At 42.7% G+C, this 506,451-nt stretch overlaps 8 protein-coding genes across 28 annotated transcripts; 6 read left to right on the forward strand and 2 right to left on the reverse strand.

Annotated features, from left to right (window-relative positions):
- Window positions 1–10,741: 10,741 nt before the first annotated feature.
- On the forward strand, window positions 10,742–142,108 carry DENND4A (DENN domain containing 4A). 9 transcript variants are annotated; one of them, XM_079914334.1, is made up of 33 exons: window positions 10,742–10,954; window positions 39,610–39,688; window positions 46,528–46,860; window positions 52,101–52,350; window positions 71,569–71,638; window positions 73,203–73,372; window positions 74,191–74,432; window positions 77,889–77,955; window positions 79,346–79,404; window positions 82,155–82,299; window positions 82,555–82,730; window positions 86,921–87,021; window positions 88,794–89,012; window positions 89,567–89,712; window positions 99,449–99,582; window positions 102,017–102,152; window positions 102,527–102,733; window positions 102,827–102,955; window positions 103,223–103,364; window positions 103,769–103,900; window positions 106,374–106,490; window positions 107,107–107,235; window positions 112,380–113,479; window positions 124,537–124,726; window positions 128,544–128,638; window positions 130,044–130,219; window positions 130,293–130,460; window positions 131,329–131,527; window positions 131,761–132,015; window positions 132,969–133,086; window positions 133,691–133,853; window positions 134,018–134,082; window positions 139,515–142,108. In XM_079914334.1, the coding sequence occupies exons 3-33, from the start codon at window positions 46,550–46,552 to the stop codon at window positions 139,649–139,651; spliced, it is 5,748 nt and encodes a 1,915-aa protein (XP_079770460.1). In that variant the 5' UTR covers window positions 10,742–10,954; window positions 39,610–39,688; window positions 46,528–46,549; the 3' UTR covers window positions 139,652–142,108. The 9 variants fall into 9 exon arrangements, with proteins under 9 accessions (XP_079770460.1, XP_079770465.1, XP_079770464.1 ...); XM_079914339.1 differs by having other exon boundaries at window positions 130,314–130,460; XM_079914338.1 differs by having other exon boundaries at window positions 103,772–103,900.
- Window positions 142,109–143,771: 1,663 nt separating this feature from the next.
- Window positions 143,772–186,273, reverse strand: SLC24A1 (solute carrier family 24 member 1). 4 transcript variants are annotated; one of them, XM_079912494.1, is made up of 14 exons: window positions 185,634–186,273; window positions 185,201–185,361; window positions 184,851–184,943; window positions 181,974–182,108; window positions 180,888–180,989; window positions 177,351–177,488; window positions 171,171–173,178; window positions 158,151–158,259; window positions 153,856–153,942; window positions 152,682–152,773; window positions 149,939–150,712; window positions 149,110–149,199; window positions 147,848–148,014; window positions 143,772–146,906 (listed from the first exon to the last, which is right to left on the reverse strand). In XM_079912494.1, the coding sequence occupies exons 7-14, from the start codon at window positions 173,046–173,048 to the stop codon at window positions 146,657–146,659; spliced, it is 3,447 nt and encodes a 1,148-aa protein (XP_079768620.1). In that variant the 5' UTR covers window positions 173,049–173,178; window positions 177,351–177,488; window positions 180,888–180,989; window positions 181,974–182,108; window positions 184,851–184,943; window positions 185,201–185,361; window positions 185,634–186,273; the 3' UTR covers window positions 143,772–146,656. The 4 variants fall into 4 exon arrangements, with proteins under 4 accessions (XP_079768620.1, XP_079768619.1, XP_079768622.1 ...); XM_079912493.1 differs by lacking the exons at window positions 181,974–182,108; window positions 185,634–186,273 and having other exon boundaries at window positions 185,201–185,308; XM_079912496.1 differs by lacking the exons at window positions 152,682–152,773; window positions 153,856–153,942; window positions 158,151–158,259 and having other exon boundaries at window positions 185,201–186,273.
- Window positions 186,274–186,458: 185 nt separating this feature from the next.
- Window positions 186,459–227,914, forward strand: INTS14 (integrator complex subunit 14). Of its 3 annotated transcripts, XR_013827013.1 has the most exons (13): window positions 186,482–186,818; window positions 191,059–191,342; window positions 194,141–194,248; window positions 197,430–197,585; window positions 198,801–198,919; window positions 199,354–199,496; window positions 203,554–203,646; window positions 205,563–205,707; window positions 207,038–207,171; window positions 216,679–216,797; window positions 219,295–219,360; window positions 221,139–221,511; window positions 226,854–227,914. XR_013827013.1 is itself a non-coding variant. In XM_079912498.1 (12 exons), exons 2-12 carry the CDS (start codon window positions 191,121–191,123, stop codon window positions 221,388–221,390), a joined length of 1,557 nt encoding a protein of 518 aa, XP_079768624.1. In that variant the 5' UTR covers window positions 186,459–186,521; window positions 191,059–191,120; the 3' UTR covers window positions 221,391–222,317. The 3 variants fall into 3 exon arrangements, 2 of the variants coding, with proteins under 2 accessions (XP_079768624.1, XP_079768623.1); XM_079912498.1 differs by lacking the exon at window positions 226,854–227,914 and having other exon boundaries at window positions 186,459–186,521; window positions 221,139–222,317; XM_079912497.1 differs by lacking the exon at window positions 226,854–227,914 and having other exon boundaries at window positions 221,139–222,317.
- Window positions 222,756–255,383, reverse strand: HACD3 (3-hydroxyacyl-CoA dehydratase 3). Its single transcript, XM_079912499.1, has 11 exons — window positions 255,135–255,383; window positions 244,663–244,705; window positions 242,716–242,789; window positions 241,617–241,781; window positions 239,947–239,998; window positions 237,245–237,355; window positions 231,730–231,857; window positions 229,933–230,045; window positions 228,622–228,728; window positions 227,928–228,059; window positions 222,756–224,436 (listed from the first exon to the last, which is right to left on the reverse strand). Exons 1-11 carry the CDS (start codon window positions 255,219–255,221, stop codon window positions 224,360–224,362), a joined length of 1,089 nt encoding a protein of 362 aa, XP_079768625.1. The 5' UTR covers window positions 255,222–255,383; the 3' UTR covers window positions 222,756–224,359.
- Window positions 255,384–262,486: 7,103 nt separating this feature from the next.
- On the forward strand, window positions 262,487–320,696 carry DPP8 (dipeptidyl peptidase 8). Of its 4 annotated transcripts, XM_079912014.1 has the most exons (21): window positions 262,487–263,034; window positions 264,654–264,790; window positions 267,054–267,323; window positions 271,966–272,078; window positions 284,477–284,650; window positions 285,469–285,637; window positions 289,196–289,306; window positions 289,966–290,094; window positions 290,650–290,711; window positions 292,674–292,774; window positions 293,439–293,616; window positions 294,506–294,665; window positions 298,200–298,279; window positions 301,582–301,734; window positions 302,226–302,361; window positions 303,462–303,607; window positions 309,478–309,624; window positions 310,834–310,986; window positions 312,259–312,401; window positions 313,536–313,647; window positions 315,884–320,696. In XM_079912014.1, exons 2-21 carry the CDS (start codon window positions 264,754–264,756, stop codon window positions 316,004–316,006), a joined length of 2,697 nt encoding a protein of 898 aa, XP_079768140.1. In that variant the 5' UTR covers window positions 262,487–263,034; window positions 264,654–264,753; the 3' UTR covers window positions 316,007–320,696. The 4 variants fall into 4 exon arrangements, with proteins under 4 accessions (XP_079768140.1, XP_079768139.1, XP_079768141.1 ...); XM_079912013.1 differs by having other exon boundaries at window positions 262,487–264,790; XM_079912015.1 differs by lacking the exons at window positions 313,536–313,647; window positions 315,884–320,696 and having other exon boundaries at window positions 262,487–264,790; window positions 310,907–310,986; window positions 312,259–312,396.
- Window positions 320,697–336,405: 15,709 nt separating this feature from the next.
- IGDCC4 (immunoglobulin superfamily DCC subclass member 4) lies at window positions 336,406–373,784 on the forward strand. The gene is made up of 20 exons (XM_079912778.1): window positions 336,406–336,576; window positions 345,833–346,174; window positions 346,871–347,012; window positions 353,760–353,896; window positions 355,231–355,371; window positions 358,606–358,761; window positions 359,492–359,905; window positions 360,417–360,581; window positions 361,129–361,266; window positions 362,129–362,299; window positions 363,230–363,469; window positions 363,601–363,702; window positions 365,209–365,392; window positions 366,061–366,188; window positions 367,960–368,130; window positions 368,379–368,516; window positions 369,295–369,400; window positions 369,897–370,125; window positions 370,875–371,036; window positions 371,583–373,784. The coding sequence occupies exons 1-20, from the start codon at window positions 336,507–336,509 to the stop codon at window positions 371,991–371,993; spliced, it is 3,747 nt and encodes a 1,248-aa protein (XP_079768904.1). The 5' UTR covers window positions 336,406–336,506; the 3' UTR covers window positions 371,994–373,784.
- Window positions 373,785–377,752: 3,968 nt separating this feature from the next.
- IGDCC3 (immunoglobulin superfamily DCC subclass member 3) lies at window positions 377,753–420,007 on the forward strand. Of its 2 annotated transcripts, none has more exons than XM_079913866.1 (14): window positions 377,753–377,980; window positions 380,223–380,528; window positions 411,587–411,731; window positions 412,093–412,223; window positions 412,670–412,807; window positions 414,111–414,269; window positions 415,504–415,675; window positions 415,936–416,183; window positions 416,375–416,539; window positions 417,110–417,301; window positions 417,455–417,559; window positions 418,012–418,150; window positions 418,310–418,529; window positions 418,808–420,007. In XM_079913866.1, exons 1-14 carry the CDS (start codon window positions 377,890–377,892, stop codon window positions 419,006–419,008), a joined length of 2,412 nt encoding a protein of 803 aa, XP_079769992.1. In that variant the 5' UTR covers window positions 377,753–377,889; the 3' UTR covers window positions 419,009–420,007. The 2 variants fall into 2 exon arrangements, with proteins under 2 accessions (XP_079769992.1, XP_079769991.1); XM_079913865.1 differs by having other exon boundaries at window positions 418,811–420,007.
- Window positions 420,008–465,779: 45,772 nt separating this feature from the next.
- Window positions 465,780–498,799, forward strand: PARP16 (poly(ADP-ribose) polymerase family member 16). 4 transcript variants are annotated; one of them, XM_079912019.1, is made up of 7 exons: window positions 465,814–465,842; window positions 466,335–466,613; window positions 478,066–478,203; window positions 480,497–480,703; window positions 483,469–483,640; window positions 485,041–485,182; window positions 493,718–498,799. In XM_079912019.1, exons 2-7 carry the CDS (start codon window positions 466,440–466,442, stop codon window positions 493,905–493,907), a joined length of 1,023 nt encoding a protein of 340 aa, XP_079768145.1. In that variant the 5' UTR covers window positions 465,814–465,842; window positions 466,335–466,439; the 3' UTR covers window positions 493,908–498,799. The 4 variants fall into 4 exon arrangements, with proteins under 4 accessions (XP_079768146.1, XP_079768147.1, XP_079768148.1 ...); XM_079912020.1 differs by lacking the exon at window positions 493,718–498,799 and adding an exon at window positions 487,165–489,028 and having other exon boundaries at window positions 465,780–466,613; XM_079912021.1 differs by lacking the exon at window positions 493,718–498,799 and adding an exon at window positions 487,168–489,028 and having other exon boundaries at window positions 465,780–466,613.
- Window positions 498,800–506,451: the final 7,652 nt, after the last annotated feature.

The following is a 506,451-nucleotide window of genomic DNA, read 5'->3' on the forward strand; positions in this document are numbered from 1 at the left end:
TAGATCTGTTATATATGCTTTTGGATAGTAATACTAACCTTTACTGAATTCCTCCTTCTAATGCAACTTGGCCAGTTCCATTTGCACTCTAGGCGCCCTATATGATACAAAAGGTGATGCTGTGAAGACACAGGAATGTAATGGTAATAATATTATTATTGTCCTTTCTCATCCTCTCTCCTTTAAACATATCACCACTAATGTGAAGCTACTGTTAAACCAGAATGATCTTATTTATATAGTCAACTACATATCCCTGCTTATTTTTTTTTTAATACCCTCTTTTGGCTTCACAGAGTACAACACACATATTGATGAACTGCTAAAAGATTCCAGTATTGTTTTATTACATGGAACTTAGTAGTAATGAAAATAGGGGAAAAACATAAATGATGTACAATAAACCAGCCAAACAGTTATAACTGGAATATCTGGACTCCATGAGCCATTAAATTTTGACCAAATTTCTTGTGTAAGAGGAAGTGACCTTGTTAGCTGTCCTTTCGTTACTTCCTGATAATAAAAGTTAAAATTTTTTTTATAAATGTAGATTTTCTGCAGTATTAATTCATTGAACAAAATTCAATTTTAAAATATTTTAAACATTCAGAAAACTGAAAAAAACCCAAGTACTCACATAAATTTAATACTATCATTTTACATATTTGTTTAGACGCTTCCTTAAAAAACAATACAATGCCCCAGTTGAAGTGCCAATTTCATCTCATTTCCCACACTCCTTCTCCAGAGGTAGGCACTATCCTAAAGTTGGTAAGTATCCCTTTATTTTAGAGATTTGTCCTTGTTGATAGATATCAGTAGATTTCACTAATTTTTTTTCTTAGATTGACTATTTTAAAAAGAATTTTTATTGTAGTATAGTTGACTTACAACATTGTGTTAGTTTCTGCCGTACAGCAAAGTGAATCAGTTATACTCTTTTTTTAGACTCTTTTTCCATATACATCATTACAGAGTATTGAGTAGAGCTTCCTGTGCTATACAGTGGATCTTTATTAGTTATCTATTTTATATATAGTAGTGTGTATATGTCAATCCCCATCTCCCAATTTATCCCTTCCTCCCTGGTAACCACAAGTTTGTTTTCCACATTGAGATTTCACTAATTTTAATTATTGTACAATATTCCATTGCATGACTATGGACATTTAGTTTTTGTCATCATTAATATGAATAATACCCCAATGAACAACCTCATAGTGTCTCCTGGTGCATATGCACAAGAATTTCCCTAGGTGCAGGAGTTTTTAAGCTTTTATGGCCAATATGCATGGTGAGAAATAATTTTACATTAAGATCCTGTACATGCATATATGCATATATCATCACAGGCTGAGTTGCTTGGGAAGTATATCTGAGACAGAAATTTGTGTACAAGACGTTTATGAGGGAGTGTCCCGGTATCAGTACCTGTTGGGGAGTAAAGAAGCAGGAATGTGGGCAGAGGTAGTTTTGGGCTCTAATGAAGTGACAACAAAGGCCTCAGCTGATCCTGCACTGCCTACAGTGATTATTCAGAGTAATTTTGAATTAGGGCAAGGGGATCAGGCCTTTATACACCTGCATAGATCAGTTAGTGAATACAGCTGCACCCAGGAAGAAGGTGTGACCTTGGGCAAGTAGCTCTCTTCCTGGAGAGAGTCCTGGAGAGGGACTCAGCTACAAGCTGTTGGCTGCCAACACTCCTAGCAGCTGAAATTAATGTTTCAGTCCTGGAGAGGGAGAATCTAGGTGGTGCACAAAAATTCACAAAACAATCCTTACCCTGATATTTCTGTTCTATTTCATCTGTAAAAAAAATGTTCATTGTAACCCTTAAATTGATTTCACAATCCACTAATGGATCATGAATCACAGTTTGAAAAAAACTGCTTTAGAGTATATACCCAGAAATGGAATGTAGGGTATGTACATTTAAAATTTTTAATTTTACTAAATATTGTCAAACTGATTTCCAAAGGGGTTAGGCCATTTGACATTCCCACCAGCAGAGCATGAGAGCTGCACTTTTCCTAGAGCCTCAATAACCCTTGGTATTGTCAGATTTTTTTTTTTTTTTAATATATTTATTTATTTATTTTTGGCTGCATTGGGTCTTCGTTGCTGCGCGCGGGCTTTCTCTAGTTTCAGCGAGTGGGGGCTACTCTTCGTTGTGGTGCTCGGGCTTCTCACCGTGGTGGTTTCTCTTTGTTTCGGAGCACGGGCTCTAGGCGTGCGGGCTTCAGTAGTTGTGGCACGTGGGCTCAGTAGTTGTGGCACGTGGGCTCAGTAGTTGTGGCTCGCAGGCTCTAGAGCACAGGCTCAGTAGTTGTGGCACACAGGCTTGGTTGCTCCGCGGTATGTGGGATCTTCCCGGACCAGAGCTCTAACCCGTGTCCCCTGCACTGGCAGGCGGATTCTTAACCACTGTGCCACCAGGGAAGTCCTTGTCAGATTTTTTAATACAAAAATACAGTACAGAGTAACACAGTAGAGACTTTGAAACCAATCCTTTGGTGAAAGTGAAAACATTTCTAATGCTGTAGAATATTAAGACTTACTTCCTGCTAGCTTATCAACCACCAAAAAGCATGTGCAATTCCCTGATAATTAGGTAACGTTCAATTTTTAGTCTTGCAAAATAGAAATCTAGTCTTGCAAAATAAATCTTTTAGTCTTGTAATCTTTTTTATGGCACCTAGCAGGGTGCCTAGCAGGTAACAGCACAAAGTAAAACACCTGTAGGTTGAAAGAGTGAATTCTATGCCTAGGCCCATGGCATTCAAGATTTCACTTTTTTTAAACTCTGAAGCAATATGGTTTAGTAGAAGCCTATTGGCCCAGGGATTGTGAGGCCTGGGCTTTGGTCTAGTCCAGCCATGGGATTTGGTAAATTTACTCCACCTTTCTGAGCCTCAGTTTCTTTATCTCCAATAATTTTCCTAAGCATACTGCTTACTTTATGGGGAGTTTGGAACACTGAGCTCTTAGAACTGATTTAATATTTATGTAATAGAGAAAGCAAAGTACTTGGAATCTGGGGATATGGATTCTAGTCCTCGCTCTCCTCCCACTATTGGATGTATATGACCTTGGACAAATCACAAGTAGGCAAATGTTCACTTTTTGGTAAATGAAATGGTCACTAGATGACCTCTAAGGTTCCTGCTCAAAAATCCTATGTTCTGGGGCTTCCCTGGTGGCGCAGTGGTTGAGGGTCCGCGGGCCGATGCAGGGGACACGGGTTCGTGTCCCGGTCCAGGAAGATCCCACATGCCGCGGAGCGACTGGGCCCGTGAGCCATGGCTGCTGAGCCTGCGCGTCCGGAGCCTGTGCTCCGCAACGGGAGAGGCCACAACAGTGAGAGGCCCTCGTACCGCAAAAAACAAAAACAAAACAAACAAAAAAAAATCCTACGTTCTGGGTTATAGAAACATGAAGTCGATTTATGAAAACATCATTCTCATAAAGCCATCACGACATGGCTCAGATGATATATTTTAAATCCACTTCTAATTGCCTGAGCCACCTCAATCGCTCTATAATCCAACCCATTTAGTCCTACCCTTATCCAGCTGCCCTACACTGTTACCTGAACTCCACCCTTGAGATTCTCCTTTGCAACTGACAACCATCTTTATTACCTCTAGTATTACAATACTTGTGGCAAACAGAGCCTCGTGCTGTGTGATCACCAGGAAAATCTGAAATGGAAGAATATGTCTTAACTTTTTTTATAACTCCACTAATTCCCCTTTCCCTTTTAGCACAGAATTGGTTAAAGATGAGCGGTACTGTTACATATTCTCCTCAGCCTGACATCGAGGATTCTATGGCTCTGCTTTCCCACTACGATTCACTACCTTCCAGACAGCATTGCACATGCTGGCAGGAGTTTGCCAGTACTATTGTGCCTTCTCTAAAAGCCTTTCTTCCACTTCAGTTCTAATGCATTCAAATAAAGGAGAGCCTCATCTCAACTCCTTTCTGCTTCCCTTTCAGCATAATTTAGAACACTGCAAGTTACTATTACAACATCTAAATTCTATTAAATCAATAAGCTGATGTTTATTAAATTTCAAATGTGGTTAAGATAGTTACAATCAAATATGAAAACTTGCAGGCTTATTAGCCAAGAATGTAGAGGAAGGATATCTGTTTCTAGGAGATAGTTAAGTGATATTGGCATTAAAGGGCCTAGGAGTGGTTCTGGAGATCCTAGGAGTGGTTCTGGAGATTTTGCTGCTAATTTAAATCTTTATTACTAAAAGTCTATTATTCTCCAAATCCTGAATAAACTAGTTGCGAGAGTTTTTCCCTTCTGGATTAACTTTGCCCTTAATACAACTATCTTGATATAACTAACCAATCCATCTCTTTGTCTGTATGCACATGTGTGCTTATGGACAGTAGAGGCTTAAATGCTTTCTCTCCATTAAGAGCCTCCTGTCATGAGCCTGAAAGTGTTCCATATGAGAGGCTGTCTTCAACATACTGGAGAGGGGACAGGGAGAACCAGGAATAGGCCCTAATGCCCTGTTTCTCTTAGGTAACATCAAGACTGGACACTGATGAACTTTTACACCAAGAATAGAAAGAAAGGAAAAGAGGAAGCTAGCAACCTCAAACTACCTCTGGAACAAATGATATTTCTTCTTTAGAAAGATCAGCCTGGCAACAAAGGGAGGGATGGATAAAGAAGAAAAGACAGGAGATTTGGAATCCAATCTCCTAGATGTGGGTTTGAACTGGGTCAGTAGGAATGGAGAAAGAGAGGTGAGGAGGGATATGCTTGATGTTAAGGAGGTGGCTATCAACTGGTTTTGATGATTGTTAAGGAATAAGCAGAAAAAAGATGAGTTGATTACTCACAGGTTTTGACTTCTGTGACTACTGCATAGTGAATACTATTCAAGAAATTAGAGAATATAGGAGAAACAGGTTTGGGGTCAAATAGTGAGTTTACCTTTGAAAATGTTGAGTTTCAGGCGCACTTGGGAGTGAGATGTCTGGAGGCAATTGAATATACAATCCTGAAGCATAGAAGAGACGTGCAGACTAAAGATGTGTTTGTCTCCTAGTCCGAGGGATTATAAAGAAAACAGAAATACAATTGCAGGTGTCTCCCCTTGCTGGCAGGGTTCCTTAAGCCTTGACAATAAGAAGGGCATGGGGATATGTGTATATGTATAGCTGATTCACTTTGTTATAAAGCAGAAACTAACACACCATTGTAAAGCAATTATACTCCAATAAAGACGTTAAAAAAAAAAAAAGGGGGGCATCCCTGTTGTCTACCCTTGCAGGATACATGCCTGGGCCAATCAATAAAAAGAAAAGACTTACGGTGTCTGATTTGTTCAGCTTCGTGTTTCCCAAATATCCTAGCTGTAACAACAGTGCTGAGTACGTGAGAAGAGCTGACTCATATTTCCTGTAAGTCAGCATAGATATCCAACCATCCTTCCAAATTATTTGAACCTTTGGCCACTCCCAAAGAGAGTCAAAGTGCTGGAACAATTTTTGAGCATTTCTTTCATTTGTTGAGAACAATTCTAATACATCTGTTATAAAGATTCAGAGAAAAAACAAAAGCTTTTCCTATTTTGTATCACTCCCACCCTCACATCCCAAACAATGATGCCCTCACATAAGCATCAAAGTCTAAGGCATAGAAAGTCTAAGTTCTCTCTGGATTGGTTCAAATGTCATCTATTCATCACCTTCAATCCCCATACTCAGAATTAATCACTCAACTTCCCTAAGCTCCAAGAGCAGTGAGTTTAAACATTTAGTGCAGAACTTCTCATAGTTTGATTTTTATTAAAGTTACATGGCCTGGGAACATACTTTGTGCCTCTAATATGCGCTTATCTACCTTCGTTTCCTTCTGTGTCCTGCATAGTGCTTTGTGTATAAATGCTGACAGAAGTGAATTTGTTAAACGTTCTGAAAATGCTTGACTGTGGACAATGATAGCTAAGATACTCTATAGAAAAATAACTTTCTTTTGCAGATCATTTAAAAACTAAAAGTTGAATTTAGAAGGAATTGTTGAGAGAGGTAAAAGCATTAACTTGAGGAAGATGGTGAGAAGTGATAATTTTCCAATTTGTGAAGAAGTGCTGACTCAAAGATATGACTCCTCAGCCACCAACAGGGTAGAGAGAACAGTGGCTCAGACTGCTGCAGCCCTCCTGTCCCTGGACACTCCTCTCAAGTGTCAGGTTTCGAATTTGTTATTTGCAACATGACATTTCTCACTATTATTCTTGCAAGTTGTTCAGATAATTTCTCTTCGAAAAGTATGTCATCAGGTTTGTGTTTATAAGAAATAAAATGATAATCTGACAACATTGCCAATAAATTTTAGTTTGTAGATTAAATATACTGGAATGTCATTCTAACACTTTCTCACAATGAATAGAATTTGGTACTGTGTGTTCTGCTTTGGGACACATCCAAAGATTTTCTAAAAGACCATAAATTCCTAGTGGAAGGCTTTCTTACCCATAAGGAAGCCACAAGGGATAGATATCAAGTACAGCTTTATAGAATACTCTTCACAAGACATGGGTAACTTTAAAGACATAAAAAACTTCTGGTCTAGCAATTAAGCTGAATAGATTTAACAGGTGGAGAGGATTAGGTGGTACAACAGCTTGAGCTCCCAGTGCTTTAAACTGTTACTGGTTTCATAGTTTTCCTTCATGCATTGTTCAAACCACAGCATTTAAAAATAATTTCTAAGAAATAGCCAGATAGAGTTCCAGGTGTAAGAGATGACATAATTTCAGAAATGGCATGGGGCCCAAATTTCTAAGCCACACTTTTCCATCTGGCCATGACTGCATTGTTGGACTCCCTTGACCAAATCACATTTAGGGTTCAAGTTTGTTTAACTGTGACTATAGTGACATATGCTGAAAGGACTCCTTATATGACTGTTAAGGGCGGTGAGGTACTTAGAAGCATTTCCTGAATATGCAAATACTGCTTATTGTTTTTCTACTGCTTTTTAGTATGTTCTTTCAGAAAGTGTTATCTTTGATTAAGAAAAAAAAACACTTCAAAACTTTTCAACTTTTGAAACTTTTTAGAATTCCATTCTGTAAACTATGCTTGCAATTATATGTCTATAGTATTTTAATTGCTATTCTGTAATGTAGATGAAAATATGTGAGTTCGTTTGCCAGTTAAAAGAGTGCTTTTTGTTGCTAGTCAAATGTTTGATACACCAAGCTACTCCTTGAAGAGGAACTGACCCGATAGATCTCACAACAATTAAAACCAATAAAAGGCTAAATCTGTGTCCAATGGGGAAAGAATGGGAAGTTCCCAATTGGACTTCTAATTTTTTTTTACAGCTTTATTGCGAAATAATTGACATACACTGGACTACACGTTTAAAGTGTGCAACTTGATAAGTTTGATGTATGTACACATCTGTGAAACCATCACTACAATCTGGATAGTAATCTAGATATCCATCATCCCCAAAAGTTCCCTCTTGAGCCTTTATGCTATAACCTCTCACTTGTAATCACTGATTGGCCTACAGCCATGTCCTCACTTTGGGGATAAGAACACTGTGAATGATAATGGGCAGCAGGGAGGAAGGGTCTGGCCTGGAAAAGAGATTTAACTTTTTGTTTAGTGGAGTTAAAATGCTGCATGTAGGATGTGCTTAAAAATACAAAAAAAAGTGGTCGACTCAGTATTTTCAGGCCAAGATCTTGATCTTTTGAACTTTATAACTTTATGGAATGTTGGGTTATCTGAAATGTGGCAAAAATAGGCTTCCTTCTCTCTTGCCCTTTTCTAATCCATTCTTCACAGAAGAGTACTTCTTAAAATTAAATTTACCCAGAGCTGGAATCACTTATTTTTTAATGAAAATTAACAGCATTCAAAAGATGCGCATTTAGAGTAGTTATACATAGAGGGGCAGGTTGTTTGGGTCATCTTGGAGCACACATCTACAAGACTACAGAGCACATTTTAGGGTCACGGAACAGTTTTTCAGTGCTAAAAATTAACTGATCCTATATTAGTATTCCTCATTAGTCGTACGATGTGTTAGCCATCTGAGCTAAAAACTTACACTTATTTCTTCCTCTTATTTATTGGGTGGTGGTTTCTAAACTTACATGGGGGAATTCCCCCGTGGTCCAGTGTTTAAGACTTGGCACTTTAACTGCCATGGGCCAGGGTTCAATCCCTGGTTGGGAAACTAAGATCCCACAAGTCGTGGGGCGAGGCCAAAGAAAAATAATCATCATAATAAACTTATATGGTCCATTAAACCCTTCAATGGGAGCAAACAATCCTACTGATCACCAAGGCCACTGCCATTTTGTGGTTTTTTTGGGTGTTGGGGGGAACTCACCAGATACCTTTCAAAGATACATGTCTTAGATATGGGGATATATGTATACGTATAGCTGATTCACTTTGTTATACGGCAGAAACTAACACACCATTGTAAAGCAAGTATACTCCAATAAAGGTGTTAAGAAAAAAAAGATACATGTCTTAGACAGTAGAATAGGAGTTATAATTTACTGGGTCCAGAGTTTCAGTTTGGGATGATGAAAAAGTTCTGGAAATGGGCAGTAGTGATGGTTACACAGCAATGTACTTAATGCCACTGAACTGTACACTTGAAAATAGTTAAAATGGTAAATCTTATGTTTTGTATATTTTACCACAATGAAAATGTTTTTTAAGAATTCACGGCTTGATATCAAACTTCACGAGAAAGTGCAGAGCTAAGCAGTTAACACATTTGGAACCACAGCATCAGTAAACCACACATTTGTAACAGTTCATATTCTTTTCTTTAGTAGCACTCTGTGCAAAAATGAGTAAGAATCACCGATTTGGATTACTACTTGTAATCAGTTAAATAAACCAGTAAATGTACTTATCAAATAGCACTGATTAGGCAACTGTACATGACATACAAAACATTTAGTAAGAAATTACATTATTTAATAATTTTCAGTGAAAGGAGCATTTTTCTGCATAGTCTTATGTGATGCTCACTTTTTTTTACCAATAAGCAAATTGAAGATCAGAACATATAATTTGAACAATTTAGTGTTGAAGAGGCTCAACCCCAGGTTTTTTTGTTTTGTTTTGTTTTACCGTTAATCCAGTTCTTTGGCTCATATATTGCCTGAAATATAGATATGATGTCATACCCCAAACATCACTGTTCCCAATTCCCTGCTCTAACAGGCATCCCTTACTCTTCAATAGCTTTCAGCAGCAATTACAATAAAACCCAATCTTGTTTTTATGTCTTCTTAGGGCCTGGGGGAATGGGCCCTCACTTGCTTACACACTCACCTCTCCATTCTCAGGGCAGGCTCCTCCTTGCACCATGGATTCCCCAGCACTTAGTTCCAACAGCCAAGTTCCCTCTTACCGCAGGTCCTTTGCACAGCTGTTTCCTCTGCCTTAAACAATTCCCCAGGGCATTTCTCTACTGGCTGGCTCCTTTCTCTACTGGCTCCTTCTCATCCCTCAGATGGGCCTTTCTTGACCACTCTGGTTTTTTTTAAGCTATCCTGGTATTTGCTCTCCCAGATTTCTGTTCATAACATTTATAGCATGTTTCCTTCAAAATGTGATGAAGTACTTTTGTCCCTCTTTTTCCCACTAGACTGTCAGCTCCATGAAGGCAGAACTTTTCTGTTTCTCTCACCAGTGTGTCCCCTCAGTGTCTGTCTGAGTTTCGGTGAATGTTTGTTGACTGACTGACTGAATACAATGAAAGAAGTGGAGATAGGAAATAGAGCTGTAAACCTGGTTAGTATCAGGGATTAAAGCCTATTCTTCACAATTTAGGAGAGTTGACTTGAAACCTTTTAGGGTCCTATTTCTTCCTTCATTTGTCCATGTAATAATATCTAACATTCACTGAGTACTTTCAGATACTATGCTAAGCACTTCACATATATTACAGCATTTAACCTTCAAAGCAACCCTGTAGCAGTAATCAGCCTTTATTATCCTCATTTTTCAGAGGCAACTTGCCAACAGGCACTGATGGTGGAACCACAGCCAGGTGTAAGTAGGCCATATCTCATTAATCCAACGTAATCTACACCCCTTCAGCCAACAATAGGTGTTTTATCAACGTACTTTTCAGAGAACCCTCCTGAATTCCCCATTTTACCTGACCTTCAGTATCTTGGGACCGAAACCTACTAGAGGTGGTTGCTAACCCCTCAGGGGGTTTCCTGGGGAATCTGAGTGCTCTTGGTAGAGGAGCGGCCTTTCAGGCAGACGCGACGAGCTCTGGCTAGCCAATGTCAGGACTCCTGGGACGGCTGGGGAGGAACGAGGAAACAAGTCAGTTGGCCCATGACGGATCCCTGACCCTCGGGGTGGTGAAAGGGGAAGGGAAGGTGTAGGCCGCCCACGCTCGCCTAGGGGTCCGGATCTCCCAACGCGAAGGGGAACCACGGCGCACTTCCCCAACTCTACCGCGCGACGAGAGAGAACGCCCCTCAGCTCCGCCCACCTTCTACGCCCATAGCAGTATCGGGCGCTAGGACCCCGCGACCCTCAACCTGTCCCTGTCCTGCCCCCTCGGGCAAGGGACTGGCCCTCTATTGGCGCTCACAGGCCGCGATCCCCGCCTCCGCCCACTCCGTCACTGTCAAGATGGCGCCGGTCGCAGCGGCGACGGCCGCGGCGGCTGGAACCAGGGAAGGAGGCGGAGGCAGCGGCGGCCGCGAGGGGAGGGGGAGTCCCGTCTGACTGAGACGGCAGGCCTGGGCGGGCGGGGGTGCCGCGCAGGGCGGAGCGCCGGGCTGGGGATGAGCTAAGCGGGTTCTGAGCCCCGCGGCATTCACCCTCTCGTGTCCCGACGCCGCTGGTGAGTGGACGCGGCACCGCTCTCCAAGCTCGACCAGCTGCTCGCGAGGGAGTCAGCGGTGAGGTGAGTGTGGGGGCGGCAGCGCGGACAGCGGTGGCATGTGGAGCTGTCACTGCCCGGAGCGGTGTCAGCCGCGGGCACGGGAGTGGGGCCGGCTGGACTCGGAGATGTGGCGTGGATGGCCGCGACCTCCACCCGGGAATTTCTCGGAGCCTGGCCGTCCTCCGAGAGCTGGGTCTGCTCCGGATGGCGCGGCGGTGCTGAGAGTAGCACCCGCGCCTCTGCGTCGGATGCTGGGGGGACTCCTGTGTTTTCATTCCGGATTTTCTATTCCGGGCTGGCCTGGGGCTCTTGTTGGGAGCTGGGGGTGGGGGCGGGGGCGGTGAAAGGGGAGGTCCTGGAGCTGGGATTTTGACAAGCCCGTTACGTAAGACGGAGGTGGCCTCCCGGAATCCCACCTGCTCGCTGTTTTAAACAGGCGGCAGCTGGATCCTGGCTGGACCCCAGAGGCCCGATTTTCCTCCCAGAGGTCTGCCTAGCCTACTCCGACCAGCGTGAACCTGCTAAACGTCCAACTTGTCCAGTTTGGTTTTTTTCCCAGTCTTTTTTGGGGGGGCGGGGGCGGGGGCGGGAGAGGGTAAACAATTACTGGTAGCCACTGTTCCCTTTGAAGTTTACCGCTTTCTTGGTTGGGGGGGGGGGAAAGCTTGTGACCTAAAACTGGGTCGCAGCGACAGCGTTTCGTTATCGTACTTTTAATTGACAGATGTGCTGGAAGATTTTTGTTATTGTTTCAGTGTGCTTTTAATTCAAACGTATGGTTACGCCTGGAGCCTTAGAGAAGGGTTTTTGTCTTATAGGACAGTTATTTTTTGTTTGCAGCAGTAGGATAGGCATCAGTCAACAGGCATGTATTTATCTGAGGAGAAAACGCGTGTCAGCTAGCTAGAGACCCGTGAGGGCAGAAATTGTATTACTACGTGAATATGCTATTCTTTAAAATATTATCCGTTAATGAAAATAATAGTTCAAGTTTAAAAGAAGCAATTTTACAAGATTACAAGCTGTTGTTTGGTGTATATGGTCTCTTTCTATTTTCTGCTTGCCCTAGTCTACCTCTTCTCTCCTCTTGGGGGAAGGAGGCGGAGACACCTGTAAACAGCGTAACCCAGGTTACACTAATCTATTGTAGTACATTTGAGATTATTGTAAAAAGTAGTCTCCGGGGGACCTAAGATTGGGTAATAAGTAAGGACTCTTGGGGCAAGTTATACAGTTTTATGTCTAGAGTAGATACTGGGATTTCAGCCTTTGAAAACCTAAGTATACATAATTTCTGAGCTATTTGAACCCCGTTTGAATTTATAATGAAACAAAAGATTGTATTTGGCCGCTTTTACGGGAACTTTGTTTTGTTTTGGCCAAAATTAAACATTTTTGGTAACTTCTACCTCATTTTCACATTCTCCCTTTGAACTGCAGCTCTCAGTAGGAGTCCAGAATAGTATATATTATCATCATCGTCGTTATTGTACATACTATATGTTACATAATTTTCTTTTTCTGAATGATTAAACATAGACTTAACTTCATTGTGGGTTTTATAAGAATGTAATTGATCTTGACAGCAGCCCAGTACTGGGAATAAATGTAAGTAAAATTTGGCCTGAGTTTTAAATTTATGTACACAAATTTACACTTTTGAAAATTGGTGAAGCGATATAAATTTTCTGATTGTGCAAGAGAGCCAGGAAGCTGATGCTGATTTGTTCTGAACTTTTCCACATGAATTACCACTGGCTTAAATAGTTATTGATTCTTAAGCTCCTGGAGCTGTTGACCTATTTGTGGCAGCTTGAATAAAATTTGGAATAATTGGGAGGCTATAAGAAGGAAGAAATAGAGTACATGACATTTTCTAATTCATTCAAAAAATAATAAAAATCATGGAGGAATTGTAAAAGAAAATTGTGTTCTCACTGAGTGATATATTAGTTACATTATCTTTTCTGTTTGCAGAATTTTTCTAAGCAGTCTACTTACTATGAAAACCTAGATTTAAGCACCAATACAAACAGATGTTTGATATATTATAAATCTTGTTTATTCCTATTTAAATTGATGGCTCCTTATTCTAAGTGGAAAACAGAAGTGGCTGTAGCAGGAAGATTGGCTTGCTGTTCTTGTCCTCTCTGATATCAGAGACTTACCTTTCAGGACATTTTCCTCCTTCCTACGAGGTGTAGAAGAAGAGAATGAAGAAAACTTGATAAAATTTCTTCCTTTCTTGTTTGTTTGTTCAGTGTCCTACTGATCATTGCTCAGTAGAATTTGTGGGTTGGGGGGAGTCAAGCACTCCATGCTTTATTACTTATTATTACTTATTACTTTATTACTTATTACTGTGTATCATAATTACCACTTTGAATTCTACAATAGCAGTGTAGAACTTTATACATAAGAAAGGATTAATTTATATAGTTGTTACTATAATAGTGAAAAATTTGTAATAGTTAAAATGCCATATAATAGAGGATTAGTGAAATTAATGATGGTTAATCTATGTGGTAAATGCAGTTATTAAAAGTCATTTTAAAAAATATTTACTAACATGAGAAAGCACAATATAATCTTGAGATAAAAATCAGAATATAAGGAATTACTATGTTATTACTTATAATATATCACATATATGGCAAAATGATTGGCAGGAAGTACATAAAATATTAAAAGACATTATCTCTGGATGATAGGATTATAGGTAACTTCTATTTTAGTGTTTGTACTTTGTTCTGTCTTCTGAATAGTATTACTCTAATAATCACTAAAATGACATTAAAATATTTTCAAGAGTCAGAGGAGAAAATCCTGAAAATCCCACATAACCACCGCCCCAACAGAGAAACTACCTTATGATTCATTATTAGCCAAACTAACTGAAAATACGGTGCTTATGCAATATACACAATAATGGAAACAGCCAATAATACAGGTGAAGGCATTCTCCTAGCTACCAGCACCAGCCTGGTAATAGTTTTCCATATGTGGATGCTCCTATTAATGCACATCGTTACTCTCCAACTTCTTTTCTGTTTGTGTCTTACACCCTAACTGTTCTGTGTTGCCAGTGCCACCTATTGATGGACTGCTTGACTTAAGTCTTTTCCTCATTACCTCATCAGTCAGCGGTTTGTGAATGTTTATGAGGTGCCAGGTACTTTGCTAGTCACTGAGTATACAAAGGTGAATGAATGAAATGTAGTTTCTAACCTCAAACTCTGGTAGAGAACCTTTCTTTTCTTCTTGTTTCATCAGTGCATATTGTATACTCTGCTTTTTCTGTCCCACTGCTCATGCCCTGGCACCTCAGGCAGTATCTTTTTCCTGGTGCTCACATCCTCTTTTAACTTTCTTTATGGGAAAGTATGTTCTGAGTTCCAGACAACCAATTTACAAATAAATTTTTGGAACATTACTTGATTGTATGTGGGGGAATCTTAAGTTCAGAAGGGCTGCGTATATGTTCATCTATGGCTGTTATTTTTTAAAGTACGTGACAACTTCTTGGTACTTTCTTCTTGCTTCCTTCTTTTAAAAACCACCAACAAGTAGAAAGCAGCAGAAAAAAGAGGTAGAAAGGTATCAAGGGAGTTTTCTTGCTAGTGCTATATATACTTCATTTTCCCTGAGAAGAGTGAGTCATCAAAATGTAAAGTAAGAGATACTGTTTCTGATATACTTCTAGTATATCTCTTTTGAGCCCTGTAAAAATGCATTTTCCATATGTATGTTAAAGTATATATACATACATAAACTCACAGTTTAGCTGTTTGCATTTCCAAATAAAACCTGAAATATGGAGATTGGAAATTGCTTAAATTTCTTTTTATTTTTTTAAAAATTATTTGTTTATTTGTTTATTTATTTATTTTTGGCTGTGTTGGGTCTTCATTGCTTTGTGTGGGCTTTCTCTAGTTGGCGGCAAGCGGCGGCTACTCTTCGTTGTGGTGCGCGGGCTTCTCATTGCAGTGGCACACGGGCTTCAGTAGTTGTGGCACACGGGCTCAGTAGTTGTGGCTTGCGGGCTCTAGAGCGCAGGAGCAGTAGTTGTGGCGCAGGTGCTTAACTGCTCCGCAGCATGTGGGATCTTCCCAGATCAGGGCTCAAACTAGTGTCGCCTGCATTGGCAGGCAGATTCTTAACCACTGCGCCACCAGGGATGTCACTCTTCTTATTTTTGTTATAATATTGTTTTATAGAGGAGGCATTTTGTTTTTGGAAAGTTTAAAAAATACAGAAAATTACAAAAAGTAGTGAACAATGCACATACCATACAAAACGTTGACATTTTTTCATTTTTGCTTGAGATGTGCATTTAATATAAAAGAACCACATAAGTCATCGGTATCACACTGAATTCTAAAAGAGCGGCGTAGAACTTTATATTTTACTTGAACATTGCTGATAAAGTTAAAGCCCCTTTTGTTCTCCCCAATTTCATCCTCTTTCCTTCTCTCCTTACATCCCCTCCCTGGCAATTGTTGCGATAAATTTGATGTGTATCCTTCCAGTTTACCTTTTAATAAATTGTATGTATTTGAGTAGTACAGGACATTGCTTTGGATGCTTTTGAAGAGTGTGGACTTTGGAGACATAACTCCCTAGGTTTGAATCTTGACTCTGTTACTTAATAGTTTTGTGACCTCAGGCATGTTTTAAAAGTTTTCTGTGCCTCATTGTCCTCATCTATCAAATCTGGATAATAGAAATGTCTGCCACATAAGGTTGTTGTAAAAAGTAAATGAGTTTATTTATATAAGCTGCTTAAAACTGTGCCTGGCACTTTTTTTTTTTTAAGTGTGCTGGTAAATTTAACCAGCTATTAATATGATTATGTCATGGTATACACATTTTGAAACTTGTTTTCTTTATTTTACTTTTTTTCCCCTCAATTCTTGTTGGCACTATAGGTCTAGTTCATTCATTTTTTACTGATTTGTAGTGTTCCATTGAATAACTATACTGTATTTTGTCATTTCTTCTATTGATAAGCATTTAGATTGCTTTCATTTTTTATCTGTTATAAATAGTGCCTCATGAAATCCTTGCATCTCCTCAAGCAACATGCCAGAGTTTCTCCAGGTCATATACCTGATTGTCAAATTGTTGGGTCTTAGGGTATATGCTTTTTCCCCTTTACAGGGTGTTTATAGGATACTGACAAACAATTTCTATTTCTCCGTATCTTTACCAGCAGTTGGTGTTGTCAGACTCTTGGATTTTTCCAATCTGATTGCCATCTGAAATGGCATTTCATTTGTGTTCTATTTTTATTTCCCTTCATATTTTCTTATGTATGGACTTTTTTTTTTTTTTTTTGGCTGCTTTTGGGTCTTTGTTGCTGCACGCGGGCTTTCTCTAGTTGCAGTGAGCAGGGGCTACTCTTCCTTGCGGTGCGTGGGCTTCTTATTGCGGTGGCCTCTCTTGTTGCGGAGCACGGTCTCTAGGCCCGCGGGCTCAGTATTTGTGGCTTGGGGACTCGAGCACAGGCTCAGTAGTTGGGGCGCACTGGCTTAGTTGCTCCGCGGCATTATATGGGCATTTTTGGTTAACTCTTCAGTGATTTGCCTATATCCTTTACACATTTTCTGTTAGACTTTTTTGTAATAGGTTTTTTGGTTTTTAAATATGTTCAAGATAGTTACAAACGTTAGTGAAGTGTTCTTTTTATTTTTGGAGTTTACAAATCTCTTGAACAGTGACCATTATGGACCCAAGTTATTGTGAATTTTACATTATAGTATATTGTTATTAGTGAACTTCCCAATGTACTTTCATAAAATATGTATAGTTATATTTCTCTCCCTCTGAAACTATGAGAAAATGTTTCAGTAATGTACTGTGGATATATTTTAACTAAAACTATTTCAATTTTGTGGATTTCAAAAACCAGGTGGAATTTTTATTAATAATAATTAGTACGACAGTTTTGTTTTAGTCTAAAATTTGAGTGGCTTCCTGCTTAGAGGAGAGTTTTCTGCTCCTAAAGTCCTTATCAACTAAGGAATAAAAATATGCACATATGAAATGACTTTAGGCACTTACATATACAGTATTATAAATTGTTCATCAGTGTTGAGATTGTTTTGCATAGTACTAACTGTTTCTGTTTTTGTCCAACCCTCTATACATGACTTAAAGGACTAAAGTCAGTCTGGTTAAGGCAATAACTTCCCTGCTATTGTTATTATTATTATTAATTTATTTAAATGAACTTTTAATTTTAGGATAGTTTTACATTTACAGAAAAGTTTCAGGGAGTTACTACATCCCCTGCACCCAGTTTCCCCTATTGCTAATATCCGACACTTCTGTTTTACATTTGTCACAACTAAGGAACCAACACTGGAACATTACTATTAACTAAAGTCCATACTTTATTCACATTTCCTTAGTTTTCACCTAATGTCCTTTTTCAGTTCCAGGATTCCATCCAGAATACCACACTACATTTAGTCATTATGTTTCCTTTGGCTCCTCTGGTCTGTGACAGCTTTTCAGATTTTCCTTGCTTTTGATGACCTTGACAGTTTTGAGGAGTATGGGTCAGAGATTTTGTAGCATGTCCTTCAATTTGGGTTTGTCTGATGTTCTTCTCATAGTTAGACTAGGGTTATGGGTTTTGGGGAGGATGACTGCAGAGATAAAACGCTGTTCTCATTATATCGTATCAAGGGTACATACCATCAATATGACTTATCACTGATATTTTTAACCTTGATCACCTGGCTGAGGTAGTGTTTGCCAGGTTTCTCTACTGTAAAGTTTTCCTATATGCTGCGTTTTGGAAATAAGTTACTAAGTGCAGACCATATTCAGTGGATAGGAAGTTAAGCTCTAACTCCTCGACGGGTGAGTATCTACAAAATTACTTGGGATTCTTCTTTAAGGGAGATTTTCCTTTTCTCCCCCATTTATTTATTTAATCGTTTATATCAATATGGACTTATGTATATTTATTTCTAAATTTGGGTTATACTCCTATACTACCTTATTTTGTTGCTCAAGTTGTTCTACCTCTTTCAGGTTGGTTCCTGTGACCAACAAGACATAAACCATTGTTTTGTTTTTTTGAGCACTTCCATACTTTCTGGCACTACAAGATGCTCCAGGCTAATCTTTTATATTCCCTGCCCCAGCCCTATAATCAACCATTTCTTCAAGGATCCCTAGTTACTTTTATTAGAGAAGGATATTAGAAACCAAGATTTGGGCACTGAGTATGCTCATTGCTGTTGGGATATCATTGCTTTTAGACCTCAGTGTACAGACCTAGGAAATATATGTATGTATACTAACACATGTATACAGATATATAACTTTTTTTTACATATATGTCCATCTGGATCTAAATGAAGCTAAACATGAGTTCATACTGATGTCTTTGACTCTGCTTCAGTACCACATGGTTCATTCTATCCTTACCCCCATGCTTATCTGTAACCTTACTCTCCAGAAATGAGAAACCTGGTTCTCATCATCCGCAGTCCACTTACTTGTTTGTTCAGTCTCATTATACATGCACAGTTTCATAATTGTTAATCATATCCCGGTGAGAAATGACTTTAACAACTAGAGAAGTTTTATCTTTTTTTTAAATCCTTTTGTCGTTTAGAGTTCCCAGTCAAAACACTATTTTCCAAAGTTACTTAGGTCAGGACCTTTCAGAACCTTTTTTTCTCTGTCCTCCATATTTTAATTTTACTTCTTATAGGCTGGTCTAAATTACAAGTAATTATATATATAAAACTTATCAAAAAAATTTCCCTTACTAATTACAGAGCCTTAGCTCTGTATGGTTTTCTTTGTCTCTGACTTTTGTGGCCAAAAAAAAAAATCCCTTTTCTGAAAGTAAAACTTCCTGAGGTTTAGTCAGAATAGTACTCTGTCATTTGGTTATTGGTTGATATATTTATGATTTGGACTTAGAGTTATTCCAGCTTCAGATATTTTTCATAGTACATTTTGAGAAATGCTGTTTAGTGGAGCATTAAGATCCTTGCAAGTAAACAAATATATAATAATATTTGAGTGCTCAGAATCTACCTGTATTCTTACAGTAATTTTATATGGATTAACTCATTTAATTCCCTCAAGAAGTCTGTGAGGTAAGTACTTTATTATTTTGCCCCTTTTAAAGATGAGGAAATTAAGACACTGAGAGATTTAGCAACTTGACCACAGTCACATAGCTAGTAAATGGCAGAGCTGGAATTCGTATGTAGCCAGTCTGATTGTGGAGCCTACACTCTCAATCACTTTCCTATATTACTTTGCTATATTACCTCTAAATAAGAAATGTTCAAAGTGTTGTAAGAGTTACAGAGGAAGTAAAACACAATGATGTGAGAGAATGACTGAGAGGGTCCTTAGGGTACTTCTTAGGGAAGTCCTCTCTTAGGAGATGATATTTGACAGATGAGAAAGAGCCAGTTATGTGAAGAGCTGAGGAAAGAGTGATTCTTATGGGAGAATATCAAGTGCAAAGCCTTCCCATGAAAAGGAGTTTGAGATAAGAACAGAAAGACACCCCGTGTGGCTACGTGCAGTGAGCATGAGGGCCTGTAGCGTTACTTACAGGTGAGGTTACATGTAGTAAGTCATTTAGTGCTCAAAATAACCCATTACCTCAATTTTATAGATGAGAAAATTGATATGGTAATCTGCATTGGCTGAAATTACGTCTTTTCTCTCCCATTTACTCTTTATCCCACTGCAGTCTAATTTCTACTACTTTTTTTTTTTTTTTTTTTTTTGCGATACGCGGGCCTCTCACTGTTGTGGCCTCTCCCATTGCGGAGCACAGGCTCCGGACGCGCAGGCTCAGCAGCCATGGCTCACGGGCCTAGTCGCTCCGCGGCATGTGGGATCTTACCAGACCGGGGCACGAACCCGTGTGCCCTGCATCGGCAGGCAGACTCTCAACCACTGCGCCACCAGGGAAGCCCTAATTTCTACTTCTTATGTCACTAAACTTGCTCTTGCTAAAGTAACCAATGACAATAATACCGTTGGCCATTTTCTCAAGAAACTCAACCCCTTGACTTCCACCCTGCTGCCCTCTTCTGTTTATCCTGGAGCTTCTCATTGTGTTGATCATTCCCTTTGAGGGTTTGCCTTCCTCTGCCTGTCCCAAAAGAAGTGGTGGTCCCAGGGTTAGCCAGTTGCCCTTCTCAGCCTTTACAGTAAGCAAGTCGTAGTTATCCCTGTGGTTTCAGTTACTGTGTATCTACCAATCACCCACCAAGCTGTTTTTCCAGCATTAGTATTCAAAGCATCAGAGATTGTCTTATCTAACTGCTTATGTATCTTCACTTTAAACTCCGTTTGTCCAAATTGAACTTATTTACCTATCTAAAGTTTTTCTTTGATTTATTGTTTTTCAAAGACATCTGGACTATTGACTTCATCATTCAAGGAACTTTGGAGTCTTTCATGTTTCCTCCCTCTTTCTGTCTCCTCACATACATTCATTTACTATTCATTCTGCTGATTTTGCCACCTGAATATTTTTTGAATCGATCATTTCCCTAGTATCCCTGTTTCCGCCACTGCCTTATTAGGAACTACTTCCTTACTTTGTCACTGGTTTTCCTGTCTTCATTTTACCTCTGTAATATTCACATCAGAATTGCTGGACTGGTAAGTCTAAAACACAGTTAGAAAATTCTTCTTTAACACCCCATTGTCAACTGAATAAAGTCTGAACTCTTTACCAGGTCATTAAGCCTCATCATGATTTGGGACTGGTTCTCTATCTTAACTCATAATTTCTGCTTTCCATTTTCCACTCTAGCCATAAAAAACTACTTTTTGAAGATTCCTTGAATGTACATGCTAGTTCTGAACTGTTGACCGTTGCTTATGTAGTCCATCTCCTTGGAATGACTTCATTTTCTTCTTCCCTTTTCTTTTTGCCTAACTCCTTTGCATCTTTTAAGACTCAGCATAGGCTTTATCTCCTCCAGAAAGCCTTTTCAGACCCATACTTTTTTTTTTTTAATTTTTATTGGAGTATAGGTGATTTACAATGTTGTATTCGTTTCTGCTGTACAGCAAAGTGAATCAGTTATACATATACATATATCCACTCTTCTTTAGATTCTTTTCCCACATAGGTCATCACAGAATATCGAGTGTAGAATTCCCTGTGCTATACAGTAGTCCTTATTAGTTATCTATTTTATTTTTATTAAAAATATTTTTTTAAAATTTATTTTTGGCTGCATTGGGTCTTCATTGCTGCGCGTGGCATTCTCTAGTTGTGGCGAGCGAGGGCTACTCTTCATTGCGGTGCATGGGCTTCTCATTGCGGTGGCTTCTCTTGTTGCGGAGTTCGGGCTCTAGGCACACGGGCTTCAGTAGTTGTGGCATGTGGGCCCTAAAGCGCAGGCTCAGTAGTCATGGCTCATGGGCTTAGCTGCTCCGCAGCATGTGGGATCTTCTTGGACCAGGGATGGAACCTGTGTCCCCTGCATTGGCAGGTGGATTCTTAACCACTGTGTCACCAGGGAAGTCCAAGTTATGTATTTTATATATAGTAGTGTGTATATGTCAATCCCAATCTCCCAATTTATCCCTTCCCCCCTTTCCCCCCTGGTAACCATAAGTTTATTTTCTATATCTGTAACTCTGTTTCTGTTTTGTAAATAAGTTCATTTGTATCATTTGTTTTAGATTCCACATATAAGTGATATCATATGATATTTGTCTTTCTCTGTCTGACTTCACTTAGTATGATAATCTCTAGGTCCATCCATGTTGCTGCAAATGGCATTATTTCAGTTCTTTTTATATGGCTGAGTAGTATTCCATTGTATATAAGTAGTACATATTCTTTATCTTATTCATCTGTCAATGGACATTTAGGTTGCTTCCATATCTTGGCTATTGTAAATAGTGCTGCTATGGGGCTTCCCTGGTGGCGCAGTGGTTGAGAATCTGCCTGCTAATGCAGGGGACACGGGTTCGAGCCCTGGTCTGGGAGGATCCCACATGACGCGGAGCAACTGGGCCCGTGAGCCACAATTACTGAGCCTGCGCATCTGGAGCCTGCGCTCCGCAACAAGAGAGGCCGCGACAGTAAGAGGCCCGCGCACCGCGATGAAGAGTGGCCCCCGCTCACCACAACTAGAGAGAAAGCCCACGCACAGAAACGAAGACGCAACACAGCCAAAAATAATTAATTAATAAACTCCTACCCCCAACATCTTCTTAAAAAAAAAAAAAAATAGTGCTGCTATGAACATTGGGGTGCATGTATCTTTTTGAATTAGAGTTTTCTCCAGATATATGCCCAGGAATGGGATTGCTGGATCATATGGTAGTTCTATTTTTGGTTTTTTAAGGAATCTCCATGCTGTTCTCCATGATGGTCGTACCAATTTACATTCCCACCAACAGTGTGGGAGGGATCCCTTTTCTGTACACCCTCTCCAGCATTTATTGTTTGTAGACTTTTTGATGATGGCTACTCTGACCAGTGTGAGGTGATACCTCATTGTAGTTTTGATTTGCATTTCTCTGATAATTAGCAATGTGAGCATCTTTTCACGTGCTTTTTGGCCATCTGTGTGTTGTCTTTGGAGTAATGTCTATTTAGATCTTCTGCCCATTTTTTGATTGGGTTGTTTGGTTTTTTGACATAGAGCTGCATGAGCTGTTTGTATATTTTGCAGATTAATCCCTTGTCAGTTGCTTCGTTTGCAAATTTTTTCTCCCATTTTGTGGGTTGTCAGACCCATACTCTTGTCTGGATTGTCAAGTTCCTTCTGAAATAATCTGTTAGTAACTATGTTATGTCTCAAACAACAAGAACAGTGTCTGGCACAAGAGAAGATACTCAGTTAAGAATTTGTTGAATGAATTATTTTAGTATTGGAGAGGCAGTATAAAGTAGTTGCTCTGGACCCAAACTGTCTGGGGTTAGCAAACCTGACTTTGCTATTTGACTATCTGTGCTGTCTCCCTGTACCTCAGTTTCTTCCCTTGTAAAATGAAGATAATGATGTCTTCATAAGATTGTTGTGAAGCTTAAATTTACTTAGTGTTCAGTAAATAATGTGTTATAGACATTGCTGCCCTTAGAATGTTTTAATTTATGTATTCGAGTCCCCCCACTGTCCTAGAATTAGGGAATGAATGAACAAACCAACTAATCCTGGGTTTTAAAATGAAAGACAAATTCCTAGCTTTTGAGAATGTCTTGGCGAGCTAACCATTAGTCTTTCTTGCAGCTCCAGCATTTGGTGTTCTGTCACAAATTTGAAATTGGCATTAATAATGATTAGCATTTCTTAATTGTTCTACTTAATTAGTTTTTTAAATTCCTGCACACTTTTCTTATTAATAACACTGTTTAAACTCTAGGAATGCCCTTTATTTATGCTTAGTCTTCATATAGCCTATCCTGTAGCATTAACCAGCCTTTCCTATTATGGATTAAAGTGTGAGGGTGATAGCTCTGCTGATATTGTGCTTTTTATTAATTCGGGAGATAAACTGAAGTATGTTGCAGAGAAAGATTGAACAACGGGGTAGAATGGGGAAACTGGAAATATTCCCACTTCAGAGTCAAACCTGCACATTATCCCTTCACTCCTTGGCTTAAAATAAATTCTGAGAATATTGAACACTCATAATCAAATGTAATTTCAGTAAACACAGTCTGGAGGCAATGTAAGTCATTAAAAATGATCGATGCCTCTGCCTTCTTCCATTATTGTAAACAATTGGGACTTGTTTACTTAAAATCTTTTTTATGGCAATCACTGTTCAATTTTTCATAAGCCTTTCCTTTTACTTTAACGTCTCATTTTTTTCTGAACACCAGAACTGTCTATATAAGCTTGGCAAATTTGATAGAAGTACTGTTTGTTTTGGTTTGTTTGTTTTTATCTCTGAACTTGCTGTTGCATTTGTAGATTTTCCCAGTCTTGCTAAATCTTGATTATGTGAAACTAGTCAGTTTTTCTTATAAACGTTTATTTTGAACAGAAGTTATCAATATTCATTCTTCTTCACTATCCCTTTGAAAATACTAAAGAAACTAGTTTTTCTTTTAAAGTCTGAGTTGCCAAAGGAAACTTCTTACTAATAAACTAATTTCAAAGAAAAATGGAAAACCTAATATATCAGTCTTTTTTTAGAAACTAATGCCATAGAATGACTGTGCTGTTGGAAAATGCTTCCTTTTTTTTAAAGGTCACTGTCTTCTGCCACTGAGCATTTTAGTTGAGGACTCTGAAGTGCCATGTTTGTATGAGAAAAGCGTATAGATGGATGGGGAAAAGGGTATAAATGATACTTAGGCTTGTTAGATAGGACTGGCTGTTATCACGAGAAAAGACATATTCCCACCCCCTTTTTGGTCAAAATTGTAGTAAGTGGTATTATTTCTCTTTATAAAATAATTTGTTCTAATAAGCTCTGAGATACTCCCTATTCTTTAATCTCTCTTTTTTCCCCTGAACTTTGAAATATAATTTTATTCATACTGACTCACAACTATGCTGAAGTTGGATTTATAGGTTGTTGTTTGAACCTGTTATGGTTGGTGAATATTTTTCATTTTCTTACGCTGAGAAATGCCTGAAGATACCAATGTAACAAGGGTTTTTTTTTTTCTCCTCTGGTTAACTGACATTTTTATATTCCTACTTGACCTTTTCTTTTTTGAGGTTTTTAAAATCAAATTTCTTTTATTTGTGAGTATTAGAAATGAAATTCAAACTAATTTACTCAAAAAAGGGAATTAGTGTTGATGGCAAGGGTACTGGGGATTTCACAGTACTGTACTTTGAAGGTAGAAGTACAACCAGGCTTCATGAGGGGGAGGGGAACCAGGAACTGGAAACTCATCAGTAACTCAGGCAACTGTTTTCTCCCCACCCTGGGGCAGCATTATCTCTTCTGCCTCTCCCTACTTGTCTGCATCGTTTTTCTCTCTCTGCATGTTGTCTTTTACCACTGCACATGGCCAAACAAGTCCTCTAACTCTTAAATTCTTAAATTCACTCATGGTTCTGTGATCCCATGCTAAACCCTGGGAAAAAATCCAGTTTGAGGCAAATGTCTATGTCTGGTCCAATCAGCTATGGCAGATGAAACCAAGGTTTTAGAGAACTTTTCAGGCCCCATTTCTATGATAGGGGAGTGCATACAGGGCATACAACTCTCAGGGGAGAGGTATGTCGGTAGGCTACATAGATACCATAAAAGGTGGTGATTGCAAAGGAATGCTAAATAACGTGAAATAAAATTAAGGTTTTCTGAAATAAAAAGGAGACCACTCATTAGCTTTATGTAGTAGTAAAGAACTTAATTTCATCCCCAGTCCATAGGTGGTTATTCTGAAAGCTATAAAAATATCTCCCTTTTTCAAATAAGAGCTGATTTTTTAGCTTCTGCATATAGAATTTGAAGTTTGAATCATGCTATTTCATGAACACAAATAATCTTATATTAATATTATTATTAATACATCATGTCATTTTCTATTTAACAAACGTTTACTGACTACCTGTCCTTTTTTAGGGACTGTGCTAAAACATATTTACAGAGCTAGAGATGTAACATTGCCTACTCTCAAAGAATTCCTAATCTAGTTGAGAAGAGTAGATGTTCAAAGAAATGATTACAGTGTTAATGTGATAATTGTAATAGAGATACGTACAGGATGGTCTTAAAGTATAAGGAAAGAGAATGACAATCTCTTCTAGGGAAGGGGATCAGGAAGGGCTTCAAAGAGCATGTCTCAAATATTACACAGGAGCTGGCCATTTGAACGGGCATTCTGGCAGAAAGAACTGAATTTACAGAGGTGGTGTGGAGTTTGGTATGACTGAAGTGAATTTTACATCATTCAATTTACTGAAGCTAAAATGAAAACTTACTTTTTCATATCTGTCCTTCACATGATAGTGCATACTTCTTTTTTCAAAGGAGGATTATAGATTTTAGAATACTCATCATTTTGTTTGTAACTGTGATGTCACTTTTGAAAATGAGTCTTCACTGATCATTTGCTTCCAGGCTCCTTTATCAAATTTTTCTAATAGTGGTTGGTTGGTTAGTTTACTTTTATGGTTATTTTTCTCCTGTTCAAGCATAGAACTCCATACAGTGGATGACTGAAAATGCAAGGGCTTATAAAACTTACGAATATCACAGTTTTTATAAAAGTAAACAGTGAAAACAATACATAGCATAAGCCTAGTATAATTTTAAAAGATAAGTCTCTAAAAATGATGTCAGTACTGAAATTACACACACAATTATTTTGTAAAATACTTTACGTCAGTTTTTTTCTCCTGTAGAGTCGTACCTACCTTTAAGCAAAAGGAGTGTGAGCAGTTGGCAGAATGCTTTTTGCTTCACTACTCTGATCAGTTGATTAATGCCTTTACTTCTCTTTTCAATTGCTTTATCCACCCATTCATGACTCCTGTTCCACAGCTGTCACAGATAACCAACCACCCAAAAAAAAAAAAATATCCCCAAACCCCAAATCCAGAGGTCCATAGTTGACTGTTCTGAGAAGCGACTGAGATAGGTGAGAAGGAGAGAAAAGATAGTTGTGGCCAGCTTTGCGGTGGTGGGAGTGGTGATGGTGAGTGTGTGTGTTTCGAGTATGAGGTTGATTTCCTGTAGCAAGCTCAAAAATGCCACTATTGTCACCCAGGTCACAAACTGTAACTATTTCTCATCCCCTTCCACAAATCTATCAGTCTGCCTTTTGTCACTTTTATCCTTCAACTATGCTTTTGATACTGTGTAGGAAGGAAGTGATGAGCAAAGAAAAGGCCATATGCCTCTTATTTGTTGCTTCTTTTGTTTGGAATGCCCTTCCATCTCTCCTCTACTCATATTTACCCTACTCATATTACCCTACTCATATTTCAAGATTTAGATGATAGCTCTTTCTTTTCTGACTCCTGAAGCCCAAACTGTGTGTCCTTCTTGTGCTTTCTGTGATTACTTCTGTTATAGTCTTATCACTTACAGTGATTGTTTGTTTAGTTGTCTGCCTTCTCTATTGAACTCCTGTAAGGCAAGGCCATACATAAATTATTTGTCTTTGTGTTCCCAGTGCCTGGTACAGAGCCTGGCATATGGTAAGGTTGCCATTTTGGGACTCTTGTTTGCAAACTACAGAGATCAACTTTGGTTAAAAAGAATTTATTGGAAAGATATTAGTTAGCTTACAGAAATGACTGAAAGACTGGAGAACCAGACTCTGAGAACAAATAGGAAACCAACTAATCAACCTCAGGGCTAGTCCATAGCCAAAGTAATGCCACAGAAATGTCCTTTTTGTTTAAGATACCTTTGACTCCACAGGATGCTGGATGCCATTGCTGGAACACTGCCTCTGGATACTGTATGTCACTGCCGTAAGAATGAATTTTAAACTGTCTCTGCAGCTTTAGCTCTAGAGTCAAATTCTTCATGAAAGCATCTAATTGACCAATCTATGTGCCTGGTTCCTAAATAGCAAAGCAAGTATCTGGTCTTTTTGGCTTCCATGGTTGACTCTAGGGCTTACCTTCCTTCCAAGACACACACAGTGGCAGATTTTTTAAATATAGTAAAGGAGTTCAGATGCTGGATGGTCAAAAATAAAACGCTGACGCATGTCCTTTTCAATAAACATTTGGTAAATGTTTATTAGATGAATGATTGAGAGAATCAGAGTCATAATTTCCTGTCTCTAAACCTTTATATCATCAAGTCTCAAAGTGATTATGATGCTACTTCTATAATTCAGAACAAAATCATTTCCAAACCATCAAATAAAGATAAGCAAAATCAGCAAAGTTCTGATTTCTTAAAATGATGATCCCTCATTGTTAAATTATTTAAATAAAATTATTTGAATTAAACTTTTCTTGGTGCACTTTTTTACCATAACCTAAGCACATGTTTATTTGCTTGTATGATAATCTAACACTAACTGGAGCTAGGATTTGAGCTTGGCCAAACTGATTGCCGAGCACTTAACTTCTCTTTTTATAGTGTTCATATAGTTGTATTCAGCAATGACTTAATTGAAACAAAACAACAACAAACTAATATTTTAGAGAGGCCCGTCAGAGAAATGTTTCTGCTTGCAAAAAACAAATTTTTATTTCCTAAGCCATCTTACCCATCCAATATAAGGTCTTTTTTTTTTTGCGGTACGCAGGCCTCTCACTGTTGTGGCCTCTCCCGTTGCGGAGCACAGGCTCCGGACGCGCAGGCTCAGCGGCCATGGCTCACGGGCCCAGCCGCTCCGCGGCATGTGGGATCTTCCCGGACCCCGTGTCCCCTGCATCGGCAGGCGGACTCTCAACCACTGCGCCACCAGGGAAGCCCCAATATAAGGTCTTATTACAACTACTTTGGAACACTGTTTAGCATTATGTACCAAAGTTGGGTATACATTGACCCTGTATCCTAGCACTTATATTTGTAGGTATTTTTGGCAAATGCATGCATTTGTGCATCAAAAAACATGTACAATAATTTACACATGACTTTGTAATTATTTATAATACCCTAACATTGGAAACAAGCCAAATGTCTATTAACAATGGAATGGATACATAAGATTATGATATTTTCAAAATGAAAAACTATACAGAAGTGAAAATGAACAAACTGCTACACATACGAGTATGACTGAATCTCAAAAACATATTGTAGAGTGAAAAAAACTGGACCATACACATACTGTAAGAATCCTTCCACGTTCCATTTATATATATAAAGTTCAGAAACAGACAAAACTAGTTCAAGATAGTGGTTCTTTTGGGGAAGGTTGAAGGGGGATTGGGGACTTCCAGTTACTGATACTGTTCTATTTCTTGACCTGAGAGGTATTTGTAATGGTGGTATTGTGTTTACTTTCCTAGAGTTGTACTTACCTATATGTATATGTTAATTAAAAAGTAAAAACAAACAAAAAACCCCCGAACAGACTTGTGTATGGATTAGCTTGGGGAGCATGGCTCAGTGACCCCCCTAAAGTTGTATGTAAAGTTCTATCTGAATATCTGTATGTGTATTTTAAGGGAGAGAAGACCCATAGCATTAATCAGATTCTCAAAGAGGTTCATGACCCCAAAAAAGTTAGAACCCACATCACCAAAGCCTGCATATTCAGAAAAATCATTGTTAAACATATTATTATGGAAAGCTTAATAAGAGATAAATCCCTGTCTCCGTGATCTGGTCCTCTATGTTTTGGATCCCATCCTCTCATACTTTCTCAAGGCTTTTACAGTTATCTTTCTTTTCTTCATCCTCATTTTCCATCTCTGCTGGATGATTACCCTTGGCATACCCCCCCTTTAATTTTGTTTATTTATTTTAAAAAGTCCTCTGTTGATTCCATGTCTTCTCAAGTTACCATTCCATCTCCCTGCTCCCCTCTACATCGAAACTTCTGCAAAGGGTTATGTATACTTCCTCACCCCGCATTCTCTCCTCAGCTCATTCCAGTTGGGCTTTCTTCTTACTAACACTTCACTGGAATGGGTCTTCTCTAGGTCACAGTGATTTGAGTTTTGCTGAAACCAGTGGCTAAATAGCTCTTTTTGGGAGCAAGTAGGGTGAGGGCTCCTCAAGTATAGAGAATTGATTTAATCATATTTCTGATTTCATGGTTCATTTTCGTCATTGGCCTGTGTGGGGGCCTGCTTTAATTTTATTTTATCTTCTTTTACCCTCCATCTTCACTCCCATTCCCTTTCCCCCATACATATCTACTTTAATATGTTTACTTAGCATGTCATCCTGGATATATTTTTCAAAACTATAGTGCTGTTTTAGGTATGTATTTTTAATTTATATAAATGATATTTTGCTTTAGATTCCTTTTTGTTTTATACTATTTTAATTCAACACTACATTTTAAAAAATTATCTATGTTGCTATGTTTACATCTATTATCGTTGCTTCTGACTGTTACATGATATTTCAAATCATGGCATCTGCCACATTTTAAAATGATTCCTTTACTTATGGACACCTTGATTTGTCTATTCATTCATTCAACAAATTGACCACATACTATTCTTCAGGCACTGTTCTAGGCGCTGGTTATATAGCAGTGACTAAAATGGAAAAATTCCTACCCTTTTTGAACTTCCTAATCTTGAGGAAAGAGAGAGAGATAATAAATGAAATGAATATGTATAATATGTAGCATGTTAGATAGTGAAAAGGAATAAGGTGGGAAAATTAAAACAAGGAAAGAGCAAATATGAAGTACTGGGTGTGGGAAATTGTTGAAATTTTAAAATAGGGTGGTCATGGAAAGCCTCATGGAGAAGGTGACTTTTTAGAAGGAAGGACCTGAAGATGCAGCTGGCTCAGCTGGCATCCGAGAAGGCTATTCCAGGCAGAGAGAGCAGCAAGGATAAAAAGGCCCTGAGGCTGGAACATGCCTGGTTCGTTCAAGGATCAGTAAGAAGACTGGCATGTTAACTCCAAGAGTACTTTCTAAGAGTTTTTTAAGTATATCTCTTACTATTATATTAAGACTTATTCTTGCCATCTTATTCTGTGTTTTCTATTTACACTAATTTTTTTCCCCTTTCTTTCTCTTTTCCAATTTCTGAGGATAAATAATTTTTTGTGCCAGTTTGAAAATTATGTATTCTGTTTTTATTCTTCTACTGGTTACCCTTTACTTAGATTCTTATTTATATTTATAAACTTTTAAGCTTATTGATTATATATATCTTCCTCCTGAATAAAGCATGTATCTTAGTAGGCTCTCCCTCCTCTCTGCCCCTACAATGTTAGCATTCTCTAGTCTTTTAATACTCAGGATTATTATGGGTATACTACACTTTTTTTTCCTCTTCTTCTTTTTCCTTCTTCATTCCCTCCCCCCACTTCCATTGTTTAATTAGCAATAGTGAACCTTTATTTACGCACCCTTTCTTGCCATATCTTATAGATTCCCCTAGATTTATAACCTTTAGACCAATAGTTTGAGTTTTTATTTGTTTGTTTAGCTGCTTTCTTGGCAAGCCATCTGAGTACTTATATTCCTAAGAATATCTTTATTTCATCCTTGTATTTAAATAATAGTCTAACCATATATTAAACTTCATTTTTTACAACATTTGAAAATATTACTCCATTATCTTACTAATTGGAAGTCTGGAGTCAGATTTTTTTTTGGTAGATGAACTACTTTTTCTTTCTGGGGATTTTTAGAATTTTTTCTTTGAGATGTTCTAAGACTTCCTTATAAGGTGTCTAGGTATTTTTTTCTTATCTGTTATACCAAACTGACATCTTATGTCTTTAATTCTTGGAAATTCTTGGTCATTATTTCTCTAGTATTTCCTCATCTCTGTTTTTTCCTCACATTCTGAAAGCCCTATTATTTAGATATTGGCTCTGTTTTTCCTAGCCTCCATATGTGTTCAGAACTAATTCTTTTAGTTTTTTTCCTTTTAAATACACTTTATTTTTTAGAGCAGTTGTAGATTCACAGCAAAATTGAGCAGAAACTACAGAGAGTTTCCATATACTGCTGCCGCCACAAAAACACAGTTTCCTCCACTGTCAACATCCCACACCAGAGTGGTACATTTGTTATAATCCATGAACCTACACTGACACATCATTATCACCAAAGTCCATAGTTTATATTAGGGTTCCTTCTTTGTGTTGTACATTCTGTGGTTTTTGACAAATGTATAACATATATCTGCCATTGTAGTATCATACAGAATAGTTTCACTGCCTTAAAAATCCTCTGTGCTTATTAGGCTATTTATCCCTTCTTCCTAACTTGCTGGCAGCTGCTGATCTTTTTACTGTTTTCATAGTTTTGTCTTTTCCAGAATGTCATATAGTTGAAATTATATAGTATAAAGCCTTTTTAGATTGGCTTTTTTCGCTTGGTAATATGCATGTAAAGTTCTTCCATGTCTTTTCATGGCTTGATAGCTCATTTCATCATAGAACTGAATAATATTCCATTGTCTGGATGTACCACAGTTCATTTATCCATTCACCTAGTGAAGAACATTTTAGTTCCTTTCAAGTGTGGCAGTTAAGAATAGAGCTGTTGTAAACATCGTGTGCAGGTTTTTGTGTGGACGTGTTTCCAACTCATTTGGGTAAATACTGGGAAGCGTGATTGATGGGTCATATGGTAAGAGTATGCTTAGTTTTGCAAGAAACTGCCAAACTGTCTCCCACAGTGACTATATGATTCATCTTGCATTCCCACCAGCAATGAGTGAGAGTTCCTGCCACCCCAGATTCTTGCCATTATTTGGTGTTGTCAGTGTCCTGGATTTGGGCCATTCTAATAGGAGTGTGATGATTTCTCATTGTTATTTTACTTTGCATTTCCCTAATGATATATGATGTGGAGCATCTTTTCATGTGTTTACTTGCCATCTGTATATCTTCTTTAGTGAGGTATCTGTTCAGGTCTTTTGCCCATTTTTTAATTGGGTGGTTAATTTTCTTATTGTCAAGTTTCAAGTGTTCTTTATATATTTTGGATAACAGTGCTATATCAGATACATCTTTTGCAAATATTTCCTTTGTCTGGGTTGTCTTCTTATTCTTTTAAGCCTCCATATTTTTTTTTTTTTTCTTTTTTTTTGCGGTACGCGGGCCTCTCACCGTTGTGGCCTCTCCTGTTGCGGAGCACAGGCTCCGGACGCGCAGGCTCAGCAGCCATGGCTCACGGGCCCAGCCGCTCCGTGGCATGTGGGATCTTCCCAGACCGGGGCACGAACCCATGTCCCCTGCATCAGCAGGCGGACTCTCAACCACTGCACCACCAGGGAAGCCCCATGCAGGCATTTTGGATCTCAGTAGAGAGTCATGGTTGGTGATGTAAATTTGAAAGTGAGCAGCAGTTAGTGGAACTAAAAATTTTCCTGGGAATAAGAAGAAAGAGAAGGTCCTGAAGTTTGGTTTGATTGCTGAAAGAAGGTTAAGGGAGTTTAAAGAATAGAAGTGTATCTAGGGCTGGTCCTGGCCATCAGAATGTTTAGAAGGAGCAATGTGTCATCTAGCCTCACCAACCTGATCTGCTTTATCTTTGTCAAATCTGGGTCATTGATTCAGGCTTCTGTGGAATAGTCTACATGGTATGTAGTAGCAAGAGACCTGGGATAAGGAGTTTTAGGCCCTGCTCTGCTAGTGATGAACTGTGCTATTTTGGGCAAGTCCTATTTACCTTTCTACCTTTTTTACTCTAAAACTTCTATGAATCTTTAAGGAGGTATGGTTATAAATAATCTAGACCAACAGTTTGACTAAAAAATATATGTATGTTCTTGAGATGTTTCACCAAAATAGAATTAGTTAATAAGAGTACAATTAGGGCTTCCCTGGTGGCGCAGTGGTTGAGAGTCCGCCTGCCGATGCAGGGGACACGGGTTCATGCCCCGGTCCGGGAAGATCCCACATGCCGCGGAGCGGCTAGGCCTGTGAGCCATGGCCGCTGAGCCTGCGCGTCTGGAGCCTGCGCGTCCGGAGCCTGTGCTTTGCAACGGGAGAGGCCACAACAGTGAGAGGCCTGCCTACCGAAGAAAAAAAAAGAGTACAATTAGTTTTAAGTACTGATGGATTACTTTTCAGAAAAATTGTTCTAATTCATGGTGCCATTAGCAATTTTTTTGTCAAGTATTTATTTATTTATTTATTTATTTGGGCTGCACCAGGTCTTAGTTGCGGCATGTGGGATCTTCATTGCGGCATGCGGAATGCTTAGTTGCAGCATGCAAACTCTCCATTGTGGCATGCATGTGGGCTCTAGTTCCCTGACCAGGGATCAAATTCGGGCCCCCTGCACTGAAAGCATAGAGTCTTACCCACTGCACCACCAGGGAGGTCCCAACAATTTTTTAAAATGTTTTATTTATTTATTTGGCTGTGCCAGGGTTGCAGCACGTGAGATCTTTAGTTGGGGCACACGGGATCTTTTAGTTACAGCATGCGGAATCTTTTAGTTGCAGCATGAAGGCTCTTAGTTGCAGCATGCGGGATCTAGTTCCCTGACTACCCGGGCCCCCTGTGTTGGAAGCAAGGAGTCTTAATCACTGGACCACCAGGAAAGTCCCCCACTGACAGTTTTTAAGTGTGCTTATTTCTTGACAGCACTACAGCATTGGGTTTAATGTTTTTTTCCATATTTGTTAATTTACTGGACATGATGTAAAACTTTGAAGTTTAATTTCTGTAATTATTTGCAAGCCTATCAATTTTTCCAAGTATTTGGGTTTTCTTGTGTATGAACTATTTGTTTGTAGTCTTTGATCATCTAGTAAATCCTACAGATTAAAAAATTGTATCAGTCATTATTAAGTGGGAGAATAACAGATGTCTCAAAGTTGTTTTCAAGTATTAATTCTCAAAGTTCTTTTCAGGTGCTTATTAACAAATAAATATGTTACTTGTTACAGTTTGTGGGGAAAAGTGGATTTTAAGCCTTTAAAAGGCTTAAAGTACTATATTTAAATAGGTGGTGAAATGAAATAGTTAAGAAAGTGAGATGTTCAACATTAACCAAATGAGAGAACTATAAATCTTGATATCTACTTTTCAAGAAAGGTGATATTTTTAATCAATGAATCTCATTTGTATTATATGTTAATATAACTGAATTTTAGATTACTTGTCTTCTGAAAATGTATTTTTAATCACCCCAGTGAGTATTATTTCAAGTAACCATGAAATGGAGAAGAAAAACCAGATATTTTATGTTTAAGAGAAGCTTTTGGGAACATCCCATTGGTGGCAACAATTCATTTTAGATACCAGCTAACAAATGTTTATGATGATTCAGGGGACTTCCCTGGTGGTCCAGTGGTTAAGAATCCACCTTCCAATGAAGGGGACGTGGGTTCAATCCCTGGTCAGGGAACTAGGATCCCACATGCAATGGGGCAACTGAGCCCACACACTCTGGAGCCCGAGTGCCACAACTAGAGGGCCTGTGCACAACAACTGCTGAGCCTGTGCACTCTGGAGCCCGTGCGCCACAACTAGAGAGAAACCTGCATGCTGCAACAAAGGTCCTACATGCCACAATTAAGACCCAACGCAGCCAAATAAATAAATAAATAAAAATAAATACTAAAAAGTTAACTCCTATCAGCACATTAAAAAATGTTTATGATAATTCAAAGAGGAGGCAAGAACTTTGCGATGTGGGAGTGGTATTCATATGGGAAATTAAGTTAAAAAAAAAAAAGATGGTGCAAGAGACAAAATTTAAAACCAGACTTCCCTCTCACTCTAGACTGGTAAGCATCATATATTTGCATTTCATATATAGTATTGAATATGAACAGATTTTCAGTATGAGACTGGTAGTTGTTTATAGGGAATTGTTTATAGGAATGATAAATCTAATAGTTTCTTTATTTAAAAAGGATGTAAATAGCATTAAAAATTCTCCAGGGCTTCCCTGGTGACACAGTGGTTAAGAATCTGCCTGCCAATGCAGGGGACACAGGTTCGAGCCTTGGTTTGGGAAGATCCCACATGCCGCGGAGCAACTAAGCCAGTGTGCCACAACTACTAAGCCTGCGCTCTAGAGCCTGTGAGCCACAACTGCTGAGCCCGCAAGCCACAACTGCTGAAGCCTGCATGCCTAGAGCCCATGCTCCACAACAAGAGAAGCCACGGCAAAGAGAAGCCCACACACCGCAACGAAGAGTAGCCCCCACTCGCCACAGCTAGAGAAAACCCTCGTGCAACAATGAAGACCTAACGCAGCCTAAAATAAATAAATTAATTAAAAAAAAATTCCCTGGATACAATTTCCCCATACCTCTCTAACCATTTCTCACTTTTCTCCATCCCATTTCTGCACTATTTTTTTACTCATCTTTTTTTATTACTTTTCTTGCCATATCTCTTTGTTCAACTTCTTTCCTTTTCTGTTTTACTCTTTTCTCTGATTTTTAGTCATTCATTCTTTTTCTTACCTGCCAATTGCCCCACTCTCTTCAGCCAGTTTAACTTCTCCCACTTACCTGTTAACTTTTTTTGTCCATCAAAGCCCACATTCACGAATTAACACACAGGGCTCCCCAAGGACTTACTTTCTTCTCTTTCATTCTTGAATTGAAGTATGGTATAGAGGAACTCCAAATTAAAATCTATGAGAGTTGAGTCATAAATTGATGTATTTGGTCTTAGGCAAGCTGTTTAATGTTTATGCCTCAATTTCTTCATTTAAAAAGGATTGAAACTACATCTCCAAGGAGCCTCCTAGCTCTACAATCCTATGATTCTGTGGTGTCTTAACTTTCACATGTTTTTCCTACTGTGCTGACCTCATTTATTTAATAAATATTTATACACCTACCATGTATTTATAACGCCTATAATTTATGTGAGGAATCAAAAGAAATAAAAGACAGAGTTCCTGCCTTTGAATTGTTTATAGTCTGTCTGGAGAGACAAGAGGTATCTGCATATTAACCTTCAGTTATTTCTAGTCTGTTCCTGTTCTTTCTACACCAGATCCATTTCTCAAGGGAATACCAGCTATTTTATTTTCTTTATTTTTTAAAATATCAGTTTTACAGGTTTTGTTTTGTTTTGTTTTGTTTTTCTGGTGGCCACGCCTCACAGCATGTGGGCTCTTAGTTCCCCAACCAGGGATGGAACCTGCTCCCTCTGCATTGGAAGCTCAGAGTCTTAACCACTGGACCACTGGGGAAGTCCCTGCTACCTTAGTTCAAACCTAATTTCTGGGGGAGGGGCAGGTTTACCTCTGAACACAGTAAAAGACTCATTTTTATTTTCTTATACATGTAGGAATCCCCACTGTAGTTGTTCTGTAGCATTATTTTATGTTGTCCTCTTGATTCCAGTCTGGAATTTATTCATGATAGGAGAATTTATCTCAGAACCAAGGGGATTGATTTTTATTGTGATTTAGTAGATGATCACTCTCTGTCCCTATCTTTGCGTGCATACGTATGTCTGTGCATTTATGTTTGTATAATCATATTCAAATGTAGTGTTCCAGATGGCTGAGTGAATGTGACCAACAGGTCTTTCCACACGTATATGCTTTTTTCTCTGGTTTGTTTCTGCACCTGTGTTGTAAGGGGGTATTGCTTTTAGAGAGTTGTCTTTTCCTTTCATTGGCCCTATGTGCTCTCTGGTAAAAATATACCACTCCACAGAGATTAGGGACAGTGGGGGGAGGACAGGAGGGAAGTGGGCATACTTATAAAAGGTCTACACTGGGACTTCCCTGGTGGTCCAGTGGTTAAGACTCTGCACTCCCAATACAGGGGGCCCCGGTTCGATTCCTGGTCAGGGAACTAGATCCTGTGTGCCACAACTAAAAAAGATCCCGCATGCCGCAATGAAGATCCTGCATGCGGCAGCAAAGATCCCGCATGCCACAACTAAGACCCGGCACAGCCAAATAAGTAAATATTTTAAATAAATAATTAAATAAAAAATAAAAGGTCAGCACTAAGGATCCTTGTGATGGAACTGTTCTGTATCCTGACTTTGGTGATAAGTACATGTAGCAACACGTAATAAAATTGTATAGAACTAAGTACACACACACACAAACACATATACACAAATGAATACAAGTAAAATTGGGGAAAACATAATAAGATAGGGGAATTGCATCAATATCAATATCCCTACTGTGATTGTACTATAATTTTGCAAGATGTTACAATTGGGAGAAACTGGGTAAAAAGTATACCAGATCTCTATTATTTTTTTCAACTGAATATGAATCTACAATTATTTCAAAATAAAAAGTTCAATTAAAAATAATAGCAATTTAAAGGGGTCTGTGCTGAAAGATAATTTAACATATATAGCTGCAGGAAGCACATTGACGTATCACTTTGAGGAGCATGACTTTCCATTTACATCAAAGGATGCTCTGCCAAATAGATTTATGCATTTTTTATTGCAAGTTTTCTTATGCATGTATGGAAAGTGAAGCAGTAGCTGTGATGTGTTGTCTCCATTAACAGAAGAACTTTGTAAACACTTAAGTGATGCCAGTTTTATATCAGTCTCATCTGTGTACTGGGAAATCAGTTAATTCTAATAATGGGTCAATTTTTTCATACAATTCATGGAATCAAAGTAAAGGTTTTGGAAGTTCATACTGTCAAAGAGGAAACATTGCATATTGTGAATGCTGCTGTAAATCTAAAACTTTCAACATTGAACAAAATACTTTTTTTTTTAATAAATTAATTTTATTTATTTTTGGCTGCGTTGAGTCTTTGTTGCTGCACGCGGGCTTTCTCTAGTTGCGGTGGGCAGGAGCTACTCTTCATTGCAGTGCTAGGGCTTCTCACTGCGGTGGCTTTTCTTGTTGTGGAGCACAGGCTCTAGGCGCGCGGGCTTCAGTAGTTGTGGCTCGTGGGCTCAGTAGTTGTGGCTCGCAGGCTCTAGAGTGTAGGCTCAGCAGTTGTGGTGCACGGGCTTAGTTGCTCTGTGGCATGTGGGATCGTCCCGGACCGGGGCTCGAACCTGTGTGTCCTGCATTGGCAGGCAGATTCTTAACCACTGTGCCACCAGGGAAGCCCCATTGCTTTGTTTATTGAGTAACAAACAAATATTAAGTTTAGTGGAGCACAGAGTCATGGTCAAAAACAAAATGTTTGTACTATATTAAGAAACTCAATGTAGCAGAAAATTTATTTGGAATTGGTTATATACTACATTCACAATTCATGATTGCATCAAAACAAGCCTGATATTCTATCAATAAAATAGGAGCTGTAGTTTTCAAAATTTGCAAGTGTTTTTACATACATAGAGTATTTCAGCTAGAACATTTTTGTGATAATCTGATGGTGAATTTAAAAAATGTTTCAGCAGGTCAATATTTACATTGTTTCTTTGCTGCCTGTCAGCAATAAGATTTTAGAAATATTTGAAAAATATATGTACCACTCCATATTTACTGACTGAAAATACTCAGTGAATCTGAGATGGAGTGTTATCCTAGTTTCTTAAACGTATATATCTATTTTAACCATTTTTAGCAATCTAAAATGTAATAAGATTGTACTTACGTTACTTCTCATTCATTCTTTTCACCCTCCATTCCATTCTAAGACACTTTAATCAAATCTTGACTCAAATGATTTTGGCCTTTTCCCCACTCCTCTCCTACTTCCCAGACACACACCAAGCACCAACCAAGTTAGGTAAATCTGGTGTCTGCTGTTGTTGCTATTTCCCCATTATTAGTGGATATTCAGTATTGGATAAAGCTATGGTTTCTTCCTCTTGTGCTTGTGCTTATATTTTTCTTCTAGGAATGAGATACTATACATAATGCCTAAGAAATAGGCATGTTTTTCTTTCTCCTTGTTCCTGTACACATTTAGTCTTTTGTGCCCTTACTTATTTTTTTGTTTTCTCTCTTTGTCCCCCTTATTTGCTTTTTTTTTTTTTTAAAAGTATGTGTCTATTCTGGACTGAAATGTGTTTTCTGGAGGAGCTGGTATATGAAAATTACTTGTTGACTCTTTAACCATGTGAAAACAATATATGCAACCATTTTGTTTGAAAATTATCATTGTTAACAGGACTTCTAAGTATCCACAGGCATCTTAGGGGGAAATATTTGATTGGAATTAATTTAAGCTTAATTCTTATTCTTTTTAATACAGTATTTCTCAAACTCCAAGGCTTGCAGAATTCACAAATTGAGATCTGGCATCATTTTCAGAGAGAGACTTTCAGTAATGTGTAAGTAGTTTTTTTTTTTTCATTTCGATTTGTTTTTATTAGCTGTTTTCTGTATAAACATAGTGAAATGTTAATTTACTAGATGTCTTAATAAGAATTTGGCATATATTCACCAAGTAACGATTACGAGTAACAAGTGACACAAAATAACTTACTGAAAGGAGATGCTTTAAGTGTGCCCTGGATCAGTATTAATTGAACACCATTTATTAGAAACAGCATCTCCAAATATAAAGAATACTGGTTTAAGGGACTTGAGTTCTTGTCCAGGCTCTACCACTAACTAGCTGGGTCTCCTTAAGTAAGCCATCTTCTGTGCTTTAGTTTCTTTGGCTATAAAATAAAGGATAAGACTATCACTAAGGAAAAGATCCTTCCCCTTTAAAGGTCTATTATTCCTATCTTAATTTTTTTAATATAAATTGTCAATCTTTCAAAAAGGAACCTTCAAATTACACAGCTGTGTTTTGATTTTTTTGTTGTTGGCTTTTGCTCGGGAATAGATACTGAGAGAGGAAGTGGTTCCAGAGTAGACTAGAAGACAAATAAGTGCCCCCTTGCTTAAGAAATTTGCCCCACATAGTCCATCAATTTGGGTTACTAAAAACTTACTTTTAAAAAGTCAAGTTGGGAGATTTCCCTGGTGGTCCAGTAGTAAAGAATCCACCTTCCAATGCTGGGGATGCGGGTTCGATCCCTGGTCAGCGAACTAAGATCCCACATGCTGCGGGGCAATTAAGTCCGTGTGCCACAACTACTGAGCTCACGTGTCTCAGCTAGAGAGCCCGCATGCCACAAACTACAGAACCCACACACTCTGAAACCCACGCACCACAACTACAGAGCCCACGCACCCTGGAGCCTGCGTGCCACAACTAGAGAAGAGAAAACCCACGCGCCACAACTAGAGAGAAGCCCGCACGCTGCAATGAAGAGCCTGCACACCACAACGAAAAATCCTGCACGCCTCAGTGAAGATCCCGCGTGTTGCAACTAAGACCCGATGCAGCCAAATAAATAAATAAGTAAATAAACCTTAAAAAAAAAAAACAATTCAAGTGAAAAAAAAGCAAGGAGCATATTGTAGTAGATACAATATGCAAAAAGAAAAAAAAACTCAAGTTGGCTTGGGTGGGTTAAACCTTTTTTAAAAGAAAGCAAACCTACTGTTAAATATGATATACAAATAAGATTTCTTTCCTTTCAAAATCTCCGTAGAATACTGATGCTGAAGTAGTGCCAATTTTCAAGGAGATGGGGAAAGGAACAACAAAGTAGGAGTCACTTCTCTGCATGGGGCTTTCAGGAGAAACTGGTAGAAAAACTTTGGGGGCTTCCCTGGTGGCACAGGGGTTAAGAATCCGCCTGTCAATGCAGGGGACATGGGTTCGAGCCCTGGTCTGAGAAGATCCCACATGCTGCGGAGCAACTAAGTCCGTGCGCCACAGCTACTGAGCCTGCTCTCTAGAGCCCATGAGCCACAACTACTGAGCCCACATGCCACAACTGCTGAAGCCTGTGCGCCTAGAGCCCCTGCTCTGCAACAAGAGAAACCACCTCAATAAGAAGCCACACACCGCAACGAAGAGTAGCCCCCGCTCTCCGCAACTAGAGAAAGCCTGCATGCAGCAACGAAGACCCAATGCAGCCAAAAATAAATAAATAAAATATGAATAAATTTATTTTTTAAAAAAAGAAAAACTTTGTGCAGGGTGAAGGCAGGCACTTGGGATCTGGAAGGGTGGTAGGAGAAAAGATGGCTAGAGGTGGAATAAAGGAATAGAAAGAGATGTGGAAAAATAAAACTAAACAAGAAACTCTGAAGGCAGAGGCTAGCTTTCATCAGTATCGTCACTGGCTCTTAGAATAGTGTCACATCTTAAAAAGTATTTATGAAAAATTCATGGAATGAATGAATCAATTACTTATTCAGTAAATTTCTAATTTCGCCCAAGGCCCTGATGGTTAATTAGACTCAAATCATCTAGTTTTATCTGTGTTTACCGTACATTCAAAAACTATAGTATTTAAGGTAGTTGGGGTTCAGAAAATGGACTCTGAATTACAGAAAAAAGACATTACATTTAGTATAATATACTTGAGGAAGGTTATAAAGTGAACTATTTATTCACTTAAATTTTTTTTAAGCACCTACCTACCATACTTTGGGTACTAGCTGGGAAAGGAAAAATGAGGTACTGATTATAGTGTATATTTCTATTTGATGGAATATTATGCAGTCATTTAGTATAATTATGAAGATTATAACAGTTTAGACTAATGCTTTTTAAATAAAATAAAAATATTTATATTCTATATTGTAACTGCATATAGAAGTAGAAGACTAGGAAACTTTGTTAAATATAAACCAGATTTATTATTGTGAATGGGATTATAGAATTTCTTTTTCTTTCTACTGTTCTGTACAATTCATAAAGTTTAAATGAAAATCCACATCCATTTAAATTGTTTTGAAAAATAAGATGAACATATATTGACTAGAAAAAGGTAACAGTGTATCATCAAAGGGAAGGAGCAAAGCTGTATTTGAAGGACAGTGGATAGATTACCGTGGTTGGAAGAAAAATGAGAGGTGAAGTTTAGAAAAAGATGGGAATGAAGGTCTCTAGCTTAGTTTTGATAATGTAAGAAAAGATGAGCTAGGTTAGGTTTTTAACTGTGGAATTACATTGTTTTTAAAAAAGAAAGAAAATTTCTTCTAGCTTATTTATTGAAGTGAACTGGAGTGAGGGGGAGTTGAACTGGTCCATTGTGTTATCAACCGTTTTCATGTATAATCTTGAGTTTATGACTATACTAGGCCCTATCTCAAAGACTTTGCTCCTTTTACCATTTCAGTATAGTATATAATTTTGCAAAATTTATGTTCAGATTCGTTTTTCATATATCTTTAAAATGTTATCCCTGATTTCCACTCTTGCCTTTTCTTGTCCTTAGAGTTAGCCTAGGTAGCAAATGCTTTACTACTTGACCTAATGGAGTGATGGAAGAAATAAAAAAGAATCTGAATTGATGGGGCAGAGATAGAAAGGGAGAAAAACAGGTCAGTCTCCCTTAGTTGCTGATTAGGTAAGAGCTCTCTTGTAATGATTTCTCATTTTCGCTCCCATGAACCTTTTAGGAATAGAGAGCACATCCTTTTTGTTTTCTAATCTCAAAGAAAACAGATGTAATTTGAAATGAAATACTAGCCAAGTAGGTATCTGAAATTTTAAGAAGATTTCTGTAAACATCTTATGAGCTAACTCCTTAAATTATCTGTATCATGTTGAACAAAGAGGAATTAAAAAAACAATAACTGCTTAATGATGTAGTATTATTACTTGAACTTTAGTAAAGTTGTTTCAGGGTTTTATACTATTGTGATTATTTCGAGAACTGTTGGATCAAATATTTGTTTTGTGTGGCCCCCCCATTTCCAAAACGAATTTAAGGAAATTTACCTTCTAAAAAAAAGAAAAGAAATTTACCTCCTAATTGTTAAGGGTTTTTGCTCTGATGTACTACGCTAAAAGTCCAAGTTTTGTACATGACTATGAATGCTTTCCTCAGATGCTCTTTCCAAGTAATTTTTGTTGGCTCTTACCAACATAAGGCATTTTGTCTTAATATAGGTTTAGTATCTTCCATGAGGATTGTAACTTTTACACTCCAGTGGAAGTCTCTTCGTTTCTTGAAATTGTTAGGAAATACTATTCATTATTTATTTCTGTGTTAAAGATTTTCAGTATTATCTCTGCCTTGTAATTTGTAACAATGTCTTCCCCCTAGTTTCTAAACCTCAAACTTACTTTAAAAACAGTTGATTTAAAATAAAAAGTAGAGGTGCATTTTCAGTATTATAGACTCTTTCTGAGAGAATTAAAGAGCATTTAGATCTAGAAGTCACCTGGGATGTTGCCAGCTGTGCTCTTGACATTATATGCTTTGTCACCAGTGAGTGCCTTCAGATATTTTTGCCTACCTTCTTTACCACTCTCCACACCCGAATGAATAAATGGAAAACAACAATAAGAACAACAAGTTAAGGGAACTGAGTAATATATAATTTACTATTCTGTCAATAAAAGTAAGAATATTTTATCACCACTTTAAAATTGATTGCTCTTATATGTATTGATGAAGAACTCTAACTTGTTCCCTTTTAGTAGTTATTTACTGTATTCAACTGCAAATCAGATCAAATGATAAAGATTTGTAAACCAGGAAGATGTAACAAAAACAATTTTCATAGTTTTTCCCCAAATATCTGCTTATTCATATAATAGCTGTTTATTTCCAATGGCTAAGGTAGTAGCTTTCAAAAGAACCTATTAAACATATATATGTTTTCACCATAGTACTATTTCCATTCTCTTTCCCTTCTTTCTGCATAGCAAGACATAAAACTTTATTGTATGTAATAGTAACTATACACTTTAGTTTAAATAACACGAAGTTAGAGTCTAAGAAAAAGGAGAATATTTAAATCTCTTCATTATGATGAAAGGAAAGTGCTCTACTAAGGTAATTTTTAAGACTCGTGTCTATCAAGAGCTTATAATTTAAAATTTATGCACACAGAAAAGCAAATAAACACTTATAGAAGCTGTAAGTGTATGTGTTGCTTTGACCCAATAATTCTACTTCAGTAAATTTATCCTGAAAAAAATAAGAGTTGTAACCAGAGGTTTATGTTCAAGGTTATTCATCTTAGCATTTAAAAACTATTAGCAAAATAAGTAGGTGTAATAAATGATCAACAATAAGTTATGTCCGTTAAAATACTGTGCAGCCATTGAAGAGTTATTTTCAAACACTATTTAATGAAGAAAATAAGTTAAATACAGAAGTGCTTTGTTTTCCTACTTTAAAAGAATGGATAGATGGTCAGCTGTTTTTTTGTAAAACACCTGTAATAGACCGTCAGCTGAGAGTGACTATCAGTGTTAAACAGTTTTCCAGGAGAACAGGTTTATTACTTTCCTTTACTGTCAGTCTGGGACAGTAGGGATTTCTGAAAAGTTTAAGCCGTTCGTTTTGTGCAGAAATCTTATGTGTAAGGGAATTGCTACATAGGAGCCATATATACCTAAATAAAACAAGTAGGAACATTCGATCCTTTTTTAGGTGTGTTTTCTAAGCAAAGAGTGAGAATGTAGAGTATATTTAAGCAATGGATACAAATTCCAAAAAATGTGGCATGAATTCTGAAAACTCATGACATTAGCCATATAGAAAATTAAATGAATTTTGGGATTATGATGAAAGTGGTGATAATTATATTATAAACAAGTATATTACATAAGAATTTCTTTGCCTCCAGGTATTTTATAGTCTACAAAAGAAGGCTGTTTACTTTAAATAGCATTTTATAAAGCATGTTCTGAGGGCTTTTTCTAGTTTTTAAGTGGGAAAATAGGGTTTGTTGTTCAAATAGACTGGGGAAATCCTGGATTAAGGGAAGTTAATCAGGTACCTTTATCAAAAGATTTCCAAGGCTTTAATTTTTTTAATATATATTATAAATATACAGTACAATATTTGTCCATAAAATCCTTTCTTTGAATTTTTTGGAACTAAGTCTAACATGAGACACATGTTTGGAAATTTCTGTTTTAGGTTAAACTTTTTTTCCTATAATTCTTATATAAGTAATGACAGTACTGTGGCAGGGGCTGGGGGTGGGAATGTCTTCTCCTAGTTCAAGAAACAAATAAGGTTTAAGTGATACTAGACAACTGAAGGAGATTTTGCTATTAAAGTGCAAATACACGATGAATTCCACTTTGTGTATTTTTTCTTTGTATTTGTTATAAGCATGCATTACCGTTATAATCGTTGCCCTACTTTTATTATTTGTTTTGAAATAAAAGTTTTGTAAGATACAAAACTTCTGTTTTTTGTATCTTTTGAAACTCATTCAGGGTGGATTTTTCTTTGTGTGTTTTATAATTTTAGAATAGGAGGTCATCTTCAACAGGGCTTTATCTGTGGAAAACCTGTGTTGAGGGTACCCTCTAGAACTTTTGCATTTGCTTCCCCAGGGCTATCACTAGCCTGGGAACACAGTTATCATTAATATCTCAGTTTGGAGCATCCTGGGACCATGCAGATGGCTTAAGATCAAACCTCAGATCCAAGTGTGAGTAGGCCTGTTGTTATACATTCTCAGAAGAGACTTTTTACTCCCCCCAAAGTAGGGCTCAGATTGAGGCAAACTTTATTATCTCCCTGTACCAGTGGATGGATTTTTAAAATCCACTCCTTAACTGGGGATGTAGTTCTTTGAGGCTCTTGGTTTTATACAGATGTCTCAGTTCTAATCCCCTATCTTACGTGGTCCCAAAGCATTGTCTCCTTTCCCTGTAATACCTTTTAAAAATACACGCCCCTTGATTACTGAGGAGATCAGCCAAATTCTCCCACCCAGTATGAGCTTATATACTGCATTCTGGCATTTTGGTTTCCTCACTGTTTTGGGGCCCTGGGAATTTCCCCTTACATTTTTACAAGTTAGTCTATGCATTTAAAAGAATGTGTGTTTTTTTGTTGTCTACTTAGGTAATCTAGGCTTCCATATTGCCAAAAATGGAAATTTATGCATTAATTTTATAATAAAAAAATAATGCTAAATATAGTCCTGTTTTTTTTAAAAAGCATACTTTTAACATATGAAAGTGAAATGTGTGATACTAGCGTGTTTAATCAGGGAGGTAGTGCACTTTTTTTTTGTTGTTCTTATTTGTACACAAACCACTTATGTTTATTTGACTTATCATAGGAGAATATTTATTTGACTTATTACAGAAGAATACTATCTTTTACTTTTCTTTCAGATGTAACTTTCTGTAATGGAAGATGATTGAAGATAAGGGGCCTCGTGTTGCTGACTACTTTGTTGTAGCAGGATTAACTGATGTTTCAAAGCCTCTTGAAGAAGAAATTCACTTCAATGATGCTTGTCATAAAGTAGCTAAACCAAAAGAACCTATCACAGATGTTTCAGTTATTATTAAATCTCTTGGGGAGGAAGTGCCATGGGATTACACGTGTATTGATGTTACCCCAACTGGACTGTCAGCTGATCTCAATAATGGAAGTCTTGTGGGGCCGCAGATTTTCCTTTGCTATAGAAGAGGAAGAGATAAGCCTCCACTTACAGATCTGGGGTAAGTAATTTTTTAAAAGAATTATTGATCCAAATAATACACCTTATAGATTTTGAAGTTAACTGTTCAATTTGTTTATTAATAGATACATGGCTGCTTTAGAAAAATAGACACGTTTATATCCAGAATCCTGTATTCTCTTCCTGTGTTCCTTATATCTTTTCAGTGTCTCTTCATTCTACAGGTTCTAGCATTTTTGTCTGAGTTTCTTTCTATTAAAGATAGGAGATGGACTTCCCTGGCGGTCCAGTGGTTAAGACTTTGCCTTCTAATGCAGGGGGTGCGGGTTCGATCCCTGGTCAGGGAGCCAAGATCCCACATGCCTCGCGGCCAAAAAAACAAAATATAAAACAGAAGCAATATTGTAACAAATTCAATAAAGACTTTAAAAATGGTCCACATCAAAAAAATCTTTAAAAAAAAAAGGGCTTCTCTGGTGGTGTAGTGGTTGAGAGTCCGCCTGCCGATGCAGGGGGCACGGGTTCGTGCCCCGGTCCGGGAAGATCCCACATGCCACGGAGCGGCTGGGCCCGGGAGCCATGGCCGCTGAGCCTGCGCGTCCAGAGCCTGTGCTCTGCAACGGGAGAGGCCACAACAGTGAGAGGCCTGCGTACTGCAAAAAAAAAAAAAAAAAAGAGATAATTTGAAAAACATTTGTAGGAAAATATCAGAAATTAATGTATTATCCTGCTCATAACATTTTTTATTGTTTTTAAAGTATGAGAAAAAGGTGGCTTTTAAGGATCGGTTATAATGATCATTATAGTTGGGTACTTAAGTCTGTATGCATCAAACAAGGATCTTGGGTAAATTAGTGCCTTATTTAGGATATTGTGTTGAACTTGGGGCTCCCTTTTCATATAATAGCTTTACTGAGTTATAATTCATACCATCCAACTCACCCATTTAAATTATACAATTCAGTTGTTTTTAGTATATTTATAGAGTTGTGAAACCATCACCACAATAAATTTTATAACATTTTATCATGCCCCCAAAATAAACAATCCTGTATTCATTATAGTTTCTGTCTAATTCTCCCTAACTCCCTCAGCTGTAGACAATCACCAGTCTACTTTCTGTCTCTGTGGATGTGCCTAATTCTGGACATTTTATATGAGTAGAATCATACTGTATATGGTTACCTTGTGGGTGGCTTCTTTCACTTAGCATAATGTTTTCAAGGTTTATCCATGTTGTAGTATGTGTCTGTACTTTATTCCTTTATATGGCTGAATGATACTCCATCTTATGGGTCTACCACAATATATTTATCCATTCATCAGATGATGGACATGTGAGTTGTTTCTACTTTTTGGCTCTTGTGAGTAATGCTACTGGAAATGTTAATGTACAAGTTTTCATACAGACATGTTTTCATTTCTCTTGTATATGTACTTAGGAGTGGAATTGCTGGGTCATATGGTAATTCTGTGTTTAACCTTTTGAGGAACTGCCAGTGTGTCTTACCGTACCACTCTGCATTCCCATCAGCAGTGTATGAAGGTTCTGATTTCTGCCAGTCCTAGCCAACATTTTATATTATCATTTTGATTATAGCTCTCCTAGTGGGTATGAGATGGTATCTAACTGTAGTTTTGATTTGCATTCACCTGATGGCTAATGATGTTGAGCATCTTTTCATGTGCTTATTAGCCATCTATATATCTTTGGAGAAATGTCTATTCAGAATCCTTTACCCATTTTTAAATTGGGTTGTCTTTTTATTGTTCAGCTTTGGGAGTTCTTTATATATTCTACATGTAAGTTCCTTATCATATAAATGGTTTACAAATATTTTTTCTTATTCTGTGGGTTGTCTTTTCACTTTCTTTATGGTATCCTTTGGAGCTGAAAAGTTTTTATTTTGATGAAATCTGATTTATGTATTTTTTTCTTTTGTTGCTTATGTTTTGGTGTTGTATCTAAGAAGGCTTTAACTAATCCAGAGTTACGAAGATTTACATTTAAGTTTTTGTCTAAGAGTTTTATAGTTTCAGCCTTTACATTTAGATCTTTGATCCATTTTGAGTTAATCTTTGTATATGTTGAGGAAAGAGTCCAACCTTACTCTTTGGCATATGGATATCCACTTCCAGCACCGTCTGTTGATGAGAATATTCTTTTCCCATTTTCAAAAATTGGTGATAAATGTATGGCTTTATTTCTGGACTCTCAATTCTATTCCATTTGTCTGTATGTCTCTCCTATCCAGTACTACACAGTTTTAGTTACTGTGGCTTTGTAGTAAGTTTTTACATTAGGAAGTGTGAGTCTTCCAAGTTTGTTCTTTTTCAAAATTGTTTTGGTTATTCTGGGTCCCTTGAATTTTCCTATGAATTTTAGGATCACCTTGTCAATTTCTGCAACGATTGGGTTTTTTTAAAAAAAGAGGAATATATATGTAAAAGAGGAATATATAAATGTAAAAATATGTATACATATGTATTTATTTATGTAGAAGATTCTCCCTGAAAAACTGAAAGAAAAAGGCCAAAGGTAGGCTAAGAGTAGCTCTAATAATGTCTTCATGATAGATGAAGGGTTTATAGGGAATGAAGATTAACTTCCTTGTTTCCATGGCTCTGTTGCAAAAGGGGATAGGCTTAACTTAAAATATTCTGGTTAAAAATAAGGACGATAGCAATGTCCCTACTAACATCAGTAGAAGGGCTATAAAAGTTCCATCTCCCAATATATTAAGTCTGAAAGTGAATAGCCATGTTTACTCATACCTAAGGGGAGATAGGATGAATTGGAAGAGCTCCTGAACATTCTTCTACTTTTAAAATTCTATTACTTAATGTTTGATAAAAGTTATATTAAACGCAGTCTTTATTGTGTTAATTCATGAATTAATTACAGTAACTTTAAGTGGGTTTCAGAACAGGTATAATATTGCTTCATATGAAGTTTACATATTTGGGAAAATAAGCCAGCTATTAGACCTTATTTTTAAAAGATTACGTTAAGTTGCTCCTATGATCAGTGATCACTGTCAGAGTTCTAGTTTGCAAATAAAATGAAGGGAATGTTGCAGATTCTTGTTAGACAAGGTGTTGGAGCTGCCTAAATTAGAGATGAGGAATTTTCCAGGCATAGGAAGGATTCTCCAACAGGAAAGGACTTGGACTGGAATGAATAAATTAACCACTCTTATGGCTATTTTCATATATTTGTCATTGTGGAGGATATAACATCATTATTGCCTTAAAACTAAGCTTATAGTTTAAATAGATAAGAAAAGTTACCCAACAATATAAAAATCAAAAATAGTGATACAAGTAATATATGCAACAGCACAATACCTGATTAAGGAAAATAGGTAGCTTATATATAAAATGTACTTATATTCCATATCTTTTAAGAATTTGAGGTAGTAAATAGTGGTTTGTTGTTCTGTGTGTTGTATTTTTCTTTTCTTGTTTTCAGTTGAACATCTGTACGCCAGACATTATTTGGGAGACCCTACTTGTACTCTCATCTAATTCTGCCAAGATCCTATGAGTTAGATTTTTAAATTTTATAGTTGAATAGTATAAGGATCAGAGAAGTTAAGTAACTGCCTAAGATAATACAGCTGGTACCAGGTGGTAGGGGTTCGAATTCAGATATGTCTAACTTCTCTGTTATAATGCCTTTAAAATTTTTTTTACTTATTTATTTTTTAAAATTGAAGTATAGTTGATTTACAATGTTGTGTTAATTTCTGCTTTACAGCAAGGTGATTAGTTATACATATATATATATTTTATATTCTTTTCCATTATAGTTTACCTCAATACTGAATATAGTTTCCTGTGCTATACAGTAGGACCTTGTTGTTTATCCATTCTATATATAATAGTTTGACAATGCCATTTTTTAGGATTAAGAAAAAACAAGACAGAAAAGCAAGATCAAGAGGAGGAGGAGTAAGCAATTAGGCTAACATTGGGATATACATAGCTGCTATGATTAAGCATCAAATTTCACTCTAAACTTTCAAAATAGAATGTTTAAAGAAAAAAATTTTTAAGTTTGCTGACAGCTGAGACAAAAGGGAAATTAAAAATTATATTAGAAAGAAATAATTTGACCAATTTTTTACACTAAATTTTATTTGTATAATGGGATTTTATAAAAGGGAATACTGATTGATGTTGGGGACATTACCTTCTATAATAATTTTTATAACAAATAAACATTTAATATAATAGGGCTTTAATTTTTTTTGCTAATGCCGAAGACTTAGCATTAAAGTACATATTAGTGAATTCTGTGAGGGAATAAACTAATATTATTCAAGCATGATGTTTTCTTTGTTTTCCAGAGTACTTTAAGTAATAGTATTTAGAAAACTTAAGGAATGGGTGCCTGGCCTGTCCTTTATTAAAAACGTATGATTTTACCATAAAGGAGAAGGGGGAAACTTTCACTTGTACTTTTGATGAAAGATAGACTTAAGGTCATTTACTCTTTTGAAAGCCTTAAAACTCTCTCTTAAAGCTGAAGGAAATATTGGAGGTAAAAGTGTGCAAGCAAGTTCTCTACTGTATGGCAAGGAGCCTTTTGTAAAATTTTAACTTTGGTCAAAATACAAGGTTGCTTTTTCTAAAGATGATGCTTGGTTTTAGAGACATACGTACATACATACACCTATCTGTCCATCTGTCTATCTAGCTATCTATCTCTTAAATGGAATGCTAAAATAAGTACCTTTGCACAAAATTGCTATTCTGTGGTTTATGTCAATAAACAGAGGTTAATATAAATTTTCCTTACATTATTAATTTTTGGTAGGGAAAACAGTTACTCTTTAATTTTTAATTTAATTTAATTTTATTTTTAAAAATATTTATTTATTTGGTTGCGCTGGGTCTTAGTTGTGGCAGGCAGGCTCCTTAGTTGCGGCACTTGGGCTCCTTAGTTGCAGCTTGAGGACTCCTTTAGTTGCAGCTCGCTGGCTCTGTAGTTGTGGCATGCAAACTCTTAGTTGCGGCATGCATGTTGGATCTAGTTCCCAGACCAGGGATTGAACCCGGGGTCCCCTGAATTGGGGGCACGGAGTCTTAACCACTGTGCCACAAGAGAAGTTCCCAGTTATTCTTTAATTTTATATGGGATGGTGCATTCAAACTTGCAGTACAATTGGAATATCTGCTACATTTAAGGATCAGTTTATGATTCCTGACAATATTACCTTTCATATTTGCAGGTGCTTTGTAATTGTGTACTAATTTATTTTATTTATTTTTTAGGGTTTTATATGACTGGAAAGAAAGATTGAAACAGGGGTGTGAAGTTATCCAGAGTACTCCTTACGGACGCCCTGCAAATATTAGCGGCAGTACCTCATCACAAAGAATTTATATCACTTACCGAAGAGCCTCTGAAAACATGACTCAGAATACGTTGGCTGTTACAGACATATGTATTATTATACCCAGTAAAGGAGAAAGTCCACCACACACATTCTGCAAAGTTGACAAGAATCTCAATAACAGTATGGTAAGTGACTCTTTTGCACTGATAAAATTAGCCATGGATGAAAAGAGCATAATTTAAAATAAATCTTTGGGAAACAGCCTAGCACAATTACTGAATTAAAAAATAGATTTTTTAAAGATGTCAGATATTTTATTTTTAGGAAAGTAATTTAGTTGTACTTTCAAAAAGAGCTGTGCAAAAAGGTTTCTTTTTTTTTGTAATTAAATAATTTTTCCCCCTTACTGCAAAAGTGATGCACTCACCAAGGGTAACCCCTCCACTTGTGCACTAGATCCTGTATACTCACCTATTTGAGACATAGATTCAGCAATCCTCCCTACTTTTTTTTGAATCATCAGTTTTTCATTCTCTAGTGGGTTATTTCCTCCAGCATGCAAAAGCATGTTACAATACCTCCCATCTTTACAAAGCTTCTTGCTCTTTATATCCCACTCCATCTGTTCCCCCATTTGATTGTTCTTTATAATAAAACATCTCAAGAGTTGACTGTATTCTGTCTCCTTCCTCACTTTGACTCTTTCCAGTTAGGCTTTTGTCTCCATCATTCCACCAAGATTGCACTTGTTGAATCCAGTGATCAACTCTTCATCTTAATTTTTTAGTACATTTAGACATAGATGATCACTTCTCCCTTCTTGAAACAGTGGCAGGAAGAGAAGATTCAGTCTCTATCCTCTGTGCTCTCTGGCTTTTTTCCTCCTACCTCACCAGTTGTTCCCCTTCTGCCTTTGCTAATTTCTTCCCAATTCCCTAACTGCAACACAACAGAGTGCCCCAAGGTTCAGTCCTCAGACCATTTATCTTTAAATCTAAACTCACTTCATTGATGATTTAATCATTTAAATACAGGCTATGTGTGGATGACTTCTAAATTTCTGTGTCCCCCCCCCCCATCTTTCTAATTCATTATCTCTTCTTGGATATCTTATCAAATAGGTTATCTCAAATTTAACATGTCCAAAACTGAACTCCTAGTGTCCCTCTCCAAATCTACTTATCCCCATAATTTTCCTCCTCTAGTAAAAGGAAATTCCACTCTTTAGTTACTCAGACTAAAAATCCTTGGAGTAATCCTTAACCTTTATCTTCTACCTCTCATTCACTTCTTCTGTAAATTCTGTTGACTTTCATTTCAAAACATATTTTGAACTTGAACACTTCTCAGCTTCTCCACGTGCTGCAGCCCTGATCCAAGCCATAATCATCTCTTAACTGGATTATTGCAGTGGTCTCCTAATTCAGGAGTTAGGCAAACTTTTGAATAAAGGGCTAAATGATAAGCTAGCTTTTGCAGGTCATATACAGGCTCTGTCGCAAATTCATCCTTTGTTTTAAAAACAACCTTTTTACCAGTCTTAGCTCAGTTGTACAAACAGGCCTTGGGTCAAACACAAGCCGTAGTTTGCCAGACCCCTGGTTTAGCTGATCACTGCTTCTACTTCTTCCTACAACCTATTCTTCACATAGCAAAACAAATTAGATCATATCTCTCTTTGGTTTACAACCCTTAATGGCTTCCCATCTCACTCTTAGTAAAAGCCAGAGTCCTTCCAGTAGCCTTAAGGCCATGCATGATCTGTAATTGTAATTATCTTTTTTTTTTAATTGCTGTTTTAAATTTTAAAAAGAAATATATAGTCAAAAAAAAATTGAGAGGGGGAGGGGAGCAAATCATACATCTAGGAAGTAAAGAGCGAAAGTTCTTGTTCCTGCTTCCATCTTTTGTGATCCTTTGCCAGGATTAACAATTAACAATTTGGCTTGTATCCTTCCAGACCCTTTTGTGTGCACATATGTGGAGTATATGTAATATGGATAAATTCATCCTTTATTTTTCAAAAATTGGAAATTTCAATATATTCTGATATAAGCTTTTTTTTAACTATCCATCTTTGTCAGTTAATATAACTCTCTACTTAATTCTTTCAATGATTGTATAGTATTCCAGAAAATACAAATGAAGAATGATGAATACAAGTTATTTCCAGTTTTTCCCATTACTCATAATGCTGCTTTGATCAATTTTGTGCCTTTTTCTTTGTATATTTATTGGAGTGTTTCTGGAAGAGTAAATAATTGTAACTAGAATTGATGGGTATGGTGTACATTTTGAGAAGTGTTGACAGATTGCTCTGAAAAAGTTGTGACAGTTTATATTCCCAGCAACCGTACTGTATAAGAATGCCCTTTCCCAGGTCCTGTACCTCACCAACACTGGTTGTTATCAATCCCTTTTTAATTATTGACTATCTAATAAGAAGAAATCATTCTAATTTTAATTTGCATTTCTTTGATTATTGTGGAGGTTTAACATCTTTTCATATATAACAGCTTTGAATGGCTAAATATTACTACATTAAGTGGATGTGCCACAATTTATTCCATCTTCTATTGTAAGACATTTAGATTCTAAGTTTTTTATATTACAAGCAAAGCTGTTATGACCATAGTTAGAACTACATACTTCCTAAAATAATTTACATTTATTGAGCTCTTATGTGCTCTCTTCTTTTAAGCTAGCAAGAAGAGAAATACTGAAGCTTTAGGTAAAGCTACAAGAAAAAGAAATGGAGTGTATTGATATGTGACTGGATACAACACAAATTTTAGGAGTCTGAAAATGTTTTTAACCCCCTCAATAAGATAGTAAAATAGATCTGTATTGTGTAGTGGTTAAGATCAGTATAGCCAAGTGGTTCAAAGCACAGACTCTGGAGCCGGAGTGTCTGGATATTAATCCTATCTCTGACACTTATTGGCTTTGTGACCTTGAGAAAGTAACATAACTTCTCTGTGCCTCAGTTTCACAATTGTAAAATGAGAGTGATAGTAGCATCTACCTTATAAGTAATTGTGATGGTTAAATGAATTTAGAATCATGTTCCAGAACATGTAAGAAAACACTATATATGTGTTAGTTTATTATCTGTAAATACCTTTCAATTCCAAATTTTCTTTTAGAAAAATCTGCAGTTTTAAGGTAGTAGCAGTATTCGTTTAAAATGTTTAAATAGGTAATTCGAAAAATGGATGCTGACGGTATCTCATTTGTATCCTAAAAGAGCTATTTGCAGCTATGTGACCCCTACTTGTCAACAGCCATTCATATACAAAATACCCTATTCTTTCATGCTATCTTTGCATTTTGATTTGATGATTACATGTGACAGTGGAGAGATTATGGTGGAGGAAGAAGATCATGGTAGCAAGAAAGTTTTACAGGCCTCATGTGGTATTGATAGTGATGGCAAGAAGGGTTTTTGTACTCTTCCATAATCTGATGTCCAGCTTAACCTTGTTTCAAGATTTGGTTTGGTGTTTTAGCAAGACTGTTCAGGCTCACAGATACTTGCCCTTTTCCCATTGGTGAATTTTCCTTTATTTTATAGATTTGTTAGTTTTGTGTTCAAAGGAAATCGCCAATGTCATTAGAACCATTTCTAGGTCTTATTAATTAATCAAAGTGTTCAAGGTAGACTTGTTGCACTGAAACCAAAACCACACCTGAGTTCCTATTTTTCCTTACTCTAAAGTATTGGTCCCAGTGTTGTCAGAGAGCATTAATTCTCTGCTGAAAGAATAAAGAGGCAGTGTAACATAGTGTGAACAGAATGGACTCCAGCTAACCTGCTGGATTTGCATTCCAGATGCATGTCTTGGACAAGTTCTTTAACTCTTTGTGCCTCAGTTTCCTCATGCATGAAACAAGGATAAAGTAGTATTTTATTTCACAGGTTTTTTGTGAAGATTAAATGTTTCATATCTGTAAAGAACTTAGGATAGTACCTAGTAAGTGCTATGTAAACGTTAGCTGTTATTAATTATTCCTTAGTTAACTCTGCTTATTCAGTCCCTTTTATGTGCATTTAACGACTGAGGATGAGATTTTCTTTTTTTTCAGTTTTGAGATATAATTGACATACAGCAAGGAAGAGTTGTTTTATTTTATTTTTGCCCAGTGTTTAAGGTCGTCTCAGTTCTCTTAAGAAACATTATAGGAATAAAAACCTCTTAAATGTTTATTCTCTTAACTCTTTTCTTCTTAATTTTTGAATTTTATTTTATTTTTTTATACAGCAAGCTCCTATTAGTCGTCAATTTTATACACATCAGTGTATACATGTCAATCCCAATCGCCCAATTCAGCACATCACCATCCCCACCCCCCTGCGTCTTTCGCCCCTTGGTGTCCATACGTTTGTTCTCTACATCTGTGTCTCAACTTCTGGCCTACAAACCGGTTCATCTGTACCAGTTTTCTAGGTTCCACATACATGCGTTAATATACGATATTTGTTTTTCTCTTTCTGACTTACTTCACTCTGTATGACAGTCTCTAGATCCATCCACGTCTTAACAAATGACCCAATTTCTTTCCTTTTTATGGCCGAGTAATATTCCATTGTATATATATACCACATCTTCTTTATCCATTTGTCTGTTGATGGGCATTTAGGTTGCTTCCATGACCCGGCTATTGTAAATAGTACTGCAATGAACATTGCAGTGCATGTGTCTTTTTGAATTATGGTTTTCTCTGGGTATATGCCCAGTAGGGGGATGGCTGGGTCATATGGTAATTCTATTTTTAGTTTTTTAGGGAACCTCCATACTGTTCTCCATAGTGGCTGTATCATTTTACATTCCCACCAACAGTGCAAGGGTTCCCTTTTCTCCACACCCTCTCCAGCATTTGTTGTTTGTAGATTTTCTGATAATGCCCATTCTAACTGGTATGAGGTGATACCTCATTGTAGTTTTGATTTGCATTTCTCTAATAATTAGTGATGTTGAGCAGCTTTTGATGTGCTTCTTGGCCATCTGTATGTCTTCTTTGGAGAAATGTCTGTTTAGTCTTCTGCCCATTTTTGGATTGGGTTGTTTCTTGCTTTAATATTGAGTTGCATGACCTGGTTATATATTTTGCAGATTAATCCTTTGTCCATTGATTCATTTGCAAATATTTTCTGCCATTCTGAGGGTTGTCTTTTCATCTTGTTTATGCTTTCCTTTGCTGTGCAAAAGCTTTTAAGTTTCATTAGGTCCCATTTGTTTATTTTTGTTTTTATTTCCATTACTCTAGGAGGTGGATCAAAAAAGATCTTGCTGTGATTTATGTCAAAGAGTGTTCTATGTTTTCCTCTAAGAGTTTTATAGTGTCCTGTCTTACATTTAGGTCTCTAATCCATTTTGAGTTTATTTTTGTGTATGGTATTAGGGAGTGTTCTAATTTCATTCTTTTAAATGTACCTGTCCAGTTTTCCCAACACCACTTACTGAAGAGACTGTCTTTTCTCCATTGTATATTCTTGCCTCCTTTGTCATAGATTAGTTGACCATAGGTGCGTGGGTTTATCTCTGGGCTTTCTATCTTGTTCCATTGCTCTATGTTTCTGTTTTTGTGCCAGTACCATATTGTCTTGATTACTGTAGCTTTGTAGTATAATCTGAAGTCAGGGAGTCTGATTCCACCAGCTCTGTTTTTCTTTCTCACAACTGCCTTGGCTATTCGGGGTCTTTTGTGTCTCCATACAAATTTTAAGATTTTTTGTTCTAGTTCTGTAAAAAATGCCATTGGTAATTTGATAGGGATTGCATTGAATCTGTAGCTTGCTTTGGGTAGTAGAGTCATTTTCACAATATTGATTCTTCCAATCCAAGAACATGGTATATCTCTCCATCTGTTGGTATCATCTTTAATTCCTTTCATCAGTGTCTTATAATTTTATGCATACAGGTCTTTTGTCTCCTTAGGTAGGTTTATTCCTAGGTATTTTATTCTTTTTGTTGCAATGGTAAATGGGAGTGTTTCCTTAATTTCTCTTTAAGATTTTTCAACGTTAGTGTATAGGAATGCAAGAGATTTCTGTGCATTAATTTTGTATCCTGCAACTTTACCAAATTCATTGATTAGCTCTAGTAGTTTTCTGGTGGCATTTTTAGGCTTCTCTATGTATAGTATCATGTCATCTGCAAACAGTGACAGTTTTACTTCTTCTTTTCCAATTTGTATTCCTTTTATTTCTTTTTCTTCTCTGATTGCCATGGCTAGGACTTCCAAAACTATGTTGAATAATAGTGGTGAGAGTGGACCTCCTTGTCTTGTTCCTGATCTTAGTGGAAATGCTTTCAGTTTTTCACCATTGAGAATGATGTTTGCTGTGGGTTTGTCATATATGGCCTTTATTATGTTGAGGTAGTTTCCCTCTGTGCCCACTTTCTCGAGAGTTCTTTTCATAAATGGGTGTTGAATTTTGTCAAAAGTTTTTCCTGCATCTATTGAGATGATCATATGGTTTTTATTCAATCTGTTAATATGGTGTATCACATTGATTGATTTCCGTATATTGAAGAATCCTTGCATCCCTGGGATAAATCCCACTTGATCATGGTGTATGATCCTTTTAATGTGTTGTTGGATTCTGTTTGCTAGTATTTTGTTGAGGATTTTTGCATCTATATTCATCAGTGATATTTTTCTGTAATTTTCTGTTTTTGTAGTATCTTTGTCTGGTTTTGGTATCAGGGGGATGGTGGCCTCATAGAGTGAGTTTGGGAGTGTTCCTCCCTCTGTAATTTTTTGGAAGAGTTTGAGAAGGATGTGTGTTAGCTCTTATGTTAATGTTTCATAGAGTTCACCTTTGAAGCCATCTGGTCCTGGACTTTTGTTTGTTGGAAGATTTTTAATACAGTTTCAATTTCATTACTTGTAATTGGTCTGTTCATATTCTCTATTTCTTCCTGGTTCAGTCGTGAAATGTTATACCTTTCTAAGAATTTGTCCATTTCTTCCAGGTTGTGCATATTATTGGCATAGAGTTGCTTGTAGTAGTCTCTTAGGATGCTTTGTATTTCTGCGGTGTCTGTTGTAACTTCTCCTTTTTCATTTCTAATTTTTTTGATTTGAGTCCTCTCCCTCTTTTTCTTGATGAGTCTGGCTAATGGTTTATCAATTTTGTTTATCTTCTCAAAGAACCAGCTTTTAGTTTTATTGATCTTTGCTACTGTTTGTTACTATTTCATTTATTTCTGCTCTGATCTTTATGATTTTTTTCCTTCTGCTAACTTTGAGTTTTCTTTGTTCTTCTTTCTCTGGTTCCTTTAGGTGTAAGGTTAGATTGTTTATTTGAGATTTTTCTCGTTTCTTGAGGTAAGCTTGTATAGGTATAAACTTCCCTCTTAGAACTGCTTTTGCTGCATCCCATAGGTTTTGGATCATCATGTTTTCATTGTCATTTGTCTCTAGGTATTTTTTGATTTCCTCTTTGATTTCTTCAGTGATCTCTTGGTTATTTAGTAACATATTGTTTAGCCTGCATGTGTTTGTGTTTTTTAAGTTTTTTTCCCTGTAATTCATTTCTAATCTCATAGCGTTGTGGTCAGAAAAGATGCTTGATATGATTTCAATTTTCTTAAATTTACTGAGGCTTGATTTGTGACCCAAGATGTGATCTATCCTGGAGAATGTTCCGTGTGCACTTGAGAAGCAAGTGTAGTCTGGTGTTTTGGGATGGAATGTCCAATAAATATCAATTAAATCTGTCTGGTCTATTGTGCCATTTAAAGCTTATGTTTCCTTGTTTATTTTCATTTTGGATAATCTGTCCATTGGTGTAAGTGAGGTGTTAAAGCCCCCACTATTATTGTGTTATTGTTGATTTCCTCTTTATACCTGTTAGCAGTTGCCTTATGTATTGAGGTACTCCTATGTTGTGTGCATATATATTTATAATTGTTACATCTTCTTCTTGGATTGATCCCTTGATCATTATGTAGTGTCCGTCCTTGTCTCTTGTAACATTCTTTATTTTAAAGTCTATTTTATCTGATATGAGTATAGCTACTCCAGCTCTCTTTTGATTTCCATTTACATGGAATATATTTTTTCATCCCCTCACTTTCAGTTTATGTGTCCCTAGGGCTGAAGTGGGTCTCTTGTAGACAGCAAATATATGGGTCTTATTTTTGTATCCATTCAGCAAGCCTGTGTCTTTTGTTGGAGCATTTAATCCATTCACGTTTAAGGTAATTATCGATATGTATGTTCCTATGAGCATTTTCTTAATTGTTTTGGGTTTATTTTTGTAGGTCCTTTTCTTCTCTTATGTTTCCCACTTAGAGAAGTTCCTTTAGCATTTGTTGTAGAGCTGGTTTGGTGGTGCTGAATTCTCTTAGCTTTTGCTTGTCTGTAAAGCTTTTGATTAGGGTTTCTCCATCGAATCTAATTGAGATCCTTGCTGGGTAGAGTAATCTTGGTTGTAGCTTCTTCCCTTTCATCACTTTAAGTATATCATTGCCACTTCCTTCTGGCTTGTAGAGTTTCTGCTGAGAAACCAGCTGTTTACCTTATGGGAGTTCCTTTGTATGTTATTTGTCGTTTTTCCCTTGCTGCTTTCAGTAATTTTTCTTTGTCTTTAATTTTTGCCAATTTGAGTATTATGTGTCTCAGTGTGTTTCTCCTTGGGTTTATCCTGTATGGGACTCTCTGAGCTTCCTGGACTTGGGTGGCTATTTCCTTTCCCATGTTAGGGAAGTTTTCGACTATAATCTCTTCAAATATTTTCTCTGGTCCTTTCTCTCTCTCTTCTCCTTCTGGAACCCCTATAATGCGAATGTTGTTACGCTTAATGTTGTCCCAGAGGTCTCTTAGGCTGTCTTCATTTCTTTTCATTCTTTTTCTTTATTCTGTTTGGCAGCAGTGAATTCCACCATTCTGTCTTCCAGGTCACTTATCCGTTCTTCTGCCTCAGTTATTCTGCTATTGATTCCTTCTAGTGTAGTTTTCATTTCAGTTTTGTATTGTTCATCTCTGTTTGTTCTTTAATTCTTCTAGGTCTTCGTTAAACATTTCTTGCATCTTCTTTTTCTGAGGTCCTGGATTATCTTCACTATCATTATTCTGAATTCTTTTTCTGGAAGGTTGCCTATCTCCACCTCATTTAGTTGTTTTTCTGGCGTTTTATCTTGTTCCTTCATCTGGTACATAGCCCTCTGTCTTTTCATCTTGTCTATCTTTCTGTGAATGTGGTTTTTGTTCCATAGGCTGCAGGATTGTAGTCCTTCTTGCTTCTGCTGTCTGCCCTCTGGTGGATGAGGCTATCTAAGAGGCTTGTGTAAGTTTCCTGATGGGAGGGGCTGGTGGTGGGTAGAGCTGACTGTTGCTCTGGTGGGCAGAGCTCAGTAAAACTTTAATCTGCTTGACTGTTGATGGGCGGGGCTGGGTTCCCTCCCTGTTGGTTGTTTTGCCTGAGGCAAGCGAACAGTGGAGCCTACCTGGGGTCTTTGGTGGGGCTAATGACAGACTCTGGGAGGGCTCACACCAAGGAGTACTTCCCAGAACTTCTGCTGCCAGTGTCCTTGTCCCCATGGTGAGCCACAGCCACCTCCCGCCTCTGCAGGAGAGGCTCCAACACTAGCAGGTAGGTCTGGTTCAGTCTCCTATAGGGCCACTGCTCCTTCCCCTGTGTCCCAATGTGCACACTACTTTGTGTGTGCCCTCCAAGAGTGGAGTCTCTGTTTCCCCCAGTCCTTTCGAAGTCCTGCAGTCAATTCCTACTAGACTTCAAAGTCTGATTCTGTAGGAATTCCTCCTTCCGTTGCCAGACCGCCAGGTTGGGAAGCCTGATGTGGGGCTCAGAACCTTCACTCCAGTGGGTTGACTTCTGTGGTATAAGTGTTCTCCAGTCTGTGAGTCACCCACCCAGCAGTTACGGGATTTGATTTTACTGTGATTGCGCCCCTCCTGCCGTCTCATTGTGGCTTCTCCTTTGTCTTTGGATGTGGTGTATCTTTTTTGGTGAGTTCCAGTGTCTTCCTTTCGATGATTGTCCAGCAGCTAGTTATGATTCTGGTGTTCTCGCAAGACGGAGTAAGAGCACGTCCTTCTACTCCGCCATCCTATTTTCTTACTCTTAAATCTAGTATCAGTCCTGAATATAGAGAAAGTTCCCTAATCTTAGTGGTAGGGTCTTATTTTAAGCAATGGGTTGTGGTTTATATCTTTTAACAATCTTTGTTTCCATTGACTATAAGGTAGTAAAAGCAAATTTAGATCTCTGTAGGAGATGTACAATGACTTCTAACTCGTTCAGAAAAACTAAAATAGACATGCAATGCAGGAAACTTGTTTTCATATCTGCCAAATGTGTATATAGAGAATCAGACAAAGGTTAGATTTAAATTATTGATGTGTGGATAATACTCAAGGGTATAGTTATTATAGCTTATTTTTGATTTGGGGAGATTAGGTGGCTTGATTGAAAGCATCTACTAGTTTTCAAAACCAGGAGGAAAAAAACCCAAAAAACCAAAACCCAAAAAACAGTCTAATGGACATGAGGAAATGCATGAGGAGTCTTTCCTCAAGTTCATACATGATTTTTTTACGAGGTTTACAGCTTTGGCCTCAAAAAATGTTTCCCCCACTTCTCCACCTCCCATTAAAATCTTCTGGCGGGCTTCCCTGTTGGCGCAGTGGTTGAGAGTCCGCCTGCTGATGCAGGGTACACGGGTTCGTGCCCCGGTCTGGGAAGATCCCACGTGCCGCGGAGCGGCTAGGCCCGTGAGCCATGGTCGCTGAGCCTGCGCATTCGGAGCCTGTGCTCCGCAACAGGTGAGGCCACAACAGTGAGAAGCCCACGTACCGCAAAAAATAAATAAATAAATAAATAAAAGCTTATAGCATGGAATATCTTTTTCCATCCCCTCACTTTCAGTCTGTATGTGTCCCTAGGTCTGAAGTGGGTCTCTTGTAGACAGCATATATACGGGTCTTGTTTTTGTATCCATTCAGCCAGTCTATGTCCTTTGGTTGGAGCATTTAATCCATTTACATTTAAGGTAAGTATTGATATGTATGTTCCTATTATCATTTTCTTAATTGTTTTGGGTTTTTGTAGGTATTTTCCTTCTCTTGTGTTTGCTGCCTAGAGAATTTCCTTTAGCATTTGTTGTAAAGCTGGTTTGGTGGTGCTGAATTCTCTTAGTTTTTGCTTGTCTGTAAAGGTTTTAGTTTCTCTGTCAAATCTGGATGAGATCCTTGCTGGGTAGAGTAATCTTGGTTGTAGGTTTTCCCCCTTCATCACTTTAAATATGTCCTGCCACTCCCTTCTGGCTTGCAGAGTTTCTCCTGAAAGATCAGCTGTTAACCCTATGGGGATTCCCTTGTATGTTATTTGTTGTTTTTCCCTTGCTGCTTTTAATATTTTTTCTCTGTGTTTAATTTTTGATAGTTTGATTAATATATGTCTTGGTGTGTCTCTCCTTGGATTTATCCTGTATGGGACTCTCTGTGCTTCCTGGACTTGATTAGCAATTCTCATATCAGACAAAATAGACTTTAAAACAAAGACTATCACAAGAGACAAAGAAGGATACTACAAGGCTTCCCTGGTGGCGCAGTGGTTGAGAGTCCGCCTGCCGATGCAGGGTTTACGGGTTCGTGCCCCGGTCTGGGAAGATCCCACATGCCGCGGAGTGGCTGGGCCCGTGAGCCATGGCCGCTGAGCCTGCGTGTCTGGAGCCTGTGCTCCGCAACAGGAGAGGCCACAACAGTGAGAGGCCCACATACCGCAAATATAAAACAAAAACAAAAGAAAAAAAAAAGGACACTACATAATGATCAACGTATCATTCCAAGAAGAAGATATAACAATTGTAAATATTTATGCACCCAACGTAGGAGCACCTCAATACGTAAGGCAAATACTAACAGCCATAAAAGGGGAAATCGACAGTAACACATTCATAGTAGGGGACTTTAACACCCCACTTTCACCAGTGGACAGATCATCCAAAATGAAAATAAATAAGGAAACACAAGCTTTAAATGATACATTAAACAAGATGGACTTAATTGATATTTATAGGACAGTGCATCCAGAAACAACAGAATACACTTTCTTCTCAAGTGCTCATGGAACATTCTCCAGGATAGATCATATCTTGGGTCACAAATCAAGCCTTGGTAAATTTAAGAAAATTGAAATCGTATCAAGCATCTTTTCCGACCACATCACTATGAGACTAGATATCAATTACAGGAAAAAATCTGTAAAAAATACAGATGCATGGAGGCTGAACAATACACTAGTTAATAACCAAGAGATCACTGAAGAAATCAAAGAGGAAATCAAAAAATACCTAGATACAAATGACAATGGAAACATGATGACCCAAAACCTATAGGATGCAGCAAAAGCAGTTCTAAGAGGGAAGTTTATAGCAATACAATCCTACCTTAAGAGACAAGAAACATCTCAAATAAACAACCTAACCTTACGCCTAAAACACTTAGAGAAAGAAGAACAAAAAAACCCCAAACTTAGCAGAAGGAAAGAATTCATAAAGATCAGATCAGAAATAAATGAAAAAGAAATGAAGGTAACGATAGCGAAGATCAATAAAACTGAAAGCTGGTTCCTTGAGAAGATAAACGAAATTGATAAACCATTAGCCAGATTCATCAAGAAAAAAAGGGAGAAAACTCAAATCAATAGAACTAGAAATGAAAAAGGAGAAGTAACAACTGACACTGCAGAAATACAAAGGATAATGAGAGATTACCAAAAGCAACTATATGCCAATAAAATGGACAACCTGGGGACTTCCCTGGTGGCGCAGTGGTTAAGAATCTGCCTGCTAGTGCAGTGGACACAGGTTCGATCCCTGGTCTGGGAAGAGCCCACATGCCATGGAGTAACTAAGCCCGTGCGCCGCAACTACTGAGCCTGCACTCTAGAGCCCGCAAGCCACAACTACTGAGCCCGTGTGCCACAACTACTGAAGCCCGCACGCCTAGAGCCCATGCTCCCCAACAAGAGAAGCCACCGCAATGAGAAGCCCACACACTGCAATGAAGAGTAGCCCCCACTTGCCGCAGCTACAGAAAGCCCACGTGGGGCAATGAAGACCCAATGCAGCCAAAGATAAATAAACTAAAATAAATAAATTTATTTTAAAAAAATGGAGAACCTGGAAAAAATGGACAAATTCTTAGAAATGCATAACCTTCCAAGACTGAACCAGGAAGAAATAGAAAATATGAACAGAGCAATCACAAGCACTGAAATTGAAACTGTGATTAAAAATCTTCCAACAAACAAAAGCCCAGGACCAGATGGCTTTACAGGCGAATTCTGTCAAACATTTAGAGAAGAGCTAACACCTATCCTTCTCAAACTCTTCCAAAATATAGCAGAGGGAGGAACACACCCAACACCCTAGTAGAACACACCCAACACCCTAGCAGAACACACCCAACACCCTAGTAGAACACACTCTACTAGGCCACCATCACCCTGATAACCAAAACCAGACAAAGATGTCAGAAAGAAAGACACCTACAGGCCAATATCACTGATGAATATAGATGCAAAAATCCTCAAAATACTAGCAAACAGAATCCAACGGCACATTAAAAGGATCATACACCATGATCAAGTGGGGTTTATCCCAGGAATGCAAGGATTCTTCAATATACGCAAATCAATGTGATACACCATATTAACAAATCAAAGGAGAAAAACCAAATGATCATCTCAATAGATGCAGAGAAAGGTTTTGACAAAATTCAACACCCATTTATGATAAAAACCCTCCAGAAAGTAGGCATAGAGGGAACTTACCTCAACATAATAAAGGCCATATATGACAAATCCACAGCCAACATCGTCCTCAGTGGTGAAAAACTGAAACCATTTCCACTACGATCAGGAAAAAGACAAGGTTACCCACTCTCACCACTCTTATTCAACATAGTTTTGGAAGTTTTAGCCACAGCAATCAGAGAAGAAAAGGAAATAAAAGGAATCCAAATCGGAAAACAAGAAGTAAAGCTGTCACTGTTTGCAGATGACATGTTACTATACATAGAGAATCCTAAAGATGCCACCAGAAAACTACTAGAGCTAATCAATGAATTTGGTGAAGTAGCAGGATACAAAATTAATGCACAGAAATCTCTGGCATTCCTATACACTAATGCTGAAAAATCTGAAAGAGAAATTAAAGAAACACTCCCATTTACCATTGCAACAAAATGAATAAAATATCTCGGAATAAACCTACCTAAGGAGACAAAAGACTTGTATGCAGAAAATTATAAGACACTGATGAAAGAAATTAAAGATGATACCAACAGATGGAGAGATATACCATGTTCTTGGATTGGAAGAATCAACATAGTGAAAATGACTCTACTGCCCAAAGCAGTCTACAGTTACAATGCAATCCCTATCAAACTACCACTGACATTTTTCACAGAACTAGGACAAAAAATTTCACAATTTGTTTGAGACACAAAAGACCCCGAATAGCCAAAGCAATCTTGAGAACGAAAAACGGAGCTGGAGGAATCAGGCTCCCTTACTTCAGACTATACTACAAAGCTACAGTAATCAAGACAGTATGTTACTGGCACAAAAACAAATATAGATCAGTGGAACAGGTTAGAAATCCCAGAGATAAACCCACACACCTATGGTCACCTTATCTTTGATAAAGGAGGCAAGAATATACAGTGGAGAAAAGACAGCCTCTTCAATAAGTGGTGCTGGGAGAACTAGACAGCTACATGTAAAAGAATGAAATTAGAACACTCCCTTACACCATACACAAAAATAAACTCAAAATGGATTAAAGACCTAAATGTAACGGCAGACACTATCAAACTCTTAGAGGAAAACATAGGCACAACAGTCCATGACATAAATCACAGCAAGATCTTTTTTGATGCACCTCCTAGAGTAATGGAAATAAAAACAAAAATGAACAAATGGGACCTAATGAAACTTAAAAACTTTTGCACAGCAAAGGAAAGCATAAACAAGGTGAAAAGACAACCCTCAGAATGGGAGAAAATATTTGCAAATGAAGCAACTGACAAAGGATTAATCTCCAAAACTTATAAGCAGCTCATGCAGCTCGATATCAAGAAAACAAACAACCCAATCCAAAAATGGGCAGAAGACCTAAATAGACATTTCACCAGAGAACATATACAGATTACCAACAAACACATGAAAGCATGCTCAAAATCATTAATCATTAGAGAAATGCAAATCAGAACTACAATGTGATATCATCTCACACCAGTCAGAATGGCCATCATCAAAAAATCTACAGACAATAAATGCTGCAGAGGGTGTGGAGAAAGGGAACCCTCTTGCACTGTTGGTGGGAATGTAAATTGATACAGCCACTATGGAGAACAGTATGGAGGCTCCTTAAAAAACTAAAAATAGAACTACCATACGACCCAGCAATCCCACTACTGGGCGTATACCCTGAGAAAACTATAATTCAAAAAGAGTCATGTACCACAATGTTCACTGCAGCTCTATTTACAATAGCCAGGAAATGGAAGCAACCTAAGTGTCCATCAACAGATGAATGGATAAAGAAGATGTGGCACATATATACAATGGAATATTACTCAGCCATAAAAAGAAATTAAATTGAGTTATCTTTAGTAAGGTGGGTGGTCCTAGAGTGTGTCATACAGAGTGAAGTAAGTCACAAAGATAAAAACAAATACCATATGCCAGCACATATATATAGAATCTTAAAAAAAAAAATCATCATGAAGAACCTTGGGGCAAGACAGGATTAAAGACACAGACCTACTAGGGAATGGATTTGAGGATACGGGGAGTGGGGAAGGTTAAGCTGGGGCAAAGTGAGAGAGTGGCATGGACATAAATACACTACCAAATGTAAAATAGATAGCTAGTGGGAAGCAGCCGCATAGCACAGGGAGATCAGCTCCGTGCTTTGTGACCACCTAGAGGGGTGAGAGGGAGGGAGACGCAAGAGGGAAGAGATATGGGGATATATGTATATGTATAACTGATTCACTTTGTTATAAAGCAGAAAGTAACACACCATTGTAAAGCAATTATACTCCAATAAAGATGTTAAAAAAAAAAAGGCAAGGGGCCTTCCCTGGTGGTGCAGGGGTCAAGAATCCACCTGCCAACTGAGGGGACGTGGGTTCGAGCCCTAGTCTGGAAGATCCCACAGGCTGCAGAGCAACTAAACCCGCGGGCCACAACTACTGCGCCTGCGCTGTAGAGCCCACAGGCCACAGCTGCTGAGCCCATGCACCTAGAATTTGTGCTCCACAACAAGATTAGCCACCACAATGAGAAGCCGGAGCACCACAACAAAGAGTAGCCCCTGCTCGCAGCAACTAGAGAAAGCCCGCGCGCAGCAACCAAGACCCGATGCAGACAAAATTAATAAATAATAAATATATTTTTAAAAATAAAAGCTTGTGGCAAAAGTTTTCAAGAATTACTAGTTTTTTAACCTTTGAACCATAAGCCTTAAGTGATTTGGACTTTGATTGATTTAGAATAGAACAGGAATATTTTAGAGCTGGAAGAGAACTTAAGAGTGTCATATGCTCCAAAACTGCAAAAATGTGTAGTTAAGGATATTTAGTCCAGGTGCTTTGATCTGCACAGCAAATTTTTGGCTAATTTGGGACTTTCTCCTCAGTTTTTAGCTCATTGAGAGTATTTTTTTAATATTCTCTACAAGTGGCTCTTGTTTTACAACTTTTCGGGAATGTCAGTGTTTGATTTAGCAAGTTGATTTAGAAAAGTGGAGTTATTAACAAACCAAGTAGTTAAATCATGCACGTAATTCCAGAAGAAAGGTTTTTGCCATGGCAAACCACAGTGCAGATATTTTATGGGTTAAATGTTTAAAGTATTTTAAGAACAATGGCTCTTCCTACTTTCTTTTTTGCTGAACCTTTGTATAAGAAGAAATTTAGAAGAAGCTTCTTGTATCCTTGGCTCTTTTCTTCCAGGGCCCTTCTAACTTTTACTTTAAGTCTTTGTTTTTTATTTTAGGATATTCCTTTCGGTTTCTACCGTATCCACATGGTCATATATAGCTCCTTTTTTATCATCACAAAAGTTATTGAAGGTTATTTTGTTATCTTTACAAATTTGGCTTATTGGGAACTGGAGTTGAGATTGCAATACAGGATCCTTTATAAATTTTTTACCCACCAGATAAACTAAAAGTCCAGTTTGCCTACATTCATAATATCCACTTGAATTTTATACATCCATTCTTTTGATGCAAAAATATTGAAATGTTTATTAAAAAATAAAATCCCAACAGAGCAATGAGCATAACTTAATGTCCTAAATAAGTTAGGATTTAACATACTAATCTGCTGGGGACATACTAAAAATGTTTAAGAAAGTGGAAAATTTCTAGATGATGAGCCAACTTATTGTATCATTGTTCATAATAGTCCCCGCAAAAGGAAACAACCTAAATGTCCCTCAGTAGGGGAATGGATAAAAGAAACTGTTTCTTTCATTAATGGAATACTATCCAGCGGTTCAGATGAAGCAAGTAGATCTGTATCAACGTAACTAATTCTCAAAATCATTTTGATGAGTGAGAAAGCAAGCCATAAAGGAGTATATTCAGCGCATCACCATTTATTAAAGTCATAAAGCATACAAAACATCTTTACATACTTAAAGATGTGTATATTTACGTAGTAGAAATTTTTAAAATGCATGTGAATGAAATGCGCTAGCTTCAGGCTAGTAGTTAGAGGACAGAAAGGGATGGAAGATGAGGTTTTAGTTAAATCTGTAATTTTTTTGTTTCTTTATAAATTAAAATATCGGAAGCAAATAAGGTCATTGTTAACATTTGTTAAAACTAGGGGGTGAATAAATGGGTGTTTGTTATAGTAATCTCTTAATATTTAAAAAATGTATTTCTTAAAATAAGTGTATTTTCTTTATATATTTGTTCTCAGTGCTAAGTATCTGTCCTCATATACTGGTCCATGCAGGCACTCTCCATCATGTATGCACAAACACATCCCCTCACATTCATTCCTTTAACAAGTATTTATTAAGTATTTCCACATAATAGGCACTGTTTTGGGTGCTAGATACAGCAGTGGACAAAACAAAGCCCTCACCATCATGGAGCTTATGTTCTAGTGGTGGGAGGCAGATAATAAATTAGAGAATATACAATATGCCCAGTGGTGGTAAGTGCTATCTATGCATGGAAAAAAGAAAAAAAAACAACAAACAGATAGGGGCAGTAGGGAGGACTGGGGAGGGTAGAGACTTGTTACTGTATGTAAGGTGATGAAAGGAAGGCTGTCTAATAAAATGACATTTGAGTTGAGGCCTGAAGGAGGTGAGGAATTGTGCTCTGTGAATGTATCTGTCACCACCTCATGTCAAGTGGTGACATCTCCTAAGTTACATATCTGTTTCAGACTTCTCACCTTACCTCCATTTGACTCTATGCTTGGATGTCTAATAGATGTTTCAAACTTAAGATGTCTAAAACTCCTTTTCTTTGCCCCCAGATCTGCTTTACCCATAGTCTTCTTCATCTCATTTGTAGCTGGGACTAGGAATTTGAGACTCTTTGAAGAGTAGCTGTTATTTAAAGGCGTGGTACTAAATAGATGAGATCATTTAGAGAAAGTAAAGAAAAGATCACATTTAATGATCAGGAAAAGAGAGGGGATGCTACAGGGGAGATTGAGGACTGGCCAGAGATTTGGTGGCGAGGGACCCAGGAGAGTGTGATGCCTCAAAAGCCAAGACAGGAAAATGTTTCAGGAAGGGAGTCGTTAGTGGTATCAAAATCTGCTGAGAGGTTGAAAAAGATGAAGACTAGGAATCAACTGTTACATTTGGCATCATTAAAGTCGTTAAAGTGTTCTTTTAAAAAAATGATGGGATTAAAACCTGGTTTGGAATGGATTCATGAAAGAATAGGAAATAAGGAAATGGATATGGCAAATTACAACTCTTGAGTTTTGGTATAAAGAACTGGAGAAAAATCTGGCAATATCTGAAAGGTGTTGTGGAATCAAAAGAAAGGTCTACATACACGAGTAGGTATTTCTTTTTATCATTTCTGCCCAGAGTTTGGGCTTAGAATAAAATCTAAATTTTTGTGATTTAGTTTTGTTTTAAAGGGTCGTTATCCTCATGTTACTGCTATCGCAAGGGGAAAATATGTTACATTTTACTTCTGAAAGAAAATTAGGCAATAACTCCAATAAAATGCTGACAAAATAACCAAGTGAAAATAGAAAGAAATCTGTCACTGCATCTTAGGAAATACATACTGGAGAGATCAAAGAGATTCCATTTTATTAAGTTACTACCTTTTACAATTTAATGATATTTCCTTTTTTTTTTAATTCAGTGGGGATCAGCAGTGTACTTATGTTATAAAAAATCGGTGGCAAAGACTAACACTATATCTTACAAAGCTGGTAAGTATAATTTTTCATGGAATACTTTATAAATGTATTATGGGGCCAATAAGATTAAAGAAAAAAAACAAAATCTGTCTTACGATGTGTTAGTGTCAGGACTGGGACTATAACCCATGTCTTTTGATTGTTTTGTCTTCATCCATACTTTATTGGCTGCTTAATGGAATATTAATTTTAAAAGAAGGCAAGGTTTTTAAAATATTAGGTTTAAGTAAATAACTAATAAGTAGATATCATTCTCTTTAAGTTTTTAAATCAGTAGAAAATGTGGAAAAGTATTTATTGTCCTTTTAAATTAATGTTTCCTTAATATTTATATTAAATTTAATCAAATCTATAGTTCATATGTAATTATATTTGAAAATAATCTGAAATATTATAAACTAACTTGTAATTTTATAATACATAGTTGAATTGCCAGAAACCTCAAAATATCAAATTATGTACAAGAGTGCAGATTCAACCTTTTAAAAAATAAATTTTTAAAGTTAGTGTCCTAGACTCCTAACTTCTTCTACCTGTGATTTTCTGGGGTCCATAGTTGATCGCTATTTCTATAGTTACTTAAAGGCTATACCGTTACTTCATGACTTAAGAAAGTAATGGAGAGTTAACCGTAAATCCTCATGGGATTAACTGGCTGGCTAGCATATAATTAGAGAATTTTAGAACTGCCTTGGACCTCTATATCTAGTTCATCTCACTTTATAGTTGAGAAAACCAGAGACCTATAGGTACATGATTTGTCCAAAGTCAAACAGATATTAGTGTAGCAGACCAACCACTCATATTCTTAGTTTATCATTTTGTATTTAACATCATGTCTGGTGATGGTTTCCACTTGACTTTAAGGGTTCAAGGTCAGGGAACCTATTTTCTGTTTCTAGTCCCACAAAATCCAGGACAAGAGTCTTCTCTGAGGGTTTGTTAGGTAGAAGATACCTGGACTACTCTCTAGACTAGTCTATTTAACATGAAATAATATGGCACTTGAAACTCTATTTTCATGTAATCTGGGATTATTCAGAAGCTGGGGTTAAGCTGGTACTATTTTAAAGACATTGTAAATATGTGACTTCTATTTTTTTGTGTATTTTTCTTGTATTTGTCCTAGAAGTTATATATATAGTCCTATAGAATATCTATTTTAATGTGTCAAAAAAACCCTAAGGGAAAGTTATTGAAAGCTAGTGAAGTGGATATATGCATTTGAACATTTCAAAAAAAATAGTATGTTCATATGCTTTAAGTCAGTGTGACCACAAAATGAATTTTTAGGCGTGTGTTTATATTTGTGTATGTTGCTTTAGAATAATCTTTTCTTGTTTACCTTACTAGCCTTTGTGGATGAAACTTGATAAATATTACGTAGTTAATATGAATAGTTTGAGGATTAAAATCTATATGAATCCTACTAAAGTATTCAGAGTTACTTGGTGAACATATATGTAATGTTTTGGTCTTCCAAAAGTGTTAAATAATAAAGCATTTTAGCCTCATTCAAATTATGAGCGCCTAAATTCAAGACATGATGAGCTAATATTTATTATTGTTTTTATAGGTCTAATTTGTAGATACCCTCAAGAAGATTATGAGTCATTCTCACTCCCAGAATCTGTTCCCCTATTTTGTTTACCAATGGGTGCAACTATTGAATGTTGGCCATCAAATAGCAAATACCCTCTCCCTGTATTTTCTACATTTGTGTTAACTGGAGCCTCAGCTGAAAAGGTACTGTATGTTTAACAAATGATATCTGCAAATTTCTTGTACATTTTCAAGTCTTAAGTTTCATATGCAGGAACAATAGAGAAAAATAACTGGTTAAATTGAATCTATTACGCGCACCTTTTCCACTTTGTTAAAATAACTATATCCAGAGACATAGGAAAAGAGAATTTCATTCTGTCCCATATACCCAAGTGCTTTTTTTGTGAATATAGTGAAAGATTTTTTTCATCATCAAATGATGATCCTTCATTGCTTCGTTTTCTGTGTTATAAAAACTTTAAAGTAATACTAAAAACATTATTAAATATGCAGTGTTATTTAGAATCATAAACTGTTATATTGTTGGAATGGACTTTGGAAATCATCTAGTCTAACATCTTCATTTTATATATTGGGAAATTGAGGTCTAGAGAAATACAGTGAATTGTCTGAAGTTGGAATTTGTATTTCCTTATCTAAAATTCTGTCCCACTCTCTATTAAATAATTATTTTCAATAACTTTCTTATAGAGAATATTGATACAGTTGCTTTTACTCTTTATAAAACAAATGCAATTTAATTAAAACACCTTTTTTTCCCCAATAATGAGACATGAGAGTTGTGCTGTGTAGTTTTGTTGTTGTTGTTGTCGATATAGTACTTCAAGAAAGCAAGAGTGTTATCTCTTCACCACTGGGTTTCTGGTACCTGGCACCTTGCTTGGCTCATAGGCACATAATGGCTCCTAATATAGCTCATCCATTAAATATTTAACTAATGATGTGATTGGAATAAATGATATAAGGCATATTTATCAAATATATTACTTGTTTTCCAGGTCTATGGTGCTGCTATTCAGTTTTATGAACCATACTCCGAAGAGAGTCTCACAGAAAAACAGAGATTTCTTTTGGGTTTAGCATCATCAGCAGATGAGAAGTCTGATAGTTCCAAGACAATTCACACTAGTAAATGCATCTGTCTTCTCTCTCACTGGCCTTTTTTTGATGCATTCAGGAAGTTTCTGACTTTTCTATATCGTTATTCCATCTCTGGGCCTCATGTCCTTCCAATTGAGAAGTAAGTTAGAAGCCTTTTTGGTTCAAAATTTGGCAGCTCTTTCCATTATGTGTGGTGTATTTGTACTGGTAATTGAGTAAATTTTATTTGGAAGCTAGATTTTTCAAGAGAAAAAAGGTTTGGTTGATTCAGTTCTCTATTATACCTACAGTTTTGTTATTTTAGATAATTTTATCTCTAACAAAATGAAATAAATGTTTCATTTTTTTGATACTCTTGTGAAGTTTGGAGATCCTAATTAGCGGGTTTTTTTACAGGTTTTGTTAATTCTTATTTTACATGTAATTTGGGTTTATATGGACCTTTAAAATATTCCTTACTATTTTTAGATATGAATTTAAAGGAAACATTAGATAAACGTATTTTTTATTCTTTTTAAAATTTTTGTGATTTACTTTAAGATCACTAAAACTGAATAATCTTTAATGTAGTAAGGTTTGACACAAATGAGATCTAAACATCACCACTGTCTATTTGACTATTGTTTATTTTATATCATCTGTCACTTAAGCTCTTTTGTGTTCTTAGGCAGAATTCTGTGATTCTAATGACAGTTGAAAGTGATAGAATTATTATAAGAACATTCAATGTAAAATATTACTTTATAATTTTTCCTTGCAGTTTTCTGCCTGCATCTCAGTATTCTAATCCACCAGTTCTCAAATTTTTTGGTCTCAGAACCACTTTATACTCTTAAAAATGAAGACTCTCCACCAAAGAGCTTTTTTTAATGTGTTATATCTATTAATATTTACTACATTAGAAATTAAAACAGAGAACTTAAAAAATATTTATTAATTTATTTTAAAAAATGATAAACCCATTACATGTTATCATAAATATCTTTTTTTTTAAATAACCATTTCCTAAAACAAAAAAATTAGGAAGAAGAGGCATTGTTTTACATTTTTTGCAAATCTCTAATGTCTGGCTTAATTGAACATAACTAGGTTCTCATTTTATCTTATTTTAATTTTTTTTTGGCCATGCGGCATGTGGGATCTTAGTTCCCCAACCAGGCATGGAACCCATGCCCCCTGTATTGGGAGCACGGAGTCTTAACCACTGGACTGCCAGGGAAGTCCCATAGCTAGGTTCTCATATATGCTTGTGCTTTCAGTCTGTTGCAATATGTTGTTTTGGTTGACGTAATGAAAAAAACATGGCCTCACACAAATATGTATGTGGAAAAGGGAGGGCATTTGAATACTCTTTTCAGAAAATTGTGGATTTTCTTTTTTGACAGTGCACCAAAACTTGACAAGTATAGTTTGTTATAGGCTACTGTCAATGTGGAATCTGAAACTTTAGTGATGAACTTTCTCTGTTACAGTAAAATCTATTGGTTTATCTCTTTGAGTGGAACTTTTATACATGTGTGATTTTGTAGCATCATACATTCGTCATTTGGAAAATACTGGTTCACTGAGTTAACATAGATACATCTCGCTATCAAAATTTAAAAATCAGATTTGTGAATATAACCACCTACATCAGAAAACTTTTTGAGTATTGAGAAATTGTCAAGTTTATGGTAGCAAGATTCTAATTTTCACTTGAAAGCTTGAATTTATTTACTTATTTGTTTGTTCCTCCTTTGGGGTAACTGAGAAAAAGGTTTTAGTATTCCATTTTGATTTCTCCCTTGGCTTTTTAAAAACAGCTTTATTGAAATATAATTCACATATCACACAGTTTACCCATTTAAATTAGTATACAATTCAATGTTTTTTTAAAACATGCATTCACAGGGTGTACAACCATTACCAAAATCTAATTTTAGAACATTTTCATCCCCTAAAAGAAACCCCATACCCATTAGGTGTCCTGCCCCATTCCCCGCTCATCCACTCAGCTCTAAACAACTTACGCGGTCTTCTTTGACTGGATCCTTTCATCTTTTCGTAATGTTTCCAAGGTTCATCCATACTGTAGCATGTGACAGTACTACATTTCTTTTTATTGGAAAGCTTGAATTTAATTATTGGCAACAAGCACTGTAAGTTATTTTTCTTGAAGCAGTAGCCTCACTTTGTTCATTTTAATGTAGAAAATATCTACTGAATACCCACATTGGATAACGTTAATATGTCTTTTGTTCTTTCAAGGAAAAATGGCATTCTGTGGGAACACAGCAAAACAAAAACAGCTAATTCACTCACAACTCAGTCACACAAGTGCTCTTCCTCAAGACAAACATCATACTCCTGTATGCAGCAGAAGTGCTTTATGCATTCTTCCCCTTTCATCACACAGATTATTTATAAGTATACACTACAGAGTCAAAATTTAATAAAATTAATAGTATTTACTGCTTCATCCGAGACATTCTTAAGTGAAACTGAATACAACAGCTACAGTTCAGTGCCACTCCCTTGATTCATAGTAAGGGGCAGCAGTTTTATCCGCAATGGCTTTTGCACCATCAGTGCAAATATCAACACAGTGGAAATGGCAAATGGTGTCTTTAAAAAGTAGCTTTGACCTTGCAGATTCTCCCTGAATGGGTCTTGGGGATCTTTAGGTATTCATGGATCACACTTTGTTTTCTGCTATTCTAACTGCTTCACATAATGCAAGCAGATATGTGTCCTCTGGAACTCATTCCCCTTATCTTTTTGTTCTTAGATTGTGAGTATCTTAATAATAGAAACTGGTAGTATATGGCTTTTTAAAAAATAATTCCCAACATGTCTGGCAGTATCTTATATATAGCAGGCAGTCAAAACATGTTTGTAAAAAATTAATAATTTTCTCTTCTGATGTTTTGTATCCAGTTGAAATTATCTCAGTTCTGAAACCAAGATGATTTGGAAATAGTTAAAAAGTAATAGAGAAATAAAATAACTCATTCCTTAAAAAAGGATTGTTCACTATTGTTGCCTTTTTTCTTTTCCATGGTGTTCAAAACAAAACCCATCAATCTAGCTTTTTATCTGTTCTCTTCTGGGGAAAAAACCATAAAATCAGTAATAGAATTTTTAACCTATTGCTAATAGAAAGTATATTGTTAATGTTTTAGAAACAGTTAAACTCTTTCATTTTTCTGTAGTACTCAGTGGTTGCTTCATTTTTTAAATATGAGCAATTGACTAAAAAGTATATGCAAGAATTAGCTTGTTTGGTAATGTCCACATCTCTGATACGTTGTTTGTTATCTTCTTAGGGAGAGGGAGAAGTTACAGTGGCTTTTCAGACATTAATAGCACAAACGTTATTGAATGTGAGAAAGTATTAATATGAAAAGTTTGTGGGTGGGTTTAGATAGAAGCAACTTTCCTGGGACAAATGATTTTTGGTTGTTGTTTGTTCACTTGCTTTTGTAGTAGCAGGGATTTCGAAATTATAGGTACACAGAGATTTGACTCAACCTGGACTTGTGGTGACATGTTGACCTTTATTAGCATATGGTATTCACTTTGGAATCAATCGGGTGTTTGTTTGTTTGTTTTTAAGGCATATTTCTCATTTTATGCATAAAGTTCCTTTTCCATCTCCTCAGAGACCACGGATTTTAGTTCAGGTAAGATTTTCATGATGTAAGTGCTTAGTTAAATAATTATTGACTCTGTCAAAATGTACCATAAGAATAACAATTTTATATGGGTAAAAAAATCAAATGAAATCAAAAGAGAACCAGGTACTGTTTTACGTTGGAGTTTGGACCCTTATGGTTTCATTAACTGCCTCCCAGACAGACATCTAATGTTTCCTCTTAGATAAAGTGTTGCAGAGTTAAAGAAGTAGACAGCAGTAGATGTTTTGAACACGTAAAAAGGCACTGCTTTCCCTAAATTTATTCTTGGTATTTGAACATTTGTGCCTTTGGCACTTATTCCCTAAGTTAAATGTATTAGAAGAGATAAAAGAAAAAGCTTTCATACACTGCAGGAAGAATTGCTCATATCTTTGTGAGAGGAGGAAGTTTAAAGTGAACATCAATTATTTTCCCCATCTCTTTTCCCTGTTGACTTTATCTTTAGTCTTCTGTTTACATTTCTTTTTTGTCTATGCTCTTTATATGTAAGTTGTCTTTTGAATCTATTTAATCAGGATTTTTGAAGTGATTTTGAGAAACTATTTCATGTATTATCACTATATGTGCCTTGTATTTATCACAGCCCTTAATGGAGTATCATTCAAAATTAGAAATCATTTATAAATAGATATTTGCAAATTTGTATAAATCTGCATAAAATTTTAAATGTAGATTAAATTAATTGCATTAATATATTGATACAGATTAAATGTCTAGAAAAATATCATTTTGATAAGCTTTATAAGTAGTCTGCATATCTACATATCATCCCAAGTTACTTCTTGTTATATGGTGCCAGAATACATATAGCACACTCAGTTTGAATACACATAAAAGATATGTTTTATAGCAGAAGTTGGCAAGTTTTTTATGTTGAGGCCGAAACAGTGTTTCAGTCTTTACAGTAAAGGCCATACTGTCTCTCTGGAAACTACGCAGCTCTGCTTTCATTGCACAAAAGCACCTATAGGTAACACGTAAACAAATGTGCATGGCTTAGTTTTAATAAGACTTTATTTATGAAAGCAGGTGGCCTGTGGATTTGCCTTGAGGCCATAGGTTTGCTAACTCTGGTTTTACTGTATTAAATGAATAATTTAGTCTTTCGATACAGATTTGTTAAATGGCATCAGGGAAATGTTGAGAAACAGAAGAAAAGAGATAGGATTCAGAGTAAGAAGAGTTAGTAGTTAGAAGAGGTCAGTCATCAGGACATATTTTTCAGGATCTTAGTGATATAGATGGTTCCTATACTGGTGAATGGGGATATTGAAACTTTATGGGCATCGTCTATATATATATGGTTTTTTCTGGAAGGTGGTGTTTTAAAGTTCATCTTTATATTTCAAATATTTTGTTTTAAATCTATTTTCAGTTATCACCACATGATAATCTGATTCTCAGTCAGCCTGTTTCTTCACCTCTTCCACTAAGGCAAGTAAAATTTCATTTGTGTTTCTCTAAATGTAGTGTGAGCTAAAGTAACATTCAAGTATTTTCTCTCTTTCCTGGGGAAGATCGCAAGTGTCGATGGAAATACTTCTCATTTAGTTGTTTCTTACCTAAATTTCTTTTACTTAACAGTGAGATTAAAGGTCTTAAAGAACACAGAAAAACTTTTACAATAGTGTTTGGTATTTTGTGTATCCATTTATTATGATTAAGTACATGCAACTACATAAATACGTATCTATGTAGATTATGAAAACAATTTTTTTTAGCTTTAAATATCCTCTGAAGAACATTCAAATGCAATTAATTTTAAATTTAACCCCCAAATAAAAAGTTATTTATAAATACTAGCCCATGGAATAGAATAATGTATTTCATCACCTTAAAAGTTCAGAGAGGGCTTCCCTGGTGGTGCAGTGGTTGAGAATCTGCCTGCTAATGCAGGGGACACGGGTTCGAGCCCTGGCCTGGGAGGATCCCACATGCCGCGGAGCAACTAGGCCCATGAGCCACAACTACTGAGCCTGTGTGTCTGGAGCCTGTGCTCCGCAACAGGAGAGGCCGTGATAGTGAGAGGCCCGCATACCGCGGTGAAGAGTGGCCCCCGCTCACCACAACTAGAGAAAGCCCTCGCACAGAAACGAAGACCCAACACAGCAAAAATAAATTAATTAATTAATAAACTCCTACCCCCAACATCTTCTTAAAAAAAAAAAAGTTCAGAGAGATTATGAAATATGTTTTTTCTTAAGTATCATTTCTTGAAATTTAATTAGCTGTGTAATTTTTCTAGCAGGGAAATAGTTACAATATAATTAAGTTATTTTGTAGCACATACCTAAGGGAGACCAGCTGCCATCTTTGACATTAATTTTGTAAGAATTGCAGATTATTTCATCACCAGGTCTTGGCCCAGAGTGACCAGTGTTTTCTTAACCTTTGCTTGAGCTGAGAATAAATTAGAAATACTGACTGAGACTACTTTAAAACAATTCTACATTACCCAAGAGCCTTTTTTTATTTTTTGGTAATGGCTTTATTGATATATAATTTACATACCATACAATTCACCCAGTTAAATTGTACAATTCAATGATTACATTCACAGAGTTCTGCAAATATCACTATAATCAATTTTAGAACATTTTCGTAGCTCCAAAAAAACCCTGTACCCTTTAGTAGTTACCCTCCCTTACCCCTCCCATCCCTATATACACAAACACACACACGCCCCCTTCCCAGCCCCCATCCCTATATATACAGACACACACACACACACACACACACACACACACACACACACACACACTCACTCACTCCCCCTTCCCAGCCCTAGGCAACTGCTGATCTGCTTCTTTCACTTCAGATTTGCCTGTCCTGGACATTTCATATAAATGGAATCATATAAAATATGGCCTTTTGTGTTTGGCTTCTTTCACTTAGCATATTTCCAATGTTTATCCACGTTATAGCATGCATCAGTTCTTCATTCCTTTTTATTTCCAACAGATATTTCAGTGTATGGATATACCACATTTTATTTATCCATTTATCAGTTGACAGACATTTGGGTTGTTTCTACTTTTGGGCTACTATAAGTAATGCTGCTATGAACATGCACAAGTTTTTTGTGGGCATATTGTGTTTATTTCTCCAAGAGACTTTATTAGTTTTGGTTTACTTTTAAAAAGTTAATTTAGTGAAGCCAATTATTTAACATTATAAAGATGAAATACTGGTTAACTTACTGAATCATTTACTTTTTTTAAAATTTTTTAAAAAATTTATTTTTTTATTTTTGGCTGCGTTCGGTCTTTGTTGCTGTGCGCGGGCTTTTCTCTAGTTGCGGCGGGCGGGGGCTACTCTTCATTGCAGTGCGCGGGCTTCTCATTGGGTGGCTTCTCTTGTTGCAGAGCACGGGCTCTAGGCGAGCAGGCTTCAGTAGTTGTGGCACTCAGGCTCAGTAGTTGTGGCTCGTGGACTCTAGCATGCAGGCTCAGTAGTTGTGGCACACAGGCTTAGTTGCTCCGCAGCATGTGGGATCTTCCCGGAGCAGGGCCTGAACCCGTGTCCCCTGCATTAGCAGGCAGATTCTTAACCACTGCGCCACCAGGGAAGCCCAGAATCATTTACTTTGTTAATACAGTATTTTGTTACCGTGTACAATGTCTAAGTTTTGATTATTAATTTGCTTTGTATATGTGTATCATCACTTAGTAGCTCTTAATTAATATTATCATTACAATAGTAAAGATAATCTAGCTATTTGTAAATCCAAATTTTGAGATGTGTATCTACCTTAAGGAAGTTGGGCCTGTAAGTCACATACGTTTTCTGATAATTACAGAGGAAGATGAGCCATGTTAAAAAAACTTGCATTAAACGATTTGCTTTCAACCAAAGCACCCCTCTTATACATTGAATTCTTTATTTGAACATTATCTACATGGCAGATCTTTTTATATAAAATGAAGCAGATGACTTTTCATTTTCCATATTTAATACAATGCAGAAGAATTGAATGATTTCAGAACCTCATAAAACTGCATTATTTTCATAGTGTGTTTCTGATGCAGTGTTTTCCCTACATAAGAGCAACAGTCATGTTTAAAATTAAATATGTAATATGAACTATAATCCTACCCTAATCATGAACTTTTAAAAATTATTTTGGATAATGAGGTGTTTGATCTCTGTTTTCTTTAATTATATATTTTTGTTTGGATTTATAGTGGTGGCAAGTTTTCAACACTACTTCAGAATTTAGGCCCTGAAAATGCTGTGACACTACTGGTGTTTGCAGTAACAGAACATAAGATTCTTATTCATTCCTTACGGCCTTCAGTGCTTACTAGTGTGACAGAAGCATTAGTGTCTGTAAGTATTTCTTATTGGCAATCAGTTTCATTTTAAACCTAATTATTCATATAATTTAAAGCTGTTTTAATGCTTAACTAAAATTCAGAGTGTAATGCATTTCAATTTTCTGGCCATTAACACTAGTTGTAATTATTTAATAAGCATTATACTACTTCTGGTATAAATATTTAAAAGACAGTTTTTTGTGTGTGCTGATGAATTATGCTTCAATGTCAAACAGCTAAATATTCTCTTATCTTTTATTTATCCAAGATGATTTTCCCTTTCCACTGGCCATGCCCCTATGTTCCTCTCTGCCCACTGGCTTTAGCAGATGTCTTAAGTGCACCATGTCCGTTCATAGTAGGAATTGATTCAAGATACTTTGATCTCTATGACCCTCCACCAGATGTCAGTTGTGTTGACCTAGATACCAACACAATTTCTCAGTAAGTTCGTTTTAATGATTCTACTTCCAGTAACTTACAACTTTGTAGTGTATGTATGTAAATGTATTTTTTGTGAATGATAACTAGAATTCTTTTGAGCTATGTTGTTTTTATATTTGGGGTTTTTACCATCTTTGAATCAGTTCTTACTATACTTCGATGGGATAAGTTTAGTGTATTATCTACATGGCAGCTCTTTCAATATTTGAGAAATATTATAATCTTACGCTTACTTAGAAATTTAAGTAAGAAATGTAAGGATTTTATAATTTTCTCTCTCTCTATTGGAATAATATTTAAGTTGTAGCTAAGCTACTGGAACTGTATATTTACAGCTTTTTTATAATTCAGTGTTTTCTCTTGTATTGTTTATTTTCAGTTTAATCATACTTAAGCTCTTCAGGGAAGAGGAAATTGATGCAATACCATGTTGCATCCACAGGATATACTTAAAATAACTGCAAGTTACCCTATTAGTAAAGCCCAAAAGCTAGTATACCTTTTACAATTTAAGTACGTATTTGTGAGATAGGTTTTTCTCCATTTTTAAATAAGCATGTTTCATATTAAAGCCTTTTGATTTAATTCTGAAATCTTACATTAATTCTAGTATTGTTATATGTCAAAACCTCAACTGCCTAAACCATTAGAAAAGTTTAGCAAAAAATAATTTTCTTTTATAAGGCATCTATGCTTTCAAAAGCCTAACCAAGAAAATATGGGATGTACTTTGTGCATTAAAGCCATTTTATATATGGGATAAATAGCGTCAAAGATTCTTTACCATGAACATTTCATACTTTACCAGAAATATTTAATTCTTCAAATATTAAATTAGTATCTTTTTTTTGGCCAGTTGTTAATGTTACATGACATAATGTTTTTAAAAATTGAAATTCAGGGTGGTAAATAAGAATATACATTTTCTCTCTTTTTATACTTTTATACTTTTCCTCAATTTGTTAAAAGAATTTTTTTCTTATTATTTTAACTTTGTTTTGATCACTAATGAGTTAAAGAATGAAAGAAACATGACTTGTTTGCACTCATCAGTGGTCTTCCTTCTTGGTTTTATCGCCTTTCCAAACCTATGGGAAGACTAAACTAGTGAATTAATAGCTTTCTACTTTCCTTCATCCTGAATTTCTGGAGCCTCAACCTGAAATTTGAAAGAAAAATCTGAGTATGAAATTTGTGGTTTCCTTTTCCCTTCTCTGACTCATAAATACATATAATAAGGAATATATTATGAATGTCAAGAAATTTCTGAAGAAAGGGAAATTAATATCTGATATGTACTAGGCATAAAGCTGTATGCATAGCCTAAGGTATCTCATATTATTCTCTGTATTTTGTGAGGTAGTTTTTACTAACCAGTCTGACAGACAGATAAGAAAACCAAAGCTTAGATTTTTAAGTAATTTATAAAAAGGCACATAACTTAATACTGCCAGAACTGATTTTGAAACTATCATTGTCTGACTCTATAACTATTACTTCTGCCACTAATTACTGGCTTACTACTTATGCAATAGTAATCCTATAAATGGAACTCACTATGAATAAAAATGCAGAAGTCTGTCATAGATCCAAACTCAGGTACTAGATAAAATTCCTTTTTTTTTTTTAATATATTTATTTTTGGCTGCGTTGGGTCTTCGTTTGTGCGTGCAGGCATTCTCTAGTTGCAGCAAGCAGGGGCCACTCTTTGTTGCGGTGCACAGGCTTCTCATTGCGGTGGCTTCTCTTGTTGCAGAGCACGGGCTCTAGGTGCTTGGGCTCAGTAGTTGTGGCACGTGGGCTCAGTAGTTGTGGCTCATGGGCTCTAGAGCGCAGGCTCAGTAGTCGTGGCACATGGGTTTAGTTGCTCCGCGGCATGTAGGATCTTCCTGGACCAGGGTTCGAACCCTTGTCCCCTGCATTGGCAGGTGGATTCTTAACCACTGCGTCACCAGGGAAGTCCCTCGATAAAACTCTTCTCCCGAGCCAAGTTTTACAGTGATGGTATCAAGGACAAGAGGAGGAAATTATGTGAGTAAATAATAGTAATTTGATGAAATGATACCAAAATGCTGTTCATTCACTTATGCTACAGACATCTCTTGAGTGCCTTTTTGTTTTTTTTTGTTTTTTTTCTAGGCACTGGGAATAAAAAGACAAACCAGATACACTCCTTTCTCTTAAGTTGCTAATCTGGTTAGCAAGGCAGGCACACACACAGTGAATGCTAAGGCACAGTAGGAGTGCTGTGTTTTAGCAAGAAAATAATGTCAGAAGTCTTTTTACATTGTGTTCTCACTTTAATACATGGTTCCATAGTCCTGGTCACATTATAGATGAAATAAAATCTCATAGCAGGACATCTGCAGTTTGACCCTGCCCTATCTGTATTTTATTATCATTGTGGAAAGATAGGGTAGATTCCAAGACAGTTCTTCTTTGTCAGCTTAAGCTTTCCCATCCACTCTTTTGTTTGAAAGTAATATTTGCCCTTTTTGTTCTGTGGGAAGTTTAGGGAACATTAAAAAAAAAAGTTCAGCAATTCCATTTCACACCGGTGCTGTGATGTTGTCTTTGGTGGTTAGAACATAAGTGATTTACTTTTCTTCTCCTTTTTCTCTGCATTTTTCAAGTTTCCTAAAATGAGTATTTATTGCTTTTGAAATAGAAAAAAGATTTAATAAATAGAGAGTGGAATCAACAAAGCTATAGTTAAGTCCAAAAGCTTTATCATGTTTTATCACCATGCTCTTTTCTTCTCCCACTCCATATATAGTTTAAAGATTATGGGCTTCCCTGGTGGCGCAGTGGTTAAGAATCTGCCTGCCAGTGCAGGGGACAAAGGTTCAAGCCCTGGTCCGGGAAGATCCTACATGCCGTGGAGCAACTAAACCCATGTGCCACGACCACTGAGCCTGCACTCTAGAGCCCGCGAGCCACAACTGCTGAGCCCATGTGCCTCAACTTCTGAAGCCCGTGTGCCTAGAGCCCGTGTTCCACAACAAGAGAAGCCATCATGGTGAGAGGCCCACGCACAGCCACAAAGAGTGGCCCCCACTCGCCGCAACTAGAGAAGGCCCACACACAGCAACAAAGACCCAACACAGCCAAAAATAAAAATAAATAAAATAAATTTTTTTTAAAAAAGGATTAACTGTGTTGTAAAGGTTGTATAAAGGAGATTATAGGAGTTCATCTAGAAACAAAGATATCACTGTCAAGCTGATGTCCTCTTTTATAGTTATAAAAGTATTTTGGAGTGTTATACTTTATTCAAATAATCTAATATTTTTTAAATTAATTTATTTTTTATTTATTATTTTTGGCTGTGTTGGGTCTTCGTTGCTGCACATGGGCCTTCTCTAGTTGCAGCGAGTGGGGGCTACTCTTTGTCGCAGTGCGTGGGCTTCTCATTGCAGTGGCTTCTCTTGTTGTGGAGCACGGGTTCTAGGCACGCAGGCTTCAGTAGTTGTGACTTGTGGGCTTCAGTAGTTGTGACATGTGGGCTTCAGTAGTTGTGGCACATAGGCTTAGTTGCTCCGCGGCATGTGGGATCTTACAGGACCAGGGCTCAAACCCGTGTCCCTTGCATTGGCAGGCGGATTCTTAACCACTGTGCCACCAGGGAAGTCTAAATAATCTAACATTATAGATTATTTCTTTTCTGAAAGAAACAAAGCTAAATTTTACTTATATTTTTAGGAAGCTAAATATTTGGATATACCGAAGTATTTTGATAAGCTTTATGGATCATAAGTTCATTGAAAGTTTTCTACAGTGCTTTGTCTTAGAGTATATAAGAAAAAAATCCCCTAATAGTAGGATTTTCCCAATATTTAGGTGTCTAAAGACTCTTAGATGAGATTAAGAGTAATGACCACCACATTAAGTTTTGTAGTGATTTGCATGATTCCAAAGCAAGTGGAATTGACTCAATATAAACATAAGTGTAAAGTTTTGAGCTATATTTAATACAGGGTTCTACTCTCATATAAATTAATTTTTAAGTATTAAACACTCCAATTTACCCCTGTAGTATTTTTCTTCTGTTAAGTAGAATATTTTGTATATTTTATTTTTGTTCAATGTGTTTTCTCTTTTCCCCTGTTTATAAATAACAGATATATACCCACCCCTGCCCCACCCCAAGTTAATCTGACAAATATATTATTGTTGTCATTTAATCTCAGAACTGGTGATAAGAAAAATGTAGCCTGGAAGGTACTTCCAAAGAAACCATGTAAAAATCTGATGAACACACTGAATAATTTGCACCAGCAGTTGGCAAAATGTAAGTGTATAATTTATTTAAAGGAAGTAATTTAATCTGAAGAAAGGACTCCAGCAACTTTGCCTTACTTGTAAAAGGATGGCGTTTACCTAAAGGAAAGTGGTTTTACAATCTTAAAGGCAAATGAGCATTAAAGCAAAATTTTTTAGAAGCTGAATGGGAGATTTACAAAGTTTATATTTTACATCATAATAAAATTCAAAAAGAGATTAAGGTGATTATTTTCGAATACTATAGAACAATACTGGTTTCTACTTGTATATTTTCTTTATACATAGAATAGAAAGTTAGTTTTGAAAATCTAAGACAGATGGTTTAAATTACATTAGAAAATGCTGATGATTCTTGTGGATTGAGAGCAAGGTCATGTGCTTTTCACCTTCAGTAGATCTTAATGCTGTGCTTACCTCAAGTAATTTGAAAATAGAAGCTTGCCAAAAGCATTCGGAAATTAATTAAAGTGAAAATTGATTAGGATATGGAGAATTTCAGTTCAAAGCTTACAATAAGAGTATCTTGATAGTGATCCAGAATCACCAATAAGATGAATTAAGCCTTCATTTAACTAATCCTCTTGGTGTTTTATACCAACAGTCCATTCAGGGTTCATAATTTAGTACTTATTGTATAAAAAATGGTCAGTAATGGTGCAGCAATATTTGAGGTTCTCATTTATGTATTAGGTGAAATATAAACATGGGAGGTTGCCTACATCCTCGAGGGTTCAAGGATGCCTATAGAATAGTTGGAAAGAGACATGGAAAAAGACAGTGTTTTCAAAGTAAACGTTATAACAAATAGATAATTTGGAAGTGGCTCATAAGTATTGGGATATGAAAAAATGACATCAAATGGAACAAATTTTATACTATGGAACAAATAAATTATGTATGGAATTTTTTAAGCTACTTAGTTAATTGCTTTCTAAAAATTCATGTGCTTCTTTTGAATAGCTGAGAAGTCCAGCATCTTTTGTAGCAATATTTAAGTATTATTAAAATAAGTGAAATAACCCATCTAGCTGTACTGAAGGGCAGAATCTTACAGCTTAAAATTACAGGTTTAAACAATACTGATATTGTTATTCAGGATTATATATCACTTTACAGCTTCAGAGCACTTTCACATACATTCTTTTGTCTTTACAACTGTGAAGATACTAAGTTTGAGGAAGGTAGCTTGTCAGAGATCATACAGTTAATAAGGATGAAGCTAGGATTAAAACCTAGGCCTTCCATTCCAGTGCCCACATACTTTTACTTTTTTAAACAATAAGAACTCCAAAAACACCTCCCTAAGATGATTTATTGTTCCTCATATTTTAAGAAGGTTTAAAATTTTGAGGCAATCACAAACTTTGTTTCTGTGACCTTTTGAGAATAGATGTCCCCATCATCTCCAAATGGAGTGTATTTCCTACCAATAAGTACATTCTATATCACTACAGTATGCTATAACCATGAAAATCAGGAAGTTAACATTGAGCATTACTACCATCCTTATCCTCAGACCAAATTCAAGTTTTGCTAGGGTTATATATTAAGGAGTTATGTAAACAAAGGGTTGAAGTAGCTTGAGCCCTTTTGAAAACACAACATTTATTATTTTTCTTTCAATTTTATTGAGATATAATTGACATACAGGACTGTACAAGTTTAAGGTACGCAGCATAATGACTTGAATTACATATGCAATGGATTTATAATTGATACCATTATGAACACTAATTTTGACAGTTCTGGGGAAAACATTAACACTGTATTTCTTCACAGTGCAGCAGAGACCAAGAGACGATGGACTAATGGACTTAGCAATGAATGATTATGATTTTAATTCTGGAAAGAGGTTGCACATGATAGATTTGGAAATCCAGGAGGCATTTTTGTGTTTCATGGCCTCTATTTTAAAAGGTTATAGATCATACTTAAGACCAATAACACAAGCCCCATCTGAGACAGCCACAGATGCAGCCTCTCTTTTTGCCCTACAAGGTGAGTGACTGCATAGTACTACAGCTTTCATATTATTGAGCTTAACCTTGTGATGATTGCTTTCGGGGTTAGTAGCTCATATTTATCAAAATATACTTACCTATTTCAGGAGTATGTGAGTATCAACTCAGTTGGTAATCCATTTCCATTGGACTGGTTATTTCTCAGGCACATTAGATATAATCCCATTAGCAAAATATGCAGAAGAGACTATTTGAAAAGTACAGAGCTTCCTAACCATGTACCACTGCACTCTGTTGTGTCACAGATGTGTTAAGATATTGATGTGTTTAGCTTTCAGGGCAGCCCGGTGGTGTTGGGCAAGCAGAGGAGCCCCTGGGTTGGGGGATTTGAAAGATCTGGTTTCAAGTTCCTTTCCTATTGCTGTCTTTGTCAGGTTACTTCCCCTTCAGGGGTCTTAGTTTCTTTTTCTGCAAAATAGTAGGGTGTGGGGGTATAGATGACATGGTTGATCTAGTTCCTTCTAGCTCAAAAATTCTCTGAATCTGTAAATGGTGTTATATATGCTAACATTACAAATTTATGTTGAACAGCTTTCTTAAGAAGCCGCGACCGGTCACATCAGAAATTCTATAACATGATGACCAAAACACAAATGTTTATTCGCTTCATTGAGGAATGTTCTTTTGTCAGTGATAAAGATGCAAGCCTGGCGTTTTTTGATGATTGTGTAGATAAAGTAAGTAATAGTATGTCTACAGTGCCGTAACTTTTTTTGTGTGACTGTTGTAAATGTTATGAGTTACAGTTTCTATTTATAAATTAACCAGTTTTTAACAAAATTTACATTAATTCCATTTCATCACTGACCCTTTATTATGAAAGTTTTGGTGGCCTACTAGATGTTATAGACCACAACCTCTTAAGAGTACTTTGCAGGATTTTACCAAATTATGAGTTTTATTTTAGCAACCAGGTCTGTAACACTTCCTGTCCACTTACAGACTATGGGAGTTTTGTCCAAGCCTATGGACCTCTAACTTGATCATCCTTAATTTTCACCTCTCCTTTTGGTCTAAGGTGGATTGTCACATGCTGAGAGTAGGTGTAGAACATAACATTTCACCTGAATATTTCTACAATTTGGGAGTGCCATTGTAGCATAAATTAAGTGAATTAATTCTACTATATTAAATTCATGTGTGAAACTTTTCCTGCCCCTGTAGTCCACTATCATTAGTGGGATAGAGCAAAGTGGGTATCCATGGTGGATAGAGAGGAGCTTGGGAAACAGTGGCTCAAAGAGGGGTGTCAAAACCTGAATGGAATAAACAAATGGGAGCTAATGAAACGTCAAAGCTTTTGCACAGCAAAGGAAACCATAAACAAGACCAAAAGACAACCCTCAGAATGGGAGAAAATATTTGCAAATGAAGCAACTGACAAAGGATTAATCTCCAAAATTTATAAGCAGCTCAATAACAAAAAAACAAACAACCCAATCCAAAAATGGGCAAAAGACCTAAATAGACATTTCTCCAAAGAAGATATACAGACTGCCAACAAACACATGAAAGAATGCTCAACATCATTAATCATTAGAGAAATGCAAATCAGAACTACAATGTGATATCATCTCACACCAGTCAGAATGGCCATCATCCAAAAATCTAGAAACAATAAATGCTGAAGAGGGTGTGGAGAAAAGGGAACACTCTTGCACTGCTGGTGGGAATGTGAATTGGTACAGCCACTATGGAGAACAATATGAAGGTTCCTTAAAAAACTACAAATAGAACTACCATATAACCCAGCAATCCCACTACTGGGCATATACCCTGAGAAAACCATAATTCAAAGAGAGTCATGTACCAAAATATTCATTGCAGCTCTATTTACAATAGCCCGGAGAAGGAAACAACCTAAGTGTCCATCATCGGATGAATGGATAAAGAAGATGTGGCACATATATACAGTGGAATGTTACTCAGCCATAAAAAGAAACGAAATTGAGCTATTTGTAATGAGGTGGATGGACCTAGAGTCTGTCATACAGAGTGAAGTAAGTCAGAAAGAGAAAGACAAATACCGTATGCTAACACATATATATGGAATTTAAGAAAAAAAAATGTCATGAAGAACCTAGGGGTAAGACAGGAATAAAGACACAGACCTACTAGAGAATGGACTTGAGGATATGGGGAGGGGGAAGGGTAAGCTGTGACAAAGCGAGAGAGTGGCATGGACATATATACACTACCAAATGTAAAATAGATAGCTAGTGGGAAGCAGTCGCACAGCACAGGGAGATCAGCTTGGTGCTTTTTGACCACCTAGAGGGGTGGGATAGGGAGGGTGGGAGGGAGACGCAAGAGGGAAGAGATGTGGGAACATATGTATATGTATAATTGATTCACTTTGTTATAAAGCAGAAACTAACACACCATTGTAAAGCAATTATACTCCAATAAAGATGTAAAAAAAAATACAGCAATTATGGCAAAAAAAAAAAAAACCTGAATGGGTGAAGGAGGAGCAGCCTAGCATGGGTTTTGGAGCCCATGCCTGGTGAGGAGAGCATCTATCCATGCAGGGGGTGGCCTAGCATGGGGGATCAGAGGACGAGCAGGATAAAGAGAGTGTCCATGCTGGAGGACAGACTATTTCCAGGGGTCAGAACCTAAACAGGATGCGTCCATGCAGACATGAGGACAGCACGGAGTGTCAGAGTCTAAGCAAGGCAAGGACAGTGTCCCCACTGGGTAGGCCCAGCAAATGGGGTATCATAGTTTAATCTGGATGAGGGAGATGTCAGCCTGGTGGGGCAGAGGGTTGGTCTGGAAGGAGCTGTCAAAGCCAAATTAGGGTGAAGGAGTCATATGCATGGAGGAGTGGTGTTGGAGATGGGAGATTGTTACATATGGAGGGATTGATCAAATAAATAAGTACCAAATGTGTCTTATAAAAATGATTTTCGGGCTTCCCTGGTGGCGCAGTGGTTGAGAGTCCACCTGCCGATGCAGGGGATACGGGTTCATGCCCCGGTCCGGGAAGATCCCACATGCCGCGGAGCGGCTGGGCCCGTGAGCCGTGGCCACTGAGCCTGCGCGTCGGGAGCCTGTGCTCCACAACGGGAGAGGCCACAACAGTGAGAGGCCCGTGTACCGGAAAAAAAAAAAAAAAAAAAACATTAATATTGTAAGACATACGTGACATAATTTTGCAAGGTACTTAGGGTATCATGTTCTAAGGAGGATATTTTATTACTGATAATTACTATATTGTCTAGGATTTTCTGAAAATAGGTCACCTGTTATTTAGTTGATAAGAGTCAAAATGCGAGGCGTGACTGGAGTGATTGCTTAAAGAAAATAAATTCTGAGAAGTCTCAAAAAAGAAACAATCCAATTAAATGTGTAATTATTATTTCTAGGCAGATTGTTTTCCTAAAATGCTATTTACCCATTCAAAGTCTAGATTCAACAAAATATCACTTATATATAATGGATTAATGTTATACTTAAAGATTTTGATGATTCCTAAGAAAATCAAAACTGAAAATAAACTCACTAAAACATAGTTACTTGTATTTGCTTTATTACAATTCAAGGAACTGTTTTATTAGAGAAAACGACAAAATGTAACAAAATCCAAAATTTATCTTTTTTTAGTTAAAATTGATCTTATTTTATTTGTGATGTCATAAAATATGTCTTAATAACCTTCATATATAGTGAGAGTAGAGGTTAATTGTATTCCTAGTATTATTAAGCAGAACTCTCTGAAATAATAAATAATTACACAGTGCTGTTACTACTTTTCATATTTTAATACCACAGTTTAAGTGCATTTAGCACAGCAAGTCAGTGCTTACTTTTAATCTGTAAACAGTTTTTGAATATCAGTAATACTTTAAAAATAGACATTCATGTGGGGTTATTCCGTAGTTGAGTGACCTTAAGCTTAATTTTTTAAGTGAACAGATCCCCTTACCTCTGGCAGTTTAGCTATGAAAATTAAATAATATTAGATGTGCATTAAGTGCTTAAGATTGAGCAGAATCCATGACTGAGATTGAACAGAAATTAGATACATTCCTCTTTTGATCTTAGCCTATCCAAACAGAAAACATTTGACCAACTTTTAAAAAGCTGGAGTGAGTAATCCTGAATAGGAGTAAGAAAAACAATGTATGAAAATTATTTGAGTTTCATTTATGACTAATTTAAGAACCATGTGTTCTTGTTCTTCATATGATTGTATTTTAAATCCTTACAATCTGTTCCTATAGGATGCAGCTTAACTAAAAGCAGTTTTGTGCAACAAATAGCCTGGTAAAGTTTTTCTTGGTTTCCCAAGCATTCCTCTGCAGTGTTTTCTGAGCATTTTAATGTCTTGTGAAAAAATATGAAGAGAATATAAAAATTATTTTAATTTTATCCTGCCATGGGTGTTGGATTTCTTTTTTCTCCCAGTAGAGACAGATGTCACTGTGCTTTCCAAAAGACAGAAATGCCCAACTGATAAATGGAGGATTTATTACATGGCTGTTTTTGTAATGTTGAAATGAGATTTTATTGGTAGACAAGATAGGGGAAATATCTTTTACCAAGGTACTGAATTTACAGAGCACAATTTTAATATTTTAGTAGACTTTACAATACTTAGAATTAGAGTAGTTGTCCATGTCCACAGATTTTTTTCTATGCAAGCAAAGACACAGGTCTGACAGGGAGAAGCTGATAAATAAATAAAAATTTAAAAGCACCTGGTGCTCACAGACAAGTAGTTCTCCTATAATGTTACATTATGGAGACCGGAGTAGTTTCCAGCTTCCTTTCCAATGACCTTGGGTATTTGTTGGACCAGAATAACCTTTTTATTCTAGTCCATCTCTTCTACTTCATTATCATTGCTGCCCTTATAATTTCATTTACCCCATTTCATCTGCATAAAAATGTTTGTATAGAGAGCTTCTCATTTGCTTTTGGGTTGTCCATGGATACCATATCCTACTAGGGATACGAGTGATTTTGAGTTATCATTGACATGTTCCTAATGTTGTTTTGTAAAGTAACAGGAAGTGTGGAAAATAAAAGGGAGGAAAAACTGCATAAGCCCAGTACCCTAATATCCACTTTACATTTACTTTCAATGTTTTTACATAATTATAGTATACTTCCTAATTTTTTACATAACCAGATCTTAGAAACATTTTTATATGCTGCTAAATCTCTAAAAAGTAAAACATAGCCTAGTTTAAAAAGTCAAATGATTTTACAAGGCTTAGGTCACATTTTTTCCCACCCCTAGTTTTTTTTTTTTTAATTTTTATTGGTGTATAGTTGATTTACAATGTTGTGTTAGTTTCAGGTGTGCAGTAAAGTGAATCAGTTATACATATATCCACTCTTTTTTTTGTTTTTTTAAGATTCTTTCCCATATAGGCCATTACAGAGTATTGAGTGGAGTTCCCTGTGCTATACAGCAGGTTCCTGTTAGTTATCTATTTTATATATAGTAGTGTGTATATGTCAGTTGCAATCTCCCAATTTATCCCTCCCCCCCTTATCCCATGGTAACCATAAGTTCTTTTTCTATATCCGTGCCTCTACTTACGTTTTGTAAATAAATTCATTTGTACCCTTTTTTATGATTCCACATATAAGCGATATCATAGGATATTTGTCTTCCTCAGTCTGACTTACTTCACTCAGAATGACAATCTCTAGGTCCATCCATGTTGCTGCAAATGGAATTATTTTGTTCTTTTTTTATGGCTGAGTGATACTCCATTGTATCTATGTACCACATCTTCTTTATCCATTCCTCTGTTGATGGACATTTAGGTTGCTTCCATGTCCTGGCTATTGTAAATAGTGCTGCAGTGAACATTGGAGTGTATGTATCTTTTTGAATTATGGTTTTCTCCAGGTATATGCCCAGGAGTGGGATTGCTGGGTCATATGGTAGTTCTGTTTCCCACCCCTAGTTTCTGTTCCCAAAAGTAAGCACCTTCTCTTTCAGCCATTTCATCAGTCATTTTCCTTAAGATTTCCAAATAATGTGTTGTTATTGCTGCTTATTGTTTTATATATTATCTATTAATGTCATATTTACCACTGTCACCAAAATTCTCCCAATGTAGCTGTTCAGATGGTTGTTCAATGTTAATATTTTTATCACTGTATATAATCACAGGTAGGCCATATATATATTGTAGTTAAATTTCCTTTTATGTATGGACTTTTGTTTTCCCTGAAGTTAATAATTGCTATATTTCTTGTTTTGTGTGTATTATTAATTCATCTCCAAACTCCTCTATGAAGGTAAAAAATCTAAAATCTCTCCATTTTTCTAATATTAAGTAATCTATCCATTTGTTTTTTGTTTGTTTGTTTGTTTTTAAGTTCTTGCTGGAGCTTTCCATCTTTGTGTTCCAGTCTGAACTGACTGCTTTCTAGTCTGTCATTCTGGGATTTTCCTTCACCATCATCTTGGAATTATACTGACCTCTCTCCGGATTTGTATCCCCTGCTTTCTGGCTTCAATAACTTCTTTCTTGGTTTATTTCCTTGTTATGGTGAATCACAGCTTTCAGTAGTTTAGTGAGAAAGAGTACATGGGAGATACATTTTTTGATGCCCTGCCTGTTTGCAAATTTCATTATTCTGCCTTAATACTTGAATGCTAATTTGGTCGGATGTAAAATCAAGTCATCACTGCATTGTCTTCTGGCTTGTCATTGTTGAGAATAACATCTAGTCTAACAGTATCTTGATTTCTAATCTTCTGTGCCTAATCTCTTTCTCTGTCTGGAAGCATTTAAGATCCCTGATATTCTGAAATCACAAGGATATGCCTGGTGTCAGCCTTCTTTTCTTACCTGAGTTGGACACTTGTAGGCCCTTTTAATCTATGGTCTCATGGCCTTCAAATTGTGGGGAATTTTCTTTAATTTTTTTCTTTCTTTTTCTTTCCTCCACTTTCTCTGTTCTCTTGTTCTGAAATACATATTTGTATATTGGCCCTCCTGGCCTGATCTGCTTAATTTTCTTTTTTTCTTTTTTTTTTTCCCCATCCCATTTTCTGCCTCTCTGTCATTCATCTCCACTTTCTGGGAGATTTTTCAATTTTATCTTTCAACAATTATAGTACACTTTTTACCTCTGCTATCATTTTTGTAATTTCCATAGCTCCTTTTCATTCTCTGAATGTTCCTTTCTAATTCTTTTTTTTCTTTGTAAATTTTTATTTTATTTATTTGGTTGCACCAGGTCTTAGTTGTGGCAGGTGGGCTCCTTAGTTGTGGCAGGCGGGCTCCTTAGTTGTGGCAGTCAGGCTCCTTAGTTGTGGCATGAATGTGGGATCTAGTTCCCTGACAAGGGATTGAACCCAGGCCCCCTGCATTGGGAGCACAGAGTCTTAACCACTTAACCAGGGGAAGTCCCTGAATGCTCCTTTCTTATAGCATCTTCTTGTTTCATGGGTGTAGGCTTATTCATTTCAGTTATTTTGAAGGTTTTTTTTCCCCCTTGCATTGTCTCTGCTTCTTCTAAATACCTTTTAATATTTGTTTACTTTATTCTTTTTCAAGTTATTGGTTTTTTGTGTGATCTTTGGTTGGTATTCGTTGTCAAGTGTGAGGCACAGAGAACTCATTAGAGCTCTTTCTGGGAGGGTGGGGCTTGGAGCTTTCTTAGATATGAGACTGATGATCATAAAGGAACTCAACTATTTCATTAGAGTCCCTATTTGATCAGTGTCTGTAGTTCTTTTCTTTTAGGCTACGTAGTTTCCCCAGGAGGTATCTCCAGTCTCAAGCCTGGAGTGCATAAGCCTGACTGCAAGTATTCTCAGAGCTGAGTGGGGAAGGTAACTAAGATTTTCCACTTGTTCTAACATGTAGGCTTTTACTCACTTCACCTGTTTTTATTAACCTTCTTCATCTTCCTCAGCTCTGCCTGGTGTCCTCAAGTCTAAAGTCCCTCTGGTTCTTCACTCAGAAAGACCCAACCTAGTCTTATGCCATGTTGGGGAGAGGTAGTGGCCTAACTATACTGGGTTGGGCAAGGGGTCTAGGAGTTCTTAAATGCAGGATTTAACTAATTCTCCCAATTCAACCCCACTTGCCCTCCCATCTTCAGGGGCATCATGGTTTTCATTCCTGACCTTTCTGGTGCTCCGTAGAGCAAAATGGCTGACTATTTGGGTGCTCTCCTCTATCCCCTCACCAGTGCCAGATATGTGGCTTTCAGCTTTGACAGGTCTCATCAATCTACTTTGCAGCTTCTGAAATGTTTTGAACTCAGCTCTGCTGTTGTCTTCTCTCCAGTTCATTTTGTCGTTGTTGTTTTTTAATCTCCTTACTCTCATTTTGGTGAGATTTTAGGAAGGATTGAAGGTAAATTGTTGTATTTAATTTGTCTTGTTCAACCAGGAGTCTGCATAACCTTCACTCTTTTCATTTTGAATGATTGTATATTTCATCTGTGTATCATCCTTTATTCATTTACCTATTTTTTGACATGCAGATGATTTCCAATTTATTGCTATTGCAGTCCTGCAAAAAAACCATCTTTCATACTGATAGCTTTTTTTCATGTTAGGTTATTTTCTTAGAACTTATTCTAAGAAAGAATAAGGTTCAAACACATCTTGCTTTCTAAAAAAGACTGTACCAGTTTGGAGTACCAGCAGGGTTTGTGACTATCCAACTTACTATATTTGTTGTATCATTGCTAGTTTTACCATATAAAAAGTCTTTTTGACAGGCTAAAAAGAAAGGCACCTTCTTTTATACTGATTAACTTTCAGATATCCTTCAACAGAATTGAAATAAGTGCTTATTCTAAAAGCAATATAGTCTGCCTTGTTTAAATTTTTATTCTGAGCATTTATTACTTTTGTAATTTTTAAAAAGAAAATAAAAATAATATTCATTATTTTTAATTGGAAAGCAAATAACAATATAAAGAAAATGAATTGCCAGTAATACCATCACCCATAGGTAACATTTTGATAACAGATGTGTATGTGCATCTGTGTGTATGAGAGACAGTGTGCACACTCAGAAATATATCTATATAACAGATATAGGCACACTCTTAAAAAAATTAGAATCACACTCTGTGTGTGTGTGTGTATACACACACACATTTATATTATTTAGTAGTCTGATTTTTTCATTATTTTGTGAACATTTTCTCCTGTCATTAATTATAATTCTGAAACATGCCTTAATTGTTGTCTAAAATGTCTGGATACACCATTAAAAACATTCTTTAATACTAGAGATTACAGCATGTAATGCTGTGAAATTATAAACAACAATTTATATAAGAAGATTCTGAATGTGTCAGCTCTTCTTAAAAGTTAGAAAAACTTTAAAGCTATCCCTGTCCTTTTTTGGTATACTCTGCCCTAAATCCTTATCTTAAGATTTAACTTATTAATAATTCTTGTTTTCCCATTTATTTCGGGCTGGTATGTGACATTAATTCTGTCTAACCTGGAAAAGTTCTGTGGGTTATATTTTGTCATCTGTCATTTTGTGTTTGACATCTGGTTTAAATTAATGTCAATGTCGTGCTCTTTAGTTTATGAGTGCCTTTTGGGAAGTTTAGATTCTATGAAGTTTTTATTTTTTATGACTTATTACCTTACCATAGAGTATCTAGGGGAAATAGTACTACTAAAATGCTTTAAATATTGATGTGACTAGAATTTAATTCAAATGTGCTTCTACATATGCTGGAAGAACTTAGGGAAATTCGTTATATTTAGTAGAAATCAAAGACAGAACCCAGTATTCTCAACACACACACACGTACGTTTTAATATTATTATATGTTAATATAATAATATTTTTAAATAGTATTTCTTGAATAAATTTTCATTATTCAAAATGCAAAAATAACATTAAAAGGTATATATTGGGAAATCTGGTCCTGTCCCATTCTTGTCCACTCCCTTCATCTCCTCTTAGCCAAATAGATAATTACTTTTTTTTTTCCCCTATTTTTGGCTGCGCTGCTGCATGGCATGCAGGATTTTAGTTCCCGACCAGGGATCGAACCTGCACCTCCTGCAGTGGAAGCGCAGCGTCGTAACCACTGGACGCCAGGGAAGTCCCTCTTTTTTTTTTTTTTTTTTTAAAGTATTCTTTATGTGACTACAAGCAAAAAATGAATATGTGTTCTTATTGCTCCCTCTTTCTTTTTTTTAATTAAAAAAAATTTTCCCTCTTTCTAACTTAAAAGATAGTATACAATGTCCTGAATCTTATTATTTTCACTTAATTATCCTGGAGAGCTTTATATAGTGCTACGTAGAGGACTTGCTCATTCTTTTTTTTAAAAAAAATAGTTCCTTAGTATCCAGTTGTGTAAATGTTTTATTTAACCATTCCCCTATAGACAAACACTTGTCTGGCGAATGTATTTTTTTAATGTATGTTTTTTAAACTCCTTCAGGTGGATATGGACAAGAGTGGTGAAGTGCGACTTATAGAACTGGATGAATCTTTCAAAAGTGAACATACTGTTTTTGTAACACCACCTGAGATTCCCCATCTACCCAATGGTGAAGAACCCCCTTTACAGTACAGGTATTCAAGAGGCAGAATGTTTGAGATTGAAAGAGAGAAGCAATCCATCATCTGTGACGTAGCTTTCTAAGGACTGTGGTATTTTCAAAAATCCAAACTTTACAGATCCCTAATTTTTAGGTGGTAAGCAAGCTTATCCCACATCCATTACTAAGTTTTGAGGTATAAAAAGAAAAAATATATAATTTTGCATTCTATAGACTTAAGAAGCTCTCTATATCTGCATAAGTATATATTCTCATAAATGTTGATTAAGAAGTTAGGGCCCACCCCACCAAAATGCAGCACTTTTATTACAGAATTTTTATTTTTGTTTCTCCCTAAGGCTGGTTTCCTCACTTTCATCCCCTCCCCCAACACAGGCTGGTTAATGTAACCTTGGTTTACAAAAGGATTATCAACTATACTTCAATTTTTTAAAAAAGGATTAAATCTAATTTAGAGTCGATATCTGTGGCCTTGATTTGGATGATGTGATTTTTTTAGGCTTTTAATTTTTCCATGAGTTTTATAAAGTCAAGAAAATTCAGAACTATTGGGATTGGTCATTGTTAATTTAGGAAATTGGCTCAGGTACTGTGCTAAGTGCTTGGTATAGACTTGAATGATCCACTGGTCTCGTTTTCAAGTCTAGTGGGAAAGAGAAAAACTCTGAGCACAGTGATAGGGTTATGATAGAGGTAGATTTATTATACATCTATATATCTAGATATGTATTTATATACATACACACATATATATAACATTTGTTATAACTAGAGCTAGTTTCTAGTATACCATTAAAATGGCATTTCCTTTTAGATTTTTAAAATTCTCCAATAATTTCTTATTTAAAGATTCTAAAACCATTTCACATCTATTATTCATTAAGTCACAGTTTGTTATTTTCATTGAAAAGGGATTTTTCAGGACATCCTTATTTATAACTTGGATTGAATTCTTCTTTTTACAGATGAAAAAGTAGTGTAACAGATGTTTGTGAATGTTGATTACTTCATAAGCCACCTGATTCCTACCCTTAATTTTTATATATTGCTCATGTCAATTTTTAGAAGTCTGCCTTTTCTCAAAGACATTTAAAATATTTCTCATAATTTCTCTTTCTTCTTTTTCTTTCTAAACAAGATCTCATTTCTTTTATCTCTTTCGTACATTATACACTTCTAAGACTTCTTTTGGTATATTTCACTAATATAGTTTGTTTTTCTTTTTGTGGTTTGGTTTTAACTTTTTAATTTAAAATTTACCTTTAGATTTAGTCCTTTAATAAGAAAATTACTTAGCTTAAAAAGTTCCCATTTTTTTAAAGAATCTAAGTCATTTTTTTTTCCTTGAGACTACTAATATAATTTTGGTGTAATCATACCCATCATTGGAAAATCCTTAAGTGTCTTTAATGGCCACAGTGGATCCTGTTAGTAGGAGGTAACTCATATACTTGCATTGTCTGTATAAAATGATAAGACAATAAGTTTCCATAAGATACACAGAATGGTCTTATTATCACACCATGTACATACAGTGAATTTTCTTAGGCGACATAGTTTTCCTGAACTTCATTGCTATTTTATTCCTACTTAACATTCAGTCATGACTAATATTTTCTTATTCTACTGGATTTTCCTATAATAATGTATAATAGATATAGTTTATCTTTTATTATAGTTAGTTTTCTTCTTAGTTAATTAAAACTATTTATATGCCTTTAAGAATATTCTAAAGTAGGATAAGTTTTCTCCTCAGGGGCTTCTTCTGTCGTTTTAGCATGTCTTTTTCCCAGCTGCTGCTACCTTTTAAATGCCCCAAACACTCTGCTCTAGCACCCAAATTAGGCCCACCTCCTCATAGAGTTGCCTATTCTAATCTTTGTTCCTCTTCTCCAACCTCTTCAATTTTCTTTCTCATAAATGAGGCCCTGAATCAGCTTACCTAACCAGTTAAATCCATTCATGATAATGTAATAGGTTGTCCTGGTTGACTTATGTTATTTGCATTTTTTAAGAGGAAGGTTCTACAGTAATATGTTAATCCAAACAATGATATTAATAACTGTCCTGTGTGAAAGAGTATTGATTTGGTGGGCCTTTTACCCGTATTATCTGATATGTTTGCTATTTATTTACACAAATACTAACAAAGTTTTTTTGAGTTACTTTGGAGTTTGGTGTCAAGTTCAGCAAAATTTAAATGTATTTCACTTTTTTCCCTCTAAAATACATACTTGAATCTGTATTTGGCTATTACATTTTTATTATTATAGTAAGAAAAGCAACATTAGCGTGAATATTTGTTGATTATCATAGTCTGATGGAGAAAGATAGTTAAAATAAGTTAATAAGTTAAAATAAGTTATTGGTCATAATTTTTTTTTAGCTTGTAACCAGTATGATCATCTATGTGTGCTTGAGATTTTTTTTTTTCTTTTCAAAAACAGCTATAATGGATTTCCAGTTCTTAGGAACAATTTATTTGAGAGACCTGAAGGATTTCTACAAACCCGAAAGAGCAAATTGCCTTCAAAATCAAGTAGTCCTAGTAGCCCTTCTCCCATGTTCAGAAGAACAAAACAGGTGCTTTGATGATTTTGTATTCTTCATGTAATCAAGTATTAGAACAAAAATAAATTTGACACTCTTCCTCCCTTAATATACTTTAGTACCCCATATATAATTATTAGCAGATCATTTATGCTCCCTGAAGCATTCTGAAGAAAATTTAGAGTAATCTGACTTCAAAAAATTAACCAGTTCTCTTGTTCTAGAACATTATTTTACATATTGTATAATACAGATTAAAGCAGAGACTTGAATATATATTAATTGTAGACAGATTTTGTTAGGGAAACATTATAAAAGCATGTGAGTTGTACTTGCTCAGCCTTCAGTTAAAGATAAGGATGCTTAAGTGTGCAAATTTATTAATAAGATCCTTGCATTTTTTCTAGGAAATTAAATCAGCCCATAAAATTGCCAAGAGGTACTCTTCCATTCCTCAGATGTGGTCTAGGTGTCTACTGCGTCACTGTTACGGGCTGTGGTTTATTTGTCTCCCAGCTTATGTGAAAGTATGTCATTCAAAAGTCAGGGCTCTGAAAACAGCCTATGATGTGCTTAAAAAAATGCAGTCAAAGAAGATGGATCCACCTGATGAGGTAACAATTATCCTTTAAAATGCATTATTTTATTCCAGATTTATGTACATAGATATTTTGATTCTGTACACTTTCGAAATTACTGTGTTCCAGGTGTGCTACCGCATTCTTATGCAGCTCTGTGGACAGTATGATCAGCCAGTGCTTGCAGTTCGAGTGCTGTTTGAAATGCAGAAAGCTGGTATTGACCCCAATGCCATAACGTATGGTTATTATAATAAGGTAATTATTTTGACTTAATGGAGAAAGAGTATAACTTTTGTGATTTCACAACCTTAGTTTAATGGCAGAAATAAATGATGCAGGGATTATTTGGTATTTATTTTAGAGTATCTAAAATATATTTTGTAAATTGGAAGTAAGATTTTTTTTGTTCTATTGATATTTTGGATTATACAATCTACTTATTCTTTAGATTAACTCTAAAGCCAGTGGGTGTTCATTTATAAAAATTATTTTACTAATTATTTTATTTTGTCAAATGAATAGGCTGTTTTGGAAAGTACCTGGCCTTCAAGGAGTCGTAGTGGCTATTTTCTTTGGACAAAAGTGAGGAACGTTGTTTTAGGAGTAGCACAGTTCAAAAGAGCTTTAAAGAAACACGCACATTTATCACAAACAACTCTCTCAGGTAATTAGAAGTTTTTAAGGGATGTATATGTTGTACTTTTTCTTTAAAATTAATTGACTAGTTACAATTTCCACTTTTTAGAAATTTTAATTAGTTTCAAAATATTGAATGTTTTCTAGTTTTTATTGCCATTAAGCAAATTCTAATATTAGAGTGTTCTTCCCACTTAAAAAAACACCAAATTTTACTTATTTTGTTGCAACTGTTAAATTTTCTACCTTTGGTGGTCTTGTTTTAGTATTCATTAATAATTCACAATAGGTTTCTTTGTTATAGTTGTATTTTGCTAATTATGTGACGCTTGTCATGTTCAGTATTAGTAGATTATTAACTTGAGCAGCAAGCTAATATGTATTTTTGGTATCTCCGTGAGTAGTAAAATGCTGTCAAATTGTGTTCTTAAGCAGATGGCAGTGACCTGGATGCTGTTAGTCATGGCAGCATGGATAGTGGTCATGGGACACACACTGTGGAGCAGGCACCTTTTAATACGGGTTTAATCAAAATGTATGCTTCTGATGATAGATCTAGTACAGGTTTGTGTGTGCTTATGTATACATTTATTACAATACATTTTAAAAACTAGGTTTGCTAGCCTGTCTTTTTTAGATTTTAATTTTCAGTGATATATGTAACTGTCACTTTTTAATTTTATGTGGTAGGCATATGACATTGTATTTTATAACTATGCAATTTTATTCATTCTCTATTTGAATAGAAATGAAAGTTTAAGAAAGTATTCGAGTGTTTAGTCCATGATAATCCAATTAACTCTGGATAGTACACAGGTCTCTTTATCATATCATTTTCTTAGGGTAAGTTCTTCTTTGTATTATGAACATGTTATTATAGTTCTTTTAATGTTGTTAGGATTTTAAAAAAAGAAACTTAGATCCCTGATCTGAGTTAATAGTACCATATCAACATCAATTTCCAAGATTTAACAGTGTCCCATGTTTCATGTAAGATATTATTCAGGGAAGCTGGATAAAGAGTACACAGGAACTTTCTGTACTGTATTATTTTTGCAACTTCTTGCGAGTCTTCAACTATATTAAAATTAAAAGCTATAATGAAAAATTTTAAATATATATAAAACTTGTAACATTCTAGCACTAAAGATGACTTAATTTCATTAAAATATAAGATTTGTACATAAACTTTATTATTAAAACTGACACACCTAAATTATTTAAATAATTCTGTCCATTTCATTATTACATTATAAAAATTAGACATGACTTGTGAATACAGTGTAAGAGCTACCTATTAATGGACAGAAACTTTAAAAATCTAAGCATTAATAATAAAATATGGAGGCTTCTATCTTCAAATTTTAACATTGTTGGTCTGTCTCCTTTTATGCATACTTTTAAGAGTAATAAATATAAGCTATGTGCTTTGATATGTTGTTCTTCCTTGACTGGTTTTGTTTCTTTTTTTTTTTTTTTCATGGTACGCGGGCCTCTCACTGTTATGGCCTCTCCCGTTGTGGAGCACAGGCTCCGGACGCGCAGGCTCAGTGGCCATGGCTCACGGGCCCAGCCGCTTCACGGCATGTGGGATCTTCCCAGACTGGGGCACGAACCCTTGTTCCCTGCATCGGCAGGCGGACTCTCAACCACTGCGCCACCAGGGAAGCCCTGGTTTTGTTTCTTGTTCATGCAATTGTGAATTTAATCACAGAGTTGTAGTAGTCATCCTTAGGCATTATCTCTTAAAAATGAAGAAATCCATCTTTTGTTTTTAACTGTGGCCTTTAAAAAGGCCATCTTAGGGGGCTTCCCTGGTGGCGCTAGTGGTTAAGAATCCGCCTGCCGATGCGGGGGACACGGGTTCGTGCCCCGGTCTGGGAAGATCCCACATGCCGCGGAGCGGCTGGGCCCATGAGCCATGGCCGCTGAGCCTGCGCGTCCGGAGCCTGTGCTCCGCAACAGGAGAGGCCACAGGAGTGAGAGGCCCACATACCGCAAAAAAATAAAAAAATTTTAAAAAGGCCATCTTAAAGCAGTGCAGACCTTATAATAAAAGCATGAATTTTATCAAGATTATCTTCACGTTTTATAATTTATAGTTTCTTTGGAAATAGAGATGAAACTGATCAGAAAAAATACCAAACTCAAAATTATAACAAAGATATTAAAGTAAATACCTAATGATACTTAATACAATTTCTTTAGATAGTTCTTTGCAAGTTTATAAAACCATTTTTAATGCAGTCATATACTCATATAATCATAACAACCTTTTATGTTATAAATCTGGGAACTTGAGATTCAAACAAAAAGGTTAAGTGGTTTACTTAAAATCATGTCTCCTAAGGTAGAGTACTAGAATTCAAAACCTTATGTTTTGATGCTAATCTAGTGAAAACAATTTGCTGAAAATTACAGAGAGCCTCTTTAACAGAACAGTGTATTAGAAGTTTTCTTATATTGATGCAGAGTTTGCTTTTCTTAATAGCTTTAACACTAGTTTTTTTTCTCATTCCCATGTATTTGTACTCATGTGCAATTCAGTAATTATTCAGTTGAATTTTCAGAATAACTACCTATCAATAAGTTTAAATAAACCCATTTTTTTGGTCAGATGATTTAGACATTTGGCTCCAGTGATCTGTGTGTGAGTGTTTTGTTAGGAGTTCCCTGCAGATTTTTCTTCTCCGTTGCTTAGCTGGATCTCAGACCTTCACCTAGAAAGGTCATGGACTTGTATAAAGAATGTGTGGTTTGTCTGTGTCTTTTGGAGCCCAGATAGTAGTGTGAACATACGTAATTACTGTTGACTACATTGTGAAACTAAAAATAAATTATTTTGTGATCATCCCTTTCTTACGTTAATAGAGATGGGGAGGAACTAACAAAATAATGCTTTCAACTGGAAGTTATCCAGAAAAATTTCTATGAGTAAATCTAAACACCAATGTGTTGCTTCTAATTCCATTTCTTCTTACTACTAAAGAAGTTGATGATAAACAGCATAGGGTTTTTTGTCTTTTTCTTTTTCCAGGTGGCCAGTCTGACCTTGGATATAATTCACTGTCTAAGGATGAAGTTAGAAGAGGGGATACATCTACTGAGGACATTCAAGAAGAAGAAGATAAGAAAGGGAGTGATTCTAGTTCCTGTAGGTACTAAGTTGATATTGTATAAAACTGTGAGCTTACATTAATAGAAAAGTCGAGTGACTTTAAGTATAAAAGTACTAATTTTATGTTTCATTTTCCCATTGTTACTCCTATTTCCTCCCATTATAAAAGCTCTCTACACCACCTAATATTCCAATGTACAAGTACTTCATGTGTGAAGTTTGTAGTCTTAGTGGCAAAACACCCTCCGATCAAATACTATTCTTGTAGTAGAAATATATATTTCTTCAAACAGTGGCTCTATTCTGGGGCTTAACAGTATTTTTATTTAATGCTTTTATTAATGGTCTGTGACTTATATTTTTCCTGCTTACCTCCCCCCGTCAAAAGCAGTGTTTCACAACCAAAGAAGAAATATAAAATGTATGCATGGACCTCATGTGTGACCAGTACTTAGTTGTTTGATACACACCTTGAGGACTTGAATGAATGGTATCAGTTATTCGTGATTGACAAATATAGATATAGAGGTGTTCAGTATTTTCTCATCACGTATTTTCCGGGAGAAGTATTTAGAACTAAAAGCTACTTCTCTTTATGGCTCCTCTGATGTATATAGATTTCATCTTAACAGTTGCATTTTAATCTTTACAGTGTCAGAGAGCGAGAGTGCAAAGGGAAGTGCTGATTGTCTTCCTAAGCTCAATTATCAAAGTTCTTCCAGTATAGTTCGCCTCAGTGCTGCAAATAACAGTGCTGATAAAACATCAGGAGAAAGCACAGGTAAGTTGAATGGTATTCGTCTGTTATGTGCAGAATAACTTGTATCTGTATTTCTAGTGAATATTTTTTTTTAAGTCTTAATTCTCAAGGGATTTTTTCATTTTTCGTTTTTTTGTTTTGGTTTTTGTTTTGGTTTTGGTTTTTTGGTATACTTTCGCAGCCTCTCATGGTATAGTTTAGAAGCTTAAATTCTGTATTTTATAATATAGTTTGTTCAAGCTTTTATTGTAACAAAGTAAAGGGACATACCTACAAGCTGCCTTTTGAGTTTGGACTGTGGGGAGTTTTGGGAAGGGGGAAGTGGGGAGCAAGTGAGATGATCAATCTGAGGGTACCAGACACCTCGCCAATTTTTAAATGAAGCATAGAGTTCCTTAGTCTTCGTGTTGTTCCTGTTTTTTTCAGAGGCGAAAGGATAGTCCTTCAGGTAGTTTAAATAACAATACCTAATATTTTTTCTTTTCAAAGCACTTTCTATATATTATTTTTCATGTATTATTACAGCAGTGCTTATATTAGTGAGAGGGGGTATTAGCACTCTTTCAAAGATGAGAAAACTCAGGCATAGTCGGACTATTGGCAGGTCCCATAACTTCTCAGCTACTTAATGGAAAAGTCATTTTAGGACCTGGGATAATACCTTGTCTCACAAGTTTTTCATCAGACTGTTTTGGGGGGCAATAAACAGACATAAGATTCAGAGTTTCTAGTGTTAATAGTCTGATTTCATAATTACATTATTTTATTTTTTGTATTAGCTCAGTTCTGCATCATTGTAATCTAAACAAACACTGAAGGACTTGTGCTGTCAAAGCTGAAATATCTCTATAAAGGCCCTGCTGCTGCAATGATGTTTGTTTTTCTGCAGCATAGTTAGATATGCCTCTAACTCAGGGGTAGGCAAACTGTGGCCCATGGGCCAAACCAGGCCTGCAGCCTGGTTTTTGTACAGACCCACAAGCTAAGGATGGTTTTTTACATTTTTAAATGGTAAGAAATCAAAAGAAGAAAAATATTTTGTGACACCTGAAAATTATATGAAAGTTCAGTGTTGATAAACAAAGGTTGATTGTCACACACCCAGCTCATTCACTTACATATTGTCTATGGCTGCTTTGGCACTACGTTGGCAGAGCTGTGGAGTTGCCACAGAGACTGTATGGCCTGCAGAGCCTAAAATATTTACTTTCTGGCCCATGACGACCCCTGCTCTAGATTTTTGACTTGAAAACTTTCCCATCTGTTAAGTACTCTGGGTTTATCACTACTACCAAAGACTATATGTGGGATTTATAGGAATACTTACATTTCTGTAACTTTTTTCTTACATACTAGTACTTGCTAGAATTCAAAACACCTTTCAAGTTTCTTCATGTGTTGCAGTACAGTATATGTATATTTTATTTATATCATTATATAAATAAATGACAGCTTCTAAAAGATGTGGGAGTGGAATAACCAAAGAAATGTTTTAATGTTTGGTTGGTAATTGAAATAAAATCATCATCCTATGGTTACTTCATGGTTATCTTGGGAATTTTAACATTTTGATTAATTTATATTGAATTACTGAGAATTCAATCACAAGACAATTTACTCTGAAATCAAGCATGCTCTGAAATATGAAAACATACTCTGAAATGTTTTTTTAAGCCTAATTCTGCTTTTAGTGTGCTTTAACTTTTTCCCTTTAGCTACCACATTTAGCTGTAACATGGCATATTATAATATATTATACTATGTTATATTCTGGGTTGGTCTCTTGGCTGCAGTTGTTTCCCAGCAGACAATATTCATTCAGCGATTATTTTTTGAGCTCCTACTATACCTGCTACCATATGCCAGGTGCTACTGAGGATATAGTAAAGAACAAAAATAAACATGGTCCCTGCCTCCAAAGAGAAGTACATGGGAGGGCTGGGAAAACATTAATCAAATAATCAAGTAAATATAAAAACACCCTGATATTAAATACTGGCAAGAAGGGCTGTAAGGGCTTCCCTGGTGGCGCAGTGGTTAAGAATCCGCCTGCCAATGCAGGGGACACGGGTTCGAGCCCTGGTCCGGGAAGATCCCACATGCCGCAGACCAGCTAAGCCCGTGTGCCACAACTACTGAGCCTGCTCTCTAGAGCCCGGAAACCACAACTACTGAGCCCACGTGCCCTGGTGGCTCTATGACATAATTCTGGCAAGTGATAGTAAAGTGGTAGTTTTTGAGGGTTTCTGGGAAAACATCTACTTTCCTGGTAAAGGAGTCAAAAATCTTAAGGATAAACTAACAACTCTAGTTCATACCTAGGAAACCTATTATATGCCTTAGAAAATTGGCTTGTTTTCCCAGAAACCCTCAAAAACTACCACTTTACTATCACTTGCCGGAATTATGTCATAGAGCCACCAGGCCCAGGGAAGTTAAATAGTTTGCAGCCTCTCTGTTAGAGATGCACAGCATCCAGCCTAGTCTGGTGGAATTTAGCAGGTATATAAACTTAGAGTCAGACAGACTATTCTGTAAATGGCCAGGTAGTAAACATTTTAGGCCTTACAAGCCACATACAGTCTCTATTGCTTGTTCTTTGTGTGTGTGATATTTACTGAAGCCCGTGCACCTAGAGCCCGTGCTCCGCAACAAGAGAAACCACCGCAATAAGAAGCCCGCACACCGCAGTGAAGAGTAGCCCCCGCTTGCCACAGCTAGAGAAAGCCCACGCACAGCAACAAAGACGCAATGCAGCCAAAAATAAATAAATTAGGGGGAAAAAAAAAAAAAAGAAGGGCTGTAAGTTGCCATGAAAATATGTAACCTGTCCTGGGTTTCGAGGGACATTGGTCAGGAAAGCCTTCCTTGATAATATGGTTTCTGAGCTTAGATCTGAAGGGTGAGTAGAAAACAAATGAGGATAGGGGTTCCAAAGGAAAAATTGAAAGGGAGCATTCTAAGCAGTGGGAAGCAATATGTAAAGGCTGTATAGTAGGAAGGGATTATAGCATGTTCAAAGGTCTAAAAAAAGGGCTAGTAAATTAGCTCAGAATTCTTTCAGTTTTAAGGCTCAGAAAATATGACTTAACACTGGCTTAAACAAGTTGAGGGCTTCTTTTCTCACGAAATTCAAGAGTAAACAATTGCCCAAGATGTTGGTTCAGGGGCTTTACCTCAGATCTCTGAACCTAACCATGATTATAATACAGCTGCTGGCAACTTCAGGCACCACCTCTCTGTGCAAGGCAGAAAGAATGGGCAAGGGGAGTGCCAGCAACATCTACCTCCTTTACCAGGAAAGCAGACGTTTTCCCAGAAACCCTCAAAAACTACCACTTTACTATCACTTGCCAGAATTACGTCATAGAGCCACCAGGCCCAAGGAAGTTAAATAGTTTGCAGCCTCTCTATTAGAGGTGCGCAGCATCCAGCCTAGTCTGCTGGAATTTAGCAGGTATATAAACTTAGAGTCAGACAGACTATTCTGTAAATGGCCAGGTGTAAACATTTTAGGCCTTACAGGCCACATAAAGTCTCTGTTGCTTGTTCTTTGTGTGTGTGATTTTTACAGCTCTTTTAAAATGTTAAAACCATTAGAGACTGTATATAAACAGTCCACAGGCTGGATTTGGCTCAGCAGTGTAGTTTGCCAACCCCTGGTATAATTTGATAACCAGCTTTATTTGTCTATAGGCCATTGCATTGTTCTTACTTTGCAAAGGAACACATCTATTTAAATGCAGGCCTAGAGTTACATCTTTGGATTATAAGATTGCTCCAGGTCTTTGATAATATATAACCTGTTAAGCAGGTTTCCCAGAATATCAGAAGAAAGTATGTTCTTGGTTTCTTATATACTTAATCATAAGCTGATACAGAAAAAAAGAAGACACTTTACCTCTCTGCTCTACTGTTTTCCTTGTTAATGCTGTATGCTTATTAAACAGTATTAGTTTGTAGGCTTTTATGGTCTCTAGTAGTCCCTTTTATCTCCTATCCTGTTACCCAAATACATCATATGATAGGGGAAAAGGCACATATTTAGGAATTGGCTCATTATAGAGAGCTAATTCTGTTGGATAAAGCATGTAAAAAGAGTAGTTGAAGGACTTTCCTGATGGTGCAGTGGTTAAGAATCCACCTGCCAATGCAGGGGACATCGGTTCGAGCCCTGGTCGGGGAAGATCCCACATGCCGCAGATCAACTAAGCCTGTGCGCCACAACTACTGAAGCCCACATGCCTAGAGCCCGTGCTCCGCAACAAGAGAAGCCACCGCAGTGAGAAGCCCGCGCACCGCAACTAGAGAAAGCCCGCGCGCAGCAACAAAGACCCAACGCAAACAAAAATAAATAAATAAATAAATTTATTTAAAAAAAAAAGAGTAGTTGACAATACCATACCTAGACTAATGCTTTAGAAGACTCCCACATAAGGACAATTAAAGTGATCAAAAAATCTAGATTTCTGCTTTCAGCGTAGGTACCTAAGTAATTTGGTAAAAAGCAGTGAACAGTGTTTCTGAATAGAAAGTGGCCATTCACATTTGACTGTTATAAACGTGAATCAATATGTAAAGCAAAGGTAAAATTATTTAGCCACATCTATAGTCATAAGGATTTGGAGTTTTAAAAATAATTTTTATTTATGAATAAAGCTCACATAGCTGCCTTTTATTTGGTTTGGTTTAGTGTTTTTGGTTTTGTTTTTATAGGCAGAAGACTCAGAATCTTAAGGTCGTCTAGCACAACCACAATTGTATAACCATTGTTATTTAATCCGTTCAGTGAAATGGACATAAATTCATTATTATTGTTGTTAAATATACCAAGGGTAAATATTAATCTTACAAGTTTTAAAAAGCAGTGCATCCTTATATCTCAGATCATACCCTTCATATTTGATTTGAATCCCAGTTCTCTCGCTTAAGGACTGGGTAACTTTGGTCTAGGTAATCTATCAGTTTTTTCTCCACCCATAAGGATATTGGAATGATTATGGTAGATAATGTGAGTAAAGTGCCTAGTATAGCATCTGTGAAATCGCAGGCACTTGACGAGTGCTTGCTGTTATCATTTTATTACTAGTATCTTAAATATTTCAGACAACTTATATTTGCATATTACTTTTTTCGTGGCTAAAAACACTTTTCTTGTTTTTTAGAAAGTTCGTCTGAGCCGCTCTTAATATCATCTTTTGAGGATACAAATGAAACAGGAAACATTCACAGTAGATGCTTCAGGAAAAGACATAAAAGTGACAATGAGCCTAATTTGCAGCAGCAAATGTCCTGGGGAAATAGAAACCGAAATCTTAGTGGAGGAGTACTAATGGGACTTATGCTCAATAGAATTAACCAGGAAGCAAACCCTGGAGATATGGTTGAAAAATTAGGAGCTGATGCAAAAATTCTTTCAAATGTAATCTCAAAAAGCACAAGACCAAATAGTCTTGATATTGGAAAGCCATCTTTAAGATCAAATAGAGACAGTATAGAGAAGGAATCTAGTGATGATGATACACCTTTTGATGGTTCTAATTGTTTGGCAGATAAAGTGGATTCTCCTGTTATTTTTGACTTAGAAGACTTAGACAATGAAACAGATGGATCAAAAGTGGGGTACATTGCTCCACAAAATCCTAAGAGGAGTCAACGCTTGAATAGCAGCTTTTCAGTAAAACCTTTTGAAAAAACTGATGTTGCAACAGGATTTGATCCCCTCTCTCTTTTGGTTGCTGAGACTGAACAGCAGCAAAAAGAGGAGGAGGAAGAGGAGGAAGATGATAGCAAAAGCGTTTCGACACCATCTGCTAGGCGGGATTTAGCTGAAGAAATTGTGATGTATATGAATAACATGAGCAGTCCTTTGACAAGTCGAACACCAAGCATTGATTTACAACGGGCCTGTGATGATAAAGTAACCGCTAAGAAAAGTCCAACGTTGGTCAAGGCATGCAGAAGATCTAGCCTGCCTCCTAATTCTCCTGGTCCAGTGAGACTTACCAAATCTAAAAGTTACTCAAAAAGCGAAGACAGACCAAGGGATAGACTCTGGTCTTCTCCAGCCTTCTCACCTACTTGCCCATTTAGAGAAGAATCTCAAGATGCATTAACCCATTCATCACCTTCATTTAATTTAGACACACTACTAGTACCTAAACTAGATGTTCTAAGAAACAGTATGTTCACTGCTGGAAAAGGAGTTGCAGAGAAAGCAAGCAAATGGTATTCAAGATTCACCATGTACACCACATCATCCAAGGTAGGTTTATTAGTGTTTTCTACTTTTCCTTTTACCCTCCTCCACCACCAAAAGTATCTTACTTGCAAAGATGTCTGTTTTTACCATTCTCCTAAAATACAGCTTTACAGAAAGGACTCTTGGGATGCGTAAGGTTTGTAAGTATCAGAATTTGGACTTGAACAATAACTTCGAAAGGAAAGGATCCACTAACTAAGGTTATATTTTTAGTTCAGTTTTGAAAGAAAGTGATCTGTAGCTGGAGTAAAAATTAGAGTCATGTGAAAATGCTTACTGAGCTTCATTATTTATTGCCTTCAAAAATTACCAGCCAGGCATAGGATTTCTCTTTCTGGTTAGGATGGAGTACCTTGTGATACACCTGCATACCTCCCAAAGCAAAAAGCTAGATGAAATATGGAAAGTATTTGTTTAAAGTCATCAGAGAACTGCTGAAACAACTAGAAAGTAGAGGGGCAAGATTCTAGAGAGAGGAGAATTGCAGAGATGAGCTGAAGTTTTATAGCTACTTTTTCCTTGAGGGCATTTGCTTATTCTGAGCACAGAGCAAGAGGTTGCAAATCCAGGCTTTGCCTTATCAGAGGACTGTGGAGAGGTGAGGGTGCCAGCAGGACTTTTGGGATCTTGTAGAGCTGGAGAGACAAAAATAGAGACTGGACGGTTCTCAGATACACAACTTTTTTCCTTCAGGACATTTTCCAAATACTGATACTGCATGAAACATTAGTCTGAAAACATAAGCAGAATGTCTCTGATAATTAAGAGTTCTCAGCAGTTTCGTGGTGCTGGGAATACAATAGCTTAGTTCATAAGCTGCTGGGAGCTGGCGAAAGTGAGGGCAGGGAAGCTTTGGTGTACACACCAGGCCCTTAGTTCAAATTCCTGCAGAGCCATGCCTTAGGAGCATTGGCAAAACAGAGGTAGACTGAACCTGACCAAAACTGCAACCTAGGCTGGACTCAGCTCAGTCTGTGATTAGATTAAACTAATCAGCCTTTACTCTAACAAGGAAAAAGTGTGTCCTTTCCAGAGGACCAGAACATCAACTGGAGTCCTTACAGTTTTTTATATATAATTTTTTATATTCTATTACTGAATTAAAAATAGCTATACTGAGGGACCTCCTTGGTGATCCAGTGGTTAAGACTCCACACTCCCAGTGCAGGGGGCCCGGGTTCCATCCCTGGTCAGGGAACTAGATCCTGCGTGCCTCAACTAAGAGCCTGCATGCTGCAACTAAAGATCCCACACACCACAACTAAAGATCCCGCACACTGCAGCGAAGATCCCAAGTGCTGCAACTAAGACCAGTGCAGCCAAATAAATAAATATTAAAAAAAAAAAAGAAAGCTGTACTGAGAGACAAGGACCATAATTAAAAACAAAAGAAAAACAGATGGAGGAAACAGACCTTCAGGTGATCTAAATATTTGAATTAGCAAGATACTTTGAAGTAATTAAAATATGTCCAAGAAAATAGAGAAAAGGGTGAGAAAAAAAAGCTAGAAACATGCAAAATTTCACCAGGTAATTATCTTTTGAAAAGAACCAGTGTAAATTCTAGAACTGAAAAAGATGCGAAATTAAGAAAGCTGTAGTTAGATTTAAAAGACAAAAAAAAAAAAAAAAAACAGGAGAAGAAAGATTAGTAAACTAGTTGGGAAGTTAGTAGAAAATATCACACTGAAATACAGACAGGGAAAAAACATTGGAAAATACAGGAAAAAATGTGGGGTTTAGTGAAAATGCCTAACATTGATGTAATTTAGTTCCAGAAGAAGAAGAAAAAAAGGGGTAGAAGGAACATTTAAAAAGCTAATTGCCAAGAATTTTCCAAAAGTGATTAAAGATGTCACTCACATATTTAGAAGATCTACAAATGTCAAGCAGAATAAATGCAAAAAAACCAAAAAAACACCCTATACTTAGACATCTTATGTTAAAATAGATGAAAATGAAATACAAAGAGAAAATCCAAAAAGGAGCCAAAGAAGAGAGAGCTATTACCTTCAAAAGAGCAGCAGTAAGAAAGCTGACAGTTGTCTTCTGAATAGAAAATTTGATGTCAAAAGACACTGGAAAGACATCTTTAGAGTACTGAAAGAAAATGACTGCCAACCTGTTTTTCTGTACCCAGCAAAAATACTCTTTAAAAATTTGGGTGAGAGCTTTAGTTCCACTGTGGTAACATAAGACTACTAAAGCCTGTCCCTCCCACTGATTTACAACTAAAAACTCCAAACAAAATACAAAAAAAACTATCTAAGATTCTGAAAAATAAAAGCATCAGATTGTGGGGAAATTTTCCCATTTTCTTTCTCATACATTTTTGCTCCAAGAGCAGGTCCCAGTCACAGTGTGGCATGGCATCCCTGGCAGCTAAAACTTCAAGTGAATCCCCATATTTCCTGGACAGAGGAACCAGAGAAGGGAGCCTCTGTGGGCTGGAGAGTATGAGGGGAATCTGTGAAAGAAGGATTCCTAATTCTGTGTGTGGCCCACACAAGTCTGAGCCTCACCCTTGAGCTACACATACATGGGATAGATGCAGACCAGCATGGACAAGGCTTAGAGAATTAAACTGGGGATTAAATCACCACCTACAAAAATCAAAACACAAATTACAATCTGAACATAACTTAGTTGACTGCCTGCTAATACAATAGCTCAACATTCTCCAAGAGATTATAAAAGTACCCAGACTACACAGCATAACATTCATGGTGTCCAAAATAAAATCCAAAATTACTTGAACCAGGAAAATGTGACTAATTCTCAAGGGAAAGACAACCCTGAGATAACCCAGATGTTGGAATTATCAGATGGAAACTTTAAAGCAGCTATTATAACTAGATTCCCTGAAGTAAAGAAAAAACACATTTCAAATAAGAAAAGAAAGGAACTCTTAACCAGAAAAATTATTTGTCAAAAAATTTTATCATAAAAAATACACTCTGAAATAAACTTATTGGATGGGTTCAGTAGCAGAATGGAGATGACAAAGGAGAGTCATTGAACTTAAAGATTAAGTAACAGAAATTATGCTGTTGGAAGAACAGAGAGAGACTTTATAAAAATGAACAGAGCCTCAGAGACTTGTGGGACAATATCAAAATGTATAACATAAAATTGGGATTCCAAAAGAATTGGAGAAAGAGATTATGGTAGGAAAAATATTTGAAGAAATAATGGATAAAATTTCCCAAATTCAGTAAAAGATTTAGATTTGCAGATACTCAGTAAACTATAGACAGGATAAACTCAAAGAAAACAACACCTATATATACATAAAAGCAAACTGTTAATAACCAAAGATATCCATTTCTAATAAAAAATAACTGCTAGAAAAAAAAAAGAATAGTATCTTGAATGCTACTAAACAAAAATGACACATTACCTACAGAGGAATAAGGATTTGAATGGCCACTTGTTTTCATCATAATCTGTGGAGGGAAGAATACAGTGGAACAACACTTTTAACCTGTTGAAGAAAAGGCCTGTCAACCCAGAATTCCATATCCAGTGAAAATATTCTTTAGGGGGTGAAGGTGAAATAAAAACATTTTCAGATAAAGGAAAAGAATTCATGACTAGCAGACCTGCTGTATAAAATATGCTAAAGGAAGTTCTTCAGGCTGAGGAAAAATTATACCACAAAGAAATCTGGGTCTTTGGAAATGAAGAAAGAGCAAAATAGATGGTAAATATCAGGTTAATATGAAAGACCCCCCCTTTTTTTTTTTTAATACAGCAGGTTCTTATTAGTCATCCATTTTATACACATCAGTGTATTCATGGCAATCCCAATCTCCCAATTCATCCCACTCCCAGCCGCTTTCCTACCTTGGTGTCCATACGTTTGTTCTCTACATCTGTCTCTCAATTTCTCCCGTGCAAACCAGTTCATCTGTACCATTTTTCTAGGTTCCACATATATACGTTAATGTACGATATTTGTTTTTCCTCTTTCTGACTTACTTCACTTTGTATGACAGTCTCTAGATCCATCCACGTCTCTACAAATGACCCAATTTCGTTCCCTTTTATGCTGAGTAATATTCCATTGTATATATATATACCAAATCTCCTTTATCCAGTCGTCTGTCGGTGGGCATTTAGGTTGCTTCCATGACCTGGCTATTGTAAATAGTGCTGCAATGAACATTGGGGTACATGTGTCTTTTTTAATTATGGTTTTCTCTGGGTATATGCCCAGTAGTGGAATTGCTGGGTCATATGGTAATTCTATTTTTAGTTTTTTAAGGAACTTCCATACTGTTCTCCATAGTGGCTGTATCAATTTACATTCCCACCAACAGTGCAAGAGGGTTCCCTTTTTTCCACACCCTCTCCAGCATCTGTTGTTTGTAGATTTTCTGATGATGCCCATTCTGACTGGTGTGAGGTGATACCTCATTGTAGTTTTGATTAGCATTTCTCTAATAATTAGTGATGTTGAGCAGCTTTTGATGTGCTTCTTGGACATCTGTATGTCTTCTTTGGAGAAATGTCTATTTAGGTCTTCTGCCCATTTTTGGATTGGTTTGTTTGTTTTATTAATATTGAGCTGCATGAGCTGTTTATATATTTTAGAGATCAATCCTTTGTCCCTTGATTCGTTTGCAGATATTTTCTCCCATTCTGAGGGTTGTCTTTTCATCTTGTTTATGGTTTCCTTTGCTGTGCAAAAGCTTTTAAGTTTCATTAGGTCCCATTTGTTTATTTTTGTTTTTATTTCCATTACTCTAGGAGGTGGATCAAAAAAGATCTTGCTGTGATTTATGTCAAAGAGTGTTCTTCCTATGTTTTCCTCTGAGTTTTATAGTGTCCAATCTTACATTTAGGTCTCTAATCTATTTTGAGTTTATATTTGTGTATGGTGTTAGGGAGTGTTCTAATTTCATTCTTTTTTTTTTTTTTTTTTTTGCCGTACGTGGGCTTCTCACTGTTGTGGCCTCTCCCGTTGCGGAGCAAAGGCTCCGGAAGCGCAGGCTCAGTGGCCATGCCTCACGGGCCTAGTCACTCCACAGCATGTGGGATCTTCCTGGACCGGGGCACAAACCCATGACCGCTGCATCGGCAGGCGGACTCTAAACCACTGCACCACCAGGGAAGCCCTAATTTCATTCTTTTAAATGTAGCTGTCCAGTTTTCCCAACACCACTTGTTGAAGACACTGTCTTGTCTCCATTTTATATCCTTGCCTCCTTTGTCATAGATTAGTTGACCATAGGTGTGTGGGTTGATCTATATTTCTGTTTTTGTGCCAGTACCATATTGTCTTGATGACTGTAGCTTTGTATTATAGTCTGAAGTCAGGCAGTCTGATTCCTCCAGCTCCACTTTTTGCCCTCAAGACTGCTTTGGCTATTCTGTCTCCATACAAATTTTAAGATTTTTTGTTCTAGTTCTGTAAAAAATGCCATTGGTAATTTGATAGGGATTGCACTGAATCTGTAGATTGCTTTAGGTAGTATAGTCATTTTCACAATATTGATTCTTCCAATCCAAGAACATGGTATATCTCTCCATCTGTTGGTATCATCTTTAATTTCTTCCGTCAGTATCTTACAGTTTTCTGCATACAGGTCTTTGGTCTCCCTAGGTAGGTTTATTCCTAGATATTTTATTCTTTTTGTTGCAGTGGTAAATGGAAGTGTTTCCTTAATTTCTCTTTCAGATTTTTCATCATTAATATATAGGAATGCAAGAGATTTCTGTGCATTAATTTTGTATCCTGAAACTTTACCAAATTCATTGATTAGCTCTAGTAGTTGTCTGGTGGCATCTTTAGGATTCTCTATGTATAGTATCATGTCATCTGCAAACAGTGACAGTTTTACTTCTTCTTTTCCAATTTGTATTCCTTTTATTTCTTTTTCTTCTCTGATTGCCATGGCTAGGACTTCCAAAACTATGTTGAATAATAAGGGTGAGAGTGGACATCCTTGTCTTGTTCCTGATCTTAGAGGAAATGCTTTCAGTTTTTCACCATTGAGAATGATGCTTGCTGTGGGTTTGTCATATATGGCCTTTATTATGCTGAGGTAGGTTCCCTCTATGCCCACTTTCTGGAGGGTTTTTTTATCCAGCGGTGTTGAATTTTGTCAAAAGCTTTTTCTGCATCTATTGAGATGATCATATGGTTTTTATTCTTCAGTCTGTTAATATGGTGTATCACATTGATTGATTTCCGTATATTGAAGAATCCTTGCATCCCTGGGATAAATCCCACTTGATCATGGTGTATGATCCTTTTAATGTGTTGTTGGATTCTGTTTGCTAGTATTTTGTTGAGGATTTTTGCATCTATATTCATCAGTGATATTCTGTAATTTTCTGTTTTTGTAGTATCTTTGTCTGGTTTTGGTATGGGTGATGGTGGCCTCATAGAATGAGTTTGGGAGTGTTCCTTCCTCTGCAAATTTTTGGAAGAGTTTGAGAAGGATGGGTGTTAGCTCTTCTCTAAATGTTTGATAGAATTCACCTGTGAAGCCATCTGGTCCTGGACTTTTGTTTGTTGGAAGATTTTTAATCATAGTTTCAATTTCATTACTTGTGATTGGTCTGTTCATATTTTGTTTCCTCCTGGTTCAGTCTTGGAAGGTTATACCTTTCTAAGAATTTACCCATTTCTTCCAGGTTGTGCATATCATTGGCATAGAGTTGCTTGTAGGAGTTTCTTAGGATGCTTTGTATTTCTGCGGTGTCTGTTGTAACTTCTCCTTTTTCACTTCTAATTTTATTGATTTGAATCCTCTCCCTCTTTTTCTTAATGAGTCTGGCTAATGGTTTACCAATTTTGTTTATCTTCTCAGAGAACCAGCTTTTAGTTTTATTGATCTTTGCTATTGTTTTCTTTGTTTCTATTTCATTTATTTCTGCTCTGATCTTTATGATTTCTTTCCTTCTGCTAACTTTGAGTTTTCTTTGTTCTTCTTTCTCTAGTTCCTTTAGGTGTAAGGTTAGATTGTTTATTTGAGATTTTTCTTGAGGTACGCTTGTATAGGTATAAACTTCACTCTTAGAACTGCTTTTGCTGCATCGCATAGGTTTTTGGATCATCATGTTTTCATTGGCATTTGTCTCTCGGTATTTTTTGATTTCCTCTTTGATTTCTTCAGTGATCTCTTGGTTATTTAGTAACGATTGTTTAGCCTCCATGTGTTTGTGTTTTTTACGTTTTTTTCCCTGTAATTGATTTCTAATCTCATAGCATCATGGTCAGAAAAGATGCTTGATATGATTTCAGTTTTCTTAAATTTACTGAGGCTTGATTTGTGACCCAAGTTATGATCCATCCTGGAGAATGTTCTGTTTGCCCTTGAGAAGAAAGTGTAATCTGCTGTTTTTGGATGGAATGTCCTATAAATATCAATTAAATCTGTCTGGTCTATTGTGTCATTTAAAGCTTCTGTTTCCTTATTAATTTTCTGTTTGGATGATCTGTCGATTGGTTTAAGTGAGGCATTAAAGTCCCCCACTATTATTGTGTTACTGTCGATTTCCTCTTTTATAGCTGTTAGCAGTTGCCTTACGTATTGAGGTGCTCCTATGTTGTGTGCATATATATTTATAATTGTTACACCTTTTTCTTGGATTGATCCCTTGATCATTATGTAGTGTCCTTCCTTGTCTCTTGTAACATTCTTTATTTTAAAGTCTATTTTATCTGATATGAGTATAGCTACTCCAGCTTTCTTTTGATTTCCATTTGCATGAAATATCTTTTTCCATCCCTTCACTTTCAGTCTGTATGTGTCCCTAGGGCTGAAGTGGGTCTCTTGTAGACAGCATATATATGGGTCTTGTTTTTGTATCCATTCAGCAAGTCTGTGTCTTTTGGTTGGAGCATTTAATCCATTCACGTTTAAGGTAATTATCGATAATGTATGTTCCTATGAGCATTTTCTTAATTGTTTTGGGTTTGTTTTTGTAGGTCCTTTTCTTCTGTTTCCCACTTAGAGAAGTTCCTTTAGCATTTGTTGTAGAGCTCGTTTGGTGGTGCTGAATTCTCTTAGCTTTTGCTTGTCTGTAAAGCTTTTGATTTCTCTGTTGAATCTGAATGAGATCCTTGCCGGGTAGAGTAATCTTGGTTGTAGCTTCTTCCCTTTCATCACTTTAAGTATATCATGCCACTCCCTTCTGGCTTGTAGAGTTTCTGCTGAGAAATCAGCTGTTAACCTTATGGGAGTTCCCTTGTATGTTATTTGTCGTTTTTCCCTTGCTGCTTTCAATAATTTTTCTTTGTCTTTAATTTTTGCCAATTTGATTACTATGTGTCTCGGTGTGTTTCTCCTTGAGTTTATCCTGTATGGGACTCTCTGCACTTCCTGGACTTGGGTGGCTATTTCCTTTCCCATGTTAGGGAAGTTTTTGACTATAATCTCTTCAAATATTTTCTTGGGTCCTTTCTCTCTCTCTTCTCTTTCTGGGACCCCTATAATGTGAATGTTGTTGCATTTAATGTTGTCCCAGAGGTCTCTTAGGCTGTCTTCATTTCTTTTCATTCTTTTTTTCTTTATTCTGTTCCACAGCAGTGAATTTCACCATCCTGTCTTCCAGGTCGCTTATCCGTTCTTCTGCCTTAGTTATTCTGCTATTGATTCCTTCTAGTGTAGTTTTCATTTCAGTTATTGTATGGTTCATCTCTGTTCTTTAATTCTTCTAGGTCTTCGTTAAACATTTCTTGCATCTTCTCGATCTTTGCTTCCATTCTTTTTCCGATATCCTGGATCATCCTATCATTATTCTGAATTCTTTTTCTGGAAGGTTGCCTATGTCCACCTCATTTAGTTGTTTTTCTGGGGTTTTATCTTGTTCCCTCTGCCTTTTCATCTTGTCTGTCTTTCTGTGAATGTGGTTTTTGTTCCACAGGCTGCAGGACTGTAGTTTTTCTTGGCTTCAGCTGTCTGCCCTCTGGTGGATGAGGCTATCTAAGAGGCTTGTGTAAGTTTCCTGATGGGAGGGACTGGTGGTGGGTAGAGCTGACTGTTGCTCTGGTGGGCAGAGCTCAGTAAAACTTTAATCCACTTGACTGTTGATGGGTGGGGCGGGGTTCCCTCCCTGTTGGTTCTTTGGCCTGAGGCAACCGAACACTGGAGCCTACCCAGTCTCTTTGGTGATGCTAATCGCTGACTCTGGGAGGGCTCACGTCAAGGAGTACTTCCCAGGACTTCTGCTGCCAGTGTCCTTGTCCTCACAGTGAGACAGAGCCACCCCCCCACCTCTGCAGGAGCCCCTCCAACACTAGCAGGTAGGTCTGGTTCAGTCTTATTTGGGGTCACTGCTCCTTCCCCTGGGTCCCGATGGACACACTACTTTGTGTGTGCCCTCCAAGAGTGGAGTCTCTGTTTCCCCCAGTCCTGTCGAATTCCTACAGTCAAATCCCACTAGCCTTCAAAGTCTGTTTCTCTAGGAATTCCTCCTCCCGTTGCTGGACCCCCAGGTTGGGAAGCCTGACGTGGGGCTCAGAACCTTCACTCTAGCGGGTGAACTTCTGTGGTATAAGTGTTCTCCAGTTTGTTAGTCACCCACCCAGCAGTTATGGGATTTGACTTTATTGTGATTGTGCCCCTCCTACCGTCTCGTTGTGGCTTCTTCTTTGTCTTTGATTGTGGGATATCTTTTTTTGGTGATTTCCAGTGTCTTTCTGTCAGTGATTGTTCAGCCGTTAGTTGTGATTCCGGTGTTCTCGCAGGAGGGAGTGAGAGCATGTCCTTCTACTCCGTCATCTTGAACCAATCTCTATAAGACCCCTTTTTTAAAACCTTTTTTTTTTTTAATTTTTACTGAAGTATGGTTGATTTACAGTGTCGTGTTAGTTTCAGGTATACAGCACAGTGATTCAGCTATATACACATATATATTCTTTTTTTTTTAATTTATTTATTTTTGGCTGCATTGGGTCTTCATTGCTGCACGGGGGCTTTCTCTAGTTGCAGCGAGTGGGGGCTACTCTTCGTTGTGGTGCGTGGGCTTCTCATTGCGGTGGCTTCTCTTGTTGCAGAGCATGGGCTCTAGGCACACAGGCTTCAGTAGTTGTGGCTCTCGGGCTCTAGAGCACAGGCTCAGTAGTTGTGGCGCATGGGCTTAGTTGCTCCATAGCATATGGGATCATCCTGGACCAGGGCTCGAACCCACGTCCCCTGCTCTGGCAGGCGGATTCTTAACCATTGCACCACCAGGGAAGTCCCTTAAAACCTTTTTAAATTCCTTAAAATACTTGCAGTTGGACAAAACAAAAATTTGAACGTTATCTCATGGGGTTTTCAGTATGTGTAGAGGTTTCATAGTGATTAAGAGACTCACCCTACTGACATTCGTTATCGGTATATTATTATATATGAAGTGGTACAATACTAATTTTAAGTCAACTGTAAATGATTAGGTATATGTATTGCAATCCCTAGAGCACCCACTAAATAAAAAACACAATGAGATATAGCCAAAAAGCCAATAAAAATTTTCAAGTAATATTAAAAGTAACTCAGTAACACATACACACACACACCTGTGTATTATCTGGGCAGTGGAATTACAGTTATTAAAAAAAATTTTTTTCTTCATACAAAAGTCTATCAAATTTTCTTACATATTACTGGTGTAACCAGGAAAAAATACTTCTACTTTGGTGTTCTCAAAAATGAAAACTAGAAATACATGTCTTTGAAACCTGGATTGTTATGGAAAAGAATAAAATGTAAACATAAATGAAATTAAAAGAGATTAAAATGTAATTTTCTAATGGTATCATCCTGGGCTGGGATTTGCAGGGAAGAAAATTAACAATAAACAAAGACTTCAAGTTAGCAGTTATCTAACTAACAGGTATCTGCTTTGATCTAACTAAGAAATGCTGTCTTAAAAATTGATCTCCAGCTCATGTTTGTCCAGTATGCCCTTGTAAAATTGGTTGGGGTTTTTTTTCCACTAGAAGTTGTAATGTTAATTAACTGATCATCTGAGTAATTAGGCGTTTCCTCTGCCTTTGAAGTGAACTTTTAAATAACTAACTTTAAATATGAAGGAAATTAAGCTTATAATTATGTCCTTAGGATCAAAGTTCTGATCGTACCAGTCTTTCTTCAGTGGGAGCCCAGGATTCTGAATCTACCTCTTTAACAGATGAAGATGTCTGCCACGAGTTGGAAGGAGCCACTTCTTGCCAGGAAAGCAGTGCCACTGCAGGGACTAAGGGAATTGATTTCAGCAGAACAAGCCTGGAAGGTTCTTCCTCCTTAGAAGGTTTGTCCAAACAGCTCGGTCATACTGCATTTGATTTGTGGTACCTTTACTTTTTCTCCTTTATGTTTAATTTTGTAAAAGATTTGCATGGCTCAAAACAATACAGAACCACGGCACTTTCAGAGAAGTCTAGCTTCTTCCATCCTCATCCCTTAATCTTGGTTTGTTACTGTCCCTAGAGGTAGCCATTTTTATTCATTTTGATTTATCCTTTCATTGTTGCTTTTTTTAATGTGCTTTTTTTTAATGTGTTTTAAAAAGTATGTGTGTGTTTGTGTGTTCTTAATACCTCCTTGTCTTCTTACTCAAAAGGTAACATGCTATAAACACTTAACTGTTCCTTGCTTTTTTCACTTAACACTATATGCTGAAGAGCATTCCATATCATCACATAGTGTTGTCCCTCATTCATTTTTACGGTTGCATTGTTCATCATGTGTGGATGTATTGGTTTATTTTAACCACTTCCCTGTTGATGGACTTTAAGTTCTCAGTGTTTAACTGTTATAAATAATACTGTGATGCATATATGTCATATTATACTTTTGCCAGGGTATTTTTGGAAGATACTTCCAAGTTTTTCCTTGAAGTGATATTGCCAGGTTCCTTCCTCAGGGGTATACTGTTTTGTATTCCCACAGGTAGTATATAAGAATACCTATTTTGGGCTTCCCTGGTGGCGCAGTGGTTGAGAGTCCACCTGCCGATGCAGGGGACACGGGTTCGTGCCCTGGTCCGGGAAGATCCCACATGCCGCGGAGCGGCTGGGTCCGTGAGCCATGGCCGCTGAGTCTGCACGTACGGAGCCTGTGCTCCGCAACGGGAGAGGCCACAACACTGAGAGGCACGCATACCGCAAAAAAAAAAGAATACCTATTTCCCCACAGCCTTGTGAAGAAAATATGTTAGCACACTTTTCAGATTTTTGCCATCTGATAGGTGAAGAATGTATTTCAATTTAGTTTTCATTTTTCTTTATCTTATAAATTAAGTTGCATATCCATTTATGTGTTTAAGGACTATTTGTGTTTCTTTTTCTGTGAACTGTCCTTTGCCTACATTTCACTTTCACTTTTTGGTCCTCCCCACTTTTTTTAAGTTTTAATAGCTCTTTTTTATGTTAGGGAATTAATCCTTTGTCTCTTATATAAGTGGCAGATGCTTTTTCCAAGTTTGTCAAGTTCAGGGATTTTTATTTTCCCCACATAAAACTTTTTAATTTTATGTCATCAAATTTATCAGTTTTTGCCCTATTGCTTCTGGATTTTGAGTTATTAGGAAAGATTTCCCCTTCCCTAGGCTCACCACTGTTTTCTTCTCATACTTCTCTGATTTCCTTTTTAACATTTTCTGGGGTCAGCAGACTTTTTCTGTAAAGGGCTATATTGTAAATAGTTTAGGTTTTGTGGGCCACATACATCTCTGTCACATATTCTTTTTTGTCTTTTTCTTTTTTTTAACAGTGCTTTAAAATGTTAAAATTATTCTGAGTTTGTGGTCATACAAAAATAGATTTGACCCCTGATTTAAATATTTAATCCATTTGAAAGTTATCCTGTTATATGATGTGAGGAATGAATGCATTATAATGTTTTTCAAATTTGCATCTTTGCTACTTTAAAAAGCTTTTATTGTGGAAATAGTCAATCACAAAAGTAGAAGGAATAGCACAATGAACTCCCACGTACCCTTCACACAACTTCAGCGACTATCAACAAATGGCCAATCTTGTTTTATCTTTTCCACCTCTCTTCTGCTGCCAACATTTTTTCCTTCCCCACTGGATTATTTTAAAGTAAATCCCAAACAATATATAATTTTATTCATAAATACTTCAACATGTATTGATATATCTAAAACATAAGGACTTTAATGTTATATCTTTGTAACTTTTTATTAAAGTTTATTTAATACATTTATTATTTACTCTATGTTATACATGTAGTGTGTACATTTTTATGTATGTAAACACTGTACATTTCACAAATTGAGAACAACTGATTAACCAGTATCAGATTAAGAGGCAGAACCTTGGGACTTCCCTGGTGGTCCAGTGGTTAAGACTCTTTGCTCCCAATGCAGGGGGCCTGGGTTCGATCCCTGGTCAGGAAGCTAGATCCCACATGCCACAACTAAAGAGCCTGCATGCCGCAATGAAGCTCCTGCATAATGCAGCTTAAGACCTGGTGCAGCCAAATAAATAAATAAATGTTTGCGGGGGGTGGAGAAAAAAGAAAGAAACACAACATAAACAGCATCCAGAACCCCCTCTCATAACCACATCTACTCACCACTCCCTTCACAGATGAACATCATCTTCTAACACTGTATGTCAGCATGGCCATTTTTGAACATGTTATGGACTCATACAGTATCTTTTGTGAAGCATTCATTTGTTTTCAAAACAAAATTGTAGTATTATTATCATATTTTTAATGTGACAATATTTATCATATATCTTATATAAAATATATACTTAAATTTTCACAACTATCTCACGAAACTCTTTTTATAGGTGGTTTGTTCAAATTGAGACCCAAACAAGGTCCACTTGTTGCATTTGTTTGATATGTCTACTAACTTCCTCTCATCTTTGTTCCCTGTTTTTTCCCCCTTTCGTATATTCATGAAGAAATCAGGTGATTAGTTCCCAGCCTCTTATTTTTTTTTTCTAACATGCAAGAACTGTTTATTGAGCTAAGTAAATAAGACTTACCTCACAACCTGATTCGTATTTGCTAAAAAGAATATTTATTCTGTGCTGTAGATTGATGAGATATAAGAGGTAGGCTGCCCACATAAATGACTGAATTAGTCAAGGCTGATAGCAATTTTGAACTAGCTTTAGCAGACGGGGATTACAGAAGGTTATTGGGGGACCATCAGGAAAGAACTCTAGTTGCCACCATTTCTAATCATCTTCAAGGATGATGTGAAGCTTCAGCTCTCTCTCCACCTCTCTGCTTGTCTGTGTGGCAGAGCCTAGGGCTAGAGGAAGCTCTAGAGCTATCTTTTTTTTCTCCCTTGTCATTTATTTGCTGAAGCAATCAGATCATTAGTCTGGATTATGCATCCCCATGGTGGTGTTTAACATGTTTTCCTATCCTCTCTATTTCTTGGAACTGATAGTTTATACTGTTACTTTTTTTTAACCTTTATATTTATAAAAATACCATTGTTCATTCATAAAATGTAGTAACTACTGGGAAAAAAAAAGTATAGAAAATGTATTGATTACTTCCAGTTTTCCTAACTAGATATAGCCACTGTCAGCAATTGACTTGACCACAGAACTGCCCTTATTTTGTTGTCATTTTAATACCTGCTAATATCCCTTTGCTCTTAAGAATGTACTTGGAAACTCTTCCCTAGTGTTTAAAAGCAAGAGTACTGTTCCAGATTTTAAAGATCCTTATAAGGCAGAGAGTTGCCGGTAATTCTTTTCATGATCTGAAATAAGATCAGCTATTTTACACTTTTTAGATCTTAGAACTAAACACTTTCTTTTATCTAAAACATGTAAGAATAGAAACAGCAAAACAGTAATTACAAACAACTGGAATGCCTTCTAGTCTGTACAAAGTGCTTAATAAGTGAGTAATGAATTAAAGCACATTTCCTTAGGTGTACACAAAGGCATATGTTGAAAAACATTTTTCATTATTTATTTGCTTTTTCTTAAATTACCTTTATCATCTTAAATAGTTTTAAATAAAACTGTTTGACATTTTACCAGAGAATTTATGAAAGTGAAAGATTCTCATATCCTTTCTGTTAATTTTAATGGTTTTGCTCTTTGTTTTTTAATAATGAACAGGATCCTTGTCCAAGTTTGCCTTACCTGGGAAATCAGAAGTGGCATCTTCCTGCAACATGAGTAATACAAATATCTTCCAGAACTATGCAATGGAGGTACAATTTAATCAAAAGAACATCTTCATGTACTACTTAATAAAATTTACATTTCTTAAGTGCTGATAGTCTCTGGTAGAGTGATAAAAAGTGAAATATATGGCATCTGAAAATTTCAGAATGTATATTGCTCCTGAATAAACTTAAAATTTATCTAGTATTTCAGATTATTGAAGTCACATGACTTCTTCTGTTTAGAAAAGTTCCATACTTCCTTTCATGTTTATCAACATACAAAAGCATTTTTATTTCCAGTATTTATATTTACCCCTTGTTTTATGTATGTCCTCTTTGAATTTTTATTACACTTTTATTTTTCTTTTTTGTTTTGGCCGTACCACACGGCATGCGGGATCTTAGTTCCCCAACCAGGGATCGAACCCGCACCCCCTGCAGTGGAAGCACGGAGTCCCTATTTCACAACTTAAACACTTGTAACTAATTTTGCTGTGCAGGCACACTTTTTGGATGAGGATACAGGGAGCAGTTTTGGCATTTGTGTCAACTTTTTCCATCATGTTTTTCATTCTTTGTGTCAGTTTGATGTAGATATCTGCTGGGTATGCTGCTGTATCCCATTTTCTTGCAATAAAAAGGTTATAGTTTTACACTTTAAAAACTTTCCCTAATTTTTGTGTAAAAATTGCTTCCAAATACATTTGTGTTTCTGTTTCACACTAATTCGCATAAATTTGGAAAATAAATTTGCATGCAGCTGGAAAATAAATGATGAGCACTGATGTTGCAGTTTACAAAGTTTCTGATGGCTTCAGGAATTTCTATATTTTAATGTAATGACAGCATTTACATTTATCTATAGCAATGTTTCTTAAACTGTCTGTAGTGACAGACCAGGGTTTTTTTTGTTGCTGATTTTAAGTTCCAATCTGTCATGGCTGTTACTCTTCTAAAATCTACTGATCACCAACTTAGCTGTTACAGCAATTAGTTTACAGGTCTCCAAATCCTCTTCTCAGTTTCTTCACTTAGCTCATCACAAACCAGTAAGAGTTTGTGGACCAGCTCCTTACTGGTGACCACACTTTGAGTAGCACAGATCTATAACATGTAATTACCAGTACCTATTTTGTGTATTAACAAAGTAATACTTGGGTTTAGTTTTCCATTAATAAAATCATGGCAGATTTTATAGTACGTAATTATAATGGTAAAAATCCTCACTTAAATGCAAGTTTCCCTTTCAGGCAAAAGTTTTGGAATAGACTTAGGTGAAATAGTTAAAGATGAGTATATTATATAATGTACTGAATGTAATCCATTCTTCATTTGTAACTTCTGAATCCTTCTGAGTTTTACTTTTCCAGTAGATATATGAATTGAAATGGTTTTTAAATTGTAATTGCACTAACCGGCTTACTTTATAAAATGCTGTTTTCTCCCATAGGTTCTTATCTCGAGCTGCTCTCGTTGTAGAACCTGTGATTGTCTTGTCCATGATGAGGAAATCATGGCTGGCTGGACAGCAGATGATTCAAATCTCAATACAACCTGCCCATTTTGTGGCAATCTTTTCTTGCCCTTTCTGAACATCGAAATAAGAGATTTAAGACGACCTGGAAGGTAGTGATTTATGCTTTTCTTCCCCTTCATGTTTAAGGATCATGTTTCCTAGAATATCTCTTTTCTCAAAAAGCTCCTTTGATTCACATTACAGATACTTTTTGAAGTCAAGCCCGTCTACAGAAAATATGCATTTTCCATCCTCCTTTTCAAGGCAGACAAGGCAGTCTTGTATCTCAACATCAGCCTCTGGTCTTGACACATCTGTTCTCTCTGTTCGAGGGAATTTTGATCTAAATAGGTAATTATGATTATGTGGAACTATATTTTAACAACATATACTATACATTTCAAGTAATGACAGAAGAATTAGCTGACCATTTTAAGGTTTAAATTCCTATGTATAATAGATTCTTAATCTCAAGTTCTTATTCCTAATTAATTATCTCTCTCTCTTGAGGAATTAAGTCAGTACTGAGGTACTTCTACTTTGCAATATTTAATTTTCTACTTAGGAATATTTAATAATCTAAGAAAACATTTGGAGCTGATAGATGAACTATAAAATCAAACTAAGACTTACACAGTAAGCCTAATACAAATAAGTCTGTGCTTAAAACAAATGCGGAAATCGACTCCATTTTGTAGAAGTGCCAAATACACCAAATATAGCTGGGCAAGTGAAGCTATATTGGTAAATGCATGTGCAAAAGAAAATGCCTACATAGTACTAGCAGGCTAGCATGACCTGTTTGATCCTGAATGCTTAGACTGCAAAACTGCAAATCTGTGTGTGTCCCTTCTTTCATCATAGGTCTATTATAGCCCTTTCTTTGTCTCCCACTAGCTCTGACTCCTGAAAGAATAGGTGCCTATTTTTTTTGCTTTGTATCCTCGGGCCTACTGTGGTTCCTGCAGTATAAAAGTTGTCCACTAAATGTTTTGAACAAATGAATGACTCTGTATATTTAAAGTTTACTGGATAAAAAGGAAATTAACATGACTAGGCTACTTTAAACTGTATCCTTTTTCCCAGCCAAAGCCTGATTAACATCTTTCCTTCCTTTTACTTTGCTATGTGCAGCTCTGATTCTAAAGAGAAGAACATGGTCAGTGAAATAAAGTAAATCTAGACAGTGATACGCTTTTTTCTTTTTTCAATGCCCAAGCAAATCAAAGTTGCTCGAAAATACATGTGCCCGAAGTATTCAGATCCCTGCTGATAGATCAAAAGCAGCTTTGTCAAAATGTCCAGTATTTCCAATGGCCAGGAGTGTTAGTACTTATGGCACCTTGGATAAGGAAGACAATGGAGGACAGAAGCTCATTCCTACAGGCAGCCTGCCAACTACTTTACAAGGAGCTACAGTATGTATTTTGGTGTTTTTTACAATTTGGACATTGATAATTTACATATGAGTTTGTTCCCCTTGTGCTAAACAGCCTTATAAGCTTCAATTTTATTATTGTTAAGAAGAGTGTCTTGTTACATGATACAGTTTCATTTCTAATTATATGGAAATCATCGACAGGAATTTTTTTTAATGATTTAGTATCATCAATCTTGTAATTGCTATTTATGGTTTTTATTTATTCAACAGGATTCTTTAGGATTAGAATGGCACCTCCCAAGTCCAGATCCTATCACTGTTCCATATCTTAGTCCTTTAGTGGTATGGAAGGAACTTGAAAGCTTATTGGAAAATGAAGGTGATCATGCAATAACAGTGGCAGACTTTGTGGACCATCATCCAATTGTTTTTTGGAACCTGGTGTGGTATTTTAGACGTCTTGACTTACCCAGTAATTTACCTGGATTGATTCTTTCTTCTGAGCATTGTAACAAGTATTCAAAGGTATGAGAGTAAAAATTAACTAAAAGCCAGTGCTACTGTCACCATTGTAATGTTTGCATATTCCTAATGACAAAAAAAGTAATTTTATGCTGAATATTTTTAATAACCATCTGAATCAATAAAGTTGTTGCAAATAATTTTTCTCCTTACAGTCTAGCAGTAAGACAGTCATGTTTTTTAGACTTCTTATAAAGTTTACACAAAATGGACTTGACTTTTTGTTATAGCCTCAAGAATAAACTGTAAATGACTCTTATGAGAAGACTTTGTGAGTTTGCCCCACTCATGCCTCATACCTCCTTCAGAAATAAGCCTAACACTTTAGTTGGACACCTGTAATTCATATCGCAGTCATGTGCTACCATTCTCATTACTTTACTGTGAATTTTTGTTTAACATTTAAGTAGTTTGTTATATGTTCACTCGTATTTTTGATATGTTGCTCTATTAAAGCATTTTTTTTCTTTTTCATATGCTGTCACTGGCACTAAATGGCAAAGTGTCTAAGTTCAGGAACTTTGTCTTCTCCCTTCTTGTACTTCATGTCTGTGATTGTGCATGTGTTTGGATTTTCAGTACATGGTGAATGAGAGGTTAACTCAGTCAGAGCATCTTCGCTAGGGTCTTGAACTGATGGAGAATGGGGCTCCTGGATTCATCTTTCTGTGGAGCCTTAGTCATTAAGCTGGTCAAGATTAGCCCTTCATGGTACCCTTTCTCACTGATCTTAGTACTTTGTTAAATCTGCTACTTTAGGGATCGCTGGCTTCTCAACTCAGGTCATCTCCCTTCGGTAGGTTATAAAATGCAGACAAATCAGTGATTTTTCTGTTCTCTTTTCTCTCTTGCACACATGCATCCTAAAAAAATATTTTTAAGGCTCTTTATAAAATATTTACAAAACATTGTCATATAAGGATCATTAATGAATGTTTTTTTATTCTTCAACACAGATTCCTCGCCACTGTATGTCTGAAGACAGTAAATATGTTTTAATACAAATGTTGTGGGACAATATGAAATTACATCAGGATCCAGGACAGCCGTTGTACATCCTCTGGAATGCCCACAGTAAGTGCTGTCATAGAATGTTGATGTCCTTCATATGAGAGTACTCTCTACTTGCTTTAAATAGCCTAAACTAATGTGTAACTGACTTTTATTTTACACTACTTTTTGTCTTACAGGTCAAAATCGTACTCTTTTGTTTGAGAGTGAGTGTTAAGTTTGATGTTTTTAGTATTATTGTCTTTGGAGGTCAAGGGGTTGTTTTTGTTTTTGTTTTTTGAGTGGTGCTGTGTATGTGCTGGAGGGGTTTTGTTTTGTAGAGTTTTGTTTTTAGCACATTGCTTGTCCCTATCTCTTCTTTGTACTTATTTTTTGTTTGTCTCCATCCCAGGCTGCTGATTTAAAATTCCTTCCAGGGGCTGTATTAAGGAAAACAGTATTTTTAGTTATTGTGTATTTGAGCCTTCAAGCTTATTTTTATCATTATTTGTCTTATTTCTTCCTTTTTTCTTCTTACTTCATTCTTAGATTTCAGTTCTTTTATCTATTGCCCTTAATTTATTTTTATTGCTTTGTAACTTTTTAAATAGCTGTCAGTTGCTGCTTAATTACATTCTGCTTTCTACACAGAACATTTTTCTTCATCTGCTCTTTTGTTCTTTTACAGCCCAGAAGTATCCAATGGTCCATTTATTGCAAAAAGGTGATAATTCATTTAACCAGGAACTATTGAAAAATATGGTAAAAAGCATTAAAATGAATGATGTCTATGGACCAATGAGTCAGATTTTAGAGACACTGAATAAATGTCCTCATTTTAAAAGACAGAGGTAAGTCATTCTTTTAAATGAATATATTGTTCCTCTAAGCAGATTCATATTGTTTGCTGAGTGATTTGTCAGAATATTTCACGCTTATATTAACATAAAAATTTTTGTAGATATGTATAGACTGTTTGAATAGTAATATCTTTTCCACTTCTTTTTCCCCCTAGGAGTTTATATAGAGAAATACTGTTTCTCTCACTTGTGGCACTGGGAAGAGAAAACATTGATATAGGTAATTCAGCATAACATGTAATATTTATATATCATGGTAGAGTTTTCAAAGTGTTTTTATATTGGTAGTCTTAATTAGTTTAATATAAAATTATATTAATATAATACAACTGTGTCTGATTTTTTTAATATAAGGTAAAAGATACTTTGATATTTTGGTCATGTTGGTAATAATAATGATAAATAATGAAAGCTAACATTTTTTGAGGGCTTATTATGTGCCTTACATTGTAGCAAGTAGTTTCTATATTTTATCTCATATAATCCTCAAAATCCCTATGAGCTGGGTACTGTTATCATTTCCATTTTATTACTGAGGCAGCTGAGGATCCAAGAGGTTAAATGACTTAAACTTGGGTTTCACAGCAATAATGGAGCCATATCTGAACCAAGCAGTCTTAATTTCCAATCCCATGCTTTTAACTATTGTGTCATATCACTAATGACATTAAGCTTGTTTCAGAAAAAATGTAATGTAGCTAAATATATATTTTAGGAGGTCTCAAACATTTTTGGTTGATCATCTTCTACTCTCAGTTATTGTGCTGGGCCTCCTTTAGAGTAACAAATAGAAAGTAAAAGGATTGAAAAAGATACTCCATGCAAATAGTACTAAAAAGGGAGTTAGAGTGACTATATTAATATCAGAAAAGATAGACTTTAGAGACAAAGAAGGACATTGTATAATGATGAAACAGTCAATCCACCAAGAATTATTAATTGTTTATAATAATTATAACATATATACAACTAACAACAGAGCCCCAAAATACATGAAGTAAAAACTAACAGAATTGGAGGGGGAAATAGACATTCAACCATAATAGAACAACTAGGCAGCAGATCAGCAAGGAAATAGAAGACTTGAACAGCACTGTAAACCAACTAGGCCTAAGAAACATCTACAGAACACACCATCCAACAACAACAAAATACACATTTTTCTCCACTGCACATGGAATATTGTCCAGGATAAGCCAAATGTTAGGCCATAAAACAAGTCTCTCAGTAAATTTAAAAGGTTTGAAATCATACAAAGTATGTTCTCTAACCACAGTACAATGAAAAGAGAAATCAATAATAGAAGGAAAATAAAAAATTCACAAGTATATAGAAATTAAACAACACACTCCTAAATAGCAGATTGGTCAAAAAAATCATAATAGAAATTAGACAATACTTTGAGGTAAATGAAAATTAAAAACACAACATACCAAAACTTTGAGATTCAGTGAAAGCAGTTTCTACCTTAAGAAACTAGAAAAAGAAGAGCGAACTAAACCCAAAGCAAGCAGGAGGAAGGAAATAAATATTAGTGCAGAAATAAATAAAATAGAGAAACAGGGAAAATATTTTTAAAAATCGAGAAACTCATTGAAATCAAAAGTTTGTTTTTGAAAAGATCAACAAAATTGACAGACCTTTAAGCTAGACTAAGAGAAAAAGAGAGAAGACTCAAATTACTGAAATTAGGATAAAAGGGGTGATATTCCAGGACTTCCCTGGTGATGCAGTGGTTCAGAATCCACCTGTCAAGGCAGGGTACACGGGTTCGATGGTCCAGGAAGATCCCACATGCCGCAGAGCAGCTAAGTCCGTGCACCACAACTACTGAGCCTGCGCTCTAGGGCCCACGAACCACAACTACTGAGCCCACATGCCACAACTACTGAAGCCTGTGCACCTAGAGCCCGTGCTCCGCAATGAGAAGCCACCGCGGTGAGAAGCCCGTGCACTGCAACGAAGAGTAGCCCCCGCTCGCCGCAGCTAGAGAAAGCCTGCATGCAGTCATGAAGACCCAACGCAGCCAAAAATTAAATAAGTAGGTGGGATATTCCTACTGACCTTACAGAAATAAAAATAATTATTATAAATAATTACATGCCAACAAATTAGATAACCTAGAAGAGACAGGCAAATTCCTAGAAAGACATAAACTATAAAACTGATTCAAGAATAGAAAATCTTAATAGACCTATAACAAGTAAAGAGATTGAGTTAGTAATCAAAAATCGTCCCACAAAGAAAAGCCCAGGACCAGATGGTGAATTCTACCAGATGTTTAAAGAAGGATAATACCATTTGTTATGAACTGCATGTTTGTGTTCCCTACCCCCAAATTCATATATATTGAAGCCCTAATATGATAGTATTTGGAAGTAGAGCCTTTGGAAAGTAATTACATCATGAGGTTGGAGCCCCTAAGATGGTATTAGTATCCTTATAAGAAAAAGAGGAGGGAATTCCCTGGCGGTCCAGTGGTTAGGACTCAGCACTTTCACTGCTGTGGCCCAGGTTCAATTCCTGGTCATGGAACTAAGATCCCGCAAGCTGCATGGTGCAGCCAAAAAAAACAAAAAGAAAAGTAAAAGAAAAAGAAGAGAGCTGTCCCTCTCTTTCTCAGCCACGTGAGGATACAAGGAGATGACAGCTATCTGCAAACCAGGAAGAGTGCTCTTACCAGTCACCACATCTGCTGGCACCTTGATCTTGGACTTCCCAGCCTCCAGACTGTGAGAAATAAATGTTCATCATTTCAGCCACCCAGTCTGTGGTATTCTGTTACAGCAGCCCAAACTAAGACACTAACCCTTCACGAACACTGACAAAAAAAGTAGAAGAAAAAGGAGTGCTACCTAGCTCATTCTATGTGTTAGGCCAATATAATTACGCTTACCAAGCCCAGACAAAGACATCACAAGAAAAGAAAATGAAAGAGCAATATCCCTTATTAATATAGATGCAGAAATCCTCAACAAAATACTAGTAAACCAAATCCAGCAACATAGAGAAAGGATTATTTGCCATGACAAAGTGGGATTTATCCCAGGGATGCAATGTTGGTTCAACATAAAAAACTCCATCAATGTAATACACCATATTAATAGAATGAAAGACAAAATCACATGATGTCTCAATAGACACAGAAAAAGCATTTGATAAAATTCAACAAACTAGGAATAGAAGGGAACATCCTCAACCTGATAAAGGGCATTTGTGAAAAACCCACAGTTAAAACCATACTCAATGGTGCAAAACAGGAAGTCTTCCCTTTAAGATCCAGAACAAGAAGAGGATGCCTTCTTCCACCACTTCTATTCAACATTGTACTGGAAGTTCTAGCTGGAGCTGCTAGGCAAGAAAAAGAAATAAAAGGCATCCAGATTGGAAAGGAAGAAGTTAAACTATATTTATAAACAACATGATCTTATGTATAGAAAACCCTAGAGATTCCACACCAGATCAAAATAGAACAAAACAAAAATCCCAAAATATTAGAGTTAATAAATGAATTCAGCAAGGTTGTAGGATATAAGATCAAGATACAAAAATCAGCTGAATTTCTGTAACTAGCAATGAATAATCCAAAATGAAATTAAGAAAGCAATTCCATTTACAGTAGCATCAAAAAGAATAAAATACTTAGGAGCTTGTTTAACCAAGGAGGTGAAAGACTTGTACAATGAAAATTACAAACATTGCTCAAAGAAATTAAAGATCATGTGAATGAATGGAAACATACCCCACGTTCATAAATTAGAAGACTAATATGCTTAAGATATCAGTACTACTCAATCTACAGATTCAGTGCAATTGCTGTCAAAACCCCAATGATGTTTTTTACAGAAATAGAAAAACCCATCCTAAAATTTATGGAATCTCAAGGGACCCCAAGTAGCCAAAACAATCTCAAAAAGAACAAATCTGGAGGACTCACACTAACTGATTTCAAAACTTACAGCAAAGCTACAGTAATCAAAACAGTGTGGTACTGGCATAAAGACAGACATATAGACCAGTGGAATAGAATAGACAGCCCAGAAATAAACCCTCACATTTATGGTAAAAATGATTTTTGACAAGAATGCCAAGACCATTCTGTGGGGTAAAGACAGTCTTTTCAATAAATTGTTCTGGGAAAATGGGATATCCACTTAACAAAAGAATGAAGTTGGACCCTTATACAAAAATTAACTCAAAATGGGTTGAATACCTAAATGTGAGTCCTAAAACTATAAAACTATTAGAAGAAAACATAAGACAAAAGCTTCATGACATGGATTTGTCAGTGATTTCTTAGATATGACACCCAAGGTACAGGCAACAAAAGAAAAAATAGGCAAATGGGGCATCATGAAAATTAAAGATTTCTGTGCATCAAAGGGTGGTATCAGGGCTTCCCTGGTGGTGCAGTGGTTGAGAGTCTGCCTGCCGATGCAGGGGACACGGGTTCATGCCCCGGTCCTGGAAGATCCCACATGCCGTGGAGCGGCTAGGCCCGTGAGCCATGGCCGCTGAGCCTGTGCGTCCAGAGCCTGTGCTCCACAACAGGAGAGGCCACAACAGTGAGAGGCCCGCGTACCGCAAAAAAAAAAAAAAAAACTACAATGGGATACCATCTCATACCATTAGATAGAATGGCTACTATCAAAAACCCAGAAAATTATGTGTTGGTTATTTTCTGGAAAATAAGGATATGAAAAAATTGGAACCCTTGCGCATTGTTAGTAGTAATATAAAATGGTATAGCTGCTGTCGAAAACAATATGGCATTTCCATTAAAAAATTAAATATAGAATTTCCACATTATCCAACAATTTCACTTCTGGGTATATACCCTGAAGAATTGAAAGCAGGGTCTCAAAGAGATATTAGTATACTCATGTTTATAGCAGTCTTATTCATAATAGCTGAAATGTGGAAGCAACCCAAGTGTCCATTGAAGGATGAGTGTATAAGCAAAATGGGATATATACATACAGTGAACTATTATTCAGCCTTAAAAAAGAAAAGAAATTCTGACATATGCTACAACATGAATGAACCTTGAAGACATTATATTAAGTGAAATATGCCAGTCACAAAAAGACAAATACTGTATGATTCCACTTAAGAAGTACTTAAAGAAGCCAAAATCATAGAGACAGAAGTAGAATTAGAGTTGACAGGAGCTGGGGGGAGGGGAGAGGAGTATTATTATGTAATGGGTATAGAGTTTCAGTTTCACAAGGTGAAAAGAGTTATGGAGATGGACGGTGGTGATGATTGCACAACATTATGAATATATGTATACATTCAGAACTGTGAATGTATACCACAGAACTGTATGTATACCACAGAACTGTGCACTTAAAAATGGTTATGATGGTAAATTTTATATGTATTTTACCAAATTTTTTAATTTAGGAAAGAAGAATTTTAAACAGTTGACATCTTAGTACTTCACATTTCAGTGGTCTGTGTAACCTAGCTCTAAATGCTACGGACTATAAGGTCCCCATTCCAGCTCTGAAATTCTGTGTTGGCAGAAATGACCTAGAGATTCCTTCTTGGCTTCTAATTTTGTGGTTCTGTAGTATTACAAGAACTTGATTGCTGATAATATCAAATATAAATTTCTTTATGCCTTTATTTCTTTATGAATTTTTGCAGATGCCTTTGATAAAGAATACAAGGTGGCATATGATCGTCTCACACCTAGTCAAGTCAAGAGTACTCACAACTGTGACAGACCACCAAGTACAGGAGTGATGGAATGCCGAAAAACCTTTGGAGAACCTTATCTTTAAGATATGTGTGTGTATTTTTTCAATATGTATTGTGTAGTCAGTGTATAAAATAACACTTTTAGACTCTAACCTTTTTTCTTCAATTTTTGAAAATGCATTTGTAAATGGTTCAGGAAGTTCAGATAGTTTATGTACAGAGTGTCTTAAGAAAATACTAACAAGTGGGAGAGAGCTACTTTGTTTCCCATTTCTTTGTTTTTTCTTCTCCCGTACAAGTAATTAAGTATTTTTGTGATGAAAAAATCCATAAACAAAATTGGTTCCCATAGAATAAGACAACTGTTTTATGGATTCTTTTGGAAGAGACAGATTGAAAAATCATGTATGGAACTTAAACAAATGTAAGAACAAAGTATCTCCTGTTTTCATAGACTACTCAAATGTTTTGACCGTGAAGTTGTATTATACATATTTTAACTTGTTTATAATAAGTTGATATTTTTTTAATTTTTAAACTTAATATAGCAAACAAAATGAACTTAATCTTATGAAGCAAGGTAATTAAGTGCTTATTTTCCTTGTCTGCTGCTATTTGAATTAATTAGTACAGCTGCAGATCTCTATATGTATATCTATACTTTTTTTACTACTTGGAAGAATGATTCAGAAATGTCAGCGCTAGTGTCAGTGTTGTCCTAGGATCGCATATTAGTACTCCTGAGCCTGGCTGCAGTGGGTGAGTCATGGCAAGGGTGTGCATTGCCCAGACTGACTCACTGAGCCTTGTGGAAGGAGAGCCAGAGAGGTTCCAAATCTGCTTCTGTAAAATCAGGTTCAATATACCATGATTCCAAAATTTTCTCTATTGCTAATAGATACATACAATACACAGGGAAAATAGCTTATAGAGCCAAATATCAATTTAAATTCTAATATTCTACATGAACACTTATGTTAGGAAATATGTCAGACAGTTTATCCCAAATTCTACCTTTATTTTAATATCTAAAATATTGGGTATGATGCAAATTGTAGTATGTTTATCTGGAATATGACCTATTGGAGTATTCTGTTAATATTATATATATATATATATTATATATAAATATTCAAAATATTTTTTCAAAAGTAGAAAAATAATAATTATCTAAAAGTACAGCCAGATAGAATTTCCCATATTGAGGAACCTGGCTTTTTCAATAAGCCTTCAGAATCTGGTTTATGGAATCTAAAATCCAGCAATATCCAGAAATAGACAGTAAATTGAATGTTTAAGTACCATGGGTATTAAATAGAATCTTAAAAAATATTTGTAGTCGCATTATTTCTAATATCACTTTCTTTGGGTAATTCTGATAAAAAAGTATCCTTTGGCTGTTAGAATTATTTATAGATTTTCAGTGTGTTCATGTGGTGTGTGTTTGAACACATTGTCATAATGAAGGAATTCTCTAGCCAATTTCAAAGAAGGAAAAAATGAAAGGTCCTAAATTAGATGTGTAGAAGCCGGCAGAGTTCAGGACACTTTGGACTGGAGATACCTTAAAGTCCTGAGACTAAGAACCAGTTCAGCTGTAGAAAAAACACTTTTGAGTTCATCCCACTAGTGAATAGCACCAAGCTAAAACATTTTACAGCTTTCTACTCTGGGAAATAATGGGGAAAGTTTAAAAATGTAAAATTTTAGTTCAGTTAGTTTGGCGCTGAACTTGCTTACTTGAAAAGTCTGGTGCTGTGCACATGTATCTGCCTCTCTTTTGTAAATACCACTCTTGTCTTATCCTTCCTTCCTATTCAGGTCCACGCTTCACATTCTAATTCAGTCTTACGTTCTCTAAGTCACAGTCATTTCAAAGTTGTCAAAGGAGAGAAACATTTGATAGATGAGGCTTTTGGCATTAGTGACAAACATCCCTCCAAACAGAATTCTGGGGTTCTATTCTGGTTTTTTGTTATTGTTTGTATAAGAACAGCTTTCACTATTGATTATCTTTTCTTTAACACAAGCAATATATATGAATAACAGTTTATTGATTTCAAATATCTGACCAAAAAAAGTAAGGTAAAGCCCATTCTTTATGGTTCAGACTCATTTGGAAAAGTGAATGTAATTTTTATCTCCTTCCCCTGACACCAAGTTTTGTTTCTACTTTTGACTGGGTTTTATTTCCCCTATTTTCAATCCCCAGGGAATATTATTTGCACAAATTTACTCTTTAAAAATAAAACCTAAAACATGAATAGAGAGTGGTAAACCTTGATCAAAAGAAAATTAAAATGTAGATCATCCTTTGAAATAACTCCATACAAACTTTTCTTCAATTTTATCTCTGTTGACCATACATTTTAGAGAATCATGGCCAATCATGTTAGAGAGAAATACCCTTTTGCTACATTATCTGTCTTTTATTTTCTTACTCTTAGTTTTGTTTATCTGTTTACTAGTTGAAAATAAATCATGCCATGTCCTGGTACAACTTGTTTACTACTTCCTCCCATTGTGTTTTGAATGTCATACATTTGTATTTTATATCATATTTCAATATTCAGTTTTTTCCTCCTGTTAGGGAGTTATGCAGTCTGGTCATATTCTGATTTTTGTCTTTTTTTTTTTTTTTTTCTTATTTTGTGGGGAGAATTTTTGCTTTAAAACCCTAAAGCCATTAGCTTATTTTATTTTAACGTTTTCTTAAAATGGCTTTCCATTTTTCTTTGTAGAGAAATAGCCCCTGAAAATGTTGGTTCAACATTTTAGGTGATATGCTTATTTTATTTTATTTCATGCTGGTAATTACTATGATACTTTAGTGCAGCTAGCAAGTGTCAGCCTGCTGCATATAAAAGTTATGTTGTACTTCTACATATTTTGTAAGTATATGGTAAGAAAATAACCATTTGTATGGTAATGTGCGATTGCCCAGCTTTATTTTTGTTTCTCCCACTAGAACTTGAAAGCTGCTATTAGGCACTTTATCTCAGAGCAGGAAGGGAAAGAGTACGCTGCCTCTTTGAGAGGGTCCTTGGTCTGCCTTTGTGCTAGTCTTAGCATGCTCTGCCCTTCCTGTTTGGATACAAGACAAAGTTTTATTTCAGAATTGAATTCTCTGGTAGCTGCATACCAGTTTACCTTAATACTCTCAGTACTTGGTATCTTCTTATTATCCCTTCATACTGCCCTCTTTCTCTGACCCCAAAGTAAGTACATTTGCTGGCTTAATTATTTTTGTTTACAAAATTAGTATTGGACAAATTAATATAGGAATTTCTGTCTCTGATTCAAAAAGTCTGTGTAAGATAACAGACTCTTCTGATAAAGTTACTGCAGCCTTTCCACAGTTGCTGTTCATTTGGATGGCTCCTTCCTTTTGTATTTAAAGATTTTCTTTTCAAACACAGTACTGTGATAAAACCATTGGAGCAACTGATGGAATTTTCTGTAAATGAAATTCTCCAGATTGGCCGGCTCATCACAGTTAAGGGCCTGAGGACCAGAAGTATGCTTTGGTTGTACGGGCAGCCTTAGACCAGGGTGTCCTGCCTGGTTCTAGTGACCCCACAGGGATGGACAACCCTGATCATTGGCCCTCTCTTTGTACCTTTCATAGGAACCAGACCCAAAATACACTGCAAGCTGCACCCGCAGGGGGACCCTCCCACAAAGAAGGGGGCCAGAACCAAGGATATTCTGTGGCCCATTAGGCCAACGAGTTCTTCAAATGTATCTACCAGGCTGTGTCTTAAATATTAAATTCCAATTCTTGCCCCTTTTGGTACTTATCTTTAAATGATTATTAGGATATAGAATTTTTATGATACTTTCAGAGTATCACAAAAGGCCAAGCCTATAATTTGATAGAAGCATTTTCAGATCTGTTGATGAGTACAATATAATGTTCATAATGTACAGCAACCATTTAAACATATACTAATTTTTAAAAATTTGGAATACATCCTTTTTTTTCTGGTACTACACAGAATCTTAACCCATTAAATTAGGAAGAGTTTTACATTTTTATAAATTTGGCCCAAACCTATCACCAGGGCCTTCAAGGAAATGCAGCCTCAAGGGGAATGAAGGAAAAATCATCTGTGCAGCCACTTCCTTCCAATTTAGACACTCACGTAGGACAGTTCTGACTTTCTTGCTGAATGAAAGACCTAGAATTTGTCCCATGTAACTAGCTACACAGAACATCTTGCCCATCAAATGAGAGGACCAGCTAACCATTATCTTGACATTTTAAGATGGTACTTTACCTCTAAAACAGCACAATTTTGGGCTTCCCTGGTGGTGCAGTGGTTGAGAGTCTGCCGATGCAGGGGACATGGGTTCGTACCCCGGTCCGGGAAGATCCCACATGCCGCGGAGCGGCTGGGCCCGTGAGCCATGGCCGCTGAGCCTGCGCGTCCGGAGCCTGTGCTCCGCAACGGGAGAGGCCACAACAGTGAGAGGCCCGCGTACCGCAAAAAAAAAAAAAAGCACAATTTTAATAAATTGTAGATTTATAATGGATTGCAAAATTTTTTATTTCAAGCATAACAAATTGATCTTTTAGAAGTTATGTAAGTTTTCCATCTCCCTGAAATCTCCTTTCTCCCCACCAGCTGCTCATCCATCAAGACCCAGCCTTCATTTTTGTTTTTGACTCTTTTCTACATAGTGTGAAGTCAGAACTTCCTTTCTAGGCAAAGAGGAATGCCAGAAATTTAGCAAACGGATCAGAAAAATGATATTCAACCGTTAGAGTCGATTTTAATCATCAAATGGCAGCCTAGCACTTTACCTTTACAGGATGTTTCACCGTCCATCACTCCTCATAAGTCGTTCTGGGGAAGAGCACCAGCTCCCAGGCTGTCAGTGAGGAGGTGACATCCTCGAGACCAGCTGAGGTTGGTGGCAGATACCAGATTGGTGCCCAGAGTGTTGGTATTGGGATCTCCCTTCCATAGGCACTGCTCTCTCCTCCTGTTCTTAGGCCATGGCATATGGAGACCAGGCAGTACGGCAGCATCAGGAATGAGGATAACTAATTTAAGAATATGGAATGTGAACATGATCCCATTCTTCATCAGTCTTCTCTCGAGCATTCTGACTAAATAACCTAAAGATATGGATGAACACGTCCATTTTTGTAAAATATCATTGGGACTCACAATTTATTGAAATTTAGTGAAAGTCATTTCCAAAGAATGTGAGTCCTGGAGTGAGGCCATGAATTAAATTAACCAGCCCGTCTTAAAAGATGGATTATGGACTGAAGTACTTTGAACACAGCCTTTCAACACCAAAATGTTTGGTTTTTTTCCCACATCACACTTGTCCTGCTATCTTCCAGTCTTCAGTGAATCCTCCCTCATGTTTCTAATTAAAGCGATATTTACCATCCTAAACTACATTCACCTCAGCTCCTTTTGCTTTGTAACCACCACACTGTTTCATTTTTAATGTGCCCCTTAACCTGATGCCAGTAAAAGCAGCAAGCAGTGGTATTTAATATACAAGCACTTCAACTTCCACCTGAAATGTTTAACCACACAATTTTTAAAAACACAGGTGTCAGGTTTCCCTAGTGGCGCAGTGGTTAAGAATCCACCTGCCAATACAGGGCACATGGGTTCGAGCCCTGGTCTGGGAAGATCCGACATGCTGCGGAGCAACTAAGCCTGTGGGCCACAACTACTGAGCCTGCACTCTAGAGCCCACATTCCACAACTACTGAAGCCCACGCACCTAGAGCCCGTGCTCCTCAACAAGAGAAGCCACCGCAATGAGACGCCCGCACACCGCAACAAAGAGTAGCTCCCACTCACCACAACTAGAGCAAGCCCGCATGCAGCAACGAAGACCTAACGCAGCCAAAATTAAATTAATTAAATAATTTTTTTAAAAACACACAGGTGTTCTTTACATCAGCTACCGTGGAAGTAGTAATACTCTTTTCCTTACCATCTTGTCATTGTTTAAGCATTTTTGGAATTTCTCCTTTGTAATCACCTTAATATCCACTTGTAAGCCACACAAGAAATCAATCTTCTTGTTTTATAATCCTGTCGAGGATGACATACAAAAATAGCATTGCCCCACTGGATCTCTTACTTTGTAAACCAGATTTGGCTCTACTGACTTTAGACTCTTTTTAAAAATTACTTTGTTTCTCACTCACTAGTGCAGCTGTCACTATTGGGTGAGAATATGAGAGGGGAGGGGCACAGAGCCAGGACAGCTTTGTCAGAATGTCTAATCCCTCAAGGTGACCCACCTGATGGAGACAACACTAACTTGGATTTCCTAATAAATACATGTTTTTAAATAGCCCTCAGAGTAGTTCTCCTTCCCTAATACCCACATCTTCCAATTGAAGGGCAAATTATGAATTTTAATTTCTTGAGCTGCTTATTTTAATTTGACTTTTCAGAAATACGAGAGCATATGTAGTCCTCCTTTTTAAGCTATAAAATATTGGTACACATTTTACTGGACTACAGTGTGTAATGATAATTGATTCTTGTTATACTTTTTTTCCTATAGACTTTGCTCCTTTAAACTCACCAGTAACTGAACCTGTAATGAATACAAATCTGATAGAACCACATGTTTTGAACAGAAAAAGAGGAGACAGTAAACTGCAGCATGTGCTGGGGGCAGGGGCCAGGAGGGTGAGATGGAGACCACACCTGCATCTTTTGCATCAGCAGCCCTTCAGGAATAATCAGGGAACTGTGAACATGGGAGCTTATCTGATTGCTAAGGTACCTGTCCCAACCCTCACTCCCAAATATCTCATTTTAGAAAACCCTCTGACTTGGGTCCTTCTGCTGGCCTCCATGTGTTAGCTGTCTGCATCAGGGGTGGTAGGAGCTCCACCCCTCCAAAGAGTCCTAATCCACAATGAGCTGCAGGTGTTTTCCAAGGATAAACTTCAGTCCCGATCACATCCACATCAGAGGCTCCTGCCCACTCAGTTCACTCTCCTGGATCATGTTCATTCTTTAATGTAACAAGTGGTACAGTAACTTCTGGCATGGTTTTCTGATCCGTGTCCATTTTGGGCAACAGTGACTGACTTAGACAGACACAGGACAGGATATGATTCGATCTTCTAACATCACACTGATTATCAGGAATACAAAGTACAGAAGGAACATGGTAAAGCCCAGGATCTTGTTCATTCTCCATTTGCATAATGCAATTGAAGAGATCACAAACAGGAGCATGAGAAAAAGCAAAACAATGGCACAAAACAAGCCATTGCTACTGACAGGAACAGGCTGTAATCCATTGATAAAAGAGAAAAGCATCCAAGGAAGGGGCAGGCTGCAAGATGGAAGAAACAGTGTGAATATTCTTAATGTTTATAATCATGCCATATACTTAACAGTATTTTACAATTTACAAAGCACTCATTTTTACACAAACCTGTGAAACAGCAGAAAACATTCATTTCACAGGTGAGAAAACTAAGGTTCAGGGAATTATGTGCCCAAGTGCTCACAGCTGATAACTGGGAGAGGCTAAGATTAAAACAGGCTTTCTGGTTCTGAGTTTGTTTTCGTCATACTTCATGACTTCTGTATGACTAACCTAAATTGGTAGATGTGTGACTCTCTAAATCAGAATAAGGCCTAGCTCAGGATAACATTTCCTTACATTCGTTAGTGATCAGGGCTCTCCTATGCCTTCTTACCTGCCCCACCCTGCAAGCACACACATATACAAATTAAGGAAACCAAAGCCACCACCCACATCCAGAACATGATTGGGGAAATGAAAATAGCGCGGACACTCTGCTCTGACAAGGTTGGGAGGAGCGGGGTAAGCAAACCCATACAGGAGTAAGCAGCATTTGTTTGTTTATACAAAATGCTTTTAGAACCTCTGAGCCAGCAGGAGTCCAAATGCAAAGAAGCAAGAATGTCAGGAAGTAAGACTGAGTCACTGCTTCTTCCAACCCCACCTCCTCCACCTTGGGGGTCAGTGAGCAGAGTGTTTGTATTTGGTAATGGAATTTAATGGACTTCATTTTTCAATTCATCTATAAATTCTAGTCAGTTACATTTCAGGCAGCATTTTAGTTCTGTTATCCTATCTGGCTGTGATGAATGAAGGGAGGATACTTTGTTGCCTGGCAGAAGCTAATAACATAAATGCCCTTTTATTCCATGTATAATGAATGGAGCAAAAAACCAGCAGACAGAGCCAACACAGTGTTTGCCAGTCATACATATCATGCCCTAGAAAGCAACTTTGCCACTCACCCCACGGTGATATCAAATATGTTACTGCCCACAGAGCTTGACACGGCCATGTCTCCCAGGCCTTTCCGAGCGACAATCACACTGGTGATGAGGTCAGGAATTGATGTGCCTGCTGCTAGGATTGTCAAGCCCATAATCTCTTCAGAAATCCCTATTGTTTCACCAACCTGGTAAATAGTAACAGTAATGAGAAACCAAGTGAAAAATCTGAGGCTCTTCAAAGCACCAACCACATACTACTTTGTGCAAAACCAACACCTTCCACAGAGTTCACGTTCCCTTGGCCTGAGTGAGGTAGGGTCACAGCAGAACTAACAGCTGGGGAGATGGGCCATGGAGAGAAAGAACAGGACCCCTGCTCAAGGCTTCAGGGAATGATGCTGCTCTTTTCTAAACTGGAGTAAAAGTCCACCTATGATACCACTTACTGTCATTCCAACTACAACACCTCTACCTTCCCAAAAGAACTGCTCCTCCAAAGGCCTCTTGGTGTCAAGTTTCCATTTCCAGAACCACGGACACCTGCTATGTGCCAGGAACTTTTTAGAGGCTGGAGGTAGAAGTATGAGCAGTACAACACTGACCCTACTCTCAGCTTGAAAGAGAAAAGCATGTAAATAATAATACAGGGACTTCCCTGCTGGTCCAGTGGTTAAGGATCCGCCTTCCAATGCAGGGGATGTGGGTTCAATCCCTGGTCGGGGACCTAAGATCCCACTTGCCACGGGGCAACTAAGCCCCTGCGCCACAACTAGAGAGCCTGCGTGCCTCAACGAAAGATCCCGTGTGCTGCAACTAAGACCCATGCAGCCAAATAAATAAATATTTAAAATAATAATAATAATACAGCTCTGTGCTTAAGTGCAATATTCTAGGTAGAACAGCAAAGCCATTAAGCACTCAGAAGACTGATTAAACGCCAGAAAGGAGGCAACACTGAGCTTGCTCTCACGAGTGTGTATGATGTCACCAGGTGGAGAGAAGTGTGGGATACAGAACAGAGGAAGCAGGGGATAATGCTAAGAAGGAATGGTCAACTAGATCAGGTTGTGAAGGGCCTTCTGTCACACCACAAGACAGAAGAGCCACACCTGAAAAGCACTACATTCCCTGGAATATAAAGTCTACTTTTTAGCCTTTACAATGTATAAACTACAAATTCACTTGGTCCTCGCTATTCCCTGGGTACCAGAAATTCACCCTGAAGGGAAAAAGCCCTTTTGACCTGCTAATGCGGGATTTAGTTCCTGCCGCACACTCACCTGGTGAGCCCACCACACCATGAGGTATGAGAACATGGCTATCCACATGATGGATCCCAGGAAGGTGATAACAAAAAATTTCCTAGCCTCCTGTTTGAAAAGGAAGAGAAGTAAGTTGCAGAGGCTAAAGGTCTCTGGCCCTTCTGAGGGAGCCCCAGTATCAGTGAAGAGATCTGCTGGAGGAGTCATGGAGAGGATGTGGAGAAGTTTGAGCTTCCATCTCTGTCTCCAGTGAGGACCTTGAGAAGGATGGGGTTGGTGGCCCATAGGGGAGTCCACACAGGAGTGTGGAGTTCAGCAGTTGCCAAACTGAAGAGAGCTACCTGCTTGCCCTGGAACCAGATCAATCTAGGTACCTGGTTTGGCTTCAGCAACCTCTCCCCACCCCACCCCTCTCTGGACCCAGAGACAGAATATGGTTCCCCTTTGGGTGGAGTATGTTAGTCAGACCTTTCCTTATAAACAGGAATACTGGGTAGAAACAGCACTTATCACCCTGGGGTTTCACAATATCCCTGTGCAATGTGGAGGGTGTGCAGTGGCATCATTCCCATATTAAAATCAAGAAACTGAGAATTTGAGGAGGGGTTAGTTCACGTTGCTTATAGCGATGGAAACAAGCACATTCTGAGGCCTCCCAAGCCCATCAGTGTGTCCCCTTAGGTGCATGGTCCCCACTAGAGCTGCAGATTCCATCCCAGATCCTCTCTGTAGTTGAGCCCTGTCAAGCTGGTTTGTCCTGTCCCTTCCGTCCTCTTGAGGGGGAGTGCCGAGAGACCCCACAGCCTCCCTGGGGACAGATAGCTTGGGGACAGCTGGGCAAACTCACCAGCCTCCGGACGTCGGGCACCGTCAGCCACAGTGGGAACACAATGGGCAGAAGAAAGAGGTAAATGGCTTGCTTCTGCCTGGTCTCAGGCCATTCCAGGGACAAAGGCTCCTCCTCCTCCTCCTCCTCGTGCTCCTCCTCCTCCTCCTCGTGCTCCTCCTCCTCCTCCTCCTGCTCCTCCTCCTCCTCCTCCTCTCCCTCCTCCTCCTCCTCCTCTTCGTCTTCACTCTCACCTCCATCACCTTCCTCTTCACCATCTATACGTTTCTCATCTTCTTTGGCTTCATCTTGATTTTCAGCGTTCAATTCCTGCTCTCCAGTTTCACCTTCATCACCTTTCATTTCACCATCTTCTCCTGCTTGGATTTCACCTTCACCTTCATCATCTCCTTTCCTTTCTGCCTGGAGGTCACCTTCATCACCTTTCATTTCACCATCTTCTCCTGCTTGGATTTCACCTTCACCTTCATCATCTCCTTTCCTTTCTGCCTGGAGGTCACCTTCATCACCTTTCATTTCACCATCTTCTCCTGCTTGGATTTCACCTTCACCTTCATCATCTCCTTTCCTTTCTGCGTGGATGTCACCTTCACTTTCATTATCTCCTTTCCTTTCTGCCTGGATGTCACCTTCACTTTCATTCTCTCCTTTTTCTTCACCTTCACCTTCTGGTTGAGCTTCACCTCCACTTTGCTCTCCATTTTCACCTTCACCAGGAGTTTTAACCTCATTATCTGTCCTTTCACCTGTGCTCTCAGCTTCAGCCACATCTCCCTGCAATCCAAAGCCAACAGATTAATGGGAAATAACTGCCCTGCTTGTTTCTCCCCACAGTTTTTCCCCACATTTTTTGTTGTTCTCAGAATGTATCTAAAAGCTTGAGTATGAGGAAGAAACTAGTGCAATCATTCAGCGAAATTCCCTTCACAACACTCCTACCCAGTGGTGGTCTGGTCTTTATTTGATCATTTCTAGGGATGGAGAACTCACCACCTAAAGCAGCTTCTGTCATCTTGACAACTCTGATTGGTTTGAAGTCATATTTATACCAAGGTTCTACCTCCTGTGTATAGGTTTACTCTTGGGAGCCATACATAACACTCTTCCATGAGACAGCTCTCTGCCCTGGGTTAAAGATTCCCAGATCCTTCTATGGTTCCCCCATACTATGGCCTAAAGCCTCCTCTCCTTCTTGGTGAACTCATTCTAGTTAGCTTATATCCCATGAGGAGGCTTCTAAAACAACACAGAACACTTCACAGAGTCAAACAGGGTTATCACCCCCCTTATTTTAGATACTGTGCTTCCATTAATGTTGCCTAAAATGACATGGTATCTTTTGGTGGTTACATCACATTGCTGAGTCCATTAAAACTCCTCAACTGCTCTATTACCTTATACGTGTAAAATGATGATGACGAGGAGGATACCTATTTTCTGAGGGTATTTATGTGCCAGGCATCATGCTAAGTGGTATAGTAATAATCATAACAACTAGCACTTAGTATGTTTCATGAATCAATTAATTTATGATACAGGCAGAACTAAATCCATCTGATAGATGAAGAAACTAGGGTACAGAGTAGTTAAATAACTTGCTTATGGTCCACACAGTTTGTAAGTGATGAAGCTGGGACTGGAATATGGACAGTCCAACTCTTGGCCTCTTAACCACCAAGCTACCCTGCTCTGCAAATGCCAGGGCCGAATGAGATCTTTGGTTCCCAAACCTGGTAGCCTGAGAGCTTATTAGAAATACAGATTTCCTTGCCCCCCCGAACCAACTGAAGTATAATCTCTAGGACTGGAAGCCAGGAATCTCTTTTAATATGCTCACAAGTGCTTCTAATAAATGCATCTATAGACTGGTGTGTGGGAACCATGGACTGACTCCACTCACTCTGAAAGCCATTGATTCTGAGGGTCCTCAGATTAGGCTCCTAAATGACCTATAACAATGTGCTGGTCCAATCCCTTGAGCAAATGACCTGGGCTGTGTGCTCATAGAGTACGTCATCCATAACAAATTTCATGACACTGCCAACCCCCAACACTGCCCAATGATTCTCAACTCTGCTGCACATTAAAATCACCTAGAGGATTTTAAAACATTCATGCCCAAGGACCCAACCCAGATATCCTGACTTAATTGGTTGAAAGTGGGCCCTGGGCAGTTTTTAAAGCTTCCCCAAATTATTCTAATATGCAACCAGGGTTCAGAGCACCCAATGAAGAAGTCAAATATTAATATCCATGAGGCCTGTGCTTTCAGTTGGAAATGAAGAGTGAGAAGACTTGAGTCTGAAATAATTTCTGCCCTCCCTTCCCCACCCTCATCAGGAGAGAAGGCTTCTTGGAGGAAACGACAAGTCATTTAAATTGATAGGTACAGGAGTGTCTGCCCAGCCTGCACCCTCTTCTCTGAAAACTGTCACTGCTAATAGCCCCTGATGGGTAGCTCCCTTCTCCCACACTGGAGTCAAAGCACGCCACCTCTCCCTGCCACAGCTGATTGGACATAGGTTGGCAACACATTCTCATACATATTATCTTACTCATACTAAGGTATTAGTGAATTAACTGGCCCCATGAGGTATTTGATCTTCAAAGAAGGGGCAATGCTTACACCAGAGGAATGAACCTCAAATAGCATTTCCAATCTCCAGGAAGGACTGATTTTTGATTGGCAAATCCTTCCCTGGGCCTCTCAAATTCCACCACCTGGGAAGAGGCTTGTGCCTACCTGACTGCCAGGATCTTCCTCCTGATCTCCCTTGACGTCTGGAGCAGGGGCTGGTGTGACCGTGACCTCAGGGAGCTTGGCTGGCTCCTCCTCTTTAAAGGATAAACATGGGATAGGTCAGAAGAGTGTGCCACGTTCTGAGGGCAGCTGGCAGAGACTGGTGTGAGTGGTTACAGGGCTACTGGACTTGTCCACTTCAGGGTCACAGAAGGTTTGGGGAATTTCTTGTTAACAGGAAAAGGAAAATGATGTGATGTGAATTGTTACTGTCCTGTCCACAGAGATGTCTGCAGATGACAGGAAAGCTCGGAAGTGGCTCTCCTTGCTCTCCCTGTATTCAGACATTTCCATCCTGGCAATGTAGCCAAGGATACTGTGAACAGCTTAAAAGAGAGGGCAAAGCCCCAGCTCTCAGCACCTGACCCTTCCCCCTACCAACTGCATGAGAGGAGCCTGATGATTTCAAAGGCAGCAGCTAGGGAGTCTTGGAATAGGACTGCAGGAGAGGGAGAACTGGAAAGTCTGGAGGTCTAGGTTTAGGTACGGGCTTTCTCACTTCTTGGCTATATATCTTTGGGCAAGTCACTTCACCTCTCTGAGCCTCAGTTTCCTTGTCTATAGAATGGGAACAATGACTGCTGCTCTACCTCCCTCCCTCCGAAGCTGCTGGGTGGATCAGGCAGGCCTGGTGTGCTGTGCAGAGCCCACTGGGCAGTAGCTGTCTCACTACCGTGTCCCAGCTGCCACACGGATGCTGGATGTTTTCATCACCAGACCCCCGATGGCCCTCCCTCACTGGGGTTACTGGTCTCAGACCAATTCCCTAGCAGCACTGTGTAGAAGTGACAGGAAGAAGAAATAGAGTCCAATAGAATCTCATTTGGGACAAGATTTAGCAAAAAATAAATAGAAGTTCAATAACCCCTGCCAGGCCTTGCCTACCCCATGTGAGGAGAGTGTGGAGGGAGCTGTACAGGGCCACCCCCGGGCCTGCAGCCACGCCAGAAGGGGAGCACCCTGGAAGGAGGAGGCCGGAGTGCAGCAGGGAGGAGGGGAGCACCAGCTCATCACTCCAGCTGACTGGCTCAGAGAGACCAGGAGGCCGCCCAGTCCCTGGCTGACAGGAGGGAGGAAGGTGGCAGGAGAAAACCCACTGGTCTCACCATCCTCTCACCTTCTGGTTTGCTCTCTGCTTTGGCCTGAGGCTTGGCTTTGGCCTCCTGATTCAAGCTCTCCTCCTCCTTGTCCTTGGAGGGCCGGGCTGTGAATGAGAAAGGAAACACATCTTATCCAAGACCACAGTATCCCTGCTACACCATTCAGTTAGGTTGGTCAGCTGACAGAGCAGCTGAAGTAGGTGGAAAGAGGCTGGCCTGGAAGTTGCAACATCTGGACTCTGGTCCTCCTAGGCTTGTTCATGGTGCCCAATTCCCAAACTTCTGCCTTAAATTCCCTACATTGTCACTAACTGGCTATGACCTTAGGTTGGCCACTTAGGCTAGTCACTTCCCCTCTCTAGGCCTACTTCCGATAAAATGACATGGTTTACTTTATTTGGGGGCAACAAATAGGATTCATTTCCTTTATGAACTCAAGTGACGGCTGCTTGAGTGCTGAATTGAGAATTCTGGTCCAAGCTTGGTAGGAGAGTACCATGATTCATTGGTGATATCTGCAATGGGCAGGGAATGAAGAAATAATGGCAGGGAGATATTTTTGCCATCTTTGGACTAGATTGTCTGTAAGGTCCTTTGCAGCTTAATTTCTATGAATTTACTAGAAGCTTTGCTATGGCTCCAGGGGAACTACTGGTGGCCATGTTCATGAGCCTCCCCTCTCCAGTGGGAAAGGGGAAATAGCTGCTCACCAAGTTCCCTGCCACTCTCCTTTGGACTCCAGACACCTGCAGCCCAAGCAGAGTCTCCTTCCAGATCCCTGTATACACTCTGTGCCTTGCTGGCAGTCCACAGAGCATCGTGCACAGAATAGTGCTGCCCTGATTTCCAGAAAAGAGAAATGGGGAAGTCAACTCTCTTTCAATATGACTATGTTCCAGGCAACAAGCAAAGTGCTGTACATGTGTAATTTCAAGCTGAGAGGCACAGAGATTGAAGTGCAGGAGCTCACGAGCGTCCTCCTCACAGCTGTGCAGTCCGTAAGGGTAAGAGCAAAGTGGAGCCATGGGGTCTATTCTGGGTTCCAGGCTGGCTCTGCCCTGTGAGTGCTGGGTGACCTTGGGAAGCCTGTGTACCCTCTCTACGCCTCAGTGTCCCCTCTCTAAGAAGGCAGTAATATGATAGAGCACTGATGTGGGAGTCCATGAGACAAAATAAATAAATACTTTAACTGCTGCAATTAAATATTGCTAAGTTAGCATGGATTCTGGAGCTAGATGCCTCGGTTTGAATCCTAGTTCTGCCACTTGCTAGCTTTGGATCCAGCTGGGTGACCCTCTGTACCTCAGATTCTTCACCTACAAAATCTTACGGAGTGACTTCCCTGGTGGCACAGTGGTTAAGAATCTGCCTGCCAATGCAGGGGACGCGGGTTCGAGCCCTGGTCCGGGAAGATCCCACGTGCCGCGGAGCAACTAAGCCCATGTGCCACAACTACTGAGGCTGCGCTCTAGAACCCGTGAGCCACAACTACCGAGCCCGTGTGCTGCAACTACTGAAGCCCACATGCCTAGAGCCCGTGCTCCGCAACAAGAGAAGCCACCGCAATGAGAAGCCCGCGCACCACAATGAAGAGTAGCCCCCGCTCACCACAACTAGAGAAAGCCCACGCGTAGCAAGGAAGACCCAATGCAGCCCCAAAAAAAAAAAAAAAAAAAATCTTACAGAGTTGTTGAAGGAATAAATGAATTTATATATGAATGTGCTTAAGCCAGTGCCTGGCACCTAGAAAATACTACATAAGTTTTAGCTATGACGACAATGATGAGTTGACGATAGTAGTTGAGAGCAGCTGTTCTACCCAGGAAGCAACTCTGCACTGCTGAGGCCCAGCATTCCAGAGGGTTTGAGTTAGAAGGGACCCTGAAGATCCCCTAGTCCATAATACAGACAAACTGTGAAGGTTTGGGAATCAAACTCTGCCTGGGTCCAGGATGGGCAGGACACAAAAGCAGGTCTGGAGTTTCCTTCTCTCAACCTGTCTCCTAAACAATCAGGCTGGTTGAGCTGCAGCTGCCTCTGGCAACAGGCTCCATCCTGCAGAGCCATCACTCTGGCAAGTGTGGTCCCTCGAAGTGTCCTGGTGGGCCTGCTCAGCGGGTCCCGTCAGAACTGAGATGTCAGGTGGTGGGCACTCCACTGCCTACCTCATGCAGACTGCTCCAGTGCCCCCTTGGCACTGATCAAGCACTGCAGTCTTCTGTTAAACAACGCATAGCTTTTTGAAGGGCTCCCCTGGTTCCAGTCCTGGTGCTGAGAATACCTGCTGACTGTTGGCTGGAGGAGCTGGCAAGAAAACCAAGTTCCCCTCTTTCCTTCTCCTTCCTCATCACACGCCCTAACCTCTCATTTCCCATGCCACCGAGGAAAGCAGGTCCGCTGAAGGGCCTCTCTCTGTTTGTTTCTATCTCTGTCTCTTTCTTTGTCTCTCTCTTATACACACACACATGTGTGAGTGAAATCACCAGAAGAAGCATGGGATTCTGGAGAGGTAAAGCCCCTACCCAGGGTAAGAGTTCAGACCATGGATCAGCTCTGTGGAGAGAGTTCATTGCTTGGAAAGGGTGGAAACATCTGGATAGCCATCTGGAAAGAGCATACGGAAACACAAACATGTATCTGCAAAGTGTTGGGAACAAAGGCCTTCATCCCAGCCCTGCCTGATCCAGCCCTTCCTGGATGGAATCTCAGGGTGCAGGATCAGGGCCAGCTTCTCTGAGCGGGACTGCATCCCAGGCACATAAGCAATCATTCCCTGGGAGGGCCATTCCATACCCATCGCACACCCACACAGGGTACCAAGCATGCTTGTCTTCCTGGGGATAATTGCCACTGGCTCCCCCAGCACTTGTTTCCTCACATGGCCTCTCAACTCTCAGTGCGGCCGGATCATCTCCTTAGTATCAATCTCCTCTGACCTCAGCCTGGCCTGGACATGGCCTGGACATCACATAATCCTGTTAGGACAAGCCAGCAGATGGCTGCTGCTCATGGAAGTGGCCCAGGCAGGGGGCCCTGCAGTCCCATCCAGGAGAAGGTCTTTATCTTTAAGACTTTGCTGAGTCAGTGATTCCACGAGGAGGGCCAGGCCTAACCCAGGGATACAGCTTCCTTCACTGTGCCCAGGCCAGATACGCCCCCAGCACTGATCACCCACAGGCTGTCCAGTGCTGCAGACTCCACTCTTGAAACCCCAGGGGTACTGTTTTTCTGGAGCTGACAGGGGGGTGGCCTCTCCCAATGTCTGCGGAAGCTCCTCGTGAGGATTTTCTAGGGAAGGTTTGATCACCTCGTCTTTGACCATATGCTTGTTTTAAACAACCAACAACCCAGTATCATATGTGAAGAAGATGCTTCAGGGCCTGAGAAATTCTGAGGTCCCTAAAATTTGTCCCTGGGGCTCATGGATCAGTCTCTGGTGTCATATTCGGCTCAGTCCTCAGCCTCCTGCCCAGCTGCACTCCAACTCCCTGGCTTCCGCCCAAAGGCCAACCTTTCCTTGATGGGCCTCATGCTGGCGCTCCAGTTCTGCAGCAGTGTCCCAGAGACAGAGGTGCCCAAGGAGAAGAGAAGCGTACCTGAGGATGCCCTTTAGGGGCCTGCGAAGCCTGTTGGAGGTAGCTCTCTGGGGAAGCGGGGCAGAAGGCAGGTCTCCGTAAAGTGGGTGGTGAGGATCTCAGCTGCCTCCATCATTTGTCAACTTGGGCATCAGCTCCCACTACACTTTGGACCCTCACCTGGTGGCCCCCAGGGTGTCCTTTGGGATACCTGGCTTGGGGAGGGGTCAGCAGGCTTCCTAGGACTCTGGAGCTGAATACAGAGCAAAGGGAGGCACCATCCAGAGCTTCCAGCTGTGGGGCCCCGCAGGTGATGCCCCCAGAAGCAGCCCTGGCCACACTATCTTGCTGGAGACTCTGTGGGACACTGGGGCTGACGCATGGGGGTGGGCTCTGCAGGAAAGTCACGGAGGGCAGCCCCAACATAGACCAGTGCATGGCACATGACACTCATGGCCTCACTCACGGCAGATGAACCCTTTCATTTTACAGGAGGGACACGGAGACAGGGAGGTAGTGGGATGTGGATACCTAAGGACCTTAGCTCCTCCGGGCCCTCTCCTGGTGGGTCTTCCCAGACTGCCTGCCTCTACCACCCTCTCTCTGCTAACTCTCTTCCCACTCCCACCCTCACTCCACGTGCTGCCTCTCAGTTTTGCAAGTCCCAGTTCTTGTTCAGCTGCAGGAGGGAAGGAGTGGACAGGGAGACCACGCAGGTCTGGGCAGACCTTGCTTACCTTCCCCCAGAGTGTCCAGGCTGCGGAAAATGAGCTGGTAGATGGTGCTGCGGATGGTGCTGTTGTGCAGAGAGGCCAAGCTGCTCCCTTGGGTCAGCATGGACGCGAGCTAAGCAGGAGAGAGCGGCACAGGCCTCAGTGGGCCTCTGCCCGAGCCGGGGGAGGAGCCGCACGGGGGCCTCACTAACCCTCCTCCCTCCTATAAAGATCAGGCCAGAAGCACAGGAGCCTTATCCTGGCACCCCGTCTTCCTTCACCTCAACAGGACAGTTACAGTGCTTTCTTTCTCAGCCTCCCCTCAACTCTTCCATGACTGGCTAATTCCACATACCAAGTCATTCCCCAAGCTCTTTGACAGGGAGCAGACAACGTGTATTAAAGACACCACATTACCGAGGGTTTGTCCATCCCTGCGAGTACATCCTCAAAGAAACACTCTCACCCATACACCTCACAGACAGCCCCACGGTGCATGGGCACAGCCCCTTACAGTCCACAAAGAGCATCATGGTGCTTTATCTCTGCCCCACCCCCAGACATAAGCAAGGCTTTGATCCCCACCTACAGAAAAAGAAATGAAAACTCAACAAGGCTGGGTGGCTTATCCAAGGTCGTAAATGAAGGAGTCAAGACTAGCACCCAGGTCTTCTGATTCCAGCCCTTTCTTTTCTACCCACATGCTCAAGAGACCTTCACGGGCACACACATACACACATCTGTATGTGCAGACACACGGATGTGACACACATTCATTCACAGTGCTAAAAAAGAGACAACAGGTCCAAAATGGAGTCACTTGTACTCTGCCCACATCACCAAACCAAAACATAAAATACCTAACTGCAGTTTCAGCCCCTCCCGGGAACAGACTCTTAACCAGTCAGTTTGGAATTAACTGGTTAGCACACTAGTGAGGTAATCTACCCGACAGACCCCTGCTGTCCCCCAAAGGAAGGTGACCTTGCCTGAAACAACCTGGAACTCCTTTCTATTTGCTAGATGGGATGCCGGCCAATTCATGAATTGTTGAATAAAGCTGATTTGATTTTTAAACTTAGCTGAATTTTTTTTTTTTTTAATTACGATAGCGACACACATAGAAACATCATCTGACTTAACAAGGGAACATCCAAAGTCAGACAAACTGCTTGCTTGGTCCCTCCCTCCCTACCAACCAACCCTCTGGATCTGAACTCTTCTGCCATCTAGTGGCTATGGTAACACAATACTTCACAACAGGCCTACAGATTTTCATAGGATGCGGGAGGTTTCATGCAGACCCTGGCATCTTCTCTCTAAGGTCCCCACTTCTTCCCAAATGCCCACAGGGCAAAGACAGCTAAGACACAGTTTTTCAGAAATCTCAGATCCCCCCGCCCCACCCCTCGTATGTTTCTCTTAGTTCTGGGGCATTCCAAAGCCGCAGGTAATTAGGCTTTTAGATCAATCATAGAGTGTTGGGTCTACAAAATGGGACTTGAGTTCATCTAGCCCAGTCATTCTACTGATGCAGAATCTGAGGACCAAGCTCACACAGGCAGTGAGCAGTGACATTCTGGACTTAGCTCCCAAGCTAGCACCTCCTCCAAGGCCACCTGGAGGTGACAGTCCCTCTGGCTCCTTCCCTGGCTCACCCTGGCAGCGTTCCCAGGAGCTTCCCAGGTCTGAGCCCAGCCCAGTATCCCCAGAATCAGGGCCACAGCGCCCTGGGTCTGTGGTTGTCCTCTGAAACCCTGCAGTATCCCCACTGGGCAGACTCCACACAGCACCCACCTTCAGCTTCTTGTTATCCTGCTGCTCATCCACCACAACTGTCCCACCGCCCAGCTGCAAATAGGGACAGGAATCACAAGATGTTCAGAGAGACCCTCACCCTTCCTCCCTACTTCCCTCTCTATCCAGGCAGCCCTCATGTGGGAACACAGAAACACACCCAGAGATAATCTGGCCTCAGAAAATGTTTTAACATGTCCACCACCCCCAGCCTGGCCTTCCACAATCTGGCTTCAGCCTGCATGCAGTATTCCCAGTCAAATGTGTCCACTCACTGAGGTCCAGTAACACCAGCTACAGCTGTCTTTCAGTCTCTCAAATGCACCATCCTCTTTACCCACCTCGAAACCCTCAGCACACGGTCCCTCCTCCTCTGTTTGGAACCCTCTTTCCTCCACTCCCCACGTTTCAGGTCTCCACTTACATGTCACCTTCCTCTGGGAAGCTAAGGTGCCCAGCTAATTCTCTCTTATTGACTCCTTTTCCTTCATAGCACTTTCCCCAATCTATTGTATGTTATTTGTATGTTGGCAAACCCAAGTAAATTGACTGTCCCACTAGAATCTTGAAGGCAGACTATTTCATCCATGACACATGCTTGTATGTAAAGCATGAGAACACTGCCTGGCACTTAGCAAGGGTTCAGAAAACATTGGTTGAATGAATGAATGAATGAACAGTCTCCTGCATATACCTAACCAATTCCAATTCCTAGTCCCTTGTTCATGCCTTTGCCCTCTGCCTAAAATGCCTTCTCCATTCCTCTATGCCTAACAATTTTTCAGAAAAATCAGGGTGAATTCTTACATAAAGCTTTCCCAAATGGCCCCTTTCACCCCCACCCCAGCCCTCACTCCAGCTCTCGACAATACCTCTCTCCTCAAAAGCTGTATAACAACAGTGGACACATTTTGTGATACCAAAAATCTGGCTCTATAATCGAATAAGTGCTTGCTAGTGTCCTGGGGAAGCTGTAGGGCAGCCAGCTGGGGAAGGGGACAGACCTAGAAGACCCGAGATGAAGAATCATTATGCCCACAGTATTTACTCCCTGAAGCACTAGCTTGCCACTTTGCATTTACTATCTCGTAACACCATCCGAACTTCTAAAGAAATCATCGTTGTTCACACGTATTAGTTGTCTACCCAGCTAGACTTCATGTCTTTTTGAACTACGATATAGTTATCTCTGTTCCCCTAACCTGTGGCATAGTGTCTTGTACACAGCAGATGCTCGGTTAAGGAGAGCTCAACGAGTAGATATGCCAAGTGACCTCTAGCGCCATCTTCAGGCAGCAGAGTCACCAATGGCTGCCCCCAGTAATTGTCTTCACCTTCCACTGCCTCGCCCACCTCACCAACCTCCATGGCCAGAAGTAGAACTGGACTTGCTACACTCCCATCTCTGCCTGATCAGAAAATACAGAGAATACTGCCTGATTCAGGGCCACCCACCCATCCATCCGCCCAATTTGTTCACTCATTCAGTTCTTAATTTCTGAGTACCTGCTGTTTACCGGGCACTGTGCTAGTGCTGTAGGGATACAAAGATGTTTAAGGCATGGATTCTACTTACAGAAAGGAATTGAGACCAATGATAACATGAACACATGACAAAGCAGAATGTGCCTGAAGAAATGAGAGGCACAGATTAAGGTGCTGTGCTGGGATGGACACGGAAGCCTTCTGAAAGTAGGTGAAGTTTGGATAATCTTTGAAGGATGGGAGAGGTTTGAATGCTTGGATACACATTGTTGAATGAATGAACAAATGGACGAACATACAAATGAATGAACCAAAGCAGAAATAACCAATCTGAATATGAAGGGGGCACTGTGGATTTTCTGAACAAATCCCCTCTTTCACAATTCTGGGATATTGGAGGCTACAGCACCAAACCCCACTGGCCCAGCCACCTCACTATTTATCACATCCAACTGTCACCCAATGAGTTCTTAGAAATACAAAAGGCCAGGCTACCCTTTGGGATGGCTGGTTCTGTCCACAAAAGGGCAGGAGAGACTGACTTTTGCCCCACGAAGCACATGCCTAATGATTTCTCTTCCATTCAGATTTATTTAAGTCAAAATACTTCTCTACGGGTTCACTGTTCATTGCACATATCAACATCTTCTACCCTCAGTATGCGCTTCTAACTTTCTGAAGCCCTTCACATGCATTTTCTCATTCCATATTATTAATTCTATGAAACAGACAAGGCTAGTATTATTATTGCTATTTTGGCAGATGACAAAACTGAGATGCAGAAAAGATTCTGTGACTTGCCCACACTCACAACAATAGTGAAAGAAACCCCGACCTCCTAATCTCTATTCAGAGGATTGTTTTTGTTGTTTTTACTAAATCACATTTTTTTCCCAAGCATAAATAAGGAAATGAAGTCAAATTTATATTTCCTAGTGGCTCTGTTTCATATTATTGACATTTCAGGTAAATGGATATAAATGTTTGTCTACATTTGAGTGTGACTGATGGGTAGCGGTACCAGCAAGTAGGTGCTTTCAGAGTATGCCCTTATTACAAACACATTCCCACATCCACCTCTCACACTACACCAATCATCCTCCTTTTTCTTCAGCCCCATCATCCCCACCTTCTCGCTCTCCTCATGAAAATTAACCAGAGGGCTGAGGAAACCAAAGAAGATGTCTTCATGCCAGCCAAACCCCCAACACCTGTGATGCATCTTGATGAGGATGAGCAACAGTATCCCTTGCAGCCAGCCGTTCACGGGAACCTGTGCCGGTGAACAAGGCGACCCTTCGGGGGCTTGTCCTCCTGACCTCCAATTCCTATCTCCCACTGATGTAGCAGTTAATCATTGACCTCTCCCTTTCTAGACCACCCATGACACAGTTCCTGAACTGCACATTCCGGTCTGCGTGTTTTTTGAAACATTCATTCAACAAATATTTACTGAATGCCTGGTTGAGTCCTACCTTCATTGAATACAGTCTAGCACCCTGATCCACTCACCTGTCTAGGCTGGAAACCCAAAAGTCTGCCCAAATTCCTCCTCGCTTCCTCACAGCTCATCTACAACCAACTGTCAGATCTAGTTCCTGAAAGTCCTCAAATTCGGCCTCATGTCTCTATTCTGCCTACAATGCTGCAACAGCCTCCTGACTCCTGGACTGCTCCTCTTCTGGTTCCTCATTCACTCGTTAGCCAGAGTGATTTTCTGAACAAAGCACATCATGTCCCTCCCCTGCACCCTGGGGGCTCAGTGTCCTCAGGAAGGAGTCCACACTCCTTAGCTGAGCATATTCCACCCTCCTGCTTACCTCCAGTTCAGTGCTGTCCAATAGCAATAGAACGCAAGCCACACATGCAATTTTAATTTTTTTAGTAGCCACATTTTTAAACAGTAAAAGAAACAGGTGAAATTAATTTTAATAATGTATTTTATTTAACCCAATATATCAGAATTATAATTCAACATGTAATTAATATAAAAATATCAATGAGCTATTTTACCTTTTTTCTCATATTAATATACCCAATGTATATTTCATACTTACAGCACATCTCAATTCAGACTAGCCCCATTTCAAGAGCTCAGTAGCTACATGTAGCTAGTGGCTCCCATACTGGACAGTGCAGCTATAGTCTCATCACCCTCTCTCATTCCCCTGGCCTTTATACATGCCTAGGAGACTCCTATCCCTTCTTCAGTCAGCCAACCCCTGCTTGTCCTTCAAGATTCAGCTAAGAATCACCTCCCTTAGGAAGCCTTCCCTGACTTTTGTTGAGATGTCCACTCTCGGCAGTGCTAAATCCCTCAGCACTTACCTATAGCATTACACATGATATGGTAAATATTACTTTTATTTTTCTGTCTTCCCCACTAAGGGGGATTTACCACAGAGCTGATGAAGCTTAAACTTCAGGGCCCATCTCTCCTCTCACAAACACTTTCTGAGGCCTCATAATTAATTTTGTAGCAATAGTTTTATATTCCTTTTCTTAAAGAGTGTCAGACCCCACAAAACCTGGATCAACTCCTGCTCCTCTGCTAGGTTGAGCCCCTTGAGTGCTGCCTTATTTCTCACTGTATCCCCAGACCCTACACAGGTTTCATACAAAGAGATTCCATAAATGTTTGCCAAATGAATGAACATCAGAGTTCTTTGGGGCTTAATCCTAATCTCTCTCTCTCTTTCAAAGTAGCATCAGCTGGTCCTTGATTTTAATAACCATACATTTATTGGCGATTCACAAATCTCTATTTCCAGCCCTGACCTTGTTCATAAGCTTTAAGCCCATTTGTGCAACTGTCTCATAGACATATCCACTTGGAGGTGACATAAACACTCAAACTCACCATTCCAGAGCGGGAATTGAGTCTTCCTAAACCTGTTCTTCCTGTAGTCTTCCTTTTCTCACTAGGTGGCGCCACCATCCACCCTGCTGCTCAAGCGAAAAACCTTGACTTCCACTCACCCTCCACATCCACACCATCACCAAATCCAGACGATTCTGTTTTCAAAATATCTCTCAAAGATACAAACACACACACACACACACACACACGCGCGCGCGCTGGATGCCCACAACAGCCTCCTAACTGGACTCCCTACTTCCACCCTTGCACACCTACCATTCATTTTGTACATAGCAGTTAGGGAGTGACCTTTTAACTATGACTCCTCATTACATCATTTCCCATTGAACTTCAAATAAAATCCAAACTCCGTATCTAATCCACAAGGCCTTGATGAAGCAGCTCTCATCCCCGTCTCTAGTGTTATCCTGTACCACTCTCCCCTTACTCACTATACTGGCCTCCAGTTCTTTCTTCTAGTGCACCAAGGTCTTTCCCTGCTCTGAGCCTTTGCAAATGCTGTTTCCTCTTCTTCCCCTATGGAGCATGGGGAAGAATTCCAGAAGAATTCTCATGGAACTCTACTTGGACTGTCTACTTGAACTTCTCCTCCTCCAGGAGGACTCCCCTGCTCTTCCTCGCTAAAGGGGGCCCACTACCTACAGTCACTCTCCATCACATACACTATTTCTTTCACAGCACTTTTCATACTCAGAAATATGTTATTTTACTTGTTTATCATCCATATGCCCACTCCCCCACACTAAAACATTTTCTGTTAGTTTTATATTTCCAATTTATTCAGGTAGCAGAGCACCTAGAAATCATGCTGTTATTTGTAGAACACCATGAATATCTAATTTCATATTTAATCTCATCACATACACTAGGAAAAAAGATTACTCTGTTGTAGGAGTAACAGAATACGTAAAATCTCTTAGAAGCATACACACATCCATGGAAACAACACGCTATTCTGCCAGGCATGACCAGATGTTTGAGTTTTTCTGTTAATATTTGTTTGTTTCTTATGCATTCATTTTGTCATCTGCTAGCACCCACAAGCAGATGAATGCTGAAAGCTTAAGAAAATTTTATGAAGAAAAGAAGCCTTTACACTGAGAATTTGATTCTTACCATATTTTCCTGACAACTGGAGGGAAGCTGACTATTATTTAAGAAGTTAGGTAATTCCCTGGACTCCACACTCTCACTGCCGAGGGCCCGGGTTGATCCCTGGTCAGGGAACTAAGATCCCACAAGCTGCGTGGTACGGCAAAAAAAAAAAAAAAAAAATTAAAGGAGGGAACCCCTCAGCCTAGCTAGGATGAGTTCTTTGGGAGCAAAGTGGATTCCCTGCAGGCTAGTAAGGTCAGGCCCACAGAGGCAGGAAGGGCCCTGGTGGCTGCTTCCTGTCCAGCACCCCTGTCTCCACAGCAGACAGCTGGTTGTCTAGCAGTACAGGTCACTGGAGTAAATGTTAACCCTGACAGGAAAGGGATGACTGGTTCCTAAGGAGGCACCAGGTTTGTCTGCTTGGGGTTTCTGCTGGTTGGTTTAAGAAAAAACCCTGCCAAGAAGAAAATAGCCTGCAATGCACTTAAGAAAGAGTGGCAGACTTCCTCCTGGAGTTTCACATTCTGAAGTATTCCTGGGGGCTGAATGTGGATATGGGGTTTCCAAAGGAGCCCGGACCAGTCTCATTCCCCACCTTGCATCCCTTTTCACCACTGGTGCCCCACAGGGCTGTCTTGCCAATCAGCATCTCATGCAGCTGGCCAGTTATTTCTAGCTAAGCTTGTAGCTCTCTCTATAAAGAAGGTCCCATCATCCTTCAAATACAAATAAGGCTTTTTGGCCAGGCTAGAGCCTCAACTTTGGCTTTCTGCAACTATACATGGTCAAGGAAGGTCAAATATTTATCATTTGGGGCCAGAACAAATAACACCGAGAGCTTTAAAACCAGGTAAAAAAGTTTCAGAGCAAGCTAAGTTAGACTGTGTCGATAACTATGCAAACACTTACCATTTCTGGGCTTCCCTGGTGGCACAGTGGTTAAGAATCCACCTGCCAATGCAGGGGACATGGGTTCAAGCCCCGGTCTGGGAAGATCCCACATGCTGCAGAACAACTAAGCCCGTGCACCACAACTACTGAGCCTGCGCTCTAGAGCCCATGAGCCACAACTACTGAAGCCCACGTGCCTAGAGCCTGTGCCTAGAGAAGCCACCAAAATGAGAAGCCCGCGCACGGCAACGAAGAGTAGCTCCTGCTAGCCACAACTAGAGAAAGCCCGCACGCAGCAACGAAGACCCAATGCAGCCAAAAATAAATAAATTAAATAAGTAAATTAAAAATAAATTAATTAATATATCTCAAAAAAAAATTTACCATTTCTTCATTGGGTTCATAAAAGGCATCCTCAAACCAATACATGTCAGTTTGACAATGTTGTCTGAAATATTTTTAGCTTTGAATTTTTTTTTTCCAGCCAGTGTGAAAAGAAAGACTTTAAAATAGTTACTATGTGTCTAGGTTCAATGATACATTTATTTTTTCTGAAAATACTCTTAAGTAATTTCTGATTAGAATCATTCACAAAAAAAACTTTATCCTGGTTCTAGATTACCAGAGCAGAATAAAAAGTAAAGTGAAAGGTCCTCCAGCTGAGAAACTCCACAGATAATCAGTTGGGTGAATATCTGATAAGAAAATGAATCATTCTCAGTTGATCTTACATCTCCAAATTGTTCAGGTAGGAGAACACCTGCGATTATGTTGCTTAGTAAAACACCACAGGGGTATTCCTATTCGTTTACTTATTGTCTGTGGCTGCTGTCAAGCTAACAACAACAGAGTTGAGTAGTTGGATAGAGACTATATGGCCTACAGAGCCTAAAATATTTACTGTCTGGCCCTTTACAGTAAAAGTCTGCCGACCCCTACACTAGTCCATCCCATTCGCTTTACAGATGAGCAGCGTGAGACCTCGAAGAAAAGCAAAGTGACTTTGTAGCACTTTGCACAGTGTTCCTTTTATCAGTTACTTTTGTCTATGTCTGTCCCTTCTACTGGAAGGGACATGATCTTTTTACTTCCCACACTGCTTTTCATTTAAGTGCTTAATAATATAGGTTTGTGGAGTAGCACTGACTTGCCCAGGATAACAGGGATAGTTAGCCATGGATACTGGGTTAAGACCCAGATAAATGGATTCATAAACTGGTGATAAGGACCACCAACTAGCTGCGTAACTTTGGCAGAGTTAATTATCCTCTCCGAGCCTCAGAGTCTCCTCATCTGCAAAATGGCAATAACAATTTATTCTTGCAGGGTTGTTTTTTTTTTTTCTTTTTTGGCCACGCTGCAGGGCTTGGGGGATCTCAGTTCCTCGATGAGGGCTTGAACCTGGGCCACAGCAGTGAAAGTCCAGAATCCTAACCACTAGGCAACCAGGGAACTCCCCTCCTGCAGGGGTTTTATGAGAAATTGTCGAGATAATGTACGTATGTCATAGGCCCCCCACAAGTATGGATTCCCTCCCCTACTCCTTTTTCTCTATAAACTGGAGACCCTGACCTGTTAAGAGTTCCCTGAGGAAACCACCAAATACTTGTGGAGCTTCTGCTTTAGGGATGAGACGTTGGGCTCAGCACTTTGGGAGATATAAAGATTATTTCCCCCATTTAGTGGCAATGATGACCCTAACACAGTGGCCACACCTCACCCCAGGCTGCCAACAGAGGAAGGGGGAGGCCCAAGTGTCTTTCCCGTTCCTGTTTCCCTCGAAGAAGGAGCTGGCTCCCACTGCCCTCTAATTGTCTTCCCCCTGCTTAAACTTCCTGAGCACTTGTGGCTTTGATTTCTCCCCAACCCTCCTCCTTGACTCCCTATCACTCGCTCTGGCCTTTCCGCACTTCTCTCTTACTTCCTTACCTTTGGGTGTGTGGCTGACTGAATAAGCCCAGTTTCCCTGACCCCCTGCCTTCTCAAGGAGAAGCTCAAAGAAGGAACCCATTAGTCAGGGAAGAGGTGTGAACTGATAGGTCAGCATGAGTGAGTGAGTAAGCAAGGCATGTTCATTTTCATAAAGTTTCATAGTTAAAGTAAGATAATTTGCAGAGGTGAGTACACATTCTTGCATAAATCACAAAAATGAATACCAACACAGTTTACTAGATCAAAGACTGGATTTTCAGAGAACTGCTTCAAGAATTCAAACAGAATGGCTTGCCTCAGTCTGTCACTGAAGTACAGGATAATTTACCTCCCTCTAACAAGATCACAGGTCTTGGGGCAGCCAAACACAGACAGAATGATATAAGCAAAGGCAGTTACCGCTCTCTCTGGCTTTAAGAAACCTGGGGTGAAACTCCAAATCCAGATGTTTTTAAAAATCACTTCAAAATAGCTACACTTTAATTATCTGGACTAATTTTTAGAAGGTAGTTGTTAGTGCTGCAAAGTCCTAACTATAGGTTTTCAATTTTAAATAAATATAAATTTACTTTCAAGGACAGCCAGTATTTCAACCTGTTTTTTTTTTTTTTAATAATGCTGTTAATAAAATTCATACTGGGGCTTCCCTGGTGGCACAGTGGTTAAGAGTCTGCCTGCCGATGCAGGGGACACAGGTTCATGCCCCGGTCCAGGAAGATCCCACATGCCACGGAGCGGCTGGGCCCGTGAGCCATGGTCGCTGAGCCTGCGCGTCCGGAGCCTGTGCTCTGCCATGGGAGAGGCCACAGCAGTGAGAGGCCCGCGCACCGCAAAAAAAAAAAAAAAAAAATTCATACTGGATCTGTTTCAATAAATAGATAAGAACAGTTGTAATCAGCACTGCTCTCACTGGTTGGCAAAGAACTGCTACTAAAGGCCTTGAAGAATGTTTTAAGTAAGTTACAAATTCTCTTTTGAAATCATGATTATGCTTTACTTGCTTGGCAAGCTTTGCTTTGATGGTCTAGTTCTGACAAAATTGAAAATTGAGAATTTGCAGAGTTTAAATAAAAACAGAATTACTATGAAGGACTGGGAGGCAAGTCAAGAGGCATTTTGATGTGGACCATTTTTAAAGTCTTTATTGAATTTGGTACAATATTGCCTCTGTTTTACATTTTGGCCTTTTGGCCATGAGGCATGTGGGATCTTAGCTCCCCGACCAGGAATCAAACCCGCACCCCCTACATCGGAAGGTGAAGTCTTAACCACTGGCCCACCAGGTAAGTCCCAATTTTGAAAACTGCTGGCCTAATGTATACCAAGGCATTAGATACTTTCTCAGAGAATAGTACCAGACTTCATGGCCACCCTCAGCAAAGCCTGCCCTGAGAACTTCATGAGGAGGGAGGACCCTGTTTCCTCATATTAAATGAGGTAATGCTCTGAGCCTCCCTTTCTTTTTTAAGCCTCTGGCTTCTTAAGAGCAGTCATCTGGAGGGAAATAGTACCGAATGGGGAGTTAGGATACTGGGTTCCCATTCCAGTGAGGATACCTTCTGGCTGTCCAACCCTGGGCAGGATATTTCTCCTTTTTGGGCCATCTGCAAAAATGTACTAATTGGAAGTCGGCTGACCAGATCAGAGAAACAACAGCTGTGCTGGGCCTGACAGAACGGAACTCATTTAGACACAAGACATTATCAATGAATGTTACCGCTACACAGAACATTTGCATGATTAGTTGGACTCTGTCATTTCCGCCAGAGATGGGAAAGGACCTGTCCAAGGTCACATAGTTAGAGGCAGAACTGGATTAGAACCCAGGTTTCCTGACTCTCAATTCTATGCTCTGAACACCACACATACCTCAGAAGTCCTAAAGGAAGTACATTTCATCTCCTTGTATCACACATCTCTGAGACACGTTGCTGAGTTTGGTCTCCATCCTGCCCACTCATCAAAACTGCACTGGATTAAGCAGCTAAATCCTTCCACTCTTTGCATGCAAAATTCTGCTCACACTAGTGGCCTGAGATCTGAAACAGGCAGGCTATGAACCAACTTTTGCCCAAACTCACCCTTTAGGAGCATGAGAGAAATGGGGGTCTGCGTTCCCTAGGGAACCCTCACTTTGGAGTCTCAAGGAACAAAATACTTGGGGATGAATTTTTAGAGATCACTTTCCCAATTAAATTTCACTATCCAGATTATTGAATCATGCAATGAATTTAGCAGGAAGGTCCCTCACAGGGGCAGAGAAATTCTTGGAAAGGAACTATGGGGTCAGAAGAATGCCCCAGAGTTGGAGCTCTCAGTCTCCAGTCAGCACAGAGAAAGGGCTCTGCACTCACGGCTGGCTTGTCAGTGGATGAGTGGAGCTCCCATCTTCAATATTTTAAAAACAAAACAAAACTCAAAAAGCCCCCTCCTTCTCAGATCCTAACCAAACTACCAGCCCCTCCAGGCCTGGAATGTGAATAAACAGGATTAAATGAAAGTGAGGGTGCTAGATAAACCCTCCACACCATGCCCATTTTATCATTTTTCCCTGCCTGATATCTCCTTGGACATTCTCCAAAGCCCAGCTCAAATGTCATTTCTGAAGACCCAATCAGAACAACCCGGGTTCATCCTGGCCCCACCATCTATTTGCTGTGTGACCTTGAACAGGTGGTTTAACTTCATTAGGCCTCAGTTTCTTCCCTTGCCAACGGGGGATCCAAATAATAACCATTTTATAGGACGATTAAGGGCTGACCCAAGTTCACTCCTGCAAAAGCCCCAGCATAGTGCCTGGCAGAGAACAGGACTCTATAAATATTGAATGCATTGCAAGGGAACCAGAACACTCACTCATCTCTTGAGGTCTGACCTAGCACTTTCCATTCTTGAGTCCCTGGCTTTCCCCCACCCCTTTTGCCCAAAAGGGGGCAGAGAAGCCTGAGCCAACCTGTTCTTACCTTGCTAAGGTCCCCTAGGGCCATGACCTTGGGCACTGGCCTCCTGCTGAGCTGCTTCTTCACCCAGAGCTCAAGCTGTTTGTTCCACTTCATGGTGAACACATAGAGGGCATAGGCCAGCAGAAGCAGCAGGCTCTCCCACCAGACAATGAGGCTATCCAGGAAGAAGAGGATGAGCATCATTAGGTCAAGGATGTAGAAGGTGATGTCACGGAACAAGGGCCACCAGGTGAGGTTGAGGATCTCCCGGGAGAAGAGGGCACAAGTGCCAATGACAAAGAGGATGTTGAACACCGCAGAGCCCACTATGGTGCCGATGCCCACATTGCTATGGGAGATGAAGATGCCGATGAGGGAGGTGAAGAGCTCGGGGGCAGAGCCTCCAGCAGCCATGAAGGTAGCACCTGCCACATCCTCAGAGATCTGCAGCTTGTCTGTGATGACACCCAGGGCTGGGACAAAGTACTCGTCACAAACGATGGCCAAGGCTACAAACACATACAGCATGCCAAAGATGTGCAGGACCACCCAGCCCTGCCTCCGCTCCTTCACACTGAACAGGTCTCGGGGGTACTCTGCCTTGGGGTGGAGGTCTGGCTGCCCAGAAGGCAGTACTGAGGGACTGGGAGTCTCTGGCATCCCAGCTGTTGTCAGACTGGGGGAGGGGTCAGTGGACGAGACTGGGACTGGCTCCACAACCACACAGTGATGGACCTGAGTGGTCGGACTTGCCCTGACCCTGGGAGTTGCTGGAGTGGTGGGTGCTGGTGAAGGGTTCTTCACCAGCCCCCAGAAGGTGGCTGAGGATATTCCAACGGTCGGTGCACTGGTTCTGGACGAGGGATTCCTAGCCTTCCACGCAGCAGTAGAGGCTTTGGTTTCTGTCGTGATGCTTACTGCCACCTGCCCCTCAGAGGTGGCTGCGGTGTGCTCCAGGACTGTTCCTTGGGGTGTTGTCAGGCTGTTTTTTCCCACTAACCCCCGGTGGTTGGTTGAGCTATTATTGTCCACTCTTCTGGTGGTAGTTAGGGTCTTCTCTTCTGCCACATTCCTTGGAGAAGTCAAGATGTCGGTTTCTAAGTCATTTATCAGGAAGGGTAGGGCGTTATCAGTTACTCCCTTGAGAGGAGTTGGGGTGGTTTCCCCCAATACTCTCTTGGAAGGGTTGGTCTCCAGTATTTTGTTGGTTGTCATAATTTCACTGTCTTTCACTGTTGCTCTGGGGGTGATCCCATGGCTCCTGGTCATTGTCATGAATGTGGATGGGGCGTAACTGTTCACCATCCTACCAAGTGGGGATGGGGTGTATTTCCTCACCTTTCCCCTGGCTTGAGTTGGGCGGTAGCTCTTCACTTCTCCCCTGCGTGTTGCTGGGGTATAATTATTTACCACTGGTCTGCCTGAAGTTGGAGGGTAGTGATTCATTGCTCCACTGGGTGTGGCTGGGGTGTCTTCCTTCACTTTTTCTTTGCGGGCTGCTGCTGGGCTGTCGCTGCTCTTGGGTGTTGCTGGAATGACGCTGGCTATTCTTCTAGGTATACTGGGGGTGTTCTCCATTGTTACACCAGGTGTTGTTCCATCTCTGCCTACTGTGGCTTGGGGTGCCCATGTCTCAACCTCCATCTCAGGGCTAGATTTTGGAGGGTCACTGCTCACCATCATCATCTCATTGTTGGAAAGGTCCCGGCTGGCTAGTTTTACAGGGTGTTGGGAAGAGACTGCTGCCCACAGTGAGGGGAGCCCCCGGGGGCTCCTCAGGTACTGGTAGGTGGAACCCATGATCAGCATTCCCAATAGGAAGAGGAGGCGCCTCCAATGAAGCCGCTTTGGCCAGAGTAACCGTCTCTCCTGCACTCCCATCCTGATCAATTTCCCCATGATGGCCAGTTATGCCTGGTTACAGAAGGCCTCTCATTCTGTCCACTGAAAGATGGGGGCTGCTCTGGGATTTAGATTAGAAATCAGAGAAGATTTCTCCATGAAGCCCAGCCAGGGGGTAACCACAAACCTAGAAAGAAGAAAAAAGAAGAGGTTATTTGCTCCTAAAAAGAGAGCTGGGATCCACCAAACCCTCATCTGGAAGAGTGACTATTCACACAGGGGCCTTTGTAGTGAAAGGCAGTTGTTTCTGCTGGAACAAAACAACCCCTGCCCCCTGCTCCAGGGGGCAATGTCTCCTCATGGGAAAAAGAGCATCTTGGGGTCCTCTTTGCTGTATAGGCATGCCAGCAACCCAGGTTCCTGAGCTGGGTCTACCCAGCCCTCCTAGGGATCCTTGCAAGAGGTCTGCCCACACTCTGCAGGTCCAGTCAGAGTTGCTGGGAGCTCAGTCATCTGTAGCTGGTGTCCCAGGCCACAAATCTCACCTTATCCAAGGCAAAAGGGAAGTAAGGAGATATGATTTTAAGCTTTAGACAGAAAGGGGCAGTAGTGGAAAGCAGTACAAGGCTCTATGTGTTTTTACTGGACTGATTTTAAAATGATTCCACCATCATTCAGAGAGGACAAAGCTTAAAATTTAACGTCATGAAGCTTCCCAGACAGTGTGTGGTGTCATGGGAGGAACATGGGGAATAGAGTCAAAGGCTAGGTTCCCAGATCTGCTGCTTACTAGCTGTGTCACCCCGGACAGGCTGAACCTCAGTGCTTCATCTGTAAAATGGGCATGATAACATATGCACTGATTATGCAAAGATTATCTCTGAAAGGACATCTGGAAAAGGGAAACTAATGGTCAGGGATCAGAGGGAGACTTACTTTTCAGTATATCCTATTGTTCAGTCTAACTGTTTAACCTTTTTATCCTGTGCATTGTATAATATTTTAAATTTAATTTCATAGAAATAATAATAGTAATAACAATACCCATCTATGTAAATAGTAATAACAATAGCTATGTCACAGGAATGTTAGGAGAGTAAAAACACATCTGGTCTGGGAAAAGCATTGTACAGAATCAATGCCCCGTAGGGGTTAGTTTTACATAAGGACTCAGGAGGGAAAAACATTTAAGGCCCTCAAAGAATTCTCAATTTATAAAGAAGGGCAGAGAAGCCCAGCCCAACTAAATATGAAATCTCTAATCAATGTCCACAGGTTATTACAAAACAATAACTAGAAATGATCAGTTTTGCATAAGAAATAATATATTACAAGTTAGATGAATAACCCATAGAATCTTAGGTCATTAAAGGTGGAAAGAATTACTGACACTGTTTAATGCAACTCCCCATTTGAGACATGAAGAAACTGAGGTCCAGAGACATGTGACTTGCTCAACATCACACAGCTAGTGAGCAGCAGTGCAGATGAGCTTTCTAAAGTCCCAGTCTTTCCAGCATACCACACTAATTAGCAATGCAAATACAATTGTCTTAAAAAGCAAAATAAGTATGGAATAAGTGAATTTCCTTCTTTGTCCTTGATTCCTATCGTCTTTCCACCATCTCCCTGTCTATCTAACCCTCGCCATATACTCAACACTCTGAATCTCCAAAAGAAACTTTGGAGAGTATCTCTTTCTGGTGTGCCACTGTTATGTAACAGAGCTGAGCTGGCACCCCAGCTGATCCCTCCTACCTAATCACATCATTTACCTTCAAACCTGGACATCTGGGTATCTTCTCAGTTCTGGAAACTTGTCAGAATCCAGGGTCTCAAAGAGTGAGTCTGAAGCTGTACAGCAGGGAACACCCCATCTCCTGCTCCCAGCTCCCCTATGGAATCCTAATTCAAGGCAGGGTCAGGTATGAAGGGCATCTCAGGGGAAGGATATCCAATCCCTGCTAATCCCCGCCTCTAAGAAGCTTATCAGGGCATTGTACAAGTTCTGGGTCCCACTGTCTCTGCCAGAGCCTGAGAGAGTAGACCTTCCCCCAAAGACAGATGGATTCTCTGTGGGCCCCTCCATTCAAGGGGGAAACTGGGGGAACTTCTCAAACTAATTTCTAAGCTCTGAGAATGAGAGATGATCCACAGTTTCCGGAAAGATTTGGAAAGATTCTGAAGGCACTCTGTTGGGAACCAAGAGAAAGTGCCTGAGGCTTAAAAGATCAGAAGACCTCAGTTAGCACCAGGCTCTGTTTGCTACTGTGTGATTCTAAATGTAATTTAAATGTAAATGGAGAGATAATAACACCTGTCCTACCTATTTGAAGGGTGGATGTGACAATCAAAGTTAAAAATAAGGGAGTATCTACTCAATTTTGCTGTAGAACCTAAAACTGCTCTAAGAAATAAAATCTATTTTTAAAAATGAGGGAATGTGAGAGAAATACTTTACAAACTTTAAAGCATTTCACACATGAAAAATATTTTATTAGGCCTAAGGGAAATTCTTGAGGGAGAGGGCACTGACAGATCTCCCCAGTGCAGGCTGGGACATACTGTCAACTGAAATAAAATACACAACCTAAAAGTAAATAAAACCAAATGTTTTATTTGGGGCGTTACTGAGGACTTAGGCCTGGAATACAACCTCTCAGATAGCTCTGAGGGATTGTTCCAAAGAGGTAAGGGAGGAGCCAGGATATATAGGAGCTTTTGCCAAAAAACCCCAGGTAGTCAAACACCAAAATATTACTGCTAGTTAAAGAAAAACCAGACATCTCAAGTTGAGTTAACTGATTTTCTATATATGGGACGATGCAAGAGTCTGGGCTTAATGAAATTATTCCTTTGATATGCACCTTACTTATGGGGGTGGGGGCAGCTTAAGTGCCTGATGGCTTGATGGCCACAACATGCTTTGCTTACTGATATGGCAGGTGACATTATTTGTCCACAGCACTTCCTCTTGGTCATAAATTCAACCAACATTTGGGAGGCATTTTATGACCAATTTTGTCTCATGGCTCTAGGAAGTGGTTCCTGGATCAGGCAAAGATTCTGTTGATAGGCCACTCAATGTGCTACTTTTTGGATCAGGCCCTATTGATAATCTAAAATTCTCTGGAATAGGCTGGCGGTCCAGTGGTTACGATTTGACGCTTTCACTGCCGGGGCCCGGGTTCGATCCCTGGTCGGGGGACTACGATCCCACAAGCCGCATGGCACAGCCTAAAAAAAAAAAAAAAATTTCTCTGGATCTCCGTCTTACTAGTCTATTATGATCCAGGAAATATTTTCTGCTTCTTCCCATACCTAGAGTTGCACTATTACGATTATTCTACATAAAGTTTTACAATTTAAAAGATCCATTGTTTGGCCACTGACAAGTAGTATTTTAATAGCGACTCAAACCAGTAAGATGCAAGGGGCATCCCCATAAGAGAGTGCAAAAGATGTAGCCTCCACAAAATCTAGAAAGTTTACTCCCAAAAACAGTCTAAGAAAGTAAAGGGCCTTCATTGTACAGGTGGATGCAATGAAGGTTAAGATGACAAAGGCCCCTTCTTGGCTGGGACCCCTTATGACAAATTTCCCTGAGAGCTGGCACAGCCAGACCAAAAACAACAATAAAAAACTGCTCAGAATCCCAGTCTATTCGACTGGCTGTCAAATGTACACCATATGTGTACCGCCCAGATGGCAGAGACCAAGCTCTCAAAACACACACACACACACACACACACACACACACACACACACACACACACACACACACACACACACACACACACACACGCCCTCTAAGAATATCAGGTAGAACCTTCACATCTCAAAGACACAAGGAGAGAACTGCAAGTTCTCCCTAGAAGGGCTTTTATTTCTTTAAGGTCAGAATTCTGAAAAAACGTTTTATCAAGCTGGCTTTCTCTAACTTAACTGCTTACACAATAAAAAGCCCCATATTGGCCATTTTCAGGGAGAGATTTCCTTTAATTCCCAATTAAGTAAGTACTTGTAGCTAAGTTTGTATATACATAAACCTGGCTGGGGTATTAGTTGGAGGCTGGCTTTCTGATGCCCCTCATTTAGGAAAGATGTTAGGCCAGTCTCTTACCTAATCACCCAGTTTAGACAGCTCAGTGTCACTCAACTGAGAAACCTAGTGTCTTTCAACCAGGCTCCCCTAGTATCTTTCAGCTGGGAGGTACTTTTTCCCAATGTCTTTCAACCAGGTCCCCACCCCACCCCATATCTTTCAACTGGGTAGCCAGGTACCTATTGTACACTGCCAATTAAAACTCAGGGACATCAACCAATAATCGGGAGATCTGAGAACCAGGAGAGACTCACCCAAATTCATCTGGACTCTCCAAGGAGGCGAATGGGCACAAGAGGCCTCTGCTGGTACCAAGGCTCTGGTTCCTCCTAGAGTTCAGGTGACGGAGGGAAGTCTGCTCTGGGTCCCTTTAAGGTCACCTAAACTGTCAACTGAAAAAAAAAAGCACAACCTAAAACTTGAGAATTATGTTTTATTTGGGGAATTACTAAGGACTTAAGCCCAGGATACAGCCTCTCAGATAGTTCTGAGGGACTACTCTGAAGAGGTAAGGGAGGAGCCAGGATACACAGGAGTTTTTGCAGAAAACCCAGGTAGTTGAACATCAAAAGATTACTGCTAGGGCTTCCCTGGTGGAGCAGTGGTTGAGAGTCCGCCTGCCGATGCAGGGGACACGGGTTTGTGCCCCGGTCCGGGAAGATCCCACACGCCGCGGAGCAGCTGGGCCTGTGAGCCATGGCCGCTGAGCTGAGCCTGTGCATCCGGAGCCTGTGCTCCGCAACGGGAGAGGCCACAACAGTGAGAGGCCCGCGTACCGCAAAAAAAAAAAGATTACTGCTAGTTAAAGGAAAATTAGACATCTCAAGTTAATGAGTTTAGTGTTTTTCTACGTATGGGAAGATGCAAGCATCTGGACTTAATGAAATTATTCCTTTGATATGTACCTTAAGTATCTAGGGCCAGGAGCCTGTTTATCTCCATCCTGAGTTCCCCTCCGGCTGCACCACTGGGAGGGAGTATGGGGCAGCTGTAGTGGCTGATGGCTTGACGGTCACATCATCCTTTGTTTACTGATATGGCAGGCAACATCCTTTGTCCACAATCCCAAGATACCTGAGGAATTGTGCGTCTAGCTCATGGCCGGAGCTGACTGATATGGGAGTGGAGCAAGGCAGTGGGGGCGGGGGGTGTCTCATGATCCTACCCACTCACCTGGAAACCATTTCAATCATTCAGCTAACTCTGCCTGATACTTACTGATTGCTCCTCTTTCCCTTCTCTGTTTCCCCCAAGGTACAGGGATAGCATGCTGCTTTGATTACTTCCATCTGAAATATCAGGTAATCCCTCACAGCTTCATCCCTGCCCTATTTCACCCTGAGTGAAGGTACCCAGACCCCTCTGCTGAAGCACACAGTGGCGCTCACTCTCTGTGGAAGAGCTGTCTTCATCTCTGGGTGTCCAGGGGTCACTCTGGGTGTTGTAAGCCTGGGTAGAGGGGCTGACCTCTGCTAGTTACCACATCGTTGCCTCTTAAGAGTGCTGCAGGCAAAACCAGATCTAGTTACACCAACTGTCTAACACAGTCACAGTTTGGTTCAGAAAGATGGAAAAAGGAACCCAATTCATGAGGGGAAATTATGAGTGATCTTTTTTTTCTAGAATAATTCCTCTATTTTTACATTATATGTGCAATATAGAAAATTCAGGAGAGGACTTCCCTGGCAGTCTAGTGGTTAAGACTCCACACTTCCAGTGCAAGGGGTGTGGGTTTGATCCCTGGTCGGGGAACTAAGATTCTGCAGGCCGCCATGTGGCACGGCCAAATAAAAAGAAAATTCAGGAGAGGAAAAATACTCAGAAAAGGATTCCTTTCTCTCATACACTCCTAACTGTTACCAAGGAGTTCTTTCTAGCATCTAACCTAACTCCCACTGTTGGGGGCAAACCTGGTTCCTTATGTCTTGTTCTCATGGGGTTATGGCACACTTTGAAATTCAACAGGCTATAGAAAAGTTTGCTGCTCAACCAAGAGTGGAAGCATTGTCTGTACCAGTGGTGTGAGTTTAGGCAAGAATTTAACTTCTCAATGACTGTAAAATGAGGGTAATAATGACACTACTTGCTTGGTAGGCTTATTGTAAGAATTAAGTTATATGTTAATATGTAAAACACATTAACAGTGGTGGTACCGTTGTTGTTATTCTGCTTTTGGAGATCATAGTCAGACTGTGTTGGTGGGAAGCAGATCTCCATGCATTCCATTGTGATAACGCTTTACTGTGTAATAACCTGATTAATGTTCGCATTAATCTCTTACTAGCAGGTGAGCTCCTGTCTTAATCACGGCTGAAACCCCAGAGTCCAGAACGGTGTCTGGCACTCAAAAAATTTATTTGTTGGGGCTTCCCTGGTGGTGCAGTGGTTAAGAATCCGCCTGCCAATGCAGGGGACACGGGTTCGAGCCCTGGTCCAGGAAGATCCCACAGGCTGTGGAGCAACTGAACCCGTACACCACAACTACTGAGCCTGTGCTCTAGAGCCCGCAAGCCACAACTACTGAGCCCGTGTGCTGCAACTACTGAAGCCCACGTGCCTAGAGCCCGTGCTCTGCAATGAGAAGCCACCACAATGAGAAGCCTGTGCACTGCAACGAAGAGTAGCCCCCTCTCGCCACAGCTAGAGAAAGCCCCGCGTGCAGCAACGAAGACCCAATGCAGCCATAAATAAATAAATAAATAAATAACTCTGTGCCTCTGTTTAAAAATAAATTAATTAATTAATATATTTGTTGATGGACTGAAAATGTACATCCCAGTGAGGAGATGCTCAGAGATGGAGCACCTGAGCTACACATGTGTGGGGTGGGGAGATGCCCACTCATAAAGGCTCACAGCCTTTCAGAGATCAGACTGCTGGAGAAAGACCAGCACCACCAAGGAGGGGAAGCTGATCTGCTTTTTCTATAAAGTTGTCTTATTTTATCCTCTCCCTGGAACAGGGTGGCAGGACAGGTGAGGTAAATCTAGCTGTGACTCTCACAATAATATCGGGGGCTGAGGAAGGCAGGGCTTTGGAGCTGGGCAGGATGGCAGGTAGGCCTTTCCTCTCCCACCCTCTGCAGCTCAAGGCCTTTCCCATGGTTCTATTAGAACAGGAGGGAGAAGGAATTAGGCTTTGCACCTGACACTGAGGGTTTGTGGTTGAGGCTGGTTTATTTCCGGGCCTACCTCAGGAGTTGATATCGACCCTACAGTTGCATGGTGGAATTAGACAAGATTTGGCAGGGGGTGCAAAATCCAATGCCTTCAGGGCCTGGGTGGATAAAATTAAGCTAAATCAGCTCTATTCAAAGTCAGCGGAGAGTAATAAGGGCTGTGTCTGGACAGAGAATGAATGACCCATCTATAAGCATTCCAATGTAAAACAGTTTAAAAATATTAAAGGCAAACAAAATGGGGCTAGGGGCTGAATTTGACCTTCTAGTACTTTGCAAACTCTAATAAAGTAACAAATCTGACCAGGAGCAAGTCTCCAAAGGTCTCTCATTCTCAGGTTCCTCACTTATAAAACCAAGAATGACGAACTTCCTCATGGGGTTGCTCTAAGAGGTACAGTGAGAACTTGTGTGGAAGCACTTGGATCTGTCAGATACTGAACTGTGTCATAGTTCGAGAGCTTTTGTTTATATTGTTTTAATTGTTTATATTATATCATTTATAGGATTTCTTTTAAATGACTGTGCAGTTGTCACTAGTGGAAATGAGCAAAATAAGCCCCCAAACATCCCATGACATTTCATCTCTCCAAGCCAGTGGCTGGAGCCATACCTGAAGCAGGGAATTGCAGGGGGTGACACTTCATTTTGGTAAGTAGTTCAGAGACAGGGTTTTGGCTTCACAGTCAGGTACCCATCCCGAAGGGCCTGGGGTCTAGAGGAGAGATCAGACAGGCTCTATCAGAGGGCTTCAGTGTGGCCATGCAGGAATCCACACAGTACCAGAACAATTAACAACTCCTCTCTAAGTGAGTGTGAAACAGCCCACAGAGTAAAACTCACCCTGTCAAATCTGATTTTACAAAGGAATGTCAATTGAAGCAATAGTGAGGGGTTTTTTTTTGGCTTATCAATTAAAAAGGACTAAAAAATTTAATATCCAGTGCTGGTGAAGACACTGGGGATAGAGGGTAAATCTGATACAGCAGCACAGTGATGCTGTTAAACTGTAAGTGAGATCATGGTCTCTATACTCCAAACTTTCCAGTGGCTTCCCACCTCAGAGGAAAAGCTCCAACGATGGTCTGCCAGCATTGCTTGTAGGGCAAAAACTGAAATCTATCTAAACATTGATGGAAAACTGGTTACATAAATGATATCACATCTTTCCAATAGTCAATTACATAGCAATTAAAAGGAATGAATATACACACTCACACACACACACACACACGCACATAGGTAGAAACAACTTTGCAAAGACTATGTAAGAATAGCTGTACTTTTGTCACCAGTAGATACAGAATGAATAAAACCAACCAAACAAAAAGACCTGGTACTTCATCTCTCAAACCCAGCGGTTGGAACCATACTTGAGGCAAGGAGATATATGTGGTTACTTCTAGGAAAAAACCACTAATTTCTCACTTCATGTACTTTGAAACTGTTTGAATTTTTCCCACATAAATGAATTACTTTTATAACTTTTTTAAAACTAGTTTTGTTTTGCTTTATCTGCTTTTTCATTGAAATATACTACCAAAGTTGTAAGAGGGTGAAGAGTGAGCCTGGCAAGACAGATGCAGGCCCAGATCATGAGAGGCCTTTAAAAATTTAGAGTTTACAACATTTTTCAAAGGAGAGGGGGTCCTAAATAAAGAAGTTCAGTTCTACTTTCTTAGACAAATGTAGTACCCACCAAATTTTCTCTGTTTTCTCCCTTTGACCTTTCTTCTAATAACCTCTCTTCCTTCCCTCCTATCTTCTTTCCACAAATGCATATTGAGTGTCACGTGCCAGACCCTGAGGATCCAGTGGTGGGTAAGATTCACCCCTATTTACAGAGCAGAGATGAAGTTAATTGAAACTGGAATTGTACAAAATCGCTTCTTTGTTCAATGAGTCTTTCCATTATTTTAGACTGGGGAAGCTCTGTGGTTTTCTCAAATGCTGTGGAAAAGACTGAAGGAGGATTGAGAGGGAGGTCAGAGTTTCCTCATCAAATACGTTGCAAATGAAGAAAGACATGGAGGAATAAACCTATAGATTAAGAGATTTCAGAGACATATCAAGAGATTGCAGTGATATTTATGAGACAACTAGATATTTGAAAGCTGACTGGGTATTTGATGATATTAGAGATTTATTGTTAATTATTTTAAATGTGACAATGGTAGTGTAATTGTTGTGGGTTTAAGTCTCTCTCTGTCAAGAGAATGAGAAGACAAGTCGGACTGGGAGAAAATATTTGCAAAATACATGTCTGATAAGGGACTGTTATCCAAAATACACAAACAACACTTAAAACTCAACAAGGGGGACTTCCCTGGTGGTCCAGTGGTTAAGAATCCACCTTCCACTGCAGGGGGCGTGGGTTCTATCCCTGGTCAGGGAACTAAGATCCCACATGCAGCCAAAAAATCAATCAATTAATCAATCAATAAAAGATGTTTAAAAAAAAAACTCAACAAGAAGAAAACAAACAACCTGATTAAAAAATGGGCAAAAGACCTGAACAGGTCTTTTTACCAAAGGCAATATACAGATGGCATGTAAGCATATGAAAAGATGTTCAACATCATGTAACACTAGGGAACTGCAAATTAAAACAACAATGAGATACCACTATACAGCTATTACAATAGTGAAAATCCAGAACACTGACAACATCAAATGCTGGTGAGAATGTAGAGCATCAGGAACTCTCATTCACTGCTGCTGGGAATATATAATGGTACAACTACTCTGAAAGACAGTTTGGCAGTTTCCTACAAAACTAAACATATGCTTACCATACAAGCCAGCAATCTCTCTCCATGGTATTTATTCAATTGAGTTGAAAAACCTATGCCCATACAAAGCCATGCACAAGGATGTTTATGGCAGCCTTAGTGATAACTGCCAAAACTTGGAAGCAACCAAGATATTCTTCAGCAAACTGTGGTACTTCCAAACAGTGGAATATTATATAGCACTAAAAAGAAATGAGCTATCAAGCCATGAACAGACATAAAGGAAACTTAAATGCATATTACTAAGCAAAAGAAGTCAATCTGAAAAGACTGCTCACTGTATGATTCTAACTATATGACATTCTGGGAAGGGCAAACCATGAAGACAGTAGAAGATCAGTGGTTCCTGGGAGTCATGGGAGAGGGAGGGATAAAAAGAGCACAAAGGATTTTTAGAGCAGTGAAACTACTCTGTATGATACTACAATGGTAGATACATGTCATTATACATTCGTCAAAACCCATAGAATGTACAACACCAAGAGTGAACCCTATAATAAACTATGGACTTTGGGTGATATTGATGTGTCAATGTAGGTTCATAGAGTATAACAAATGTATCACTCTGGTGCTGGGATGCTGATAGTGGAGGAGGCTGTGTGTGTGCGGACAGAGTATTTGGGAACTCTCTGTACTTTCCACTCCACTTTGCTGTGAACCTAAAAGTGCTCTAAAAATAAAGTTTATTAATTTAAAAAATCCTTCTCTTTTAGAGATACATAATGAAATACTTATGGACAAGATGTTACGCTACATAATGAAATACTTATGGACAAGATGTTATGCTATCTGTGATCTGTATCAAAACAATATGTTGGGGAGAAGTGGATAGGGGTATAAATGGAACAAGACTGAGAATTGAGTTGATAGTAGAAATAGGGTGAAGGGTACATGGGGATTTATTATGCTATTCCCCTATCTTTGTCTGTGTTTGAAAATCTTCAATGATAAAAATTTTTAAGAAGACAAAAGGGTCATATCTACAATTTCTTTGGACTTTCACTTTGGTGAAAATAGAGGAATGGGGTAGGATGATGAGGGAAAGCAGATAGCCTGGAGCTTGGAAGTATGATTTGGAAGTGGACACGGTCCAGACTAGAGGAGGCAGGAAGGAAGACATAGGGCAAAGGACAGCACCGAAAATGGAAAGGGAGGGAAGAACAGAAAAGGAATGTGGGCTCACCACCTTCCCCTAACCTCTCTCTTCCCCTTTTCCTCACTCACTCACTCCTTACCCTTCCTCTCTGTAGGTGAGGAAGGAAATCATCTTGGGAACTTAACAATGAAGATTCCAGGCACCAACCCATGAAATTCCAATTCAGTCAGCATGGCCTGGGAATCTACATTTTCAACACGTGCTGTTGGAGAACTGGATGGGTATATGAACCTCCCTTGAACCCCAGTACGTGGCTTCTGTGAGCAGCTTGCTATTTCTGTCACTAACCTTTACTCTGCCAGACTGGAGACCAAATCACTCTCCCTTTCAAAGCCTCTGTGACAGCTGTCTACTGTTTCAAAGCAGGAAAAAATAAAGGGAATGATAGATTATGCAAAGGAAGTTGTTTACCGATTTCCTTTAATGTATGTGTGGAAACATGCAAATGCTAAGGGTCTCTTGAGTGGGAAAAAGAAATTTATTAGCCAGCTATGGCTTGAAAGACCTCTCCTTTAAGACCTTCTAACTCTTTGTGCTAATGTTCTCTGAATTTTATATTCACTCAACAACCTTTTGATTTTTAATGGGATTCTACTAAGAATTAAAAAACAAAAACAAAAGCACTTACCAGTTGCCCTAAATGATGTGGTCCTCTTGGTAGTCCTACCTTTTATCATCAGTTTTAATCGATTGCCTTTTGCTTCCCTGGTGTCCTGAAAGCCTGTATTCAGAAGAACTAGAAGATGTGATCACCCATCAGCAAGCTAATAAACTTAATCTTTAGGACTGGGTAAGGTAATGAATCAGTCCATGGAGCTGAGCTGGAACTACCAGGAGAACAGTGACCGCAGGGCTAAGTCATTATCACATTAGGGGTAGCTCGAAAATTCCCTTGCCCACACGTTCTTGGCCACATTCCTCCCACTAGGGAAAGAATAAGAAACTACAACGAAGTAATCAGAACGCAGTCTTACTTACCTAGATTCCAGTGCCTGCTCAAGTATAAAAGGGTCTTAAGATGGTGAAACCAGCCACGTTGGGGAGAGAAGTTCTGAAGCAAATAGGGCAGTCTGCCTGCCCCTGGGCCCTGATGCTGACAGGGTCATTCCCATGGAGTGATGTGCCTTCCTCTGCCACCTCTGATATAAGGAGGGGACAGGAAAGAACTACAAGCAACTGGAGCCCACACTCTCCCACAGAACAAGTCAGACAGACTCAGTTGTTCGGTTCAAAGCATCCTCCCTCCTTGACCCACCTCCTACCTCGCCCCCTCCCACCAACCAAAAGAAAAGGAGGCAAAGGCCTAAAGCCTTCTAGAGGCCTTTCTGTTCCCACTTGTAACCTACGTGGTCCAGCATTGTTTTTTGAACCATAACTACCCAGGGGCCTGCTGGCATCCATTCAGGCCTACCTCTAGCTGGCATTTGCTAGCTCTCTAAGAGGTTAGAAAGCAAGTCACTCCTTGTCCCCTCAAGGACCTCGCTGAGGCACAGGCTGCTATGGGGACACCAAGTGGCGAGAGGTGAGGTACGCGAGGGCCCATGATGACTCACAGGAAAGCCTAAGTGCAAATCCCTCAGCAGCGCACCTTGGCCAAGGCAGGGGAACTGACTGAACCCTCCCTCTACTTCCCTCAAAGGGTTCGGGGATAAAGTGAGCATCCGGGCTGAGGAGACCAAGAGGGAAAGCCTTGACGTGGAAACTGGCTCACGTCAGCTACGAAAAATACACAGCGTGCTCAGTATGAGCACTCCTCAGGCAGGAATTACAATTTATAGAGTAGGAAGAGGATTCTGGCAACTAGTTCAGAGGAGGGGTCTGAAGAGGGACGGGGAAGAGGGGCAAATATCAGTGAGGGTCAGGCTGGTGCACCAACGAGCCCAGGTGAGTGAGGAGACAGTGTGAATTGGTCACGGGGTTACCCAGACAGGTGAGGCCCACGGGCCAATGAGAGGCAGGTGGGCAGGAGGCCAGAAACAAATAAGGAAAAGCCCGAGAACGAGAAGGGAGAGAAGAGGCGAACACAGCCCGGGCCCGGCGCAGCTGGGGACTACGTGGGGAGTGGGGTCGTGGCGCTGGCCGCAAACAAAACGCTGCGAAGAGAAGCGCTGAGGAAGACGCTCCGGGAAGCTTCTCCGCTGAGTCAACGCCCCGCCCACGACGTCCCCTAAAGCCCCGCCCCAAGCGCCTAGCGAACACCCGGCGCCGAGTTCCGCTTCGTCGCGCGGCCATATACTTCCGGCTGCGGCGCGCTGGCGGAAAGGGTTTGGTGACGGACCGTACCGGTGATGGGCGCGGGGTGAGTAGAGGGCGCTGGAGACCGTAGGTTGTCTTGGATTGCTTGTTGGAGCTGCAGGAGAAGGGGTCGGCGGCGGGGAACAACGCGGGGCCGACCCCCGGCCTTTCCGCCGCCGAGGTGGCCGCCCCGCGCCGTCTCTGCGGCGCCAGTTCCGGGCCACTGCCTTCGTTCTCCCTTCGCTCTGCCGCGCCAGAGCTCCGCGCAAGCACCACGATGTCGGCCCCTTACCCAGGCCCCCTTCGCCTCCTCTTCCCATAAGAGACTTCCAGATCTTAAAGATTTTTGACTGATTTTAAGGTAAAAATACATCCCCAGGCAGACGCGATCCAAATGCAGGAATTCTGTGTTTACAGGTTGGCACTTTAGAGGTGAAGTTGTAACGAGAACGGTGGAGGGGACTCATCCGGGCAAGAGATGTGAGGCCAACAGACAAACTTAAGAGTAGGTTAGCGGATCCCTAGAAATTCGAGTGGAATCACGCTTTAAGAGCGATACTCCTCAGAATCACTTCTTTATGAACGAGCCAATTGTCTCCTTCTGGGAAGAATTATAAATGTGTAGCTAATGGAGATGACCAAATCAAGGGGCTGAGGGCTACTTGAGAAAAGAAGACCACTAGTTGTCTTAAGCATTGTATGTAAACTGTATTTACGAGAAGGCTATGGGGGTGGGGTGGAGGACCTTAGGGTAAGAATCAACCCAAGAGAGAAGTAACATGGTGTTTTCACAAAATTGCTGGACTGTGTGGGCAGGGATTTTTTTTTTTTTTAATCAGGCCTAGGCTACTTGAGTGAACCACCCTTCAAGAACATCCATCCATCTTTTACTTCTGTGCTGACAACCTGAGTTCTAAATTGGTTTCCCATGACTTTGCCATTGTTAGGAAGGTGTGTTTGGGGGTGGACACAAATGCATCAGTCTGAAGAAAGAGCCAGCTCCATAAGTGTCTTCCCAGAATGCAAGCCTGCCAGCTATGGTCACCCATTCCAGTGTTACAGCAGATTTCATGAGCTGGAAATGCTTTCTTATATATGATCTAAATCTGTGTATCCTGATTCTCATTCTCCTAAGAGATGAGGCCAGTACTCCGCATCCCCAGCTTTCAGTAACGTAAAGACCTCTGTGCCTGAATGGGAATACCATAGGAGCTGGATAAACTCTATACGTGGGTAGAGGCATAGGAGTTCCTGATATCTCTGCTTGAACGAGGAGAGGAGGAAGTGTGTTTCTGGTGTCCAGAGTTAAAATTTGTAATGTGTTTTGCCAAAAAATTAATGTTACATCTGGTGCTGAGAGGTAGTTTACTTGTCATTATCAAGTATTTGTCAAGTACATACTGTGTGCCCACTGCTGTGATAGGTTCTGAGGAGACATTGGTGGGCAGAATCTCACACTGTCCTTGCTCTTGTTGAGCTTATCGTCTAATGTAGTGTAGTTGAACCAGTATTGCACAGGACCTCACTTCTTGAACAACACAGCTGAGACCCAGAAAGGGTCTGGAAAGACTGAGCAGGTGAAATAGCACCAAGTTGATAATGCCTAAGCACATGCACGTGACAGCAGAAGAAACTCACAGGCTCTCAGAGCCTGTTAACTTTGACTTCGGACACAATTTTAGCAAGCTGGATTACCTGGCTTTCCAGCTCATAGTAGCCAAAAAGCAACAAATCGGAAAGAGGGAGGATGATTACAGAGAAAAGTGGGATGCAAAATGATGGTCCAAAACTTAGTTACAAAGAGGAGGCACCAAAACAGAACACAACAGCCTGGATCCCTTGAGTACAAGGCAGTGTTTCTGGGTATGTTCTATATACTTGTTCCATGGCATCAACTAATGATCAGAGAAGGGTTAAATGGGAAACACAGAGTTAACAAACTGGATTCTTTGCTATAGAGCTTCTCAGTGTCTTTAATAAGACCTGAACTCATTTTTCTTGGCGCATCCCTCCAGGGCAGTGTTGTGCAGCACACACTTGGGAGAATGCTGGTATAAATTAAAACATGAGAGCAGCAGCGTGCTGGGCAGTATTGGTGTTCAGAGTTGTGATGCTAAGTCAGAGTGAATTATGTTTAACATGCTGTGCTTAATGAGGCGCAGAATAAGGATGCACATTTTGGGGTTTTTTGTTTGTTTGTTTGTTTGTTTTTGCGGTCCGCGGGCCTCTCACTGTTGTGGCCTCTCCCGTTGCGGAGCACGGGCTCCGGACGCGGACGCGCAGACTCAGCGGCCATGGCTCACGGGCCCAGCTGTTCCGCGGCACGTGGGATCTGCCCAGACCGGGGCACGAACCTGTGTCCCCTGCATCGGCAGGTGGACTCTCAACCACTGCGCCACCAGGGAAGCCCCTTGGTTTTTTTTAAAAATAAATTTATTTTATTTATTTTTGGCTGCGTTGGGTCTTCGTTGCTGTGCATCGGCTTTTCTCTGGTTGTGAAGAGTGGGGCCACTGGTTGCGGTGCGCAAGCTTCTCATTGCGGTGGCTTCTCGTTGTGGAGCACGGACTCTAGGTGTGCGGGCTTCAGTAGTTGTGGCATGTGGGCTCAGTAGTTGTGGCTTGCGAGCTCTAGAGCGCAGGCTCAGTAGTTATGGTGCGCGGGCTTAGTTACTCCGCGGCATGTGGGATCTTCCCAGGCCAGGGCTCGAATCCGTGTCCCCTGCATTGGCAGGCAGATTCTTAAACCACTGCACCACCAGGGAATCCCACATTTTAGTTTTTTTCTATCAAAATGGTTAAACATTTTGGAAAGCAGTCTGGAAGAGTAATTTATATATCTCCTTTAGTCTTTATCGATGTTGGATACATGAGGCATTTGTATTTGAAAGGCCATTATGTGGTAAAAAGGCTTTTCCTACTTGACATGAGTCCCTGATCCCCATTTATAACATTGTTTCTGTGAGGCAATATGCTCAGAGTTCCCAACAGCCTACTTACAAATGGAATTTTAGAATAGCACACGTTTGCAGTTGGACACTGTACTAAAACAAGCCCTCTGGCCACTGTTAAGTGTTTTGAAGTAAGTTCCAAAAAAGAAATTAGTGAACATTAAATTTTCTAACTTGTTTATGTCCATCCTGAGTGTTCTCTAATTGTATATATGCAAAATTGTATATATGCAATATATGCAGTATGATTTTTATGAAGTTGTAATCGGTGTATACATACAGGCCTGTGACCTGCTTTTCTCAGTTACTAATACTATATAAATATTTCTGATATCTGTATATGTATGATTTATTTATAGCTATATGATATTTAATTGTGTGAGTAGACTATAGTTTGCTTAATAATAGAGTAGCAGCAGCAGCAAGAGCAGATCTGTATATCTGGGAACTTTTTTCTTTATTTTTGAGCACAGAAATATTTTCTTCATGCTAATTCTCAATCCATAATTTTAAAAGCTCTTTGTTTTCTCCATTCCTTCTACATTTTGACTTTTATACAGTTTCAAGAGATACTGCCAGCTGTCACACATATTCTTTAATTTTGCTCTTTTCCTTCATAGTTAAAGAGCTGTTGCCTCGTTTATCTGCAGTGAGTACTACTGAGGCTAGCAGTTTGTTGTTTTTGTCATGCTTAATGATTTCCAGCTTTGTCTAATTTGGACTATGACTTTACCAGCCTTTTCTTTTTTTTTAAATAATTTATTTTATTTTATTATTTTATTTATTTATTTTTGGTTGCGTTGGGTCTTCGTTGCTGCGTGCAGGCTTTTCTCTTGTTTCGGCCCGTGGGGGCTACTCTTCGTTGCGGTGCACGGGCTTCTCATTGCGGTGGCTTCTCGTTGCGGAGCACGGGCTGTAGGCGCATGGGCTTCAGTAGTTGTGGCACCTGGGCTCAGTATCTGTGGCTCATGGGCTCTAGAGCACAGGCTCAGTAGTTGTGGTGCACAGGCTTAGTTGCTCTGCGGCATGTGGGATCTTCCCGGACCAGGGCTCGAACCTGTGTCCCCTCCATTGGCAGGCAGATTCTTAACTACTGTGCCACCAGGGAAGCCCGACTTTTTGTTTTTATATTTTGCGTTCATTTTAATTTTTTTAAAAAGGACATTAGGCAACAAGATAATTCAGCAAACACTTGCCCAAATACTGCTGTATTGAGTAAGATAGTGATGGTGCCCAAAAAGAATGGTTGATTGTCAAAAAGTACCACCATAAGACAACTAGAAATGTTCTTTAGTAAATTAAGTGTCGGAGAGGTGATGTAGGAGTGTTTGTTATATTAAGTTGTGTAAGATTTGAAAGTATTCAACTCAAGAGCTCCCTGAATTTAATATCTTGTTTTATTTTGTTTTTACTAGAAACATTTAAGATGGTCCTTGATTTATGGCCATTTAGTGGGTGATTCTAGGAGTGGTCCTCACAGTGAACTAAGCTGCTTGCTTCCCTCCCACTGAATTCCCTGCAGATTTGTCCTCACCTCCACTTAGATGGGGTTTGCCTTCACTTATTTCTGGAAAGTTAGGTTAAAATTATGATTAAAAAAATACTTTTTTCTCTCCATGACATGCAAGACCTAATCATATTTATTTTCTACAGCATTTCTCTATCTATAGCTATCTGTTTACATTCTGACTGGGAACACTGGGATCACTTTCATCATGCCTACGGTGGTGGTAATGGACGTATCCCTTTCCATGACCCGACCTGTGTCTATCGAGGGGTCCGAGGAATATCAGCGCAAGCACCTGGCAGCCCATGGTTTGACAATGCTGTTTGAACACATGGCCACAAATTACAAGCTTGAGTTTACAGCCCTGGTGGTTTTTTCATCACTCTGGGAATTGATGGTTCCCTTCACAAGAGATTATAACACCCTACAGGTACAAAAAGGAATGAGTTATTGTATGTACTGGGCCCAATTTATAGGAAGGAAAACAGTATTATCATATTGCACTGAATATTTAGAACTGGAATTATTTAAAGATAAGTCTATGGGTATAATATCTGAGTATAACTGTAAAACAAAGATTCATAATCAGTAGGCCTTCTGCCTTTGGTAGAGCTATGAGTTAGAGCTGTGAGTTGTTGCTGTAGCCTCCTCTTTTGGTTTTCTGGAATTCTCTGTGGGAGGGGAGCATCTCAGGATGTAGTGCCCTGTTCCCTAAAGTTCAGGATCTTTAGGTTCAACACTTTTCTACTTTTCTATAAAACTTGAGATGAAAAACAGTCCTTCCAGGGACTTCCCTGGTGGCTCAGTGATTAAGAATCCGCCTACCAATGCAAGGGACACGGGTTTGAGCCCTGGTCCGAGAAGATCCCACATACCGTGGAGCAACTAAGCCCATGCGGCACAACTACTGAGCCTTCAAGCCACAGCTACTGAGCCCATGCACCTAGAGCCCGTGCTACGCAACGAGAAAAACCACCGCAAGGAGAAACCCATGCACCACAACAAAGAGTAGCCACCGCTTGCTGCAACTAGAGAAACCCCACATGCAGCAATGAAGACCCAACACAGCCAAAAATAAATAAATTTTAAAAAAAGAAAAATAGTCCTTCCTTATAAAATCCTTATTCTAGAGTAATTCAGGAGTATATTTCCTCCGCAACAAATAGCCTTTGATTTACAGATGCCAAGAAATCATTTTAAAACCTTGATTGATATGTGTTACCTTCCAAAGGTGTTGTCTGTGATATGCCAAAGAATTACTTTCTGACAACATCTCTAAATTATTACTATTTCCAACAATACCTAGCACAGTTCCTTGCCCATAGTGAGCAGTCAGTAAGTGTTTGTGGAATTAAAATGAACAGTTTAATAGTTGCTAGGCAGTTTAGAAATCCAGGATCAGTATAGTTTGCTTTTTAAAATATAAATAATAAAATTTTGTTAAATCATTTATTATCTCACATTTTTTAAAAAAATCTATTTATTTATTTTGGCTGCACCGGGTCTTAGTTGCAGCATGTGAACTTTCAGTTGCAGCATGCAGACCCTTAGTTGTGGAATGCAGAGTCTCAGTTGCAGCATGTGGGCTTCTTAGTTTTGGCGTGTGGACTCTTAGTTGCGGCATGTGAACTCTTAGTTACAGCATGAATGTGGGATCTAGTTCTCTGACCAGAGGTCGAACCCAGGCCCCCTGCATTGGGAGCATGGAGTCTTACCCACTGGACCACCAAGGAAGTCCCTATCTCACATTTTTTTAAGTGACTCAAAAACTTTTTTTTTTTTTTCATTTTTTAATTGCACTGGATTTCTTATAGATGAGTAAACTAAGAATCTTGGATGTTCAGCAGTTCTGAAATTTAAAGAATTGCTATATAGGTAGTGAAGAGTAATGGTTGAGTCCTGGAGTCTGACTGACTGGGTTCAAATCTAGATTCTGCCACTTCTAGGTGTAAGACCTGGGAAAGTGACCTAATCGTTTTGTACCTCAGTTTCCTTATTTTAAAAATAGGTTAATTGGGCTTCCCTGGTGACGCAGTGGTTAAGAATCCGCCTGCCAATGCAGGGGACATGGGTTCAAGCCCTGGTCCGGGAAGATCCCACATGCCGCAGAGCAACTAAGCCTGTGCACCACAACTACTGAGCCTGCGCTCTAGAGCCCGTGAGCCACAACTACTGAAGCCTGCGTGCCACAACTACTGAAGCCTGCTTGCCACAACTACTGAAGCCCACACACCTAGAGCCCGTGCTCCGCAACAAGAGAAGCCACCGCAATGAGAAGCCTGCACACCGCAACAAAGAGTAGCCCCCGCTCACCACAACTAGAGAAAGTCCATGCACAGCAACGAAGACCCAACGCAGCCAAAAATAAATAAATGAAATTTTTTTTAAATAAAGAAAATAAAAATAGATTCATTATCTATACCTTATAGCAGGGGTCCCCAACCCCCACCCCCAGCCACACAGCGGGAGGTGAGGAGTGGTCAGCCAGCAAAGCTTCATCTGCTGCTCCCCATCGCTCACATTACCGCCTTAACCATCCCCTGCCCCGCCCCACCCACCCCCCCGTCTGGAAAAACTGTCTTCCACGAAACTGGTGCCTGACCAAAAAGGTTGGGGACCACTGCGTTATAGGATGTTGTCATGATTAAATGCATGTAAAATGCCTAGAATGATGATAGTATTCAGTAAATTTTGTCATTATTTTTGTGATGTCTTCAAACGTTTTTCATTTTAATTATTTCTTTCAAGGTCCACTTAATAAAGATATGAACTTGATGGACAATTCACTCTCACCTGATGAGAGAACAGAATAAAGGGAAGCTCTTTTTTTTTTTTTTTTGTGGTGGTACGTGGGCCTCTCACTGTGTGGCCTCTCCCGTTGCAGAGCACAGGCTCCGGACGTGCAGGCTCAGTGGCCATGGCTCACGGGCCCAGCCGCTCCGCGGCATGTGGGATCTTCCTGGACCAGGGCACGAACCCATGTACCCTGCATCGGCAGGCAGACTCTCAACCACTGAGCCACCAGGGAAGCCCAGGGAAGCTCTTTTAATCATCCTTTATAGTTGAGGAAATCTTTTTTACCATTTTTCTTTAAGAACGTATGATTTGGGCTCTCAGAAACACAGTGTCCCCTGTGTAACATTCATGCTTTGAACAGTTTATGTTTTTTTCTGGTAACAAATTAAAACAGTAAATAATAATGAGCAATTTTATCTTTCATTCAATCAGGAAGCACTAAGTAATATGGATGATTATGATAAAACCTGCTTGGAGTCTGCATTAGTTGGTGTTTGCAATATCGTTCAGCAAGAATGGGGTGGTGCAATTCCTTGTCAGGTAATGATCAATTCTTTTTCTTTGCCCTAAGTTAAAATCATTAACCACTGAGGCGCTTCATTTTTGTTCAGGCTCTGACACAGCATACATTGTAATTTCCACAAACTGTATTATACACTTTTGGTATCTTTTTAAAAGAAGGCACTAAATCAACACTAATATATTCAGAAAGCAGCACAAATATGCCTTAAGGAAAGCATCCTCCTAGTAAATTGACTTACCTCAAACTAGCATTGTTTGTATAAAACACAAAGGGCTCACAGTGGAATTTTAGAACACCCCCTGGAAGGGGCGATTATAATTTTGAGTGATATAATTGTAAACATCAGTACAATATAGTCTATCTTCATTATTCCAGTGTAGCATTTATTCAGCAGACTTTTAACCTTCTCAACTACCTGGGTTGTCTAAAAAGTGAGGTGTATGTCATAAAATCTGTTGCCCTTTCCTTAAGAGTCCACAATAGGTCCACATACAGCATCAAATCAGAGCAGAGTTGTAGCAATTGGAAGTTTGCTATAAACAGGTTCTTTGAGAAGTGGTAGCATATTTTAAAGGAGAAAACAGAAAAGTTGCTAAAAGGAAAATCATAATAGTCTACAACAGGAATCAGCAAACTTTTTCCGTATTTTAGGCTTTGCGGGTGTCAGTGGCAACTCCTCAACTCTGTTGTCATAGCATGAAAGCAGTCACAGGTAATAAGTAAATAAATGGGCATGGCTCTGTTCCAGTAAAACTTTATTTACAGAAACAGGCAGTGGGCCATAGTATATGATTTTTTATTATAGGGTCAAATACGGGATTCCTCAGTAGTGTCAGTAGCATCACCGATATTTGTTTTTTAAATAAGTATAAGATTGTGGCTGCCTTGTGGTGAGGAAAGGTTAGGGGCTGACCCAAATAAAACATGAGGGAATATGAGAAGTGATGGAACTGGTCTGTATCTTGATAGTAGAAGTGGTTACATCACTGAATGCATTTTTCAGAACTCATAGAACTATATACTAAAAAGGGTGAATTTTGTTGCTTATGAAATATATCTCAATAAACCCAGCTTTTTTTTTTTAAGCTTTTTTGTTTTTTCTTACTGTTTTTTCTTACTCAGGTAGTTGAGTTATTTTATACAGTGTGAACTCATGAGTTAGTGAAGACCCTGAGCTACTACTAAAAGGTTAAAAATCAGATCACTTTAGTGGACACTTGCTAAAAAAGCCAGTAAATACCTTTTGATCAGTTTCCTTTCAGAAATAAAAACCTTTGTCACCTTGCTTCATAAACATTAGTTAATAAAACCATGCATACAGACTGTCTAATTTCCTAGCAATATAAAGAATAAGTGAAGTTTTGTTGTCAATATCTTCTGAACTGGAAGCTAGCAGGTAGCACAGTTTCATTTGCTACTTCTTCAGTGGTTTTAGAGAAGAAACTCAGAAAACACATAAGAGCCAGACCTTGTGCACCATGCAGACTTCTGCCTTTTAATATTTTTTTCTTCCTTTGCAAAAAGGAGGAATCTGAATTTGAGATATACTGTACCCTGAGGGGAAGGAGCTGGGCCTGGATCCACTTAGACTTGCTTGGTGAGTTTTGGGGTGAACCAGGTCCAAAACACGGTGGACGTTATTAGTGATTGTTTTTATGATCAGTTACTATCAAACAGATTTGTTTTAATGTGGAATGTTTTTAACCAAGTTTTTAAAGAGCTGGACTGTGTTTTCATTATCTGAGTAAAGTCTGTCTCATTTTGACATTACAAGAAATATTTCATTATCACACAGCATCTGAAAAAGCTAGTGGCAGAAGTAAATCATTATGTAGCAATTGTTGGTACCTAGAAGAGGGATTTGCCTTGACTGTCTTCCTAAGAGATGACATCTCTCCAGGGGACCTCTATTAAGCATTCTTGGGCTTTAGAAGTAAGTGTCAGTCTTGGCACTTCACATGGTGCAACCACCTAATACTGACTTACTGGTTTGTTATTGTTAAGTTACTAGGCTAGGCTAGGGAGAGCAAAAACAATCCTCCCCTGGATTGCTTGGGAAGTCCACCCAGGACTTCCCAAGGACTGCATTAAACAGTGAGGAAAAGGAAAATGATTTGTAACTAATGTCTATTGTTGGTATGTTTTGAAGGCTTTTAAAAATTATCGGTTGATTAAGAATGCATTTTAAAGGTCTTGTCCATGTCTGGTTAAATGGCTTTTATAAATACATATTTAATGCAGTTGTCATTTTAGTTGAGCAGGGGTAGGTAAAGTTTGTCATCTTTGAAAATAAAGTGTCAAGGTTCAGTCTTCAGACTTCTGTGCTGGTATTTCCTAGGGACACAGGTAAAATAGGTCCTTATGCCATTTTTTTTCTTTTTTTTTTTTTCTGCTGCTTCAGGTCTTAGTTGCAGCATCCGGGATCTTTTTGTTGTGGTGCGCAGGCCTCTCTCTAGTTGTGGTATGCGAGTTTTCTCTCTCTCTTTGTGGTGCGCAGGCTCCAGGGCACGTGAGCTTAGTTGCCCCAGGGCATGTGGGATCTTAGTTCCCCAACCAGGGATCGAACCTGTGTCCCCTGCATTGGAAGGCAGATTCTTTACCGCTAGACCACCAGGGAAGTACCCTTTATGCCATTTTTGACACCAGTGTCTTAGGTGCCAACTCCTTCTCTAAGAGATAGCGTTCTAGTTTTAATACAATTAAGTAAGAATTGGTTATGAATGGTTTTGTCTTTTTTTTAAGTGTTCATAGGTAGGTGCTTTTTTAAAGGTTTAATAAGATAAAATACAGTAAAATGCATAGATCTTAAGTATACAGTTTACTGAGTTTTCACAAATGTATATACCTATGTAACCACTCCTCCAGTTAAGATATAGAACATTTCCATTACCCTACAGAGTTTTCTCATGCCCCTTTCTACTCAGTATCACCCCACAACCCCTATTTGATTTATCTTAGTTTTGTTTTACGTGGTCTGAACTTAATATATATGTGTAGAATCGTATCAATACAATGTGTCTGTCATCTTTCACTTGACAAATGTTGTTGAGATTTATTCACATCTTTGTTTGTATTCCTGCAGAGGTACATTTTTCAGTGTAAATGCAATTAGGGAGAAATGAAAACATTGCCAGATGAGACTGCTTTAAATAAATATGTTATTTCATGTACAAAACTCCTCTCCCTTTTTGCAAACAGGTTGTTCTGGTGACAGATGGCTGTCTTGGCATTGGTAGAGGGTCACTGCGGCACTCCCTAGCTACTCACAGCCAACGCGGTGAGAGCAACAGGTTCCCACTACCTTTTCCTTTCCCATCTAAGTTATACATCATGTGCATGGCAAATCTGGAGGAGGTAATGCTTTTTACTAAGTTCTTTTTAGTTTGATTAGATACATTTTAGGACTCAGAAATGGAATATATTTTTTAGTATATTCCATTAATATTATATTACATATACAGGCATGTGTCGGAGATATTGCAGGTTCCATTCCAGACCACCACTATAAAGCGGGGATCACAATAAAGCAAGTCGCATTCATTTCTTTTTTTCCCAGTGCATATAAAAAAAGCTTTGTTTGTACTATACTGTTGTCTATTAAGAGTGCAATAAATAGCACTGTCTAAAAAAAACCAATGTACATACCTTATTTTAAAAATATTTTATTGCCAAAGAGTGCTAACCATCATCTGAGCCTTCAACAAGTTGTAATCTTTTTGCTGGTGGAGGGTTTGAAATATTGCGAGAATTACCAAAATGTGACACAGAGACAAAGTGAGGAAATCCTGTGGAAAAATTGTGCCAATAAAATTGCTTGACACAGGTTTGCCACAGACCTTTGTTTAAAAAAAAAGGCAATATCTGCGAAACTCAATAAATGAGGCATGCCTATAGTATAACATTGAACTCCATTGTTTCAACTGACACTAATTACTGATTATATTTGAAAAGACTCTATGTCTCAAATGCTTTCTGAAAGCAGAGTGTTGCCACATCTCAGGAAACATAGCTGGAGTTGTTATCCGTCCTACTTCCCACAAAGATTCTTCAGATGCTACAGAGTCAGAATGTTCTTTTTGGTGTTAGGTGTTTCCCTCACTTAGGAATTCTTATGTCCATCACACCAGAAATGTTGACAGAAGTGTGCTTTGATTTTTTGTTGTTGTTAAGTAACATTACTCTGATGTATGTTTTATTAAACTCTTATCTCCTGGTTTTCCCATTTATTTTGGAAAGTTATTTAACTTTTCTTCACCTCAGTTTTTCTATCTTTAAAATGTAAATAATGATGGTTCTTACCAAAATATGTTAGAAACACTTGGAAGGGAAGGTGCTATGTGAATACCAACTGTGGTCACCTCTGAATCTTTGCAAAACTACTTGGAATGAAATAGCTCTACTGGTATAATTTTATATAACATTCCTCTTTGGTAACCTTGAGTCAAAATTGTTAGTTATTTTCCTTCTCACATTGTTAAAAAAAATCATCTTTGTTTTGTGACCTTAGTGTACTGATAACAATCTGGCATTTTATGCCACTTTAAAAGAGTCATCTGTTTTGCTTTGTAGCTTCAGAGCACTGATTCCTTGGATTGCCTTGAACGTCTTATAGATTTAAACAATGGTGAAGGGCAGATTTTTACTATTGATGGCCCCCTGTGCTTGAAAAATGTACAGTCTATGTTTGGGTGAGTATATACTTTTTTGCCTTCTTACAATCCAGCATTATAATTTGATGTCAGACAATAATATCTATTTTACTGTTTCTAGTTGTGTCATTTCATTTTCCCCAAGTTGCACATTTTTCAGATAAAATGATTGGTAGTAGTGATTTTTAAGTGTTGACTCCCTTTTAAATTAAGCATGACTAAATCTATAATGTCTATAGGTATTGACTTCCTTACGATGACAGCAATTTCAAAGATTTAACTGCTTTTGGGCTTTTCAGAATTGAAATTTCCTCACCAAAAATATCAGATTTTGTTCTGTTTCACAAATGGTCAGATCATAGCTTTGGAATCAACTTGAAGGGAAAACAAACTTGACATCTTAAAAAGATTACTTGAAAAAAATTATACGTATCATATTACTCTTTCTGTAACAAATAATCATCATATTCTAGAAAACTGATAGATCTGGCATATACACCTTTCCATGCTGTTCTCAAGTGTGGCCACCTAACCGCTGATGTGCAAGTCTTCCCCAGGCCAGAACCTTTTATTGTAGACGAGGAAATCGATCCTATCCCTAAAGTCATTAACACAGGTAACTTTTTTTATACTTCATTCTTAGTTCTTCTGTTATCCCTACTTTCTTCTAACTTCTGACTTTTACTCTCCTCTCTCCAGGAGGGTTGAAAAGAAATGCCAGTATACTTTGGATGGGAGGTTGCATTGCCTAAGGGGTGGCAGATTAGTAGTCTTCCGTGGTGAGGTCCTGAGTTAATCTCTGATCCTAGATGATTATAACCACAAATTACTAGAGTTGGAAACCAGGGCCAGATTCACTAGCATTGAAATCCTTGAGGTAGTTCTTAATAGAGATAGTAAGACGGATTAGCGTCATTATTAAGGTCATATATGAAGAGCTAGCTTCTAGACTTGGCTGTGTGACTTTTCCTCTGTGACCCTGGACAAGTCACTTCCTCTAGTTCTTATTGGCTAGGTGAGTGGAATCTCTAGGAGAAATGATGGTCTCTCAGGTCTCAGTTGTGATATATTGTACCCCTCTAATCCTGCAGCTTGTATTATGACTAAAAGAAAGCAATGTGTTATGGCTTCTACCATGTTGCCAGTGCTATGCTTAGGTTAAACTGGCAAAGCCAATAATCAAAAGTAACAAGGGGAGTAGAGAAGAGAGTTGTCTCATATTGGCAGGTGGACTCCTTGAGTGGTGGGTATATGTTTAACCATCACTGTTTCGAGTCACCACTGCACACCCTCAGTGCCTGGCTTAGTGTCTGATGCTTAGTAGATGTTCACTAGGTAATTGTTCAATCAACAAATGATTAAAATTGGACTTCCCTGGTGGCGCAGTGGTTAAGAACCTGCCTGCCAGTGCAGGGAACACGGGTTCGAGCGCTGGTCTGGGAAGATCCCACATGCTGTGGAGCAACCAAGCCCATGCGCCGCAACTACTGAGCCTGCGCTCTAGAGCCCGTGAGCCACAACTACTGAAGCCCGCGTGCCTAGAGCCCGTGCTCCGCAACAAGAGAAGCCACCGCAGTGAGAAGAAGCCCGCACACCGCAACAAAGAGCAGCCCCTGCTCACTGCGACTAGAGAAAGCCCGCACGCAACAGCGAAGACCCAAAGCAGCCAAAAATTAATTAATTAATTAATTAATTAATAATAAAAGATATAATGAAAAAATTTTTAAATGATTAAAATTAAGTACAGCTGGAAATTCATTTCATTCTTGGGTGTGTAGACTTTAAGGAGTTTTTGAGTGAAGGGCTGTGCACAGGCTGTTTTGTTTTCTGTGCCTTTATTTTCTGCTCCTGCTAGAAATAGGTCATCCATCTCTTTCATTGTGACTAGACAGCAGTGTGCCAAATGTTTTGTTGCCTTCAAACCAGTTATATTCCACTTCCCTCCCACCCTTTTAGGATGAGTAACTTCAAATAGATCTTTTCTTCCCAGAAGTACATTACTTTCTATGTACTAGATTTCACAAATGCAGTGTTTAGGTGGGGAATTCAAATATGATAACTAAGAAGGTTATTGGAAGTTCTCTGAATGGCTCTAATGCTTTTCATTTTAAGTAACTAAGAAAATAAGGATAATTGTCCTTTATTTAATGGACTAACTTATAAAAGCTTCTAGTCCAAGATTTTTGTTATAGCTTATATTTAAACCACTAAAACATAGGCCTTTTTCTACTCAGATGAAAAATATATAACTGCTTATGCTGATTCATTCGTTACTCAGCTAAAGAAGGTAATGATAGCAAAACTCCAGAGAAGCAGATTTCCTGATGTATAAGAAGTATGGTATACTCACCATGATCCTGATTTTTTAAAACATTGTTTTGAGAATATGAATGTGTATATGCCTAGAAGAAAGACTAAAAAGCAATTCAGTAAAATATTAATAGAGGTTTCCTTTGATGAGGAATGATGAGTGACTTTATTTTTCTTCTTTACAGTTTTTAGTGTTTTCTAAGTTTTTATACTACTTATATAATCAGAAAAAACTTCCAGGGCTTCCCTGGTGGCGCAGTGGTTGAGAGTCCGCCTGCCGATGCAGGGGAGATGGGTTCGTGCCCCGGTCCGGGAAGATCCCACGTGCCGTGGAGCGGCTGGGCCCGTGAGCCATGGCCGCTGAGGCTGCGCGTCCGGAGCCTGTGCTCTGCAAAGGGAGAGGCCACAACAGTGAGAGGCCTGCGAACAGCAAAAAAAAAAAAAAAGAAAAGAAAAAACTTCCAGAAAGTACTCTTTGGGTTACAACTTTTTCTTTTTTAACTTATTTTAGATTTTCAACAAATACTTTTGGTCTTTAATACAGCTTCTATAAAGCAAAGAAACCATTGTCATATGTACACTGCTACCTTGATTTTGTAGAGAATGTATTTCTCTCTCAGGGAAACAGTTTTAATGCAAAAGCCTTACCCTCCAGGCATAGCTGCTTGCAGTTGTTGTGGAAGTATTTTACTATGACGCCCTCTGGTGACCTGAACATCCTGACTATTCAGAGAGACTTAACCGTTAAGCTTTTGCCTTGGCTGGGGACCTAGCCTCATAAAAATAGTCTAGCTGATTTGTCGTATAACTTAAGTCCATTAAATAAAAGACAGTTGTCCTTAATTTCTTAGTTACTTAAAATGCAAAGTATTAGAGTCATTCAGAGAAACTTCTAATAACCTTCCTAGTCATCATATTTGAATTCCCGATCTAAACCTTGTGTTTATGAAATCTAGTACATAGAAAATAATGTACTTTCCCATAACAAATTAATTCTTTGTTTTTAATTAATTTTTATTGGAGTATAGTTGCTTTACAATGTTGTGTTAGTTTCTGCTGTGTTAGTTTCTGCTGTATAACTGATTCAGCAAAGTGAATCAGTTATACATACACATATATCCACTCTTTTTTAGATTTCCTTCCCATTTAGGTCACCACAGAGCACTGAGTAGAGTTCCCTGTGCTATACAGTAGGTTCTCATTAGTTATCTTTTTCTTTTTTTTTTTTTTTTTGCGGTACGCGGGCCTCTCACTGTTGTGGCCTCTCTCGTTGCGGAGCACAGGCTCCGGACACGCAGGCTCAGCGGCCATGGCTCACGGGCCCAGCCGCTCCGCGGCATGTGGGATCCTCCCAGACCGGGGCACGAACCCGTTTCCCCTGCATCGGCAGGCGGACTCTCAACCACTGCGCCACCAGAGAAGCCCAGTTATCTATTTTATATACAGTAGTGTATATGTGTGAATCCCAATCTCCCAATTCATCCCATTCCCCCTTCCCCCCTTGATAACCATAAGTTTGTTTTCTACATCTGTGTCTCTGTTTCTGCTTTGCAAGTAAGTTCATCTGTACCATTTTTCTTTTCTTTTTTTTTTTTTTTGTTTTTTTTTGGATGCATTGGGTCTTCGTTGCTGGGCGTGTGCTTTCTCTACTTGCAGCGAACGGGAGCTACTCTTCGTTGCGGTGTGTGGGCTTCGTATTGCGGTGGCTTCTCTTATTTCAGAGCACAGGCGCTAGGCGCGCATGCTTCAGTAGTTGCGGTGCGTGGGCTTAGTTGCTCCGGGGCCTGTGGGATCTTCCCAGACCAGGGATCGAACCCATGTCCCCTGTATTGGCAGGTGGATTCTTAACCCCTGAACCACCAGGGAAATCCTGTACCATTTTTCTAGATTCCACATACGAGTGATATTTTACGATATTTTTCTTTCTCTTTCTGACTTACTTTACTCTGTATGACAATCTCTGGGTCCATCCATGTCACTGCAAATGGCATTATTTCATTCCTTTTATGGCTGAGTAATATTCCATTGTATATATGTGCCACATCTTCTTGATCCATTCCTCTGTCGATGGACATTTAGGTAGCTTCCATGTCCTGGCTATTGTAAATAGTGCTACAGTGAACATCAGGGTGCATGCATCCTTACAGATTTCTCCAGATATATGCCCAGGAGTGGGATTGCTGGGTCCCATGGTAGCTCAGTTTTTAGTTTTTTAAGGAACCTCCATACTGTTCTCTGTAGAGGCTGTACCAGTTTATTGGTACATTCCCACCAACAGTGTAGGATGGTTCCCTTTTCTCCACACCGTCTCCAGCATTTATTGTTTGTTACAAGTTAATTCTATGTTGATTCCTTCTTTTCAGATTTGGAAATAGTGGGATTTATTGATATAGCTGATATTTCAAGTCCCCCTGTTCTGTCCAGACATCTGGTTCTACCTATAGCACTTAACAAAGGTGAGTTCTCTTCCTATTCCAGTGATACATATGAAGTATCTTATTATCTAAAGTTATTCTTAAATGTAAGATAGTAGAATAGCCCATTTTGCAGAATTTGGGGGAAAGGAGTAGTTATTAGATTGGTTTTTTTGGGTTTTTTGGTGTTTTTTTGCGGTACGTGGGCCTCTCACTGTTGTGGCTCTCCCGTTGCGGAGCACAGGCTCCGGACGCGCAGGCTCAGCGGCCATGGCTCACGGGCCTAACCGCTCCGTGGCATGTGGGATCTTCCCAGACCGGGGCACGAACCTGTGTCCCCTGCATTGGCAGGCAGACTCTCAACCACTGCGCCACCAAGGAAGCCCTGGAAAGCATTTTGACACATATTTATTGTGTGCTGCTTCGTTAATTTACAGTGGAAATCCTCTTTAGAGATGACAGTGCTTAGTCCCTCATCCTGGGCTCTGCCTTTCCCTGTGGGAGCATGCTGGGGAAACCAAAGTAGTTCTCAGAAGGTTGCCTGATCAATGTGGAATACAGCTTTATAAGGGTAGAAACCACACCTGTTCTCTACTGGTGCCTAGCACATAGTAGATACTCAGTAAATACTGTTGAATGAGTGAATGAATCCAGGTCCTTGTGAGGCCTCATTACTGCAGAATGTATTTCTCCAGCAACTATAAAGTCATCTCCTACGTTCAGCATCTCTCTGGAGAATGTTAGTCTCTAGCACTTTAAACTTCTCTTTTCTATGTTTTAGGCTGACCGTCTCCTTTATATTCACCAGCTTTCTCCAAGAAGTATATACAATCAGGTTTCCACTCACTGAGTTATGACCACATTCCATTTACTCATGGTTATCTCAGTTGGAGTGTTAGGTATTCCATAACCCTCCATCACATATTCATAGACAGAATCTTTGATATGTTCTCACAGATGACCGATTATGATCCTTTTGTTTATACTTTACCTTACTGTTATTGATATTGATAACAACTGAGTTTACCTTATTCCTAAGGTCCTGGGAATTCTGCGTGCCCGTATAAATTGCCAAGAAAGAAAGTGGGCAAAACAAAGAGTTTGTATAGGAAAACAGTGGGAAGAAAAGTATGGGAAGGCAAAATGGAGCTGTGTTGTAAGGGCTGTTGAATGTCAAACTAAACCAGGAAGATCTTTCTATTGAATTAGAAAGTCTTTGAATCAGCTTGAGTACACAGATAGTTCCAGAAGGAAGTTAATTGGAGGAAGATTCATTCATTTGTCAGCAGAGTGTATGAGAGAACCTGGAGTTGGAGAAGTGAGTCAAGAAGCTTATGGAGTAGTCACTGTTCTTTGGGGTGTCCCATCCACGTGCTGCCTGAAGGCTGTCAGTTGAGAACACTCTTGACATCTCTGAATCTGTTTCTGTTTCGATGGTGCCTGAAACCCCCAGAGAGCCTCTAGCTTAGTGTTCCAGTAGAAACTATGGAAAGCTGATTTTTTGTGTAGCAGCTTCACTGAAATATAATTCATATACCATACATTTCACCCATTTAAAGTGTACAATTCAGTAGTTTTTAGTGTATTTACAAAGTTATGCAACCATAACCACAATTTTTGAATCAGAATTTTAGAATTTTCACTACCTCAGAAAGAAACCTTTTAGCTATCAACCCATAACCTTCCATCTCTCTCAGCCTCAGGTAACTACTGATATCCTATCTGTATAGATTTGCCTCTTCTGGATGTTTCATATAAGTGGAATTCATATAACATGTGAAAACTGATTTTTATTTGGACATAGGAAAACCAGAATATGAGTTTTTCTTACTTGTTATAATATTCCTTTATAATTTTGTATACTTTCCTTCCAAGGCTAGAAAGAGCCAAGAGTACAAGTGGAGTTTGGAGTTTTTGTAGCTAATCTCAGTCTGACTGGTTTTCTCTTCTTTTCATAGAAGGTGATGAGGTGGGTACTGGTATAACGGATGACAACGAAGATGAAAATTCAGCCAATCAGATTGCAGGCAAAATACCCAACTTTTGTGTCCTGCTCCATGGCAGCCTAAAAGTGGAAGGAATGGTGGCGATAGTTCAATTAGGGTAAGAAACTTTTTTACCTTTGGTTGAGTGAAAGGGAGAATCAATTTATAGTGAAGTATTCCCCAGACTTTTCTGAAAGAAACAATAGAAAGGATCTCGTCACTTTTTTTCTCTTTCTGCCATATCCTTCCCACGTACTATCACCTTCTACACTACTCTTTAAAGCATCCCCTAGAATAAGTACAGAGTGAGTCTTTTAATTATATTACCTTTATATAATATCTTTTCTCAGTTTTCCTCTTTTCCATCCTATCTAGGAAACCTGGAGTCAGTTTAAGTAATGCTACTAACTTGTAGGATCTTATGCAGTATGCACAGACTCCTCAGCTATAGAATGAGGAGGTAAAACTAAATGAAAAAACATACCGATAACATTGAACATTTTACCATGTGCCAGGTACTTCTCTACGCACTTTATATACCTCACTACACAGGAGGTATCAGTATTATCCCCATTCCTTAGATGAAGAAACTGAGGCTTCGAGAGCAAGTCATGGTACTTGCTCAAGGTCACACAGCTAGTAAATGAAAGAGCCAGGCTCTTATCCACGTATTGTGACTCCATAGCCCATGCTCGTAACCGCTCTGCTGTATTCCTTCCCTATGAGGAAAGCCCTTCTAGCTTTCACTTTTCGCTGTAGTCTCAAAATCTGCAAAACTCTCTGCTTCCCTTTCTATAATACCTGTTGTCAGAGAAGAAGAGGTCATCTTCTGGCCATCACCTGGGATTGACTGGTAGAGAAAATCAAGAGGTTAGGAATGCTCAGAGGAAGCATGGCTCCTTTTCTGCTTGAGTTAAAATTAGCTGATCCAGAAAGAAAAATGCAATTCTTATTAGGTATCAGTTTGCTATATTTCTTGGTACTCAGGCTACTTGTACTGTCTCTGAGTAGGAGAATCACCTGGGGCCCTTTGAGAAGTGGGAGCAGAGCTGGGTGATGGCCTTGTGCCCTTTGTTAGAAGGGCTTCTCTCTGTGGTACTGCTGTGAATGATTCGGAGGCGGCTGAAAAAACCTATAGGTCTCAGCCCTTACTTGTCACCACCCCTGCAGCTACTTGCTGCCCTTGTGATTTTTTTTTTTCTCTTTTAAGACTGCTTTTGATTTCCATATCTACATAATTGAATAATAATACCTGTCCCCAAGGAATGGTAATATTAGGGGACATCAGTATGCATTTTTAGGTTTAGGATTTGACTTTAGTAAAAGTAATGCACCTAATTTCAAAGCTGAAAACCATGTCTCTCAAGAGAAAAACACAGGCTAGAGTTATTTAACTTGATAGTCCCAGGCTTGATGTTCTTCTGATCTTCCATCTTCTCTCCATCTAGTCCTGAATGGCACGGAATGCTCTACTCCCAAGCTGACAGCAAGAAGAAATCAAACCTCATGATGTCTCTCTTTGAGCCTGGCCCAGAACCTCTTCCATGGCTAGGGAAAATGGCACAGTTGGGTCCTATTTCAGGTATAACCCAGATTAGATTTTATTTATCCTGACTTTGTTTTCTCTCTGCTGTTCAGAATGGCTCTGTCTGTGCAGTCAGAGAGCTGCGTGATTTCTCTTATGAGTGCCCTGTGGTTTCTGACTCTGGATATGTACATGGAGAACCCCAAGAGAGTTTGATGTTTGCACTTTTAATTTTACAGCTCAGGGGAAACAAATATTTAGGTTGCTTCAAGTAAAAATAAATGCTCTAAATGTTTGGAGTGAAAAGCTATTCTCCATAAACTTTTTTCTTTAGTGTACTATTTTCAACCCGGGTACCCCTAGTCATTCATAGATAATTAATCCCATTCCTTCTTGAAACTATTTTCCCTTAGTTTTCCTAACATTGCATTCACCTAGTACTTATCTTTTTCCTTGGCAACTTTTCTTTCTTGTCATCTTGTCTTTTCTTCCTCTTGCCTCATGATTCCCAAGGTGGTGTTCTTTGCCTTCTTCTCTTGGGTTATTATTCTTTCTTGGTTATTTCATCAGCTGTTATAGCTTCAGAGTCCCAAAAATCTCTGACTCTGGTGCTGGCTTGATCTCTCCCTGAAACTTGCATATTATATTTCCAGTTCCCCCTTGGACCTCTCCACCTGGATATTCTGTCACAGTCCTAAGCTTAGCATGTTTATTGCAGAAACTGTTGTCTCTCCCCGCTTCCCCCATGAACTGTTTCTTCTGATTTTCCTACTCCCTCTGATTGAGGCCTTTGTACTCCTAGGTACTCAGGCTCCAGCTGTAGTGTCACCCTTGACTTATTTGGGCCCATTTAAATTTTAGGAACATCTACCATGCAACCTATTCTGTGCCAGGTGTGGGGGCTAAAAGAATTAGCAGGAGTTATTCAAAGTCTAGCGGAGAGTGGCGTAATAAACATGAGCTGGCACAAGATCAGAGTTGGCCTGAAGGACGGGATGGTCAGCTCTGCCTAGAGGACTCAGGAAAATCTGCACAGAGAAGAGACACCCTAGCTGAGTTTTGAAGAAAAAGAGGAATTTGCTGAGCTAGTGAAGGCACAAAGGGCATCCTGCCCAAATGGAGCACAAAGTGTGAGGGAGGGGTGGGAAGGCCAGATGGTAGGTTAGAGATTGGCAGTGGTACAGCAGGGCAGGCCTCATCTGAAATGTGAAGAGCTGAGACTTTATTCTGCAGATGCTGGGAAGCCACTGAAGGGAGTAATATGATCAGATCCTTCTGGCTGTAATGAGAACAGTGGAGATACCAGTTAGATGACTTTGTATTCTAGGTACTGGTACCCCCTGGAGTTGTGCAGTATGGCTGAAATCCAAGTGAAAGATCATAAATTTTGCATTTAGAAAAAGAACTCTGTGGAGTGTGGATTTGAAAAGGTAAGGGCATCTTGTAGTTAGAAGTCTACTGTGACAGTCCTGGAGTTGTGAAGATGAAAGGCAGAACAGGGGCAGTGGCTGGCGATAGAGACGATGGGATCCATGCAAAAGGTATTTAGGAGGTAGAAACAACAGTATTTATATATGAGAATAGAGGGAAGAGAAGAGTGGAGAATGATCCCAGGTTTCTGACCGGAGCTATAGGGTGAAAGGTGGTACTATCAATTGAAACAGAACAAAGGAAGAAGAGTAGATTTGGGAAGAACATCTTTTGTGCATGTTAAGTTTATGCCTGTGAGATTTAGGTGGAGGTGCCTATAAACAATTCCTGTGAGAATCTGGAGTTCAGGAGAGAGGGCAGAGTTGAAAATATAATTTTTAGTTATAAGCATAATGCTGATAGTTAAAATGATGCTAATGAGGGAGATTGCGTAGGGCAATAGTTCACAAATTTGAGTTTTGGTATGCAAAAGTGAAACTGGAGAACTTGTTTAAAAATTCTGTTTCCTGGGACTTCCCTGGTGGTCCAGTGGTAAAGAATCTGCCTTACAATGCAGGGGACGTAGATTTGATCCCTGATCAGGGAACTAGGATCCCACATGCCACGGGGCACCTAGGACCATGCACCACAACTGCTGAGCTCACGCACCTCAACTAGAGAGCCTGCGTGCCGCAAACTCCAGAGCCCTCACGCCCTGGAGCCTGTGCGCCATAACTAGAGAAGAGAAAACCCTCACACCACAACTAGAGAGAAGCCTGCGCGCCGCAACAAGGGAGCCTGCATGCTTCAATGAAGATCCCACGTGCTGCAACTAAGACCCCATGCAACCAAAAATAAATAAAAATAAATAAATATTTAAAAAAGAAATTCTGTTTCCTGGGCCCTACCTACAGAGATTCTGACTCATTTGGTCTGGATTCAAGCCAGGAACTTTCAGGGTTTTTTTCTTTTTTATATAAATTTATTTATTTATTTTTGGCTGCGCTGGGTCTTCGTTGCTGTGTGTGGGCTTCCTCTAGTTGTCGCGAGCGGGGGCTACTCTTCGTGGCGGTGCACGGGCTTCTCATTGCGGTGGCTTCTCTTGTTGCGGAGCACGGGCTCTAGGCACGCGGGCTTCAGTAGTTGTGGCATCCAGGCTCTAGAGCACAGGCTCAATAGTTGTGGTGCACGGGCTTAGTAGCTCCGTGGCATGTGGGACCTTCCCTGACCAGGGCTCGAACTCATGTCCCCTGCATTGGAAGGCAGATTCTTAACCACTGCGCCACCAGCGAAGTCCCTGCAGTTTTAATATTACCCAAGTGATTACAATCTAGGTCAATAACCGCACTGTAAGAAGCCATAGCCTCAGGAAAGTATATACGTTAAGGAAAAAAGAGAGCCAAGGACCAGACTCCTAAAAAGGACCAACTACTAGTAGCAGTGGAATTGGCACCAGTAAAGGAAAATGAGAAGAGGCAGATCAAAGAGAAAAGGTAGAAGAAATGGATGTCACAGACGCCAAGAGAATAAAGGGATTCAAGAAAGAAGTACAGTGTTTCATGAGCACATATGAGACACAGCCTACAATGTCTTATACACATGTGCATACATGTCATTTAAGGTCTGAAGGATGTCTTTTGCCATTGAAGCCTAAAGAAGATTTTGATGGAATATAGGCCGTAGAAGCTAGGCCAAGGGTCAGCAAACTTTTTCAGTAAAGGGCCATATAATAAATATTTTACATTTTACAGGCCATTATGGGTTTTGTCATAACCACTACACTGCCATTGTAGCACAATCATAAACCTTTTAAAAATATTTTTAAAATTCTTAATTCTTAAACAGGCAGCCAGCCATAGTTTGCCAACTCTTGAGCTAGGATCCAGGGGCTGGGCTTTTGAAGTTCACACAGGAATAGGAGAAAAGACAAAGAGCTGAAATCTCTGAGTAAAGCTGAGAGGATGATAAGAAAAATTCTACCCATTGTTTCTACCTACTTTTCTGCATATAAAGAAACATAAAAGTCTCCTATGAGAAGTTGAAGCCCAAGTCCTGCACCATGTGGATCGACATGACCCATTCCCAAACCAAACAGTGCAAAAACTGATCCTGAAGCAATGAAATCCATGGTGCATCCTCCAGAAGCTAATACAAATGGCTGTGTAGGAATTCCTCTGCAACCAGGGCAAAAAGAGTGCTGCAGAAAAAACAGTCCCCACTGGAAATGAGTTCATGATTTGAAAAAAAGTTTTAAAATCATGTGAGGATTTTCTCTTCTTTTAAGAAAGACCAGTAGGAGGAATAGCACCTTGAGGACTTAATCTGAAAGAGCCTGTAGAATGAGGGTTTTAAATGATTAAAGAGTTTTAGAAAGGAATGGAAACCAAGAGGAAAGAAGAAGACACTATGAATCAAGAGTCATTTGATCTTGGGACTTCCCTGGTGGTGCAGTGGTTAAGAATCCCCCGGCCAATTCAGCGGACACGGGTTCAAGCCCTGGTCCAGGAAGATCCCACATGCTGCAGAGCAACTAAGCCCACACGCCTAGAGCCCGTGCTCTGCAACAGGAGAAGCCACTGCAATGAGAAGCCCACGCACCGCAATGAAGAGTAGCCCCGGCTTGCCGCAACTAGAGAAAGCCTGCGCACAGCAACAAAGACCCAACACAGCCAAAAATAAAATAAATATTTTTAAAATCACATTTAAAGAAAAAAACAGTCATTTGATCTTAACAGATAGGAGATTCTTGGTGGCTTTGTAAGAGTTTCAGCAGATGATTAGCCAGGAGACAGGTTGAGGAATGAATTAGAGATGAGGAAATGGAAATGCCAAGTTTGACCACAAGAGGACAGAATTAGGACAGTGATTGGAGGAGAACCTGGGTGTGTGTGTGTGTGTGTGTCTGTTGAAAGAGAGATTCTTCACCTCTTTTACCTGTTCTCTCTACAGCATTCCTACATTCATTCTGTCTCTTCATTCTCATGGCTCTTGCCTTGTTCTGGCTTCTTTTACCTTTCACTTAGATCAGAGGTCAGCTAACTAGGGCCTGCAGGTCAAACTAGCCCACCGCTTATTTTGTAAATATAATTTTATTGTGCAGTTTTATTACACAGTCACACTCATGTATTTATATATGATCTATGGCTGCTTTCCTGCTTCAATGGCAGAATTGAGTACTTACAACAGAGACCGTATAACCCACAAAGCCTAAAATATTGCTGTCTGATCCTTTGCAAAAAAAGCTTGCTCACCCCTAACCTAGACTATTGTGAGAGTTTTCACCACAGCTGCCTGTCCATAATCTAAGGTAGTAACATTCACATCCCTTTCTGATCTGGCTGCCAACCTAGCAATGCTTGGCTGGTCAACGCGTATTCTTTTTTTTTTTTTAATTAATTTATTCATTTATTTTTGGCTGTGTTGGGTCTTCGTTGCTGCGCGGGCTCTCTCCAGTTGCGGCGAGTGGAGGCCACTCTTCGTTGCGGTGCACGGGCTTCTTATTGCGGTGGCTTCTCTTGTTGCAGAGCACAGGCTGTAGGCGCACGGGCTTCAGTAGTTGTGGCACGTGGGCTCAGTAGTTGTGGCTCGCGGGCTCTAGAGCGCAGGCTCAGTAGTTGTGGCGCACAGGCTTAGTTGCTCCATGGCATGTGGGATCTTCCCAGACCAGGGATCGAACCCATGTCCCCTGCATTAGCAGGCAGATTCTTAACCACTGTGCCACCAGGGAAGTCCTAACGTGTATTCTTAAGTCAGATGGAACTGCTCTTTACTCAGCCCTGTATTCATGTTGTTTTTCCCTCCCGCTATCTGTTCTTCTTTTCCCTGAGGATAATAAGAGCTAACATCTCTTGAATTTAACTTTGTGCCGGGCACTGTGCTAGACAAAATGAAATGTATCATCTCATTTAATTCTCACAACTGTCCTAGGAAATTGGGATTGTCATTATGGTAACAAGTAATAAGTGATAATAAAACCTATCTTAGAGGGTTGTTGGAGAATTTATTGAGGGAATGTGTATTGGCTACCTGACGCAGAGTAGGCACATTTTAATGGTAGATCCTGCTGTTTGCTTGTTTGTTTTTTTGTTTATTTTTGGCTGCATTGGGTCTTCATTGCTGCACGTGGGCGTTCTCTAGTTGTAGCGAGCAGGGGCTACTCTTCATTGCAGTGTGTGGGCTTCTCATTGCGGTGGCTTCTCTTGTTGCGGAGCACGGGCTCTAGGCACACAGGCTTCAGTAATTGTGGCATGCAGACTCAGTAGTTGTGGCTCGTGGGCTCTAGAATGCAGGTTTAGTAGTTGTGGTGCACAGGCTTAGTTGGTCCACCACATATGGGATCTTCCCAGACCAGGGCTCCAAACCATGTCCCCTGCATTGGCAGGCAGACTCCCAACCACTGCACTACCAGGGAAACCCTGCTGTTTTAATTATGTTTTTTAATCAAAGGAAAGCTTGCAAAATAGTACTGTTTATACTTATCCCTTCTCCTAATTCTGTTTCTAGAGACAACCATTTTCAAATTTTAATTGTTTCTTCTGATGTTTACTTACATTTCTAAATAATATAAGTATACAGCTATTTCTTGACCCTTTTTTTCTTTTAAAGGTCTTTTTTTTTGACTTTTTAAGGAAAACTAGTTAGCTCTCTTACCGCTACCATCCCTCCCCACCCATCCACCCAAGAAGCACATTTTTCCCTTCCTCAATCCTTGCAGTGTGGTTATAGCGTTCTTTTTGGGTAAATCAGTATTCCGTCCTTGCTAAGTGAAGTCAGTATTATTTACTACTAAGCTGTGTGGTGTACCACATCACATTTCCTTTGTTTTGCAGCTCTTCGTGGCCTACTCCAGATATTACTTTTTTTTTTAATTAGACATTTCTTTTTTCTAGCGGGTAAGATAAATGTATTCTAACTTCAATTAAAAGGAAAGCTCTCTTGGAAAGGCACTGATGTTCCTCAGAGGATGCAGGAAAGAGCTGGGCAGCCTGGCTGTAGGGGAGCCAGCAGCGGATGAGCGCAGCCCTCACTCTAGGCTGTCTCGCAGCCTTCCTCTACTTCTCTCTTCTTTTTTCTTGTTTTCCTTTGCTGTTTTCTGTGTACCTATCACTAATGCCTCCGTAAGTAAAATACATCCTTTACGTATTTTTTTGTCAGTTTCTTTCTTTTTTTTGCTTGGAGTCATCTCCCTCCCTCTTGTTTCATGAATGGACTGGTGGTTCTCTAGGCTGGTTGCATAGTTGTCATCCCGCGTCTTCCCTTCATAGCTCTTCCGTGGCTCTCTTGTTTCATGCATCCTCCTGAGAAAAGGGTACATGGGAAGTGAACATTTGAAATCTTGCATATGTGGAAGTGTCTGTATTTCATCCCTTACACTTGATTGATAGTGTGGTTGGATATTGAGTTCTAGGTTGGGAATCATTTTCCTTTAGAGTTTCGAAGCATCACTCTATTGTCTCTTCTGGCTTCCAGTGTCACTACTGAGAGTCTAGTGCCATGCTGACTGCCAGGGCTTTGACAGTAATCTCTGTTTCCTCTGCACACCTTGAGGCTCTTTTAGTGGCCCTAGCGTTCGAGATTTTCAGAATCATGTACCTAGTTTTTGGTCTCTTCACTCATTGGGCTGGGGACTCAGTGGGCCCTTCCATCTAGGAATTCATGTTCTTCATTCCTGGGAACACGAATATGTCTTTGATTTCTCCCCTGTTTGTATTCTCTGTTCTCCCTCTCTAGAACATATGTTTATGATTTGTGTGTGTGTAATTTTCTTATCATCCCCTACCCATTTTTTTCATTTTTTGTTGTACGTTCTGTAAAATAATCTTCAACTTTATCTTGCAACTGATTTTTTTTTAATTTCTGCTTTCATATTTATTATTTCTAAGATCTCTTGTTCTTTTTTCATAAATGTCTGCTAAGCCAGTTACCACATATAGGCTCCAAACAATTAGAGACAGTACAAGATAGGCTACGATTAGACGTTGAAATGTTTGGTACTGACACTGAGTGCTGTAGGATAAAAGGGACTAGAGAAATCACTGTCTACCAGAAAAATATGGGACAACTCCATGGAGAAAGTAGGATAGGATCTGGACCTAGAATTTAAGTAACTTTGGAAAGGTGAGGAACAGCAGTGTTGAGTAGGGGAAGTGTTGTCTTCGAAACCAGGCCCAGCTGAGTCCCTGGGAAATCTGAGCCTCAGTTTCCTCATCTTTAATGAGACTAATAATATCTACCCTCTAGGGTTGCTGTAAGGAGAGAAGTTGTATGTGTAAAGTATTTTGCACATAGTTGTAATTTAATAAATTCTATAAGTTCCTTGAGGCCTGAACAATACCTTCTGTAGCCACACTTCCTAGCACAGTGCTTGCTGCATAGTGAGGTCTTACTATAGATGATGAATGAGTACGTGAGGGAGGGAATAAATAAATGAGGAAAGGAGAGCATTCCAGACAGGGGGATAACAGGAACAGTGGCAGGGAAGTTGGAAATAAGCATGTGGCATGGGAAACAACTGTTGGGATCTTGGCCTGACTAGAAAGGTTTATGTATTGACAAGTATTTGTGGAAATGTCTGGAAAGCTGAGCCACTACTTATTGGAGTGCGTAGGAGGAGAGGGGACTGACAGAGATAGTATGAGGCCAGTATAAGGCATCTAAATTAATGACAAGATTGGGGTTAGAGGGCTTATGGGTCAGTTAGAGAAACTGGGCTAATTCCAGTTTTCAACATGAACATTTGAGCAAGGGATTTAAGCTCCCCAGACTTGTTGGGAAAATGATTCCTTCTTTGTCTACCCCAAATGATAATAAGGATAAAATGAGCCAGTAGATACAAGTATGCTTTGTAAGTTTGTGACAGAGTTTCAGTGACTTAGGAAATAGGTAGAAAAACAAAAAACCTTGTTTATCCACATGACTATAAAACCAACATGGCTTTAAATCCTTGGAAGCAATAAACTAGTAAGCCATAAGATGAGGTATGTTTCACCAAAAAGGTATTTCTTCCCTTGCTCCTTTTTTTTTTTTTTTTTTTGGCTGTGCAGGGTCTTCATTGCTGCACGTGGGCTTTCATTGCTGTGCAGGCCCCCAAGCAGAAGGGCGACTGAGCACCTCGGCCGCCCCAGCTTGCACCCGCCCACAGACTCAGGGCGGCACCAGAGGCCAACCCTGGGCCTTAAGCCCATCTCTGTCCTGCTTGCTTTTTGTTAATGTTGTTGGTTTTTTTAAGTTGGTTTTCATTTTTCTTTGTTTGGTCTTATTTTGTAAGAAACTATTTTATATATAGTAGACCCCGTGTGCAAGCAGGGGCCACTCTTCGTTGCGGTGTGGGCTTCTCCTTGCCGTGGCTTCTCTTGTTGCAGAGCACAGGCTCTAGGTGCATGGGCTTCAGTAGTTGTGGCATGCAGGCTCAGTAGTTGTGGCTCGTGGGCTCTAGACCGCAGGCTCAGTAGTTGTGGCGCACAGGCTTAGTTGCCCCGCAGCATGTGGGATCTTCCCAGACCAGAGCTCGAACCCGTGTCCCCTGCATTGGCGGGCGGATTCTTAACCATTGGACCACTAGGGAAGTCCTTTCCCTTGCTCTTTTCCATAATTTGGCTATACGTAATTTTACTTTTAAATTTTCTCAATGCCTAGACCTATGTTGTCTAATCCAGTAGCCACTCACCACAGAGGCTCTTTAAATTTAATTAAATAAAATTCAGTTCCTCTGTTACACTAGCCATGTGTCAAGGGTTCAGTGGTCACATGGGCTGTGGCTACCATTCCTCATCACAGAAAGTTCTGTTGGAGAGTGCTGGGCTAGGCTATATAGAATTGCAGTATATATATACATATATTTTTATATATACTTTAGTATTGTATGTACAACAATTTTATCCTCTCTGACCTTAATTTATAAAGCAGATAAGTGAAGCTTGTTTCTTTAAAAACATTAAGTTGTTTTTCACTTGTATGTGTCTCAGTTGATTGTTTAGTGTGGACATCAGTATTGAGAACAGGTTCCCCAACCTGACTGAAGTTAATGGATTTTCTTAATTAGGGAAGTAACAGGATATAGGAGATTGAATGATTCAAAGAGCTTCTAGCCTAATTGGAAATGTAATTGATTGTGTTTTGCCAGATGTCATTTCAAGAATGTCTTTTTCTTTTAAGATGCTAAAGAAAACCCTTATGGTGAGGATGATAATAAGAGCCCATTCCCCCTGCAGCCCAAAAACAAACGCAGTTATGCCCAGAATGTGACCGTGTGGATCAAACCCAGTGGCCTGCAGGTAACATTACCATTCACGTTGCTCTCCACTGGGGACAGGAGGAGGGATTCTGGCGGGCAGGCGGACATTTGATTTGATTTTCTTTTCCTTCGATACTTAGTAATTAATTTACTTCTAATGTTTGTCATTATTTCCAAAAAGGATTTGAGGTGGCCTACAGTAAAACACGTACATAGCAGGATCATTTTTTACAAAATTTAGAGCAATATGAAACGTAGAGGAAGAGGAGAGACAATTGTTTCAGGAAGCCAAGGCAAAATGATAATTGTATTTGAGCAATTTGGCTCTGAGCTTCCTGCTACCAAGGTCAAAAAAGAAACATGTTGTTTATATGGTTCTTCTTGTCTGATAAAAGGAAGCATGTCAGTTCTTCTAGAGAGACACATTTTTCTGGCATTAAATTTTAATGTAAAAGTTTTGACATGGTGAGTCATTGAATAACATTATGGGTGTTATCTTTAATAATAATTTTGAGAAAGCTGTAAAAATCTTCATGTGGTTATTTCTTCCATCCCCACGGGGTAAGCCAAAGCATTACCCTGTAGTGCCACAGAGACACTTTCATGGGAGGCTAAGATTATCTTGTTATCACGGTGTGCTGCTTTTAGTCAACATACTCAGTGACTTTCTTGTCCCATTAGTCATTTATACCTATTTTTTTTAACTCTTTATTTTATATTGGAGTATAGCTGATTAACAATGTTGTGCTAGTTTCAGGTGCACAGCAAAGGGACTCAGCCGTACATATACATGTATCTGTTCTCCCCCAAACTCCCCTCCCATCCAGGCTGCCACATAACATTGAGGAGAGTTCTCTGTGCTATACAGTAGGTCCTCGTTCGTTGGCCATTTTAAATATAGCAGTGTTATACCTATTTTTAAAAATCACTTTTTTATCATCTGAGTGCCTTTTTTTTTTTCCTTTGTTCTTCCACGAGTCCAACCTAAGCCAAATGGGAAGAGGCAGTCAGGCCACCTGACCACAGAAGTAGCTTCTGTTGACGGCATAGTCTCTTCCAGCCCCCTTTTCAGGGAGACTGGACACATCCTGCTGTGGCTAAGGGGCCTCTTCCCTTTGTTGGAAATTCAAGTTCTCCCTCTTTCTTGCCATCACTGACCCCAACACTTCCCTGTCAGAAAGAGAGCTGAATTTTTCTAAAATTATTTTTTAAATTTTGTTTTGATCTGGGTGTATTGTTTCATTATGGTGAGGTGCACATAACAAAATTTACCATTTCAAATATTTTAAAGTTACAATTCGGTGGCATTTAGTACAATCACAGTGTTACACAGCCATCACCACTATCTAGTTCCAAAACATTTTCATCACCCCAAAAGGAAATCCTATGCCCACTAAACAAGTCACTCTTCCCCCAGCTCTTGTCAGCCACTAGTCTGCTTTCTGTCTATAAGGATTTGCCTGTTCTGGATATTTCATATAAACTGCATCATATTATACGTGGCCTTTGTGTTTGACTTTTTTTTTTTTTTCCAAGAGATGTTGGGAGTAGGAGTTTATTAATTAATTTATTTATTTTTGCTGTGTTGGGTCTTCGTTTCTGTGTGAGGGCTTTCTCTAATTGTGGCAAGCGGGGACCACTCTTCATCGCAGTGCGCGGGCCTCTCACCATCGCGGCCTCTCTTGTTGCGGAGCACAGGCTCCAGACGCGCAGGCTCAGTAGTTGTGGCTCATGGGCCCAGCCGCTCCGCGGCATATGGGATCCTCCCAGACCAGGGCTTGAACCCGTGTCCCCTGCATTAGCAGGCAGATTCTCAACCACTGCGCCACCAGGGAAGCCCCTGTGTTTGACTTCTTTCAGTTAGCATAATGTTTTCAACGTTCATTCATGTTGTAGCATGTATCAGTACTTCTTTCCTTTTGATGGCTGAGTAATAGTCCATTGTATAAATAAACCACGTTTTGTTTATCCATTCATTCAGTTGGTGAACTTTTGAATTATTTCCACCTTTTGGCTATTATGAATAATGCTGCTATGAACATTTGCCAAATTTATTTTTTCTTTTGTTGCTCTGCTGTTGTCATGAAAAGAGTTTTATAGTTTTAGCTCTTACATTTAGGCCTCTGATCCATTTTGAGTCCATTTTTTGTATATGGTATGAAGTAAGAGTCCAACTTCACTTTTTTGCGGGTGGCTATCCAGTTATCCAAGCACCATTTGTTAAAGAGACTGTTCTTTCCCCCATTGGATGGTCTTGGTACCCTTGTCAAATAGCAGTGGCCATAGATGTATGGGTTTACTGGGGGTGTTTTTGTGACAAGTTCATTATTATCACCAAGGGATTTATTATCATCAAGCCTTTTGAAGGAGGGAGATGCTTTACTAATGTTGAACAATGACATTAACTCAGAAGGGATCCTCATCTTGACATTGTAACTCTTTTCTCATTTTCATTTTTTTAATTTAAAGCCGTCCTTTTGTATTCTTTCCCTTTTTACCACAGAATTCTAATGTTGAATTCTTTTTACCCTCGATAGACAGATGTACAGAAGATTTTAAGAAATGCAAGGAAACTACCTGAAAAAACACAGACATTCTATAAGGTAAGACTATCAGAATTATAGGGAATGAGGGCGGGCCCTGGGATGTGTGCCAGAAACAAACAGTTCACAGTAGCGTAGGGTAACGTTGAACATGGACAGGGATTAGAAATGTATGGTTTGTTTGTGCCTTAGTTTTTTCATCAGTAAAGTCAGTAGAAGTGATAAGTCTGTTGCTGCCCTAAAATCCAGGAATCAGAAGTGTTTAAATGGCCTGGTTCTGTGCAGCGGGTCTTCTCTGCGTTGGTGCTGTTGTGAATGGCTGAGGGAAGGAGCTGCAAGGACCTGTGGGTCACAGCCCTTAAACCTCCTCACTGCTCCCATGTGGGTATCCAGTCTGACTCCAGGCAACCATTGTATGTGACTTCCAGGGATGGTGATTGCCCAGAACATTCTTACTGTACCAGAGGATCTGCTTCCAGGAATGACTTCTAAAATTGCACATTTACGAATTGCAAAAGGATGGCCCTCCAGAATCATACCTAGCTAATGCAGAACCATTGGTGGAATGAAGTTACAAGGGATGGGGTGGAGTTGAGGGGCATTTAAAGTCACTCCTTGCTTCTCCCCTGTCCTTCTGGTGTTTGGCTGAGATTAAATTAAGTGGCAGCGTGAGGTATGCTGTATTGGCAATTGTGTCCTAGCTTGCGAATCTTAAAATACGGTACACACAGCCAGCTCCAGGGTAGCATCTCTTCCAGAGAACATATGTGCTTTGTCTGGATGTTATCTTATTACCTTTATGTCTTCTAATTATGTAGCGAGCTGGTGAAATCAAGCAGAGTTCAACCAGAGAGCTGCCCAGCCCACCATGTCCCCCACTAACTGAAGCCCTAGGCCCTTGATGACCACTCCTTGGCTGTAGTCCCTGTCTCCCTGCAGAGCTGTCTATTCAGGGTGGCACACTTGTACTTCGGCCTTCTGAACTTTTCAGTTGTAAACAGATGATAGTAGAGAGGTGGTCAGAAAGCCCATTTCTCTTTTCTGGTTTTATATAACCTACAGGAAAGGGCCTCTACCAGATGGCTGTGTCAGCTCTTCCAGTGGGCGTGGAAGAGGTTATCCTCATTTTGTGCCACTGACACCCAGAGAGGCTACACACTTGCCCAGATCACACTGCTAAGTGATAGATGGGGCATTTCATATTTCTGTGCTTCCATCCACTACTCAACCTTTTGTGGTAATCTTTGGGGTCAGACCTACTGACTCCTCCAGTGCCTCCTCCAGACATGCTCATCGTCATTCAGTCTAAGGCTCCAGCCAGAGAGGCACCGGAGGGTAAGAGCCCTCTGAGGTTTGGGGCAAGCCTTTTCTGTACCTGAGTAATGGAGGAAAAGTATCCTCCATAGAGTTATGAGTACATGAAATGATGTATGCAAAGCATCTCACCATGTTTGGCCTAAGTGCTCATGCAGGAACGTGGAGAGACCTAGAGGGTATAATGCTAAATGAGATACCTCAGATCAGGAGGATGTCATTTCTATGCAGAATCTACAAAGTACCTCACCATGTTTGGCCTAAGTGCTCATGAACTGTGGTGAGGATGACCTGAGTTTCAGTCACCTGTGTCTTCCTTAGCTTTCTGATCACCTGCAGAGGAACCACTTCCCAGTCATGTCATCACACTCTCTTGTTATTGGCATCTCTGTACAAGCATTTGTTCTCATATAAAAATGCTCATTTAAGATTGGGAATCAAGGAGAACTTATACTAAGCTGAGTACTTACAAAGTATGTGATGAGGAGAACACATTTCAGGAACATTGGTGTCTTTTGTTTTAGGAGCTGAACCGTTTACGAAAGGCTGCCTTGGCCTTTGGTTTCCTGGACCTGCTCAAAGGGGTGGCTGACATGCTAGAAAGGGAGTGCACGCTGCTGCCTGACACAGCTCACCCCGATGCTGCGTTCCAGCTGACTCACGCCGCCCAGCAACTCAAGCTGGCTAGTACTGGCACCTCTGAGTACGCCGGGTACGACCACAACATCACACCTTTGCAGACAGACTTCTCTGGGAGCAGCGCTGAAAGAATGTGAAGCTGACTTCATTCTTTTTTCAAGTGAAAATAATTTAGGATAAAAACTTTTCTGGTCTGTTCACCTCTGCAGCAGCTACCCGAAGACCTTCTCAAGGCTGCCTCAGAAGCACCACTTGCAGGTTTGACTCTGCTACTCTGAGAAGGGTTCTGCAGGGTGGGCAGCTGCTCGGGCTTTGACCTTAGCTTTCTGGAGCTCAGTCTTTAAAACCAAAAGACAACTGTTGCTCCCACAATGGGCACCTCTCCTGAGAAGCCTGAAGGACTGACAAGCGTAGAGCCCACTCCACCTTCCTCGGGCACCCTAACAACCTGGGTTCTCTGTTCCTGAAATGCCCTTTACTCTTCTCCTCTCCCAACCACAGGGACATTTTCAGGTACCTAAGATTGGGAGAGGAGACTTGCTAAGTACAAGCCCAACATCACTAAGTTTCAGAATTTCCTTAGAACTTGGGCAAAAGCTCGGTGGTAACCCTTAGGTGCTTTTGGCATATCTTGAGATACAAACTTTTAGACAGCAACCATAAATGTATAAAATGATTCTTGTTTTTTCAAATTTTTTTTAATGAAAATAAAATATTTGATTTTCTATAAAATGGTTGCACTGGGAAGTTTTTAATGGGTCTTTTTGCCTTTTGCTCTGTCCTATAACCTAAGTATAATTTTAACCTCCTAAGTAGCATAGATTCATCAATCTTGAAGGTTCCTTGGGTTCCATACTGACTTCCTTGTTTCTGACACTGGTTAGGCCTCACTGCTTCACTGCCTAAGCCAGGTTCCATCCAGGTAGATTCTGATATCACTGTAGTCAGTTATGGTTCCAGTTCATGAGCTAGCTTCATGACCTTAGGCAAGTCATCTAACTTCTCCAGGCTTTGTTTACATCATCAGTGCTTTTCAGATTGTTCTGTAAACCTCCTAAGGAATGGCTGCTTCAACCCAAGCAAACATGTTTTATTTAACATGCTGAATTGCTATGTAGGCATACCTCGGAGGTTTTGCAGGTTTGCCTCCAGGCCACCGCAGTGAAGCATATATTTCACTAAAGTGAGTCACACGAATTTCTTGGTTTCCCAGTATATAAAAATGTTATGTTTACACTATACTGTAGTCTATTAAGTGTGCAATAGCATTCTAAAATAAAAGGTATATACCTTGATTTTAAAATATTTACTGCTAAAAAATGCTATCCATCATCTGACAACACAGGGTTGCCACAGATCTTCAATTTCTAAAAAATGCAAGTATCTGTGAAGTGCAATAAAGCGAGGTATGCCTATAAAATATTTTTTCTAAACAAAGGAATTTATCACTAACAATTTGGAAACCATTAGACTAAATGATCTTTAAACACAAGTTACTAAGATTTTAATTGTAAATGTTTAATAGAAATACACAATCTTTAGCTTTCTCAGACAGCAATAAAGGGGTTTATAACAATCAGTCACTAAGAATACAAGATTCTACCACAAAGATACAGCATAATCTGCTGTAAAGCTGATCTGCCCAATTACACATAGAAAGTCAGTTGAAAGAACACCAGAAATTAATACAAACAAATGTTGACAGAAGTTGCAGACATGCAAAATATCCTTCAGTGCAATGAACTTGTAAAAATATCAACCAGCCTATGCTAATCAGATGTTTTTACTTAGGTCAAACCAAGTTTCCATCTTGGGCCCAGAGAAATAGCATAACCCACTGAGTCCCCTTTCCCCCAGGAACAATGGGAATGGCAGAACAGAAAGAGTCAGCATACCTCAAATTCTTATATACAAACATTACTTGGTTTACTTGGAATGTATTAGGGGAAACTGATGTTTTCGACAATGGCCAAATCATAGTGTCTAGATTTTTTTCAGTTCCTCTGTTGGTGGATTTCCTGCCAGGAATTGTTAAAGGCTCAGCTGGTGGTTCTCCAGCCAAAGTTCTCACTTTGTTTTCACTGTCCTACTGCAGACAGGCGAAACAACAGCAAAATAAAAAGCAGGTGTTTTTGAGGCCTATTCAAAAACAGTTCCACCAACTCACTCTGACACAAGTAAATGGACTCAGTCAATGCAGGGGAAGGAACACTGAGTTTTTTATGTCTGTGCACAGCCTAAGACAGTTTCATAGGTATTTTTACTTGGCCTACTCTGATGTTTCCAGTTTGCCACAGGCTGCATGGCCAGTTTGACCCTTTTGATCCCTGTAGCACCATTTGCATTTGGAACTCTTATAATCTCATTGTTTTCTAACTAATGTTTCATCTTTCGTGTTGAAAATAGTTCTGATTTAGCTAGGAATGAAGTAAATGATCATGGTGTTCCAAGGTTCTGACTGGTTTCTCTCAAATCACCCTGGGCCTCTCCAGTGCCCACGCAGGTTAAGATGTTGTTAGAGAGATTCAGAGGTAATATGTGTCCTCCAGCCCTACTCGGACTCAGAAATGTTTTATCAATGACTGAGTAAAACTCGATTTCCAGAAAAATCAATGCCAACCCACTTAACAAGTAGCCCCTTGGGTACAGAATATATTAGGTCCTTGTCTGAGTCACTTTCACAGCCTCCTACACAGCAACGTAGTCTTGCTTTTTTTTTTTCCACAAGCAATAGCTGAAAAGAACAATTCCCAGCTATAAGAATGGCCAGTAGCTGGTAGCATCAGGGCACTGAAGAAGTATCTCTGGCCTGTGTGAAACAGACTGACTGGACATGGAGTGGGTGGGGGTAGGGCTGAGTCTTTTGCTGTCATTAACAGAATACACAGGAATGAACCTGTCATCAGGTATCAGTAATCCATGTCATGCAAGTACTACACTAAGATAATACAGTAAATTCAGGAATGTTACTGGGGAAAAAGGAAGATAGCCTCACTGAGAATTTAATCATTTAACTTTAAAAAAACTTTTACATCAGTACAAGAAGGTAAAACTAAGAATTATAGATTAGGCTCAAACTGGCAAGAAGTCATCTAAATCTCTCTTTTTAGTGGATCTTTTTCTTTTTTTGTCCAAAGCGCCGCCTGCGCTGTTTATAAAGATGACGGAAATTTATGTATAATCCTGAAAAAGAAAAGAGGCCAATTAGAAATGAGAATCTTTGTCTCTGTTTATAAGCAGAAGCTCTTGGGGCAGGACAGTCCCTAGTTGTCTGTTTTTCATATCCCACAGCCCTGTGCTTACTGCAGTTGCTCAGGAAGTACAACTTAGAACAAATATTAATAATGCACTAGAGACAATTCAATTTTCCCCCAGTGGGTTCTACAATTTAATTTTCTCCCATATTTTACTATGAAAAATTTCAAATATACAGAAGATTAAACCATTGTACAGTGAATACCACCTAGATTTAAACTGTAACTTTTTTACATTTATCACATACCCATTCCCATCTCATTCTTTATGTATTTCAATGTAAGCTGCAGACATCAGTACACTTCACCCCTAAAAATTTCATTAATTAGAGTTCAGTATTCTTTTTTTTCCTTTCTTTTAAGGTAGGATTTATATAAAATGAAATACACAAATCTGAAACAGAGAACCTAATTTTTAATTCAAGGCTATGCAATAATATGTATTAAGCAATAGCCTAAAAGGTATGAGACACTTTTCTAGGAAGCACACAATTCAGTGAACTAGAAAAACACAGGATTTAAGAGCCAGAAGAAAATTTCAATCCTGCGTGATCACTGAGTAGTTCTGCAGCTTAGTCTCACCTCAGTTTTCCCACTGTACAACAGGGTTAAAAACGCTTATTTTACAGCCATTGTGAGAGAACGTATGTTTGATCCATACACAAATATAACAGGTTGTTATACTGCTTCTAAATTACGTAGATTTAGGATTTATTTCATTCTGAAGAATAAGAACAACTACATATTCATTGTAGGCAAACTATGAATACAGAACCTTGTAAGTTAGAATACGCAATAGCTTAAACAACACAAGGAAAAGCCACTAGGGTTAGTGCACATTAAAATACATCTACCTGGGACTTCTCTGGTGGTCCAGTGGTTACAACTCTGCGCTCCCAATGCAGGGGGCCCAGGTTCGATCCCTGGTCAGGGAACTAGATCCTGCATGCCACAACTAAGAGCCTGCATGCCACAACTAATACATGCCACAACTAAAGATCCTGCATGCGGCAACAAAGATCCTGCGTGCCGCAACTAAGACCTGGTGCAGCCAAATAAATATTTTTTAAAATAAATAAAATACATCTACCCTTCTAGCTTTTTTAGTAAAATATTTTAAGGGTCTTTCCAACACTTATTCCTTTTTAACACTTTCAGTAGGCCCACCTCATGGAGCCTAATTACAGTAGTACTAGATTTATCCAGTAATAGAGGTAAAGAGCTCTTTTAATGAGTGCATTTTCCAAATTGAAGCTTACTCCCTTAAAGCGCCAAACGTTTTAATATTTTTGGTGTGAAATCTTTCTGAAATGGAAAAGAAGAACAAATGGAATAAAATTTAACCTTTGGCAGATGACCTGCCCCCATAGTGTATATTATTTAACTGCACTTCTGCCATGTGCTGATTCCGAGGGGCTCCTAAAGGGTGTAGGTCTCTTCTCCCCCACTTCTAAATGACCAAGATCGGGAATTCCCTGGTGGTCCAGTGGTTAGGACTCCGCGCTTTCACTGCCAAGGGCCCGGGTTCAATCCCTGGTTGGGGAACTAAGATCCCACAAGCCGCATGGTGCGGATAAATAAATAACCAAGATCACTGGGCTTTCCAACTTCTTGGGTTTACTTTTTGTGGTCTCCCTCTCAGTCTGGGGAAGCCAGCCTCCAAGCTGGTCCCCAATAATCCCTACCTCCTGGTATGTCATACCCTTGTGTAGTCCCCTCCCACATTATACAAGGTTGATCTGTATAAGAAAGAGAATACAGCAAAAGTGATAGTATGTCGGGGCTTCCCTGGTGGCACTAGTGGTTAAGAATCCACCTGCCAATGCAGGGGACATGGGTTTGAGCCCTGGTTCGGGAAGATCCCACATGCTGAGGAGCAACAAAGCCCCCGTGCGCCACAACTACTGAGCCTGTGCTCTAGAGCCTGGATGCCACAACTACTGAAGCCCGCGTGCCTAGAGCCCGTGCTCCGCAACAAGAGAAGCCACCGCAATGAGAAGCCCGCGCACCGCAACAAAGAGTAGCCCCTGCTCGCCACAACTAGAGAAAGCCCATGTGCAGCAACAAAGACCCAACACAGCCATCAAATAAATAAATAAATAAATCTTTTTTTAAAAAAGTGATAGTATGTCACTTCTGAGTTTAGGTTATAAAAAGCAGTGTGGACATGATAGAAGTGCTAATTATCACTATAATGGCAATCTTATTACAATTGATAAATGTATCAAATCAACATGTTATACCTTAAAGTTATACAATGTTTTATGTCAAATATATTTCAATAATAAATAAATTTTTTAAAGGCAAAAAAAAAAAAAAGGCAGTGTGGCTTCTGCTTTCTTCCAGATCACTTGCTTTGGGGAGAAGCCACGTCATGAGCATCCACGTGGAAAAGTACTATGGCAGGAAACTGAAGCCTCCTGTCCACAGCTACATAAGCGAGCTTGCAGCAGATCCTCCAGCCCCAGTCAAGTGTGCAGAAACTGTAGGCCCAGCTGAGCTGACAGCTTGACGAAACCTCATGAGCGTCCCTGAGCCAGGGCCACCCAGCTAGCCTACTTCCTGACTCTCAGGATACACGCGAGATAATAAATGTTTTCTGTCTTAAGCTGCTAAGTTTTGGGGTAATTTGTTACACAGAAAAAGATAACCAGTATACTATCTGCTGTCACATCCTTCTGTTGCCAGGAGACCATAGAGCCATACTTCAAGGCCACCTCAAGACTTTTGTGAAATACAACAGGGAGAAATATATGTAAGTATATTAAAATGTGTTAGAACTTTATCTAAAGTAAACAATCCTCATAATTAGGAAGGCTTTTAAATCTCTCATATTTGCAATAATATAGGTTTACTTCTCTTTCCCTCTTTTAGTGCTTAGTTTTTATGAGTTAAGGCAAAACTTTATGGTTTTATATTAAAATTAATAAATAAGCAACGCTTTACATGAGGAGTGGGGGGCTTTCCTATTGTTAGGTAGAAGCCTTCTGACGTGTCCTGGCTGCTCAGAGGCCTTTACTGCCTTCCCTCCTTGCTGCCAACTGTATCACCACCTCTGTAATAATTCCTCTGGATAAGGGATCTGCTACTGAAATTAGCAGAAGTAAAATGAGCTTTTTATTCATTTTTTATTCAGTTTTAAAAGAGCTGCTTACATTGTTTTAAACATGAAGTATGGTGAAGTCCCAATGACCTAGAGCATTTCAAGAAGATAACTCACTCACTGGAGATGTGGGAAGAAATACTTCCACACATAGCATATTCTCCTACTGGGTCTATTTGGCAAAGTAATCGTTCTCTAACTTATTTCTACTCTTTTGAAAGTAAGAATACTAATAAGGATTTTTAAAACTCTGAATCATTTAACTCTACCTTCTAAGAAGTAACAGAAAAAAGGTCTATTACAGAGCCAATACTTACCTAAAAATAATATTATAAGATAAATCTGAAGAAAAAAGGAAAATCTAACTTTGATTTTCACTGGATATGGCAATGTGAAGCTGAATCTTCCTGTTTCATTAAATATTGGAATGGACTGGATCACTGAGACAGCTGAAAAGCAGAAACAAGAACGTTTTAGAAGCAAATGAAATACAGTCACATCTACTGATAGAACCTTCTAACCCCTCAAAGTTTCTGGGTTTGTTGAAAATGCTTCTTCCTCCTCTCTTTGTACAATGGGCTCATGTCTCCTTTTTTTTCCCCCTAGCTTTCCTAGGAAATAAGCCTCCAAGCTGACAACAAGGATAAATGAGGAACAGTCATCTGATAGCACTGGGCTTCCTATTCCATAAAATGAAGAGAAAAATCCCTGACTCACTCACTAGGTGTTTGTCGTAATAAAATGAAGTCATCAATAAGAACTTGCTTTCGAAAATTTAAAGTACCATATAAATAGGAAGCATGCAGTGCATGACCACCCAGCTTCCAAACCTTAACAAAATGAGCTACTTCCTTGGAACAGTCTAGATACCAGGAGTCATGTGGAAGGAAGCCACTAGAAAGAAATTCTTGAAAAGTTCAACACCCATATTTCAGACTAAGGCTGGCAGAGGAAGAAAGATCTGGCCACCCCTTGGAATTAAGGTATAAAACCTAGAGTTCCTGAAAGTACCTTCTGCCAAACATCCCAGAGGATACAGGGGAATCCACATAGTGTAACGAAGCCATGTGAGCACCTTCCAATCCATGTCAATGCAGGAAAGCATGTAGAAGGGGTACCTATTGAAAATAAGGAATTAACATGTTAAAAGCCACTGAATGCAACCCTAGAACGTCATTCAACAATAATTTCACAATTAGCCACACATGGCTTCTTCTTAGCAGAATTATAAACTCCCATCATGCTCCTCCTCCAATCTTCAAAGGATATGAATTCTCAATAACGGCAGACTAAGTTTAGGTCTCAAAGGAACCCTCTATGAAAAGGTTCAGTATATAGAACAGATGCTCAGAAGCATTTTGGCTTTATTCCTAGTTGATCTACATTCCAAGTAGGTAAAGATGACAGATACTTTGACAGACACTTTATCGCTGCATAAATGAACATTACCAAAATTAAAGTATACAAAAGACCTCTAATCTATAATCAGGAATACTCTATTTAAAAAGAGATAACATAAAAAAAAGTTGCTTCCTCCCGAACAGTAAAAGTTAATATTAAGTACCTATAATCTCTTTCGCCTTTGTGTTAAGTAAATTAGAGGGTATACTGGGTGCCATGGGATACAGACTCCATTTAAACACAATCTAGGACTGCTGATGTCTTTTCTCCCTCTTAACTGTCAACTTTACCAAAATACCACCAAACCTAGAGCTGAGAAGTCAATTTGCAAAACCAACCCTCCACTTGACTGAAAAGGGAAGAAGTATGGAGTGTGTATAGTCTGGTAAAGAAGAACACATCTACTTTAATTGGATCTTTTTTTTTTTTTTTAAAGATATTTCTTCTATTGACAACTGAGAATGGAAGAATCAGATAAGAGGTCAATTCAAACTTCAGTAATCTTGTAGTAAAAGATTCATTTCTATCATCCCTTCTCGAAGGCTAGTCTTTACTACTTCCATCCAACCTGGGATGCTCCTTCAGCCCCATGTTTCTTCAGCCCTTTCAAGAATTTTTCCATGTGAATGAGTGCTCTCTTTCCAACAAGACAGCAAGATCCTGAAGGGTAAGATCCTTTCATTTCTCTGGATCTCTCCCTCTGCTCTCCAGTGCCCAGGCTGGTATTATGATCCATTGATTGTTTAAAAAAAAAAAACTGCCTCACCTTTACAGAGCACACAGATGCAGGTAGAACTCTCCACACATAGAACCTTTATCTCAAATCAAATGAGACTCTGGATAAGACAGCAACTCCCTCAAGAAGAGAGGTGCTCCAGAGTGGGAGAAGCACTCAAACACCATCCTGGCATTTCTACCCACCTCAAAATTTCAGCTGTGCTCCATATATAAAACACAAAGAAAACCACAGCTTTGTTTTGCATTTCTTCCATGGTGCCAAAGATGATAAACAAAATGAAATTTCTTCCAAGAAGCTATTAAAAGGACCCAAAAGAGAGAAAGAAGTTTTAAAATATATTTTCAAAAAACAACATATAAATGTATTATCTGAAACGTAACCCCACTAAATTCAAGGTAAATAGAAAAAGACTGAGAAAACTTCGAACAAGTTTAAGTACCCAAGCCAGTATTTGTGGACGTGTGTGTGTGTGTGTGTGTGTGTGTGTGTGTATTACACACGTTCAAACACAGTTTAAAGAATACTGCCAAGTGAACATCTGCGTCTGCATAACACAAGTTAAGAAACAGAACGTTACCAGTGTGGCACACCCCCTCCCTCCCCGTAGTAAGTAACTACTATCTTTTTTTTTAATATTTATTTATTTTTGGCTGCTTTGGGTCTTAGTTGCAGCATGCGGGATCTTTCGTTGAGGCATGCAGGCTTCTCTCTAGTTGTGGCGCGCGGGCTTAGTTGCCCCAGGGCATGTGGGATCTTAGTTCCCTGACCAGGGATCGAAACTGCGTCCCCTGTATTGGAAGGCAGATTCTTAACCACTGGACCACCAGGGAAGTCCCAGAAACTACTATCTTGTGTTAACCATTCCACTGCTTGTCTTTATAGTTTTACTACTTATGTATGTATTCCTCAACAGTATATTGTTTCATTTTGCTTGATTTTAAACTTTCTGAAATCATACTCTATGTATTATACTCTGACTTGCTTCTTACTCAATGTGACATTCCCAAGATTCAACCATGTTGGCGCATGTGGTATTGCCCAACTCCAAAAGGCTTCACTCACATTGTATTCTACACGAATGGCATGCAGTGGAGGCATGTGATGTGATGACACCGAACCTATCTTGCCCTAGAAATTCTACCATGATGCTTATTTGTATCAGTCTTTGATATAAAAAAATATTATTCCATATTAGTGGGTCACTCACTATCCGCTTTTATTTTTTTGAACTAAACAAAACAACCTCTTTCCAAGGACAGAAAACCAAGAAATAACAAGGCTATTGTATTAACACCCTTTACCATGCAAGTGATACTATCAGAACACCAGAGCTGATATGCCAGAAAAGGGCTGAACTATAAAAACAGCATCCAGAAGAGACTAGCCAAGTCACCTGATTCCCCCTGAGTCTGGGTTGGTTGTATCTAAGAATGTGTAACTGCATATAGTTAGGGAACAAGGCAAGGAAGCCAAAAGACTTTGATGTCCCATTCCTGAGAGCAATCTTCCAAATATTAGGAAACAACCTAGATGTACTGGGGGTGGGGGGGAACTCCCCACATGAGTCAGAAGAGCCACTTTCATACATGGAAGAAAGTCCAAAGTGAAGAGAGTTCCCAGGTATTACACCACCTTCATTGACCTGAGGTGGTAGGAGACCAGGCACACCCCTATCTAAGAAGAGGTTAGGGTTTTCCACTCCTGCCTGAGAATCAAGCTTCCCTAGTTTTAAAGCTCTTTTTATAACTTTGTGATATCACGAAGATATTATAAACAATAAAATAGGCCTGAAATGGCAAAAGTCTATTTTAAAAAATATCCCTCAGGTTTCACATTTTCCAACCTGTTCAGATAAAACAATGCTATTCCTGTGCAAATAGGTATTTTTACTAACTGAGACTTCCCAGCAAAGTGTGGATACCTACTAAATAAACATTGAAACCTTTCATTCCCCACCCTCGAGCTCAACTGTTCAATACCTGGAAAAGAGAAGGTATCACTGGTGACTTAGTGACTCCAATTGCTGCATTGATAGCTTCCACAACTGCCAGCATCTGGCAGAAATACATCATGTCAGCCACGGTGTGGAACGTGTCATAAAAGGACTCTATGGGACAAATACACATTAAGGGTAAATCAACTGGCAAACTCCAACAGAAGTATTTTGCGAACTAGATAACTCTTTACACGAAAGGAATTTTAGGAAAAGTATAATAAACATCCAGTCAGAGTCAAGTTCACTATTCACCCCTCCATGGGCCTGAATAGTAAATTCTACTGTTTACCAGAAAGTTAACACATAAACCCTGTATGCCCTTCTCAGTTTTAAAAGGCAAGAAAAGACACATACCTAGACTTCACTCAGTTATTATATGCTGAAAAATCTATGTATCAAAGCACAATGATAATTCTTTTCAGATCCATTATCTCATTTATACATATATCAACTGCAACCTAGCCTTTTAAAGTCTCAAAAACTGTACAATCAAATAAATGGGGTCTTCCCTGGTGGCGCAGTGGTTGAGAGTCCACCTACCAATGCAGGGGACATGGGTTCGTGCCGCGGTCTGGGAAGATCCCACATGCCGGGGAGCAGCTGGGCCCATGAGCCATGGCCGCTGAGCCTGCGCGTCCGGAGCCTGTGCTCCACAATGGGAGAGGCCACAACAGTGAGAGGCCCGCGTACCACAAAAAAGAAACAAAACAAAACAAAAAAGAAATGGTATAAACCTAAGAGTATGGAAAGTTTGAGTAAACCATAGTATATCTATTTCATGGAATATTATATAACAATTTAAATGATAGTTATTCCTTATATGAGGACAACAAATGTGGTATCAATTTGGAGTGCTCCATAATTTAATATCCTTCACTTTTCATACTGATCCTCACTTGACATCCTGCATTCGTACATTCCTCTTTGCAGTGTTTCTCAGCCAGGGCACCACTGACATTTTGGGCAAGACAATTCTTTGTCCTGCACATTGTAGAAGGTTTAGGATTCTTGCCTCTCTGCCTGTTAAAGTAGTGCCTCTAAGAAATGGCAGAGTTAGGCACCTTACCAACAAAGATGACACTGCAGACACCTCAAAAGAATACAGTTTAAATATCAAATGAATAAAACAAGCCTCTTGCAAAAACTAAAAAACTCTCTAATATTCTCACGAAAATGATCCACTTTACAATCCTGCTACAAAGTCAAACGCAAAAAAATGAAGAATGGTATATAGTGTTATTGCATAATTTTGCTGGAAAAATTCCACCAATAAGTAACTTCAAAATTTGACCAATTCTTTTCTTTGAGGAAGTAATGCAAAATTACAATTTAAATTTTTCTATATATAAGATAAAAAATTTATTCATAATTTTAAATGTCCCTTGTCAAGACAAAATCCCAATCAAATCTTTTTGTTGTCATTTACAATGAAATTCTGGTATCCTTTTTCAGGGGATTCACTTATTAATTTCTTGGACAAATTATCTTTGAAAAATGAGGTTCTCCATTACTTTGAACTAGAAAGTTGTGACTTAAGATTCAGCATATGGTAAATAAAAATAAGATCGTGTTGCTTTGCCTCTGATTTTACGGGAAATTCATCCTGTTTCAATTCAGGAATAGAAATCTGATTTCTAAAATGACTTATAAAGAATATTAATAACATTAACATGCTTATAATACTTTTTTAAAAACAAGATGCAAAATTGTACACACAGTATGACTATAATTTTTAACTGCAGGAGAAAAAAAAGACTAAAAGGAAACATATGGAAATATTAACAGTGATGGACAATGGCTTATTCACCTCCCCTTCCATCCCACCGCACCTCCTCTCTGGTTTTCTCCCATTTTCCAAACGTTCGTAAATCAGCCCAATTACTTTTATGATTCGAAAAAACTTTTTAAAAGTTCTAAAAGGCACTCATATGTTAATGGATATAGATTTAAATAGTGGTACTATAAAATAGTATACTCTTTCTGGGCAGTATAAATCAAAATCCTTAAAAGCAATCTGCCCCTAACACATTGTAAAGCAACTATACTCCAATAAAAATTCATTTTAAATAAATAAATAAGATAAAATAAAAATAATCTGCCCTTTAATCTCGTAATTCCACTTTAGGAACTGTTCCTATGAAAGTTATATGGGTTTAGAAAGATATACAACAAGGTGCCAAGAATCTGTTGCTCTGATAGATGGGATTATGGTAGGGCTTTTATTTTGTTTTATTTAAGTCTTTAATTATTAACACATTTTTATAATTAGAAAAATTTTTAAATTTATTTAATAAAGAAGTATTAATAGAGAGAGGCAACAGTTTCTACATAAGCCTAAGAGTTTGCTATTTCCTTAGCATGAGAAGTTTAGCACATACATGTTTACGTGAAAAAAACAAGTACATGTGTAGAATCTGCCATTCACCAACATCCTTTATTCAAAAAGAGATAATTGCAAAGGGCAAACTATGACCCTGGGTACCAGGCCCAGGTCCTTATTACACCTTTGAGGACTGATAAGAGAAGAATTACACCAGCAGCTCCATTCCAGCAGGTGGTTTAGGAAGGGGCTCAGAGCCAAAATAGAAATTACAAATCCAGGCAGCTTAAACACATGACCCAGATAACTTAGCAGCTTTTGGAGTGGATCCCCTAACAGCTAGCAGGCTTGAACATTCAGAATCGATCCAACTATGTTAGGTTAAATAAATAATTTATGAATTTGAATGTACCTAGTCATTCCATGGGACTTGCGATAAATTCATACTAGTAAGAGCTACAGATCTGAGAACAACTGTCTGAGACTTCCTTTGTTTCTTTAAATAACTCATCTGTAGACCTCTGGTTACACATGACTGTAAGATACTAGGCATTTGGGAAGTTTTTCACTAGCCTGCTACTGTGCTTTGCAGAATTCCAAGGTATTAAGAAGGCTGGAAAAACAACACGCACTTCTTTCACAAGATTCTGGAGCTAATTGCAATTCACCTTTACAAAACTCAGATGGGAAAAATTTAGGACTGAAGAGTAAAATAGTCTACAGGATTTTTTTCTCTTTTTAAATAGTTTATATTTTCCATTATGCTCATATTTTTCCTCATATTTACTTTATAAAATAAGGAAAAATTTTAAATGATCCTTTCAAACCATTTGAAAATGGTGCCTTTTCTTCCAATCATTTCACATTTATTGGTTCATTTTTTTTTCTCCTTTTTATATTGGTGTGATCAAACTGGAAAAACAAATTTATGTTACCTTTTTAGCCCATCATAAGTATTCTTCCGTATTATTACAACCTCTTTAAATACTTTATATTTGCTTTACAACATTCCACTGAGTGAACAATCTAAACCAATCCTTCATTGCTGGACATTTAGGTAGTTTGTAATTTGTCACTAATACAAATAATGTCATAATGTATATCTTTTTGAAAAAGCTTTTCTTGTGGTTTCAATTATTTCTTTAGAATGTATTTCCAGAAATGAAATAACCAAGTTCAAGGATATGAACAGTTAAGGTTCTCAATGCACCCTGCAAAATGATTTTCCCAAAGAGCTGTTGTACTTATGGACCCTCCCAGTAGCCACTGTTGTGTTTATTTTAGCATATGTTGTCTTGAATTAGGTGTCTTTTACAACTTTGCAAAATTGATACATATAAAATAATATTTTTCATTTCCTTCACCATTACTGAGTTAAACATTTTGCTGTGTGCTGAATTAGTTTTATTTCCTCTTATGAACTGCCTGTACATGACCTTTACTTATCTATTGGGTGGAGTTTTCACATTCTAAAATCAATTTGTACAAGTTCTTTATATGTAAAACAAGCAACAACCCTTGCCGATATTTGTTGCAATTTTCCACCAACCCTGCCCATCCCCATTTTGCTCAATATGCTTTTAATCTTTAATGTTTTAATCTTTAATCTTTAATGTTTTGGCTGGATATTTTTACATATATAGAAATTTAGGCATTTTATGCAGTCAAGTACATTGACCTTTTTCTTCATGATTTCTTCTATCACTTTTAAGGTTAGAACGTCCTAACCCTCCACATGTGATTTTATAAAAATTTACTTTATCTTCTATTATTACTTAACTTTTTGATATATGGCTCCTAAATCCTTTGGGGGGATTTATTTTTGTATACAGTGTGAGAAGAGTCAAACAGATTATCTGCCTCCCAAACCTAACCAATTTTTAGAAACATTTCCCATCTAATAAAAAAAAAATGATTGGAAAATACTTTCCTTTCCACTGATTCATGATTCCTTTTTTATCATATCCATAATCTGGAGATATATATATATATCTATATATATAAAATATATATATATATTTTAATAATAATAATATATATATATATATATTTATATATATATATATATATATAAAATGTAAGACCTATTTCTGAGCCACCTAATCTGCTCTATTAATTACTCTATTCTTATGCTAGTGCTATACTATTTTAATTACATTCTTTCATGCCAGGTAGAGAAAGTCCTCTCCCATTACTCTTTCTTCCTTCAAATTTTATTATCTATTTATTGTTCACAATAAAATTTCAGAATACTTTAGATCACATTCTCAAAAATGTTCTGTTGTCATTTACTTTGGCCAGAATTCTGTTAAACATACAAATTAATTTAGCAAGAACTAGTATCTATTTTTTTAATATAAATTTTTATTTATTTATTTTTTGCTGAGTCGAGTCTTTGTTGCTGTGTGTGTGCTTTCTCTAGTTGCGGCAAGCGGGGGCTACTCTTCGTTGCAGTGCATGGGCTTCTCATTGCAATGGCTTCTCTTGTTGCGGAGCATGGGTTCTAGGCACACAGGCTTCAGTAGTTGTGGCACAGGGGCTCAGTAGTTGCAGCTCACGGGCTCTAGAGAGCAGGCTCACTAGTTGTGGCGCACGGGCTTAGTTGCTCTGCCGCATGTGGGATCTTCCCGGACCAGGGCTCGAACCCATGTCCCCTGCCTCGGCAGGCAGATTCTTAACCACTGCGCCACCAGGGAAGCCCCAAGAACTAATATCTTTATGATAGTCTTTTCATTCAGTTTTACAATAGTCCATTTAGTCTATTTAGGCTCCAAAGGGGTGAGATCCCTTAAGGACTTGTATAACTTTGACACTGTGAGTATCACATCAATTTATTTAGTTATAAATGAACTATCAAGCCGTGAATAAGAAAGGGATGTCAGCCCAAGATGTACCCCTGGCTAGCTGTGTGGATGTGGACCATTTCTTTGACAATCTCCAAGCCTGTTTTCTCATCTGTTAAATGGACAGAACATCCAGTCTGCCTGTTTCACAAGGCCAAGGGAAGTGAAAGATGTGAGCATACAATGCAAGGCATGAAGTGCTACACAAATATGGTGGGGGGTTAGGGGGTGGGAGTGGTGGTATTGTTAATACCAAAGGCAGAGACTGTTACTTTTGGTGAACAGGGGGACAAACTACTGAAAAAAGAAAACTAGCCTTGAAATTTTGCACTTGCCTTTTCCCAAGATAAGGAACCGCACAGTCATGTTGACAAATATCCAGGAGAATCCCAAGAACTGCACTAGATTATACATGAACAGGTATCCTTTCTTCAAGCTTGCAAGAGCTGAAAAGCAAAGCAAGGTGGTAAGCTGTTAAAAGCAGTAGTCACAGCAGGAGATGGGTATGTGGGGCATACTTGAATGACTTCATCCCTCTTTACTACTTGGGTGCCCTAAGCTCCCCCAAAAATACCTGGCCCAGGTCTGCACCAACCTGGACTCCTGGTCCCATAGAAAAACAGATAAGGAAAAATTATAAGGAACATTGTAGTCCAAGGTATGTGTTCAGCAGTCTTTCCCCTCACAGCATTGAAGAGTAAGTATACAGACTTAACAAATCCAAGAGGGAAAAAGAAAAATTACTTCTGTCAAAGAATGACTGACTAGCTAAGGAGGCATTAAAAGGAAATAAAGCTATACTCAGCTCTTGCTCTTGTCATCTTAATATAATCTACAGTTTCTTCTTTTCTAGAATGTTTTTAGGTCATGCAGGTCAAACTAGCTCAAAGAGATAGAAACTGTAATAAAAATTTCTGATATTTGCTCATATATCCATCTAAACAAGCATTAACTGAACACCTACAATATACAAGATACTGTGAGTAGCACTACTGAGATTCAAGGATGGTTAAGACATGATGCTGCCCTCAAAGAATTTACAATCTAAAAACCATGTTACAAGATTGAGAGTGACAGGTAATGTCTTGTGAAAATTTCAAGGTGAGAAAAATGACTTTAGGCTGGAGAAGCATGTATCAGGCAAGTCTGCATGGATGAGATGGTATCTGATCTGGGCTTTGAAAGATGGTAGAATGAGGATATAACCAAAGGAGGAAAATTACAAACCAAGAGGCAGGAAGGAGGATAAGGGACATTAATTTTGTCTGCAGCCTAAGGGTTTGTGAAGACAGAGCCAACTATGGAATTAAGGAAGGGGTAAGGAGCTTAGACAGAGTCATGGTTGAGTCAAAGGAGTAGGGCAAAGAAAAGGATAATTCTTGAGAACTACAGAGTTCAGGTGTTGCTGCTACGTATGTATTCCTACCCACATATTTTTGTAGCTACATATCAGTGTTGCTACAGAGATATTCTGCATAGACACTTGGCTGATGCACAAATAATCACAATTAGTGTGGTCAATCAAAAATAGCCTTATCCTAGGGGGCTTCCCAGGTGGCGCAGTGGTTGAGAGTCCGCCTGCCGATGCAGGGGACACGGGTTCGTGCCCCGGTCTGGGAGGATCCCACATGCCGCGGAGCGGCTGGGCCCGTGAGCCATGGCTGTTGAGCCTGCGCGTCCGGAGCCTGTGCTCCGCAACGGGAGAAGCCACAACAGTGAGAGGCCCGCGTACCGCCAAAAAAATAGCCTTATCCTAAGGAGCCAAAAAAGTCAGACTCGTAGAAACATTTAACTAATTAAATTTTTTTTCTTCAAAACTACAAAAATTTATTACACTTCCCCATATAAAGAACTTCTTTCATCAGGAAACTACGAATTTTGATAAAACTGTTAAAGCTTTTTCTAAGATCCTAAAAAATCCATATATAAGAATTTTTACATATTTCAGAAGTTTATCCCTATAAAACACCAAAAAATTAACTCAGATCTCAAGGTGGCCTTTTTATATTGTTATTCTTCACCTCCACTAATCCTCTCCCCTCCTCTGCTTTTCTAAAGCAGAAAATTCCTCTAAATTAGTGGTTATTCAGTTTTTTTAAAAAGCAATAAAATGTCTTTTTCAAAAGAAACTTTATTCAGAACCCTAATACATAAAACACAAAAGCCAAGCTGCTCTGATTGAAGTAGACCTGCTTGCTTGGTCTATCCCTCCAAAGCATCTCTGGAAACCTCTGGGGTACCATGGAACATAGTTTGAAAACCACTGCTCTAAAACTTTCCCCTTTCCTACTTATGGCATGTCAAATAAGTGCCACTAAAACTGAAAAAGTTCAATTTAGGACATACTTCGAACCCTTATTTTATTCCACTTTTCAGCATTAGTTTTGTATAGACCTGCATGGTCCTCCTACTAGAACAGAAGCTGTTTGAGCACAGGTGCTCTGATGGAGTCACTGTCTCCACATCTCAAGGGCCTAGTGCAATGCTTTCCATATGCCACAAATGTAAGATGGCTGCTGAATTTAATCTATGATACCCAGACGATAATACACTTACAGAGCTGCTTGCTTGGGCAGAAACAGAAATAGAACTGGATTTTTAAAAGGTTAATGAACAGCAGGACTATACAGAATACTTTCCATCTTTAAGGTTGACAACCAGAGCCATTATGATCTCAGTTGGGACAAGAACACCAGGCTGGAAGAAGTGCAATCATGGACCTATGCAATAATCTCCACACCTCTGCAGGAATTGCTGCCACCTAGCACCCACCTATTAGGCCAGTCCAGGAGACTGACTTTCTTCCATTCTGCTTTACTAACCTTGGTGTACTCAGATGATGTTAGGCTCCCAACAGAAGGAAAACCTTAAAAGTAAGATTTTTGATGTGGGTGCGCACAGCTTAAGCACTGGACCTTAAGGATTTCTCATAAACTCCCCTACACAATGCGAGCACTCCTGTCATATCACACTCATCTATACCCCCATCTCTGTCACAAGTTAACTGGTAACTACCACAACAGCAGGGGCAACTTACTTTCAGGGGAGCCTTGGCTTTCAATTCTGAGTTTATTTAGGCGTTCTTCTTCCTAGAATTCAGACAGAAGTTTTCCAAGAACACAAGTTAGACTACAGTATAGCACAGGGAACTACATTCAATATCCTGTGATAAACCATACTGGAAAGGAATATGAAAAAGAATATATATATGTATAACTGAGTCACTTTACTATATAGCAGTAATTAACACAACATTGTATTTCAACTATACTTCAATAAAAAATAAATTTAAAAAAAAAGAACACAAGTTAGAATTCCCAGATGCTTGCAGAAGTCCACATGCTGGATAAGTGATCTGGCTCCCTCAAAGCCACCTCCTTGCTTCCTTGGGGAAAATGTCCTAGCTCATGGTGCCAAAAAGCCTGACTCCTGACTGGGTAGCACTGGTATCACAGAATGCCCCTCCAATGCTCACAGAATTAAACCAATCAGCTGGCTTCCAAACTACAAAGTGGGCAGCCTTAAAATCCTGGAGCTGGAAAAGACATCCAGAAAATTTGTTATGGCTGGAGAAACAAAATAGAAATTTAAGGTGGGAAACAGATTGCTATTTTATCTTTAAGACCTCTATAATATAATTTTCCAGAAGCTAAAATCACATCTCCAACATCAGTGTGAACTTACACTAGGTTAATATAGATATAGATAGATTTATATGGAAATATTTATAGATAAGTGTATATGCATGGGCTAGTATACACACATAGATTTCCTTGTTTTATCAGCTGAGAGGGCCTAAAAGCAATGACACCCCAGAGGCAATGAGCGCACCTAGCACCCAGATCTTGGTTTCCACTACCATTCTCCAATAAAAAAGAACAGAGCAGGGAATATACGAGATAAACCTGGTGCAGCTTATAGTGCCAGAAATTAAGGATTCATTTCTTTAGGGAAAAAAAAAAAAAAGGCCCATGATGATGGAGCTGTGTCAAAGGGACACAAGAGCCAACTGCAAGAGCTTCCAGTGGCCAAAGCTAGAACAATTTGAGCAACAAAATAAACAACATAGTATTGGATTATAACCCAAACTATAAAACAAATATTCATGAGTCCATACTGATATAAATAAATGACTGAAGAAATAAATGAGAGAGAACAGAAATAAATGAGAGAGAACAGAAAAATCTCCTATGCAGAAGAATTCCAAATAAAGTATACAGACACTCCACCCCAAGAATGTGAAGTATACCTCCTGACTCCTTAAGCGTGGACTATGCATAGTGACTTCCTTCCAAGGAGAACAGTAAAGGAAGGAGAGGAGTAACATTACAGTAGAGAAACCTTACAGTGGAGAAACCTGCCAAAAATTACCTCAACCAGATGATCAAGATTAATATCAACACTGATAGGTCATATTGATAGTACCTATTCTTGATATGACATGATAAGAATGGCACTTTACCTCTGTGGGCTTCCTCCCCAAAACCCATCGCCCTAGGCTAATCATGAGAAAAACGTCAAACAAATCCCAATTGAGGGACAGTCTACAAAATACATGACCAGTACTTCTATAAAACCACATCTCCAGGTCTTTCAGGGAATTTATAACTTTTTCCTTAGTCTATCAGATTCTGATAGATATCTGAGGTGGCCCAAATAACTTGGGTTCCTCATGACTTCTGTCTAGATCCTAAGGTCCTTACTGACCTTGGCTCTGAGCTCCATTTCAGCATCAGACTCGTCCAGCCAACGATCAAAGTCAGGGGCCAAAAACAGTGGGCGCTTCTCCTGCTTGGTGAGTCTCTCCCACCACTGGCTCACCTTCTTCTGTACCGTGATGTTCACCTGCCTCTGGGTCAGTTTGTAAACCAGCTAGGAGAGAAAGCAAGAACGTGAGAATGCCCTCCCACATCCCCCGCTCCTTCTCCTGTAACTGTACAAACCACTGTGGCCATACAGAGAAGCTGCACTGTATACTTACTCCCCTTCCTTCTTTGTTCCTAAAAGTCCTGAAGCAAAAAGAACATCTAGACCAAGGCTGGTACAAGGAAGAACTGGTAAAAACAGCCAAGTCTTTCTCTGGTTCCCCCCATGAATGACACAGGAGGAAAGCAAGATAAGAAAGGCAGATAGTTCTTGGTTATCCTAGCAGAAACTGGCATGAATGTCCTACCAGATCTACATCACGCAAGGCACTACATCCAATCACCTTCTCAAGTGCACCATTACCTTCCAAATTTTCCTCCCATGAAGATGACTCAATTCAAATGGTCAATGGTTTCTGGCATTGTTTTAGAAAGGCCTGCCTCAAGGCCAGAACTGTACTGTATCAGTTACAACTTTTTCACAGGGAATCTTTCACTACAGAGTCTTCTCAACTAAACTCAAATTCTTAGGGGCTGTTCCAGCTCATTATTCTTCTATATGGCCTCTCCCTTTGCCTCCAAAGCAAGCCCCAGACAGATTCTCTACCCCTTAAACCACTGCTGACTATTAAGAATCTCAGAGCTGGAAAGAACCATAGAGATCACTTAACCCAATCCTTCACGTAACACATGAGGAAACTGAAACTCAAAGAAGTGAGGAGAATTATTCACGCCACTAATAAATGGCAGAGCCCAGATCCGACTCAGGTTCTCCAACTTTCCTCTTCCTCTGAAGCTAAAACCTGGGCTCTATTCCAAACAAAAGTATATTCTACTTTGGTTTATCTTCTTCTTCCCCACAATCTTTGCTCCCCATTTCACAAAACTACGAGTATTTATTTCTTAAAATGGACAGGGAAGTGAGGAAGGAAAGAACATACCTCTGGCTTCACAAGGTCTAAGAACTCCAGGTGAAATTCATAAACATTGTCTCCTTTGGCACCATGCCCCTGAGCTATAAAGAAAGAAATGTGGGTTACTGTGAACTTGTGCAGAGCGAGGCCATTCAAATGTTAGCTTAGTGCAGTTCTTTCAGGGGTATGCAAATATTAATGGGTCCTGCAAATGAGTGGGGGCTTGTGAGCAGAGCTACTCAACAGCTAGATAAGCTAAATCCTGGACAAAAGTTTATCTCCTTATGTCTTTCTGGTGAGCAGTTCCAGAGTATTTACTTAATCTTCGAATGCAGCCTCAGTGATGCCCAGTACAAATAACAGGCAGGAAAAAGAACACAGAAAGCAAAGCCCAAGGTAACACATAGATATAAATTTAACTTTCACATTTACTCTGGCTCTGAATCCACAGCAGAGAAAAATCAAGTAGGTGTATTATCTTGACTGCGGTTAAGGAAAGCCACAGGATACATAGAAATGCTGGACTGTCTCAAAGAAAGCTGTAAATTTAACACCTTCCAACCAGGGGTAGACGATGGAGCAGCTGACTGTTCCTTTAGCACATCCCAAATGGAACAAAAAAGAAAAATAACATTTTCTCAGCTCATTCCTGAGAGGACAAACGGAAGTCGGAGGGAAGTCCTCAGGGTGACCATCATGCCATCCCTGTGCCTTGATATGGCTCCTTTCCCCAAAGCAAGCAGGTGCTGTGCCTAGGAGCCAGTGACTGCGGGACATCCCTGTCCTCTAACTCTCTCACTTGGTTCCCTCCTGCGATTATCTTTCTTCATCTGGCCATATGTGGTATGACTTGCCTAATACGTGCTACAGGTGGCTATCGTTCTCTAAGACCATAAATTCCTTAAGGTAGGACAGTCTGTAAGCTTCATGTGCGGCAAGATACACTTTTATCCTTTTATTCCCCCTCAAAATCTGAGCTGCTACCACCATTGCTCTCACCTGGAAAAGGAGATTCAAAAGCCAGGTTCTGCTTTCAGGCAAGTATATTAAGGTAGATGGAGTCTCATGTAAAGCAGAAACTCTTCAATCTCCCATAATCGCAGTCACGTACTAATGACATTCCAAGGAACCAGAACAGAGAGAGAGCAGGGAGAATCCCACCCTATTATCACTGTTACCCTACTGGGTAACAATGAATCCAGACCTACCCTCTTAGGCACAGCAGAAAGTTTGCTGGTGAACTGAGGAGGAAGGAGATGGAGGCAGATTCACAGAATCAAAGACTGTCAAGAGCTGGAAAGCTTTTAGATGTCATCGAGAGTGCAGTGCTTATTAAACTGGTCTGTACATATATCAGGGAGCCACAAAGTCTCATTAAGAAATTTTCTATTTGGGGGATTTTGTTATAATATTTTTAAAAAGAGGCATATTCTGGGTCATCTAGATGGCTACCTTATAATCAAGTACTACCACAGGAGTTCAGTGTTTGCAACTGTGTTCACAGCTGCAATGGAGCTAAATATCACTTAGAGTGACCATATTTAATCCATAACACGTATCTTAATCTAGGGTCTATGGCCCTGGAGGATCCTGTGGACGTGTGTTCAGGTGTCCACGGATCCTCAAGTTTGAGAGACACTGATTATAACCCAATACCCTCATTTTATAGGTCCAGAGAAGTGAATAAGTTGTCCGAGGTGGTCACAGATTTAGAGCTAGAAGATATAAATCTATTTTCTAGCCCATGATACCTTTTCTCTATATCTACTGCCTCTCCCAGGGGAAAACAGGATATTAAACAAATTATTGACTTTTTTAATCATACATCTCAAAACATTCTAGCTTATCCCACAAGTATCAGAGTGGTGAGCATCAACAGAAAGTGAATAAAATAAACAGATAAAAATAAAAAGCAACCACCACTATGTCTCTTTAACTGTGTAGAGGACTGAGAACATTTGCCCGGATACTGACCTTTGAAATGCAGCACATTTTCAGTGATGCTGATGGCAGGATTCTGTAGAAAGAGACCAAGGATGCAAGAAGGGCATTTTAATGAGAAAAATGGAATTAAAACCAGGGGCTTACTTCCCTCCATCCATCTGCCTTCTTGGGCACTCAACCTCCTGCCCTGTGCTTCCCCCAGAGAATATATTTGGTCATTTATCCACATCTCTGTGCAGGGTTTCTCTATGTCTATCTGTACCCATCTGAGATTGCAGGCTCCTGCAAGAAGGACCCTAAACTGCTCTGCTGTGCAGAACAATCAGATACTGAGTCAGTCCATTGTGCTCATGGTAAATGGTACATGGTGCCGTGTGAGGTGCTACGGAGGAATACACAGATCTCTAAGACTCAGTCCCTCAGCTGTGGAGGCAGAGAATCTAGTAGAACAGATGAGTCATTTCCTGTGAGAAGAAACGATATAGTATCAAGTAACATATGCTCAAGACCAAAAGAGTAGTAAAAAGCAGTTAAGTGTTACAGTCATTAAGAAGAGAGCACAATGGGAATAGAATGGCTGGGGAGAGCCTCACCAAGGAGTGAGACCCATGCTGCAACATGAAAAATAAATTAATTCCTACAGGTTAAGGCAAGGGCTGCGGATTACAGGCGGTTGGATGAAAATGAAACATGCAGTGCCTCAGCCTCAGGCTCCACACTCTTAACCCCTATCCAAACCAAGACTAGAAGAGATGGAAATTCTCCAAATTGTTCATTTATTCCCAGAAGTCGCTACATGCCTTTTAGCAGCATAATTTAAAGTGAAACAACTGAACTCTTTTTTCAGCGGATGAGAAACAGTTTATCTCCTAACTCCCAGCTCAAAATTATAAGCAAGAAGCAGCCTGTTTCCAGTGCCATAGCTAGTTCATTTATTTTTCTCCGGTAGGCTCCACTGGCTGTGTTCCATCATGCATCAAAGGAAACCAACAAGACAGACAGAAGGTGAAGGGGGTGGTTTATACTAAAAGGCAGTGGGAGCCTAGATGCTCTATTCATAGCCAAGAGCATTAGGAAAAGGGGGAGCATGAAGGCTGGGTTGGGGGAGCATTTGAGCCAAGCTTTAGGTTAAGAACTTCCCAGGTGACAGTACAGACTTCAGGCTGAGAAGCTTACCCAAAGGGGCTAACAATCTAGATGATCTTCTCTGTGCCAGGAAGATGGAATTACGGAACCTCATCAAAACAGGCTACACTTTCAGGGGCATGGTTCCTCTATAAGGGAAACAGGGTTTTGGTATGAATATTATCATGAAAGCTAGAGTTCTGGCAAGTCTTGGTGGTACACTTCCTACCTAGGTCACTTCTTGCCCCACTCTGTGTTCCCCATATCTTAAATCACTTGGAAGGAAAAAAGGAGTTTGGGGGGCCCAGTTTATTCTCCTCAGACACAGATGTGTGAAACCAAGGTTTAAGCATCGAGCCACAGCACAGGGCCTGGATTTCACTAAGCATTCTGTGAGCCAGATTTCAGATGCTAACTCCTACCCAGCAGTACACTGGGCATGTCAGGTCCAGCTTCTCCAAAGGTGGTAATAGTTAAGGAATACATTTCAGTGAAAAAAAAGAAAGAAAGAATACCAGGAGATTCCTTGTCCTCTTTGCCCACTTTCCCGCAATGGTAACATTTTACAAAACTATAGTATAATATCACAATCAGGATATTGACATTGATACAGTCAACCTATCTTGTTTGAATTTTCCCAGTTTGACTTGTATTCATTTGTGTGTGTAAATTCTATACAATTTTATTACACGTATACATTCATCTACTCAACATCACAGTCAAGATACTGAACAGTTCCAGATCCCTTATGGTGCCCTTTTATAACCACACCCACCTCCTGCCCCCCTCTCTCAGCCCCCAAACTGGTCTTCTTTATTTCTTTTTGACTATCATTATGGACTTGTGGATTTCCTTTTTGATCCACTCTGCCAAAATCCAATATTATTCTTATTCTTTTTGGTGTTCAAATTCTTACAAATTTGGTCACAAATTGTCAAAAATTTGAAATCCCTTCAAACCAGCTCCTGTATTATTCTGATATGACCTTGTAGGCTTTGAGGATGTTGTACTTTCTCTGGCACAGACCTGGAATAATTGGCCGTTTCTTCAAGGGGCCTCATAGTTCCTCTACTGCGGAATGGTAATTTAGAAGCCATGATCTGGGCACATTGAGGTATACTCAGTGCTCATCTTCAGTGTCTAGCTAGGACTTTAAAAAATCATGTTGTCATAACGAAATGCCCAATGCAAAATTATGGGACTTCCCTGGCGGTCCAGCGGTTAAGACTCCGTGCTTCCAACGCCAGGGACGCAGGTTCGATCCCTGGTCGGAGAACTAAGATCCCACATGCCGCATGGTGCAGCCAAAAAAAAAAAAAAAAATTACATTATAGGGCTTCTCCTTATCTTGTTATTTAATATTTGTATTTCCTTATGGTGAATATCTTGGTTCCTAATAACATTAACACACTTACTTCTTTGATCCTAAAGGTTTCAGAATTACATCAATATTTTTACTAACAAAAAAACCTATAAAGTACAATATTTATTTGCAGTTCTTTTTGTCCTTAGAGTATATCTACTAAAGAACCAGAGTACTGTGTTCAAATGTTACTTGTACTAAGTTATTTATCTGTATGGTTATGTTATCAATTTGATATATAGTTAGGTCCTTTTGATTGTATTTAGTTTCAAGATTTTTCATTTTATCCTTTTTTATTGAATTTTAGTTTTTAATATGTAAAACATTTACATCATTCAAAAGTCAAACTTTACAGACAGGTATCTTCAGAAGTCCTATTTCCAAACCCATCCCCCTCCACCACATTCCCACTCACCACCCGTACGTAACCACTTCAGGGGCACCTGGTTTATCTTTCCTCTGTGTGTGTATATGTTTGGGAAAATAAATAAATATATTCAGACATTCTTATTTCCCCTTCTTTCTACACAAAAGATAGCACAGAATATACATTCTTAGGCACCTTGCTTTTTTCACCTAAATCAATCCTTACCAGTTCATAGAGATCTTACTCCTTCTTCTTTTTTTTTTTTTCACTCATTCTTTTTGGGTGTATATGACAGTACACATTCTCTTTAATCCCCTTTTTGGATCCAAATTCTACTTATACTTAAAAACACAGCTCAAGGTCCACATCCTTGGCCACAGTGATCTATTCTCTGAACTCCAAGACCACTGATTTCTTTGCTCATCCCTTCCCTCCACCAAGAAAAACTTCTTTAAAAGTTATCTATAATTGGGTGGTGGTGCAGTGGTTGAGAGTCTACCTGCCGATGCAGGCGACACGGGTGCATGCCCCAGTCCAGGAAGATCCCACATGCCGCGGAGTGGCTGGGCCCATGAGCCATGACCGCTGAGCCTGCGCGTCCGGAGCCTGTGCTCCGCAACGGGAGAGGCCACAACAGTGAGAGGCCTGGGTACCGCAAAAAAAAAAAAAAAGTTAGCTACAATCATCTGTTCTTCCCTACCACAAATACTCTGAAATCTACTCTGATCTAGCCTCCATCCACACCACTCCACTGAAACTATTATTACCAAGATCATCAATAACCTCCACATTGCCAAATCCAATAGACACACAATCTCGTCTTATTCAACCTCTAAGCAGCACTGGACAGAGCAGACCACACCCCACTGAAATATCCCTCTTTCCTGGCTTCGAGGACACTACAGGACACTGCATTGGATTTAATGCCTCATAGGCTACTCCTTCTCAATCTCCTCTGCTGGTGCTTTCTGCTCTGCTCAACTTCTAAATGTTTAAGTGTCTCAGGACGCAGTCCTGGGCTGCTTCTCATCTCTATCAGTTTTTGGGGTTTTTTTGTTTTTATTTAGGCTGCACTGGGTCTTAGTTGCGGCATGCAGGATCTTCACTGTGGCATGTGGACTCTTTGTTGCAGCATGCAGACTTCTTAGCTGCAGCATGCATGTGGTATCTAGTTCCCTGACCAGGGATCGAACCCAGGCCCCCTGCATTGGGAGCGCAGAGTCTAACCCACTGGACCGCCAGGGAAGTCCCTCTCTATCAGTTTTTAATATCTATAAGTTTTCTGATATAAATTGGCATCTTGGGCCAAACTGAACCCACAATATTTTATATGGCCTACAGAGAATATTTTTTATTTATTAATTTTAATTCACCACAAAGTACTTTGCACCTTGGAATTTTGCAGTAGCTGTTCCCTCTCCCTATAATATTCAGTCCCCATAATTTTGCACGGCTTCTTAACATTTAGATATCTGCTCAAATGTCACCTCCTCCAAGAGACCTTCCCTGACTACCCAATCTGAAATAGTTCTCGTGATTCCTTCTCATATTTTTTTTCTTGCTTTACTTTCTTCATAACATTCATGGTTATCTGAAACTATCTGATGAATTTATCTGCTTCTATTGCCAGTCTTCCTCCACTGCCACCGCCACTCAGTATATAAACTTCATGAGAGCAGGGACCTTGTCTGCCGTGCTCATGCCCAAGTCCCAGAGTCTAGAAGACTACCAAGCACACAGTAAGCATTTATATATTTGTTGAATAAGTATAAAACTATGAGGTTTTTTCATTTTAAAAAAATCTGGATTTTCAGCTTCTTCTTCAAAAATTAGAAGAATTAGATGCCAACCTCAGATCTGCATTCTTGAATGACAATAGCTACCCCCTTAATATGAGCCCTATCCTCTCCAATTAGCCACTTTCCTCACCCAGCTCATTTCACTAACATTCACTGAACACTCACTATATGCCAATTATTTTTCAAAGTATTCCACATTACTATCACACACACATACAAAAACCCTGTAAAATAGGTACTATTTACACAACAATTTTACATACAAAGAAACGGAGGTTTACAGAGATTATGTACCTAGTTTAGATTACAAAATCAGCAAGGGGCAAAACCAAGATTCAAACCAAGGCAAACAGCCCCAGGCTTCTAACCATGACACGTTTTGGGCATTGATTTGGTAATCTCTGATCCATACTCTCTTCCTGGTGATCTCATCCTGCCTCAGGGGTTTTAAATACTAAAACTTATTAACTGACAACTCCAAAATGAAATTAATATCTCATTAATTCTAAAATGTACATTTTTCTCACATTTAATATCTCTAAAATCAGGATACTTATTAAAATTGACAGCAGCACCTTACACTTGCTTGGGCAAAGTAGCAAGCATGACATGGTTGTCACTGTCTAGCATATGGGAGCTTGGCTGTTATTCCAGATGGCATGACTACACAGCTGCAACTCAATATTTCAGTCAAACCACTTAAAAGCCATTTCAGGAAGTAGTATGACTCCTCGTTTGTGTCTCAGGAATGTGCCAGCATCAAAACTTATAAATAGGTATGGATGGCTTGAACAAAAAACGAGATAACAGTAGAGCGTTCTTGCAGAGATGCTGCATTTACTGCTCTTAATGGTACAGAGGATGATACTATATGGAAAAACATGGACAGTGACATCTCTGAGTAGAAATATGATTCAGAAGACTGGATTCTGGGACTTCCCTGGTGGTCCAGTGGGTAAGACTCTGAGCTCCCAACGCAGGGGGCCCAGGTTTGATCCCTGGCTGGGGAACTAGATACCTCATGCATGCCACAACTAAGAAGTCCGCATGCCGCAACTGAAGATCCCACATGCCGCAACAAAGATCCTGCATGCCACAACTAAGACCTGGCACAGCCAAAATAAACATTTAAAAAAAAGAGTGGATTCTGAAATATGATGATGGTTTAGAACACCTCCACCAATTTTTCTGCTTATATTTTCATATTTATGTGTACAAGAGTGAGATTATACAGATAAAATGATAGATTTTATGATTTTTTCTAATTTATTAATTTACTTTTGGCTGCGTTGGGTCTTTGTTGCTGCGCACAGGCTTTCTCTAACAGCAGCAAGCAGGGGCTACTCTTCATTACGGTGCACGGGCTTCTCATTGAGGTGGCTTCTCTTGTTGCGGAGCACGGGCTCTAGGTGCATGGGCTTCAGTAGTTATGGTGCGCGGGCTTAGTTACTCCGCGGCATGTGAGATCTTCCCGGCCCAGGACTTAAGCCCATGTCCCCTGCATTGACAGGCGGATTCTTAACCACTGCACCACCAGGGAAGCCCAATCACTATTCTAGAATTGGAGTTTATCATTCCCACTGTATTTCTTTACTCATGTACAACATGTTGGGTATTCATTACAATATAAACTTTTATTTTACATGTTACATAAGTGGTTTCATATATATAATATGAATATATATAATTCTTCAACTTGCTTTTTTTTTTTTTTTCTTTTGCGGTACGCGGGCCTCTCACTGTTGTGGCCTCTCCCTTTGCAGAGCACAGGCTCCAGACGCGCAGGCTCAGCGGCCATGGCTCACGGGCCCAGCCGCTCCGCAGCATGTGGGATCTTCCCGGACCAGGGCACAAACCCGTGTCCCCTGCATCGGCAGGCGGACTCTCAACCACTGCGCCACCAGGGAAGCCCCTTGCTTTTTATTTGATATATTTCTAAACTTTATCCATAGATACAGCTGGTTCTGTTTCATTTATTTTAGCTGTTGTACAGTGTGCTGTTGTATAAATATACCAGTTTATCCATTCTCCTGTTGATAAGTACTGAGGTTGTTTTCAATTTTTTTTTGCCGTAATGAACATACTGTCTCCTTGGGCATATAAGGAAGAGCTCAGTAATATGTGCCACAAATATCTGCCTCAAGCTTGTCTTAAATCTGTCATCTTTTTTTTTTAGGGTTTATGTTTTTGTGTCTTAACACATTCTTCCCTGTTCCAGTATCATAAAGACAGTCTCCTATATTTTCTTTTAGTAGTTTTGCTTTATGCATTTAGTTCATTAGCCCACCTGAAATTGACTTCCGTGTACAGCATAAGGCAAGATCTTACTTTATCTTTTTGCCATTTAGATTACCAGTTGTCCCACTACAATCTCCTGAATGGTTCATCCTTTCCCCTATTAATTTGTAAAGCCACCACTGTTGTTCAATAAGTTTTCATATATGGATAAATCTGCTAACAGCCTCTATTCTGTTCTATTGCTCTTTGTGCTTCTCTCTCATCTAAGGTTTAGTATCACAATAATAATCCCTTACACTTGAATAGCACACTAGAATTCACAAAGCACTTTCAAATCCATTATCCAATTTAAGCCTCAAAACAACCCTGTGAATTAGGTGTTATTATTCACATTTATTTGCATGAAAAGACACAGGCTCATAAAGGTTAGGTGAATAATCCACGGACACCAGATATTAAGTGGAAGAGCAAGGACCCAATCTCATGCCTTCAGTTACCACTCTTTCCACCAGACTCTCTATTAGTAAGGTCAAAAACAGTATCTTTCAAACAGCTCCGAAACAGAGCTATGCACACTGCCCTCATATAACTGAAACAAACAAAAACCTTGATAAATGAACAAATGCTTTAACAACTATGGTTGTTGGCACAAGTCTGTCCTTCATGCTTATCCTGAAAACAAACTCTATTCTGAAAGTAACCCTGCCCTAGCCCCACTGTCTGCAGCTCCAAAGACAGAGTAGAGATGTGAAAACCTGATGGTTCTCTGTGTCTCAGAAAGGGAAAGGAGCAGGGCTGATGCCCCCAAACTGGAATTCAGCATCAAAACTCATTTACACATATGCTTCAAAGAGCAGGGGAGGATAGAGAGCTGTCCAACAACCCAGTACCTAGCTTAAGGGGAGACAAAAGTAGGTGCTCCACAAACGGTTTTCATTAAACAAGTAAACGAATTGCTTCATTCCAAGCCAGAATCACCAGTTTCATAGGCCCTGAGAACAATTAATTGGAAAATTTTTTAAAAGGAGCAGCTCCTGACATTCAAAAGCTGGCCTGGCACTCCCAGCTAGAACACGTTATTCTGTTATTTATTGGACATAAACAATCTCACAGAATACCTTGATAAAATGAGGCAAAGGCCATTTCATAATTTTGTGTAAGCACAGATAAAAACATGGCCACAATGCCACTCACAAAATACGAGACACCCTTCCTCTCTTGGCCAAAATAAGTGACTGCCACTTCTCTACCAATTAGTTTTATTCTTGTTCTGGTCTCTCTTTCCTATATATAAGATTTATTCAGATACCCAACCATAGAATTGCCCGCTTTCTGACAGCATCTAATCTAAAGTGAATCCTTGCTTCCTTAGTCTGTCCCCCAATCACCAAAGTCCAAATTCTATAATCAATTTTGAGCAAACCCATGGAGTATGCTCTCCCTTGCTGACATGAGCACTAAACACAACTTGTTTAACTAGAGGTGTGTTCCTGGAACTCTTTGGCTGTAGGGCATTGACACGTACAACAAGTTGGACAATCTGAAAGTCTATGCCGTCCTCTTTCTGGCAAGTTCTCCCAGTCTCAGTTTGACAAGAATACTTCACCTTATTTCTGGAAGTCACCTCTAACTAACGAAAAGAGAGGTACCAAATTCCTTTAACACCAGGGACCTGGTCCAGTATTCAACTCCGACTCTACAAATAAACATACTCATGCACAAAACTTTTTGTTAGTATATAATATGCTTCCTCCTAGATAGAATGCCGTTGGAAAGCTGAGTCTGTCTGACTCATTTTTATAAATCTGTAGTATTTCACACATGGTAGGGGGTTTCTTTTATGAATGGTATTAACATGTTACTTTAAAACTAATGGTAGTTGAAATGGATGCCTCAGAATTACAGATGGGAAATCCAAGAAAAACCAAAAACTCAATTGGGGAAAAAGATTTATTTTTTCCCAAAGAATAAAAAAAGGATTTCTCTCTCCAAAAGAAAATTCCATTTTTCCCTCCACCGTTACATTTCTTTAACTATAATATATTCCAATCACATACTTTTATGTTTTAAAATATACCAAATATGATTAACACATGTGTTCATGTTTCTTAACTAAAAGGTTTAGATCTTTCAGGAAAAATTTAAGTATGATGCATTCTTTCATTTGCCCAACTAATTTCCATTTTTTTCCACCAACACCACCCCACTTCCCCTAAAAACAACTTTTCTGTTTGTAGCCTCAAAAGCATCCCAGAATATTACATCCTTATTACAACTAGAGAGGGCCTGAGTTTATTAAATTGGTCTACACAATGTTTAACTGAATACTTAAGAGAGATTGCCATGACACAAGTTCTGTACTTTTCTTATTGACTGATGTTAGAGTCCTCTCTAGAAGGACACTTTGATCCCCATCTACAAAGATTTTGTTTGTTTTTTCCTTTTTTATTAAAACACCGTGGAGCAGAGTAGAGGGACACAGCAAAGAACATTTATACATCCTCTGACGCAAAAGTGTAATTCAGCCTGGTTTAACACATTAAATGACACAGGCTATTTAAAGGCATTCTGGTCAGTATTGTCTTAAGTTTCAATGGGAAAACAAGTTTATATTCCAGAAGAAAAGATTAAGTTCAACAAATTCAAGTCCACACTCAAAGAGCACCTACACCTTGCAAGACAGTATATACCAGATGGGCTGACAGATCCCAACATAAACGCCTGACTCCGAGGCAGAGAGAGTTAAGGGAAGTGAAGGAGGTTACAAAGTGCCATAAATGTCAAGGAGAGTAGGGAGTAAGAATGTAGAAAGAACATTCCAGACTGAAAACTCCAGTTCCTCAAAAACGGAAATCCTGGATGGTTTGGACCAAGACAAAGGGGTACACAGGTCTTGAGAGCGCCACCATTTAGGAGGCCTCAGCTTGTTCTCATGAGGGCCAATGAGATCAAGCATAAATACTCAACATAACTTAATTTTGTAGTTATCTATGCAACTCAGCAAACCTGAGCTCACAGTCTTCAGAACAGGGTGGGGGGGGGAAATCACTTCTTCGGGGTCTTATGGACTTTAGAACTAAAATTAACAAGAACTATTTCCATCACTTAATGGTTGGGAGGTGGGTGTGACCCCTCCAAGGCAGCGGCGGGCCTCGTGAAGGTCCGAGGGGACCCGCTAGACCTCTCTGGCCAGCGCTAGACGTCCAGCCACGGCCCGGGAAGCCACTGTCACACTGCACCCCGGACTCAAAGACATCCCACGCCTCGAAGAGCTTCGGCAAACACGAACTCCGACGGCCAGGCCTTCCGGGCCAGGCTTGGGCTCCACCAGGCCGCAGACTGCGAACAAAGAGGAGGCCCGGAGTAGCCTCCGAGGCCCGCGCGGGGCTCACGCAGCACCCGAGGTACCTGAAGCCTTCAGGGGGTCGCGCCCAGGGTCTGCCTCCATGTGGGCCAGCTTTTGATCGGGCCTGGACGCCGAGAGCGCACCGAGTCCTGGATCCCGTTGGCGCGCTACTGGCTCGCCGGTACGCACCCGGACAAAGGGGACTGGGGTCCCAGCGGTTCCCAGGAGCCGAGACCCGCGCACGTCCCGCCGCCCTGCCTTTACCTGCACGTCACTCAGCTCCACGCGCAGATACAGCTCGCGGTGCCGCTGAGCCCAGTAGACGTGCGGCGTCAGCACCTGATTCTCCATGACCACACTGCCCAGGGCGCGGGGAAACTAGGCAGGTCGTGCGCGGCTGGAGCTGGCCGAACACAGGCCGCAAGACCACCTCGCTCCGGAGTGCCTGCAGCCCGCAGCCTCTATACGACCCACGCTCGCGGGACGCGCCTGCGCAGTGGCGAGCAAAGGAGGCAGCGGCCCGGGCTCCGGGCTTCAGGGCGAGCCGGGTGGGGGCGGGGCGGGGCGGGGCGGGGCGGGGCGGAGGCGGGAGGGGGCGGGCCCAGGAGCGTGTGACGCCCCTGCTTGCTGCTGCCGCCTCTGGAGTCGACAGGCGCTGTGCAGTTACCTCTCTTCTTCTGGAGGACGGTTAAAAATAAGCGTAAAAATTAAAAAACGCTGGAGACTGATGAGGAACCGATCAGCATGGAGAACGGGCTTGGATTGGTGTATCTGGAAGGTTCCTCCCATTTGTCATTCATTAATTCAACATTTACTGAGCACCTGCTGTGTGCCCAGGCTTCAAAGCTAAGCACCAGAGCTTCAGGAGTAAGACACAGCACCTGCCGTCCTGGAACCCGTAGTCTATTAAAAGACGCAAGCAATTACAGACATAATAAGGATGATGATGGTTATAGGGGAAGCGGTGTGGGAGAGAATGGAAGAGTGTTCTAAGAGGGGAGAGTAAGCGTAAAAGCCAGAGATTTCCAGCGCTATTCCATAGAACTTCATACGATGATGGAAATACTCCATTCTGCGCTGTCCATGACGGTAGCCACTAGCCATATGGGGCTTCTGAGTACGTGAAATGTGGCTAAAGAAACTGAGAAACTGAATTTTTTGTTTCACTTACTTCTAATTAATTTAGTCACAAATTAATAGCTATTCTATGGGACAGCACAAGAGACTTGTCTCCTTTGAAAAGGAAACCCAAACTATAGACAACACTAATTTATGTCTAATTTAAACTATCTCGTCTGTATCCACTTTCATCTCCAAGTCTGCTTTCAGTGAAGAATTTAATAGGAAGCAACATTACTATGAAAACCAGAAATCTGGGACAAAAATGAACCTTATTATTCAGTTCTGTTAGCACCCATTTATTTAGCAAAGTTCTGACCCAGGGATCCAGAGATGAAATGATGCCAGTTCTCAGAAAACATTTAGCTCAGGGGGTAGGTCATATAAAATATAGAGGGTTTTAATATGGGGAATATACTGAGCTCAGAAAGAGGCAGGCAGGTAGGAGCTAAGGGTTGTAGGAACCAGTGGCAGACATTTGAGAGCAAATCCTTGAGAGCTGGACAGTGAAATGGAGGAGGAATTTGATAGAGGAAGAAGCGGAGGTAGGGCAGTGGATGCACAGGGCAGGAGACCAAAGATGAAGAGATATGAAATGTTCTGCATACTGGGGGTTAAGGGCATGGAGGGGAGAGCTTGCTCTGGGTCTGGTAAGACAGATAAGGAGTGGATTAAGAAAGTCTTTGTTTCAATGAGGTGTTTGTACTATATTCCACAGATACATGAGAGTCAAGGAAGTTTGTTACAGGAGATCAGGAAAATCAAATATGTGCTGGGCAAAACAACCTGTCAGTGAGGAGAAACTGGTAGTAGGCAAACCAGTTGGAGGTGATGCAATCTGCCTGTTATGAGATAATGAAAACGGTAACCCTGATAGCCTTGAATTTTAAAAATAATAATTTTTTGAAATGATAAAATTATTTTTATTACATTGCTTTTACTACAATATAGATGCTATATAGGGCACTTTAAAAAAATTGAAGTATAACTTATGTATAGGAACCAGGCAAATTTCAAATATTCCACTTAAGCTGAATTTTTGCATGTTTATACCTGTGTAATTAATTACTATCTAGATCAAGATCCGGAACATTTCCAGCATCCTACGGATTCTCTCATGTCAGTGTACCTTTGCCTCCCATCCCCTACACCCCAATAATTACTATCCTGACTTCAATCACCATAGAGTAGTTTTTGTCTATTCTTGAATTTCGTGTAAATGGAATCTACCAGTATATACACTTTGTGTCTGGTTTCTTTCATTCAACATAATGTATTTGAGATTTATCTATATTGTGTGAATCACCAGTTCATTCTTTTTTGGGTTTTGTTTGTTTTATTTCACAGAATGAATGTATCACAAATTATCCATTCTCCTGATGATGGACATTGCATTGTTTTCAGTTTTTAGCTAGGAACATTTATGTACTTGTCTTTTGGTGGATATATGTGCTTAATTTTCTTGGGTAAATACCTAGGAATGGAATTGCTAGGTCATAGAATATGTATGTTGAGCTTCTGTAGATACCGTTAGACAGTCTTACAAAGTGTTTTGATCAATTTACACTCCCACAAGCAATGTTTAAAAGTTCTAGTTGCTCCATTTCCTTGGTATTTTCAGCCTTTTAAATTTTAGTCATCCTGGTGGCTGTGTAATAAAGAAAAATAATTTCAGTTTAGCATATTTGAGCCCTGAAATTTATCAGCTGACCTCTATCCAAGGCGAATTGAGTCCAAGTCTATTGGTAAGCAAGGAGACTGAATGACATTTTGCCTCAGATGCTCCATAAGAAAAGTCCAATGGAAGGGGGTTTATCCAGCCTGGTTCAACCACCACTAACCTACTGGATGACTTCTCTGGGCCTGAGTTTCCATATCCATCAAATGAGAGAGTTGGACTCACTCCCCTCCAATGTTCTTATCAGTTATTCCTAAATTTTCCTGTGAGAAGGACAGCTATTGTGGAACTCTCTCTCTATGAGAAATCCAGTTAAAAAAAAAAAAAAAGATATTGAAATGGAGAAGGGAAAGAGTAACATCCAGGTAAACTATAAAACTAAAAGATGGCAGAGGATCTAAAAAGGTAGAGCACAAGTAGCCCTGCCAAGCTGAAACAGGTAGGGCTGATGGTTTTATGATAATGCCAGTCAAATTAAAATGCAAATGAAGCACTGTCTTTGTGTTCTCCCTTCCAGATGCAGCCTTCCCAGCCTCGTGTGGCCCAGGGTCACCTCTCCTTTCTCTGGCCATCAGAAGCATTTGCTGAGTGTTTCCTCTGGATGAAGCACATGCTCAGTGCATAAGTCTGTACTCCTGCCTTTGGCAAGTGATCATACACATTCTCCTTGTTCACCTTTTTACAGAATCTTTTATTCCTGGAAGAAGTTTTGGAAAATGAGCTGTAGAATTTGGCTGTTTTGTGCCTCACCCAGGATCACCCAGCCAGATATCCTTAACCAAAATCAGGTTACTATCTAGATGGCACAAAGCTGAGAGTGGAGAGAGACTGACAGATCAGCCCAGGCATCTACTGGGGAATTCAGGCAGCCAGCTCATATCCCTGTAACCTCCTAACTATGCCAGGAGAATGGTGAGCATTGCAGCCAGTCATTGCCAGAAAAATCTTCCCCTCAGCCTGTCAATACACAGTTCAGAATAATATGCAGAGATGGCCCCTTCCTTGAGTGCAGGGAGTAGCCTTTCCACCCTATCCAGTTTGACCTACCTGATAATTCTTGGCTTTCAAATACATGGTTGCCGGGTACAGACAGTTGGCATGCTACCACTTATGTAAAAATAGTGGAGTAGTGGGAGGAATAATACATTTGTACATAAGCATTTGTTTATGTATCATAAAATATTACTGGACAGTATATGCAAGAAACCAATGACATCAGTTTCTTGTGGGGAAGGAAACTGGGTGACTGGAAGACCAGCATAGCAGAATATTTTTTACTATATACCCTTTTATTCAAAAACTTAAATACACAAAAGAAAATTAGCTGAAAAGCTCTTTTTTGTTATGGCAGCTTGGTTTATACTATGCCTCCAAAAGGTATAAAATATGAAGGAAGTGGAAAAACAAACTCTAGCCCATCGTACCCTGTAATCAACTGCTATTAATGTGTATATTACATGCTTGGGATCTGTTTCCTCAACTAGATTATAAATCTCCCTGGAACACAGATTGCTTCCTTTTGGTATCCTGTAGCATCGAGTACGTCTCAGAAAGTAGATGCTTAAAATATGTATGTTGATGATAATGCCCAGTGCTAGAAAAGTTTTAGTGAAATTGGCACATTCATGCTGAATGTAACTAAGGGCAATGTGAATTTGTGGAATCATTTTGGAATGCAGTTTTGCAATATGTAACAAGATAAATGGAGATGTTTATGCTGATTGGCCTTGTAATTCCCCTTTGGAGATTTTATTCTAAGAAAATAATTTCAAGGAAGGAAGATGTATATATGAAGATGTTCATGATGTTACATGTTGAAACATTGGGACTTACTCAGGAATGACCAAATGTACTGTGGTATAACAACTCAATGGAATACTGTACAGCTGTGCAAAATGACGAATAGGAAACTAGCAATATTGAAAATGTTTATGATAAGAAATACAAAAATTTTGATTACAACTTTATATAGTGCTAAGATACTGGGGAGTAACTTGTCTTTTTGTTTTCTTCCTTTATAACCCTTGATCCTTCCCTACATAGGGAGCTAGCATGAGGCAACCATGCTTTCTGGGAGTTATAACTCTGGGATTAGAAAACAGACATCAGATTCCTCTCTTTTAAGCTCAGTTGCACATTCAAGACAGAAAATATTTGGAATAATATGCAGACTAAATAAAAATTATCCAAGCATAGGAGGGAAGAAAAAGTCATTTTACAGATGAGAGAAATAAAACTTAGAGAGGCCCAATATTAATCTGTTAGTAAGGAGAGGAGCCAGGATGTGAACCCAGGTCTGCCTGACTCCAGGAATCCGTGCTCTGATCCATGAGTACCTGAGCAAAATTACCACTGCCTGAAGATCGTGGAATGGTAGATGCAGAAGGACTGGGAGACAGGTTGGTCTCTGATGAGGCCCCATGTGAAAAGATGTCAGGTTCTCTAAAACATGAGGTCAGAACTGGATGAGGACCTGATTACCTCAAATAGGCACTGATTTCAAGATGCAGCCCAGGGTACCCTGGGAAGAGTTCTCACTTGTCCACCCTAGCTTTCACTCACACTTACCTGCCTGCTGTCCTTTATGTCAAAATATGATTGTTTCATGATGCTTTGCGATTTTTTTCAGTCTACAGCAGGGACGGATTTGTATCAACCCCACCATGCTATTTATTCAGACCACGTGTGCTAGATAACTTGTCTTTTCCTGAGGAGTCACTAGAGTGTAGGGCAGCATAATATAGCTAAGTAGCCTTTGTCAAGCACACAGTTTGCTTGTGTTTGGCAAGGCCCAGGCCTGACTGATTCAGCCAGTAAAGATACAAGGAGCCAGTTTAGGGACTTCCATGGTGGTCCAGTGGTTAAGATTCCGCCCTTCCAATGCAGAGGTGAGGGTTCAATCCCTGGTTGGGGAATTAAGATCCCACATGCCACGAAAAACAAAAAACAAAAAACCAAGGAGCCAGTTGAGCCTCAGACAGTTTATTACTTACATGTATAACAAAGGGAAGAATGCATCAAGGTGCCAGTGGTCCTTGTCTCATGTATGAAAAAGGACACTACTGAAGCAAAAGAAGGGGCCAGGTGACTGCAATGTACGTTCTGGGATAACTGGCTTCTGAGGAGCCAGTTCTAGGTTTTTATATTCTCAGCTCTATTCTGACGGGGGTGGGGTAGAAAGCCCACACCTCATCAGAACCTAGGAGGGTTCTGAGAGAACACTCCTGGCTGTCACAGGGGAGAACCCCAGGGGAGATTGCCTCAAGGTCTTCATAAGACTGTTCCTTTCCAGTTCTGGAAAGATCACAAAGCCTTCTGCTACAACTCAGATAACCGTTGGTTCCAGCCTTTGCCTATGTGGATACATGCAAGGTGGCCAAGGTGCGTGATGGAGATGTTCCCCCCACAGATTTCTCAGGGTTAGAGGCTTTTTAACCCTGCCATAGAAAGAGAAAATAACACTGAAAACAAAGAAATCTGAATTCAAATCTAGTTCAGTCTGTCATTAGACATATGATTTCAGCACATCCTTTACCTCTCTGGAGCTTGTTTTTTTCTTTTTTTTTGGTGTTTTGTTTTCCCCTGAGGTTTGCTGTTAACCTCTCTCTTTTTTTTAATTTTTATTTTTTATTGCAGTATAGTTGATTAACAATGTTGTGTTCATTTCAGGTGTACAGCAAAGTGATTCAGTTATACATATACATGTTTTGATTCTTTTTCAAATTCTTTTCCCATTTAGGTTATTACAGAATATTGAGCAGAGTTCCCTGTACTATACAGTAGGTCCTTGTCAATTATCTATTGGAGCTTGTTTTTTGAAATCCATAAAATTATATTTTTTCTTTGCTTTTGGGGAGGTCTTTTTCCTCTTATTCAAATATAAACTGCACAAAGTCAGGGATTTTGCCTACTTTATTCACTGTTGTAGCACCAGTGCTTGGAACAGTGACAGGCATGTGGCAGAGATTCAGTAAACATTTGGATGAATGAAATGAAGTGCAAGATGTTTCATTGTATTTTGTTAGCATGTGCATCTGCATTCAAAGCCTTAAAACCTACTTTCGGGTGTTATTTTTTGTTTGGGGGTTTGTTTGGTATTTTTGCACAAAAGTCATAGAGGAATCCCAGTGAAAACATGACTGTACTTTTAGAGGAACTCAACTCAAAAAACAAAGCCTGAGCAAAGACTCATTTAACCTCAGAGTGAATAATTGCATACTGAGGAGTAGAACATGGCACCCAGATTGATCTTTTATTACAATAAAGCCTAATTACACACACCTCTGATAAATGGGTCCTTGTAATAATATAAAATAGGGAAGGCCCAGCTTGTCCACTGTTTTGTTCTACACCTTCCACTTTCCCAGTCATCTCCCAAGGCTCCCCTTTTCTCTTTCTCTCAGCCAATGTATGGTGTAGAATAGGAAATACATTGCGGGTCAAGAGACCTGCCTCTGGTCCTGATAATAGCAAACCACTCACTTCCCTACCCTGGGCCCCAGTTCCTTCATCTTTAGGTGTTTGTATGACACACGTGGTTTTCCTTAAGTGCAATTAAGTGACGTTATTACATCTCTTTCACAGATAAAGAAACCATGGCTCAAAGAGACTGACCTGCTGAAGGTCATTAATTAGTACTAGAGCCAAGCTTTCTGACTCCAAGTTCAGGTTTCTTTCCACCATAACAATGAGACACCCAGAAAATCCCCAAGGTCCTGGTCCTTCCCTCTCCATGTCATCTCCATGAAGGGGCAGGGATTTTTCCCTGGCTTGCTCCGTGTTCTAATCTCAGTGTCTACAGCTCTCCCTGGCACATAGGAGGCACTCAATATATATTTGTCGAAGGAAAAAAATAGATGACTACGGACATGCCACAGTTCGTCCTGTGATTTCCAGCAAGTTACTGCCCCTTTCTGGATTTCTTCTCTGTCCCCCACCCCCGCCCAGTTTCCTTCCCGCGCCTCGTTCGCTCCTCCGGCCACTAGACGGCACTGTCGTAAGGGAACCCCGCTGAGCAGAGAGCTGCGCTCTTCTTGGGCCCGTTGCGCCTTCCCCCGTTGAAGGGCAGCGCGCAAGAAACCGGAAGTGCTGGAGCCGCCGCCGCCGTCTTTAAGTGCCGCGTTCACCGCTTCGGTTACCGCCGGCGCCGTAGCCAAGGAGGCCGCTGCCCCCTGGTCGGGAGTGGAGGCCGCGCGGCATGAAGCGGCGCAGGCCCGGTCCTTAGCGCGCGTCAGGACGGTCCGGGCGGGGCCGGGGGGGGAAGGTGCAGTATCCGCCCCCTCTCCTTCCCCTTCGCCCGCGAGGCCTGCGCCTCAGCCCACTCGGGCCTCTCCGCCTCACGGAGGAACCGCCCGGCGCATTCTCCCGGTTAGCCCGCTCTGCGGTTTACCCGGCGCGCCGCCCTGCGCGGGCCACAGCCGGTGGCGGGACCCCACTTGCCGGAAGAGGAAGCCCAGGCTCTCAGATTCCGAGTCAGCCAACGTTCACTGGGCGCCCCCTGAGCGCTGGGTGCTGGCCTCTGGACTTCCACGTCCGTTATCTTAATTGAGCCTTGCTGGGGTTGGGAGCCGGGTATTGTCCGGGCTTACAGATGAGAAACGGAAGCCCACAGAGGCGAAGGGATTTGTTTAAAGTCCGACTGTGGCAGATCGGATTCGGACTGAGATTTTCTGGTTTCCCAGCTCGTGTTTTCTACTGCCCCACTTTAGGTCGATTCCCTCCTTGTTTACTGGCCTCTTCTCATTCTATTTCACCTACCTGGCACAGGATAGGTGCTTTTCTTTCCTTTTTTTTTTTTTTTCCCCAAACCTCTCCCCTCACACACTTTTCTTCTAAGCCTTGGCATCCCCCCAGTCCCCCTTCTTAATATTCGCTGGTACACCTCTCCTCTTCTTCCGCATTCTAGCTTTCAAGATTGTTGCCCACTTTGTGATAATGAACCTCTCAACTAGCTGACGAGTGAAATAGCTAGGTTTCAACGAGGCTTGGGGTGTTTAAGTGGACAGACTGGCGCCTGGATTAAAAATTAAGGAATGACATTTGAGTGGGTCCAAATTCAAAAGTCCTGAGGCTATTTTCTAACCTTACATGCTCTTCTCTGAATGAGGGGCTTAGTGAATGGGGAGGTGTCTTGACATCGTAGTCCGTTGTTGCTGTGTTAGCACAACTTTTTTCCCTCCATTTGCCACTGAGCCACATCTCTCTCCATCACCTATCTGGGCTCTGAGAGCCCAGAATTAAAACCGATAACAAAGTGACAGGTATAATCACAGACCCTGCTTTTCTTCTTTTACTAAGCCAGAATTTCAACAAACTTAACACTTCCGTTTCTAGAGAAGTTACCTAGTTCAGTTATTTTCAGAGTATATGTGGAAAGGAAATAAGCAAAAATGGAATGCACTGAAAATGGGTAGTACATTCTTTATCTTGTGAAAATCTTGATGTTAACTGGAAGTTAGTTCTCTCCGCAAAAATGACCCTGTAGTTCTTACTGGTTATTCTGTTGAGTCTATTCTGTCTCCAGTCAGCTGAACATGTATTCTGTAAAATAATACAAATTGGTTATTATGTAAAAGGCAGAAGAACAGGACCAGGCACATAGAAATAAATTTTATTATTAATCATCTGTCATTTTTGAAGATTTGCAGCAGCCACTGAGTAACCTCACATCTGTATGCCTTTTATACTTTTAAATGTTCTTCCATAATTTACCTTTTAATGTGTATCCGGATGTCAGGATTTACACTACCGTTTGGATATTCTTTGGAGTAAATTGGGCTATACATTTCTGAAATAAAATCAGTTTATAATTTTCATAATTAAAGTGCAGATACAAAGTAATTCAGGCATTGTATGTTATATCAAAAAGAATATGCATCAGTTTCAAGTACTATTTGAGACTTTAGGCTTAATCTTTTTGGGCACATATGATCCATTTTAATAATGATCAACAGCTTTATATCTTATTTCATTATCCTGGTGAGCAGGACTGGATGGTGAGAAAAGGAAAGACTCCTGTGAGAAGAGAGCAGGATGAGCAGAGGGATCTATGCTTGAAGTTGAGTCACTTCAAAAAGATCTCTTTGAATGTGGAAGAGATCTGAACAGATGAAAATACAATCAGGTAGGCACCAGGGAAGGGCCTTAAGTGAAGAGGTAGGTGGGGCAGTGAAATAAATGCACTGTGCTAAGAACATGTACTGACCTATTTTCTAATTTTTGCAATTAGAAAACTCGGGTCACATATTTTGAGAATGTATTTGTATGTGAGGTGTTACGGAAATCTGGAAATTAAATCAGTTAGTTACACGTTTGTGTAAATTACTAAAATTATGTAATATCAGGTCTAGCCTAGGAAATGCAGGATATACATTGACCATAAAATACAGAATAGTGTCATTTGAACTGTAAGGTAGGGGTGTGTGTGTGTGTGTGTGTGTGTGTGTGTGTGTGTGTGTGTGTAGAGAGAGTCAGAAATAGTGAGTCCAGGGACCTAGTACGGTTTAGGAATACCAGATGGTTTTGCTTAAGTGCAAGGTAATGGCAACTTTTATGTAAGAGACTTGTCAAAATAATGACTCAAGAAGCTGGGCAGTAAGCTTGGGAAGTCTGTCTGAGCTTCCCTGTTCCATCCCCAAGCTCTATTGTTTCAAGTAGTGGTTTGGAGATGAAGTTTCAAGTTTAACGCAAGGGGAGTTGAGAAGAATGAGCCCAGTTTGTATATCTCCTTGTCTCACCTGTCCCTTACTCTGTTAGGAATCAAACTAGATCCATTGACACATTTGATAGAAAACAGACCCCCACCAGCTTTTAGAATGGCAAACAACCATTACTGTCATGTACTGCTACTTAATATCAATATGCTGAATACCATGTGAGCTAAATGACTTTTCCTCTGTTGAGCTGTTTGAATTTTAATCATTGGAGGTAAATGCCCAGTTGTAATAATATTACAAGTTGTATACTATAGAACTCTCCAGTAGATTTTCTGGCTGCTCTTGCTACTGTTATATTGAAAACGGTAGTGTATTTCACTGTAGCCTGAAAAAAAACACAATATCGTGGCCGTGGCCTCACAGTTCTGTTCCTTTCGAATGCCGTACAGCACACCTGATGGACTAATTCACAACCCATACCTGCTAATGACTTTTTCTCTGTGGTTGGTAGTTTTTACCACGAACTCCTGTTAACCTGTGAAATTAAGGTTTAAAAAAGACATCATGTTAAATATACAGCCATGTATTGATTTTTGTTGTAGAAGTAGTTAATAATTACGTGAATTGGTTACACAAATGCAATCTAGTTTATCTCCTAAGTCCACATGTTTCGGACATTTATTAGTTCAAAAAGAGCAGGTTGCCCCAGAATTTTTGTTTATGTTGCTCCTTTTTGGTAGCGTTATGAATAATGCATGTCAGAATATCATACAGTGGCTTATAATAACACTTCTTGTTATTTTCTCTGATACTTTGCACCTGTTACATTTAAATATTGAAATAGATAAAGGAAAAAATTATCCTCTTCTGGATTTGTAAAATGAAGGAAACATCATTAGTAGATAAAATCTTAATACTGTTTTTGGGTTGAAGTGGTAAATTGGGTTTGAACTTTTATCAAAATATTGATATTACAAACATTAAATGTTTTGTGCATAAACTACAACTAAAGCCACTTTTTTCTCATTTAATCATAGAAGTTTTATAATCTGTAGTAATAGTCACATAAATTCCTTATAGTATAGAGTTACATAGGGGATCATCAGATAGTGATGTCTAGGCAAGAGCAAAAGACAAAGAAAAAATGTACCAGCCAGTTAGGTCTTTTGTTGTTTGGAGTCTCATTTAAAAGGATACAGTATTTATATTATCTTGGGTAAGCTCCCTAGAAAGGTTATTAGAAGTACATTGTTTGCCACAATTTTATAACTGTTCTAATTGGTCGTGATTATTTCTGTTCTCTGAAGAAGTCCACATTTATCAAATGAGTTACTTTTTTTAAGTGCAAAAACACTTAACTCCCTTGGCACATTTAGCTTCACTATTGACATGCTCTTTGAAGGAACATAGCAGCCAACTGGCATATGGCCCGTTTCCTTCCAATGTGGGAAAGAAAAAGGAATTTTGGCAAGAGATACTTAAGGAGAGCCTTTTATAAAAGTTCCCCAAGAGATTTATAGTCAACTGTGAAATAGACATGACCTCAATTTTTTTTAATCTCATTTTTAAAGAAAAGGGGGAGCTATTGCTTTTCTTACGAAGTTTAATTGCAACTGTACTGAAAAGCATTTTTCCCCCTTTTTGGGGGTGTTGGGGGGCCCTATCAGACTGTCATTCTGATTAATATAAGAGAAGGCAGACCTGTGAACTTCATGTGCCTTATTTTTCTAGGAAAATGCAACATGGCAGCAGCGATGGAAACAGAACAGCTTGGTGTTGAGATCTTTGAAACTGCAGAGTGTGAGGAGAATATTGAATCACAGGATCGGCCTAAATTGGAGCCGTTTTATGTTGAACGATACTCCTGGAGTCAGCTTAAAAAGCTGCTTGCTGATACCAGAAAATATCATGGCTACATGATGGCTAAGGCACCACATGATTTTATGTTTGTGAAGAGGAATGATCCAGATGGGCCTCATTCGGACAGGATCTATTACCTTGGTGAGTATGAAGTCATAGTTTCTGAAAGGAAATGCTTTCTTAATTCAAACAGGCTAGATGCAATTGGTACTCAAATTTTGGTGAATAAATAAGTGAATGAATCAGTGATGGTTCCACCAAAGGAAAAAAAAAATAATTAAAAGAACTTCAGTTTTGGTGCTGTTTTCATTTTGTTTTGTCCCATTAACTTGATTTTTATTTGCACATAACAGATCATGAATTGATCATGATCTTACTTTCAAAGTAAAGATGCTAGATATTACTTCTTCCTAAAGCTAGTTCAAAATGCCTTTCCTTAGGAATGGTCAGATTAGGAACACAAATAATAAAAACAGTAGTTCCCACTCTCAACAGCTACTGCTTTCGTTTTTTTAAACCAAGGCTGGTTTTGGTCTCTTCTTCCTGAGCCCATTCACTCCAGGTTTAAGGTCTGTCTTCATTAAATGCACAATACCACTGATGGACATTTTTGTTTTTTTGTTTATGCACCTTAAATGCTTTACTAAGATGTTGTAGTAAAAGGAATAGGTAGTAAATTCTGAGCAACTATCATGCTTAGGCACAGCTTAGTATTGACTAACCTAGCACATATATAGACACAGGGCAGTGGATAAAGAGCTAGTCTTGGAATCAGAAGCCTAAGCTCTGGTATCCGCTCTTTGCTGACTCGTTTACCCTGTGGGTCTCAATTTCCTCATCTATCAAATGAGGGTTAATGTCTATCTCATGGGATTGTCTTAAGTATTAAACATTTTACATGAAAACATTTCCAACTTAAACCAATATTAAGAAACACAATACTGTTCTTGTACAGCCAAACCAAGTTTTATTGTACTATGGCTAGTTTGAGGAAGGAAACTAAAAAGGGAAAGAAAAAAAATTTGTAGACCCCATTCCCATCCCCCAAGCAGCTGTCTTCATTACAGTATTATTATTTTTTTTTTACAGTATTATTTTTTAGGATTGGAAATAATAGTTGTAAATTATAGTATGCTGCCTAGCATTCACCAGCTGGTAATTATTATTTGTATTAGCTTAAGTCCCAAAGGCCTATTCATTAATTGTCGCTCATTGAACACATTTATTGAGAGATGATGCTAAAATATTTAGGTAAGTCATCTAAGTAGGAAATATATATATATATCTTTCTCAAGAAACTTAATGCTATGGTTTTTTTCGGAGGCAGAAAGTCAGACTTTCCTCAGATTGGAGAAGCAATATAAGAAAAGCCCATCCATACTTGCTAAATCAGGCAGCTTGGTTGGAAGAGAGTTTGGGCACAATTAGGGGAGGAACCCTTATATTTAGCATAATAGTTAAAAATTATAGCCATACCATCCATAATTCTTAACTATAAACAAATGTCTCACAAAAATGTTTATGAATTAACCATTAAAACTGCTTAAAGAAAGGGATTTCACTCCCAGTACAATAGTTGAAATGGAATCACAAGCCCATAAATTTTGGAGTTTCCTTCCTGTAGTCACGCTATTTTATTTTCCTAACCCAGAGCCTGAAGGCAATGAATGGTTGTTAGAATAAGGAAGAAAGGATGTGAGAGATGGGAACACTGGAGGAACTGAGGCCTGAGTTGAGTCCCACAGCTAGGGGTTGGGTGGGAAAGGAAGGGCTGAATAGCCAGAGATGTGTTTGAGGGCCGACCTGCTAATGTGCCTTTGTTTATTAAGTTTTTAAAAATAGGTTTTCTCCCCTCCTCCAAAGCTGTTTGACAATTTTTTTTTTTAAAGAGATATTCTCTGCATGAGTCCACATTAGTAATTGTAGATTCATTTTTTTTTTAAGCAACTCCAGAGTATTCCATTATATAATTGTGCCATCTTTTACTTAACCAGGCCTCTAATAATGGGCATTTAGGTTTTTCTATTTTGGTATTAACAAAAAATGAGGGAGCAGATATCACTGTATTAGATCATTTTTGTACATATGTGAATTTACTTAATAGGACTAATTCCAAAGAGTGGAATTATTGGGACAAAAGGTGTACAGATTCTGAATTTGTATTGATATTGCCAAATTGCCCCTCCATTGAGGTTATAGAGTTTACATCCCTGCCAGCATTGTCTCAGAGTATTTCTCTACACCTGTACCAATAGTGAGTAATAAAACTTCTTTTTATCTTTCCCAGTCTGATTGGTGAACAGCAGTTCCTCACTGTAATTTTTTTAAATTATTATTGTTTTTAATTGACATATAACATTATATTAGTTTCATGTGTACAACATAATGATCCGATATTTATATACATAGTGAAATGATCACTACAGTAAGTCTAGTTAACATCTGTCACCATACATAGTTATAGTTAATAAAAAATTTTCTTGTGATGAGAACGTTTAAGATTTATTCTCTTAGCAACTTTCAAATATGCAATATAGTATTGCTGTACATTATATCCCCATATTTCATTGTAGTTTTAATTTTCTTATGAGTGAGGTTGAGCATCCTTTCCCATATTTACAAGGCGTTTGTATTTCTTTTTCTGTGACTGATCTGTTTGTAATCATTGTCTATTTTTTATTGGGTTGTGGGTGCTTTTCTTATTGACATAAAGCACTTTTTTGTACAAGAAGGGAATTAACCCATTGTAGTATTTTTCCCTGAGATTTAATGTCTTTTGCCTTTAGTGCCTTTTGCCCTTCTGTAGAAATCTGTGATTTTTTTTTTTTGGTAGTTAAATTTTTACTTTTTATGTAGTTTTGCATCACATCTAGAAAGGCTTTCTCAGCTCCAAATTATATTTTTTGAAATCTTTATTTACTTTGGACTTCGTTTTGTTCCATTGATCTGTCTGTCAAATCAAGTGCCAATGTTATGCTGCTGTTACTATTATTATTTTTATCATAACTTTAGATGTTTTACTATTTTATAGTACTAGTCACCCTTCATCACTCTTTTTCATACTTTTCTTGATTATTTTTGTTTGCTTGTTTTTCTGTGAGAACTTAAAATTAGATTAGAGCTCCTTTCTCCCAATCCTATTTATACTGTTTTAGGATTACATTATATTTATAGATGAAGTTAGGAAAATTGACAATCTTTATAAAATATTGAGCTTTTCAAGAAAGTTGTATGCCATTTCATTTGCTCAAGTCTTTTATATCCATCTGCATATTAATATTTTTCCATGTAAATCTGTTGTTTCAGAAATTTTAATATACTTCGGACACCAATAAATAGCAGTGTGTCAACAGGAAAGAAACAATGGGAAAAGGTCATTTTGTGTTTAACCAGAACTGGTGTGTGTGTGTGTACATAGAATGCGTTGGAAATTTTTATTGGTCAAGGTTGAAGCCAAGGAAGGCATTATGGAACAAGGAGCAGTTTTAAGAGGAGCATTTGAAGTGATTGTGGATGGCTCTCATTTGAGGGTAGATGAGAACCAGCTTTTTCATATTTGCAGGTTGAAAGCTCTTAGAAGGAAAAGGCTTAAGGAGGATATGATCATATTTTGTAAGATTATGAATGGTATGGATAAGTGACTACAGTCTTAAGAATTATGTAACAAAGTAACTCTGGAATGTACAAAATAGATCTAAGGCAAAACTAAGTGCTGAAGTAAATATCAGCTGATACCTGACTTTTTACTCCAAAAGGCAACAAACTAAGAAAGGTTTAAGAAAAGTTTAGGATAATAAAAGGATAAAGGAATCTGTGGGTATTTGGAGAGTCATCCCCCACCTTTGCAAGGGTTAGCATGGAAGTTACCATGCCCTTCCACAGACTGCTTTCTCTGCCATTATCAGAAACACAAGGCTGAGGATTTGTTCCACTAGAGAGAGTTTTTGTTCTTCCTGTGTGATTTATTTTCTCTTTCCTTCACTCTCCCCTAGCTTTTTTGGAAGTGATACCTTTCTAGCACCTTTTAGAGTAGAAGGACTTTGTTTTACTTTGAGTTTTCTTTGTTTCACCTCTTCATAACCATGTTGTATTTCTATTACTTCTCTTTGGTATGTAGTTTATTCTACACTGCTGTGATCTTCCCATTCAGTTATTGTATGATTTCACAGAATAGATCTATCTTCTACTTAGTGTAGACCTCTTTCTTTCACAATTCTCGAATAAAGGATAAAGAGACTTTTAACAAATCAGATATCAGATTCTGTGTTGTTTTAATATGAATGTACTTTCATTTGAAACTTATTAGTGATTATAGTGGTAGAACATTTATAGTGAAGAAAAACTCAAATTGTTAGACCTATGTATATTTCTAAGTAAATACTTTAAATGATTCATAAAAAGAAGAAGCTTGATAGTCTGAAGTTGTCACAAAGTACCCCCATTTGGAATCTAATGAGTCTATTGCCAACTTGTAAGACACTAACAATTAAAAAAAAAAAAAACTAAAAGTGACACTTATCCTTACATCATCTTATACACTTTTATGTTTATTTTGAGAGGGACTAAAATTTGAATATCAAAAGGAAACCTGAGGATTTTTCTGGGAGCCTGAAGAAAATTACTGTGGCATATGGCATGTGCATCTCCTACTTGTTAACATTCATTATAGGTCCCATAGAGTACAAAATTTTGCAGTATATAGGAGGCATTATATACTTACTGCTATAATTGTGGTAGATTGCTATTTTTTAAAATAACAAAAAATGATTGTTTCCTTTTATAGCTATGTCTGGTGAGAACAGAGAAAATACACTGTTTTATTCTGAAATTCCCAAAACCATCAACAGAGCAGCAGTCTTAATGCTCTCTTGGAAGCCTCTTTTGGATCTTTTTCAGGTAGGGTTAAACATTGTTATTCCTATGATTTTGTGTATGTTTTTAGATATTACATTTGTTTAGGGACAGAAATTCAATTGGGGTTTTATATTTGAAGTAGATATGAATCAAAAGGAATTAAAACATTTTTATGTTTTTGCATGTATGACCATGAAATTTCATTAAATTCTCAATATCTGAAACTAGGGATAGTAGATATTACAATTCAGATTTTTTTTTTTTTTTTTGGCCGCCCAGTACGGCGCAGCATGTGGGATCTTAGTTCCCCGACCAGGAATCAACCTGTGTCCCCTGCAGTGGAAGGGTGGAGTCTTAACCAATGGTCCCTGGACCGCCAGGGAAGTCCCCAGATTGTTTTTTGGCTACCTTTCTCCCTGTTTAACTATCTTTCTCGTCTACAAACTTGCTAGTTATGTAATTCTCACATTTTGGTGGAAGAGTTATTCACATAAAAGAAGTAATGTATATTTCCAGAAAGCTTTTTATTCAAATCTTTAAATTGAATTTTTAGTTCTAATATTTAGTAACAGTACTAATGTAAGGGTTAAATAAAGGTACTAAGTTCAGTTTTTTTTTTCTAAATAGCATAATTCAATTTATGTAAAATCAAAGGTTAGGTTTTTTTTTTTTCTTCATTATTTTGTCTTTAGACAATATGTAAATGGTTCAAAACATCCCAAAAACAAGATGATAGTTTGGGTGTGATTGTTTGCCTTTTTAGTTCTCATTTATTATTTTTACATTGAGTATTGAATAGAATATTTGGACTAGGAACTAAAATGTGATATTTCTCTTAGGAAGTAAAAAAAAACAAAACAAAACCTTCCATGACAATCATTTTGACTGCAACTATTTATCAGGGATGTTGTTTCTTACATTGGTTTGTGACTTTCCTTTAAAACAAAAAAATTCCTTATTCTAAGAACAGTGTGTAGAACTGAAATAATGGTAGTTTTCTCATGGAAAAGGTTGCAAATCAGTGAGTCAGAGTTGTTTTTTTTTTTAAGCTTTATTATGGAAAATTTCAAACCATACAAAAGTAGAATCCTGTGCAAACTAGTTTTAACAATTTTCAAATCTTTGCCATCAGTGTTTCACTGTAGCCTTACCAGTCTTCCCTCACAATCCCTATCCCCACTTCTCAGATTATTATTGTTTTTTTTTAGAGAGTTGGCATTCTTATTTATTTATTTATTTGGTTGCACCAGGTCTTAGTTGCAGCTCGCCAGCTCCTTAGTTGCAGCACATGGACTCCTTAGTTGCAGCAGGTGGGCTCCTTAGTTGTGGCTCCAGGACTCCTCAGTTGCGGCTTGCCGGCTCCTTAGTTGTGGCATGCGAACTCTTAGTTGCAGCATGCATGTGAGATCTAGTTCCCTGACCAGGGATTGAACCTGGGCCCCCTGCATTAGGAGTGCAGAGTCTTATCCACTGCACCACCGGGGAAGTCCCACATCTCGGATTATTTTTAAAGAGTTCCCAAATAGGTCATTTCACTCCTAAATAAGTCAGTATGTATCTCTAAAGAATATAGATTCTTTTTAGATATCATCACATCTTAAAAAATCATTGATCATTTCTTCATATAAAATATTCAAATTTCCCTGATTTTTAAATTTCTCTTTTTTTACACTTGATTTGTTAAATCAGAATCTAAGTAAGGTTCATATATTACAATTGATTGATAGGTTTCTTAAGTTTCTCTTACTTTTAATATATTGCTTTCCTTTCCATCCATTTTTTCCCCACTGCAGTTTATCTATTGAAGAAAGAGGGTCTGTTTTGCTGATTGTATTCCTGTGGTGTTATTTGATATGTTCTTCAGTCTCCTGTATTCTCTGTAAATATAAATAGGTAGTCAGATCTCAAAGCTTCATCAGACCCAGGTTTCCTCTTTTTTTCTCCTTCAATAATACTTTACAGATCAAAAGAATTGAAAGCAGGGCCTTGAACAAATAATTCTATACCCATATCCATAGCAGCACTATTCACAATAGGCAAAAGGCGGAAGTAACCCAAGTGTCCATGGACAGATGAATAAACAAAATGTGTCATATGTTGGGTTGGCCAAAAAGTTCATTCAGGTTTTTCCAGAACATCTTTTTTTTAATATATTTATTTATTTATTATTAATTTATTTTTGGCTGTGTTGGGTCTTCGTTGCTGCACGCAGGCTTTCTCTAGTTGCAGTGAGTGGGGGCTACTCTTCGTTGCAGTGCGTGGGCTTCTCATTGCGGTGGCTTCTCTTGTTGCAGAGCATGGGCTCTAGGCGTGTGGGCTTCAGGAGTTGTGGCACGTGGGCTCAGTAGTTGTGGCTTGTGGGCTGTAGAGCGCAGGCTTGGTAGTTGTGGCTCATGGGCTTAGTTGCTCCGCGGCATGTGGGATCTTCCCGGACCAGGGCTCAAACCCATGTCCCCTGCAGTGGCAGGCGGATGCTTAACCACTGTGCCACCAGGGAATTCCCTCCAAAACATCTTATGGAAAAATCTGAACTAACTTTTTGGCCAACCCAATACATGTGATGGAATATTCCTTCTTAAAAAAGAAGGAAATTGTGACACGTGCTGCAACATTGATGAACTATGAAGATATCATGATAAGTAAAATAAGCCAGTCACAAAAGACAAATACTGTCTGATTCCACTTACATGGGGTGCCTAAAGTAGTCAAATAGACTCCTAGAATGGTAGTTGACAGAGACTAGGAGAAGGAAAAATGAGGAGTTGCTGTTTAATTAGTTTAATGGGTATAGGGTTTCAGTTTTGCAAAATGGGAGAGTTCTGGAGATGGGTTGCACAGCCATGTGAGTATAGTTAACAGTAGTGAATGGTACACTTAAAAATTGTTAAGATAGTAAGTTTTATGTTATATATTTTACCACAATTAACAAAATAATATTTCATAGACGTTGTATGCCTCCATCAAAAGTCGTATAGAGCCTTATTTATCTTCTTGCAATGATAGCACCCTTTGATCATTACCTAGATCCATTATAAAACAGTGAAATTTTATCATTCCTTCTTCATTTATTAACTGAAAAACTTCTATAAAGAGAAAACTGCTATTCAACAACTATTCAGTTATTCTGAGTTCTAGTTCACAATAGAAAGGCAGGATGTTTCTTGTCCTTTATTTCCCATTTTTCAAATAATCTGTGTTCTACAGTCTTATATATGTGATCAGTTAGGGGTTTTGGAGGAGTTTTTGTATCTTTATAAACTTACAGTGTAAGCCTGTTTGGTATCTTTTGATCCATTGACAGTTATTATTCTTATTGTACAAATGTCTTATTTTTGGCTGTTGGAATCCCTTTCAACTTGACATGTCAAATCCTTTTGACGTGACCCTGGTAATAGATGATAGCGCTGTTGCTTTCTGCTGTGAAGATGTGTTATGATCACCTTTCACATTGCTTATCCCATGCTTAGAATCAGCCATTTCTCTCTAGTTCCTTTAGGGGAAAGTGGTGTTAAGAGACCATGATCTGGGTACTAGAGATGCTTATTATTATTGGGTTGTTAATCGTTTCTAGGTCTTTTTATTGGGCAAACTAGGGAATACATACATTGTGTGTGTGGGTGTGGGTGTGTGTGTGTGTTTGAAATGTACAGATCACCATGAAGTCATATCAATTCAGATAAGATATAAGGTCAGACTGATATATCCAGTTAAGATATTGCACTACAGGATTTTTCTTTAACCTCATTTAACCTCTTTAACCTCATTTAACCTCATTTTAACCTCTTTAACCTCTTTAACCTCATTTATCCTACATACGAATTTTCTTTCTCTGGTGCCAAAGGTTCTGTTTTAAACAACAGTATGATTACTCATTTGCTTTACTCCATACTACACACAAAACAGTTTTAAAATAACAAATGAATCAGTGCTGATTACTTAACAGTAACTTGGAATTTGTCTTCTCTGTGTGGTCATGCTATCAGTTCTATACAATTAGATTCATTTGCTTCATTTTGTTTTCAAGTGTTAGGAATTCCTTTGTTTTTAATTTAATTTTTGTAGAAAATAGTTATATGGTTCCAAAGTCAGATCTACAAAACCAGAAGTATTCAGAGAAGCTCCTCATCTCCTCTACCCTATTTCTCCCCTTCTCCTTCTAGATAATCTAAATGGCTTATCCTTCTTTTTTAAAAAATATAAGTGACTACATAGATATTCCTATCCCCCATTAGATAAATAGTAACATACAGTATACATTTTCTCCACCTTGCAATTTTCAAATAACAATGTATCCTTCAAATCACTCCGTAAGAATATATAGTGAGTCCTCCATATCCACAGGTTCAGCATCCTTGGATGCAGAACTAAGCTGCATCCTTGGATGCAGCTGTACTAAGCCATTTTATAGTCTGAGGGACTTGAGCATCCACAGATTTTGGTATCCATGGGGGTGGGGGGTGTCCTAGAACCAATCCCTCACAGATTCTGAGGGACAACTGTATACATAATCTTTATTTCTTTTTACATCTGTGTTGTGTTGTACAGACAAATCATGTTCAACCAGTTCCCTCTTGATAGACATTTTAGTTATTTTCAATCTTTGTATTACAGATAGTAGTGCAGTAAAATGGCTTGGGCTTTTTACATTTTTGCCAGTGTAACTTTAAGCTAGATTCTTAGAACTGAAGTCACTGGACCAAAATGTATATGGTTTTGTAATTTTGCTAGATATTATCAAATTTTCTTCCATAGGAGCTGTGCCATGTTGAATTTCCATCAGTAAGGTATAAGTGTGCCTGTTTTCCCAGAGACTCTCCAACACAGTATGTGGTCAGACATTTGGATTTTTTTGCCAATCTGATAGATAGAAATGGTATACCAGTGTAGTTTAATTTGCTTTTCTTTTATAGGCAAAGTTAATCATCTTTTATCTCTAACCCATTTTTCTGTGGAGTGATTGGTCTTTTTCTTCATTTTTAGGAGCCTTTTATATACTGGAGATATTAATAACCCTTTGTCTGTGATATAGTTTCAGATATTTTCCTGAAGTTGTAATTTCTATTTTTACTTTATGGTGTGTGCGTGTGTGTGTGCGCACGCCATGTGGAAGATTTTTGTGTAATAAAATTTATCCATCTTTTTGGTATTGTTTCAAGAATTTGTGTCTTCTGTCATAGGACAGTTTTTCTACACCCAAGTTATAAAAGAATTTATCCATGTTTTCATCCAGTGCTTTATATGGTTTCTTACATGGTTTCATTTTTTAAAGCTTTATTGAGGTATAATTGGCATATAAAAAGCTGCAGATATTAAAGTGTACAATTTGATAGATTTGGATGTACATATGATGTACCTGTGAAACCCTTACCTCAGTCATTACCCTCAAAAGTTTCCTTGTACTGGCTTGTATTCTCCCCTACCCACCCATTCAGGGATACAGGCAACCAATGTACCAGTCTTGCACAGTCCTTCATAAGATTTATCCCTAAGTATTTCATATTTCTTTATTCTATTGTAAATGACTTTGTTTTCTAATTTCAGTTTCTGGTTGATCATTGCTAGTATTTTTTTTTAACTTTCTAAGTGCTTTCTCACTTTTGTTTTTTTTAATTGTAGTTGATTTACAATGTTGTGTTAGTTTCTGGTGTACAGCAGTGATATATATATGTGTGTATATATATATATATATATATATATATATATATTCTTTTTAGATTCTTTTCCTTTAGAGTTTATTACAAGATACTGAATATAGTTCCCTGTGCTGTACAGCAGGACCTTGTTGTTTATCTATTTTATATATAGTAGCTTGTATCTGCTAATCCCAAACTCCTAATTTATCCCTCCCCCACCTTTCCCCTTTGGTAACCATAAGTTTATTTTCTACGTCTGTGAGTCTGTTTCTGTTTTGTAAATAAGCTCATTTGTATCATTTTTTTTTATATTCCATGTATAAGTGATATCATTTATTTGTCTTTCTCTGTACTTCACTAGTGTGATCATCTCTCAGTCCATTCATGTTGCTGCAAGTGGCATTATTTCATTCTTTTTTTTAAGGCTGAGTGGTATTCCATTCTGTGATGTATGTATATCACATCTTCTTTATCCATTCATCTGTTAATGGACATTGAGGTTGCTTCTATGTCTTGGCTATTGTAAATAGTGCTGCTGTGAACAGGGTTTTTCTTTTTTAATTTGTTAATACGGTAAAACAAAACATCACTTGATTGTTGAGTGTTAAACCAATCTTGCATTCCTGGGATAAAGCCCACTTGGTTCTAACTTATTATCCTTTTAAATATTGTTGGATTCAATTTGCTAATATTTTGTTTAGATTTTTTTATATCTATGTTCATGAGGAGTATTGGTCTGTAGTGTTCTTTTCTTGAAATTTGTCTGATTTTGGTAATAGTGTTATGCTAGCCACAGAATAAGTTGGGAGTTATTTCCTCCTTTTTAATTTTCTAGAAATTGTTTGGTAGAATTCACCAGTGATGCCATCTGGACCTGTAATTTTCTTTGTGGAAAGGTTTTTAACTACAAATTCAATTTCTTCCTTAGATGTAGTGCTATTCATATTATGTATTTCTTTTTGAGAAAACTTTGGTTGGTTGTGTCTATTAAGAAATGTTTCCATTTCATGTAAGTAATCAAATTTATTGGCATAAGTTTCATAATATTCCCTAATCTTTTCAATGTCTGTAAGAATTTTTGGTGTTGTCCCTCTCTTATTCCTGATATTTTGTGTAATTTGTGTCTTCTCCACTCCCAGCCTTTTTTTTTCCTGATCAGTCTGGCTAAGGGTTTATCAGTTTGGTTTCATTTATTTTTCTCTGTCGTTTTGTTTTTTTCTCTTTCATCATTTTATGCTCTAAACTTTATTAATTCTTTTCTTATGCTTACTTTGGATTTTGTTTGTTTTCCTTTTTCTAGTTTCATAAGGTGGTAGCTGAGGTCACTAGTCTGAGACCTTTCTTCTTTTCTTATATAGGCACTTAATGTTATAAATTTCCCTTTAAGTACCACATTAGCTGTAGCACATACGTTTTGATATGTTGTGTTTCCATTTTCATTTAGTTCAAAATACTTCCTATTTCCCTTTAACCCATAAGTTATTTAGAAGTGTACTATATAGTTTCCAAATATTAGCATATTTTTCAGAAATTTGATTTCTAATTTAATTCCACTGTGATCCAAGAACATACTTTGTATGACTTAAATCTTTTCAATTTTTTAAAGTCTTGTTTTATGGCCCTGAATGTAGTCCATCCTTGTATGTATTCTGTGTTCACTTGAAAAGCATATATGTTCTGTTTTTGTTGGGTCTATAAATGACCATTAGATCAAATTGGTTTATTGTATTGTTAAAGTCTTCTATGTCTTTACTGATTTTCTATTTGTTCTATCAGTTATTGAGAGAGAATGTTGAAATCTCCAACCATAATTGTAGATTTGACTGTTTCTCATTGCAGTTCTATTAGTTTTTCCTTTAGTATATATTTTGAAGCTATGTTATTAGGGGTATAAGTGGATAGGATTGTTATATCCTATTCGTAAATCTACTGCTTTCTTAGTTTGAAATGACCTTCTTTATTTCAAGTAATATTCTTTACTCTGAAGTTTACTTTGATGTTAATATAGTCCCTCTAGCTTCCTTTTGATTACTGTTAGCATAGAATAAGCTTTTCCATTAAAAAAATTTTTTTACTGGCTTTGTTGAGATATAATTCAAATACCATACAATTCACTCAAAGTATACAATTCAATAGTTTTTAAGTGTATTCAAAGGGTTGTGTCACCATCATCACCATCTAATTTTAGAACTTTCTGTCATCTGCAAAAGAAACCCATTAGCAGTCATTCCCCATCCTTTCACCCTCTGTACCCCCAGGCCAAGGCAACCACTAATCTACTTTGAGTCTCTATAGATTTGCCTATTCTGAACATTTCATACAAATGGAATTGTATAATATGTGGGCCTTAATGACTGGTTTCTTTCTCTTAGCACAGTATTTTCTGGATTCATTCACACTATAGCAGGTAATAATGCTTCATTTATTTTTATGACTGAATAATATTCCATTGTATGGCTGCTAGACTACATCTTATTTATCCATCAGTTTATGGATAAAGTTGGGTTGTTTCAGCTTTGGAGCTTATATGAATAATGCTGCTTTTAACATTCAAATGCAAGATTTTGTATAGATTTGTTTTCAGTTCTCTTGGGTATATATCTAGGAGTGGAATTACTGGGTTATGTGGTAACTCTGTGTTTACATTTTTAAGGAACTACTAAATTGCTTTCCATAGCAGCTGCATCATTTTACATTCCCACCAGCTATGTATAAGGGTTCTAATTTCCTACATTCTCACCAACACTTGTTGTTGTCCGTCATTTTGATTATAGCCATCCTAACGGATGTGAAGTGATATCTCATTGTTATTTAATTTGCATTTCCCTAATGACCAGTAATGCTGACCATTTTTTCATGTGTTTATGGGCCATTTGTATACCTTCTTTAAAGAAATGTCTGGGGAGGGCTTCCCTGGTGGCGTAGTGGTTAAGAATCCGCCTGCCAGTGCAGGGGACACGGGTTCAAGCCCTGGTCCGGGAAGATCCCACATGCCGTGGAGCAGCTAAGCCCGTGCGCCACAACTACTGAGCCTGCGCTGTAGAACCCGCAAGCCACAACTACTGAGCCCACGTGCCACAACTACTGAAGCCCGCACACTTAGAGCCCATGCTCCACAACAAGAGAAGCCACAACAATGAGAAGCCCAAGCACTGCAACGAAGGGTAGCCCCAGCTTGCTGCAACTAGAAGGAAGCCCACATGCAGCAACAAAGACCCAAAGCAGCCAAAAATAAATATAATTAATTAATTAATTTTTTAAAAAAGAAAAGAAATGTCTGGGGAATTCCCTGGTTATCCAGTGGTTAGGACAATGCACTTCCACTGCAGGGGGCCCGGGTTCGATCCCTGCTCGGGGAACTAAGGTCCGGCAAGCTGCATGACGAGGCCTAAAAAAGGTCTGTGCAAGTCCTTTGCCATTTCAAATTGGGTCTTTTTAATGTTGAATTGTAAGAGTTCTTTATGTATTCTAGATACTGGACTTTCTTTTCTCCCATTCTGTGGGTTGTCTTTTTATCTTTTTCTTTAATTGCAGTAATCATTAATTTATTAGTAGAAAATCAGTCATAATTACCTTTGGCAAGTATTTAGTACTATAATCATTAATTTAAATCTATACATTTAAACACATTTTGATCTCTCCTTTATCGAGATAAGACATTTTTGTTACTTGCTCTTTTTTCTATTCTTCATTTACCTTACTCTGAAGTTCTTATACCTTCATTTTAAAAAATTGTGGACATAATACACATAATATAAAATGTATCATCTTAACCATTTTTGAGTGTACATTAGTACATCAGTGGCATTAAGTACATTCACATTGTTGCAAGCATCACCACCATCCATCCACAGAGCTCTTTTTGTCTTGCAAAACTGGAATACTGTACTCATTAAACAATAACTTCCCATTACCTCTCTGCCAAGCCCCTGGCAACCACCATTCTACTTTCTGTTCCTGTGAGTATGACTACTCCAGGTGCCTCATAGAAGTAGAATCATACAGTATTTGTCCTTTTGTGACTGGCTTATTTCACTTAGCATAATGTCCTTAAGGTTTATCCGTGTTGTAGCATATGTCAGAATGCTAAATATTATTCTATTGTATGTATATACCTCATCTTGTTTGTGTATTCATCCATTAATAGACACTTGAATTGCTTCTACCTTTTGGCTATTATAAATAATGCTCCTATGAAGATGGGTATACAAATATCTTTTCATGTCCCTGCTTTCGATTCTTTTAGGTATATACTTGGAGGTGGAATTGCTGGATCATATGATAGTTCCATTTTTATATTTTTGAGGAACTGCCATACTGTTTTCCATGCACCATTTTACATTCACACTAGCAGTGCACAGGAGTTCCAGTTTCTCCACATCCTTGCCAGCACTTACTATTTTCTGGCTTTTTAATAGGAGCCATCCTAATGAGTATGAGGTAGTGTCTCATTGTGGTTCGATTTGCTTTTCCCTAATGATTAGTGATATTGAACATCTTTTCATGTACTTATTGGCCATTTGTATATCTTCTTTGGAGAAATGTCTAATCAAGTCTTTTGCCCACTTTGTTAACCAGGTTGTTAGCAGTTTTTGTTGTTTACTTTCTTGATAATGTCCTGTTGTTTGAATAGGGACCACCAAAAGGATATGTCCAAGTCCTAAAAGTGTCTGTGAATGTGATCTTGTTTAGAAATAGGGTCTTTGCAGATGTAATTAAGTATCTAAAGATGAAATAATTCTGGATTTAGGGTGGGCCCTAAATGCAATCATTGATTGCAAACTACTAAGTAGAGTTTCCTGTGCTATACAGTAGGTCCTTATTAGTTAACTGTTTTATATATAGTAGTGTGTATATTTCAATCCCAATCTCCCAGTTTATCCCTCCCCACCCCCCTTACCCCCTGGTCACCATAAGTTTGTTTTCTATCTCTGTAACTCTGTTTCTGTTTTGTAGATAAGTTCATTGGTACCCCCTTTTTTTTTAGATTCCACATATAAGCGATACCATATGATATTTGCCTTTGACTTACTTAACTCAGTATAACAATCTCTAGGTCCATCCATGTTGCTGCAAATGGCATTATTTTGTTCTTTTTTATGGCTGAGTAATATTCCATTGTATATATGTACCACATCTTCTTTATCCATTCCTCTGTTGATGGACATTTAAGTTGCTTCCATGTCCTGGCTATTGTAAATAGTGCTGCAGTGAGCACTGGGGTGCATGTATCTTTTTGAATTATGGTTTTTTCCGGATATATAAACTTGGCTACTTTTATTTTTTTTATTTTTTAAATATTTATTTATTTTTTTTTTACTTTGGCTGCACTGGGTCTTTGTTGCGACGTACGGATGCGGGCTTAGTTGCCCCACGGCATGTGTGGATCTTAGCTCCCTGACCAGGGATCTAACCTGCGTCCCCTGCATTGGAAGGTGGATTCTTAACCCCTGGACCACCAGGGAAGTCCCTGAACTTGGCTACTTTCAAAGTATTAGTCCTTTGGGAGTTGCCTGGCAGTCTGGTGGTTGGGACTCTGCGCTTCCACTGTGGGGGGCCGGTGTTTGATCCCTGGTCAGGGAACTAAGATCCCGCAAGCCATGGCACGGCCAAATAAAATAAAATAACATAACATAACATAAAATAGTGTTAGTCCTTGGTAGCAGAAACCATGTCTGTTTCCCTTATTTACCATTCCTTTATTTATCCCCTTATTTATCATAAAGAACTCTTAGTGAGGGAAGATGTGGATGTAAATTTTTAAAACTAGCACTTATTAGATTTTTATATATATATATATTTAAATTTTATATATGTGTCAAATAATATTTTTAGTTTGGGAAGGTCCTTCTTCATCATCAATCATTGATTACAAATATTCTTTGAGGGAGATTTTAACAGATGCTTTAGGTAGGAAAGCAAAAATCAGATTCTGCTCCAAGTTGTTTTTTTTTAATCTATTTCTAGTCAGAAATACTGAAAAAAAGTGAAAAACAAAACCATAGCCAAATGAGTAAAAGAGATAGTAACTCATATAAATTTCAAAGAAGAGATCACTACACCATAGTGCATCAGGAAACTTTCCTGGCCAATGTTGAATTAGGGCTAAGGTTTTGGGATATCAGTAAAACTTGGATGGATAGAAAGAAAAATGGCCTCGGGTCGGGGCGGGGGGTGATGGAACAAAGGCCAGGAGCAGAACACCGCATATTGGGTTTTACCTCAGTGGTGTGACAAGCCTGACCTAAGGTTTTATTAAAGCAGAATTAGTGGATTAGTGGAAAGGTACTAATGACAGCTGATATTTGAGAACTTTACTCTGTGCCAATCATTGTGCTAAACATTTTACATATTTTTATCTAAGTTAAATTTCACAAAGCTGAAGTAGATGATTTATTACTACTTCGAAAGTGAAGAAAATTACTTTTGAAGAAATTAAACTACTTGCCCAAAGTCAGACTTCTAATGAGAGTCAAAGCCTAGATTCAAACTGCTTGACTTCAGAGTCTGCTCTTAAGTGCATGCAGAACTGCTATATTACATTTAAGTTGTAGAAGATCTTGAATGCCAAGCCAAGGTGATGAGACTTAATTCTTGCTCTCTAATGTATACAGTAATCGTCTAGGGACCCTTTACCAAGAAATTTTTCAGCAGACTTCCTGAAATTAATCTGTTTAAAGTTGCTGGCAAATTTTGGGATCACTCAAAATGTAAACCCAGTAATATTGGAGATGCTAGAATTTCAGTGCTAAAAGCAAAAAGCCACCTTTCAGAAGACTGGAATGTGAGACTTTCTTTCTGTATTAGGCAACACTGGACTATGGAATGTATTCTCGAGAAGAAGAACTATTGAGAGAAAGAAAACGAATCGGAACAGTTGGAATTGCTTCTTATGATTATCACCAAGGAAGTGGAACATTTCTATTTCAAGCTGGTAGTGGAATTTATCACGTAAAAGATGGAGGGCCACAAGGATTTACTGTAAGTTGATGTTACTACTTGATAAATCTGTTTTTGGGTCCTGAGGTTATTTGTGTCCAAATCAGAAAGGTAATTAAACAAACTAAAAAATTCTTTTCACTAATTGTGTACTACTAATTTAGTAGTAAAGAAAACAAGAAATATGGGTATTAATTTCCAATTTTAAGAATTAATAATTTTTTCAGTGACATTAGTATACAATTTTTAAAATGCTAAAAACACTTGCTGTGTAGGAAGAATTAGTAAAGGGCATCAGTGCCATTTTTTGAGTAAGTGCTGAGGTGGATTTTCGAAGATAATGATATCACAGGGCAATCCCTCTGTGGTTCCCCTAAAAGCTTGATTCATCTCAGTAAATGGTTTTAAATGTTTGATTTTATTCTAGGCAATTTTAATGTGATATCAGAACTATTCTTCTGATAGAATTGTGATGATTCTAGCTTTCATTACATTTTTATGAGCAAATTATTTTATACTGGTAAAATTAATTAGAAATATTTAATAAGTGAAATAGTCAAATAAGTGTTTAATAAAAGCATGTAACAAACGATAATTACTCTATTTAAACAGATTTGGACAACAGAATTTATGAAGTGCTCTTATTTTGTCTTTATTTCTGCTCCTGTTATGCTTATTAATTCATAGAAAAAAATGAGTCCTCTCTTATAAGTTAAGGCATATGAAAGTACATTTTTCTGGAGAGCAGTTATTATAGTTGATATTGTACTTGGGATTATTATTCGTTTTATAGGAAGGGCGCTGGTAAACAAATATGTATCAGCCTGATACTTGCCTTTAAATGTTGTTTACTTTTCTAGCAACAACCCTTACGGCCCAATCTAGTGGAGACTAGTTGTCCCAACATTCGGATGGATCCAAAATTATGCCCAGCGGATCCAGACTGGATTGCTTTTATACATAGCAATGATATATGGATATCCAACATTGTAACGAGAGAAGAAAGGAGGCTTACGTATGTGCACAACGGTAATTCAAGTTCTTCAAATCTACTTTCCTGAAAAGTATTTTTAAAATTTAATTTGCTTTTGCTTACATTTTCCAATTGAAACTTGCTGGGTGATCTTTATATTTTAAACTTAAATCTTTAAAATGAAAAAAGACAAAAGTACAGTGGATAACTGGTATGTACCACCTATATAATGCTCCCTTGTTTTAAGGGTCATTTTCAGACAGCACAACAGTAGCACCTCTGATCTGGTTGTTCTTTTAGCCTAATAAGACCAGCAGAATTTTCCCCAAAACTGTTCTTTTTTTTTTTTTTTTAATTTGTATTTTTGGTTGTGTAGAGTCTTAGTTGTGGCACACGGGATCTTCGTTGCAGCATGGGGATCTTTCGTTGCGGTGCTCGGGCTCTTTGTTGCGGTGCACAGGCTTCTCTCTAGTTGTGGCGTGCGGGTTCCCTCTCTAGTTGTGGTGAGCAGGCTCCAAAGCGCGTGGGGTCTGTAGTTTGCGGCTCACGGGCTCAGTTGCCCTGTGGCATGTGGGATCTTAGTTTCCCGACCACAGATCGAACCTGCGTCTCCTGCACTGAAAGGCAGATTCTTTACCACTGGACCACCAGGGAAGTCCCAAAACTGTTCTGATTAAAATAAAATTTAATTTTAAAAATTAATCTTGTTTTTAGGGAAACAAACAGAAAAATCTAGTACACACTATTAAGAACTGCTTAAAGATTTGTCTCCCCTTTTTGCAGAGCCTGCTTAGTTATTTTGTCCTAATAGGAAAAATAAAACTTTCTGTATTGTGGAAATATTTAATTTTTATTCAAGTGACTATAATAATGCTAAGCAGTACTGAAAGCACAGAAAAGATGTGTATGTTTTTCTCCAAAGCTTTTATACAAATGAAAGATGGGAAATAGTGTACTGCTTTTTTTTTTTGAACATGTGAAATAGACCATTTTTTTAAAATTTCTAATTAATTTTTGGAGGGCTGCATTGGATCTTTGTTCCTGCGCGCGGCCTTTCTCTAGTTTTAGCGAGCAGGGTCTACTCTTCGCTGTGGTAACTTGCAGAGCACGGGCTCTAGGCGTGCAGGTTTCAGTAGTCTTGGCTCATGGGCTCTAGAGCGCAGGCTCAGTAGTAGTGGCGCACGGGCTTAGTTGCTCCGCAGCATGTGGGATCTTCCTGGACCAGGGATCGAACCCGTGTCCCCTGCATTGGCAGGCGGATTCTTAACCACTGCGCCACCAGGGAAGCCCTAGATAGAAAGGTAGGTAGAGGGTAAGCAACATCACTCTTACCCCTCTTATTCACAGTAGGTTTCCACGTGAAAGTCCCCTTTGGGGTGGGTGTAGTCGGTTGGCATGTGCATTTGTTTATTCTCTGCCTCCTATAATAGAGGAATTTAAAGGTAACTTAATACCAACCTCTACTCTCAAAGGACATATCTCATTGGGAGAACAAGATGATACCATTTATTCATCTAATTAATCTTAGTAATTGAGGTCTGTAGTAAGTGATAGGGAGATATAAATGAGCGATACATAGTCTCACATCTAAAGGAGAACAAAATACAAAGCAGTATGGAAGGTATAACTTTGGAGTAGTTGAAAGATCCAAGGAAACTGAGTGCTGGTTTTGGCTATATCATTAATTCCAAAATTCAGGAACTCTGAAAACTGAGGTTAGTTTTCATTAGGTTGGTGCTAAAACTCATTTGGTGGCAAAACCTGACCTGAACTGACCTGAGGATATTTATAATCTTAATCCTACTTAGTGTGCCTATTCCTAAATTTGCTGCAGGAATATTAGTATATTTGATTACAGGGTATTTGATTACCCTGCTGGAGAGTGACATAATTATGCGTAGATGTATGAATATGAAAAAATCCCCCTAATTCTGAGTTTGAAACACTTCTGGACTCAAAATTTTTGGATAAGGGGTCATTGGTTCATAGTGCACATTTGTTTCAGACAACATACAGAAAATACAGATAAGAGAACATAATACAGTGAAACCTGCCTATAAAATTAAAATCACTGCGAGATATTACTACACACCCGTTAGAACACCAAATGTTGGAGAGGAATTTTCATACATTGCTAGTAAGAGTATAGAATAATACAGATACTTTGGAAAACTGTGTGGCAGTTTCTTATAAATTTAAAGATAAATTTTTTACAGTACCCAGCCATTCCAGTCCTAGGTCTTTATTCATGAGAAAGGAAAACACATGTCCACATAGATTCTTACACAAGAATAATCATAGCATCTTTATTCATAATAGCAACTAGAAGCTGCTCAGATGTCCATTCACAGATGAATGGATAAAAGAACTGTGGTATACAATGAAATACCACTCAGCAACAAACATACTGTGTTTGTTGCTGAGTGTATACTGTATGATTTCACTTACATGAAATTCTGGAATATTCAAAACTAACCTATGGTGATAGAAATCAGATCAGTGGTTGCTTCTGAGGCAGGAATGGACATTGACTGGGAAGGGGCATGAGAAAACATTCTGGGGTGTTGGAAATATTCTGTGTCTTGATAGCGTGTGGTTATGCAAGTATATGCATTTTTCAGAGTAAACAGTACACTTAAGATTTTGTAAATTATAAAGCAATTCTTTTTAAAAAGGTTGTTCATAGTCTCACTATTTGGAGAGGACCACATTTTGATTTATATCCTGACACTTTAAAAAATATGTATTTGTATTACACTTTTATAAATGGAATCAGTATACATGTCATTTAGTAATATGCTTTTTTAAATTCAAGTATATTGTAAACATTTTCCCATGTCATGAAATCTTACATAATTATGGCTTTGTAGTTTTTTAGATTGACTGATTGATTTCGGCTGCGCCAGGTCTTAGTTGCGGCGTGCAGGCTTAGTTGCGGCGTGCATGCATGTGGGATCTAGTTACCTGACCAGGGCTTAAACCCAGGCTCCCTGCATTAGGAGTGTGGAGCCCTACCCACTGGACCACCAGGGAAATCCCTAGATTTTGTTTTTAAAGCAAGAGTTCCCTTCAGACTATTTGCTGGAAACCTAGGTGTAAAACAGATAAAAGCTCATCTGCTTTGGTTAAATAAGAGGAAGGGGAGGGAGGAGAAATGGTGAATTACATGATCTGTTAGACCCCATTCTCGGTCTAAAGATGTGCTTCTCTGTGTAGGAGAGTAAAAAGTCACCATGACCCTTTACATGTATTCTTTTTCCCATGGTCCTAGCTAAATGGGAAAATAATAACTAACATTTATGGAACACATACTATGGCTCAGGCTTTTTTCTAAGTACTTTATGTAAAATAACTCATTTAATCCTCATAACAACCATATAAGGTAGGTTCTTATTCCCATTTATAAATGGGTACTGCAGTGGAACGTGATCAGATGCTTTGTCCAGGGTCAGTCATTTAGTAAATGATGGAACTCAATTTTGAATTCAGTCCATTTAGCTCCACAGTTCACCACTATACTATAGCTGCCTTTCAGAATAAATGGAATCATTCTGCTTTGTACCTATGAAAAGATAGAGAACTTCTGTGATAATTTTGCTTTTATGTTTGTCTAGAGCTAGCCAACATGGAAGAGGATCCAAGATCAGCTGGAGTTGCTACCTTTGTTCTTCAAGAAGAATTTGATAGATATTCTGGTTATTGGTGGTGTCCAGAAGCTGAAACAAGTAAGAGGCTTCAAAATAATATATTACAGGTCAATTAAAGTATTATGAGATTCAACTACCAATTAGTTAACTGCACAGATTCTTAAAATAGATTCTGAAGTGATGAAGATTGGATCCTACCAGTAGTTATTTAGAATATTCAGGCTATATCTCACCATAATGAGTTCTCATAAAAAACAGGTGTATTGTGGTTCAGTACCCCAAGTCCTTCAACTCTCCTTCCCAGTTTTTCATCTAGAAGCTGGTTGGTGGCAACATTGGTGGCAAAATAAAAAATACCACCCCTTAATGGGAGTTGCTATAAAAAACATAGGATTGACTAGAGTCTGCATGAACAGATGGCCAAATTAGTGTATGAATGGATCAGAAAAAAAGAGCACAAATTCCTCCTTTTTCTTGGTGTATTCACAAGGATTTTACTAGCTGAGAAACAGCTCTCTAAAGCAGTAGCTTTCAAACTTTTTGACTGTGATCTGGTTAGAAATTTGTTTTACATTCTAGCTTAATACATTGTACATATACTCTATACATAAAAGGCAGCATGTTTTATGTGTAAACTGTTTTTCGCTATGGGAGATATAATACTAGAGGGAATGGTCGATTATGATTACTTTCTGGCATAATTCTCCTAAATTTTCAATATTTAATTTCCTTTTAAGCTCCCAGTGGCAGTAAAATTCTTAGAATTCTGTATGAAGAAAATGATGAATCTGAAGTGGAAATTATTCATGTTACATCCCCTATGTTGGAAACAAGGAGGGCAGATTCATTCCGTTATCCTAAAACAGGTACTGTATTCCATTGGCATTTATATTCACTCATTCCTGCTTTTCAAACAAGATTCTTTCTGCATTCATCCAAAGGTATGGTCAACATGGATATTTTACAGATTTAGTAAGGATGGATTGTTTAAGTGTCTCTGAAGTAGGTTTTTTAATTACAGGTTGATCCTTTTTAATTATTTCAAAGGTGAGGAAGTGCACAAAACTGATTATTTCAAGAAATGAATAAAGAAGTACTTTTGCTAGGAAATAAAGATTTTTAAGGGATTATGTTCTTAATAAATTAGTAATTTTTTCCCATATTGCTATTTACAGCATTTCAATTGTGAAATGATACGAATTCCCCTTCATTACGAACTAACTCTTGATGTTTTTCAGCTTTTTTTTATAGCCATATTAAAAATTATGAATTGAAAAGGAGTTTTGAGATTCTTATGCAATAAAGTCCTGACTATATGCAACATTCCTCATTTGACTAAAGTATAAAAAGGATTGATCTGGCAAAATTCGTTTGAATAATTTTGGATATGCATTACTATTCATTTATGTCTCTTTCTAAAGGCACAGCAAATCCAAAAGTCACTTTTAAGATGTCGGAAATACTGATTGATGCTGAAGGAAGGGTAAGTATAAAATGTTAACTTTTTGTATCATTTGACTAGTCTGTCAGTAGAGATTTTAGATATGCTTTTTTATTTTTTGGACTTGTTGAACTTGCTGAGACATCTACAGATCATGATTTCAGGTTGACCTAATTTTCTACTTTGAAAACTTTCTGCTGGTTCCCAAGATAGGAATATAGGGATATGCATATTTACCACTCCTTTCCAGTGTTTTTCCTCTTTGCCTGTGTTAATTCTCCAGATCAGTATTTCTTAAATAGTGGTTACTGACTGGTGAGTCACCTTCTGTGTTGAATAGATGTCTACAGTAGATTAAATATCCCTCATTTCTTTAATACTGCTACTTTCCATTTGGACAGATGCTTATAAGCTAAATGCACACAAAATTAATTTAAAAACAGTCTTCTCTGTTAGACTTTTTTAACAACTTTATTGAAGTATAATTATTTACACACACACACACACACACACACACACACACACACAGTTTAAATATTTATTTATTTATTTGGCTGCACAGGTTCTTTTTAGTTGTGGCACGTGGGGTCTTCGTTGCCGCGTGCGGGATCTTTTTTAGTTGTGGCATGTGAGATCTAGTTCCCTGACCAGGGATCGAACCTGGGCCCCCTACACTGTGAGTGCAGAGTCTTAACCACTGGACCGCCAGGGAAGTCCCTGAAATATAATTCACATACAATACAATTCACTCATTTAAAGTTTAAAATGGCCTTTAGTATATTCACAGAATTGTGCAGCCATCACCACAGTCAATTTTAGAACATTTTCATTACCCCTGAAAGAAACTCACATCCCTTAATCATCACCCCCAAACCTTTCCATGCCCCACAACCCTGGGCAACCACTAATCTACTTTGTATCTATGGATTTGCCTATTCTGGACATTTCTTATAAATGAAATCATACAGTATCTAGTCTGAGTTCTTTCACTTAGCATCATGTTTTCAAGCACTAATCATGTTGGCACCACGTAACAGCATTTCATTGCTTTTTATCGCCCAAAAATATTCCATTGTATGGATATACCACATTTTATTTATCCTAGCCATCCTAGTGGATTTGAAGTTGCACCTTACTGTGGGTTTTTTTTTTTAATTAATTAATTTATTTATTGGCTGTGTTGGTTCTTCCTTGCTGCGTGTGGGCTTTTCTCTAGTTGCAGCGAGCAGGGGCCACTCCCCGTTGCGGTGCGTGGGCTTCTCACCGGAGTGGCTTCTCTTGTTGCAGAGCAGGGACTCTAGGCGCACAGGCTTCAATAGTTGCGGCAGTGGGCTCAGTAGTTGTGGCTCACGGGCTTTGTTGTTCTGTGGCATGTGGGATCTTCCCGGACCAGGGCTCGAACCCGTGTCCCCTGGCAGGGGGACTCTTAACCACTGTGCCACCAAGGAAGCCCCCTTACTGTGGTTTTGATTTACATTTTTCTGATGGCTAATGATGTTGAGCATCTTTTCATGTGCTTATTGGCCATTTGTATATCTTCTTTGGAGAACTGTCTATTCAGATCCTTTGTCCATTTTTTTAAAAGTATATTTAAAATTGTGTTAGACTATTAAGGGAAAAAAGTTTGCTTACTCAGGACCATTTCACTAATATATTACAAAAATAGTATTTTAAGCTAAAATAAAAGGAACTACAGACTATTAGTTTTCTTAGATACTAGAGTCTATAAAGTGATTAAAATCTGATTTAACCAGTTATTATCAAGAGTTCTGTTAGTATAAACTCACGGGAAAAGACGTTTAGACTATGCTGATTCTTGTAGTTAGAACTTTTTAGGTGTAAGAGCACCTGTATAGGTAACCCATGACTTACTGCTGGTTTTGTTAATCCTGTGTACCTAAGACTGAAAAAGTATGCTGTTAAAGATAGTGATTTAAGTAGACCAATAAGCTAGTTACTTATCTCAGTTTTCTATAACTAGATTCCTTTTTTCTTTTTTAATAGCTTATAGATGTCATAGATAAGGAACTAATTCAGCCTTTTGAGATTCTGTTTGAAGGAGTTGAATATATTGCCAGAGCTGGATGGACTCCAGAGGGAAAATAGTGCGTATGTTAAATTGCCACTTCTTTACAAATAATTTAGGACCCAGAACTGTCTGTGCTGTTAGGTTTTCCTTTCCGTTGGAGCTGCCTTCACATGTAAATTTGAAGTGTAGATAGTTCTGCACAAAGAATTTTTCCTGAACTAAGTGGACTTGTAATCCTATAATCATAGGTGCATTGCATTTTAATTCTGTCTCTTAGCCAGTCACAGTTTCACAGTGTTATTTGTGGTTAAATTGTATGACTTTTAGGCTCACATATAAGTATGTATTTTTTTAATTGAATAATTAAGCAGAAACATTTGTAGAGCCTTATGTGAAGATGATTACATGTAGTTCCTGTGTCTAATGTGGACAACAGGAGTTTCACGAGGCATTTATCGACATTAAAGGGAGAAAACAATTTCAAAGGCCATCTGTGATTTTGGAAATTTAAAGAAAACTACTTTTAAAAACTCTACTCAAGCTTAACTTTTAAAAATAAGTGTAGAATAAGCTAATACTTTTAATTAGCCGTTTGTAAGTGATAATTTAACATATACTAAAGCAATACTTTCATTGTGATTATAGAAATAACTGATGGGTGCTAGGGGAAAGATTAGTGGAATATTCGTTTTCTGAAGAGTGTGCTTTATTTTGTGCTTTTCTTTTGTTTATTTAAATAGTGCGTGGGCTATCCTACTAGATCGCTCCCAAACTCGCCTACAGATAGTGTTGATCTCACCTGAATTATTTATCCCAGTAGAAGATGATGCCATGGAAAGACAGAGACTCATCGAGTCAGTACCTGACTCTGTGACGCCACTGATTATCTATGAAGAAACAACAGACATCTGGATAAATGTATGCATGTTTTCTTGTACTTGGTTTGAATATTTTCTCAGAATGCTAAAGCAAATGAAGCTCAATAGGAAACTATCCAAATGAATTTTTTGAGTTCAAAGTAACCTTGAATGTTATTTGCTTAGTTTGAACATTTTCAGATTGGAATGTTGGTTCCAGAATGGGTAATGGTTTGTACATAAAAGGTAGATGCCACTGAAATGACATCTCCCTGGCTGCAGAATTGCCCTTGTTTCTGGACACATCAGATAATGAAAACACAGCCTCATTAGTGCCTCTGAGAGGACCACAAGAATCCTGTCTAGAAAAGACTTGCTCTTTTAACTCTTTTAAGTTGGCAAACTATACCAAAATATAACAGTTTAGGATTGAATTTTTCATTTTCCAGTTTAGTGGAAAAAACTTAAACAAGATACAAAATAAATAAAGCCAGCTCACTCCCTGGCTGAATATAGGCTTCATATGATTCACCTAAAACAGATGAACATCTGTTTTCCCTTGAACTGTTAGAATATTTCTCTCTGGAAAAGAAAAGTAAAAGACATTTTTCCTCATCACTTCTGTAATAAGATTTATATCATTAAACTTCGTGCCGTGTTTCAAAGAATTTCAGAGATGGTGAGTAAGAAACAGCTTTTGGTCATATTTTTCTTTTTTCTCCATTTGGAAACATTTATTTCTCAATAGATGAAGTCTTTGACTAAAGTAAGAGAAACGTGAAAGGCCTAGGCAAAATCTCTAATTGTACATATACCATACACCCTAGCCTGACAGTTATTTATATTTCAGAGTATGTTTATCAAGTAATTCTTCTTTCTCTGGCTTAATTGAATTGTTTATGTAGTATTTTCATTAATGTGTATAGTAAATTAAGCTATTCATTTTACAGATCCATGACATCTTTCATGTTTTTCCCCAAAGTCATGAAGATGAAATTGAATTTATTTTTGCCTCTGAATGCAAAACAGGTTTTCGTCATTTATATAAAATCACATCCATTTTAAAGGAGAGCAAATACAAACGATCCAGTGGTGGGCTGCCTGCCCCAAGTAAGAAATCCTTTTTTATTTAAAAAGAGGAAAACGTTGGGGGCAGAAGGTGGGAGGGGCAGGGTAATGTAATGTCTTTTTTGTGTACTTTATAAGCATAGGACAAAGTTCTTGATGGATACATAATAAACTATTAATAGTGGGTAATCTCTGGGTATTGGGATTATTTACTTTTACTTTCTGTTTTTGCCTTAACTATACATTTTGTTTAAAGTGAGCTCATATAATTTTTAGATTAAAAAAGCTAGTTTTAAAATGTTACGAAGTTATTAGATATTTGTGCATACTAGATTTTTTTTATACTGTCTGCATCTACACTGAAGTTGATTTATAGGCATAGCTCTTCAGATTGATATAATTATGTTTCCCAAAGTGAAATTAAATATTATGTCAACTGAAGTTAGTTTCTTTTTAAAAAGTGATGGTTTTCCTTCTGGGAAATGTAATACAGAATGTGTAAGCCTAGGAAAAATGAAATGGTACATTGAATACTCCTGTGTTTTTAAAAAATTGAGTTATGGTTTTCTACTTTAATAATATAGAGTTTGTTTTGGAATAGTAGACATTTAATGATGTTATGTTACATGCTTTACCGCCATTTGTAACTTAACAGACTCAACATAGCCATTTTTAAAAAACTGTAGTAAAATATACAAACCAAAATTTATCATTTTAACTTTTAAGTGTGCGGTTTCATGGAATTAAGTGTATTCATATTGTTCTGCAACCATCACCACCATCCATCTCCAGAACTTTTTTCATCTTCCAAAACTGAAACTATCCAATAAATAATACCCGATTTAGTGGAAAATAAGTAACTTCTCATTCCTTCCTCCCCTCAGCCCCTGGCAACCACTTTCTGTCTCTATGAATTTGACTACTCTAGATACCTCATATAAGTGGAATCATACAGGTCTGTCCTTTTATGACTGGCTTATTTCATTTAGCATAGTGTCTTCAAGGTTCAGCCAGGTTGTAGCATGTGTCAAAATGTCCTTCCTTTTTAAGGTTGAATAATATTCCATTGTATACAGAAACACATTTTGTTTATCCATTCACCTATCCATGAACAGATGGGTTGCTTCTACCTTTTGACTGTTGTGAATAATGCTGTAATGAGCATGGGTGGATAGACATCTGTTTCAGACCCTGCTTTCGATTCTTTTGGGTATATACCCAGAAGCGAAATTGCTGGATATGGTAACTCTTTTTGTAATTTTTTAAGGAACCACCATACTCTTTTCCATAGCAGCTGCACCTTAGTACATTCCCATTAGAAGTGCACAGAAGTTCAAATTTCTCCACATCTTCGCTAACACTTGTTATTTTCTGGGTGTAGTTTTTTTTGTTTGTTTTGGTTTCGTTTTTGTTTTGTGGGGTTTTTTTTGCTAAGAGCCATCCTAGTGGGTGTGAAATGGTATGTCATTGTGCTTTTGATTTGCATTTTCCTAATGATTAGTAACATTATCATGTTGCTTAGCCATTTGTATATCTTCTTTAGAGAACTGTCTATTTGAATCCTCTGCCGACTTTTTAGTGGGTTGTTTGTTTTTTCAACATGGCCTTTTTTTTTATATATATATATATATATATAAATTTATTTATTTATTTTTGGCTGCGTTGGGTCTTCGTTGCTGCGTGCAGGCTTTCTCTAGTTGCGGTGAGCAAGGGCTACTCTTCGTTGCAGTGCGCAGGCTTCTTACTGCAGTGGCTTCTCTTGTTGCAGAGCACAGGCTCTAGGCATGCGGGCTAAAGTAGTTGGGGCATGCGGGCTCAGTAATTGTGGCTCATGGGCTCTAGTAGTTGTGGCGCACGGGCTTAGTTGCTCCGTGGCACGTGGGATCTTCCTGGACCAGGGCTCGAACCCATGTCCCCTGCATTGGCAGGTGGATTCTTAACCACTGCACCATCAGGGAAGCCCTCAACATGGTCTTTTAAATATCATTCTTACTTGGGAAACAGTGAGCTACATCGTAGGACAGCAAAGTAAATACTGCCTATGACTTTGCTTCTTCTCTTAGCCTAATTTTTTTTTAATCAGACAGGAGCTTATATATCCAAGATGGAGATTTCTTCCCTAAGAGCCTTAGTTTAACTTGGCCCTTAGCATGAAATTGCCCCTACCAGTTCCTCTGTTGTTCAGAAATTAAATCTACTTATGGAATTCTGGAAAGTTTAGTGATGAAGACTGGTCAAAGAGCTTGAATAGTAGTTAATTAACTAAAACAACATTCTTGGGACAGTGATAAAAAGATGATAACTTAAAATTTTATACTCCTGTTGAAGAATAAGAACTGTCACCTTAGCTAACATTCTTCTCAGAACACCTAGCTTCTTTTCCCTCTCAGTGTCTGTTTCTGGGCCCCTCAGTTCGTCTACCTCTTCTTTCCGTTTCCCTCTTTTATACTTAGTCTTTCTTGCTCCAGATCTTCCTCCTTTTCTTGATGTCTATTTTATTTTCTTCTTCCCTCCTTTCTTCCATGAATGTCTATAATGTGTAACAATTAGTATTTTTTTAAATATTTATTTATTTATTTGGTTGCACTGGGTCTTAATTGCGGCAGGTGGGCTCCTTAGTTGTGGCATGCATGTGGGATCTGGTTCCCTGAGCAGGGATCAAACCCGGACCCCCTACATTGGGAGCACGGAGTCTTAACCACTGCGCCACTAGGGAAGTCCCAATTAGTATTTATTACATGTTAAATAATATTTATTTTCTGGTGATAAAATTTAAAGTACTAAGTTGAATTTTTGTATCTAAGAAAAAGAAAAGGAGTCTATTTTTTTTTTAACTTGAGTAGGACCCTACTTAAGATCCTGTATCATTTCACCATCTCAGCTTGTCCTCAGCTGTCACTCCCCAGAGCCAGAGCTGGTAGCAGCTAGGCATAGAGTAGTGGTTCCATTTTTTTAACTTTCTCCTTAGGCCACTGAGAGAGCCTCATCTACCAAGACAGAATCTTATTAAGATAAATGAGACATGTTGGTATGGACTATGGTAATACCCAATTTGTTTTTGGCAAATGAAAAACAGTTGTATTAAAATTTTCCTTTCTGGCTTCTTAGGTAGTTTGTTGCATTTCTGGAAGAAATGCCTTATTGACCCATTAGATTTTTTTATCTTTCTAACCAAGGGTCTAGGAATGCAAGTGCTTTTGAGTTCTTTTCTGTCTGCCGTAACAATCTGTTTTGCTGTTTTCACTTTATTTACATGGATTATTCCATTATTATTATGAAGACTCATAACTTGGAATTTTTTTTAACTTTAGACTTTATTATAAGGTGAAATTCACATAACATTAACCATTTTAAAGTGAACATTTAAAATGAACTGTGGCATTTAGTACATTTACAGAGTTGTGCAACTACCTACCATCTCTATCTAGTTCCAAAACATTTTCATTACTCCAGACATAACTTTGAACTTTTCAGTGTTAGCTTTTTGGAAAAAAGAGTTTAGAATACTATTTTTCATTGTTTCATTTGCTTGTAGTCTGGTGTAGAGTGCTGAATTATGATTATGTTTATCTTCAGGTGATTTCAAGTGCCCTGTCAAAGAGGAAATAGCAATTACCAGCGGTGAATGGGAAGTTCTTGGCCGGCATGGATCTAATGTATGTTCTTTTATTCTACTGATATATTTAGTCAACATCAGCTGTGTGTATGCAGTACTAAAAATCAGTAGTGCAACTTCCTATGACCCCAGTATTTTGAAAATATTTTTAGGGCCTAAAAGAACCCAGTTTGTTGGAAAAGAAGAGTCTTAGTTTAAATTATAAATCTTACCCATTTTATAACCCTAGTATTAGATGTAACTAAAGGTCACCATTTTCAAATACAGTGTTGCTACTTAATAAGGAAAGGGCTGGTCCATGCTTTTCGAGTCTAGCAAAAGTGAGTTATGATATAGTTTGAAAATTATTTCTAAATCTCTTATAGACTACTTGTGTCATTTCTACATTAGAAAATGCATTTACTACTTCTGAAGTAGTGATGCTGTTTCATTCACCTGTTTATCTTATCTCACAAATTTGAAGTTTCATCTACCACCTGCAGAATTTGATGAACATTTATACAGAGCGTAGATTGATAAGGAAGAGGAGGGAAATCCACCCTCTGTTTAACTCTCGGTATATGGCTTTCTGTAGTAATTCAATGAATTCTAATTTTATTTCTTTTGCCTTTTATAGTACCTTGTGTTTGTTTCAACTTTCAGTTAGGTGGTCAGTTTCATGAGATCTCTAAGAAAGCCATCCTTTATGTGTGATACGTACAGTTAAGTTGATGTATGCTACCAGGATTTAGTGAAGGCCTGTGATTTCCTCAAATTGATTCGGAGATTTACTGAAGGATTATATATACTGGCTACTATAGAAGTCACTCGTAGTCCCCAAGGTGATTAAGGAGAAAGAATGAAGATCCAGGTCCCAGGTTTGTTTTTGTTGGTAAAAACTTTAGAATATAATAGGCGACCTTTAAAGTCTTGTTTCCACTTGAGAGTGTCACATGACCTTTTGGTTATATATATTCAATATATTTTTTTCTCTTTGGGGACCTTGGATGTTATTGTCACCTGAGAAAAATCTTACAGTGTAATTCTAAGTTCTGATGATAAAAATTTACACTAATGTAAACTTCATGCTGTGTAATGGTTGGACAATACTGAGGGAATCCCCAAAATTGTATTTATGCAGATCTGAACCTTATTTGGGCAACCTAAGTGTCTTTCTACTACTTGCCATAATGTACATCAATTTTCTTCTTTATGTCATGCTTATTTATGTGATGTGGTTGTGTTTCTCTTTCTTACTCTTCTATTTTCTGTCTATTCTTGCTTTACTTTTTTTAAGTTACCTTTCCCTTCTTTACTTTTGCCAGTGACCTGTTCACACCCAAAGATTTCTAATGACCGTGATGAGTAAATCTTTGAGGCTTTTAAACCCATGTGCCCCTTAGGGTTCTCAAAGTGTGTTCTCTGGACCACAGAGGATCAGCATCACCTGGGAACTTTTTAGACCTACAAATTCTTGGCCCCCCTAGCCCCCCAGACCTCCTGAATCAAAAAGTCTGGGGGTGGGACCCAGCAATTTGTTTCACAAGCCCCTCAGGCGATTCTGATATTCATGTGACGCTGAAACCCTCAGGTGTTTCATGTAAAGTTGCTACATGAAACAAAGAAAAGGGGAGTGAGGAATTAACCAGTTATTTATGCAGTTTTGAGAGGCCTGATTTCCAACTGCTAGGTCAAGAGCAGAACCAGTCCTGACGTTTTGCACAGATTAACACATACCTGTGAAGCTTCATGAATGTTTGTTCTGCCACTTCCTATCCTTTGTATTCTTTCTGTCTATGTCATATAGGTCTACTTAATGTCAACTGTGTTTATTTCTCTATCCATGCATGCTAAGAAAATGTTTATAATGACTAAGAGGAAACTTCTTGGAGAAAATGTGGCATTTAAAAATACTTGCTTTTAGAAATGTACTTGTGTTTTCTTTGCTGTATAAAACAGTTTGAATTTTTTAAATAAATTTATTTTATTTATTTATTTTTGGCTGTGTTGGGTTTTCGTTGCTGCACGCGGGCTTTCTCTAGTTGCGGTGAGCGGGGGCTGCTGTTTGTTGGGGTGCATAGACTTCTCACTGCAGTGCCTTCTCTTGTTGTGGAGCACGGGCTCTAGGTGCGCGGGCTCAGTAGTTGTGGCTCGCGGGCTCTAGAACGCAGGCTCAGTAGTTGTGGTGCACAGGCTTAGTTGCTACACGGCATATGGGATCTTCCTGGACCAGGGATCGAACCCGTGTCCCCTGCATTAGCAAGCAGATTCTTTTTTTTTTTGACTGTTTATTTTTTTTAACATCTTTATTGGAGTATAATTGCTTTACAATGGTGTGTTAGTTTCTGCTTTATAACAAAGTGAATCAGCTATACACGTACCTATATCCCCATATGTCTTCCCTCTTGCGTCTCCCTCCCACCCTCCCTATCCCACCCCTCTAGGTGGTCACAAAGCACCGAGCTGATCTCCCTGTGCTATGTGGCTGCTTCCCACTAGCTATCTATTTTGCATTTGGTAGTGTATATATGTCAGTGCCACTCTCTCACTTCATCCCAGCTTACCCTTCCCCCTCCCTGTGTCCTCAAGTCTATTCTCTACGTCTGCGTCTCTATTCCTGTCCTGGCAGGCGATTCTTAACCACTGCGCCACCATGGAAGCCCACACAGTTTGAATTTTATTAAACATCATTTGAGTAGGCTGCTAGAAGATTTTGAAAAGGAACAATAAAAGCCATTTATTTAGAATCTTACTGTAATTTAGGAAGAATATTAAGTGAATTCAGCTATGAGTATACTTGCAGTTATTTTGAGTTCTGAATGAAGGCTTAAAAGATCCTTCATACTTATTTATAAACTATAAGTATTGAAACTGATTGAGTGATTGAGTTCAGTTATTCCCCAACCCAATAGATAAGAAATTTTTACAAATTTGTACAAAAAACTAAAGAAGCACTGCCTAAGATAATGCTGCACTGAGAAATAGGATGCTAAAATTAAACTCTTTTAAGTGTGCATGAATGGTTGACCTGAGCTGTAATATAGGTATTTTTTTCTCTGTAAAGGATTGTCATTTTAATGAAATAATTTTTGTATTTTAAGAAAAGTACACATTCTAACCATATAGGAAACTACCAGTAGCATGCAACTTGGGTATCCTTTTACCTTCTGGACAGGATCTATTCTTAGCTATAAGACATGAGCAAAACCAACTCAAGCTTATTAACATTGGTGACAGATTTTTTAAAGAGGCACAAGGCAAAGGGTGGCTCAAATGATTTGAATAAAATTGGATATTGTTTGTTAACTTACTGGTCTTGCCAAGGTCATACTAGCACTGATTTTTTTGTTGTTATTTTGACAGATCCAGGTTGATGAAGTCAGAAAGCTGGTATATTTTGAAGGCACCAAAGACTCTCCTTTAGAACATCACCTGTACGTGGTCAGTTATGTAAATCCTGGAGAGGTGACAAGGCTGACCGACCGTGGCTATTCCCACTCTTGCTGCATCAGCCGGGTATTAAGTCCCTGTTTGAAAAGGGTTTCCTGTCATATAAAAAACCCTCTATTCGGGCTTCCCTGGTGGCGCAGTGGTTGAGAGTCCGCCTGCCGATGCAGGGGACACGGGTTCGTGCCCCGGTCCGGGAAGATCCCACATGCCGCGGAGCGGCTGGGCCCGTGAGCCATGGCCCCTGAGCCTGCGCGTCCGGAGCCTGCACATCCGGAGCCTGTGCTCCGCAACGGGAGAGGCCACAACAGTGAGAGGCCCACATACCGCAAAAAAAAAACAAAAAAAACCAACCCTCTATTCATGTAATACTCCTTTTCAGTAATGTGAAAATTGGTGAAGTTGGCCTGCAAAAACCTTATACTTAACTTTAGAATTGTATATGTGTATAAATGGTCAGACTCTTACCATACTCCAGCTGTAGCATTAGTGCACATGTAGCAACAGATAACCTTTTTTACTTTTCCCTGGGGAAAAGTAATTGTTTTTCCTTTCTCTAGCATTGTGACTTCTTTATAAGTAAGTATAGTAACCAGAAGAATCCACACTGTGTGTCCCTTTACAAGCTCTCAAGTCCTGAAGATGACCCAACCTGCAAAACAAAGGAATTTTGGGCCACCATTTTGGATTCAGCAGGTACTCATTTCCCTGAGCCTGATCTTAAGTAGGATTAGTACATTAGGGCACTAAACCTGTGTCATATGTCCACATTTCCTGAACAGAGTCTTCCCGTCTCTTACCACCACCTGTCCCTGAGCTGCTGGGTTCCTGATTGATCCCATCCCTCCTAGTCTATCAATTATCAAATAAGACTGGTTACCTCCTACTCCAGGCAGGAGCAAGTCTGGAAGGCCTTTTTGAAAATAAGATTAAAATAGTCAAGATACCAGCTAGGAAGTGATTTATTCACATGTTTGGATGAGTTCCCAGATAAACAACTGAATTTGAAGATAATATATACTGAACTAGTAAGACACTTGGGAAGGGAAGCTGCAGCTTTAAGGAATACCCAGCTGGTCACTTTCTTAAACTTCTACAGCACTTGTAATGGCCATCTTAATAAAAGATAGAACATTCATTCTGTATGGGAGTGAAGAGCACTGTGAATTACCTATTTTTAAAATGCTTGATTTCTTAAACATGAAGAATGGACTAATTTTTTATATCTTTTAATTCATTTTGTCCCCAAATCCTTTTTTCCTGTTAGGTATTTTCACTCATAAATACCTCCTAAGGGATTAAGAAATTAGTGCAAATCCACAAGGTATAAGTATGTTCTGATGTCCACAATCAGGATTTGTAATATGGTGATGATCTCTGCTTAAACTGTAACATCATCCAGTATACACAGATTTAGTATAGGTCTGTATCGCTTTGGAAAACCAATTGATTAAGTTAATTTGTGGTTTCAGTTTCCCATCAGGTATATGGCTTAACCATCAATAAGTTACACAAACCGAGCACAAAGTATTTGTGTTCTGCATGTAAATACCTCCTGGGCTCCAAGGATTATTCATAATACTTTGTGTCTGCTTCTCAAGTGGATAATTTGATATGTTCATTAGATTTCCTTTTTTAAAGATAACTTTGTGCTTGATTTCTTGCTTATCATCTGAAGGGGGGGAATGGTTAGTTATTTGTGTATAGGGTGGTGGGTTTATAGTATCTTTTCCTTGCTCTCAGATTGCTGAGCTCCCATAAGAACTCCTTATACAGACTGTGTTACCTCCTCTCAGGTCCTCTTCCTGACTATACCCCTCCAGAAATTTTTTCTTTTGAAAGCACTACTGGATTTACATTGTATGGGATGCTATACAAACCTCATGATCTACAACCTGGAAAGAAATACCCGACTGTGCTGTTTATATATGGTGGTCCTCAGGTGGGCATATTTACATACATATATGTGTGTGTGTGTGTGTTTTCATTTTCTTTTTCTTTTTTTTAGGTGATGTGTTTTTTAAATGTCTGGTCAATTGTTTCAGTTAAGATTTGAACATTGCTGAGCCTCTGCTATTATTGACTCTGGCTTATGCTCTAATTATCCAATTTAGGAGTTCAGGAAGCTGGGTTTTGTTAGATAGCTAACTCGAAAATCAGTGTCAATTTCTTCTTTTTTCTTTTGGCCACACCATGCGGTTTGTGGGATCTTAGTTCCCCGACTAGGGATCAAACCCAGGCCCTCGCCAGTGAAAGCACAGTCTTAACCACTGGACCGCCAAGGGAATTCCCTCAATGTTAGTTTCTTAATTTACAGTGAGGACTATAACTGTCATGGAGAATGTAGTATGTCAGTAGGTAAATATGTTGTTTTGTAGGTAGAGAACTTGTTTTGGAAATGATTTTAAATAATTAAATGTCTTGGTAAATAAAGAGTCTTAACAGATATTTTTGAAAGCCTTGGTAGCCTAATGAATTCCATCTCTTCATTCTAAGGCCACATCTCTCAAGAAAGCTATAATACTTTTATCAGCTAGTTAAGGCAACTGCTATACTACTATTCAGCACTGTAAGAAGTTTACACCTTGATTTTCTTGTTTCCACCTTAAGTATTAGCATGTGAATATTAAGCAAATTTTACTGTCAGAGTAAATAAAGTATTTTGGATAGGTGAATTGGTAAATTGGTAATTTTTTTAATGTTTAATCTTGGTTATATATCTTACATTGAGACCCTGTAGAAATTAGAATATAATTACAATGTTTTTCTAATAGAACTCTCTTGGACTCAGTAAATATCCTTTATAATTATACCCAGTTATTCAGATCTGGAAATGTATCTAGATGTAAAGTTATCCAAAAAATAAAAGTAACTACATAAGCCATAACATCTCAGCAATAACCGTCATATATCAAGTTAAATCACTTTGCCATTGTTTAGTGTGTTTTACGAACAAAACGTGATTCACATTTGTATAATTGTCATCTACACATAAATTATGAAAGAATTAAATTAGACTTCTCTTAAAAACTTTGAACTAAATCTTTGTACATTTAAAAAAAAGGTGTAATACAGGGCTTCCCTGGTGGCACAGTGGTTGAGGGTCCGCCTGCCGATGCAGGGGACACGGGTTTGTGCCCCCATCCGGGAGGATCCCACATGCCGCGGAGCGGCTAGGCCCGTGAGCCATGGCTGCTGAGCCTGCGCGTCCAGAGCCTGTGCTCCGCAACGGGAGAGGCCACAACGGTGAGAGGCCCATGTACTGCAAAATAAATAAAAATAAATAAAAGGTGTAATACAAAGAAATTCAGGAGACAAATTACAGGACACGCTCAGAAACTTTACATGTTTTGTTATATTATTTTGATATTATGACTAAGTAAGAAGGGTGTTTCTCCTTCCCAATGAAGAAATGATATATAAGATATGTGGAAAACACACTATAAAAACTAGCTGGTTATTTATATTTTTAATACTAAAGGACTCCTTATATTAGTAATTAAGTTTAAAAAGTCTAAGCCATATGAAAAGGTAGTATCACTAAGCATTAGGGAAATGCAAATCAAAACCACAATGAGATACCACCTCACACCCCTTAGGATAGCTATTATCAAAAAAAAAAGGAAAATAATAAATATTGGTGAGGGTGTAGAAAAATTGGAACTCTAATATGTTGCTGATGGGAATGTAAAATGATGCAACTGCTATGGAAAACAATATGGCAGTACTTCAAAAAGTTAAACATAGAATTATAATCTGATCCAGCAATTCCATTTCAGGATGTATACCCAAAAGAATTCAAAGCAAAAACTCAAACAGATACTTGTACACCAGTGTTGATTGCAACATTATTCATAATAGCCAAAAGGTGGAAGCAACCCCAGTGTCCGTTGATAGATGAATGGGTAAACAAAATGTGGTATGTAGAGGAATATTATGCAGCCTTTTAAAAAAAAAAAGGAAATTCTGACTCATACTACAGCATGGATGAACATTGAGCTCACTATGCTAAGTAAAATAAGCCAGGCACAGAAGGATAAATATTATATTTTTCCACTTGTATGAGGTACCTAGAAGAAGTAAATTCATAGAGACAGAAAGTAGAATAGAGGTTGTCAGGGACTGGGGAGGGATAGGGAATTATTGTTTAATAGGTTTGAAGTTTCTGTTTGGGATGATGAAAAAGTTCTAGAAATGGATAGTGATGATGGTTGCACAGCAGTGTGAATGTACTTAATACCACTGAATTATATACACTTAAAATGGTTAAAATGCATGTTTTACCATAATAAAGTCCTCGCCATGCAGTAAAAACAAAATTCTTTAATTGTTTGGAGTACTTTATGAATACAACTGCATTTTTTTGCACTTATAGAACAGTTTCTTTCTCAAAGTGTTCTTTGGAAGCATTCAAATTTGGTGAGGCCACAGGAGAATCTGCTATTCAGTTTGCAGGGAGATTTCCCCATAACACTTTGCATGATAGAATGCATTTGGCACTTCAACCCACTGGGAGGTCATTCATCCTTGTGTTTGATGACCATGTGGATTAGTTACAAAGAGGCTCCATAATGTAAGATCAGATCTTTCTAATAGCACACAATAACCTTGCAAAATTTGATTAAATCACATAAGTGGTCCAAACCTTTTTTTTCTTGGTGTATATTCAGGTCAAAGTGGGAATCTTTTTTTTTTTTTTTTTTTTTTTTTGCGGTACGCGGGCCTGTCACCGCTGTGGCCTCTCCCATCGCAGAGCACAGACTCCGGACGCGCGGGCCCAGCGGACACGGCCACGGGCCCAGCCGCTCCGCGGCATGCGGGATCCTCCTGGACCGGGGCACAAACCCGTGTCCCCTGCATCGGCAGGCAGACTCCCAACCACTGCGCCACCAGGGAATCCCCCAAAGTGGGAATCTTTTGAATAACAACAATGCCACAATTCATAACGTGAGGTGAATTACTTCATCGCTAAATGCAGCAACGTCTGTAGTCGGACAAAAGTGAAACCAAGGAAAGCAACAAATATTTCCCATTAAAGTCATCAAGGCTTAGTTCTTTAAACTTTGCATTGATAACAGTAGTGTGTTTAAAAGTGTTTATTTTTTAAAAAATGTTTATTTAGCAAATATTTATGATACTTCCTATGTGCCAGACACTGTTCTGCAAACATAAATGCACAAGAGAGCAAGTTAAAATAGCAGAACACAGGTTTTGAAGAATTGATACTGAAGAAAACTTCTGAATTCTTAGTGCTAAAGGGCATTATGTTTAAGTACCTCCTTCTAAGAAGAAGCAGGCCTGGAGGCTGCAAAGGCAGAAACACTGGCTCTGGGGGAGAATGTTGTATCAGGCAATTGAGGCCATCTTCTGTGATTGACAGCAGGCAAAGAAGTGAGTTATTTTTCTTATATGTTCATATATGTGTTCCTTGCCTAATACTTCTTTTTTCAGCTCCCTCCCTTTAAAAACAAGCACTTTTGCCCACCAAACCCCTCCTCCCGAGGTAGACAGGGAAAACATCACTCTCTTGTCTCTGTTTTTCATTCATTCAGCAAATAGTTACTGAGTTCCTATTATGTACCAGGCACTATTCTAGGCAGTGAGGATACCACAGTGAACAAGTCAGACTAATGTCCCACCCTCATGGAGATTAATGAGGAAAATAATAAACAAGCAGACATATAAATTATATAACTTCATATAATGGAAGTGTTATGAATAATTGTTGGGAAAGAGGATGGCAAAGTGACTAAAATGAGGGTTCTGACTGGAAGGTCAGGGAAGCTCTCTGAGGTTGCAGAGGATGAGAAGGGATGAGCCATGTTAAAGATCTGAGGGCAGAGCATTGTAGACAGAGGGAACAGTAAATGTTAATGTGTCCTGGGGTTAGAACCAACTTGATATAGTTAGTGGTAAGGTTAGAGTGCAGTGCTCAAGGGGGGAAATGGTATGAGATGAGGTCACAGAAATAGCCAAGAGCTAGATAATGTAGTGTCTCAAAGGCAGTGGTAAGGAGTTTAGATCTTACTCTGATCTAAACCCCCTGCCATTAGGAGGACCAAAGCTATAAAGTCATACCTGATTTACATTTTTAAACATCGTCCTGTTGCTGTGAGAACAGACTATACGGAGGACAAGTATAGAAACAGAAAGACCAGTTTGACAGTTGTTGCAGTGGCGCTAAACATCCGAAAGTTCAAAAGGAGAAGGTTCTTTATACCGCCACTGCCAGTCTAGCCCATTCAATGCTCAGTAGGTATTTATTGAGTGAAGACAGCATCGATGTTTATTTTAACTCCTGGCTGGCTTGGTTTTCCCATTGGTTTCAGCCAGAGAACACGTCCTCAATTTTGCCAGAACCTTTTTTTGTTTGTTTATTATCTACCTTAGTATCCACCAAACCTTGAACTTCTGTAACTTTCTGCCCATTAATTAAAGTCTTCTTTTCACCAGAGAGTATATTTCTGGTAAAGCCCAAACTACATTTAATTTCTCAGTCATTTTGAAGTATAGTTTCTAGGGCAATAAAGATATTTAAGAATTATTCTACCTTTTGCACTGATTTGTGTAGCAGGAAAAAAGAAGCTGACTGGTCATAGTAATTCATTAAAATACTTCAGTTTTCCCTCTACTGGTCAGAGACAATCCCAGAAGAGACAGGTAGGGAGAAAAAATGATCTTATTCTGTCATTTGAATGATACAATTCTTCCTCAGGGTAGAAGTAATCATTTTAGTAATTTTTTCTATGGGGTAGGTTAAATCACTTATCTTGTATGTAGTTAGTATCTAGGTTATAATTTTAAAGTCTGTAGTTACTCAGTAATTCCTCAGAACTTTGAGTGTGAAGTTAAGAAAGAAAAGAAGTAACATGAACATGAAAAGATTTAATTTAAAAGTAAATAAGGGGACTTCCCTGGTGGTGCAGTGGTTAAGAATCCGCCTGCCAGTGCAGGGGACATGGGTTCAAGTCCTGGTCCGGGAAGATCCCACATGCTGCAGAGCACCTAAGCCCGTGCACCACAACTACTGAGCCTGTGCGTTAGAGCCCACGAGCCACAACTACTGAGCCCGCGTGCCACAACTAGTGAAGCCCACACACCTAGAGCCCGTGCTCTGCAACAAGAGAAGCCACTGCAGTGAGAAGCCCGCACACCACAACTAAGAGTAGCCCCCGCTCGCTGCAACTAGAGAAAGCCCAGGCACAGCAACGAAGACCCAACACAGCCAAAAATAAATAAAATAAGTTAATTTAAAAAATAAAAATAAATCAGGGAGGGCTTCCCTGGTGGCGCAGTGGTTGAGAGTCTGCCTGCCAATGCAGGGGACACGGGTTCGTGCCCCGGTCCAGGAAGATCCCACATGCTGCGGAGAGGCTGGGCCCGTGAGCCATGGCCGCTGAGCCTGCACGTCTGGAGCCTGTGCTCCGCAACGGGAGAGGCCACAACGGGAGACGCCCGCGTACCGCAAATAAATAAATAAATAAATAAATAAATAAATCAATCAATCAGGGAGAGGGGGAGGAGGGGAGTTGCTAATCAATGGGCATAAAAAATTCTTAATTATGCAAGATGAATAAATTCTAGAGATCTGCTGTCCAACATTGTCCTATGATTAACAATACTGTATTGTACACTTAAAATTTTAAGAGGGTCCATTTCATGTTGTGTTCTTGCCACAAGAAAATAATTTCATTTTATAGGCAAAATAATGTTAAAAATTTAAACTTTCTATTTTTTGCAGCATCCTGCCTCTCTTATGCTTTTGTATGCTGCCATATAATAAATTTCACTGAAGTTGTATTTCTTCCTCAGGTGCAGTTGGTGAATAATCGGTTTAAAGGAATCAAGTATTTCCGATTGAATACCCTAGCCTCTCTGGGTTACGTGGTTGTAGTGATAGACAACAGGGGATCCTGTCACCGAGGGCTTAAATTTGAAGGCGCCTTTAAATATAAAATGGTGTGTGAACATACAAACATTTTTCTTTTAAAGACATTTACAATTTTTGGTGCATTGTTTAGTGTGAAATCCCAGAGAAGGAATTGGGGGAAGGCACTGTGAGTGTGTGTGCACGTGTGTGCATGTGAGCATGTGTTATGGTTTGGGGGTGGGAGGGAAGGTACAACTTGATATTCACTAGGCTATTCATGTCTACCTATATGTAAATTTGGGGAGCTGAGATAGAACCACTTTTATATAGAAACCCCCTCTCTTTCTATTTTTTATGTCCAGTTTAGCCACAAGCCAGTCCATTTAGTTTTCAGCATCCTGTACACTATTAGGAATAATTGAGATTTGTTCTGTCCTCTGTGAAGAGAGAAACCAACTGGTTAGTGCCTTCCTTGTGACAAGCCTCTTTCTCTCTACAGGAAGCTTTAAATGCTACCTTTTAGAGATGCCCCATGTCCTTTCTGCTGCTTTGGGAAATGATGAGAATCCGATGTTCCTTTTGCACAGTAAGGCAGTTACTGTGTTTGCCAGTGTATTGGACATGCTGAGTAAGACATGGGGATTTTCTCCCACAGCCAGTTCTTTGACCTTATGTTGTATTCTCATGTAAGTTTTTGTTTTTATTTTTGTTTTTGGCTCAGTGAAGTGAGATTGTGTGCACTGGCAGGCCTAGTAATACAGACAGGGTGGTGGCGATAGGAATTAGGACTATACAGGACTTTAAAGAAATTGTATGTTCAGTTCCTAGAGGTAGGTGATAGGGAAATAGGATAATGCGTCAAGAGTGATTCCCTCTGCTTTATTACATTAAGTTTTAAAAAGGAGAGGTAATATTAGTCAACCACTTAAGGGGGCTAATTTTTTATCTTTGGGTGTAGGAAGGCTTGTTACAAGGAAGATGCTGACCTCTTAGCAGACAACAGAACAAATGGAAATGGGAAATACCCATACGGCAAGGGACATTTTGGGTCACAGTAGGAAAGAACTTTATGACTAAGGGGTAACTAAACTCTAGGACAGGCTAGCAACAGAAGCTATAGGCTCCTATCTCTAGAGTTAAAAATTTTTTTTTCAAGCAACAGAATTTCCATTGATAATGAGTTCTTATCTAAAAAAACTACAGGTATTTTTAGTAAGAACATCTATCAGCTTTAAAAGCACTCTTATAATAAGATTTTTATTTATCAGAATCAGTGAAATGCTCTCCATTTTTTACAGGGTCAAATAGAAATTGACGATCAGGTGGAAGGACTCCAATATCTAGCCTCTCAATATGATTTCATTGACTTAGATCGTGTGGGCATCCATGGCTGGTCCTATGGAGGATACCTCTCCCTGATGGCATTAATGCAGAGGTCAGATATATTCAGGGTATGTGATTTCCTATGGTACTTCTTTTTGCAATAAGCGTAGAATTTTCTATAAATTGAGATATGAGGAAATGCAAATTTTCTGAAGGTTTACAAAGTTGACAGTACTGTGAAATGTTAGGGTTTGTGTGTTTAATAGCCGTGTGAAATAATATATATATCTTGTCAACTCGTGAGATATGTTTACGTATCTTTATCTGCATTTATCTATATAAAATAATTGTCAACTTGATCAGTTACTGGCTATTTATAGACATATGCCAAAGATTATGGGAGATAGTCATGATTAGTAAAACACACATTCATATTGGGTTGTTCTTATTTGTGTAATTGTTGGACTACAACCTCTGAGGGCAGGGATCTGTCTGCCCTATGCTGTATCCTCAGCTGCCAAGCACAATGCTTGGCACATAGTCGGTCCTAAGTAAATCTGTACTGAATGAATAAACTATGAAATATGTAAACAATGATTCCAATTCTATAAACAGCTTCTTAGAAAAATATGTTACAAGAAAATATAAAATGATGCTAACAGTTGTTAAGGGAATGGGAATTATGAGTGGCATTTTTCTTTTTAATATTTCAATAACATTTTATTTTACAGTGAAAATTTTTTATTTTTTAAGAATAAAAACTATAGGGTTTTTGTTCTTACATGTATATTCAGATAATCTTTATTTATAATAACCACAAAATGAACTCTGAATACTGCCATAATTTTCCCAGGCTTGCAGCTGTCAAGAAAGTAATTACAGTATTTAAATCAATATTTAAATATAAAACTGTGTGTGGGAGACTTAAAATGAGGCAAGTATTTAGTGCTTAAATATATTTCATTCATTGTTTTAAATTCTGTACTGCCAACAGAAGCTAAAAAAAAAAAAAAAAAAAAGACTGCTTTTTCCTATATAAAGCTGACACTTGTCCCATATTTTTTTCCCCAGGAGCAGGAATAAATTTACACTGAGGCATTCATATGTTCTAGTTCAGCCTCCCCTTTTAACAGAGGCCCATGTTTATATTTCATCTAGCCCAGGTTAAGGATTTGGTGTGTGGCACATCTGTGGAACATGAAGCTAACTGACTCACAAAGTATCAAATTCTTGACCTTCGCACTCCCCTTTGATTTTCTGAGTTGCCTGAGACCATGTATGCTCCAGTCATGGGGCTAAAGCCTAAGGATAATTTTAGCCTGTAAATTTGCAGTTACAGACTCTCAGTGCTAGCCATTCTTTTCTGGACCACACTTGACTGTCACTGTTATCTTATGCAGGTTGCTATTGCTGGGGCCCCAGTCACTCTGTGGATCTTCTATGATACAGGCTACACGGAACGTTATATGGGTCACCCTGACCAGAATGAACAGGGCTATTACTTAGGATCTGTGGCCATGCAAGCAGAAAAATTCCCCTCTGAGTAAGCTTAAGCTTTAAAATTAAAATTATAAATTTAAAATTGTATCTTTAAAAATTGTCTTTAATAATGAAAACTATAAGCATGACAAAACCAAAGCTAATATTTTATAGAGTACTAGAAGTCATAGCTGTTTGTCAAAGCTTAATTATAGGCCAGTTCATATAATTTGGGTTTTTTTACAAGTTATATTTGAAGCAGTTGCTTAAGTGATAAAAGAAGCTTAATTAAGTACACAACTGTTTCAAGGTGGAAAAAATTCCATTTCTGCTTACGTATATTTTGCAAGTAACATATATGATTTTTCTTTTTCTAGGGACATGCTATAATTATTGATGTGTGCTAATATCTTAATAGGAAATAGAACACGATTTAATTAAAATATTTTTTCTTAGGGGGCTTCCCTGGTGGCACAGTGGTTGAGGGTCCGCCTGCCGATGCGGGGGACGTGGGTTCGTGCCCCGGTCCGGGGGGATCCCACGTGCCGCGAAGCGGCTGGGCCGGAGCCTGTGCTCCGCAACAGGAGAGGCCACGGCAGTGAGAAGCCCGTGTACCGCAAAAAAAAAAAAAAAAAAAAAAAATTTTCTTTACATGTAGCATCTGGTTAATATATTACTAATTTAATATTGAAATGCTGAATCCTTTTTTTAAATAAATTTATTTATTTATTTTTTAATTTTGGCTGCCCTGGGTCTTCGTTGGCGCGCGCGGGCTTTCTCTAGTTGCGCAGAGCGGGGGCTACTCTTCGTTGCGGTGCGCGCGCTTCTCATTGCGGTGGCTTCTCTTGTTGCGGAGCACGGGCTCTAGGCATGTGGGCTTCAGTAGTTGTGGCACGTGGGCTCAGTAGTTGCGGTTTGCGGGCTCTAGAGCGCAGGCTCAGTAGTTGTGGCACACGGGCTTAGTTGCTGCATGGCATGTGGGATCTTCCCGTACCAGGGCTCAAACCCATGTCCCCTGCATTGGCAGGCAGATTCCTAACCACTGCATCACCAGGGAAGTCCCAAAATGTTGAATCCTTATTCTAATATTACAGTATAAGGAAGTTAACGTAGTTAGTTGTGATTAGTTTTAAGGAGTTAAGTGGTTTTCCCAAATACTCTTATTTTGCCTAATCCTCTGATATTTCCATTTTTCCAGACCAAATCGTTTACTACTCTTACATGGGTTCTTGGATGAGAATGTCCATTTTGCACACACCAGTATATTACTGAGTTTTTTAGTGAGGGCTGGAAAGCCATATGATTTACAGGTGAGTTCTTTTACATTTTCTGATTAAAATAGCCATGATTAGTGATTGGTTACTTTGAAATATAATAAAGTATGGAGTAAGGTTGAATTTTCAGCTGTGGCCACTCTCTGCTTAAGAGAACTAAAATAATAGGCATAGTTAGCAGTGCCTCTAGTTAGATAAAAATTAAGATCCTGTGGAAGTCAGGATGAAAATTGTCCTATCAGATTACATGACTTGCGTATCTGTATCTGCTTTCAGTTTGTAATCATGGACAAGATGACAGGAGTCCATTCACTATCCTCCTTTGCTTTTCTTCTTCCTCTTGGGAGGGTAAAGAAATGCTAGTTGATTTCATTGTTATAAAGGATTTTTAGGACCTGATTACAAGGTCTTTTAATTTTCTTCCGTTTTATATTGACATTGGAGCAGAAACCAACAAGTTACTTACCTCCATTGCTCCATTACTCAAAAAAAAGCTTTTAAGAGAAATTTTTCCTCCTTTCTTCCTCATTTCTACTCCTTACACAGATTGTTCTCATAAGAAATGAAAAATATTACTTTTCCCTTTTTTGTGTTTCAGTTGACATTTATGTAGGTAAACTATGAGATATTTGTCTATAGCAGCAGTTTTCAAGCGTTTTGGTCTCAGGACCCTTTTATATACCAAAAAGCTTTTGTTTATGTGAGTTATGTCTATCAGTATTTCTCATATAAGATATTAAGACTAAGAAAATTTTAAAATATTCATTTATTTATTTAAAATTAACAATAATAAACTATTACATGTTAACACAGATCACATTTTTAATGGAGGAGAAAATTTTTCAAGACAAAACAATTTACTGAGAAAGTTAGCACTGTTTTACATTTTTCTAAATCCCTTTAATCTCTGGCTTAATAAGAAATACATCTAGATTCTCGTATCTACTTCCACATACAATCTGTTGTGAAATGTTGTTTTGGCTAAAGTAAATGAAGAAATTTTGGCCTCACAAAATATGTAATTAAGAAATGGGAGTAATATTTTAGCTTTTTCAGATAATCATGGATATTCTTCTTTGTTGCTACACCAAAACTGAACAAATGGTAGTTTCTTAAAGGTTAGTCTTAGTGTGGAATCTGAAACCATATCTGTAAACTTTTCATACTCTGTTACATTACAGTCTGTTGGATCTCGTACTTCAAATGGATCTTTTACCCATGCATTGGTCATCTGGAAAATATTGGTTCACTTCTAAGTGTTGATCCACTTAATCATACAATATTTTTTAAATCATATACATTGATATTACCACTGATCTCAACAGAAAATTCTCCAAGTATTGAGAAGCTCATGAGCTAGGAGTGGTAGATGCAAGTTTTCCAAAATTCTAATTTTCATTTAAAAGCTCAAAGTTTATCATTGGCAACAAATACTGTCAATGTTGTCCTTGAAGTGACTGGCTCACATCATTTTTAGAAAATGTTTGCCAGATAGCCAAGTTTGAATCACCATAGTTGTCATTCTTTCAAGTGAAAAATGGAGTTCCATTTAAAAACTCAGTTGTAGGGACTTCCCTGGCTATCTAGTGGTTAAGACTCCGTTCTTCCACTGCAGGGGGCGTGGGTTCGATACCTGGTCAGGGAACTAAGATCCCGCATGCTGTGCGGCGGGGCCAAAAGAAAAAACAAAACAAAACTCAGTTGTACAAGTCCTTTTCCTTGAGACATCGTGTAGCAGAAGTGCTTTATGCCTTCTTCCCATCTTATCACCACAGAATATAAAAAGACCTCTGCTTAAGGGTTGCAACTTAACAAAATTCTAATTTTTACTACTACTTAAGGGAAACTGGCATTTTTTCTTGTTTACTACAAGTGTATGTCACTGCCTTGATTCATGCTAAGGCACCAGCACTTTTACCCACCATTGCCTTTCATTATCAGTGCAAATGCCAACACAGTGAATAAAGGCAAATAATATCTTATTTTTGATCTGAAAGTAAATATGACCTTGTGTATCCCTGGAAAGAGTTCTGAGGACCCCAGAAGTCTGCAAACCACACTTGGAGAACCACTGATCCTTCTGTAAGCTTAGTGGTACATAGGGAATTATAAAAAGAGAAGGCCCTTTAGATAGGATATATGTGTATAATATCTTGGAGAAGCTCTGCTCCATGTTATTAATTCTGTTGAAAATCTCTGGAAAGCTTTGGAAGGAGATGTATTCCTAAATTCTTATTTTGTGTATTTTGATTTTGTTGTTGTTGTTTTTAAGATCTATCCTCAGGAGAGACACAGCATAAGAGTTCCTGAATCTGGAGAACATTATGAACTGCATCTTTTGCACTACCTTCAAGAAAACCTTGGATCACGTATTGCTGCTCTGAAAGTGATATAACTTTGACCTGTGTAGAACTCTGGTATACACTGGCTGTTTAACCAGATGAGGAGGTTTAATCAGTAGAGAATTGATCATCACATTTTGGTACCTGCCACATAACATCTACTTCTGAAAGTATATTTGGTGCCATGCAGGTGTTTACAGCTTGTAGATAGTAATCTAATACCTTAACCATACACAAAATTAAATGATACATATTTCTAAGGGACCCAGCAATACCATGAGAATTACTGAAAGAAATAAGACATTAGTACCATGTATCCATACTACCTTATTTTCATTTTTAATAGCATTATGAAACCTCATGGACTTAATTAGTGTATTTTTACAGTATACTTCTGAATTTGTTAAAATATGATATTAGTGATTGGTTTGGTTCAATTCCAGAATCTCTGACTAGTTACAGATTTGATAGCACTTAAATGTAATTGAATAGCTTATACTACATTGCTTGGGGTGTATCCAGCATGTTATGAACTAATCACTATTAAACCTATGGCTTAACCGGTCATTAATGATTTTTCAAGGATAACTTAGTAGCCTCCTAAAGACACTTAATTTTGTTTCATTCAGACTCTGACCAGTTTTTAACCAATTTAAACTGTATCTAGTATAAATAGTTCTCTTTGATGATATGACCGAGTGGGTTTTTCCTTTCACATAAAGGCAAGTAACTGTATATGTAGCATGGATTTAATTAGTCTTATAATATTGATAATTACAGACAGGAAAATTTTAATCAAATGATTAGAGCTTAAATATTTGCAGGCAATTTCTTTCACTTTAGGAAAAGAAAAAAGTACACATTCACTTGTATTTTTCAGAAAATTTAGTGGTGCCAGTTTCCATTGGGTATTTCCTCATTGAAATATTCCAGAGTTTTAGGGCAGTGGAGGGGAATTTTGGTGGGGTGGGGGAGACCAGAGTGTGGAGAACGGCAGGGAGAGGAGAAGGCAAGGGTCTGCTTAAGATCTAAGCAGAAGTATAATTTGACAAAAAATACTCATGAAAAAGTTTAGGAATTGAAATTTAAACTCCTAGAATATTAGTTAAGGAAACCAGATTAAGAAATCACACTCTTGCCAACACAGGTACAGACTAACATTATTCAGGGGAGGAAAAGTTCCTTAGAGTTACTTTTACAGTTCTAATTCTAATTTTTTTAATTTTCTTCTTAATTTTGGAAACCTTACAAATTGAAACTTTCTTTAACCTTTTTAAATTATTTGAATATTATTTAGATATTGTGAGCTTAAAGAGTTTCCAGACAACCTCTTTACCATAAACTGATCCCCAGCAAGGCATGGCTCTCTTTTGCAATGTTCAAAGCTTATAAGTGAGTTCTTGAATGACCGTGACATTTTTCTGGTTTAGCCCTAGCAGTTGACTATTAAGGGAGCTCATAGTGCCGATTGGGATCTGCCATCTTAGAATCTTAGGGTGTTAGATGGGTCACATTGGAGCCAGTGGCAGAGAAGGCACCTATGAGTTTGACAAGCCTCAGTGTTTGGAAAGTACTTCTAAACAACACTCCAAAAAAAAAATTATTCTCTTCTTTCTCACCACTACAGAGAGAGTAGATTTCTGCCCTAGAGAGCACAGCCTCCATTAGTAAGGATGGTGACTGTGCATGAGATGTGGACTTCATCACTAAGGGCCGCATGGGAGGTGGGGGAGGTCCAGAGATGGCAGGGTGACCTGGTGGTGCTGTCTGTGGAGGGGGATTGGGTTTTGCTGTTTTTGTATTTATACTGTATAATAGGTACCACACTTTTCCCTGTGTCTGTATATGTATTGATTTTCTTGTTATGATATTTTCCCATGCCAATATTTGTTTATATTTTTTTCAATGTTAAATTAAATTGATTTGGGTAACTTTTCTTCCCCAAGAAAGTATTTTCCCCCATGACTTAAGTATGTATCTGATTACTGAAGATGGTTTTTGTCTAGGGACTAGTGGCATCTGACCATCTAACCTTATATAATATGCAAAGTAGAAATGCTATGCAGTGGCTTTTATACAGCTACTCATTTGAAACCTCTTACCCAATAAGGCTGTTTCTTCAAAATGGCATCTCATATTTTATCAAAACAAACCTTAAAGAACCTCATGGACTCTTGAATTCACAGGTGTTTTCCTTTTGCATCTTGCCTTCTGCTTTCCTCCCATCACAAGGAATGCTTCTGTTATAATTCCCAGTCAGTTAAATGCCATTCTCCTTCCATAGGGGGAAAAATACCTGACTGAATTCACTTACAGAAAGACAGCTCAACTGAATTTGATTTTAAAATCAATGTGGAAAACATCATAGTCAATTCAAGCAATCAGTAGAAATCTCACTAAAACTATTTGTACCCTGTGTTTGGGTAACAAACTAAAAGGCAAGAGTATAGCAGCATTTTTAGTGAGAACCAAAAAGCACTAGCTTAAACATCAAAGGGGGGTTTTGCAGGTTTGATAATTGGGTGCACTTGAACAACCATCAGTAGTTATGGTTGCTTCTGCGTTGTTGAGCAGTGGGACTCAAAATCTAAGATTCATCTGGGATGCTTATGAAAAGAAATGCAATCTTGAACCTCACTCTTAGAAATTTGGATTTTATTGATTTAAGTGGAGACCAGGAATCTGCATTTCTAACAAGCTTCCCAGGTGACTCTAAAGCAAGTCATTTGTGGGCTACTTTAAGAAACTCTTCTGCAGAGAATGAGTTGTATTAAGAAAATAATAGGTGATTTCTACACTGGACTGTTTGACAAGAACCTAAAACAATAGTCAAGATAGCTGCTCATCTGTGATGACTGTTGGCCCTTTTTTCACTCTGAAAAAAGCAGAAGGTATCATTAACTATATATCCCCTTGGTCTGGAGATCAATTTTGGAGTGAAGGTTTTTCTGTCTATGCCATTCCTGGCTTGTTTCCAAAGCCTCATACAAGAGGATGAAGTCACAATGCATGCATTATTTTTCAGAAGAATGAGATATAGATATTGATGCTTACTTTGCTTGTTTTACTTCTTACAGAAGGTGTATCCCACCTCTCTGTGACAGTGTTCTCTCTTTAGGTGGAATGATTCCTATGAGATCTCTCATTATTACAGAATTGTAAAACTTTCAAGCTGTTTCATCTTTGGTATAATCTGGTGTTCTCATTATTTAGAGGAGGAAACCTCCATATAGAGAGAGGAGAAAATATACCCATGGTCATACAGCCAGTTAGTGTTTGGTTGGTGCTAGACTCCATCCAGATATCCTAACTCATGGTAGTTAAATGATATGTAGAAAAGGCAAATTTTTAAAGAAGTATTTATTAATATATTCCTATGAAACATTTTAAAGATAACGTAAAATGGTTAATTTTTCCATTCTAAAGTAAATGCTAAGCATGCTTATTAATGAAGCAGTACTTCTAATTAGTATATGACATTCTGAAGTTAATTAAAATTGTTAACACTAAATGTGTCTTCCTTGGTGTAGTGGGGAGTTTGGGGATTGGGGTATAGAGTGCTTGCTTAAGCCTGGGAGCCCAAATTATAGCTGTTTAAAGTAAGCAATGAGACATGGCCATATCTAAACTAAGATATGTAAGGTGAGTGTCCATTCCCAGCAGGCATAAAGGAATAAGGAAACTTTCCTGACTCCCACCTTCCGAACCCCAACCAGCCTCACCTAATCCATCTTGCAGCCTGAAATATGGAGACATGTTAGTGCAAGGTGCTGGCTCTTGCTTTTCTTATTTCGTCAAGAGACAGTTCTAGGTAATCATTTGAGAAGTCCCTCAGAGAGAGAAAAAGTATGTTTGTTTTTACATAACCCAAATACAAATTTATGTTGTATTCAGCACAGTTGGAGTTCAGGTCTTTAATTTTAGAACATAAAGTGCCTGCTATTTTAAGCATTGACTTATATAAAAAGAACTGCATGTCTCACTCCAGTAAGTTTATGGGTTTTCTTATTTTCAGCTACATGGCTTTTAATCATGTAAAGTGAAACATTAGTTTTGTTGCATTTTATTACAGGTTCTTTGTTGCAATAAAGATGCTGCTAAAGTAATTGATGTAAATGTCCCTTTTTCCCCATTCCCCCATTTGTACAATCTTTGCCTTGATTAGTGGCAACTGTGAGTGGTTAATACACACGAACAAGGTCATGTGCTTGCAGTGGCCAGCGGAGACTGCAAGGTGGTTACATGGGGTTTCTAGTATAAACACTAACTAAAAATGCATCCAAAGCCAGAGGGAGGTGTGTAGAGACCTGCTTTGTACCTGTAAGTGGTTCCCGACAGCCAGCGTTGGTACTGCAAGGGTGGGTGGTGCTTGGAGCCAATGATTAACATAACCTCCCTGAGCAGCTAGGAGTTTGTCTGGAATGCCTCTTGGAGTTGACAGTGGTTTCTGCATGCTCCCCAGGAAATTTCAAGGGAGTTCAGTGTAATACTTTCTTCAGAGATTTCTTTGACAATTCTCTGGTCTTTTGAAGCTGTACTAGAGAAAGGGTAGGGGAAAGAAGCAGATGAACCCCTCTAAAACTAGTAAATTTGGGTTTGTCTAATAATCCAGAACAGACCCTCAATCTGGATTCTGTAATCCTCTAAAGTGGTATGCAGAATATTGCATGAATGAGTAGAGGTGCGTTCTGGGGAGAAGGGCTTTGGCATTATCAGATTCTCAAAGGGGTAATGATTTTTAAAAAAAACACTGCTATGTTATGTATTAGGGTCTTAAACTTTTAATTTGTATACAAAAATTCTTAGAAATAAAGATTATCTTTAAACAGGTTACTGCTATAGACCTATCCTTTTTACCTCATAACACATTAAAAAAAAAAATCTCTGTGACTCTGGGATAAACTGAGGTACACTGGGTTAACCTGTTGAGGTTGCTTGTCGCCAGAAGTGACCAGCCAGACTCGCCCAAACTGTAAAGAGATTAATACCTCAGCACACATATAATTCATTTATGGCACTCCAGATGGGAACATTTTATAGACTACTTTGGTCTCTTTAATTTAGCCAGGATTTATTGCTAATCAAAAATCAGCTTTCAGCTTTCAACCTGGCCATAAGCATCCTGCAAAGACTGTGCTGGCGGTACACACTTCCCAGTGGCTCTCGGGCTCCAGAGCCCTGTCAGAGCAAGTGTATGGTTTCGAGGCCTCTGGACGTCCCTCTAGCGTGACCTTACCCACGCAGTGGTGATGAGAAACAGGGATTGATCCCTTGGTGCTTTGGAGGGGAGCAGAGTCGAAACAACTGTAGTATGAGGATCCCATAACCACGACTTTATTTTGGGCTTGGAGTGGTTTGGGGAATCACCAGGATTTAAATAAGTTAATCAGCCTAGTTCCACGAATCTGGTACCCTGGCCCTGCCACCCTGGAAGAGGTTGAACTCCCATTGAAATGGATTAGATGGGATTCAGCTCTGACGTAGGCAATGAGATTTTTGAGTTTGTGTGCTCCTTACTGAAAGATAACACGTTCTAAATTGGCTCCCAAACTTAAGTTCTTGAAATAGAAGTTCGGAAACAATTAAGATAGTTGTCCTTAGCCAGTTTCAGGAATCCACCCCCAACCCCACCCCCATCTTCACTAGAAAGGCACTCTGCAGAAGGGCAGAGTTTAACATTCTACTCACAGGTGACAATTATTTGCAGGAAGGTCCTCTGGCTGGGTAGGTTCTGGAAAACACAGTGCTCTTCTGTGAAATGGACTCTCCGTGTTGGCTTGGTTTCTGGGCATATGTATGGTCGTAGTTATATCCCTCAGCATGTGTGTGAGTGCCACTGTCTGTAGTTTCTTGGGTACTTAATGATGTGTTGCCTAGCCAGTTAATTGTTTTTCGTTGTCTCAACCGTCTATTCCTCCTTATTCCTGTCGCTGGTCCTACCTCAGTCTAGGACCTGTAATGTCATGCTGGGCTGCAGTAGAAGGTGAAGATTAAGAATTCCAAGTGACTTCAAAGAAGCAGTTCACAACTGTCATTCAGCAAATATTTAGTAACAATCATGTGCTAGGCCTGTGTAGGCCATGAGGAAACAAAGATGAAGAGGACACAGCCCTTGCCCTCAAGAGGTTCTCAGGACCAACTTCACCTCCCACCTCACTAGCACACCCGGTAGGACACCGACTTTTTTTTTTTTTTTCTTTAATGCTTTCATTTTATTTATTTTTTTATACAGCAGGTTCTTATTAGTCATCAACTTTATACACATCAGTGTATACATGTCAATCCCAATCACCCAATTCATCCCACCCCCAGCACCCCGCGGCTTTCTCCCCTTGATGTCCATACGTTTGTTCTGTACATCTGTGTCTCAACTTCTGCCCTGCAAACCGGTTCATCTGTACCATTTTTCTAGGTTCCCCATATATGCATTAATATACGATATTTGTTTTTCTCTTTCTGACTTGCTTCACTCTGTATGATAGTCTCTAGATCCATCCACGTTTCAACAAATGACCCAATTTCGTTCCTTTTTATGGCTGAGTAATATTCCATTGTATATATGTACCACATCTTCTTTATCCATTTGTCTGTCGATGGGCATTTAGGTTGCTTCCATGACCTGGCTATTGTAAATAGTGCTACAATGAACATTGGGGTGCAATATGTCTTTTTGAATTATGGTTTTCTCTGGGCATATGCCCAGTAATGGGATTGCTGGATCATATGGTAGTTCTATTTTTAGTTTTTTAAGGAACCTCCATACTGTTCTCCATAGTGGCTGTATCAGTTTACATTCCCACCAACAGTGCAAGAGGGTTCCCTTTTCTCCACACCCTCTCCAGCATTTGTTCTTTGTAGATTTTCTGTTGATGCCCATTCTAACCCACTCACTTTCTTAAAGGCATGATAAATTAGCACTTTCCTACGCCAGTCCCTAATCAAATTCAAGTTGTACCGGACATTCAAGGCCCTGTGTCACCTGACCCAGCCTCACTTTCCCTCTGGGCTGTTCATTCACCCACAAGCATCCTGAAGTTTTCCTCTTTCAATTAGCAGAACGCATGCTTTGAGGCCAGACCCAGGTTCCTCTTGGCACCCTACAGAGCTTATATGGGAATCTACCCCACCTGATGTAGGTGATATTGCAAAATGGTACCAGCATCAGCTTTGGAGCCTGGCTTCAACCCTTATGTCTGCTACTTGATAGCTTTATGGGCTTGTGCATGTTTGTTTACATAACACTCTGATCCTCTGTTTCCTTAGGTGAGAAATGGGAATAATAACAGAACCCTCCTCAGTGGGTTATTGTGAGGATGAAATTTGTTTAATATACTATAAAGCACTTGGTGCCTGGCATGCAATAAAAGTGCTCAATAAAGATTATCTTAGATTTAGCACTTTATTTCATGCCATACTGTTTGCCACTGATTTTGTTTCTGCCATTAGATTACAGACTGTGAGAGTAGGCACTGTATTATACTTGGTTAATTCTCCCCATCATGCCTATTATAGTCAGATATGTAGGAATCACTTATTAGGTACTTGAATACCAAAAACACTTTTAAATGAAAAAAATATTTTGACCTCCCCGACTTAGGATTATCTGATTGATAGGTTTAGGTTCCTGAGCACCCACCTACCGATTCACTTGTAAGACTGAAAGAAACAAAATTCTCCCCAGATTTAAGCTTTTAGGATTCCTTCTCTGAAATGTCATTGGAATTTTTATTCTTCGTTCCCCACTGAGGCTTTAGGTCTGGAGGAGTGGTGCTTCTCAGCCCTGGTTGCTGTCACAGTTGCTGGGAGAGCTTATTAAAACACTAATGGGGACTTCCTGGTGGTCCAGTGGGTAAGACTCCACACTCCCAATGCAGGAGGGCCGGGTTGAATCCCTGGTTGGGGAACTAGATCCCGCATGCATGCTGCAACTAAGAGTCCACACGCCACAACTAAAGATCCCGCATGCCACACGAAGACCCGGTGCAACCAAAATAAATAAGTAAATATTTTTTAAAAATACAAATAAAAATGCTGATGTCTGAGTCCTTCCTGGGATCAATTACATCAGCTTGGTGCGTGGGGAGGAGGTGGGCCATATTTTACTAATTTTTGATAAGCTCCTTAGGTGATTCTAATGTACAACCAGAGTAATGTACAACCTTTGAGGTAGAGCAATGAAAGACTGCATTCATGGAATGTAAGGGCCAGAATGGATTCTTAGAAATCATCTCATCTACTGCTTTACTTCACAGATGGAAAGCTGAGGCCCAGAGCTGGTAAGTGATTATACAGCCATCCCAGCTGCTTAAAGAGAATCCACACTTGAGCCCAGGTCTTCTAGCTCTGTATTCACCTCCCAGAGCAATGTTCTCCCGAACCAGAGCTTAACAGAGAAATTTGCCAAAGTGAGGAAGCCGAGGCTGTGCTGCCTGGATGGCCCTGGCAGAGGTGGAGGGAGTAGAAGAGGCTATAGGGTCCCAGGCACCCCCACCCTTCTTTCATCCAGAGCAGCAACTTAGCTTTTCACTTATATGTGATTGGGGAAACTTGTTCTGCCGTTTAAAAGAAGAGGTCAAAAATCAGTGACTCCTCCCATCATTTTAGAGATGAGACTGAATCCCAGAGAGGACCGCAAAGCCACATAACTCTCAAGTGGCAGAGTTGGTACCAAAAATCAGGCCAATTCCTGGAGGTACAGGCAGGTAAAGTGGCTTCCACAAAGGCACAGAACCAGTTGGTAGCTGAGCAGAGACACTTGAATGCAGTCTCTAGGACTCCTACTAAATTTCCTAAAATCTCTGGGACTTCCCTGGCGGTCCAGTGGTTAAGACTTCACCTTCCAATGCAGGGGATGTGGGTTTGATCCCTGGTTGAGGAGCTAAGATCCCACATGCCTCGCAGCTACAAAGCAAAACATAAAACAGAAGCAATATTGTAACAGATTCAATAAAGACTTTAAAAATGGTCCACTTCAAAAAAATCTTTAAAAAATAAATTTCCTAAAATCTCAGATATTACCGTTGTTAAGATCTTCATATCAGAAATACAAAACTGAATAAGAATACATCTTAAAATCAAGGAAATATGGTATTTGCCTGAAATCTGAGTTCCTTCAAGGACCAAGCTCATGCTGAGCTCAGAAAGCCTGTACTGGGTGGGTCTTGGATATGAATCTCCCTGAACTTGCCCAGAGAAAGAAGGGGGAGCATGAGAAAGACTAGAGTATTTGAAATCTGATAGACTTGGGTTCAATTCCAGCAGTTGTGCTCTTGAGCAAGCCCTTTGCTTCTCTGACCTTGGACTCTAAAGTGGGGTTCTAATACCTTCTTCATAGAGTTGCAGTGAGGCCAATGTGTTGGAAGTGATTTATGAAGTCCTGATATTGATCTGACCTCATCTCCTCCAAGGAGTGCAGGGCTGCCAGTGGGAGCAGTCTGCTCTCCAAGACCTGAGCTGTTAGGCCCAAGCCCTGGGGAGAAGATGAATGCTGGGCGGGGAGAGGAACATGACTCAACCCCAGGGATCTTGGAAGAATAGCAGGTTCCAGGACATGAGTAAGGAGGGTGGGTACAGAAGCCTCCCATCGGGGTGACCAGACTCTGCCTTGACCTCAGATACTTCCCATCTGCCTGACCCAAGGCAGATCTTCCAGAATTACACATTACTTTGGATGAAGGCATAATTAACTGTAAGGCCCTTGTTAGGATAACATGTTTTACCTGTGAACAGGTGACACATTTCCCTCTGAATACCAGCTGCTAACATCTGTATGGTGAGTGCCCCACTGCTTATATTTCCTCATGACAGCATCATGTTCAATTTGATTTTCACAGTAAGCTATGAGACATCAGTTAGGCAGTGTTATTATTCCCCTATGGGTTTTTATTTTCTCCAGAGAAAGAAATGAGGGTTCAGAGAGGTTGTGTGCCCTGCCCAAGGTCACAGTGCAGAAGCAGAATGCTAATCCTGGCTTCACTCATCCTTGAGCAAAAGCAACATGAGTTGAGCAGCTGCCATGGCCTGGCTCACGCTGAAGGATTCAGGGATCTGGGGATGCTCAGAGAAGTCAGACACATTCTCTACTCTCAGAGGGTTCTCAATCCAGAAGTGGAGATAGATGTGTAAACCAAAGAGGGTCAGTACAAAGAGAGAGATGTTGAGTGCTGAGTCCTGTGTGAGTCCCCGGGAGGCAGGGCAGGACAGTAGTTAGGACTGTGGGCTTTGACCCAGAGAGTCTGTCCTCTTGACTCTCACTGAACCACTTCCTACTGTGTGGCCTTGGGCAAGTTACTTACCTCTCTGTGCTTCAGTTTCCTCTTCTGGAACATAGAATTAATAATGGTACTACTTCAAAGAGTTGCTGTGAGCTTCAGTATGAAAAACACATGCAAAACTCCTAATATCTGACATACAGCACTCAACAAACGAGCAATTGTTTTCTCTGGGTAGAGGAAAAGCGATGGTCAGGGAAGGCAGCACAAAGGAGACAGCTTTTGGATTAGGTGTTAAGAAATGAGTTTCTCCAGGTGGGGGAAAGTCATTCAAGGCAAGGAATACACACAGACATGAGGGGATAAAGGTGCGGAGCTGGCACACTGGGTGGCAGGAAACTGAGTGTGGGCTGGGCAGGGATATGAGAGGAAAAGGTGGGAGTGCTGGGATAGAGTGTGAGGGCCTTGTACGGTGAGAGTCGAGGCATACTCGACATCTGCCCCCCCCCGCTCTTCTGGCTTCACCTCGACAGGCTTAGTTTGAGAGACCAGAGGAGAGGGTGGGTCATGGAATAGATACAGTTTCATGTGGAAAGTGAGGAGGAAAAAGGCTGTAGGGTAGGACAGGCCCAGGGGGAGGACTCTGGCACCCAGTGCTGGGGGAGGACACAATCTCCAGTAGGGAGGGTGCAGCTGCCAAAGATGGGTGGACAATGTGACCAGCATCACCTACCTTCAGTTCTCCTGAAGGCAGTGCTCCCATCCTGCCGTGGTCAGTGTGTCCATCGGCAGGCAGAGCATCCAGAGACCTCGGGAGAGAGCAGGTCTCAGCCCACTGCACCGGGTGTGCAGGGGCCCTCATAACAGGGGACCAGAAAGAGCCATCCGAATCTCAGGCTTGCTGGGGAAGGTGGCCTTGAGCAGAAGTGGGTGTCGAACAGCAGTGGTTCCGGCAGGAATTAGCTGTTCGGCTCAGCAAGGTGGTGTAGAGAGCTGTGGAGGAACGATGGTTCAGGGCTGGAGGGCATCCATCTAAACAATATAGAGACCTGCATCACCTTTTTTTTTTAAGTTTTAATTTTATCATGGTTACAGAGGCACATAGCTTAAGGAGTCAAGTTCTAAAACAAATCTCTAAATAACATGTTTGTAATATTACTCTATGATTTTTTTTCAGTTTTTATTCATTATCTAGTGGTACCCTACTGTGAAAGACTAGAATTTAGCTGTTTTTCCACCAAACACACACACTCCCCACCCCCCATCTTTTCAAGAGTAGTTCTATTGTAACTTTACGTAGATTAATATTCAGTGTTTACATCATTATAACTACGTAAATGTATTCAGAGATGAGTCATGTAATAAGTTTTGAATCATTTTCATTCATGCAGAACTTTCTGTTTTATCTAATTATCTTTTTAAAAAAGTATATGTATTTACCTCAGTCCCAAACTCAACCTTTCCACTGATTTTTCTGTTTTGTCTAATTATTAGTATCTCCAATGCTTTTTTTTTTTTTTTTTGCGGTACGCAGGCCTCTCACTGATATGGCCTCTCCCGTTGCAGAGCACAGGCTCCAGATGCGCAGGCCCAGCAGCCATGGCTTACGGGCCCAGCTGCTCCGTGGCACGTGGGATCCTCCCGGACCGGGGCACGAACCCGCGTCCCCTGCATCGGCAGGTGGACTCTCAACCACTGCGCCACCAGGGAAGCCCTTCCAGTGCTTTTATTAAGTACATTTTCATTGCCAATATACATTCCAGATATTTAATGAGTTTAATAGTTCCCCAACCAGGGATCGAACACGCACCCCACCCTGCAGTGGAAGTGTGGAGTCTTAACCACTGGACCACGAGGAAAGTCCCTGTAGTGTTGATTCTTTAGGGAAATATGTTCTGATTTCCAGGCAATTGGTTTATAAATGTACTGTAGGCATGACTCTCTGTGTAATTCCAGTTTCTGCCCTCAAGGAGCTTCCAGTGTCATTTGAGACACACGACTGAGACAAATGAATCATGTAAATGAAGAAACCACTGTACAAGGCAGAAATAATCCAGTGCCTATTGAGTGGTACAACCGGATTGGTGAGGACTGGAAGGCAACCTTGAAGGAGCTGAGACTCAAGTAGAGTTTTAACGATTGTATATATTTTTCTATTGTGGTAAAATATACATAACATAAAATTTACCATTTCAGCCATTTTTAGGTGTACAGTTCAGTGCATTCACATTGTTGTGCAACCATCACCACTGTTTATTTCCAGAACTTTTTCATCATCCTTAACTGAAATTTTTATGTATTTTTTTCCTAAGTTACATTTACTTATTTCTGTTTACAAAAATAATATGTGTTCGGGCTTCCCTGGTGGCGCAGTGGTTGAGAGTCTGCCTGCCGATGCAGGGGACACGGGTTCGTGCCCTGGTGCGGGAAGATCCTACGTGCCGCGGAGCGGCTGGGCCCGTGAGCCATGGCCGCTGAGCCTGCGCGTCCGGAGCCTCTGTTCCGCAACGGGAGAGGCCACAACAGTGAGAGGCCCGCGTACCGAAAAAAAAATAAATAATAATAATATGTATTCAATGTAGACAATTTTTTTTTGTACTTTATATTCTTTCCTTTATATACCCTTCCAGAGCCTCTCTTCCATTACCATTCTGTTTTGGTATGAGGAAGGGTTTTGGGTTTTTTTTGTTGTTGTTGTTGTTTTGTTTTGTCTTTTTTTTTTTTTTTTTTTTTTTTTGGCCATGCTACATGGCTTGCGGGATCTTTGTTCCCTCACCAGGGATTGAACCTGCACCCTTGGCAGTGAAAGCACGGAGTCCTAACCACTGGACCGCCAGGGAATTCCCTCAATGTAGACAATTTGGGGAAAAAAAAAAAAAAGCACAAAGAAGAAAATTTAAATATCCAATAATTCCACAAAACCATTAGCATTTGTTGTTAAGAAAGGGGTGAAAAGTCATCTCAGGGTGAGAAAAGACCCATCCCCCTGGCTCAGAGGATTTGAACAGCAGTATAGTGTGGGAGATGGTTTTGAATATGAAGGGTGAAAATATTCTAAACATATCTACCTTTTGTATCTTCCTCAAAGGGGGATGAATGACCAGGAAAAGGCAATAAATAAAAGCTAGAGAAACATAACAAATACATTCATTAAAAAAAAAAGAGGGGGGTGGTGAATGAAAGAGGCAGCAAGTGGTTCCAATAGTGAACCCAACCCAGTAAAGACTCTAGCAGCTGTTCTGGTTATCTAGCAATAAAAAACAAACACCCCCAAACTTAGTGGTGTAAAACAACAACAAAGCCATGCCTTATTATTACTGTTGCTCACAGTGCTGGGGGTTAACTGGTGTCAGGGTCTCCTACGTGGTTGCAGTCAGACAGGGGCTGGGGCTGTGCACTGGGAAGGTTTCCTCACACATTTGGCTCCTGGGCTGGAACAGCTGGGGCTCCTGCACCACCTCTATCTCCACGGGGTCTCCCCACATGGTCCCTTCTCTCCAGCATGGCAGTGTTAAAGTGGCCAGACTTCTTACGTGGTGGCTCAGGGATCCAGAGGCATGTGTCTCCCAGAGAAAGCCAGGTGGGAGGTGCGGCTTCTTTTACGACATACCTCAGAAGCCATGCAGTCCCACCTCCATGACATTCAGTCCTTTAGAAATGAGTCACTTATGCCAGCCTCTGTCCAAAGGGAAGGGAAATAGACTCTACTTGAAGGGAGGAATGTCAAAGAACCTGTGCACCCTCCGTATCTGTGGGCTCCGTATCTGCAGATTCAACCAACCACGGATGAAAATTAAAAAAAAAAAAAAAAATCCAGAAAGTTCCAAAAAGCAAAACTTCAATTTGGCATGCATTAGCAACTATTTACATAGCGTTTACATTTTACTTAAAACTATTTTTAGGGTAATCCCTGGTGGTCCAGTGGTTAGGACTCTTGTGCTTTCACTGCCAAGGGTACAGGTTCAATTCCTGGTCAGGGAACTAAGATCCTGCAAGCTGCGCGGCCAAAAAAAACAAAACAAAACAAAACAATTTATATAGCATTTACATTGTATTAGGTATTATAAGTAATCTAGAAATATTTTAAAGTGTATGGGGAGGTTGTATGTACTTTATTTGCAAATACTATGCCATTTTATATGAGACTTGAGCATCCACAGATTTTGGTATCCCGGGGGGTCCTGGAACTGATACCCCACAGATACCGAGGGATGAGGGCGCTGTACTTTAAAATCACTACAGTGGTAGATTCTGATATCTGTTCAAGAATGATGTGAATGCCACAGATCCCCACAGCTCATCCTACAGAGCGAGTGGTTCATAAATTCTTGATTTAGGGTCATAGCGTCTACTGAGGTCTTAGAGATTACTCAGACAAACGCTTGCCAACACTATTTGATGCTCAAACCCCTTTCACAGTAATATGCTATTTGAGAACTCCCTTAGTGATTTAAAACACTCACCATTTTTGCATAGTATATGATAAAAGAGTAACTTTTTAAAAAAAAACATTCATTTAAAAAACATTCACCGGGCTCTTACTATATGCTGTGCGCTGTGCTGGATCCCAGGAAAACAAGAGTAAGCAAGATACACGTGGTTCCTGCCACAAGGAACTTACTGTAGGACAGTAGAGCCAGACAATTTAATGAAGTGTATTATAATAAAGTGTGTCAGATGCTCTGATAGAAGTACCAACTCACTAAATAATTTCTCTGGTTCTGATCTCTCTGTTCAGATCAAAATGGCATTTCTAGGGTTTTAACATTTTTCACTTGGTTGCCAGGCCAGGCAGACACGTCACACTCAAGATGTTAAAAGAGCAAATTGTCTCCCCTCTCCTCTGTCTGGTTCTTCCCTCTGTTCTCTTTATTTGATAACGTCCCATCCACCTGGTCAAACTAATAAAAACAGCAGTCTTCTAGCCTTTTCCCAGTTTCTAGACCCCTATGTTGACCTGTTCCCAAGATGTTACCTCTCTATTAGACTATCTCAAAGAAGTTATTTTAAGAAAAAAAATTATCACAGTATATTGTTAATTGAGGACAATTTTAACATTTAATTAAACTGAGTTAAAAAACACTCTACCCTATTTAAGAAGTGATGGGTGCTGATTTTAGTCAGCAAACAAAACTAAATGGGGACCAAATGCAAGTTGAAATTTCATCCTATGTTGTAGGATAAAAAATAGACAAAAATTGCTTTCATTTTATGATTGTATTTTGTGCTAAAGTGAAAAAAAAAACCTAAAAATTTTGAGTTTTATTTCTGAAATGTGAAATATAAGATTTTAGGATCTATTGCAGGGGTCCCAAACCCCCGGGCCGTGGACTGTTAGGAACCGGGCTGCACAGCAGGAGGTGAGCAGCTGGCAAGCCAGCGAAGCTTCAATTGCTGCTCCCCATCGCTCCCCATCGCTCAAATTCGTCCATGGACAAATTTTCTTCTGTGAAACCGGTCCGTGGTGCCAAAAAGGTTGGGGACCACCTATCTATTGGGAGGTACTTGTCAACAAATAACATATTACAGATACAATCGGTCTGACTTTCTGGTAAATAAAAAGCCAGATTAGATTGAATTATCATTAGACTTTATTTTTTTAAACACTGGCTTTTGACATATAAGTCACTAATGACTTTGTTGTTGTTGTTGTTTTTAATATTTATTTATTTGGATGCACCAGGTCTTAGTTGCGGCAGGCGGGCTCTTTAGTTGCAGCATGTGAACTCTTAGCTGCAGCAGGCATGTGGGATCTAGTTCCCTGACCAGGGATCGAAACCCAGGCCCCCTGCATGGGGAGCCCGGAACCCTATCCACTGTTCCACCAGGGAGGTCCCTCACTAATGGCTTTTGATTAGAAGACTATAACATTCTTTTCTGATGATGATCAACCACAGGTAAATTTGCAAAATTATCATTCTTTCCTCAGCATTAGAGTTTTGTAGTTTAGCCATCAGTACTCCTCATGCTTCCTGTCATAGATCTCGTGGTCCAACGTGGCTATTAATTAAACAACCTATAAATAACTAAGACTGAAAAAAATTTAAGCTGTTTAATGGTACAAACCGTGACAGTGTCCATCGGCCCTCCACCCATGAACCCCCCCGCACCACACATGCACCTGGAGGTGTTCCATTTGAAAGGGGAAAATAATAGAATACTTTATTTATTTATTTTTAATATATTTGTTTACTTTATTTGTTTTTGGCTGCGTTGGGTCTTCGTTGCTGCGCGTGGGCTTTCTCTAGTTGTGGAGAGTGGGGGCTACTCTTCATTGCGGTGCTTGGGCTTCTCATTGTGGTGGCTTCTCTTGTTGTGGAGCACGGGCTCTAGGTGCGTGGGCTTCAGTAGTTGCGGCACACGGGCTTAGTTGCTTCACGGCATGTGGGATCTTCCCGGACCAGGGTTCGAACCCATGTCCCCTGCATTGGCAGATGGATTCTTAACCATTGTGCCACCAGGGAAGCCCTAGTGATTGATTTAAAAAGAAAGAAATTAAGACCAGTGCCATATCCACTTTTAATGGTGTGAACTCTTTGGAACTCCTGGTTGGAAATGTGCATCATCCCCCAGCCCTCTTATTTTTCTCAGTGATGCAGCTGAGGCTCAGGGAGAGGAAGGAAGTTGTCCAAGGTCCCAGAGCAAGTGTGTAACAGAGGAAGGACGAGAACCATGGCTCCTATTCCTTACACTGGGTTTGGCTGGCCTGAGCCTGTCATACCTCACACCTGCTCCCCGCCCATAGCCTGTGTGCTAAGATATGAATGCAGAGAAATTAATTGGATTTGTGTGTGTGGCTTATGGAATTAGTGACACTCTTTATGTGGTGACAGATTGTTTGTTCATTTATCCATTCGATTGATCAACTGCTTTCTAGGCAACATGCAAGGGACTGCTCACCCAGCCCCGGTCTCCCTGTTTGGCTTCATCTCCCACCCCTGCCCTCCTGCCCAGTTCACACCTCCTACATTCTGCTTATACTGGTTCAGGTATTTGTTTCCTCCAGAAGCTTTCTCTGCCTTCCCCAAGTTTGGCCTGGGTGCCCTTCCTCCCTGCACCCCGTCCCAGCCTGTATCACACAGTATTATAGTTGCCTGTCTACTTATCTACAGGCTAAGTAGGCTCACTTCTCAGACTAAGCACCATGCAGGCAAGAACCATCTTGTTCACCGCCCTGCTCCCAGTGCCCAGGGCCTGACCCATAACAGGTGACCTGTGAATATCAATGCAGTTAATTATTGGCTCTGCCATGTCCTGTGCCCTCATGCCACACACAGGGCCTCTGCAGAGGGTGTTTCTTCCCCCACCATCAGTGCTTCTCTCCTTAAATTGTCAAGACCTAGGTCAAACATCTAAAACAATCAACAATTCTGTAAAGACTTTTCCCTCAACAGTCCCCTACCACACACGGTTAGTCCTTCCTTCTCTTGCTCCCATTCTCCCTGCCATCTCATGCCACTTAGGACACAACTGTCCCTGTGAGCAGTGACTTGTATCTTTTATGCTGGCCCCCTGGCACCTACACAGTGTCAGATACTGGTCAAGATGCTTAGAATTCAGCAGTGAACCCAGCACACAAAAAATCCCTGTCCTTGGGCTTCCCTGGTGGCGCAGTGGTTGAGAGTCCGCCTGCCGATGCAGGGGACACGGGTTTGTGCCCCAGTCTGGGAAGATCCCACATGCCGCGGAGCGGCTGGGCCCATGGGCCATGGCCGTTGAGCCTGCGCGTCCGAAGCCTGTGCTCCACAACAGGAGAGGCCACAGCAGTGAGAGGCCCGCAAAAAAAAAAAAAATCCCTGTCCTTACAAAGCCCACTTTCTGGTTGGGAGGGCAGACTACAAATAAAATAAGTAAAACGTAGAGCATGTTAGGAAGACGGGACTAAAGACTGTTAGAGACTTCCCTGGTGGCGCAGTGGTTAAGAACCCAGGAGACCTGGGTTCGAGCCCTGGTCCGGGAAGATCCCACATGCTGCAGGGCAACTAAGCCCGTGTGTCACAACTACTGAGCCCGCGAGCCACAACTACTGAAGCCCGCATGCCTAGAGCCCGTGCTCTGCAATGAGAAGCCCTTGCACCACAATGAAGAGTAGCCACCACTCACCGCAACTAGTGAAAGCCCCTGCGCAGCAATGAACACCCAAAAAAAACCACAAAAAAAAAGTTGAGATATGGCGGTGGGGGATGGGGGGAGTTGTGAGGATATGAGGGGTGGAGGACAGAGCTCCAGACCTGCACTAGCTGGGCAAAGGTCTAGAGGCTGGAGGGAGGGGACCGACTGCTATCAAGTTACAGCAAGGAGACTGGTGTGGCTGGAGAGGCAGTGAGCAAAGGGGATGGCGTAGAAGGTGAGGTCAGAGAGGTAAAACAGCCCTCCAGATCACATAGGCTTTCCGGTCATAAGAAGGACGTTAGCTTTTGCTCAGAGCTAAGAGGCACTGGTGGGTTTTTAGCAGAGAAGTGGCATGATCTCGTTCCCATTTTAATAGGATCACTCGATGCTATATTGAGAAAAGACTGAAGTGGGAGAATGATATAAACAAGTGAGGGGCCTATTATGACAATCCAGGTGAGAGGTGATGGTGCTTGGATCAAGGTGGTAACAGGAAGGTGAAGTGTGAAGGATGTGAAAGTGAAGAGTTAAGAATGGCTCCAATGATTCTGACCTGAGCATCAGGGAGGATGGAGCTGCTACGATCTGAGATGGGGGAGACTGTAGAGAAGCAGGTTTAATAGGGAGGATCAGAGCTCAGTTTGGGACCTGTTAAATTTGTTTTTGTTTTTTAAAATTTTTTGGCCAAGCTGAGCGGCTTGCAGGGATCTTAGTTCCCTGGCAGTGAAAGCACGGAGTCCTAACCTCTGGACCACCAGGGAATTCCCTGGACAGGTTAAATTTGAGATGCCTATTAGCCAATGGAAATGTTGAGCAGGTAGATGGATACACAAGTCTGGAGTTCAGGGGAGATGGTCCAGGCTGAGATATAAACGTAGGCATCTTCAGCATAAAGATGTAATTTAAAACCTTGATGACCAGATGAGACCACTAAGAGAAACAAGTAGGAGTGATGGGCTAAGTCAAATGCTGCTGATGGGCCTGGCAATGAATGAATAAATACCAGATCCCTTTAGACCCGCAAAGTGCTGGTCATTATTGAGGGTTAGCTAGCAACAGATGGGTAAAGTACCTTCTGGGTACAGAGACAAAATGGCTCTAAGCCATGGGAACACTGGAGATAGAGGGGATGAAGAACCATGGCGTCTTGGTCTTGGAAAGGACATTAAATAGGTTATTCAATCTGTACTCTTCTCCCTACACTTTGCCTGATCATTGAACCCCTGGCTTTAGAAAAAGAACTGTTTGTGGGATACTGAGACAACCAGTCTGGTTAGGACAGAGAAAGCACAGTTGAAAAATGAGTGGGAAATGACCTTCTGGAGTCAGAAAATCAGGGTTCAGGTCCTGCATCTGCTGCTCCCTAGCCTTGGGTCCTTAAGCAAGTCACTTCACCTCCTCCAGCCTCAGTTTCCCTGCATGTAAAGATGGGAGTAATCAAACCTTCCTTGTCTCTCCCAGGGTTGCAGAGAAGTCTGAGTGTGGCAGTGCTTGGGGTAGAGTAAATGCCCTGCTGCGGTTGGTTATTCCAAGAGCAAAAGAAGCAGGTCCAGAGAAGCCATCAGCTTGGAACGGCGAGGTAAATGGGGATGAGGAGGGAACCGCCATGTCCTCAGCGGGTCTGCAGGTGGAGAAGCTAATGAGGATTCAGGCCAGGACCTGGGCTGGAATGGACTGGCTCAAGTGGCAAGATGGGGTCATCGGACAGAAACCCAGGCCTTGAATCTGCCTCCAGTGAGCCTGGAACCGAGATGTTGGAGACCCTGAGGCAGCGGCAGAGAAAAGAAATAGAGACACCGAGGCAGAAAGAGACCCCGAGACAGAGAGACGAAGAGACAGACCCAGAAACAAGCTGCCCAAATGGGGGGGCCCATGGCGATCCGGAGAGGGCGAGGCAGAGGGGCGCAGACCCCAGCAGAGCTGAGACCCTGCGCGGCGCAGGTCACAGCGCGCGGGCCGGAGTCCCCTGCGGGGCCCGACCGGCCGCGCCCGCTGGGCGCCCCCGTCCGGGCTGCTCGCCCAAGATGGCGATGCAGGGGCGGGCGAGCCGGCGGCAGCCCGGGCCCCCGCGCCGGCCCCCGCTCGGGCCGGGGCCCCCGAGGCCGCGCCCCCGCCCGCGGCGCCGCGCCTCCCCGGGCCACTGAAGCCCGGCGCGCCCTCCCCCGGCAGCGGCGGCTGAGGCGCGGGGAGGAGGAGGAGGCGGCGGCGGCGGCAGCCCGAGCCCGGCCCCATGGCGCGGGGGGACGCTGGCTGCGGCGGCAGGCTTTTCGCGCTGACCTTCTGCCTGCTGGCCGCGCGCGGTAAGGGCGGGCGCTGAGGCAGTGGCGGGAGCGGCTCCGGGGTGACTGTGCGTCGGCACCCGGGGCTGCGCCGGCTGTGGGGCCGGCGCGTCCCGAGTCCCGAGCGAGCGCTGGGGCCGGGGGAGGCGGGGGGGGGGGGGGGGGGGCGGGCTGCGCGTCCTTGTGCCCGCGATGCGTGCGCTCTGGGGTCTGCGAGCCGCGGCCGGGGACGTTTGCGGCGCGTACTTGTCCGCAGGGGGTGTGTGTCCTTGGTCTGCGGAGTCCGGAATGAGTGTGAGTGTGTGTGTGTGTGTGTGTGTGTGTGCGCGCGCGCGCGCGCGCGCGACCGCGTGCAGAGAGTGGGGAGGGGGCTTCTGTGGGGCGTACGTGTCCGCAGCGCGTGGCCGGTCGCGGCGTGGCATCGCGGGCCGTAGCTGAGGTGCCGGTGGTTTGTGCGGGGCGGGCTCTGCCTTTACCGCGCGTGTCTCCGGGTTGGGAGTGTAAAGGGGGGTGTGTGTGGGGGGGTGTCTGCACCTCCATTTGTGTGTCGAGAGCGTGTGTAATTGTGTTTATGGGGCTGAGCTAATATTTGGCCTTGGCTTTCGGAGAGTGTCCATGCCCTTGGTGGGGGGACAGAAGCATGAGATTGCGAATTGACTGGTAATAGTGGTGATAAAATACTCAACTTTGTCCGGTGGGTGTGGTCCCTGAAGCTGGGTGGGGCTGGGCGGAGGGGGTGGGGAGCGCGGGAGTGTTGCCCCCTCCGAACCCGAGGCCGGGAGTGGGCTGGGGGAGGGCGCAGGAAACCAGTTGCTTTCGTGGACATGTCCGACACCCGCTCTCAGGATGGGACGCGTGTCACTCCTGCCCCACCCCCAGGGGCAGATCTGAGAAGCGTGGACGGGGTCAGCAAGGCCTCCTCCAACCCCCCACCTCAGTGCGAGGTGAGGGTGGGTTAAAGTCAGAGTTGCCCTCGCTGGAGAGAGGACTGGGGATGGGGTGACGGAGTCCCAAGCGTCTCTGCCTAGGGAGCCTTCTTCCACCCCCAGCCCTCTCCCTTTCGGTCCTGTGTGCGTTTCGGGGCGGCCCGTGGGCTAGGTGGTTGGTAGGGCTGGGGAGGGGGATGGGCTGCCCGCTTTGTTCGCCTAGTTCTCGCCTTCCCAGCCGAGGGGGGAGCTGAGGATGTGTCCGGAGCCAGTCGGGGAGGGACTTGATGGTGGGGGTGGGGAGGGGGATTTCTCTCCAGCTGCTGTGGCTTTCTAGAGAGACTCAGCCAGGCCACGTGGGAAGGAGGCAGGGACGGCGGAGGGGGGAAGGAGCCTCCGCCTGGCCCGCCCCGGCCCATCTCCAGGAAGCCCAAACAGCGGGTGGGAAAGTCTCGGGAACTACTCGGACCCCCTCTCTGCCTACAAAGACACGCCCCTTTTCAGACCTGACTGCGGACCCGGCAGGAGGCCGCCCGGGGGCGGGGTCCCGGCGGCTAGGCTAGGGAAGTGGGGGGCCCGCGGTTGTCAGGTGGAGGGGGAGGGGAAGTGCCAGAGAGGCGTCTGTCCTCCTGGAGGCCAGGGGATTAACGAATAGTTGGGCCCACCCTCTTCTGCTCTTCTGAGAGCTCCGGACCGGGCTCGGGGTCATCTAGCAAAGCGGAATCAGGACTGGGAACTGCACTCACTCGGGCATTATGGAGTATCGGTGGGGCCTCCCTACGAGGGTCTCAGTTTCCTCTCTGGGGTTCCCGAGTGCACAAGGCAGGGGCAGGGCCCGAGCTGGGGCTCCCTTGGCAGCAGTGTGCATGGCTGAAGCAACTACTCTGCTCGCCCTCCGTCCTAAATCCTTTGAGTGTGCAAAGCTCGTCAGGCTTGGGGACACTCCTATAGAGTTCTGACTAGCCTCCCCGATCTGGACGGAGGCCATTTATTCATTCATTCAACAAATATTTACTGAGTACCCTTTTCGGCTAGCCCGTGACTGGTGCCTGAAATATAGTAAATAAGGAGGAGACTGACAGGTAGTCTAGAAAGGTCAGGAAAGGCTTCCTCCAGGAAGCGGTAAATAATAGAGCTCAGTGCAGAGGGTCAGTTGGCCCTGCAGGAGAGTGATGATGGGGTGAGTTTTTCAGAGAGAACAGCATGTGCAAACGCTCAGGGGTGACTTCGTTTAGACCACTGAATGAAGCTAAATCTGGCTGGAGTTTAGAGCACAAGGCAGGAGGGTGGGGCAGGTTAGAGAGGAATGGGACAGGGGCCACAGAGTGTCAAAAGAGAAGGCTGAAGATGGAGGCTGGACCCAACTCATGAAGGGGCTTGTAAGCCCCACCAAGGTTTCTGGCCTGAGAGCCTGCATGAGCCCTTGGAGGGTTTTAAGATCAGCTTTGCATCAGCTCACTCCAGCCAATGTGGAGAATGATTGGACAGGATGGAGGCAGGAAGCTGCAGCTTCTTGGGAGGCTGTGGTAGTAGTCCAGAAGAGAGGATGTTGCTGGCAACTAGAGTAGTGGCAATTGGGATGGCTACAGTGGATTCTAGAATATTTAGGAAGTAGAATCGGCAGGATGTGAGGATAGATTGAGTTTGTAGGGAGTGAGGGAGAGAGAAGTAAAACATAATAGACACTTCAGCAGCCTCGACATGGCAAAATGAAGGGCTGGTGTTGGATTTAAGATAGTGACTGCCCGTCTCCCCCGAACACTGCTCTTGGGCCAGGGCTTGGGAACTGGGGAGATGTATGCGAATGGGACTCCTGTCTGGGGGTGGTGGTGGGATGCCAAATGCTCTGTTTTCACCACATGCAAGAAGTGGGGTTCTCCCTTCCACCCAGTCAGAATTTGGGGGGTGGTGATGCCAGAGGTCAGTAGCAGGAGGGCTCTAAGAACAAGAGAGCTGCTTTCTCCTCACCGGGGAAACTCCCCCCTCCATCCCTTTCTCAGCCCAGAAGCTCAGAGACCAACTTCAGTTAGTTGGGGTGTTGGGGCCCTCTCTGACCTCATCTTGGAGGTTAGGAACCAGGTCAAATATATTGTCTTGGCCAAAAAGTTCGTACGGGTTTTTCCATAAGAAAAATGTTACGGAAAACCTGAACAAATTTTTTGGCCAACCCAATAGTTTCTCTTAATAGTGAATCTAAATTATCCAGAAGTTATCTAAACCTTCATTGATCCTGTATGTATTTTCATGGCCCAAGTAATCATACATTATGTGTAAATCAGCATTTCCTTTCTTTTCTCCTAAAGGTACATTGTTTCAAGTTGAGTAATCCCACAATTAGCGTCATTGAATGTCAGCACTGAGGGGAACTTAGAAATAATTTTAGCATGAACCCATTTTACAGATGAGAAAACTGAGTGACTTCCCAGAGTTACATGGATGGGGACTGAACTGGGACTGGAACCAGTCTCCTGGCTCTTGGAGCAGCCGTACTTTCCCGGGATTTGGTACACATGAACGCAAGTTCAGTCTCTCTTCACCCCCTCCCCCTCACCTGAGAAGTTATCAACAACTTTGGGCTTGGCCCCCCTCAGGTGGTGTGTTTGGGTCTGGGCTCTGGAATCCACTCTGCTCCACCCATCCCCACCCACCGCATCCTGTTCTGCCTCCGCTGTTTCTGAGGTACAGAAACCAGACTTGACACAGAATTCCAGATGCAGAACAGATGTCATTGCCAAGCAGGCCTGGGGGCTCCCAGCTCCCCGGGTTGGGGGGAGGGAAGAGAAAGAGTGGTTCTGATGGGGGAGGACCCCAGCCCCAGCCTGGTCAGAGGTGGGTGACGGCACCTGAGGGGAGAGAAGAAAACCAGAGAGAGGATGACCTAGGCCTGACGTCCTTGTCCTCGGGGCTGGCTGTGCTGCCAGCTAAAAGTGCCTCACTGCTGAGGCTGAGGCATTCCTCTGGAATTGAGGGGCTGTGGGGTCACTGTGGTCCGGGAAGCCGAGGCTCAGTAAATTCTCTCTCAGGTGCAGACCTGAGCATGGAAGCTGATGCAGAGCCAAGACTTCCAGATGGTTCCATAGGGGCTCATTACCGTGTCACTTAGTTTGGAGCTCTAGCAAATGAATGGAGCATAGAGAGACAAGGTTGGGCACACAAGGAAGGTATTTTTTTTTTATACATCTTTGTTGGAGTATAATTGCTTTACAATGGTGTGTTAGTTTCTGCTTTATAACAAAGTGAATCAGCTATACATATACATATATCCCCATATCTCCTCCCTCTTGCGTTTAAGGAAGGTACTTTTAATCAGACCATCCGTATAGCAGAAGAGGTGAGGTCGTGAGCTCCCCAGTCCTGGTAATGTTTAAGTAGAAGAGTTTCTTTCAATGTGAGTTTGCTGTTCTGTCTCGGTGCTGCTTTTTTTTTTTTAATTTATTTTTTGGCCACGCCAGGCGGCTTGCGGGATCTTAGTCCTTAGTTCCCTGACCAGGGATGGAACTTGGGCCCAAGGCAGTGAAAACGCGGAGTCCTAACCACCAGACCACCAGGGAATTCCCCGTCTTGGTGCTTTTTAAGCATTTTGTTACGTGTCTCATAGGTGCCACATAGTGTGCTAGGCAGTTTCCACGTATACTATCCACATCATCCCCAGCCCTGAAGGGAGTTCCTATAATTTTTCCAGATAAGGAAACTGAGGCTTGGCAAAGCATGAGGGGCTCTGTGTCTTATCTTTTTGAGTGTGTCTCCGCATGTCCACTCATCTTTTCAAGAACTGTTTATTGAGTGCCTACTATGTGCCAGACAGTGTTTTAGGTCCTAGGGAATTAGAGTGCTGACTAGGACAATAATCTTGGGCTTGTTGCCTCGCTGGCAGAAAGGCAAGTCAAAAATCTAGAGTGCTAATTGCAATGACCCAGGTGCCCAGGGTCCTATGGGGCAGAAAAAAGGAGAGGCGTCTAAATCAGACCCCAGGATGGCACAGCTACTGAAGGAAGAGGGAGCAGCATAGGCAACGCATGGAACAGCAGTGTGCTTTCAGAGAACGGGAAGTGGTTTAGTCTGGTGGGGACCCAGGGTGACAAGGAACAGGAGGTAGGCAGGTCAAGCTGAGTGGCTTTGCTCTCAAGTCTGCTGAGGCTGAACCTGTCTCCTGAGGATCACAGACGAAGGGAATGCTGCCTTCCCTGTGTCCCAGGCAACCGTCCCAAGTTCTCCTTCCAGCTGTTGTGGGAGGGGCTTAGTGTGTGGTATGGGAGGTGGCCAAGGTGGGGGGCGGGGAAGGAGGTTTCTGGAAGAAACTGACTTGTGTCTCCTAGGAGAGGAGAGTGGTGATGGCGTCGTGGAGAATTGCCCGTGTGGACCGAAAACAAGTTGTAAATCTGGTGGGCCCTGAGATTAAAAAATGACGAGGCATTGATGTTTGTGGCAAGTTGTTGGCTTAATGAAGGAGGCATCTCGGCTTTGTTCCCCACCCCATCCCCCAGTCCCAGGAACTCTCAGTTCCTGAGAGTTCACTGAAGAATGGAGCCCTGGCTTATGCCAGGCCCGCACTAGTCCCACGAAAGAGCACTGAGCTGGCCCTGGGGCTCAGCAGCGAACCTCCTTTCTGTCTGGGTTCTAATTGGCCTCATAAAATCTAATTTATCCTGTAAATGGGTAAAATAATGTCAGAAGGAGGAGATTGAGAGATGGCCCTGGGGCTCCTAAGCATAGAAACTCCACGTCTCTGGCAGGGTCCCACCGAGGAGACTGAGGAGAAGGGATTGTGGGAGAGGGAGTTCCCCTCGAGGCAGAACGCTGGCCAACAGCAAGTGTCCGCTATGTCCACCCAGTCCTTAGGGGGAGCACTGAGAAGTGCTCCTGGGAGGGCCTTGGTGGTCCGCCATGACAGGGGATGGGGCTGGTGGTGGCAGGAAAGGGACAGCCACGAAACCACTGGACAAACAAGGGCCACTCCCCAGAGCATCACTTTTCCAAAAAGATTTGGTGGTGTAGGAACCACATTTACATTAAAACAAACACTGCTGTGTAATGGAATAGGATGCAAAATGTGCCAGAGGTTTCAAAATAAAAACATTTCAGGTAGTCAGCAAGCCTCCTGAGTACGTTCTCCTCTGCCGCTGGGAGAATTTTGGTGAAAATGAGACATGTGGCAACTCTTCATTTTAAGACTGGAGAAACCGAGGCTGAAAGGAGGAAAGCGGACCCAATGTCATACAACCCATGATGGACCCAGAACTCTGACCCCAGGCCAAGGCTTGTCCCGCCACATCCCATGGTCCGCCTTAGGCAAGAAGGCAAGAGGAAGAATGGCTAAGGGACCTCCAAGTGGCTACATGATGTGAGACCCAGGAAAACCCTTCTCTGGGGAAGGCAGGGGCAGCTTCACGGAGGGATGTGGCACCTGAGGTGAGCCCCTAAGGATGCACGTCCTGGGCACAGAAGTTGGGTTGGGTGCTGGGGCAGAGAGAACCCTCTTATTTGGGAGCAACTGTCTCCTCAATGCTGGGTTCACGCCCAGGATGTCCCCAGACTGTCTCCCAGAGGGGTGAGAACCTCCCCTTTGGGGCCTCGGTTTCCCCATCTATAAAATGAGCAATCTCAGGCTCTGCATACGTTTCCATCAACGTGGGCCGGCTTGGGCTCCTGGCACAGCCCTGTACCCCCCCAGGGATCCCGGGTTCTCCCCACATCTACATCCCTGTTGGTTTCCCATTCCCCATTGCCTTGTTGGGTGCTGGGCTCCTCCGAGGTGGGGCAGCCAGACATCTGCTGATCCATGAATATTCAGGAAGGGAATCGGAGCCTCCTCTGGGCTCCCCAGCAAGCCCCGGCCCCTCTGGCCGCCGTCCTGCCCGCAGGAGCCCAGGCTGCTGACAGACCCAGCAGCTGCTCGGGCCCCAACTGTTCACATTGTTTGTTCAGCGCAGCGGGGGATTTTCCAAGCCCCGGACGTGCTTTGGGGGGTAGGGAGGCTGCCGGAGGGCTCAGGGATTCGTGTCATGTGGGGTTTTTCTCCCCTGAAACTCAAACCGACTGCTCAGCGGCTGGAATGGGGCAATTGGAAGCCACTGGGCTGAGAGCCCGGGCTGGCCTTCCCCCCACCGTGTTTGCATCAGAATCTAGGGCCTCAGATAGAGAAGGGACTGGATGTTAAGAATAGCGATTTGCATTTGTACATCCCTTTCCAGTTTACGAAATGCCTTTAAAGAATGAGCTCCCATTCTTTGACTGATGCCCGTTAGGCTCTGGGCTGGAGACCTGACCCACATCATCTAGTTTAATCCTCACAGGCTCCATAGTATCGCCTTCATTTTTACAGATGTGGAAACTGGGCCCCAGAGAGGTAAAGTGGATGGTAGGTGGAGCAGCAAGACTGGAACCTTGACCTTCTGCCCCAAGGTCAGATGCTCTTTCCACCCCAGCACATGGCCCTCAGTGATGCGAATGCCAGTTTGGTTTCCCCAGTTAGACTGGAAACTGAGTGAGGGCAAGGGCTGCCTTCTCCTCGCTGTACCCACTAGTAATGCTGAGCCCAGCTGTGTAGCTGGAGGTGCCAGTGGAGCCTTTAAGAAAGGCAGAGGCCTGTTCAGACCCTGTCTGTCTGTCCTTCCCACTGTGGTGTCAGAGGCCTGGCTTCTGCCCTGGCCTCCTTATCTCAGCCAGTTAGGACCTCTCTTCTCCCCTCAGTCTTGATCCTCTTCAGGGGTTTAAGTGTTGGCATATATGTGTGTCCAGGTGTTGATGAGTGTGGCAGAGACGGGGGGAGCACGTGTTTAGGTATGGCAGGTCGTGTCTACAGTTTTGTGTGTGTGTCTAGATGATGTTCTGTATCTGTTCAGGAGTAGGTGAGTCCAGCTCACTGAATAATCCTACCATCATAGAATCTTCGACATCACCCACTACATTGGAGTAAACTAGAGCCCAGAGGTGGAAGTGACTGGCCCAAGGCCACACAGCTAGACTGTGACAGAGCCGGGGCTAGAACTGAGGGTCGCCGGAGTCCTTAGCCGTTGTGCTTTCTGCATGCCCCTGACAGGGCTCTGTCAGCCCTGGCCTGCCTTGTAATGAGTGTCCTCACCTCTGTCCCTAGCTCACTCTCAGACACACCACTGTGCCTTTAAGCAAGGTGTCAGGCCAGAGGATAAGAGGGCACCTCGGGCCATTAAGCTTTTATGGGACAGGAAGGCAGCAGGTCAACCGTCTGGAAGATAAAACTGGAAGAGAACCAACTATTTCTCTATGAATAACGGTTACTGGGCCTTGCTGAGATGTTGGTTAAAATGATAAACTTGTCATTTGTGTGTTTTTGCCTTGACCCTGGGATGGCATTCCCTTCCTCCATTGTTCTCCTGCTCTTCCCTTTGCGGCCAGGGCAGTGTTGGAGCTGCAGGCTCTTCTGGGGCATCTGGAGAAGGTCAGGGACTGGGTTCTGCACTGGCTTGCTGCGTGGCTTTGGGGGAATCAGCTGCAGGAAGGAGAGCTTACCCCTCCCAGTCACTGCGGCAGAAGTGGTTTGGGTGATAGTGGTCAGGACGATCTGTGGGATTCCAGGAGAGGGAATGACATTACTGAGCCCCAGTCCTGTGCCAGGCCAGCCACTGTGCTGTACTCCTTTACCACACAGCATCTCACTGAGCGCTCACAACAGCCCTCTGAGGAAGGAATGACTATGTCTTTTTAAATTGAGACGCAATTCACATACCACAAAATTCACCGTTTAAAGTGTACAAATCAGTGGTTTTAAGTATATTCACAAGGTTGTGCAACCATCACCACTATCTAATTCTAGAACGTTTTCATCACCTAAAAAAGAAACCTTCAATCCCTTCGCCATCTCTCCTCACTCTTCCCTCTCCCCAGCCCCTGGCAACCATTAATCTACGTTCTGTCTCTATGGATTTGCCTACTCTGGACATTTCACAGAAATGAGATCATACAATATGTGGCCTTTCGTAACTGACTTCTTTCACTTTGAGGAAAGTTTTCAAGGTTTATTCATGTTGTAGCAAGTATCAGTACTTCATTTCTTTGGATGGCTGAGTAATATATTTATCTATTCATCAGGTGATCGGGCATTTGGGTTGCTTCTACTTTTTTGCTAAGAACTGTGTTATTTTGTGGATGAGGAAGCTGAGCAGCGGGGTAAGGATTGGGAACGAAGTGCAGCCGTTGGCCCAAGATCACAGTTAGTCAGAGGCAGAGCCAGGATCCAGACACAGGTCTCTCCGTGAGACCTCTTTCTCTGAGGTTTTGCCCTCCTCGACCCGGGGTGGGTGACTCGGGCTCCGGAGGCTGTGGGATGTAGGAGGACACACACTGATGACCCTGGTGACCCCTCCTCTACGCAGGGGAGCAGCCGTTGCCCCGGAAGACGACCGTGTCGCTGAGCTGTGGAGCAGGGCCGCTGCAAGTGATCCTGGGCCCGGAGCAAGCCACGGTGCTGGACTGCGGTCTGGGGGCGGCTACTGCAGGACACCCCCTCAGCGTCACATGGAGCAAGGATGGAGGCATCCTGCCCGAGCACAGCCACCTTCGCCTGCTACCCAATGGCTCCCTGTGGCTGTCCCAGCTGCCAGCTCCCGACGGCAGTGACCCTGGGGCTTCAGAGGTCATTGAGGGCAGCTATTCCTGCCTGGCCCGCAGCCCCGTTGGAGTGGTGGCCAGCCAGGCTGCGGTGGTCAAGCTTGCCAGTAAGTGCTACATCTTGGACGAGCTGAGGCCTATAAGACGTGGGGTGTGGGAAGTGGGGTCTGCAGTCAGATACTTGCACAAAGGTTTGACTCTGAGCCACGCCCCCTTTCCCTGCCTCCTTTGCTGCTCAGTGGGTCCCTTCCTGGTATTGTCTGCCTCACTGTTCAATAGTCTCACTTCTTCCCTGCTCTTCTGTTCCTCCTCCTTTTCCTTCCCTGTGAGTTTGAGAGTCTAGACTTGTGCTCTCCTCCAGGAAGGCTGCCAGGGAGGTTTATAAGCACGTCAGGGGCACAAAGGTGCTCCCCACCCCCACAGCAGGTGGAGTGTGTAGAGCCGAGCTGTGTTGTCCAGCTCACTCACTCTTCGGGGGTTCTCAGGAGGCACAGATCACCATGAAACAATTTGGGGCCAGAAGAAATGCACATCTTACTGTAGTCCAGCCATATGGTGATGTAAGGCAGGGGGACTTTGGAATTCATTCTGCCTGCAGCATCTGACCAGTCATCACCACTTCTTATTCTCTGACTGCCTCTTTCCAACTGTGTCTCCGTCGGTCTGAATTCTTTTTGCATGTGTTTCTGTCCACCTGTGTCTCTCTGTGTCCGTGTGTGTGTGTGTTTCCTGTCTGCTCGCTGTGGCCTCCTTTCTTGTGTTCCTCTCCCGTCCCTGCGTTTTCTCACTGTCCTCATCCCCAGCACTTGCAGGTTTCTCCCTGCACCCGCAGTCTCAGACGGTGGAGGAGAATGGGACCGCTCGGTTTCAGTGCCACATCGAAGGGCTGCCAGCACCTGTCATTACTTGGGAGAAGGACCAGGTGACAGTGCCTGAGGAGCCTCGGTGAGTGTCCTGTGGGCAAGAGGAGAGTGGGTCCCAGGGGGCAGCCAAGGAGTGCTCTGGGATGTGCTCAGGAACTGGGCTTCTTAGAGTCAGGGTGGCTCCGTTTGTCCAAACTGACTTAGGAGCCAACCACCACCTGACACTCAGCCCATTTCTGGTCCCAAAGAGAAGTTGTGTCAGAAGTTTTTGCTCCCTGGGAGGAAAGCCACCCACCAAGCTATGGGGCTTGGGTAGAGAGCAGTTATCGAGTCCTTCAGAGCATATGTAGTCCAACCACTTGCCTTATCGAGAAGGAGACCAAGGGCCAGAGAAGAGCTGTGCTTTAACCAAGGCCACACGGTGAGCCATTGGCAGAACGTTTGTTGTTTGTTCCGGGCCCAGAGGGTTTCCCTTTGCAGGTTCCTTTGGAGTTTCTACCTTGGATGCATAACTTCTCTTCTTCTCTCAGTTCCACTCAGTGGGGTGCAGCATCTGATAACCAGGTTGTGGAGGTCCTTCCTGTTTCACCCTCCTCTCTCCCCATAAAGGCAATGGAGCAATCCTAGGGAAGGGTTTCTAGGGCAGAAGAGAAGCAGAGGCTAGACCCAGGGCCTGATCCCTACTGCGGCCTCCTGGGAAGGCCCAGATGTACACACAGCATGTCCAGAAAGCACGAGGCTCATTTGCATCTGTTGTCTTGGAACTGGACTCATGGCTCGGCTGCCACCACATGGAGTCTTACACCTTTGGAAATGTGGCTCCAAAGGCCTTTCCCAGCCACGCTGCCGTCCTCTCCCTGCATCTCTCTAGCTGTAGTTACCAACTCACGCTCTCCTCTCCCAGCAGAGGTGGGATTCCTTAGGCTCAGAAACACTGGTTTCCAGATCTCCCTGCCCTGGAACTAACCTGTCTTCAGTGTATTGAGTTGTCCCATCTCCTCTGACTTTTGCCTGTGTCTAGGTAGGGGTGAGAGTGTAAGAGAAACTTCTAGATAGAAAAGCCCCAGGCCACATCTCTGCAACAGTTGTAAGTGAGGAAGAAGGGTGAGAGAGGTCAAGATATAAGTGATCCTGTTGACTTTGGTGATCAGTCAGCCCCACTGGTCCAGTGGGTTGGATTAGATCACGGTTTCCAAAGTGTGTTCTTTTTTATTTTTTTTTTATTTTTTTTTTTATTATTTTTTTTTTTTGGCGGTACGCGGCCTCTCACTGTTGTGGCCTCTCCCGTTGCGGAGCACAGGCTCCGGACGCGCAGGCTCAGCGGCCATGGCTCACAGGCCCAGCCGCTCTGCGGCATGTGGGATCCTCCCGGACCGGGGCACGAACCCGCGTCCCCTGCATTGGCAGGCGGACCCTCAACCACTGCGCCACCAGGGAAGCCCAAAAGTGTGTTCTTTTTTAGAACGTTAGTCCCTAAAGATGATTCTTGAAAAAAAAAAAAAGTACTCCACAGTCAAATAAGACGAGGAAACTGCCTATAAATCTCCCTCTTGGAGTTGACAAGGCCCTGAGAAGCCCTGTACTGAGAAACCTGTTTAACTTGTTTAACCAAATGCTTCCTAGACTCATTTGCCCAGAGCCCCTCTTGCAGGAACACTGTTAACATCCTAGGAATGAGCATTCCAGGGAGGAGACCTTGGGAATGCTAACCCAGCCTTCCTAGCGCTGACATTTTAAGTTCTATGCCTCTTTTTTTTTTTTTTTTTTCTGGCCCTGCCGCATGGCTTGTGGGACCTTAGTTCCCTGACCTAAGGGATCGAACCCGTGCCTCCTGCATTGGGAGCACAGAGTCTTAATCACTGGACCACCAGAGAAGTCCCAAGTTCTATGCCTTTTAAATGTGGAGCCTCTCACCGCTGTGAGAGAGTTGTTGGATGAGAACCAGTTGAGAGTCTACTCCTGGGACAGTCCCCAGAGAGGGTGGGAGAGAGCAGAATACTCTCCCCGCGTTAAAAGTCACAAGAGGCTTCACTTGTGACTTTCTCACTTAATCCTTCCCATGATCCTTCAAGGTAAGTGTTCCTTATTTTTCATATTTTCCTCTATTTACTTTTAGTTTATATTCCTATTAGATACATTTTTCAAATTCATATAAACAAAAAAGAAGAAACAAAAATGGCTCATCCTCTTATCACCCATAGAAAGCCTCTGTTAGTTTTGATGTCTGTCCTCTGGACCTTTCCCCTGTATGTTTATAAATATTCTCTTTCAAATTTTGGATCATATTGTACATACTGGGTTTTTTGTTCAATCACCTTTTTTTAGAAAACAAAAATGGGATTATATTGCAACTTCTTTTTTTTTCACTTAACACATAAGGAACCCCCTTCCAGGTCTATCTGTATGGCTGTGGCAGATACTGTTATCTGAATTCTTAAATGAGGGAACTGAGGATCAGAGACAGAAGTCACTTGCCCCAGGTCACACAGCTAGTGCTGAGAGTATCTGACAGCGGAGCCCTGGGGTGGATGATTTGGTGGTTGGAGTGGGGAAGCCACAGGGTCTGAAGAAACTCCTGTTGCAGGCTGGCTTAGAGTTGGAGTGGTCCAGCTGTGCTCAGAGCAGAGAAGTTACTTCCCCAAAGTTTCTCAGCAAACAGAGGAGTTCCCTCATCTCCCAACATCTAGTTCAGGCCTCTCCCAGGAGGCTGGAGCTGCCAGTTCCTGGCCTCTGGGAGTGTTTGCCCCCAAGTCCTCTGAAAAGTGATCCTCATCTATAAATAAGCCAGGCTCACATGTCCCAGCACATTGTGTGTGGGGGGGAATAAAGAAATATCTAAAACAGCAACTTGATTATGCCCAAGGTATGTATTTTTACACATACCCAGATAGAGTTCACATAGAAATATGCTATTCATAAACTCAACCCAGTGATTTGAAGGAGACCATATGCCTTGGTGTAGGCTGTGCACATGTGCAATTAATAAGCACACTCTGTCAGGGTCTATGTTCATATTTTGGGAACTGATGGTAAACACTAGACCCTGAGGCAATTCCCTGATACTTATACTAATTTCTAATGATAGGGGATAATTTTTCTTCCACGGGAACCAGTAATCAATGAGAGCAAAGTTTCCCAGATCGCAGGCATTCACAAACCCCTGTCATATTTTTGGCCATCCCTCAACCATTTATACAACACTTACTTAATACATTTCTTCAAATCAGCTCTCTCTTTTGTAACTTTAACACATACTAAAAAGGAACAGTATCTCACTGCAGTAAAATGGAAAACCAGCAGCACTGACCTTAAATAGAAGGTAGCCATAAAAATGAATATATAACCACTGGAATAAAAACCTGTGTCTAGATCCACTTGAAATCATTTTGTTATCACCATTCACTCACACTTTAAAACCATGGCACTAATGGATTTAATTACTGCAGTCCTCTGCCCTACCCATCTCCTAGGGTCCATCGTGTCTGTCAGCCTCATGTGACCCTCGGCTAGTGTCCCTTTTCCCTGGGTGGATCTCTGAACGGCTCAGGGTGGAGGCTCCTTGGCCCTCAGGAAATTCAGAGCAGCTGTCATTTCTCCTCTGTTCCTGAATCTCTGGGTCCAAGTGGCCTTTTGCGGGTACGGGCAGCAGGCTGAGGCTCAGGCTTGGAAAGAGAATGGTCCCTTCCTTTTAGCTAGAGGTTGCTTTTCATTCTATAAGTAGCTATTTTGTTTTATTTTAATTCATTTTAAAATGATAAAACATGCTAACTTAAAGGGAAAAAAGTCACCTACAGACTGAGCACAGATAGCTGTTACCATTATCTAATGAGAGCTTATGACACATTAACAGGGTCGGGGTTGTGAAGTAGGCAGGAATTATGAAACCCATTTTTCAGATGAGAAACCTGAGGCCTGGACATGTGATGTCACTTGCTAAAAATCACATATGTTGGAATCAGTTCTCTCCTCTATGCCACAGCTGCTTTTATATTAGAGCCAGGAGTTACAAAACAAAGTGTACAAGGGCACATGCTTTTTTCCATTTAAATTTTTTTAAGTTTTATATTTCCAAACTAATAAATGTTCACTGTAACCAAGAAATTTAAAAACGCAACAAAAAAGAGCCCCACAGTAACCCCACTCCCAGAGAAAACCTCCACGAATGACGTGAGCTTTACCACCCTTGACTTTTTCCACGCACATCCTAGCATATCATTTATCTATTTTCCAAAAATAGAATTGCTTCGTAAACACTGATTTGTGAATTCTTTCCCCCCACTAACCAATTTGTCTTGGACATTCTTCCAAGGACAGAGCTTTTTAAAACACATTTTAACAAAGCAGAAGAAATTTTAAATGAAAGTGGTTCCATTTCACTTGTGTTGGCTCTAGCAACAGCACCACACCCGCATTCATTCATTCAACACACGTAATTAAGGCAATGTCAAAGGAGGTATTAGCTCTTGGATACCTGGAGCACAATTTCCCTGGAAAGAGTGAGAAACTTTGGGGTTAGGAAGTGTGGGCAGCTCCTGGCGTGAATCCTGCTGACAACAGCTATGGAGACTGAGGAAGGAGGAAGGGTCTTAGAGGCAGAGAATATTAGGTGGAGGAGCCGTGGATGGGGATGGGGGCCTTGTTTCTGAGATGGGTCCTGCTTGTCCTTCCCCACTTGTCATTTCCCATCAAATTTTCCATGGCAGCAGGCTGGGTCCTGGCCCAGGATTTTCTCTCCAACCACCCTGCCCCTTCTGGTCCCCTCTCCCAGCACTGATGTGGGCAGTTCTTGGAACTGAGGGTAAGACTCTGGGGCAGAGATGGGTTTGCCTGTGGGCTGAGGGAAGGAGTGATGCAGGTTTATGTTTTTTCTCTAAGTCTTTGGGCCACAGCAGATTTCTAGGCTCATGGTCAGAATTCTCTCCCAACACCCTTGAGCTAGTTCTTTTCTCCTGTGTTTAGATTTTTCTCATACCCTGCTTTCCCCGTGAGCCAAGGGGTCTTCACCAAGTGCACAGCTGCCCTATTCCCTCCCTGACCTTGGCCCAGCCTACATCCACAGGCCACTTGCTCTAGTGAGAAATTAGAATTCTCACCCTCGAGCTGACCCTGCAGGGATCACAGCTAGAGGATTCAGGAAGACCCACTGCCTCCCTGCTTGGGCCAGAACCCATTCTGCTTTCCACCACCCTGGCTCCCATGGGCACTTCCCTGCCTGGGATTGCACTGTCTCTCAAGCAAGGTCTCTGGGCCCTTCTAGCCCAAACTGCTTTCCAACCCTCACCAAAACGGCAGAGAACACCACTCTCATCCATCCTGCCCCTCCTCAGTAGTGTACGTGTTGACTGGGACTTGCTGGAGACCACGTCCCTTCCACTGGCATTCTCGGCCATCTAGTGGCTGCTGAGACAAGCAAGCGAGAAGAACGTGGGATTTGGCACCAGAAGCCCTAGGTTCCAGTTTTAACTCTGCTCGAGCTGTGAGACCCTGGGAAAATACCCTACTCCCTCCAAGACTTAGTTTTGTCACCATTAAAATGAAGGCTGTGATCCCCTCTACCCCTTGGGCTTGTTTCGAGTTTCAGATGAGATAGTGTGAATAGAAGGGATTTTATCAGGGAGACAGGAGGTAATACAGGCAGGGGGTAAACAAATTCAAACTATACAGAAGGTTATTTAATGAAAATTAAATCTCCCACTGACAGGTCCCAGGATCCCAGGTCCCCTCCCCAGAGATAGCCACTATTACCAGGGACATTCAGTGCAAAAGCATATAAGTGTACGCGTCACACACACTGTTCTGTACCATACATATTTTGGAGATGGTCTTATAGCAGTACACATTGAACTGTCTCCTTTTAACAGCTGCCTAGCATTCCATTGTGTGAATGTACCCAGACCGATTTAGCTAGTTCCCACCCTACAGATGGACATTTGGACTGTTGCCAGTCTTTTGCTATTACAGACAGGGCTGGAGTGAATATCGTTAGACATACGTTTTTGTGTACATGTACGAGAATATCTGTGGGATAAAGTCCTTGAAGTGGTGTTGCTGGTTCAAAAGGCACATGCAGGTTTGATCGTAAGATATCACCAGCTTGCCCTTGAAAGAGGGTGTATTGATTTGGCATGACCACCAACAAGACAGGACTGCCTTCCCCCATTCCCTCATCGACAAAGGGTGTTATTAAACCTTTTGATTGGACAAGCTATGTGGCCCCCCCAAAAAAGAAGAAAAAACAAAAAGAAAATTAAGAAAACAAAAACAAAACCTTTTGACCTTTGGGACTTCCCTGGTGGCGCAGTAGTTAAGAATCCGCCTGCCAATGCAGGGGACACGGGTTCGAGCCCTGGTCCGGGAAGATCCCACATGCTGCGGAGCAACTGAACCCGTGCGCCAAAACTACTAAACCTGTGCTCTAGAGCCCGCGAACCACAACTACTGAGCCTGCGTGCTACAACTACTGAAGCCCACATGCCTGGAGCCTGTGCTCCGCAACAAGAGAAGCCACTGCTATGAGAAGCCTGTGCACCGCAATGAAGAGTAGCCCCCGCTCACCGCAACTAGAGAAAGCCCAGGCACAGCAACGAAGACCCATCGCAGCCAATAAATTAATTAATTAAAAAAAACACTTTTGACCTTTGCTAATCTGATGGGTGAAAATGGTATCTTGTAGTTTTAATTTGCATTTCTTTTATTATGAGTGAACCTTGAAAGTGAACTGCTTTAGGTATTTCAGGCCAGAGGGGAAGGTGGGTCCAGGACTGTTTGGGCGTGCTACCCTCCCTGAGGAGTTCCTGCGCACCTCACAGGTGCCCTCTCTCTTCCAAAGGCTCATCACCCTTCCCAATGGGGTCCTCCAGATCCTGGACGTTCAGAAAGGTGATGCAGGCTCCTACCGTTGCGTGGCCACCAACTCAGCAAACCAGCGCTTCAGCCAGGAGGCCCTCCTCCGCGTGGCCCACAGAGGTAAGGGGGCTGCCTGGGTGTGGAAACCTGGGGGTTTATGGAGTCGGCCATTTTGGAGCTGGGCGGGGCCTCAAGTAGTCCAAGGCCTGCCTTCAAATAAGTAACTGGCATAGGCGATAAAGCCCAGAGAAGGCAGTGCCCCCCAGCAAGTCAGAGATAGAACTGGGGCAGGAACCCAAGACTCCCAGTTTAGGGCTCTCTTCCTGCGAGGCTCTGTGTTCTCTTGAGTTGGGTGGAGCGTCCAGGGGTGGGGAGGTGAGGCGTCCGTGGAGGAGTGTCCGTGCCCTGAAGCCCTGGTCCCCGGCCCTCTGTGTGCCCTGAAGGGGATTCACCCTGCTGCTGCTTGCTGTGCATCTAGCTCCTGATGGTCTGGGGCTCGTGTTCTCTCCATTTCTCTGAAAATCTCCCGTCCCAGGGTGATGCAGTAGGAAGGACACAGGCTTTGGGGTCAGAACGACCTGGTTTGAATCCTGCCTTCTCTGCTCACCATCTGCGTGACCCTGGGTTCCTTATCAAATGTCCAGTTCAGGGAGGTGGTGAGAATCGCTGAGATAAGATTGGGAAGTGCCTGCTGCCTAGCAGGTGCTCAGTAGATCTCACTCCGGGCCTCCCACAAGGGCCTCTCCCTTGCCTCCCTTTGCCATGGCATCTTCCCTCGACCCGCGCCCCTCCGTTCTTCTCTTCCCTCTACACCTCCACTCCTACCCTGCTTCCTAGGGCTTAGCTGACGCGCTGAGTCTGGTTCGCGCTCCCTCCCGTGCCCGGGGTCTCTGCCTCCACCTGCTGGACAAACCGGGTATTCACCATGTTGACCCAGGGACCCAGGGTCACACTTGAGAACTTGGCAGAGAATTAGTGCTCAGGGGGCTGCCAAGCTGGCAGAAACTCGAACCCATCCCCTGCCTTTCCCACGTGGGAATCGAGGCCCTCTGGAGAACGGACTTGCCAGAACTAGAAACTATAACTGTTGACTCCAAGTCCAGACTCCAAGTCTACTTTTTTTTTTTTCTTTTGTTTTAAACTGGGGTATAGTTGTTTCCAAGTCTACTCTTGACTCTGCTGGTTCTCTGCCCAGAGGGTGGCTTCAATCTGACAGGGGAGAATGGGGGTGGTGTGTCGGAGGTCAGGTTATTCCTCTCCTGGCTCCCAGAGAAAGAGCTCTGAGTTCCAGTCCCAGCTCTGCTGAACTACGCAGCTGCTTTCCCATCTGTCAGATGGAACCCTGGCTGCTCCCTGCCCCACCTGCCTCACCAGGTGACTGTAAGCATCAGGTGAGGTGCTGCATGTGAAGATGCCTGATGGTAAAGCTGCCTGCTGGCCTGCCCTCTCTCCAGGGTCCCTGGCATCCATCGGGGGGCAGGACGTGGTCATTGTGGCAGCCCCGGAGAACACCACCGTGGTGTCTGGCCAGAGTGTGGTGATGGAGTGTGTGGCCTCTGCTGACCCCACGCCTTTCGTGTCCTGGGTCCGACAGGGTAAGTGGAGGGAGGGGACCTGAGGGCATGGGAGAGGAAGGGTGTGGCATCTCACACATCCCCAAGTCAAGGAGCTATAAGGGTGACCATGCAATGGTCACCGACCTTTGGTATGGTAGGAACTAACTCCTGTCCCAGGGCTGAGTGTGGGTAGGGAGCCTGGACAAAATTAATCATCAATCCGTGTAGCAAGTTTCCTTTACGAAGCGCACTAAGTCTGCCACTCACAAAATCACTCTTGAGACCTTACTTGGCGGGTGGGGCACTGGGCTCGGTTTTCCACACTATGTTTCCAGTCCTCACAACAGTGAATGTGTGAGAGCTGGAAAGGGGCCAGCGAGTCAGGTGGAACTTGGACCCTCTGCTGGTCTGTTTAACTACACAGCACCTCCTGGTCCACCCAGTGTGCTGCCGCCTTCGTGTGCCTGGCTTCATGCTGGGCACAGTGAATAAAAAAGGGGGGGGCCTGCCCTCTGAACTCACAGTCTGTTTAAGGGAGATAAGCACACATCCGTGACAAGACGCTTGACAGTATCAGGCAGCAAGTGATGAGTGCCAGGTGGGAATGCGTTACAGGAGATGCTATCGATGCTATCAGGGTAATGAGGGTGCCGGCCAAACGTCACCTTGCAGTCTACTGAGCATGCAACCTACTCTCCTGCTGGAGCCCTTGGAGGAGGGTAGGGGCCAGGGCTATTATTCCCAGAGGGCAGATGAGGAACCTGAGGCTCAGAGAGGAAGGTAGAAAGCCAGGACCCAAACTTTAGAGCCTGTTCTCTTTCTGGTACGCCACCCCTTACAGCCCTGTATGGAAGAAAAGCAAGGATTATTTTTGTTTCCATTTGAGATAAATGACTTGTGCCAAGTTGATGGCAGAAGTAAGTCTTAAACCCAGCTCTTTTTTTTTTTTTTTAAATTTATTTATTTGGCTGCGCCCGGTCTTAGTTGCGGCACACGGCATCTTTGTTGCGGCATACGGAATCTTTTAGTTGTGGCATGTGGGATCTAGTTCCCCGATCAGGGATCGAACCCGGGCCCTCTGCATTGGGAGCTCAGAATCTTACCCACTGGACCACCAGAAAGTCCCAAACCCAGCTCTTTTTACCCTTTTTCCCCTGGTTCAGTATACGACTCCACACTGCCTTCTTTTTGTAAGTTTGTATCTCACATTCAAGACTATGTCGTGATGAATACATAGAGCTTAAAGAAAAATAATAACCCAAATGACTACATACCCCCACCGAGCTGATGAGAAAGAACAGTGCTGGTATCTGTGCCTCCCTGACCTGTCCGGCCTCCTTGGACTTGTGACACTTGCCTAGTTAGGGGGATCCTGGGGCCAGCAGGACCCTCGTACTATTATTGCAGTAAGCCTGTTGTGTCACCCAGAAGTTCTATTATCAGTGTTTCTCAAATCCTGACCAGGCATCAAGATGACCCAGGAGCTTCTTTTTTTTTTTAGTTTTTAATTTTTAAAAAAATTTTTATTGGAGTATAGTTGATTTGCAATGTTGTGTTAGTTTCAAGTGTACAGCAAAGTAAATCAGTTATACATAGACATATAGCCACTCTTTTTTAGGTTCTTTTCCCATATAAGTCATTACAGAGTATTAGGTAGAGTTCCCTGTGCTATACAATAGGTCCTTATTAGTTGTCTATTTTATATATAGTAGTGTGTACTATATGTCAGTCCCAATCCCAGGGAGCGTCTTGAAACTGCGGACTCCCTCCATGTATGCCTGGAGAGTCATGACCCAGGATTTTTAATGCTTAACAAGTGTCTGAGGTCCTTCTACAGAAAGTGTGGTCTTTGGACCTACCTCCTGGCCATAGTTAGAAATGCAGAATCTGGGGTGCCCTAGGCCTCTGCATCTTAACAAGGTCTCCTGAGATTCTGTGATTTGTGTACACAGTAAGGATTTGAGCATTGCTGTCCCAGAGGGTCCTGACACCTGTGGCTCTGGGATCTCACTTGGAGAAACTCTGCTAATAGCACTCCTGGACAGAGACTGGGAAGAGAGAAGCTGGAAATGGACTTCATTCCTGCCCCTGGGCACTGTTCCTTTTCTAGGAACTTACTCAACTAAGTCTAGGAACTTACTCAACTAAGTCAGAGGGGCATTGCTTTTTTGTTTTGTTTTGTTTTCTTCTGATGGCAAAAGTTGTACGTATTCATTGTAGAAAACTAGGGAAAAGGAGAAACAGAAAACATCCCACCACTCAGAGATTAAAATTGTTAACATATGAGCATATTTTCTTCCAGATTTTTTCTATGCACATGTACATTTTTCCCCAAAATTGAAAGCGTGCTTACTTACAATTCCAAGTCCTATTTTCATTCAACAGTATATCATAAACATCTCCCCATCTTTAAAACGTTTTCGAAAATAATTTTAATAACTATGATAGTCCATCATTTGAATGTCACCATAATTTAAGTTGCTAGTTCCTGCTATTGAATTTTTAAGTCCTTCCCAGTTGTCCACTATTACAGTTAACACTGCAGTGATCAGCCCCGTTCACAGCTCCCCACCACAGAGTGCCCACAAGTGGAATCCTGGCTTCAAGGTCAAGGTGGAGCCCCTGTTAGCCCTATCAGCATTTACCCTTTCTCATACTATTTTTAAAAACTTTCCCAATTTGATGGGTGAAAATGAACATCTGTGTTTTGATGTGCATGTCTTTGATTTTGTGAAGTTGAACACTTTTTTGTTTATTGGCCATTTGCATTTCTTCCCTGGATTTTCTGTTCAGGTCCATAAGGGAAGGGCTTTTAAAATGGTTTTCACTTCACATCAAGATAAAAGTCTGCACAGATTCAGATCTTTGGTTCTGGTCCAGACCTTTCCAGCCGTATGTTCATCATAGCACTGTCCTAAGACCATATGGAGTGTCCTTCTTGAGAGAAATGAATTTAATAATAATGGTAATGGTAATAACTGACCGGTGTACTGAGCACTTCTTATGTGCCTGCATTGTGCCGGCCAGTCCCACAGACTTTATTCGTTACGCTTTCAGAGCAGCCCTTCCAGCGAGGGACCATCTCCCCATTTTACAGACAGAGACACTAAGGGCTCAGAGGAAGTCATCGGTCTAGCAAGTGGAGGAACTGAGATCCCAGCCAGCGACTGTTGTGTTCTCTTAACCTGGGTGTAGAGGGTCTCCCGAGGTCCGGAGAGTGGATGGAAGGGCAGCCCTCAGCTCCCCCCTCCAGCGCTCTCCCTCCTCCCGCAGATGGGAAGCCCATCTCCACCGATGTCATCGTCCTGGGCCGCACCAACTTACTAATCACCAGCGCGCAGCCCCGGCACTCCGGCGTCTACGTCTGCCGAGCTAACAAGCCCCGCACGCGCGACTTCGCAACCGCAGCCGCAGAGCTCCGCGTGCTGGGTGAGGAGGGAAGGAGGGTGAGGGAGGGCGAAAGACCGCGGAGTAGGTGTGAGGGAGACCGGACTGGGGCGGGTTAGCTAGGGCGGGGCCGGGAGGAGAGGGGAGGGGGGTAAAGGGGCGAGTGGGTGTGTCAGAGGGACTGAGGGGCGGTGCTGGAGGATGAAAAAGGGATAGGGCGGGGGGTGGGGCATTGGAGGGGACAGAATAGGTAATTAGAGGAGAGGAAGTGGTGGAAAGAGATTGGAGGATGGAGTGGGGGCAGAGGGGAGGGGTGGTCTGGGTGGGACCCAGGTAATGTGGGGAGGAGTGGGACTGAGGTTACTCGGGGGAGATGGAGTGGTCTGGGAGGAGAAAACTAGGGGTAGGGTTGCTCAGGGCTGGCTGAGGGGTAAATCTGATAGGTAAGGGATACTGGGAGGTAGGGGAGAAGGAAATGGTAAGTGCGGGAGCAGGGTTTGATCCAGGGGAGGATCAGGAGGGGAGGCCGAGGAGGCCTGGGGACAACTCGGAGAGAGAAAGAGAATGGTCAGTGTGGGGCTGGGGTAAAAGGCGGAAGAGAGCTAGAGCTGCACTGCCGAGGGTATTTTGGGGGGACGGGTGAGTCAGGAAGCGGTTAGAATGAGTGGAGAGGATGCGGGAGTCCGTCGGGGTGTCTGTCGGGTATTGGGGGCGGGAGCCAGTGCCCCTGGTGGCCGGAGCGCGCGGTCAGCGTCCCCCTCCCCTCCCCCAGCCGCCCCTGTCATCTCGCAGGCGCCGGAGGCGCTGTCACGGACGCGGGCGAGCACCGCGCGCTTCGTGTGCCGCGCGTCCGGGGAGCCGCGGCCCACGCTGCGCTGGCTGCACGACGGAGAGCCGCTGCGGCCCAACGGGCGCGTCAAGGTGCAGGGCGGCGGCGGCAGCCTGGTCATCACGCAGATCGGCCTGCAGGACGCCGGCTACTACCAGTGCGTGGCCGAGAATGGCGCGGGCACGGCGTGCGCCGCCGCGCCTCTGGCAGTAGTGGTGCGCGAGGGGCTGCCCAGCGCTCCCACGCGGGTCACCGCCACGCCGCTGAGCAGCTCCGCCGTTCTGGTGGCCTGGGAGCGGCCCGAGCTGCACAGCGAGCAGATCATCGGCTTCTCCCTCCACTACCAGAAGGCACGGGGTAAGTCTCCCCGGGGCTAAGAGGCCCCAGCAAAGACCTACTCGGGGGCTCTGGGGGGCGGGGAGGGGCGCGGCACAGGCTGGATGATTGAAGGGTTGCCTTTGGGGATAGGATAGAACGGGATGGGGTGGGAACCCACAGGAGAGACCTGTGTAGAAATGGGTTAGTACATTTCTCCCTCAGCCACAGTTTGTTATAAGAGAGGAGGGAGAGGATGCTTCTCCTCCCAGGGAAAGTGGCTTGGCATTCCTGGAGCCAGCTTGTTAATTGCAGCAGGAGTCACTTCAGTTAGAGGCTAGAAGGGACTTCCTGACCAGTGGAGGAATTAATACAGTGGGACTAGAAGTCAGGGGAGTTTATACTCTCCCACTGAGATTATCTGGAATGATTTAGCTGTAAAGAGGCTATTCTAGGGACTGGGACAATATAAAGGATCCCTAGACAGCTTCCAGCTGGCGAGCCCTTGGGGGTTGCCCTGTGACAGACTGTCCTCTAACCCTAACCCACTCAGGCATGGACAATGTGGAATACCAGTTTGCAGTGAACAATGACACCACTGAGCTACAGGTTCGGGACCTGGAACCCAACACAGACTATGAGTTCTATGTGGTGGCCTACTCGCAGCTGGGAGCCAGCCGCACCTCCACCCCAGCACTGGTCCACACACTGGATGATGGTAGGACCTCTGCACCTGCAGTGGGCACCTTGGGGCCCAGAGAATTCCCTGGGGATGGTAGCTCAGCTTCACTTTACTAGTGTTCGCCAAGGCACTTTTACCTGCCTTATGCCATATTTTGTGCCCTGTAAGGGAGTGGGCGAGGGTTCTTCTCCTTAATTTACAGTTGGGAAAACTGAGGCCCAGAAAATTAGTGACTTGCCCAAGGTCAGTAGTACAGCTGGGACTTGAGCCCTGGTCTCATGATTGCCTGTATCAGATGGCCCTTCTCCCCGACACCCACGTACCATCCAGTCAGACAGGAGCCAGTGATGATCCATCGGATGTAGATGATTGTGCCCCCAACCTTATTCTGGCTTCAGGGTGGGAAGGATGTCCCCTCATCTCCAGCTTGGGGCTCCCCTGAGAGGCTCCCTTTCCTCCCTCAGATCCTGGTCCTGGGCCTACTTCTGACTTGCTGTGTGACCTGGGCAAGTCTCTGACCGCTCCTGAGCCTCACCTTCCACGTCGGTGGAGCAGAGCTCACGTAGATGTTCTTCTGTCTCAGTCCCCAGTGCAGCGCCCCAGCTCTCCCTGTCCAGCCCCAACCCCTCGGACGTCAGGGTGGTGTGGCTGCCCCTGCCCCCCAGCCTGAGCAATGGGCAGGTGGTGAAGTACAAGATAGAGTACGGTTTGGGAAAGGAAGGTGAGTGGGGGCAGGACACGGGCTCCACCTGGCTGGGAATCATTGGTGTAAAGGGTTGATCAGAGTGGCTGGGGACCTGAGCAGAGCTGTGGAGTAGGGCAAGGTGAACCTGGAAAGGGGGAAGGTGGGCTGGGGGTTGGGAGGGCAGGAGAGAAAGGGAAGGCGAAGAGGGCTAGCTCAAGACAGGGGGAGGCCTGGGGTCTAGCCCCACCTCCTCTACGGCTGCAGTGCGTAATCCTGTTGAGTCCCTGCCTCAGTGTCTTTGTGAAATGAGGCAGGTAACCTAGGTAATCCCTGGGGTCCCTTCCAGCTCAAAAAGCAGATGAGGGATAGGGAGGTGGAGGGTGTGCTTGTGGGATTGAGAGAAATGAGGCATGGGGGCGTGTGTGTTAGGACAGATGTCAGGAATCTAGGGGAGGAGGTGTGAAAGGGATGGAGAGATTGGAGAAGGCAAGTGGCTGGGGGCCAGGATGAGGGTGGGGAGGGAGGGAAGGGTGAGGAGGGGGGCTTGGGTTGTTGGCAGGGCTCTGGAAGGTAGGTGGTGCTTGATGGCCTTCACAGCCAGTGCCTCATGCCAGCACCCTGGTGTGTGTGGGAGGGGTTGGTTACTGACAGCTCCTGGGGCGGTGGGGAGTGTGTGCCATGATTCTTCCCGCTCTGAGCCGAGGCTGATGGCTGTGTCAGCCAGAGTTGGAGGCCCAGGAGTCAGCCCTGGAGCATGGAGTCCGTCCGGGCACTGAGGGTTTTAGGCTCCGATGGGCCCTGAGGAACCAGGACCTGAGGTGGAAAAGTCGGCGTAGGGGAGTTTAGGAGTCCTGGTCCTTAGGCGGCCACCCAGAGCCAGTCTCTTCTGTCCCAGCAGATCAGATTTTCTCCATCGAGGTGCCAGGGAATGAGACACAGTTTACACTGAACTCGCTTCAGCCCAACAAGGTGTATCGAGTGCGGATTTCGGCCGGCACAGGGACCGGCTACGGGGCCCCCTCCCAGTGGATGCAGCACAGGACGCCCAGTGTGCACAACCAGAGCCACGGTACGGGGTCAGAGGGGACAGTTGGGGTGATGCGTGTGCCTATGTATGTATGTGTATGTTTGCCCTTGGAACCCAGACCCAGCCACCTCCTCCATCAGAGACGTTCCATGGCTCCCCCTGCTCGATGGGCAAGGGAGGATGGGTGAAGAGGCGAAGGGCTAGCTTTTGCAGACACCCCTGAGCTCCTGTTTCCTTTCCATCTGCTGTGTGACTTTGGACAGACCATTCACAACTCTAAGACTTCATTTACTGCCAGGTGTGGCATGAGGATTAATTAATGTAAACAAAATGTTTAGTACATAATTAGAACTTGTTAAATAGTAGCTGCTTCCATGATGATGATCGTGGGTTTGGCTGAGAGGCCCAATAGTAGAGTGGTTAAATGCACTCAAAACCTGGCGCACATACTATCTGTGTGACCTTGGGCAAGTTACTTTCACGAGCCTCAGTCTTCTTATCTGTAAAACAGGGATAATAGTGCTTTTGTTATTTTATAGGGTTGTGAGAACAGCATCAGACACATAGTGAGCTGCCCCACTCTTAGGCTTCCAAGTAGGGCTCCCCACTTCCAATGGCTCCATCCCTCCTTCCCGGCTTTAGCAATCCCTGGGATCCCCTACCTGCCGGTACTCATGCATTCATTCCTTCAGAAGAATTCTAGAGCCCTGCTCCAAGCGAGGTGCTGTCAGCCCTGCCCCAGAGGTGCTCCTTGCTGACCTCTTTGCAAATGCCCAGGAGACATCCCTGCATTCCCAGCACTTGTGGAAGAGTGAGGTGTGCTCTAGACAGAGCCTGGGCCTGGCCCTTAGGCCGGTGGCTGAATGGTGATGCACTGGGAGAAGGCTGGCAAGGCTGTCACTCAATGCTATCTTCCTGCTTTTTGCTTCCTCGTGTCTCTTCCCCCCTCCCTTCCTGCGCCTCTGCCCGCAGTCCCTTTTGCCCCTGCAGAGCTGAAGGTACGGGCAAGGATGGAGTCCCTGGTCGTATCATGGCAGCCACCCCCTCACCCCGCTCAGATCTCTGGCTACAAACTGTACTGGCGAGAGGTGGGGACAGAGGAGGAGGAGGCAGATGGCGAGGGCCCTCCAGGGGGCCGTGGAGACCAGGCTTGGGATGTGGGTCCTGTCCGGCTCAAGAAGAAAGTGAAGCAGTATGAGCTGACCCAGCTAGGTGAGGAGGGCCAGGTGGGGAGGGATGAGATGGACATAGCTCCAGTGGGAGACTGGACAAGCGGGGTCAGTGGCTGGAGATGACCCCAGAGGTTCCTCTACCCAGTGAGTGACCCCCATGACCTTCCCCAGTCCCTGGCCAGCTGTACGAGGTGAAGCTCGTGGCATTCAACAAACACGAGGATGGCTATGCGGCAGTGTGGAAGGGCAAGACGGAAAAGGCTCCCACCCCAGGTGAGGGGGCTGGGGAAGCGGGGGAGGAGGTCTCAGTCAACAGGATGGCCTCCTTTCCCTTTCCTCTGGGCCAGCTCTGGTGGTCAGGTTGTCTGGAAGCTTCAGCTACCCACAAACCCATTCTACTAGGCTCTTCTAGGCTACAGAGAGAAGCCCCAGCTTGTGCACTGTCTTGTAGGTCTGCTCACCGTGTTTTCATTATCCATGAACAGTGCTAATATGGAAGGTTTGGACAGAGAAAAACCCCATGGTTCATCAGTGACTTCTGACTCCAAGTTTGACCTTTAAACAATTTTTAAAATACATCCACCTACATTGCACCGTCTATCAGATTATTCCTCTGCTCTAGGGAGGGAGGGTATCCCTTTGTGGCCCACCAGGAAACTGAGGCTCAGGATCTTAGTTGGGGCTGCTGCAACAAAACATTATAGACTGGGTGGCTTGAACAACCAGTTCTGGAGGCCGGGAAGTCCAAGATCGAGACCCCAGAAGAGCCAGTGTCCGGTGAAGACCTGCTTCCTGGTTCGTAGACCATAGGCCATCTTCTCGCTGTGTCCTCACATGGCAGAAAGAGGGTTGGAGAGTTCCCTGGGGTCTCTTTTATAAGGGCACTGTTAATAGACTGAAAATGTGTGTCACCCCAGAATTCATATGCTGAAACCCTCCACTCCAATGTGATATAATAGGAGGTAATTAGGATTAGATGATGTCATGAGGGTGGAGCCTTCATGAATGGGATTAGCACCCTTATAAGAGTCACACGAGAGCTTGCTTCCCTTTTCTGCTCTGAAGATACAGTGAGAAGTCAATTGTCTATAACCCAGAAGAGGGCCTTCACCAGAACTTGACCATGCTGGCACCCTGATCTCAGACTCCAGAACTGTGAGAAATAAATTTCTGTTGTTTATAAGTCACCCAGTCTACGGTTGTTTGTTATAGTAGCCTGAACAGACAAAGACAGGCACTAATCCCTAAGACAGGACCCACCATATGTTCAAATTTCAACATATGAACTTTGGGGGGACACAGACATTCATTCCATGAAACTTTTCTACGTCCTTTACAAACATTAACTAATTTAATCCTCATAACAACCCTATGAGGTGTTGGTACTATTATCTGCCCCACTGACAGAATGGGGAATGGAGACACAGAGAGGTTAATTAACTTCTCCATAGTCACACAGCTACTAAGTGGCAGAGTTGGAATTTGAATCAGGGCAGCCTGGCTCCAGAGTCTGTGCTCTTAATTGCCATGATTTGCTGTCTCTATTACATTCCTACATACTAGTGTTCCACAGTCTGCTATCTGTATGCTCTTGGCAAAAATCACTTAAATTCTGGGGAGCCTCAGTTTCCTCATCTGTGAAGTGAGAATGGTGCCACCCAACTCACAGGATCAAAAGAGACTGGGTAAAAGAAAGTGCCCTGGGAACTGCAAACCACTATACATATTGAGGGATAAGTATCCTCCCTCCATTCCCACACTCTAATTTTCACCCTCCAGACCTGCCCATCCAGAGAGGGCCACCCCTGCCCCCCGCCCATGTCCATGCGGAATCAAACAGCTCCACATCCATTTGGCTTCGGTGGAAAAAACCAGACTTCACCACAGTCAAGATTGTCAACTACACGGTGCGCTTCAGCCCCTGGGGGCTCAGGAATGCCTCTCTGGTCACCTATTACACCAGGTGGGAAGAGGGGGCTGATGCTGCAAAGGGGGAGGAAGAGCAGACGGTGGGGAAGAAGGCAGCAGGTGGTGATGAGGAGAGGGGACCTGGGGCTTCAGGGACATTTCATGACTCATGTGTTAAACTGGGGGCACATTGAGGGTCTGATGACCAGATGGTGCCAGATGGAAAAGGGGCGTCCATCCAGTCCCATCCCCTCACAGGACAGCCTTGTACTCAACCCTAGGAAATGTCACGCAGGACAGACCTATTTCTTCAACTTCACGTGACGGGGAAGAGACAGCCCAGCTGCTGTCCTGAGAGGTCCCCAGTTAAATGGGGAGACAGAGACCCTGACCTGGGGAGCTGTTTGTTTGGCAGAGGAAACAAAGCATAAAAAGAAATAGATATATACAGTGGCAGCTGAAGTAAAATTAAATCAAGGAAAAGAAGCATCAGAGGTGGTCCCTTGGGTAGAGAATGATGTGGATTAATCCAGGAATGTTTCCTGGAAGAGGGGCCTGGCTTGGGGATTGGACATGGAGCCTGATACATCCAGACCTCTCTGCAGGTCCACTGCATGGTGTTAGCGGCCCCCGTGGGGCTGGGGTAGGGGAGTAGATTTGGAGGGCCCTGCCCTGCTAGGAGGGTGTGCCTGAGAGCCCTGGTCACGTTTCTTGCCTTGGCAGCTCTGGAGAAGACATCCTCATTGGTGGGCTGAAGCCATTCACCAAATACGAGTTTGCGGTACAGTCCCACGGCGTGGACATGGACGGGCCTTTCGGCTCCGTAGTGGAGCGCTCCACCCTGCCTGACCGTGAGTGGCCACCAGCCCATCTTTCAGGGAACTCCTTCTTGCCCCCATCCCTCTTGTGAAGCGCCCCTCAGAACCCCATGAGTGTCCGTCATTTGCTCTGCATCTCTGTAGGCAGTCCTTTGCTGGTCTTAACCGTTTACTCACAGACATCATAACGTAAGATTTAGAGGAGGGGTTTCTTTTAAGAGACTGTGGGAAGACCTCAGCGAGCTGTGAGGGGGGCCAGGTCTGGAGGCAGGTGTCCTGGGTTCTGCCTTTGGGTCCCCGTCATCCCCCTGACACACACTGAGAGTTAGGCAGTCCCCTTCCCCACGAAGGGCCTGTGGGTCCTCATCTGTCAAAAGAGAGGATGGGACCATTCGCTTTGCAGGTCTGTGACTCTGGAGCCCTCTGGAAATGCATCTGAAGACAAGTGGATTTTTTTTTTTTTTTCGGTACGCGGGCCTCTCACCGCTGCGGCCTCTCCCGTTGCGGAGCACAGGCTCCGGACGCGCAGGCTCAGCGACCATGGCTCACGGGCCTAGCCGCTCCGCGGCATGTGGGATCTTCCCGGACCGGGGCACGAACCCGTGTCCCCTGCATCGGCAGGTGGACTCTCAACCACTGCGCCACCAGGGAAGCCCGACAAGTGGATTTTTGTTCTCACAGCAGAGGCTCTTTGGTGCTTCCAGTCCTAAGACTGCTCACCTTTCTATTGACAGACCTCTGTCCCTGACCTGAAATAGGAAGACACATGTAGGGTAGGGTGGGGTGGGGAGGCCCTCTACCCTCATGGATTCACTTTTTAAAAAACTGCTTGCAAGTTGTTTCTCACCCATGCATGACTTCAGTTCTTATGGTCTTAAACTGCGTGCAGAGTTTAGGGAGACCCTGGTGTTTTCTCCAAGGAGACTGTATGATACTGGATCCCCAGCACAACTGACCAGGCTATAGAGGGGGGAATGTTTTCTCCTTTCGCAGGTGGGGAGACTGGAGCCTGAGAAGCAGAAAGTCACCTAGGATCAAGGAGGGTTCTGGCAGCCCGTGGTGCTGTGGCTCTATTATGCCCTTAGAGCCCTGGGTCCCCATCCCACCCTCTGTTGGGCCTCGAAAACCTGAGCCCCCAAATCTCTGTCCCTTCCCAACACACCAGCCACCTTGTGTCCCTCCTTCTCCCCCTTCCTCATTCACTCCCGCCCCCCAGGATCAATTTCTTCTCTGAAAAAAAAACACAAAGCCTTCCAAGGTGCTGCTTCTCCCACTGCGGTTCCCCCGACCCTGAGGACTTGTGCCAGGGGCAGCCGTAGACAGAGGCTACCCAGGGCATCAACCAACTTTACTTGAAGATTTCGGGTGGCAAGGGGAGTTAGGAACTTTAAATGATAAAGTATTTCAAACACTATTTTTATATTAAATGTTACCACGGAATAGATGAATTTAAAAGAAAAGGTAAGCCTTCTGAAAACTTCCGAGCTTTGCCCCCAGGTCCCTAGAATAAAGACAGTGTCTTCAACCCTTGGAAGTATTTGGGTGTGGAAGTTTGAGGAGCTCTGCTCCAAGGAGTAGAAAAGAGTTTCTGAGAGGGGAGGAATGGTGGTGAAGCCCCCTCCTCAACTGTATTCCAGAAAGTCCCCAGTGAGAGACCAGACCTCATTCTGCTTTGTGGTTTGTGGTTTGTTCCAGTGAAGGAGGAAGCAGGGAGGCTATGTCCTTGTGCCCTGGCTCCCAGCTGCCCCCAGAGCTGGGGCTGTCAGTGACCCTGCCTCTCCCCGTCTCCCCTCCTGACCCCCAGGGCCCTCCACGCCCCCATCTGACCTGCGCCTGAGGCCCCTGACACCATCCACCGTTCGGCTGCACTGGTGCCCCCCCTCGGAGCCCAACGGCGAGATCGTGGAGTATCTGATTCTCTACAGCAGCAACCGTACCCAGCCTGAGCACCAGTGGACCCTGCTCACCACCGAGGGTGAGGGCTCGCGCCCCACGGCATCTGAGCAAGAGTTTCCCCACCCTCTCCCCACTTTCCAGCCTCCCCAGTGGCTGGTTAGTAGTGAGCTTGCCGCTGAGGTTTGTTCTAGGAGGAGCAGCCAGAAGCTACCGCCTGAGCGGGAGAAGCAGATTCTCTCAGGGTCACTTCCCAGCCCATCCCTGCAGCCCACCCCGACCCAATTCACCAACCCTGCTCTCCCTGCCTTCCCCACGCCCCCCCGCCAGGAAACATCTTCAGTGCTGAGGTCCACGGCCTCGAGAGCGACACTAGGTACTTCTTCAAGATGGGGGCGCGCACGGAGGTGGGGCCTGGGCCCTTCTCTGGCCTGCAGGATGTGATTACTCTCCAGGAAAAGCTCTCAGGTAAGAGGCAGGAAGGCAGGAAGGGGTGGGGTCCATCCTGGGGCAGCCCAAGCTCTCCAGAGCCCACCCCCCCCCCACACACACAGTTGACTTCTAACCCTCAAGCCGTCTCTTCCGAGGTCCTGCCTCTGGGCATGACTACACTTTCATTGTTTTGGACAAGTGCCCTCTTCACCTGGTGTGGAGAGGACAAATTTGGAGGGAAGATGGGTGTGGTTCAGTGGTGATTCAGTTGAGAGGTCAGATTTGCGGGAGACTGGCTTGGTTTCTTTAGGAGATTGCTTTGGAGAACTGGCTTAGAAAGGTGATGAGATTTATGGGGTGGAGGTCTTGGGCAATGGGACTGGCTACGTAATCAGCAGGGCCCGGTGTGAAAGGAAAATGTGGGGTCCCTTATTTAAAAAGGGGGAAGAACTTCCAGATGGTGACAGCAGAGCATTAAACCAAGCCCAGAGCCCTTCTAAGCATGGGCCACGTGCCCCTGCAGGTGTTGCACACACCTGCAAAACCAGCCCTGTTAGGAAGGCAAGAGGTGTGTTTCACTGAAAGGCCAGGCTGATGGGGAGGAGCCACAACTTCCGTATGTCCAGTGAGAGGGAGGTAGTGGTGGTCTTTGTGAGTCCATGGGGCCCTCCTGTCCTTGCATGAGAAGATTTCACATGTCCAAAAGGTGAGGCTCAGGCCAGGGGTCTCTGGAGGAAGCCGCAAGTCCAGGTCTACGAACCCTGGGTTCTCTCCTGTCCTCCATCTGTTCTGTTCCCTCCCTCTCCCCCGCCAGACTCTTTGGACGTGCACTCCGTCACGGGCATCATCGTGGGCGTCTGCCTGGGCCTCCTCTGCCTCCTGGCCTGCATGTGCGCTGGCCTGCGCCGTGGCCCCCACCGGTGGGTGAAGGAGCCAGTCTGACCGCACAGAGGAGAGGTTTCCAGAAGGGCTGCAGAGATGAGGGAGCAGGGAAAGTGGCCATGACTTGCTCTGGGCACTCCCAGGAGCCCCATTAAAGTTGACTCTGGGATGAAGGGGTTGGGGGTGATGACCTCATGAGAGTAGGGGGTGGGTTTAGGGAAGCCCCCCAGCATATCCCCTCAGCAAGGGCAGGCGTAGGTAGAGCTGCCTCTCTGCCGCTTCCTTGGTAGCTGCCAGCATCTTGCAGAGAGGGACCCCACATCTCCAGATGCCTGGAGCCAAGGGAGGAGGGACCCCAGTGTAGTGTCCCAGCTGTTCTGAACAATCCCAGAATTTCTTATTCATTGCACAGACCGGGAAATTAAGTCTCAGAGATGGGTAGGAACCTGCCCAGGGATACAGGCTGGACTAGATGCCAGTCTCACCCCCACCCCTCTCTTTGACCACTGTGCTGTCCCCCATCTTCCCTTCCAGGGAAGCCCTCCCGGGCCTGTCCTCCACGGCCACTGCTGGGAACCCCACGCTCTACTCCCGAGCCCGCCTTGCCCCCCCCAGCCCCCCGGCTGCCCATGAACTGGAGTCCCTTGTGCACCCCCGTCCCCAGGATTGGTCCCCACCGCCCTCAGACATCGAGGACAGGGCTGAAGTGCACAGCCTTATGGGTGGTGGCGGTCCTGACTGCCGGAGTCACTCCAAGAGAAAGGTGAGCCTGGGTAGGTCCGAGCCCCACACTGTGGCTCATGCCCAAATAGGACACCAGGGGGCGTGAGAGCGCAATGTGTGACCCCGAGAGAGAGCCCCTTCCCTCCTCCCCCCTCCCCTTCCTGGGCCAGCTGCAGAAGAAAAAGCATACTCTCCCTCCTCCTTGAAAGGGTTGGGAGGGCAGGGAAGCAGATGGGCCTCCATCCCCAGCAGAATAGGTCAGCCTGGTTCTCAGGAAGGAGGGGAGGGCCCCCGATGGGCTGTCTGCGGTTGACTCGGGATGGCCAGAACACCAAGATCCCTCCTCATCCCGGGAGCTGGGGAGACCTCTAAGGCCCGGCTCTCCCCAGTATGGGAAAAAGAGGCTGGTCAGTTTGGAGGTGGTCAAGTGGAACCAGGATCCGGATAAGGTGGGCCCACACAGGGCAGGTCCCCTCCATCCTAGCAGTGGTGGCTCATCCTGCATTCCCTGACCAGCCAGCTCAAACCCCTGAGTCTTTCCCCATCCTTTCCCTGCCTCTGTGGTGAAGGAGACCCTGCCTGGCTCAGAAACCTCTGGGCTTTTCTGCAGGAGGATCTTTCTATCCTCAAATTCACCCCCAGACTCTCAGCCCATTCTGTGCTCCTCCCTACAGCCTTGGGGAGGAAGGTAGCAAGGGGGCCAAGAGGGTCTGTGAAGGGAGCTCCATACACTTCCCTCTCATACTTCACAGTCAAGCTCTCAGTGCTCCCACTTTTCTTCCTGTGCAGATCTCCTGGGCTCAGCACGGTGGGCTGAGCTGGGCAGGTTCCTGGGCAGGCTGTGAGCTGCCCCAGGCAGGCCCCATGCCCTCTCTGACCCGGGCCCTGCTGCCCCCTGCTGGAACCGGGCAGACGCTGTTGCTGCAGGCTCTGGTGTATGACGCCATCAAGGTCAGCGTCCCGGGAGGAGGGGGGAGGGAAGGAGAGGAGGGTCCCCGCGTTTGTGCAGAGCAAGTAGTGAATCCTCTGGAGAGCCCTGGTGGTAACTTCCCTGGGGCTAAAAGTCTAGCCAGCAGATCCCTGGAGCCTCTAAAGGTGAGTGGATGGAGGGCAGGCCAGTTTGGGAGAAGCTGTATTTCTCTGGGTTGGGGACAAGCCTTCCTCTACCTAGACGTAAGTGGGCCACAGCAGAATTACGTGGATCTGACGGTGCACCCGGCCTGAGTGCACTCAGCCCTTCCCCCTATTCACTGAGGCCCTGACTGAATCTAGTCCTTCTGGAACTCCTCAGCAAGGGCAAATGCGTAGTATTTCCCTGCCTTCCCAGGGATCTGATCGTCATCTCTTTTAGGACAGTCACCGTTCTTCCTTTACCAGCTCCCATGTAATGTATAACGGGCTCTGGGCTGGGGGTCAGTCTCTCTGCATCCCAAGAATGATGGCCGTCCTTCTGATGGTCACTCTCAGTGATGGTTTTGTGTTCTCTTCTCTGACCAGGGCAATGGGAGGAAGAAGCCGCCCCCAGCCTGCAGGAACCAGGTGGAGGCCGAGGTCATTGTCCACTCTGACTTTAGTGCATCCAAAGGGAACCCTGACCTCCACCTCCAAGACCTGGAACCCGAGGATCCGCTGCCTTCAGAGGCTGCTGACCTCACTTTGGGTGTTATGAATCTCAGGCAAGGGGCAGACTGGCTGGACAGGGAGCTGGGAGGGTGCGAGCAGGCAAGCCCTGGGCCAGACAGACTTACCTGCCTGCCAGAGGCAGCCAGTGCTTCTTGCCCCTACCCGGATCTCCAGCCCAGTGAGGCTCTGCAGGAGGCCCCGGGGAACAGCTGCCAGCCAAAGGCCCCCTGCCCTCCAGCAGCCAGCCCAGGCCTGCCCAGAGCCCCAGTCTCCTCCTCTGCGTAGCTCCCTCGAGGGCACAGTTGGGGGCAGGCTGGTACGGATCGTGGGACATGACACGGGTGGCCACACATGTACCCGTGTCTGCCTGCAGGTACTGACCATCATCAAGCCCTTTGGAGCCTCCTAGGGTGCTCTGGCTCAGGGGAGAGGAAGAAGTGGGTTGTTCACTCTTCCCCACCCATGCTCTGTGACACGTGTGGTAGGCGAGAGACACGTGAAGCACAGCTATACGTGCTGTACACGTGTGAAGCGCGTGTGCGTGTGCTGGTTGGTGAGCTGGGAAACCTTGGCCCGGGCAGTGGTCACTACGGCCTACTCCGTCCTCCAGGTCAGGACAGTGCCCAGCCCTGTGGGCCCCCACCTCCGTCACCCAGCCTTTTATTACACACTCTGAGAGTGTCTCCAGTGCCCTGTCTGACAGAGACAGCCCCAGCCCACTTCCTGTCTGGCTGGGCTGAGTGCAAGCAGGCTCTGAATACCTAACGCTTTAGCTGCATCACCTCTGCCATGTCCCCGGTGCCCAAATTGAGAGGGTGACTCTGGCTCCCCTCAGAGCAGCTCTGCATCTAGTGTTGTAATTGGGGAAGTGCCTGGTTTTGAAAATCTGCTTTCTCTTGCTCTCCCCTCCTTCCTCCCCGCTCACTCCTCTAGTGTCTGTCTCCCAGTCGCCCTGCTCTCCCAATCCTAGCGCCCTTCTCTTCCTCCCTGATACCCTTTCCTTTCCTCTCTGCGCTTTCTCTGTCTCCTCTTTCCGTCTGTCTCTGCTGTCTCTCCCACCTCTCCCACACTGTGACATGTGGTTCTCCTGCCTGGGTTCAATCTCTGCATCCTCCCCTAACAACATGACTACCTCATGTCTGTTCAAGGCCAGAGCGTGACTCCTGTGTCTGCCATCCACTTCAGCCATCATCCTCCCACCCGCTTCCCATCTGTGCCTCCATAGGCCCCCTCCCCAGGCAAACTGCCTACCCCCAGTGCAGTTTGGAAAAGACCTTTCAGCTTCCCTTGCATCTTTCTGCCTGTGATTGAGATCGGAGGGTTCTCCTTGGAGGGGATAAATGCAAGTCATACAAGGGGGTTTTTGAGACAAGGAAAGGGGAACACGACCCAGAAGCTTGGGGTAAAATTACTCCCTCCCTTCTAGGCAGGCAGGCAGATTTGCTGGACAGAGGGATTTGGGGACCTTCCTTCCCAGTTGAAACTAGAAGGGTAGAAGGGGATGGAGTTCCATGGCCCCACCGCTTCCCACTCTGTGCACCTTGAACATGAGCTGACGGCATGGCGGTCGAAGGAATCTCATCCTCTTGCAGTGCTGGAAGGGAGGGCTTCACACAGGACAAGGGTGATGGGCTCTTTTCATTTTGTCTTTTCTTTAAATTCAATCCTGAAGTCATTTTCTGTTGACCTACCACACAGGGACAAGCTTGACTTCTGTTTCCTGTGGAGAGAAAACAAGGTCATTTATTTGATTTTGCACCTCAGCCTCTCATAGGAGCATCAAGTATGTGGTCTTTTCTCCCTGCATTCATCTTTTCTAACTGAGCAGCACATCAAGGGTTAACTCTGGCTTCTGGGCCAAATTAGAAATAACCAGTCTATCTTTCCTTTTTTTTTTTAAATGGCGAAATGTCTCTCAGCGGAGTTGCAGCTTTCTCAGACCCTTTCAGCATCTGTGTTTATTACACTCGGGTGTCACTCACGTTTGACATCCGCACCTACATTTCCTCCTCCTCCCCCTCCTTCAGGCAGCCTATGATAACACTAAAGATTATTAATGTTGGTTTTGTATCTCATTAGGACAGAATTGTCACTTGTACTATTTCTGTAGCATTCAGCGTTGCTGTGGCTAACACTACTGTATATGTTTCATCACTGCTCTGAAGGTCAAAAGCCTCATTTTATTTTGCTGGTTTGATTTTTTTATTTTCTAAAGGAAAAAAAAAAAAAAAAAACAACTGCCCTGAATTAAATGGCTGTTTTAACAGTAGGCTCTTAGCATTACACCACATAGTCATTTTTCATGTTCTTGTTTAACAGGCAGTGAGGTTCTGGTTTAAATTAAATAGCTGCAAATGAGACAATTTATAACCCATTAGGTTGGGTGGAAAATTGTTTCTCAAAAGCAAATAAGTAATAAATCTGGTATCTGCCTATAACTCACAGTTGATAAGAAAGTGGCCATTACTCACTAGCATTATATATGATTTGGGCTCTGGGTAATTTGGAAGTGTTAGGCTTGTGTCTTTGCAACAGCATTTTTATTAGAAAAGAGTCCATTGGCCTTTTACAGGGTATTAATCCCTTTGTCATCTACCATTGATGCCTTACGGTTTTTGAGTCTCATTTAAAAACCTTTTCTTGATGCATGACAAGTGTAATCGGTACCTGCTCATTTATTTGTCTGTAGTTTTGCTGTATTATTTAATGATTTTTCCAGTGTTTTTTTCTCTCCTTACAAGTATGATATTCTTTAGTGTTAAGCCAAGGCATTGATCATGTATCTGTCCCTATAATGAGTTAATAAACTATTTTCCAAAAATGTTCTCTTTTGGAACCAGATGACTAGAATTTCCTCAGCCTTTCTGCACGAGAGAATGTATTTCCTACCAGGATGGGAAATGTTGGTTTTTGAGGGAAAGAGCAGGTGGTTATAAGAAAGAACGGATCTATCTCTGAAAAAAAGGTAACCCTTGTACATTGCTGATGGGAATGTAAATTGGTGCAGCCACTGTGGAAATCAGTATGGAGGTTTCTCACGAAACTAAAAATAGAACTACCATATGACCCAGCAATCCCACTCCTGGGTATATATCCAAACAAAAACAAAAACGCTAAGTTGAAAAGATACATGCACGCTACTGTTCATAGCAGCATTATTTACAATTGCCAAGATACGGAAGCAACGTGTTTGATCAACAGAGGAATGGATAAAGAAGATGCGGTAAATATATACAATGGAATACTGCTCAGCCATAAAAGAGAATGAAATTCTGCCATTTGCAGCAACATGGATGGACTTGGAGGATATCATGCTAAGTGAAATAAGTCAGGGAAAGACAAATACCGTATGATATCACATATGTGGAATCTAAAAAGTAAACAAATGAATATAACAAAACAGAAACAGACCCATTAGACATAGAGAGTAAACTAGAAGTTACCAGTGGGGAGAGGAAGCGGAAGGGGCAAGATAGGGGTAGGGGGTTAACAGGTACAAACTGCTAGGTATAAAATAAGCTACAAGGATATATGGTGCAACACAGGGAATATAGTTATTTTATAACTATAAATGGAGTATAACCTTTAAAAATTATGAATCCCTGTATTGTACACCTGTAACATATAATATTGTACATCAAGTATACTTCAATAAAATAAAATTTTAAAAGAGAACGGGTTACTCAGAATCCTAGGATAGGAACCCTCCCCACCAAAAAAACAAAACCAAAAACGAACTGAACCATCTCCCTACCTCAACAGGCACTTCAGAAAAGCACCTAAACCTAGGAAAGATGCTTTCTTTGATGACACTCTTTTAGGCTCTTCGGGGATCTCTTTCCATCTGGACACACATTTTTTAACTTTCCTGGGTGCAAGGGAGGAGTGAACCACCAACTCCGGAGATTTGGGCTCAACAACTCTTCTTTGTTAACTCTGGTCTCCAGAATTGCCCATGGCTGCATGTTCACACATGTGGGCACTGTGCCTACAAGCTCAGAGACCCATCCTACATGCACTGTCACCTTCACAAACACCCTTGTGTCCATTAACTCAAACCTAAGCACAATAGTCACACACCAAACTCCACACTTACACCCCACACACATCTCAGGATCACAGCTGGCAGCTGCTCTGTTAAGATCTTTACAGTGCCTGGAGTGTGGTTGCTTTTCTACTGCAGGGAACCAAGAGCCAGAGGCTGCCCTGCCCAGGACCACCCCCAAAGTGGCTAGTGAGCCAGCCCCAAGTTAATTGACAGATCATAGGGAGAGATACTGCACATTTTGCATGCAGGAGAATAGCCATTATTTGCATATCACTCTCAGAGCAAGCGTTGTGATAAAGAAGAATTAAACACTTGTCAAAATGAATTTAAAATGACAGCATCCCAGGACACCAATTTGACCTCTCCTGAGTCTAGGACAAGCCAAGAAGGGGTTGTTGAGAATTCAAGCCCTGCAGGAGGGAGTTCCAGGACTTTGGGCCCACGGGAGGGCCCCCCCCTCCCCTCCCTTTCCTATGGCCAATGGAAGCTCATCATTCCTGCCCTTCCTCATAATGAGATTGGTTTGGAGCTTCGGAGTGTGCCCGACCCTGAATTTCTCCATTGCCTCCTACTGCTTGCTCGTGTGTCTCAAGTCCTGCCTCTCAAGCTCACCTTCCAGTTGCTACTACAGAGTAAGGAGTCCCTGGGCTGCACAAACCCCATCACTAGTAAACTTATCTGATTTCTGGAGGCCTTTTCTTTACTCATCTGCACCAAAGTTAGTTTTATATATGGTTAACATTCCTGCTCCAAGATTCCGGAGTTGGTATCGAAAGAGAGATGTAATTACTCCTCTCCCAGACCAGTCCAATGCCAATAGCTGAGTGAGGCAGAGACTACTCTCTTTAAGCCTCCTTCTCCTTGAACTTAGTAGATGCTCAGTAATTTTGATGGACTAGCACATCATGCTGGACTCAACAGAAGATCATTTAATAGTGAGTGGCCGAGACTGAAGATCTCTGAGGGCCCGCATGGGGATGTATCTCCTAAGAGGCATGCCTATCTTCCATAACACTTCTTACCCGAGACTGATGCTGTCTCCGTTTATGTTCTCTGACATGAAACCTTGAGTCTTCTTTGTGGCATAGAAATGTTACTGGGAATTTTAACTTTCAATATGCTTTCCCAGTTACCAGGCTATTTGTCATGACCTGTGTCCTTTAAATTTCCCTATGAGTGAGCAGGGGAGATATGATTATCTCTCAGATGAGTTCCAAGAGTGACTGCCTGGGTTTGCGGGTCTAAACAGCGGGCAGAACATCGGAACCGGGTCACTTAAGTGTTCTCATTGTCCTGTTGGTTCCGCTCTCCCAGGGCCCGGGATGAAGCTGCCTTCCCACTTCTCCTACCTCTGTCCACCCAAGCGGCAGAACTCTTCAGTCTGAAGAGGCCAGTCTTGCAGCTAAACGTCCTAGCCTTTGGCTGGAAGGACCGGAAACCAAAGGAAAACCGAATCTTTGACAACTTTGTGCAGCTTTTAGGGAATTATCTCGACAATATAGACTTGGACACGGTGCAGGAGGGCGCAGCAGAAAGAGTGGGTCAGAGGGAATCCCGCAGCTTTGCGGGTTTCTCCGCAGCCCAGACCCATTCGGCGGTCCGCTGGGTCTCCACTTCCCCAGTCGCCCCCAAGTCTGGGGCTGGTCCGCGGGGGAGGGGTACGGGGCTGCAGCTCAGGACGGCGCCCGCCGCTCCGGCCCCAGTTCAAAGCGCAGGGGGCGCGTCCGCCGCGCAGCCGGGAATGTCCGGCCGCTTAAAGCGCTCGCCGGCTCTTTTGTTCCCCAGACCGGGCCTCCGGGGAGAGGGGGCTGGGGGAGGGGACCGGGAGGGGAGGGAAGGGGGGGCGGCAGGCGGCGGGAAGAGGGAGGGGCGGGCGCGGGCGGTGCGAGTGCGGAGCGCGCACCCCGGGCGAGGCTGACAGATCGCCGGGGTGGGTGCAAGATGGCGCAAGCGGCCGCGCTCCCACTGCGCCCCCGGCGCTCCTAGGCAGGCATGTGGCCCCAGCCCCCAGCCGCCCGGGCTCGGCCCCGGCCGGAGCCCCGGCCTCGGCCCCGGCGCCGGCCCCGCGGGACGCTGTGAGCCGCGAGAGGCCCCAGAGCCGCGCGTAGCCGAGCAGAGCGGACCGCGAGCCCCATGGCTGCTCCGCGCGCCGCGCCCCCGCGCTGCCGGCCCCGGCTCCTGCTGCCTCTGCTGCTGTTGCTGCTGCTGCCCGCGCCGAGCGACGGTGAGCTAGGGCGCCCGCGAGCCGGCGGCTGAGGACCGAGCCCCGGGAAGGGCGAGAAGGGAGTAAGCGGGCGCGAGGGGCGGACCCGGGGAGAGCGGCGCGGACCTGCGGGTCGGAGGGACTTGCCCGAGAAGGGGAGGCGAACGGGACGGGGCGCTGAGGCCGGGTTGCCGGGGGCGGCAGGGGAATGCTGAGGATGGAGCCCCCCGAAGAGAGACCGGCATTCCGTCCGCTGCGTCTCCAGGACTCAGGGCAGTGCCTGAGCCCGGACTGAGGAGCAAGGAGCGCGGCAAAGCAGGAGCTCGGCGGGCAGGCTGGAGTTGGGGAGAGGGGGAAACGAGCCATGGGAGACCACAGGGCTGAGGCCCGTCCGAGGGGGCGCGCTGGGGTGCTTGGAGCCCAGGGGTGGGCACAGAGTGGCCCGAGGCGGCCGAGGCAGCAGACGGCAGACCCCGGGGGCGGAGGCCGGGACCGAGCGGGCTGCGCTGGGCGGAGAGCACGTCGTGGATTTGGAGCCGGGACTGGGACGCGGAGTGCGAGGGAGAGGACGAGGAGGAGGAGGAAGATTCCCGGCGGGCCGCGCGTGGGGAGGGAGAAACCCGAGAGACACCCCGCGAGCTGAGGAAGAGGGGAGAGAAGCCGACCGAGGGCTAGCGAACGGTGGGGATGCTCACGTGCCCGCCCTGCCCCGGAGGGTGCACACGCAGAGCTCGGGGTTTGCCGGCTTTGCCGCCCGGAGCTCCGTCACCACCATCCTGTTCCCTCAGTGGCTGTAACGGGCCCATCTCACGGGAGAGGGGCGCAAATCTAGTCCCTTCCCCTCCCACCCCAAGTTCTCAACAGACACTCCTCTGGGCAGTATCCTCTCCCCTCTTAGCTCGGAGAAGCGGAGTATCGCGGCCGCCTCTAGGAGAAACTTTATCCCCCAGTTGCTGTACTGGGCTTGGGGTGGGGAACTGAGGCTGCTGAAACGCAGTTCCTGGTAAAGATGGGTAGAGATTTGAAGGGGCGTGACCCTCAAATGTCTTAAAATACGAATTACCTATCCCTGAGGGTGGGGGAAACGCCCCTAACCCCAGCCTTCCTCCTTCTTTCTCCCCACCCGCCGCCCCATCTCCCCCCAGCCAGGGAGGGCGCTGGTCTGTTAGGGACGGGCCAGCTCCCGGATCGCTAGTTCCCTGGAAATGTGAGGAGGGGTCTGTGGATGCCTTTTCAGCCCAGGTGGGTTCATTCCTCCTGGAGTGAAGTTGTAACTGGTCTGGTAAGTTGCTCGCTTGAGAAGTCGGAGACTCGGCATCATGCCTGGGATTGGAGCTCTTGTCCTTCCTCTCTGGCTTCTTCTGATTCCCTGACCACCCTCCTCCCTTCTCTTCTTTCACCTCCTCTTCCAGTTCTTTCCTCTTCTGCAGGAGGGAAGAGGTTGCTGGGGGTAAAGGTTCTAGGAACCTCCCTCTTTCTAAATTTTGGGAAATCTGAGTAGATGTTTGGTATCCCTCATCCTCCTATGACAAAGGCAAAACAAGAAAAGCAACCAAAACCCAGAGCATCCTAGGGGTGGGGCAGTGGAGCTGGACCATCGCCTAGCCTGTACCTGGTACTGGGCCCACACACCTTTCTCCCTGCCAGGCATCGGACCAGGCCTCAGATGGTTTTGCCAGCAAAATGAAGCAGTGATTTATTACTATCTCACTTTATATTTGTTTAGAAATTTTAACTTTTCATAGTGCAGTGCCTTTGAGTCTGGTAGTCATATTTAACAACCCTACAACGCAAGCCATATTGTTGTTCCTGATTTAAACAGACGAGGACCGAGAAGCCCGGAGAGGCTGAATACTTTACCTGAGGTCACACCCTGAAAGTCTGTGAGGCTTCAGTGCTTAACCAGGGTGACCACAGAAGTGGCAGCGGCTGCATTGGAATCAGTGTTGCTTTTAGAGCCCAGATTTGCAGCTGTTAACTCTGAGGCCTCCAACAAGTTGCTTAACATCTCTGGGTTTCAGTTTCCTTTTCTGTAAAAGATACAAATAAAAAAAAGATGGTAGAAACAATATCCATTTCTCTGAGATGGTCTGTTGATTAAGTAACTATACTGCATGAGATGCACAAAGGTCTATATATTAATAGAGATTCCTATTAACATCACAGAATGATGGGGACACAGATCCAGAGAACTTGGAACACCTGTGTCTGCTCATTCCACACTAACCTCTCCTTTTCCTCTCATCTCCCCCGCCTGATGCAGGTCTCGGCCACTCCGCCGAACTGGCGTTTGCTGTGGAGCCAAGCGATGATGTTGCAGTCCCTGGGCAGCCTGTAGTGCTGGGCTGCAAGGTGGAGGGGACCCCTCCAGTGCGAATCACCTGGAGGAAGAATGGGGTGGAGCTGCCCGAGAGTACCCACTCCACCGTGCTGGCCAATGGGTCGTTGATGATCCGCCACTTCCTGCTGGATGGAGGAGGCAGCCCTTCAGACGAGGGGGACTATGAGTGTGTGGCTCAGAACCGCTTTGGGCTGGTGGTCAGCCGGAAGGCTCGAATCCAGGCTGCAAGTAAGTGGGTGCCCTTACTTTTTTTTTTCCAGGCCCTGGGGGGATAGAGGGAGCAGTTCCATCTTATGCAGCTTCTGGAACCCGAATTTCTCAGCATGGGTCAGTTGAGAGGGGCATAGCAGTAATTTGCAGTGGTGGAATTATATCTTATACTCATTTAACTGATTGGAATGCAATTTGACAAGAATGTAGCCACACACTGTTGTGGGAAGAGGGAGAGAGAGACGGCAAGCTTTATCCAGTTCTTGGGTCAGTGTGTCTTAGTTTCCATATGCCTGTATATTGTGAGCATCCCAGTCTATTGAGTACGATTTTTGTGTTTAAATATAAACAGTTGTCATACTTTGGAGGTAATTTAAGAGATGTTTTTTTTTTTTTTCCTTTGCGGCACGCGGGCCTCTCACTGCTGTGGCCTCTCCCCATTGCGGAGTACAGGCTCCGCACGTGCAGGCTCAGCGGCCATGGCTCACGGGCCCAGCCGCTCCGCGGCATGTGGGATCTTCCGGGCACGAACCCGCGTCCCCTGCACTGGCAGGCGGACTCTCAACCACTGTGCCACCAGGGAAGCCCTTTAAGAGATTTTTGAAGGGTAATTTTGGTTACATGCAATTTTTCATTACGTGCTGACTTTCAAACCTTTTGGGTGGAATAAAACCTCACTGTACCGGTGATGACATTCTGAAGCTTGTCAACAATTTGCTTTACAAAAAATATGATAGAATAATTTCAGGGTTAACACAACGATGACATTACTCCCACTCACCTTCATGCTGGTGTACTTTTAAAAAAATTTATTGAGGTGTAATTGACAATAAAATTATGAGATTTTTAAAGTGTACATTGTGGTGACTTGATATTTGGTGTGCTTTTTAGATTGGGAGAGAAGAGGTGTTTCAGCTCTAGACTTGTGCTTTGCTTGTGCTGTTGGGCCACCAGTAATTGTGGTGATGAAATGATGGCTGTGCTTTACTGCCCTTTCCTGCAAAAAGTCTGTTGTTGTTGTTTAATCTGTATACACTCATTGTTACAAAACAATGAATCTTTACATAAACCAAAATTATTTATGTATCTTGGGAAGGTGGCAGGCTGTGAGGGTGGGCGGTCATGGTTGAGAACCACTGCTCTTGAGGAAGGGCAAAAGTTTTGCCAAGTGGAAAATGTTCTCCATCCCATATCTCTATGCTTCTGTGTGTGTGTGGGGGGGGGGTGTCCCTTAAAGGGGTTGCTTTAACTTTGGTTGGTAATCATTTTAGCTAATACTTATAAAGCAGGTGCTGCATACTGGGCTCCCTGCCTAAGTGCTTTACATGAATGATCTCATTTAGTCATTGTGATGACACTGGAAGATAGGCAGTTATCATCCCTCTTTTACAGATGGAAAAACTGAGATTTAGGGGGATCTGTGACATTCTGGTGAGCAGAGGAGCCAGGACTGCAGTCTAGGTATTCTGAACCCTGCACAGTCCCACTTAGCTCCTGTGGCACGCTGCCTCTTCCCCATCTGATCGCTGACAAGTTTCTTCCTGGCTCTGAGGGCATTTGCACAGTTGCTCTGAACGGCTGGTGAGTGATGAATCATTCTGAGGCAGGAGCCCTCTAGTTGGGTTTAAGATGCCCCTTTGTTCTAAGGAAGGCTCATCCAAGCCCCCATATGGAGCTCTCTGGGAGGCAGCCCTGGACCTTGAGACTGAATCACTTCTGGCTCAGCGACCCCTCATCCCCCGGTCCTCCTGGCGGTGTAGGGGAAGGCTGGTGCAGCTTCTGAGCAGATGGCTGGGTGTGAGGAAGAGAAGCGTGGACGGAGTGTAGGGACCCGAGGAAGATTTTCGGGCGGGAGAGAAGAGACTTCTCAGGGAGCTGCTCCCTGGCTTGTGTCCACACTGAAAGTTAGATGGCCCCTGCATCACCAGCCTAGAATTCTGGGAGATGAATCCCCAGGTGTTTATATATAGCTAATTGTAAATGTGCTTTTCTGTAAATGGTAATACCTTCAAGATGTTTGGCTTCCTTAAACTCCTAACAGTATAAGAAAAGTGAGCTGTGGGCTCTGACTGGGGGAAGGGCCAGTGGGCGAGGTCAGCTTGGTTAATCCTTTGGGGTCCTGGGGACAGCTGGGGGTTTGCCTCCAAACACGGGCAGTCTGATGCGGCCTCTCTCCCCCACAAGGCTCGTGGCCCCATGGGGAATGCTTGGATACCAAGCAACCGGGTGGCTGGATCCCCTTTTCTTACTTCATAGGCTGATGTCCCTAGGAACCTCCAAAGCTGATTAGCTGCCTGGGTTTTCTCCTTTGGTAATAACTCCCTGCCCGCATGCCCGCAGGCAGGGCAGATGTTGTGTGACATGGGAGGGTGCCTTCTGAAAAGGTGTGAGGTGCCCTCCAGAGCCCCTGATTCTCCTGCCTGCTCTACAGGGGCTGACAGGGCGGGGGTATGCTAAGCACCTCTCACAGACACACAGTCCACCCAGTGGACTACCCCAGTGAGGCAGCTAGGGGTCCAGGTGAGTGTGGGCAGGTCTGCTGGGGCATCCAAGCTCTGGGCCAGAGGCCGATGGCTGGGAATGCCCCCTCTCCCATCCCAGTGGGCTCGGATGCTGTCATGGAAAGATGGCCTGCCCAGGATGGGCTAGACTACAGGCTGATTCCTTGGGGGCTTTAGTTCCAAGTATCTCCTTTTTAGGACAGAGTGGCTCAGGGTCCTAGGAACGCTCGTGCTTCCAGCACGTCTGGTTTCTCTGCCTTGCCGTTCCATGTGTTTATAGTTTGGGGGCTGAAAATTGAGACACTTGTTAAGGATGAGACCCTGGACAAGTTAATCTCTCCGTGGCCCAGTTTCCTCACCATTATGTGAAATGTGCGTATAATCCTGCTTTGTAGGATGGTTGTAAGGACTAACACACGCCATGCTTTGCCTGGCACAGAGGAGGCGCTCGGTAATGGAGGCAATACCTTCTTCTTCATTTAAAGGTGATTCCACTCGTGTTGCCAGCAATAGCAGACTGCCTGAATCCGCTCCCAGCCCCCCAGCTTTCTCCCGCGCTGAGATTCAGTTAGGGAGTACTCTAGGGAAATCTCTCAAGGAGTAGAATTATTGGAGCCAGAGTACAACCTGTTCTGTTTTAACCCCTTTGTGGGAGGGCCTGGGGATTCTCCCAAGCCTCTGAGCATCGTCTGAAGCTTGGCTGGCCTGTGAGACCCTCTGCCATCCCTCTGGAGGGGCTCCAGGAAGGGCATGTGGGTCACCCGATCCAGTGGGAACATGCATTGACTCACACCTGTTGAGGTCTGTGTGTCTGGATGACTCCAAAGAGGGATGGGCTAGCTACGAGGAGGGGGGATGATTGGGAGGGAGACCCACCCCCAACTCTCCTCAGGCAGATGCCCGCATTTCCTGCCTCTCACTTCCTGGCCTCAGTTCTTGGTCTCAGGCCCCTTGGGAAACTGGAGCTAGATGATCTAGATCAGGACTTCTCAGACTATGCCTGTGAGTTACCTGGGGATCTTGATAAAATTCAGATTGTGAATCAGTAGGTCTAGGCCAAGGCCTGGGGTTCTGCAGGTCTAACGAGATCCCAGGCGATGCCAATGGTGCTGGCCCACAGGTGCGGAGGAGAGCCCCCTCCCATGTCAGAATCACTGGTGGGGGTGGGTGGGTCTGTGGGCAGCACAGTGAAGTCCGTAGAATGTGGGCTTCAGGGCCGCACCTAGGTGGGTCTGAGCCCCAGCTCTGCCACTCACTGATGATGTGTCCTTAGCAAGAGTTACTTTTAATTCTCTTGAGTCTTTGTGCTCTCATCTGAAAAGAATGAGCATAATCCCATCAGCCTATCAGGGCCGTCGGAGGATTAAATGAGGTGATGGATGGAAAGCACCTGGCACGGGACTTGGCCTCTAGGAAATGCTCATTAAGTATTACTGTTAGTGCTAGGTATTGAGCGCTAATTTAGGATGAGGACCAGCCTGTTCCAGTGCAGGCAGGGCTCTCAAAGAGCCAGGAATGCCTTCCCCGCAGCCTGGGGCCATCCTGATTGGGGTACCCAACAATGGTTATGAGGGTGGGCTCTGGAGGCAAACACACCCCCAGCTGGAGGGACTTGGGTAACTGGACTCTCTGAGTCTCAGTTTCCTCATCCTTAAATTGGAGGAAATAATACTTAGCAAGGAGGAATGCTATGAGGATGACCTATGAGAATATGCGTAAAGAACTTAGCACAGTGCAGGGTACGTAGAAAGTGTTCCTTAGATACTATCATTATTCTGGGGAGGTAACAGAGGTGAGAAATGTGAAGTTCTAAGCTCCTTTAGATGTGATGGTTCCAGGAAGGCACTGGTGAGCCCGACTCCTAGAAAGTGGCAGCGGAGTATGGTGAGAGGAGTGGAAGTCCAATTCTAGTCCCCTGCTGTCTCCAGCCCAGTAAGTCACCTACGTCTCAGGCCCTCAGTCACCCACTCCTAAAGGCTGAATCATTCTCAGCCTGTCTGAGGGAGGACAGCTGAACCAACTACTCTGGAATCTCTTTCAGCAGCAAGACCCATGCTTGTGTGGATCTGGGGGCAGGGTCTGGGCATAGGTCTGTGGAACCAGGTCTGGGTGGGGGGTTGGGAAAACTTTGGGCTGGAGCTGCCGGGTGGTACAGCTTGTGTGAGGGGACCCCGGAGGGCCTCAGTGTAGACAGTGGGATGTGCAGGGAAGCGGTTCCTGGCACGATGGCTGGTAACCCTGGAAGCCTTTGTCACCTGGAGGCCTTTGTCACCCAAGCTTTTCTTTCCCCCTTGAGGGGCAGCTCAGCCAAAGTAACCCTGAGGAAGTCTCCCCTCTGCCCCTTGCACGCGTCTGCCTACCCATTAGAGCAGGAAGCAGGCGCTGCAGCTGAGGTGCTGCCGGTGTGATGAGTGAGTGGCCATGACAAGGCCTTCTCTCACGCCAGGCGGGTCACCCGTAAGTATGCTGTGGCGCAGAGGTAGGTGCAAATGGGTGAGGGTCGGGGCCTTCTCCCTGCCAGTCAGTACTCCACAGACCAACCCCATTTGGTGTTCCTGAGAAGCTCTGAGGTGTGATGGAAAGGGCCTTGCCTGGACACAAGGAGTCCTCTGTGGCTCTGGGCAAGCCACTCACCCTCTCTGGACTTTGCTTTTCTCATCGTAATATTGAGCAGTTGGACCAAGGTTCATCTCTGCTCTACTGTATTAAGGCTTCCTTTCCATCCAGTCAGTCCTTGGGACATGCCTGCCTTCCCTGAGCCTTTTCCCAGTCTATTCTGTCCCTTACCCGATCCCTCCCCAAAGACCACTTAGTTTAGAGTAATTTCTTCTTCCCGCTCCTAAGGCGGGGAGTACTTGTGGGCTGCGGCATTCAGGCTCAGCCCTCCTCTCAGTGAGGGCTGCTTGCATTGTTAAGTAACTGTTTTGTGGCTAGATAGTCCATCTGTCTCCTCAACTAGATTTTAAGCTCCTAAGGGGCTTCTCTTCCTTTTGTATTTCTCACATCCCCTGCCTGTGGAGCTTGGTAAAAACTAAATGAACATGTGGCCTTCTGGGTGCAAAGCTCTGTCTCTCTCAGCTTCTCTTTTGCTTTCTCTCTTGTTTCTCCCTACCTCGTAATTGATAGCATAGCTCATAGGCACAGAAGCTTGTGAACGGGGAGGATCGGCAGGGGAATATAACACACTCGGAGCAAAATCATGGGGTGGCGGCTGCTGTGTGTTTATCTAGAGGAGCTGAGACTCTCTCTTCCTCACCAGATGGGGTGCGAATCAGAGACCAAATTGCTTGGTAGCCCTCATGCCTGGGCCTCGGGATCTCCTGCCTTGGACTTTATTCCCTGGCTGGATGAAGGCTGTGTCCCCAGGCCCACTGGCCCCAACTGTGGGGGGAGGGCCGCCCCTCACCCCACCAGCAGGACTTGAGTGTGGAAGTCGAAATCTTCTGGTTCCCACACCTTGGCTCCACTGTCGCAGGCAGCCAGCTGGCCCCTTGAACACAATGTGCAAATCTTCTCTGTTCCTGTTCCGGCATTGTCCGTGGCCGGGCGCCTTGGCTGGGAATGTGGGCCGGTGAATAGGAGAGGCATTTGCAGCCTGCAAATGAAACAGGCCCCCAGCCCCCCTTAGCCCCCTATTCCCTCCCCACCCCCAGGGAGAAAGGACTTTTTCACTTCTGGCCTTCTTGTATTGCCTTTCCCTCTCCTCTCCAAAGTCCCTGCAGCCGTGTGTGTGTGTGTGTGTGTGTGTGTGTGTGTGTGTGTGTGTGTGTGTGTGTGTGTGTGTGTAAGAGAGACTTTTCACAGCAGCTTGAAGGTTGTTCAACACAGCCTTCAATAAAAGTAGAACAGAAGGGCACCCAGGATGGAAAACCAAACAGCTCACTGCTGTCTTTGTTTAAACTGGACCAAGTGATTCCAAAAATGTCAGCCTGTGTAACTAACCTATGCCTCCCTAAGATCTCTGGCCGTAGCCTTGTTGCAACAAGAAATGTAGAGACCAGTAGTGCGTGTGTATATTGCCACGTGGGCCTCTGTGGGCACCTGAGCATACAGGTGTGTGCTGAAGGAGGTGCACGGGGCTTACGATTGGGGTCCAGCTCTCCTCAAAGGAGTCTCCTGCGGGAATCCCTCCTCCCTTGAGCAGTGTGACCAGGCTAGAGATCTAGAGTGGGCAGAACTGGTGCAGGGCAAGAGGGAGTGGTAGATAATTCTATTAAGTCCTGCAGCTGAAGTGAGGGAGGAGGGAGGAAAAGCCTTAGGTCACTGGTGGAGCGTGGGGCTTACATGACGGGCATGTGGGCCCGGCCATAGTACCTCTGGGGAGTCTAGGCCATAGTTTTCTTACTCATTAGACGAATGCCAGCAATCTGGCTGCAATCCGAGCCTGCTGGCCAGGGCTGCTCCATCCTCCATCCTCCCTCCCCTGCCCCAAACCCCCCACCTCCCCACCAAAGGACCGTTCTTTGATTTCTGAGCTTGCTTCCCCTGCCCCCAACTTTGTTCACCCTGTTCCAAGAAAGGCTAACCCTTTGTGACTGCCTTCAAATGCAAGGGAGGAGCAGAAAAGAGAGTGACCTCTATGGATGGGAGCAGTCCCGGGGGCTTCCTAAAGAGGGGTGACTGGACAGATGACATTGTGACCCAGGGAAAGTGGAAAGGCAGGGGCCCAGCAAGGGCCTGAAGAGGGGCGAGCAAGGAGGAACTGCAGGCCAGACCCCAGACCACAGGGAGATGGAGGGGGTGGGAGTACGGGCTTAATCCAGGCCAGCGCCACCTGATTCAGGCAGAGGGCTCCAGCTCACACTCTCCATCTCTTCTTCTCTGCATCTTAGTCTCGGGGCTCCTCAGTCTTTGACACTCCCACACTCTGCCCCACCTCTGCCTTCCTGTGAGGCCATGTTTAGGGTCTCTGTCTTTATCACTCCTCAGTCCTCGTTTCTCCGGCCCTACCGTCTTCCTCTCTCCGGCTCTCTTTATTGTTCTGTGCTTCCTCCTGCCTCTTTCTCCAGTTGTAGCAATTCCAATTCCTGTGTCCACCATCCTCTGCTGCGCTTGGAGGGAGATACCTGTGTTTCAGGAGCAAACGTAGGTGAGCTCAGGCTTCAGCATAGAGCAAAGAGATAGGAAGAGGAGAGTCTGAGAGGGTGAGGTTCAAAGAAGACCCCGAAGGAAGGGGTCTGGGGCCTCCCCAGCAAGTCGGAGTCTCCCTGGGGGCACACCTTCCCGGAGAGGAATCTGAGAACACTGGCCCCTGCTCGGGGCCTGTCTCTGAGCCCGGACACTGACCACAGTGGGTGGGTGGGGGCAGCCCCCGGGCTGCTCTCTGGAATGCTGGTGTTGGGTTGCAGTGCAGATGGGAGCAGTGATAATGGGCAGGAACTGGACTTTCTGGTCTGGCTGCTGCCCCCAAGGCCATTGGAATGTGAGAGGGGGACTAGCAAGAGGCCCCAGGGACTTGGGGTGGGCAGATGGAGACCAGACCACCTAAATGGAGAGGAGGAGGAGAGAGAACCAAGTTCTAGCCCTTTCACTGAGTTGCAGGCTACAGCAAAAGAATCCTAAAATTCCTGGTTCGTCTAGGACCTTGGAGGTCCTCCCAGCCTCTAAGTAGAATCACAGGCATCCAGACTACGGGGGACACGTTGGAGCTCAGCTGGTCCCACCTTCTCATTTTACAGACTTGAAAACTGAGGCCCCAAGGGGGTAACCTGCCTAAGGATGTGATTGGTCCTCCAGCCTGGGCAGGTTAGAGAATCCCTTGTGTCTCTTGCCTTGCCCAGTGCCTCACTGCTCTCTGGTTGGGGAAGGGGGATATCTCTTTATATCCCCTCCAGGGCAGACTGGCACATATATTTCGATTTTCTGTGTGTGTCCTGCCCTACCCCAGGCTCTGTCTGTGGTTGTAGTTCTGTATGTGAGCGTTAGCCAGCAGATCTCGGGTATGGGCTTCTGGAATATTTCAGAGAGCGCCTGAGTTTCCACAGCACCCCGTATGCTTAGCTGAGTGGTTTGAGGGCTACTTAAGTGCTGGTGCTGGTGATGAACTAACCAGTAGTAGTGGGAGTGGTCCTAGTTATATGCGGCTGCACCGTCCTCAGCCCTCTCTGTGTGTTAATTTACTTAATTCCCACGGCATTTCCATTGGTAGTGTTACTAGTCCTATTTTACTAGTCCTATTACTAGTCATTTTACAAATGAGTAAACAGAAGCCCAGAATGGTGAGTTAACTTGCCCAAGGGTACACAGTAAGTAGAGAAGCTGAAACCCGGTCCACCTGACCCCAGATTCAATGGCCTGAGTGTCCTTAGTGGGGGGTGAGTCCCTTGAGAACATAATCAGTATTTTTGCCTCAGAAATAGAGCCAGGTACCTGGGCACATGCAGGGTGGGTGTGCCAGAGCGTTGGGAACAGAGAACAGCTCAGAACCCTGGCCAAAGTGGGAGCCACTTCCAGCTGTGCCAGACGGGGCTACATGCCCCCAGCCCCAGCTGCTGCGGGAGGCCTGCGGAGAGTCTGGAGAGCAGTTAGGCTGGAATGCTCTGCGGAGAGAAGTCTTGTCCTACCTGTGAGGCTGGACAGAGTGGCTGGGTACGGGTTCCCAGCAGGAGAGGAAGCTGGGAGGGTACTGGGGAGCTTGAGATAGAGGTGGGAGTTACATCTTTCCAGGAGGAAAGACACAGGAAAGACACGTTCCCCACCACCCCCCCGAGGCCCCCCTCAGCTCCCTTTCCCTTTCTTGTTTCCCACATAATGACGCTGATTGCTCCACATCTGTCATAATTACTCTTTGTTTGAAAATTCAGAACAAATCACAGGAGAGGAACTGGTGTGGCTCGGGGAAGGATCCTTCTCCCCGGGGGTTCTGGAGGTGGGGGCTGGGTAGTAGGGAAGATACTAATCAGCCTGGAGGATGCAGGAGCGGCTGCTGACTGTCCTTGTGCTGTCCCCTTGCCTGGGCAAGCTGGCCTAAGACCTCGTGGAGTTCTGTGGTCCCCGCCCCGACCACAGTCCCTGCCTGCTGTGGTGCCTGGGAGATTCTGCCACAACCCCGACCTGAGTGAGGGGTCTGTGTGAGGCCCTGGCTCCCCTGGCCCCACTGAACAATGTATTGGATGGCGGGCTTCATGGTAAACCCAGCAGCACCGCGGGGAGGGCAGGCTGTGTCTGCTGGGAGGGCACAGGGCCTTACTGGCAAGGGGAATGGGCAGTTGCGGCTGGGGTCCCTAGAACAGGGCAGACTTTGGGTCTCTGGGTGAGAACCAGGAATGGGGGTGGGGGAGGGAGCAGCAGACCAGACCCGCTTGGGATCCAGCAGCAGCCCTGGATGCTCAGCGTTTCTTCACCCTCACTCTCGGCAGCCTGACTTCTGGGCTAGGTCCTGGTTCCTGCCCCCATCCCTACCTGAAGGCTCTTGGTTTGGGTGCTGATAATTCCATGGGGCATACGCCTTGGCCTGTGGCCCTGCCTACCATGGACCTGCCTCCGTGTCATCCTCCCCACCTAGCCCTTTCCCACCTGGAATGGTGTCTGCAAAGACGGCACTTGTGTGGGGAGAAATCAAGGACAACCTAGAATTCATCCCCAAACCCTGCCTGTAATAGAATCCCGCTTGCTCTTGCTGTGGGACTGTGGTGGGACTACAGACACCCTCAGGGAGCTGGAGCCAGTGTGAGATGCAGATAGACTTGCACTGACGACCGGCTCTGGGTTCAAGTTTCCTCCTTCCCTTAAAGCTGTTGGGCCTCAGTTTGTCTTGGTGGGAAATGGGAGGGAGCACTGCCCTGCCCGTCTTTCAAAGGCGAGAGGATGAGGAGGGTCCGGGCATTTGTAGAATGTAGGGTTATGCCCCCCATCCACCAGTGGAGGCACCCTTTATTCAGGCTTCAGAGGGCATTGGTGTCAGCAGGGCAGAGAAGCTAGGGGGAGGGCTGAGTCTTGGAGACCGGACTTTACGGGAGGTTCCTGACTTAGACTGGTTTGGAGGGGACATCTCTTCTGGCCTCACCATTATTGACTGAGGGTCATGGGAGGAGCCTGGCCTTGACATGGACACCATCATTACTTCCATGCCCTCCTTGGCTCCCACTTCAACAAGAAGCTGCTTTTAATATGTAAATATTCAACTCATCCCTGTGTGACTTGGAACCCACAAAATCCAAAGTTCACCTTCCTGGACCTCAGTTTCCCCATAGGTGGAAGGTAGTGTGGAGAGGACCAGATTGCAAGGTTCCTAAAGTCCCTTCCCACGTCTAAAATGCTGAGACACTGACTTGTTTTGTCTTGAACCCCGTTCCCTCCTCCCCGGCTCTCCTCTCTACCTGTCCCCAGGCTGGCTCTAGCTGTCTCCTCCATCTCCCTCTCCCACTCCCCTCTCTCCTGCGCTGGGCTTGGCCTCCTCCTTTTTGAAATATCGGGATCAAAGTTCTGCAGCAAAGCTCTCTTGTCATCCTCACCCTGTGTTGCTCCCCCAGCCCGGTCGCCGCCTGCCTGGCTCCCGGCAGCGCATGTGTCCGAAGTGGCCGGCAGGGTCCTCACAGCCCAGGCGGGGTGTGGCGGCGTGCTCGCCCATCCTTCGCAGGGACTGGCTCTCCGCCCTGGGGAGAGCACGGTGGGAGGAGAGTGGACCGGGGGTGGGGGGGTGGGGGGGTGGGGGGGATGGTAGCCGCGCTCCGAAAAACAACCCTTCTCTCTTGCGTCGGGGAAGAGGGATGCCCCCCACCTCCAGCACCAAGCGAGGCTGCTTCTCCAGGAGGCCCGGCTGGCTCTGCTGGCCAACACGCGGCAGAATCGATGCGCATTCCATTAACCTTACCGCGCTGCGCTGTCTCTGAGCTGTCAGGTCACCAAGCCCCGTGTGTCTGTGGCTGTGAGAACGCGTATGCGTGTGCAAGTGCGTATGAGTATCTGTGGCCTGCGAATGCGCGTGTGTCCTCGCTGGAGCTCCAGCATGGTGCCTCGGGGTCCCTATTTCCCTAGGCTTCACCTGGTAACTCGGGAACTGGCTCCCACTAACCGGTGGCCTCCAGCTGGTCTTGGGGAGCAAAATGGAACCGGAGAGTGGAGGTCTCGGGTTCCCAGACCCCTTCCTCCCAATTGGCTTGGGGTATAGGCCAGGGATTTCTGACATGGGGCGGGAGATGGACAAAAGTTTGTGGGCAAACCTTTGAACAGGCAAGCTCTACTAGGGAAAGGAAGCAGAGCAGGTCCCAGAGCCTTCATAGAATGGCAGACTGAACAGAGAAGGGTGCTTGTGGCCCTCACAGTGCTTGGGAGTGCACTCACCGAGGGGCAGGCAGGAATGGGGAGAGGGGAGCTTTCCAGGTTTTGCTGATTCACCCTGACCCTACACCCCCTCTCCCCCAGCCTCTTGCCCATGTTTCTTACATCACTGCTGTGGAAGCTGAGATCCAGAGAGAGGGCCTTGACCCAAGTCCTGGGTGTACAGAACTGGACTGAAAGCGGTCAGATGCTCTTTCCAATGTGCTGATTGGCCAAATGGGATTTGGGCTCTAACTTCAGAGCCAGGATCTTAGAAAACTGAAACCCAGTATTTGGCTTGTGATAAACAGTTCTTGGATCTTCTTCTGCCATCTTCACATCTGGCTTGTTTCTTCCTCACCTCGCCCCCCACCCCCTCTGGGTTATCTTTGTTTTGCCTTTTATATCCCAGCTTATATGGAATGTCACCTTCTTTCTCTAGTAATTCCCCTCACCCTAATTGTTTTTTTTTTTAAAGAGAGGCATCTTTTAATTTATTTATTTATTTTATTTTTGGCTGTGTTGGGTCTTCGTTTCTGTGCGAGGGCTTTCTCTAGTTGCGGCAAGTGGGGGCCACTTTTCATCGTGGTCCGTGGGCCTCTCACTGTCGCGGCCTCTTTTGTTGCGGAGCACAAGCTCCAGACGCGCAGGCTCAGTAGCTGTGGCTCACGGGCCTAGTTGCTCCGTGGCACATGGGATCTTCCCAGACCAGGGCTCAAACCCGTGTCCCCTGCATTGGCAGGCAGACTCTCGACCACTGCGCCACCAGGGAAGCCCACCCTAATTGTTTTGAGGTCTCTTAAAATTGTATTCCAGACCTCTGGTACCTTAGAGAAAACCCTGTCTAAATTAGTCCCACTTGAAGATTGGGTTAGAATATTCTTGATTCCACTATATCAGAAGACCAATAATGATATTACATAGAATGAGCCTCAGGATTGAGCCTGTTTGTTATTCCTGCTCTCCTGTGTTTCTGATTTTGCTTCTCAAATCATTTTCCCATCTGTGACAAAATCAAGATTATTACAAGCAAGGCTGGTAAGCGTAAGGTTGATGGGATCAAGGCTTTCCTGAAATAAAGCTATATAGCTTTTATTACATCAATTCAAGAAGGATTCATTGAGCTGTATGCCCAGCTTTGCTCTTTTGGGGTGGGGAGAACCAGAAGACACTGGTCTGTTCTGGGACAGTGAGTATATAGCTTGTTCCACTGGTTTGCACAGTCCTTGGCAGGAGGGGCTATAGCTCCTCTGTGCATCCTCAGCGCTAAACACATGGCTTGGCCTGGAGTTGGTGCCTGGGGAGGGTGAGAATGGGGAGCTGTGGGCATATGAAAAGGAGGGTAGGAACACCCATCCTCTGGAGCTCAACAGCCTGGACTTGGGGGAGGGCAGGTAAAACTGAGTCAGATATTACTCAAGGGCCTACTGGGTGGTTTCACCTAAACCAGTCTCCGAAGGTTTCCGAGTCCCTACTGTCAGGAGCTGAGAGCAGCCATGTCTGCATCTAACTGTATCCTGAGTCTCCTAATCCAGCTTCTTCTAGTCTTAAAAGGCACCCCTGGGCTTCCCTGGTGGCGCAGTGGTTGAGAGTCCGCCTGCCGATGCAGGGGACGCGGGTTCGTGCCCCGGTCCGGGAGGATCCCACATGCCACGGAGCAGCTGGGCCCATGAGCCATGGCCGCTGAGCCTGCGCGTCCGGAGCCTGTACTCCGCAACGGGAGAGGCCACAACAGTGAGAGGCCCACGTACCGCAAAAAAAAAAAAAAAAAAAAGGCACCCCTATCTCCCTATTCTGTTCCCTTCCAGGGTCGCACTGCTGACCACTTGGGGGAGGATTGGGACTGGACTGAGCTGCAGGTGCCATGACTGAGTGCTGAATGGGAAGGGGTTGGCCTGGTGAGTTCAGATCCCGGTGTGCCACCCCAGGAGAGGTGGCTGCTGGTACTCAGTCACCTCAGGGTGGAACACCCTTCCAGGCAAGCTATAGAAAGTCCCAGGATGCCAGACCATTGGCCTCACTCGGGAATAGCTAACAGGCCAGTTCCATGCTGGGAAGTGTCCCTCTTCCCTCGAGCTTCATGTGCATCCTCTCTGGAAGGACTATACCTGCATATACATGCCTACCTTCCTGTTACCTTGAAAAGTCATAACCATGATAAATCAAAGCATCCTGTGAATGCATGTTGCTGTGGGAATGGATAAGAGGAGAAAAAACACACTCTCATTATTATACTCATTATCTTCTTATCAAAATAGTCACCCATGGAGCATTATTTTTAAAGTTACTTATGGTCTTGGGTTTGGGGAAAGAAGAGATGCGAGGAGAAACAGGCTTCCTTTAAAAAAAAGCACTTTTTTAGTTAAAAGTATTGAATCTCTAATTTGGGCCTGGAGGCTCCTCATGTTTTATGAATAGAGGATCATTTCCAAAGTATAATTTTCTGGGGATTAGACATTCAGGCACTCTTGTTGAAATCTGGACAAACCATAAAGACACACGTATAGTAATACATAATAACAATTGTAGTTTCTGTTTGAATGGTCATTTTAGTCTTGTAAAATGAAGCTAGTTGCCTGTATAGCATTAGAATGATCTCTGATTACTACCAACTAGCTGTTGCTTCCTTGGATAAGCCCTTTCTTTTCTCTAGATGAGGGGACTTTAAGCATCATTCCTAAGGGTCCTTGGGTCTGTGGAGGGGACTCAGGGGCTGGAGATGGGGGAAAGAGAAAAGTCAGATTGGTGGGGCTCCAGGCTTCCTACATCTACCACATCCACAGCATCTCCGCTTTATCTTTTTGTTTTGTTTTGGAGTTCTTTAAACCGACTAACTAGGCAGATCAACTAAGTAGGCGGAAGGGCCTAAGCAGGGGAGTAGTTCAGCGGCAGCAGGTGGGCTTAAGATTCTAGAGCCTTAGGCAGAAGAAATATGACTCTAAGATGCAGATTTAGGAGAATTATAAAGAAAAACATTATGATCATATTGGAGGTTATGACCAGGGTTAAATTAAACCCTGATTCAGAGTTGGGTTAGAAAAACAATGACCTATACTTAGATTTTTCTCTCCTTTTAAAAAGCATGCTTTTCATGTATCACTGTTACAACCAGTGCTAGGTAATGTTAATGTGGTTGATCAGTCAAAACAAGGAACCATTTTGGCTGCTGTTTAGTCCCTGAACAAGTGTTATGTGTTATCCATTCTTTAATTTTATTCTCTGATAAATGGATGGATGGATGGATGGTCCTGTTTCAGACTCTAGTTATGGGCTGCCCACAAAGGGCTTATAATCTAGTCGTGGTAACATGGACATTAGAACGTTAGAAAAGATTGCTGCCTTAGAAAGAGCTCTACTGTAATATGCATTGTAAGCGGTGCTAGCTAAGGGCTACTGGGTCAGCCCAACAGCCTACTGTTGATCTGAGCAACAGACCTTTTTATCACTTGAGAAGCCTGATAGAACATTGGATCTTATGTATGACATTCCTCCTTTAGGCAGAAATAGTCTAAGAGCCCATCAGAAGGGATTAGGAAGTACGTGCTTCCAGGAAAAGGATACTGGAACTGAAGGATATTAAAGCAGGTCAGTTCTCAAATCAGCACATCTCCAAGAGCATCTGTCCTATACCTACCTGCCTCTGAGCTGAGTACTCTGAGGGACAGAAAGATAAGACACCTCCTGATCTTGAAGGATGTAATCTCCTCTTCCCGCCCCACCAAAAAGCAACCTTACTTGGTGGTGACTGTGAAGAGAAGGCAGCCTGATAAGGCACAGAAACTGTTGAATGCATAAAGAGTGTGATCATCAGCTTGTCCATGTGCATCGTGATTTCCTTTAGTGCTGATTTCTAAGCTGAGCCCCTCACATCCTTATACAGGAAAAAAAGGAAATGCCTGAGGCTAGTCCGGTTCCTGATAATGAGTCGGCTTCCATAGGCAAGTGGTTGGAACTCCAATCTTACCTTTCCATCCACCATTCTCATCGGGACCTTTCTTGAATCAAAACAGTGGCCTCCGTGCTTCCGGCATTACCTCCGAATCCTGAAACCTGGCTCTGCAGACCTTGGATAATTTGGACCTCCCCTTTCCAACCATTTCCCTCTTCCTCCCAGAAGAGGGAAATGGTTGGAAAGGGGAGGTCCAAATTATCCAAGGTGCCAGTCCTTTCCTCAGTCCAGGCTCCCCACAGCTCCCCATCTTCCTGCCCCTTCTTTTCAGGGTCTTGTTCCTCTCCTCACATCTCTCCCAGCCATTCTCTGAACTTCTCCAGCCCTTTCAGCTGGTGGCACACAGTTGAGCACTGAGGGATACAAATCCCCGACTCCTCCGATTGTTCCATGTGTTCCCAACGAAATCTAATTAGGCTGTCGAAGGCAGGGCCGTGCCTGTTTTTTTGCTGTTTTTTTTTTTTTTTCTAAGTCGGGCACAGAACCGGGCGACTGCAGTAGGTGCCGCTAAGAATCTGCTGGTGGAGAGGGGAGCCCCGGGCTGTCATGTGTCCGCCCGCTGGGCTTCCACGGGAGGCGGAGGGATTCTTTCCCGGGGAGACCGGACCTGCTTCCTCAGTTTCCCCGGGCCAGCCCGGTCCTCCCGGACCCGGGCCCAGCCGGGGAATTTGCCCCCGCCGGGGGGAGGGGGTGGCGGGAAATGGTGCCTCGCTCGCCCCAGCGACATCAAACCCTCGTTTGGCTTGCGAGGACAATGGCTGTCTTATTTTCTCCATTCGCCGCGCACAATGCCGGATTCTCTCATTCACCCGCGGCGGTGCGAGCGAGGTAATTAGCCAGCGCCATTCAGCGCGGACACTATTGCTATGCGGGGGGGCGAGGACGCCCGCGTCGGCGGGGATTAGCCGCGGGTCGGGGTGTGCAGCTGCGGCCACTTCAAAGGGGCCCGGCGGCCCGGCCGGCTGTGGGAACCGGCGCCGCCTCCCTCGGGAGCCGCGCCGCCGGCTCAGGCCCGGGCCCCGCGGACGGGACGCGGCCGGTCCTCCTCGTCCCGCAGCCGCCCGCCGCGCTCTCCTTCGGAGCAGGCCCGGCTCTGCGCGGGCCCCGAGCTCCGGCGGCCGTCGTCGCTCCCCATCACACTCCCACTTTCATCAGGACCTCAAGTGCTTTTTTCTTTGGAGTCCCGGGAGTCAAAGGGCAAAGAGGGGAAGGTGGGGGAGGAGCGAGGGGGGGATGGGAGCTTGACACAAAGCGATGACCTTTGCGGAGTGGAGCAGATGGTCCCACTTACTCCTGCCGCCGAGCGAGCGGCTCTCAGGGCCCTGACCCCGCCCGGCAGCCGAATGCCTGCACTGGGGCCCCGCGGGGGCCGGGCTCCCACATGCTCCTCCACCCGCCCCGCCGCCCGCTCTGCGCCTGCTGGCATCGGAGTCACACTGCCTGGACTAGGCGGCCCCGTTGCTCGCGGGGGGTGTGGGGGGTGTGCAGGCGGGTGCTGGGCTGAGAATCTGCCCTCGTCGGATGCTGGAGCCCGAGGCGAGATCAGGGTTCTCGAGAACCTGCCAGGCCAGGAGTTCCCAATTCTGGCTGTGCATTATGAGGCAGCCTCCTGCGCTTTCACAGAAATATAGGTTCCAGGGCACCACGCCAGACCAAGGGAGTGGAGTCCGGAAATCTGCATTGTTACCCAGCACCCTAGGTTATTCTGATACACAGTCAAGTTTGAGAAGTGGGTAGCGGGTGCTTGGTCCAAGTCCTTCATTTCATTGAAGAAGTTGAGACTCAAGGAGAGGAAGTAACTTGCCCACCACAGGCAATGAATTGCGGTAGGGTGGGGACTTGGGTGGAAGAGAAGATAACGGGGAATGATCCCCAAGACCATATGATCCTTAAAGCCAGCATTCAGGACACAGTTAATGAGGACTTATTATCTACCTAGTATTTGTTCTAGGTGCTGGAGGTAGAAAGGTAAATTAGACTGTTCTGTGCCGGTAAGGGACTCATCGTAGGCTACTAGTAGGCGATTGATGTGTGAGCAACTGATTCTAATAAAGTCTGATAAGAGCTAGCAGAGAGGCACAAGGCAACACATTGGAGGCAGGAATTAATTCTGCCTCCTTTGGGGGATGTGGAAGGTGGGGTGCTAGTAGAGAAACTGGCAAAAGAGTTCCAGGCAAAGGGCACAGCAGAAGTAAAGGAATATAAGCATGACCATCTATGATGTGTCTCGGGAAGGCAAACTTGTCTCACACAGTCAAAGTACAAATCACATGAAGAGAGAATTAGCTGCATTTGGAGCTGGAAATATGAATCAGGACCTAATAATGGAGACCTTGAATGCCATCCCAAGGAGAGTACCTTGATTCAAGGCAATGGAGAACCACCAAACATGTTTAATGATCATATTGGATATTCAGGAAGATAATTATGGCTTCAGGATGGAGGAAGAAGAGGAGGGAGAGAGCACTGGAAGTGGGAAGGCTGGAGAGGGGAAGCTATTACAGAAACAGTTGAGAGTGATGAGAGCCTGAGCCAAGGCAATGGGAGGGAAAAGGGAGGTTAGACCAGGATTTGGTGACCAGTTAGCTGTGGGGGAGAGGGAGACGGATGAGGCAGTGACACCTTGGTTTGTTTTAGCTTGGGTAGTTGGTGCGTGATGAGGTTGTTAATAAGAGGCACAGGAAAAGGGAGAGGTTAGGGGTGGGTGTGGTGATTCCTTTGAATTTAAGGGAAAGCTCTTTTTTTAATTGGAGTATAATGGCTTTACAACGTTGTGTGAGTTTCTGCTGTACAATGAAGTGAATCAGCTATATGTATACCTATATCCCCTCCCTCTTGGACCTCCCTCCCCACCACAACTCCATCCCACCCATCTAGGTCATCACAGAGCACCGAGCTGAGCTCCCTGAGCTCTACAGCAGGTTCCCAATAGCTGTCTATTATACACATGATAGTGTATTTATGTCAAACCTAATCTCCCAATTCCTCCCACTCTCCTTCCCCCGCTGTGTGTGTCCACAAGTCTGTTCTCTACATCTGTATCTCTATTCCTGCCCTGGAAATAAGTTAATCTGTACTATTTTTCTAGATTCCACATACATGTGTTAATATGCAATGTTTGTTTTTCTCTTTCTGACTTCACTCTGTATGACAGAATCTAGGTCCATCCACATCTCTACAAATGACCCAATTTTGTTCCTTTTTATGGCTAAGTCATAAATCACAGCAAGATCTTTTATGACCCACCGCCTAGAGTAATGAAAATAAAAACAAAAATAAGCAAATGGGACGTAATTAAACTTAAAAGCTTTTGCACAGCGAAGGAAACCATAAACAAGACAAAAAGACAACCCTCAGAATGGGAGAAAATATTTGCAAACGAAGCAACGGACAAAAGATTAATCTCCAAAACACACACAGCTCAGTATCAAAAAAAACAAACAACCCAATCAAAAAATGGGTAGAAGACCCAAATAGACATTTCACCAAAGAAGACATACAGATGGCCAAGAGGCCCATGAAAAGATGTTCAGCATCACTAATTATCAGAGAAATGCAAACCAAAACTACAGTGAGGGGCTTCCCTGGTGGCGCAGTGGTTGAGAGTCCGCCTGCCGATGCAGGGGACACGGGTTCGTGCCCCGGTCCGGGAGGATCCCACATGCCGCGGAGCGGCTGGGCCTGTGAGCCATGGCCGCTGAGCCTGCGCGTCCGGAGCCTGTGCTCTGCAACGGGAGAGGCCGCAAGAGTGAGAGGCCCACGTACCGCAAAAAAAAAAAAAAAAGCTACAGTGAGGTATCACTTCACACTGGTCAGAAGGGCCATCATCAAAAAATCTCAGGGAAGGCTTTTGAAACCCTCTACGGACGATTCCTAGGGCTTTAGGAGACCTCCGACAACTAGAAGGCAGCAGTGGAGTTTCCCAAATAAGTCTACTTCCAAGAGTTGGTAGCCCTAACCAACCAAGAAGGTTCATGATCCTCCCATGGAATGTAGGCCTCCCTCTTCCCCCAAACTGATAAGGCTTCTTCTGGAGTGCTGTTGGGGTGGAGGATCTGCAGGCCTTAAACTATCGGGGTTCAGTGCTGAGCTGCCAGAGGTCCTGTAGAGCCATGAGAGGTGAATACAGCATCAGATCAAGGTTTGAGAATAGGAGAGGGTCCTTTCATGGGTGGAGAGCGACCATTTTACCTAGTGTTATCCTAGACTCTTAATGGTATGGACCTTCGAGATTCTCTTGTCTGTCCTCCTCCACTCCTCTATTTTACAGATGAGAAATCCAAGGTTGGAATTGAAGGGTCACATAGAGAATCTGTGACAGAGCCAGGCATGATCCCAGGTCACCTCTCCATTACCTAATGCCTGCTATATTAGTCCTACAAATCCTAATATATGGCTCTGGAAATTTGGGGGAAGTATCTGTTTTTGTTGAGTGGTCCTCATGGTCATGTGAAAGCAATTTACTTAATAGCTCCAGCCTGGGCCCCCTAACCAGACGCCCTTCCGGGAGGTGAGGGAGATCCGGTATCCTGACCAGAATGACGGAAGTTAAGGATGTTGTGGGCCCGGGCAGGTTTACATAAGGAAGATTGGTGACCTTGACACGGGCGGAGACATGCAGTCTATGGAGAGGGGCTCTGCTGGGCCTGGACATTTTCAAGTCTAAGGCAGAGAGAGATTCCCAAGTCGACTCCCTGACCCTGCACCCTTGGCTGGTGCCTGGAAGCACATGTGTCTCAAAGGCTACAACCGGATGAGACTTTATAACTTGTCCAACTCAACTCCCCCATTTTACAGAGGAGGAAACAGAGGCCCAGAGAGGGGCTTTGGCTTTATCAAGATCCAGTTATTAAAAGGACTGAGTCAGTCACAGCTACCCTTCCCTTTAGCACATCCACCTTCCGTCTCCCCGCCCCCTACCCCCACTCACCCCATGGAAGCTGCTAGCATCTCACAATGCTTTGTCCTCCCCCTGCAAAACCAGGAAAATAAACTACTCTATTTTATAAGGGCCCAACAGGTGACAGGAGTAACCCTGCAGGCCCCATCCTTGCAGCTTGGTTTCCCGGTTTGCTGATCTGGAAATGCTCATGGAAGAGCTACCTGGAGACTAGCATCTGGGTTGTTTATTTACCTGTGTTAATAGAATTTAGGAAACATGTGTGGGCTCAGTGACCACTAGTGGGCTAATAACACCATCTTATCATGGTGCTTATCTGCATTAGTCACGCGCTATGAAACCTACCTCAAACCCTGGGGGAGTTCAGCTAAAGTGAAGCCTGCTGTGTCACGGGTGTCTCTGAATGTGCGTAGGCATGGTACTTTTAAGGGTCTGGGATGTTGTGCGCCTCTGTGATTTTCTGTGCCAGTGCTTGCAGGTATGGTTAGTCATGTTTGAGCAGCATTTGAGTGTGTGTGTGTGTGTGTGTCTCACAGCTGTGATGCAGGGAAAGAGCACTGGATTTAGAGTTAGACCCACTCTTAAGTTCAAATGCTTGCTTTAGCATCATTAAATGTTAACGTGTGATCATCATTAAATGGCTGTGTGACCTTGGGCAAGTTACTTAACCTCTCTGCACCTCAGAAAAGCTAGTAATCCCTACCTCTCAGGGTTATACTGATATAATATCTTACCTTTGCCCATCATGGCTTCTGCAGGTTTCTGTTTTTCAGGACCACATTACTATGATAGTACCTAAGACCCTGGCTCTGGTGCTTTCACGTTTCTGATATTTCTAGGAGCTTGGGTAGAAAACCTAAGGACAGGGCCTGTGGGATGAAGGGAATTTACTTCAGGAGTGCCAGAACATTGTCTCAGACACATCAGTAAATATCTGTTGAATGCATGCTTAGAGTTAATTCAGTGGGTGTGCTGTGTAAATAGGACAGAGGACTGTATTTCCCAAACCAGGACACATCCTGTGACTCATTGCCTGATACGTGGGATGAAAATTAGGGCGAAATATTTGAAGTTGGGACTGCTTTTGAAAACCTAGCAGTGGGGGAGGTAGGGTGGTCACGTGGGGTGGGTGATACTCCTCCCCCTTTCCCCTCCCCTGAATGTGTAGGGTCCACACTGAAAGCAGCGGGGCACACCCACCCAGTGGCACATCCAGTATGCCGCATCGGGCAGGCATACCACCTGTGTCCCACAGCACACTCTCCCCCAGGCACACTTCACTCCCTCCACGGTGGGCTGGAGGCAGGGGAGGGAAGGGGAGCACAAGACTTGATCGGAGGAAGAACCGGAGCCTCTGAATTGTGGGCTGAATAATTAAAAGTAGGGCTTTGAGAGGTTTTATTCTCCTTGGGTTGTAAAAGCCCAGCCCAGAGGCTGCGGAGAGCCCCAGATTGCCCCTCCTGCAGCTGTGCCTTGGGTCTTACCATCCTTTGGAATCGAAGATCAGACCATAAAGGTTCGATGCTCACCAGCCTACAGTGGGCCAACAGCTGGATGCAAGGACTTTCCCAAGCTGAGTCTGGCCCCCCACTGTCCCCCACCTCCCCCCACCCCATTTGTCAGAGGTGGCTGCCAGGAGGGAGGGGAGAGACGTGGATTTATGGCTGCTGACTTGAAAGACAAAGTTGCCTTTTGTGTTAGAATTGGGGTTGGGCGGGGAGTGGTGAGCTGGTGGTGGTGTGGGAGGGTGGGAGGGAGGGGCTGGGGTTCAGAGGCCCAAGGCAGGGGGTAAGGGGCTTGAAGAGGGAGACAAAAGGTTCCAGAGGCTTCTCAGAGCAGGGTCACCAGGCAAAGGCCCAGATGAATCAATCACCCCCAGCAAAGCTGAACAGGGCCTCTGAGCCATCGCAGTCTTCTGGGGATGTTTGTAAGCTCCAGACACGGTCCACCCACACCCATCCAACACCCAAACCCCACACAGTGCCTCCCTCCCGCCCCCTGCAAAAAACACCTACTCTTTGGATTCAGAACCTTAATTCAACTCTCAGACTTCCCTTTGGAGAGCCAGGGAAGTAAATACACGTCTTCTAAGTTCATACTTTCCTCAACTCCAAATGTCATCAGCCAATCAACGTAGGGGATCTTCCCTAACGGAGCCAAAGTCATGGGCAAGGTGGGGACCCAGATATTGGAGAGACTGGGACAGAGTGTTGGAGAGGCTAAGCCTGGCCCAGAGAACCCTGATGACAAAACCAATATCCCACCGGGACTGTGGCAAGTTGCCAGCCTCCCCGGACTCAGGGTTCTCTGCCGTCACCTCTCTCCTTCCCATGCGCATTTAGAGAGGACATTTACAAGTGCTCTGCGGAGTTTAAAGAGCATGTGGACTTGGCTGGCCTCCTCGCCCTCCAGGAGTCACTCTGCCTGGTGGGTCTGGGTGGAGGCCAGAGTAGCCATCGGGTGCCTGAGTTCAGCAGGTGCTTTAACTACACCTTGGAGAGCCACATCCATCCCCCGGAATGAGCCTGGCCAATAAAGGCATGAGTTTATGGGCTTCATAAACATTTTACTAGAGAAATCAAGGCCTCAATTACCCAATGGCTTCTTCCAAGTGACAGCTCACCTACTGGGGCCTCTGTGAAGCCCCCAGGCAGAAGTGAAATACAAGCCAAGCTCTGGCTTATACCAGGCTGCCCCCTTCCCCCTGCACTGACCCTCTCACCATTCAGGCCTTGCAGATTCTGTCTTTACTCAGTTCTCCAGAGGGCTCTGCCACTAGCTCTCTGAGCTTTTGCCTCTCCATGGGAGTACGGCTACCCTCTTGGAGTAGATGGCCACCCAACCCCAATCCTACCGTGCTCTTCCATAACCTCTCAGCACCTTTTAACTCAAGATTCTACTATTTTCCCCTCAACAATCACTGGCAAGTATTTGCTATTTTTCAAGGACTGTGCCAAGCACTTTACAAATAAATCTCATTGATTCCCGCCAGTGCAGCGGCTCTAGCAACATGAGCTATTGTCATCCCAATTTCATAAGTGAGAAAATAGAGGTTCTGAGAGACTAACTTGTCCAAGGTCACAGAGCTAAGAGTGGCGGAGGTGAGTCTTGTACCCAGTTCTGTCTGATTCCAGAGCCTGTACCATTAACCTCTTCACTGCATTGCTCCTTCAAAATGCTCTCAGCAAGTATTTATTTCCCCACCAGAAGTAGAAATCGTGCTGTGTGAGGCCTTCTCTGCCATGCAGTGGGACAGCCTTAGGATGCGATCAAATGCGGGCCTTGTCAGCAGTCTCTGAGTCCATGTGGCCAGGAGAGGCGGGATCTGGTAGGGGCAAAGCTGGGCTAGTGATGAAGATGGAGAAGAAAGGGGGCTTTCTGGCGGGGCGGCGAGAGAGAGGGAGCAAGACAGAAAGCAGCTGTGGGTCTGAGGCCTTGCCTTGGGTGTGGACCAGTGCTGTCCAAAAGGATTTTCTGTGATGATGGAAGTATTTTATTGGTGCTGTCCCATAAGGTAGCCTGTAGCCACTTGTGGCTGTTGAACACTTGAAAGGTAGCTAGGGAGCCAGAGGAACTGAATTTTTAATTTAATTTTAATTTAAGTGGCCACATGTAGCTAGTGGCTGTCATATTGGACAACACAAGGATGCTCACTACAGATGATGGCTGAAATCTGCTCCAGGTCCCCTGCTGGTGTAAGGCCCTTTGGGTTCATACCATCCCCAGGGTCTTCAGGCTTAAGGCATCTGAACATCATTTCACATCACAAGTGGCTGAAGGAATTAAGGGTGTTTCCCCTCAGAAGATGTTTCTCAGGGAACAACCCAGACCTCAAGTATTTGAAGATCTGTTGTGTGAAGAACAAAATTGGTTGTGTCTTCTAGAGCAGGACTGTCCAACGGGAGTATAATGCAAACCACGTAGGTAACTTTAAGTTTTCTAATAGTCACATTTACAAAAAAAGTAAAAAAAAGAAACAAGTGAAGTTAATTTTAATAATAAACTTTATTTTACTTAATATATACAAAATATTATCCCAACATATAATCATTATTTTAAAATTATTAATACTTTTTACATTTTTTGAACTGTCTTTAAAATCCAAAATATTATCATTTCAGCTTGTTAGCAATATTTTAAATTATTAACTATTATCAAAATTATTATTTTTCCAACTTTTAAAAAATATTTATTCATTCATTCATTTATTTTTGGCTGCATCGGGTCTTAGTTGCGGCACCAGGATCTTTCATTGCGGCTTACAGGCTCTTCCTTGCGGTGCGCAGACTTCTCTCTAGTTGTGGCATGTGGGCTCCAGAGTGCATGGGCTCTGTAGTTTGCAGCCTGCGGGCTCTCTAGTTGTGGTGCATGGGCTCAGTAGTTGCAGCGCACCGGCTCAGTTGCCCCGCAGCATGTGGGATCTTTGTTCCCTGACCAGGGATTGAACCTGTGTCCCCTGCATTGGAAGGTGGATTCTTAACCACTGGACCACCCGGGAAGTCCCTCCAACTTTTTAATTGTGGTAAAATACACATAACATAAAGTTTACTGTCTTAACCACTTTTTCTTGTCTTAACCTTTTTTTTTTTTTTTTTTTTTGCGGAACGCGGGCCTCTCACTGCCGTGGCCTCTCCCGCTGCGGAGCACAGGCTCCGGACGCGCAGGCTCAGCGGCCATGGCTCACGGGCCCAGCCGCTCCGCGGCATGTGGGATCTTCCCGGACCGGGGCACGAACCCATGTCCCCTGCATCGGCAGGCGGACTCTCAACCACTGCGCCACCAGGGAAGCCCCTGTCTTAACCATTTTTAAGTGCGCAGTTCAGTGGCATTAAGTACCTTCATATTATTGTGCAAACCGTCACCACCATCCATCTCCAGAATTCTTTTCATCTCCCAAAAGTGAAACTCTATTCCCGTTAAAGGGCAACTCCCTATTCCTCTCTCCCCACCAGCCTGTGGCAACCACCATTCTATTTTCTGTCTCTATGCATCTGCCTACTCTAGGTGCCTCATATAAGTGGAATCATACAGTATTTGTCTTTCTGTGACTGACTTATTTCACTTAGCATAATGTCCATAAAGTTCATCCACATTGTAGCATGTGTCAGAACTTCCTTCCTTTATTAAGGCTGAGTAATATTCCATTGTATGTATAAACACATTTTATTTCTCCATTCACCTGTTGATGGACACTTGGACTGCTTTCACCTTTTAGCTATTGTGAATAAGGCTGCTATGAATGTGGCTGTACAAATATCTCTTCGAGACCCTTCATTCTTGTGGGTATATACCCAGAAGTGGAACTGCTGGATTGTATGGTGGTTTTATTTTTAAGTTTTTGAGGAACCTCCATACTGTTCTCCATAGTGGCTGCACCAGTTTACATTCCCACCGACAGTGCACAAGGGTTCCAATTTCTCCACATGCTTGTCAACACTTGCTGTTTTCTGTTGTTTTTTGTTATTGCTCTGGTAGTAGCCATCCCAATGGGTGTGATGTGGCCTCTCATTATGGTTTTGATTTGCATTTCCCCAATGCTTAGTGTCTTTTTATTTTGTACTAAATCGTCGAAATCCAGTGTGTATTTTACACTTACAGCCCAACTCAATCTGGACTGGTCACATTTCAAGTGCTTAATAGCTGGCTACTTACTTTATTAAAAAATGAGATTCTCAAGGGGGAAGTTGGGGCATTGGGTGGAAGCATATGGGATTCAGCTGTGCCTCTGGTAGAAGGAAAAACATTACAATCATCTGAGCTGCATGAGGAGGAACCGGGCGTTCGGGGTGTCCCTGGTCCTTGGCAGGGATGGATACGAGGAAGGGGACTTTGGATGGCCTTTGGAAGAGTCTGCAGGTCGTGGTTATTCCTCTTGAATGGCGGTATGAGTGGGGGCAGTCGGTGCCTCACACCTCCAGTGCCGCTGGCTTCTGCAAAGGCTGTGTTTTGAACTCTCCATCCCAGCAAGCCCACTGATCTCTTTGTCATCACACACCAGATAGGAGTCTGGCTGTAGCCAAAGGGTTGGAGGCTGGGCTTGGGGTATGCTGCCGGCTTCCTTCCCAGCACTCTGCCCCGACCCTTCCTGCCCCCCCAGCGTCCCCTTGGAGCCTGTCTAATCAGATCCAGGCCTGACCTCGCCAGAGGTCGTGGACCAGGAGGAAAGTTCCCCTCCCCTCCCTGAGCCGCTCTAGATCTGGCTCTCAGGAGACTCCCCTCCCCTCGGGTGATTTATAGGGGTGTCCAGGAGCCATTTCCTGCTGGTTTCTGCTCCCTTCCAGCCCGGTGGGTTGCTGGGCTGTCTCTGTGAACCCTCTTTCCCCACGGCCTAGCTGTACCCCTGGCAGGGACAGGGAGCGGCTGGGAGATTCCTTCTCAGACTGTTTGAGGACAAAGGTGCTTTCTTCTTCTTTTCTCCATAATGACCCCCAAGCAGGCCTCTGTCCTCCCTGTCACTCTCTCTGGTCCTCACACAGGAGGGGCCTCCCAACACGACCCCCTCCCATAACCCAGCTTGAAGTGAGGAACCCGAAACGGCTCCTACCCGACCAACAGGTGTGAGCAGGAAGGTAAAGCATCGTTAGCCGCAAGCCACAGCACCACCTTCATGTCCACCAGCCCCATACACAGTGCTACCCACACTGGCCACAGATAGTGCCTCCACAGTGGCTAAGAACCAGCCTGCCAATGCAGGGGACACAGGTTCGAACCCTGGTCCGGGAAGATCCCACATGCTGCAGAGCAACTAAGCCCGTGCACCACAACTACTGAGCCTGCGCTCTAGAGCCCGTGAGCCACAACTACTGAGCCCGCGTGCTACAACCGCTGAAGCCTGCGCACCTAGAGCCCGTGCTCTGCAGCAAGAGAAGCCACCGCAACGAGAAGCCCGCATACTGCAACAAAGAGTAGCCCCCGCTCGCCGCAACTAGAGAAAGCCTGTGTGCAGCAATGAAGACCCAACGCAGCCAAAAATAAATAAATAAAATAAAAATTTTAAATAATAAAAAACTATTAACAAATAGTGCCTCCAGCCACTGTGCCCACCACTGTCAACCACACAGTGGCCTCCAGAATGACTTGCTCAGAGGTCAGCGTTTTCTGAGGTCCAGTCCTCAGCCCCACATCCTCATGGTTGCCCAGGGACCCTCTCCCAGAGAGACACGATGAGGGACAGCTGGCTCCATGGCCTGCTCGTACAAGCCAGTGCAAAACAGACACGTAAACCAAACGTGTTTCCCCTCTGAGAGATCGGAGATCTAAGTGGCCCTGAGAAATTTTCTCCCCTGACTTCCTAAAGAAGTCAGCAGTGAACTCGGAGTGAGTGGACAAACTCAGAGTGAGCTCAGCTGAGTGTGGACAAAGGCCTGTACAGGAAGGCGGCAGGAGTCTGACGTGGGAGGCCCTGCAGAGTACCTGTTCACCCCTTCATCTGTGGAGGAAAGGACCAGCGCTCCTATTATGGGAGGCAGGGTTCCTAGAGATGGGCCATCATGTATACTTTAAGCTCTAGGCAACATCCCTTTAGCAACTAACTTGTAGCAAAAGCAATAGAATACAAAGGTTAAAGAAAAAGAAACAGATCCAACATGGAGTCAGGTTTGTTCTTCCCTTTTATACCCTGACACTGCCTGCCCACGGTCTCACTGCAATCCCCCAGGACACCGAAGGGATATACAGGGCTGACCCAAGGGTTGAGTAGGGGTGGGAAGAAGGGGAGGGAAGAAGGAGCCTCAGATAAAGAGGACCACACCCTCCTATTGCACCCCCTCCCCCGGACCACACTGCCTAACCAGCTGGGCTCCGAGGGATGGGACAGAAAAACCTTCTCGGGGGCTCACTATCGTCCCTGCAACTTGTAACAGTGCCAACTCACAGCCAGTGAGAAGAGGCTGGCCCAGCCTGCAGTCTGCCCTGGGGTCACCTGTCCTTGGAGAGTGAAAAATTTGCTGGGGACACCCAGCAGAGGGCTTGGGGCATGGAACTTCTGATTTGGGGCCAGTAGAGCCACCAACTGGGCCTGGGTCTCAGGTTCCCTTTCATAAAATGAATGTGTTGGCTTTACATGCATGGTTTTCAAGCACTTAAAAGCAAAGCTACCCTTCAAATGAAATGTTTGGCAGAACTGCAGTTAAGTAAAGCTGATAGAGAGGTTTAGCAAGGTGCTGCTCTGATGGAGGGGAGATGTGAAGCCCTGGGTGGGGAGGGGCCCCAGCTGCATCCCAGGGGCCCCTGGGGACCCCTCGGACTCTGTTGTACAGTGTGAAGATGATCAGACTGGCTCCTTAACTACCACCCCTTCCTGCTCGAGCATTCCTCTGCAGCATCACATTCAACCCATGCTTCTTCATTGTTTAGTTTTAGGGGGAGAAAGAAGCTAGAGGCCAAACTTTCTCCATCCAGTGCGCCCTGATGAGAAGCAGCCCTTTCCCTTGCATCTCTCCTCAGGCCAGCTCCTAGCTCTAGGCGCCTCCAGGGAGCCCAGAATGGGGGCTAGAAACACAAAAGGATTCGGGTTCCTTAATGAGGAGGCATCTGTAGTCAGCAGAGCCATTAGTCCCCGCCCCAAGTCCCTGGGGGGCTGCAGGCTCCTCTCCAGCTGGAGTGAGGAGGGGGCAGGCAGCTCCCCAGCTCCTGAAGGGCAGGGCTGCGTGGGTGGGGCATAGACAGCTGACCCAGGAGCCGGGGTGCCCTCTCCGCTCGCTAGGCCTGCCTCCAGCCCTGCGCTCCTAGAGGCTGAGGCCTGGAAGCAGTGGAGGGGCCCTACCAGTGCCTCAGCCCCCTGCCCCAAACCTCTGGGCTGACCTGTAGGCCCTTGGCCAAACACAGCCTTTGGCCTGAGCCTGGGCAGGCTGACCTCACAGTGCTCCCTGGGGATCATCTCACTGAGCCTGATGGGGACACCAGCTGGGGCACTTGCCCCCATCTCCCCCCCCCAGGGCCCCAAGGTGCCCTTTGTAAGGACTATACCTACACAGGGACGTGTGTGATTGATTACCTACACAGAACCAGAATCACACACCAGCCACAGGAGCTGAGGGATACAACCCCCCCCCCCATTCACATCCAGCTTGGACACTCACACCACATACACAGAGGCAACCATGTCCTCCCAACGAGCACAGCTCTGCACACACGTGCAAGGACGCGCTCACACCCATCAGCCATACTCCCAGGAGGCCCTGAAGGAGGAGGAGGCTGGGCTGGGGATTTTTATGCATGTTTATATTTAATGAACCACATGCAAATGAGATGGAGAATGTGCCACAAAAGAGTCAGCCCCCAGAGACTCTGGGAAGAAGGGCACAAAGGCTCAGCCTTTCTGAGCTGCCCTGGAGTCCTGAACAGACCGGTGGATTGAGGGGGCCTGAGACGGGGTGTGCCCACCGGCACCAGGGAGTCAGGAGCAGGGACCAGGACAAGCTCCAGCGTCCCTGCTGCTGTGGGGAGAGGGAGGGCTTCTTCTGGGAGGGGACAACTGTCCCAGTTGATGGAGTGTTGGAGGGGAGGGGCTGCCTGCCTGGACAGATGGTGAGCCTCCTTCCCGCACTTGAAGCAAAGTGGATTTTAATGAAATCACAGCCCTGGTGCTGAAGCTGGGAACCCATGTGGGAGGGGCCCCTTCCCTGGGCTTTACAGGTTGGGGAGTAAGGATGGATGGGAGTGAGGGTGGGCAGGAACACTTCACCGGCCTAAAAGGGGGTGGGGGGCGTGCACCACAGCCCCTCCCATGATCAGAGCTCAAGCAGTTCAGATCCCCAAAAGGTGGGAAGGCAGCCCCTGAATATTTATGACACATTGAAATGTAGATTGGTAGGTCTGACTGTCTTCTGAGAGGCTCGTCACCTTGGATGGTACACTACCTTCTTGGGGTACAATGAGAAGCTGCAGAAGAACTGGGGATAAGGGGGTGATGATGAAGGGCAAAGAAAGCCACTGGGTGCTGGTAACCAGGCTCTAACGACCAGTGTCCCTGCTGGGTGACACTGGACTAATCGCTTCCCCTCTCTGTTTCCTATTCTGTAAAACGTACAGCATAATACTTAGCACTTGCATACCTTACAGGGAGTTTATAAAAATAAATCTGAAAGCCGCTGTAAAAGTGGGGAGCAGGCCGTGGGAGCAAGGCTTTTCTCTGACTAGCCTTCGTGGGTCCGCAGCCCAAGATTTCCGTGTTAGAGGTTTATCCAAGAATTTGTCCAGACCTTTCTCAAAGTGTCCCAGCCCGGCCTATACCATCCCTTAGGGGGAGATGTTTCCCACAGGTAGGAGGCAGGGTAAGTGCCGATGTACCCCCAGCAAGCTGTGCCCTGCACCTGCCAGCTCAGCTTGGGGGAAGACACCCTGCGCCCTGAGCCGGGGGAGCTCCAGGGCTCCAGGACACAGGCCCGAGGTCCCCCATGCCCTCTCCCATCCCCTCTGCACCTCAGCAGTGTGCCTTCCCCATACACATTTCCTTTTCTTTCTCCAGCCATGTCCGACTTCCACGTGCACCCTCAGGCCACCGTGGGTGAGGAGGGCGGTGTGGCCCGCTTCCAGTGCCAAATCCATGGGCTTCCCAAACCCCTGATCACCTGGGAGAAGAACAGAGTCCCCATTGATACAGACAATGAGAGGTGAGCCCCGGGTGGGGAAGGTGGAGGGATGACCAAGAGGCAGGCCAGTCCAGTGTCTGGGCCTTGAAGGAGGCCTGCCTGTGGCCTCCAGGGTGGTGTTTCTGCAACTTTGTTGAGACTGAGTATCTGTGTGGTTTGTGGGCCCAGATTCAACACTTGAATGCATGCGAAGATCTGTGTGATGGTTGTCAAGGCCGGAATCGCAGGTGCATCCACCTGTGAGAGTCCCGTAGTGTGTCTGTGATGACAGAAGTGACTTTGGGGTAGTGGCTGGGTCCTGGGCTGTGTCCGTGATGCTGAGTGACCCTGTGGCCAGCGGTGCTTGTGCTTGCTTATGGCTGACCGTGCCCTCCCGCCACAGGTACACACTGCTGCCCAAGGGGGTCCTGCAGATCACAGGCCTTCAGGCTGAGGACAGCGGCGTCTTCCACTGTGTGGCCTCAAATGTCGCCAGTGTCCGGGTCAGCCATGGGGCCAGCCTCACTGTGTCAGGTGAGGGTCCTTGGCCCTGTCTTGTTCTTCTCCCCACCCTCCAATCAGTCCCTCTTCAACTGAGCCCCAGAGCCTGGACAGCCAAGTGCATACAGAGCACCTTGTGAGCACAAAGTTCTGTGCTCTTCAGGGTGAGGGTTCAGGAGGCGTTCGAGGCCCCTCCCTGGCTCAGTTCTCCTTGAGGAAGCCCACTCTCTGCTTATGGGTGGTTGGGTGAGGGTGGCTCTCCCACCGCTGGAGGCCCTGCGGGGCCTGACCGCAGAGATGAGTGTGAGCAACGTCCTGGGGCCGCTGGCTTCTCCTTTCTACGCATGGGACCCAGCTTCTGGGCTGGAGCTTGTCTCCCACCCACCATGTCCTAGGCCGTGTATTGGGGGTGGGTGGGTGTGGTGAGGAGGTGGGAAGGGTCCCAGCTAAAGTGAAGAAATATGGCATCTTCCTCCCAGGCTCGGGCTCTGGGGCCTACAAGGAGCCTACGATCCTCGTGGGGCCTGAGAACCTCACCCTGACTGTGCACCAGACCGCCGTGCTCGAGTGTGTCGCCACGGGCAACCCGCGCCCCATTGTGTCCTGGAGCCGCCTGGGTGAGCCCCATCCTGCAGCCCCTGCCTCTCCCACCCCTGGGAGGGCCAGTCTCTTCACCCAGCTCCAGGGGGAGCTTGGAATCCTGTTTGTTCTCCGTGGGCGTCCGTTCTCTTCAAGGCCTGGGGAGGGGGTGGGTTCCCCTCTCCTTGGCAGGACCAGGGAGGTCCGCCTGCCCACTGCATTCTCCCTCCCTCTGTGCAGATGGCTTAGCTCCCCAGGTTACCTCGTCCAGTCCTGGCAGTCCTGTGCCAGCTCCCCTCCCCCATGCTCCCCTCACTCTGGGCATCTCCATCGGGCCCTCCAGAACCCCTCTGCAGCTCTCAGCACCCCTAGTCTCTTTCCGGTCGGGCTCATCTCTGCCATCTACACCCTGGCCATCCTCCCCAGTGATGCAATCCCAAACCCCTCAAAATCTCAGCCAGTTGTCACATCCTCTCTCTGGACCCCCCATTCTCTAACCTGGCCCCCTAAATCCCCAGCCTAAATCCCTAGGCAGCTGAAGGAGAGAAATGAAAGGGTGCAGATGGGCCCACATTGTCTGAGTGGAAAGGTCACTGGGGGAAGGAGAGTCTGGAGGGGACGGGGTGGGGTCGCATTCACAAGGAGACTGTGCCACATTGTAGCAGCTGAGTGATCCGGGAAGGAGGGGGCAGCAGGCAGGATAATGGAGTAGATTTCACCACTTCAGGGACTGAATGGGGAGCTGTCTCCTCGCATTCTGACTGTGCTAATCTGATCCTGGGTGGGGGGAGGGCCCGGGGACTGGGAGAGGCTGGAAAGAGTGGCCTCACCATTAGGAGGAGCCCATAGGCCCTGCAAGGACCATCTGGTGCAACATTTCCCAAAGTGAAATCTGCAAGGGGAAAGAATGGCTTGGTGGTCTAACAAGTTTGGGAAACAGTAAACCAGATCCCTTTGCTACAGGACTTCTCAGAGCCTTTATATTAACGCGCATTGTGACAGTCAAGGAGAGGAATGGATATCTGACCAAGGAACTTTTTTCAGGAGAGACAAATCAAGCTGGGAAATGTCCATGTAACCCAACCCCCTTACTTTCCTGTTTGAGAAACTGAGGCGAGGGGACTTGAAGGTCACCAGTGAGGCAGTGACAATGTTAGGATCAGGAGCCAGTTCTCTCCTGCTGGGTGAGAGTTTTCTGTGCTGCTCTGGCCGCCTCCACAATGCCATGTTGCTCAGAGGGAAGAGTCAAAGACAGGGGCTCCCTGGAAGATTGATGGTGGCCGATTCCAAGTTCGGACATTCCTGCACACCTACCTCCCTGACCCTCCCCTTCCCCTTCAGATGGTCGCCCCATTGGGGTGGAGGGCATACAGGTGCTGGGCACGGGGAACCTCATCATCTCAGACGTGACCGTCCAGCACTCGGGCGTCTACGTCTGTGCAGCCAACAGGCCCGGCACCCGGGTGAGGAGGACGGCACAGGGCCGACTGGTGGTGCAAGGTACGGACCTCCCCACCCCACATTCCCTGCCTCATCGACATCCCTGGCCCAAGCCCAGTGCCGTGTACTCACCCACTTTCCTATCCTTGCCCTAACCTTGCCCCTGCCCCCTCTCCAGGGCCCCAGCCCAGGCCAAAGGCAGCAGCTCTGTGTCTCTCCCCCTCCCCCAGGAATGTGTATGTTGGGAATGCGAGGACATTCTTGGTCATCTGCCCCTCCAGGTGCCATCGCCACCCCCCCCAGTCATTTCCACTTTGTCATCTCAGCTGGTCTCCCCCACCTGTGTCACCCCCATGTGTCCCTCCCTCCACGTGCTGTTCTCATTCACACGTGTGGCACTTCCACGCTCACACCTGCCTGCACACTCTCAGTGTGTTTGTCATTTCACACTATCACACCCCAGCTCCTGACACACACACACACACACACACACACACACACACACACACACACACACACACACACACACACACACACAGAGCTGGCCTCCACTCCCATGGTATGTGGGGCCTCTGCAGCTGACCAGCTCATTCTGTCCATCCTCCTGCCCTGGGGCTAAACTGTCTCCGTGAACCGGCTTGGAGTCCCATTCTCAGGGGTTTTCTGTGGTGGTTCCCTCCCAGAGAGGTGGGAGAGAGGGGAGTTGGGAACTTAAATGCCCATTTGTTTAGCATTCCATGTGCTGTTAATCTGTCCAAATGGAAGTGATGGAGCATTTCATTTCTCTGGTGTTAATGGAAGTTTGAGGCTTGGGATTGGAGGAGAGTGGAATTGAATGTAGGGGTGAGGGGGGCCGGTCCTGAGGGCTCATCCGTCTCCCCGTCATTACCGGCCTTCGGCCCTAGAGGTGCAGCCAAACCTATTAGCACATTTATTTATTTAACAATTTCCTGAACAGGGAGCTCAGCTTGATTGCTTTCGGATACAAATGTCAGTCTTTTAAACAGTCATTAAAACGGAGTCCTCCCTTGGGTCTGCCTCTCTGGGGTGGAGGGACGTGAGGGCTGCCACCATCTCCCAGAGGCTAGGCTGGGGGTGGAGGGTGGGCCCCACCTGGAGGATTCTCCCTGGGGCGGGGTGGGTGTGTATGGCCCCTACCCACTTGTTCCCTGCAGACCTCTGGCCCTACCCTCTTCCCCTTCCTCAGTCCTTCACTCACAGCTGTCCCCTCCCTGTACACCTGACCCCTCGTGACCCTTATGCTTCTTTGTGCCCACCCCCGCCCCAACCCCAGCCCCAGCAGAGTTTGTCCAGCACCCCCAGTCCATCTCCAGGCCGGCTGGGACCACAGCCATGTTCACCTGCCAGGCCCAGGGTGAGCCGCCCCCTCATGTGACGTGGTTGAAGAATGGACAGGTGCTGGGGCCAGGAGGCCATGTCCGGCTCAAGAATAACAACAGGCACGTGTGTGGTGGGTGTGCCGGCGTGAGGCCCAGATGGTAGGAGGCTGTGCACCTCCTACCAGGGAAGAACACTAAACTGGGGGTCTGGAGACTTGGGTTTGAGTCGTCCCAGGTCTGCCCCTAACTTGCTGAGAGATCTCAGACAAGCCTATTGTCTTCTGGAGGGGCTCAGTTTCTCCATCTTTCAAATGGGGAGATTTGGCCAACCTCCAAGGGATACTCCGGAAGGAGCAGGGGATCTGAGGCTCTCCCTCCCCCTGCAGCACCCTGACCATTTCTGGAATCGGCCCTGAAGATGAGGCCATCTACCAGTGTATGGCCGAGAACAGCGCTGGCTCCTCTCAGGCCAGCGCCAGGCTGACTGTGCTGTGGGCCGAGGGCCTGCCCGGGCCCCCCGTCAACGTGCAGGCGGTCTCTGTGTCGTCCACTGAGGTCCGCGTGTCCTGGACCGAGCCCCTGGTCAACACCAAGGAGATCATCGGCTATGTCCTGCATATCAGGAAGGCTGCTGGTGGGTGGGGCCCAGGAGGGCAAGGCTGCCTCTGCATCCCCTCCCTCTTACTTACTGTTTCTCATCCTCCTCGATCCCACACGTGCTGACCCAACACCTTCCCTCTTTCTCCCGGCTGCCCTCATTTCACCAGTGTGGGTAGGATTCCCTCATGTCCCTTTAATCCCCTGCCCTACCCTTGGCCTCCCCAGACCCACCAGAGCTGGAGTATCAGGAAGCAGTCAGCAAGAGCACCTTTCAGCACCTGGTGAGCGACCTGGAGCCCTCCACTGCCTACAGCTTCTACATCAAAGCTTACACGCCCCGGGGGGCCAGCTCAGCCTCTGCCGCCACCCTGGCCAGCACTCTAGGTGAAGGTGAGGCCTGGGTGTGGAGCACAAAACCACAGACGCTCAGGGTATTAGAGCAGAACCCCTGTGCACCGTTGTTCAGGTTGTGCACTGCACAGAGTGCTTCGCCCTGAGGCTGAGCCGGGGCTGGGTCTACTTGGAGGAAGGGGTGTCCTTTTCTTTTTTCTTTTTTTAAAAAACCTGACAACACTTTATTTCTTATTTTTTCTTTTTGGTTGCACTGTGTCTTCATTGCTGTGCGCGGGCTTCAGTAGTTGTGGCATGCAGTCTTAGTAGTTGTGGCACACGGGCTTAGTTGCTCTGCAGCACGTGGGATCTTCCCGGACCAGGGATTGAACCTGTGTCCCCTGCATTGGCAGGCGGATTCTTAGCCAATGGACCACCAGGGAAGTCCCAGGGGTGTTGTTTTCTAATTCACGTAAAGGTGCTATTTAAGCAAGCAGAGGCCCTGGGTTAGAGGTCAGAGAGCGGTCAGGCTCTGGGTGGGGGGGCGGTGTCTGGGTCATTGGTAGCAGGTGGAAGGGTAGAGCTTCAACCACCAAGTCCTCACATCTCGGCCTCCTTTTCCGCCCACAGCCCCCGCCCCACCCCCACTGTCAGTGCGAGTCCTGGGCAGCTCCACCCTGCAGCTGCTGTGGGAGCCCTGGCCCCGGCTGGCCCAGCACGAGGGCGGCTTCAAGCTGTTTTACCGCCCAGCAAGCAAGGCCTCCTTCACCGGCCCCATCCTGCTGCCTGGAACTGTCTCCTCTTACAACCTCAGCCAGCTCGGTGAGGCGGACACGGCTGGGGCTTGGGGAGCTGGGCGGGGGTGTGGTGCCTGGTGCCAGGAGGTGGTTCACAGAGGTCTTCTCCAGTTCACCCTGGGGACAGCCGCCTGGTGGGGCCGGGGGAGGTCCCTCAGCATCCTGGCTTTCCCCCCAGACCCCACTGCAGTGTATGAGGTGAAGCTGCTCGCTTACAACCAGCATGGGGATGGCAATGCCACAGTCCGCTTCGTGTCTTTGAGGGGAGCATCTGAGAGGACAGGTGAGGGCTGGGGATGGGGTCTGGCTAAAGACTGGCCCTCAGGAAGAGAGGTTGAGGGAGGAGGGGAGCAGGCATCCAGGGAAGGCAGGAGGGTAGAACAGTACATGCAGCCCTGGAGAACATAGGCTTAGACCTGAGTTTGATGTTTAGCTGTGTGACCTTGGGCAAGTTACTTAACCTCTCTGAGCCCCAGTTTTCTCCTTCATAAAACAGGGATAGTAATACCCCCTTTATAGAACTGTCTGGAGGGTGAAATGGTCCATGTAAAGTGTTATTCCTAGTATTTGGCACAAAGTTAGTGCTCAGTAACTGGTAAAAAAAAACCTGAAGGTTTGGCTGGGGTCCCATTAACAAGGGCAAATCATATGTCGAGCAGCCGAGCGAGAAGTAACCCTCAAGGGCTGGGTGTCTGGGAGCCACAGCCCCCAACCTGCCGCTGCTTCCACCCCCAGCCCTGAGCCCACCATGTGACTGCCGGAAGGAGGAGGCCACCAACCAGACGTCTACCACAGGCATCGTCATTGGCATCCACATCGGGGTCACCTGCATCATCTTCTGTGTCCTCTTCCTCTTATTCGGCCAAAGGGGCAGGTGGGTCCTGGGCCAGGGAGAGGGGGCTGGGCCAGCATGGGGTAGACAGGCCTGGAGCCGGAAAACCGCAGGGGAGGCAGGGTTTGGGGTCCATTGTCTCCATCCTTTTGTTCTTGCTCCTCCCACATCCCTCCCCCTAACTCTTGGCTCACCCCCTAGGGTCCTCTTGTGTAAGGATGTAGAAAACCAGCTCTCCCCTCCTCAGGGCCCCCGGAGCCAGAGGGACCCTGGCATCCTGGCACTGAATGGGGCGGGACGGGGAGAGCGGGGCCAGCTGGGCCGAGATGGGAAACATGTGGACATGAAGGAACTGGAGCAGCTATTCCCCCGAGCGGGGGCCATGGGGCAGCCCGACCCCAGACCTAACCCCAGACCCACGGTGAGTGCCCCGCCCTCCCCCGAGAGCCAACCCCCTCCTTCAGGCTCCACCCTCCTCACCTTGGTCACAAGCCTTGGTCACCGGCCTCCGCCAAGCTGCAGGGCTTCTCCAGGCACAAGACTGGCAGCTGGTGCTTCTCTCTGTGCCCCCGGGTCAGGCAGGGAAGCCTGGAGACTGAACCCCCGAGTGGGATTGGCTCCAGAGCCTGACCCCCTGGCTGGGGGCTCACGAGCCTGTGGCCCTTCTGTTGATGCCTGTGTGACTGGCCCTTTCCCCAGCAGGACCCCGAGGCCCCTGCCCTGTGTGAGGAGACCCAGTTCTCCATGCTGCCGCTTCAGGGGTTCGGGCTCCTGGAGGAGATGACGTCTGAGGCCAAGGCCCCCTGTGTAGGCCCCCTCGCTGCCCTGCCACCCCAGGACACGGGCCCCGGCCTCCTGAGTGAAGGACCAGCCGCCCTGCCAGCTCGCTCGGGACAGTAGCCAGTGTCCGGGAGGCTCTGGAGGGAGCAACCCCCCATTCTCAGGTCAAAGGCAAGATTTCTCCTGTCATGTGGGATTCGGATGGGGGCTTCCCAGCATTTCTGTCCTGACTGCTCCTCTGATTGTCAAGACTTACAGTAGCCTTGGCAAGGGACACCCTGCAAGGACCCGGAGGGGTTCCTGCAGGAGCCCCTCCCTTGGGCCAAGGCCCCCCCCAACCTCTGCCTGGTACCCACATGACTTGGAACTGAACTAACGTTTTTCTTTAAAAAAAGAACAAACTTAAAATTAAAAAAAAAAAAAAGGGAAAGAGAAGAGAGAGAAAGGTGAATTCGACTCCAAACATGTGCCCCTGCTGTGGCTGGGCCCCTGACACTGTCACCCTCCACGACTTGTTTTCTCAGGATGGATTTTTGCTGTTTTGGCTCTCAGCACCTACCTCAGCCGGAATGAATGTCCTCAGGGGAGTGGGGCCGTGGCCTCAGCCCCCCCGCCCCACAGAGCCCCGAATGTACTCCTACCTCGAGCCCCTTTAGGGGCACCCCCTCTCCCTCCCCACATTGTTGTCCAGAGTTTAGAAAAAAAAAAAAAAAAGGAAAAAAAAAAAGCACTTCCCCATTTCCAGGTGTGAAAGAAAATGTCTACCTCGAGGCTCACTGGCTCCCGGGCCTGTGCTGTATCATTGGACCCTCCCTCCTGGCTCCTCACCAAGTGTGGGCTTCTCGGGGCCTGCAGAAAGAAAGATGGAATTGGTCAAAGAAAATGTGAAAAAAAAAAAAAGCCAAAAATAAGAGGAGAATTTGTTCCTGGGAACAAAAACTAGCCACTTCCCAGCACGCTCCCAGTGCTCTGTCTTGTCTGCCTGTCCACTCCCATTTTGACCCTCTCCACCAACTCATCCTTGACTGGGACCCCCAGGACCCTCTCTGCACGTGGGCCTTGGGAAGGTGGGCTGTCACCCCACAGCCTGCCTCCTGTCCTGCCCACAGAGCCGCTGGAACAGACGGGCCTCCGGAATGTACTGTGTGTGTGTGCAAGGGGGGGTCCCCAGCCCACTGTCCCTTGGGACACTGCCAGCTGGACCCAGCCCCTGGACAGTGGAACAACCGATGTCAGCAGATGTGGCCGGAAGCTATTTTTCTATAAGGTGTGTTTAAGGATTTATGTTCTTGTGACTTCTTGTTTCTCTTTTCTGTTGTGTTGTTCTTTGAAAGACTTAAAGGTGAAGAAAAAAAAAAAAAAGGAAACAAATACCTATTTTTGGTTACACTCAGAAACATTTTTTTAAATAGCAGAAAGAAAACTTTTTTTAAAAGGAAAAAAATGTGCATTCCTTAAGTATGAGATTAGACCATAAAGTCCCTGACCCCCCCCCAACCCTCTAGGGACCCCCGCCCCCAACTTTAGTGAATTAGCTGAAGAAGGTACACTTGGTGGTGTTTTCCTGGAAGACTGCGGTTTCATGTGTGTGGACTCGGGGAAGGTTATCGTCCCTTCTCCCCAGTACTGGGCCTGAGCCCAGGGCACCTCAGACCTCCCAGGCAGTGCCCCTTGGTCCCTGCAGCGACTTCTCTGCACCTCCTTTCATCCTGGAACCCCCTCTCCCAAGGAAAGTGTGGGTCTGGGGGAGGGGGGCCACCTGGCCTGTCTTGGGTTTTATCACACTCATTTTGACTGAATAAAAGTCCTGTTGCCAAAGTGGATCTCGGGTGTTTTGGTGGCTGTGTCAGGCCCTGGGGGAGGGGTGGGAGTGCTGGGATTAGGGGAGCCAGGGTGGTGAGCCAGGTGGACCCTGACAGGGTCAGAGCCCGTGGGGATAACAGCAGACCCCGGGGTACTACTTACAGGCACCGTGCATGCAGGGTCTTCTCCACAGGCGGGGAGGCTGCCTAGGTCCTCACAACCCCCTGGGAGGTCGATGTTCTAGTTATCATCATCTCCTCTTACAGATGATGAAACCGAGAAGGGATAAGAGAAAGGAAGGAAACATCCTGAATCTCACGCTGCCAGTCTCAGCAGGATCAGAGTTTGTGTCCGGGCCAGGTCGCCAGGTTCCAGAGTCTGCAATTCTGACCATTGCTTGTGCCTCCTTAGCTGGCAGTGAGGGATCCGAGACCAGTCCTTCGGCCCTATAGTGTCAGACCACCAGTATTGAGCCAGCTGCTGGGCGGGGCTATATGCTTTTCATGCACTGTCTATGACAAAGGACTGTTTTCCTCCCCATCCTGAAGTTGAGGAAACTGGGGCTCTGACTGGGTGACTGTCTTCAGAGCACACAGCCAGACCCCTGGCCAGCCCTCTTTATTCCTCCCTGTTCTCTCTTCAGTCCAGGCTCCTGAAGCCAGGTATCTGAGGCTGCCAAGGCTGAGGATAGACCACGAGAGACTTGGCTTAAAGGTGTTGTGCTGACAAAGATCAGGAGGTCTCAGCGGGCCTCGAGCTTAGTAAGAGGCAATGGTGTAATGCAACTGCTTAGACGGTCAGTGTCCCCTCTGCTGCTGAAATGGAAAGCCAGGGCTCACCCCTGGGAGGCTCTGCAAGTCTGGAGGGTGGGATTCTATACCCAGAGGCATCGTTTGAGAGGATAGTGGTTTGCAAGCTGGGTTCTCCAGCTCTGGCTAGGGGCCTGGGGGAGCCTCCCTGCCCACCCTCACCTAGAGCAGCTCTATTTTTACCTGTCTTAACATGTTAGACTCCACGTGAGATTTCATTTGAAAACAGGATACTGCTCCCAAAAGAAACATTTGAAAGCCCCTGGCCTGGCTCTTCTGGAAGAGGCCAGAAGGGGTGGTTGGGGCCGATGTCAACCAAAAACAGTGATGGCGCTGTGGATGCTGAGCTGAGAAAGAGAATCCTGAGACCGCCATGGTACCTGTCCAGAGTGTTGGGGGAAGCGGTTGATTGATTTTCCCAGAGGAAAGAACTAAGTCCACATGTAGACATAATACCTCACCTTTCTTTACACAGAGCTCCACAAACACAGAAATTGTTCATCAACCTAAGCCATCCAAGGACCACCTGGGGAGGTGATGGGTTGTCATGTGGTGGAGCAGACAGTGAGTGGATGGGAGAGCAGACCAGGTAACTTCCAGTGCCCCTGTCCCTCCAGAGTCCAAGATGGTAGTACCTCCCCCAGGGAGGGAGGCAGAAACCTTTAAAAACCACCTAATATGACTCATGTAGATGTATGCAAATTGCACACAAATCACATGCAAATACAGGAAGGGCCTATCCAAACAAGGCCCTGAACTAGGCTACGGTAAAGGGAGAAGCAGGGTTCCAATTAGGAAGTTTAGCAGAAATTGGTATCAGCTGAGTGGCCCAGCTGGAATCTGGGTCCTGAGGTCTCAAACGATCCAGCAGCCTCAGGCTGAATACCGTGCTCCCCCCTCAACACATGCGCGTGCGCGCGCACACACACACACACACACACACACACACACACACACACACACACTCTCTCACACACACACACACACACACACACACACACACACACACTCGTCTTTGGGCAGAAAGCAGCAGCAGCCAGGGCTTGCAACCTGCTCCAATTACCTAATGCTCTGTAACAAAGCACCCACGTCAGTGGTTTAACCTAACATCTCTTCTGCTCAGAAATCTGCAGTTTGGGCAGGGCCCAGCAGGAATAGCTGTCTCTGCTCCACTGAGGCAGTTTGAAGCCTGGGGGCTGGAATCATCTGAAGGCTCAATGGTCTCACGTCTGTGGCTGACGCTGGCCCTCGGCCCCGTCACCTACCTGTGGCCTCTCCATGGGCATGGGCTGCCTCACAGCCTGGTGGTGGCTGGGAGCCAGGGATCAGCGTCCTGAGAGAGAGAGAGCCAGGCGGAAACTGCCTCGTCATTTAGAGCCTTGCCCTGGACGACCCACAGCGCCACTGCCATGTTCTGTTCTTGAGGAGCAAATCCCTAAGGCCAGCAGATTCCAGGGAGGAGAGTTAGATCCCACCTTCTGATGGGAGTAGAGTCAAAGATGTGGACATGTTTGACCACGGGACCACTTTGGGGGGACGGGTGGACAACAAATGTGAACTGGGAGGTTGGGCAGTGGGAAGGCTCCCCACCATGGCCCTGGGGTGTGATGGGAGGGGTGCAGGATGACAGAGAGTGCTCCCAACTCCTAGCCAAGCCCTGTTTGTGGGTCTCATCCCTATGATTAGTGAAGATTGGTCTGGGGGGCAGGGGCAGTCCTGAGGTCACAGGGAGGGAGGACCACGCCCCTGTGCACACCTAGCAGGGGCCCCGCTCCACTGCCGGCTCCATCTCCTAGTGCAGTGAGGGGTGAGGGACCCAGGAGAGCTGGTGCTAACCTGAGATCCCCACCCACCAGGGACGGTAGACCCAGAATGACAGAGGCCGAAGGGACCATTGGCCCCCTTGTGAGATAGACAAGGCAACTGAGAGCTATGAGGTGCAGGAGTTGCACAGGATCCCAGAGAAGTTAGAGGCAGAGGCAGGGCTGGAAGACAGGACAGCCACGCCCCACCTGGAGCCCTGTGCATCCAACCCAGTCAGGCCACAGTAGGATGCTCGGTACTAGACTGAGCCCCGAGGGAGGGGAGAGGGAAAAGAATGGGACTAGGGGTATGTGAACATGGAGACTAGGGGTGGGGCAGGAGACTAGGGGTATGTGAACATGGAGACTAGGGGCAACCCTGCTCAGGACAGGGTTGGGGGAAGCTGGGCTGGCAGCAGGAAGGGGGCAGTGGGAGCAACCAAGGATGGGGGGGGCCTGTCCTGAGCTGAGTTCAGGCTAGAGTCAGGGAGTGGGACATCTAGACCCATGCCCCTCCCACAAAGAGGGACTGCTCCCCTGGAGCCACCTGGGTCAGGGAGGTGAGGGCAGGAGAGGCTGAGAGGAGGGCCCAGGGAGGAGCCAGGCTGACCAGGAAGGATAGGGCCTTGCTCCTTGAGCTCAAGAGGGGTGTAGTTGAAACTGGAGCTCCCAAGTTCACAGGTAGCCTGTTGGTCACCCTGTGCTATGTGCCCATTGTCAAGATGCAGGGACTGGCCCTGCCATCCCTCCAAAATGCCCACAGCCTGGCCCGACTCTGGATTAGGCAATAGTTTCTTTGATATGATGCCAAAAGAACAATCAACAAAAGAAAAAAAATAAATTGAACACGATCAAAATGTAAAACTTTTGTGTTCCAAATGACACCATCAAGAAGACAAAAGACCACAGAATGGAGAAAATATTTGCAAATCACATCTCTGATAAGGGGCTTGTATCTAGAACGTATAAAGATGGGAATTCCCTGGCGGTCCAGTGGTTAGGTCTCGGTGCTCCCACTGCCAGGGACCCAGGTTCCATCCCTGGTTGGGGAACTAAGGTCCCACAAGCCGCACGACACAGTCAAAAAAAAAAAAAAAAGAAAGAAAAAGAATGTGTAAAGAACTCTTATAACTCAATAATAAAGACAAGTATCCCAATGGACAAAGGATCTGAATAGACATTTCTCCAAAGATACACAAATGGCCAATAAGCACATGAAAGAAATAAAAAGTAAAACCACAATGAGACACCATGGTGATGTCTCAATGAAACATCATTATACAATGACACCCTCACACACTGCTGGTGGGAATGGAAAATAGTACAGCTGCTGTGAAAAACAATCTGTCAGCTCCTCAAGAGGGTGAACATACAGTTACTATATGACCCAGAAATTCCATTTCTAGGTATATAAACAAGAAAAATGAAAACGCATGTGTATACAAAAACTTGTACAGCAATGTTCATAGCTGCATTATCCATAACAGATAAAAAGTGGAAACAACCTAGATGTCCATCAGCTGATGAGCGGATAAACAAAATGTTGTATAACCGTACAATAGGATTTTATTTAGCAGTAAAATGGATAAACCTTGAAAACTATGCTAAGTGGAAGAAGTCAGTTACAAAAGACCATATATTATATGATTCTATTTACATGAAATGTCCAGAATAGGCAAATCGATAGAGACAGAAAGATGATTAGTTGTTGCCTAGGGCTGGGGGCTAGGAGTGGGGGGATGGGTAGTAACTGCCAATGGGTAACAGGGCTTCTTTTGGGGGTGATGAAAATGTTCTAAAATTGATTGTGGTGATGATCGCATAACTCTGTGGGTATATTAAAAACCATTGAATTGCACATTTTAATGAGTGCATTGTATGGTATGTGAATTACAACTTGAAAAAGCTGTTAAAAAAAAAAAAAGGAGTGCCTGACAGGACTCAGTTCATGTAAGTGAAGAGTTCAGTTTGTGTTCAAATGATCCCATTGTTACAGGCAGAGAAACTGGGGTGGGCAGAGCAAAGTGACCCAAAGCGGAAGGGGTTGGTGAACGAGATAAAGAAGAAAGTGAGCTTGAAGGGATCTCTACTCCTAGCCTGGCCTCCCTGGAGCTGGGGGGAGCCTCTGGATACAGCATCCCAGCCTCCGATCTCTGCGCTCCTGGGACAAGGGCTGTGATTGGAGGATTTTGCTGCCACCCTGTGGGGTTAGCGAGAATTACAGCTACAGGGATGAAAGCCTGATCTCAACCCACGTCTGACTGAAGCTTGCAGTTAAGATGCGCTCAGCCCCACACAGGAGAGGCAGACTCAGCCCTCGGTGAGCTGACAATATGGGCTTGAATTTAAAAAACCGCAATTTATCCAAGTACTTGCTTGGATGGGTACCGGCAAGCTGTGGAAGCAGAAGAAAACGTGATTCATTGAAGGCCAGGATTAAGGAAGACTTCGAAGAGTGGAGAAGGGGGAAAGGACACCCAAGGCTGAAGGCAGAGGGTAAGCAAAGCGCAGGTAAGATCACAGAGCAGCCAGGAGGCTATCATTTGCTGCATGGAGGCTGGCACTCAGTAGATACTCAATAAATGTATGAATGAACGATTACTAGATTTCCAGAGCATATGCTTTTTGCATTTCTGATGTATCTGAGTAAAGCCTTATGTGGCTTTCCAGGTGGAAAGGGAAGTAGCAAGAAGGCCAAATAGCCTGCAGTTTCCTCAGGGAAGGGAAAGAGCCTCTATGGAGTCCTTGTGATAATGATGATCCCTCTGTTATTAACTTCTTGTGACGTTTAACAGAACACCTCCACATTACCTCCTGTGCGTCTTCTCACAGCCTTGTAGTGAGCAGGGCTGCACTTCTTGTCATCCTCCCATTTAACAGATGAGGAAACGGAGGCCCAGAGAGGTGAGGTGGTGGATCTGGGGCTTGAACCTGGGCCTCCTTTGTCTAAGCCCATGCTGGCTGCTGACTGAGGACAAGGCGGGGTGGGGGAACATGGTGGGAGGAATGGTCTAAACTGGCTGATATGGAGATTTTTCTTCTCAAACACTGAGGAGAGATCCAGTAATGTCAGACCCTGAAGAGGAGGGTTGAGGAGTTGGGGCATGTCCGAAAATGCATGTTGGGTCAGGAACCTGCCATAGCTCCCCAGTGCCCCTGGAGCGGTCCAATATCTTTTTTTTTTTTTTTTTTTTTTTTTTTGCGGTACACAGGCCTCTCACTGTTGTGGCCTCTCCCATTGCGGAGCACAGGCTCTGGACGCGCAGCCTCAGCGGCCATGGCTCACGGGCGCAGCCGCTCCGCGGCATGTGGGATCTTCTCGGACTGGGGCACGAACCCATGTCCCCTGCATTGGCAGGCGGACTCTCAACCACTGCGCCACCAGGGAAGCCCGGTCCAATGTCTAGCTTAGCATTCAAGGCCCTCTCACAAGAGGTGATGTAACCCAGTGGTTAACAGCATGGGTTAACTGGTTTATGATCCCCACTCAGCCACTGACTGGCTGTGTGACCCAGAGGATGTCCCTTAACCTCTGGTGCCATTGTTTCCTTTTCCATAAACTATGGACAAGTGTAGCACATACTTCATAGGTTGTTGAGAGCAGTAAAGAAGTCAGTTATGAAAAGCAGTCAGGACTGTGCTTGCTATTATTATTATTATTAATCAGAGCAGAACCTAATTTTCTGTCCGTCATCCACACCAATCCTCCAAGCTGGGCTCCTGGCTTCTCCAGAACACGCCAGGCAGTGGTGCCCCCAGGCCTTTCTACAAGCTGTTCCTTCAGCCTAGAATGAGACTGTTTGATCATCTCTTCTTTCCAGATCCTTCCAAACATCACCTCCTCCCAATCCTCCCTGATCCTCTCTGACTAGAACCACCTCTCCTTCCTCTGCATCCTCTCATACAGAACTGTTTCTTTCTGTAGCATAAAATGCACATGATGTGTGTCAGTCATGCCTGCTTGGAGAACTTAGGATGTGAGCTTCCTAAGGACAGGTGTCGGTTTCTTATCTCTTTATGACCCTCCTCTGCTGCCATGGAGCAGCACTAAATACTCAATAAATGCTTGAATATTTAGAAAGCAGGAAAGCAAAGAGGGAGGGACGGAGAAAGAAAAGATGAAGGGAAAGAAGGAGAGAGAGATGAAAGGTGGACTAGAGAGGAAACCGAGAGACACCTGAAGAGAAACCAGCTCCATTCAGCTTCCAACCACTTCAGGGAAAAGAATGCTGTGACTGGAGACTTTGGGTCATTTGCAACTCTTCCTTGGGTCTTCTTTTCATCCCTTGAGCCATGGCATTGGAACAGACTTCGAAAACCTCAGGGACTTCCCTGGTGGCGCAGTTAAGGGTTAAGACTCCGCGTTCCTAATGCAGGGGACCTGGGTTCCATCCCTGATCAGGGAACTAGATCCCGCATGCCACAACTGAGGAGCCTGCCTGCTGCAACTGAGACCCAGCACAACCAAATAAATAAATAAATATTAAAAACAAAAAAACGAAAACCTCCAAGTGGCTCTGGACTTGCTCTTTAGCCCCACTGAAGCTCAATTTCCTCATCTGTAATAGAGATAATAATGGTACTTATCTAATAGGGTTGTTATGAGGATCAAATGAAAAAATAACTGGAAAATCCCTGGCACCTGGTCCATGGTAAGCACTCCATAAATGCCGTGTATTATGATGGTGATGGTTCGGTGATTCTAAGAATTCCAGACCTGTCAGAAGAAAGGGCCGAGCCCTGCTGGGGAGGGGCCGTGCTTCCTAAGCTTGGAGAGATGCCTATTGTCCTAGAGCCGGGCCCAGTGGTCACATAGAGGTCACACCGTGTCGTGTTTTCTCTCAGGCCTTCCCACGGGCGCCCCCCCCCACCGCCCCCAACAAGACACACAATAAAGACTCCTGATTGCTTGATGAAAGGAAGCGGATACACAATTCATTTCAACTTTAGACCTAACCACCCCCCAACCTTTCAAAAAGAATTGCACACCCTATTCCAATTTACACACTGAACCCACATGGAATTTTCCAGCGGGTTCTGAAGGCTTTGAAGTGACCAGACCAGACTATTGATTTATTTCCAACTAACCTCTCTCTTTGAACCCAGAAGGGTCAAGGTTAATTATATAATAAAACACACTGTGCCCAGCTGCCCCCTCTGCGGGTGCAGGGAACCCCCAGACCTTTCCGAGGCTGTGAGAGGAGGATCGTGTTTCTGATCCCTTCCTCGCATTCATTTCCTTTATCAGGGCCCATTAAGAGGAAGAAAAAAAACCTACCCCCTCATTTCCTCCCTGAGAGATAAATTTTAATTTGCTGGAAACCAACAAAAGGGATCTAAGCTACGTCTCCAGGCTGCACCCTGCGGTTGATAAATCTTGCTGGGAGCACCTATTCTGGAGCCGGTTGGGAAAGGGGGCGGGGTGGGGGAGGGAAGCAAAGGGGTGCAGACCCCCGCGTCTGCCTCTCCCACACAGAGGGAAGGGAGCCCCAGAGGGCCTGACTCAGCGGATGCTTCCAGCGTGGCCGCGTCCCCATTAAGCCTTCTTTGGCCGTTGAAGTGAGTTAACCCACCAGCCACAGCTTCTCCTGTGTGAGCTCAGTTCCCACTTTCCCAGATGACGGAACAGGCTCCGAGCGGTCTCAAAACTGGTCCCACTTATCACAGGTAGGAAGTGGCAGGGCCAGGGCTGCAATCCAAGATTTTGTTCTCCTTGTAAAACAATGGATTCTTCCCACCCACCCCCATCCTCCCACCCCAGGGAAACAATGTAAATGTTCTTCTCATTTCCATCGTTTAAAGAAAAAACGTTCCAAACTGTTATCTAATATACAGTCCATTATCAAATGTCCCCAGTTGTGCCAACAATGTCCCCCTCACCCGTGTGTTCCCCATCCAGGATCCAGAGACTCGCCCACTCCCTTGGTTATCCTGACTCTTTCCTCTCCCTTCTTCTAGAACAGCACCAGCCTTTCCTGTTTTTCCTGACACTGATGTTTCTGAAGAAACAAGGTCAGCTGTCCTGCATAGTGAGCCACATGTGGATTTAGAGTGTCCTGTTGTTCGGCCGCTCGTTGCTCAAGAATCCAATACTGAGAGACAAGTGTCAGGTAAAAAGGAAAGACAGCTTTACTGAGGAAGCTGGCAACCCTGGGGAGAAGGTGGACTCGTGTCCCAGAGAACCAACTCCCCAGGTTTTGCTCGGAAATTATATAGGGAAAAGAGGAAGGGGCTACATGCTGGGGAGAGGGTTGTGGGGTGTGTGATCAGCTCGTGGACCTTCTTCTGATTGCTTGGTGGTGAAGTAACTGAGAATCAGCATCGTCAACCTTCAGGTTCCAACCAGTCTGGGGTCTACGTGCTTGTGAACAGCAGACAGTTAACTTCTCCCACCTGGTGGGGGTTTCAGTCTCTGCAAAACAGCTCAAAGGATGTGGCTCAGGATATTATCTCTAGCCCTTGAGGAGGAACTAAAGGTCCTTGACTTTGTTTAATGGCTAAACTATTATTGTTTTGTCTTGTTTGACTGTTTTCCTTTGCTTCTGCATTTTCCTCACTTCTCTGATTAAATGTATTCTTTGGAACTGGGGGAAGGCCTGGAGGCTAAAGTTTTTCTACAGACCAGAGGCAGGCAGAGGACAGGGTGGGAGGGGAGGCCACATAGGCTCCAGCTCAGTTACAGTATGTAGGGCATCACATCTGGAGGCCCACGGGGCCAGCTGTTTTTGGCAAGGGACCCAGGATTTCCAGCTCCAAGGCCAATGCTTATTCTCAGCCTCCTGGGGGCTTCCTGGCATGCAGGGAAGGAGTGTGAATGCTTCCACCTGGGGGCGCTGTCAGCACTGGCCACCAGAGAAGCTCGTTCTCTGGGATTCTTCCAACCCCACAGGTTGCAACCTTGAACCTTGGGAAGAAGCCTACCCATCGCGGCCCGAGATGCATTTGCCCAATTCTTCTCTCTGGAATGTTCTTAAGGTTGTGTCAAGGCTTCATACCTCCCTGCTTTCTGCTTCCGCAGCCCTGTGTTTCTGCCTCATTGCATGACTTGTCTCAGTGTAGGAGAGGTCACCATGGATGGGGTTTGCTGAACAGCCTGGAAGAGGTGCCAGAGGATCAATTATATTACATGTCATATTCTAAAGAGTCCTGAATATTCTCTTTGACCATCTTCTTCCCTATTATCTCATGGCTTCACCTTCACCTCCAAACCTCTCTCTCTCCCCAACTCCAGTCTATACTGGATTTTCTCTTATTCTTGCCCATATCCCTCCTCCCTCTGGATCAACTTGGTTCCTCTTCAAGTAGCTCTATGCCTTTCAATTTTTAAAAATTAATTTAAGGGACTTCCCTGGTGGTCTAGTAGATAAGAATCCACCTTCCAGTGCAGGGGATGCGGGTTCGATCCCTGCTCGGGGAACTGAGATTCCATACGCTGCAGGACAACTAAGCGTGTGCGCTCTAGAGCCCAAGTGCCACAACTAGAGAGCCCGCGTGCCACAACCACTGAGCCCGCGTGCTGCAGTGAAGATCCCGCAACTAAGGCCCGATGCAGCCAAATAAATAAATATTTAAAACATAAAATAAAAAAATAAAACTCAGGTCTCCCAACTTTCAGTCCCAAACATGTAGAAAACTATTGGCATAAAGATAATACCTGTAAGAATGTGAACTCCCTGGAACACCCATCAATATTTTTAATATAGAGTAGTTAACTTCTTAAAAATAAATAAATAAATAAAAATAATTTAAGTTAAATAAGCAATACACAAAAACATTCTCACTGTTAAAAAAAAATAGTAAAATATTACAGAGGTCCCCTCTCCATTGCCCCAAGCCCAGTCCCTCTCCCAGGGGTAATCATTGCTGTTGCATGGTATGGTATCCTCCCAGGCCTTATATGGAATTATAGATTTCCATATGCACTCAAGACAAATATATGGTATACTAAATAATGCCATTTATATTTTCTGTTTCCAATTTTTGGTGCTGTAATGGATACCCTTGCACTGTCTCCCTGTATTCACCAGTGTGTGTTTCTCTAGAGTAGGAATGAGAGGAGTTGCTGTGTCTGTGGAATGACCACCCTGCACGACTGTGTGTCCTTACTGTCTGCCTGCAGACCGTGAGAGGGCTGGGCCTGTTTCTGTCTTGCACGGGCAACTTCCTTCCCTCCCAAGGCAGCTTTGCAGATCAGAGAGCATCCTGAGAATTTTGCCCATCAGTAAATGCCCAGTTCAGTCCCAACAAACCCCATCTATCAATCTTAGCTGATTTAGAAAGGATTCACCCTCTAAGTATTGCAGCTGTTTTCAAGTTGGAATGATCTGTTTTCTGACTTGGCCTCCTTCTCCAGTTTCTCGGTGTCCTACCTTCTCTCTGTCCCCTGGTCCCTCTCCATTTCCCTGACACCCCTTCCCCACATACTTGCCTCTCTGACCCTCCAATCCTCCTCAGCCAGGCTGGACAGTAGCCCCGGAGCCGGGGCTGGGAATGAACGTGCAGCCCCCAGGCCAAGGCCCCGTTCGAGTCCCCTTTGCTCCTGCCCAAAGTGGACACAGGAGTCCCGCCCGCCTCTGCCGTCATGCCTCACAGCAACCCTGCAAATGTTGTGGCCTGTGTATGTATTATTTATTCAAGAACATTATATGTTTAAAAAAATCTAAATCACAAAGCAAAAAGTAATGGCACCATAATGAAATTGTCATGTAATACAAAGAAAACATCTGCATAAAAATACTCAGCATAGAAAAATTTCAATTAAAAATAAAACGTGTCTCTTTTCACATTCCTACTGTTCTCTTAACTGAGATCCTCTTTTTTTTTCCCCTCATGGTTTTTGTTTGTTTGTTTGTTTGTTTGTTTTTTGCAGTATGCGGGCTTCTCACTGTTGTGGCCTCCCGCTGCGGAGCAGGCTCCGGACGCGCAGGCTCAGCGGCCATGGCTCACAGGCCCAGCCATTCCGCGGCATGTGGGATCTTCCCGGACTGGGGCACGAACCCGTGTCCCCTGCATCGGCAGGCGGACTCTCAACTGCGCCACCAGGGAAGCCCCCTTTCCTTTTGTTTTGATTCAGATCAACGGAGAGGGCCAGTGCCTGATTTTAGTAATGTACAATAGCCTCCCTTATATGGCACAGACTAGATGCCACACGCCCATGTTGACACTCTTAAAACTAAACTTATGAGGTAGATACTACTATCATTATGCCTGCTCATGGATGAAATATTTCAGGCACAGAGAAGTTAAGTGACTTGCTTGAGGTCACACAGCTAGGAAGTAGAAAAGCTGGGATCAGAACCCAGACAGGTTGGCTCCAGTGCTAGGATGGTAACCACTGTACCACACTGCCTCTCAGCCTTAATGTGGGCAACTCCCACCCCCCAATTAGGCACATATGTTTGTTTTCCAAAGCACTATTCTTATTCTGATATTTCACTTGAATCTCTTAATGACTCTATGAGGGAAGGGAAGACCCAGCTTATGGGCCAGCACAATGCCCCACACCCAGCCTCACACACAGACCTCAAGAAATGGTAGCTTGGGACCAAGGGCAGAGAAATGGGTTGGTCCCCAGACTTGGTAGTGCTGTGTAGCATGCAGCGCTTGGCGGTGTGTGTGCATGAAGTTGTGCGTGAATGCGTGAATGTGTGAGCATGCGCACATGCATGTTTGTGCATGTGTGTGTTTGCATGCACGTGCATGGTGTGTGTGGGGGGGGGCATGCACTGGTGTGTCCAGCCTGGCCATCTCGGCATGACCATGTAGCCCTGCGTTGGTCCCGCTGTGTCTTTCATCCCCGCAGGGAGCAGCGCCTCAGTCAGGCGTAGTGGGATCAGCTGTGTCACTGAAAGCAAGGGCTGTTCAGATCATAGGCAGTACTGTTTGTTTCTGTCACACTCTTATCTTTGGTCCCCTGAGCCCAGACCTTAGCATCATAAAATGTCAGAGCCTGGATGAAAATGTGGAGATTATCTAACTCAGGCTGTCCCTTGACAAATGGGAAGACCAAGCCCCAGAGAGGATATTGTTAACATTAAACACAAAATGGAGACCGGACTTGAGAATTCCCTGAGCAGATAAAACCGTGTAGGTCCTGAAAGCAAAACGAAATCCAGCTTATTTCATGAAGGTAAGTGAAAGTTAACTTAGGTTATTTCTTGTTAATGCCCCTGACAATCATAAGAGAAACTTTATAGTCTTTTTCCTAAAAATGGTATGAGATGATCACTTTAAACCTGCCAGCTGAAACCCCATTGTAATCACCAGTCATTGTAAACGCTAGTAACTTCCTCATTTTCATTTTATAAGCCATCCTATAACTTCATGCCCCTGAGCTTCGTATCAGTCTTTGAATTTGGAAGCTCCCAGTTGGCGAATTGTTTTTATAGGCATGATAAACTCTTACTATTTACTGATTTGGTGGTTTTAGTTTAGCTATTTCTGGATTTTTGACAGTACTCACGACTGGAGGAGGTCACCCAGCTAGTTAGGGGCGGGGCTGGGATGAGAACCCACATCTCCCCACCCAGTTTCACGCTCTTGCCACAGTCCTGGACTTTTGTCTGCAAATAATAGACCAAAGGTTCCCAGGCTGCGGCTGAGGCTGCCTCAAGGCTGGAGAACGTGGTCGGGAGTCAGAGCTGCTTTGATGTGTCCACCGCTGTGCCTTCTCCACCTTCTCCTCCCAGGGCTAGCATACCACCCTCTCTGGGAGAGCGCTCTGTTCTCACGCTGATCAGAACTCCAGTGGGTGAGCGAATATGCTTTTGATTCATTACAAATGGAAAATGAATAAATTCTTAGTTGATAAATGCAATGAGAAGAAATAGTAAATTGTGTCTTTGATGAAGGTCTTGGGAATGTTTGTGGAATGAATGAATGAAGCATGACAGGATAACAGGCGTCCTGGGAGAGACTGAACTTGAGAGGGCTTTGGTCTCTTCATCAAAAGAAAGGGTCAGAAAGTCCCTTGTGTCACCTCAGGAGGTAAATTACCTTTGAGGAAATGAAGAGGCTTCTCTATGGTGGGGAAGGGGTTCCCCTAGACAATAACTCAATTGTTCTGGAAAGGGGGTGTAATTAGAATTCCTGTGTGTTCTAGTGGCCATCCTGGGGCTGTCCTTAGAAAGCCAGGATGGGAAAGGGGTCTTGAGGGACGGGCTCTGAAGGGAGGGGCAGCTAGCACTTGCTGATTCGGGCTCTGAGGAAACAGAGGGGTGTGTGCCTGGGGCTGCCCTCTCAGCTATGTGGCAGGCTGAAAACAAGGAGGGGATCCCTTCATGCCCGGAAGACACCCAAAGCAAGGCGCCATCACTGAGTGGAGGTCCCCATCTGTATGATCAGGCCACTCAAGACGACTGTTCTCTTGCTCTCTGGACATCCCCTGCTCGACCAGTCCCGGCCTCACCTACACCCAACTCACCTGACTGACCTTCCCTCTTAATCATAGAGCCTAATCAGTTAAATGCCTACATACTTGCCCCCAGCCTCAGCTGGTGATTGTTCTAATCTTTAGATCAGGACATCTCCACCAAGATAGCTTATGAAAGGGGCAGTGAGGGGCATGCGCCTCTGCTGGTTTCCCTGGCAACCAATGAGCCAACCTGATGTCAATTCCCTCTGTAACTAACCTCTCTCTTTACCCAGGAGTAAAGACTGCTGGTGAGGTGTCCCTCCAGGATCTTACTTCAGCCAGGTAAGCTCCCCCATCCATTAAACCACTGATGTCTCTGTCGCTGACTCCGGGCTCTTGCTTCAGTCTTGAGGCTGGGCAAGTACAGGGCTTGCAGGCCTGCGGGGTGAGCCCACTGCTGTCCTTAGCGTCCGTGAGGTGCTGTTTGCATGGTGATATGGTGTGGCTAGAGCAGTTCTGGCTGCAGGGACTGGCTGGACAGTGGGGCTTCGGTGTGGAAGGCACCAAAGGCTCTCAAGCCTCCAGAGTTTGGAGCAAATGGTGTGTGTGTGTGTGTGTGCGTGCGTGCGTGCGTGCGTGCGTGCGTGCGTGCGTGTGTGTGTGTCCGACTGGTTTTATTTGCCTCTTTCTGGATCAGATAGGTCATGCCTGTTACTGAACACATAGGGAGGGGCTCCGCAGGAAGCCTCTGAGTTACTGCCTAGTTTTGGAAGATGAGAGCAATGTTTTATTTTGCATATCACTTTTAAGCATCTCTCTTTTGTATCCATCTTCTCACTTGCTTCTCACCACACCCTGTGAGGCAGGCAGGGAGGTACTTACCTCCATTTTCTCACAGAGAGGACTGCCTCCTGTGGAGATCATTTAATGAGAGACTATCTTTCTCCTGCTGCTTCCTTTTACATTTCCTGGGACCTACTGTTTCCATGGTCCTGACCAGGGACTACAGGAGGGATGAGAGTGAGGCTGTTGGGTGAAGCTTCTAGGCTGGGAGGAAAGCCAAGCCACAGGGTGACATCCAGCAGAACGCCTGAAACCAGGTGTGGTGACTTATAATATCACTGCGATAAAGATTCAGAAAGGGAGTGTCTAGGTCTTTTCCTTTTCCAAGAGTATTAAAATCAGTTTGTTGAGTGCCATGAACATTCCTCTTGAAGCAATAGAAAAATATCAGAGAAAGTAAACAGAAAAGTATACTGAAAATATAAACAGAAATTAGTGAGGAAGAAAAAGATACACTGGAGAGAGATGTCAAACTCCAAATTTAGTTATTTGAAAAAGAAAACTAATAAAATTGACAATTGTTTTTCTAAATTTTTAATTTAATTTAATTTTTGGCTGAGTTGGGTCTTCGTTGCTGCGCACAGGCTTTCTGTATTTGCAGCAAGCAGGGGCTACTCTTCGTTGCAGTGCACGGGCTTCTCATTGTGGTGGCTTCTCTTGTTGCAGAGCATGGGTTCTAGGTGTCCAGGCTCAGTAGTTGTGGCGCACTGGCTTAGTTGCTCCGCGGCATGTGGGATCTTCCCAGACCAGGGCTTGAACCCGTGTCCCTTGTATTGGCAGGCGGATTCTTAACCACTGTTCCACCAGGGAAGCCCCAAAATTGACAATTTCTGACAAGATTTATCAGATCAAGAAAAAGAGAAGGCATAAATAAATAAATAATATGGGAATGAGAACAAGGGACATAACTGAAGAGATGGCAGAAATCTAAATAATAGATTATGAACAACTGTGTGCCAATAAATCTTAAAACTGCAGAAAAGGTATTATCTATGTATCTCTCTTAGAAAAACTGACTCAAGAAGAAATAGAGAAGTTAAATATCTATAACTAATAAAGACAGGGATCACTAGCAAAGTGTCAGGTCTAGAATGACATTTTACCATTTGCAACAACATGGATGGACCTGGAGGGTATTATGCTAAGTGAAATGAGTCAGTCAGACAGAGAGAGACAAATACTGTATGCTATCACTTACATGTGGAATCTAAAAAATAAACAAATGAACATAACAAAACAGACCCACAGACATAGAGAACAAACTAGTGGTAACCAGTAGGGAGAAGGAAGGGGTGGGGCAAGATAGGGGTAGGGGATTAAGAGGTACAAACTACTATGTATAAAATAAATAAGCAACAAGGATATATTGTACAGCATAGGGAATATAGCCAATATTTTATAATAACTTTAAATAGAGTATAATCTATAAAAATGTTGAATAGCTATGTATACCTGAAACTAATATAATATTGTAAATCAACTATATCTTAATTAAAAAAAAAAGTAATAATATGACCAAGTTGGGCTTTCCAATGGTCTGAATGTTTGTGTCCCCTCTCACAAGATTCATATGTTGAAACCCTAATACCAGTGTGATGATCTAGGAGATGGGGCCTCTGGGAGTAATTAGGCCATGAGGGTGGAGCCCTCATGGATGGAATTAGTGCCCTTATAAGAGGAAGTCACAGTGCTAGCTAGTTCTCTTTTCTGCCCTGTGAGGATACAAGAAGTCAGCTGTCTGCAACCCGGAGGAGGGCCTTTACCAGAACTGGAACCATGCTGGCACCCTGATCTCAGACTTACAGCCTTCAGAACTGTGAGAAATAAATTTCTGTTGTTTGTCACCCACTTTACAGTATTTTGTCGTAGCGGCCTGAGCTAAGACAAGTTTATCCTAGAAATGCAAGATTGGCTCAACATTTGGAAATAAACGGCATTCACCACATTAACAATTTGAAAGAGAAAAAGCATATGATCATCCTAATACAGCAAAAACTTTAAACAGAGAGTATAAGCAAACATCTGATAAAAGGTGTCTAATACTTACAAGAAACATCCTACTCAACGGAACAGCATTTCTTTTAAAATCAGGCATAAGATAAAGAGGATCTCTATGATTTCCACTTCACATTATACAAGATCAACATCGTATATGCTAACTGCTCAATAATATAAAAAAAATATCAGAAAAGAAGTTTTCAAAAAAATGTGTAGGGGCAGAGTCAAGATGGCTTATTAGGAGGACACAGAACTCACGTCTCCTTACAACTAGGGCACCTCCAGGCACCGGTGGGGGACCACGGATACCTAAGGGGATGGGGGGAACCCCCAGTGACTGGATAGGATGTGGGGCATGCTGGGGGGGTGAAGAGGGAGAAGTGGAGGTGGGACGGGACTGGCACCTCTGAGGGGTGGCTGGGGGAGGGGAAGGGATTGAGAGGGCAGAGGATCAAAAGGGAGTGTGGCCATGTTTCCCCTGTCCACTTGGGCCCCCAGGAGCCTGCTGATATCCAGGGCCTGATCCTCTGCCCACCGAGGCCCGTCCAGCCGCGCGGGTCCTGAGGGAGTAGGAGGGAGGGAAGGGGGAACAAAAGTAAAGGCCGGACCTTCGGGACCGGCACCCCTGAGGGCGGCTGGGGGAGGGAAGGAATTCCTACACCCAGCGGGACCCACGTACGGTTAGGGGTCCAGCGGCGAAGGTGGAGACCCTGGGGGAGACGATGGGGGAGGGGTGCAAAGGACCGGAAGGGAATGCGGCCAGTGCTTTCCCTGTCCACTTAGGCACCACGCGCTCCCGGGCCTAATCCTCTGCCCTAGGAGCCTCCCTCCTCCTGCACAGAGCCCAAGCCCCGCCCCTACACCCCCTCCCAGGGCCCCACCTCTACACTCGGAGACCCCCTCCCTCCAACTGCGCTGGGCCTGAACCCCACCCACACACCCTCACTCAGGGCCCTACTGCCAAACTCCGGAACCCCACACTCCAGAGGCCCTCCTTTCCACGTGCTGCCTCTCCCCTTCTGCGCAGGTCCTAAGCAGAGGCCCTGCCCCACATTCAAACGTCACCCCGCCCCCTGCGTAGGTCCCGCCACACCCTAAACCCCGCCCCTGCCTAAGTTCCACCTCCGCTCCTGTAGCCATGGCATTTTTTTTTTTCTTTTCTTTTTTTCTCTTTTAGATTGGGGTTCTGTTTTACCTTCTTGATTCACTGTTGTTGATTCTTTTATATTTTTATGTTTCCTAATAAATGTTTTATTTTTCTAATTTTATTTTATTCTTTATACTTTGTGAGTGAGCCCTCCTTTTGGCTTGTTGCCCCTACCCCACACCCCCCCTTTTTTTCTTCTTTCTGCTGTGGTTTTATTTTACCTTGTTGCAGTTGTTTCAATTATAGTTTTATTTTTCCTAATATATTTTTTATTGTCGAATTTTATTTTGTTTTTTATTCTTTGATATTGTACTGCTCCTTTTTTGTTTCTTCCTTTTTTTTTTTTTTAACCGCACCATGAAGCTTGTGGGATCTTGGTTCCCAGGCTGGAGGTCAGGCCCGAGCTCCTGTGGTGGGAGCTCTGAGTCCAAACCGCTGGACTAACAGAGAACCCCAGACCCCAGGGAATATCAGTTGGAGTGAGGCCTCCCAGAGGTACTCATCTCAGCACCAAGACCCAGCTCTATCTAACTGCCTGCAAACTCCAGTGCTGGACGTCTCAGGGCAAACAACCAGTAAGACAGGAATACGGCACCACCCATCAAAAAAAAAAAACAAAAAAAAACGAAACGACAAAATAATATGTTACAGACGAAGGAGCAAGGTAAAAACCTACAAGACCAAATAAATGAAGATGAAATAGGCAACCTACCTGAAAAAGAATTTAGAGTAATGATAGTAAAGATGATCCAAAATCTCGGAAACAGAATGGAGAAATACAAGAAACATTTAACAAGGATCTAGAAGAACTAAAGAGCAAACAAACAATGATGAACAACACAGTAACTGAAGTTAAAAATACTCTAGAAGGAATCAATAGCAGAATAACTGAGGCAGAAGAACGGATAAGTGAGCTGAAAGATAAAATGGTGGAAATAACTGCTAGGGAGCAGTTTAAAGAAAAAAGAATGAAAAGAATTGAGGACAGTCTCAGAGACCTCTGGGACAACATTAAACGCACCAACATTTGAATTATAGGGGTCCCAGAAGAAGAAGAGAAAAAGAAAGTGTCTGAGAAAACATTTGAAGAGATTATAGTCAAAAACTTCCCTAACATGGGAAAGGAAATAGTCGATCAAGTCCAGGAAGCCCAGAGAGTTCCATACAGGATAAACTCAAGGAGAAACACACCAAGATACATATTAATCAAACTATCAAAAATTAAATACAAAGAAGAAATATTAAAAGCAGTAAGGGAAAAGCAACACATAACATACAAGGGAATCCTCATAAGGTTAACAGCTGATCTTTCAGCAGAAACTCTGCAAGCCAGAAGGGAGTGGCATGACATATTTAAAGTGATGAAAGGGAAAACCTACAACCAAGATTACTCTACCCGGCAAGGATCTCATTCAGATTTGATGGAGAAATTAAAACCTTTTTTTTTTTTTTTTTTTTGCTGTACGCGGGCCTCTCACTGCTGTGGCCTCTCCCGTTGCGGAGCACAGGCTCCAGACGCGCAGGCTCAGCAGCCATGGCTCACGGGCCTAGCCACTCCGCAGCATGTGGGATCTTCCCAGACCGGGGCACAAACCCGTGTCCCCTGCATCGGCAGGCGGACTCTCAACCACTGCGCCACCAGGGAAGACCCTAAAACTTTTACAGATAAGCAAAAGTTAAGAGAATTCAGCACCACCAAGCCAGCTTTACAACAAATGCTAAAGGAACTTCTCTAGGCAGGAAACACAAGAGAAGGAAAAGACCTACAAAAACAAACCCAAAACAATTAATAAAATGATAATAGGAACATACATATCGATAATTACCTTAAATGTAAATACATTAAATGCTCCAACCAAAAGACAGACTGGCTGAATGGATACAAAAACAAGACCCATATATATGCTGTCTACAAGAGACCCACTTCAGACCTAGGGACACACACAGACTGAAAGTGAGGGGATGGAAAAAGATATTCCATGCAAATGGAAATCAAAAGAAAGCTGGAGTAGCAATTCTCATATCAGACAAAATAGACTTTAAAATAAAGACTATTACAAGAGACAAAAAAGGACATTACATAATGATCAAGGGATTAATCAAAGAAGATGATATAACAATTGTAAATATTTATGCACCCAACATAGGAGCACCTCAATACATAAGGCAAATGCTAACAGCCATAAAAGAGGAAATCGACAGGAACACAATCATAGTAGGGGACTTTAACACCCCACTGTCACCAATGGACAGATCATCTAAAATGAAAATAAATAAGGAAACACAAGCTTTAACTGACACATTAAACAAGATGGACTTAATTGATATTTATAGGACATTCCATCCAAAAACAACAGAACACACTTTCTTCTCAAGAGCTCATGGAACATTCTCCAGGATAGACCATACCTTGGCTCACAAATCAAGCCTTGGTAAATTTAAGAAAATTGAAGTCATATCAAGTATCTTTGCTGACCACAGTGCTATGAGACTAGATAATCAATTACAGGAAAAAAAAAAACTGTAAAAAATACAAACACATGGAGGCTAAACAATATGCTACTAAATAACCAAAAGATCACTGAAGAAATCAAAGAGGAAAAAAAAAACCCTAGAAACAAATGACAATGAAAACACGACAACCCAAAACCTATGGGATGCAGCAAAAGCAGTTCTAGGAGGGAAGTTTATAGCAACACAATCCTACCTCAAGAAACAAGAAACATCTCAGATAAACAACCTAACCTTACATCTAAAGCAATTATAGAAAGAAGAACAAAAAACCCCCAGAGTTAGCAGAAGGAAAGAAATCACAAAGATCAGATCAGAAATAAAGAAAAAAGAAATGAAGGAAACAATAGCAAAGATGAATAAAACTAAAAGCTGATTCTTTGAGAAGATAAACAAAATAGATAAACCACTAGCCAGACTCATCAAGGAAAAAAGGGAGAAGACTCAGATCAACAGAATTAGCAATGAAAAAGGAGAAGTAACAACTGACACTGCAGAAATACAAAGAATCATGAGAGATTACTACAAGCAAATCTATGCCAATAAAATGGACAACCTGGAAGAAATGGACAAATTATCAGAAAAGCACAACCTGCCAAGACTGAATCAGGAAGAAATAGAAAATATAAACAGACAAATTACAAGCACTGAAATTGAAACTGTGATTAAAAATCTTCCAACAAAGAAAAGCCCAGGAGCAGATGACTTCACAGGCAAATTCTATCAAACATTTAGAGAAGAGCTAACACCATCCTTCTCAAACTCTTCCAAAATATAGCAGAGGGAGGAACACTCCCAAACTCATTCTACGAGGCCACCATCACCCTGATACCAAAACCGGACAAAGATGTCACAAAGAAAGAAAACTACAGGCCAATACCACTGATGAACATAGATGCAAAAACCCTCAAGAAAATAATAGCAAACAGAATCCAACAGCACAATAAAGGATCATACACCATGATCAAGTGGGATTTATCCCAGGGATGCAAGGATTCTTCAATATACACAAGTCAATCAATGTGATACACCATATTAACAAATTGAAGGAGAAAAACCATATGATCATCTCAGTAGATGCAGAAAAAGCTCTTGACAAAATTGAACACCGATTTATGATAAAAACTCTCCAGAAAGTAGGCATAGAGAGAACCTACCTAAACATATGAAAGGCCATATATGACAAACCCACAGCAAACATCATTCTTAATGGTGAAAAACTGAAAGCATTTCCTCTAAGATCAGGAACAAGACAAGGATGTCCAGTCTCAGCACTGTTATTCAACATAGTTTTGGAAGTTTTAGCCACAACAATTAGAGAAGAAAAAGAAATAAAAGGAATCCAAATCGGAAAAGAAGAAGTAAAACTGTCACTTTTTGCAGATGACATGATACTATACATAGAGAATCCTAAGATGCTACCAGAAAACCACTAGATCTAATCAATGAATTTGGTAGAGTAGCAGGTTACAAAATTAATGCACAGAAATCTCTTGCATTCCTATATACGAATGATGAAAAAATCTGAAAGAGAAATTAAGGAAACACTCCCATTTACCATTGCAACAAAAAGAATGAAATACCTAGGAATAAACCTACCTAAGGAGACAAAAGACCTGTATGAAGAAAATTATAAGACACTGATGAAAGAAATTAAAGATGATACAGATGGAGAGATATACTATGTTCTTGGATTGGAAGAATCAACATTGTGAAAATGACTATACTACCCAAAGCAATCTACAGATTCAATACAATCCCTATCAAACCACCAATGGTATTTTTCACAGAACTAGAACAAAAAATTTCACAATCTTTCACAAAAGACACCCAAATAGTCAAAGCAATGTTGAGGAAAAAAAAAAAACAGAGCTGGAGGAATCAGGCTCCCTGAGTTCAGACTGTACTACAAAGCTACAGTAATCAAGACAGTATGGTAGTGGCACAAAAACAGAAATATAGATCAATGGAACAGGATAGAAAGTCCAGAGATAAACCCATGCACATGTGGTCACCTTATCTTTGATAAAGGAAGCAAGAGTATACAGTGAAGAAAAGACAGCCTCTTCAATAAGTGGTAAAACTGGGAAAACTGGACAGCTACATGTAAAAGAATGAAATTAGAACACTTCTGGGAATTCCCTGGTGGCACAGTGGTTAGGAATCCGCCTGCCAATGCAGGGGACACAGGTTTGAGCCCTGGTCCAGGAAGATCCCACATGCCGCGGAGCAACTAAGCCCGTGCACTACAACTACTGAGCCTGTGCTCTAGAGCTCGTGAGCCACAACTACTGAACCTGCGTGCTGCAGCTATTGAAGTCCATGCACCTAGAGCCCATGCTCCACAACAAGAGAAGCCACTGCAGTGAGTAGCCTGCGCACTGCAACGAAGAGTAGCCCCCGTTCTCCGCAACTAGAGAAAGCCTGCGCACAGAAACGAAGACCCAATGCACCCCAAAATAAATAAATAAGACTTAATAAATAAATAAATCCTGTTTTAAAAAAACAAAAAAGAACACTTCCTAACACCATACACAAAAATAAACTCAAAATGGATTAAAGACCTAAATGTAAGGCCAGACACTATAAAACTCTTAGAGGAAAACATAGGCAGAACACTCTATGACATAAATCACAGCAAGATCCTTTTTGACCCACCTCCTAGAGAAATGGAAATAAAAATAAACAAATGGGACCTAATGAAACTTAAAAGCTTTTGCACAGCAAAGGAAACCATAAACAAGATGAAAAGACAACCCTCAGAATGAGAGAACATATTTGCAAATGAAGCAACTGACAAAGGATTAATCTCCAAAATATACAAGCAGCTTATGCAGCTCAATATCAAAAAAACAAACAACCCAATCCAAAAATGGGCAGAAGACCTAAATAGACATTTCTCCAAAGAATATATACAGATTGCCAACAAACACATGAAAAGATGCTCAATATAACTAATCATTAGAGAAATGCAAATCAAAACTACAATGAGGTATCACCTCACACCAGTCAGAATGGGCATCATCAAAAATCTACAAACAATAAATGCTGGAGAGGGTGTGGAGAAAAGGGAACCCTCTCATACTGTTGGTGGGAATGTAAATTGATACAGCCACTATGGAGAACAGTATGGAAGTTCCTTAAAAAACTGAAAATAGAACTACCATATGACCCAGCAATCCCACTACTGGGCATATACCCTGAGAAAACCATAATTCAAAAACAGTCATGTACCACAATGTTCATTGCAGCACTATTTACAATAGCCAGGACATGGAAGCAATCTAAATGTCCATCGACAGACGAATGGATAAAGAAGATGTGGCACATGTATACAATGGAATATTACTCCGCCAGAAAAAGAAATGAAATTGAGTTATTTGTAGTGAGGTGGATGGACTTAGACTCTGTCATACAGAGTGAAGTAAGTCAGAAAGAGAAAAACAAGTACTGTATGCTAACACATATATATGGAATCTAAAAAAAAAAAAAATGGTTCTTATGAACCTAGGGGCAGGACATGAATAAAGACACAGACGTAGAGAATGGACTTGAGGACAAGGGGAGGGAAAGGGTAAGCTGGGACGAAGTGAGAGAGTGGCATTGACATATATACACTACCAAATGTAAAATAGATAGCTAGTGGGCAGCAGCTGCATGGCACAGAGAGATCAGCTAGGTGCTTTGCAACCACCTAGTGGGGTGGGATAAGGAGGGTGGGAAGGAGATGCAAGAGCGAGGGAATATGGGGATAGACGTATGCATATAGCTGATTCACTTTGTTATACAGCAGAAACACAACACTGTAAAGCAGTTATACTCCAATAAAGATATTAAAAAAAAATGTGTAGAGGGAATTCCCTGACAATCCAGTGAATTCCAGTGAATCAGGACTCTGAGCTCTCACTGCTAAGGGCCCGGGTTCGATCCCTGGTAGGGGAACTAAGATTTTGCATGCTGCATGGTATGGCCAAAAAAAAAAAAAAAAAAAAAAAAAAAAATTAGAAAAAAATTGTGTAGGTAGAAAATTCAAAATAATCTACACACAATTATTAGAGTTAATGAGAAGAGTCAGTTGCATTTGTATAAAACGTGAATGCACAATTAGGACATGCAATTTAAAAAATTAACAAAAGATACATCTTTAGTAGAAAAATGTAACAATTAATTGAAAATAATAAAGAAGACCTAAACATAGACAAATCATGTCCATGAGTAAGATGAAACTTCAATTCTCCCTCAATAATTTATGTATTAAATTCAGATCCAATAGGGATTTTCATGAAAATCAACAAGGCAATTCTAAACATTTTTGGAAGGACAAAGGATAGCCAAGTTAGTTCTGGAAAGAAAACCAAAGAGGGGGATTATGCCTACCAGTTTCAAGTATTGTTATGAACCCACAGGAATTAGGATATGTGATGTTAGCTCAGGGATAGATAAATTAGACCCATGGAATAGAATAGAGAGCCCAGAATGTTTATGGCATTGATTGTGGTAACATTTTCATGGGTCTGTACTTAACTCCAAACTCAAGTTGCACACATTAAACATACGCAGCTCTTTGTATGTCAATCAGACCTCAATAGAGTGATGTGAAAAGAAAAAATAGTGTAGAAACATTCCCATGCATGTAAGGAAAGCTGATGTGTGTCAGAGCTGTCACTGCAGATCAGTGGGGAAAAAGACATCAATCAATAAAATAGTGCTGGTGGATGGTACTAGTGATTCATTCAATAAACATTCAGTGACAACACCAAAAAAAAAAAAAAAAAGTGATGCTGGTGCCGTGGGACAACTAAGCCCAGGCGCCGCAACTACTCAGTCCATGTGCTCTGGAGCTCGTGCACCACAACTAGAGAGCACGCACAATTACAGAGCCCGTGTGCTGCAATAAGACTTAAAGCAGCCAAATAAATAAATAAATATTAAAAAAAATAAAACCCATTACTCTGATATGAAAATAACCTTTAAAAAAACAAATCAATAGTGCCGGGCAATTGTTATCATTTTGGGGGGGAGATAAAAATGATCCACACCTCACATTCTATACAAAAATTCAGTTCCTGGTGAATCAAGGACTTAAATATGAAAGACATAACTTTAAAAGATATAGAATTGCTTTAATAATTTGAGATAATTATTTATTAAGTAAAACAGTGAAAAAGCACAAATCACAATAAAAAAATTTTAAAGAGATCAATCTGACATTAAAATTTAGACCAGCTCACCAGGAGACACTATAAGAAAAATGGACAGGAGGCTTCCTTGTGTATATCAGTTATACATATACATACATATACATATAGTGTATATGGTTAAGAATCCTCTTGCTACTGTAGGCGGCACGGGTTCCAGCCCTGGTCCGGGAAGATCCTACCTGCCAGGGAGCAATTAGACCCGTGCACCACAACTACTGAGCCTGTGGTCTAGAGCCCGCAAGCTACAACTACTGAGCCCACATGGCACAAACTACTAAAGCTCACGCACCTGGAGCCCGTGGTCCGCCACAAGAGAAGCCACCGCAAGGACAAGGAAGCACACCGCAACGAAGAGTAGCCCTCACTCGCTGCAACTAGAGAAAGCCCGCGCGCAGCAACGCAGACCCAACGCAGCCAAAAATATATAAATTAATAAAAAAAAAAAGAAGAACACTACTGTAAAACAATTTCATGATTACCAGATGAACAAAACTTAAAGTCTGAGCATACCAACGGCCAGTACGGCCGAGAGGCAATGAGAATATGCATAGACCATTGGAGGAAGTGTAAGCACTATGGGGAAAAATTATTACACCTGCCTGCCCTGAGAACCTGCAACTCCTTTCCACACTCTAGGAACGCACCAGGAGTAACATTATTATTATTTTTAAAGCAGTCTTTATTCTTCTAAAGATTCCCTTTTTTAAACTTGTTTTGACTGCGTCCGTCGAGTCTCCGTCGTGACACGCAGAATCTTCGTTTAAGGGTGCGGAATCTTTCGTTGTTGCAGACGGCATATAGGATCTTACTTCCGTCTCCACCGATCAAACCTGTTTCCCTTGCATTGCAAGGCAGATTTCACTGGACCACCAGTTTAAGTCCCAGAGATAACATTCTTCTAATAACCAAAACTTGGAAGAAGCAAAACAAACTAAGTCATTCTAAATCCATGAAGGAAAAACAAGATCTACGGACTGTGTCTTGTAAGTACACTGTAATTCCACAGAGCTGAGCTGTCCAGTACTACCACCAGCCACAAATACCTCTTGCGCTCTTAAGAAGGTGACTAGTCGTAATTTAAGTGTACTGAACATAACACGCGCAACGCATTCCAGAGTCCTCGTAAAACAAAGAACCAAGAAACTGCTTCCCGGGAGATCAGCTCTGTGCTTTGCGACCGCCAGGAGGAGTGGGATAGGGAGGGTGGGAGGGAGGGAGGGAGGGAGACGCAACAGAGAAGAGATATGGGGACATATGTATATGTATAACTGACTCACTTTGTTATAAAGCAGAAACTAACACACCATTGTAAAGCAATTATACGCCAATTAAAAAAAAACTGCTTCCCATTTTTTCACGTTGATTACATGTGTCAACGGTAAATAGATTTACTGGATTAAAACAAAACATGCTTGTCTCTTTTAAATCCACTCCTAAAGAAATGGAAAGTGAGTCTATGAACACCTAACATCACTTAACAGCAACATCAAAAAAAAAAACCAGTAGGCGCCTCAGGGTTATAACCGTTTTCTACCTGTAATGTAAAGATCCGGAATATTTCCATTTAAGTTTGAATTTTCTTCGGAACAATGACAGTTCCAGAAAACGTAAAACGCAAAATAAAATATTTTAAATCTACAGTGATCAGACCACAATCGAAACTACATTGATTGCTTGGTAACAGTCTCTTTATGAAAGATTACTGTCACCGAAAACTCTCACACAAAGCAAAAACACAAGACCCGGAAATACAGCTTAACAGAGATTCCCCCGACTAAGTCTCATTTTTTGACAGCTTTGAGTAGCCTTGCCGAAACAAGGCCTCAAAAAATTAGTTTAAAACTCAGAGTTGTTCCTCTCCACGGAAATCTTTAGTAAAAGGCGAAAGATTTATACGATCTGAAGAGAAACCAGAGTATAACAAACGTTTTTTGTAACTCACACCTGGGGTAAGAGAAACTCCTAGAACACTGATAGTGTCTAGTTAACACCAAGATCCAGCGCCTGAACAAAAATTTCTAGACTAGTCTGTAAATAAAGGGTCTAATTTTAGAAAATATAAGTAGAAGATAATTTAAAATTTTGCCATTTTAAACTTGTACTATGTGCAGTGCACTGTGGGTATGCAAATAAGGCAAGCCTGCGTCCTTTCCGTTAGGGAAAGATATTAGTATTCACACAGTGCCCCTGCGTCACCACTAGGCGGCGAAGCGGAGGATTGGCAGGCTGGCATCCACACGCCGGACTGATCAGAGACCCAGGTTTTATGTTTTGTACATTTGTACGTCTGAGTTTGATTTCTGTTAAAGACTTTGCAGTTAAATTGGAAAAGAAAAAAATAGCAAGTAAGTAATCGGCACAAAATTCTGGACCGTGGTTTTCTCCCTTTGGTGGAGTGAGGGCATTCGGGAGTTTTAAAATTTGACAATTTCCTTTTTCTTAAAGTGAGTGGTAGGCGCACAGGTGTTTTGTCTGTTTTGCACCGTGCACGTCTGGGATGTACACTCAGAATATTATGCCGTTTGTGAAAAATTCGTAGCGGTGTCCTCTTTAAAATTGCAGCTTGCGGAATTCCCTGGCGGTCCAGTGGTTAGGACTCGGAGCTTTCACTTCCTGGGCGGGGTTCCATCCCTGGTGGGGGAACTAAGATCCCTTAAGCTAAGCGGCAAAAAAAAAAAAAAAAAATGGAGATTGCGCCCTCCGTTCGGTTTCAGGTTTCCTGCCTCCTCATCTGATGCTACTTATGGCGATGAAATCTTGTATTTCAGTTTCAGACCTCGAGTCTCATCCTGTGTTTTTAAAATGAGCTGTACTCTCCTCAGCGGTGCTCAGCTGCTGGGTCGCCCGGCCTACACAGACTCCTTCTTAACTATTGTAGTAACTGAACCATCTTGGGAAAGGAAACTGAAGCTCCTTTTTTTTTTTTTTTCTGGCATCTTGTGTCAGTGTTCCACTTCCCAACTTTGACACCTTCTCTGAGCTGTCATGTTTGTTTGCATTTCTTTTTGCTGGTTCTTTTGCTAACAAGTCGATCACATTTGACGTATATTTGATTTAAATTTGTCTAATACATTTTAAAAACAGCTTTTGGGGGGATATAATCCACTTACCATAAAGTTCACCAATTTAACGTGTACAATTCAATGGTTTTTAGCATAATCACAGAATTGTGCGATCATCAAAGTCTAGTGGGGTTTTTTTAGGTTTTTTTTTAGGTTTTTTTGGCCTTCCCCGCGGGGCATGTGGGATCTTAGTTCCCCCAACAGGGATGGAACCTGCCCCTCCTGCAGTGGAAGCTCAGAGTCTTAACCACTGGACCACCAGGGAAGTCCCCACAGTGTAGTTTTAGAACATCTTCATCAACCCAAAAAGAAACTGTACCCATTAGCAGTTATTCCCCATCTTCCCCATCCCCCAGCCTCTACCAAACACTAACCTGCTTTCTAACCCCAGCCTCTACCAAACACCACCTACTCTGGACATTTCATATAAATGGAAGCATAAAACCTGTGGCTTTTTGTGACTGGCTTCTTTCACTTAGCATAATGTTTGTGAGATTCATTCACACCTACATTTGTTTTGATACTCTTTTGCATTCTTGCTGTATTTCACAGAGTAATGGGGAGTTAAAGACCCATGGAGATGCAGAGGTCCAGCACTACAATGATAGCTATTTACCTCACAGGGCTTGGCCTGGGGCTAAGGCACTGAGGGGACAGGAAAGGAGCAACTCTCTGAAGAGTGTTTCCCTGCTCCGAGATTGTAGGGGACCTTTGGTCTCCTCCATTCTAGAAGGTCCTGGGCAGCTTTCACTGGTTAGAGGAGCACAAGGAAGGTTAACTTTTTTTTTTTTAAGTAAAGGAAAGAGCTACTTTTCACAGTGGATATTCAATTAATAGGACTCCTTACTTTTATTTATTTATTAATTAAAGTTTTATTTATTTTTGGCTGCGTTAGGTCTTTATTGCTGCGCGCTGGCTTTCTCTAGTTGCGACGAGTTGGGGCTACTCTCTTGTGGTGCATGGGTTTCTCATTGCGGTGGCTTCTCTTGTTGCAGAGCACGGGCTCTAGGCACACGCGCTTCAGTAGTCGTGGCACGCGGGCACAGTAGTTGTGGCTTGCGGGCTCTAGAGAACAGGCTCAGCACTTGTGGTGCACGGGCTTAGTTGCTCTGCGGCATGTGGGATCTTCGCGGACCAGGGCTCGAACCTGTGGCCCCTGCATTGGCAGGCAGGTTCTTAACCGCTGCGCCGCCAGGGAAGTCCCTAGCCTTGCCTGTTCTTGTGGATTGTTCTCTGGTTCCTATTTGTTGTGGCTGGATTCCAGAGGCCACAGCTACAAGTGGCAGGTCTGAGAGTTGGAACGACACCTAACCCTTTCAGATTCTGCAGTGGAGAAGCACGCTTCTGTGGAAGGTGAACTGAGCCTCTAGGTCTCAGCTCTTGTCCCTTGCTCATTTCTGCTGCAACGTCTATTTGCCACAGGGAGGTGCTGCTTCCCTTTTAGTGTTCAATTCCTGCCACAAGGCCCACCTCTTAAGGACAGGGATTCCAACGTTTTCTCTCAGGCCTCACTGAAAGAATTTTGAAACTATGTTTCTCTTGCACATTTTAAAGATCATATGTACAGTTTTCGTAAGATAACTTACAACATGATATGTTTAAATAGATGCAAAAGATGAATATTGTACATTGTAAATATTGATACTCTAAATTGTTACATCACTTAATTTTTTTTTACATCATTATTGGAGCATAATTGCTTTACAATGTTGTATTAGTTTCTGCTGTATAACAAAGTGAATCAGCTATACATATACATATATCCCCATATCTCCTCCCTCTTGCGTCTCCCTCCCACCCACCCTATCCCACACCTCTAGGTGGACACAAAGCACCGAGCTGATCTCCCTGTGCTATGCAGCTGCTTCCCACTAGCTATCTGTTTTACTTTTGGTAATGTATATATGTCAATGCTACTCTCTCACTTCGTCCCAGCTTAACCTTCTCCCTCCCTGTGTCCTCAAGTCCATTCTCTACATCTGTGTCTTTATTCCTGTTCTGCCCCTGTTACATCACTTTAAATTGTAACCAGTGGAAGATAAATACCCAAGAAATTTGATACCTACCGTTTGTAATTATTTTTTAATAAATAAATTTATTTATTGGCTGCGTTGGGTCTTCGTTGCTGCACACGGGCTTTCTCTAGTTACAGAGAGCGGGGGCTACTCTTCGTTGTGGTGCGCGGGCTTCACATTGCGGTGGCTTCTCTTGTTTCGGAGCACAGGCGCTAAGCACGCGGGCTTCAGTAATTGTGGCTCGTGGGCTCTAGAGCGCAAGCTCAGTAGTTGTGGCACACGGGCTTAGTTGCTCCGCGGCATGTGGGATCTTCCCAGACCAGGGCTTGAACCTATGTCCCCTGCATTGGCAGGCGGATTCTTAACCACTGCACCACCAGTGAAGTCCCTGTAATGTTTTGGGTTTTTTTTTAAGCTTTTGCATAATTCCTTTTGATTCTTGAACTTTTTTTCCCGCTTCCATTTCCCCAAGAATTTAATACAATTACATTTTTATACCTGAAAGTATTTTATTGATCACCCAATCATATTCTTCTATGACAAAACAAGTACATTAATTGAATTTTAAAACTTTTTTCACATCCTTTAATCCTTTCAAATCCTTAAAAATTTTAAAAAATATTTATTATTTAGGCTCTCTGGGTCTTAGTTGCAGCACGTGGGATTTTCGTTGTGGCATGTTTAGTTGCGGCATGTGGACTCTTAGTTGTGGCATGCAGACTCTTAATTGTGGCATGCATGCAGGATCCAGTTCCCCACCCAGTGATCGAACCCGGGCCCCCTGCTTCGGGAGTGTGGATTCTCACCCACTGGACCATCAGGGAAGTCCCTGAACTTAAAATTTTATGCACTAATGTTTTTCTTCTGGATTGACTTATTACAGTTATTAGTACATGCTTGATCAATACAACATAAATATATTACAACTTTTGATAATTATTAAACATAAAAGTGTTGGGACTTCCCTGGTGGTCCAGTGGGTAAGACTCTGCACTCCCAATGCAGGGGCCCCAGGTTCAATCCCTTGTCAGAGAACTAGATCCCGCATGTGTGCCACAACTAAAGATCCCGCACACTGCAACGAAGTTCCCACATGCTGCAACTAACACCCAGAGCAGCCAAAATGAATAAATATTTAAATAAATAAATAAAGTTTCCAAGAGATACTTTCCACCTCTTACATTGGCAGAGAACAACAACAACAACAAAAGTTAAAAAAAAAAGTCATTGTGTTGGAACAGCATTTCTTAATTAGATGGATGCGTAGTATTGGGTTGGTAAAAGAGTTAGTTCAGGGTTTTAACATCTTACCGAAAAAGCCGAATGAACTTTTTGGCCAACCCAATACTTATTGCTAGAGAAGACAGAGTTCAGTTTCAATGCTTCCCCCCACCCCCGTTTTTATAGCTGTAACCTGAGAAAGCTTTTCCCCATGAATCAGTAGATGGAAGGGGTTTCAACAGTGTCACTCACTACTGTGACCAAATAGAACTTGGGTCTGCTCGCCCACGCCTCCAGTAATTCCCCTGACACTCGGTTCTGGTGAAGGAAAGTGCAGCATTCATTGCAGGGCGCCAAGAGAGGAATCCAGGTAGTTAAGGCCTGATGGTTTTCAGGAAAATGTTTCTAAAGACAGGGTGCAGGAGAGGGTTGTGGTGTGAGTAATCAGCTGTGGACATTCTTCTGATTGGTTGGTGGTGAATTAATAGGGAATCAACATCATCAATCTTCAGGCGGTTCCAACACAGCTGGGGTCTATGTAGTTGTGGTCAGCATACAGTTAACTTCTTTTTTCTGATGGGGATTTCAGTCTCTGCAAAACAGCTCAAAGAATATAGCTCAGAATATTATCTGTAGACCTTGAGGGGGAACTAAAAGTCCTTGACTTTGTTTTATAGCTGAACAATTTTTTTGTTTTGCTTGACTGTTTTCCCTTGTTTCTGCATTTTCTCGCTTCTCTGCTTAAGTTTATTATTTGGAACTTCCGGAAGGCCTAGGAGGCTAAAGTTTTTTTTACAAACAGGAAGCAGGCAGAGGACACTGTGTGTGTGTGGGGGGGTTCTGACTTGGGAAGACCCCATAGTGTCCTGCTTGGTTATACTACCATATAATGAATTTTCAGGTGACAACTGAAGTAAGTCTTCCCTACACTCTGTTGAACGAAAAGATTTGGAATTCTTTTATTTTTATTTGTTTATTTTGGTTGCATGGGTTCGAAGTGGCAGCCTGCAGGCTCCTACACTGGAAAATGGATTTTTTAACCACTAGACCACCAGAGAAGTCCCACTCAATGATTACTTATATTATCCAGACACAGAACATACAACGTTTTAGAAAAACCTATTTGATTAAGTAAACTGTGTTATTAATATCAATTTCACCTGTTTCTCTTTTATCAAGCTTCTTCTTTAAAAAATGATAATTTTCCCTTTTACTTCAGTATTTATTTAGGCTGTACTGGGTTTTAGTTGCAGAATGTGGGCTTTTTAGGGATTCTTAGTTGTGGCATGTATGCATACAGGATCTAGTTGGATTGAAACTCGGTATTCTGTACGGGGACCAGGAAGTTTTACCCACTGGAACACCAGGAAAGCCCCAATCTAGCTTTTATTTGCATATCATCTGCAAAATATGTAACTCTGTAACCACTCCCCCACCCCCAGAGATTAAAGAACAGAAAAAAACTACAAACACCTCATGGAACACAAGTATCTAGAAAATTAACTTCACTTCAACAGACCTACATATATAGCCAGACAAAAACTTGCAAGTAATTTTGCTCTTAAAAGCAAAAAAGTATTACTTCTTCTGTTCTCACCACAGTTAGGCAGCCTTACCGAAGCAAGGCCTCAAAAAATTATTGTTAAGACTCAGTTGTTTCCTCTCCACGGAAATCTTTAGTAAAAGGCGAAAGATTTATTCGATATGAAGAGAAACCAGAGTATACCGAACAGCCTGCGTAACTCATTTTTCCAGTAACTACAACTCCTAGTTCACTGATGGTGGCTATTTATCCCCAGAGTTACTGCCGGAATAAATTTATTCAAGGAATTCTGAAAATAATATTTTCATACTTAGAAAAGTTGAGTAAGAAAGAAATTTTTATTAACTTGAAAACAATTAAACTATTTGCAGTGTATTATGGGTATGCAAATGAACCTGAATAATCTCCCTTCACACTCCGGAAATATCTTAGTACTGTATTCAACCATTGCTCTGGGGCCACCTTTAAGGGGCAAAGCGGTGGCTTGGCTGCCTGGGATCTTAACTCCATCCTTGTCTACTACAGACGTTATGATTTTATCTATTTGTACACTGGGACTATGATATCTTTTAAATAAAATAATTTTCTGATAGTTGGGGCGGGGGTGGGCCATGAGAATAGCAAAGTAATGGTTAATATGAAATCCAGGATACTGGTTACCTGCAGTGTGGAGTGAGGGGTAAGATTGTGGAAAGGACCACAGAGGTTTCAAAGGTGTTGGCAATATCTTTTTTTGTAAACTGGGAGGGAGGCATCAAGTATTCATTTTATTACTTTAAAAATGTTATTTATATATCATATAACATTGTATATCATATTCATGAACATTATGAATCTTTCCCATCATTGAGGTCTACTTTTATGTCATTTCATACAGTTTTATAATTTTACCATAAAGATTATTTTGGTTAGATTTACTTCACTCTTTTTTTTTCTTTTAAATTTTTTAACATCTTTATTGGAGTATAGTTGCTTTACAATAGTGTGTTAGTTTCTGCTTTGTAACAAAGTGAATCAGCTATACATATACATATATCCCCATATCTCTTCCCTCTTGCATCTCCCTCCCACCCTCCCTATCCCACCCTTCTAGGTGGTCACAAAACACGGAGCTGATCTCACTGTGCTATGTGGCTGCTTCCCACTAGCTATCTATTTTACATTTGGTAGCATAATAATTCCATGACACTCTCTCACTTCGTCCCAGCTTACCCTTCCCTCCCTGTGTCCTCAAGTCCATTCTCTACGTCTGTGTCTTTATTCCTGTCCTGCCCCTAGGTTCTTCAGAACCTTTTTTTTTTTTTTTTTAGATTCCATATATATGTGACAATACGGTCTTTGTTTTTTTCTTTCTGACTTACTTCACTCTGTATGAGACTCTAGGTCCATCCACCTCACTACAAATAACTCAATTTCATTTCTTTTTATGGCTGAGTAATATTCCATTGTATATATGTGCCACATCTTCTTTATCCATTCATCTGTCGATGGACACTTAGGTTGCTTCTATGTTCTGGCGATTGTAAATAGTGCTGCAATGAACATTGTGGTACATGACTCTTTTTGAATTATGGTTTTCTCAGGGTTTATGCCCAGTAGTGGGATTGCTGGGTTGTATGGTAGTTCTTCCCCCCCCCTTTTTTTTTTTTTTTTTGCGGTACACAGCCCTCTCACTGCTGTGGCCTCTCCCGTTGTGGAGCACAGGCTCAGTGGCCATGGCTCACGGGCCTAACCGCTCCGCGGCACGCGGGATCTTCCCAGACCGGGGCATGAACCCGCATCCCCTGCATCGGCAGGCGGACTCTCAACCACTGCACCACCAGGGAAGCCCTTCCCTAACTTTTTATTTATAATTTATTTTAATTAATTAATTAATTAATCAATTTTTTTGGTGAAGGATGACTTTTTTTTGAATTTTATTTTTTTATACAGCAGGTTCTTATTAGTCATCCATTTTATACACATCAGTGCATACATGTCAATCCCAGTCTCCCAATTCATCACACCACCCCCACCCCCACCCCCCGCCGCTTCCCCCTTTGGTGTCCATACGTTTGTCCTCTACATCTCTGTCTCAATTTCTGCCCTGCAAACTAGTTCATCTGTACTATTTTTCTAGGTTCCACATATATGTGTTAATACACGATATTTGTTTTTCTCTTTCTGACTTACTTCACTCTGTATGACAGTCTCTAGATCCATCCACGTCTCTACAAATGACCCAATTTCATTCCTTTTTATGGCTGAGTAATATTCCACTGTGTATATGTACCACATCTTCTTTACCCAGTTGTCTGTTGATGGGCATTTAGATTGCTTCCATGACCTGGCTATTGTAAATAGTGCTGCAATGAATATTGGGGTGCATATGTCTTTTTGAATTATGGTTTTCTCTGGGTATATAACTAGTAGTGGGATTGCTGGGTTGTATGGTAGTTCTACTTTTAGTTTTTTAAGGAACCTCCATACTGTTCTCCATAGTGTCTGTATCAATTTACATTCCCACCAACAGTGCAAGAGGGTTCCCTTTTCTCCACACCCTCTCCAGCATTTGTTGTTTGTAGATTTTCTGATGATACCCATTCTAACTAATGATACCCATTCTAACTAAAACTACAATGAGGTGATACCTCATTGTAGTTTTGATTTGCATTTCTCTAATAATTTGTGATGTTGAGCAGCTTTTCATGTGTTTCTTGGCCATCTGTATGTCTTCTTTGGAGAAATGTCTATTTAGGTCTTCTACCCATATTGGATTGAGTTGTTTGTTTTTTTAATATTGAGCTGCACGAGCTGTTTATATATTTTGGAGATCAATCCTTTGTCCGTTGATTCATTTGCAAATATTTTCTCCCATTCTGAGAGTTGTCTTTTCGTTTTCTTTATGGTTTCTTTTGCTGTGCAAAAGCTTTTAAGTTTCATTAAGTCCCATTTGTTTATTTTTGTTTTTATTTCAATTACTCTAGGAGGTGGATCAAAAAAGATCTTGCTGTGACTTATGTCAAAGAGTGTTCTTCCTGTGTTTTCCTCTAAGGGTTTTATAGTGTCCGATCTTACATTTAGGTTTCTAATCCATTTTGAGTTTATTTTTGTGTATGGTGTTAGGGAGTGTTCTAATTTAATTCTTTTACATGTAGCTGTGCAGTTTTCCCAGCACCACTTATTGAGGAGATTGTCTTTCTCCATTGTATATCCTTGCCTCCTTTGTCATAGACTAGTTGACCATAGGTGCGTGGGTTTATCTCTGGGTTTTCTATCTTGTTCCATTGATCAATATTTCTGTTTTTGTGCCAGTGCCATATTGTCTTGATGACTGTAGCTTTGTAGTATAGTCTGAAGTCAGGGAGTCTGATTCCTCCAGCTCCGTTTTTTTCCCTCAAGACTACTTTCGTTATTTGGGGTCTTTTGTGTCTCCATACAAATATTAAGTTTTTTTTCTAGTTCTGTAAAAAATGCCAATGGTAATTTGATAGGGATTGCATTGAATCTGTAGATTGCTTTGGGTAGTATAGTCATTTTCACAATATTGATTCTTCCAATCCAAGAACATGGTATATCTCTCCATCTGTTTGTATCATCTTTAATTTCTTTCATCAGTGTCTTATAGTTTTCGGCATACAGGTCTTTTGTCTCCTTAGGTAGGTTTATTCCTAGGTATTTTATTCTTTTTGTTGCAATGGTAAATGGGAGTGTTTCCTTAATTTCTCTTTCAGATTTTTCATCATTAGTATATAGGAATGCAAGAGATTTCTGTGCATTAATTTTGTATCCTGCAACTTTACCAAATTCATTGATTAGCTCTAGTAGTTTTCTGGTGGCATCTTTAGGATTCTCTAAGTATAGTATCATGTCATCTGCAAAAAGTGACAGTTTTACTTCTTCTTTCCCGATTTGGATTCCTTTTATTTCTTTTTCTTCTCTGATTGCTGTGGCTAGGACTTCCAATACTATGTTGAATAATAGTGATGAGAGTGGACATCCTTGTCTTGTTCCTGATCTTAGAGGAAATGCTTTCAGTTTTTCACCATTGAGAATGATGTTTGCTGTGGGTTTGTCCTATATGGCCTTTATTATGTTGAGGTAAGTTCCCTCTATGCCTACTTTCTGGAGAGTTTTTATCATAAATTGGTGTTCAATTTTGTCAAGAGCTTTTTCTGCATCTACTGAGATGATCATATGGTTTTTATTCTTCAATTTGTTAGTATGGTGTATCACATTGATTGATTTGCATATACTGAAGAATCCTTGCATCCCTGGGATAAATCCCACTTGATCATGGTGTATGATCCTTTTAATATGTTGTTGGATTCTGTTTGCTAGTATTTTCTTGAGGATTTTTGCATCTATATTCATCAGTGATATAGGTCTGTCACTTTCTTTTTTTGTAGTATCTTTGTCTGGTTTTGGTATCAGGGTGATGGTGGCCTCATAGAATGAGTTTGGGACTGTTCCTTCCTCTGCAATTTTTTGGAAGAGTTTGAGAAGGATGGTGTTAGCTCTTCTCTAAATGTTTGATAGAATTCACCTGTGAAGCCATTGGGTCCTGGACTTTTGTTTGTTGGAAGATTTTTAATCACAGTTTCAATTTCATTACTTGTGATTGGTCTGTTCATATTTTCTCTTTCTTCCTGGTTCAGTCTTGGAAAATTATACCTTTCTAAGAATTTGACCATTTCTTCCAGGTTGTCCATTTTATTGGCATAGATTTGCCTGTAGTAGTCTCTCAGGATGCTTTGTATTTTTGTGGTGTCTGTTGTAACTTCTCCTTTTTCATTTCTAATTTTATTGATATGAGTCCTTTCCCTCTTTTTCCTGATGAGTCTGGCTAATGGCTTATCAATTTTGTTTATCTTCTCAGAGAACCAGCTTTTAGTTTTATTGATCTTTGCTATTGTTTTCTTTGTTTCTATATCATGTATTTCTGCTTTGGTCTTTATGATTTCTTTCCTTCTGCTAACTCTGGGTTTTGTTTGTTCTTCTTTTTCTAGTTCCTTTAGGTGTAAGGTTAGATTGTTTATTTGAGATTTTTCTTGTTTCCTGAGGTAGGCTTGTACTGCTATAAACTTCCCTCCTAGAACTGCTTTTGCTGTATCCCATAGGTTTTGGATCATCATGTTTTCATTGTAATTTGTTTCTAGGTATTTTTTTAATTTCCTCTTTGATTTCTTCAGTGATCTTTTGGTTATTTAGTAGCGTATTGTTTAGCCTCCATGTGTTTGTGTTTTTTACGTTTTTTCCCTGTAATTGATTTCTAATATCATAGCGTTGTGGTCAGAAAAGATGCTTGATATGATTTCAATTTTCTTAAATTTACCAAGGCTTGATTTGTGACCCAAGATGTGATCTATCCTGGAAAACGTTCCGTGTGCACTTGAGATGAAAGTGTAATCTGCTGTGTTTGGAGGGAATGTCCTATAAATATCAATTAAATCTATCTGGTCTATTGTGTCATTTAAAGATTGTGTTTCCTTGTTAATTTTCTGTTTGGATGATCTATCCATTGGTGTAAGTGAAGTGTTAAAGTCCCCCACTATTATTGTGTTACTGTCGATTTCCTCTTTTATAGCTGTTAGCAGTTGCCTTATGTATTGAGGTGCTCCTATGTTGGGTGCATATATATTTATAATTGTTATATCATCTTCTTGGGTTGAACACTTGATCATTATGTAATGTCCTTCTTTGTCTCTTGTAATAGTCTTTATTTTAAAATCTATTTTGTCTGATATGAGAATTGCTACTCCAGCTTTCTTTTGATTTACAAGGAATATCTTTTTCCATCCCCTCACTTTCAGTCTGTATGTGTCCTTAGGTCTGAAGTGGGTCTCTTGTAGACAGCATATATACGGGTCTTATTTTTGTATCCATTCAGCAAGCCTGTGTCTTTTGGCTGGAGCATTTAATCCATTCACGTTTAAGGTGATTACTGATGTGTATGTTCCTATTACCATTTTCTTAATTGCTACGGGTTTGTTTTTGTAGGTCCTTTTCTTCTCTTGTCTTTCCCACTTAGAGAAGTTCCTTTAGCATTTGTTGTAGAGCTGGTTTGGTGGTGCTGAATTCTCTTAGCTTTTGCTTGTCTGTAAAGTTTTTGATTTCTCTGTTGAATCTGAATGAGATCCTTGACAGGTAGAGTAATCTTGGTTGTAGGTTCTTCCCTTTCATCACTTTAACTATATCATGCCACTCCCTTCTGGCTTGTAGAGTTTCTGCTGAGAAATCACCTGTTAACCTTATGGGAGTTCCCTTGTATGTTATTTGTTGTTTTTCCCTTGTTGCTTTCAATAATTTTTCTTTGTCTTTAATTTTTGTTAATTTGATTACTATGTGTCTCGGCGTGTTTCTCCTTGGGTTTATCCTGCCTGGGACTCTCTGTGCTTCCTGGACTTGGGTGACTATTTCCTTTCCCATATTATGGAAGTTTTTGACTATAATGTCTTCAGATATTTTCTTGGGTCCTTTCTCTCTCTCTTCTCCTTCTGGGACCACTATAAGGTGAATGTTGTTGCGTTTAATGTTGCCCCAGAGGTGTCTTAGGCTGTCTTCATTTCTTTTCATTCTTTTTTCTTTATTCTGTTTCATGGCAGTGAATTCCGCCATACTGTCTTCCAGGTCACTTATCCGTTCTTCTGCCTCAGTTATTCTGCTATTGATTCCTTCTAGTGTATTTTTCATTTCAGTTATTGTATTGCTCATCTCTGTTTGTTTGTTCTTTAATTCTTCTATGTGTTTGTTCTTTAATTATTCTAGGTCTTTGTTAAACATTTCTTGCATCTTCTCAATCTTTACCTCCATTTTTTTTCCGAGGTCCTGGATCATCTTCACTATCATTATTCTGAATTCTTTTTCTGGAAGGTTGCCTATCTCCACTTCATTTAGTTTGTTTTCTGGGGTTTTATCTTGTTCCTTCATCTGGTACAAAGTCCTCTGCCTTTTCATTTTGTCTATCTTTCTGTGGATGTGGTTTTCCTTCCACAGGCTGCAAAATTGTAGTTCTTCTTGCTTCTGCTGTCTGCCCTCTCCCTTCATGAAATTCTTAATAATTTTTGAGCAAAGGTCCTGCATCTTCATTTTGTACTGGGCCTCAAAATGTATCTGGTAAAAATTGTTTTGATTAAACTAATAGCATTCTGTTCCTAGTATATTGCATTTTTTTTTCTTCTTGCAGTGTACGTGGCTATTGAGATAATCATAAGTTTTCCCTTTTAATATATGAATGTGGGAAATTTTTCGTCATAAATTATCTCTGCATTTATATCCTAAACTCAACTTAACAATAATGGATTTTTAAGTAGACTTAATTTTTTTTTTTTTTTTTTTGCGGTACGCGGGCCTCTCACTGTTGTGGCCCCTCCCGTCGCGGAGCACAGGCTCCGGACGCGCAGGCTCAGCGGCCACAGCTCACGGGCCCAGCCACTCTGCGGCATGTGGGATCCTCCTGGACTGGGGCACAAACCCATGTCCCCTGCATCAGCAGACGGACTGTCAACCACTGCGCCACCAGGGAAGCCCAGTAGACTTAAGTTTTTAAGAAAAGTTTCGAACTTATTTTAAAAATTTAAAGAAAAATTATGAAGATAATGTGGAGTTTCTGTATACCCCACACCCAGTTACCCCAATCATTAACATGTTATTGTTAATATGGTACATTTGTTATAATTAATGAATCAATAGTCTGTAGTTTATTCAGATTTCCTTGGTTTTTATCTAATGTCCTTTTTCTGTTGAAGGATCCTACCCAGGATACTATACTGTATTTCATTGTCTCCTTAGGTTCCTCTGGGCTGTGAGTTTCTTAGACTTTCCTTGTTTTGATGACTTTGACAGTTTTGATATTTTACGGAATCCTCCTCTGTTGGAATTTGTCCGATGTTTTTCTCATGATTAGACTGGGGTAATGTGTTTTTGAGAGGAAGACCACATAGGTATATTGTCATTTTCATCATCTCATTTCAAAGGTACATACATTAACATGACTTATCACTGTTGATATGATGACATTAATCACCTCCAGAGAGGGGAGAGTGGATGGAGGTTGAATAAATCACCAGTGGCCGATGATTTAATCAACCATGCCTAAGTAATAAGGCCTCCATAAAAATCCAAAAAGGGTGGGGTTGAGAGAGCTTTGGGGTTGGGGAATATGTGGTGATGCAGGGAGAATGGTGTGCCCAGAAAGAGCATGGAAGTTCTGTGCCCCTTCCCACATACTTGCCCTGTCATCTCTTTCATCTGGCTCTTCCTGCGTTCTATCTTTTTAGACAGTAAGTTAACTTTTTTTCTGAATTCCATGAGCCACTGAAGAAAATTAATCAAATCCAAGGAGGGGGACATGGGAACCTCTTATTTATAGCCAGTTGGTCAGAAGCACAGGTGACAACCTGGACTTGAGATTGCAGCAAAAAATTGTGAGACATGCAAAGATAGAGGAAAGTGTGACCCATACACTGGGAAAAAAAAAAAAGTCAACAAAAACTGCCTGTGAAAGCAACCAGATGTTGGTTTAACAGGCAAAGCCTTCAAAGTAGGCATTATAAATATGTTCAAGGAATGAAAGGAAGTGATTAAAGAAGTAAAGGAAGGAATCAGGACAATGTTATATCAAGTAGAGAATATCTTATTGATAGAAATAAGATACAAATTATTTAAAAAGAAAACAAATGGAAATGCTGGAGTTGAAAAGTACAATAATTGAAATGAAAAATTCACTAGAGGGGACTTCCCTGGTGGTGCAGTGGTTAAGAATCTGCCTGCCAATGCAGGGGACACGGGTTTGAGCCCTAGTCCGGGAAGACAAACAATCCAACAAACAATCCTTGAGGCCAGTGAGGTGGCCCTGATACTGAGCAGGGCCTCGTGGGGCTCCTGGGCACAAAGCCTTTCTGTGTCCCCCATTTCTTTGATCACAGGAAACAGCCTTCATTCAGCCTCGATGACCTTCCCTGAGTTCCAATGGGCAGATTCAAGCAGTTGTTAATTAAGGAAGGGAGGGGATGCAAGACCTGTTTCCCCATCAACGGATACACAAAATAATATCTTTGAGCTATTTTGCAGATACTGAAACCCCTCCAGGTGGGAAAAGTTAACGATTAAGGATGGTATGCTGCCCACAAGCATGCAGACCCCAGACCAGTTGGACCTGAGGGTTGATGATGCTGACTTCTGAGGCAGGAGATGGATGGGCTCCAGGCTAGGCATTTATAACTGGCCTCCTATTCACAGTTCCTGCATGAGAAGAAGATGAGCTGCAGGCCGGACATTCATTACCAGCCTGTTTACATTTCCTGAAGCAAGAGACAAACAGGCTCTAGGAGTACATATTTATGACCAGACTCCTGTCTATATTTTGATATCTGCACCTCAATATAAAAACCAGCAACAGGAATAGGGTAAATAACCAGACATTGGACACTTTTATGGCAGGGACAGAGACGGGCTAAACCCTGTTAAAAGATCAAGAGGTCATACATTTCCCATCCTTGGGGCAAGGGAGACATTGCACGTGCGCTGAAAGGCTCCTTGGGGTCAAAAAGGAGGGGGCACCACCCCATAACATGTGATATTAAGGCCATCCCGTAGGCCTCTGGGCTGTAATCCATATTGGAAAAAAGTTGCGCACGCCTGTTGGGGAGGGTCCTAGGGCAAGGTCAGGTGTGGAAACAGAAACCAGATAATTGGCCAAAGGTAATCAAAGACCTGGAAGAACTGCCCTATATAAATGACTTAACCTCCTCTTTACTGCACTCCTCCTCATTAGGGAGGATGCCCACACCCTTACTTTCTGGGTGTGCATCTCTGCCTTGCTTCTTTTTTTTTTTAATTTAATTTTATTTATTTTTATACAGCAGGTTCTTATTAGTTATCTATTTTATACATATTAGTGTATACATGTCAGTCCCAATCTCCCAATTCATCCCACCACCACCCCACCACCCCTGCCACGTTCCCCTCTTCTGCCTTGCTTCTATCTTAACTAAACAAACTGTTTCTCTGGGGGCTCTCCCACTTGTTGTTGCGCTATGTCTCTAATAATAAACATTGTACCTGTTTTTACAGTTTTTGCCTCCATGAGAAATGCATTTTTCACTGGGGGCAAAAGCCAGGGGGTATGGTAGCTAGGATTCCTGGTTTTTATCCAGGCTACCCAGGTTCAATTCCTGGACAGGGAATTAACATCTTGCTTCACGCCACCACTCACTGCTGCCTCTCCGAGATCACTCCTACTTACCTCACCAGCAACCCATCAGAAGAATGTCCATAAGCTGATCATGCCCTCTTTGAATAATTACTATAAAACTTCTCACTATCTTCTCCAAGTGGGGGGATGCACGGTTTTGAAGGCATTAGCCCGTTGTGGCCCCCTTTGTCTGGGAAACCAATAAAGCTATTCTTTTCCACTTCACCCAAAACTCCGTCTCCGAGATTCAATTCAGCCCTGGTGTACAGAGAAGCTGAGTTTTTGGCATCAGCCTTGCCTAAGGGCCCACAGTGAAGAAGAGGAGGAAGGAGGGATGGTTCCCAGGTCACCTGCCCTCCTGCTGCAGGCTCTGCCTTTCTGGGCCTGAGCTTCAGCAGCCGTGTTAGAACTCCTGGGTCCCATGAGGCTCCCAGGACTTTGGGGGCACTAAGGGCCTTTTCTGAGGCCGTAAGGCTCTCAGAACTTTTTGGTGCTTCTGGAGCAGTACAGGCCTCACAGCAACCAGAGGTTTGATGCAGACTCCTGGAAGCAGCCAGCACTCATTCCCCGGCCTGGGAAGCCCTGTGGTGGCTGGGGTCTGGTCTCGCTCTTGCTCCCAGAGTCATACATACAATCCAACAGCAAGGACCTCTGCTCTGAGCTCAGGGTCCTGCTCAGCCTGGATGCAGAAGGTGGAGAAGTTCCTCCCTTAGAGGATGCTGGAGTGTGGAGGTGTGGGTAGGGTGCTGAGGGGCTTCTTGGTGTAGGAATTAGTGATGACCTGTGCTTAGATTTCCATGTGACCATGAGGCCAAAATGTGGGGTTTTCTCTAATGGGCAGAGGGCATGGGAGTCTTGTCCCTTCCCTCCTGCAGAGTTGGATCAATCTCCCCTCTGCCCTCCCCCATTACTTGTCTCCTCAGGATCCCTTTCATGCAGGGCCCCAAAGGAGGATCTTGGCATGTCTTGTGAGAGGCCAGAGACTTTAGCAATGCAGAGAATTCTGGAGGCTGAAAGGCAGAGGAAAGGTCTTTTAGTTTTCAGAATCCCAGATTTACCCCGTCTGGCTGTGCAACCTTGGGCAATCATGCCAGCAGTCTGAGACTCATCTGCCCTGGGTGTTAAATGGCTCCTTCTGCACGGCCCATCTTGGAGGGAAATGATTCAAGAGGGAGGCAGTAGGTAGTAGCAATTCCCCAGGAGAGACGAGCAGGCTGAGCCCGCGGAGCTGGGACAAAGGCAAGTCCAAGGGTGGGTCAAAAGGGGGCCTGGGTCACTTTCTACTCGGGGCTTCAGTGAGGATGGCCCGCAGCAGCGTGGGCGACTCAGCCGGGTCCGCACACCTGGCAACTGGGGGACACTCACTCGGTCGGGCGTACACACCCTGCACCGGGGAGCGGGTGGGGGAGGGCGCGGAAAGGGGCGGGCCCTCGCTGGGCTGGGCGGAGCGGCAGCCGCGGTCGGGAGGTCAGGTAGGCCTGGGCGCGTGATGGGGCGGGGGAGTCCATCCGGCGGGCGGCGCGCGGCGAGTGGACGCGCACGGCTGGCGGAACGCAGGCAGCGCCGAGGGCAGCCAGGCGAACGCTGGGGCTTCGGCGGCGCCTGTCGGAGGCGGGGCAGGAAGGCCCGTGCAGCGCCTTAACCTTGCCGGGCGTGGGGAGAGGGCTCGGCCCGCGGTTCCCGCTGGGGGTGGCCCCCCCACCCCAGGCCTCTTCAGAGGACACGTGTCAGTACTTTGTCGTCTCACCCCATGTCATAGCCCCTCCCCCAGGCCTGGGATCCCCCGTCCGTCAGGCTCCGTTATCCCCAGGCCCAACCCCCCGCTGACCCGCGCGCGGTCCCGGCCGGATCCCTCTCCTCCCTGGCCCGTCTCCCTGGGCGGCGAGCGGCCCGGCCCCCGCAGAAGACACTCGTCAGCAAGTTCTCACCCCTGTCATCTCATCCCTCTGCATAACTCACCCCAGGCCTAGGGACTCCGGCCCATTGTCCCCGGACCCAGCCCCTCGCTGAACGCAGGCTCGGCCCTAGCCCCCGCCCGGCGCGTCTCCGGCAACACGCCGCGACCCGGGATGCAGCCCACAAGCTGGGCGACCGTCAGGGAGGCGGCGGGCCGTGACGTGCTGGCTGCCGACCTCCGCTGCAGCTTCTTCGCCTCGGCCCTGCAGAGCTACAAGCGCGACTCTGTACTTCGGCCCTTCCCCGCATCCTATGCCCGCCACGACTGCAAGGATTTTGAGGCCCTGGTGAGTGTACTTTTCCCCTGTGCTGTCCACTGCTTCGCAGGGCACGTTGTCTGTGGAACTCCTGTTAGTGATGGTGCCAGCCCCCGGACTTAACATTCCTAGCCCGGCCGTGGGGAAGGTTTGTTTCCAGGAGCTAAGAACACTCCCAACAACCTTCACACTCCCAAGTGACTCCCAGGGGTGAACTGAGGAATTCAACAGTTGCATAGGCCTCCGCAACATTTCCTAGTGTGGCTTAGGGTGTTGATCTGAATCAGCTGGTTCTGCTAAATAGGACGTTATCTATCCCTTTGCAAATAATGAGACACCATAAGTCCCCAAAGCCACCCGGACCTCATCTTCAGATGAGGTAATATATGGCCAGTACTTTTATAAATTATAACATATGTACAGTACACATGTGAGCTGTTATTTCTCTGATGATTCAGGAGGCACTTAATTTCTTGCAGAGTTCACCTCAGGGTCAGCGTTCCAGATATTAGTTATCTTTGTAATCCAAATGTTTGAAATTACCTAGAAAAATATAACTTGCCAAAATTGATTCTGTAAGAAATACAAAGTCAAAAGCCTATAATCATTAAAGACATTGAATTAGTAGTCAAAGATTTTCCCTCAGAGAAAACTCCAGGCCTACCCAGTTTCATTGGTGAGTTCTACCAATCACTGAGGGAATAAGTAATTCCAGTTTTACACAATTCTTCCAGCGTATTGAAAAATAGGGTAGTGTAATCTTGATACTAAATCTAATAAGAATGACACAAGAAAAGAAAATTATAGGCCAATGTCACTCAAGAGTATAAATATGGAAATCCTCTGTAAAAGGATCCTGAAACTAGCAATATATAAGAAGAATAATTCCTTATTAATAGGTTGGGTTTATCCCAGGAATACGAAATTAGTTCAACATTAGAAACTCTCTTAATGTTATGAACCACATTAACAGAATGTTGATCATGTTTAGAATCAACAGATGTTTAAAATTATCTCCGATGAGGTGGTCAGTATTGGGTGACCCTCTTTGCTATTGCTCCCAGGTGGTCAAGGGACAAAGGCCCAGCCTCCTGTCCCCTACCAGGTCCATTGCAGCTTAGGCTGGGGATGTGTTGAGGGCACCTCAGGTCTTGACCACAGTGCACAGGGGTTTCGGGTACAGGGAGTGGGAGGTTGGAGAAAGAGGCAAGCAGATTGACTTCCCCCATGGTTTGTTCTGCAAATTCAGATATTTAATTTTGTGAGTTTGTGATATCAGAGTGTTGGAGATGAAACTTTCTTCAGTTTTGTCAGTGGATATTTATGGAGCTCCTGTTGTGGGCCAGGTGCTGAGAATACAGAATTAAAGACTCAAGGAGAGGTTAACAGCCTGCTCAGCTATACTATGGGGTAAGCCCTATATATACAACATGGAAGCCCAGAGCAGGACTCCAGGCCTTGGCAGTAGGCTGGAATCAGGGAGCACTAACCAGGGGCGGTTATGATGCCCTGCTGAGTCCCCAGGGACATGGAGGATTTCGAGGAGCAGAGAGGAGGAAAGGGGTATTCCAGGAGGAGTAGCAGGATGGGCAGAAAGCCAGGACCTCACCAGGAAGGATAAGTCTGTACTTTAGTGTGGCTTTCATGGGGAACAGAAAGAGATGAGGCCAACCAGAGCAAGCAGGACTGGGCGTGTCCTGCCCAGATGTGTAGACTTTATCCTTGGGCTAGGAGGTCATTGGTGACATCCAGGATGCATTTCTGAAAGACGCTTGTGGTGGCAGGGTGACAGAGAGATCTGTTCAGGAGGAGTAGAGGGAGGAGGAGGGATTGGGGGTCAGAGGGACCAAACTCGCCAGAGATGATGCCTCACAATGCGCTTTATTAATTTTTGCCAAGAAACATCCAAATGGATTAGAATGCTCAGTGTGTTCTCTTTCTGCTGGAACAGAATCGGGTTACTTTGATGAATATGGGATAAATACAAAGGGATCTTTGGAATTGCTTTGATTTATTCATGCCTTTTAAAAATTTCGTTTTAATTACACAAGTAATGTTTGATTATATTCTTGTTTTAAAAAAAGCAAGTGATAAAGTATAAGCTCCCCTGCTAGAGCTCACCCTGTCCTATATCCCTCCCCTTGGTTTGAGGCATACCCTTCCTCCCATACCTGTAATTTCTTAGGAGAGCATTGGCAATATGGGTAGCCCCAAATAGCCTCCTCCTCGGTAGAGACAGACTGTCCTGCACGTGGGTCTCCCTCTGGGGACAGTTTTAGACAATGCACTCTTTCTCTTGGGGGCCACTGGAGAAACACAGACAGATTCTTACCATCCCACCCTGTTGCTGTATTCCTTATTGGGCACTGGTGTTAGGGAAATTAGCCCAGGCCATGCAGATTCTTGGCTTTCTGTTAGGCATGGCTTTCAGGAGCTCTTTCTGAGGAGAGGCCCCCACCAGGCAGGACCCGGCGCGACCTCTGGGGGCATGCACATTCTTAGATAAACACGCTTTAGGTTTCGTTTTGTCACATGTTACATGAGTTAAAGAAAAGCTGCCCAGAACTTAGCATCTAACCTGTGTCTCTCTGACTCAAAGGTTAACTTTTTAAAAAAATAAATTTATTATTTATTTATTTATGGCTGCGTTGGGTCTTCATTGCTGCGCGCGGGCTTTATTTTTAGTTGCGGCGAGCGGGGGCTACTCTTCGTTGCGGCGCGCGGGCTTCGCATTGCGGTGGCTTCTCTTGTTGCGGAGCACGGGCTCTAGGTGTACAGGCTTCAGTAGTTGTGGCACATGGGCTCAATAGTTGTGGCTCGCGGGCTCTAGAGCGCAGGCTCAGTAGTTGTGGTGCGCGGGCTGAGTTGCTCCGCGGCATGTGGGATCTTCCTGGACCAGGGCTGGAACTCGTGTCCCCTGCATTGGCAGTATTCTTAACCACTGTGCCACCAGGGAAGTCCCTCTCAGATTACCTTTTTATTTCTGTTCTCAGGAGAACTATGTGTAACTTGTTTAACCTTCCTAACAACTCAGCGATGTAGGTTCTATTATCATCTCTGTCACCATCAGCTAATCAGTATATGTGCTGGTGGCAGACATCCTCCAGCTCCAGGTGATGCCGATGTGTAGTCAGGGTAGAGAACCACCCCTTTAAAAGGTTCCCCTGATGACTCTTTTTTTTTTTTTAAAGAAGATGTTGGGGGTAGGAATTTAGTAATTTATTTATTTATTTTTGCTGTGTTAGGTCTTTGTTTCTGTGCGAGGGCTTTCTCTAGTTGTGGCAAGCGGGGGCCACTCTTCATCGCGGTGCGCGGGCCTCTGACTATCGCGGCCTCTCTTGTTGCGGAGCGCAGGCTCCAGACGCGCAGGCTCAGTAGTTGTGGTGCACAGGCCTAGCTGCTCCACGGCGTGTGGGATCCTCCCAGACCAGGGCTTGAACCCGTGTCCCCTGCATTAGCAGGCAGATTCTCAACCACTGCGCCACCAGGGAAGCCCCCTGATGACTCTTTTTATGAAGCGGACTCTTGTAGACTTTCACCCCCAATCTGTTTTAGTAAATCTGGATTTTCATACCTTAGGTTTATGCAAAGCAAGGTGTACCTGTATGTAACTGTGCAGTCCATCTTTCCCACCTTCATCTCAGTGGCCCACCACCTCCACCCATCCTGCCCACCCCACTTCTAGGTGTCACTCTGTTTGTCAGGTCCCCGAGGCTGGTGACCTTGGCTATACCTTTGGTTCATTTCCTTCCAGCACCTCCACCCACAACTAGTAACTATGGCCTTTGGCATCTTCCTAGACAAGGATTTTTTTCAGATGTTCTTTCCTGCTGCCAGCCCTTCTAGGACAACATTGCTTAACACCTAAACCTGAGTATCCCCACCTTTTCCTGGTAGTAAGAATCACTTGTGGCAACTTCTGTAAACACAGATTCTTGGGCTGCCTCCCCAGGAGATTATGATCTGCATGGTTGCAAAGTGTCCACTGGGCTGTCCTGCCGCCTCCTGACTCAAAGCAAAGAGATTGAATTGTCTCCTTCTAAGGTCACTGGTCCTCTCTCTCTTCTGCTCACCCCCTGCTGGTTCCCTGTCCTTGGCTTCTCAGTCACCCAGACCACCTCTTTCCTGAGACTTCCTTTCTCAAACCCCTGTGACTGCCCAGCACTGCCCAACGTTCAGGACGGGCCCAGGCTCCCTCAGCCACTTCTCCAACTGAATCCTCCCTTATTCCTCAGAGCAGAGGCTGTGAAAATGTGGCCTGTTGGATGACAGATTTTGTTTGTCCTCTGGTCTTTTAGAAATTCGGAAATTAAAAAAAAAGTGTGTGTGTGTGAATTCCCTGGTGGTCCAGTGTTTAGGACTGCACCCTTCCTCTGCAGGGGGCATGGGTTCCATCCCTGGTCCATCAGGGACTAAGATCCTGCAAGCTTTCAGGTGTGGCCAAAAAAAAAAAAACAGCTTACTGATTTCTTTTAAAAAGAAAAAAAAAATTTGAGGCTCCATAGCCTGGGTAGAGGTCACCCTTGGGCAGAAAGCAGCTGGAGCTGGGGGGGTTGGTGGCTGGTCCCTTTGCTAGGCCAGGGGTCTCCAGTTCAACACAGTCCTTACTATTCTTTCCTGGATAACCCCTTACTCATATATATATATATATATATATATATATATATATATATATATATTTTTTTTTTTTTTTTTTTTTTCGGTACACGGGCCACTCACTGTTGTGGCCTCTCTCGTTGCGGAGCACAGGCTCCGGACGCACAGGCTCAGCGGCCATGGCTCACGGGCCCAGCCGCTCCGCGGCATGTGGGATCTTCCCAGACCGGGGCACGAACCTGTGTCCCCTGCATTGGCAGGCGGACTCTCAACCACTGCGCCACCAGGGAAGCCCCCCCTTACTCGTTTTCATCACCTCTCTGGCCCTAGGGACATTTGCGCCCTGACCAGCTTTTGGGACAGGCACTGTTTCCTTCTCTGCCTCCTCACCATGTTCTTTCCCACTGGGAATGCTCTCTCTCAGATTCCTCCCCCTCACTCCAGGCCCCACTCCCATCCTACTTGCTTTGAAAACCTTTCCCTTTGCCTGCCCCCCAGCCCCCAGAAACGGCTGCCTTCCTCCTGCACACTTTCTCCTCAAGCCAGTTGTTGATAAATGCCTTCCACTGTCACCAGTTGTGGTTCATAACTCTTGTCTAGATGGAGGGTTTTCTGTCTCCTGCCCCTGCCCCATACTACACGTGACATACATCTTTCTTCCTACCTTTGACAGGGGTTAAGCATACCCAGTAGCAGTCTTGGTTGTGTTATTCAGGAAACATACCTAAAGCTTCCCAAGTAGCCTCTTAAAGTCCTACTTGGATTGACTCTTTTGGGCTAAAATATTCAGTCTATTACTAAATTTCTCCATTGATTTGGTAGGAGAGCATCACAGAGAATGGACTCTGAAGTCAGGCCACCTGGCTTCATGTCTCTTCCTTGCCAATGAATAGCTGTGTGACCCTAGGCAAGGTACTTAACCTTTCTAAGCCTCAGTTTCCTCACTTGTATGTATGTATTTATGTTTTAAAATTAAAAAAATTCTTTTATTGAGGTTTAGTTGATTTACAGTATTATATAGGTTTCAGGTGTATAACAGTGATTCACAATTTTTAAAGGTTATACTCCATTTATAATTATTATAAAATGTTGGCTGTATTCCCTGCACTGTACAACATATCCTTGTAGCTTGTCTAGTTTGTACATAGTAGTTTGTACCTCCTAATCCCGTACCTCTCTCCTGCCCCTCCCCCTTCCTTCTTCCCACTGATAACCACTAGTTCTTTATATCTGTGAGTCTGTTGCTGTTTTGTTATATTCACTAGTTTTATTTTTTAGATTCCACATATAAGTGGTATCATTTGTCTTCCTCTGTTGGACTTATTTCACTTAGCATAATACCCTCCAAGTCCATCCATGTTGTTGCAAATGGCAAATTTTCATTCTTTTTTATGGCTGAGTAGTATTCCATAGTGTGTGTGTGTGTGTGTGTGTGTGTGTGTGTGTATACACACACACACAAACACCTATCTTATTTATCCATTCATCTGCTGATGGACACTTAGGTTGCTTCCATATCTTGGCTATTGTAAATAGAGCTGCTGTGAACGTTGGGGCGCATGTGTCTTCTCAAATTAGTGTTTTCCTTTTCTTCAGATATATACCGAGGAGTGGTAGGTGGGTAGGTAGGTAGATGGCCATTCTGACACGTGTGAGGTGATACCTCATTGTGGTTTTGATTTGCATGTCTCTGATGATCATCTTTAAGCTGGGCTGTCGTGAGGATAAAATGAGACGAGACATGCACAGCATTTAGCCCAGTGCCTGGCACGTGATAAGGCCTCAACAAATCGTAGCTATTACTATCTCATTCTGAACTTGATGTCAGGCTGCAGGCTGGCCTCTGAGACTCCAGGATACGTAAGATGTGGTTGGCCCTCAGGAAGCGTTTGTCTTAAGCAGATTTGAGATGGTCCCAGAGAGTCAAGGACGAACCTGGGATTCTGCACTGAGCACAAGGGGAGCACAGAGGTCATGGGGGGTCAGGGACAGGGCAGGTGACTTTAGGCTGGCTTTGAAGACTGAATGTCATGCTGGGCAGCTGCAGAAGCACAGGGGAGGAGAGACATAGGGCAGCTGAGGAACAACATGGGGGGAGCAGGTGGGAAGTCTGTGGCAGAAGGTTCTCTTAGGCAGAGGCCAGCCCAGATTCTGAAGGGCCTTGTTAAGGGGAGGGTTGCTGGTTTTAGCAGATTAAAAAATATAGACCGAAATACAAATTTGAACTTCAGAGAAACAACAAATAATTTTTTTAGCACAGGTATGCCCCAAATATTGCATGGGTTATATATTTAAAAAAAATATTGTTGTTTATCTGAAATTCAAATTTAACTGAGCAGATTGTATGTTATCTGGCTGCCTGGGAGGAGAGCTCGTACAGTTAACCTCCCTCGTTGCCATCCACGTCCCTGACTACACGCTGGTTGCCAGATAAAATACAGTCTCTACCTGGTCCTCAGAAAGCCCTGCTCAAATACAGACAGGTTTGGTCACAAGAGGAAGAAGCCTGTTAACTTTTTGTAGCAGATTGATTTTTCAGAGTAGCTTGAAAAGTGAAACAGGACATTAGGGAGGTCAGCCGAGGGGTTAAGAGTGGGGACGAGGGCAGCCCTGCAGGACACACAGGCAGCAGTGGGCAGGCAGCAGTGTGTCTGAGGGCCTGAGCCCTGGAAGAGGCCTGGGCCCAGCTCAGAGTTGGGAGAGTTCTCTCCCACTTCCACAGACTGAACCCCTGAAAGGGGCCTGGGTTAACTGACGGTCCTTTTGTGAGGCCCCCTGTGCCTTGATCTGGACTGTTGGCTGCGGCTCACAGGTGGGATTGGAGAGCAGTGATGGGAATGGTAATCCCAGTGGGAGGGAAGACTGTGCTGGCTCTGGCGTAACAGGTGTGGACCAGGAGTAGAGAAGAGGGACAGGGAAGGCCGAGGTGTCCCTGAGGGTATGTCATTCGGAATGCATCTTCAGGTACCCTCAGTGGCTCCATGTTGCCTACAGAACAAAGGCCAGAGTCCCCAAGGGGGATACAAGGCCCTTCACTGGCTGATCTCAAGTCACCTCACTCCTGTTCCTCCTGGCGACCCCTCCCCCATACTCTAGGCTCCAGGCATACTGAACTATTTGCAGTTAATGATAACAATCATGGCAGTCCCACTAACTTAATACCTTCCTGTTGCTCTAAGCACTGCACTAGTTTAACTTGGTTAACCTTCACTGGCATCCTGTGAAGTGGCTCACCTTGTCCCAATTATATGTTTGAGGAAATTGAGACACAGGTTAACTCACCCAGGTCACACAGCTTAAGGGGTGTAAGAGCCCAGGATTGGACCTGGGCCGCCCAGGAGGAGAGCTCACACGGTTAACCTCCCTCGTTGCCATCCACATCCCTGACTACATGCTGCACTTCCGTGCTTCTGTGCCTTTGCCTGTCCAACGCGAGCACACAGCACCTCCCCTTTGAAGACTTGCCTGACCACTCCCTTTTCTCAAAGCGCCTACCCAACAGGAGTCCCGCCTGGTCCCTTTTGTAGTTTGTATCCGTCTTTGTTATGACAGTGAATAGTTTTAAGTCATAATTATTTACCTCTCTGCCTCCCTGCTGTGTAGCATCAACACTTGTGGAGCACCTACACATCCATGTTTTTATTTATTTATAACATCTTTATTGGAGTATAATTGCTTTACAGTGGTGTGTTAGTTTCTGCTTTATAACAAAGTGAATCAGGTATACATATGCATATATCCCCATGTCTCCTCTCTCTTGTGTCTCCCTCCCACCCTCCCTATCCCACCCCTCTAGGTGGTCACAAAGCACGGAGCTGATCTCCCTGTGCTATGCAGCTGCTTCCCACTAGCTATCTATTTTACATTTGGTAGTGTATATATGTCCATGCCACTCTCTCACTTCGTCCCAGCTTACCCTTCCTCCTTCCCTTATCCTCAAGTCCATTCTCTACGTCTGCGTCTTTTTTTTTTTTAATTTTATTTATTTATTTTGCGGTACGCAGGCCTCTCACTGTTGTGGCCTCTCCCGTTGCGGAGCACAGGCTCCAGACGCGCAGGCTCAGCGGCCATGGCTCACAGGCCCAGCCGCTCCGCGGCATGTGGGATCTTCCTGGACCAGGGCACGAACCCGTGTCCCCTGCATCGGCAGGCGGACTCTCAACCACTGCGCCACCAGGGAAGCCCCTACGTCTGCGTCTTTATTCCTGTCCTGCCCCTAGGTTCTTCAGAACTTTTTTTTTTTTTTTAGATTCTATATATATGTTAGCATACGGTATTTGTTCTTCTCTTTCTGACTTACTTCACTCTGTATGACAGACTCTAGGTCCATTCACCTCACTACAAATAACTCAATTTCATTTCTTTTTATGGCTGAGTAATATCCCATTGTATATATGTGCCACATCTTCTTTATCCATTCATCTGTCGCTAGACACTTAGGTTGCTTCCATGTCCTGGCTATTGCACATAGAGCTGCAATGAACATTATGGTACATGACTCTTTTTGAATTTTGGTTTTCTCAGGGTATATGCCCAGTAGTGGGATTGCTGGGTCGTATGCTAGTTCTATTTTTAGTTTTTTAAGGAACCTCCATACTGTTCTCCATAGTGGCTGTATCAATTTATATTCCCACCAACAGTGCAGGAGGGTTCCCTTTTCTTCACACCCTCTCCAGCATTTATTGTTTGTTGATTTTTTGATGATGGCCATTCTGACTGGTGTGAGATGATATCTCATTGTAGTTTTGATTTGCATTTCTCTAATGATTAGTGATGTTGAGCATTCTTTCATGTGTTTGTTGGCTGTCTGTATATCTTCTTTGGAGAAATGTCTATTTCGTTCTTCTGCCCATTTTTCACATCCATGTCTTTGTTTTTTTTGTTGTTGTTGTTCTTGTTTTTTTCCGGTACGTGGGCCTCTCACTGTTGTGGCCTCTCCCGTTGCGGAGCACAGGCTCCGGACGCGTAGGCTCAGCGGCCACGGCTCACGGGCCCAGCCGCTCTGCGGCGTGTGGGATCTTCCCTGACCGGGGCACATGCATCGGCAGGCGGACTCTCAACCACTGCGCCACCAGGGAAGCCCCATGTCTTTAAATTGGATCCTCACGGATGGCCTGCAAGGCACGTAGAGATAGTTTTTTCAGAAGCCTGAGGCTATTGATTGAATCTTTAGAAATAGAGACAGGAATAAAGCAGCCCTGAAAGGTTTCTGATTTTCAACTACAGGGTTAAGAAATGAACCCCCCAAGGTTGGCAACAGTGAACTATCTAGAAACGGGGGAAAAAGCTACTGGTATTCATGAAGTAGCAACTACATCCGTAGGAAAGGTATGTGTTGTCCAGGGAGAAATACAAAGAACAGAAATGGACATACACTGTATAGACCAGACCCTGAGATTCTGTTACCTTCTTTAATCTTCCTGACAATCTACATGAAGATAGTGGGGTTCCTGTGTTAGAGGGATCGAGGCTCAGGAGGACTTTTGTCCTCACAAAAAGTCACCACACTCAGGGAAACCCAAAACCATGGATTCCCCACTCAGTTTCCTCCAGTCCAGATGCAGTCTGGTGCTTTGCCTAAGGAGCAGGGAATCAATCTGAGATCTGTCTGCTCTTTCCTCTACATCCAGGAAACAGGAGAGCTAGAAAAACACAAGGCAGTCCTTGGTCTCCGCGAGTCCTGGCCATCTGGGGAGAGAGTATTAGGGCTGAGTGCTTTAGGGTTTTGGAGGAGAGGGGATACCTGGGTTGGTAGAGGTGGGGAAGGGGCGCTCCAGGGGACTGAGTGCGCAAAGCTTGGAGGAGGTATGTTCACAGATGGCACCAGTCTGCAGTGGTGTTTTAAATGCCATGCTGGAGAGATCTGGCTTCTAGTCAGTTTTAATTTCTGAGCAAAAGCTACAGATACCTTGTAGCTCTCTGCTAGTCCAGGTCCACAGTCCCTTATCAGAAATCCCGGCACCAGATCTGTTTCGGAATTGATTCTGCCTGATTTTACAAAGGCAATATTGTCCCCCTCAAGACACCTGTCACAGGCCACACCGGGTACCAGCCTAAATCAGAAGGCTCTGGGATGGATCACAGCTCACAGGAGGGCATTCCATTTCTGCAGAAGTCCTTGCTATAGTCCACATAGAGGTCCAGGAGCTAGTCTCGCCCCCGAGAGGGACAGTTCGGGTGTAAGGAGATGAGATTCATGTTGGGTGGCTGCAGGAGCTGCACTGGTCTAATGAAGCCCCATGTTCCATGGAGGCTGGTCCCTCTAGTAAGAACAGCATAGACATAGCTGCCAGTGTCCTCACAAAAAGTCACCACACTCAGGGAAACCCAAAACCATGGATTCCCCACTCAGTTTCCTCCAGTCCAGATGCAGTTACCGTTCTGGGTCATCTTTACCAAAAGCAGCGTTGCCTGGTTCTGTATGTAGTTGCTATATTACCTTTGTCTGGTCTCCAGGGGAACAGGTTAACAGAAAATTAACTCATGCTGAAGGGAGAAGGCTTTGTAACCCTTACCGACATGTGTATATACCATGTATTTGGTAACACCTCCAGCGGGGTGCGTCCCATAATCAGGTATTAATAGTTCTGCAGCAAAATGCATCTCATCAGTAGTAACACAAAGTGGGATAATTAAGATTAAACGAACCTCACATCAGCTCAGGTTAGGTTTTGTACCAGTTGAGTTACAGATAACCTTCCAGTGTTCAGAACATTTGGAGTTGGGCAGTATTTGGAAAGGGATCGTAGACCTGTTGCATTTCCCTCTGAAGAAATTCCTTGGAACCTGAAAGAAGTGCAGGTCGCCTGCCTTACCACTAGAGGGCACCTGGGGTTACTATCATTTTGTCCAGGATCCTTGCTAACGGAGGTTTTCCTCACTTCAGCTTGCAGATGCCACTAAGTTACCCAACCTGAAAGAACTTCTCCAGTCCTCAGGAGACAAAGACACATGGGCCTGGGACCTGGTGAGCTGGATTTTATCCTCAAAGGTCCTGACAATCCACAGTGCAGGAAAGTCAGAGGTGAGACTTTGGTCTATAGGATCACAGATTCCTGGGCCTGGAGGGCTCTGGGACCTCTTTGTGCACCAGCATGACCTGGGAAGCTTATTGAAAATGCAGATTCCTGGACCTGTGTCCCCAGAAATTCTGATTCTGTGTCTAGAGTGGGGCCCAGGAACTTGTACACTGGCAGTACGAAGCTGTGTTCTCCCTCTTACCAGCGGGACCTTGAGCAGGTTACTGGGTGCATTTCAGTACCTCAGTTTCCTCATCTGTAAAATGGGGATAATAATAGTATACTTCCACCAGGGAACTGGCTGTGAGAATTAAATGAATTTTCTCACTTAGAACAATGCCTAAGGGCACATGCTAGGGGCTCAGTAAAAGTTGGGTATCAGAAGCACCCCAGGTACTTCTGACAAGGGTGGACCAAACATTCCAGCTGTCAGGAAGCAAAGAGGCAGAACCCGAAGTGGTGGAAATCCTCAGGCTCTGGGTTCAAATCCCATTCCCATCTATTATTGAGTCTTCTTTTCCCCATTTGTAAATTGAGAATATTAATAGTTACCTCAGAAGGGAGCTATAATAGAATGTGTCTCACCCGCAGTACAGTCTCTGGCACAGGCCAGATATTCCATAATTTGGCTTCCCTTGCTTGGCTGCGATCTCGCGGGGACGGGCTGGGATGACAAGGATCAGGGTGTAGGACAGGCACATCCCTGATCAGGTATTCTTTCCTGTAAGCGGCAGCAGGAGTTTGTACTATTCCTCACTTAATCAGTTTTAATTTAAGAGCATTCAGTTTTATAAGTTCCTGCTAAAGACAGAAATCCTCCTTAAGTGGCATAGAATTTGGCATCTCGTTTCTGGTGTCTAGGGACATCCTCCATCCATGTTGGATGGTAAGATAACATAAACAGCCCTGGAGTGGGAGTCAGGAGACCTGTATTCAGGTCGGGCTGGGCTGCTAACTCCTAGATGATCTCTGGGTTTCACTTTCGTCATCTGTTAAATTTAGATTTATTCATTCATTTACTCATTCCTCATAAGGGCATCAAGCGCCTACTGGAGTTGGGTGCTATTTGTAAAGTAGATAAGGCAGCTGCTCCTGGATTTTTGATTATAGTAGTGGAAATCCTCAGGCTCTGGGTTCAAATCCCAATCCCATCTGCTAAGTTCCATTAAAATATGGAGTGTTGGGACCCAGAGTTATTAACTTTTTATTGTGCCCAAGTAAGGATATTGTCTACCATGTATCATTTTATAAAAGGATATTTTAATACAAAAAAAAAGGATGGCCCTGACTTCAGAATAAAGGACAGTTCTTCCAAAGACGGGATCATGGCAACCTTACATCAATGTAAATATATCTGTTAAATTGCCCTTATTTTTGTCATGTAATCACAACCCAGAGAAAACTTTAACACAGACTGGCTTTGGTCTGTGATGTACTGTTTGGAAATCTTGGAAATGGTGTGGTCTCTGCCCTGAAGAGGATTATTACCCTTTAGGAAGGAGCTTACCCTTCTGTATCAGTTAACTTTCATTGCATAACAAACCATCCCCCAAATCTACTGGCTTAAAACAACACTGATTGCTTCTCGTGATTCTGTGGGTTGGCTGGGTGGTTCTTATTGGTGGAGCCGGCTCGCCTGGGGCTGATCCAGGGTAGCCTCACTTGTGTGTGGGGGGCTTCAGCGGGGATGGCTGCTGTGGTTGGGGCCTTCCTCTACGAGGCTGTCATCCTATAGAAGGTTAGCAGGGCTTGTGAAGGGTTCCCAGCAGCAGACAAGGAAGGGCAAGCTCTGTTCAAGTCTCTATTTGCCGTATGTTTACCAAGGGAAGTGACATGGCCAAGCCCAGATTTAAGGGGTGGAGAAATAGATTCCATCTCCTGATGAAATCTTGGTGGAATTCCACCTGCAGACTCGCATTGCAGAGGGATGAGTGGACAGGGATGGTAGGAAAAAATTTTGTGGCCATTTCTGTAATTCATCATCACATCTTTCCACCTCCTAAGATTACTGTCAAGATGGAATGCAGGAAATAGATGTGAAAGTGTAATGAAAATTTGAAGTGATCTTTAGTTAGAAGGAGCAATTCATGCTTCTCAGGGAAAAGTATTGTTAGAGGAAAGCAGCCTTGAGCTATAAGCTCTGGGCTTGTTTATAAACTGATGTTTTTATTCCTGTGAAGCCAGTTCTTCTCATGAGCAGAGCCCATAGGCGTTAAGCCCAAGGCTTTAGGAGGCCATTTTGGCAGCACATTTAACCAACTTCCCAAATAAAACTTCAACTTCTTGCATGTTTTCAAGTTTGAAAAGATCCAAAAGCTGACTGGTGCCCCTCACACGCCTGTCCCCGTGCCGGACTTCCTGTTTGAAATTGAGTACTCCGACCCAGCCAACGCCAAATTTTATGAGACCAAAGGAGAACGAGACCTAATCTACGCCTTCCATGGGAGCCGCCTAGAAAACTTCCATTCCATCATCCACAATGGCCTGCACTGCCACCTGAACAAGGTGGGGCCCAAGGCTGCTGACATGGGGGGGCGCTGTGTGTCAGGGCTGGTAGGGGTGAGGGTGGGTAGGCTCACTAAGGCCTTGCCGCTCAAAGTGTGGTCTGCAGACCAGCAACAGCAGCATTGCTCGGGAGCCTGTGAAAAGGCAGAATCCTGGGCCCCCCTGACCTTCTGTGTCAGAGCCTGCATTTTAACAAGATCTCCAGGTGACTCCTATACTGATTAATGTTTGAGAAGCATCGGTTTAAAGATGGTTCCCAGCCTTGGCTGCACATTTAGAATCACTTGGGGAGCTATTAAAAATCCCAATGCCTGGCCGCATCCCCGACCAACGTGGGGCCCGGGCACCAGTGTGCTTTCAGAGCTCCCCAGGCGATCCCAGTGGGTGGCCAGCCCTCACTCCTCAGCATGATCCCTGGACCAGTGGCGTCCACATCACCTGGGAGCTTGTTGAACATGTGGAGTCTCGGGCCCACCCCAGACTACCTGATCAGAAATCACAATTTAACAAACTCCTAGGTGATTCGTATGCATGTTGAAGTTTGAGAAACACCTGCCTAGGGGACCCGCCAACAGAGTCAGCCCTTGGGGAAACAGGAGAGGAGCTCCCTCCTTGAGCACCTTTCCTTCCTTTGTCAGGAGTGTCAACCACCCCTTCTTTGTCAGCACTTATTTTGTCCCTCAGTGAGGCGAAGGAGGAAGAATACAGACAGGAGCCAGAAAGACCACCTTTGCAGCTCTGCAATCCTGGGGAAGTTTACTTAACCTCTCGGAGCCCCGGTGTCCTCATCTGTAAAATAGGATTCCATTACCCACGTGCTGGTGCCCTGATAGGATTGAAACAGTTCATGTATGCAAAGGGCTCTTCCTGTACTTAAGTACCAAGGAAGCAGTGGCTGCTTTTAGAGGCTGATGGAGAGCGACTCTGGGGTGTCTGGAGGGCTGCAGCCTTTCCGCCAGTCGTCCCAGCATCTGCCTTGTCCGGGGGACTGGCTCCGCGAGCTGTGGGCTCAGTCGTGGCTGATGCAGCCCCGAGGCTGGAGAGACTTTTCCAGCACTGCTGCCGCTGATTAGCACAGTTGGGTTTTGTGAGGATGATGGGCTTGTTTACAACTGGCTCTCAGCTTATTATTATGGCCAGGCTACTGGAATCCAGGGGGCCTCTGCTTCACACCAGAGCCCACCTGGAGAAGTTGCCTGCAGATTCCAGTCTTGGAACCAAACCTTCACTTCAGTGCCTGAGGGAGTTTGCTGCTTAGAAGCGTCTCATCGTAGTCCTGTGGTGACGTGGATGCTCTTCTGGCTCCTCTGTCTGGGTTTTCAGCGAGGGGCTTGCTTGGGGGAGCCTACCTGCCAGTTGAAGCTCTGAGATTGTTTTTCTCGTAGGGATACCCCAAGTTTCCTGCTGTTGTGCTCTCCTGCTCATGGTTCTTGAGTCTAGGGAATGGTGTATACATGGCAGGCATAAGCAGAAATGGATGTGGGGTCAGATCAGAGGACATCCGTGTCCTTGGAGAAGGTCTGTGTTAACTTTTGAGACAGGGGGACACTGTAACAAGGCCAAGGAAAGGCTTGTTTCATTTCCCCTACGCTTCCCTTAATCGGCTTAGAGTTGTGGAAGCCTGGTGCCACTGACTAGGATGTTTCTCAGTTAGCAAGTAGAGGACATTCAGTGAGCTGTTTGAGGCCATTCATCATCTTAAGGTACTGACACTGTGGCCCAAGAATAGCATCTGGATTACAGCTCATGTCAAATTCCATCCACTGGTAGCAGTTACCTGGAATGTTGTGCTGAGAAGGATTCTGAGTCAGTATGAATGACTGCCATGATTGATATTTTTATGTCGGCGTCACGGTTGATTATTGATGTCTGCCATGGGCAAAGGATGTGTTTGCTATGCCTGCTGTAGCCTCAGCTTGTAGGTATTTCACCTGAGGTCCTTCTCTTTCACCTGGCATGCTTCCTCGTGGAGGACACCAAATTAGCATCACCACCAGGGACCTGCCTTCTAGAATTTTGGACATTTTCTTGGTCGACACCAACACAAAGAGCAAAACTTACCCTGCCCCTCATATAGGCCTGCCTCATTTGGTTACAGTTTCTGGCCTGAGAGATGCGTTTCTGTTCCAAGTAATGACTCCGATTACTTCCCTTAGTCACTCAGGTGTTACCCCCTCCCTGTACATAAGGGCATGACTTTGCTTCTGCAAGCCTGTCAGTGTAGCCATGCTTAACACATTCATGTAGCAGGAATGCCTGATACCCTACGACATCAGAACCTGTGACGGCATACCCACCCCTGTCTTGTGCCAGGTGTCCCGTGCGGTGCTCTATGTGCATCATCTCATTGAATCCTTGAGGAGACAGTGTTGTCACCGCTTTGCAGATGTAGAAACTGAGACCCAGAGAGTTTATATAACTTGCTAGCTTGTTAGAGGGATAGGCAGGATTCAAACTTGGGTCCGTTTGACTCTTATCCCTGTGGTTGGTTTTCTCACTCAGCCTTAAGCACTGGAACTACTAGTTTGCCAGGTTAGTTAGCCACACCCACAATCAGTTAAACTGTCGTCAGATAGGAACGTGTTTTGTAATAACCCTGTGACGGTGTCATAGGATTATTTGATCTTATGCCTTTTGCTGGGGGAAAAAAAGAGGCTTGAAGATTGTGTTAACAACCCTGTTGAAGAAAGACCTGTGTCATCTTGCTGTGCCAACTCTGCATTCACCCAGCCCTGTTTCTTTTCTGTTGATCTCTGCCATTTCAGACATCCTTGTTCGGGGAAGGGACCTACCTCACCAGTGACTTGAGCCTGGCTCTCATTTACAGCCCCCATGGCCATGGGTGGCAGCGCAGCCTCCTGGGCCCCATCCTTAGCTGTGTGGCCGTGTGCGAGGTCATCGACCATCCAGACGTCAAGTGCCAAACGAAGAAGAAGGGTGAGTGAGCACTTGGCCCAGACCTGTGCTGCAGGCCTCTGGGTGTCAGGCTTTTGCCTTTGGCCCAGCTGCTGGGTGGAGCACCCATGGCATGCCAAGGGATGGGCTGGGTTAACAGTGTAGGACAGGGCCTGCCTTCAGGCAGTGAGCAGTCTCCTTCTGGACTGAACGCACAGTGGAAAAGGTATCACTGACTACAGGGCAGTGGGTAGGGAGTGCCAGCTGAGGGTGCTGATGAGGTCCACAGCAGCAGCTCAGAGGAAGGGGCAATCATGGTGGGTCCAAGTGCTCAAGGAAAGCTTTGGGGTGGAGAAGATGAAAATGAGTGTGTGAGGCCAGAGCACAGTCTCACTGAAGGTAGAGACTGGATCTGATTCACTCTTGGGCACCTGGGGTCAGCAGGGAGTCTGGTACATACTTGACATTCAATAAACATTTGCTAAACTGAAGCTAAAGACTTGCGTCCACACGCTATTCCTCCAGGCTGCTCTGCTGTGTGCTGGAGCCCCCAGAGGATGTGAGGGGCACCTGAGGCCATGGGGGTGAATCCTGGGCTCTCTAGGGAGTGGCCACCTCAGTCTGCTCTCCTGATATGTGCCTTAGATCTTTGCCCCCTGCCCCCTGCTGTTTTGCCCTCAAAGGCAGAGGTCATAGAACTGTCATTCTAGTCTCCAGAGCTGGCCTGTTGGTTCCACTGAGAAAAGGAGAATTGAGAAAACTGTCTGTTCCTGGCCTCTAATGTAAAACAATTGGAATCCTGAGGAATGGGCCCAGGTCTGACGCCACTCTCCCAAACCAGACAGCACGAATATTCGCTTTTGTAATTCTTAGGAAGTCTGCAAACCGTGACATTAAACATTAGGACAAAACCTTGCAACGTCTGCTGTCACGAAGCTTTGACCTTTTGTGGGTTTTTTTGTTTTGGTTCTTTCTGGTAAAGCTTTTTCATGTTACTAAAAGGAAAGGTTTTGTTTTGTTTTTTGAAACAAGTCTTGGTACAAAAGGTGGAAGATAAGTGTTCTAAGAAACTCGAATCCAGAACCGTTAATTTAAAATGCTGTTAAAAAGTTTGTTTCAGATCAAGTCTTATTTCTAGTCCCAGATTATTTTTTTGTTATGGCCATCAATCTGCTTCTTCCCTCTGCTTTCCCAACTCAGTTTTTTTTTTTCCCCTCTTGTATCCCTTTTAGTTTCCTATTCCTTTTCCTCCTCCCGGTTGTCTGCTTGTCGGACTCTCCTATTTTTAAGTACTGCTTCACGTACACACACAGCCCATTCCTCTGCCTCTCGGGGCTTCTCCACCCTCAGGACCAGGGTGCTTGACCCATTTCTTTTCATAGTTTGCTTCTGTTATTATTGTATCTTCCCCCTGTAAAGTTGTGCTTTATCTCCTTATTTAGATTCCAGGGAGATAGATCGCAGGAGAGCGAGGATCAAGCACAGTGAAGGGGGAGACATCCCTCCAAAGTACTTTGTGGTCACCAATAACGAGCTCCTGCGAGTGAAGTACCTGCTGGTGTACTCACAGAAGCAGCCCAAGAGGTGAGAAGGATGGTCCCTGCGTGAGGTCCAGGAGAACAGCTAAAGGCTGCATTCATAGTACTGGGTTCTTAGTTATCAGCAGCTCCTCTCCCCCAGCCTTACACCTCAGCTATCTCCGCTTTATGTAAGGGGTAAGAAGTGAGGAATACAAGTCGAATAGAATCTGGTCCTGGCCCTAAGGGACTGTATATTCTAGTGAAGAAGAGCTTTGTTAACATAAATAACTTGAGAGACTGAATGAAGCCCAACTGTGAAGCCCCTTTGCCACCTGGGCTCCTGATCACAGTCTGAAACCCCCTCACTGGCTTGCGCTGAGAGGCAGGGTGGTGCCAGGATCTGGCTGAGATTATGTGCCGTCCAGCTTGGTCACTTTCCAAGCTGGCTGTCGAACCACCACCTGCTCCTCTCTGGACCTGAGATGCTTCATCTTTATCTCTAAAATGAGAGTGTTGAATCCAACAGCAGATGAGGCCTTCCAGCTCCTAAGAACCCGGGAGTGGTGGATTCCTCATGCCGTCTCAGCATTGTGTTTTCGAGGGTATGGCAGGGCTCTCCAGGGTTGCGGGTCACTTTGAGGTTTTGTCACACTGTTGGGGGTCCGTGGTAGATTTTCTCATGGGGATGAGCAGCAGGTGAACAGGCAAGACAGGGAAAGGGTGATTGTTAATACTCTCGACTCCTACTCGCACACACCAGTGGATTCTATGCTTCAGAATGCAGTATCTAGTAAAATCCTCCCTCCTTAAATCTGGGAAATACGTACTGGGTTCCTAAGTGTGGGGGACATTATTCTTTGGTTTAAAATCATCCGGCTTTTTCAAGTTGAAAATTCCATTCCTTTCCCACTTCTTCCTGGAGTGTCTCTCTAGTGCACACTTGGATGGTTTAGATCATCTCCCAGTGGGCAAAAGAGGATTTCCCCTGCTCAGGATAATACTTGTGCATGTCTGAGAGTGAAAAGACTTTTGCTGAATGCCCTGCCACCTGCTGTCATCTGGTCAGACACCCTTAGTGAGATCATCCTTCTAGATACCAAAGTCTTGCTTAGGAAAAGACAGGTTATAAAAGGTACAAGAGGAGTTATAAAAGAAAAGATCAGGATGAGCTCATTGCATAGCTGTCTTTTTACATCTAGAAAAGATCTTCGTGGTGTTGGTCAGCGACAGACGTGTTAACTGTAATTTGTCCGCGTGCCCCAGTGAGGCCCACCAACCACCTTTATACTCTTCTACTTGGTTCCCATGGTGACTCAAGTTCCCTCTTCATCTAATAGAATTCTACTTTTCATCTAAATCTGCCCGTATCTCTGTTCTTTCTGGTTTCTTTAGGCCAGCTGTGAGCATGATTTAGTTTTCAGTTGCTTAATTTTACTCATTCTATTATTCCTACCAATGAAGGGAAAGAACTTTTGGAATAGGTAACCAGGTTGAGAAATTCTGGTGAAAGGCGTGTCAGCGCCAGGGCAAATAGCCCCAGATTTTTTTTTTTAATTAATTAATTTATTTATTATTTATTTTTGGCTGCATCGGGTCTTTGTTGCTGTGCGCGGCTTTCTCTAGTTGCGGCGAGCAGGGGCTACTCTTCACTGTGGTGCGCGGGCTTCTCATTGCGGTGGCTTCTCTTGTTGCAGAGCTCGGGCTCTAGGCACGCGGGCTTCAGTAGTTGTGGCTCACGGGTTCTAGAGCGCAGGCTCAGTAGTTGTGGCCCACGGGCTTAGTTGCTCTGTGGCATGTGGGATCTTCCCGGACTAGGGCTCGAACCCGTGTCCCCTGCATTGGCAGGTGGATTCTTAACCACTGCGCCACCAGGGAAGCCCAGCCCCAGGTTCTTTGAGCAAAGGAGCATGCACAAAGCTTCTTTTCATGGCTCATTCAGAGGATGAAATCGATCATTTCATCTTCTTTGAGCCAGAAGTTGTTGCATACACTTTAAAAAAATGTTTTTCTCTTTGTTCCAACATCAACTCTTTTTTCCCCCTGAAGCAGGGCTTCAAGCCAGCTCTCCTGGGTTTCCAGCCATTGGTTCACGGTCATGATATCCCTGTATCTGCTGCTGCTGCTCATAGTGAGTGTCATCAACTCCTCAGCTTTCCAACACTTTTGGAATCGCGTGAAGAGATGATCTTTCTGGGCCTGGTGTGGGGACCACCGCAACCACGTGCCTTATGATAACTTGTTCTGTCCCTCCCGGGCCTCACATCCAGCTAGGTCAAGCCTGGGGGCCAGTTGGGGACCACAGGACAATTTTTATATGCCATAAATGTATCAATTGCCTTTGATGATGCTCTCAGCCACACTCTAGTCAACGGAGGCTACTGGCCCCTCACTCTTAGGTTTTGGGGGAGATTTCCTGTCTGCGCCTTCCTAAATAGTCTTAGGGAGTTGTCTTTTTTGCCAGGGCCGAAGGAGAAAGTCCTGCTGCATTTAAAAACAAAGTGTCCAGGCTGTCAGTGGGGTGTTTACAATTGCTTCTGGCGGACGTTGGCCCTTCTCTAATGCCTTCTGGAAGGCGGAAATGTGTAGTGGGGACTATAAATCACTAGGCGGTTGCCTTGTTTTGACTTGAGATACCCGAGAGGAACAGTCATGTTTCCCATAAAAATCGGTGGGATTGTTTTGAATTCCATCAGCCTTTGTATGTGAGTGCAAAACACTTTCACAGTTTTCTCACATTAACAGAGAGCCTTCTGCTACAGCTGTAACCCCTCTGCCCCAACCATGGATGAGAAAGGAAGGAGTCAGAGAACCGATAGAAAACAAAGAGCAAATCAAGTCATCTTTTTCTAAAAATTACCAACTGCTGATTACAGCTGAAATGGAACCAAATGTTTGTTTTCTGATTTTTTTTTTTAAAAGTAGCTGTTTGACAAATTAGTCTTTGTGAGCTGAGTAAAAGGGGAAATTTCTAAACCTAGAGCACCATTTGGCCGGTGTCCACAGCCTCTTTCCTGGCCATATTTTAGAGAGAAGGATTTGAGCTGTAGGCCTGCCTCCTGCTCTCCTTCTCACGAACCTGCCTTGATTGTGGCCTGTTAGCCACAGGTGCCACACTGCAGGCCTTCTGTGGGCAGCTGGCCTTTGAGATAGAGGCCTCCCTCGGTGTGCCACGGATGTGTGTGGGCTGAGCCTCTCTCACAGGGCCCGCAAGTCTCTGGGACTCAGCCTGGGCTTTAAATGTTCAGGGAAAGCCTCAGGCTGCTCAGAGAGCCCTGGTTCTACCTGCTGTATTCTCTGCCCCGTGTCAGCTGTCACGGAGCCCTATCTGATTTAGGGGGGAGATTTCTGTAAAGAATGTGGAAATTCACTTTTCTATAATTTGTGAGGTTGTGAAAAAGCCACTATCCTGGTTTTTACATTGAATATTGGAGCATTTCAGAGATAATAAAGGTATTTTCCTAATTTCCAAGTTGCCTTTGTGACTGCTTTCAGCCTCAGCACGAGGCTGCTGTGTATTCATTGTTGGGAAAAATTTTATCCGTCCTTGTTCGAGGTGGCCGTTTGCTGGAGAGTATATATCTCCAGGATATCTGTAGGCATTGGATTTATAGTTATTGATTTAGCAAATATGAGACCCTACTGTGTGCCAGGGACTAGAAGTAGGAGCAGAATCAGGTCAGACTGCCCCTGCCCTCACAGAGCTGACAGTCTAGCAAGGTAGGCAGATGGACAAACATTCTCAGAAGTGAAGTTGGCATTATACGGTATCATAAAGGAGTTTTGGAAGCTACTTGGCAAGGAATCTTAACATGGTCTGGGATCAGGAAATATGGAGGTGACACCCTGGAGCCTGCAAGGCACCTTACATGTACTGATTTCTTTAATCCTCACAACAGATAAGAAAGTGAAGGCCCAGAGAGTTGAATAGGTTGCCCAAGGTTACATGGCTGGGAAGTGGCAGAGCTGGGGGTTGAACCTGGCTCAGCGTCAGTCTCGTAAGCATCATGTTCTTCAGCCCCACTGGGCACCCAGGAAAGGTGACGTTCAACTGAAACCTGAAAGACATTGGTGTCAGGCTAAGAGGTGGAGGAAAAGCGTTTCAGGCAGTGTGAACAGTGCAAAGACCTAGAGTTCTTTCTGGAGAAGGTGAAAGCAGGAGGGTCCTACAGGAAGAGGCTGTGGTGAGAAATGAGGCTGGAAAGGTGGGCAGGGAACAGATCATGAAAGACCTTAAAAGTGGTGGGCTGGGGAGAGCCATTGGATTTTAACCAAGGAAGTGATATCAGATTTGGTTTGCAGATAAATCGCTCTGGCTGGTGGTTGGAGAATGGATTTAGGATTATTTTGAGGATTAAAAGAACTGACAGTTACAATAGCTCAGCACAGAGCAAGTAGCTGATTTGTTTCAGCTGCTATTATTATTATCGTTATTATTTGTTTCTAATGGCTCAGCAGAGGAGATAAGCATGCAAAGGAGACAGAGCAGTAATGCCCAGGGACCCTGGAACGGTGAAGTGTCACAGAAGCGAAAAACGAAGGCTTGGTGAGCACTGTCAAATGCTGCCAAGCAATCGAGATTATACCTGAGAAATTCTATGGGATTTACTGAGTTGGAGATCATTGGTGAACTTGGCCGGAGCAGTTTCCATAGAGTTCAGCATAGGGGATGTGAACAAAGTCCGACTGCACAGATGTGAAATGTGCACAGTTTCCTGGTGTCCTCAGGCAATATTTATTTAAAACCTAATCCCCTTTTTCTGAGTTTTCTGTCCCCTCCCAACCCCCCCCAAAAAAGAGGTTGTATAATACCTGATGTGACTGTGGGGCAGGCACTGGGCTTACGATGGGGACATGAGGATGGATGAAGAACGGTCCTGTCCTCCAGGAACTTCCAAGCCAGTGGGCTCCATGGGACACGTACATTTTGATATGAGGGAAGGAAATTCCTGGAGCCTAGAGGGTTGGAATGGACGGGAGGGAAGACTAGGACAGGGCCACACTATGACTTTCATGAGCCCTGGGCGCTTTTGCCTTCATGGGCCCCTTCCTCTAAAAAAAAAAAAAATCTAAAATTATACTGTAGGGGGCTTCCCTGGTGGCACAGTGGTTAAGAATCCGCCGGCCAAGGCAGGGGACACGGGTTCGAGCCCTGGTTCGGGAAGATCCCATGTGCCGCAGAGCAACTAAGCCCGTGCGCCACAACCACTGAAGCCCGTGTGCCTAGAGCCCGTGCTCTGCAACAAGAGAAGCCACCACAATGAGAATCCCGTGCACCGCAACGAAGAGTAGCCCCCGCTTGCCGCAACTAGAGAAAGCCTGTACGCAGCAACAAAGACCCAAAAATAAGTAAATAAAATACATAAATTAAAATAAATAAATAAATTAAATTATACCGTAGGACTGTGTTGGTATAAAGATGAACGTATTACTCTTATGTACTAAAATGTTTTCTACCACTTAAAAGCTCATTTTCCCCTTCTAATTTTATTTTTTTAAATTTTATTTATTTTTGGCTGCGTTGGGTCTTTGTTGTGTGTGTGGGCTTTCTCTAGTTGCGGCAAGGGGGGCTGCTCTTTGTTGCCATGCGTGGGCTTCTCATTGCAGTGGCTTCTCTAGGCACGGGCTCTAGGCACACGGGCTTCAGTAGTTGTGGCTTGCGGGCTCTAGAGCGCAGGCTCAGTAGTTGTGGTGCGTTGGGCTTAGTTGTTCCGCAGCATGTGGGATCTTCCCCGACCAGGGATTGAACCTGTGTCCCCTGCATTGACGGGTGGATTTTTAACCACTGCGCTACCAGGAAGCTCCCCCACTTCTAATTTTAAAGGGAATTAAATCCTTTTTGTAACGGGGACTCTAGGCCCTGTGCCTACCATGAGTCGTGGACTAGGGTCATGGGGGATAGTATGAGATCCATGGGTACCTGGGAATGGAGAGGCAGGAAGGAGACAAACCCTGAAGACTCAGTTCTGTTTAGCACTGACCCCACATCTAAGGCAGACCCCCTAGGCCAACCAGCTCAGGAAAGGGCAAAATTGGGTTCTGAGGGTTGAGAGCTCAGGGGGCTCATGCTGCAAACACTTTCATGGAGGAGGAAGCACCAGTCTCCTTGCTGACAAACCCGCTATGGGCCAAGAGCTTCCCCAGGCGGCTGATGGCAGACGAGACCAGATGGTGGTTCAGCTGGAGCCACCTCCCATCAGAGCCCCAGCTGCCTTGGTCTTGTCAAAGCAACCTCATCAGCCTTCTGTCACTGATGCCACTGTCAGGGGGAGTAGTTTTGGGAGGTGGCAAATGGACCTCTCACAGGCTAGGTCCCTGCTTCTGAGAAGAGCTAAGAATCCAATGAGCTGTCAGTTTCCACCACGAAAGGAAGGATTTTACTCTGTAGGCTTTGGATTAGTGTGTATGTGTATGTGAGAGAGATGTGGAGTAGGGATGTGGTTCACTATTGTTTCTTTTCATTTTGTTAAACACTGATTGTCTGCAGAACCAGTAGTGGGCGGGGGGAGGTTGTGATTTTAAAAGCCCAATTCAGATATTTTTCTTTAGAACATGGCCCTATGCATCTGAGCCCATTCCTGCTGCTAAGCCCAGGAGGTTTGTACTGGCTTGGAATCAGCCATACTCACCCTCCCCGTTGCCATGGTGATTCTTAGTAGGGAGTGGGGCAGGAGCTGGATTCAGCTCCCCAGAAAAAAACCAGGACCACACCCCTCCCTAAGCCCCTTCCACAGCCCTCCACTCTCCTCCTCTCCACCCTGCCCCACCTCGTGAGTTTTCCATCTCTTGGCCTTTGTTTGTTTTGGCTTTTGTCAGTCTCTTTCCTCTGGACGAGTTACTGTTTGTTTCCAAACTGTCTGGGGCTGTGCACCGTGCAGACAGTGTCCTGGGCCGCCTCTAGCCCTGATCTGGTTAGAATAAGACCCTCTCCTTTGTGTGAATCTCCAGCCTGACATTTGGAGCATCCAAAATAAATCGTGACATTCTGAAGCGAGATGGAAACCACCATTTCCACCCACTCCTGCTGGCACTCTTACCACCTGGATAGAGTTTTGAGAAAATTTCCAGTATTCACTGTAGTGCCCACATAGTGTAGCCCTGAGAAGGAGAAGCAGCATTTACTGAATACCTACTTTATACCAGCCACTGGGCTAGACTTTGCTTGTGTTAAAAATCTGGTGGTGAAGGTGATGTTTCCTGCACTAAAATTTAACTGCAAGCTGCTTGAGGTCAGGGCCTAGGTCATCTTTGTAAACCCAAGTATCTAAGACATGGTGGAAGTTCAAGAAAAGTTTGTTGACTGAATAAATGGAGGAAAGGATACAAGAAACTTCTTTGCCATAGTAGAGGGTAATGTCAGCAAAGGTGACTGAAGACAGACGAGAAAAAATTCACTGGCAAGCCAATGCAGATGGGTGAGGGTTTCAGAGAATTTTGTGGACATTTATTGCTTGATTTCAGGGAGTCCCATTTGCTCTCTGTCACCAAAAGTACCTTTTGGGAGTAGAGTGGGGTGGGCAGAACAGAGTCTTTTAAAAGTTTCATTTGAAAGGCTCAGACTTAAAATGCAAATGGCCCTGAGAGATTAAACTGTTGATTTGATGCTTATTCATACAAACATGTGAAGGACTGATGAGGAAGCCTTTCTTTTTTATAAATTTATTTATTTATTTAGGCTGTGTTGGGTCTTCATTTCTGTGTGAGGGCTTTCTCTAGTTGCGGCGAGCGGGGGCCACTCTTCATCGCGGTGCGTGGGCCTCTCATTGTCACGGCCTCTCGTGTTGTGGAACACAAGCTCCAGACGCGCAGGCTCAGTAGCTGTGGCTCACGGGCCCAGTTGCTCCGCGGCATGTGGGATCTCCCCAGACCAGGGCTTGAACCCGTGTCCCCTACATTGGTAGGCAGATTCTCAACCACTGCGCCACCAGGGAAGCCCAGGAATCCTTTCTTAAGAACAGGTTTTAGTAAGACTTGTGGAGCTGGGGGTGGTGGAGGGGGTGGGGGAGAGGTGAGAGAGGAAGAAATCACTGGAAATTCAAGGGTGAGAGGAGCTTTGACCATGTGAGGAGGTAGGCGGAGAGGGCTGGGGCCACTGGAGTCAGAGTTTGCTTGATACCCGATACCCCTTTGGCTCAGTGAAATAAGCTTGCAGTGCTGACAGGCCCTTCCAGCCCTGGCAACACTGGTCACTTCAGTCAAACTGCCTGCTAGTGGGACAAGAAGGAGACAAGGCCAGTCTGAATTCCTGGGAAGTATGGATTGCAGACCAGTTGAAAGGTGTAGTTTTTTTTTTTTTTACTGTTCTTAAGCAAGTCCAGGCTATCCCAAATGGGTCCATAACACAATGTCTATCAGAGGTGTCTAGGGATTTAAAACTAGCACATCAATAATATTTTTAGAGGGCTTGAAGGTGCTTGAAAAGCATTTGTCATCTTAGTTTTTGACCCACTGATTTCCGTTGTTTGACATCCGTTGTTCTTGTCCCCTGTGGTCCGTATCACTCTACTGGTACCTACCGCAGCTTCTCTGTGGGGAACCAACCTCTTTTCACTCTCACTGGATCTTGGTAAAGCTGACTGCCCCTCTCACCCACACGCTCTAGGGGTGGACCAGTGGCTGAGGCCCTAGCCAGTCAGCAAGTTGCACCGCCCTACTTCCGCCTCAGTGATTGGTTCAGACATGGGCACGTGACCCAGTCAGAGTCCACAGGAGGTTTGTTTTCGGGGGCTGCTGGAAAAGAGACTTGCCTTCCTCCTGATGCCGTCTTGCTGCCTTGTGAAGCTTCAGACTGACACCAACACCGTGGAAAGTAGAGCCAAGAGAGGAAGAGGAAGAGAGTCATGATGATGATGTTTGAGTACTGAATGCAGTCATGCCTAAAGCTAGGCCTTTCACTTAAGTGACCAATGAATCCGCTTTTTAACAGAATTTAAATTGGATCTTGGGAATAAAAGGAGGGGGGAGTCCATAACTTATACCCATTATCATCCCCAGTGCTCCATTGTTTTTGGTGTAAACTTTTATTGAATATAGAAAGATGTGGTTTTCAGATGTGTGAGTCAGGATTGATGAATTTTTTTTTTTTTTTTTTTTTTTTTTTTGCTGTACGCGGGCCTCTCACTGTTGTGGCCTCTCCCGTTGCGGAGCACAGGCTCCGGATGCGCAGGCTCAGTGGCCATGGCTCACGGGCCCAGCCGCTCTGCGGCACGTGGGATCTTCCCGGACTGGGGCACGAACCCATGTCCCCTGCATTGGCAGGCAGACTCTCAACCACTGCGCCACCAGGGAAGCCCAGGATTGATGAATTTTGACTGTCCTCACCCCTGGACTCTACCCACAAGGCATTCAAACCTGTGCAAAATGAGAATTGGGCAAATCACACACAAAAAACACCATGTTCTGGGTTATTCTGCAGCCTGAGCATCAAGGTGCTTCCTTGGGTCACTTGGACTCCTCCAGAAAGTCTTCTGGCCTAGGGAACCCCAGAGCACTCTGAGGTCTGCGAGCAGCAGTAGGTAGATGTGACCAGGGTCCGGGGTTATAAACTATACTGGAGGGTCCTGGCCCACAGGAAAACCAGAGCTTGGGTCTGTAGCAATAGAAGGAATGAGGGAGAAAGGCACTATCATTTATTAAGTGCCTCCTGAATGATGAGCATATTGAAAGAATTATTTAATCCTCACAATACCCTTTCAAGGCAGATACTATTACCTTTGTTTTATAGGAGAAGAAAGAGGCTTGGAGAGGTGACTATCCAAGGTGAGAAAGCCCGAAAGAGGCAGAGCCAGAGCTGACTAGCTGCAAGGCCGCAGCTAGAGGGGCTGCCTGAGCAAAAGGGATCTGGGCTGGTGGTGTAGGGAGGCTGGAGTGGGCAGCGCCAGCTCAAGGCATGCCAAATGAGCTCCCTCCCCAGGTGAAGACTGTTAGGTCTGCCGTGTCTCATAAGCAGGGGGCAGCTGGATGCTGGAGGTGGGACCTCGGGAAGTCTCCATCCCCGCCCCCCCCGCCCCCCTCAATGGCCACACTATTAATGAGAGCTTCAGGCTCAGCTCCATTCACCCTTCCAGCTCTGTCACTGCAGACCCAGGAGGTGAGCTCTGAGGTGCACATGGCACTGAATGTGGGGCAGGGAGGGGTGGCCTCTTCCTTCCACCCCCACTGCCTGCTCAGAGCTTGGGCCCTCAGCCTTCTCTGATTAAGTTGACTTCTTCTAAACCTTGCATCCAGGGGCTGCCAGCAGCCAAATCCCCCTGATTGAGATGTTCCCGACATCAGAGAATAAACAGCCTCCCTTGTCCAAACAGCTGTGCTGAGCAGCATTCCTGTCTCTCAGGCTGCTCGGCTGGGTGGGGCTGCAGCCCTGTGTCTACCTCCAGCAGAGGCCTGGGGGACCTGGTGAGTGGCTGGAAGGGAGAGGGGAGGTGGCCTTCTGTCTTCAGACTGCACAGGACATTCCTGTGCCTGAGTCCCCATTTTGCCCCACTGCCAAGCATCTCAGCCCTCAGCCCCTCCTGGCACAAGCTCTGTGTTTGTAACAATGACTCTGACTTCAGAAGAGGTCAACACCAGGCCACTGTCCCTGGGTTTGGAGTGCCTTCACCCTTGTGCAGAGGCTGCCTGGTGAATTTGAAACTCATACATTGTTCTAGCTAGATCTGAAGGCATCACACCCACATGGCTTGTTTTACAGAGGTGGACATAGCGAGTCAGTGCAGAAGCAGGATGAGACCCCGGGCCTTTCTTGCTATCTACTACCTTGGGATGTTGTGGCTAGAATGACGTGAGGGGCTCTGAGTGAGAGGCACGGCCCATGTTATTGGAGAGGAGCAGAGGTGTTTTCACCCTATGCCTGTTTTGGAGATCAGGCTTGCGGCCGAGCCATTTCCTGAGAAAGCAAGGCCTCTGGAAAAGCACTGTTCACCAGCCCCTCCTAAATCATCCTGCTGGGAGTGGAGCTGGGACAGCAGGACCTGAGTGGGGCTCTGCCACTGTCCACAGTCCAGCATCCAGTGGAGGCTTGGTCAGGGTGTGGGAGGCAGCCAGGGCCAGAGGGCAGATTACTTGGGAAGGGGGAGCCCCCCAGCACACAGCATCTGCTTCTCTGCCCTAGGGCTCTGGCCTGAACTGTCGGGGAGGAGAGAGAACAGCATTCCTGTCTGCAGAAGGAATTCCTCTAGGATCCCCCTCTGGCCGCAGACAGGAGGAGGAGGGAGGCAGACAGGAGGAGGAGGGAGGCAGACAGTGTGGGAGCCCAGGGCAGCCTGAGGGTCTCTGTGGACAGGTGTCTTACTCAGTCTTCCTTGGGCCTATGGCTTTGTCTTCATCTAGCTGCGTGTATCAGTGTGGATTCATGTGACTGTTCCATGTTTGTATGTGTAGGTGGCTACATTTCTGGTTGGAGTTAGATTCCTCAGTGGGAAAGTGTATACTTATATGTTTGTCTGCATGTGTATATATCCACCTCTCTGTGTAAGCTTGTGTGTGTGGGTATCATCATGGGAAAGTGTGGGCCTCTGTGTCTTTGCATAGGTGAGTAGGTTTACGCCTACCTACAGGTGGAAGTGCACATGTGAGCATTTAGGTTATTTTGGTACAAACATGGACTTGTCTTTGTAGATGTAAGTTTAGGCATATGTGTCTTTGAGAGCGTGGGCATATATTTGTCACTAATATGTTGGTGAGTCTCTGAAAGCATGTATGTCTGTGTACTTATATTTGTGCAGCAGCATTCATTCACTCAATCTTCAATTCATTCATAAAGTGATTTGCTCATTTACTAACAGACATCTTTAAAGTGCTTGTGCTGTGACTGGGCCCACACTGGCACAGGGAAGTTAGAGAGGTGTCTAGGGTGGCTCCTAACATTTGAAAGACCCAGAGCAAGAGCACAAATGAAGGCTTACGTTCATGTCTAAATATTTAAATAAGTCAAAACAACAAACGGCTAAATGAAAGACTCAGTCCTAATAACTGGAGAGCTGGGTTTGATTTTGAATTCCTAGCTCCTCTGAGTTTTGTGCTAGGAACACAGCAACACAGAGCAAGTGGCCCCAGCCTCTCCTTCCCCATCCCAGCTCCATCCTGTACCTCGAGGGGCCTCACATGCATGCGTGACTCCTCACACATTGCAAACTCCATGCATACTCCCCACCCCCTGGCCACCCTTTGGGCCTAGGGGTGCCCACACCATTGGCAAAGTCTGACCATATGGCTCTGAGCAGGAGATAATAGGGTCCCATGTACCTGATTTGTAGTCTAGGAGTGGGGCATGGGCTCCCAGTTGGCCCATCCTCTTGACCCCATGGACTTCTCACTGTGTGGGATGGAAAGGGCCAGAATAGAGCCAGAGTGTGGCTATCTAAAGGGTAGACCTGGGGACTTCCCTGGCGATCCAGTGGTTAAGACTCCACACTCCCAATGCAAGGGGCACAGGTTCCATCCCTGGTCAGGGAACTACGATCCTGCATGCCAAGTGGTGTGGCCTAAAAACAAAATAAATAAAATTAAATAAAATTAAAATAAAATAAAATAAAAAAGGGTAGACCTGGAGTAAGGACCCTTCTTGCCTGTTTCCTCATGGAGCTGTGTCTCTGCATGTCTGCCTGTGTGGTTGTCTGTGTGTGGCTATATATGTGTTTCTCTTTGTCTTGTCTTCTAGAGGGCAGAGCCCACAGCTTTTCTCCCGCCGTTCCCTCACCTGACTTAGTGAAGACTTAGGGCTGTGAGACAGGCTGGGGTGGTGGGAGGAACACTGACCTAAGTCTGAGCCACTGTCCTATGCTCAGCTCAGACTCTGTGATCTGGCCTCAGTTTCCTCATCTGTTAGAATGGAGAGGTTGGATGACCATGTCTTTAATTTACAGGCTTGCTTGCTTTACGGAAGGAGTAGGATTGATTTCCTGAGTTAATTACTTTCTAGAAGTTCAAATTGGGAATGCCTAATTGTAGATGGTCTATGTTCAGACAGAACCAGGTTTGAATACCAGCTTTGCCATATGAGTTGTGCCTCCTTTAGAGTTGCTTGATCTCCCTCAGGGTTGTTGTGAGGATTGAATAAGATAAATGTGTGTAAAGCGTTGAGCACCATGCCAGGCTCACAGTAGATGTTCAAAAAACGTTAGCTTCTGTCCTGATATAGGGTCTTTCCAGCTTTCTTACCTCACAAATTCTGCGTTAGTAGACACGTTGACTAACTGAGATAATTGGAACCACATGGTTAGGGATTTCTGGTGCTATGTTGGTTGAGGTGAGGGGAAGACAGTTGGGTGAGAAAGTCTGGCCCTTTCTTAAGTGCCTTCTAAGAAGCCGCTAACTCAGATCTGTGTGTGAGACGCTCCCTCCACCCCATTCTCTGATGTGGACCCTTGACATTTTCTTAGTCTTACGAAAAGCACTATGAAACACAGATTCAATGCCCTCTTCTGACCTGATTCTTCCCTGAGCCCATCCCTGGTGTCACAAGACGCTGAGCTAAGTAGGATCAGGACACAGGGAAGAGCTGGGTCAGGTAAGGCCTCAGGCTGCCTGACATGTCTGGGCCTGTCTGACCAGCCCCAGTAGTGGGCAGACCCCTCTAGGCGGAGGGCACCTGTCTTCCATGATTGATACTCCTGGGAGGGTATCACTGTGCTCCTGGCGCAAGTGGCCTTAGGATCCTGGAGCACTGGGGAGACCTCCAAAACCCCTGTCCCCTCAAGTCTTCTAGAATGGTGAGTTCCAGCAGGAATAACACGGAGAGGGTGGGGGGAGGGCAGGTGACAGCATCCGTCAGCCAGGGCAGGTGGGGGTGACCATCTTGGGAATCCCCTGCAGCCTGTGAAAACTGGCAGCTCTTGGGCTCTCCTGAAATATCCCTGACCTGAAGGGAATGAGGGAGGGGTTTAGGGCCTAGCCAGGGTTGCTGAGTTGAGAAATGCTCTGAGTATGAGCTCAGGTGGCTAAGGCCCTGAGGGAGGCCTTCACAGAGAGGGTCTGCCCTAGAGGTCATGCTGGCCATCCCTCTGACTCCCCACACAATGGGTGTTGGAGAATTGGTTTGATGATCTCCCAGCTCCAGGGATGACTGGGAGGTGGGAGCAACTTAACCTGCAAAAGTCCTTATGGGGGTTATTTTGATATCCCCCTATCATCACTGGGCTGCTCTATTTGGGGCCAGAATTGGGAATTTTCCTCTTTAAGAAAAAATTGAAAACAAGGGCGCAAGTGGGTTGAGTCCAAAGTAATGTGTTTAAGGAAATTTCTGCTTCATGCTGGCTAGGACAGGAAATGTCTGGTCAAAGAGCTGCTGACAGCCAGGGTCTCTGTAAGTAAACAGACCGCCTCCGATGGCCCCCCTGAGCTCATTTCCCTCAGCAGTGTGTGAGGAGGCTGATGTCATTGGAGCAGGGCCTCCTGGTCATGGAGTTTGTTGGTGAGCAGGATGGAGGCCCAGTTATTGCCGGCTGGCTAGCTGCTGCTTCCCAATTACTGCAAACAGCTGCTTCCCATACAAGCCGTTCTGACACCCTCCTACACATACTCATCTGTGACAGGACTCCAGCCATAACTATGACCCCACAGCTGGGGGTGTTCCTGGGGAAACTCGGGATTAACTGTGAAGTCCCCAGCTTTCATGCAAGGCCTCTTCTTCAACCAGAGCTGGGCCTCCTCTGGTCTATGGAGAGGAGTACCTAGGTTGGGTTCAGTTGCAAGGAGTGGCCTCTGGAATTACAGGCCCATGTCCTGCCCCCGTGGTGAGCTGGCAGTGGCAAAATGCACCACCACCTGTCTCCTGGGGCCAGACAGCCAGGTCCATTGGGGGAGTTTCCATGAGCGAGGGCCCAGGTCAGGGGAGGCTGGGAAGTGGGGTGGGGAAGAAGCCACAAAGCTCTGTCTGTGTTTCCTGCACAGGCTCTTCCTAAGCACAGCAGTTGCCAGGTAAGGCTTTTATGGGGTTTGGAAGCCCTGCAGCAGAGTTGCTGAGGACTAGCTGCCAGAGGTTGGGTCATGCTCTGTAGCTTTCCCCCTATTCACCCTGTACCACCCTCACTTTACCTCCTGGCTGGGCAGTGGGGAGCAGTGAGCCTCCAAGTAGACAGGTGGCCAGAAGCTTCTTGGGGGTGGGCCGCAGCTTTTCATTTCTTTGTGTCCCCCAGAATCCTGACTTTACAGGGGACTTATCAGTCACACAGACCCACCCCACAGAGCAACCAGTCCACTCAAAGCCTACCTGACCTACCTCAGGCTGACTGAAAACCTCAGACTGGGACTTCCCTGGTGGTCAAGTGGTTAAGAATCTGCCTTCCAATGCAGGGGACGCAGGTTTGATCCCTGGTTGGAGAACTAAGATCCCACACGCAGCGGGGCAACTAAGCCCACGCGCTGCAACTACTGAGCCCATGCACTCTGGAGCCCGCGCACCACAACTAGAGAGACGCCCGTGCGCTGCAACTAAAACCTGACACAGCCAAAAATAAATAAATAAACAAACCCCAAAACAAGCAATAAAACCCTCAGATTGACCAGCAAGCTCACAGAAGACTCACTGCCTGCCTGATGTGCAGCTTGACTGACGAATAAGTCTACTTATTCAACAAGTAATAATTGAACACCTTGTTTGTGCCCAGTTATGCTGGGTGCAGGGGATATAGTGAACAAGACAGAAAAGGTTCCTGCTCTTAGGGAGCTGACAGTGAGTAAACAAAACAATGACAGAGTGTGGTATATATATTATGAAGGAAGTAAACAGGATTCTGTGGGGGAGAGTATCCATCAGGCCCTACCCTGCATATAGTGGTCAGGGAAGACCTCCCTGACACATAATCTGAGAACTGGGGGATGAGAATGAGAAAAAAACACAAAAAGAGCCTGTGGAAGAGCTTTCCAGATAGAATGAAAAGCAGTGCCGAGGCCTTGAGATGAGGAAGAGCTTGGTGTTATCTTGGAATAGCCAGAAGACCAATTTGACTGGAACATGGTGAGCAAACAGAGGGCGGCATGTAGATGAGGTTGAAGAGGAGGCCAGAGCAGACCAGACAGGGCCTTGTAAGCCTCCGTAAGGATTTAGGTAGGTGTGAGGGGAAGGCCCTGAGGACTTTAAGCAAAAGCATGACACATACTCAAGAAGAAATAGATAACCTGGATAACACTCTTGTCTACTATAGAGATTGAATTTATAGTTTCAAATCTTCCCACAAAGAAAACTTCAGACCCAGATGCCTTTACTGGTGAATTCTCCCAAACATTAAAGGAAGAAAAATTACCAATTTTATATAAAATCCTCCAGGAAATTGCAAAGGAAGGAATACTTCCCAACTCATTCTGTGAGACTAGCATTACTCTGATACCAAAACGAGACAAAGACATGCCAAGAAAGCAAACTACAGACCAATATGTGTCATAAACATAAATGCAAAAATTTAATCAAAATTCTAGCAAAGTAAACACAATACATAAAAGGATAGTTCATCATGACCAAGTGGGGTTTACTCAGAAATGCCAGCTTGGAGAAATGTTTGAAAATCAATTAATGTAATTCACAATATTAACAAACTGAAAAAGAAAAAAAAATCACCTCAGTAGATGCAGGAAAATGATTTAACAAAATCCAACATTCATTTTTGGTAAAAACCCTCAGCAAAGTAGGAGAAGAAGGGAAGTCCTCCAATCTGGCATCTATGAAAAAACGAAGGCTAACACATAATAGTTAATGGTTAAAGACTGAATACTTTGCCTCTACAATTAGTAATGAGGCAAGAATGTCTGTTCTTACTACTTCTGTTCAACATTGTACCAGAGGTCCTAGCCAGTGCAATATAGCAAGAAAAATTAATAAAAGGAGAAGAGGGACTTCCCTGGTGGTGCAGTGGTTAGGAATCCGCCTGCCAGTGCAGGGGACACAGGTTCGATCCCTGGTGTGGGAAGATCCCACATGCCGCGGAGCAACTAAGCCCGTGCACCACAACTACTGAGCCTGCTCTCTAGAGCCCGCGAGCCGCAACTACTGAGCCTGCATGCCACAGCTACTGAAGCCCATGTGCCTAGAGCCTGTGCTCCTCAACATGAGAAGCCACTGCAATGAGAAGCCCACGCACCACAACGAAGAGTAGCCCCCGCTCGCCGCAACTAGAGAAAGCCCACGCGCAGCAACGACGACACAATGCAGCCAAAAATAAATAAATAAAATAAATAAATAAAAAAAAAAACAGGAGAAGAATAACTGGGTCATATGGGAGGTATATGTTTAACTTTTTGAGAAATTGCCAAAATGTTTTCCAAAGTGTTTACACTATTTTACATTCCCACCAGCAGTGTAGGAGAATTATAGTGTTATAGCATGTGCCACATGCTTTCTAACACTTGGTAAGGTCAGTCTTTTAATTTTAGCTTTCCTAAAAGTGGATGTGTAGTGGTATCTCATTGAATTTTAATTTACATTTCCCTGATAGCCAAGGAGCATCTTTTCATGTTCTTATTTGCTATTTGTATATCTTCGGAGAAGTGTCTGTTTAAAGTTTTTTGCTCATTAAAAAAAAAATTTTTTTCTGTCTTCCTATTGAGCTGCATATATTTTAAAATATATTCTAAATACAAATTCTTTCTTCATGTATTCCAGGCCTATTCTTTCTCCATGTATTCTAGGTCTGTAAAGAGGTTTTTAAAAAATACGTTCTAGATACAAGCCCTCTGTTGGATATATGTTTTACAAATATTTTCTCCAAATGGTGGCCATCTTTTTATTTTCCTTGTGGTTTCTTTTAGAGAGCAAAAGTTTTAAATTTTAATGAAGTCTAGTTTATTGCCTTTTTCTTTTATTGTTAGCACTTTTTGTGTCATATCTGAGAACTCTGCCCAACTCAAGGTTATAAAGATTACTGATGATTTCACAGGTGTATACATATGTCAAAACTTATCTAATTGTATACTTCAAGTGTACGGTTAATTGTATGTCAACTATACTGCAATAAAGTTCAAAAAACTGCAACCTGATCTAATTTTTTAAACTCATTCTGGCTGCTGTGAGGAGAAGGGACTTGGGCGAGGTGGGGTAAGAGTAGAAACTGGCAGTGGTTAGGAGGCTGTTACAGTCATCCTGGTAAGAGATGCTGGTGACCGTGGAAATGAAGAGGAGTAGACATATTTGAGAAACATTTTGAGACCTAAATAACATGACTTACTAACACATAAGATATGAGAGAAGGGGAGAAATCTAGGATGGCTACCACATTTCCAGCCTAAGTATTGAGTGGATGGAGATGCCTGGCCAGGGAGATTTGGGGGTGGAGATGGGAGTGGAACCAAAGTCCTCTTTTCGTCTACCTGTGAAGATGGCTAGGCTTCATGAAAAGGGTCTGGGTGGAGATAAAATTTGGAGGGTATTAGCAAATAAATGGTTTTGGGTTTTTTTGTTTTTTTTTTTGCGGTACGTGGGCCTCTCACTGTTGTGGCCTCTCCCGTTGCGGAGCATAGGCTCAGGACGCGCAGGCTCAGCGGCCATGGCTCACGGGCCCAGCCGCTCTGTGGCACGTGGGATCTTCCTGGACCGGGGCACGAACCCGTGTCCCCTGCATCGGCAGGCGGACTCTCAACCACTGCGCCACCAGGGAAGCCCTATGTTTTGGTTTTTTGGCCATGAGGCATGTGGGATCTTAGCTCCCCGACCAGGGATCGAACCCACACCCCCTGCATTGGACGTCTTAACCGCTGGACCGCCAGGCAAGTCCAATAAATGGTCTTTTAAAGCCACGTGAATGGATGAGATCACATAGGAAGAGAGAATAAACAAAGAAGAAGGCTGAAAACTGAGACTTTGGGCATTCCAAAACTTGGAGATTCCCTGAAGGAGCCAGTAAAACTCATCAGGAAGGAACAGCTACAGCAGGACCCAACCATATTAATTTCCTATCGCTGCTGTGACAAATTACCACAAACCGGTGGCTTAAAACAACCAGAAGATTGTTATCTCAGTTCTGGAGGCCAGAAGTTCAAAATCAGATCACTGGGCTGAAATCAAGGCATCGGCAGGGCCGTACTCCTTCTGGAGGCTCCAGGGGACGATGCATTTTGTGACTCTTTCGGCTTCTGGCAGCTGTTGGCATTCCCTGACCTGAGGCCTCATCACTCCAATCTCTGTCTCTGTGGTCACTTACTTTCTCCTCTCTTGTCCACTTCAAATCTCCCTCTGCCTCACTCTTCTAAGGACATTTGTCATAGGATTTAGCATCCACCCAGAAAATCAAGGATGATCTCCCCAGGGGACTTCCCTGGTGGCACAGTGGTTAAGACTCCGTGCTCCCAATGCAGAGGACCCGGGTTCGATCCCTGGTCAGGGAACTAGATCCCACGTGTATGCTGCAACTAAGGAGCCTGCCTGCCGCAACTAAGACCCAGCACAACCACAAATTGAAAAAAAAAGGAAGATCTCCTCATCTTGAGATCTTTAACTTAATTATATTCATAAGGATCTTTTTTTTCCCCCCCAAATAAGTGACATTCTTAGGTTCTGGGGATTAGCAGGTGGACGTATCTTTTGGGAGCCATTATTCAGAACCACTGTACCAACAGGTTGACGGACTAAAGGAGTGACTAATTGAGTAATGCAAGATGGCAGAACTTCCTGTGCCTGGAAGAGGGACCAAGGAAGTCAAGTATAGGGCGCAGAAGCCTAAGCTAGAGATTTAGGACTGAGCCTGCTGTTAGCTTGATCATGTGTGTGGGAGTGTGTCATGGAGAGGGGAAGTACCGCACACAAGAATTTCCCAACCCGGGTTTTCCTGGTGGCACAGTGGTTAAGAATCCGCCTGCCAATGCAGGGGACATGGGTTTGAGCCCTGGTCCGTAAAGATCCCACATGCTGTGGAGCAACTAAGCCCGTGCACCACAACTACTGAGCCTGCGCTCTAGAGACTGCGAGCTACAACTACTGAGCCTGAGTGCCACAACTATGGAAGCCTGCATGCCTAGAGCCCATGCTCCACAACAAGAGAAGCCACCCAATGAGAAGCCCACGCACTGCAATGAAGAGTAGCCCCTGCTCGCTGCAACTAGAGAAAAGCCCATGTGCAGCAACAAAGACCCAACGCAACCAAAAAAAAAAAAATTAAAATGAATAAATTAATTAAAAAAAAAAAAGAATTTCCCAACCCTTCCAGACCGGACTCAGCATCTGGCAGGGGCCATCCACGCGGGAGCCAACGTGACTGTTAGATTACAAATCTGTTCATATCACGCTCCAGTGAGTGACCCTTCAACAGTTTCCTGCAGCTTTAGGCCAAAGACAAATATTCTTACCTGCCTACAAAGTCCAGGGGTCTGGCCCCAGCCCACCTCTGCAGCCTTGTCTCACACCTTCCTCCCCTGCTATCTGCCTCCAGACACGCTGGCTGCCTCTTGGTCACCTTGCCTCCTGTTGAAGGGCCATGGCCTATGGTTTCCTCTGCCTGGAAGGCTCTTCTCCAAATCACTTCATGAAGTTCGCATCCACTAATGTTTCAGATCTCAACCCAGATGTCTCCTCTTCAGGGAATTCATCCTTGGGTCCCTGGTCCAGGTCTTACTAATGTGTAATACAATTTCTCATGGCTCCTTGTACTCGTCTTCCATAGCACTGTCAAAGTTTACAGTTATGTACATATTTGTAATATTATTTTATTAGTGTTTAGATCATAAGGGAGGGTTTGTATAACTCACCACTCTATCAGAAGTGCCTTGTCCACTGCTTGGCACACAGAAGGAGTGTGTGGTGGTTTTAAAACATGTCTGCAAATTTTTTGACACCCTTCCCAGCAAGGGATAGAGTCTAATTGACCTCCCTTTAAATATGGGCTGGTCTAATGACTTGCATCTAGTTAACAGAATGTGGCAGAAGCAATGCAGTATGACATCTTAGGCTAGGCTATAAAAGGTAATATGGTTTCCTCCTGGCCTGATTTCTTTTTGAATGCTCCGTTTCAGAACAAGCTGCCATGCTGTGAGTATGCCTAGGCCACATAGAGAGGGCACATGTAGGTGTTTCAGTTAAAAGCCCCACTGAGAACTTAGCCAACAGCCAGTATCAACTGGCAGACATGTGCTGAGGGAGGCTTTGAGGTGATTCCAGCCTCAGCTGCCATCTGACTGCAACCACATGAGAGACCCTGCAACCCTAGCTGAGCCCAGTTACTCCTAGAACGGTGAGAGATGAAAAAGTAAATGATTGTTGTTATTATGTCACTAAGTTTGGGGATGATTTGTTACATAGCAGTAGATTAGAACAGGGTCCAATAAGTACTCATTGAATGAGTCAATGTGGAGAGGTCTGGTTGAAGGAATATTGCCTGTGCTTTAGCTCGGTGTGAGTTTTGGTCGACAGCTCTCAGT

Source organism: Stenella coeruleoalba (genome assembly GCF_951394435.1).
Source record: "Stenella coeruleoalba genome assembly, chromosome: 2".
Classification (NCBI taxonomy): Eukaryota; Metazoa; Chordata; class Mammalia; order Artiodactyla; family Delphinidae; genus Stenella; species Stenella coeruleoalba.

Excerpts from the sequence above, each read along its gene's own strand:
- DENND4A (XM_079914334.1), top strand. The coding sequence starts at position 46,550 with ATGATTGAAGATAAGGGGCCTCGTGTTGCTGACTACTTTGTTGTAGCA. Across the intron at positions 73,373-74,190 it reads CTGGAGCCTCAGCTGAAAAG|GTCTATGGTGCTGCTATTCA; the intron begins GTACTGTATGTT and ends CTTGTTTTCCAG. Across the intron at positions 102,153-102,526 it reads TGTTCAGAAGAACAAAACAG|GAAATTAAATCAGCCCATAA; the intron begins GTGCTTTGATGA and ends CATTTTTTCTAG.
- SLC24A1 (XM_079912494.1), bottom strand. The coding sequence starts at position 173,048 with ATGGGGAAATTGATCAGGATGGGAGTGCAGGAGAGACGGTTACTCTGG. Across the intron at positions 152,774-153,855 it reads AGCAGAGAGCAAACCAGAAG|AGGAGGAGCCAGCCAAGCTC; the intron begins GTGAGAGGATGG and ends TATCCTTTAAAG. Across the intron at positions 150,713-152,681 it reads AGGAAGATCCTGGCAGTCAG|GGAGATGTGGCTGAAGCTGA; the intron begins GTAGGCACAAGC and ends TTTGGATTGCAG.
- INTS14 (XM_079912498.1), top strand. The coding sequence starts at position 191,121 with ATGCCTACGGTGGTGGTAATGGACGTATCCCTTTCCATGACCCGACCT. Across the intron at positions 191,343-194,140 it reads GAGATTATAACACCCTACAG|GAAGCACTAAGTAATATGGA; the intron begins GTACAAAAAGGA and ends TCATTCAATCAG. Across the intron at positions 194,249-197,429 it reads GTGGTGCAATTCCTTGTCAG|GTTGTTCTGGTGACAGATGG; the intron begins GTAATGATCAAT and ends TTTTGCAAACAG.
- HACD3 (XM_079912499.1), bottom strand. The coding sequence starts at position 255,221 with ATGGAGAATCAGGTGCTGACGCCGCACGTCTACTGGGCTCAGCGGCAC. Across the intron at positions 242,790-244,662 it reads AAATGTGCTGCATTTCAAAG|CTCAGGGGCATGGTGCCAAA; the intron begins GTCAGTATCCGG and ends CTTTCTTTATAG. Across the intron at positions 239,999-241,616 it reads AAATGGAGCTCAGAGCCAAG|GAAGAAGAACGCCTAAATAA; the intron begins GTCAGTAAGGAC and ends TCTGAATTCTAG.
- DPP8 (XM_079912013.1), top strand. The coding sequence starts at position 264,754 with ATGTGGAAGAGATCTGAACAGATGAAAATACAATCAG. Across the intron at positions 285,638-289,195 it reads GCTTACGTATGTGCACAACG|AGCTAGCCAACATGGAAGAG; the intron begins GTAATTCAAGTT and ends ATGTTTGTCTAG. Across the intron at positions 301,735-302,225 it reads ACTCTTGCTGCATCAGCCGG|CATTGTGACTTCTTTATAAG; the intron begins GTATTAAGTCCC and ends TCCTTTCTCTAG.
- IGDCC4 (XM_079912778.1), top strand. The coding sequence starts at position 336,507 with ATGGCGCGGGGGGACGCTGGCTGCGGCGGCAGGCTTTTCGCGCTGACC. Across the intron at positions 358,762-359,491 it reads CGCAGAGCTCCGCGTGCTGG|CCGCCCCTGTCATCTCGCAG; the intron begins GTGAGGAGGGAA and ends CCCCTCCCCCAG. Across the intron at positions 363,470-363,600 it reads GTATGAGCTGACCCAGCTAG|TCCCTGGCCAGCTGTACGAG; the intron begins GTGAGGAGGGCC and ends GACCTTCCCCAG.
- IGDCC3 (XM_079913866.1), top strand. The coding sequence starts at position 377,890 with ATGGCTGCTCCGCGCGCCGCGCCCCCGCGCTGCCGGCCCCGGCTCCTG. Across the intron at positions 417,302-417,454 it reads TTACAACCTCAGCCAGCTCG|ACCCCACTGCAGTGTATGAG; the intron begins GTGAGGCGGACA and ends CTTTCCCCCCAG. Across the intron at positions 418,530-418,807 it reads GACCTAACCCCAGACCCACG|CAGGACCCCGAGGCCCCTGC; the intron begins GTGAGTGCCCCG and ends CCCTTTCCCCAG.
- PARP16 (XM_079912019.1), top strand. The coding sequence starts at position 466,440 with ATGCAGCCCACAAGCTGGGCGACCGTCAGGGAGGCGGCGGGCCGTGAC. Across the intron at positions 478,204-480,496 it reads ACAGTGCAGGAAAGTCAGAG|TTTGAAAAGATCCAAAAGCT; the intron begins GTGAGACTTTGG and ends CATGTTTTCAAG. Across the intron at positions 480,704-483,468 it reads TGCACTGCCACCTGAACAAG|ACATCCTTGTTCGGGGAAGG; the intron begins GTGGGGCCCAAG and ends CTGCCATTTCAG.